At 45.6% G+C, this 567,134-nt stretch overlaps 10 protein-coding genes and 3 long non-coding RNA genes across 38 annotated transcripts in view; 8 read left to right on the top strand and 5 right to left on the bottom strand.

The window, feature by feature from the left end:
- The window catches only part of LOC310769491 (uncharacterized protein), a 22,975-nt gene extending 6,169 nt beyond the window's left edge, over window positions 1-16,806 (bottom strand). The window contains exons 1-7 of the mRNA XM_083628925.1: window positions 16,675-16,806; window positions 15,486-15,606; window positions 13,785-13,938; window positions 7,051-7,196; window positions 5,880-6,056; window positions 5,132-5,248; window positions 3,800-3,886 (exon numbers count right to left, since the gene is read on the bottom strand). Coding sequence (XP_083485051.1) covers window positions 3,800-3,886; window positions 5,132-5,248; window positions 5,880-6,056; window positions 7,051-7,196; window positions 13,785-13,938; window positions 15,486-15,606; window positions 16,675-16,694 — 822 coding nt within the window. The 5' untranslated portion in view covers window positions 16,695-16,806. The remainder of the gene's footprint in view (window positions 1-3,799; window positions 3,887-5,131; window positions 5,249-5,879; window positions 6,057-7,050; window positions 7,197-13,784; window positions 13,939-15,485; window positions 15,607-16,674) is intronic.
- LOC310769623 lies at window positions 13,938-16,432 on the top strand. The gene is made up of 2 exons (XR_014551750.1): window positions 13,938-14,959; window positions 15,236-16,432. It is a non-coding gene; the product is annotated as an uncharacterized lncRNA (long non-coding RNA).
- On the top strand, window positions 16,643-46,165 carry SLC35E2B (solute carrier family 35 member E2B). 11 transcript variants are annotated; one of them, XR_014551645.1, is made up of 10 exons: window positions 16,643-16,780; window positions 29,573-30,091; window positions 31,343-31,478; window positions 32,396-32,523; window positions 33,162-33,282; window positions 34,586-34,639; window positions 36,840-36,912; window positions 37,788-37,933; window positions 41,739-43,513; window positions 43,560-46,165. XR_014551645.1 is itself a non-coding variant. In XM_083628844.1 (9 exons), the coding sequence occupies exons 2-9, from the start codon at window positions 29,752-29,754 to the stop codon at window positions 41,986-41,988; spliced, it is 1,248 nt and encodes a 415-aa protein (XP_083484970.1). In that variant the 5' UTR covers window positions 19,540-19,686; window positions 29,573-29,751; the 3' UTR covers window positions 41,989-46,165. The 11 variants fall into 11 exon arrangements, 1 of the variants encoding a protein (XP_083484970.1); XR_014551646.1 differs by having other exon boundaries at window positions 41,739-43,520; window positions 43,564-46,165; XR_014551647.1 differs by having other exon boundaries at window positions 41,739-43,566; window positions 43,610-46,165.
- Window positions 46,166-47,743: 1,578 nt separating this feature from the next.
- Window positions 47,744-81,151, top strand: LOC310769367 (cyclin-dependent kinase 11B). 7 transcript variants are annotated; one of them, XR_014551621.1, is made up of 21 exons: window positions 47,744-47,870; window positions 49,764-49,891; window positions 52,109-52,224; window positions 53,137-53,261; window positions 54,519-54,657; window positions 57,417-57,553; window positions 63,242-63,358; window positions 64,460-64,555; window positions 64,650-64,808; window positions 66,376-66,441; window positions 67,534-67,709; window positions 69,003-69,093; window positions 69,218-69,339; window positions 70,669-70,774; window positions 70,902-71,023; window positions 71,740-71,847; window positions 72,940-73,056; window positions 74,051-74,199; window positions 75,534-75,723; window positions 77,827-78,239; window positions 79,438-81,151. XR_014551621.1 is itself a non-coding variant. In XM_083628633.1 (20 exons), the coding sequence occupies exons 2-20, from the start codon at window positions 49,781-49,783 to the stop codon at window positions 77,917-77,919; spliced, it is 2,334 nt and encodes a 777-aa protein (XP_083484759.1). In that variant the 5' UTR covers window positions 47,744-47,870; window positions 49,764-49,780; the 3' UTR covers window positions 77,920-78,368. The 7 variants fall into 7 exon arrangements, 6 of the variants coding, with proteins under 6 accessions (XP_083484759.1, XP_083484758.1, XP_083484763.1 ...); XM_083628633.1 differs by lacking the exon at window positions 79,438-81,151 and having other exon boundaries at window positions 67,540-67,709; window positions 77,827-78,368; XM_083628632.1 differs by lacking the exon at window positions 79,438-81,151 and having other exon boundaries at window positions 77,827-78,368.
- A 295-nt stretch (window positions 81,152-81,446) lies between these two features.
- On the bottom strand, window positions 81,447-108,408 carry MMP23B (matrix metallopeptidase 23B). 3 transcript variants are annotated; one of them, XM_083628864.1, is made up of 9 exons: window positions 106,981-108,408; window positions 98,027-98,203; window positions 94,110-94,255; window positions 92,726-92,865; window positions 90,583-90,750; window positions 86,766-86,930; window positions 84,050-84,160; window positions 82,908-83,034; window positions 81,447-82,529 (listed from the first exon to the last, which is right to left on the bottom strand). In XM_083628864.1, exons 2-9 carry the CDS (start codon window positions 98,195-98,197, stop codon window positions 82,355-82,357), a joined length of 1,203 nt encoding a protein of 400 aa, XP_083484990.1. In that variant the 5' UTR covers window positions 98,198-98,203; window positions 106,981-108,408; the 3' UTR covers window positions 81,447-82,354. The 3 variants fall into 3 exon arrangements, with proteins under 3 accessions (XP_083484990.1, XP_083484991.1, XP_083484989.1); XM_083628865.1 differs by lacking the exon at window positions 106,981-108,408 and adding an exon at window positions 100,868-104,068; XM_083628863.1 differs by lacking the exon at window positions 106,981-108,408 and adding an exon at window positions 99,531-100,789 and having other exon boundaries at window positions 98,027-99,455.
- Window positions 108,409-108,558: 150 nt separating this feature from the next.
- On the bottom strand, window positions 108,559-192,295 carry MIB2 (MIB E3 ubiquitin protein ligase 2). 5 transcript variants are annotated; one of them, XM_083628601.1, is made up of 19 exons: window positions 192,036-192,295; window positions 161,478-161,799; window positions 159,629-159,800; window positions 138,817-138,923; window positions 135,555-135,749; window positions 134,523-134,665; window positions 133,233-133,340; window positions 131,296-131,400; window positions 129,086-129,248; window positions 128,358-128,491; window positions 118,939-119,087; window positions 116,327-116,483; window positions 115,495-115,649; window positions 114,341-114,467; window positions 113,294-113,521; window positions 111,888-112,066; window positions 110,952-111,136; window positions 110,588-110,653; window positions 108,559-109,750 (listed from the first exon to the last, which is right to left on the bottom strand). In XM_083628601.1, the coding sequence occupies exons 2-19, from the start codon at window positions 161,722-161,724 to the stop codon at window positions 109,509-109,511; spliced, it is 2,862 nt and encodes a 953-aa protein (XP_083484727.1). In that variant the 5' UTR covers window positions 161,725-161,799; window positions 192,036-192,295; the 3' UTR covers window positions 108,559-109,508. The 5 variants fall into 5 exon arrangements, with proteins under 5 accessions (XP_083484727.1, XP_083484728.1, XP_083484729.1 ...); XM_083628602.1 differs by lacking the exon at window positions 192,036-192,295 and adding an exon at window positions 164,856-165,034; XM_083628603.1 differs by lacking the exon at window positions 192,036-192,295 and adding an exon at window positions 164,709-164,906.
- Window positions 192,296-207,830: 15,535 nt separating this feature from the next.
- Window positions 207,831-249,426, top strand: LOC310769403 (uncharacterized protein). Of its 3 annotated transcripts, XM_083628722.1 has the most exons (15): window positions 207,831-208,140; window positions 208,433-209,067; window positions 220,589-220,663; window positions 222,815-222,864; window positions 223,569-223,622; window positions 226,995-227,145; window positions 228,725-228,807; window positions 229,598-229,741; window positions 231,539-231,820; window positions 233,690-233,847; window positions 236,376-236,587; window positions 238,606-238,673; window positions 240,201-240,368; window positions 242,902-242,973; window positions 248,855-249,426. In XM_083628722.1, exons 2-15 carry the CDS (start codon window positions 208,881-208,883, stop codon window positions 248,936-248,938), a joined length of 1,788 nt encoding a protein of 595 aa, XP_083484848.1. In that variant the 5' UTR covers window positions 207,831-208,140; window positions 208,433-208,880; the 3' UTR covers window positions 248,939-249,426. The 3 variants fall into 3 exon arrangements, with proteins under 3 accessions (XP_083484848.1, XP_083484849.1, XP_083484850.1); XM_083628723.1 differs by lacking the exon at window positions 207,831-208,140 and having other exon boundaries at window positions 208,359-209,067; window positions 242,902-242,986; XM_083628724.1 differs by lacking the exons at window positions 207,831-208,140; window positions 208,433-209,067 and adding an exon at window positions 219,186-220,089.
- On the bottom strand, window positions 242,883-450,120 carry LOC310769644. Its single transcript, XR_014551773.1, has 2 exons — window positions 450,009-450,120; window positions 242,883-243,773 (listed from the first exon to the last, which is right to left on the bottom strand). It is a non-coding gene; the product is annotated as an uncharacterized lncRNA (long non-coding RNA).
- Window positions 435,508-443,266, top strand: FNDC10 (fibronectin type III domain containing 10). Its single transcript, XM_083628305.1, has one exon. The coding sequence runs from the start codon at window positions 436,459-436,461 to the stop codon at window positions 437,272-437,274; it is 816 nt and encodes a 271-aa protein (XP_083484431.1). The 5' UTR covers window positions 435,508-436,458; the 3' UTR covers window positions 437,275-443,266.
- Window positions 450,121-460,699: 10,579 nt separating the features above from the next.
- LOC310769471 (actin-related protein T2-like) lies at window positions 460,700-461,977 on the top strand. Its single transcript, XM_083628881.1, has one exon. It carries the CDS (start codon window positions 460,798-460,800, stop codon window positions 461,896-461,898), a length of 1,101 nt encoding a protein of 366 aa, XP_083485007.1. The 5' UTR covers window positions 460,700-460,797; the 3' UTR covers window positions 461,899-461,977.
- Window positions 461,978-463,235: 1,258 nt separating this feature from the next.
- SSU72 (SSU72 homolog, RNA polymerase II CTD phosphatase) lies at window positions 463,236-513,736 on the top strand. The gene is made up of 5 exons (XM_083629019.1): window positions 463,236-463,641; window positions 487,276-487,419; window positions 506,477-506,616; window positions 510,205-510,323; window positions 513,013-513,736. The coding sequence occupies exons 1-5, from the start codon at window positions 463,562-463,564 to the stop codon at window positions 513,112-513,114; spliced, it is 585 nt and encodes a 194-aa protein (XP_083485145.1). The 5' UTR covers window positions 463,236-463,561; the 3' UTR covers window positions 513,115-513,736.
- LOC310769645 lies at window positions 487,790-541,555 on the bottom strand. Its single transcript, XR_014551774.1, has 2 exons — window positions 541,341-541,555; window positions 487,790-492,171 (listed from the first exon to the last, which is right to left on the bottom strand). It is a non-coding gene; the product is annotated as an uncharacterized lncRNA (long non-coding RNA).
- Window positions 521,128-561,812, top strand: TMEM240 (transmembrane protein 240). Of its 2 annotated transcripts, none has more exons than XM_083628997.1 (4): window positions 521,128-521,562; window positions 523,638-523,744; window positions 555,876-556,084; window positions 558,936-561,812. In XM_083628997.1, the coding sequence occupies exons 2-4, from the start codon at window positions 523,653-523,655 to the stop codon at window positions 559,082-559,084; spliced, it is 450 nt and encodes a 149-aa protein (XP_083485123.1). In that variant the 5' UTR covers window positions 521,128-521,562; window positions 523,638-523,652; the 3' UTR covers window positions 559,085-561,812. The 2 variants fall into 2 exon arrangements, with proteins under 2 accessions (XP_083485123.1, XP_083485122.1); XM_083628996.1 differs by lacking the exon at window positions 521,128-521,562 and adding an exon at window positions 522,268-523,361.
- The last annotated feature ends 5,322 nt before the right edge of the window (window positions 561,813-567,134 follow it).

Below are 567,134 nucleotides of genomic sequence, written 5' to 3'. Positions count from 1 at the left end.
GTGTTAAACTATGGAGCTCACTCCCCCAGGAGACATCCACCAAGTTGGATGGCTTTAAAAGAGGATTAGATAAATTCACGGAGGAAAGGGCTATCGCAAGATACTAGCCATGATGGCTGTGCTTGTGATGCTTCTGGACAATTGCTGGAAGCCACAGAAGAGGGAGAGGACTCTTGTGCTCGGATCCTGATTGAAGGTTTCCCAGAATGGGCATCTGGTTAGCCACTGTGAGAACAGGATGCTGGACTAGATGGGCCGTTGGCTTGACCAGCAGGCTCACCATATTTATGAAAACTAATGACATCCCCCCCCCCCCGAAAAAATTGTTCTAGTTTTTTGTTTGTTTTGAATGGCAGTGAAAAATGCAATGTGGGACAGCAGTCTAACAAGAGCACCATGCCCTAAAATCTCTTGTGTTGTCTCTCTCACTTCCACCTTGGACTTGCAATCCCAATCCCTTCACCTCCGCTGACCTTCTTGTCTCCCACGCCCACTCCTTCCTCCCAACCAGCCAGGCCAGCTTGACCTTTCCCATAAAGCCCTGCTGCTTTCCACACAGCTGTGGCGAGAGAAGAAGCTGTCAGACGGCAGGTTTTTGAAAAGCATTGCAGTCCTTGAGATCCCTGTGCTGCTGCTGCTGCTGCAATAACATCAAGAAACCAACCACCCCTCTGTCTCCGAAGAAAGCGAAAAGCTTTCCAGTTTCAGTGCAGCAACCAATCCGAGCCGCTGGTGTGTGAACAATTCATTCTGAAACAGCAGGTTTCATTTCCGTTGTGTTAAATGCCAAGATGATGGCTCCCTAGGGGAGCGATGAGATGCCAACTCTGTTCCCAAAGGATCACGGGAGTCTCATGACTGGGCTAAGTTTCTGTTGGCTGGCACAGGAACAAAGGGAGCTGCCAAACTCAGAGTCAAATAACTGGTCTGCCTAGCTCAGTATTGTCTACATCAGGGTTTCCCAAACTTGGGTCTTCAGCTGTTTTTGGACTACAACTCCCATCATCCCTAGGTAGCAGGACCAGTAGTCAGGGATGGTGGGAATTGTAGTGCAATAATAACTGGCGACCCAAGTTTCGGAAACCCTGGTTTTAGACAGGAGACCTCCCCCAGCCATACCTGGAGGTGCCAGGGACTGAACCTGGGACCTTCCACTTGCAAGACAGATGCCCTAGCACTGGGTTACCCAGAGAAGAGTCTGCCTTATGAAACAGACTATTGGTTAATCTAGCACTGCAACTGCACCTCTCCTTGGCTAGAGGTAAAGATGGTGTAGCAAGGAGGGGTCACCCGGCCCAACCTGCCCCGCTTCAGCCAAAAAGATTCTCTGAGCAGCTTCCAAAATGAGCTCAAAGATAGCCCTGCCTTGCCCCCCACCCCAGTTCACAATCTCATAAAGCATGCAAGGAAAAAGGGAAGGGGAGGGAAGAGAGAAAAGCAAGCTCAAGCACAAAACCTTAATGCTACTGTGCCAAAGGCAGGGACCGTCCCTTCGGCTGAAAAGCGGGGTAACACTTTAAATACACAATCTCCCGGACCTCCTGGCTTCTGTGCCTTTCGGAGAAATTATCTGTGGGTGAAACTTCTGGGGCTCTTCCCCTCTAATCCCTTGTTTATTCCTGCTGATACATGTTCAGAGCTGGCTGCCTGAGGACCGTATCTGTGATCCATTTTTTAAAAAGAGAGAGGGTTGTTGCTGTGTCTGAATTTTCCCTGCTTTGCCTTGACCGGAAGCAAAATCCCAGGGCACTCTGACACAGAAGGACTTCAGAAGCCTTTTGAGCACCCTGACGCTAACCCTCGGATGCCTGGCGATGGCGGGACGTGGGAGCGTTTGGCCGCAATCCTGGAATGTTCTGAGCCCGGCTTGAGTTAACCGCTTCCAAGGGCGAGCAAAAGTCATTTGAAATGTGGGAGCAGGATTGGATGGGCATCTGTAGTGCATTCTTCTCAACGGCTTTTGGATTAAATAAGCCACACATACACCCCCGTTAGTGGGGGCACAATAATTTATTAGCCCCACCATTTTGAGTGTTTATCTTGTTGGGTCTATTGGACCAATTCAGATGCTCATGTTAAACTTGCAATGGTTGGCCTTTTTGAGTCCTAAAGCATGCATGTTGTGGTGGAATAAGAGCCCACTCTTCTCCCAGCCCCACTGCAACTTCTGTACAAAGAGTGGTGGGACCTAAGCTTGCCCTGATGGTACATTGAGCTCTCAGCATCCTCCCTGCATCCCCTGCCAGCTGATTGGCACTGGGCACAGCCAAGAAGCAACAAGATTGGTGTACTAGTCAGCTCTCCCTCTCCCGCTTCTCCCTGTCCCCATTCCCCAGCTGTGATTGGTGCTGTTGACTACATTAAAAAAGGTAAAGGGTAACGGGACCCCTGACCATTAGGTTCAGTCATGACCGACTCTGGGGTTGCAGAGCTCATCTCGCTTTATTGGCCAAGGGAGCTGGCGTACAGCTTCCGGGTCATGTGGCCAGCATGACTAAGCCACTTCTGGCGAACCAGAGCAGCGCACGGAATCGCCGTTTACCTTCCCGCCGGAGCGGTACCCATTTATCTACTTGCACTCTGATATGCTTTTGAACTGCTAGGTTGGCAGGAGCAGGGACCGAGCAAGGGGAGTTCACCTTGTTGCGGGGATTCGAACCGCCAACCTTCTGATCGGCAAGTCCTAGGCTCTGTGGTTTAACCCACAGTGCCACTCGCGTCCCATTGACTACACTGCCCGCCCCCAAACAGAGGCTGAGGAGAAGGAAGGTACATGGGGAGAGCCATTCTTGTGGGTTTTCTTTTTTTTTAAAGATATTTATTGAAGTTTTACAAAAACATAAATTTAAAAAGGTCATATAAAAAGAAAGAAATACAAAAAAAACCATAGAAAAATACATAAACAAGAAAAAAGAAGAATAAAAACAAATCCATTTTTTGTAACCTTAACTCATTATCTTATTTCCTTGGCCTCCTCACACCTCCCCTTTTTGTATTCCCATTTAAGTAATCAAATCGGCAAATCCTTACCCTCTTTCGTTTATCTTAACTCTGTATCTTAACATGGGGAGAGCCATTCTTGTGGGTTTACTTCCCTCAGGTAAATCGTGCTCCAAGCAGCAGTCACCAGGCAACCCAGAGTGGGGGCCCTGTAAGGGTCAGATGCAGCCCACAACTCCCCCCCCCCCGCCCTGTGGGACCTACTGTGGCTTAAGTGCCTGGGAATTAGCCAATGGCTAGTACACTCTCCTCTCCCTTTCTCATAAAGATAAGGCACAAAACACAGTTTCCTGATACATAGGAAATGTTAACGAAGAAACCAGGAGTTGGGTCCAATGCCCACCTTACTCAGGGTAGGCTGTCTGCACTTAACGATCATGCCTAACCTAGGCCTATTCGGTTCAATGGGTCTCCTCTGAGGAGGACATGGCTGGATACAGGATCTGAAATGTCAGGTTTGTCCTAGAGTAGTTAGGATCACGTTGATAGTCAGTACCGGCTACTTCGATTTTGCCCATTTGTCCACACAGCCTAGACCTGAAACCATAGGGGCTAGCAACCTTTCTTCTTAAAAATAAAGCGTTAAAACAACCCAACTTTACAGGGTGAGACGGCCAGTTGCCTGCACTCTGGGAACACACAGCCCTTCCTTCAGAACAGCCCCAGAACAGGCCCACACGAAGGCAGCCAAGCCAGGGGCTTAACTTGCTTGCACCAGCAATCAGCATCTTGAGGAATGGAAGAATTCCCTCTGCCCTTCCTTCTCATTAAATCAACAAAACCCTTGGCACCGACTTACCGTGTAGATCAGGTAGGCGAGATAAGCAACCTCGGGCAAATTCTGACTCAGAAAAATCCAGGCTAGAGGTTTTAACTCTTTTAAGATCTGGGAAACAGGTGGGGGGGAATGAACTGAGTTAGCTGCACATTCATTGGTTGGGTCTGCTTTAGCTATACGTACATCTAGCTTTCTCTCAAAGTAGTCTCAAGAGTTATCATAAGCATCCCATCAAAGGCCGTGGGGCAGAGCTAGGGCAGCCCCCCACCCTGCTTCCCCCTACTGGTAAAACAGTGGCAAAACTAGGAGGCAGTCTGAGCAAGGAGCCTTTCTCCTCCTTCCCAGGCCAAGAGGTGGGCTTTACCAGACACTTCAGAGCCAGCCAGCCCCATGCTGGAGAAACCACCAGCAGCTCAACAAGGCAATGGCACTTTCAGGCAGTGGGGGCGAGACCTCCGGTCTGTGAGTCAAATGTGGCCCCCAGCCCTCTCAACCTGGCCCTCAGAACTCTCCCCTGACCCCGAGTGGTGTTGCCTGCCTGAAATGTGTCCCTGGACTCTGATCATGCCTCTTTCTTGTCTATATGGAGCAGAGAAAGGGGGTACGGGCATTTGTAGAACCTGAGCTACTCCACAAAGGTAATGTTTAACTTTGTTGCCCCGCCCCCTTTTGCCTCTGGTCCTGCCCACCATTGGCATGAGGCCCCCGGAAGGCTGCCCAGAAGGGATTGCGGCCCTCGGGCTGAAAAATGTTCCCTGTCCCTGCTTCAAAAGGGGGAAGGTGGCTCCTTGGAGCTGCAAGACTAGGCTGGCCACGATGCAGAAGGCTTTTGCAAGTCACTGAAGCAAAAGCTCCCTTTCAGGCAGTGCTTGGTTCAGGGAATTTCACTTGGCCTTGGCCTTGCCTAAATGCAGTCGAGCCACAAGTGTAGCCTGCTTGGAGCCCAACTAGCACAAAAGGGGACAGGACAGACAGCCCCTTTTCCCATATAGCTGTAACAACAGATTCTGGCATCTGGCAAGACAGTATCCAGGGCTCTGTGGATCCCTCAGAAATGGAACAGGATCCGATTCAGGATGCAGAGTCCAGCATCACAGAACTGTCACTATCTTTTCTTTCTAGCCCTCGTGGTTGTGAAGAGTGTGCTAGAATCTGAAGGGCCAGACGCATAATTCACATAGCTCACGCCAAGTTGCAGAACTTTGCAATTTATGTTAGTGCTTTGGCACAGACTGCTGCTCTTTCTAAAAAATAAATAAATCAGGGCCCAGCATTTCTTAGAGTAAATGTCCCTGGTTCACCCCCAGGAAATGCCCATTTGATCAAGGGGGTGGGGAGGGGAGGCGCACTCACAGCAATGATGCCACAGACAACTTTCAGCCCAGCCCAGAGAATCCCAACTGCCAGGAAGATGCTGTGCAGAACTGAGATCTCCCGAATAGAGGTGAGCAGCAGAACACACAAGCAAAGCTGGAAGGCAAAAAGAGAAGTCTAAGAGGTTACAGCAGCTGTAGACGTCCCCTTCCTGTGCCCCGTAACCATTTGCAGCTCATGGTCTGTTCTGTTGGTTAACTCACTCACTTTCCAGAAAGGCAGGCCATTTCATGACCTGCACTGGGGTCTTTCATAGAATTGAAAGGGACCCTGAGTTTCATCTAGCCCAATCCTCTGCAGTGCAGGAATATGCAGTTGTCCCATAAGGGGATCGAACCTGCAACCTTGCCCTTATCAGCACCACGCTCTAGCCAACAGAGCTATCCAGGCTAGAAGGAACACTTAACAAAAATGCAGCTATTCAGGGTTCAGCCCCTCCAAGCGACCATTCAGAACTGCTCTGCAATTTTAAGAAAACTGGTGCCTGAGGTCCACTGATTTCAGTGGGCCTACTCAGAGTTAAATGCAAGATGCAACACCCATGCTACATGCTTTTTTGTAAAAACACGTTTAACAAAACTCTCAATTTCCTCGGCTTTTTAATTTTATATGAGTTTCCTTGCGTGTACCTTGCAGAAAAGCAGTTGAGAGAAACGCAGGAGGCATAGTTGGGAAACAGATGGGCCAAGGGATTCAGGCTGTGGTTTGGACTGAGGCCTGGGCCTACCTGAGCCTGGAGGTCAAAGGTCAGCATGGAAAAGCAGAGGTTGAGCATGAAGTATTGCGCCTGGAGGCTCTCCAAGGCCCCGCCCACCCGGAAGGCCATCATGCTTTCGGTCTGAATGAGGACAACGGCGCAGATCACATCGAAGGCACCGACTAAAAGGATCAGGACAAAGCGGGCCTTAAGAGGGAAAATGGAAGCAAGACTGTCAGAATGGACCACACGTCCCTGCGGCAGCAGAAGAACCTCCACCAGATTCAATGTGTTTGACTAAGAAAACGGAGAGAAGTGTGAATACTGCTGATGGCTTGGCAAGAGGTTGAAGAGGAAGGAGGCAAGCTGGCAGAATTCACTAGGATGCTCCACATGTAAGGTCTCACCTGCACCGCACATATAAAGCAACACCATGCCTCTTTAAACAGTCGTGGCTTCCCCCAAAGACTTATGGGAAGTGTCATTTGTTATGGGCGCTGTGCATTATTAGGAGATCTCCCTGTTCCCCCTCAAAGACCTACAATTCCCAGAGTTCTCTGGGAAGAGGGACTGGCTGTTAAACGCCCCCCCCCCCACCCAGGAACTGTAGTTCTGCGAGGGGACCAGGGTCTCTCCAAACAGCTCCCAGGAGTCTTTTGACGGAAGCCACAGCTGTTCAAAGTGCTGTGATGCTGCTTTAAATGTACAGTGCAGATGGGGCCTAAGCAATGCAATCTGAGCAGCACAGACGCAGGAATTCAAATTCCATGTGGACGAAAGATTGGAGTCTGCTCTGAACAGAGGGGAAGTCCAGACCTGCCCCTCTCCCGAATCATAAAGTACTCTGCTGCCTCTCCTAGCATGCACCATGCCCAAGCCCTTTGGGAGCAAGTTTATCCCTCCGTCCAAGGTGACCTGCAAGGGCCTAAAGTGTACCGGTTTCGGGCAGCTTACATTTCTGCTTTCTCCCTTCTCGGTTCCAAATCAGTTATGCATCTTTCTAAAAGGGGGGCAGCCATCTTCTTAAAACCAGGGTGCAGCAAAGAGAGAGATTTGTTAGAAGGTGATGCAGGAACATCACAACACACACAACCCTGGGCTGAACTACGCTGACAACAGGCCCCAGAGTGATCTTGCACGATCTAGGAAGCTCCCGCCAGGCCCTTGGTTCAAGGCAAAGGCCCAACCGCTGACCACTCACGAGCAGTTTGGGCTTCTGCTCGGCAGGCAGGACGCTGAAGTTGACGACTGAGCGCAGCATGACCAGCGCGACGGAGAGGACGAAAACGATGAGCTCCTGGCGGTTCTCTTGCAAGATGCCCCGGCTCACGTAGTAGATGCAGAAGACTGTCGGGGAAAGAGACAAATCCCGCCATCAGCCGTCTGCGCAGGGGAGAAAAAGGTGCCTTCCAAGATGAAATGGGAAGCTGAAGGTTGACGTCAACCTAGAAGGCATTTCTTCATTTTTAAAAAATATATATATTTAGAGTTAGATTAGATCGATGAGGCTTTTTTATCTCCAGGGTAGAGGAAACATCCATTAATTGGCTCACCTGTCCTCCCAACAACCATCTTGTGAAATAGGGAGCTGTTCCCTGACTCCGAAGGCAGGGAGTGGAGGCTGAGCAACAGGGAGGTCATTTCAAAAGCCTGCAGTCCTCATGAGTGATTTACAACTTTTTAATGCGTTTTTAAAAGCTAGCACTATCTTGAAAGAGGCACTGGGTTGTATTCAACTAAGTTATACTGGCAGCAGACCCTCTCTGTCTCCCTCTTTCCAGGGTAGAATTTTCCTTAGGATCCATTGGCTGCTGCAACCCCAAATATCTCTGGAGAACCCTAGAAAAATTAAAGATGTGGCTTTTCTAGGTGGGGAGTGGGCAGGAACGAACAGGAGACAACAGTTATGGTTCTGGATCGAGACATTTATCTGTGTCCAAAGCTGATGACAAATGGGATCCTATCAATTGGGATTCTGTTGAGACACATCTGCCCAGCAGTTGCAGACACAGAGGGAGGAAAGCAAGATGTTTTTGTGCAGGAATATTTCTGAGCAAGGCGAGCCCTGGGCTCTCCAAATGCTAAAGGTGGACTGGGGGGGATTGGCTGACTAATCTGTCTCTTTTTTTCTTTTCCACAATGAGTAGGGAGCAGTCGAGCTTGCTATGAGGCAAGGGATTTTGAGGGTGGCAGAGTAGGAGGCAAACATACCTGACTTGGCAAACTGGGAAAGGACCAGCTCAGTGGGGGACCTTAGGTTCAGGTCCCAGGTTCTGTAGGGATGGGTAGACTCCCTGCCTGGGACCCTGAAGAGCCACTGCCAGCCAGTGTGGGCAATACTGAGATAGATGGACCAAGTTGGTTATCACCCAATTCCATATAGCACAGCGCAGGGAAATGCTTGATTGGCTTAGTAGCAATTCTTTTAATATACAGTACATGAACTGAGTGCAGTCCTCTCTCGCTTTAATTGTTGGCCACCCAGATTCTGTGCGAAGAAAAGTTGCTGATATTTCTGATGGTAGAGAGCATAGCTTTCGGAGGGGATGGATATTTTGCAGTTTCCATAACTTTAATGAAGTTTGAATCAGAGCCCTAGACTTTAACACTATAGAGCATTTGAGTAACCAAATATCATTAGGGCAGGTTCAATTGGCAGCCCTCCCTTATTGTAACAGAACTTCATCAATGCCCTAGAGGTTTCTTGTGCTTTGACTTTCAATGCCTCCATATGACACTTCCAAGAGAGGGTTTCACTAAAGAGTAAATCTAGGTATCTAAATAAGAGGGTTTGTTCTATAGCTTGGTGATCTAAACATCATTTATACCTAGGACTGTGTTTGCAAAAAATCATCATCTTGGTCTTATTCTGTTTACAGTATGTGCAGAAAACCTGTAAGAAATTTTTGAGGCCCATTCGGGAAAATGAGAAGAGCACTAACAAAAGATTTCTTGTTCTTAATAACTGGAGATACCCTCTCTATGTATCAAGCTCTTATCTCTCCATTTTGGGAGATAATTGTTCAAGGACGGGGGTGGGGAATGAGACCTTGTCGGTTGATAAGAACAAGAAATGTTTACCTTCTATGGCCACAGCCAAAATTAAATCAGTCCTAATCTAATTATTGCTTATAACAAATCTCTTGAAATGTAATTAACATTTAGCCTGGGTAGCATCAAGAGCCAACATTATAGTTATTTATGATTTTACAGTACTCATGACGGCAATTGCCTGCTCTTAGGGTGCAGCTATACTCCGCCCATATTGTTAGTATTTTATTTTTTTTGAGGTGATCTATGCTATCTATTGTCCCAGTCAGACTTCTAGATGCATAGCAAATACACGGGGTCTTAGAAAAAGCTCAAAAAGGTCATCACTGAACTTAAGTTTACTGAGAATTTCAATGTCTTGGGTTTTTAATAGGTTTTCTCTCTCTTTAGGAGTACATTTCTGATTCTCATGATTGCAGAGGTGTGCTCCAAAACTGCTACTGAACCACGTTGCTTTCCTGATCCTCAGGATCAGCTAAACCAGAAATTAAATTTTATCCTTATTTTTGTCAGTCAAAAATACACTGTGCAAGGTAACATGCCATGGAAACTGTACAAAATGGGTGGGAAACTGTGCAGATGTTTCTTTGCTGGCTTCACTGTTCTCGGTTCAGGAAGCCAGCCTTTCTCAGCAAAGAACATGCAGAGCACAAATGGCCTCGCCCACCAGTTGTGCCTTATGTTTGTATCTTTCTTTCTCCAAGTTCTCAGGGTCCTCTTCATTACCCTACTGCCCGATGGTTGCAACTGGACTGAACCCAATGCCTTTTGCATTCAAAGAAGGTATTCCACTTTCGTGTTGCAACAGAGGTGTGAGGAACCTCAGGGCCTGGCAGCCAAATGTGGCCCCCGAGGTCTCTTTGCCTGGCCCTTAGAACTGTCCCCAGGCCACACCCCTAACCAACCTGCTATGCACCCTGCCTGTGTGCTTTTGCCCCACTGGAAAGTGCGACTGAACTATGGTAAGGTACCCTGCATGCCTGGAGATGTGTGTGTAGCCCACTGTCCCAAATCATGCCCAATGCTCTGCCCATTTTTCGCCGTGGCCCCACCTGCCACTGACATCTGGCCCCCGGGAGGTTCCTCATAAGGGAATGTGGCCCTTGGGCTGGAAGAAGTGTTCTAACCCTGTGCCACTGTCTCTTAAAAAAAAACCAAAAAACAGGGGGACCAGGGTCCTAGGCTGGGCCCTCAATATTATATCTAACGGACATGTTTATATGGGGAAATGGGGAATTCCACCATGAGCTATTGGAGGATACAAATATAACCATTTAAATTTGTAATAATAATTATTATTATTATTAATGGGCCCTGTCAGGCTCGTTCTTCTCTGCCCTGCTAAAATCTCTGCCAATACTAAACAGCACCTGATGTTTTTGACCAATCAGAACCTCAGAACCTGTCGGCATTCATATTCCAACTGCCAAACATCTCAGGAGGGCAGCACCTGTGAAATATGAACCTTGTCAAGGGCCCCGTGGCAGATTCATGGTTTGATTAGAGAACATGAGGCAGGTAGCATGATGTTCACGAGGGAGGAGAGGGGAAAGGGAGGTGGCAGACCTGTTGGCAGCGGAAAGGGGGAGTGTCAGGGGAGTGTCGGTAGTGTTGCACAGCTCCCTGCTTGCATCACAAGGTGGTTCTTGGCTCAAAGGGGCCCATGGGGCACAGTGGTACAAAGCACGGGTGGACAGCTTTGGGCTCTCCTCATGTTGCTGAGCAACAGCTCCCTTCAGCCCCCAACTAGCGTGGCCAACAAGCAGAGATGGTGGGAGTTGTTCAGCAACATCTGGAGGGCCAAAGGTTCCTCACATCTGGTACAGAGACAGGAAAGGGCCCTAGATCAGCGGTTGCCAAACTTTTTTGGACTAAGGGGCACATTTTGGATTTTGAGAGAGGGATGCCAGTCATAAAATGGCTGCCATGAGGGGTGGGGAGGTGGCATAACACAAAATTAGAAAGAGTATGAAGTCCCCTATACAGTAGTATCTCAGGTTACATACGCTTCAGGTTACAGACTCCGCTAACCCAGAAACAGTGCTTCAGGTTAAGAACTTTGCTTCAGGATGAGAACAGAAATCGTGCTCTGGCGGCGTGGCGGCAGCAGGAGGCCCCATTAGCTAAAGTGGTACTTCAGGTTAAGAACAGTTTCAGGTTAAGAACGGACCTTCGAAACGAATTAAGTACTTAACCCGAGGTACCACTGTAATACCTCCCATGGGTTCCACCAACTGGGGGCCTGCGATAAAATGTTGCAGTGTGATGTGCTTCTGCCCCAGGGTTCCATTCCCCCTCCCAGTTTTCTTTTTCCCTCTGCCCACTGAGCATGCACAATCCACAGTGGGTTGTTTAGGGTTTCTTTCTCCTTTTTTAAAAAAAGTACCATATTTTTCGCCCTATAGGGCACACTGGCCCATAGGGCGCACCTCATTTTGGGGGGGGGGGATGAATAAAAAAAAATTATTTCCCCCCCAGCCCCCAGAACAGGCTGCTATCCGCAAGCCTTGCGAGCCCGGCGGCAACTCCCGCCGGGCTCGCAAGGCTTGCCGACACCTGCGCGAAGCATGGGGCGCCCTCTGGAGGGCGCCCCGTGCTTCGGGCTGCAGGCTGCTGCCCGCAAGCCTTGCGAGCCCGCGGGAACTCCCGCCGGGCTTGCAAGGCTTGCGGATAGCTTCCTGAAGCCTGGAGAGCGAGAGGGGTCGGTGCGCAGTGACCCCTCTCGCTCTTCAGGCTTCAGCGAAAGCCTGCATTCGCCCCATAGGACACACACACATTTCCCCTTCATTTTTGGAGGGGAAAAAGTGCGTCCTATAGGGCGAAAAATACGGTAAATGCCCAGCTACATGACAATCTTGAATGTCACCTTTTGATTTCTATGGGCAGGTTTCACCTCTGTCTGGGGTGGGTGGGGGGCATTAAAAAGAGCTTCACGGTGTGAACCAGGAAACAACCTTTTCAGATGCCGAGTTGGTTCTCTCTAGCCTTTTTATATCTATGCGTCTCCTTTTGCAGCCGCTCCATTCTGTGCCCCATCCCGCTTGGTTGTCGGTTTTTCTCTTCTCTGTCGGTCAGCATTCTGTAGCCGTTCAGTACTCACTGGACAATTCTGGGGGGGTTTCTGTGCCTTGGGGCATTTTTAATTTTTTTTTTTAAGTAGTCCTGCATACCACCAAGTTATCCCGAGCCTGCTGATATGTATGGTTTGTGTGGTTTTGGCTTTCTATGTGCAAGCATGCACAACCATGTCCAAACTCAAAACGGAATGGTTATCTACTAGGGTTTTGAAGTTCGACAGCTGGATTTGGACGTAGCAAGCGGGAGGGGGGAATCCTAACCAGATTCCTATCAGGGAAATGGTTGGGCTAGAGGCGCCACCTACAGTCCATGTGTAGTATTGCCCACAGTTCCAGGACAATGGAGGTCAGAAAACAGAAAAGGTCCAAAGTCCTGGGAGATTGTGCTTGGGTGAAGACTCAAAGGGCACCAATGGTTATTTTCTTAGGCCTTAGTTTTTCACCTGCAGAAAGGGAATGATCTCTGCCATGGCACTGATGCGAACAGGAAATGATATAACAATTGCAGGAATGCAAAAGGAGCATAGAGAGCTGTCTTATACTGAATCAGACCCTTGGTGCATTTAGCTCAGTATTGTCTACACTGACTGGCAGCAACTCTCCAGGGTTTCTGGTAGGGAGTTACCAGAGGTTGAACCTGGGACCTTCTGCATGCAAAGCAGGTGTTCTACAGCTCTTTCCTGTGGGATTAACCATTAATAAGCAGGATTAATAGCGTCTGGGAGAGAATAAAGTAGCTTGTCCCGTTCAGCTCCATGCACACCTGAATAATGCCATTTCTTGAAGAAATTATCTCCACAGTTGAAGGAGTCAGGAAGTTATTTATTTATTAGATTTAGATGCCACCTTACCCTTCAAGTGCACATGGTTCTCCCCATTTTATCCTCACAACAACCCTGTGAGGTAGGTTAGGCTGAGAGGCACTGAGTGGGAGTCGAACCCTGTTCTCCCAGGTCACAGTCCAACACTCTCAGTTGGTGGCTCAGGCAACAGCAGGAGGGAGCTATTTCCCTTCTGCCTTGTTTGCCAGCTTCCTGTATGTATCTGGTTAGCTACTGGATTTTCCTCTAGAGAGGTCTTTGCTCTGATCCAGCAGCTCTCTTTTTTAATAGATTATATTTTTTGCATATATTCCCATATGTTATTGGTTCCCATGCCTTATATAGGACAAAGCAAACAGCCTCCATTTGTTGAGAGTGGGGCAAAGCCTCCCTCCCTCCCTCCCTCCCACTTGTCTAGGGGTCAGAACTGAGTGGGCTTAGCCCCCCCACACTAAGATTCTGTCAAATGCACCTCTTGACCAATGGTGGCTTGCGCTTGTTGGGACTGGTAGGGTGAAAGGCAGGGAGGCCAACAGTAGATGGCGCCAAAGCCAATGACAGGCAGAGCTGGTTAATTCTAATTGGCCTGAATCCACCTCCCTGCCCAGTTCTACAAGGTTAATACCAAGACTTAGGAGGAGGAAGCTGACAGCCCATGCCACCAGCTGGAGTGGTTCTAAGAAGACAGGCAAATGGGGGCTGGCTGAAGGCAGCTCCACTCACCCCAATGGACCAGACCTCCACTACTCTTGACTTATAAACATGCTGCCATTTGTTGTATGGTTAGATTGCAGAGGCTGCAAAATGTCAGGCCGGCACAACCTCCATTAAGAAGAATCATGTTTGTGTATGTGTTTGTGTGCTTCCATGTACAGACACATTTCCTCCCCTACCCCTCACCTGAGGCCTCTGCAAAATATAGCCCTTCTTCCCACCCATCAAAAACATAAAACGGGCATTTTGCTGCAGAGTCCCCTCTTCCTTACCGACGCCGATCAGCTGAATGAGAGAGACAGTGAAGTCTTCGTCCTTCTGCTGAACGAGGTTCTCTATGGTTAATCCGATGACGCTCAACAGGGAGAGGATGGTGACGCAGAAATAGATCTTGACCGGAGAGGACAGCTCCGACCAAGGTTTGATCTGCAATCAAAAAAGCATGTAAATGTTCTCTAAGCAGCTTTGCAACTAGGTAACAAAACCACATGGTTTCATAGCAGCTCTGCAAAATAATCCAGTGTTGTTTTGGCAGGGTGTGTTCTTTGGAACTAACTCCCTGCTCATACATAGCAGGCAGGGACCTTCCCTGTATTGTTTCCTGTGCCTGAGTAAAACTTATTTGTTTAGGCAAGGCTACTCAGGCAGGTAATTTTAACACGTATATCTATTTTCAAACTGTTTTCTTTAAAGCTTGTTAAACGTTATGTCAACTGGTTTTTAAGGGTTGCTTTTAGCAATATTTTTAAATGAATCTATTGTGTCAACTGCCAATTCCAGTGGACGCTCGGGTTGCGAATGTGATCCATGCGGGAGGCACGTTCACAACCTGCAGCACCGAATCTGCGCACGCGCAGGTCGCGATTTGACGCTTCTGCACATGCACATAGCGCGATTTAGTGCTTTTGTGCATGCGCGAGTGCTGAAACCCGGAGGTAACCCGTTCTGGTACTTCTGGGTTCGGAGCAGTGTGCAACCTGAAAACGCGCAACCTGAAGCGTCTGTAACCCGAGGTATGACTGTAAGTGGTATATAATTTTTGTTAAATAAATAAAAGTTGGAGTTGGGGAATAGGTGAGACTGAGAGATGGTAGTTAATAACAAAGTGGTCCACCCGTTTTTATTCATTCATTCATTCATTCAATCTATCTATCTATATCAGGGGTCGGCAACCTAAGGCCCATGGGCCACAAGCAGCCCCCGGGGATCGTTTTACCGGTCCACAAGCCGCCCGTTCAGCGAGTCCCCACGCGCTGCGCTAAACTGGCGCAGCACGGCATGGGGAGTCGCTTCTGTGGTGCCGGAAATTGCATCTGCACATGTGCAGACGCTTCCTCCTGAAGGAGCTCAGGGCAGCAAACCCATCAAGCAAACTTCATAGTGCTTTTCACCAGTAGGCTCTGTTTTCAGGCTTTCAAAATAATCAACGTTTCCTGAATGATGTACCGTATTTTTTGCTCTATAAGACTCACTTTTTCCCTCCTAAAAAGTAAGGGGAAATGTGTGTGCATCTTATGGAGCGAATGCAAGCTGCGCAGCTATCCCAGAAGCCAGAACAGCAAGAGGGATTGCTGCTTTCACTGCGCAGTGATCCCTCTTGCTGTTCTGGCTTCTGAGATTCAGAATATTTTTTTTTCTTGTTTTCCTCCTGCAAAAACTAGGTGCGTCTTGTGGTCTGGTGCGTCTTATAGAGCGAAAAATACGGTACATTTATGTATGTCAGGTTTCCCACCTATGCATTTATTATCTAAATGAAGCTTTTTTTAGAGAAAAGGTTTGAGAGGTCCCCACCCCCAAGTGACTTTTTAAAAAACAGTCACATGGAAAACAGAGAAAGGAGGTGGGGTAGAAGCAGGAGATAAAACCAAAGAGGGATATGTCATTACTGCAACAAACGCAGAAGACCAGGTGTAGCTCTAAGCATGATAAATGCAACTGAAACTAACAGGAAATCAATTGGTTCAGATACTTACAGGGCCACATGGGGTAGGGATGAGGTCTTGATGTCTTGGGGTTAGATTTGGCACCACAGAGGTTAAAACTTCATTTGGCAGGGGAGGATCTTGCGTCTCCTCCGAAGGGAAAAGGAGGACCCTGGAGGGAGAGAACAACAATGAAAGGATGTCTGGAGGTGAAGCTAAGTGGAAGTGTTGCGTATAGATGTGAGAAGGTTTTTGGGTTCACTGGGTAGCCTCTGAAAAACCATGGCTCCTGCCCAGCCAGTCTTTTACTGAGCTGATTTCAGTTTGAACTTCCTGCTCCAACTTTTTGAATAGGAGACCTCGTGGGCATGGGGGGATGGGAATCCCCACCAAGATGCCCTTGCTGTTAGCTAGCATAACAAGCATACTTGTGGACGCCACAGGCTGTTGTGCGAGAACAGAGGCAGCCCCTTTCGTGAGTCAGGACTGCAAGAACACGCATGCTTTTCCGCTGCATGGAAATCTGGACCACAGTGACATGCTCAAGGATGTCATGATTTCTTCCCCCATCCTGTCCGCACTTCTAAATTTCAACTGAAAGCTAAGTTTCTTTTGTTGCTGAAGTAGAAGGAACCAGGATGGAATCTTCCCCATGTCTTAGTGTGGTGTAGTGGTTAGTGTTGGATTAGGACCTGAGATAGCAGGGTTGAAAGCGAAGCCACAAGGTGTGACTTTGGACCGTTGACAATCTCTCTTGCCTAAACTATCTCACTGGGTTGTTGTGAAGATAAAATGGAGTCAAGCATGCATGTCTCCATGAGCGCCTTCTAATAATAAATATAATTATTACTTTTATTGCATTTATTTATTTATACAATTGGTCACTTAAAAAAAAAAAACTAAAGTAACTAAATGCATCGGTATAAATTTAATAAAAAATAAATACGTTTTCAAAACAAATTCAGAATATTTGAAGGGCTTTTTTATTTTCTTTTTTTTAGAAAAAGTATCTCAGAATTCAAAGTTTGGTGGTGGTGGTGAAATGTGACGTCAATAGTCGCGGTGAGGTGGCGACGTGATGCGGCGCCAACGTCACAGTGCCTGCAACACTTCAACCACTTTAATGCGGACCAGAAGGAGAACTCTCAGGTCCAGACTGGTAGCTCCACCCTCGCACCCAACCGCCGCCCTCCCCCGCGCTCGCTACGGGTCCCCGCGAGGCGCAAGCGGCGGCAACTACCTCGAGTCGGGAGGCTCCATGGCGACAGAGTCAGTTACATGGCCTGACGGGGAAGCGAGCGGGCGCCAGCTCCGCTTCCAGGCCTCAGGCGCGTTTTCGGGAGCGGGTAAGCCATAGAGACACTGGCCGAAGTCCTAGACCGGCGAAACTTCCGGTAAAAACAGGAAGTGTATGCTCCCCTTCCGTAGCTCTTCGCTGTCGCTTCCTATGTAGAGACTTCGCGTTGGGAGTTCAAAGGAGTAGAGGCCGTAGAGATATAAAATTTTAGAGTGACGCATAACGAAAGCACAACTTGGAATTCTGAAGAAAAAAAGCAGAGACTTGGTTTTTTAAAAAAATTAAAAGCCCTCTTTCACTTTTAAAAAGTTTCATTGTAGTGGGGTTTTAAAAAAAAGTTGCCGTTTTGGTCATCGCTTCGTATAGATGAAGAGGTGCCTGGTGTGATGCAAACCCTCCACTTTTGACCGGAAAGTGGATTTGTTGTTGTTTAGTCGTGTCCGACGCAGTTTGGTCAAACTCATGCTGGTGGCTTCGAGAACACTGTCCAACCATCTCGTCCTCTGTCGTCCCCTTCTCCTTGTGCCCTCCATCTTTCCCAACATCAGGGTGTTTTCCAGGGAGTCTTCTCTTCTCATGAGGTGGCCAAAGTATTGGAGCCTCAGCTTCAGGATCTGTCCTTCCAGTGAGCACTCAGGGCTGATTTCCGTAAGAATGGATCGGTTTGATCTTCTTGCAGTCCATGTGACTCTCAGTAGTCTCCTCCAGCACCATAATTCAAAAGCATCAATTCTTCAGCGATCAGCCTTCTTTATGGTCCAGCTCTCACTTCCATACATCACTACTGGGAAAACCATAGCTTTAACAAAAAAAGTGGATTTACTGAGATAGAAAGTTTACAGTGATGCACGCTGGGTTACAGCCAGTGTTATTTTTTTTAAAATAATATTTATTAAGGTTTTACAAAAAACAAAAGTTTACAGAATAAAAAGAAAACATAAAAAAGAAAAAATAAGAAAAAATACAAAAATACATAAAAAAGAAAAAAAGTACAAAATACAAAAAACAAATAGATAAGAAAAAATTAAAAACAAATCCATTTTTTGATATCTTTAGACTCATTTGCTTGTTTCCTTGACCACCTCACACCTCCCCTTTTTGTATTCCCATTTACATAATCAATTCAGCAAATCCTTACCCTCTTTCCTTTATCTTAATTCTATATCTTAACATATTATAGCTATATTTTTTCATCCATTATCAATCCATTTTTGCATATTCTTATTAACCTTGTTGCTAATGCCACTTAATTTCAATCCAGCATCATTTTAACATTCATTAATTTTACAATATTTCTGCAAATAGTCTTTAAATTTCTTCCAATCTTCTTCCACCAACTCTTCTCCCTGGTCTCGGATTCTGCCAGTCATTTCCGCCAATTCCATATAGTCCATCACCTTCATCTGCCACTCTTCCAGGGTGGGTACAGTGTTAACCCTACTCAGAGTAGAATAATAGAAGGCTCATTTTGTTTTATTCCAGACCCACTGGAATACAGTTACTCGGGTTACATACGCTTCATGTTACAGACTCCGCTAACCCAGAAACAGTACCTCGGGTTACTCCGGCGGCACGGCATCAGCGAGAGGCCCCATTAGCTAAAGTGGTACCTCAGGTTAAGACCAGTTTCAGGTTAAGAACGGACCTCTGGAACGAATGAAGTACTTAACCCGAGGTACCACTGTAAATGGACATCAGCCCCATTCAACCCTTACTTCGTTTGCCTGTAGCCCTCCAAATGTCATTGCACTACAACTCCTATCAATCCTGACCATTGACCATGTTGTCTAGAGCTGAATCATTCTGAGAGGTGAGCCAGTTTCCTCAGCCCTGGTTTGCAGAAAAAACAACAACTTTAGGCTTGAAGTGCCCATAGGAACTGAGCGGTAGGGGTGGGGGTGGGGTTTGCCTGTGCAGACACTCATGCATTTAAATTACACCTTCCTCCTGGAAGGCTGCTCTATGAGGGATGAACTACAATTCCTAGCATTCTTGTGGGATGGGGGCATAGCTGTCAACTTTCAGATTTGAAAATAAGGGATCAGCAGCCTCAAAAATAAGGGATCAGCAGCCTCACCTGTCCCGGGGACAGTCTACGGGATATCTAACAATCCAGGATAGCAGCGGGAAGCAGCGGGAAACAGAGCTGAAATAAGGGGATTTCCCACAAAAAACGGAAAGTTGACAGCTATGGATGGGGGTCCTTTAAATATATTGTGTATGCCACAAAATTCACACATCTTCCCCCTCATTCCTGATTCCTGGGTTGGAGTAAAGAAAGTGGGGGACTTCCTCAAGGAGACTAGAAACTTGTATTTTCTCATAAACTCGGACATATTTTGTTTGCTTGCTTATTGGGAATATTTCAGCTTCATGGCGGTGAAAGAAAGAAGGAGAAAAAAAAAACATTATTTCCTCCCTCCCCGAAGGTGAGGGTGTGTGACCTGAGTCGTCTCTAGAAACTTACAACTCTGTTATATCGCTAGCCCCTTCTTGTATTAACTAACGCTTGCTAGTTATCTTTGGCTGCAAAATCTCTCACGGCAGCAACCCGGAAAAGACATGCCGGGAAATTCGTTGCGCTCTGCACGTGCCTAGAGGCACAGTCACCTTGCAGTGTCAGGTTTGGGGCCGGGCAAAGGAGCCTGGTCCTAAGTGCCAGTCTCTCTCCGTCACCTTGAGAATTAAAGTATTCATCGCATTCATAGAATCGCAGAGTTGTTAAGGGATCGCGAGGGTCATCTAGTCCAACCCACTGCAATCCAGAAATCTTTTGCCCGACGTGGGGCTCGAACCCGGGACCTTGAGATTTCTTTCTCACTCCCCACAACACCTTGCTCCGCCCGATCAGAGGAGGAGTCCTTTACAGACCAGGCGGGGCTTCTCCATCCGCGGAGGCGGCCGTGATCATGGCTGCGGAAGGGGAAGGCAAGACTTGTCCAGGACCGCAGGCAGGTGGGTGTGTCGGGGGCTAGCATTGTGCGATTGCATTGCGATGGCGGGGATAATTCCCTCCCCACCCCCCAAAAATTTGGGAAGTTGCTGGAGACATTTGCAAAGCTTAGCGCCCCCACATCCAACCCCCCCTCCCCAAGGGCTGCGCTGCAGGGATTGCAATATGTATTGTTTTGTGGGTTCAGCACAGCAACGCGGTGCGTGTTTGTGTGTCTCTTTGAATGGTTAGTTCTGCCGCGGCGTCTTGCAATTGTTAATTTTGGGGCGGGGAGATGCCTGGATGGTTTTTGAATTATTGCCAGGGCTCAGGAGCTCCGAATGTAGTGGTCAAACTATCGAAGTGGGTACGGGTGGGTGTATTTCTCATCGGCTGAACCAGGGATCACCAACCCGCTCACGCACCCCCTTCCAAGGGTAAAGGGGGGGGGTAGATACAGTTGAAATAAAGGCTGGCAGTGGTGGTATTGTAGTGGTGGTCTTTGAATTAACCCTGGAACTGAATCAGAAATTAGCACCTTAAAGTAAGGCTGCATGTGCACAGAATAGGGTTAACACACAATTTTTCCTCTCCCAAAGAATTCCGGGAACTATAAGTTGTTAAGAGCTCTGTGAGGGGTAAACTACACTCCCCAGGAATCTTGCAGAGTGTGCTTTAAAAAGTTAGGTGGGTATGCAGCCTAAAAGATTAATTGTGCCATGAACTCTTTGGCACTTCACCAGATCATGTAGAGGTATCTCTGTACCTGTATCCACACTGTGTGTTTGTGTGTATGTAATAGCACACTGATGTTGTGGTGTAGTGGTTAGTGTGTCAGACTAGGATCTAGGTAACCAGGGTTCAAATCTCCCCCACTTAGCCATGAGGATCACTGGGTGAGCTTGGGCCAGCTGCTGCCTCCTAGCCTGACCTGCCTCACAGGGTTATTGTGGGCATTAAGTGAGGAGGGGGAAACCATGGACTCCACCTTGAGTTCATTGGGGGCAAAGGTGGGATATAAATGCAGTAATATAGATGCACAGATGGATGTGTAGAAAAATGTGAATGGCGGGTTTCAGCAGGAAAGAAGCACAAACAACAAGCCCCTGACCATTCAGCTGAAGCTGAAATGGATGAGGAGAAAGCACAGCGACCATTCCAGGACAGCAATAATTTGTGACTGCCACCCTAGCTTTGCCTTTCGAGTGGGACAGGAAACCAGTGTCTCCATTCAAGCCTCAGCTAATAGAATCAAACATCTTGATCCATTGTCATTTCACCCTGGAGTCTCCTTTTGCAGTTCCTGTGTTGTCAAATAGGCTTCTGGTGTCAGAGCTGTGGCTGCTTATTCTTTTGCATAGAGACAGACCCGTTTGTCCTGGGGAGGCAGGCATTGTTAACAGTAGACATATCAGATTGATAAAGAGAAATCCAGGAAGATCAGAAACTGCAACTGCCGACCGGTCAGTTAAGCTTGGCAAAGAATTATCAGGTGCTTGGCCTCTTTTGTCCCATGCTCATTTGGCTCCACTGTTTTAATTTGACTCCATTGATTGGGGGGGACTCAGGCCTTGAGCTCAAATGGGACGCTCCAGCCACAACCATCAGTGACCCAAGTGTTTCAGCCTGGCTGGAACTCTGACCGTGCCTCTTGCTTTTCTGATTGGAGGCTGGAGCGGGAGGTGTGCGTGTGTGCGTGCACAAACTAGTCTTCTACAAAAGGTATAATTTTATTTGCTGCTCCACCTATTTTGTCTCTGGCCCTGCCCAGCACTGGCATGTGGCCCTTGGAAGATTGCCCAGTAGAGAAGGTGGCCCTCAGGCTAAGAAAGTTTCCCTATCGCTGCTTTACAATAATCATTCTCTGTACTTAGGGGTATTTAAATTACAGCTATGGCTTGAATCCCAATGCATCTGATTCAATAAGACTCTAGTCCAAAGAAGACACATGCCATAATAGAATTGGTTAGTCTTTAACATGTCATGAGACTCTTGGTGGTATTTGCTGGAAGAAGTCTAAGACAGTTGCTTTTCTTGCATTTCAAGAGCTTCATTTGACCTGGATTAGACCTGGAAGCTTTTTCCAGGATCAGTATTGCCTCTGTGTGTGATTAGGTACAGAATGATATTTATTACTGTCAGGTAGGTTAGGCCATGATAGGGTGTATAGTCAAAGATCATCAGAGAGCTTTGTCACTGAGTGCGAACCCTAATCTTTCAAGTTTAAATCTGACACTTTCTGCATTTTACATGTTCCTCTTCTTCTTCTTTGGCGATCACTCGTAGCTAAGTAAGACTGTCTTCCATGAACACTGTCTTAAGAGTGAGTCTGTAAGTGACTGTGGAGGCCAATTCTGGATCCACACATCCTTCCACAGTGGGTACATAGGTTTCTGGGCGGGAGTTAATCATGGTGAGGGTTTGCCAAACGTGTCTTTGTCTTAGCACATTTTCCCCTTTTGTCCTGAGTTTGAGCATCTTCAAAGTCCATGGCACCTTTGGTAAAGGCTGTTCTCCAATTGGAGCACTTGCAGGCCAGTGTTTCCCAGTTGTCAGTGTTTATAATACATTTTTTTAGATTTTCCTTGAGAGAGTCTTTGAACCTCTTTTGTTGACCACCAGCATTACGCTTTCCATTTTTAAGTTTGGAATAGAGTTGTTGCTTGGGAAGACAATAATCGGGCATCTGAACAACATGACCAATCCAACGAAGTTGATGTTGAAGAATCATTGCTTTGACACTGGTGATCTTTGCTTTCTTCCAGTACACTGGTATTAATTTGCCTGTCTTCCCAAGTGATATGTAAATTTTTTGGGAGACACCAAAAATGAAGCCGCTGGGAGAGATCATCAGGAGGTTTGGGCTGGGTGTTCATCAGTATGCAGATGACACCCAGCTCTACCTCTCCTTTAAATCAGAATCAGTGAAGGTGGTGAAGGTCCTGTGTGAGTGCCTGGAGGCGGTTGGAGAATGGATAGCAGCTAACAGATTGAGGTTGAATCCTGACAAGACAGAAGTACTGTTTTGGGGGGACATGGGGTGGGCAGGTGTGGGGGATTCCCTGGTCCTGAATGGGGTAACTGTGCCCTCGAAGGACCAGGTGCGCAGCCTGAGAGTCATTTTGGACTCACAGCTGTCTGTCCATGGAGGCGCAGGTTAATTCTGTGTCCAGGGCGGCTGTCTACCAGCTCCACCTGGTACGCAGGCTAAGACCCTACCTGCCCGCAGACTGTCTCGCCAGATTGCTGCATGCTCTAGTTATCTCCCGCTTGGACTACTGCAATGCGCTCTACGTGGGGCTACCTTTGAAGGTGACCCAGAAACTGCAATTAATCCAGAATGCGGCAGCTAGACTGGTGACTGGGAGTGGCCGCCGGGACCACATAATACCGGTTCTGAGAGATCTGCATTGGCTCCCAGTATGTTTCCAAGCACAATTCAAAGTCTTGGTGCTGACCTTTAAAGCCCTAAACGGCCTCGGTCCTGTATACCTGAAGGAGTGTCTCCACCCCCATCGTTCAGCCCGGACACTGAGATCCAGCGCCGAGAGCCTTCTGGCGGTTCCCTCATTGCAAGAAGTGAGGTTACAGGGAACCAGACAGAGGGCCTTCTCGGTAGTGGCACCCACCCTGTGGAACACCTTCCCTTCAGATGTGAAGGAAATAAGCAGCTATCCTATCTTTAAAAGACATCTGAAGGCAGCCCTGTTCAGGGAAGTTTTTAATATTTAATGCTATACTGTTTTTAACACTTGATTGGGAGTCGCCCAGAGTGGCTGGGGAAACTCAGCCAGATGGGCGGGGTATAAACAATAAATTATTATATATTATTATTATTATTATTGGTTGGCAGTGTCCGGGCTGTGTGTGTGTGTGCAGGGGCACAGGGCGGGGGGGGGGGAGGACACTGGCCCAGTCCTCGCCAGTGATGCCACGGTGAGAACTGGACAGAGGAAAGCAGGGCCACTCTGTGCCTCCTGCCTGCCTACACAGGGTGGGGTGGGGAGCCCGGCTGGCCAACGTGGCCCTTGGCGGGTAGAAAGGAGCAGCATGCCGGGCTATGCTGGGGTCACCTGCACGGGGGTGCCTGGTTCATGCCCCCTCAAAAATTGTGTGTCTGGAGCTATGCCCTGACTCTGAGAATTGTGTAAGTTGAAACTGTCCCATTAGGAAAGAAAAAAAGGCAAAATAGCCTTTGCATATGGCAGGTCTGTTTAGAAATCGTGACTAACTGAATGTTGATAGACTTACCTTTACCATCATGACTTTATCTAATCTTCTTCATTACTTAGTAAGCACCCTGTTGGATTAGGTTAAAGTCCCATGTAGCCAAGTGTCCCGTTTCCAACAGAGGCCTGTTGAAACGGCATGAGAGCTACGTAGCTCCCTTGTAGTTCTATGCATGTACATGGAGGTTCTACTTAGCTAACCGTTGCTAAATGCTATTTATTGATTTATAGCATGTGTGTCCCATCCTGTATCCAAAGGGTCTCTCAAAGTGGCTTTCAAAAATGACTGTCTCTGCCCCCAGGTTACAATATAAAGAGATTTGAAGCACAAGGGGGAAATGAGTGGGAAATGGAACATCTTAAAAGTTACATATCTTAGCATTACAGTTGATATCAGTGGCAGTTCTGGCTGTCTTGTACTTGATAAAAAGAAAACTCTTCTCTGAAGCACTCTTCTTCTTCTTCCCGCCTCATCCACAAAACCCCAGCACCTGCCTCACAGTTCTTCATTCAGAACTAGGATAGACCTAGCCTCTGCAAATTTGTCAAATCTTCTAAGTTATTTGAACTAGGGGCACCATTGAAATCAGTGGGACAAATGATTCATGACTTACTTCAACTGATTTCACTAAACACTAAGTTCAACTACCTTAGTCACTCTGGACCCAACCCTATTCTATGTTAAACTCGAGGAGGCTCCTTGCACATTGAAATGGTAGACGATAAAACATATCCCGCAAAATTAGGTGAAGTAGAAAGCACACTCCCCCCCCCCCCGAGAAATCACACAAACCAGCAAGAGCTACCAGCACAAAAAGTTAAGAGCAGAGCACCAAAAGAAATACTTTTTATTTTATTTAGAACACTTTTCATCTAGCTCTCGGGATCACTTACAGTTAAATATAAATCTGGAAAGCAATGAGGTGTCTTATAAAAGAAAAAGGGAAAACAGCAACAATAGGAGCTTGTGCAGGATCTTACCTACTGGGCCCAGCCAGGGTTCACTATCCTACCAATTTCTTATGAACTCCCGTAGGCTCCCTGCCTCATACAGTTTAAAGAAAATATACCTGCTTTGCCTAACCTATAACTTTACTGTGGATACCGTCACAGCTTGTTCCTTTAACCTTCTACTACATACAGTAGTGGGATAGAGGAGATGAACAGACCCACAGAATTGTACCAAATGCTTTAGGAAAAAAAAGTTAAATGTAAGATTTACTTTCAAAGTAAACAGCTCTTGGCTTTGATTCTTGCTTAAATAGGTCACTGTCGCTCAAAGTATACAGTTGCTTGAACATTGATATTTTAAATTTTATAATTGCTGCTTCAAAAGAGGTGGCTATAGAGCTGCCCTCGTTCTTTGAAGGCCAAGCAAAGCTACTAGCTAGTTTTGCTGGTCTCCTGCCCTAGTTACCTCTGGTCACGGGACTACAGAAAGGATAAAAGACATCTGAAGGCAGCCCTGTTTAGGGAAGTTTTTAATGTTTAATGCTGTATTGTGTTTTTAATATTCGGCTGGGAGCTGCCCAGAGTGGCTGGGGAAACCCAGCCAGATGGGCGGGAGTATAAATAATAAATTATTATTATTAGTAGGAGGAGGAGGAGTAAAGCAGAGTCTTTTCAGCTGTCATGCCTACTACACATAGATTTGCTTCAGCTTTTTGGTGAAGTCTTCCGTCTGGTTAAAATTGGCCACAATCAAAGATGTCATGGTTGCTTCACCTGAAGTCTCCCAGCTTCCTGAGGCTAATGGTCAGCTTCTGGCTAGACCAACAGCAGCTATCTTGGAGTAGTCCCTCTGGAGACTCCCTTGGCTTCCCCCTAGGTTTTGCATGCTCTTCGCCCCCTGTCAAATGACTGACTCCACAGACAGTTCTCTGCCAGGACTTATATACAGTATACTCCAGCCAGAACCCTCTGACCAATCACAAGTTTCTCCCTGGAATTCTGAACCCTCACGGGCCTATAACTAGAATCCTGAGTCCTCATTGATCTGAAACGATGGTTTGGGATAGGATGGTCTGAACGATGGTTTGGGATAGACTGCCCTCTGAAGGACCTTGCCACCAGCCGACCCTTTTCCATTCACCTGAGCCATATAAAAAGCTGGATTCTGTTGCACCCGAAACGGGAAAGCCTCGCAAGTACATAGCAAATGCACCTATTCTGAACAGCTATGCTGCTTCTTGGCAAAAATACTTTGTATCTTTTCTGGTTCTGAGAGTTGTTAAAAAGGTAAAGGGACCCCTGACCATTAGGTCCAGTCGTGGCCAACTCTGGGGTTGTGGCGCTCATCTCACTTTATTGGCTGAGGGAGCCAGCGTACAGCTTCCGGTTCATGTGGCCAGCATGACTAAGCCACTTCTGGCAAACCAGAGCAGTGCACGGAAACGCCGTTTACCTTCCCGCCAAAGTGGTACCTATTTATCTACTTGCGCTTTGATGTGCTTTCGAACTGCTCGGTTGGCAGGACATCTATTTCCCATAGTGGAATCTCGCGTTACGTACCGTCCTCCTTGTGAACGCTGCGGCTTACAAGCTCCGCTAACCCGGAAGTAGATGCCCCTTCTTGCGAACTTTGCCCCGGGATGTAAGCCGAAGTCACGCGCCAGCAGCGAAAGCGCCATTAGTGAAAGCGCACTTAATGTTATGAGCGGTTTGGGGTTATATACGGACCTCCGGAACGGATTAAGTTCGTAACCGGAGGTACCACTGTACTATGCTCGCCAGAAGTGGGTTAATCCCTCTTCCCAGAACAACTCCGAGAATCGTAGCTCTGTGAGGGAATGGGGGTCTCCTAACAACTCTCAGCACCCTTTATGAACTACAGTTCCCAGGGGGAAGCCATGACTCTTAAAGTGATATTGTACTGTTTTAAATGGCTAATGCAGGTGGGTGTATGGAAAGTATATACAGTGGAACCTCGGGTTACATACGCTTCAGGTTACAGACTCTGCTAACCCAGAAATATTACCTCAGGTTGAGAACTTTGCTTCAGGGTGAGAACAGAAATCGTGCTCCGGCGGCGCAGCGGCAGCAGGAGGCCCCATTCGCTAAAGTGGTGCTTCGGGTTAAGAACAGTTTCAGGTTAAGTACGGACCTCCGGAACGAATTAAGTACTTAACCCGAGGTACCACTGTACAGATATGGCCAGTCTACTATTACTTGGTTCCTTTTTAGGGTCAAGCCCCCTTAAACACTGCTTCCAACAATATAAGCTTCCAAAAATATAAGCTATTGCGCATTTAATGTATGAATTGCTTCCCATGGGACACCCTGAAGCAATTTACAATTTAATCAATTGCTATCCCCCACATTTCATTTATTTCTTACTACTTTATTACATTTTATACTCCACCATTTCTCCAAGGAGCTCAAAGAGGCAAGCATGATCCTCTCCCCCCTTTTATACTCACAACGACCTTGTGAGGTAGGTTTGGCTCAGATTTGGCGGCTTGTCACCTGAGGTCACGCTATTAACATCACAGCCCAGCAGGGGTGGGGGTGGATTTGAACTCGGGTCTTCCCAGTCCACCGCCCTAACCACTGTGCCACACTGCCCACTGCACAGCAGGATCACATCACACTCACTTTGTGGGGTGGAGAGCCCTTTAACAGAACTTTCAAATACTTTTCTGTGTGTGTGGTTCTCTCTGACCCTCCTCCATCTCTATTCCAGGGTAAATAGTTCGAAATGTTATGAGTGTCTTTTTGCCGCTGTAGTGACCACAAAGTATTGTTTTCAACCTCATTGTTTTTGAAAATGCAGACATACATTCTGGCAGAGAGTGAGATTGGGGGCTGAGAAAGAATTTCCAAAATACGTGGCATATAATCACTGGCTTGTTCTGTGTTCTTTCCTTCCCCCGCATCTGTCTCGATGCCAACTTAATAGCTCAGCCAACTGGTTAAAGTTCTTATGGCAGCCGTCTTCCCTGTTCCATTTTCCAGCTTCTTGCAAAATTGCTGAGGAGGTTAGAGGGTAAATATTTCATTACCTCTTGATTTATTTGTCTGGAAGCCAGTTTTAGTCAACCCGCCGTGGTTTTGTTGAGCTGGCGCTTGGAACGAGATCTGTGCAACGGCTTTAACATGTTGTGGGTTTCTCCAAGAGGCTTCGAATCCCCAAGAGGCCCTGCATCCCAAAAATACACTCCCCCTGCCAACTACCTTCAGGATTTGAACCGAAATATTTGATTTGGGTGTGTGTAAGCAGCTGAAGAAATACATCTTAGGCTGTAATTCTATACATGTTTAACTGGCATGAAGCCCCATTGTGCTTTTAAAGTATATTTGCACAGTGTCATGCTGATACTGTGATTTAAACACACTGCCCAATTTGCGTATGATCACCTTAGGACCATTAATTTCAGTGGGTCTACTCTTGAGTAAAACTTATAGAGCTTTAGCCCAGTCTGTTCAAACAGCTGTGAAGCGTTACTTGGAATTTTTGTAAACATTTCTAAGAATGGCAACTCAGCAGCAAATACTTCCATTGTGTGCATTTTAATGTGTGTGTGTTTTTAGGGGGGGGGACTGAAAATCAACACAGATTTAGCAGAGAATTTTAAGAGAATCTATATTATTTAATGCATTTATATCTCACCTTACATGGTGGCATACATGGTTCTCTTTCCTCTGTGTTTAATCCTCACAACAAACTTTTGAGGTAGGTTAAGCCAAAAGGCCCTGACTGGCCCAAGGGCACCCAGTGAGCAGTGTTCGAAAATAGCAGGGCGCCAGGCGCATTTTGCACCTAAAGATTCTCCTCAAAAAGTCTGAGTGGCATTTTTTTGCGCCCGGCTGACACTCAAGGATTACTGAAACAGATGTGCGTTGAAGCCTCAAAGTATATGTTAAAGATAGACAATATGTTAAGGAATAAAAATTTAAAAATATCTAGTAGCACCTTATAGACCAACTAAGTTTGTATCTGAAGAAGTGTGCATGCACACGAAAGCTTATACCAGAAAAAAACTTAGCTGGTCTATAAGGTGCTACTAGACAATTCAAATTTTTTTATTATTATTTCAACTGCGTCAGACCACCACGGCTACCTATCTGAATCTTGAATATGTTAAGGAATTTAACAAAAAAGAGTAGAGTGTTTTGAAAACTGAAGTATGGTACCAGTATTTTTACCGTAAAGACCAAAATATACATGTATTAACAGTTTCTGCTAAAAATGTGATATTAACAATAGGTCACTTATGTGAATTGCATATTACCGTATTTTTCGTCCCATAGGATGCTCCATCCCATAGGACGCACCTAGTTTTTTGGGGGGGAAATAAAGGAAAATTTCCCCAGCGCCAGCCTCCAAACCAGGTCGGGGAACAGCGGGATGGTGGCGCTGCGCCTCCCCGCTGTCCCCCGAGCTTGTGGGGCTGGCCGATGTCTGCCCGAAGCGTGGGGCACTCTGCTTCAGCGTGCCCCCGCGCCAGGCAGCAGGCTGCTATCCGCAGCCTAGGGAGCCCTGCAGGAACTCCCGCGGGCTCCCCAGGCTTGCTGATAGCTTCCTGAAGCCTGGAGAGCGAGAGGGGTCGGTGCGCACCGACCCCTCTCGCTCTCCAAGCTTCAGTGAAAGCCTGTATTTGCCCCATAGGACGCACACAGATTTCCCCTTCATTTTTGGAAAACTGATTTTTAAAAATATATATTTATTTCTTTAATGCAGGGAATGGAAGTGTACTCTGGAAAGAGCACTTGAAGTTCCCTGTGAGCAAGAACAACTTTGGAGGATAGCCTGTGTGGACTGCTGGAGGCACTGAACCTTTCTCCCCACTTAAGCAGAGCTTCGCATTTGGCCGATGTTCACTGGGCCCAGACAACCAGCTGTTGTTTTGGGGCCTCAAGATGGCCTCCCTCGCAAGCGTCCAGAATTTGGAGAATGCTGACGGTGTCACTGCTGCTTCTTCTCTCCTGGAGGAGAAGCCCAAAAGCAAAGGGTTTTTCCAGCTCGGCTCCTTCTTCCATTCCCGGAACGAGAAGTACATCATCGCCAGGAGCGAAAGTGTCCCGGAGGAGAATGTTTTGAAGATCACCATCACCGAAACCACTGTCATTGAGTCGGACCTGGGCATCTGGAACTCCCATGCACTCATCTACCTCACCTTGTGGTTTTTCTTCAGCTTTTGCACACTTTTTCTTAACAAGTACATCCTTTCACTGCTGGAAGGGGAGCCGAGCATGCTGGGTAAATACTTCTTTCAGGGGGTCAAACCAGACAACCTTTTGGGTTCCTTCCTGCTCTACAATGCAGGCGTCTCTCAACTTACTCAGGGGTTACATTCCAGGGATAGGGCACGAAGCCACAACCACATATAGTCAAAACACTTTAGGTCCCATGGCAGGCGGGATTGCTAAACTCTTTTTTCTCAGACGCCCACCTTGTCTCCCCCCCCTTTTTATTTTAATATTTGTCCAGCTGAATGCGCCCAAATTAAATGCACGTAAGTTGTGAGCTACCTCTTCTACGATCCTATGGCTCTGTGAAAATGGTCTGGGGAACCTTTGGCCTTCCAGATGTTGACAAGCTACAGCTCCCATCATCCTGAGGGTTGCAGTTCAGCAGCATCTGGAAGGCAAAAGGTTCCCCACACCTTGTTTTGGTCAGGGTGGGGAGGCTCCAGATCTTGCCACACTACAACTCCCATCATCCCTGACTGTTGGCCATGCAGAATGGGGCTGAGGGGACTCCTTCAGCATCTGTGGGGACACCAGTTCCCCATCCCTGGTGTACAAAATGGTTTGGATCTAGACTAAGTTTTTAGTCCCTTTGAAACCAACGGGCCTGGAGTTAGAGCAGGCCTGCTCACTTGATGTCCATGGTATTACTACAACCTGACTAACATAGTTTGGAGCAAACCTTTATACATGTATTTGTGTGTGTTGTTGTTCTTTTAAGTGGCAAGCTGATGGTTGCAACCAGTATACATGGTTTATTTGTGTGTGTTTGAGTAACAGTGGGATATATATCTTGAGTTGTATCCAGGCAACAGCCCATCTGCACTATATATTTAAGCAGCATTTAAACATTCATGGCCTCCCCCCAGAGAATCCTGGGAGCTGTAGTTCGTTAAGGGTGCTGAGAGACGTTGAAGAGGCCCCAGTGCCCCTCACAGGGCTACAATTCCCAGAATTCCCTGGGAAGAAGCCTTGATGATTAAACCGCTCTAGGAACTGAAGCTCTGTGAGTGTCCTCCAGCCCTACATGGAGATGCCTGGGATTGAACGTGGGGCCTTTTGCATGAGAAGCAGACGCTGTGCCACTGAGCCCTCCCCACCAAAACGGTAAGATGAGACCCAGGGTCTATGGGGTGTTTGAATGTTCAAGCCCCAAATTTACCATAGAGTGTAACCAAGCCTTCCATGCAGGTTTTTTGAATGGGAGGGAGAGCAACGGGGGAGGTAAGGATCTGTCTCATTCTGGCTCTGATCCTCCCAGGCGCCGTTCAGATGCTGTCTACCACTTTCATCGGCTGTGTCAAAATGTTCGTCCCTTGCTGCCTCTACCAGCACAAGACCCGCGTCTCATACCCTCCCAACTTCCTCATGATCATGTTGTTTGTCGGGCTGATGAGGTAAGAAGCGGCTGGAAATCTTTCTAAGGCAGGGATGGGGAAACCACCGTTCCTTTTCCCAATGTCTAAAAAGGAGGTGGTATCTTTCATTAGTAATAAAAAAATGCAGTAAAGTAATCTAAAGGTCACACACACTCTTTCACCTCGGATCTTGTATCTGTTTCAACGCAAAGGAGAATGTCCACCTGAGCAGCAAGAATGGGGATTTTGTTGTTGTTTTTAATCCTAAAAGCCATATTCACTTATGGGCAACATTCTGAGGGCCCCATGCTAGGAGTTGATGGGGCCAAAAGTTTTTTTTTTAAAAAAAGTGGCCAGGGCAACACATGTAAATTTTTACCTTTCCCCACTAAGCTAGCTTACACACACACACACACACACACACACACACACACACACACATTATGAGTTCAAAGACATAATCTGGCCAGGCAAAAATGCTTGAAGAGAGTTCTGAGGGCCAGATAGAGAGGACTGGAGGGCCACATTTGGCCTGCAAGACTGAGGTTGCTGACCCCTAAGGAGAGGTGTGCTTGTCATTTATTTATTTATTTGTTCATAAATATATATATATATGAAATAATGTGGCTACTTTATCTCTCACATTGGGATGAATAGATTCGAGTCTGCTTTACTTTTGCATGTGTTCATTTGTCAGTCTGTGAATTTATTTTAAAAATTGCATGAGAATCCATATTTCAATCCCTATTTAAATATGTCATTCTGAATATATTTTCTCAAAAATTTGCCTTTCAAAAGATACATTTCCCCCTGAAAGTGTGCATATCTAAACATGTTGTAAGCAGCTGAGAATGGGTGTTTTGCTTTTACACACACACACACACACACACACACACACACACACACACACCAAAACTGTGTTATTTAAAACTTTGTTACCCCTCTTCTCTTTTCAGGTTTGCAACTGTGGTCTTGGGCCTAGTCAGTCTGAAGAACGTAGCTGTCTCCTTTGCTGAGACAGTGAAAAGCTCCGCCCCCATTTTTACCGTCATCATGTCCCGCATGATTTTAGGAGAGTACACAGGTAAGTCTTGCTGAAACTTAGGCCGCATCAACACTATCCATTTAAAGCTGTATCACGTCACTTTAAACAGTAATGGCTTCCTCCAAAGCATCCTGGGAACTCTGTTAAGGGTGCTGAGAGGTGTTAAGAGCCCCCATTCCCCTCATACAGCTACAACTCCCAGAGTTCCCTGGGAGCAAGGAGTTGTCTGTAAAACCACTCTGGAAATGGTAGCTCTTGTGATGCCCCTTGCATGGTGCTAGGTGAGAAAGGCTCACCTGCTGTCTTTGGGATATGCCCACCTGTCAAACTTTGCCCAGCTGGAACCAGAAAGGGACAAGGGGAGATAAGGCTCCAGACCACCAGCCAAATCCACTTGCAAGCCAGGCTGTTGGGGCAGCAAATCCTATGTGTGAAGAAGGGCTCCCTTCTCTTTGTCCTGATCTGTCCATCCTAAATCTCAACAGGTCAGCCCAGTCTCTGGTCCCTGAGCTTACATAACCAAATGCTAAGCAGCTTTGGAAATATGGCCATTTCCCGATTTATTGCCTTTAAAAATGCAGTGTGTATTTTTTTTAACCTGTTTTTGTTTGGATCTGTTTTTCCCCTCTTTGCCTCCTTCCCCCTCCCTCTCCGATCAACCCCTTCCCCCTACAAAGGATTGCTCGTAAACCTGTCTCTTCTCCCCGTCATGGGAGGGCTCGCTTTGTGCACTGCGACAGAGCTGAGCTTCAACGTCCTAGGCTTCTCAGCAGCTTTGTCTACAAACATCATGGACTGGTAAGTACTGTATTTTTCCGCATATAACACGCTCCCATGTATAAGATAACCCTTATTTTTTAGGACTGCAAAAAATAAATAAATTGGGGCGGGGGATTGCCCAAATCGCCGCTGCCGATCTCCTACTGGCTGCTGCCACCAATCGCCCGTCCCCTCTCTGCTATCCGTGTATAAGATGACCCGCAATTTTGGCCTGTTATTTCTAAGGAAAAAATAGAGTCTTATACACGGGAAAATATGGTATATTGGAGACTGCAGACAGAAGTGTGTGGGATGAGTGTGTTGTGTATACAAGAAAGACAGACAGACAGACAGACAGACCGAGAGAGAGAGAGAGAGAGAGAGAGAGAGAGAGAGACAGAGACAGTGTTTCCTCTGTTAATGTGCGTGTGTCCGTGTGCGTGTAGTAGATATAGATATGAATCACAGGTGTTTTATATGAGTTATAGGGGTCGGGCCGGAGGACCTTTTAGGTCCCTTTCAACTCCTAACAGTTCTATAATTCCATTAATTCTCTTCATTGTATGCATGTATCCCCCACATTTACACGACGGGCCTAGAAAGTGGAATCAGGTAAAGTGGGGAGCACCCCACTTGAATAGGGAGGGCACATGGGGAGGAGAGAGAGAGACCCACCCTGGAAATTGCTTGCGGCCGCTGCCTGGCCTGTACCGAACCTGCCTGCCTCCCTGAAGGCAGCCAGCGCACACAGCGGCTGTGGCTGGCCACGGAGGGGGAGGGCCAGGAAAGGTGTCCAGCAAAACTGGTGCCAGGATGCACCTGCATGGCAGAGGCAGAGAAAAGGTCGTGTCCGTCCCCCCCCGTGCCGCTGGTTGATCAAAGTCTGCCCTCCCTCACTCCAGCAGCAGCCCTGAGTGACTTCCGGGCAGCAGCCCTGAGTGAGGGAAGGCCCATTTATTCATTTAGTTATTTATTTCACGGCATGTAAAATAGTCATGCGTGAGTGCATAAGTGGAGGGGGGTGCACCTGTAATGTATTTCTGTTTCTGTTCCTAATTTAATTTATCTGCTTACTGCATTTATATCCCTACCTTTCCACAAAGGGGCTCAATGTGGCTTACATAGTTTCCCTTGCAACAGCCCTGTGAGGTAGGTTAGGCTGAGAATTAGCGGCAGGCCTCAGGCCACCCTGAGTTGTGCAGCTTGGTCAGAGACCTTTGTGTAGCAGCAAGTCTAATAAATGATAATAATCATTCCACGCACACACACATATACGCCTGCACGCACACACAAACTGTGTTCCTTCTCATAAACAAACGTGTGCTTTCCTCCCCCCTTGCAGCCTGCAGAACGTTTTCTCCAAAAAACTGCTCAGCGGAGACAAGTATCGCTTCTCGTAAGTACCTGTCGTATTTCGGAAACCAAAAACCCCTCCGCGTTGATGAACCATTGGCGAGTCCTTCTTGTTTTACCAGCTCCCTCAGAGGACAGCAGCCAGTTTAGGAGGGCTCTCAGAGCCGTCCGAAATCCATCTCTTTCTTGACAGAGGTCTTAGCGAGTTCCTTGGCTCCTAGCATGTGAGAGGGCTGGAACTCTTCTCATCGTTTGGGTTATTGTGAGGGTTTTCTATGTGATGCCCTGCAGGTGTCGTTGGACTCCAACTCCCATCAGCCCAAGACAGCACGGATTATTGAGGATTAGACAAAATCAGGGAGGAGAAGGCTATCCGTGGCTGCTCATAATAATAATAAAAATAAAATTTTATTTATATACCTCCCTCTCCAGCCGAAGCCGGGCTCAGAGCTGCTAACAACAATAAAAGTAACACAGCATTCTAAAATCAATTCATTCTAAAATCAATTCAAATCAGATTAATGGGAACCATTGGGCTAGAGTTCTGTGAGGATTGCCAAAGGGGGGGGTCAGACTGTGCCTTGGCCAAAGGCCTGGTGGAACAGCTCTGTCTTGCAGGCCCTGCGGAAAGATGTCAAGTCCCGCCGGGCCCTAGTCTCTTGTGACAGAGCGTTCCACCAGATCAACAATGACTCTGTTCTGCTTTCACTTTCAAATGCCTCTGAATCGGCTGGGAATCACTAGTGGCGTGAGTTGCTCTTGTGCTCAGTTCCTGCCATTGGGTTTCCTCAGAGGCATCTGGTTGGCCACTGTGATAACAGAATGCTGGACCAGATGGGCCACTTGGACTGACACAGCAGCTTCTTCCCCCCTCTTTATCTCTCATGCTTTTGACTAACATCCGTGTTTTCTCTGGACTGAGCTGCCTGTTACAGGACAAAGGGCCTTTTGGTTCTCCGCCCAGGGCCATTCAAGCTTCCCCTGACCTCTGATTTACTGGACGGGATCAGAGAAGCATGCAAAGCAGGCTTTAGCTGTCCTATGAAAGAAGCTTGCTTGTTCCTGTGTTGAATTTTGTTTCATTTAGCAGGATTTGTCTTTAAAAGAATTAAGCAGGTCTCCAAGCCTGGGGTGTGGAATTTCTATCCCATGACCTAAACGGGGCCTAGTAAGGGTCCAAGTTTGGCACCCAAGGCTATTTCCCCTAAGCGTGTCCACCTGACATCATATATGGGGCAGGGAGAGATAAATCTGGATTGGCTGCACAGCTGCTTTCCATGTGGGAAGCTTGGTCACTCATTCAATCCCCTCTGAAAGCAGGCTCCAAAGGCATCCCGTTTTCAGAGTGATTGACAATCTATTTCCTCTCATAGAGCTGAAATTCCCAGAGTGTCTCCAGGGAACTCTGGGAACTGTACCACTTTTAACAGTGATGGCTTTCCCTGAAGAATCCTGGGAACCGTGGTTTGTTAAGGGGTGCTGAAAGTTGTTAGGAGGACCCTGTTCCCCTCCCAGAGCTACAGTTCCCAGAATTCCCTGGGTAGTGCCACTCTGGAAATGGGGGGAATAGGAGTCTCCTAACAACTCTCTGCTCCCATAAAAAATTACAGCTCCCTGGATTCTTTGGGGAAAGCCATGACTGTTAAATTGGCATGATGCTACTGTAAATCTATAGTGCAGCTGGAGCGTTTTGTATGTGTTGATGCCCAGCATAAGCCATGCACCTTCCATGCATTTAAAGCACATTCCCCACCCCCTCAAAAAGTATCCTGGGAACTGTAGTTTATTCATATGGAGCTACAATTCCCAGCACCTTTAACTAACCACACTTCATGCTTTAAAAGTATGATGGGTAAATACATCCTCTCCCTGTGAGAGCAGAGAGCAACTGAAACAAAGGAACAGAGAAACCAGTACGTCACATCCGTCTCCCTTCTCCTGTGAGACTTCCAATAGCCTGGAATCCCTGGAATGTAAACAGAGTCCTGTGACTCCAAAGGCAGCTGCTCAGTGGCAAACAGAAACTAACAAGGAACCGTACATATGGACCACTGCTGTGGGTAACCCTTCATCACTCTGTCACAGCTGGTTTTGTTTTGCTTTTAAAGATCATATCCAGTTTCAGCAGTGTATTGAATTTGGGTGTCTCCCGTTTCATCCTTCTGACTGTTATTTCCATTGCAGCCCATGCAAAATGCTAATTTCACTTGATTAATTCTCCCCAACCAACACCACTTCCATAGCGCTCCTGAGCTTCAGTTCTACACCAGTGCAGCCGCAGTGATCATGCTGATTCCAGCTTGGATCTTTTTCATGGTGAGATTTTTTGTGCATTCTTCCCCCTCCAACCCCGCTATAAACTTAAGAGTCCTGCTCCATTTTCAAAGCACCCAAATTCAAATCTTGCCTCTGTTACTAAGCAGCCGTAAACAAGCTAGGGTCCCTCGGCCTCTACTTGCCTCCTCCAAATCAGCAGTATGGGAAGAAGAATGCCAGCTTGTATCAGGCTGTTGTGGGGATTATACTGACATGCTGTACGTGAAGGGCTCTGATCTCCATAAAGCAAGGATGGGGAGGGAATCTGTGGACTCTGACTTCTAGCAATGAAGGGCCAGAGGTTAGTGACAGAGCATTGGCTTGGCATGCAGAAGGTGCCAGGTTCAATCCCAGGCCTCTCCAGGTAGGGCTGGGTGAGATCCATGTCTGAAATCCTGGAGAGCTGCTGCCAGTCAGTGTAGACAGCGCTGAGCTAGATGGACTAATGGTCTGACTCCATACAAGGCAGCTTTGTGTGTTCATATGAAACCTTATAGGCGGTGTATTTTGTCTGCATCCATCAGCAGGCCACAATTTTTCTCCCTGCTGTTCAAAAAGGAAACTGTCTTTGAAATATCCCTTTGAGAAATCTGTCCCTAGGAGAATTATACAGGAAGCAACTTCACATAATGGAAACCATCTAAATCTGAATAATGTAAGGAAAAACGCACGTGAGTGTCCAGAATCTGAAAACCTGGAGAGCTGCTGCCAACCAGAGTCAATAATACTGAGCTTAGGTGATCAATGGTTTTACTCAGTACAGGCAGCTTCCTGCATTTCCTTACTTTTCAGCGATCCCTTTTCTGTGCGTTTTAATGAAGCCTTCACTGCCTCTCATCTATCTTCCTCTTTCTTTTTCTTTCCTTTCTTCTTAGGACGTGCCAGTAATTGGGAGAAGCGGGAAGAGCTTCCAGTACAACCAGGACGTCGTCGTGCTGCTTCTGATAGACGGAGTGCTGTTTCATCTCCAAAGTGTTACGGCCTATGCCTTGATGGGGAAGATTTCCCCTGTGACTTTCAGGTTAAGAATCCCCCTTGCATTTTGTCTTGGGTTTTTTGAAAAAAAGGTGTGTGTGTGTGTGTGCGTGTGTATTTCAAGTAAGTTTTTATTGTTTTCCTTACATATTCTTTTCCAACAAATTGTAATAACACCATACACTCCCTTTGACTCTGCCGAGTCGCGACCCCCCTCCCTCCCCACAACTGGTATATTTAACCCCTTTCCATCGCGCACATCGTTCTCATATTAGTACTATTATACATTGGAGGTATTATGTCAATCCTGCTAGTGTCTTAACCTCTTTACAGTTCTTCTTTAAATATTCAATAAATTTACTCCAGTTATTTTGGTATCTTTGATCTCCCTGGTCCCAGATCCTCCCTGACAGTTTGGCAAGTTCTGCATATTCTGTCAACTTCACCTGCCACCCCTGGATAGTTGGTATATCTTGTACTTTCCATCTTTGGGCCAGAAGGGTTCTCGCAGCAGCTGTAGCATACATGAACAAATTTTGATCTCCCATTTTAATTTCTGTTCCTATTAAGCCTAATAGACACGCTTCCGGTCTTTTGGGGAAAGTATATCTAAATATTTTTTTGAGTTCATTATAAATTGATTCCCATTTTTTTTTTTACCTTATCACAGGTCCACCACATATGAAAATAGTCCCCATCTGCCTTTTTACATTTCCAACATTTTCTTTCTTTTTTCCTATACATTTTGGCTAATTTTACTGGCGTCAAATGCCATCTATACATAATTTTTAGCAAGTTTTCCTTTAAAACCATGCATCCTGTAAATCTCGAACCCTCCTTCCATAATCTTTTCCACGCATCCAATTCAATGTTATGCCCAATATTGATTGCCCATTTTATCATTGATTCCTTTACTTCTTCGTCTTTTGTATACCATTCTAGCAATAAACTATACATTCTTGATAAAATTTTATCTTTACAGTCTATTAACTCGATTTGGAATTTCGATTTTTTATATTCGAACCCATTTCTCTTTTTATCTTCCTTTAATAAGTCACTAATCTGGTGGTATTGCAGCCACCCTGTTAACATCTTTTCGATTTGGTCATATGGTTTAAGTTTTATTGCTTGGTCTGTTCTCCTAGTAATATCCTCATATGTTACTCTTTCCCCTTCCATGTTTGCTTTTTTTGTTGTCGGCACCTCAATTGGTGATATCCACCATGGTGTCTTTCTTTCCAGGAGGTTTTTATTCCGATCCCATACTTCATATAAAGATTTCCTAATCACATGGTTTAAAAAACCTTTATGTACCTTTACTTTGTTATACCATAGGTACGAATGCCAACCGTATCTATTGTCATGGCCCTCTAGATCTAATAGGTCAGTGTTTTCTAAAGTCAGCCAATCTTTTAACCATACCAAGCATGAAGCTTCATAATATAAAGTCAAGTCCGGTAAATCAAAACCTCCTCTCTCTTTCTTATCTACTAGTATCTTCATTTTTATCCTTGGCCTTTTCCCCTGCCAGACAAATTTCGCTAATTTTTTTTGCCAATCCTTAAATTGTCCTATCCCTTTTACCACTGGTATTGCTTGAAATAGAAATAACAATCTAGGTAGTATATTCATTTTTATCACAGAGATTCTGCCTAATAATGACAATTTTAGTCTGCTCCATATATCCATATCTTTCTTAATTTCTTTCCATACCACCTCATAGTTGTCCTTGTACAGGTTTATATTTTTTGTTGTCATCCAAATTCCTAAATATTTTATTTTTTTAGCTATCACGATCCCTGAGTCTGCTTGTAATTCTTCCATCTCTTCTTTCTTCAAAATTTTTGCTAGCATTTTCGTCTTGTTTTTGTTGAGTTTAAACCCTGATACCTTCCCAAACTCTTCCATTCTTTTTATTGCCTCTTTCACACTCTTTGTGTGCATATATTTAAACAATGGATTTCGTTGCCTTTTTGACCAGAGATTGGTCTCTTATGGAGACTTACACCAGGTGACCACTGGCAGTAGGTTGCGATTACTGCCTGGTAGGTCAACCCTAAGGGTGTGGAGGGTGGCCTTTTCAGTGGTGGCTCCCCATCTGTGGAATGCTTGCCCCAGGGAGACCCGCCTGGAGCCATCCTTGTCCATCTGCAGATGCCAGACTAAGGCCTTTGGTTAATTAACACGGTCTCCCATGGTGGTGTTTGTATTTTCATAAAGTGGGTAGGACTTTGCAATTGGATGAGTGTTTTATGGGTTTTGAAAGTTTTAAAAGTTTTCTGGTTCTAATTTGCTTTAATTTTGTTGTAGTTTATCTTGTCAAGTTGCTCTGGCGTTTTGTCTTCAGCATAAAGTGACTGATGAATGTTAATACCAACAGCGAATAATAATAGGTTGCTGGATAATTTGCAGTACATGGGCAAAGGTCTCCTTATTTACTTGCTATTTTAACGAGCAAGAAAGACAGCATAGTGGGGTGCAAGGTCTGCCAACGTGGTGCCCGTGGGCACAATCAACCTGATTAGCCCTTCCCTATATTGGAAGCTGAAGCTTAACAATGGTCATGGAGCAGAAGAGCCAGGGCTAAAACTCCTGAATGCAAACATTTAATTTGGCCCTTGTGGGGGACTGGAGGGGGCATAGCTCAGTGGTCGAGCATCTGCTTTGGAAGCAGAAGGTCTCCTGTTCAATTCGCCATTTTATCTCCAGGTAGGTCTAGCATTTCATACAACCCCATGAGTCTCCCCGGAGCATAATGTGGGCCCCATACGTTTCAAGCACCGCTATACCACTTTAAATGGTCACGGCTTCCCCCAAGGGATCCTGGGAGCTGTAGTTTGCAAAGGGTGCTGCAAGTTGTTAAAAAGTAAAGGGGCCCCGACCATTAGGTCCAGTTGTGGCCAACTCTGGGTTTGCGGTGCTCATCTCGCTTTACTGGCCAAGGGAGCCGGCGTACAGCTTCTGGGTCATGTGGCCAGCATGACTAAGCCACTTCTGGTGAACCAGAGCAGAGCACGGAAACGCCGTTTACCTTCCCGCCAGAGCGGTACCTATTTATCTACTTGCACTTTGACGTGCTTTCGAACTGCTAGGTTGGGAGCAGCAGGGACTGAGCAACGGGAGCTCACCCCGTCGTGGGGATTTGAACCACCGACCTTCTGATCGGCAAGTCCTAGGCTCTGTAGTTTAACCCACAGCGCCACCCGCGTCCCTTATTCTGCAAGTTGTTAGGAGAGCCCTATTCTCTTCACAGAGCTACACTTCACAGAGTATCCTGGGAAGGAGGATTGATTGATTGATTGATTGATTGATTGATTGATGGATGGATTGATAAACCACTTTGGGTCGTGCACCTTTGTGAGGGCGAAGAAAGCCATAAATGGCTGTAAACTGCTGGGTCTGGCCGATAAAACTCAGGAGCCAGGAGGAGATAAGAGTCCCATGATTTATTACTTTACAAGCAATAGGTTCAGCAGGTAACCCACAGAAATCTGAACGCTGTCCTGGGGGGCCATTTATAAGTTTCTTACACAAAGGATTCCAAATTCTTCCAGTCATATGCATAGAAACATTTCCCATTACATCATCATTTTCTTCAAGCGATAGGCTATGAATTTGGAGGCCCCTGGGGTCTCCCCTCAAGGGGAAGGGGGGATCTATTAACAGCTCTTGGCACCCTTAACAAGCTACAGCTCCTGGGATTATTTGGTGGGGAAAGGCCTGACTGTTGAAAGCAATGTGATGGATGCAGCCCTACAGTTCTCCGTCTCACCCAGTCTGTTGACGTGCTCTGGGAGCCTAGCTCTGTTTTCTGACCTTGTTTCTTACTCCATCTTCCTCTCCTTTTCCAGCGTTGCCAGCACGGTGAAGCACGCCCTGTCCATCTGGCTGAGCATCATTGTGTTTGGCAACAAGATCACCAGCCTCTCGGCCATCGGGACTGTCCTGGTGACGATTGGGGTTCTGCTCTATAACAAGGCCAAGCAGCACCAGCAAGAGACCATTCAGAGCCTGGCAGCAGCTTCTCCTCCCCAGGCTTCCCAGAGCTTGAACGAAGACACCGAACCACTGATTTCCAAGGACTTGAAGCCCTACGAATGAGGCCACCCTCTGTCCCCCTGCCACAACTTTGCTGCAGAGAAGCATGGGGTGTTTTTATTGGGGTTGGGGTGTAGATCATACAATCCCAGCAATTAATGGGGCTGTGGGCACTTGGTGGGGGCAAGGCCTTTTTTCTGCGGTTGAGAAAATGAGTTGCACGTCAACATACACAGAGACAGAGAGAGCTCTTTGAGAAGTGGATGTATAGAATGGAAACGTATGGACTTTGGACTCTGTCTAAAGAGCGTGCAAAATGTCAGGCGGTTGCTTGGGGCCCAGCCTCCACCAAAGCAATGTGAAATACAGCAAGTTTCCCCATTGTTGGCACAGCGCCGCCGACCCATCTCTTCCGTTGCAGGGACTTGAGCTGAAACGTCTGCGTTTCGAAAAGACTATGAAGCAATGGTCAGTGGGGATAGGGGAAGGTCAGCCACCACTTCAGCCCAAAAGCCCAGGACGGTCAAGAGCGTTGTTTTCTGGAGATTCAAAACCAGCAAAAGGTGGACCGGTTTGGGGCTGTGGGGATTCTTAACCACTAGCATGTTGCGTGACAGATGTGCACCCCATCATCCCCGAGCCCCAAACACACAATGGACTGAAAAGGGGGGATACCACTGTCTCTCACTTTGTCTTATTGGGAAAACCCTCCAGAGACCTTTCAGCCATCAAAGAGATGATATCATCAGTTCTGATAGCAATCCTCCACACACACACACACACACACACACACACACACAATTTTGGTAGCCATCTTCTTTTACACACACACACACACCCCAAGTTTAATTTCTAGGTGCCTTCCGAAGTGAAATGTACGTTATTAAAAGCATGGCTGGGAAATATTTTGCACTAGAGGTCAGGTAGGTGGGCAGCTTTGAACGTCTTATCTCAACCCACCTTCAGTTTTGAGACTGTGTAGGTAGGCAATAAATAACAGACTCTTGGAAAATGTGGGGGTACCAGCTTGATACACATAGCAAAGCTTGCTTCTGAGAATTATGAATTGGGAACCAAAGGAAGGAGAAGCAGGGTCCCTTTTGTTTTAAATGGAAGAAAGAAAAATAAGGGGAAAATGGCAGAGGTGTTCCTACCTTCTCATGAGGTTTCAGGTTAGTTCACAAGGTTGTAACAGCGGGGTGGGGGGTTGGGACACTGGGGTTTTCCAGTTCTGTTCTGGGTCAATGGCTGTAGTCCACAACTAGCACAGCCAGAAATTTGCATTGAGAAGGAAGCAGAGGCTGGTGGGTTGTAGCCCCTGCTTGCCCTACTTAGAGGAGACCCACCAAAGTTAATAAGCAGGACTCGCTTATTTCACTGAGTCTTCTCTGAGTAGAGCTAAAGTTGGATGCAGCCCACAGGAGTAAAGGAAGCTGATTCATACTGTGTCGGCTCAGTGTTGTCTGCACTGACAGGCAGCAACTCCATTTTTCAGACAGGACTGTTCCCAGTCTTACCTGGAGATTCCAGGGGTTGAACCTTAGGCATGCAAAGCAGATGCTGTAACACCTGAGCTGCATCCTGCCAGGTAGAAGGTGACAGGAATGACTCTCTGCCTGCGAACTCACTAGTAGACAGAAAGTGACAGGACAGACTCTCTGCCTGCAAACTCACAAGTAGACAGCAGCAAGCCAGCATACAGTGGTCTAAGATTTGGCATGATTTTGAGTAGGTTTGCATGAAATTTTGTACACCACCTTGCAAGGACAATTGCACCCTAAAAGGCATTTTATAAGTTACATACAGTGCCGTCCTAATGATGTCTACTCAGAAGTAAGCCTTCCTTAATTCAGTGGGGCTTCCTCCCAGGTAGGCACGGTATAGGATTGCAGCCTGTAAGAATGAATTAAAATAGGTCTTTGCTATCTATGTTTTGTGCTGGATAGAACGGGAAAGAGGGAGAGAGCCCATAAGCTAGGACCTCCCCGGCCCACAGAGATGTGGTTGCAAATGGCAGAGTAAACAGGCTTAACTTTAGGGTTGCGCTGCCCAATACTGTTTAGTATTGTGTTACATTTCAGCAGGGACACCTGCCCTTTTGCAAAAAAAGCGGAAAAAAGAAAGCTGTGTGTCATGAGCCACAAGAACACCAGCCACGTTGCTACAGCTCAACGGAGGCTGGTCCATCTGGGCGTGTTGCCCCACCAACCTCAGCCGGCCGCCACCTGCCTGCCTTCTTACTTACAGCAAGACCGGGAGGTGGTAGTGGTTGTCATTCTCAGTGTTTCCTCTGGAGACAAAACAAGAATTGGCTGGCTCTGGCTGCCATTGGCTCTGGCGCCACCTACTGTTGGGCTCCCTGCTTTCCGCCCTACCAGACACTACTGGCAGGACTGGCAGCTGGTAAATTTTTACCCAAGTCTGCCAATCACCAGCTAGTTTAACATCGCCATCCTATGCATGCCTACTAAGAAATAAGCCTCGCTGAGTTATTCAGGGCTTACTCCCGGGTATGTGTGTATAGGATTGCTGCCAAAGTGAAACGCAACCATAGCTGTGAAGACAAGCATTTTGTCCATTACAGATGTTAGACCCGCATATCACAGTAGGTGCCACTTTAGGGGGTGTTCACTCCCACGTGTAAGAGAAATAGGAGTACCTCTTTCAAGCTGACATATTTTTGTGTGTTATCAGTATTTCATGCTGTAGTTGTGTGTGTTTTTAATTAGCCATGCGATGAACGGGGGAACCTTTTTTAAAAAAAACTTATCAGAAAGCTTTTCGTCGGGTAAGCAAATCAATTAACTGATACTAAACATTTAACAACTGAATGTTTGGTCGAGGAGTTGCCAACTTTTTCAGGCCTGTCTGTGCCACTGCCTCCAGTCACCTTTTCCCCTGTTCAGCCCTGCCCTCAAGGGCCAGAAATAGAGAACGTGTGTATTTGCATACTTTGTTTTTTCCCGTTTTTTTCCGATCTGTAAAAGTCAGATCCGGTAGAAGAGCCTTGAAAAGAGTTGAAAGAGGAAGTGGGAAAGAGCGCCTCTCTATCAGCATCCTCCTTCAGCTCTATGTATCTTTCAAAGTGGGGGTAGGGAGGGAAGGTAACCACCCTCACCAGCTTGTGACAGAGGAAACAGTGAGTGGATAGGGCAAGGGGCTCAGAGGCTTTTGGAGTGCCTGAAGACCTCAAGAGCCCTATGATGCCTGCGGGTGTCATGTTGGCAACTGGTGGTTTAATCACTAAGCATTCCAGCACGAATCCTTATAAACAGCATGTCTGTGTTTCAGCATTGCATGGGCTTTGCAATAAGAATGGCCTCAAATGGTCAGGTTCAGGATGGTTGTACTAATCTATAAGATACCTCATCCCACGAGCCCTGCCTCAGCCTCTGGGCTGCCCAGAAAGAGGCACAGCCTAGCTATAGACAAAACTGGTTTAGCCACAGATACCTCCCCTAGCAATCATGGGAAAGGTAGTTCCAAGAAACAAATTTCTAAGAGAATCGACATAATTCTCGGCCCTCTTGTCAAGCTACAATTTCCAAGTCTACCAGGGAAACAGTGACAGTTAAGCCCCTCATAGCCATCAAACCAATTTACGTCTGTGGTGTGGAACAGTGCTTTTCCACTAAGTCCCTAGTTGATGGTGGACTGCAATTCCCACTGTCCTTGACTGCTGCCACAGTTGGCCAGGAATGATGGGAGTTGTAGTCCAGCATGATCTGGGGACCCCTAAGGTAGTCAGTGTTTGATGGTGTTTTAATCAAAGATGATTTTTCTGGGAAACGCCTGCAATTTAGATAATAGTTCACATTTGTTGTCCAGAAAATGACAAGATGGTTTTTTCCTGCGGAAACTTGAACACACAATCTCTCATGGGTGCTTTTTAATTTTTTTTGTGACGGGGCCAAACTTTAAGTATATTGGGGTACCAATATGAGAATAAAAGTGTATGCAATACATAATTGAGTATGTTCACTCTTCCAGTATTGACTTAATGTGGAACGTCCACCCGCTTTATAAACCTGCTTTCAAGCACAACCGATTTAATGTAACTGTGATCCGCTTAAAGTCTCCAAATGGACCGATCCTGTGGATGAGCTTTTGCTACCTGCGTAAGAGGCAAAAATAAAAGCTGCAATGTTATTGTTGTTTTGTAAAGGAAAGAAACCTGTACATAATCCTGTTTTTGTTCACTGCATCTTCTAAGAATTCTCCTTTGGTAAATAAAAACAAATGTTTTGCTCTCTGTTTAATTATCCTGTCTACATGAGCTGAGGGAAAGAGCAGGGCTGGGGTGGTGAGGGAGGCGGGAGGCCAAATGTGGTGAACCCTCCCTCCACAAAGGGGGTGGGAGGATTTGGTGGGTGCCTCTCAATCCCCACCCGCCCTGATATGTCTCAATTTTGCCCAAACCAAAGGTGTCAACCTTAGCCCAGGTTCAGTTCCCCCAGCATCTCCAGGTAGGGCTGGGAGAGAGACGTCTGAAATCCTGGAGAGCTGCAGCCTGTCAGTGTAGACAATGCTGAGCTATATGGATCAATGGTCTCCACATTAGGCAGCTTTGTATGTTCTTATGAAACAAAATTAAGGTAGTATAGTTATCCCTATCCATTAGCAAGTAAAATTATCTCCCTACAATTCAGAAAGGAATCTCCCTCTGAAGCATTCTTTTGTGAAATCCGTCTCTGGGAGAATTGAACGAGAGCAAAACAAACTGTTGAGCTGCCAATAAGCATAGGATGGCATCCAACTTAAAAATAGGAACAAGCCACATGTACACACAGAGAGAACCTGAATTTGAAATACCTGCAGGCCTTTTTTCTTCCCAGCCATAATTAAATGCAAATAGAAGGGGAAGAAATGGAGGCAGTGAGAGATTTTACTTTCTTGGGCTCCATGATCACTGCAGATGGTGACAGCAGCCACAAAATTAAAAGACGCCTGCTTCTTGGGAGAAAAGCAATGACAAACTTAGAGAGCATCTTAAAAAGCAGAGACATAACCTTGCCAACAAAGGTCCGTATAGTTAAAGCTATGGTTTTCCCAGTAGTGATGTATGGAAGTGAGAGCTGGACCATCAAGAAGGCTGATTGCCAAAGAATTGATGCTTTTGAATTCTGGTGCTGGAGGAGACTCTTGAGAGTCCCATGGACTGCAAGAAGATCAAACCTATCCATTCTGAAGGAAATCAGCCCTGAATGCTCACTGGAAGGACAGATCCTGAAGCTGAGGCTCCAATACTTTGGCCACCTCATGAGAAGAGAAGACTCCCTGGAAAAGCCCCTGATGTTGGGAAAGATGGAGGGCACAAGGAGAAGGGGACGACAGAGGACGAGATGGTTGGACAGTGTTCTCGAAGCTACCAGCATGAGTCTGACCAAACTGCGGGAGGCAGTGGAAGACAGGAGTGCCTGGCGTGCTCTGGTCCATGGGGTCACGAAGAGTCGGACACGACTAGACGACTGAACAACAACAATACTGTTTTATCCATTGATTTTCGTGGGCAGTTCTCCCTTAATTCCACAGCTGGGGGTGGTTTTATTTGGAGTGGGGAGCCATAAAAAAAACAACACCCTGGAAGTTAGGGAGCCTTTATAAGTCCATACTTTATGCATCTCTATAGAAATTGTGCATTGATGTCCACAAGAAAACGCTTGATTTCCGTCTTGGAGCTGGGAGGCTTAGTGGACCCAGAAGTACGTTACCCCTTCTTAGGTCTATTCGAAAGTCTACGGGCTTCCGGCTGACGTTCTGTGAACGTCCACAAGCGGATGGGCCTCTCCCTTTAACTGTCCCCGGGCCGGGCCGGGAACTTCCCCTTTCCGGTGACGTAACGGACCCGCGCCGGAAGAAATGCGTGCGCCACGCGTCGCGCTTCCGGGCACTGCATCCCCGGCAAGTGGGTCGTGGAGGCGGTGGCGGTAGGGGCGACAGGGAAGGTAAGGGAGGGTCGAAGGCGGGGAGGCTGCGGCTGCGGTGGGCCGCCTTCCCTTCCCCGCTCCCCCGGGGCCGGGGGCCGGGTTTCAGAGGGGAGGGAAGCGGGGTTTCCTGTGGCGGGGAAGGTGGGCCGTGGTAGGGCGGCCTGCCTTGCCGGGGTGGCGTGTTGTGGGGCTAGGCCTCCCTTGCAGCGGGTGGTGGTGAGGCACCCTCTCGAGCTCTCCTTATTTTACTAGGATTTGGAGATTTTCTTCTTGGCTTCCTCCCAAGACGCTCGGAACTTCCTTCTCTGTCCAACCCCGTCCCACTTCATTCAAGTTCTGTTCACTTCATTCAAGTCCGGAGCCCCCGTTAGGGCTCTTGGTTGAGCGGGTGTTTTATTTATCTACCGTTATTTATTTATTAATTAAATTTATGTACCGCCCCTTCGCCAAGGGTCAAATTGCGGTTTACAATGTAAAAACGCGAAAGGGTATAGCCACAATGACAAAACCAAACAATAACATCCACCCCTATTCGAGCTTTTGGTCTTCCTGGTCCTGCCCTGTGCCATCACTACAAATACGATGCTGTATGGGGTTTTGGGGTTTTGTGTGTGCGTAAAGCTGCAAAATTCAAAGGCTAGCTTTTTCTTTTAAGGAACTTTTGATGGTGTGGTTTGTTCGTGGTCACTGCACTTGCTGAAATTCCTAGTTCTAGTACAGCTGAGCAGGGGCCATGCCTTCTGAATCCCTTTAACAATGTTGCATTTGGGGCAAACTGCTTGTGGAGGCTGTTGCCCACCAGTCGATGATATATGGGGAGGAAACAGCTTGAAGGAGTGGGGGCTGCGTGCATCACGTTCCAAAAGCCCCAGGTTTAAACTTTTGTCCTTCCTATTATAATATGTGTTGGAATCCCTTGGTCCTACAGATGTTGTTGAACTACAAAACCCATCTTCCCTGGCCATTGGCTGTGTTTTCTAGGGCTGATGTGAGATGTAGTTCAGCAATGCCTGCAGGGCCAAAAGTTCCCGGTGTCTGAGTTTAAATAATTAGGTAGCAGGTGATGGGAGAAACTCTCTTCCTGAGAGGCTACAGAGCTGTTCAAAGGAGACAATAGCTGTGATAGGAGAATCAGGTGACTGACGTGCTCCAAGGCAGCTTTCAATGACCCTATTAATAAATGAATGCTGTAGTTACATTATACTAGCAGCCTTGTACCCAGCGTTGCTTGGAAATTATATACAGTCATACCTTGGGTTAAATATGCTTCGAGTTGAGCGCATTCGAGTTGCGCTCCTCGGCAACCCGGAAGTAAAGGAGCGCATTACTTCCGGGTTTCGCCGCTTGCACATGTGCGGACGCTCAAAATGACGTCATGCGCAGAAGTGGCGAAAAGCGACGCGTGCATGCGCGCAGACATGCCATCACTAGTTACATTTACCTCTAGATGCGAACGGGGTTTCGGAACGGATCCCATTCGTATCTAGAGGTACCACTGTATAAACAACCCAAAACCAGTACATTGTTGAAACCAGTCATTAAAATCAGTGCAATTTTGAATGGTTCAGTCCACCATTTGAGTTCAAATGACCTTGTATCCAAACATAGACAAAAACTTGCTCTTTGAGCTCTTTCAAAAGTTTTGTTGCAATATCTTAGGAAGTGTCCAAATGCATAGGCAGCAGACGAGCAACTTTCTGAAATATATAGTAGATGTCTTCCATGATGCCAACCCAGCTAGCAAACTGGCCTGTTTGTTTGGGGCTAATTATAGTTTCCAAGTGCTTTTCAGAGGTGGCTGCAGGCAGAGTACCTTAACGGTAGTTTAAATCTTGGCGTTATTAAAATGTGGACAGACACGTCCATGATAGGGTAGCAGCAGCCTCATTTGATGGTTGTCTTTTCTTTTAGTGCCTTTTTAAACACAAATGGGTGATGAAAAGGAATCTTGGAAAGTGAAAACGTTAGATGAAATTCTTCAGGAGAAGAAACGTCGCAAGGAGCAAGAGGAGAAAGCAGACATAAAGCGCCTCAAAAATGTAAGCTGCCCTTCTAGAGCCAGTGCCTATAAGAGTATGTTTTCTTTTCCCTCATTTTCTTCCCCCCTCTCTAATTAGAACAAAGCTTCTTCTGGTATTCTCAGGCTGCAGTCCTGTGCACACCTGCTTGAAGTAACTGAGACTTGCTTCCAAGTGCGCACACATAGGATTGCATGTCTGGTGAAAGTCCTTTGTGCTAGTCGAGTACCACTCTCATGCTGACATTGTGCAGTTTAGAAAACAACCCAAACTTTGTTCCCCCACCTCTAATAAAGAGAAAGCATTCTATAGCTTGTTATAACCTGCTCCAGGATCTGCTGGTGAAGGGCAGGTAATAACCGTAATCTCCTCAGGGGGGGGGGTTCCTCCTAAATAATCTTTTGATTATTTCTATGTTATTATTTAATTTCTTTGCTGCCTAATAAATTAAAAAGATCTCTAAGCGGGGTACAGAAAACTGAAGCAACAACAGGCAACTTAAACTATTACAAAAATACACAGTTGCATATAAAAATGTTACATTGATATAAAATTACTAATGTATCTATACTTATACATCAGTTCATTTTCCTCCCGCCACACCCTCCGGGTTCTCACCCAGGGTCCCAACAAACACTCAGCTCAGCCACAAAAGTATCATAACAAGAAGAGTTCCTGCAAACAGAAGACATCGCCCTAGTCTCTTACTCTAGACTTGCTTTTTATGGGCTACTTTTATGGGATACTTCCTCAGGCTGCCCGCAGCTGTGTCCCATTTAGCTGCACTCTCCACACCCAGTTCCAGGTACAGCAGGTTTGTACTTTTGCAAACCTCAGTGTTGTTGTTGTTGTTTATTACCGTATTTTTCGCCCTATAGGGCGCACCTCGTTTTTTTGGGGGGGGGAAATAAATAAATAAAAAATATTCCCCCCCCCCAGCCGCGGGGCTGGGGCGGGGGAAGCCCGAGCTTCCCCCGACCCCAGCCCCCAGAACAGGCTGCTATCCGCAAGCCTTCATTTTTGGAGGGGAAAAAGTGTGTCCTATAGGGCGAAAAATACGGTACATTTATATACCGCCCTTCATCACAAGATATTAGGGCGGTTCACAGAACCAAACTGTCTTGCCAAAGGCAAGGTGGTTCTTTTAAAATGAGATTCAGAAGCAATACAAAATACACAAGTGAGTAAGAAGCCCTCAAGAAGCAGCAATGCGGCTCCCCCAGGTAGCCTCAGTTTGCATGGCCCTGCAGCCGATCAGTCCATGCATGAGCTTCAAAGAAACTCTGCCCAAACTGTCCAATTCTGTGTGGCTTCCAAGACTGACTACGTGCAGATCATCCATTAGCCACCCTCTCCCAATGCCTTACTTTCTCAAAACAATGTCCAACATCGAAGAAGGTACTCAGCACTATCCTCCGCAGCTGATTAAGGCAGCTGGGGGGGGGCTCTTCACCTCCTCCCAATGTCCTGTCTTTAATGCCCTGTTCTCAGGACATTAAAGATTGTTCTCACACCATTAAAAAACTTACCAAGAGTGAGGGAGTGGGAAGGAACAGAGGCAGGGAGGGTAACCATGTGAAACCACTAACTCCTCGATACATTTTTGTCTTCTGGATGCATTTCCCATATACAAACACAAGATAAAAACACAGTGTTCTGCCTAACCTGGCAAAATTATTGCAAAATAACTTTCACATTCACTTACCACCCCCCACATCATACTCATTAGCTTGTTCACAAACGTGCACATGCAGCAGCCAATTAACCCTTGCTTCCAGAAAGAAAGTGAATTGGATTGGAGGGTTCAAAATAATTGTCCACAGCAGCAGCGTGACACTACCCAGGTTGTAAATAAAAACCTGTTGGATTATGGTGGCATCCTACTTATGTGCACTGGTCCCCTGTGGTGAAAGAGTGCCTGCATGATCTTCTTTCCCCATTATACTCTGGTTCTACCCATTTGTCCAAAGTTCCCTGGAATATTTGTATGAAACATTCCATCAAAAGACACGTTAAGTAGCATCCTGGGATTACCTCCCCCCCCCCCGCCTTTGAAGTGAATATAGCACACAAATAGGTTTCCCCTTTTTAAATATCTGTGTTCTTTCCAATAGTACAACAAGCTCTCTGCCTCTGCTATGATCGGGTAACAAAGTTTTTGGGGGTAAAACTACGAATAATCTTTCACTGTGCACAATTTCTGAAAGCCAAAATGTGTGTTTCCCCCTATCGTCGTAGTCTGATGATCGGGACTCGAAGCGTGATTCCCTTGAAGAGGGAGAGCTGAGAGATCACCGCATGGAGATAACTATCCGGAATTCACCTTACAGGAGGGAAGACTCTATGGAAGACCGGTAGGAAAGCTACTAGCAGAGGGAGGGTTATTCTCTCACACCCACACGGTTTAATTACAATTAGTCAAACTTACCATATGATAGGAATGTGTATGGGGGTCTGGAACCCTTCCAGATATTCTTGGACTGCAACCCCTATCAACCTTGAACACTAGGCCTGATGGAGGTTGGAGGCTAGCAATATCTGGAGGGCCACAGATTCCTTTTCCCTGCATTGAAAGAAGGCAGATTTGTGATGGTGGTAGCTGGGAGCAATAAAGGCAAGTGATGGTCTACCTTAGGGATGGGGAGCTTGTGACCCTTCCAGATGTTGGACTGCAACTCTCACCATCCCTGACCATTGGCCATTCTGGCTGGGACTGATGGGAGTTCAGCAACATCTGGAGACTTCTGGTCTACAGAGATGTGGCCGTTACGATGGGCTGCACCTGAATTAGTAGGCTGGCAGATTCTAGTTCCAGCTTCCCTTCGCAGCTGGCTTTGCTTCATTGGCAGTCTTCCCTGTCATTGTCTTTGGGACCATCGCCTCTGCCTTCCACGATTGCGATACTGTTGCAGTGTGGTATACTTCATTTCTCATTTTTTAACAGCTGTGTTTTACTAAGCACTGTGCACAGATTAAAAGTCTTTGCTCTGCAGCTTGCATGATGAAAACAAGGTGGGGAGGGTTAAAATAAGCAACCCTGGGCATGTACTTTTAAAGTGACATAGTGATGACCAGCTTGAATAGAAGCGATTCAGGGGAGGGAAGAAGCCAATGAGCAGCTGGTTTCAGTTGCCACTGTCCCATCTCTCAGGCTGCTGTTGCCAGGCGCAGTGACTCCTGATAGACGACAGTAAATGAATGAACTCTTCTGCATACACACGATCCCTTTCCCATTCTCCCCCCCCCCCCATTGTTGTGGACTTCAGGGGAGAAGAGGACGACTCCCTGGCAATCAAACCCCCCCAGCAAATGTCACGGAAGGAGAGGGCACACCACAGAAAAGACGAGAAGAGGAAAGAGAAGCGGCGTCATCGCAGTCATTCGGCAGAAGGTACTCAGGTCGCTTCTTAGCATTTCCTCCTCAGTGTCTCCTAACCTCTGGTGTCCTTGGAAGAGGGTTGGTGTCTGGAACCCATCACACAATGATGAGTTCAGTTAAGGCAGCCTTCTATATACGCCCACAAAGTTTAGTAGCCAGCAGGCTCCCCTCCAGCCCACTTAGAGCGCAGCTAGCTAACTTACAGTTCGAGATTCTGATCTGGCCCTCAAGAATGATTTTTGCTGGCCCTTTAAGAACTCAGCAGTTTTTACTGGCAGTGGTAAGGGAAGTTCTTCAGCCATTGGCTCAGTTGCTCATCAGGTGACCGCTCCTACTTTTGACCACACCCCATTATGTTGCGCTAACCAATGAGCTGTAAACGGTGGACCTTCTCATCTTAGAGGCTAATAGCCTCTGTTTCCATCTCCGCCTTTCAGGGAGCATGGAAATGCAAAGGATTCTTAACAAGGTAGTTTAAAAAAGCTGTGGCTTCTACTGAGCCATTCCTTTTCCCTCTGCATTTCCATGCAGGTTGTGGAGGAAGAGACTTTCCTTCCTATGTAACTAGCCTGGGGACCAAGTGGAGGGGCTGATGTGCTCTGTCCCTCCTCCCCTCAGAGCACCCACTCACCTGCATGGAATCCCTGGTTGCCTATGGCAAGCAGTTGGATATATGAGCTGACCCTCCCCATGTAAGGTTGTCTGCTGAGACACCCCCAGCATACTTCAGGGTGTAAGCTCAGTCCATGTGGGGCACTGGGTCTTTTGGGCCTCACCATTGCTGTATGTTGACTGAGAACGCACCTTGGGTCTATCAGTTGTCTGCTGGCTAATAGGCCACCTGGTACCTTCTGGTTGCTGCCATCCATTAGGAGATTGCTGGACCATGTGCATGTTAACCCATCAAGAAGCTTCTTATGTTCTCAGGTGAGAGCTCGGAGCCAGGGTAGCTTTTACCCTGTATAAGTAGAGTAATACTGTTAACAGTGCCAGCTACAAAGTCACAAGGAAGGGAGAAGTTCCAACGTTCGTGGAAGTCAGCTTTAATTTTAAAAAGCCCTTTAACCTGATGGCTAATTTTAGCCATGGTGGCTTGTGGTTGTTGTTTTTTGTTTTAGCAGAGTGCCAAGAGAAATGATTCTTTCATAATCTGTGTTTCTCTCTCCTTCTCTTTTTCATCTGGTTCCTTTGCTCGTTTTACGACTACCGAATGCTGTTTGGGAGGGGGGGTAACGGTTTGGCCTTTTTTTTTTGTATCTCTATTATTAGGGAAGCATGCTAGGGTGAAAGAGAAGGAGCGCGAGCATGAACGTAGGAAAAGGCACCGCGAAGAGCAGGATAAGGCCCGCCGTGAATGGGAGAGGCAGAAAAGGAGGGAATTGGCTAGGGAGCATTCCCGGAGAGAGAGGTAAATCCCCCCCTGGCCCCGGAGCCCCAAATCCAGCATTTCCTCCCCAGAACCAACTTCGTAGGGACATTATGCAATCAGTCTAACAGCTGTACATCTGCTCCTTTGATTCTGTGCTTATGTCACCTGCCACTAAATAGCTGTCTGGGGCCCGTGATCACAAGAACTGCAGAGATGTGGCAATTTGCTTAACAGTGTAAATCAAGCACTTAACTGGTTTAACCGTGTAAGCAAAGGTGTGGGCTATTGGAATGTGGTATTATTTCCACGATGCTGCATAGGCAGCAGTTCCAAAAAAAGCTACAGACTGTGTTGTTGACTTAAGAATTTAGTTTCCTGGGACTACCTTTTTCTTGTAATGCAAACATAGGATCACTGTGATGAGTGGTTTCTTTAAAAAGTGGGTGGACAGTTCTTGGTAACATTGCAGAAACTATAGATGCAGTGGAATAATGGTTTGATGCAGCTCCCAGTTGTTAATTTGGGGTCATGGAGAGCTCCCCAGAAAAGCTGAACTAGACCATGGAAGCAAACTTATTGGTTTGAGTGAGAGCAAAATGCACACTTCTACTTTTTGAGAATGCATTGGCTCTGCTGTATTACTGTAATGAATCAAAAAGAAGATGCAGGACCACAGGTTAGCTACTCCTGACTTAACAGGACATGGACAAAGCCTAACGGTCCCCCAGGCTCACACCCTCTCTCCTCCTCTGTGGCTGGGAGGATGAGTTTGAAAGCTTTCACACCCACTTGTAGTTCAGCACAGTTGGTCTTGTCATTTGAGCATGGAACTGTGGTTGACATTGACTGTGGTTGATTTAAAAACAACCCACCATCAAACCATGGTTTCTGAAGCTGGCTTGTTAAAAGGAGTCATACTTAATGCAAACCACAGTTCCTGGTGTGGGTGGCATGGCAAGTTGCACTTAACCAAAAGCACAAGCTGACAGAGTCCTCCCAGCTGCATAGTGGGAGGAGAGCAGGGAGCTCGTAACTTCTTAGCTGCTGTGAGAGGGAGGGGAAAGGGTTGGGGGGCATGTTGGGGGGGGTAACAGCTAGGCATCAAATCATACTCTGTGTGATCTCTGAACATAGCTTTTAATTGATTGAGAAACCTAATAAGTTGAGGTTACGCAAGTTCGGCCTTCATCAGAAGCCATGGTTTGGGCATCTAACTGAGTGTGTCTGTTGAGCGATGGGTGGAGCTGGGGTTAGGAGTTGCTCCTTGTGCAGAAATCTAGCTAAAGAAAGACATTCTGCACCTACCACCCATAGAGGAGTCCTGTAGCCCTATGGATGCAATTGATATGTGAGCTTGGTGAGGAATGTACAGTAGTGATTTGAACCAACATTCAGAAAACCACCTCTAATATGAGGGATTTTACAACTTAAGAAATGGACCATGCATTTCACACAGCTTAATCCTGCATATCTGATTCACCCCAGTGGGCATTGGATAAGTACATAGGAACACAAAAGCTGTCTTAGCACCCGTTCAGACTATTTGTCTCTCTTGCCTAATAGTGCCCACTTGGGTGGTGGGGAACCTTTGTCTGTCCAGCTGCTGTTGGACTCCCAACTCCCATCAGCCCTTGCCAGCATGGCCAATGGACAGAGAAGGTGTGAGTTGGAGTCCAGCAGCATCTAGACAGAGCGCCTCCCCATTCCTGGTCTGCTACGACTGGCAGATGTTCTCCATGATCTTGGACAAAGAGAGGTCCTTCCCATCCGCTGCTACCTGCTGTTTAACTGGGAATACCTGGAATTGAACTGGGGACCTTCTGCATCTAAAGCAGGTCCTCTGCCACCAAGGTCTGTGATCCCTCCCCTACAAAATTCTCCAGCATGCAGGCCTCAATTCTTCTACCAGCCCATAAAGCAATGTTACAATGCCTTCCCCTTAAGAGAGAACATTTGGGCACTAGATCAAGCTCATGGTTAAGAAATTGTGGGCTGTATCCAAGGTCCGCCCTGCTCCAAGCAGATCCATTGAAGTCAGTCCATGCAGCTGACTTGAGCCCCTTAATTTTAGTGCATCTGCTCTGAGTAGGGCTAATATTGGATTTAGCTATGTGTTACAGGGATGGAGAACATCTGACCTCTCTTATCTTCCCCTTGGGACTCTTCCCCAGGCCACCGCCTCTCCTTAAGTGTTTGGGTTTTTTTGCCTGGCCGGAATGTGCCCTTGAATTCTGATAATGCCTCTGGCTTTCCTGGAACACAAGGATAAAGAGTGTAATGTAGGAACTCACTTGCTGAAGGAAGGTGAAATTCACACCTATTGCTCTGCCCGCTTTTGCCTCTGGCTCCACCCGCCACAGGCATGTGGCCCCTAGAATGTTGCCGAGAATTGAATGTGGCCCTCAAACTGAGAAAGGTTCCCCACTGCAGTTGTACTACATCCATGGTACTGTTGCCAGAACCATGAGCCAGAGGCGATGTTGGTAGTCACTGTCCTCCCAAGAGGGGTCTCTCTTGCGAATTTGAGGAGGGTCCAAAGCAGGGTAGGTGGGTGGGCAGTCAATATATATCTTAACATCCTGATTTGTGTTGGTGCTTACTTGGCTAAGCAAAACCTCTCTTGATAAGGGAGATTCGGCCTTTGTGCAGATGCCAGAAGCTACGCTCTTAAAATAAACATTGCTAACCTTTCTAGAGGGAACGCAGCGATAGAGACCATATAATTCAAAATTGTTAATTAAAACAAACAAAAACCAATTCGATAAAATAACACGGGCGCCTGATGAAACCCTTCGTAGGGACCGCCTGGAGCAGCTTGAGCGGAAGAGGGAGCGAGAGAGGAAAATGAGAGAGCAGCAGAAAGAGCAGCGGGAGATCAAGGAACGGGAGAGGCGAGCGGAGGAGAGGCGTAAAGAACGGGAGGCCAGACGAGAGAGTAAGTAGCTCAGAGGTGGGGGCGGAACGGGGCGAGGGAAGCCTTATTTCCTTGCGGGTACGGATCGTGTGTTTATTTCGTCTATGACGTTTATGCCCTGCAAACCTTTGACACAGACGTGCTCCTGGATGTCAGGCAAAGGAGGCTGTCTTACGCCGCATCAGAGTCTTGGGACATCAAGCTCAGTACTGCCTCATAATTGACTTTCCATTGGCACCAGCTCTCCGGGGTTCCAGGAAACTCTACCTGGACACGAGGGGGGATCAAACCTAGGACCTTCTAATGCAAAACGGATGCTCTGCCGCTGAACAGCAGCCCTTCTCCTAAGACCTAGGAACATAGGAAGCAGTGTTCTCTTGAGTCAGACCATCGGTCCAGCTTGCTCAGTATTATCTACACCACTGTTTCCCAAACTTTGGTCTCCAGTTGTTTTTGGACCTCAACTCCCATCCTCCCTATCCAGCAGGACCAGTGGTCAGGAATGATGGAAATTGTAGTCCCAAAACAGCTGGAGACCAGCACACTGGTCTACCCTGACTGGCCGTAGCTCTCCAGGGTTTCAGGCATGAATCTCTCCCAGCCCTACCTGGAGATGCTGGGGTGTTGAAACTGCTCTGCCACCGAGCTACGCTTTCCCTAATAATAAAAGCAGGGTTCCAGTCCCCATGTTTCTGAATAAAGAGCCAATTTAAATAGGAGCATAGTAAGCTTGCTTGTACTGAGTGCATCTAATTCAGTGTTTTCTGCACTGACTTGCAGGGGTCTCCAGGGTTTCAGACGCAAGTCGTTTTTTCCAGCCTTGCCTGCAGAAATCAGGGGTTGGACCTGGGACCTTCTGCAAGCACAGCATGTGCTCTAGCACAACATTGTGGTTTTGTCTCAGGGCACAGAAGAGCCAGAAGGGCATGGGCTTTGGTTCTGGCTACTGAATTGCCGCTTTCCAGGAATCTCCGCTTTCTTGTTTTAAAAGAGAAAGAGTTTATAGCCTTTGCTGCTGCCAGGATAGGCTTGGAAGTGTGTGGGCAGAACATGGGAGCTCAAGGCATTGCCAAAAACAGCTTCGCTGTGGTTGGATGCAGAAGCGCTGTGCTCTGTAGATGCTCCTGTGGTTATCGGAAGCAGGAGAGCAAAATAACCCCCAAGCATGGCTGCTCCTTTGCTGGTTATGCAGTGGCCTTACGATAAGCAGAAGGCTTGCGGTGCTGGAGGTTCCTCTTCCTGGTGCTCAAACTACAGGGCATGCTTAACCTTTTTTTGTTAGCCCCCCAGGTACTCTTTTTATTTTGTAGAAAGCTTGGGGACGGGGAGTGATTAGCTAAAATTGGGGGGGGGGGGTTGGAATAGAGTGTTTGGATTGCATTAAGTCCTCCCTTCTCTACCCTCCACAATAATTTGTATTTTTTTAAATCCTCCACACTTAAATTTCCAAATGGGTATTCAAAATATGTACAACTCTCCCACCCCACCCCAGTGTCATTTCCTGCTCCACATAGTCTCTTAAAGTTAGCTGGTGTATTGTTGCTGTGTCTCAGTGCTAGCTCCTGCTGTGATTTTGGGTGTGACACATGGGGAAACGGAGGTATTGGGGTCTAAATGGACCCTAGAATGGTGTGAACTCATATTTAGCAACCTAATAAGAACTATAGGTTAATCTTTTTATTATTATTAAAAAGCACCAAACATCTGTATATCTGCTATTTTTTTTTTTTAAGGTTGTTCAATCTCTGTGCATTTGCATCACTTTTAAGGTATCATAGCCAAAGTTTTGCATGATGGTTCCTGAGATCAAGGAGCAGGTTATTGTCTGTGTTTGGCTACACAAAATGAATGCCATTTTGAATCAAGATTGGGCACTGAACCTTTCAGAACCACTACTTTTAACCACTGATTTGAAAACTACCATGTTTTTTTTGTTGTTGTTTCTTAGAATCCTGGGAAACTCTCAGTACAGGGCCAGTAGTGTGTGTGTGTGCTTATCTGTCTGTGTATATATTTTATTGCAAATATAACTGAAAGAAAAAGGAATGTCAGATCGCATTAACAATCATGCATCAATCCTACTTAAAAAAACACATATATAAATGCAATGAGTCTGGATGTCGAAACAGATATCCAAACAGGATTGATGATTGTATACGTTAAAATGGAGATAGGTAAGTAAGATCTCCAGACTGTTGAGTAATGGATGGTGAATGTTTATCCTTCCAACTGTGACATACTAGTCTTTGTCCCACCACCACCCTCTTAATCTTCTGGAAATACTGAGTTTGAGGGAAACGGGCAAAGGGTAAGAGACCTGTGATTTGTGAGACCTCATAGGTCCCCAGGAAGTCACTATCCTCTCTTGTTTCCAAAGTACAGGTTGTCAGTGCCACTGATTATGCAGCAAAAATGGTGCTCTCTGTGCAGGAGAGGGAGGCATCTGCAGGCTAGGGAGAACCCCAAGGTTTGCAAGTGGATATATCTTCTTATATGTATAAAAATGTAAGTCTGTCATCATGCTGTCATCATAGCAACCAGTAGGCTATGTCAAGAGTGTGACAACAGAATAGCAGGCAGGTGAACGAGCAAGCAGCATGGGCCACAGGTGGCCTAGGAGAGCTGTTTCATGGGGGGGAGCTGCAGTTTGGACAGTGAGAACTGAGCATTCTTGGTGGGCATGGAATGCTGACTGATTGGGGGTGGAAAACGGTATGTGAGATGAAATAGAGTGGCTGAAATACTGAACAGCACCATTCCACATTTGCAACATGATATTGCGAGTTCCACATAGGAAGCTGGCTTACACTGACTCAGATCATTAGTCCATCTAGCTCAGTATTGTCTGCACTGACTGGCAGTGGCTCTCCAGAATTTCAGAGAGGGCCTCTGTCCCACCCCTAACCTGGTGGTAGTGGGGTTTGAACATGGCACCTTCTGCACTCAAAACAGGTGAAGTCCTGACCTTTGGTTGCACCGTCTGATCTTGACTTGTTTCACCCAGATTTGTTAGCAAGGAGGCTATCTAGGTAGCTGTCTGACACTGAGTTAGAACTTTGGTTCATCTACCTCAGTATTGTCTACCCTAACTGGCAGCAGCTCCAGGATTTCTGTCCATCTCTACTTGGAGATGCCAAGGATTGAACCTGGGACCTTCGGGGACTTCCGGGTTGGCGCCATTGTTTAATGGCGGATTCCCTCCGAGCTCCGGAGGGAATCGGCTCCGTAGCGTCTGGGTCTGGCCGCTGCGGCGAAGCGGAGACCCTTAAAATCACAGGCGCGGATGCCTGTGAACACAGAGACTCAGCGGGCACCATTTGCGCCCCCCCAATCCGCGACGGAGCCTTTTTAAAGGCTTCGGAACGGAGGCAGGGTGGGGCGTGGTGCTGAGAGTACTCCCTCGCCTACGGAGTGAAGCCGCAAGCCATTGACAGAGAGCGCCAACTTCTTCCAAGACCGATTGGACTCTAAAACATAAACCCGTGAGTAATACGGAGATTGGAACTTTAAAAATCTTTTAATTTTGGATTTGGAACGAGCGGGAAGGGGCTAAAAAGGAAGTCCACCCCCCCCTCTTGTAAACAACTTAAAGCAAAGGACTGGGCAGCTAAGGTCGAGAGAATTTGTTTTTGTTTTTTAATGAAAGATCTTGACTTCACGGTTTTGACACGATAAGAAGATCTACTGGAGGATAAAAAGAATTTTGGGAGTTGAAATTTCACCCCCCCCCCGAGACCCGGGAACGTCCCATGAGAAAGCCTGTTGCATTGAAGATTTTGACAGCTGTCAAGTGAGCTGCTAGTCAGCTAGTTGTCAGCTGGAAAAAGAGAACATTGTTTCTGCTGTTCTTGCTGGTTTATTTGGTATAATTTGTTGAAAACAAGGAGGACTGTTACAAAATAACTGGACTTTTGGTTTTGAGCTGAAAGGAATACTAAGGAACTAAAATCCCCCTAGAGGGGTAATAGGGACACTACATCATAAAAATGGCTGGAGTACGTAAATTTCAAGCAGAATTGGACAGAGCACTCGTTCTCTTGGGAAACTTGCAAGAGGAATACAATGCTTTGTCTACAGAGGCATCATTACTACACTGGACAGTAAACAACATTTTTGAGTCTGATAAGGACTTGAAACAGGAAGCCTATTCTACTGAACAAATAAATGAAACTGAAAGTGTAGATATGATGGAGCAATATGTGGCTTTTGAAGAAAATGAAGGAGGAGCAGGAGATTTGCAGGAGTTAAAGGAGAGCTACATTATGAGGCCTGACATGATGACAAAAAAGGACAATAAAAATTGGATGTGGAAAGCCTGGTCTGAATGGGAGTCTGGAAAATGGAGAGACCCTCTTTGGAGGAGATCTGAAGACCTGAGGATTACAAATTTGTTGAAGGGGAAAGCTGGAGCTTTGGGGACATCTGGATCTGAAAGAAACTTGAAACAAGAGTTGGAGCACCCCATAGGCTTTGCTTTTAAGGATGGAGGACCGGCTGGAAGTAACATGGATTCTGTTGGGCCGGAGCCCCTCCGAGACCTGGGGCTTAATATCAAAGACTATCAAAGAGACCGGCAGAAAGGAACTGAGAGAGATATAAGGGCCTCGGACGTGAGATCTCCAGGCTAAATAAATAACATAAAGACTGACGGATATTGGTTGGGGACTGGAACCGGGAAAAGGGTGGGTGGAGGTTGGAAATCCAAAGGGTACATAAGGATAATTTGCTTTTTATATTTTGTTAGTGGTAAGGAAATTGGGTAAATCGTGGAAGGGAAATTTTGGTCGACTTTAGGAAAAAGGTCTAAGAATAAATAATGAGGTATAAGTATTGATGTATAATTTTAAAAAGGTAAAATTGGTTTTTTCTTTTTAAATTAATTGAAAATAAGGTTGCTAAAAATAAATTGAGGAAATGGAAAAAAGAAGTAAAATAAAATAATAGTATGTTAGAATAAATGTTTAAGCTAAGGTAAAGAAATAAGTTAAGAACTTGCTGAATTGACAATTTAAATTGGAATACAAGAAGGGGAGGTGTGAGGAGGTCTGAGAAATAAGGTTAAGAATTATAAGTAACAGAAACTTTATGTGTTTTTTCTATTTTTTCTCTTTTGTGTTTAGTTTTGAATATTATGTATTTTTGTGTTTTTTGTTTTGTTTATTTTTTGGTTTTTTGTTTGTTATGTGTTTCTTGAAAATGCTAATAAATATTTTATAAAAAAAAAAAATGAACCTGGGACCTTCTGCATGCAAAGGAAATATTCTGCCACTTAGCCACAGTTCATCCTTCTGTAGACTCTGGATACCTTCCATGTCTAGCTATTTCATGGTGTCCCCCTTCCCACATCAAGTCGTATATAGATTTCTGAAATAGTTGTTCCCTGCTATCATAAATAATTGATTCTTGGTACCTATTTTTTATGTTTTATTGGAGTCATCGTAACAGTCTTCTGATTGATTTTAAAGCCATGTCTTAGTCTGTCTGACCCTAATAGCCCATCACTGAGGTGCATTTTCAAACTTAAGGAAGGTTGAACCGTAATTAAACATTGCTCCTTATTCGAATGTGCCAGTGTAGTAACGGTAGGCAGCGAAGGAATTCTCATTTCGCTAGAGCTGCGAAGTTTGCGTGAAGCAAATTGCCATGGTGTAAGAATGGAGATTTCAGTCCAGGACTCACAAACAGGTTTTTTTTTCTTGTGTTGACCAGTTTCAGCACACCACAGGACGGTGAGAGAAGACTACAACGAGAAAGTAAGGATCTGGAGCCGCAGCCCGCTACGACAACAGAGAGAAAAGCTTGAACAAGGAGAAATCCGAAAGCCAGGTAACTTTTAAAGGCATAAATGTGTCTTCCTAGCACCAGGAAGGAATCCACCGAGCTAGCCGAAAGTATACGGCATTTTAAAATTATTTCTACTTAGTTATTATCCACCTTTCAACCTAAAGTCCCAGGGTGGCTTACAAGAATTAAAGCACAACATTAAAAATGTTTTTGTTTTCAAAAAACAAATTTGCAATCATAAAAATAAGGTGGATCCTAAGAACATGCACCTCAGGTGTCCAAAGCCAGGGTAAAGAGGTGAGTGTTCAGCATCCGCTGGAAGCTGCATATTGAAGGGGCCAAACACACCTCTTGTCGGGAGGGAGTTCTACAACTTGGGGACCGTAGGAAAGTTTCCACTCCATGTATATCATTTGAGCTCAGTGATTCAGTTTACTTGGCTTTTATTTAGTAAACAAAACACAAGGATGCCATGTTAAAATTATTTCCAAGTGTTTTCGTGTAGCTTAAAGCTAACAAACTGAAATACTGCATTAAAAATAGATAGATAGATGATAGATAGATAGATAGATAGATAGATAGATAGATAGATAGAGTGGTACCTCGGGTTAAGTACTTAATTCGTTCCGGAGGTCCATTCTTAACCTGAAACTGTTCTTAACCTGAAGCACCATTTTAGCTAATGGGGCCTCCTGCTGTCGCTGTGCTGACGCCACACGATTTCTGTTCTCATCCTGAAGCAAAGTTCTTAACCCGAGGTAATATTTCTGGGTTACGGAGTCTGTAACCTGAAGTGTCTGTAACCCGAGGTACCACTGTAGATAGATAGATGGATAGATAGATAGATCATCCTTCCAGGGCAACTCTGTGCATGTTGACTTGGTTGGCCCACTTGGTGGCAGGCATTTTCCTTGCATTCTTCAGACCAGGAGAGGGAAGGGAGATGTTGGCCCTTTGTTGCTGGGGCTCATGGGAATTGGAGTCCAACGGCTTTTGGATGGTCATGGGGTTCCTCACCCCTGCTTTAGATTTTTAAGGAAGAAAAAAAACTGCAATATTGTACAAGTAGAATCCCTTAGTACTTTTGAGAATTGGGATTTCTCAACCCTGTTCCCAATTTTTTAAATTAAAAATAAAAAACAGTGAAAGAAGAAAAGCCAGAAGAGAGAGACCCCCTTTCTGATCTACAGGACATCAGTGACAGCGAAAGAAAAACCAGCTCAGCGGAAACATCCTCAGGTAACCACTGGGGTGTAAGAAATTTAGGGGTTCTTTAATGAGCCAATAGCAGTTAGCTTGAGAGTTGAGGTTGGGGTTTTTTGCATTTTTTCAGGGGAATCTGGATCCGGTTCGGAGGAGGAAGAGGAGGAGGAGGAAGAAGAAGAGGAGGAGGAGTCCAGCAGTGAAGAGTCAGAAGAAGAGGAAGAGGAGGAGGAAGAGGAGGAGGAGGAGACAGGAAGCAACTCTGAAGAAGTGACAGAGCAGTCAGCTGGTAAGTGTCTGTCTCTCATGCACACACAAACACGCAGCAGCATTCGTGTTTCTACTGTGGTCTCTTTGGAAGAGTGAAATGTGTTTGTGTATGCACACACTTTCTGCCTCTCAGGGTTGGGGGAGCTGAGCAGAAGGGGTGGCTGTTGGGAAAACGCCCGGGAATGGCTGCCAACTTGCCAAGTCTTCGGGGTGTCTCTCCGGTGTTCTCCCTGGCTGTAAAATCTCCCTCAGTCCAGAGAGACCGGTAATAGGCGACCCTCCTCTCCTGAAAAGAGCACGCCAGTCTTCTGGCATATCATAGCAGAAGAAAGACTCAATCGTAGTTCTAAAACTACTTTATTTACAGTCTATATACAGAGACTCCGTCAGTCCGTCTGTGCTCTCTGAACATCAGTACAGAAACTGCGACACGCTCAGAAGTGAAACTAGCTTCCAAAAGTACTCAGGAAGAGATAATACAGACTTCCTTTCTCACACTCTCTCAGACACTCCCATGATGTATACAATCATATTACCACTCACTGGTACAGCTGGAGCAGCTCGGATTGATAAAAATCCTAACAGTGGCACCCACAGCACTGACTCAAAGACCCAGTTATGCCCATTGGTCTAAAAATGTTGCCCACTCATGAAACCAGCCTTTTGCGGCCCTACCTAGAGATGCCATTGTTTGAACCTGGGACCTTTTCCATGCTGTACCGCTGCTGTATCACTCAGCCACGGTCCCATTTTAGTAGTGTTAATTCTTTTTAATCATTGCAACCAGAAGAAGGCCATAGTTCAGTGGCAGAGCATCTGCTCTGCAGGCGTAAGTCCCCAGGTTCAATCCCTGGCGTCCCCAGGGCAGGGCTGGGAATGTTCCCTGTGTGAAACAATAAAGAGCTGCAGCAGAAACGTCCTTAATTGAACTTGGCATCAGCCTCTGCTCTAGAGGTTGCAGGATCTGGAGCTGAGCTTCAAAGGAAACTTATGGAAGACTATGGTCCTTGAGATAGGTAAAGGTAAAGGGACCCCTGACCATTAGGTCCAGTCGTGGCCGACTCTGGGGTTGCGGTGCTCATCTCGCTTTATTGGCCGAGGGAGCCGGCATACAGCTTCCGGGTCATGTGGCCAGCATGACTAAGCCGCTTCTGGCGAACCAGAGCAGCGCTCGGAAACGCTGTTTACCTTCCCGCCGAAGCGGTACCTATTTATCTACTTGTAGTTTGACATGCTTTCGAACTGCTAGGTTGGCAGGAGCAGGGACCGAGCAACGGGAGCTCACCCTGTCGCGGAGATTCGAACTGCTGACCTTCGGATCGGAAAGTCCTAGGCTCTGTGGTTTAACCCGCAGCGCCACCCACGTCCCCTATGGTCCTTGAGATAAGTCAGGTCTAAAGTTGTTAAGGGTTTTATAGGCTGATGCTGCCACCAGCTCTTAAAAGTGCCTAAAAGTTACAGAGCACCATACAGTGATTAAAGGACCAGCAAGATGGCGCCATCCCCTGCCCACAGAGGTATGAAAGCAATCAAGTTCGATTTTCTTCCTAGCCTGTCTCATTCTTTCCCCTTTTTTTGCCTTGCAGAGGAGGTGAGCGAAGACGAAATGAGCGAAGAAGAAGAGCGGGAGAATGGAGACCACCTCCCAGTGGGTAAGAAGACAAATGGCGAAATGTGGCTTTATGTAATCTCTCTCCTTGTGCTTGTGGCATGACCTTGGTGATCCTCTGATGGTTTGGAGGCACCTCCTAAAAATACGGTTTGTGTACTAAGGCTTCCCCCAACCCACCCCAGGCTGGTTCTCGTGTTTGCAGTCTAAAGCAAGTATAGGGAACCTCAAATGCGGCCCCCAGGCCTCTCTTTTCCCTTGAGACTCTTGCCAGGTCGCACCCTTCCCCATGCAACACCTTTTTAAAATTAACTTTGCTGCATTAATTGTGCATTCTGCAGCTTTCTGGTGTTTCATTTTGTAATCTTTAAGGTAATATTTTAGTTTCCTGTTAAATTAACTTGCTTTTGAATGTGTACTGTGAGGTGTCTTACTTGCGTGGGTATAGAAATCTCTGGCTTTTGCATGACTTGAATGTATCTGTGATTCTTGCATTCCAGGGGTTTTGGACTAGGTGAGCCTTGGGCTCCCTTGCAGCCCTACAGTTCTATGATTCCAATGTAGCCTACTGTACAAAGGCAAGAGTCACAACTGTTGCTCTGCCCATTTTTTATTTAACTCGGGCTTCAGGCTGAAAAAACAGTTCTGCACTCCTGAACTGGAGCTTCCTCCTCCCTGACAGATACAAATATTTGGCAGCCGCTGAACATAGATCCTGGCCTGATTTGGGTGCAGGTTCTTGAAGGGCAAAAAGGCGGAGAAGCTTTACACAGTATATAATTTGACTTGTGGACCTTGCTGCCGCAAGACATGGTTAACAGTTGGATTCAAGAAGGATAGGTCTATCAAATAGCCATGAGAACCGTGTCTAATGTTAGTTCTACTTGCAGTGAGTAACTTAGGTTCATTGATTTCAGTGGGTCTGCAACTTAGATAAAATCCATGATATTGATGAAATGAAATCCATAATATTGATAAAATCCATGATATGGAGCCCCCACACTCAGAGGCAGTTTGTCTCCGAGCGCCAGAGGCAAGAGCAGGACGTTTCCTTCACACCCTCCTTTTGAACTTCAGGGGGGAGAGGATCCCCAAATATCCGCTTCCTGCCATGATTTGATTCTTACGTTTGAAGTTGCAGAGTCAAGGTTTGACCGGGATTCCGTGGGGAGCGAAGGAGAGGAAGAAGACGCTGGCGAGGGGACCCCACAATCCAACACGATGACGGAGGGTGATTACCTTCCAGACTCACCCGTGTCATCACCTGTGGAGCTGAAGCAAGAGTTGCCCAAGTATCTACCTGCCCTTCAGGTTAGGGGGCCGCCATAGATCTCTGGCCTTCCTGGGGAGGGGCCAGGCCAAGCCAGTGGTATCTTTTGCTGACCTCCGAATGAACAGAGACTCCATGTACCCACCTGTCACAGTGGCCCACTGGGATTGGGCAATCTAAGTGTCTGGCCTGCTTACTGGAATCAAAAAAGGCAGCCATTCCGCTCCTTCCCAGGCCCTCCTACCACTGTGCTACCCAGGTCTAAGCCATGGTTCTTCTTAAGATTACTTCCAAACCTGGGCTCATGATTTGTCTTGCTCCAGACAAGCCACAGGCAAGGTTTGTTCTTGGTTTGCTGCGTGTGGTTTGTCTGGGAAAGTACGTACCTCTGGTTACATACTTCATTTGTTCCGGAGGTCCGTTCTTAACCTGAAACTGTTCTTAACCTGAAGCACCACTTTAGCTAATGGGGCCTCCCGCTGCCACTGCGCTGCCGGAGCACAATTTCTGTTCTTATCCTGAAGCAAAGTTCTTAACCCAAGGTACTATTTCTGAGTTAGCGGAGTCTGTAACCTGAAGCGTATGTAACCTAAAGCGTATGTAACCCGAGGTACCACTGTAAGCCTGCGTAGTGCAGCAGCAGCAGCAGGACCAGAGGGCAGGAGAACAGCACTCACATTTTTTGCTAAGTGTATCTGCATACTTTCTCATTCACACTAAACCATGGTTTGGCTTGGCATTGGATGCAAACTGGGTCTGCAAGAGCCTCAAAACAGTACTCCACACCACAAATATATAGAGACCCAAACATATCCGTATAGTTTCTATATTATAATAATACAAATTAACATGACAAAATCCCACATGACCAAAAAAAACCCACTCACCCCATCCTGCGACTATGGATCACATGTAACTAGCTTCTTTCAATTATGAGTCTTTCTCAAGCTCCTGCATACTCCTGCTATCAAATATTATTTCTAGTGTCTTATTTCCTTGGAGTTGGGTTTTTTTTTTAAAAATCAGATTCCAGCTCAAACCAGAGATGAGCACAGCTCCACTCAGGATAGTTGTATGATAAATGGCCCTGGCTCTTACACTGTGCTTTGAATAGAGCTTGAATTGGCTCTCTCCACACCCCACACCCCATTTCTTTCTTTTTTAAAGTTTCTAGTCCCTAGGAATGTGAAAAATAGGATTGGAATCACAGGGCCTAAGAGGGATTGTCTTGTGGCCCTGCGTAATTCCTTGCCCCTCCACCCGACTTCTAGAAGCAGAGTAATTTGAAAATTAAGAGAAATTGTGTACATATGCAACTTTTATTCTCTCTCTAGGGCTGTCGTAGCGTTGAGGAATTTCAGTGTCTAAACCGGATCGAGGAGGGAACATACGGAGTGGTGTACCGAGCAAAAGACAAAAAAACAGGTTTGTTGTTTCTTCAGCAATGGCACCGCTTAGAGACTATAGTAACAAAGCGGTGCCTAAATGGTCAAAATAAGTAGGTAAGTTAATAGTAATAATAATACTAATAATAATAAATACTTTCCAGATGAGATTGTGGCGCTGAAGCGGCTGAAGATGGAGAAGGAGAAAGAAGGTTTCCCCATTACTTCTCTAAGGGAGATCAACACCATCTTGAAAGCCCAGCACCCAAATATTGTCACTGTCAGGGTAAGGCCACCAGCACTTGATCGCTTGTTGACGTGTTAGCTGGGCGCCTTGTAATTGTCCTGGATTATATTCTGTGGCTTTCCCTTGTTCCAACAAAGCTGCAGCATACATACCATCCTTTCATGGAAGCCTATATATGTAGCTCCGTATCACTTAAGCCTCTTTCCCCTCCACCCACAAGGCAAGGGGACATTGCCTTTTATGAAAACGTAAGAAGAGGGTGATGGATCAGGCCACTGGCACCTCTAGTACAGCTTCCAAGCAGAGGCTGGATAGATGGTCCATTGGCGTGAGCCAGCAAGGTGCTTTTTATGTTCTTAGTTTAGCACTACATAGCTGGGATACATGGCTGATTTGTTTTTGAGACCTGAAAGAAAAGCAGGGTCTGAGCACGTGAGCACTTTCCCGCTTCCTGTGGCTTCCAGCAACCTGGTATTCAGAAATATTACTGCCTCCAGCCATGGAAGCAGAGCATAAGCCAATATGGCTAGTAGCCATTTCTAGCCCTTTCCTCTGTGAATGTGTCTAATAATATTTTAAAGCCATCCGAGTTGTTGGCCCTGCCTCCTGTGGCAGCGAATACCATAGTATTTACTAGGCCCTGTGTGAAGAAGAAGTACTTTCTTTTATCTGTGCTGAATCTTCCAACATTCAGCTTCACTGGATAAGTTCTAGAAAGGAAGAAAAACGTTTCTATCTAGCCTTTCTCTATCTAAGCTTGTGTTTAAGCACTTGGCTGCAGAGGCTTTGCTAGGGCATTTAAAGCATGGTCCCGATTCCTCTCCTAAGTGCTTCTGGGTAGGTAATGAATTCAGGAGATAAGTAAATTGGAGTGTGTATCCCAGGCTACTGGCTAGGGGAGGGATTTGGAGAAATATTGTTTCAAAGTGACCTTATCTAGAGGTCATTCAAAGGTTATTGAATGGGAGAAACTGAACTGGGTTTATTTGGAGCAGGATATATTGGGACATTTGGGGGTAATTTGGAGTGATCTGGGGTGAGGAGCAAATTTATTCAGGGTGATTTGGATAGGAAACTAGTTGGCTGGCCTCCAGTGACATTTTGATTAAAAAGAGTCCACACCTGTTAACATATTACATGTTAGCATATGTTAATTTGTATCTGTGTGCTGATACCCCAGATCTTCCCAAGTATCTGGTTATGTCTCGGCTTGGCTGGTAGTCATAGTCTGCAAGGAATCCCATACACTTGAGTGAGATGTAAGTAAGTGCAAAGATGGAAGGAAGGAAATTATGAATTAAACCCTGCAGTCATCCAATAGTATCTGTGGCCTTTAGGATCACTGGTGCATCTCATTTCGGTTTCCAGGAAATTGTCGTCGGCAGCAACATGGACAAGATATATATTGTAATGAATTACGTGGAGCACGATCTCAAGAGCCTCATGGAAACGATGAAACAGCCATTCTTGCCAGGTTTGTGGCATTTCTCGAATTCTAAACACACTTGACATAAACTTAAGCTTACCAGGGTGACAAAGGCACGGGTGGGTCCTGACTTCTTTTGCCACCCCCTTAGGATCTCTGCTGTTGTATATTTCAGGGGAAGTGAAAACCTTGATGATTCAACTGTTGCGAGGGGTCAAGCATCTTCACGATAACTGGATTCTTCATCGAGACTTGAAAACGTCCAACCTGCTATTGAGCCACGCTGGCATCTTAAAAGTAAGAGCCAACTTTTTGAAGCTGTTGCAAGCAGTCAGATGTGTTCATGGCAGGCTCTCTGCAGAGTACATTTTGACCCATCCAGGGTTGTTGTTGTTTTTCCAAATGCAACGTAAAATCATACGTTATTTATTGCATTTATTTATTAAGCTGTATGCCCTTCCTTTCTATAAAACATTCACGGTGATTGTCCAAAGCTGCGAGAGAACCCAACCACCACCAGTGGGGTCTGGCTTCATTTGGTGACGCTGCAGAATTTTAGAGTTGATAGGGTATTTAGAGATTTATCCAGCACACTCCCTGCTCCTAATAGGTATCTTGCCGCTACAGCATCCCTGGCAATAGGTTGTCCAGCCTCTACTTGAACAACCCTCACCTTCAAAGAGCTGGCAAAATAGGGGCCTCTGATATTTCAGCAGAAAGAGTATTTCACAATACTGGTTCCACCAATGTAAAAGCCCACCTCTCTATTACCAGACAGAGTGAGTGGACTTGCCGGGATGCGATCTTTATGAGATCCTCTTCTCAGACAGTTTGAGGGCTTTAAAGTCCTAGAAACGAGCGCCTTACTCAAACAGAAGCCAGGGCAGTGATACAAAAAGCTTTCTAGGGGCATCGAGCTGACTGCTGCCGAAAACCATATATCGGTGTAGAATTTAGCTTGTGGTCCCATTTGTCCACGCAGTTCTTACGCTATTCCATTTCTTTCTCACCAGGTTGGAGACTTTGGGCTGGCCCGAGAGTACGGATCGCCTCTGAAGCCGTATACCCCCGTCGTCGTGACATTGTGGTACAGGGCGCCTGAGCTGCTACTTGGAGCCAAGGTTTGTGACTTATAGCCTTTCCTGCCTGGGAGTTTCCAAAGGCAGCTATTTTTCATCATTCCCATTTTAACATTTATCTTGGCCGAATGTACCATGCAGCTGACAAGCGGCACTCGCTTGGTTGGTTTTCCTTATTAAGTTGAGTGACCTCAAAGTTTTATAAACCTCTATAATGTTCACCCTTGGCTATCTTTTCCCTGTATTTTAAAACAAGGCACAAATCTGGGACGTTTGCATCTCCCTTCCCTCAAGATGATGAACCCACCCATATATTGCGGTGCGGTGGAGGGGGGGGGGAATAAGTGGAGAAAATGGACGCTGCTTGACTCAAGTGCCAAATGATAACCTGCCATCGTGACTTACCGTATTTTTCGCTCTATAAGACGCACATTTTCCCCTCCAAAAATTAAGGGGAAATGTATGTGCGTCTTATGGAGCGAATGCGGGCTCCTTGGCTTCAGCGATAGCAACGCGAAGCCTCCAAAGCGCAGTGGAAGCGCTCCCGCCACTCCCCAGAGGCTTCACGTTGCTTTCGCTGAAGCCTGGAGAGCGAGAGGGGTCAGTGCGCACCAACCCCTCTCACTCTCCAGGCTTCAAAGATAGCCACCCGAAGCCTCCGGAGCGCAGCAGGAGCTCCCGCTGTGCTCCGGAGGCTTCGTGTTGCCTTCACTGAAGGGTAGGTGCCCCTTCAGCTAAGGCGCAGCGCCCCTTCAGCTAAGCGGGAGGAGAAATGGAAGGGGCTCCATTTCTCCTGCCGCTTCGCTGAAGGGGCGCTGAGCAGAGAGGGGGAGAATTTTTTTTCTTGTTCTCCCCCTCTAAAACAAGGTGCGTCCTATGGTCGGGTGCGTCCTATAGAGCGAATAATACAGTCCCTTTTCAACCTCACCCACTCAGCAGCACAGTTTTGGAATTGTTGCCGTGGACTCTTCGCTCCCCATGCTGCAAAACGAAAACAAAAAACCCTTGCTTGTTCCAGAAATCTTTGCATGCCTCCTTGCCACACCATACTGACCTGCCTTGACCAAGGCAGCCATGCTTGGCGGCCCACAAAATTAAGGAACTAACTTAATTTCTTATTCTCCTGCCTTCCAGGAATATTCCACAGCCGTCGACATGTGGTCCGTGGGTTGCATATTCGGAGAGCTGTTAACCCAGAAGCCACTGTTTCCAGGGAAGTCGGATATTGACCAAATTAACAAAGTTTTCAAGGTAAAGCTTCACACAAACACACACACTGCCACTCATTATATATTTGCATAATGCCAAACTAAACAAAACAAAATAGGTGCTAGCTTTCTCTTTTCTGCTGCAAAGACCCCCTAAAGAGATGTTGTTAATTCCCTGTTTTTCACTTGATGATATTCCGGCCCCCAGTGGGTCGAAAAATAAGATGCTTGCTTTTCGATCCAGTGTTCTTCCTTTGTTGCTAAGCAACTAGTTTGGCGGGCTATCAGTGTCTTGCTCTCCACCTGACATGGTCTGGATGGCACAGACATGCATTTAGTGACACACTAGGGAGCTGTAGGCAACTAGAAATTCCTTGTGGGTGAGCAAACCCTTCCAGTGGGCCCCCTCCCCCCCCCTTTGTTCATGTACTAACTGCAGAAGAAGGAAACTCTTTTTTTTTTCTCCAACCTGCATAGAAATGCAGTGAGTCTTAATTTTTTTACTAGCTGAGCAGTGGCTTTTGGTACCACATGGTAGATACTTTTAGGGTGTAAGGCATGGAGCCCTAACAGTATTGTAGGGCTGGAGCCAATGACAACTCACTCGAGTTTTGTCCTCACCCTCCATCCTGCTGAGTTCTACAAAGGCCATACTGACTCAGAGGAGGAGGAGGAGGAGGAGGAAGCTGACAGGCCATGCCTTCCTCTGGACTGGTTTTATGTTTTAAAGTAGGGGCTGGCTGAGGTCAGATTGGATTTTCAGTAACAGAAGGCCAAGTCACTAGCAACAGATGCATACCAAAAGCCGGAAAAGTTCCTAACAATATATCGCCCAAATAGGATGATACTTCCTGGTTTTTCAAAACTTTTGTCCTCATTTTGTCTATGATCCTTATTCCATTTTCTTGATCTCCACTATTTTTGTCCACAGATGATCCTCGCTAGTATCATACTGACTGGGGCAAGGGGAGAAGGGGGGTTGAGCCATTTTAAGCCAGCTTCCTTACATGGTTTTTCATAATTATTCTTTCTGGAAGGATCTGGGAACCCCCAGTGAGAAAATCTGGCCTGGGTATAACGAGCTGCCGGCAGTGAAGAAGATGACGTTCACGGAATATCCTTACAACAACCTCCGCAAGCGGTTTGGGGCACTCCTCTCAGACCAGGGATTTGATCTCATGAATAAGTAAGTCCATAAGAACATCAAAAACGTAAGATGAGCCCTGCTGGATCGAACCAAAGACCCATCTAGTCCAGCATCCTGTTCTCACAGTGGCCAGCCCATACAGGAGGAGGTAGAGCATAGCCTTCATGACTAGCCGTCCTCCGTCAAATCCCCTTTTAAAGCTGTCCGAGGAGAGAACCATGAATTAGAACATTGGAAGAGGCCTTTTGGATCAAGCCCATCTGGTCCACTTTCCCCATTTGTAATTCCCAGCAGCTGGTATTCAGCTCCCTCCAAGAGTAAACTGCTTTGAGGTTTTATTACAATCATGCTGTGAAATATACTGTACAATTTGAAAAGTTGTTTGTCTGTCTGTTCTCTGCATTCAGACACTCCTGAAGTTATGGCCACCCAGTTTGGCGTGATGGTTCCCAAGATGTAGGAGTGGGTTTCAATCTCTGTTCTAATACTGTTGGACACCATTCTGAGTCAAGATGGTGGACTGAACCCTTTCAAACGGCACTGATTTAGACACCTCTAGAGATGCCACCACCCACTTTGGCACAATGGTCCCTGAGATGAAGGGTTGGGTTTTAATCTATCTATGTTTGAATACCATTGGGTGCCATGTTGAATCAAGATGGCAGGCTGACAGGTTTTAACCAAATTTGGCAGGAGACCAGCAAATCACATTATATCCGTTAATGAATGGGGTTTCTTTGTTTATTAGAATTCCTGAGCAATGCTGCATACTTTCTGCTAGTTAATGAATAAATAAATAGGCAGCACAGAGAGAACACAGTGATCATGGCTAGTAGCCATTGATAATAGCCTTATCCTCTATGAATAGCACCACATTCAAGAGGCAGATGCAACCCAGCGTTGCAGGGAAAATTGAGCCGCTTGGATAAGGTTCTGACCCTAACCCACCCGACCTTGAGGCACATTGTGATTGCTACACACACACACCCACACACCCAGATGCCATGCCATAGCAATTCTTCCCGGTGGGGAGTGAAGTGGTGTATGAAATTGTGCTAAGTGAACAATTTGCAAAAAAATCTTCTTTGGCGGCATCCGACTTCATGCTCACCCGCGTTTTTCTGCCCGAAGCTGCCTGCTGCTTTTTTCCAGCACAGCGAGCAAATCGTCAGACATGAGAATTTGAAGTTCTGGGCCGCTGCTTTGTTTTGTTTCTAAAAGGGCTTTCAGTGAGCTCTCGTCCAGGTAAAATAGCGGCAGCTTGGCATTGCAGGGTGGCTGCGGTTCATACTTGCCCACTCTGGCTCACCTCTCCTTCTGAAATTCGTTTTCTTCATCATTCCCATCAGCTCATTGTGCTAACCTTTTTCCAGGTTCCTGACATACTACCCGGGCAGAAGGATCACTGCTGAAGACGGCTTGAAGCACGAATATTTCCAGGAGACGCCGCTGCCCATTGAGCCGTCCATGTTTCCGACGTGGCCAGCAAAAAGTGAACAGCAGCGAGTGAAACGTGGGACGAGTCCACGGCCGCCAGAGGGGGGCTTAGGATACAGTCAGCTGGTAAGTTTCCTTGTAGTCGGCGAAGCTCTGTGTAAAAATTCACCAGCCTAAAAAGGCCTGTGTTTTAAAAGTTTCTGGACCTTGTTGAAATTTTCAAAAAGGAAAACCCAAGATGGAAGATGGTGCACTTTAAGTCTATAATGCTTCCAACATAACTCCCTCTTTATTTGTAAAGGTAAAGGTAAAGGGACCCCTGACCATTAGGTCCAGTCATGGCTGACTCTGGGGGTGTGGCGCTCATCTCGCTTTATTGGCCGAGGGAGCCGGTGTACAGCTTCCGGGTCATGTGGCCAGCATGACTAAGCCGCTTCTGGTGAACCAGAGCAGCACGCAGAGATGCCGTTTACCTTCCCGCCGGAGCGGTACCTATTTATCTACTTGCACTTTGACATGCTTTCGAACTGTTAGGTTGGCAGGAGCTGGGACTGAGCAACAGGAGCTCACCCCGTCGTGGGGATTCGAACTGCCGACCTTCTGATCAGCAAGTCCTAGGCTCTGTGGTTTAACCCACATCGCCACCCGCGTCCCCTTTATCTGTATGTTATGTTAATTTTATGTTCTCATTCTTTGACCAAGATGACGTATCCAGGTGAAGAAGCTCTGGGTGTTCTTGGTTTCTGAACAGCCTTTTTCTTTTTAAAGAGGAAGTCACAGTCTTCCTTCTCTGGGCTGTACCAGGGGGGAAGAACAGTTCTGAACGCTCGTCTTGCGCCCTTCCAAGCAAGAGCAGAACCAGATGCTCCTAAGCCAGGAAGGAGAGGTGGAACACAGCTTTCCTGGAACCAACTTCGCCCTCTTCGAAATCACCATGTGCCACCTCTTTCTACAAATTATGCAGACCATCCTTGCCCCAATCTGATGCCCTCCAGATATTTGGACTTACAGCAGGACCAGTGCCAGGCATGATGGGACTTGTACTCCCAACAACAGCTGGAGACTCGAGTTCGAGAAACACTGGTCTACACTGACAGCAGTTTTCAGAGGGTTCAGGCATGGGACATTCCTTGCCCTACCAGGAGATGCCAGCTGGGATTGAACCAGGGACCTTCTGCGTACAGGGTAGATTCTCTGCCACTGAGCTATCACCCTTCTCCAGCAGCGCTTTTAACAGGAAGAAGGGCCTGTTACATAGCTCAGTGACAGAGCACTCCTCTTGGAATATAGAAAAACCCCTGTTTCAATCAGTCCTAAGGATCAGAGATAGCAAGCTGCCTCCCTCATCTCTCCTTCAGAGGTGGCTGGCAGCAGTTAAAAACTCACTGCTAAGCCTGCCGTTAGTGCTCATATTGCAACCACTATCCCAGGGGTCAGCAAACTTTTTCAGCAGAGGGCCGGTCCGCTGTCCCTCAGACCTTGTGGGGGGTCGGACTATATTGGGGGGGGGGGAGAACGAATTCCTATGCCCCACAAATAACCCAGAGATGCATTTTAAATAAAAGCACACATTCTACTCATGTAAAAACACGCTGATTCCTGGACCGTTCGCAGGCTGGATTTAAAAGGTGATTGGGCCGAATCCAGCCCCCGGGCCTTAGTTTGCCTACCCAGGCACTATCCCGTCTATATTGCCCCCCCCCCCCAGTCCCAGACAGTCCCAGCATTTGGCTTGGTAGGTTTGCAACCGGCACAGGCCTTATCTGCCAGCAGGTGGCGCTGTTGCTTTGTGGAACGCTTAAAGATAGAGCCTTTTGGATCAGACCGAAAGGCCTCTCTAGTCCATCTTCTTCTTCCTCACCATGGCCTGTGGGAAGCACACAAGCAGGGCCTGAGAACGGTTGCCCTTTTCCCACTGTTGCCTCCCACAGACTGGTACACAGTTGAAAACCTGTGTGTGCCTATAACCATCGCAGCTTGCTAGCTGTTGCATGAGCTCCCTTCTTCGACTCATAAGCCTCATTCCCTTCTCGAGTCATCTTAAACTGGTACATCTTGTGGGAGTGAGTTCCGTAAGTTAACTACGCACCGTGTGACGAAGTCCTTCATTTTGTCTGTCTTGAAATCTCCCACCATTCAGAGACCTGACATTCTTAGAATCTCCTTATCTGCAGCTGACTGTTGGCTAGCGAAACATCTTAAGTTCGCTTCTCTGTTTTGTCATTCTAGGGTGACGACGACCTGAAGGACACCGGCTTCCATCTTACGACCACAAACCAAGGGGCATCAGCCGCAGGACCAGGCTTCAGTTTGAAGTTCTAAAGCGTAAGGCGAAGCAGTGCAGGAGGGAGACGAGGAGAAGCCAGAGGGGAAGCGAACACTTTGCTTTTCTGCTCAAGCTGTTGGCAAGCGTGTCGACAAGCGCTCGCCGTGCAAATCCACTCCTCTCGGGGGGAGGGGTGTGTGTTTGTTTTTTGCAGGATGTCACCTGCATAAGTGAAAAACGTTCTTCCTGGATCTGGCACAAAAAGTCACTGCGATTTCATTTCAAGGATTGGAATTAATCTGAATAGCCAAGGACTCTTTTTTGCAAAAAGAAGAAAAGGCAAAACAAGAAAACAAAATCCCAACGAACTTGAATGGTACAGTTTTGGAAATGATTCTTTTTTTCCCCCTCTTGTTTGTATTTAAATCTTCTACTCTGGATGGGATTTTTGTTTTTGTTTTTGCTTGTACATTTGTAGAATAAAGAAATACAATTTTTAATTGTTTACCCCGTGTAAAGGAAACTCTTCTTCACTAGTGCCAGACTTGGAAACAGGAAATGATTTGCACAGAGGCACGCAGATCTTCACCCCTCCTTCTTTTTCACCATTATCAGCACTCTTTTTCTTTTTCGCGCTGCTGCAGTTTTCCTCAGTTTCACTTCTGGAAATCGAATTACATTTCCAGCAGGGGAATAATTTGGCCAGCTTGCATTTTGAATGTGTACATTTTCCTCAGAAGTTTTGTGGTGCAATGCTGAGCGGAATGTCAAAATGTTTAAGGGGAAGCATGTATCAGTCCAATGATTGATGGGAGATGCCTGCTAAGTTACTCTGGTGGTTGCTAACCCACCAAAGTCTGGGAGGATGAGTGCTTTTCTTTCTCTTTCTGCCTCCCTGTCTTCCATCTTCTGTTCCCCTCAAGTGCAGAAGGGCAGGGCTTGCCAGATGCAGCACCTTAGATGCTCACCTTGAAATTGTGCAAAGTACAATGCCCTTTGATTGCTCCCAAGAGCAAAGGACTGTTCTGTTGCACAAGCTTGTTGCAAACAGAACAACATCAAGACAGCTGAGCAGAGGACATCCGGAGTCTTTGAGTTCTGACTCTGACCAGCAGCCTCAGCCTGCCGGTTACTTTTTATTGCTAATCCACAGAAACGGGTTCACGTAGCTGTAAGGGACAGGCACAGATGATTGTATCCAACTTACTTTTACTCCCAGTAGACTCATCAAAATTAGTGGACCTAAGTTACTTATGTCTATTAATTCTTAATAGGTCTCTATTCTGAGCAGGACTCTCATGGGTTACAAAGCTTTGGGGAGCTGTATAGCTGAAAGTTTCTCCGAGCAAATGCAGATATCAGTCCCTCGATAAAGCAACTCTCCCCACTCACCAAAGGTGTTGGGGACTGTTCAGCTGAGGCAGTTAGTTCTGCAGTTGTTAAAACTGTCCTTAAATGAAAGGAAACGATGGTGTGTGTGTGTGTATAATATATTTCATATATATATTAGAAGTTCTACCAAGTAATCGGGGACCGTAATGCATTGAAATTGTTCCACTGCATCTTCCTGGCAGGTATTTAAACAGAGAGAGTGGGATGGCAGCTGACTCGCTCGCAGAGTACATTTCTGTCAAATTTTCATTTATGCCGCCCCCATGGACTAGAATATCATCAGGTACCCTCTTTTCTTTTTGTCTCTTCCTGTGGATCCAAGTTTGTTTTCCAGGTACCTCTGTGGCCTTCCAAGATCTGACAAGAATTGGATCTCATCCGTGTTATTAACGCCCATTTTAAAGCAGAGATGAGCATGTGGCCTTTCAGATGTTGTTGGAATTCAACTCCCATCTTCTTGACTGTTCGGCCATACTGGCTGGGGCTGATGGGTCTCACAGCAGTTGGAGGGCTGCAGGTTGCCCCCCCCCTTTTCACCATCACAGTTGGAAAAACTAGATGACTCCCCCCCCCCCACCAGAAGCCTGCCATTCTTAGAATCTCCTTATCCACAACACATCCAACCCACCTTGGTTGAAACATGTATGGGATGCACTTTAAATGTACAGTGTAGATTTGCCCTAACACTGTGTGAAATTGATTTGCCAGGCTGTCGGCGTGCAAAGAAATTGGGTGCAGAGTTCTGCATCTTGAAAATCTCAGGGATAACTGCTTCCATTCGAAAACACCAGCGGTGTGAGAGTTTCTAGTCCTTGTGACGGTGGAAATAACGCTTGGAAGTAGGTTGGCCAGTGTCTACTGAAATTGCATGTGGCAGAATAAGGTGGCCGGAACCTAGAAACTTGCAGCAGAACAAACCCAGCTCAGCCTTGCCTACTCAGACTGGCAGTTGCCTTCTAAGATCTCAGGCTGTGACCTTAACCTTGGGACTTTAGGGGAGAGGCAGGTAAGAAATCTGATTCATAATAATGAACAAGGATGATACTGTTTGAGCATATCTATGCATGCACTCTTAACATGTGCTGTATGCGCATGCTCCACTGTGATGTGGCCAATGTTTTTGGTCACATGAAGCTCTTGGTCAGAATCAGGTTCCTATTCCTCCTTTAACTTTTATTTTTGTACGTTCACCAAGCAAGGCATTTTGTTTTGATCCTGAAGTGTTCTGCTGGGTGTGAAACCAGCAGAGGGGAGCGTGGGGTTTTTATTTTGTACTTTTGCAGAAGAAATATAATCATGACTTGTACATAGTGTGTTCATGTAACGTCAATGGTTTTGCTACTCTGCTGGAAAATGTACAGATATTTATACTTGTGTACAGCTGAAATGTTTTTGGGACTTCGCAACATTCCGTTGGGCGTGTTGAAATATGTAAATGCACAAATTCAGACTGTGTGTGTAGAAGCCAGCCTACTGCACCCAAAGGTAATATTTACATTCATAGCTCCACCTACTTTTGTCTTTGGCCCCACCCACCTCTGGCAGGTGGCCCTTTGGCAGAAAAGGGTTGCCCACTGGGTGCTCTAGGGATGTCTTCGTAAACTTGGCGTTGTAGTCAGAGTAGGCCCATTGAAATCAATAGACCTTAGTCAGGCTGGTTAATTTTAGTGGGTCTACTCTGATTAGGGCCACACCCATACCACACAGCTTCCCCCAAAGAATCCTGGAAACTGGTGTTTCATAACTGTGCTGGGAACTGTAGTTCTTGGGCAGGGAGAAGCCATATACTCAAAATGTGTGTTAGATCTGTGGTATGGATGCGACCCGGGACTTGCTCGCTTGTTTGTTTGTAAGTTGCTTTGGGTTGGGGCTAATAAATAAAAACATTAGATACAACCCCATGCTTTCCCAGATATTCTGCCGCCAGATGGAAGCCCGCTGTCTGTACTTCGGATCCTTTTGACTGAAGCTGGAGGGGGGGCTATTCCCTCTATGGATGATTATGTACTGCGATTCATTTCGATGGCTTCGCGAATGCAAGAGGGTGGGGTAATTATAGGTCAAGAAGGGTTTAACGCAAACATGCAGCTGTCTGCCATTGCTCTCTTAACCTAATTTATTGGGGGCACCTGGTTTTCCCTTAGAAGGATTTGTGGACAGCATAATTTCTACATCAACGACAGGAATGACGGCAGAGTCAGGAAGCACTTTATTCAAACAGGAGAACCGCAGTAATTTACCAGTGAAATTCCTAGAGGATCAACTGTCCTTTAGCTTTCCAGAAGCTGTAGACAGCTCTTCAAGAGGCTCGACCGACGGATAAGTGCATCACAACATATGCAAGGAATTTGACAGTGTCTAATAAGCTTGCTTGAGTTGCCATCACAGAAAGCAAATCAGAGAGTTGACGGCTCACGGTGGATAAATCTTTTTTGTTACTCTGAGGAATACGCGATCTTTACACCTAGGAGCTACGTAGCATTTTCAAGTGCCGCTGAACTACAGTTCCCACCAGCAAGCAGGGAGTTGTAGCACAGCAACAACTGGAGGGCCAAAGCTTCCCCATCACCTGCTTCTACATCTTATCATTTCATCACTTTTGTAAGGAAAATCAATATTAACTGCAGCAATAGCAATATTGCAGCTGAATTTATTACCAAGATGACATTTTGGTTATTCTCCATCTGGTAGCCACTAGATATTTCCACTTCCCAAAGCTGTTGGGACCTCCCCAGACCTAGATGTCCACAGGTGTGTGGGCTTTGTTTGGGTCCCCCCCCTCCCGCATACATTTTACAGACACTCTAGCAAGATAAACAAAACAGCCGTTCTAGCTCCCATCTCTTTGACCTGCTAAAACTAAAATATACAGATCAGATGAATTTTGTAATCTCCTTTTGGAAGCGGTAATCTGTTGGGGAGGAAGGCCCAGCCTCCCCACACATTGCCCAAGCCACACCTGTGGATGGGCTTTGCCATTTTTAAGATCGGGTGCACTGCTGAAAGTTAGATATACAAAACGACAGGCAGAAAAGAGGAAACCCAACATGGGACAGAACCATTTGGGTTACACCAAAGTCCTTTGCAACGGGTTCCCTGCTAGTGCTTCAGCCTGACCCTCCAGGAATACGTGGTGAGGATCTGAGACTTTTTCTTCACTACACAAGTATAGGTCCCTTCATTGATGACGTTGGCTATGATGCTCATGTGGTCGTCATTCAGAGACAGGTATCCAGGATAGGAGTATTCCAGAAGCTCCTTCTCTTTATACCAGCTGTGTGTGGGAAAAGCAAGAGGGGAAGATTGATATTCACCAGGTTTGATCCCTTTAACCACGCCCTAGAGTCCTGTGTCCAGTTCTGGGCGCCTCGTTTTAAGGAGGATATCGACAAGCTGGAACATGTGCACAGGAAGGTGAGTGGAACCAAGGAATGGTTGCCTCAGTATAAGGCAGCTTTCTATGAAACCCCTGGTGCTGGTTGTCCCTAATTCAAGGTAGCTCGCTTTGGACTAAATGAGCTTTGGGATTCCTTCCAACTGCACAATTCTAATGATTCCCAAAGATCACATACGGACACACATTCCAAACTAAAAAGTTAAAGAGACATGCATGCATGTTTGGCTCAGCCCTAAGTGAGATTACCGTACTTACTAAACTTTGCCTTTTTTATGAATGATCTTCTGGCCACAGCGGAAGGTAACGTTCCTGCCTTCGGGAACAATCCTCATTTTCATCCTCGGGGGAAGCGGCGTCGGCATCACCGTTGGGAACGGGAATTCTGCCGGCAGAACAAGGAAGGGAAGGGAGAGCAAAACAAAAAGGGCATATTCTCAGCTTCGAGCTACAGGTTTAGGATTACACGATTGTTTTCCTGCTGTTGTCTTACTAATTTTGAAAATCGAGGAATTTTGGGGAAGGGCTGGAGTTCAGTGGTTAGAGCATCAGCCTTGCATGCAGAAGGTCCCGGGTTCAATCCCCAGCAGGGTTGAGAGAGACCCCAGTCTGAAAACATGAAGAGCTGCTGCCAGCCAGTGTAAAGAACAATGGGTTGAAAGGCTCCCCAGGGATCAACCCCCTGCTGCAATGCAGGAATCACATCTTAAGAATCCCTGATGCAACTGCTACTGAGCCAGGTTCAAGGGCCTTGTCTTAACAAAGCCCTGAACAACTCAGGGACCGCATGAACCCTTATATTCTGGTTTGATAACCTGCAAGAACATAGCTGGCCATTCCCCCAGTCGGTGGTGCTAATTTGAAATCAACACAAATGCAGCCTTTAGTGTCATTGGCCCAGTCATGTGGGAACTCAGCCCATAGAGATTCATCAGCCACCTTGTTTTTCAACTTTTAAATGCCTGCTGAAAACTTTTCTATGCCTCCAGGCTTACGCAGGCAATTAACAAACAACAGTTATCCGATATCTGATCTTAAATGTTTTAATGGCTTCATGAGTGGTTGTTGTAAACCACTCGAATTTTTTAAAAAAAATGAGTAAAGGTATATAAATATTCTATTAAAAAATACATGATCATATTATCATTTATGAATCGCTTCCCATGAGGCATCCCAACTTCCTAAACTCTCTTGGATGTTGCATTCCAAACACCAGAGAGAGACTCCCAGCTATCAGGAGAATGTGGCCTGTCATTAGCCCATTATCCTGGACAGGCCAAGCTATCAGCCTAGCAAAAGAGCATTCTCCCCTTGCGTCTATTGCTTATAAATATATTATATATCCCTTTTAGAAGCAGATATCCTTGAACGCTAGAATCCAAGCAAAGTATATTCATTACCTGAGCAAAAGCCGCAGCTATATGGACAATTTTTCTTCATAAACTTCCTGCGCGTTCTGCAGTAGCCTTTCTGAGACCATGAAGGACATATGAAGATTCGATCTTTACAGCCTGAAATAGGAAGATTCATTAAAGGTGGCAATAAAAACTTTTAAAAAGCTGATTGAACTTTGTGCACTTTGATTTCAACCGATGTTGGTCCTGTCAACGGAAATGTACCCACATATTTATTTATCGGAAGCATTTTTAAAATCCTGCTTTTCATCTGAGAAAGGCTATACATGAGTGGCTTACAGACAGCAGTGGTAAGAAAGCCCATGCCTTCAAGCTTATGAAGTAGCATAAAAGGAAAAGATATGAGGAGGGACGTGGAAGAAAGCAAGCTCAAGGCACTAGTTACTGGGTAAAGGTTCCTGTAGCAACCAACCAGCATGAAAAACTTTGTAGAGGGGAATTCCAAGGTAACTGATCTTTCAGCTGAGTCTTTAATTTTTCTTTGTTCCAACAGTTGAAAAAGCATGCTTTGGAGCGTGGATGGTTTGAGTGGAAGAAGCACATTTACAAATATACAGTGGTATCTTGGGTTAAGTACTTAATTCGTTCTGGAGGTCCGTACTTAACCTGAAACTGTTCTTAACCTGAAGCACCACTTTAGCTAATGGGGCCTCCTTCTGCCACCGCGCCGCCGGAGCCCGATTTCTGTTCTCATCCTGATGCAAAGTTCTTAACCCGAGGTACTATTTCTGGGTTAGCGGAGTCTGTAACCTGAAGCGTATGTAACCCGAGGTACCACTGTATGTGAAAACTTGCCAGGTCACCAGAATGTAAGAAGAATCTTGCTGCACAAAGGGTTAAGAGTCATGCATCCATTGCTCCACCTACTTTTTTCCTCTGGTCCCGCCCACTTCTGGCAGGTGGCCCTAGGAGACAGTGCCCTTGGGCCATTGTGTTTTGCATGCAGCACTGGAGATCCTGAGTGGAGCAGGAATGTTGGCCTACCTCCAGGTTCCCTTCTGACCCTGACTCTTAAAAGACGCCCAGGTCAAAGGAGAAAGGGGAAGGAAATAAATAAACCTGGCTGCATCAGCAAGGCTAAGATCATATAATACATTAGAACAACCCCCCCCCCCCCAAAAAAAAATAGAAAAGGAAAATCAAGCTCAGCTATGGCCTGTTTTGGCTTCACAGCTATCGGCACTTATTAGAAGGAGCAAAATGTGCGACTGGGAAGGTGGCACAAGCTTGGCACAGAAAGCAGTCCTTCGACGGCAATGCCAATTCAACCCTTTTTTCAAACTGTAGGAAAACAAGGCTGGTTTCTGATCCCTCCGCTGCCAGAGCTATGTTCTCATCAGGCCGTTTTCTCCTCACCCCACCTCACCCTCTGCTGTAAATATAGCATTTCACAGAATTTCTATGATGGACCAGAAACGTATCATTTTCTCTCCCCAATACTAGTTTTCAGAGGCCCAGCCTCAGGAAATCTGGGGAAGTTGGAGCCAATAACTTCCAAACTGAAGGCGTGCGGTGCGGCCTGCAGGGATAAATGCTGCTTTCAGGAGAGGAGAGAGAGCCACTGATGTAAACACGTTTCTGCAGGGAAGCAGCAAAGAGACAGGCAAGCTGGCACTCAAGAAGGCAGCTTTGTGTAGTGGTTAGAGTGCCAGACTCTAGGTCCCTGGGAGACCAGGGTTCAAATCCCACAACACAGCCGTGAAGATCTCCTTGCAGGGCTAGCTTGGGGCCAGTCCCTGTCTCTCACTCTAGCCTACCTCACAGGGTTGTTGTGAGAATAAAATGTGGGGGGAGCCACATACAGCCTGCCATGTGTGTTGGAATTGTTTAAAAGGTGTTTTCCTAGAGGAATCGTAGAATTGCAGAGTTGGAAGGGACCCCGACGATCATCTAGTCCATGGGTAGGCAAACTAAGGACCGGGGGCCGGATCTGGCCCAATCGCCTTCTAAATCTGGCCCACGGACGGTCCGGGAATCAGCATGTTTTTACATGAGTAGAATGTGTGCTTTTATTTAAAATGTATCTCTGGGTTATTTGTGGGGCATAGGAATTCATTCATTTTTTTTTTCTTTTCAAAATATAGTCCGGCCCCCCACAAGGTCTGAGGGACAGTGGACCGGCCCCCTGCTGAAAATTTTCGCTGACCCCTGATCTAGTCCAACCCCCTGCAATGCAGGAATATGCAGTTGCCCCATAAAGGATTGAACCTGCAACCTTGGCATTATCAGCACCACGCTCTAATTTTAAAGTGTTAATTTTATTAAAATTGTTTTATCATCTGCTGCTTGCCACTCTGGACTCCTTTTTGGAGAAACGGCAGGATATAAAGTTAATAAATATGTCACCATGAGCTCCTTGAAGAAAGGCAAGATAGAAATGAAATTATTTTTTTAAAGTAAAACAACATATAATTTGGCCCCTATAAGCTCATCATCTAGCCCCTTTTCAGCCTCCTAAGTGCCCACTCCCTTGCCTGAACCCAATCCACAAAGGGCTTTTTAACCCCTCCTCCAGGGAGCCACCATTGCCACTGAGCTAGAAGCCAGTCTCCACTCTCACCTCTCAGGCCAATTTGCACATGAAGCAACCAACACAATGCGTGAAGGGACAGGGCAGCAGAAGAGCTAACAGTGCTTAACCGTGCAATTGCTGGTTGAGTCCTTGCTTTCCCTCCTTGCAGCCAACAATGCTCTCGCTCACCGTAAAGGCGGAAGATCCCCCACATCTCATCCTGCGAAATGGTGTTTTTCCCAGTCAGGGTGGCATTGATGTGCATCAAGGCATTGGGGTCCAGGGAGTGCATGAGGCCCAAAGCATGGCCAATTTCGTGGGCTGCAACGTGGACCAGGTCTGTAAGCCAAACACCTAAAGATGGAGAGAGAGATAGAAAGGTGGAGAGAAATAATCAGTGTCCTTAAATCAATAAGGCAACAGACCAGAGCACCAACCGGATGTACAAAGCCACCTTTCACCGGATCAGACCATTGGGTCCACCTAGCTCAGTGCAATCCAATTTCAACCTGAGATCACAATGATGCTCACACACTGGGCTTCCGAGTTCGGGTTGATGCCACCTTTTCACCGCAAAGAACAGTCAGGAGAGTTGGGTGGAGAGCAAGCCAAGCAAAACCTTTTACAATCTACCAGTTGGGTTTTATCAATCTGATTTGGAGACAAGATGCCTTGCTGGCAAGAAGCAATCTTTAAAATGTCCATTCCCCCACCCCCACCCCCCGCCCTTGGCCCAAAGTGGAAGAGCTGTGAAATCTGTGGTGATGGCGGTGAACTAATCTATACTGGTCAGTAAAAACATTATAAATGCGTTATAAACATGTGACCAGAAGGCTCTGCAGAACAATTTAAAATCGTCATTGTAACATTGCATTGAGAGCTGTGCGACTTTATTTAAAGCGTTTTTACAAATCAGTATAGATCCAGTCGGTGTTTACGCACAATAAACCCCAAGGTGATGCAACACCTTTCTATTTTCACTCAAATACGAAACATGCTTGCAAAGCCACCTCAAGGCAGGGAAATTCTTCCCTGTCAAGCCAGAATGTAGATAGACTTTCAGAGGTGGAAGCCAGTCATTCACATTTCACAAGGTCTGGCACCTCAGCAAATCTGTGCATGGAACCAGAAAGATGTGAGAGCCGACAGTTAAGTGCATTTCTCTCCAGTGATTTCACGGCTCTGGGTTTTAATGGAGGGTTTTTACTGGTCAGAGCAACCCACCTCATGCTTGGAAACCACAACCCAGGAACTTACGACCTGAATTTTGTGGGCTGGTTTTGTCTCTTTGGGCCTAGCAAGCAGGGGGTCTCCTATGAGCCTAGCAGTCAACCCTGTCATGGGAAGTTGAACCATAAAACAAAGCAAGCAATAAGGGCAAGGGCAAAGGTTAGCCTCACTTTTCCAATAGATAAAACTTAAGGCCACCACACCATAAGTTTAAAGCACTGTGATACTACTTTCAACAGTCATGGCTTCCCCCCCAAAGAATTCTGGGAACTGTCATTTGTTAAGGGATGCGGAGAGTTGTGAGGAGAAATTTCCCCTCACAGAACTACAATTCCCAAGGCGGCATAACAGGCAATCTCTCTTCCCAGGGAACTCTGGGAATTGTAGCTCTGGGAAGGGAAGAGGGGCTTCCCAATAGCTCTGAGAGCTCTTAGCAATAACGGTGTGAATTAGGAAAGTTCACCTTTAAATGCAGTCTGACCCATATTTCTCTTCCAGCCCTGTCTCCAGCATTCATGCTGACCTGCTTGCACCAATCTTATGAGGCGGTTAGACTATGTCCAGGCTCTATTGCACGTTCACTCTCATTTGTTTACAGGGCGGTTGCAAACAGTACTGTTTTTCTAGAAAAAGAGGTGCTGGAACTCACCATGAACACCTCTTATAATGGCAATGGCACCCACCTGAGCACTCATCCCAATTTACTTTTACAGTGGTACCTCGGGTTAAGGACTTAATTTGTTCTGGAGGTCCATTCTTAACCTGAAACTGTTCTTAACCTGAGGTACCACTTTAGCTAATGGGGCCTCCCACTGCCGCTGCGTGATTTCTGTTCTCATCCTGAGGTAAAGTTCTTAACCTGAGGTACTATTTCTGGGTTAGCAGAGTCTGTAACCTGAAGCATCTGTAACCCGAGGTACCACTGTACATGTCTCCCCATTAATCATTCACCCACTGCGAATTTTTAACGCGTATCACTGTAGTTTTCTTAACCGCCAAAGCTGATTTTTAAAAACAAAAGCAGATTCGCCACGCTATTTGATCTGTGTCAAGTGTGCCAATCTAAAGTCCCTTACCCACCAACATTTCTCTGATGAAAATAGGGACGTCCCAATTCCATAATTATAATTTATACCCCACACATCTTACTGGGTTGCCGCAGCACTCTGAGCAGCTTCCAACATATATAAAAACATAATAAAATATTAAACATTTTTAAAAACTTCCCTATGCGGGGCTGCCTTCAGATGGCTTAGGGGTCGGATACCCTCCAACATTTCCAATGAAAATAGGGACATCCTAAGGAAAAGCGGGACATTTCAGGATCAAATCAGAAACCAGGACGGCTTTTCTAAATCAGGGACGTCCCTAGAAAATAGGGACACTAGGAGGGCCTGAAGTTCTGGTATGTGTCCAAATTCTCCATCTGGTCACACTGTGAGGACTGTTGTAGGGTTAAAAAATTGGGAGGTTTGAAAAAATAAAGGTGGCTAGGCTGGGGTGGGGACAACAATTGTTGCAGACACTTCCCGCCCCTATTAAAGACCCATCTGCTTAGCATTTAATGTCAAGCGGAGCCTTTTAAAAGAGCAACCCAGTCCGTAGTGGAGGCATCTGCTGCCCACAAAATGTCCACGTCTGCAGGAAATCTGGTGATCCAAGTGAACAAAAATGTAAACAGCCCTCCCCCCCTTTTTCTTTTCTTTTGGACGAGAAATCAAGGGAAGGAACAAGGCAAAACCTCTCCCCACTGATAGCACAACTGCCTGGATCTATGCTGGGGTGGGAATGGTTTGTGCAACTGTGGTTGCAGCAGCCCCACTGAGTCACCGAAAACTGAATCTGGACCAGCCACCCCTAAATCTGGAACATTCTGTGTGCAGAACTCCTTCGTCAGCTTACGTCGCAGACATTTTTCTCCCCCTGATGTCTGGCAAGACAGACGTGGAACCAGGAGGGGGGGAAAAAGCTGTCTAATCTAAGTCAACCCCAACGAAGGTCAACGCATCAGAAAGCTTTGATGCTCCTCATGGGAAGAGTCTGGGCACATCTTAATTGTCTAGCAAACCACTCAAGAGGATTGCAGGCAGCTTTTTGTTTTTAACAGTTCCCATTCCCAGCCAAACAGTGTAAGGAGCCTGACAGGCCTCCCCAAACAAGAATAAAAATAAATCGATATTTTAAAAATATCTGTGCTGAAAAGAAAGTGAGGCTGTGTACCCACTATAGGCTTAAAGCATATTCCAATGTTCCCTGCCCCCAAGAATCCTGGGAACTTTAATTTGCCTCTCACAGAGCTACAATTCCCAGCACCCTTAACAAACTACAGTTCCCAGGATCTTTTGCAGGGGGGTGTACTCTGAAGGATTGTAGGCGGCCTCTGAGTGACTGAGAAATCTTGTTACCTGTATATGCATTTATTATGACTGAGTATATTTGCATAATGTACGCGACAAGGCTGAGTTCACACAGTATATTCACAGCATATTCAAAGCACATCCTTTCTCTCAATAACTATGGGCAATGTAGTCCCAGAAACCCCTGATAAAACTGCAGTGTCCAGAATTTTTTTCAGGGAAAGAAAGCATATTTTTCAGGACCAAAGGGACTAGAAACTTGTTTTTATGAAAAATAAAGAAGGAAACCCAGAAAGCACCTGCAAAATCACACACAAGAAGAGCTATGTGTAAATCCCATGAGGAAAGGCAGCAAAATGGCACCAAATGTTACCCACGATGACGTCGGCCTCAAGAATCGAGACACGTGATTCCCTTACCCTTTTTCCAGCTGAATCTCGTGTTGCCCACGATCCAGTATTCATGGTCATCAAAATGGATCTCGCCTGTCTGAGGGAAAAAGGCATGGGCAAGCTCTCCCGTTGTCCCATCAAAGCAGTGGTGGATACTGGACTCCAAGCAGTCTGTATGGTTTATGGAATAGAAGCCTGGGGAGAAATGAAAATGATGAAATGGGATCACTTACCAGTAATAACGGTGGAAGTCTGCCCTTAGCCCCTGCCTGCCCAATGGTTTAATTTTAAAAAGGAAAAGGGGAAATATTTATTGATTTTTCAAAGTAAATGAAATCCCCCACATCCAACAATGCCATCTTCCCACTGCACCCTCCAAATGCAGTTTATTTGTGGGAAAACACTGAGTGATAGCCCGTTGCGTGTGTAACCAAAGAACGTCATAAAGTTATCTTTCTGGGTAATGCCTTGACTTCCTCAGTTAATTTTTCAGCGAGTGCCGAGGTCCATACTTCTTGTTTCTACTGCGATGAGTCCAAATGTCCTAGGGTCGTGGAAATATATGTGCAAGGAAGCAAACATCACTGTCCTCACTAAGACGGGGTGAACGGACAAGATGGCTGCCCAATACTGAGGTAGTACACACATCTTAAAATTGTAGAAGCTGGTTTGAGGGAAAGCACATCAAACAGGAGCATTTCTCAAGAAACTACAGGATGGATACGGATTGTGGCTGGTGTCTTGTGCCCTTGGTTTCTAACACTTGCAGTGGGAACCAGAGTAAGCGCTAATGGTCTGAGTCAGACCACTGGTCCATTTGGCTCAGCATCATCCACACGGACCGCCAATGGCTCTCTAGGGTTTGAGACAGGGAGTCTTCCCTGCCATACCTGGAGAATCCCCAAGATAGACCCTGGGACCTTCCTAGTGCAAAACCACTGAGCTGTGCCCTTTCCCCATATCGAAGTGGTAACTTCAACAAAACGTTGCAGTGCTGTTCTACAAGGTGTGACCGGAAATTTCAGTGAATGGTCACAGAAATCGGTCAGCGAGAAGTATTCAAACATACAATCATCCTCAGAAACCCACGAAATGCTCACATTTGTGTACGGAAATGAAGCTGTCACTTTAAGCATTTAAGCATTTCCGTGATGGGCGGCAAACCTTCGAAGAAGACCCTCAGTCAGGCAGACCGCCGAGAAGCAGAACGGCGGCAAATGTCGACAGAGTTCGTGAGTTATTGAGTTTGTCCGTCTGAATGATGGCGGAAGATTTGCATAGTCCACGTGAAATCGTTACTGATGTTACTGAGTTCTCCCACCCTCCATATTCTTCCAATCTGACCCCACCGGATTTCTTTCTTTTTCCAAAACTGAAATCTGCACTGAAAGGGCACAGATTTTCCAGGATTTCACACATCCAAGCTGCTGTGACGAGGGAACTGAAAGCAGTACAAAAAGAGGACTTCTCCAGAAGTTCCCAATGGTTCTACGAATGTTGTCAACAGCGCATTGTATCCGAGGGGGCCTACTTTGAAGACCTGTAAGGTTCGAATATTTCTCGCTGTCCGATTTCTGTGACCATTCGCCGAACCTTCTGGTCACACCTTGTATGTTCCAGCCAGCCATGCCCTCTGCTAGGGCACTCCATTCCATCTTCCTTTTCCTCCCTCCATCCTGACACAAAGCATTCTGTAACCAGTGAGCATGTTCAGTCCTCAGCGGGGTTGCTGTGGGTTTTCACACCCCCCATCACACTTTCAGAGTTTTCTTCTAAAACCAGCACTATAAGAGGTAAAAGGTAAAGGGACCCCTGACCATTAGGTCCAGTTGTGGCTGACTCTGGGGTTGCGGCACTCATCTCGCTTTATTGGCCGAGGGAGCAGGTGTACAGCTTCCAGGTCATATGGCCAGCATGACTAAGCCGCTTCTGGTGAACCAGAGCAGCGCACGGAAACGCCATTTACCTTCCCACCGGAGCGGTACCTATTTATCTACTTGCACTTTTTGGGGTGCTTTTGAACTGCTAGGTTGGCAGGAGCATGGACTGAGCAACAGGAGCTCACCCCGTTGCCGGGATTCGAACCGCCGACCTTCTGATCGGCAAGTCCTAGGCTCTGTGGTTTAACCCACAACGCCACCCACGCCCCTACTATAAGAGGAACCCATACCAATTTTTAGGTCACTGGCTGCCCTTGGCGGCACCTCTCGGAAGCTGAAGGGGGAGACTTCGCTCCACATGCGGAAAGCAGCAGACAGGCCCTTCCTTGTCTGGCTCTCATTGATGATGTTCCTAGGAAAAGACAGGATCCTGGAAGGAAATGGAATTGGAATGAAAATAAGAGGCAGCTTTGGAACTGTTTGAGCTAATAGAGACCAGAGGGATCGCGACCAGAAATGGCTGCTCAGCCCCACCCAGGCTTGGAAGATCACATTGTATCACACACACATAGAGATGGAGGTTGGGAATTATAGGGACAGAACTACCCAAACCGTATAGAAATCTATTCATGTGTGCGACGACAGCGGAAAGTATGTTACTTGCCCAAAAATGGAAAGAAGAAGAAGTCGTCCCAACGAAAGAAGAATGGATAACAAAAGCATACGGAATATGCAGAAATGGCAAAACTTATTGGAAAAATAAGGAATCAAGATAAACTTTTTAATAAAAGAATGGAAATGGTTTATTGGATATTTGCAAATAAACTGTAAACAGATAAGGACACAGGCAGGATTATTGTAATAACCTGCAGTTTTATAAGAATGTATATTTAAATAGATGAATAAATGAGTAAGTTAATTTGGAATAAGCAGAAAATATAAAAAAATAAATTTAAGGAACCACAGAAAGAGGGGGAAGGAAGTCGAGTTTCGAAATGTTAAAATGACTGTAAAATGATTGAAATGTATAAAATTGAAAATCAGAAATAAAAATCATATTAAAAAACCGAGAGAGATGGGGGGGCGGCCCTCACAAATCCCTGCAAAGGGTGCCAGATTAAATCCCAACACCTCCTGTTTGAAACCTTGGCTTGCAGCCTAGACCAGGGCTGGGAAACCGTGGCCCTTCAAGTCTTCAGAACCGCAGCCAGCCATGCCCCTTTGCAGCACACTCTATTCCATTTCCCCTCCCACTAGGCTTCCTTGTCTGCCCACCTTCCAAACGGAAAGTCTGCACTGCCTGTGTGGATGGAAGACAGAGCCCTCCCCTTTATCATTTCCACCCCTTCCCAGAAACCAGTATTCAAACCAGGAAAGGAGAGAGAAATTTACGTTGCAACGTATTTCCCCCAAACAAACCCTAATTTGCACTTCCTCCAGTGTTAGCCAAATCAAAATGCGGTTATACTTTGAAATCCCCATGCCTCTGACACAGTTTGCCGAGCCCCACAAAAAGTACAAAAATATGTGTATTTGAGGTATGCAGAAAAATGCATATACATTTGTAAAATCAACGGGCATAAATGTAATTTAACAGAGAAAATCCATTGCAAAAATTAAGTATTTGACCCCCACCCCCAAAACTATTGGTATTTCTACAAATCCTGGCCTTACTTGTACGTGAGATTGAAGTGGTCCCACTTCAGGTGACCTGGCGTGAGCGTGTAGCGTTTCTTCCGGCTATGGGGATGGGGTGGAAATTTGCCATCTCGGAGAGCAGGGGGAATTCCAGGAGGAAAACCGTGAAGAGCAGGATCTGCCTTAAAAAAGCCAAGCCAAGCAGGTCAGGAGGAGAGCTCAGCGTGTCAGCTTTGCACCAAAGCCTCTGGGTTGGGTCCCCGTTACGTGAGAGGCAGCATGGTATAGCGGTTAGAGTGATGGACCCAACTCAGCCATGATTCACACTGGGAAGACTGTGGGTAGGAATGTCACAGAGTTCGGATGAAAACTGAAACAGAAAAATTGTTCCATGGCCAGAAAGGAAATCAATCCAGCAAATACAATCAGAATCCGCTGTTTTTGCTCGGTCTGCAAACAATATGTTGTTCCATCTGCAAACAATACGTAATTTATTACTCGCCCCCTCACTGCCCAATTTGCAATTGAATGAATGGGGGTGGAATAACATCATTTACACTATTAATTATGGAAGCCATGTGATTTTGCCACAGTGGACAGTGAGACTAATAACCTGGCTTTTGGTGGAAGATGAACTGAACGGAAACTGTGCTGCCTGTGATGAACACAGAGTGAAAAGGAAAACAAAGTCTTCTTACTTCCACATCCGAGGGCCCGTCACTGTCTCTCACCCTACCCTACCTCACAGGGTTGTTGTGAGGATAAAATGGAGGGACAACCATGTACACATGCCCTGCTACGGATATACCAATAGACAGAACATTCATTTGGGAGGCTAAAAGAAGACTATAAGGGACGCCTCTTTCTTTTATGAAAAAGCTAATGTCGTCATTCTGCCACTAGGTGACAGTCTAGAGAACAAGATGGTTTGAGGGCAAAACTAACTCTGACCAGCATTTTATTTTTGTAAACTGACCCCAATCTGAAACCCTGGAGAGCTGCTGCTGGTCAGTGTAGCTAGGTGGACCAATGGCTTGCTACAAAGCCAGCTTCTTGTATTCCTCTCTTCTGCAGGGCAAAGGGAATCCTGAAGGTTAAACTAGCATGAGAAATGGGCTCTGGATCTCAGCAGGGAAAGAAACAAGGAACTGCCAGATCCTGCCCTGTATTCCCCCCTAGCTCTTGTCAGGAATGGTTGGTCTTGGAGCTGAGGCCAAGCTGGCTTAGTTGAGATGTTGGACTCAGAAGATCTTTCACTGGGTGCGCAGCTCTTGGTCTGAACAGCCCTCATGAGCTGCACACAGTGGAGGCTGATCCATTAGGGCAAATGGGGCACTGCCCCACCAACCTCATTCTGCCTGCCTTTTTTATTACACCAAGTCCAGGGGGTGGCCCTGCCTGCCAACGTCCTCCTCCTCTTTAGTCTCAGGGACAAAACTCGAATTAAGTAGGCTCTGCCCCTCACTGGCTCTGGCGCCACCTGCTGTTGGGCTCCCTGCCTTCTGCCCTATCAGCCTCTTCTGCCACATGATGCCAACCAACTCCCAGCCTCACATGTTTTTTTCCAGGAAAGGTCTGTGAGCCAGCGAAAGAGCTGGCTGGTTCCTTAAAGAGCTCAGCTGAAGGCAGCCAAGCACAAATGGGCTTTCTTTAGGGCTGCCAGCTCTCTGGTTGCAGCCCCAGAGATTCTTGTGTTTCAGGGTCCTTTTTTCAGGAGCCTGGAGCTGGAAATATTAAGCATCAAGGATGTCAGCCTGTCTCTAAATAAGGTAAAGGTAAAGGGACCCCTGACCATTAGGTCCAGTCGTGGCCGACTCTGGAGTTGTGGCACTCATCTCGCTTTATTGGCTGAGGGAGCTGGCATACAGCTTCTGGGTCATGTGGCCAGCATGACTAAGCCGCTTCTGGCGAACCAGAGCAGTGCATGGAAACGCCGTTTATGTTCCCACCAGAGCGGTACCTATTTATCTACTTGCACTCTGACGTGCTTTCGAACTGCTAGGTTGGCAGGAGCAGGGACCGAGCAACGGGAGCTCACCCTGTTGCTGGGATTCGAACTGCCGACCTTCTGATCGGCAACTCCTAGGCTCTGTGGTTTAACCCACAGCGCCATGCATGTCCCTTGTCTCTAAATACCAGGCTTGCAATCCAGGGGTGGTTGGTGCCCACTGGAGGCTGGTAGGTTGGGAGGTAGGGAGGCCAACACTAGGTGGCGCCAGAGCAACTACTGGCTGAGCCAACTAAGTCTATGTTTGTCCCCAGCCTCTTCCTCCCTGTTGAGTTGTACAAGGGGCAAGACCAAGGGGGAGGAAGCTGGCAGCCAGGGGCACCCCCTGGATTGGATGGAAGTAAATATCAATCAGGAGCTGCCCCAGGGCAGGCTGAGGTTGGTGGGGCAGTACCGCATTTGCCCTAATAGACCAGCCTGCACCATTCAAATCTCCACTTGGCTACAGAGCCCACTGGGTGATGTGGGCCTGTCGCTCCTTCTCAGCCCTGCCCTACCTTGCAGGGTTGGTGTCAGGCAAAAATGGAGGGTGGAGAAGTGAGACCGAGCTATCTTGAGCTCCTTGTCTGTTTGCCTCCTCTGTGTAGTTGTAATAAACCGGCTTGATTAGCAACGCGTTGCAGCTGGGGTTGGACTAGATGATCCTTCGGTTCCCCCTCCCAATTCTGCACTCTCTTCACAAAAGCAGGCGGCTCTGAAACGTCCTACCCCTTGCGGAAGTGAGGAAGGGAAAATGCCATAGTGAAACAAGACTCTTCTGTAGTTTAGGATCTGTCCAGAAACTTATATAGGGCACACAGACATGTGCTTTTCCAATGCCTCTGTAAGTAGGTCAAAAGTCTGATCTCACGCCCAAATCTTTAGGAAAGAAAGAAAGAAAGGAGTGTGTGAAACTTCCATTTTGGTCCCTTCCCCACAAAAAAAAGGATCTTGCAGAGATGGAAAAGCTTCTGAAAAAGGAAGCAAAAGGATCAAGGGGGTGGACACACACACACACACACACACACACACACACCATGAGGAAAGGTTGCAGCATTTGGACTTTGGGACAAGGAGAGGTGGGCAAGATAGAGGGGCAGGACAGAGGTGTATAAAAATGTTGCAAAGTATGGTGAAAGTGGTTTAGGAGAGGCTTCTCCATTCCTTCTTCCACAATACTAGATTTTTGGGCCATCCCAAGGAGCTGGGTGTTAAAAGATTGAGGACAGACAAAAAGCAAGGACGTCTTCACACAATGTACCTTTAAACTGTGGAATTTTTGATAGTCATCAGTCTGGAAGGCTTTAAAAGATTAGTCTAATTAATTCACGGAGGGTAATTGTCTGGGGAAACTGAGGTTCAACCCATCACCCAGCCCTGGAAGCTCAATTGGCAATCTTGGGCCAGCTGCTGTCTGTCGACGTAACCTACCTTCCAAGGTAGTTGGAACCATTAAAAAATTTAGAGGTGTGTGTAGTAATAAATTAAATCGGTGGGCCTTACTTCTACTTATGCATGCACTGTTAACCCCACCAGAAGCTTTTTCTGCCATGCCAGCAATCTAAAAATGAAATATGAAGAGGCAATACTTGAACTCTTTGCCGTCTCTTCTGCCCAGTGGACAGGGATGCAGGACCTGAGTTCAAATCTTTGACCTCCTTGCAAAAAAACCAAACAAACCCACAACACCGTGAGATATAATGTAACAGATGAGCAAATATTAAAGTTCCCATTCCATAGAATATGACCACACAGCAAAGAAAAATAAATGGTGAAATGCAACAGACCTGAGTTCAAATCTGTGTCCAGTGGGACAATCTTGGGTCAGTCACAATCTCTCCGTCTAACCTACCCCACAGGGCTGTCGTTAGGATGAAACAACCGCCTTGAGCTAATCTGGGGTGGGGTGGAAGGCAGGATATTAAAACAGCACACAATATTTGGAAGAAAACGGGCCGCATCTTACCTCAGTCTCTCTTGCTTTCGTCTCAAGCAAACCTTCCCGAGCAGCCAGTAGACCCAGGAGCGGAATAATGCATAAGAAACTCAAGATGCAAGGCCATTTAGGGCTTCTCTGCTTCTCCGTTGGTAGAAAGCCACGAGAAAAGCCGGCAGAAAACTTTTCCATATGCTCCATGCCTGGCTTTAATTTAAAAAACAACAATGCAACACAGCAGGAAGGAAGAGAGAGAAATCAATGCAGGCAGTGTCTGCAGCAGTGGCAAACTTCGCTGGGAATTGACAAAACTATTTGGAGGGGAGTGTTGAGTGAGGGGCAGGAGGGAAGAGAGGAGTAGACTTTACATTAAACTTTGGTTTGATGAGCCAAGTGAATTTTCTTTTTTTAATAAAAAATAAAATCAGCTCCTGCCAAGCCGTTTCATATTACTCTGTGATTTTCTGTTAACAGAGGAGGGAGAAAGGGGGGGCACCACTGGACAGCCGAACAGCTGTGCTCAGGGGAGAGAGAGAGAGAAAGAGAGAGAGAGAGGCAGCTCAGCCAGCTGTGTCTCAGCAGCTGGAGCAGGGAGGCGATTTATGCAATGACACCCTGCTCCAAAAAGGGGGGGGGGGAGTATAGGAGGGGAGGAGAAAATGGTGGGATGGAAAGCAGAAGCAGAATCCAGATTCAGAAGTTTCCCTTTGGAATATTTCAACGGGGGGATGTTCCATGTTAGGAAATGTGTTGTTCATTGACCGGCATCTTCTAGGAAGGCAGGGTGGGCAGAGACCAGTAGGAGCATCAGTTTCATCTGGTTGCTCTGCTTTCACAAGCTGGTAAACAACACTGGATCAAAGTAAGAAAACAAGGAGATCCAGGGCGATGCCAGCAACCACTGCTATTCTTATTATTCTTATTATATAGAAGCCTCATGCCTAGTGTGACTCGGGAGTTCTAAGAAACAGAACAAAAACAGTGGAGTTTTGCTTAAAATCGGTGGGATTTGGAAAGGTTCAATCCGCCATCTTGATTCAAAATGGCGCCCAGTTAAGAACTCAAAAAGATCCTGCCGGATCAGGCCAGTGGCTCATCTCATCCAGATACCTGTTCTCACAGTGGCTGACAAGATGTTTGTGGCAAAGCAGCAAGCAGGATTTGAGGATTTTCCCCTCCTGGGGTTTCCATCAACTGGTATTCAGAAGCATTGCAGCTACCAGCTGAAGAGGCAGAACGTAAACATCATGTCTAGTAGCCATCGACAGCCCTCTTTTCCAAACGTAGCAGAAAACCAGCTCCATGATCTCAAGAAGCATCACGCAAAATTTGGATAAAACCAATGTGGTTGTAAAAGGTTGGGTCCGCCATCTTGTTTCAAAATGGCTTCCCATTGTTTCTAAACATCGGTGGTAACTGGCTCCTCGATCTCAGGACCATCGTGCAAAATGTGGTTCACCTTAGGTAAAGGGACCCCTGACCATTAGGTCCAGTCGTGGCCGACTCTGGCGTTGCGGCGCTCATCTCGCTTCACCTTAAGAGGTGTCCAAATGCACAGAAATTGAACAACCGTCCAAAATACGGATGCAGATTTTGATCTCTTTGATTTCAGCCCCACCTTTTACCAGAAGGTCCCGGGGTGGGGTTACGCAACAAGGTGACAATGCAAAGTTAAAAATCCGCAAAGCAAAGTAGAAATATGGAGAACCGAAAGCAAATAATTTTGGGGTGGTGCCGAGTGACAGTGTGGTATAGTGGTTAGAATGTCCAAATGAGGACCAGGGAGAGCTGAGTTCAGATATTTGCTCAGCCAGGAGGTTCAGGGCTAGCCAGTCTGTTGCTTGAAGCAAAGTTCAAGATGGCACCCACACACACAAAAATGCATGCATATAAAGCAAAGTGGACAGGGAGAGGAAACTTATGTCAGTCTTAGCAAGGAGGCAGTGTCCTCCACTGCTACAGCATAGGTATGGGGGGGCAGGTGAGGCCAGGGGGTGTACATAGCTCTGTCCTCTGACAGAAGGGAACTCCAGAGGAACAGTTTGGTGGAAGCAGGGCGGCCACCGCTGCTGAGTAGCACCTACAACTTGACTGCAGTTGCCTCTACCTAATGGTTGGGTTTGCCTTGACGAAGCTCAACGGGCGACTCTAGGCCAGTGGCCATCTCCCAGCCTTGCCTACCTCACAGGGGCGTTGTGAGCCCAAGAAACAGCGGGGAGCAAGATTTGTGCACTGCCCTGAGCTGCTGGGAGCAAGCTCTTGGTTTGAGGGGAACCACCAAACTCATTTAACTTCCAGCTGATGCCCTGGAAGAGCAGAGTGTAGCTCTGAGACCTGGTGGGTATTGCAAATGGTGCCTCCAAGCTGCTTGCAGGGAGGGGCTGGAAAAAAAGGGGGCTGGGGCATAGGAAGCTGCCCTCTGCCATTGTCAGACTGCTGGGTCTATCCAGCTCTGTGCTGTCTGCACTGACTGGCAGTAGCTGTCCAGGATTTCAGATAGGACTCTCCCAGCCTGGCCAGGGAATGCTTGTAGCTCAGTGCCAGAGCGTTTGCCTTGCACCCAGAAGGTCCTAGGTTTGATCCCTGGCATCACCAGGTAGGGCTGGGAGAGAGCCCTGCCTGAAACCCTGGAGAGCTGCTGCCAGCCAGTGCAGGAAGTACAGAGCAAGATGGCCTGACCCGTTATAAGGCAAGCTTCTTGTATACCTGCAGATGGCAGAGATTGAACCCGGGACCTTCTGCGTGTAAGGCTCTACTCGCTGATCTGCCTCCCTTTCAGTGATGAGCCCTAAACTGGTGCCACCCCAGAGCAGGGTAAAAATAAAAAAAGAGGATTATAGGAAGCAATGAGGAGATATAAGAAACCATTACCCAGTTCTCTCCCTTGGAGCCTCCTTCAATCTGAGACAGGCAGAAAAGGCTGCAGTTTCCCTGGAGCAAGGGAAACGGCTTGCTATCCCTGGGCAGGTTAGGGTCATGCTCGCGCCAAGGCGAGGGTGGAACGGTTTTCTTTCAAGCCAGAGAGCACTTTCTTGGAAAGCAAAGCTCTCTCGTTCCCCTCGTGCTTTGACGCGGAGACAGACACAGCTCCTAATATGAAGTTGAGGGATGCTGGCTCTTTTTTTAAAAAAAAAAAGTCAGGAGAAGCGAGATGTTTGCTCTGAAGGCACGATAGCCAAAGAAAACCTCTGGTGTCCGAGCAGCAGGCATTGCAGCTGGGAGGTGTGTGTGCCAGGGGAAAAATCAGATGGAGAACGGGACTTTGGGGGGAGCTTGCATAGGTTTTGCAATTGAGAAAGATAGGTTTTTTTCAATTGAGAAAGCCTGGGAAAATAAGCCCCAATTCTCCTCCCTTGCAGGGAATTGATAAAAATCGAAAGGGTGGTATGATGAGACTTGAATGAGGTGCAGCTTGCAGCCCCAGTGATGCCTGAGCAGGGTTCAAAGCCTGGGCAAGATGTCAAGGTTAAGTCTGCGATCTGGGCATAGGAGATGAGTGCTAAGCCTGAAGCACTCGTGCAAAACATCCATCGTGTAGGCCTGATGTGGCCCCCCAGGCCTTCTGATCCAAATCACGAGGCCGTTTCGGCCAAGTCACGAGCCGCAACATCATACGTGCACGATGTTTTGCAGGCTCGGGCAATTAAGCTGCTAAAGAATCATGGGCGCTTTTTTCTTTTTAAAGCCTATAATATAAGCAAGTTAAAACAAAAGAAACTTAGATCTGGCCTAAGCATGCTTCGGAGAGAGGTGGTAGAATCCCCAGGTCAAAAGTTTACAGCTTCAGATCGTAAGTGGGTGTTAGGCTTATCTTCCTAACCATAATGAGGACTAGGAACTTGCGGGCTTTCTTTAAAAATGAAAATTGATAACACTTTGCACTGCATTCTATCCCCTGATTCTATACCAGGCCGGGGCTTGCCCCAAAAGATGGAAAATAGCCCTGTCCTTAACTGAACCATGCTGTTACTTTCTCCATTTTTTTTTATAAAGAGAGGCTGGCTGTGTTTAGATGCTTTGACACACAGCCATGGTAAATGGTATTACATAAGCTGCACAACAGGCTATTCTTAATTCTCCCTTCTCTTTAATGAGAGTTTCTACCTTCCCCCCCCTTCTTTCAATTTTCACATCTGGCTGTTTGACTTGGCCGGTTCTCAGTGATTGTTGAATCCAGCTCAATTTAATTTTGGCCCAAGGAGAGGGGAAAATATTCCTTGCAACCTCGCATGTCTTTTTCAGTCCTGTGTCAAGAAGCAAGATAGAAAAAAACGGCAGGGAGGGAAGGTCATATGGAGTTACAAGAGAAAGGCCTGGGCATTGTGGTCATTTGTGGGTGGGTGGGGGGCAGAATTTGAGTCAGTTCCCCTTTACAGGTCAACCTACTTAAGTCACACTTTCTGAAACAATAAACCAACTGAAATGCAGCACTTCTTCAAAATTTGCACTTCTCCGAATTTTGTAATGTTTTTTAAAAAACCGTGCACCCCATGGTAAAGTGTGCATTCAAAAATGCATACGCCAGTGAACGCAACATACAAAAATGTGTTATTTTTAGGGGACATTGCATGCTCAAAATGAGCACATTAGCCAACAATGCAGACAAAATTGTGTGCACGTCAGGAGAAAGTTGCATTAACACGCTGATGGGTTTGCGCGAGGACTAAGGAAGTCGATCAATCTGCAAACTGATGTGGAAATGAAACTTAATATTGGAAACTGAGGGAACATGTCATGGAGGCAATAACAGTGCATTTGTGGTGGATATATACTGGACCGTCCCCACATAATTCTGCTTTATTAGTTGGTTCTGCAATACTTCCCGAATGTTGCCACACTATTTCACTACAGGACAACAAAAGTGGGGGCAGGGGAACAAGAACCCCTGGAAAATTTGTGGTACAAAAAGTTAGAGGATTTCAGCAGAAGTCACATCACACGCACTGATTGGAAACGAAGCGGTGTGTTGACCTCCAAACTTTTGCAGGTGGAAAGCAGCCCTGAAACTGCCCCTGACACCATTGTGAACACAAATAATCATGAATGCACAAGGAAAGCATATGGCTGGAAGGACTGAAAAAGATAAAGAACAAAAATCTAAGGAGCAATGGAGAAAGCGTCTTCCGTCAAGAGAATTCCAAGAATTTTAAAATTTGTTTGCGGGACAAGATGTCCCAGACAATTATGCAGATCCACAATTCACAAACAAATCTCTTTCTCTCTCTCGTCAACAGCAGCAAGCTCAAAAATATATCTGAGATTAGAACGGAAATGCAGACAGAAATTACAGAGAAAAACATTGAGACTTAAACCAGCTGCTTGCGGGGAACAGCAACACAGTTTATGTCTTTGATTCACTGCCCTGTTTGCAACCACAGCTATCTAAGACACCTCTAGCAGCTCATATGCAGGCAAGGAGGCAAGAGTCTGCTGCCCCCTGGTGTTTCTCCCTAGGAACTGGCATCCAGAGGTATCCTGCTCCTGTACAAGGAGGATCCACTGTTAGCCATATACTTAGCTGTTAATAGTTGCCGGCAGACCTACTCACCATTGAAATGTATTTAATCTTTGTTTACATGATTCATTTCATCATTGCTAGCCCTACCTGGAGATACCTGGAACCTTCTGCATTCAAGAGAGATGCACAACCACTGAGGTTTGCTTTTCTTCAAAGGTCCAACCAGCACAGCATCCTTTCTGCTAGAATGATGTTCCCAGAAAACGTTCACAAGCCAAGGTATGAAGGCAGCAACATACTCATATTGTTCATTAGCAGTACATGCTATTTACCCATATACTGCCTGCCTCTGATGCTGGAGGTTCCATGATGACTACATCATGGCTAGCAGTAATCGAGAGAGAGATATGCTGATATATATAAAAAATCCAATCCCATTTTAAAACTGCCCAGGCCGGAGAAAAAAAGTGTTACATGGGCAGGACACAATTAGACTCGCATACATTTCTCTCAATTCACAAAAAATATTTCCTTCCAAGGAAAAGGTTGGTGGTCTTTAAGAAGCTACTTTATAGGTACAGTGGTACTTCGGGTTACATACGCTTCAGGTTACAGACTCCACTAACCCAGAAATAGTACCTCAGGTTAAGAACTTTGCTTCAGGATGCGAACAGAAATCGTGCTCTGGCGGCGCGGCGGCAGCGGGAGGCCCCATTAGCTAAAGTGATGCTTCAGGTTAAGAACAGTTTCAGGTTAAGTACGGACCTCCGGAACGAATTAAGTACTTAACCCGAGGTACCACTGTAGTGAGGATTAGAACCCTGGTCTCCCAGGTCCTAATCTGACATTCTAAGCACTGACTCAGTTCTGAACATTGGGAATTTCTGCTCCACCATCTGTTTTTCATCGAACTTCTCCAACATCCCTTCCATTTACCTGGGCATTGGGCCCAAGCTAGCACTCTCACTCCTTTCTTTGCTACTTATTCCTTCAAGGTAGGCCACGACTTTCCTCCTCCTCCTCCTCCTCGGCTCATCACAATGCAAAGGGCGAGAAGCCAGCTCACCCAGAGGTTGGCGGAACTCTCAAACTGTTTCAGCAAAATAAAGCCAACAAACATCTATCTGGAGGAAATGCAGGTGGTCACTAGTCCGAAGGGATGCCGCTGCACGACTTTCCCCTAGGAAAGCCAAACATAAAAGAGAACAGGCTGTGCCCAGAGGAGGAAACAATCTTTTCCGATTCTAAGTCTTTGTAAGACTTATCAATGGCATTTGTAGGCCGCCCTGGGAGCCTGCTCTTGACTGGATAAATAAGCCAGGCTCCCCCAAAATCCAGATGCGGTCCACCTTGACATTAAAAAGAGAAACCTTTGGAAATGACTGGCAGAATCCGAGACCTGGGAGAAGAGTTGGTGAAAGAAGACTGGAATAAATTTAAAGACTATTTGCAGAAACACTGTAAAATTAATGAATGTTAAAATGATGTTGGATTGAAAATAAGTGGCATTAGTAACAAAGTTAATGAGAATATGCAAAAATGAGTTGATAATGGATGAAAATATAGAGCTACAATATGTTAAGATATAGAGTTAAGATAAACGAAAGAGGGTAATGATTTGCTGATTTGATTATTTAAATGGGAATACAAAAAGGGGAGGTGTGAGGAAGTCAAGGAAACAAGCTAATGAGTTTAAAGTTACAAAAAATGGGTTTGTTTTTAACTCTTTTGTATCTATTTGTTTTTTGTACTTTGTATTTTTATTTTTTTAATGTATTTTTGTATGTTTTTTTCTTTTCTTTTTTTTGTATTTTGTAAATTTATGTTTTTGTAAAATTTCAATAAATATTTTATTAAAAAAATAAAAAGAGAAACCTTTGGCAAACTTGAAAACGCAGCAAGAGCCGGATCATCCAACCCACAAAACATCAAGTTCCTGGGGCTTTGTAATGAGCCTGCCAGGGCAGGACCCGCTTGATCGCACCACGGGTTTTTCCGTTCTACAAAAACCGAGCAGGGAGGAGATTCTCCCTGCCTTCCTCTTCACAGCAGGCTAACCCCGACTTTGCCTGCCCTTCACAGCTGGGCAGAGAAAGGGAACTACTTGTCCGGTCTCCGAACACTCTGCGCTTGTTCACTCAAGCCGCACATCTTAGCATTGGGCTAAGTGATGGAAGAACAATTTGCTGCAGGTTTGGCCAGGGGTGGAGACAGGAAAGGGAAGAGATTGCAAAACTAGATGCTGTTGACACCCGAGGGCTCCCCCGGAACAATGTCTTTTCGTGCAGCGTGTCACTGACGCAGTGGTGGTGCATTGGTGGCGGATTTGACCAGATTCGCAGGAGGGGCTCTCCGAGGGTCATCTAGTCCAACCCCTGCAATGCAGGATTCATACAGCCCCGTCCACACATCGTTCCGCTGCATTAGCTACTCGGTGATGCTCCCCCGATATGATCGTGGATGACAGGGGCGTTCTTGCGCTCTGCCGTAATCACTTAAGTTTATTACGCACCCTACGCCAAAAAGGCCCCAGGGTTGCTTGCAACCATTTAAAATTCAGATTAAAACAAACTGCAGTCACAGGAAGAGAGCAGGTGCTGAAAATGTATGTCCCTCAGGTGTCAAATGCTAAGGTTGAAGAGCTGCCGTTTACTGTACTTATGTTACTGAAAATGTGTAATTTATTAGATATTAATATGATGTAGCAGCAGTAAACCTTTTTAACATGTAAATGGCAAATAAATACTGTAATAGAATCATCTAGTCTAGGGGTCAGCAACCTAAGCCCCATGGGCCACAAGGAGCCCACAGGGGTTGTTTAACTGGCCCATGAACCACACCCGAAATGAGCGACCCACTCGGCGAGTCCCCACATGCTGCGCTAAACTGTCGCAGCGTGGCACAGGGACTCGCTTCCACAGTCCTGGAAATCGCTTCCACGGCGCTGGAAATCATGTCTGCAGAGACACAGGAAACCGTGTCTGCACAGACGCAGATGTCGGAAATCGCGGGGGCATGTGCACGTTCCGGCCCATGGAGGGATCTCCACTGGAGTGAACTGGCCCAGGCGAGGTAAACCTTGCCAACCTGATTCTAGTCCAACCCCCTGCAGTGCAGGAATATGCAGTGCTCCCTGCAGGGATTGAACCTGCAACCTTGGCATTATCCTCACCACGCTCTAACCAACTGAGCTATCCAGGCTCAGTGTGGTGGGCCGTCCTCCTGGCCTCCTTTCAAAGCTACCTCACGACGGCAAATTCCATACAATATAATTAACACTTCCTGATTTTGCCTTGTTTTGCTTTTTGCTCGTTGTCGGGTGGCTCAAGGAGCTGCTCAGGTTACAGAAGCCTCTCATTGCCACCCAAAGCGCAGAAAACCTTAACTAGCTGCCTTTCTGAGATTTCAGCCATGAGGGCTAGAAACTTAAAAAAAGCACACCCACAAACTCAATATCATCAAGGCAGCTGAATTCTGCAGCCAAATGCCATACACAGTGGTAGGGAAAATAAGACAAAACACTCACCTTGCCATGTGTCCAAGTCGACCCATCTCACTGATATTGTCCGGAGTGCTTCAAAAGAAGCAAAGGCACTGGTGTTTGTTAAACCTGGACGTCATGCCAACCATGGTTTATTGTGCCATTCTGGAGGCAGAGGGTATGGTTCAGGATCCTCTGCTTGGTTAATAGCCATGTACGGTCCCATACTTCCAAACCTATTGCCATGTGGTTAGTTCCACAGAATAAGAGTATGAATTAACCCCCCCCCCATAGGGGAACCTCTTGTGAATGAAGTATCCCCAAAGAGGGCATGGACAGGTGGCTGGCTGGCTGGCACCAGGAAATGAGCACCCTACGCTACCACATTTTACTGCAGGCCCCCTTTTATCAAAATACAGAGTGGTACCTCGGGTTACAGACACCTAGGGTTACAGACACTTCAGGTTACAGACTCCGCTAACCCGGAAGTAGTACCTCAGGTTGAGAACTTTACCTCAGGATGAGAACAGAAATCACGCGGCAGCGGCGGGAGGCCCCATTAGCTAAAGTGGTACCTCAGGTTAAGAACAGTTTCAGGTTAAGAATGGACCTCCGGAATGAATTAAGTTCTTAACCAGAGGTACCACTGTTTAACAGTCCTACTCTGCTTGTGAAACATACAGTCGTTAAGGGGTTTTGGGGTGTTTTGGACTACGTAATTCTGTTTGTGTGGTGTGTATAAGAAGCCCCAAGAGGCGCATGAGACGAGGGCAGAGCTGAGGGAGAGAAGGGAAACAGGGCTATTCCATTACCTCTGCTGAGAAACCAGCTGTCTTTGGACCTCCCTTAACTTTGTCCTCAAGGCAAGTGTCCAATCAGGCAACCTGAGCAGATTCTATCCCAGCCGGCCATCATAGTAATTTTCGGCACCGGTGCCTTGTGTTTTCCTCCTCCCTCAGCAGACCTTTTTCCTTGTGTGTCATGTATTTCAGATTGCAAGCTCCAGTGTTCAGGGACTGTCTCAGAGCGACCTGGAAAAATCAGGTGAGCGCACCTTTTGGGGCTCCAACTAAAATACATAATAAAAAAACAGTAGCCCCCCCCCATCGCTAAAATCCTCTGCAACACGCAGAGACCAACAGCAAGGCAAGCCTAGCAAAGAGAGTCCCTGGGAAGTTTTGAAACAAGGTTCAACAAACGACTTGCACATTTCCACCAGACCTGTGTCAGGATCTGCTTGACCCTGAAAGCAAAAACACTCAAAGTCTCATTAAGAGTTTGGACGAGCATGGCTGACTCAATTTGGTACGTTGCAGCAAACCATGGTTTCCCAACACACAACTGAACCGTGGCTTAGAGCAACTAGCTGGCTTTCATTCTCAGCCCCCACCCCAACCTACCCAAAGCATAATAAATTATCTTTCTTTCTCTGGAAAGGGACTGTTGCGTTTGCTGTGGCTTGTCAACGTTCAGTTCACACCAAACCCCAGATTAGGCTCCCTTTAATCACAAGGACAGTGTTAAACACCTGAATCATTTGCACTAGGCATGGCCGGGGGGTGGGATATGGAAAATGTCTTAAATCAAGGGTGGGATGGAGGGGGGAAATTGTTTGTCAATTCATTTTTCATTTTTTATTGTAATTTCTTGACTTTTAATAGAACTCTCTCATTGGAAAACACCTGCGTGTGGCATTTTGGGCATTTTGAAGAAATAAAAACATTTGCACTTCAACATAGAAGAATATTTCTGTTTCAGTGTTTTTGGGGGTTTTTTTAGCCAGTTCCTGCTCGCGCTCTCTCTCTCTCTCTCTCTCTCTCTCTCTCTCTCTCTCTCTCTCTCTCATACACACACACAAACAATCTCTGTCCATCACCATTTATCATATTGGATCATGGCTTTGTTAAAATAGAGGATTCTCTAAACTGGAAGGCGTCGTCGGGGAGGGGAATGTGTGGAATATTTGGTTGTGAGCGTCCTCTCTTCAACGAGGCCTGTCCCTCTCTCCAGGAAAGGAGGAACCCAATTTACCCTCCACCATTTTTTAAAGTGCAAGAATATTGCTTTCCTTGCCCCCCCCCCCCCAGTTTCCCACCCTCAACGGAACTGAAAGAAACGTGCTTGTCTTTTCTTTCTCTCTCTCTTTTTTGGAAGATCGTGTATTTTTGTCCCCTCAGAAGCTGGATAAGGCTACGAAGAAGGAAAAAGAGTTCACGCACTACACCAAGAGGTCTTTCTCGCTGCAGACCACCGTTTTTGGCCCTCGCGGGCTTCCGTACACAGCACCCCTCAGTTGCGTCCAGTCTGCCTCGTGGCCCACGGCCACGCTTATTCTAGTTAGTCTTAAAAAGGGGAGGGGGAACGATAAAAGCAAGCCATGTTGGGCCTTGGGATTCAGGGGGCCCCAAATCTCATGATTCTCCCATCACCAACTGCCTCTCTCACATTCCTTCGTGGCTATTAAGAAACAGGCCGGGCCAGTCGCGATTCTCATCCAAAAGGGGGGGGGGGACAAAGAAATTAAGAGGGAGGGTGGGTTTGCGGCAGGGCAGAGAAGGAAGAGCGAGCCGTCTTCAAACAAAGATGTGTATCCTTTCCCGGATGGTCTGCCGGCAAATGGGGCAGACGGAAAGGGCGGCGCTGCACTCCTGGCATGACCCATGCCCGCACTGGAAGATCAGTTTGATTTGGCTGTCGATGCAAATGGGGCAGGTGATCCGCTCCTCCATCTGCCGGTAGCGGTTCTGGAGGTCTTCCATCAGCTTCTGTTGGCCGGTGGATTCCGAACCAGAAACACACTCCACCTCCGTGCTGTCTGTTCGAGGGAAGAGAGGGAGAGAAAGTCAGGGTTCAGTGCTGTCTGCATGGGCTGGCAACAGCTCTCTGCAACTGCAGAAAAGTTTAGATTTCCCAGCCTGATCCGGAGACGCCGGGGATTGAGCTTGTGGCCTTCTGTGTAGAATCATAGGATTGTAGACTTGGAAGGGACCGCGAAGGTCATCTAGCCCAACCACCCTGCAGTGCAGGAATCTTTCGCTCGACATGGGACTCGAACCCATGACCCCCGAGACAAACAGTCTCATGCTCTACCGACTGAGCTATCCCATCCCAGCATGCGAAGGAGACGCTCTGCCACTGAACTACAGTCCTTTCCCTCTTCCCCCGTCTATATTCTCTATGCTTTGCGTTTGTCATTTTAGGGGGCAGGACTTAATTTTTTGCAAATTTCTTCAGCGAGGGGGTCTTAAAAATATGCTTCTGCGTAGGAGGTAAATCAGATCTGCTACTATTTTTTGTGAGTGGGCATCTTCTAAGCTTGGTGAATCCACCTCTGATTAAAAAGCACATGAACTGCTCTCAGAAAAACCAAATTTTACCCTCCGAAAATGTCAGATGATGCTAAATAATAACAAATGATAATAATATTGAATATATTATAACTGCAAGTATGTGGCAATCATTTTGAATGATTTCTATGCAATTTTACACACATTTTGCTTACCAAGAAAAGCTAAATTATATTAATTTAACCAAAATATATTTTGAATTCCCAAGTCACGTTACACCTTTTCAGCACCCCTCTTTCCTTGAATTTGGGATTTGAAAAATTCAACAGACCTTAATGTGAGAGTTTAAAATGAACTAATCTCACCTTGCTTTAGCTTCTTGGTAATTGTCATTTGGCATTTGATGCATTTCTTCATTCTTCTGGAACATTCTAAGGACGAGGAGAGGGGGAAATGGTTGGAACAGGCGCCGGTTTATTTATTTAGTACGTTCACACCCCGCCTTTTTCCTCCAAGCAGCTCAAGGGGGCCTACGTGGTTTCCCCCTCTCCCCATTTTATCCTCACACCAACCCTGCAAGGGAGGATAGTGCTGAGAGGCAGGGATTTGAACCCTGGGCCTCTCCCCATTTTGGTGCAATTTTGCTTTACAGCACCCCAGGGAGGAAGTGCAAACAGGAAAAGAAAAGGCATGCCCTCAGGGATGAAAGATGACGTGCTCCCTTTGTACCTTCACACACGATGCTGTGCTGACAAGGGGAGAAGTGGATGAGCAGGGCCAGTTCAGAGCAGACCAGGCACTCGGAGGGAGCTGCCACCTTCGCCACGCTGAGGTTGGTCATGGTGTTAGGGGTCGTGTGCACTCGCCTCTGGCTGCACACCACTGTGGAGTTCTCCGAGGGGTCCTGCTGCTCCCTGCAGACACCAAAAGCGGAAGAGACACAGAGAGGAACTAGGTGTCGGGTCTGAAGCTGGGCGAGCATCCGCAATAATGAATGCTGAGAGAGAGCGCTGTGGGCGCCAGCCGCAAAACGGCTGCCGTGGTGGCACAGCACAACACAAGATGGCTGCCACGGGGGCGTGGCGTGGCACAAAATGGCTGCCGCCTCTACAAGTGCAGAAAGCAGGGGTGCCAACCTGAATGAAATACTGTGGGGGCCCAGGTGAGCCCTGCCCCGCATAATCAATCACATGACACAGAGCACGCACATCATTTGAATGGGACAGCCCATCAATTTTGTGGGGGTGGGCAGCCCCCTCAAATATGTTATTGTGGGGGCAGGAGCCCTACGGCCCTTGGGAGTTGGCTCCTATGGCAGAAAGGGAGGGAGAGGGCCACAAAGTGTGTTAACTCCATCCCATCAATGGAAGGGGAAGGCGCTTAAATCAGCCACTCCCAGAGAGAAGTTTATGCTCCACCCTCTGTCAGAACAGGAGGGTGTCCAGTCCTAGTGTTCATGGGCAAGTCAAGGGGGGGGGGGGCTGAACAGTGCAAACAAGAATGGAGAAGGAATCACGAATTTTTGAGGACATATACTTTGCAGGCAATGTGTTGGGTCACAGCTGGCATGGAACATTTCAACAAAGAATGAGGAGAGGGGGCCCTGGAACGAAGACCGAAGTCAAGGAGAGAAGTCAAACCAGGAGAGGATGGGGCTGGTCCTACCTGAATTTTTGGGAGAAGTTCTTGATGAGCTGCGCTATACTTCCGTCCGAAACGAGGTCAAGGGGGGACTTCCCCCTGTGGTTGGCGTAATTGACGTCGGCACCTTCTTGAGCCAAGTAGCACGCGATGGCCGCCCCCACGTTCAGCTCAAGATTTCCAAGGAAGCCAGAGGCCTGGAGCTAAAATGAGGGGTGAAGTAAAAAAAAATAAAAATTGGTTTTAAACATTCGCTATACATATTATAGTTGTCAAAGCATTAAAATACTCATAACCCCCTTAGTGTCCTAAGAAAGCAGCTTCCATAAAAACGTAAAATAAATATACCAATATACTATATTTTTTGTACCTGCAAAAGTTTTGGGGAGGACATGCTGCTTTTATTTCCAATCAGTGTATGCCCTGTCACTGAAATCCTGCAACTTTTTCCACCACAAATGTTTGGATTTTTTTGGGGGGGGTGGGTTCCTACTTTTGTTGTGCTATAGTGCAAGAGTTGCCCCCCCAGGCTACAAGAATGGTATGTGGATGGGTCCAGTTTATATCCACTGCAAATACACAACTGTTGTGTCAATGACATGCTGAAGAAGACACCCGCAAAAAAAAAAAAAAGACAATGCAGCTGTTCGTATCTAAAACACAATTTAGATGCAATTAGGATGTAGATGGGGATCTGAGGCCTTTCAGATCCTGCTGGGCCACAACTTGTGTTTCAGACAGAGTGAGCGTCCCTCTTACATGTTAATCGGTCCTCTGCATCGGGGAAGAGCTGTAGCTCAGTGGCAGAGCAATCAAGCCTGGCGCGCTGAAGGTTGCAGATTCAATTTCCAGGTAGGGCTGTGAATTATCCCGTCTGAAATCCAGGACAGCTGCTGCCAGTCAGTGTAGACAACACTGAGCAAAATGGGCCAATGGTCTCACTCAGCATAATACAGCTTCCTACATCTAATGGGCTGTAGCTCAGTGGCAGAGCATCTGCCTTGCAGACGCAGGCAGGTTCAATCCCTCGAATCTCCAGGCAGAGAAAGGAGAGACTCTCTGTCTGAAAACCCTGGAGAGCTGCTGCTGGCCAGTGTAGACAATACTGAGCCGAACCAATGGTTTGATTCAATACACGGCAGCTTCCTATGTTCCTGTCTCTTAAGGGAAGGGCTATAACTCAGTGAGAGAGCCTCTGCCTTGCAGGCAGAAGGACCCAGGTTCAACCCCTGTTTCCAGGGAAGGCTGGGGAAAGCCGCTGCCAGCCAGTGTAGACAACACTGAGCTCGAGGGACCACTGGCTGGACTTGGGGAAGAACCTCCTATGTTCTCCTTTTCGAAAGATGCAATACAGTAAAACACATCTAAGATCTAGGCAACTGGTTCTAGGAGATTGGTTCAGAATCTCCCTTTCTCCCACACACACATACCTTAGACAAGAGGCTTTCCTCTCCGTCCTCTTGCTCCTTGGCCATGATGGACATCAGGTGCTCCCTCTCCAGGACGATGTGCATGGCCGTGTCGCCGTCCTCGTCTTCCGCGTTGACATCGCACCCCTCGCTCACCAGCAGCTGCACCATCTCCATGTGGCCTTGCGTGACGGCCAAGTGCAGCGGGGTCTGGTTGCGGTTGTTCTTGAGGTTGATGTCGCAACGGCCCTGAAAAAGGGAACGGGGCATGCGGAGGCCGTGGGCATGCTTGTCGGGTTGAGGGCGGAAGAAAAACGGCAGCGGTGCTCAGCTTGCCAAGACAACGCTACGGTTCCAGTTTGCTCCTTCTCCACATCGCTCAGCTCCGATTGGTTGTCTTTCCGGGCCTGCAGCGCTGCAAGAAAGCAGGCTCTGGACTCTGCCCCCAGCGGGGGAATATGGGTTGCTGCTTGCATGTGCAAGACGGAACCTAGATCAGGCCAAAGGCTCATCTAGTCTACAGCCTCCTGTTCTTGCCAGTGGCTGACCAGTGGGAAATCCTTGAAGACAACAGCTCTCCCTTGTTGCTACTCGCAAGAGGAGACTGGCTGGTGGATCAGGCCAAAGACCCATCTAGTCCAGCGTCCTGTTCTTACAGCGGCTAATGAAATGCCGCAGTGGGAAGCCCAGAAGACTTGAATTGCAACATCACTCTCTCCTTTTAAAGCCCCCGAGAGTACAATGAATGAGATGATAAGGCCCAACTTATGATGGCTAAGTTCCACCTCTACCGCCACCCCATAATACTAGAGCTCAGAGTCACCCAATGAGGCTGAATGCTGGGGAATTCGGAGCTAAGGAATTCATCCCCCGCAAGATGTAGTGTGGGCTGCCAAATTAGATCGCTTTAAAAGGAGGAGACAAATTCAAGGAGAAGGCTCTCAGGTCCAGCTTGAAAGCTTCATCCGGTTGGCCACTGTGAGATCAGGTTGCTGGACTAAGATGGGCCACTGGGCTGATCCATCAGGGCTCTTATTACGCCCTTATATTGATTTCCTTGCTGCTTACCTCTTTGATTAAGATCTCCGCCACCTCCTTGTGGTTGTTCAAGGCGGCGAGATGCAAGGCGGTGAAGCCATCTTCCTTTTTAGCATCGACCAGCTGCCGGGCTCTTGCCAGGATCTTCTTGATGGCTCTGGGAGGTGGAAAAGATCAGAGCCAAGCGGGGTGGGAGGGGAAGGAGAAAAGAAAAAAGAGAGAGCATGTCTAGGGCATCGGATGTCTCAAAGGGCAAGCATGCATTGCCAAATCAGTGGTTACTAAATGGTGGCCTAACTAGTGGCCTAAATGGTGGCTGCTGGAAGTGACACAGTCCAACAAGCAGAAAAATGAGAGGCAGAAGAGCATGAATGACAGCTCTCATAACCCCTGATTATTGGTCATGTTTTCTGGGGCTGATGGGAGTTGTAGTTCAGCAACATCCGGAATAGAAAATATTCCCTACTCTCGAGTCTAAAATGAGGGGGAATATTATTTAAAACAGTGTTTCCCATACTTGGGTCTCCAGCTGTTTCTGGACTACAACTCCCATCATCTCTAGCAAGCTGGACCAGTGGTCAGATTGATGGGAACTGTAGTTCAAAAACAGCTGGAGACCCAGGTTCGGGGAACACTGATTTAGGAACTGCTGTGGCTCAGCAGCCTTAATGGGGGAAACCTTTCCTGAGCGGCTGCATTCCCCTCTGAACAACCTTCCTGGATGCCCACATGGCAGTGGTGGGCGGGGCCAGAGGCAAAAATGGGCGGGGCAGCAAATGCCAATTTTACCTGTGCATGGGAGGTAGGCCTTGTTGAATACACTCTCTATCCTCCCTCCAGGCAAGGAAGAGGTTTTGTCAGAGCTCAGAGACCACCCCACCCCTGCACTTCCTGCAGCCAATCGGAAGCTGCGCCTTGGTTCCCGAATGTTTTAGAAGTCAAACAGACTTCCAGAACAGATTTCGTTCGACTTCTGAGGTACGGCCGTAATTTAAAGCATGACAAAATAAGTCCACATATCGCTTTGAGGAAAAATGTCACCTAACGCAGTTTGTTCACAGCTCCCCATTGTCACTATGCTTAAGCGACTTGCGATAGATAACATTTTATGTATGTATATAAAAATTGTGGGAAATGTATAATTTTAAAATAATTGCTTAAGTTCATTTCTCTCTTTTGCTTACAGCTTGTTCCCCTTCAGAGCCGAATGCTGCAACAGATTGAATCCTTGTTGGTTCTGGATGGTGAAATCGATGTTGGGGACTTCGGTGAGGGCCTCGATGATGCACTTGAAGTCGGCCGTGATGGCGTAATGGAGGGGGGTGTCGCCGTATGAATCCTTGAGGGAGACAGGTGGGACGGTACACAAAATCTCTGTCAGGTGTCTCCAAGAGGGGAGGGTAGAACAGAGACATCGTGGCTAGCAGCCGCTGATAGACTGATCCTCTGTGAATTTACCCATCACCCCTTTTCAAAGCCACTCAGGGAGAGTACAATGAATAAGAAGAACCCCCGACTGCTGGATCCAGTCAAAGGCCCATCCAAGTCCAGCATCCTGCTCTCAACAGCCGCCAACAGGAAACCTGCAAGCAGGACCCGGGCACAACAGCTCTTCCCACACTCCAAGATTCCCGGCAGCTTGAATTCAGGGACACCATTAATGCCCTGAGCAGCAGCCAATCTGCCTTCCCTCCGTCAATGTGCCTAAACCCCTGTTGATGTCCTCTAAGCTAGCCACTATCACTGCAGGTGCCAACCACTTTCAATCCATAACGCCCTTGCCTGTTAGCTCTCAGATCATCTCCACTTCACTGATGGGCACAACACAACATGCCTCCCCCCAACCAGCTCAGTTGGCTAGAGCGTGGTGCTGATAACACCAAGGTCACAGGTTCGATCCCCACGTGGGGCAGCTGCAAATTTCCTGCACCAGGGTCCCTTCCAACTCAATCTAATTCTATGATTCCATGAGTCAGAATGCAAATGCAAAGATGAAAAAAACAAAACAAAACCCACCGGCAGGTTGACGTCGCAGTTGTGCTCGCACAGAGCCTGTACGACCTCCGTGAAGCCTTTGTTGACGGCAATGTACAGGGCTGTGCACTTGGCGTTGTTCCGGAGATCGCCGTTGGCCCCTTTGCTGACCAGGAAGCGGGCTACGTCTGCTTGGTTCCTGGACAGCGAGAGGGGTGAAAAGTCAAGAGGAAAGAGTGACAGACCACAGATGTTGAGGAACACCGAAAGCTGCCTTCTGCTGAGGCAGATCATTGTTCCATATGGTTCAATATTATCTGCACTGACGGGCAGCAGCTCTCTAGGGTTTCATGCAAGCATCTCCCCCTGGGAAATTGCTGGGACTGAACGTGGGACTGTCAAACACTCTTGTTCTGAGATACAGCCCTTCCCTTAAGACAGTGGTTCTCAGATGGATACAAAAACTTATGGGAGATGCAGCAATGGCAAAACTTAATTTGGATATGCAGAAAATATTAAGAATAAATTTAAGGAAGAGCATAAAGAGGGGGAACTCAAGTTTTGAAATGTTAAAAGGATGGTAAATTTATTGAAATGTATGAAATTGAAAATCATAAATAATATATATATATAAAGACGGTGGTTCTCAAACTTTTTTCTCTGGGTCACAGTTTCAGAATAAAAATTTGCTCCCACCGCACTAATTTTTAATTGATAAGGAATACATTGGAAAACAAGAAAACTCCTAGCAGTACACAGAACACAACTACTTTATAATATGAACATGGGGCATCCAGAAAGTATAAAACAAGAGAACAAATCATTCCCAAAGTATAATTCTAAACGAGTCTGTACCTTAAATATGTATACAAAATCAAGAAGAGGTGTAAGCTTGTTTTGCTCATTTATATTAGGTCTAATTTAAGACAAACTCTCGTCTCCTTATCAACACGAAGAAGCCTCTCTCTTTTCTGATCTTTCCTATTGATCAGAATTGAAAATCCCTGTTCACAACAGTATGTCGTGGAGAACTGTAAAAGAGTAGCCAATGCCCCCACTCTCATTTTGAAAATATAGCTATCCATATTCTGCAAATTAAAAAGAATTATTTTGATACCTATCAGTGTAGCAACACTGAAATGTTTAAATGTTTCTTTGATTGTCCTTGAATCTTCCTGCCACGCTTGGCATTCCCTCCTGCCACACCCTTTGAAAACCTCTGCCTTAAGACACAGAAAGCTGTCTCACACTCTGAAGCATCTCAAAGCAATTTTACAATGCAAGAAAAAAGCGTACATTGAAGTATTCCTTGGAGCAGACCCATTGAAATGGCTGAACCCATGTTGGTTGCACCTATTAACTTCAGTGGGTCTACTCTGAATCACCCTACAAAAGCAGTTTCAAATAAATAAATTGTACTGCCATATTTAGGCTTTTTCCGATTTGAGGAAAATAGGGTGTATATAAATAGAACAGGCTATTATTAGAACTAGGCCTGCTGTGATCGGCAAGGAGGACTTAGAAGAACTTTTTGGAGCTGTTCCTAGATTCATATTACAAACATTTATTCCTCAGGGGTTAAGTCCAGGGGTTTTAAGTCAGTGGTGGCTGGTTCCCTCTGAAGTTGACATGGAGGAAGGCAGGTAGACCAATAGGAGGCAGAGCCAGAGCAAAGACAGACAGAGCTACACTCTGATTGGTTGTAAGTAAGAAGGCAGGCAGTGCCACATGGTGGACCAACTTCCATTGGACTAAGAAAGATGCAGCACAGATGGTATCTCACCCCCTCAAGACTATCGAAGATGTATAAAATTTTAGCAAATACTTGTTGGAGGTGTGGTGGGAGTAATGGCGACATGTATCATACGTGGTGGACATGTAGGAAGATCAAAGTGTTCTGGGGCTTAATTTACGAGGAGTTGAAAAAAATGTTTGGAATAACTTTTTTAAAAAGACCAGAGGCATTTCTGTTAAGCATTGTTGGCAGGGACATCCCGAAGGCTTTTAGGGAGGTATTCTTATATGCAACGGCCACAGCTCGGACTTTGGTGGCGAAGGGGTGGAAGGAACAAGAAGCCCCGACAATAACGGACTGGCATTACAAGCTACAAGAATTTGCTGAAATGGCGCAGTTAACAAATACCCTGAGAGGCAATTCAAAACAAAAATTTATGGAAAAGTGGGATAGATATAAAACATATGTTCAAAAATACAGTAAAGGTTCGCTATCTATGCTAGCATTTGATTGACTTTGGAGTGAGACTGAGTTGAGAAATAAGACTAAGAGCACATATTGATATAGGAATGTATTAGATAATATGTAAAGAAATATACAACAATAAGAGTACATTCATTTGTAAAAAAGGAATATACAACGGGAAAGACAGGAAGTCTGGTGTGTTGGTATGTATATGCTTTTTGGGGGAAAATGGTTTTTTTCCCTTTGTTCTTTTTTTGTTCCATTTTCATTTTAGGTATATAAAATTTGTATATAATTTTTGTATAAATGTTGGAAATTATATTATAGTAAGTCCTGTAATGTAATATGACAATGTTTACCGATGTAATATAAGAATGTTAATAAATAAATAAAATGCAAAAAAGGGGGGAAAGGAGGGGAAGAGTGACAGCTGTTCTCAGGGGTCACCACCTACCCAAATGCTGCGTAATGCAGAGCTGTGTCCCCTTCCTCGTCCCACAGGTTGATGTTGGCATGGGCCTGCAACAGGATCTTCACCACTTCCACCTGTCCCAGGTAAGAGGCCACTTGCAAGGCTGTCCTGCCCTGGTTTTTGACGTCGACCTGATGGGAAAAGGTAGGGTCATTGTTTCATTTATTCAACAAGAAGGTCGATAAACAGCCAACTCAAAGCAACTGTGGTAAACCTTCGCCTCTTGGTCTTCTTGGAGCAGAACTGCTCCCAGCCCGGTCTGACTGGCATCAGTTTGTACCACAAACGGACGTCTCTGATCTGGGGCCAACATAACTTGAGAACTCACAAGGGCATATTTTAACAGATCAAAGGCCCTCTGACACTCCTCAGTCCAATTTACTTTAACTGGCAAAGATTTTTTACAGAGGTTGGTAAGAGGGACAGCTAGAGTTGCAAAGTGATTGACGAACCTCCTGTAATAATTCACCAACCCTATGAAAGACTGCACATCTTTTTTCACCACAGGGCGGGGCCATTCTTGAATGCATTGCACCTTGGCCTCTAAAGATTTGATGTTTCCCGACCCCACTCTGAATCCCAGATACACCACTTCTCCTTGAGCGAACTGACATTTTGACATTTTGACAGTCAGATTTGCCTCTTGTAAACGGGCCAAGACTTTCTGCACATGTTTAAGGTGCTCTGGCCACGATTCAGAAAAAATGGCTAAATCATCCAAATAAGAACAACAGAACTCGCTCATGTCATGAATCAAGGAATTAATCAACTGTTGGAAGGCTGCAGGAGCATTTCGTAATCCAAACGGTAACTCTTTAAACTGGTACAAGCCTACATGAGTAATGAAGGCAGATTTTTCAGAAGCTTCTGGGGAGAGTGGGATTTGCCAATATCCCTTGGTCAAATCCATAACGGTAATAAATCTCGCTCGTCCCAGCTTCTCAATCAGTGTGTCAATCCTAGGCAAAGGAAACACATCAGGAACAGTGGCCAGATTGATTTTCCGATAGTCCACACAAAAACGAATGGTACCATTGTCATAAAAGAATCAGGGTCAGAGAGGGGAATAAAGGAAAAATGATCCCAATGATATAATCCTACCCCAAAGTCCCACAACAATAATAAATAGTAAACTGTGCCTTAAAGAATGCATTGTTGGGAATATGCCATCTTACTGTGTCTTTTCACGTATCATTGAATGTAATATAATGTGTGCCTTTTAATGCATCATCTTAACGTAACGTGCCTGTTGCCATTCCTGTGTACCTCTTTCTCCATGAAGCTATCCTTTTAAAATGTATTCGTGGATGTATCTTTAATGAAATGCCGTACTGTGCTGTACTTTTCTGAATGTATCCAAAATGTAGTTTTTAAAGAATGTAACAATCTAAATATTTCAAAATGTATATACTTGACTCAATATTGTATCCAAAAGGCTGCCAAAACTCAATCCACCACACTGCCTCCTACTGGGTCTGCAAACCATACCATGAATACACACAGATATGAGCTCAAAATAAAGCAGTCCTATTTTCCAAAAAGTATGCAAACATCAGGCTATCACACCAGAATTGATAGCAATGCAGAATAGGATTTCACATTAACATTTAAGTCATTTCCTGAACATCTTCTCAAACATCCAACCTCACATCTGCATGCTGATTATCAGCAGTTGTGGAGGTTTTCCTGTAGATAAAGGAAAAGCCATTTTAAGCAGATCCAAAATTAAATAACACGAAGATCAACACATACCACCTGAAGATCGACACATACCACCTGAGCCCTTCAGCAAATTGACACCTCCAGAAAGTCTTTCAACATCCTGCTTACTTTATGTTAATCCACTCTTCACACCCCTCATATCGCTCCCCCCCCACCTCCTTGCTATTGATCTGAATGAAAATCAAAAGGTATAAGAATCGAGGCAGTCCTTTTGTTCGGGGTCTCTGACTCCGTGTCATTGCGTGAGCGGGGACCCTGTTGCAACAGTTTTTTGTGTTGTTGGTTTTTTTTCCTGTTCTTTCAATAAAGATCAGGCTTTGCTTTTTCCAAATTTTGGGGTGGTCTCTGTCTTTTCCCGACCGGTACAGAGCCTTCATTTGCGCTCCTTCCAAGGTCCTGGTCCTCCTTCTGAGGCAGGGGCCCCTTGGGGAGGCAATTAAATATTTATTTCACCATCAGGCTTCGGAACCAGCACAATGGGAGAAGCCCAGGCGCTTTTGCTCGGTTCTATAACTCCCAGCTCCAACATCTCCTTTAGCTCAGTTTCAATATTCTGTGCATGAGCCTCACCAACTCGGTAAGGACGCAAGGAAATAGGAGGGATCTCCCCCGTAACAAAATGATGCTGAGCCAAATGAGTCCTGCCAGGCTTGGTGCTAAAAACGTTACTATAAGGTTGCAGGGCTTCGTAAAGCTCTTGGGCCTGGTTTTTACTTAGAGTAGGCAACTGCAACACATCAGAAATATCTCCAGCCTGTTTGCACTCAGTTAAAAGATCAACAGGTGAAGTAGGTACCTCTTCTTGACTCCGCGTAATGGTCAACACAGAGATCTTTTGTTCTACATACTCTTTCAAGGAATTAACATGATACTCGCCAGCTGTGGGGTGTAATTCTTTACAGCTTACCAGATAACGCACAGGGCTCAGTCTTGCCTCCACAACCCCCGGACCTTGCCATTTCACAGCTAACTTATGAGGGCGAGTTGGCCTCAGAATCCATACCCGGTCTCCCACCTCAAACTGTTTGCACACTGCTCTAGCGTCATGTACCCTTTTTTGCTCTTGTCGGGCATTCTCTAAATTTTCTTTGGCCAGTTGCCAAATGTCTGCCAGAGTTCCTTTTAATTGGGCGAAATACTCGCTGACAGAAGGCAGCTTTATCTCTTCCTCAGACCCTTCCCACTCTTTTCGAAGCATTGAGAGAGGGGTGTTCAAAAGTCTGCCAAAAATTAACTGATTGGGCGCAAACCCAAGGCTTCTTTGGTGTGCGTCGTTATAAGCCGCCACTACCAGAGGTAAATCCTGGTCCCAGCTGGAGCTATGGGCCAGGGCATACTTGCGCAGCATTTGGTCCAAGGTCTTTTGCACCCTTTCCACCAACCCATTTCCCTGATGCTGATACGCAATGGAGGTATGGTGGCGAATCTCAGACAATCTCAAAACCTCTTGGGTTAACTTAGCCATAAAATTAGTTCCTAAGTCGCTCACCAAAACTTTAGGGATTCCTAGGGAACAAAAGGCAGAAATCAAGGCTTTCACCAAATTATTAGCAGAAGTGTTGGCTAAACTCGCTGCCCAGACGTAACGTGAAGCATAATCAATCAGCACACACATGTATTGTTTTCCTGAGCGGGTTTTTGGTAAAGGACTCACCAAATCAATTCCCCATTTTTCCAAAACGTTCACTTCCAAGGGGACACTTTGTAACTCATGGGGCAAATTATCACGGTCATTTCCTACTTTCTGGCATATAACACAAGAACGCACATAGGCTTTGGTAGATTGATACACATCAGGCCAGTAAAAATAACGACTCAGTCTCTCTACGGTTTTTTGTAACCCCATATGTCCTGCTAAGCCATCTTCATGGGCCAAGCCAAGAACAATTGACCGTTTCTTTTCTGGGACCACTAGCTGCAAAACCAAGTCTTTTTCTTTCACCTTTGTTGGTACAAATTGGCGATACAAAAGTCCCTTTTTATATACAAATTGGGCCTTCTTTGCTCCTCGAAGGGGAGCATCAACCGCCTCCGACAACCCTGCAGGGAGGGGTCCGCTCTTTGTTCTGCCGCAAATTCCCCCAAGTCCCCCAGTTCAACAGAAGCATCAAAATCTTTCAGGGGCTCCAAATTAACGGTGGACAACTCTTCCTCCCCTCCGGGTTTTCCATCCAGCCCTGGTTCAGACTCAACCGAGTCTTTACCTGCTTCAAACGAAGTGGGGGGAGTTGCTATAGTTACGGGATTCACAGGTAATTGTTGCTGCAGGTAAACTTGGAACCCAAGATCATTCCCAACCAAAACTGGGCTCTTACAAACTTCTGGATCATGGACTATCACAAGATGGTCCCCACTATAACCTTTATACTTAAGGGGGACAATGGCCGTTGGCTGAAAAATTTCTTCCACCCCATAAGGGCTTATCTTTAAGGGCCTATCTTGCATCTGGCTGGGTAAGACCGGATCCTTAGACACGCTAGTGATGTCTGACCCAGTGTCCCAGTAAGAGTTAACAATGGTTTTATTGATTTCAATAGGGGCAGAAAACTCCAAATTTGCCCAATTCACACGGGGTATTTTCAGATTACCCCCAGTACTCACAGGCCCCACAGTAACAGCGGTTACTGGGACTGCTGGTGTTTCCAAAAGCTTAACATCGGGCGCCACCCCGCCCTTCTCTTCCAGGACCAAACTCTCCTCCACGCCAGGTTTTGACTGCTCCGCCTCCCAGTCCTCCTCCGGCCGATGAATCAAACGTAGGGCAGGTGTGGAAGTGAGAACGGGAGGTTTTTTACTGTCCAGCTGGGGGCAAGCCGCTTTCACGTGCCCCGGTTTTTTACACAAAAAACACAGTCCAGAGTTCGGAGACAGTTTGGTACGCTCCCCACCTGCTGCAGCAGAATCCTTTGCAGGCGTAGGGAAACCTTTGCTGTGTTCTTTAATGGGGGGGGGGCGGAGCGCCCCATTGAAGCTGCTGGTTTGTACCCGGTACTCGGCCCCTTGTTAGACGCATGGGAGCGGTTAAGCCTAAAAGACTCAGCAAAGGCGGTGGCTTCTGCCAAGGTTCGTGGCTTTTGATCCGCAACCAGGCTAGCGATTTCTGAGGGCAGGGAACGCATCAGTTGCTCCATCAGCAAGAGTTGTTTAAGCCCTACGAAATCCTCCACTTTCTCGGCTGCCAGCCACAGTTCAAAGTTTTGAGCCATCTTTGCTGAGTAAACTGCAATACTGTCATTGGGCCCCGCTTTCTCCACTCTCCGAAAAGCTTTTCGATAATTCTCGGGGTGCAGCCCATGCCTTTGCATAACTAACTTTTTGAAACTTTCATAGTCATTAAGTTCATTTGAGGGGAGATGACCCATAAGCTCTGTCAGGTCGCCACAAACTAAGGGACGCAAGACTGCCATATACAGTGTAGGGGCAACCCCCATATCTTGACAGGTTGCCTCAAAAAGGTTCAAATAACTCAGAACGTCAGTGGGGGGCTGATATTTTGGGAACACCCTCCAATTGAGATTATTCAAGGTTAGTCCAGGAGGGGACTGTTGACGATGGTTTCCCCCCCTCACGGGAACAAGTTCATACCTCGGTGCAGATTTTTGCGATACCTGCCCTTCCGGGCGCAATGATTCAGCTGCCGTCGCGTATCCACGCTTGGGTCTCTGAAAATACTCCTCCTCTTCTTCCTCTGCCTCGTAACGTCGCACCGGCACGCGCACCTCTTGAGCGCTGACTGGCGAGTAGACTCTACCCGGACTGAACGAACGCTGTCTCACCATCCGGTGGACGTCCGGCGCACACGCCTCTCGGCGGTCGTCTCCCACAGTCACCTCTTGCAGCTGGCGCGGCAGGTCTTGATAGTCATACGCCATCCGGCTGACTTTCGGCCCCAACCGGACAGACTGGCCGATCTTTGGATACTTCTCTCGGCAACGGAATCCACCATTCACCGGATCTCGCACCCACTCCACATCATGACCTTCTGAGAAATCCATCTCTTTAGGCTCTGTGTGAACAAGATAATTCCCCCTAGGGCATGTAGAGGCCACCCCGGCTTCCACTTGCTCACGAGGTGATCGGGGTTGGGTCACTGGCGTGCCCCTTGCTTTTCCCACAATACAGGACTCTCGTCGACCCTTCCAAACTGTGCTTAGCTCACTGGCATCCACCAGCTCCCCCTCTGAATCAGGGTCTTCCGAAAACCAGGAAGCAGATTCCGCTCTGGGGCTTAAAGCTTGGGGGGGGGGGGGTTGGTTTCCAGAGGAAGGGAACTGCCTTCTCCCACAACTAAGAGATAGATAGAATAGTTGGAGTCCTGCCAAAGTCCGCATTCAAAGTCTTTTCCGATTCTCCATTACAAAGGATGAAAGGACGGCTACTAGGTGGAACATCAGCAGCCGGGCGGTTTGCGGATTGCAGAGCATGCGCTCTCAGCCATTTCCAAGGCCTTTTATCCCCAATTTCCAAGTAGCGTCGGAACCCCACAACCAATCATAACTCCTGATTATTTTTTTGAATTCGCCAATGACGAGCTTGTGGACTAATCAATCTAACCCCTGGCAGCTGGGCTCATTAAGAACCCAGAGCCCAAATCAAAGGGTCCCTCCCTTTCCGTGAAACTTATGTAGATTCACATTCTCAGGCAATCAAGGCCAGATAACATCACTGAGGGAATGCACTTAACTTCGGACCCAGGTGTCAAAGCTTTCATTAAATCAAGGGGTTTCCTTTCCCATAGTAAATCTCTCACACTCTGGGAGCCTGCTAGTCTGAGGTTAAAGGGACAGAACTTATATCCCATGATCCTTGTGGCTAGCTGGTTACCCACAAGGCCTCACTCTTGTTGCTTGACCAAGGAATAGCTTCCAACTAAACCTAACTTTACTACAGCAACAAAACATAAAAACCACGAAATTATGAAGACCAATAAATTTACAGAACAAGGTGAATGACACTGAATCAAATTAATTCCCTAAAATTTAATTAGAAGTTTACTGCAGGTGACGAAATAGCAGAAGTGCAGGTGTCTGTCTGGTTTCAAGGGGAACGGTGTTCTAAATTGATGGTGCCACTTCGCTAAAAAGTCTTCGCAAGGTTCCCTGAATACCAGTTCCTGGGAATCAATTGGGGAGAGTGTTGCTGTGGCTTTTGCAGGCTTCCCTGAAGGCATCCGGCTGGCATCTGTGAGAAAAGGATGCTGGACCAGATGGACCTTTAGCCTAATCTACCTGCAGGGCTCTACTTAGGTTCTTACTGTTGCTTGCATTTACATCTGATAACTGGATACAACCCACTATTGGGTTGTTGTTTTTTTAATGTCCAGGGGTCAGCAAACTTTTTCAGTAGGGGGCCGGTCCACTGTCCCTCAGACCTTGTGGGAGGCCGGACTATATTTTGGAAAAAATAACAACGAATTCCTATGCCCAACAAATAACCCAGAGATGCATTTTAAATAAAAGCACACATTCTACTCATGTAAAAACACGCTGATTCCCGTACTGTCCACGGGCCAGATTTAGAAGGCGATTGGGCCGGATCCGGCCCCCAGGCTTTAGTTTGCCTACCCACGTTCTAAACAGTTGTTTTAATTGTTTTCACCAATAATTTTTATTGCTTTATCCTTTTTGTAAACTGCTTCAAAACTCTTTTTTTTTAACACAATAAAGTGGTACATAAATTCTGCAAAAGGAAAAGACCACTCTCCTCCTCCTGAAGTTTTCAGCGAATGGTAATGAAGAGGCATTGCCACTTCTGAACCTCAGAACCACTCTGATTTCAATGGGTTCTGCTCTAAACACTCTACAACCGATCATGCGATAGTTCTTTATCATCTGGCACGGAAGTACTCCTCCCCTCCCCGGGGCTACCTCTGTGCTGCCTTCTTAGATCTAAAGGCAGCCTTTGACAGTGTTCCTAGAAATATTCTTTGGGAGAAACTTGCGAAACAGGGCATTGATAGAAGACTCTTATGGCTCATAAGCCAGCTCCACGAAGGTGGAAGAGTGAGATTCACTCCAGCGGGCGACCTTACAAATTCGATACCAATAAACAAGGGAGTGCACCAAGGATGTATATTGGCTCCCTGCCTATTCAACCTATTCATCAGCGACATGCGAGCACCCCTAGTTAACTCATCTCCAAGTACACACGCGCCTAGACTAGCGGATTACCGCTGCCCACTCCTTTTATATGCGGACGGCACGGTAATTCTATCTTATACACATGTTGGACTAACCAGAGCTCTGAAGATCTTTGCCACGTATTGTCAACTCAATCAATTAACCATCAACCATGCTAAGTCCAAGATTCTGATTTTCTCCAGAAGTCGGAGATTATACAAATGGAAGCTTGGTGGAGCAAAAATAGAGCAAGTCCTAAAATTTCAATACCTGGGAGTTATTTTTCAATACAATTTGGGGTGGAAAGCTCAAATTCAACACCTACTTAACAAGGCCAAAACCTTGTCATATGCGCTCCTCCGATTCTTCTTTTCGGACGGAGCTTTGCATGTTCCCTCGGCCTTAAAGGTGTTCAAGGCAAAAGTGGTTGCCGTGCTTGCTTATGCTGCCCCGCTCTGGGCCGTGATGACAGATCTTGCTCCCCTTGAGACTCTGCAAAGCCAATTCCTACGTCGGCTCCTAATGCTCCCCCTGTGCGTAAGCAACGCAGCCATGCGACTAGAATTGAAGGTCGCATCCTTAGAAACATGCCTGTGGAAGCAAGTCTTCAATTACTGGTTATCATTGTGGCATAGATTACCAATCCATTACCTTGTCCAATGCTTATGGCGAGATGAATTCTCTAGCCTTTGGACTAGTAGAATTCATGCCAAACTCCTGAGTTATGGAATCTCTCCCTCAGATTCCCTAAAATTAGACCAAATCACTGCTCAAAGACTGATCCGCCAAAGACTGGATGACATCAATTTACAGCGAAATTATACGCTGGGGGGAAGCGTTTGTTCGCCCCAGAACATTGGTATCACTTTAACTTACTGCGTTCCATCATACCTCTCCTCCCTTTCGACTGTTGCCCATAGACTGGCCTTCACCAAAGCGAGGTTTAACGTTTTTCCCTCTAATGTCCTGAGACATAGATTCTCAAAGGGCCAAGCCCCCGCCGTGTGCGAATGTGATAAGGTGACGCCGGAGTCGCTCCAGAACATTATGTTCACTTGCCCCTTGTTTAATGTGCCACGGGCAAATTTGTTGGGATCAATCATACAGAAACTAGAGGGTACCCCACCAAAATTCCACCTTGCCCAAATCTTGCAGGACAAGGATACCCACACGACCCTGAACGTGGCTAGGTTCCTAGTTGCTGTCCTTTCCCAAAAGCGACGCCAAGGAGCACTACAAGCTAATTAAGGCGTAGTATGCCTTTCCATGTTATAGTATTTTATTGTTATAGTGGTGTTTTAGCGATTGCTTTTTTCCCCCCATGGCACAAGCTGTTATTTATGTGTTGTTTTTACCTGTATGGGCCTATGGCCGTAATAAATGAAATTTCTATTTCTATTTCTATGGGTTCTGCTATGACAAGGGCTAGCGTTGGCTGTAACCCAGTGATTATTTTTTAATAAATAAATACTTTAAAAACAAATTTGAACACACACATACACAAAGTTTTAAGATATTTTAAAAAATACAATATCTGCCTAGTTGCCAGAGACGACTTGCCTTGTCGGGATATTTCTGAACCAGTTCCCGGACCTTGGATGCATTTCCATGTGCAGCCTCTATGACCAGGCGCCCTGGGCTGTCCGCTTCCATCTTTTGGGTCAGCAGCCTTCCCAGCACAGAGAGCAGCGTGCCTGTTTGGAGAGATGGGAAATAGTCCTCCAATTAACGTACTTTTCCATGTGGCAAGGGCTGCTTTGGATTGGCTTCCGTTTTGGCAATTTGGCGTGCGTCGCTTGCAATTGTAAGCGTTTGCCAGTTGGGTGAGTGATATTCAGTTCCACATCCCCTCCCCCCCAATTGCTCAACAACTGTGGATATTCCCTCCCCCCAAAAAGCTCAACAACTCTGTGCCATCTCCCCCCATTTTCTTAAATTTGAGCCCCTCAATTAGGGGGCGTCTTATAGACAGAAAAGTACAGTGGTACCTCTGGTTACGTACTTAATTCATTCCAGAGGTCCGTTCTTAACGTGAAACTGTTCTCAACCTGAAGCACCAGTTTAGCCTATGGGCCTCCTGCTGCCGCCGCGCCACCAGAGCACGATTTCTGTTCTCATCCTGAAGCAAAGTTCTTAACCCAAGGTGCTATTTCTGGGTTAGAGGAGTCTGTAACCTGAAGTGTATGTAACCTGAAGCGTATGTAACCCGTGGTACCACTGTACAGATGATTAAAAGGCTTTCCTCCTCCCTCCTAAGCTGGCTACTGCTTTCCTTTCAGACTCCTCACTTTTAGATTCCTTGGCATCTTCGGTGGTCATGAGGTTTGCATCCTCCTCCCTCTGGTAGGCCGTCAGGCAAGCCGGGTTGAAGGTCCAGGACTGGCCTGCAAAAGACACCCGCAAGTCCCCATCTCCAAACACTTTGATTACCTTGCCAATGTGCCCCAGGGTCTGCAAAGGGAAAGGGAAAATTGAAACGTGAGGGGTGGGGGGAAAAACTCCTTCTTGTTATTCATCCTTTTTTTCCGTCTAAGTAAGAAAAGCAGCAGAACATTACATTGTGGAGTACTCCTGTTTCCAGCCAGCCATGTCCTTTTGAAGAATGTGCCATCCATTTCACTGGCTGGCCAGCCATGCCCCTTTCCAGGATATACCATTCCATCGCCCCTCCCCACAACTGTCAAGTCAAAATTCCATAGCCACTGAGCAATATATAGCAGGTGTGGGGAACCTTCAGTTGCTGCTGAACTACAACTCCCATCAGCCCTAGCAAGCTTGACCAATGGTCAGAGGGATGATGGGAGCTGGCAGTTCAGCAATATGGAGGGGCCAAAGGTTCCCCACATCTGGGACATGGGATTCCAAGACAGCAAAGCCTTAATGCAAGAAGTCAGGCACTTTTAAAAAGGGTATGTGTGTCATTCAGCTCCTTCTCAGAAAAAAAAACAAAACCATGAAGTGCTATAGAATAATATACTAGCTGCGCTCAAGAAGGGTGGAACAAGTCACAATTTGCAGGTTGAATGTGAGATACCGGTCATATTTTTGAATGCTTCCCCCTTTAGGGCTGTTACCAGGTTTTTAAAATGTCTTACTGAATGAATCAGCGATCCAATCAATTAAAAATGGATGCAGTGAATCTGTACACAACTCAAAATCCTGCATGCAAATGAAAAGAGAGAGGGGGGAGAAATCATTCTTTGTTTTTAGATGTCCTAATGAAGGCTTTGGAGATTTTTTAAAAATGGATTTATTCTAATCATTTGAGCAAGGCTGTAATCCTTTTTTTAAAAACAGCAACAACACATTGAAATTTTATGATTCATTTACTTAACAAAATGTATATATTGTTCACTTGTCCATGAGACTGTTGACTAGGGAGCAAGCCTTGCTGAACAAAGTAAAGAAATTGTATGCAGTGTACACTTCGGAGGTTTTTTTAAAAACTGATTTATCAAACCAATTAATCAAGTCAGACTGCAATCCTAATAAAAGGAAAAAAAGAAACCCATTCACTAGGGAGTAAGCCTCACTGAACAAAGTGGGACATACCTCTGAGGAAATATGAACATGTCTCCTGAATTAACAAAATAAAATGTTGCATCCAAAAATATTTTGCGTGCAGGAAGTGAGCACTGAATGCTTCTTCTTGTGTGTCGGCTGGGAAACAGTGTTTTATTTATTTCATTTCATTTATATCCCACCTATTTTCTCTAAGGTGCTCAAGATGGCATATGAGGTTCCCCCCACCTCCTCATTTAATCCCCACAACAACCCTGTGAGGTAGGATAGGCTGAGAAGCAATGACTGGCCCAAGTGAGCTTCATGGCTGAGTGGGGATTTGAACCCTGATCTCCCAGGTGTTAGCCTGACCCTCTAACCCCGTGGTGGCAAAACTTGGCCCTCCAGCTGTTTTGGGACTACAATTCCCATCATCCCTGACCACTGGTCCTATTGGCTAGGGATGATGAGAGTTGTAGTCCAAAAACAGCTGAAAGACCAAGTTTGGCCACCACTGCTCTAATCACTATACCACACTGGCCAGGGGACATAATAAGGCAAAGATTTTGTAGTGGGCAAGATGGGATTGAAGACCCCTTTGCCGGGTCAGCTTGGGAAGATGCCAATCAGTGGGCAGAGCTGATGTTAGAAACACAGGAAGTTGCCTGATGTAGAATCAAGACCATTGGTCCATCTAGCTCAGTACTGTCTGCACTGTCTGGCAGCAGCTCTCCAGGGTTTCAGACTGCTCCCTCTCCCAGTGATGCCAGGGACTGAACTTGGGACCTTCTGCATGCAAAGCGGATGATCTACCAGTGAGCCTTTCCTCTACTGGTCCATCAGCCCTCACTGCTCTTGTTTAAAACATGGTGGCAGCTGTTAAAATTTTGGAGAGCTACGTTCGAATTTTAACACACCAGGGGAGAGGGGAGAGGGGAAAAGCATGGACTGGATTGTTTTAAGTAACTGCGCTGTCTTGGAATAGAAGGACACTCACAGGGGTCATTTCATCAGTCCACTCCCCGTGACCAGCTTGCAACTGCTTGATTCTTTCCATATCATCTATCACCCGGACAACATCATCAACCCAAAAGGTGTTGAGCTACAAGGAAAAAGAAAATCAGAAGCTTTTTTCTTTTCGGTGCATGGGGGAGAAAGGAATCATAGGAAAGAAAGAGAGAGAGATAGATATATAATATATTTTATATTATAAAATAATATAATATAATATACACAGCTGCAGAGCGGCTGGGGCAACCCAGATAGATGGATGGGCTACAAATAATTATATAAGTATTATTATTAATTATTGCTCTTATATTTTATAGACAGCTAAATCCATCAAGCATTAACCGCGGAGACGCAGGATGGTGGCGGTGACCGTCCCTGGGTAAGATTTCGGCAAACATTCGTAGGGCCTTTTAACCCAGCCCTCCAGACGTTTTTGAACCCAAGCCCTGCCACTCACAGCAATCTACAGTGGGTTTTTTGTGGACGCCATTTTGATTCAAGATGGCGGACTCACTGAACCTTTCAAAGCTGCCTCAGTTTCAACCACCGTTTTCAAAACTGCACAGATCTGGTGGTTTCTTATAATTCCCAAGGAACGCCAGGTGAGAGGCTCCTAATATCTACCATTTCTTAACATTGTTTATAGATCCCTGTATGTGGGTTCCCCCCTCCCCCCGCATTTCAGACAAACATATGCCCTTTAAATTAAAGGAAGTGAAGTTAGTTGATTTCTACGTGAGGGGACCTCCTGTTTTCTGTTTACGCTGTGTGCTTTAAATGGACATGTGTTTCGGTTCTCTTAAAGACCAGGGATTGGGAACAAGATTTGGCCCTCCAGATGCTGTTGGATTCCCAGCATCAGCCAGCTCCAGCCAGCATGACTAATGGTCAGAGCTAATGATGGGTCATGGGAGCTGGAGTTTACAGCAACAGATAGGGGGGTCGTGGGGCCCCCCATCCAAGTTCTTGAGCAATATACTCAATAGAAACTAAAGCAAAATAGAGACTGCCCTTGTTCAAACAGGAAGGGACTGCTCTTCCATTACTAAAAAACAACAACAGGTAGCCAGCTTTTTCCTTCAATCATGTGTTTCTTGTTCCTTTAATTGAGCAACTGATTAAACGTCACTTTGATTAACAAAGGGCTTCTGGTGGGGAGGGTGAGACAGCCACAACTGCCACTGACATCGGCAAGGGAGGAGGGGAATGCCATCGAGCACTCTCTCATTAGGAATCTGCCATCAAGACTCAAGCTGTGTGGCAGGAGCTGCCCTGGCCAGGACATTGTCACTTACGACGTTCCTGGATCTGGTTTGCGGGAGGCAGGAGAGAGTGCTTTGGAACTACCCCTTATCAAGGCAAGGCACTCAGAACTGCCGCTGACAAAAAGAGTTGCTTGTCAGAGCTTGTGCTGGAGCCAAGGACAGCCAGAGAGAAAGCAGATCGCCTTTCTCCCCACTCCTTCCACACAACAGCAAGCAAACGCCGAACGTCAGAATTCAGCGACTGCCAACATCTTATCGGTGTATCTCTACACATGTGTCACTTGGGGAGGGAGAAGGATTTGCTGACAATTGTCCACGAATGTGACAATGACCAATTCTTGATAACTCACTGAGATATACACTTGCTGGGACAAAACAAAGATCTGCAGGGGCAATAACAGTGACTTTGGGGAAGCATCATGGAACAACTAATAAAGCAAAAGGACATGTGGACAGTCCAGTATAAATTCACCACTAATGTACTGCTATTGCTTCAGTGACATGTTGCAGCAACCCCTAATAATACATCAACCAACAAATGTTATTCTCCTGCTAATAGGGTCTTCTTCTATTCCCTCTCCTTCCCCTCCCCCCAATCCGTCTATGAACTACGGCACAATTTTTAGATCCATCACCAGGATGCGTCAGCCGCACTCACCTTGGTCAGAGCACCTGGATGGAACGTCCAACGGGTATCGCTATTGAACTGGACTCTGACGTCTCCTCTGTCCGTGATTCTGTGGACAGTTCCTGTTTGGCCAATGAACTTTGGAAGGAAAGGAACGGAGAAGTATTGGGGAGGAGCAGGGAGATGAGGAGAGAGAAAATTAAAGGTTGTCATTTGAAAGCAAGAAATGCGAGTTTTTACCATCGGACGCCTCCCCTGTAGCAAGCCAGTAGCCCCTCCTCTCTCACAAATACATTTTCAAACTGAAGAAATATTCATTGCTAAAGTCCATGGCCAGAATAATATTCATGGATCAAAGCAAGAGACGTTTAAAACACAAGTTCACACAAACAGTTATTATTATTTCTTAAGATTTATCTTTTGCTGGCGAATGGTGATCAAAGTCTCCAAGCTTACTTCACTTGCGTGCATTCACCTTTAAACTCGACAAAAACAAAACAAAACCAAGGGGGTGGAAAGGGAGCAGGCTTCTGGGAAAAAAGACTTTGGCAATCCTGCCTGCCATTGAACCCAATGTATTTTGACTATACACAATTTGGATTTTGAATGTAACCCCCTTGTACATTGAGTCTCGCTTGCATATTATTCCATTAAAAAGTAACATGAAACATTAATATTCTCATACAAGCACATATAATTTTCTCTTACACCCGCACGCATAACAGGAACAGTAAGCTTTAGTAGCACACTAACAGGAGAACAAATCGGATCACTCCTTCAGTTGTATGCAATGTTAATCCTACTCAGATCAGGCCCACTGAAATTAACTTGGGTCCATTGCTTTCAGTGGGTCTACCCCATGTGCAATTTCTTCTTCTTCTTCTTCTTCTTCTTCTTCTTCTTCTTCTTCTTCTTCTTCTTCACATTTACGTTCTATAGATAGGTTAGGCTGAGAGAGACTGACTAGCCCATGTTCACCCAGCGGGTTTCACGGTTGAGTGGGGATATGAACCCTTGTCTCCTCCTAGATCCAACCCAGGACTCTAACCACTATACTGCACTGGCTTAGCTGAATACAACCTCCTGCAGCAGTAGAAAGTATATTATTTTAAAAATTAATAGCACAAATGAGAACTGCAACAAAATGTTGCAGCATGGAGACCTCCCTGTCTAGGATTCTGTTCCATTCTTCGCCAACCAACAGTCAATCACAATTCTGTGGCTACTAAGCATGCTCAATCCTCCTGGAGTTGTTTTTGGACCTCCTCCCAAGTTTAAAGCCGCCCCCCCCCATTCTTTTTTTTTAATGTGGTCCCCTACCTCAGCCATTTTTGGGTTCCATCCCCCGTGCCCTTCCTGCATCTCTCGTAAGATGTCGATGTCCAAGAGGCATTTCACTTTGTCCCCATGCTGGAACGGGTGCCTTTCAGTGCTCTCTTTCTTCTGCAACTCGGCCGGCTTACCTGGAGAAAGAGAGAGAAAGAGCAGCTGCCGACAGCGGAATGCACAATTTTGCATCTTGAGTGCGTTCAGACAACAAACTAAATCCTGGGGTAGATGGGCAATCTCTAAAAGCAAGACCAGAGGCAAAAAAAATGCTGCATGTAGGAGCTACTGCTGTTCCAATTCCACTCCCTCCTCTCTGACCCACTCTGAAATCACTCAGCAATCCATGTTTATTTGAGAGGGTGTTATTTTAATTTTTTAGGGAGGGCCTCCTCTTTTCAGTACTTTTTCCTTTTTCCTGCAAACCCTGGATTCCCCCAAACCTGCACGTGGTGCCATTCGGGCTACAAAATGAACAGCACTCACAGTTTGGAGCATTGGAATTAGAATGAACAACTGTAATCAACAAATTACGCTAGTAGGACTACAAGAAGTTTTGTAAGGAGAAATATACGAAGTGTTACAAAGTATAAAAAGATAGAGATATTGGTTATGAGTTTGAAATGTAATAGGGAAGATAAGAAATGCATACTGAGAGATTAGATTGGAAAATTTTCAGACAGGATTGATGGAAGTCAAAATTTTGAATAAGATGTAAAAGTATGACTAATTACTGTTGAAAATGATATGTTAAAAAAACTAATAAAAAATTATATTAAAAAAAAAGGAATTAGAATGAACAACAGCCCGATTTTCTCTTCAGCTCCTAAATCGGTGCGTGGGTTTTGTTTTTGCTTTTTAAGAAAGCTTGTTCCCCCAACACATCCCTAAATTGGTGCAAACCCCCCCCCCCAAAGTGTGCTATTAGAGACCAGCATTTAGCACGACCGCAGTGCAAATTACATTGCACGTACTCAATGGGTAAATCTCACACACCCCTTCCCTGAGAGGGTTTCACACACATACCTAATCTGGGGAGATGTTCCTTGTAGTAAAAGCCCCCCGTCACTTCTGCAACGCACTTCAGGTCCACTTTCCCCTTGTGCCCGACTCGGTACACGTTTGTGGTGCCGTCGGCCCACGTCACGCTGGCAACACTCCGCCCGGTTTCCACATCCCAGCCACGGATGTCGACCACGCGCCCGGCTTTGCCTTCGCCACCTGTCCGCAGGGATAAGAACAGGGCACAGTTGAAACGTGCCAATTCAACCATTCTCTCCCATCCATAACACACACACACACGCAGGTTTTCATCTCAAGCTCTTTGCCAGGAGGTTGAGACGGCTTACGTGAGGCCATCTGCAGATCACGACCTTCCGTGGCTCTAACTGCAACAAAGCCCCAAAGATTAGAAAGAAGTTCCCTGGGAAACGGCAGGGAGGAAGAATCCCTCGCCGGAGAAGGGGAGCTTAAGAGGTTAAGAGTGGAGCCTGTCTGACCCAGTGGCTGCACGTCTCCAGTCCTGTCAGGTCGCCTGCCTTCTGGGGTGCGGGGAGTGGAGTAATAAGGCCACATATACAAAGGGAACCTGTTCGAATCCAGCCTCCTTGCAAAGCAGAGGATTCTCAAAATTCCAACTGCACAGCAAAACAAACACGGGCTGCATTCACAAAATATGTTTGAACTGCTCCATTTCTTTAATAGTCATGGCTTACGCTCCCTCCAAAGAATCCCGGGAGCTATAGTGTAATAATAATAATAATAATAATAATAATAATAATAATAATATCTTTATTGTCATTGCCCCCTTCTCAGGGACAACGAAATTACTCGACTGCTCCATAAAAACACTAATTAAAACAATACAGTATAGTACAGCAAGGAAGATTAGATGACTTTCAAAGTCCAGGCTTCCCATTCAGGGCCGAGATCGCTCTGGAGAAGAAGCTGTTCTTAAGACGGCTCGTTCTTGTCTTCATCGTCCTGTATCTCCGTCCCGACGGCAGGAGCTCGAAGAGACAGTGGCCAGGATGCGATGGATCTTTTACTATGTCCAGTGCCTTCCTATGGCACCTTGTGGCATAAATCTGCTCTAAGGTGGAGAGTGGGCAGCCAACAATGCTCTCTGCTGCCTTAACAACTCTGCACAACCCCATCCTGTCCTGGGTAGTACAGCTTCCGTACCACACACATAAGCCATAAGTGAGCACGCTCTCAATGGCACAGTGATAGAAGGCAAGCAGCAGTTTCTGCGGAAGATGGTTTTTCCTTAGAATTCTCAAAAAGTACAGTCTCTGCTGCGCCTTCTTCACAAGCCCCCTTGTAAGGGTGTGGAGAGCTGTTACACGACTCACAGAACTACAATTCCCAGAGTTAGAATAATAAAATCACAGAATTGTATGAGTTGGAAAGAAACCCCAAGGATCATCTCATCCAATCCCTGAAATTCAGGAATCCTGCCCACAGCCATCCCTGAGAAGAGGGATTAATTGCCAAACCACTCTGAGAAGTGTAGGTCTGTAAGGGAAATAGGGGTCTCCTAACAGCTCAGAGCACCCTTAATGAACTACAACTCCCAAGATTCTTTGGGGGAAGCCGTGACGGTTAAAGTGGCATCGCAGTGATTTGAATGTGTGGTGCGGAAGTGGCCTAAGTCGTGCAAATATTAACACATTTGGGTGTTAAACCAGCCAAGCCATACTCAGGAGTAGACCTACTGAGATCAATGGGCATGGCTGACTCAAGTCCATTTATTTTGATGGATATGATCTTGTTGGATACGACACCCCTTCTGTTTTTATACCGTTTACCGGATCCTGATCCAAGCGAAACTGTTTGCTGAGAGTGGGGATTGATCCACAAGCGCTCTGGCCTTGCTGGTGAGATTCCCATAATGGGCAAAAATAGGATATTGGACTGGATAGACCCTCAGCCTGATCCACTGGGGCTCTCCTGTTGTTCTTCTAAAGCCTACTGAGTAGCCCTCACTTAAGTCTGTCCCACTGCAAGCAGTTGCAAGAAGGTTCCAGAGACAAAGTGTGGTCTTTTTCCTGACATGCTACTCACTTCTTAAAGGGTTGCCCCCCCTTAAGCAGAGGAAATAATTCAACCCTGTAGCTCGGGCCCTTAGATTTAATCAATCACACACACCGGGTTTACGAAATTTAGGGCAGTAGTCTCCAATACTAGTCCTACGCAGAGTAGAAAATGTATCCTGACATAATTTTCTTCATTTATTTTCAGGTTATGTCTAAAGCTATGTGCACCATTTGTTTGGTTTGTTATTTAATTTAATAATTCAAATCCTCTTTACCCAGGCCTATGGCTACTAAATAATCTATGGCCTGTGAAAATGTGGGGGATTGGACTGTTATTACAATGATTATTTTATTATTAGGCCGTCTGTTATTATGTTTTTTTAAATCATGTTTTTATTATTGATGTTCTGTAATGTGTTTTTAATGTTGTACACTGCCCTGGGATCTTCTGATAAAGGGAGTTATGCAAACTGAATAAATAATAACAGGGTGCAAACAGGTACACAATTCTAAAAGAATCCAACACACAAACAAAGACCTTGCAGGCCAAAGTGTACCTGCCGCACGCCGCAGAACATGGTTGTGTTGACATCCCCCGTCATGCTGATATTGTCAACTTCCAGTTTCTCTCCCCTTCAGCGCCTGTATTAACTGTGCTATTATTATTTGCATCTAAATTATGCCCTTTGGGTTACAGGCAACAGGGTGTGTTCCGCTTCTTCTCATGCCTAGAAAGCACAAGACCAAACTGTTTTCTGCTTGTCTCGTGCTTTCTAGACATGGGTAATTGCAGTCTTGCCTTTGCCCTGCTGCTTTCGCCTGGAAGGCAGTAATCCATGGAAAACGCAAATGTAGTTTGCTCTAACTGAGTGCTAAACTGTGGGTTTTCCCAGGGGAAAGAGGCGGGGCAAACGGGACGTGTGTGTGAGCCCAAAGTTTCAAGAGTTTGTTATTTTTGTTTTATTTTGCAAGGCTCCACAGAACTAGTGCAACTTTCGCTCATTCAGAGCGGACCCATTCGAATCGATGGACACGACATGCTGAGGCCCATTGATTTTCAGGTCTACGCTGAGTAAAACTTGGCTGAGCGCAAGCCACCATGCAGATTAAGGGAAATGTATTTGCCCAAGGCCCTCTCTACTGATCCATGAGGGACAGAGCTTCTCGCTTCTTGTCTTGAATATAGAATTTTTCTGCCCACATCACAAAGAGCCAACCCCCACTCCCCTAAAAGGCAAAAAGCACCTCACCGTCCTGGTTACCCCATTCCCAGTCGGGGCCCCGAACCACTTTCGCGCCCTGGAAAGTCCCCTTTAACGCGATGCGTGGCAAGTTCTGTCGCGGGCTCACAGTCACTCTGCAAGAGGGAAAGAAAAGAAAAAAACACCATGTCATTTCTCCTGCTGCTCATACAAACAAAGCCAGTTTGGAGGTGGAACAAAGCCAGTTTGGAGGTAAAACAAAGCCAGTTTGGAGGTGAAACAAAGCAAGTTTGGAGGTGAAACAAAGCCAGTTTGGAGGTGAAATAAAGCCAGTTTGGAGGTGAAACACAGCCAGTTGGGAGCGCTGCCGATGCAGACAAGTGCCTGTACACCTATACACAGTACAGGTAGTCCTCTTCCACATTGGGTACCATATTTACTTCAATTAAAGGCCCCTGTTATTTAGTAGTCAGTATATATTTCCCATTATAAGCTCCTTGGTTATCTTCCCTTACCCATGGCTTGGGCTTAGTGTTGCATGCTAACCAAAAGGCTATAGTTTGTCTCGCTCCAGCCAAATCACATGCTGTATCCGAGGACTGTTCCTAGCTTACTGCTCATGCTTTTCACGTAGGGGGAAGAGAAACCAAGAACCTGGTTTGGGACACAACGCTAAGCCAAACCATAGCTTAGCTCTGGGTAGCACGGCAGTGGTAGGGCCAGAGGAGGAACACAGCACCCATGTCCCCCCATCACCCCTGTGACTACTTAGCCAGTTTCTCCCCCCCCCCCGTACGTTCCAAGTCTTTTTTCTTGTTTTACTGACATTTATGTCTGCTGTCCTGGAAATATAACTTATCACATTGTCCACACAACATCATTCTCATCAAAATGCCATCTCTCACAGCCCCCCTAAATCTGGATTTATAATTTTAATAACAACAATAGTAGTAGATTTTCTTTCTGCAGCCAACAATAAACTACCCTGCTCACAAGCCCTTCCAAGAAAGCTTACAGGTAAATTTAAAAATCACAGTGTGATAACTGTTGAATACACACACACACACACAGTAGAGGTCAAATATCTATCTCAATATAAGGTTCCCCAGCCCTGTTTTAAATCAGAGCAGCCACTCATGCAGAGAAATGGCAAGAAGCCTCCTTTCTTGATGATGCTCCCAGCTCCCAGAAGCCTTTAGTTCTCCCAGATGCTGCTGGACTATGGCTCCCATCATCCCTGACCATTGGCCATGCTGCCTGGGGCTGATGGGAGTTGGAGTCCAATAACACCTGGAGGACCACAGGTTGCCCATTCCTGATGTAGAACCACAATTTATAGGAGCTCAGGGTAGACCCACTGAAGCTAATGAACAAGACTAACTTAGGTCCATTCACTGTGTATCATCTAGCTGGATGAAACCAAAACCATTTTCATACACAATCATGAGTGACTTTTTCTTTTGTTAAGGGGGGTTGAAAACAACACCACAGAACTCCTAGACACAGTGACATGGGCTGGGTGGACATCACTCAGAACTTGTCTCAATAAATATAAATTTATCTTAAATGAAGAAATGCATTAACCACCTCTTCACCTGTAACGCCTTGCCATGTTTTACTTCACAACATAATATGTATATTCACAATGTTTTGTTTAAGTTGCTGGTTGTTGCTTCCGTTTTCTGCACACCACTTAGAGATATTTTTTAATATATTAAGCGGTACGGAAATTAAACAATCAAGCAAGAATGATTATTCAGACCAACATAAAATTTACGTGTTGCTTCTCTGCTTACAACAACTCTCGGCGAAATGTATATTAAAAAAATCAGAGTAACTGAAACATTTAGAACAGCAAACAGAAAGTCAGGTAGTATAAAAAGGAGAATCATTGATACACATTGTTAAAAATCAAGGATACAACAGCAACAACAGTTCCAGGTTTCCTTACTTAGAAGGACCTCAGAAAGCAGTTAATGGAAAACAACCTTTCTCTCCCCAAGACCCTGGAGAAGTGCTGCCGGTCAGAGTATGCAGCACTGGGGGAGATGAGAAAGAATAGTCGGACCTCCTTGGAGGCACTCCCCTTACCAGCCTTGTTTGGCTGGGTCTCAGTCTTGCCACACTATCAGATTCAGCCAAGAGGCAAAGGTTTCAGGTTGAATCCAATGACAGTCCTATGCAAAGTGCGTCCTCTGAAGCTAATGGACATGACTCAGCTGGGTCTAGTCTGAGCATAACTAAGATGAATGCATATTCTTAAAATGTGCACTCAAACCACACCACACTAGGTTTCACTGAGCGTTAACCCACAAAAATTAATGGACCTAAGTTAGCCATGACCAATAATTTCAATGGCACGATAGCACAGGACACAAACCTTTATGTTTCTTCCCGAAACAAAACAACGCTTGCACTACTGAGACTTACAACCCAACGCTTCCTCCTCCCCAGAAAGTCAAGCCAAAATCTACAAGAGGCTGAGGGCAAGCAAGAAGGATACGTCTCTGCGCGGTACCCACACAATGGTGAAGATGGGATCTGACGTCCGGTTGAAGCAGCTCCCAATGCCCATAACGGGATCGGTATTCCTCGTGTCCCAAAATCAAACCAAGTGCATTTGATTAAGCAGAAACTTCGGGCCAAGCCCTTCAAGAATTCCAGCTGGGGGTTGAGGAAGCAAAAAACTCTCCCGCCGCCATAATGAAACCGCTTCCACATTTGCGTGGCTTCCGTAATGGGGGAAGAAGAGGCATAGCACTTCCAAGCCCCTGACTTAGCCTGTTGCTTAATACCCGGCAGCAGACGGCAGAGACTTGGGTGGATAAACCCCTGACGCAGCCTGGGAACCAGCAGCCACCCGGCCCACTGCGCCACTAAAATTAACCTTTGGCTCTCACTTTGGCTCATTAATGGATTGCTTCGGTGGCGTGGCATGCCTGGGGAAAGGTGCTTAGGGGAGAAGACCAGGGGGCAGGTTTATTTGCACACATGATGGCTAATCGGTATCTTTCCAGCAGCTTTCCATGATCCAGATTGTAACGTGATAGGAGCCAAGAGCGAGGAGGGAGGGCAATCTTGCTCAGCCAGTCTCCAGTACTAAAAGTCTGTACCGGGGTCACATCAATTCAGCAATCAAAAAAAGAAAGAAAAAGGATTCTGCAATTGGAATAAACTGATAACATTTTTCCTACAAGAAGCTCAGGGACATACACAATCCCCTCCAACTTATTTTAAAATAGCATCATAGTGCTTTAAATGTATAGTGTCATTGTGGTATTGGATTGGTTCAAAACCAGAGGACTGTCCTCTGTAAAGTAGGGCATGCTACTAGACATAATTCTGCGTGCAATTTGGGGTTGTTGTTTTTTTAATTCAGCCCTTCCCGGCCCAAAGATATTTTCTCCTCTGACACAGCATCCCCCTAAGCAAGTGGAGAAACAAATTGCACAGAAGAATTCACAGTCAAGAGGAAAAACGCCTCAGGCCTACCCATTCCCCTCGATCAAAGTTTGTCCTGGAGGGTCCCTGCCCGCCTCAGTCAATGCCGTTTTATTCACAGCAATTTCCTCCTAAATCCTCGACCAGCAAAAGGGCCAGCTGGAAATTTGACAGAGCTGGAATCCCTGGGTCAGCACCGATCTCGAAAATGAAGGCCTTAATTAAAATGGTTATTAAAAGCAATATTGCAGCGATTAAATGCACCCCCCGGGGGGTGAGGTCTGCGGCACTCTTTAATAGCCTTGGTTGTTATCCGGTATTTGGAAGCAAAACAACTCAAATTAGATTAAAATCCAGGAGGCGCTTGGCTCCTGCTGCATCACTTGGCTTCTTTGTGGCTGGGTAGATAGCAGAGACGGTTCAGTTCAAGGTTAATGTTTGGTTCTCGGGGGCTCGGAAGAAAAAGTAGCCCTGTCCTGCTTCTGTGGAAGCTTGTCGGGACAAATAAGGACACCAGAAGAGCCTGGCTGCAGGATCAGGCCAGTGGCCCATCGAGTCCAGCATCCTGTTCTCAAAGTGTCCAACCAAAAGCCTGCAAGCAAGCCTGGAGGACCACAAAAGAACTCTCCCTTCCTGTGGTTTCCAGCAACTGATATTCAAAAGCGTTTCTGCCTCTGAGAGTGAAGGTAACTCAAACACAGCTCTATTGCTCCGTGAAATTGCCCCACGCCTCTTTCAAAACCATCTAAACCGGTGGCCGTCACAGAATCTTGTGGGAGCGAATTCTACGGTTTTAACTATCACGTTCTGCGTTCCTCTAGCTGTCACAGGATACAGGCAGCACTTGAAGGACAATGGAAGACCACCTGCAGACACTGCCCCCCCTCCAGTTTCTATCTTCCCTACTGAATTTTGCTGCCTGGGTGGAGAGTGTAACTCAGGGAGGGTCCACCCCTGTGTGCCTTCCTCTCCAAGTGAAACCACCTTCCTCTCAGGCTGGAAAGCTGCTTGGCAGGCTGAGGAGAGCATGACTGTGTTTGCAGGGATGCCTCCACACTTTCATCTCCATCACAAATCAGGAGCAAGAGTGAGAGTGCAAGAGAGGAAGAAAGGGAGAGAGAGAGAGAGAGAGAGAGAGAGAGAGAGAGAGAGAGAGAGAAGATTGTCCCTTATTGCCCTGGCTTGTCAGACCAACAAAAGCTAAAGATTCGTGGTTCAGACGTAACAGGGAACCTGGGTTTAAAGGAAACCAGAATCTCGATAGCTACTAACCACAGTCCTAGACTGTGACTAGAGGGGGGAATGAATGGCTCCACATGCTGCCGGCTCTGGGAGTATGGTCACCAACTGCTGAACACAGCCCATTGTAAGGGGGCAGCGACCTGATCTAGCAGTCAACACAGGCCAGAACTCCCTTCCTCTTGCCTCTGCAAGCTGAGTCCCCTTGGCTCCCAAGGTAGCCAGGTTTTATTACTTGAGCCAGCTGAGAGCTTCCTAATCAACACATTGCCATATGGAGCAAAAAAACAATAACCTTGACTTTCTGGAGACGATGCCTCAATGGAAACGTCTGGTATCCATGCCGGTGGGGGGGGGGAATAGAATTTGGCAATCCACCCGATGCAGTCCTGTAAGCTTTATTCAGATTTAACAGCCAAAGGAGAGAAGGAAGGGCAAGAGAGGGACCTTGGAGCCAGGAGGCTCAGCCCAGCCACAAGAGAAAATAAAAGGATCATCTCAAGCAGGAAGACTGAATAAGCCTCCACCCACTGACCTTGGAGACAAGGCAATGGGAAGGTCCTAATGCAATTGGTGGCAGATCCTTGTTGAATCCACGCTGCTCTCCACACCACCATGGCCAACGAGAAACACACAGCAGAAGATCAACAGAACTGGGTCTCATCCAGACTGCTGTTTTATCATGCATGTATGCAGCAGCATGTAATTCACCCATGAGCAGCACATTTGAAATGGATTTACCCTGGACCACCTCGCTTTATCAGTTGTTCAGTAATGCTTCTCCAATACTCCTGCACTAATGCCTCTATACTTTTAACTCTGCCATTCCACGGTCCTTGTCTCACGCCCCACCCTACCCAACATAGCTGCACTAAGAGACCGTTGCACACACAGCTCCATCCAGACAAGCGAGAGGCATCATCGGTATTCAAGGGCAAAGTCTAGCCTGGCAAAAACACTCCAGGGGGATGCAAAGAAGGGCCCAGTGAGGAGTGCAACCTGGCAACAGTCCTGAGGACCAGAGAGAAAGGCCTCGAGGGCAGTTTTCAAACTTGACATTCCCGAACTCTGCTCTAAGCCAAGAAAAAAGAAGGTAAGGAACTACATTAAAAGATTAAAAGGGATGCGGGTGGCGCTGTGGGTTAAACCACAGAGCCTAGGACTTGCTGATCATAAGGTTGGCGGTTCGAATCCCGTTGCTCAGTCCCTGCTCCTGCCAACCTAGCAGTTCGAAAGCACGTCAAAGTGCAAGTAGATAAATAGGTATCACTCTGGTGGGAAGGTAAACGGTGTTTCCGTGCACTGCTCTGGTTCGCCAGAAGTGGCTCAGTCATGCATGACCCGGAGGCTCCCTTGGCCAATAAATTGAGATGAGCGCCACAACCCCAGAATCGGCCATGACTGGACCTAATGGTCAGGGGTCGCTTTACCTTTACCTTACATTAAAAGATCAAGATCACACCAACTTCAGAGTCTTTCAGACCCTCTTATTTATTTACTTATTTGTTTGTTTATTTATTTGCATTATTATTCTTATTATCTCGACTAATATCCCACCCCTCCTGCTGAAGGAGCCCAGGGCGGCAGAACAGATTCTTTGGCATGTTGATTTCTGCTGGCAAAACGGGCACGACACAAGCAAAAGTCTCCACCTCACCAGCTCAGACGCTGTTTCTCAAAGCATTGCTTTTTTAAATAAAGTCCTACCAGGCACATACTCGAGAAGTGTCACAACACGCAACACTGGCTATGTTTCCGCCTGGGAATTAGGTCGACAGGCCCGGCTGGGCTCGCGTTCCTCAATTATCATCACCGAGGCAGCGATGAGGCCGGCCAAATTTCAGAGAAGGAAACAAAACAAAAGGCGAGAGAGTTCTCACTTGGGGACTTCTCTGCCCAGAGCCCAGCCGTTTCTAACTGATTGATCTGGCCTGGTCTCCAGCCACGATGCCATTGTAAAATTAGGGAAGGAAGTCCCTTGGCTCCTGCAGGCGGGAAAGAACAGCACGTAGCAGGGAAAGTGTCATTAATTCTCTGTTGCAGGGGCGAGGGAGCCCTGGCCCTTCAAATGTCGGTGGATTACAACTCCCATCAGCTCCAGTCATTGGAGGGATCACAGGTTACATACCCTGCTCTGCCTGGAAGGGTTCAAGATTCAGGTACCGGTAGGTAGCCATGTTGGTCTGATGCAGTAGAATTATATACAGTGGTACCTCTGGATGTGAACGGGACCTGCGTCTGCGCGGCTCACGATTCGCCGCTTCCGCACATGCTGTCATTTTGACCATCTGCGCACGCGCTCCGTTACTTCCGGGTCGCCGCAGCGTACAACCCGAAAATACTCATCCCGAAGCTACTTCAACCCGAGGTATGACTGTATATAGAAATAAAGAAATAGTCTAGCAGCACTAGGACTTGCCGATCAGAAGGTCGGCGGTTTGAATCCCCGCTACGGGGTGAGCTCCTGTTGCTCAGTCCTTGCTCCTGCCAATCTAGCAGTTCGAAAGCACGTCAAAGTGCAAGCAGATAAATAGGTACCGCTGTGGCAGGAAGGTAAATGGCATTTCCGTGCGCTGCTCTGGTTTCGCCAGAAGCAGCTTAGTCATGCTGGCCACATGACCCAGAAAAACTGTCTGCGGACAAACATTGGCTCCCTCGGCCAATAAAGCGAGATGAGCACCGCAACCCCAGAGTCAGTCACGACTAGACCTAATGGTCAGGGGTCCCTTTACCTTTAGCACCTTAGAGACCAACTAAGTTTGTTCTTAGTATGAGCTTTCATGTGCATGAACACTTCTTCAGAAGGGTTCAGGCAGTGTCCAGCGACCTGGAAAGATAGCTCATCTAGGAGAAGGAAAACTCTGGTCCAAAACCTCCTCTGCCTTGTGGGACATATTTGGGAGAAGGAAAAGCCTAAGTAAACTCTACACAAATCTGGCGTGGAGTCCCTAAAATGGTGGGTTTCCTGCAGTCAAGCTGGTGCCAAACGTATCGTTCTGCTTTTCTTTGGACCACATCTGCGAGGCCAAGGGGGGGGGGTCTTGTCATCTGGGCAGCCCAGGACCTCCATACACACTGCCCAGCCTTGTGCCCCAAGGGGTCACTTAGTTGCTGCGAAAACAGTGGTTTGACTTCACCCCCGGAGGCGCACTCCATTGTCTCTCGAGACAGACAAATACCAACAAGAATGCATCTTCTGAACTTATTATTACTTATTATTTACCCACCCTTTACCCTAAGCTCAAGGGCCGGTTATTACATTAAAACACAGTATTAAAAAGTTTTAAACCACCACCAGTCACAAAAGTAATGGGGGTCCCAAAATATACCATCTCGTGTGTCAGAAGCCCAGGGTAAAGAGTTGTTCCAAACAGTTTAAAAGTAATCTTTACTTGCCATATTTTTTTAATGATCCAAGATGTTCTGCAATTTTTTTCCATAAGGGCAGTGTGCTGTATATCCTAGCCATTTTCCTGTGTTGGGTTAATAGAGGTCTACCTACAGCTGTGAGGAAGATTACAAGTCTTTGAACATTAAAATCCTTATAATTTAGGAGAGCAAGCTTAAGAATCAGGGTGCAATATGTGTCTTGTAATAGTGGAAACCCTTGTAAAAACCTGCTTCCAAAAACGGTTGTGTACATTTGCAGTCCCACCACCTGCCACATTATGATCCAATCTGTTTAGAACCTCTCCAGCACATCAGACTAATTTGAGGATTTATCCCATGACATTTCACATGGGCATACTGGCATCTGTGTAGGGTTTTAATGCTTATTTTATTATAGCGGCCACCGATTTAAAGGGTTCCCCCTACCCAAAAAATGTTTTGCTAGTTTTCATGACAAATTTCACAATGTAGGTCCATTTGGTTTTTAGTGAGGTTAAATTTCCTGACATCTGGTTACAAATATTTTTTATACATACAGTCGTACATCAGAAGTCGAACAGAATCTGTTCCGGAATTCCATTCGAATTCGAAACGTTCGACTTCCAAAGCATGTCTTTTGATTGGCTGCAGGAAGCTCCTGCAGCCAATCAGAAGCCGCGGAAGCCCCGTCAGATGTTCAGCTTCCAAAAGAACGTTCGAAAACCGGAACACTCACTTCTGGTTTTTTATTGTTCAGGAACCGGAACATGCGACTCCCAAGGTGTTTGGGTGCCGAGGTACGACTGTATTGGAAAATCGTTCCCTGGGTGTGTGTATGGAATGATAAATTAATTGCTCAATGGGCTTTAAAGGTCTTTTTGCTTGAGATAAAACTATTTGATTAGCTGAGAAATGTATCTTTTGAGGTATGAGCAGCCAGCTTGTTTCCAGATCTCTGAATTTTTCTTTTAGTTACTCTCCTATCAGAGGGTTTTATTTTTTGTAGCGGTCTCTTTATCACGTGCAATCCCTTCTGTTTCCAACCACTGAATTGCATTTCTCTTGGCAATTATTTAAGATGCCTGTTTTGTAGGTGAGGAGGTACAGGAAGAAAAACGTGATTTTTAAACATATTGATAGCAAGTGCCACATAATGTCTGTTCTGCGCTTGTAAGCAATCAATATTTTAGCGCTTGTTCAAACAAGCCTACCCAGATATGCAAAGTTGACATGCATCTTTGCCTTGTAATGTAAGGGTTGTATCCTATACTAATGCTACTCAGAGTAGACCTGCTGAAAGTAATGGACATTATGGTCATTAATGTCAATGAGTTTACTCCAAGTAGAACTTTGCTGCATACAAGCCCCCATATTTTTTTTACATAAACTGCTCACCATACTTGTAATCTGAACTTTCACCAATTATTTTAACATATATTTTATTTTATAGAAACAACACAGATGATTTTACAGTTAGCGATTTACAAACTGTTAAATAAATAAAGAAGAAGAGAGAGTGCCTGAGCAATATCAGTCAGCAAAAGAAATAAAGAGATTGTAAAAACTGCGCAGCAAAAAGTTAGGCTGACATTAGCTGAACTTGCAATGTCTTCAGGGGAAAAGAGGGTGTGTGAGGTCCAATTTCAGACTTAGATGGATGCAAGCCTAGCTTTGCCATAGATAATAAACTTTTTATCGTCTCTGGAAAATCAGCATCAGTGTCTCCGGGGGCATCATTTGTGCTTTGCCTAGAACGGTTGAAAAAAGAGATAGAAATGCAACTATTGGACTTCCGGAGGCGGCGCGACCGGTAATGGCTGCCTTCTCCGAGTAAGGAGAAGGGAGCTCCGCTGTAAACGGGTCGTCCGCTACGGCGAAGCGGAGACCCATTTAGAAAAACCACAGGTGGCAGAAGCCTGTGGTCTCGGGACCCGGCGGGCGCCAGAAGCAGCCCCCAAAACGTTGAAGGGACCCCGTAAGGGGCTCCGGATCGCGGAGGGGGTAGCGGCGCTGTGGGTCGTTGCGCAAACAGCGAAGTGAAGCCGCATTGCTGTTGCCGGTCAGCGCTGTCCTTTCTTCCTGCAACTTTTCTGAACTTTGGAAACTACAACCCGTGAGTAAATTTGGACATTGAAAACTTTCTGAAACTTTTGTCAACTTTCTGAAACTTTTTGAGAACTTTATGAAACTTTTAAAACTTTTTTAAAAAGTTGAAATCTGGCTGAAAACGGAGTGAGGATAAGCAGGAAGCCCATCTCCCGCTATACTGAACTTTAAGCAAAGAGCAGGAGGAGTGGAGACAAAAAGTTATGCGTTAACTAAATGCTGGCACCCTGTTAAAGCAGTTTTCTGAGTGAAAGACTTTGAGCTATTGACTTTTGCTGGTCATATTCGGGGTGCACTGATATCCTTCTTCTGTGGTACCAGTGGATTATAAAATAAATAAGAATCTCTGGTGCTGGAGCTGCCTGGATGAGCACCAGTTTGCAACTTTGGATACATTGAATTCAGGTTTTGAAAAATTCTGAGTTGGAACTGGATACTTTGAAACTGTTGCAGTCAAGGCACTGTAAGAAACACTGTTTTGCTTTAAGTTTTACTCTGCTAAAAATAATACATTGTGGAGGCGATAGACATGGACTTAAATTTATAAGTTTAACTTGGATTTGATCTTTTCCCTGAAGACGTATTAAGCTCCCTCTAGAGGATTTTGGACTTACAGCAGTGACTTTGTTTTACTTTCCCTTTCCCGGCCTCTGTTTGACTATTGCATCTGGGACTCTGCTTTCTCATGGGAACAACTTGGATTGACCTTGGATTACAGATAACTTTGGAATGAGTGGCGCAAGGAGAAGAGGAAGGACTAAACAAACAACTCTAACTTTATCTGCAGCCTCACAGCGTAGATCTTCTGTGCCGGCCTTGCCTTCCACTTTGCCTCCAGACATAGAGGCGGCCTCCCTAATACAGGCAGGGGAGGGTGAGACAGAGGAGCTGCACCTGGGAGATATGGCTTCAGGGACAAGTAGCTCTGTCTTGGAGAAAATTTTGGAGAAACTGGAGGCTCTGGACAAGAAGGCTGATTTGCATACAGCTAAAATTGAACAGAACACAGAAAGCTTGAATAAGCTGACTGGACAAGTTGCACAGAATGCCCAGTCTATTGGAGAATTAAAGGAGGCTGTAGGTGAAAATCGTAAACTGGCTGAAGATACTAGTCAAAGATTGGAAGAACTTGAGAAAGAAGTAAGACCACTCAGCAAACAAGTTGGAGAACATCAGATTTACTTTTTGATGACAGAACTGCGAAACAGGGAGACCAACTTGAGGATACGGTCAATACCAGAGGTGGAAGAAGATAATTTTATTGAATTTCTAACTAAGGAATTTGCCAAGTTTTGGAAGTTAGAGGAAAAAGACTTTAAAATTGTATCTGCTTTCAGGCTTGGCAGAGTCAGAAGGACAGAGAAGCCCAGAGATTGTTTGATAACACTGAGATCAAAGGGGGAAAGGGACAAGATTTTGGGCCTGCACTACGAAAAGTCACTAGACATTTTGGGCAAGAGAATTGAAATCTACAAGGACATTCCTAAGCAGTTGCTGGACTTTAGATCTAACTACACGGAATTGGCAAGACTGTTGAGAAGCAACGCAATTATCTTCAGGTGGGAGTTTCCACAAGGATTATCCTTTACCTACAGAGGGAGAAAGATCAAAATCAAAACAGTGGAAGATAGAGACAAGTTTTTGGGAGCACACGGAGAAGACCTCCACAAAGGACTTGGATTGCCAGCGCCAGAACTTCCAGGGGAGCCCGCCCCCTCGGATCCTCAAGGACCGGAGAACAAGGTACCACCCCAGAAAGAATAACCAGACCTATCCAGGATGTCTCTGCAGCTTTTGAGTTGGAACATAAATGGCTGTAACAGTCCCGAAAAAAGGTCTAAAATTTTTCATATTTTAAAAAAGGAACAATTGGACATTATATGCTTACAAGAAACACATGTGATTAGGCTCCATAGAAAGGTGTTAATAAATAAAAGGCTTGGTCAAGAATTTATATCATCGGATACAGTTAAAAAGAGAGGTGTAGTGATCTATGCAAAAGAGAGCCTTTCACCAAAATTTCTCTTTAAAGATGAAAGTGGAAGAATCCTCGCAATAGAAGTACAGTATCAAGGAGAAAAAATTTTGATATTAGGAATTTATGCTCCAAATGAAGGAAAATCGGATTTTTATAAGAAGTTGCACGAGATCATGCTGGATTATCTGGATTACAACAACGTCATTATGATGGGGGACATGAACGGGGTCGTATCAACAAATATGGATAAGTCACAGAACCAGAACATTACTAAAGAGGGAAGACTACCTAAGACCTTTTTTGAAATGACTGACAATATGGACTGGGTTGACATCTGGAGAGTTAGAAACCCCCTGGGAAGAGAAGGAACATTCTTTTCTGAAGCTCAATTGACTTGGACACGAATCGACCAAATATGGATAACTAGAAGTCTGGCACCTAAGGTGAGGAAGGTGGAAATCTGCCCCAAAACATGCTCCGACCATAACGCCTTGAGAATGGATATGACATTGATCCCAATCGGCTCCTTTAGATGGAAGATGAATGATGGCCTGTTTAGAGATCAAAGAATTGTAAAGAAGGCCCAAAAAACCTTAAAGGACTATTTTGAGATTAATTTGAACACTACGGTGGAAAAAAGAACTATCTGGGATGCAAGTAAAGCTGTGATGAGAGGGTTCTTGATTCAACAGAATTCCTTAAAGAAAAGACTGCAAAATGAAAAGAAAGATAAAATTCTGGAAAGTATCAAAGAGTTGGAGAAGAAGTTAAGATCTAACCCGAAGTCCCAACCGATTCTGAGAGAAATCAAACTTTATCAGGCGCAATATTCCAAGCTGATAAATCAGGAAATAGAATGGAAGATTAAAACAATGAAACAAAAAACTTTTGAATCGGCAAATAAATGTGGGAAACTGCTAGCTTGGCAGTTGAAAAGGAGACAAAGATTAAATACAGTAACAAACTTAGAGGTTGAAGGAAGGAACATTCAGAACCCGGGAGAGATTAGAAAGTGCTTCCAGAGGTATTTTAAAAAGTTATATACTCAAGGGCCACAAGATGAAATAGAGATTACACAATTTTTGGAGAGAAATGGATTAGCAAAGCTGTCAGAAGAAAATAGAACAATTTTAAATGGCAAAATAACACGACAAGAGATTGAACAGGCCATCCTGAGTCTGAAACAGGGCAAATCACCAGGGCCAGATGGACTGACCTCTAACTACTATAAGACATTGAAGGATTATTTGATACAACCTTTGTTGGAGGTCAGTAATGAAATAATGGAGGGGAAGAAGGCGCCTGAATCGTGGAAAGAAGCATTTATCACATTGATTCCAAAGTCAGAAACTGAAAAGACACAACTCAAGAATTACCGTCCCATCTCCCTTTTAAATGTGGATTACAAAATATTTGCAGATGTTTTGGCACGAAGATTTAAGAAAGTTTTAAGTGAGATAATCCATAAAGACCAGGCAGGCTTTCTCCCGGGCAGACATATGTTTACTAACACAAGGAACATCATAGACATATTGGAACTTTTACAAACAAACATAAACACTAAAGCAGTTTTAATTTTTATAGACGCGGAGAAAGCCTTTGACAACATTTCTTGGAAATTTATGAAGGGGAATTTAAAAGAAATGGGAGTGGGACGGGGGTTTGAGAACGGGATTGAGGCAATATATTCAGAACAAAAGGCTAAACTGATAGTTAACAATGTGGTTACAGAAGAGTTTAAAATTGAAAAAGGTACACGACAAGGCTGCCCGATTTCCCCATTACTGTTTATTTCGGTTCTGGAAGTGCTCCTGAATATGATTAGGGGGGACCGGTTGGTGGAAGGGATTCAGGTCGGAGCGAAACAATATAAACTTAAAGCTTTTGCAGATGACCTAGTTCTGACATTACAGGAGCCGGAGTCTAGTTTGAAAAGAGTACTACAACTGATTCAAAACTTTGGTCGAGTGGCAGGATTTAAGTTAAATAAGCAAAAAACTAAAGTTTTGGGGAAAAACATGACAGATATTGAGTTGGAACAGCTTCAGAAAGAGACAGAACTAAATGTGGTTAAAAAAGTTAAATACCTAGGGGTAAACATAACAGCAAAAAATCTGAGTTTATTTAAAGATAATTATGAAAAATGTTGGTCAGAGATTAAGAGAGACTTGGATAGTTGGTCAAGACTAAAACTTTCTTTGTTAGGCCGAATAGCTGCCATCAAGATGAATGTATTGCCAAAAATGTTATTTTTGTTTCAGACACTGCAGATTGTAGACAAGACAGAGTGCTTCCGGAAGTGGCAGAAAGATATTTCTAAATTTGTCTGGCAGGGCAAAAAGCCCAGAATCAAATTTAAAATATTAACAGATGCGAAAGAAAGAGGGGGCTTTGCCCTGCCAGATTTAAAGTTGTATTATGAAGCTGCAGCTTTCTGCTGGTTAAAAGATTGGTTACTTCTTGAAGATACGGATGTCTTGGATTTGGAAGGTTTTAATAATGCGTTTGGATGGCATGCATATTTATGGTATGATAAAGTTAAGATAAATAAGGCCTTCAAGAACCATATTGTCAGAAAATCAGTTTTTAATGTCTGGACAAAATATAAAGACTTACTGGAGAATAAAACTCCGAGGTGGCTGTCACCCCTGGAGGCTAAGGCTCGGAAAAGAGCCAATATGGAGGCCAACTGGCCAAAATATTGGGAGATAATAGAAAAGGATGGTGACAACTGGAAATTGCAGAGTTTAGAAAAGATGAGAGACAAAGTGCGAGACTGGTTACACTATGCTCAGATTAAAGAAGTGTTTAAAAATGACAAAAAGCTAGGATTCCAAGTGGAAAAGTCAAAGTTAGAAACTGAACTGTTAGAACCTAAGACTAAGGTACTTTCAAGAATGTATAACTTGCTGCTGAAATGGAACACACATGACGAAATGGTAAAATCAACAATGATAAAATGGGCGCAGGATATTGGGTATAATATTATGTTTGAAGATTGGGAAAGGTTGTGGACCTCTGGGCTGAACTTCACTGCATGTAATGCGTTGAAGGAAAATGTGATGAAAATGATGTATAGATGGTACATGACCCCTGTTAAACTGGCTAAAATATACCATTCGTCTGATAGCAAATGTTGGAAATGTAAGGAAAATGAAGGAACATTTTTTCACCTCTGGTGGACCTGCCCTAGAGTGAAGGCCTTTTGGGAGAAGATATATAATGAATTAAAAAAGGTGTTTAAATACACCTTTACTAAGAAATCAGAGGCCTTTCTCCTGGGTATTGTCGGCCAGAGTGTGTTAAAAGAGGACAGAACATTCTTTTTGTACGCAACAACAGCAGCAAGAATATTAATTGCCAAGAATTGGAAAACTCAGGAGCTACCCACTGTGGAAGAATGGCAGATGCAACTGATGGACTATATGCAATTAGCCGAGATGACCGGCAGAATTCGAGACCAGGGAGAAGAAAGGATGGAAGAAGACTGGAGGAAATTTAAGATTTATTTACAAAAATATTGTAATTTGGCTGAGTGCTGAATTGGATGCCAGTGCAGACAATTGTCTACCATTAAATTAGATTTAAGGCTGAATTATATGTCAAACCAAATTAAGATTATTAATTAAGATGAGTTAAATGATAATTTGTTTGAAATTAATTTAATAATGATGTAAGTGTATGCGGGAGGTGTGGGGGAGTCCCATGTAACAATTGAGAGATGTTAAATGGACAATGATAAGTGCTTATCTAATATATGCTTTATTTGAAAACTTTAATAAATATATTATAAAAAAAAAATAGAAATGCAACTATTGATCTTGTTCGGAGAAGAAAAAGTTTGCTGCTATACGTTGAGCAAGCAATTTGGAGAAAGGTGAAATGGCTCTTCAGAATGGAAAAAAGAGAACAGATTTTTTCCCCTGGTTTCTGTGACATTAGCTATGTCTTCACATCTAGGCTGTAGGTTTGCAAAATGCAAATTGCTCTCAATTAACCGGATTGGAGCCAGCACAGAGGGGAAATTTCACCTTTTCCTCTCCAGAGGAAAGTCCCTCCTTAAAGCTGCTATTTTCTTGGGGCGGGGAGGAATTCCCCACTGGTACCTCTCTGATCCCCCACAGTGGAAGTGGTCTGCATTAAATTAAAATACTGTACAGTGGTATCTCAGGTTAAGTACTTAATTCGTTCCGGTGGTGCGTTCTTAACCTGAAACTGTTCTTAACCTGAAGCACCACTTTAGCTAATGGGGCCTCCTGCTGCCGCCGCGCCACCAGAGCACGATTTCTGTTCTCATCCTGAAGCAAAGTTCTTAACCCGTGGTACTATTTCTGGGTTAGCGGAGTCTGTAACCTGAAGCGTCTGTATAACCTGAAGTGTATGTAACCCAAGGTACCACTGTACTTACTTCTCATGAGCAAGCAATCTGCCTCTAGTATCCAGCACCTTGCCACCTAGCAGGTTAAAATTAAAACAAAGGCTCATCTCAATTGCAGAAACCGGGGATGGAATTCTTCTTGTAGGGAGCGCAACAGCATTGCTCCAAAGAACCTAGGGATACTGGGGTCACATCCACACCATATGTTCAAAACATGTGGTTCTCCCCGAAAGAATCCTGGGAACTGTAGTTCACCCCTCAAAGAGCTACAAATCCAAGCTAGCTCCCAGGATTCCTTGTGGGAAGGATCTATATATAGAAGGATGATTTACATTTGCAGTACCTCTCCAGGATTCACGGCAGGAGTCTCTCAAAGCCCTAGCTGGAGATGCCCGGGGTTCAACCTGGGAACCTTCTGCATGCAAGGCAGAGCTACAGCCCTTCCCATAGGACAGCTGAGTCAGTAGATCATGAGGCTCTTAATCTCAGTGTTGTGGGTTCAAGAACCCATGTTGGGCTAAAGATCCCTGCATTGCAAGGACAAGATGACCCTCGTGGTCCCTTCCAGCTCTTAGGATTCTATACCATTCTTCTATATACCGAGTTGCATCATTCTTCCATCTAGCTCAATATTTTGTACAGCAACAGGCAGGTGCTCTCTTGGGTTTCAGACAACAGCCTCCTCCATCTGCCCACAGCCACGATTTTGCTCCTGGCTTTAGTTTGGTAGACTTTGCAGTTATGCTATGTCTATATAGTATATGAGAAGTATCTTTTAAAAATATAAAGCAATTAAAAACAATTAATAACATCCAAAGCAAAAAGGTTTCAAATCAGAATGAGGCAGAACAACCAAATGACCACAAGCCGCTTTTTATGGCTTATAAAAGACACAAGAATCAAAACAGATAAAATCAACAGCCTTAAATGTAACCAACCACCTTTGGACCGAGGTCCTCCTTAATGATATAGCTATTTGTTCGGCAAACAATAGGTCAAAAATACTGGATGTGCAAATCGCCAAACAGCATCACCGGTTTGAACTTTTAGTGATGATGTTCATCTGGCCCCAGGGTCACTTCCAGATGGAATCCCTTAAGCATGCAAGGATATAAAAAACCCTCTCCTCCTCTAAAGGGGCCTCAAAACAAGGATTCAAAAATTATCCAGCTTGTTAGCCTTTCAAGTTGTGCAGCCTTGAGCTGTTATCTGGATCCTCCGGACTGAATTGAGAGCTCCCGCCGGTGTGGCCACTTAGAAATGATTTACACTTTTGCAAAACCCTCGAATGCAAGGACAAGGCCGTTCTCACACCCAGGTGCCTTCTTAATTAAATATCAGTATTCCTCAATCTTACTGGCATAGCTGTCAAAGGTAAAGGGAACTGCTAATTTCTCTGCCTTTTGATATTTTTCTTAGATGCCTTCAGTTATTTCCCGCCTCTATTGAGAGCCTTATATTTTGCCTCCTTCATCAGTTTCACTGGGTTCTCACACATATGGAATTGTCTTGCAAGTGCCCTGGCCTGTATTTTACTTACAAAAATATTTATATACCACTATTCATAAAAAAGGTGTTTAAGGCGACAGTGTATAAAACCATACAGTGAAAAATCATATAAAAAACTAAAAGCAGACATCAGCTAATTATTGTCAAAAGATATATTCTGAATTGCCTGCATAGTCCTGGTGGGATAGAGAAGTTTTCAGCAGGCATTTAAAATTTGAGACAGAAGGCGCCTGCTGAATCTCCAATGGCACGGCGTACCACAATAAAGAGTTAAGGTTCAGTTTCTTGCTGTTACTAGATGAGCCTTGCCAGCTTGTGGAACAACCAATGAAACTCCTGCAAATGATCTCAATAATTCTGACAGTAAGAGCTGTTGTACAGTGGAAGAGACTCCCACGAGAGGAAGTGGACTCTTCTTCCTTGGAGGCTTTTAAGCAGAGGTTGGAAGGCCACCTGTCATGTATGATCTAGCTGAGTTTCCTGAATTGCAGGGGGCTGGACTAGATGACCCTTGCGGTCCCTTTCAACTCTACAATTCTACAATTCTGAAAGAAGCAGCTATAAGGATCTCCTCCTTGCCCCCCCCCCACCGTGAACAATGTTTGGGGCCTGCACCCTACATGAACCAAGAGAATGGGAGATGGGCCAAATGGTCCGAGGCCGATTCAAATCCCAGAACATACAACCCTGAATAGCGGTCTAGCCAACATGTTAAAAGCCCTCGCCACATGTGGTAACAGAGAACAATTCTGCTTCACTTTTGGCGTCTCTGAAGGCAGCTATTGCAACTGCCCGGTGCTAACTTTATCCCGCTTTTCACAACTGTTCTTCGTCAAAACTGCTTTCCAGACCTCTTACTCATTGTAAGACACGAGAGAGAGAGAGAGAGAGAGAGAGAGAGAGAGAGAGCGAGAGAGAGAGAGAGTTCACAGTGTTTTCACCTTGGAGGCAACCAACACTGCAAGGAATCAATACATTCTGCAGGCCTTGTTGGGATTTTCAACAGGAAGGTATCCATTATCTGAATGAAACCAAGAAACCATGTGTTGGATTTATGATTGTGCACAAAAAAGTCACCAGAGATTCCAAACTAAGGCGCTTCAAGTGATTCCTCCTCCTTTTCACCTTGGAAGCCCCAGTGGGAAAGTGACGCACTGTCTGTCCACAGCCTCATAAAGCATGGTTTATGAAGTCACAGATGAGTGTCACAGCCGCACAATCCTCCCTTGGCGCTCCTCTTTTGTCCTTCTGCACCGCCCCCCCCCCCAGTGTGGAAGCAGCTTTGAGACACAGATCCTGGCTTGTGTTAAGCCAAACTTCTACATTTCCCCCTTCAGGGCCAGAGAACTCTTGCATAACATCATATCACAAGCCAGGATATTATGTGTGTGTGTGTTTGTGGAGATTGTCCCTTATTACCCTGGCTTGTCAAACCCACAAAAGCTAAAGATTTGTGGTTCAGACGTAACAGGGAACCTGGGCTTAAAGGAAACCAGAATCTCGATAGCTACTAGCCACAGTGGCTATCATGAGTCCTGAGGCGTTGCCGGGCTCAGGAGTGGGGTAGCGGGCCGAGGTGGAACAAGAGGGGGAATGGGAGCGAGACATGGGAGTGAGAGGCTGGAGGAAGTGGGTACCTGCCCCTAACTAGGGACTCATAACTCCCATCTCCCTCCTTTTCCCCCAGACATTTTGCACGCCTCCCTCCGAAGACAACCTGTCAACGGCACTGAGCACCTGCCCCGACTCTCTTTCATCCCACGCCCCCACACCCAAATCCGGCTCTCCTGCCCCACGCATAGAAAGCTTAAAAGTCACTATTAGTCTCCCCCGAGTTCCTTTCTCCTCCAAGGACTTCACACAGTGGCACTGGCAGCTCCTCTACAATTTAGGAAGCAACATTAGTGGAGGGGGGTGTTTTTTAAAAAAGGGAACAGGGTAGGTTGCCTAGTTACCATTGCAATCGTCTACTGAAAAAAGCCCTGGAAGCCCTTTGCTTAAGCAACCCCCCCCCATCCTTTTTCTACTTGCTTCTGTTTTGGAGAAGCTCGGTTCTCTTAAAAGCAAAAGCATCACACCTGGGGACGGACAAATCTTTTCCATTTCGGTTTCTGCCCGGCTTAGGGAAGGAGGAGCAATGCTCACGGGCATGACATCACCCACCCACCCCAAATCGCCCTCGCAAGCTAAGCTGGTACCTCTGGCCCTAACTGTTCCCCTACGAAAAACTTCACCACATGCCACTGGATAGAAGCCGTACAAATGTCCCAACAGGTATCCACATAAAACTGGTGTTTATAGGAAATATGTTCAAGATGTAGCCAAGGCTGCAGGGTCCTCAGACTGCTGCATATTAGACAATAGGTGTTTATCCTTCCAGGCTCCAAGTATAAGTCTCTTAGAGACCTAGAGCAAAATACAGTTTTCTTGTTCTTCCATTAATCCCCATACTAAAGGAATATCACTTAAAAGTACACGAGCAAACTGCATATATCAAGGATCAGATAGCTACAAAATTGAGGAGGACAACAACTTAAACCAAAAGTAATATATATCACTGGACATGTGCCCAAAGGATTTCCAGCATCATACCACATGCCATACTTGGCTTGCCAGTTTCCAGTTTCCCACCCCTTGAAGCAAAACAAGTACAGATAGAATCAAGCCCTAGAAAGAAAGAACACGTCACCCTCTTGTTATCTATATCTCTATATATTAACATTTCTTTTGCCTACAGACAATGTACACTGGGGGTGGGGGTGGGGGAGTGGCAGGGGGTTGGACTAGATGACCCTTGGCACCCCTTTCCAACCCAACAAATCTCTGATTCTATCACTTACGGCTGCGAGTGAGCAGTCTCGTAGCGCTCAAAGGCGTGGGAGAGGTCATGCTTGTTGTTCATGTAGCACTGCATACACAAGTCGTAATCGAAGCAGACCTTGCATTTCCACCGCATCCCGCGGATCCCGTGTTTCTTGCAGCAGTCGCAGATGATGTTGGGGTGGCGGACGCCTAATTGAGAGAGAAAGAAAGAGGCGAGAGTCGACATCAGCAGCTTCAGCAACCAAAGAGATCAAAGGGGTTAGAGAAACTCCCTTATGGAAGAAAGGTTATTAACACATGTGGCTTTCAGTAAGCAGGAGAGTGTGTGTGTTAGAGTAAGGTTATCAGATTTTTTTCAATGAATCTGGGGACACTTTAATTACATACATATATACATACTACATGTTTGGGACATTGATGCTGCAGCGATGGCGGTGGCAGAGGGGCGGCCGCCGCCTTGACCTCAACCGCCATGTTTCCCCTTCCTCCGAGGCTTCTATCTCCTTTCTCCATGAACCTGGGCAGCTCCTGAGTTGTTAGTTCTTCGGTGGTGGGGAAGCGGTGCACAGTGGGTCAGGCAGGAAGGTGGAGAAGGAGGGTGGAGAGTGGCGGCGGCAAGGCTCGGGCAGCACGATGCCTCCCTTCCCATCAAAACAGCCCCAATCCCCTTCCTACTTGCGTGCAAGCAGGAGGGGGTGGGATCCCTCAGCTGGGAAGCAAGGCTTCCTATTGCCTAACTGAGAGATCCCTTCCCCCTCCTGCTTGCACGCAAGCTCGGATAGGCAGCGTGTAGCCTCCCTTCACAGCTGAGAGATCCCCGCCCCGCTCCTGCTTGCATACAAGTAGGAGTTGGGAGGCTGTTCTGATAGGCAGCATGAAGCCTCCCTTCACAGCTTAGTTGCTGGGGTCAGGGAAGGTGGAGGCAGCCCGGAAGCCAGCCAGAGCCAACTGCTCCGGGCTGCTGAGACTGCCGCTATTGCGTTTCCTGGGGACATTAGATGAAATCTGGGGACATTCTGGGGATGGAATTTGTCCAGGGGCTTATTCGCAAATCCGGGGACTGTCCCCTGGAAACGGGGGATGTCTGGTAACCCTATGTTAGAGGTGTCTGAAATAATGCATGGGCACCCAGTATCCCCAAATCATTCCCGGGAAGGACCCTTCTCTGAAGCCAGCCAGTGTAGATCAGCTGGGGGTAAACTGTGGCTTTTCAAGTCACCAGCCGGCAACATCGCCAGAGGACAGTTGGGCGTTACAACAGTCCAACAACCAGGGGAAGCCCACAGGTTCTTTACTCTGACTGGTGCAGACAATGCTGGATGAATGCTTGGTGTGGCTCAGCGATGCAGATTCCTAGGTTTCGGGAAAAGGCCGCAGCTCTGTGCAAGAGCATCTGCCTTGAGTGCAGAAAGTCCCAGGTTCCAATCCCGGCATCTCCAGGGAGAGGTGGAAATGTCACCTGCCCGAAACTCTGGAGAGCAAGTCAGTGTAGACCAGTGGTTCTCAAAAGCGTGTGGCAGGAGAGGATGGCAAGTGTGGCAGAAAGGTTCAAGGGCAATCAATATTACATGTTGGGAATGATTCATGTTCTTATGTATCTGCCTTGTTTTTTTACTTTCTGGATGTACCGTTATCATGTAATAAAGTAGCCATGTTCCATTACAAATCAAGGCCTGCCAGGAGTTGCTACTTTTTGTTTTCCAATGTATTTCTTATCAAGAAAAAAAAATTGGGACCAGGAAATTTTTATTCTGAAAATGTGGCCCAGAGGAAAAAAGTTGGAGGCCCACTGGTGTAGATAGTACTGACACAGAGGGACAAGTGGCTTAATTCAGTATAAGGCAGCTCCCTGTGTTATTTACTTACCTATTTGTGCATTATCGTACAGAAGAAGATCGTACGCTCCCTGAAACCCAGTCCGGTAGTTGGTGCGAGTTCCTTGGTCCCACTGGACCACCACGGTCTTATCTGGGGTGGTTGGGCTGCCCTGCCGACCGATCTCCACCACCGTCCCGACATTCCCTTCGCCGTTGTCTTGGTTGCTCCATTTCCAGTCCACCCCACGGACCACCCGCATTCCAACCTGCATGCTTGCGTAGGGGTCAAAGTCCATCGCCCGGCGCAGGCAACCTCAAGTTGACGGCCGGACGGCCGGCTCACAGCACAGAGGGCAAAGCATTGATGAAACCTGGGGAGTGGGGAGATGGAAAAAAAAAACCACGCATGGGCTCAAAAAGCATGCTGGGAAGATTGAGGCAGTGTGGCTGCTATGTACCAGGTGCGTGGGTGAAACTACAGTCTTCTGGGATTTGCTGAACTACAACTCCCAGCAAACATGGGCAATAGGGAATTGTGGTTCAGCAACATCTGGAAGGCCAACTGGTGCCTCTTATGCACCAAGTGGGCATATATTGTTCTTCTTTGCTCTCATATATTCTAGCAGGGATATCATTCTCCAGATGCCATAAGATCAAGTCAAGTGGACTAACTAGTCCAGCATTCTGTTCTCACAGTGGTCAGCCAGATGCCCCAATGGGAAGCATGTCAAAAGGACCGGAGAGCAACAGCAATTCTCCACACTTGCAATTCTCAGAAACTGGTTTTCAGATGCACAGTGTATCTGATAGTGGAGGCAGAACACAGCCAATGTGGCTAGTAGCAATGGACAGTCTCCTCCTCCTCTGAAATTTGCTTCCTTTAAAACCAGTCAAGGGGAACAGAATGACTAAGAGCATAAGATGATCACCAGTAGGCCCCAAACTGCTGGTTTCAGGTTTATGTGGTCATTATAAATCTCAGATGACACTTGGGCAACCCAGGAAGCAGCAGCTCTCACACACAGTTCTGATCACCCCCTCCACCCACCCTTTTACAGATAAGTTTCAAAACAGAAGGAAGCTTAAAAAAAAAAAAGCACATATGAATTTCTGACACAGTCCCTCTCTCTTCTCTTTCTGATGACAAGGCCTAAAATTAGATCAGGAACTAAAAATACTTGCACAGGAGACAATGAACGCTTCTCACCCCATTTGCATTAATGAAAAGAACACAAAGCCACATCTCAAACACACCATCAAGCACTTAACAAGTCAAGGGCAGCCCATGACAGATGAAGTAGAAAATGGATGCTCTTTTAAACACACAAGTAGAGCGCCATGAATTAAAAGCAATGGGAAATTCATTGGTTCAAGGACTCCAAAATAAATTAGGAAAGGTCACAAATTTATTTATTTTAAGATCAAAGCTGCTGTCGCATTCAGAGCTAAAGCCAGTCTCCTATTGGCTTCGAACAGACATACTCCCCTTTATGTTATATAGCTCAAACAAATATTCACAAATATTTAACATAGGATGACATGTCCAGCTCTGCCACTCACACTTTGAATGGACTAGGACCTGCAGTGGCGTAGCGTGGGGGGTGCAGGGGGGGCGGGCCGCACCGGGCAACATCTGGGGTTAGGGCAAATCCATGGGTTAGGGGGCACAAATCCACGGGTTAGGGGGCACAAATCCACGGGTTTCGGGGCGCAAATTACTTGCCTTGCCCCGGGTGCTGACAACCCACGCTACGCCACTGAGGACCTGGGAGACCAGGGTCCAAATTCCCCAGTCAGCAATGAAGCTCACAAGGCCAATATTGGGCCAGTCACTGGCCCTTAATCTAACCCACCTCACAGGGTTGTTGTGAGGATAAAATGGGGAGGGGGGAACCATGTACGCTGCCTTGAGCTCACTGTAGTAAAGAGAGGGATGTAAGATGTAATAATGAATGTAACAATAGTACAAAATAAATAAGCTTTTGACAAAACACTCCAATTTTATACATGCAAAAAAGTCTGCAACACAAAGCACACTTACTTAGCAAGCAAGCCTCATTGAAAACAGCAGCGTTAACTTCTGGGCAAAACACAGGGTTGTCTCCAACTGAGGCCCCATTTGTACTATATATTTAAAGCAGTATCATAGCACAGCAATTACCTGAGTGGTTCAACAGAATGCAGTTCTCAGGATGATTTGGGGGAAACCTTGACTTTGTAAAGTGGTATGATAGTTCTTTAAATGTACAGTGCAAATGGGGCTAATCATACTTCTTTAAACAGTCATGCCTTCCCCCAAAAGGATTCTGGGAGTTGTAGTTAAAGGTACTGAGAGTTGTCAGGGGACCCCTATACCCCTCAGAAAGTGAACAGCTCTTAAGAGTGGCTCAGCAGTCAACAGGGAGCTATGGGAATTGTAGCTCTGTGAGGGGAGCTGGGGTCTCCTAACAACCCTCAGCACCCTTAAACTATAATTCCCAGAATTCTTTGAGGGGTAGCCATGGCTGTTCAAAGTGGTGCCACAGCTCTTTGGTGCAAATATGGCCTTAATATTTGATGCCTGTCAAAACTGTGTGGCAAATGCTGGCAAGATTAACAGCACAGCCCTTTCTTTATATGTTGTGTCCAGTGCTAGCCCTGCTCAGAGTAGATTCGTTGAAGTTAATGGACTCAGCTAACTTGGCCCCATCAATATCAGCGGGTCAACTCTCAGGCTTGACTTCAGTGGATCTACTCTGCGTAGGACTAGCTCTGTGAAGGGGGAATAGGGGGTCTTCCCAAAAACTCTCGCCACCCTTTACAAACAAACAAACAAACAAACAAACACCAGCTCCCAGGATTCTTTGTGGGAAACCACAACTGTTTAAAGTGTTACCACAGTGCTTTAAATGTATGGTGTGGATGTTTTCTGTCTCTGGAGCTATCAAAACGTTAGATACCACTAATGGTATGCCAGTTATCAAAATGAAAGATACCACAGAACATTGCAGGTCCCTGCTTCACAGGTTTTCTGCGTAGGCCTCAGGTTGGCTGCTGTGAGAACAGGATGGGGGGGGGTCTAAATGGACCTTTGGCCTGATCTAGCAAAGGCTCCTTTTAGGTTATTCTAGTCAAAAAAACACAATTGATGAGCAGATATCAGAACCCAGTTTCGGTGCTGAGCGACAGTTATTTCGGCGAGTCCTTTGGCAAACGCCCGCACGTTCAGAGACAACAAGGTTCTTACAAGAGGAGAAAACAGAAAGCGAAATATGTTCCGTCTCAAGCCCGGCTTCCTAACCTTTTCTCGAGAGCCGCCCAGAAAAGCGATTCCATGGCTCCCCTAGGCCTCTTGCTCCATAGGTAATGTCCTCTCATGGTTAAGAAAGGGCACCTTCCCTGGAGTTTAAGCGCATGACTTCTACACTTCAGGTGAAAAGGCACCCACCTAGAGAGATGTCCCACCTCCACATGTGGTGGAGTCTAGATACAGCCATGGGTGATGGACGCTTTCGTTGGCCCTGGAAGATGCGCTTTGCGGTTGCCTAGCAACAGGGGAATACAACGTTACATAAGGAGAGTCCTGTTGGATCGGTCCAGCACTCCATGGAGTCTTCTTACCGTGTCCAACCAGAGGTGCTGATAGTTGTTAGAAACCCCCTCAAAAAAACCACTACAGCTCCCAGAATTCCTTGAGGGAAGCCATGATAGTTTAAAGCGGTACCATAGTGCTCTAATATGGTGTGAATGTGGTCATATACACTTTAAAAAAAAATCAATGAACCCTTCAAGGAGATTTGGGGGTGTAGCTAGTAGCTCTCTCTGTCTGGCCCGCACCATATGTCACCCAGACACACCCCTCACCAGACTTGCTTCGCTCCCTCCTTGAGTGTTTTTGCCTGGCTGGAATGTGCCCTTGAACTCGGATCTTGGTTGCCTGGCTAGGGAGGTGCATGCACCTACGTGTGTAGAAGTACCCTCCTGTACACAAAGCAACATTTACATTTGTTGCTCCACCCACTTTTGCCTCTGGCCCCGCCCACCTCTGGCATGCGGCCCATAGCTGTCAAGCGTCCCTTATTTGGCGGGACAGTCCCTCATTCCAGTGCCATGTCCCGCTGCTGTCCCTTATTGATGATGTCCCTTAAATAAGCTACTGAAGGTAATGTGGCCCTTTCTATGTCCAGCTTGCTTTGTCAACAACAAATTGTTGCTTTTTTGTGTTGAATATATGCTATATGTTAATTTATGGACCTAATAGGTATCTAAAGCCATTTGCATGCAACAAAATATGTATTTTATAAAAGTAATTGTTGATCCCTTATTTTGGCTGCTGATCCCTTATTTTCAAGGCTGCTGGTCCCTTATTTTCAAATCTGTAAGTTGACAGCTATGATGCGGCCCCCAGAAGGTGGCCCAATGCGACCCTCAAAACCATGAGCTCTACCAGTTTGCTCTATGGGATTTTCGGAGCCAACGGGAGATTTAAACACAGGTCTCCTCAGTCTGAAGTAAAAACTCTTAACAAGTAGCTAGAAAAGAATCCCACTGCAACATGTTCATATAATAAATTTATTTGATTTCTATCCGAGGAGTTCAAGGTGGCATATATGCTTCCCCCCCCCCCCCGCCCACAACCCTTCTCATCTTTTCCTCACAACAACCCTGGGAGGTAGGTTAGGCTCAGAGACAGTGAGTGTCTCTGGGATAGAGTGCTGGACTCTAACCACACTGGCTAAATAAGTTAAAAGACGTCTCGGGAGCCAAAGGAACAGCTAAAGAAACCAGACAGTTAAAAATAGATAGATACCTTCTCACATGAGAGGAAGGAAAATTTAAATATACCAGCATGGCTATTCTGGGATCCAGCCGCATCACAACCAAACGTGTCGTGCTTCAGACATCACAGGCGGACCGATTACGAAAGGGGGGGGGGCAGGAGGAGCTCTTTCAACTGAAAGAACAATTAAAATCCTTGCCTTAAGGGGATTATGTCTGTCAGTCTCAATTAAAAGGGATTAGTAGACAGTTACAAAAAAATAGGAGTGGATATGTAACCTAGACATCATATTTAGAAAGGGAGCGGGCAGGGAGGTCAGTGCATTGTACGATGTTTGGAAGGGGCTAAAAATAAGTTGACATTTTCAATTGAAAATATTATTATTAGCACCGATGTGATACGTAGCGTTTTTGCAAAAAAATTCCCACGCATTGTTCTTTGATAGTAGAGGAGGCTGAATGTCTGCGATGAGGGGAGAGGAGGGGGGAGGGCCAGGAAGAATGGCAGATGGCATTTCGACACAACCAGAGAAAACCCTGGTTCTTTCCCATTACAGTGGTACCTCGGGTTAAGTACTTAATTCGTTCTGGAGGTCTGTTCTTAACCTGAAACTGTTCTTAACCCAAAGCACCACTTTAGTTAATGGGGCCTCCTGCTGCTGCCGCGCCGCCGGAGCCCAATTTCTGTTCTTATCCTGAAGCAAAGTTCTTAACCTGAAGCACTATTTCTGGGTTAGCGGAGTGTGTAATTTGAAGCATATGTAACCCGAGGTACCACTGTACATCACACAGCATGCCCAGGCCTGGGTGTGGGAGCTTAGATCTGACACAGAAGATATAAAAACTCAGTATATTATTCAATCCATCAATTTATATACCACTTTTTTATCAGAAGATCCCAAGTCAAGGAGAATTTTCAAAATCTTCAGATTGCTATAAAGCAAGCTTTTTAAAGAGGAAAGAAAGAAAGAGCTTGAGATTGAGTTCCATAGTTTAACCTTCACTGCATGTCCATGCATTCTAGTGTTGCGAGAGAGGGAAAAACCCTTTCCTCATGCCAAGCATCATATTATGAACTTCTATCATGTCACCTCTTCCTCATTTTTTCTTCAAACTGAAAAGTCCCAAAATGTGCAAACATTTTCTCACAGGGGAATTGCGTCATCAAGTTTTCGACTGCAGCTCCCAGCAGTCACAGGGCGCAACATGTATGCTGGCTAGCTGGAGGATGGGAGTTGTAGTCCAAAACATTTAGACAGCACCAGGTGACTTTCTGCAAACCAGGGCAAATTCTCTGCTGATGTAGTTATATTAGAGGCCGACAGCAGAGAGCTGTAGCTCAGGGATAGATCAGCACACAGGAGGTCCCAGGAACGACCCTTGTCTGGAACCCGATGAGTATAAGGCAGAATCCTAGCTACATTAAATTTTGGGACATTTGTTTACTATGCATTTGGCACCTCTTAGCATAGAGGGACGCGGGTGGCACTGTGGGCTTGCCAATCAGAAGGTCGGCGGTTCGAATCCCCGTGATGGGGTGAGCTCCCGTTGCTCGGTCCCTGCTCCTGCCAACCTAGCAGTTCGAAAGCACGTCAAAGTGCAAGTAGATAAATAGGTACCGCTCCGGCGGGAAGGTAAACGGCGTTTCCGTGCGCTGCTCTGGTTCGCCAGAAGCGGCTTAGTCATGCTGGCCACATGACCCAGAAGCTGTACACCGGCTCCCTCGGCCAATAAAGCGAGATGAGCGTCGCAACCCCAGAGTCGGTCACAACTGGACCTAAAGGTCAGGGGTCCCTTTACCCTTTACTAGCATATCGTAACCACATTTTGCATGACTTCCCCAGAGGTCAAGGAGGAAGTTGTCACCTATGTTTGGATGCAATTGGATGCCATTCTGAATCAAGATGGCAGACTTAACCTTCCTAACTGCCCTGATTTTACCCACTGATTTTTGTTTTTAAATTGTTTCTTTGTTCCATAGAATTCCTGAGCAACTTGGGATATGAGGCTGGTAGCGTTCCAACATTATCTGAGAATTCCTCATGGAATCATGGAATCCAGACATCTCCTGGGCACTTAATTTGAAGAAGAAAAATGGGCATTTTCTCCTTCCCTCTGTCTGGTGATGTCCCTTGAATGCCAAATGAAGCCTTACATAACCCGGCTTTGGGGCGGAGAAGTGAGAAATAGGCAAGGAGATGGCCCAGATCTCCCCACCAAAACACACACACACACACACACACACACTTTCTAAACATTCCAGCTATCACTTTGTTAAAACACATGGAGTTAATTCTGTTCACAGCTAGCCTGAAACTCCCCCCACCCCACCCTCTCTCTCTCCCTCTCAGGCACACACACTCTCTCCTGCTGTTTTTGTCAAACATAACCCAGGAAATGCATTGTACCAGCTGGGCAGCTGGCTGAGGCTTCCAGCCACTTCAGAGCTCTGCCAATGCTTGACAAGGTTATGGTTAAAGAAACCGTTGTGCATTCCTCTCCTCCACCACCATCACTTTTTTGAAGCTGCCCGTTTTGTACATTTCCCAACTTTTCCCTCCGCATTAGACCAAGTCCTGCTGGATCCAGCCAGCGGCCCATCTAGTCCAGCATCCTGTTCTCGCAGCGGCCAACCAGATGACTATGAGAAGTCCACAAGCAGGGCCCAAGCACAACGGCAACTGCCCTAGCTTGTTATTCTCAGCAACTGTCTGTTTGTTGTCTTTGACACTGGAGAGGTAGAACAGAGAGCCATCATGACTAGAAGCTACTGATGGTCATATCCTCTGTGAATTTACTGTATTTTTCGCTATATAAGACGCACCCGAGCATAAGACGCACCTAGTTTTGAGAGGAGGAAAACAAGAAAAAAAAAAATATTCTGAATCTTTTATTTCTGTAGAGCCTCTTTTCAAAAGCTTGATTTTGCAAGTGAACAGTAGAAGCATTTTAACAGGCATTAGTGCCTGGATTTCATTCTCTCACAGAAAGCCCCAGGAAAAAAATGGGATCATCTGGCCGTTTGGAAAGACAGAGGCACATGGTTTGGGCACTGATGGAATCCAAGACTGACTGAAGAGGGAAAACAAGAATAATGTTCTCCTGTCTGTTTGTCAAGTTGCTCAGGGGGCTACTATCACAGAACAACCTCACAACAACCCAGGGAGGTTAAGGTGGCCCTCTCTGCGCAGCGCCATTCACTCCATAAGATGCACACACATTTCCCCTTACTTTTTAGGAGGAAAAAAGTGCATCTTATGGAACAGAAAATGCGGTATCTAACCCCCTTTTAAAGCCATCCAAGGGGACCATCACAAGAGGAGAGTGAATCCCACAATTTAACTATGTGCAAAGAAGTACTTTCTGTTGCTTGCCCTCAATCTTCCAACACTGAGCTTCGCCGGATGGCTCCGAGTTCCCAGTATTACGAGCGAAGGAGAAAAACTTCTCCCTAGTCACTTTTCCTGCACCATGCAAATATTCATAGTTGCAAGATAAAGAGCTGAATGGGGACAGTCTTGTCTCCCTAAATTACTCACGTGGTTTTATTTTATCCATTTATGTCAATGTAAAAAAAAAAAAAAAGAGGTTGGGGAGGGAGGAGCACACATTTTGGGAGCGATTCACAAAACAACGAAAACCCAATAATAAAATAAGGAGGTGAATAAACACCAGCAATTAAAAGCAGTTTCCATCACAGACTAAAAGCCTGGGGGAAATAAAACAAGGTATTTATTATTTTCAGCATTAGGCTAGACTCCTTGGGGAGAGCGCCATAAAAATTATTACAATTATATCCTGTTTATTTTCCAAGGAACTTAAGGAAATGGATGTGGTTCTCTACTCGCACTGACCCCCCCCCCCCCGATTTTATCATCACAACAATCTTGCAAGGAAGGCGAGGCTGAGTGTAAGTGACCCTCGAAGCACCCAGACTCTGGCCTGATGTCAATAAAGTGCCAACTGCTATTTGCAAACACTTGGGTGGATTTGGGAAAGAAAAGGAAAGAGTGTTCAATGTAGAGCAGATGCGAGGAACCTTTGGCCCTCTCGATGTCGCTGAACAACAGCTCCCATGTTCCAAGGCCATTGGCTATGCTTGCTGGGGGTTCATGGGAGTTGTAGTTCCGCAATAACTGTAGGGCCAAAGGTTTTCCCACGCTGACGTCAAATTTTGTACATGCTGATGCAACAGGCTTAAACAACACTCTGTGTACCTGAAGATAAAGTGATTTAGAGTTCCATGCTCAAACAATCAAACTTCAAAGCAAAAGCTGAATTCTCAACACAGCCACGAGGGCTAGAAGCTTGCTTTTAAAACCTGTTCTTAAATAACAAAAACAAGAGCTAGAGACCAGTAGGAACCCCCTTTCCATACCCAAACCTACACTGTGTACTCCATTGCAGGTGTGGGGAAACTCTGGTTCCACCTCCTGATGCTGCTAAACTCCAGTTTCCATCTGCTCTAGCCAGCATGACCAATGGCAAGGAATGTTGGGAATTGTAGTTCAGCAACTTCTGGAGGGAACAAAGATTCCACACGCATACTCTACTGGAAACGCAGCTTTGGTGTTCCTGCCCCATCCCCATGGACCATCCCCATGGTCAGCAAACTTTTTCAGCATGGGGCCGGTCCACTGTCCCTCAGACCTTGGGGGGGGGCAGACTATAATTTGGAGAAAAAAAGGAATTAATTCCTATGCCCCACAAATAACCCAGAGATGCATTTTAAATAAAGGCACACATTCTACTCATGTAAACACACTAGGCAGGCCCCACAAATAACCCAGAGACGCATTTTAAATAAAAGGACACATTCTACTCATGTAAAAACATGCTGATTCCCGGACCGTCCGTGGGCCAGATTTAGAAGGCAATTGGGCCGGATCTGGCCCCCAGGCCTTAGTTTGCCTACCCATGCCATGGACTAACAGAAAGAAGACGGTAAAATAGAGCAGTAGTAGCAGTTATTATTTCTACCTGCCCTCAGGTCACAGGGCAGGTGGCTGACCAGATGCCAGAGGGAAGCCCACAAGCAGGATCTGAGCATGACAGCATTTTCCCCCTCTTGTGGTTCCTAGCAACTGGTATTCAGAGGCATACTTCCTCTGGCTGTGGAGGCTGAGCATAGCCATTATGGCTAGTAGCCTTGGATAGCCTCCTCCATGAACCTGTCCAACCCTCTTTTAAGGCCATCCGACCTGGTGGACACCACCACTTCCTGTGGCAGCAAGTTCTGCAGTTTAATTACGCGCTGCGTCAAACACAATGTTAAAAACCAGTTTGAAACTGAAATTTAAAATATGCAACAACAAATCCACCAGGGCTTTAAAACATCCTGAATTGGGACACAGTGGTACCTCGGGTTACAAACACTTCGGGTTACAGACTCCGCTAACCCAGAAGTAGTACCTCATGTTAAGAACTTTACTTCAGGATGAGAACAGAAATCGTACGCCGGCGGCCCGGTGGCAGCAGGAGGCCCCATTAGCTAAAGTGGTACCTCAGGTTTAGAATGGTTTCAGGTTAAGAATGGACCTCCAGAACGAATTAAGTTCGTAACCAGAGGTACCACTATACAGGTACCTCGAAAGTTATGTGCATTTAACTTGTACGCATTATTCAGCTTTACACGCTTGGCAAGAAAATTTAAAAATTTAAAGGGGGCCAGGAAAGGGGGCAGGCTTTCGGGGGGGGAAAACACTTTGGCAACCCCACCCACAACTGAATCCGACATTTTTCGACCATATGCAATTTGGGCTTTAGACACTATCCCCAGAACGTAACCCAAGCGCAAGTCGCCTATAGAGAATAAAACGAGCGATTGAAAAGTCGTAACAATTAAACCAGAGGTTTGGTGCAATGGGAATGCTCGCCTAAGCAGCTGTGTCTTCAGGAGCCGGCGGAATGCCAATGAAGATGGGGCCTCTCGTATATGATAACCATCAGGCCTCCTGCGGGATCAAATTCCATGACTGAACTATGCACTGGGGAAAGCCAAGCTGGGGTGGAGGCCGGGGGGGGGAGGGTTGAAGGGGGAGAAGAGGATAAAGGCACCATGCTCATGGCCTTTTCGTTCAGCAGGAGCCTTACAATTGCAACCCAGCTGGAGGCACCCCAACACTACGAAGACAGAGCAAAGCTCAACTACCCGCCTTCCATATCCCTTCCTCAGACCTTCCCTCTCAATTCTTCGTCAGAGGACACCCCAAATACGGTAAAACTGACTGTCCGCAAGACTCAGGCCAACTGTACCAGGAACGTTCTCCAGCCGCAGAAAGTGACATCACCTTCATCAGACCTACCTTCTCAAGTAGCCCAAGGCAGCAAAACACAACTAAAAACAAAAACACTGGGTTCTGTCCAGCTAAGTCCTGCAGCAAGGACATCCACTGAAATTAACAGACCTAACTTGGCCACGTTCACTCCCTTTGGTGGGTCTACCTTGTGTAGGCCTAGCACGGGATGCAACTAAAAACAGCCACCTGTCCTCACCATTAATAATGATGTCAGGGTTGCCAGGGAGAGTGTGCTTGAGCCATCAAATGCCTCAGTGAACAGGAATGCTTTTAAGTCTCTCCTGAAGATCCTCAGCATCTCAGGGAGCAGAAGAGTGAGGGACCAGATAACTGTAGAGACGACAGCTCCCGTTGGCCACGCTGGCTGAGGTTGATGAAGTCCAACGACGTCTCGAGAGTCAGAAGTTTCCCATCCCTGAGATAACAGGTGACGGGCAAGGACTCTACCTGAGAACCTAGGGCAGGAGTGGGGAGGGAGGGACCTCTTTTTAGCACAAGGTTCATGTTCTCAGTGATGGGCAGGGCCAGAGGGCAAAGTGGGAGGAGCAACAAACCGTAGGCTAATTTCTACAGACATAAATCCTCTCCACCCAGCCAAAAGTCATGATCAGAGCTCAAGGACACATTCCAGCCAGGCAAAAACATTCAGGGTGCAAGGCAGGGAGAGCAAAGGGTGTGGTCTCAGTTCCGAGGGCCAGATAGAGAGGCCTGGGGGCCACACTGGTCCCCGAGGCCTGAGGTTGCCTCCCCCTGCCTAGCATTCAAAATTTGCCAGGCAAATTTTGCACCTGGCTAATGGCCACTTAGGGACGCGGGTGGTGCTGTGGGTTAAACCACAGAGCCTAGGACTTGCCAATCAGAAGGTCGGCAGTTCGAATCCCCATGATGGAGTGAGCTCCTGTTGTTCAGTCCCAGCTCCTGCCAACCTAGCAGTTTGAAAGCACATCAAAGTGCAAGTAGATAAATAGGTACTGCTCCGGCGGGAAGGTAAACGGCGTTTCCGTGTGCTGCTCTGGTTCGCCAGAAGCGGCTTAGTCATGCTGGCCACATGACCCGGAAGCTGTACGCCGGCTCCCTCGGCCAATAAAGCGAGATGAGCGCCGCAACCCCAGAGTCGTCCGCGACTGGACCTAACGGTCAGGGGTCCCTTTACCTTTATTGGCCACTTATGACCAAGTGAAGATGCCCAGGCACCAGGATGGCGCCTGACGTCTCCTCCGCCTGGAGGTGCATGCCTAGGGATCCTTGGATCTTGACCGTTTTCACACCAGCAACACATCCTGTAGAATTCTACCTGTTATGTTTTAACTGCACAATCAGAATGAAGTTCAGGAACAAAGAAGCCGTATTGAGAAATACAGCTTTTGAGCCGTCTGGCCACGAAATGGCAACTAGGCATTCTGTTTTGGCGACCCCAACCCTGGTTTAAGGAGCCATTTGGCGCCTAGCTTATATATCTGAGTTTCTAACATGCCCCTGTCCTAGAGAACTGCTGCCAGGTGACACCAAGCCAGATGAGCAAGAATTGGGAAATCCCAGAATATTTTATCGGTCAAGTCACATGCTGGATTTTTAACAGAGAAATGGCAGGGAAATGGGAGAGAGAGTAAAGTCACAGACCCGAAGATGTTTCACCTGTCACAGCAACAGAAATAAAAGGCACCTCTTGAAAGGTCCTTCAAAGCCACCTGCCAGCGATGAACAACACAGTGCCTTCTGGATGTTGTTGTACTACGACGCTTGGTATTCTTGACCACCACTGACCATGCTCAGGTCCAAGCAACCTGTATTTCAACACCATCCCGAGGGCACAAACATCACATACAGCAGTACCGTAAACACCATGTGCTACCTCAGTGAATTCGGTGCCAAGCAAAAACCCCAATTCCTGTGGGAATCAATGCAAAATTAACACCAGCATAAACTGCACAAATTAAAGCAACTTATATATCTTACCTGGTGTAGCTAATTATGTTTTTGCTAGTCATGATGGACATGAGTTGAGTTGGGGTGGGGGAGAAGAAGGTATGCACACCAGGAAGTGACAGTGATTTTTAGTATGGCTGCACATGCACTTTGGAACTCCCTGCCTATTGACATTAGGCAGACGCCTTCAATGAACTCTTTCCAGTGCTTACCTAAAACATTTTTGTTCAGGCAAGGCTCTCCAGACAGGTAGAATGTGGGCATGGGTTTTAATTTGCCAATTTTAATTAACACCTGTTTTTTTTAAAAACTGTCTTTTTCTAACCACTTCAATTTTTAAAAAGTTTTTGTAAACTGCTTAGAGGCTTTGTTACAATCGAGTGGCATGTAAATGCTGTGAATCAAATAAATGAAACAAAATGAAAAATTTCCTGCTTTCGAGATTGTACCTGCCATTGCCCTCTGCAACAATAAGGGCTAGAAACTTGACGGATGCTTTTAAAAATGAAGGCTGAGATTCCCTAGGAGCGGCATTCCAGGCTTCACCCCTGAGCTCCTGTGGAATCGTGAGATACGTACGTTCTCACCTGCACGATCAGTCGGGAGGTATCTTCAGTGGAGTACTAGGAAAAATCTGAAGCAATAACATCTGGAAGTGTATCTGTTAGCAGGACAGCAGGTGCTGGTTCACTATGGCGCCTATATTTAAATTGTCTCCTCGCCGATGGTTTAGAGTTTATCTCTATGGTCTCTCCAATGGCACCACAATTCACGCCCAAGGAAGCAGCTGCAAGATCCCCATTCATAGTGCGTCCATTTTGCACCCCATTCTCCGAAAAGTATCTCCCCAAAATCCTTGCAGGACTGGAACTGCAAAGGGGCAGGAAATTATGGGAACAAATCAAGAAAGAAAAAACAGCAACAACATCCTTTAAGAGGCCCACGTGAAAAATAAAAAAATTGCACTTCTTTTAAAAAAAATAGGGAGGGAAAAAAAGATGCAATTTCCAAGTAACTAGAGGATGGGTAGCGAGATCCTGAGCTTTTGTTTATACTACCATTTGGGTACCAGAGTGTTCTTCTGGAAGCTTACAGCCAAGGCTGACACAAGCAGGTTGCAACAGAACGGGTGGGTGAGATGGTGGTTTCAAGGTCCAGAGGTGGCGGTTTCGAGGTCTCTAGAGAACGCTCAGCAGCTGCTATCAGACGCCGTCCAGCCCCTCAAAATCGGATTATTTTCCTGGGGCTGCATTAAGAGCTGCCAGATTTCTGGGCTAGACCCAGCAAAGGTGTCGTGAGATAAACAAAGAGGCTGTGGTGTGAGAGACCCTCAATGCAATTTTAAAGGCTCCACCGAGTCCTCCCGGCTGGTCGCTGGCACCCGCCCAAGCCACCCTGTCTTCTCCGGATCCCCGGACCTGTCAAGCAAGCTCTCTCCTTCCTTCTGTTTGCTGCTGCTGCTGCTTGTCAGAAAGAGAAGTGTCACGGATGCATCAAAATCCGTCCAGCAATTGCAAGAAGGGAGCTTGGGGTGGGGGGTGGGGAACCCTCTTTTTTCCGGGAGGAGAAGCTGCCTTAAGAGGGGGGGGGGATCATAATACAGATGCTTATCCCCCCCCCCTTTTTAGCTGAATTACTGGAGGCAAGGGGGAAGAGGAGGAGAAACGCAGCAGTCACTTGCCCTTTAAACAAAAACACACACACACATGCAAGTCCAGGCTTCGCTTTTTCTTTTTGCAAAGGAGGCTGGACCCAGCGAGGAGGCACACGCTCCCTTCAAACACCATAGATGGAAGAGCTCAATTATCCAGGCCCCTTTCCTGGCAGACCGCTTCTCTGTTTTGCATCCACAGCTTGCCTTTTTAAAGCAGCGGTTGAAGAGGAGAGATCAGGACGGAGGATGGTGCTTGTCTTATGGCCCCACCCCTTCCCTCTCCTCTAGCCACGCCTCTGGGGCACTTGGCCCCTCCCACCCGCTTCCCAAAAGAGGCCTGTTTTCATTTCACGCATTCCACAAGATTTATACACCGCCTGATTGGGGAGGGAAGCCGCACAAAGCGGTTTGCAAAGAGACTAAAACGGCAAGATGATCGGCAGAAACGACCCTACGCAACAATCAAAGGATAAAATCGGCGCTAAACAAAATGACAGATTGAAACAGGCACCCACATTCCACACGTCTGCGTAGGCTTGTGGGGACAAAAACGGTTTTCGCATGCGCCAAAAAGAGCACAGTGGTGTCAGTAGGCGGGGAGTTCCAGAGTTTAGGTGCTGCCACACTATAAGGCTGTTTTTTTACAAACACGGAAAGGGAATGAAGTGGCACCTGGAAGAGTGCCAGTTCCGCAGACAGATAATATAAACGTGGAAATATGAAAAGAAAAAGAAAATATGACGTGAGTACAGGCAGAGTACTTTCCTCTCACCACACAGCCTTTTGGGAATTCTATGAGTAGCCTTAGACAGGGATAAGCCATATATTTTGCAGAGAGTTTGGTTCCAGTTTGTAGCTCACCCAGCTCCTAAGCAATCCAGGCAAAGAATTATTTCCTTGCAATCATCCTGTTTTAAAAAGTTACTTTGGTTCTTAGGCTACTTACAGCTCCTCCAGTTCCCTCTGTATAAAAGCATTTTAGTTACAGTTGTTCACCGGTTCAAAATCTATTTTTCCCTGTAAAATTGTTATTTTACTGTGCTCAATAAACCTCCTTTAAAAATATATATAGCTGCAGCAGCAAGGTATGATCAACACAGTATAAAAAAATGTAATGCCATAACAGGTCTTTTCCAACCATCATTCGATGATGCGGTGTCGAGCAATCGTTGCCCCCACGCTACCCAAAGCTTTCCCCACCACTTTCCTTACTGCAAACAGACCAGGGTATTGGGGGGGGGGAGAGAAAGTGGGCTTGCCACGCAAGAGCGTGAATCAACTTTAATTGCATAAACTGAATTTGCCAGTATGTGATTGAACACCACGCACAAAAGAGTGACCACCTGGACTCGCCCTTAGGGTACATCTAGGCCACATATTTAAAGCACAGGGTTTCCCCCTAAGAATCATGAGAAGAACCGTTCGCCCTTGCAAAGCTATAACTCCCAGCACCCTTAAACTACAATTCCCAGGGTTCTCTGGGGGAAGCCATGTGCTTAAAATGTGTGGTGTGGATGTGACTTTAGTTAAGGATGGAACATAGAATCATAAAATTGGAAAGGACCCCGAGGGTCATCTTGTCCAACCCCCGGCAATGTAGGAATCCTGGAAGCTGCTTCCACAGGATCAGGCCACTATGGTCCATCGAGCTTGGTACTACCTACACTGATAGGCAGAGGCTAGCCAGTGTTTCAGGCAGGAGTTTCTCCCCACCATACCTGGAGACGCCAGGGATCGAACCCGGGACCCTCTGCATGCAAGGCAAATGCTTTGCCCCTGAGCTACTGCCCTCAGTTGCTCCTTTACATGTGAAATGTCCCTTTGGCTTGTTATGGAGATGCTGAACTGCCCTGCATTGTTGTGAGATGTAAATAAAAACACCGTAAAATAAAGGATGTGAGCGGGGAGGGCAGCGGAGGCCCAAAGGCTTTTACAGCAGAGCCATTTTAAACCAGTCAATGCAACTGACTGGTTAGTAGCTGGCGGGTCTGTTAAAAAACAACAGCAACCCAACCATTTTAACTGGGTTTTAGGAACATAGGAAGTTCATACTGAGTCAGGCCATTGGTCCATCTAGCTTAGTGACCAGCACTAGCTCTCGGGGGGGGGGCATTTCCAGCCCTACCTGGGAGTTGTTGGGGAATGAAATTGAGACCTTCTGCATGTGAAGCAGATGATCTAACCACGGAGTTAGGGCCATGAACACCACCTGCCATTTTCTTCCCCTGTAGTTACCCATCTTGCATTCTCCTAACCTTTACAGAACAAAGCAGACACCCTTGGCAGGTATGAGGTCACCTTTTGTTGCCAGTAAATAGTACAAAAGAGAGGGGGAGGGAAGGAGACGCTCATATGCCAATACCTGAGGTTGCATTTTTAGGTCTTTTAACAATCGAGTTGGACAACCATGTTTAGAGGGTAAACAGACAGCTGGAAAGCAAGGACTTTACACCTTCAGTTTTCAAAGGAAGGACAAACACCAATGCATTTTTTAAATTTCTTTTTGCCCTCCGAACGCCCCTCCTGTCTCAAGAGAGAATGGAGTGCACCTCTGGGGGTGAAGTGAAACCGGACAGAAGTGACCTCTGGGGGCGCAACCCTGGACAGTCTTTGCCCAGCTGCCACTAATAAGGCCAGGAAACTCGTGAATTGAGCGGTGACACGGAAGGTGGAAATGCTGAAGGGCTGGGTGATTGCGCACCCTGCCATTATGTTCGGCAAAGAGGCCTTGTTCCGTGACAATGGCGTACATCTTTCCAATCGGGGAAATGATGTTTGGTTGGCCGATGTCATTGAGGGTATTAGGTGTTGTGCAGTTGTGAGGGTATTGGCAGCGAGCCTTTGGCTCGAGTGGCGGTTAGGCATTGGTAAAACCTGGTTCTGAGGAGGGGAGGTGTGGCCATCACCTGCCCCTCCATTTTAAGGGTATTCCCCTACAGCAGCCTTTCTCAACCTGCGGGTCCCCAGATGTTATTGAACTACAACTCCCATCACCCCTGGCTGGCAAGGCCAGAGCTCAGGGATGATGGGAGTTGTAGACCAACAACATCTGGGGACCCACAGGTTGAGGACCGCTGCCCCACAGGGATCCGGAGGTGCGGACCTTGTTCGATGCCTGGGTAGGGGCTAGGGCCATACCACGACCCCATCGGGACCCTGGGGGAGCTTTGAGTTGATGTACATTAACAGGCCTCCCCCTACTGGTAGTTGACCCTTACTGTACTTCCTGCATGGCAGGTAGGAGTCAGATATAGTCTGTGCAATTCCATTGCCTAAGCCAATACCACTCACATTCTGTAACCAATAAAGTTGTGACCTTAATTCACCCATTAACCTAAAATACTGATGTTTTATGGGGGAACTCAGATCCTTGACTTGCAACTCCTGGGCTACCCAGATGACAAGACCCACCCCTCTCAGTCTTGATGATGTGGTCCCAAAGGAAAGAAGAGCACTAGCTTGGCTGCAGGAGTTGCTGGAAGAAGGTGTCCAACTGTCTTAGGGACTCCGGATTTGTGTAGGGTTTGCTCCTTAGCCTTTTTTTCTCCCAAAGACAACCCGCAAGGGAGCGGAGCTTTAGGGTCAAAGTTTCCCTTCTCCTAGACAAGCCCTATCTGTCCCTTATTTCCCTCTACATCACATGCAGAAACTACCTTCTTCACCGTTGGACCCACTATTGGTCTCACCCACCAGCTACTCTCACCTGGTTTAGCTGGCCAGTCAAAGTCATTCCCTGGGGGATGGGGTGGCCGCTGTCGCATGCTGACAGCTTCTAGCAGCCACAGGCGAGAGCTGAGTGTGTGTGGGGGGGGGGGAGGACACCAATGCACCCTTCATAGAATCATGGTGCCAGAAGAGACCATGGTGGTTATCTAGTCCAGGGTGCAAACCTCTGACCTGTGGCCAAAATGCAGAAAGAGGTACATTCGCATAAATATTAGCAGATCCCGTCACTTCCAGCACAACGCAGGCTGAGTCAACAGGGCCTTGCATTGTTGACAAAGCTCAGGAACAAGTAGCTGGCAGAAGGACACGTGTCTGTCCCAGGCCAGATTTGGCAATGAGGCCGCATTTCCCTTGCCCCTCAAAAAAATGTCGCACCAGCAAAAAAATAAAATAAAAGTTGCTGATTTGGCTAGGGACACACTAGCAAGAGAGAAAAAGCTGGAGAAGTTTCAGAAATGGGTGACTGAAATGATCAACGGGTTGGAACAGCTCACCAGCGAAGAAACGGTAAAACTTTTTTTGGGGGGGGGAGGAGTCAAATAAAGTGAATGCAGGCGGGGGGACACCTGATAGAGGTGAATAAAATGAGGTATGGGGCTGAGAAAAGAGATAAAGGTTATACTTCTTCTCTCATGATAGAACAGAGGTTCAGAATGGAATTTTTCACACATCAGAGAGAACTGTGGGATTTGCTCCCAGGAAGATGTACTGATGGCCACAAACTTGGGTGTCTTAGAAAAGTTATCAGACAGATTCATAGAGGATTCATCTACTAGCCACAATGACCATCTTCTCCCACTACTGTTGGAGGAAGGAGGCCTCTGATTACTAGTCGACAGGGAATCCCAAGTGGGGAGAGTTGCTGTTGAGCTCAGGTCTTGGCTATGGTCTTTGCAGAAGCATCTGATGAACCACTGTAAGAACAGGATGCTGGACTATACGGGCCATTGGGTCTTCCTATGTCATTCAGACCAGTAGTGATGTATGGAAGTGAGAGCTGGACCATAAAGAAGGCTGATCGCCAAAGAATTGATGCTTTTGAATTATGGTGCTGGAGGAGACTCTTGAGAGTCCCATGGACTGCAAGAAGAACAAACCTATCCATTCTTAAGGAAATCAGCCCTGAGTGCTCACTGGAAGAACAGATCCTGAAGCTGAGGCTCCCATACTTTGGCCACCTCATGAGAAGAGAAGACTCCCTGGAAAAGACCCTGATGTTGGGAAAGATGGAGGGCGCAAGGAGAAGGGGACGACAGAGGACAAGGTGGTTGGATAGTGTTCTCGAAGCTACCAGCATGAGTTTGACCAAACTGCAGGAGGCAGTGGAAGACAGAAGTGCCTGGCGTGCTCTGGTCCATGGGGTCACGAAGAGTTGGACACGACTAAACGACTAAACAACAACAACATGTCGTTCAGAAAACCCATCCAATGCACACAAGGTACACCCCAATTTTTCACACACACACATCCCACAAATCATTAATTTATTTTTTTCCACAAATGTCCACTCCTGATTGTAAAAAAAAAGCCTCTGCCACTGAAACTGAATTCTAGCTACACTGGGAAACTCAAAAAATATAGGGCATCTAATATAGGGCACCAGAGAATTCTCTGAATAATGGATGCTCCTCAAAATAAAATAAAGAAGGGTCTCTGGCAGTCCCAAGCAGGACTGATGGCTTACAGTCACTGCAAGCCTTTTCTCCCAAAGGCTCGCCAAAGTCAGCTGAATGAAGCAGGCAGACATACAGACATCATTTTATTTGTATGCCACCTTTCCACAGTTCAAACCATGCTCCAGGCGGCTTACCTAAAACCCCACATAACTACAACGAAAGTACAGTCATACCTCGGGTTCCAGATGCTTTGGGTTGCGCGATTTTGGGTTGCACACTGTGCCGAACCCGGAAGTACCGGAACGGGTTACTTCCGGGTTTCAGCACTTGCGCATGCACAGAAGCGCCAAATCGCGACCGGCGCATGTGCAGACGCGGCGCTGTGGGTTGCGAACACTGCAGGTTGCAAACGTGCTTCCCGCACGGATCACGTTCGCAACCCGAGCGTCCACAGTAGTTGTAAACAGTAAGCAAAACATTAAAAATATATAACCAAACTGAACAATTTCCACATAAATCATAACAGGACCTAAAATGATGATACAAAAAACCAACAGCAACTCCCCAGCCCAAAAGTCTGTTCAGCAACCTCAGCTTTTGCAGCTGGAGTCAGTCCAGGCTCTGCCCTCCCAGGCCAAGTGGGGAAAGGCCTTCCAGGACTCATAGCCAAGATGGGTGCATCCCTTATTGCCAGCCAGCCAGCCTTGCGATCTAGCTGCTTTTGGATTCTTTTTGTACAGCTGAATAAGGAAAGCTCATCACTTCTGGGTACCCCTGTCCTGGCAACACCACCACCTTTTAAGTACACTCACTGAGCATCACGCCCTCCCATCAGCAAGCATGCCCTGTATTGTGAAGTGATGCTGTGCAGATAAAAACCATGGAACTGTGGAGTTGGAAGGGACCCCCAAGGGTCATCATGTCCAACCCACACCAATACAGTGGTACCTCGGGTTACATACGCTTCAGGTTACTAACCCAGAAATAGTACCTCGGGTTAAAAACTTTGCTTCAGGATGAGAACAGAAATCGTGCTCTGGCGGCGCGGCAGCAGCAGGAGGCCCCATTAGCTAAAGTGGTGCTTCAGGTTAAGAACAGTTTCAGGTTTAGAACGGACCTCCGGAACGAATTAAGTACTTAACCTGAGGTACCACTTTACAGGAATTACAGCTAAAGACTGTTGGAAAACCTCCAATAAGGGAGAGTCTACAACCTTCTAAGGGAGTCCATTCCACAGTCGAACAGCTTTTACGGTCAAGAAAGGTACTCCTAATGGTTAGCTGGAATCTCCTTTCTTGTAATTTGTATTGATTGGTCTGGTTCCTACCCTCTGGAACAGCAGAAAACAAGAAAAGCACATCTTTGCGTATACACAGGAAGGATAGGGAACCTCAGGCCCAGAGGCTGAATGTGCCCCTGCAGCCCTCTGTCCGGCCCTCAGGATTCTCTTCAGGCCACACTCCCTCACTGCCGTGTTTTTGATTGGCTAGAATGTGTCCTTGCATTCTCATAATCCTTCTTGCCTGCCTGGACGCAGGACAGAGGTGCATGTGAGGAAACTACTGTAAAATTGACATTTGCTGCCCCACCCACTTTTGTCTCTGGCCCCGCCCACTACAAGCATGAGGCCCCTGGAAGGGAATGTGGCCAGTGGTCTGCACCAACTCAGGCTATGGCGACAAGATCGGGCGGGTAATGTGGTAGCACAACATTCCCCACCTCCCCTTCTAGGCTTTGCCACCCAGCCTTGCAATTAGCCACTGGCCTGGTCGCCTGTGGCAAGTTGGGGGTGGGGAGGAGGGAAGTCACCCCCTGGGTAATCAGAAGAATGTCTCAGATAAAGAGAAAGCTGGGGTGTGGTTGTTTCCTCTTGGTAACCACCTCTGGAGTTTCAAAAACCACCAGCTCACTACCTGGGCCCTGAAAAACAGAGCTATCACAGCTGCCCCAAACTCCCAATCCTCTAAGGTTGGAAAGTCTCTTTCTGCTTTCATTTTTGCTAGCTTGCGTTCTTTATTCTCCTTGTGCTAGCCACAGAGTCACGCAGACCACCTAAGCTTCTGCCACCAGCAAGCAGATGAAGTCTTCTCTGATCACCCACTTTTCAAGCTCATCTCTGCCATCATATGGGCTAGGAACTTGGTTCTTTTTACAAATCAAAGCCAATAATTGCAGGGAGCTGGACTGTGGACAGAAGTACCCCGGCTCCTGCGCTTCCACCCTGGCTGTCATACACCCAGCAGCTGACACCGTCAAAACAAGCAGAAGGGATCAATATCGTTTTAGGTCAAGCATCAGAGCTTTTGGAAGGAAGTCAAATCAGTGACAAAGCTTTTGTCAAGCCCTGAACTTTTGCTTTGGGATATGAATGCATTGCTTTAACAAGGGAAGTGGGAGAGACAAAGAGAAGGCCTCTCTCCGCCCCCCCCCTTTAAACATGTCAGCGCATTTGACTCCTTAAAACACTGATTTGGCGATTTAATAACTTCTCGATCCGCTGTGCTTTGCTCTTGGAGGGACCCTATCCAACACGGTGCCTCAAAGACGACCCAGCCAGGTTCACGGTGAAAAAAGCACCGTGCCCCCAGGATTAACATTTTGCAGCATCAGCACCAAACTTCATAATTGTTTTGTTACGAAGGCGTCTCATGAGCCCGGACCTCAAGAAAACAAAGTAAAGGGCAAAAGTATCCCTTAGGAAAAAGCAGGGCAACTAACAGCAAACACATCTACTCCATATACTTCTGTGACAAAGGCATGTCCTTGATGAAAACACCAAACCATTAATTCTTGCAACCCATTAAAACAAATTTCAAGTCCAGCAAAGTATAGTGGTTAAGAGTGCAGGACCAGGACCTGAGAGACTGAGGTTCAAATCGACACTCGGTCATGAAGCTCACTGGGTGACCTTGGCCGCCACTCACCATCTTTCTCAACCCAACCTACCTTGCAAGGTTGTTGTGAGGATTTTAAAAAAGAGAGTGCGGTTGGGAAGAGAACCATGTAGTCCACCTTGAGCTCCATGCTCCCTGTCACATCAAATCAACCTTGTTGGACAACTGACCAAAGCCAGACCCCTATCCAACATGCTTTCTGCACCTCTACGAATGTACAGAGAAGCTGTAGCAGCTGTAAACTTTGGGGAGAAGGGTCAAGTTTTTTGCTTTGTTTTAAAAAGTTTGGGTTGGTGGCAGCGGTTGTAATAAATGGATAGGGGAAAGCAGCCTTGCAAATAAGGCAGTAAGTAAGTAGCCTGCAATCATCTTTTACCAGCATGATCAGACGCAGGATGGAACACTCTGTCACTGCTCTACCAGCCCACTGCTTGCAATTCCTTATCATCTATGGGGAAGAGTTGTTGGTCGGTTGTTAGAGTGTTAACTTTGCATGCAGAAGATCTCATGTTCAATCCCCAGCATCTCCAGGTAAGGCTGCGATCCCCCAAGTCTGAAATCCTGGACAGCTACTGACTGGGTAGATGCTAGTAGATAGACAGACCAAAGGGAAAAGGCAGCTTCCTATTTTCCTAAATAGTGATGTATGGAAGTGAAAGCTGGACCATAAAGAAGGCTGATCGCCGAAGAATGGATGCTTTTGAATTATGGTGCTAGAGGAGACTCTTGAGAGTTCCATGGACTGCAAGAAGAACAAACCTATCCATTCTTAAGGAAATCAGCCCTGAGTGCTCACGGGAAGGACAGATCCTGAAGCTGAGGCTCCAGTACTTTGACCACCTTATGAGAAGAGAAGACTCCCTGGAAAAGACCCTGATGTTGGGAAAGATTGAGGGCACAAGGAGAAGGGGACGACAGAGGACAAGATGGTTGGACAGTGTTCTCGAAGCTCCCAGCATGAGTTTGACCAAACCGCGGGAGGCAGTGGAAGACAGGAGTGCCTGGCGTGCTCTGGTCCATGGGGTCACAAAAGAGTCGAACAAGACTAAACGACTAAACAACAACATTTTCCTAAAAGGAGAGGGCTTAATAACTAAGACTGGGTTAGCAACTGATGCAAAAGGGCCTTCAGATCATAAACCGCAACTTTCAAGGATGCTCGGCCACTCAGATAAGGCACTTCCTCTCTCTATAGCACCTGACACAACAAACGAAGGATAGGGTCAAGGAAGAGGCAACTCAGCCAGCAGCATGTGAAAAATATCAGCTCCCACGAACAGTGTTCAAAATTAGCCAGGCAAATTTTGCACCTGGCTTTCGACCACTTACGACCAAGCAAAGATGCCTGAGTGCCTGAATGGAGCCTGGCATTTCCACCATCTGGAGGTGCATGCCTGGGGATCCTTGGATTTTGACTGCTTTCACACACTAATACCCCATTCTGTAGAATTCTACCAGTTATATTTTATCCGCACCATAGGAATGAATTTCTGGAACCAAAACGCTTCTTTCTGGGCAGCCGGAGAAGAAGCAGTCACCACTAAGAAAAAGAGGTTGGAATAGGCCAATACAGATGTGGGCTGTCCCTGGATCAAAGTGACTTTCCTTCTTTAAGTTCTCAAAGCGCTTAACCTGGCTCAAGGCTGTCAACCGAACTAGCCAGATGTTTAACTGAGAAATGATCACAGTTTGGTGCATTGTTTGAAACCTAAGACTTTAGAGCCCTCTTGCCCCAAAACGGCAACTACACATTCCGTGTTGGCAACTGCAACCTTGGTTTAAGGAGACACTTGGTGCCTAGCTGATATATCTGAGCTTCTGACACCACCCAGAAGAGGTCTCCATAAAATGGGTAGAGAACTTATGGTACACAGAGAAGGTCCCAGATTCAGCGGCAGTGTGTCCAGTTACAGAAGGGATGGGGAACTTGAAGCCCAGAAATGTAGCCCTCTAGGTCTGTCTACCTTCTACCCCTCCAAACTCTCTCTCCTCACCAGCCCTGCTTCACAATCTCCTTGCGCATTATTGCCTGACTGGAACGTGTCCTTAAACTCTGAGCATGCTTCCTGCTTGCCTGGAGAGAGGCTAGAGAGGTGGTGTGTGTGTGTGTGTGTGTGTGTGTGTGTGTGTGTGGAAAATAGTCCCATTGGCAAAGGTAAAATGGAAATTCATTCCTCTGCCCATTTTTAATTCTGGCCCCTGCCACTGGCATGTGGCCCTTTGAAGGTTTCCCAGAAGGGAATGTGATATGGGAAAGGTAACCCATCACAAGTTAAAGGATCTCAAGTAACAGGTGGCAGGCGGAGGGGGTTGGGAGAAGCCACAGAAATCACATCGGTTGATTAGAAAACCCGAAAAGTTCATTTTAGAATGGAATAATTTCAAGATTTATTTGAAAAGTAGTTGTAATCTAAGCACAGTAGTTGCCTTTGAATGATTTCTGTAACTATCGTGTATGAAAGAAAATGATATCAAAAGAGAAAAAGATAATTTTTAAAAATAATGATGAATTAAAGTAAGATGTTTATTATAAAAGAAATACGGAGAGGATGGGAAGTCATAGGTTTGTGTAGAAAACGCATAATTGAATTTGTATGCGTTTTTTGTGAACATGGACATTCTTACTGGACTGATTGAAATGAAGATAATTATGTGTTGTGTATATATGGAAAATGAACAATAAAGCATTAAAAAAATTTTAAAAACCCAAAATCCACAGGTGAGCATTTAAGGACCAACCACGATGCTATGAACTTGCAAGAAAGCTTTCGAGTTCACCACAGTTCCACATCAGGCTGGAAGTTAAGGGGAGCGGGGGAGAAGCTGGCTTGATATCGAAACCTGCATTTAGTCCATGACTTCAAGATGGAGCTAAGGAAGAGACTGGGACTTAACACGCCTCAGGACCTTAATACCTTAAGGACAGCTTCTCCCCGCACAAACGGACCCAGGCCCTGTGCTTGTCATCTGCGGCCCTTCTCCGTGTCCCCTCTCCCCGAGACGTTTGGAGGGCAGCAATGCGAGAAGGGGCCTTTTCTGTGGTGGCTCCCCGATTGTGGGATGCTCTCCCCAGGGCGGCTCGCATTACATGTCTTTGGACTCCAGGCAAAAACATTCCTCTTCACCCAGGCTAATGGCTATTAAATAATCTATGGCCTGCAAAAAGAGCGCTGTTAGTATGATGATTATTCTACTATTAGGCTGTCTGTCACCATGCTTTTTACTGTTTCTATTATGCTTTTCTCATTGAGGCTTTGTAATGTGTCTTTAATGTTGTCCAACGCCCTCAGATCTTTCGATAAAGGACGGTATATAAATTGAATTAACAACAACAACAACGACAGGTTTCTATGAAGAGTTCAGGTTGTGCTACAGTTGCTCCTGGGACCAGGAAGTAAACAACAGCCGATCGCCCCCCATTTTTCTAGAACACAGTACATTCCAGACAGACAACACTGTTTGAGATGGGTGGGAGTGCAGGATTGTGAGGAACGGGGCCTGCGGAGGGTCCCGAGGGCCAGACAGATATGCCCAGAGGGCTGCATTCAGACATGAGGTCAGGGCAGCCTATGTTCCCCCCCAGATTCGCAAGGACCGGGCCCTTCTCCCGAAGCAAGAGCAGATCAGCGGGAGTTAAGCCTAATCCGCCCTGATGGTCTCAGGCCCACAGGGCAACAACTGCCAGGAAGCAGAACGAATTGAGTAGCGAACTGTCTCAACACTGAGATCCTCTGTGTGTGTGTGTGTGTGTGTGTGTGTGTGTGTGTGTGTAAACAAAAAGGAGAGAAAAAGGATTGGGGTTTAGCGACACTGACTGGCGAGTGAGCACCCAACTGTACAGAAAGCGTTTATTCCCAATGACTGGATGCCTGGAATATTTCGGAAGGAGGCAAGGTGGCTCTTAGGAAACTGGAGGGAAAGACAAACCACTGTTTGTTCTTTTGGGGCCATCTAAGTTCTCCACTGTCAACTCCGGGGACAGGGAAACTTTCTGCAGCACAGGGGCCATGTTAACTTCCGAGAAGCCTTCCAGGGGCCAGATGCTAGTGGTTTGGGGAAGGTGAGAGCAGGTGGAACAATGAATGTAAATGTCCGCTTTGTTCAGAAGGCTGGTTTCCACACATACATACACACACCCCTTCCTGTCCTCCATGTGGGCAAGCCATGAGGCATGCGCAGAGTTCAAGGACCCGTTCCAGCCAGACAAAAACACTCAAAGAAGGTGTGGAGAGTTCCGGAGACCACAGAATAGACCTGGAGGGCCGCAGTTGGGTTCCACACCTGAGGGTTATCAATCCCAGGTCCGCAGGGATGGACAGAAGATCCCCAGGATTTCAGCCCAACCTGGCGATGCCCCGGGAGATCAAACCTGGGACCCTCTGCAGGCAAAGCTGGTGATCCACCGTTTTGTGACCTCTGCACTGACATGGGAAGAACACAGCCCTGTGGCCTAAAACTGGTGTGTGTGTGTGTGTGTGTGTGTGTGTGTGTGTGTGCTTAAAGAGATTTTTCACAGCACATTAAAAACTATATACGAAACAACTGGCTTGTTTTTTGGCCTCTGTCTGTCTCAAGAGACAGTGGAGTGCACCTCTGAGGGTGAAGTCAAAACGCTGTGTTAGTAGCACTGAGGTGACCTCCCCAGGGCACAAACCTGGGCAGTATGCATTGCATGGAGGTCCTGGGCTGCCCAGACAACAGGACTCCCCTCTTGGCCTTGCTAATGTGGTCCAAAGGAAAGCAGAGCAAAACGTTTGGCCCCCGCTTGGCTGCAGGAGTTGCCGAAAGTAGGCGTACAAAGTGCCAGTCTTAGTGACTCCACTCTGGATTTGTGTAGGGTTCACTCCTAAGCCTTTTCTTCTCCCAAAAATGTGTTGCAAAGTAGCAGGTACAGATTTTCTCTCTCTACAGGAGTAACTAAAAATAAAAGTTCACACAATTGTGTGTGCATGCCCATGCACATAAAGGTAAAGGCACCCCTGTCCATTAGGTCCAGTAGTGGACGACTCTGGGGTTGCGGCGCTCATCTTGCTTTATTGGCCAAGGGAGCCGGCGTACAGCTTCCGGGTCATGTGGCCAGCATGACTAAGCTGCTTCTGGCGAACCAGAGCAGTGCACGGAAACGCCGTTTATTTTCCCGCTGGAGTGGTACCTATTTATCTACTTGAACTTTGACGTGCTTTCGAAACTGCTAGGTTGGCAGGAGCAGAAAGTAAGTAATGGGAGCTCACCCCATCCTGGGGACTGGAACTGCCGACCTTCTGATCGGCAAGTCCTAGGCTCTGTGGTTTAATGCCCATGCACATACACACACACAAATAACTATTTTGAATAAATTCAGATACTGACTGGGGTGAAAAATCTCCTGAGAAGGATTGTTGAAAGAAGCAAGTCCCAAGATTCAATCCCTGACCTGTTAAAGGGACCGAGAACAAGTGATGAAGCAGATCTTTCCCTGCCAAAGGACCCCAAACAGCCTTTCCAAGTCAGAGAGAGAAATCCCAGGTTGGATGGAAGAAGCCTGGCCTGGCAGAAAAAAGCAGCTCGCATCTTCGCTCTCTCCAAAAAGTCATTTGTCACCTTCATTTCTCCCTTACACACACACCCTGCAAACCATTCCCTGCACTCCTCCATCTAATACTTAAGATTGTAAGGCCCTTGGGGGTTGCATCCAGCCACATTTCACTCAGAGCTGACAGCCTGAAATTAATGGCCCAAATTCTGCTCCGTCCATGAACTTCAATAGGTCTACTCTGAGTAGGACTAAATTGTGGCAAGGACCACCCCCTTCTTATTTCACTCTGCAAAAAGTACCAGGTAATATAGAACCAGGTATTATAATTATTCCCAATTAATTTTTTTAAAAATTATAGTACCTTCTCCATTGAAAAAACCTAAGGTGCTTTAAAAGGAATGTACAAGAACAGCAACATGCAATAAAATTTCATTTTCCAACAACTTTTTAAGTGGACATATTTTATTTTATCCATTCTTTATTCGTACCAGATTTGAAACTGATTTTTTATACGTATATATATATTAAATCGGTAGTATCCGATGCTAGCCGTACTCAGAGTAGACCCACTGGGGTTAAGAGATATGGCTAACTTAGATTCATTAATTTTGATGGGTCTGCTCTGTGTAGGACTACAACCCTGCATCTTTATATTGCTGATTTCCTTCCCCACACCATCCAACACACACTTTGTTCATTACTTTGGGGTGTTTCATGAAAAGTGATTCATAACTGAAATAACAATTATGAACATTTTGGGAAGGTGGAAAAAAAACAAAGCAAGCATCACAAAGCCAACCAATTAGAAATTTTAAATGCATGCATTTTAAAAATAAATTTAGGTACATTTTAATTTGTTTGCTCTTAAGTCCCATTTCATTACTGCTTTACTGGTTTCATGCTTTGTTTTTTGCTTTGATTGTATTTCTTATTGCTTTCAGGTTGCAGAAAAGCTTGGGGGGGGTTATATATTAAGCGGCTTATAAACGCTTTTAAATAAACATATAGTTAAAGAGAGACACACAGAGATGCTGGTAGAGGTCATCCGCGGAATAGCATCAATTTATGATTATCCCATAAAGCTGCAATCCTAAGCCCACTTAGCCTGGGAGTAAAGTCCCACTGAATTCAATGGGACTTAAATCCAAATAGATATTTGTTAGGACTGCTCTCTAAGGGTTCCCCAGGCATCCTCAACATTCTCCTCCACTCTGGGAAGGAGAGAGAAAACCCCAGCTTCTTTCCAAAACCACACGGATGTCCCACACAATCAACAGGTACCAACAACATCTTAACCTTTTCTGGTATAAATCTCCCATACCAATGAGGCACAAAGCGGGTGGAAACAGCAGCAAATCCACAGGAAAAAAGCGTAAATAACTATGGTACCAAGTTAAAGGTCTGTACAACCCATGTCTCAGTTTGAAGGCAGATTGCCAGCCCCACTCTGGGAGATTTCTTCTTCTTCTAAATTCTGGATAGGGGGAAAATCATGCAGAGATCCTTCTCAGCCCACAGCAAGAGGAGATTCCTGACCCTGGCTATCCATGCTCAAGAAATGTCCTGCTTAAACCTCATCTTACCCCCTTTTGCTGGCCAATAGCCACCAATATTTTCTTATTTTTTAAGCCTTGCAGGTTCTGCTTGGATTGGGGACCCCAGCTGTCCTGTTTAGCAAACTCTGCCAATAAAATCCCTCCAAAGCAATAGATAGATAGATAGATAGATAGATAGATAGATAGATATTTAGGTCACCTAATCCCTTTCCTCTGAAAGACCCTTCCTCGCCTAACCAACCCTTGGAAATAGCTTTAAGCCAGTCCTCCACCCACTGAGCACATTTAAACATTTGCAGCCAGGTGGGAAGGTATAGGAAATACAAGAGAGTCCCACAAAACGCCCCTGGTAGCTCCCTGCCACCAGAGAGGAGTTGCCAACTTATGCACCGGCCTCCCGCAGCTGTGCCCGTTTTGCAGGGAAGCCGCGCGCAAAAGCCCACATTTTAGGCTCCCTTTGTCCACCTGCCAGGAGGGGCTGCGGCTGGGATCTGTCGTGGATCTGGCACGCCAAGCCATCGCAGCTGCCGCTCTGCTTGTTTCAAGGGCGGCTTTTAAGAGCACAGGAGCCACGGCAAGTTGTTTATCTGTGGTCATCTGGCAACTCCCTCCCTCCCCTCCGAGCAGCTCTGCAGATCCCTCTCCCCCGGAATCCAAACTTACTGCAAAGTTTCTCTCCCGAGGCAGCGCCTGATCCACTCTCTCCTCGGAGATGCTTTCTCTCCCCAAAGCTGTTAAGCAGTTCCCTCTTGAGTCCGGCAGCCTCTGCCTCTGCTGCTCCTCCCCGCCCCCCCCCTCTTTTGAGCTTCCTGTTCCTTCCTTTGCAGCAAGCTCAAAAAGCAACCAGTACATGCACACGCACCCACACACCCCTTTCCCTGAATCTTTTGGGCGTCCCTATGACCGCCTGAGGGCGCAAAGGCTTCCGGGAATTGTAGTTCTCCTTCTCCAAGCAAAGCAGGCATCTTGAGGTTCCAAAAACTCCATTTCCCAGCAGGCACCGCGCCACGCTCTGGTTGCTAGCACGAACCAGCCCGGGGGTGTTTAATTTTTTTCCCTTCTAAACTCCCTCCCCTGTCGGTGGTGTGGAAAGGTTTGGGAATGCCCAAGGACAAGCGCCATCTCGTGGGGTTGCTTTGTTGTGTAAGCGGGGGAAATAAAATAAAAAATATCCCATGCTTGGTTGCAAGAAGCATTAGAAGCCAACCGCAACAAGTCCCGTGGCACCAGAAAGCAGCTTATTTCCCCTGAAATAATTCTGGGAACTGTAGTTTACTCCCTCGCCGAGCTACCATTCCCAGCACCTTTCACAAACCACAGGTCCCGGGATTGTTTAGGGGGGAAACTAATGCGCTTCAAGTTGCAAGAAAGGAGATTCCGACTAAATAGAAAGAAGAATTTTCTGACAGTAAGAGCTGTTCGACAGTGGAACAAGACTGTCTCTTGTGGACGCTCCTTTATTTGAGGTTTTTAAGCAGAGGTTGGATGGCCATCTGTCAAGGATGCTATGATTTAAGTGGATGGCAGACGGCGCACAGCCAGACAGGTGTCTTGTGTGTTAACCGGGGTGCCAACAGCTCCTCTGTCTTACCTACCTCATCAGGTTGTTGTGGGATTTAATGAGGAGAGGGAGAAGCACGTGCACCATCTAAGGTGGAATATAAATGCAATAAATAAATAATTTTTAAAAATTCATAAAAGCAACAACAACAACAACAACAACAATAATAATATCACCATCTGTGCTGTCTGCATTTCATTTCTCTCAGATACCACCGCTAGCAGTTCCATAACTCTAGTTACAGGTAGGTAGCCATGTTGGTCTGCTGTAGTCGAAACAAAATAAAAAAAAAATCCTTCCAGTAGCACCTTAGAGACCAACTAAGTTTGTTATTGGTATGAGCTTTCGTGTGCATGTATCTGAAGAACTGTGCATGCACACGAAAGCTCATACCAATAATAAACTTAAAAAGGTAAAGGTACCCCTGACCGTTAGGTCCAGTTGCGGACGACTCTGGGGTTGCGGCACTCATCTCGCTCTATAGGCCGAGGGAGTTGGCGTTTGTCGCAGACAGCTTCCGGGTCATGTGGCCAGCATGACTAAGCCACTTCTGGCAAACCAGTGCAGTGCACGGAAACGCCGTTTAGATTCGAACCGCCAACCTTCTGATCGGCAAGTCCTAGGCTCTGTGGTTTAACCCACAGCACCATCCGCATCCCTTTCTCTTCTGATTACCTGCCTCTTATTCCTCTCTGTTTGCAGACTCAAATCCCCTTTTCTTTTCTCCATCATTTCTAGGTTTCTTTAAAAAGAAAACAAGTTTGCTTAAAGCGCTTTTTAAAACCCCGTCGTTCAGCTAAAGAAAGGCACCCAGAGCAGTTTCCAGAGAGACTCCCTGCTTTCAGGCTTACAGTTGGAAAAGGCAAAACAGAAAAGGAAAAGGGAGGGAAGTGGGGGGGGGGTGGCGGCTAAGCTCAGACACCTGTTCTTAGTTACAAAGTTCTCATTTCATTTTCATTTCATTTGATTTATTAGACTTATTAATCGCTTGTCACCCGAAGGTCTCCAAGCGAAACTTACAGCAAAAGCAAAAATAAAAAAAGAAGGAAATACATTGCATATTACCTTAGAGGGGAAAAGTGGGGAGAATATTATAATACACTAATACAGTAATATTTCATATAACACCCATTTTTTAAAAATACTCAAATAATAAACAAAGCAATAATCAGACCCATTAATTAACAAATAAACAAAACCTCAACCTCCTCCAGTCCAAAAATCATTTACATCAGACCAACAATTTCCTCTCTTTAATCTCCCCAACCCACCCAGGGGTCTGGTGTCAAGACCCGCTGTGGCAAATCAGAAGTGGTTGGGTCCAGCATCTCTCCTCTCCCTTCATGGAGGAGCAGTAGCAAAGAGAAGCAGGATGATTATAACAAAAGTTTTACCTGTTTTGCAGCTGACTTGGCTACTGCTCCTAACCTGCTGCTAGTGGGGTTGCAGTTATGGAACTAAATAAAAAAATTCCTTCCTGTGGCACCTTAGAGACCAACTAAGTTTGTTATTAGGAACGTGGGTGGCGCTGTGGTCTAAACTACAGAGCCTAGGGCTTGCCGATCAGAAGGTCGGCGGTTCGAATCCCTGCGACAGGGTGAGCTCCCGTTGTTCGGTCCCAGCTCCTGCCCACCTAGCAGTTCGAAAGCACGTCAAAGTGCAAGTAGATAAATAGGTACCGCTCCAGCAGGAAGGTAAATGGCGTTTCCGTGTGCTGCTCTTGTTTGCCAGAAGCGGCTTAGTCATGCTGGCCACATGACACGGAAGCTGTCTGCGGACAAATGCCAGCTCCCTCGGCCTATAGAGCGAGATGAGTGCCGCAACCCCAGAGTCATCCGCAACTGGACCTAACGGTCAGGGGTACCTTTACCTTTTTAAGTTTATTATTGGTATGAGCTTTCGTGTGCGTGCACAGTTCTTCAGATACATGCACACGAAAGCTCATACCAATAACGCCGGCTTCTTCGGCCAATAAAGCAAGATGAGCGCCGCAACCCCCAGAGTAGGTCATGACTGGACCTAATGGTCACGGGTAAAAAAAACAAAAACAAAAAAACAGAAGAGAAGTGAAAACGTCAGGGGGGAGAAGCAGGAGACAAGGGGAAACAGAAATGGGGTTGTATATAACAACAACAACAACAACAACAACAACAACAACAACAACAACAACAATTTATTTATACCCCACCCATCTGGCTGGTTTCCCCAGCCACTCTGGGCGGCTTCCAACAGAATATTAAAATACAATAACCTATTAAACATTAAAAGCTTCCCTAAACAAGGCTGCCTTCAGATGTCTTCTAGAAGTCTGGTAGTTCTTTTTCTTTTTGACATCTTGTGGGAGGGCATTCCACAGGGCAGGTGCCACTACCGAGAAAGCCCTCTTCCTGGTTCCCTGTAACTTGGCTTCTCGCAGCGAGGGAACTGCCAGAAGGCCTTCGGTACTGGACCTCAGTGTCCGGGCAGAACAATGGGGGTGGAGACGCTCCTAAGTTCTACTCAAAGTAGATGCATTGAAATCAATGGCCTTGAGTTGGTCATGCCTATCCATTGAATTGGGTATACTCTGCGTAGGAGTAACACTGAATACAACTCATCCAGAGATGACTTACAATGAACAAGGTAGTAAGGCAGATGTTGTGGACTACCACTCCGATAAGCCTCAGCTGACATGGCCAAGAGTCAGGGATAATGGAAGTTGTAGTCCAGAACATACCCACTGCCTTGTGGGATATCTCTGGGAGAAGAAAAGGCTTAGGGTTATACCCTAGACAAATCCAGAGTGGAGTCCCTAAGATGGTTGGATGGCGCCTTGTAGGCCTCCTGCTGGCAATTCCTGCAGCCTAGCTGGTGCCAAATGTATTGCTCTGCTTTCCTTTGGACCACCCACAATCCCACGATGTGGGATGCAGTTGGCGCGGTGGTCTAAACCACTGAGCCTGTTGGGCTTGCCAATCAGAAGGTTGGCAGTTCAAATCCCCGCAACGGAGTGAGCTCCCATTGCTCTTTCCCAGCTCCTGCCAACCTAGCAGTTTGAAAGCATACCAGTGCAAGTAGATAAATAGGTACCACTGCGACGTTTCTGTGCACTCTGGCTTCCGTCACAATGTCCAGTTGCGCCAGAAGCGTTTTAGTCCTGCTGGCCACATGACCCAGAAAGCTGTCTGTGGACAAACGCTGGCTCCCTTGGCCTGAAAGCGAGATGAACCCCATAGTCGCCTTTGACTGGACTTCACCGTCCAGGGGTCCTTTACCTTTTTACCTTTGGGCCACATCAGCGAGGCTGAGAGGAGGGTCTTGTCATCTGGGCGGCCCAGGACCTCCATACACACTGCCCAGGCTTGTGCCCCAGGGAGGTCAGTTCAGTGCTGCTAATGTAGCAAAAAAAATGTGGGAAGCAGCTGTTACAAGTTCCCGGTCTGTGCAGCCACAGCAGGTGCTGTGATTCTGCAGCAATTTGACTTCAGCCCAAAAGTGAACTCCATTTTCTTTCCAGACAGACGGATGTCAACAGCAACAGTCCAGAGCATCTGGACTGTTTGCTGGAGTGAAGGAAGCCCCTATAGTAATTATGTCATTACTATAAGGGAATGAAGACTGAATGTACACTGAATGCTTTTTTTTTTGAGAAAACTTTGTAAGTCCGTGATAAAGTTTGGGGGCAAGCACATGGGGCCAGGTTAGGGTTTCCAGACCCCTGGGGCTGACCTGAAATTTGTATCCAGGTGGCAAGGAGAGGGTCTGCATCTGCAGGTAGGTGAGAATGCCTCCAGGGTTCAGTGGTCAGAAGGTGTGCAGAGAGGAAGAATCACCAGGGCCCACCCACAAAGCGCTTTACAAAAAACACAAAGTGATTAAATTATTTGTAGAAACGATTAAAACATCCAGAAAATTAAAACCAGCAATAAGCTAAAAACATACCTGCATTCTTGATAAATGGGTAGGCTTATTTACGCATAAGGGCCGCGGGTGGCGCTGTGGGTTAAACCACAAAGCGTAGGACTTGCCAATCAGAAGGTCAGTGGTTTGAATCCCTGCCACGGTGTGAGCTCCTGTTGCTCGGTCCCTGCTCCTGCCAACCTAGCAGTTCGAAAGCACGTCAAAGTGCAAGTAGATAAATAGGTACCGCTCCGGCGGGAAGGTAAACGGCGTTTCTGTGCGCTGCTCTAGTTCGCCAGAAGTGGCTTAGTCATGCTGGCCACATGACCCGGAAGCTGTACGCCGGCTCCCTCGGCCAATAAAGCAAGGTGAGCGCCGCAACCCCAGAGTCGGTCACGACTGGAACTAATGGTCAGGGGTCCCTTTACCTTTACCGTTACCATTACTGTTACCTTTACCTTTTCTATGCAAAATATTTTTAAATAGGTGATGAAAAGCGCTGCATGATATCAATAGGTAGGGAGTTCCAAAGTTCAAGTGCCGCCACACTTAAATATTAATTTATTCCAGATGTGGGACAGGTATTACGTGGCATATATGGGATAAGGCAATCTCACAGATAAACTGATGCCAAGGTGTTAACAATGGCTTGACAAGCCATCCTTCACAGGTGCTTTACAGGTGTCTGTGGCCATGCCTATGTTGTTCTCACACACAGGTCACCTCCAGACTGGAAATTTGTGTTTGTGTGGGATTAAAGCATTCTGTCACCCTGGGGCGACAAATGTATTTTAAAAAAAGAATTGGGCAGTTTGGAAAGTGACAGGAAATACATTGGAAAACACAGAAGGAACGAACAATTAATGGGCAGACATGTAGAAACCTTGCAAGTGAGTGAGGATAAATGCTGATTGTTGTAAATCCTCACTGAATGCTCAGCAAAGGCCTGTGGTTTATGGAAATTAAAGGCCAGGATGAATGGCCTTTAATGAACAGGTCATCTGGAGGAGCTCAGTGAGGTGTCAAAACCCGCATAGAAATCTTATGTAAATTTATTTATTTGATTAATTAGGCGGATGTGAAAATGTGAAGAACTGAAATTAAGACTAAGAAAAGTTGAGTGCTGGCGAACCAAAATGGACAGATTTTCCCACATGTGTGGCAGCAAATGACCTTCCTCTGGGCCCACACTCGAGCTGCAGAAAACTTTGCAAAATGGTTAATCCAAACCCCCACCCCCGGGCTTCGCCGTTGCTTTTTAAGTCTTTTTAAAGTCTTTTTAAGTCTTTTTAAAGTCTCTTGGTCGGTTAAGGACCTCAGTGCCCCAGGTGGCCACAAGAGGGAGACGCAGCACCACGCCTCAACTTGAGCATCGCTCGACATCGTGGAAAGTCTTTTGCCGCATAGAACCCCATGCGTCTTCTGCACATGAACCTCCTACGGTGCAAAACACCACATCCAAAATGCGACTCCCCTAAAACTTCCCAGATCATATACGCAGTGCTTTAACTTGTGCATTACTTTCCAGGCGTTCAGAGAAAACTGACCTTTGGGTGCAAGAAGACAACATCTAGGCAGTGACGTAGCGTGGGGGGTGCAGGGGGGCCCGGCCGCAATGGGTGCAACATCGGCGGGGGGGGGGGGCGCTCGCATTCGCAGTGCTAAAATCAGTGCTAAAATCCATGGGTTAGGGGGCGCAAATTACTTGCCTTGCCCCGGGTGCTGACAACCCACGCTACACCACTGTATCCAGGGGTGCTGAGTGTGTGTTTGATGCTTTGGGGGCTTGCCACTGTTTTTTACTGGCCCGGCCACTGTGCTTTTAATAGTATTGTATTTTAATATTCTGTTGAAAGCCGCCCAGAGTGGCTGGGGAAAGCCAGGCAGATGGGCGGGGTATAAATAATAAATTATTATAGCCCAGCAAACAGAAAATGCACAGGATTAATTTTTATGCTACTTATCCACCCACTCAAATAAAACATTTACCTGCTCTCTCTGTGTGTGAGAGAGAGGCAGAGAGTTTCAGGCCAGTTAAAAAACATTGGCACCCCTGCCCTTGGAATAGCGTTGGCCTCCTGTCTGTGCTTACACCAGAGGTGGTGAACTCCAGCCCATGAGCCAAATTCGGCCCCCAGACCTCTCTACCGGGGCCCTCAGGACTCTCTCCAAGAATCATAGTGCTGGAAGGGACCCTGAGGATCATCTAGTCCAACCCCCTGCAATGCAAGAATCATACAGGAATCGATCCTGCAAACCTTAGCGTTATCAGCACCACACTGAGCTCAGGGTCGCGGGTTGGGCAAAAGATTCCTGCATTGCTGGGGGTTGAGCTAGATGACTCTCGTTGTGCCTTACATCTCTGCAATTCCATGATTTATGCTCCAAGGTGCATTATTAATCCTAAAAATTAATCCTACATAGGGTTTCCATAGGATGACTACTAAATGAAAAACTCTGATTTATTTTTTTTACATTTGTTCTTAGCCAAAAAGGCTGAGATGCTATTGGAAACTTCTTATTTTATTTTAGTAAAGACTCATGATGCACAACTGAGGTACCCACTGTAGTTTCTGCATTCCAGTCCTCAGCATAGTTCTATTCTGGGAGAAGCCTAGAAACAGAAACAGACTAGGAACTAGAGAACAGGCCTCGCATGTAAGCGCTCTGTAGGTTTGGTCAGTCTCAGCAGCAACAGTTTCACCGTGACACGCTTGGGATAGCCTGGCCACCCGCCTGTGGGTCCCGATCCACTGGTTGAAGACCTGTGGCTTATGGAAATTAAAAGCCAGGATGCATGCTCAATGAACAGGTCGACTGCAGGAGCTCTGGAAGGTGTCGAAGCCTCCAGAGAAAGGGCCCAGGAATCAGCACGAGATCCAGCAAAGACCGAGTTTAAGGCAATGAGAGATTTTACTTTCTTGGGCTCCATAATCACTGCAGATGGTGACAGCAGTCACGAAATTAAAAGACGCCTGCTTCTTGGGAGAAAAGCAATAACAAACCTAGTCAGCATCTTAAAAAGCAGAGACATCACCTTGCCAACAAAGGTCCGTATAGTTCAAGCTATGGTTTTCCCAGTAGTGATGAATGGAAGTGAGAGCTGGACCATCAAGAAGGCTGATCACCAAAGAACTGATGCTTTTGAATTAGGGTGCTGGAGGAGACTCTTGAGAGTCCCATGGACTGCAAGAAGATCAAACCTATCCATTCTTACGGGAATCAGCCCTGAGTGCTCACGGGAAAGACAGATCCTGAAGCTGAGGCTCCAATACTTTGGCCACCTCATGAGAAGAGAAGACTCCCTGGAAAAGACCCTGATGTTGGGAAAGATTGAGGGCCCAAGGAGAAGGGGACGACAGAGGACGAGATGGTTGGACAGTGTTCTCGAAGCTACCAGCATGAGTTTGACCAAACTGTGGGAGGCAGTGGAAGACAGGAGTGCCTGGTGTGCTTTGGTCCATGGGGTCACGAAGAGTGGACACGACTAAACAACTAAACAACAACAAAACTAGATAAGAATTATCCCAGTCCAAATATTGGGGAGGGAAGAACAATAATTGCTGGGTTTATCCCGCAGAGCGGGAGGGGAGAGGAGCAATCTAACAATAAGGCCCACAGGGAATTTTTTTTTTCATCACCTCTGCATCATTTGCTTGCAGTTTAACTGCCTCATTTATCAAGGCAAAGTGTAAATATTTGCCAAGTACATAGTTGTGTTCATTGCCTCTATTTTTTTAGAAAAAAGCTCAGGAGAAAGACAAAACTAGAATCGCAGCCAGTTAAACAAGCAAACACACAAAACGGGGACTGCTGGGTCAGACTGAGGAACAATGCACTCACACATTTCATTTCCGCAAGTCACCGGCCAGATATTTCTGAGAAGCCAACAGTGTGCTTGAGGCACCAGGCCTCAATATTTAGAAGCCCTATCCTGTGTGGGAGCATGCAATAATTCAGGAAATACTGTGCACATTATTCATTTCAGAAAATTTATGTACCATTTGGTTGTGTAATAAAAAAATTAAGGTCTTATATATATAATAAATGTTCATAAATGTACCAACCAAGCACGTACATAGATATGTGGACCACGTGTCTGGAGCAGCACAGGAAGACCGTCCTGAAACCATTTTGACTCCCAAACTGACCAAATGTTTTCTCTGCAAGGAGGGAGGGCATGAGGGAACCTTCCCATTGTCTCAGGAATTGGGTAATCACCATCTCAAAGGAATGGCCAGACTACCAGGAAAGGCAATCAGATAAGGCATTATCAGATAACCTGGCAGACAGGAAAAAGAACATTCAAATTTCTGTTGTAGATTGCATTTTCTGTGATGTAGGTACGATGTTTGTGAGGGGTGGTCTTGGGTTACACCCCTTCTGTGATGATGTATGTATGATGTATGGAGGGGTGGTCTTGAGCCCCAGGGAAGGCAATTTAAAATGCCTATATAAGGGCAGGCACACCTTTGTTCTGGGTCCTCCTTCTTTCTCCTGCGTGTGAGGGGAGCACTCTGTTGCAACAGTTCAATAAAGATCAGGCTTACTAGCTGCTTTGCTTCTCAATACTCTCTGGTTGGCCTCTGTTGTTATTTTCTCCTACTGATGGAGAAACTACAAAGGACTTTATAAGGGCTCTTGTATCCCCCATAAGGGAATAAGGGCAGATTTTGTTTACGACAGTTGTAAAAACAAAACAAAACAGAAAGCCAAGCCTCTAAGTGGTTTACAAAAATACAAAGCAGAATGTTAAAATTCTGGGTAGAAAAATCAATGGTTAAAAACAAGGATATAAAAGCATTCCAAAGATGCGTTGCAATCAATAATAGCTAGAGATAAAACACATGGCATGATGCACACAGAAGAGGAGCATGTCAGGGAAGAGGCTGGGCAGGATCCTTGGGAAGCTAGCTTTCTATATAGGACACACCCACCCCAGCTGCTTTGAAGATGAGTCAGTCATTTTCCAGGTCACTCGGAAGTGGTAGAGCCCAGATTTGGGTCGACAGTCTCACGGAGGACTGTGCCATGTTACAACCAAGTCTGAAAACAGAGCAGGCACAGCGCTGTGCAATTTGGCAAACTGCCTCATTTGCCGGAACGGTGAATGTCGTTCTCATAACCACTAGGGGCTGCTGTAAGATGCTGTTTGTTTTTCCTTGAGATCTTAGAATCATTCATATCATAGAATTGTAGAGTCGATAGGGCCATGAGGGTCGTCTAATACAACCCCTTGCAATGCAGGAATTCTTTGCCCAAGGTGGGGCTCTGACCCACGACCCTGTGGTTAAGAGCCTCGTGCTCTACTGACTGAGCTGTCGGCGGCTGAAAGCGAATCTGCATTCTCTGCCCTCAATGGGGATAGTGCAGAAGCAGAGGGCGAAAATGCAGGGAGCCCAACAGGAGGTGGAGCCAGAGTCAAAGGCAGGCAGAAGGATAGCCATAGCCAGGTGGAGCCAGCTATAGTTTGTCCCCATCCTCTTTGCTGCTGGGAACAACACTGAGGCAGAAGTCTCTCAGCCTCACTCACCTCCCCCAAAGTGTTTGTTGTGGGGGAGGAAGGGAAAGGAGAATGTTAGCCTCTTTGAGACTCCTTAAAGGTAAAGGTAAAGGTACCCCTGCCCGTACGGGCCAGTCTTGCCAGACTCTAGGGTTGTGCGCTCATCTCACTCTATAGGCCGGGAGCCAGCGCTGTCCGCAGACACTTCCGGGTCACGTGGCCAGCGTGACAAGCTGCATCTGGCGAGCCAGCGCAGCACACGGAACACCGTTTACCTTCCTGCTGGTAAGCAGTCCCTATTTATCTACTTGCACCCAGAGGTGCTTTTGAACTGCTAGGTTGGCAGGCGCTGGGACCGAACGACGGGAGCGCACCCCGCCGCGGGGATTCGAACCGCCGACCATGCGATCGGCAAGTCCTAGGCGCTGAGGTTTTACCCATAGCGCCACCCGCGTCCCTTGAGACTCCTTAGGGTAGTGATAAAGTGGGATATCAATTCCAAACTCTTCTTCTTCCTCCTTGGGATTTTGGCACCTAGAATTCCTAAAAGAAAAGCTTTGGTTTGTTTTGTTTTTTAAGAAAAATTTACTTTAAACATTTTTATCAACTCATTATAAATCATTTCCCAAAATTCTTTTACTACCTTACATGTCCACCACATATGATAAAAGGTGCCTTCTTTTTCCATACATTTCCAACATCCATTTGACCCTATACATTTTTGCTAATTTACTGGAGCTCTTTCTGTTCTCAGCAGCTGCAGGCTCCCGGGGTCAGCAGTGTCCCTGCCCAACACTGCAGGGGTGTTTTTGGTCTCAGCAGCTGCCCAAGCATGCCATCTCCCACCCCGGGAGAAAACACAGGTCCTGCAGCCACTGCAAAGAACCTGTATCTGACTTTGTTTTTTCCCCTCAAATCTGTTCTTTATTACCATCAGGAGCTGGGAATTTTCCTTGCTCCTAATAAAAATGCAGAATGTCTGCGCCGGGTTATAAAGCAGCTGAGAAGTGCTCTTGCATATCTTAAGAGAGAAATGGCTTTTTGTTTGATGACTCAGACTGGACCTCTGCTGACTTTTCTTAAGAAGCTGCAGGTGAGCTTGGAATGGTGTGTGGGTGTACTTTGCCGTGACATTAGAATTCTAGAACTGGAAAGGACCTGGAGGGTCATCTAGTCCAACCGCACCAGATGTGTAGGAATCTTTTGCCTCTAGGAAAGATCCCATGATCTCAGCAGCCGTCGTTCCTTGGGTTGGAGGGGAAATTGGAAACAGCTGGCATTTTAAAGCAAATCTACCTAATCTGTACTTTCCAAACAATAAGGGAACAGGAAGACAGTCCAGTTTCGTACTTCTCTGAATTTTGCAGTGCCAACGACTCCAGCCTAAGTTATGAGTGTAAAAGAGCTACACTGTACTGGGGTAAAGTAGGCCTTAAAATGCATATAAGTAGTGAAAATAATATACAGAAAGGCATTCTGTTTGGGGAAAATTGCTTTGCAACGATACATGTGTGTGGCAGAATTGAATACACAAATGTGTAGATCGGCAGAAGTTTGTACTAAAACGCCTGTGGGTTTTCATGAGGACTTAAAAAAATAAATTTGCAAATGGACGTGAAAATATGGACAGCTGGAGTTAAGAGTAGAAAAATAGAGAGATGGATAGAAATTGAAATGAACAGATTGGCCCGCTGAATTGAATCCCCCCCCCATCCCTTAAAATATCAGTGATTGTCATACACAAACAAACACACCACTATATAAAAAAGCACATAGAAAAAAAGAAAGAAAAGAAAGGGAAAACATAAAAAATAAAAGCACACAAATTCCTAGAATTGTAGAATTCCTAGATGTCACTATTCAGATGACATATTAGTATTCCATGCTTGTGTACATCAAAAGCATTGGCTTAGAGAAGAAATATTTTTGAGGAAGAAATGTGCAAAACATATGTTGACCAGGTTATCTCAAAATTAATCTGGAGATCAAAAGCTAAGAGACGCAGATGCTGACAAGTTTTAATCTCATTTTAAAAATGTTAATTGTCTTTAAATGGCCTTTAATTGGTTTTAACAGTTTTTATCGATCATTAAAAAATTTCCTCAGAGGTTTTATGACAATCAAGCAGTGTATATACAATTTTGTAAAATAAACAAGTAGGGAAACGTGTGCATATTGGGAGAAACTTGCACTAAAACACTGACCAATTTTCATGTAGGTTTGAAAAGTGAAAACCATAAATTTCTGCATCAAAGGGAGAGCCAGTGTGATGTAACAGTTAAGAGTACCAGACGAGGAGACCCGAGTTCAAATTCTCTCTCGGCCATGAAGCGCATTGGGTGACTTTAAGCCAGTCGCTGCCTCTCAGCCTGACCTACCTTTCAGGGTTGTTGTGAGGGTCAAACAGGGAGGGGAGAACCTCACACCCCACCTTGAGTTCCCTGGAGGAAAGGCTAGCATATAAATGTAACAGATGATAATAATAATAATAATAATAATACAGTGGTACCTGAGGTTAAGTACTTAATTCGTTCCGGAGGTCCGTTCTTAACCTGAAACTGTTCTTAACCTGAAGCACCACTTGAGCTAATGGGGTCTCCTGCTGCCGCCGCGCTGCTGGAGCCCAATTTCTGTTCTTATCCTGAAGCAAAGTTCTTAACCTGAAGCACTATTTCTGGGTTAGCGGAGTGTGTAACCTGAAGCGTATGTAACCTGAAGCGTATGTAACCCGAGGTACCACTGTAGATGTGAAGAGCTGAATTTAAAGGTTGGGGAAACAAGAGAAATGGAAACAAACAGGTCCCTCCATCTCTGTCTCAGAGGCCTTCTGCAAATGGAACTTGGGTCTAGATGGGTTTTCCTCCCTCCAGCTCCAAGCTATTCTTAGCTGCGTGGGTGGCCCAAACAGCCTCTCCACTCTCTGCTCCTAGCTTATTAGCCAGAGTGCCCATTTGGCCAGATGCAGCAAGAATTTCCATCTCACAGAGAAATCCTCTATCTTCTGGCTTTGATGGAGCTTTGAAAAGAGGATGGAGAGACTGGGTTTTTTTTTTTTTTAAAGCAAAATGCAACAGTCTAGCTATAAATATGCCTATCTGGACCCACCTCATAGCCATTCTGAAATATTGATTGTCTCTCTCTTTTCTTGCAGAGAGGCTGGTTTCAGGTCTGCATCGGTATCGATCCCATTGCAAAGTAAGTTGGACTGTTGCAAAGACCCCGTGAGAAAGAGGTGGGGGTGGAGGGTGGGAGAATATCAGAACACGGGGTGCTAAGCAAAAGTTAAAGGTAAAGGGACCCCTGACCATTAGGTCCAGTTGTGGCCGACTCTGGGGTTGCGCGCTCATCTCGCTTTATTGGCCGAGGGAGCCGGTATACAGCTTCCGGGTCATGTGGCCAGCATGACTGAGCCGCTTCTGGCGAACCAGAGCAGCGCACGGAAATGCCGTTTACCTTCCTGCCGGAGCGGTACCTATTTATCTACTTGCACTTTGACGTGCTTTCGAACTGCTAGGTTGGCAGAAGCAGGGACCGAGCAATGGGAGCTCACCCCGTCACGGGGATTCGAACCGCCGACCTTCTGATCGGCAAGTCCTAGGCTCTCTGGTTTAACCCACAGCGCCACCCGCGTCCCATGCAAAAGTTATGGTGCCTCAAATCTATCTGGCCGCTCTTGATTCCCATGACGTGTGTGTCATCGAAATAATTAACAACAACAATAGTAATGTTTATTATGTAGCATAGGAGTGGAGAACCTTTTTTTACAAACCAAGGGCCACATTCCCTTCCAGGAAATCTTCTGGGGGCCACATGCCGGGGGTTGGCAGAGCCAGAAGCAAAAGGAGGAGCTGGAGCCACAAAGGTAAATTTATTTCTGTCCAGGCAAGCAAGAGTTCAAGGGTACATTCCAGCCAGGTAGGAACGCTCAAGGAAGGTGAAAAGGGGAGTCTTGAGGGCCGCAGAGAGAGGTCTGGAGGGCCACACGGGACTGCTGAACCGAGGTTCCCCTGATTAAGTAGTTAAATATCATATCCAAAGTAGCAGCTCCATGAGTCATGTCTGTGATAAGCCTGATGGGCACTGAGGATTCATCAAGATGGCAATTACCTTCAGAGTTCATTTGAGGATGTATAGCAGGCATAGGCAAACGTGGCCCTCCAGATGTTTTGGGACTACAACTCCCATCATTCCTAGCTAACAAGACCAGTGGTCAGGGAAGATGGGAGTTGTAGTTCCAAAACATCTGGAGGGCTGAGTTTGCCTATGCCTGATGTATAGAGAGCTTTTAGGGCTAAATAAAGCCTTGCAGGGGAAAAGGGAACTGTAAGCTCTTTGCTCAGAGGCAGAACATCCCTGCAGCAGCTGCCCATCCTTGGGTGGAAGGCAGGGAGTCCAGCGGTAGGTGACACCAGAGCCAATGACAGGCAGAGCCAAGTAATACCATTTTTGGCCGCCTCCTCCTTGCCAAGTTCTACAAGGGGAAACCCTGGGACTAAGGAGAGGGTAGGCAGTGTCCAAGAGTGAGCCGGCAGCAAATCACACTATTCTAAGTTGGAGTTAACTCTTTATTAGCAAAAAACCACGATCTTTGCAGATATGGCTGAGTGTCAGGCCTAATGAGCAGAGTAGCTCCTTCCTGATTTCCTCCGTGAAAATTATTTGCTGAGACTGAACGTTCCCACCTCCTCACAGCCATCCACAGTGGTACCTCGGGTTAAGTTCTTAATTTGTTCTGGAGGTCCGTATTAACCTGAAACTGTTCTTAACCTGAAGCACCACTTTAGCTAATGGGGCCTCCCGCTGCCGCCGCACCGCTGGAGCACAATTTCTGTTCTCATCCTGAAGCAAAGTTCTTAACCGGAAGCACTATTTCTGGGTTAGCGGAGTCTGTAACCTGAAGCGTATGTAACCTGAAGCGTATGTAACTCGAGGTACCACTGTAAGTGCTTTCCTTTCCAGGGCTTTCCCCAAGCAATCGGAGACTGGGCCTGCTGTTGCTCCGCCCATTTCAGCCCTCTTCTGGTTCTGGAAGACAAGTGAGGAGGGATCTTGTGGCAGCAGGTGGGAGAGACACCCCTGACTCTTCACCAGCCTTACTCATCTCTGCCTCTTGGCCCCCATCCTTACCTGCTTCTGGACTGCTCTCTGCCACAGACTCTCCCAGCTCACTAACCCCGGGAACTATAGCTTACTCCTCGCATTGCTACAGTTCCCACCAACACAGAACAAGAGGCAGTTCCCAGGGTTCTTGGGGAGCCGGCACAGCCAAGGTTAGGAAGGGCGCAAGGGATCTGCGATCCCCTAACCGCGCCACTGAGCCGGATTTCAGCAGCGATCCCCGGGGGCTGGTCAGCGGGGCTTGCTTCCGAGGGAGCGCGCAACGGGCTTGACAGTCTCGCGCGCCCCGCGCGAAAAGCACATCCCACTCCATTGCAACCCTGCTCTTTGGCGATCCCTGGGATCTTATTCCTCCGACTCCTCCCCCGCCTCTCCCCTCCCCTCCCCCGCCTCTCCACCCCCTCCCCTTTCCCCTGATGCTCCCACCGCCGCCCCCTTTCCTTCCTAGTTCAGCTCCGCCCAGCTCCGCATCCTCCTTCCACCGCCGCCAACCACCTCTCTCAATCTCTCTCTCTCTCTCTCTCTCTCTCTCTCTCTGCATATCGCAAAATTGTCCTTCTCCTCCTCCTCCTTTCGGATCCTTCCTCCAGCTCCCCAGCCGATCCTTCCCACCACCGCCACCCCGTTTCAAGTTGGAGGAGGGAGAGTCCGGAGGAAAGGAGACCAGAAAGGAATCAATGTTTTTGCAGCCGCCTGCAAATCCTGCGGTCAGTTTCCTGGTCCGTTTCCACGCTTTCCTTGGGGACCCTGCTTCGGCTTCCTCTCTCCGTGTTAAGATTGTTTGCAAGTTTTTCAGGGGAGGGAGAGGGTAGCTTGCGATAATAAACTGCCCCCTAGTGTTGCGCGTGTAGCTGCTGGGCTGGGCGAGGGGGCTGGGCGGGAAAGGAAGTTCCTCAAACCTGGGAAAGTCCTCCGTGCGCATAGAAACTTTGGTGATCCGTATCTGTGATCCTGCTTTTTCTGCCAACCCCCAACCGCCCCCCCCCCCGCTTCCTACAGCACAAGGAAAAAGGAAGTTTAAGAAAAAGTTTTCTCCTGTGCACGCGCACACACCTGGACTCGAGAAGAAAGGAAACAGCGGAAGGAGATGGAATAAAACGGTGCAATCTCTGGTAGGGGTTTTTTTAAATTGTTGGGCTTTTAAATCCCAGCAGTTTCTAGCTGGAAAGAGATGAGCTTGCCCTTTGCCCCGGCCTCTATTCCTTCTCACTGACTATGAGGATTGTTAAGCCAGCCTGGTCCTCTAAAGAGAAGAGGAAAAGGAAGGATCCTCCTTCATCTGGGAGAATTTAAAGAAAGACCATTATTATTATTGTTATTTCAGTGGACTGGCCGTTCGGAAAGAGGGCAAGTTGCTGTTCTTGGGGTGCTCACGAAAACTCAGACCAGATGGTACAGCGGCGAAGAAAAGTGAAGAAATAAATCCTTTGGCAAGGAAGCTCCCGGGATGGGGACTGGGCTGTGCACCAGGAGGCAAAAGGGCCTCTTGCAAACAGGATTTTGCCTAGTGGCCGTGGCCTGCCTGGCATCCGGAGCGTTCCTGTACAACCACCTCCAGCAGAAGGTGAAGTCCGCAGAAGCCTTGGCTTTGAAATACAAGCAGCAACAGGAGGTGCTTTCGGCCCAATTGCAAGGTGAGAAGGGGTCTTGGCTTGCTTCGTTTCCTGCTGGTCCGTTAGGGCAGATGGGTCCTGCCCTGCCAACCTCAGTCTGCCCTCAGCCAGGTCTCCCTGGCCTGCCTTCTTCCTTCCATCCAGTCCAGGGGGCAGCCCTGCCTGCCAGCTTCCTCCTCTTTAGGCTCAGTGGTGCCCCTTGTGGGACTCGGCAGGGAAGAGGATGGGGACGAAACTAGAATTAGTTGGCTCTGGTCCTTTCCCATCATGTGCAGCACACATGCATACAATTTAATATCTAAAGTAACTGGTCCATGCAGTCCAGGCGAACAAAGCCCGGGGGGCCTCCAGATCTACTCCTGAACATCAGCTGGGGCTGGGAGTTGGAATTCAAGAACATCTGGAGAACCACAGGCTGTCTATTTCTGGTTAGTCCTGCAGAAGCTAGTCTGAGGTCACTGGGTGCTTGATGTTGTTGTTTTTATTGTTTATTAATTCATGTGCCATTTATAGGCCAAAATGGCTTCTACAACAATAAAATACACACATAATTAAAGCATGCAATAAAACAAGTCCACATAAACCTTAAAAACACTCCTAATTTAAAATTACACAAGCCATGACAATTGCATAAAAAGCATGTCAATGAAAACGGCTAAAACAACAAGATCAGAAGTTCCAGTTCAAGGGATTGCTTTCCTAGACAGGTGTGTCTTCAGGAGCCGGCAGAATGCCAATACTGATGGGATCTCTTGCATTTCAGCAGGGAGGGTGTTCTGCAACAGTGGTGCCACCACTAAACAAGCCTGCCTCTGCATCTCAGCGAGTTGATTATCATCAGGCCATGGCAAAACTAACCAGGTCGCATTTGCTGATCATAGTGCCCTCATTGAGCAGTGGAAGGGAGCATGGTTTTTCAGGGAACCTAGTCCAGATTTATTTAAGGCTTTGCATGTAAATAGCAGAACCTTAAAACTGACTTGGTGGCTAGTAGGCAGCCAGTGCAGGTTCCTCTTTCCTGTTTTGTGTCCCACTTTATGGTGGTGCTCAGAAGTGTCTATATACATCTATGGTAGGGAACCTGTGGACCCGCAGATGTTGGACTCCACCTCCCATTAGCCACAGCCAGCAAGGCCTGTCCTTAGGATGCTGGGAGCTGTCACCCAGCAACATCTGTAGGACCACAGGTTCCCCAGCTCTGATGGACCTGGAAGCTCCATCAAATGATCATCATGCATCTGCACTGATAGTCCTGCCCTACATGGGTGTGTCTAACTGTTGGCGGTGGGTAAGCTTTGAGCTATCTAAGTTTACCACCATATTTGGTGACAAACTTGGTGCAGCTAGGTGATTTTAGATTCCAGGGTTAATAGTCTTAGGCTGCGGACAAAGGGCAGTTTATACCATTTGCCCAGCTGCTGATTTCCGCATCACACCTGAGCTTTCGCAAGACATAAAAACCGCTTCCAGAAATATAGCAGAAAGTCGCATGACTTCAGCGCTCGTTTCCAAGTTACTTTTTCCTGGAAGCAAATACCGTATTTTTTGCTCTATAAGACTCACTTTTTCCCTCCTAAAAAAGTAAGGGGAAATGTGTGTGCGTCTTATGGAGCGAATGCAGGCTGCGCAGCTATCCCAGAAGCTATCCCAGAAGCAAGAGGGATTGCTGCTTTCACTGCGCAGTGATCCCTCTTGCTGTTCTGGCTTCTGAGATTCAGAATATTTTTTTTCTTGTTTTCCTCCTACAAAAACTAGGTGCATCTTGTGGTCTGGTGCATCTTATAGAGCGAAAAATATGATAACATGGAACTGAGCACTAAACTTGGGCTCCACTCTGATGCCTTAGAGGTCATTGGTGGGTTTGGCTGCCCAGCAGGGAAACGCCAAAGGAAAACATCAGGGAAGACCAGCGAGGAGGGCGGGAAATGCCACTGGAATGACCCTGGCGCCATAGACTTCCCCTGTTATTTCTGTTCATGATACCAGACTCATTGAATGACTATTGGCCATGCCACCTGGGTGCTGATGGGAGTTGTATGCCATCCAGAACTTCTGGAGTGCACCAGGTCAGGGAAATCCAATTTAGGGGGATCGCTCATTATGGTCTTCAGGGTTTGAGAGACCAGGCCTTTTGCTGCTTGAAAAACCTGAGGTCACCAGGGATGCAGAATCACAACACAGACAACACACAGCGTTGCTGTTCTGCTGATGTCAGCTCCAGAGCTCGCCCCCTGGGATCAAAAGGCAAATAGCTTCTCCTGGCTATTAGTCTGGAAGGACCAGCTGGAGAGTTCAGGAAGGAGCTTTAAACATACCAGAAGCAGCAGCAGCACTGTTTGTTTTTCATTATCTCTTCCCTGCCTCCAACTCGCATGCAGGCATTCTTCAGAAACTTGCAGTTACTAACTCGGGGCTCATGTCCAATGGAGGGACATTCTTATTTTATAGCAAAATGTCCCCTCCTCGCTGCTCCCGGATTGACGGGTAACTGGTGGTCTCTGGGACTGGATCCAGCTGCTTGGCAGATTCCGCCCTTCCTGCCTGCCTCTTGGCTGGGTTCTCATCCAGGCCTGATCAAACGTTTGGCGACAGTTTTACTGGTGTGGGAAAGGGAAGGCGGGGATTGATTTCTGATTTCTGCAAGGAATATGCCGTATTGGCCTGAATATAAGCCGCACCCAAATATAAGCTGCACCTTTAAAATTGCCGGTGACCTTTTCTCTTCCTCGCTCTCTCCCTTCCTGGCCTTGGGGGAGAGGATGGGGGACTACGCATGGGGCAGGTGCCGCCTTGCTGCACTCCTGGCGCTGTTTGCCCCACGCTCCTGGCTGCATACCGTAAGGTTGCGAATATAAGCCACGCTTTAACTTTTCACAGTTTTAATTTGGGGAAAAAGTGAGGCTTATATTCAGGCCAATACGGTATTCCACGCTTTGCTGTTTTGGGCTTCGCAAAATGCATGCAGTGCAGGCCTAGGAGACTGGTTCCTTATTTCCCCCCCCCCCCGTTTTCAGGGTCTGCCACTTCCTTTAAAAGCAAAGCAAGGTGCTGGTCCTCATGATTCTTAATAAAGGGCAGGTATAAATAGGAACAGAGCAAGAGCTTTTGCCCAGTGCCTCTCCCCAAATCCACTCTGGGGGGGGGTTGGGAGAACCCCAGGACAGCGTATGGGGGGGAAGAGGGGGGAGATAATCCCATCAGGGGAAGCAGAAGTGCTTGTGGTAATGGAACAATTAATTTCACTGGGTCTACTCTGAGGAAGACTTAGTTGGGCAGTAGCCGGAATTTTTTTTTTTACTGTGCCTGTATCACATTGCTTATAGGCGATATTGTTTTGCTCCTGCAATGGTTTTGGGATGGGCAGGCTGTTGCGTTTCCAATCTGTGCATGTCCTGTAACTTCCTGGTGATGCCCTGTAACATTTCCCTCCCTCCCTCCCTCCCCTCTCTCTCTCTCTCTCTCTCTCTCTCTCTCTCTGTGTGTGTGTGTGTGTGTGTTGCTGTCCCGTTTTTGTTGTGCATTAGCGCAAGGGTTGAGAGCAGATGAGAGCAATGTGTGGCGGTCACATTTATTTTTTAAATATTTGTATACTGCTGTGGCATAACAAATAATATTGTAGCGCTACCGTGATAAAAAATGTAAAACCAAATGACAAAAAACCATTTAGAAAGTTAAAAACAGAAACCAATTAAACCATAGTGGAAGGACGTATTCTTAAGAGCTTGCAGAAGCCTGGCAGAAGAGAAGGGTTTTCAGCAGCAGGCCTTTGGCACAGAAGGTGCCCACTGAATTTCTTGCTAGCAGGGTATTCTACAGGACTGGGCTGCGTGTAACAGTCTGACTGAGGCGGCGTTTTTAATGACGTGTTGCAGATACACCCACCAAAAACCCAGGACCAAACAGCAGCCCGGAGAGGGACCCTTTGGTGTCCACATTTGCTAATTGGGGAGGGTTTCCTTCAGTTCCCTGGCTTCAGCAGCTCTGATTCCAACCGCCACCTTGGTGATTGTTCCTCTATTACTTTTCCCAGAATGCCTAGGGAAATGCCTCCTTCTGGGCCATTGCAGAGAAGAAAAACCCCCAAACCCAAATTCTGGCCCTTTCACCCATGCCAGATTGCTCCTTTGAAGGAAGGGCCATAGTTTAGTGACAGAGCACCTGCACTGCATGCAGAAGATGCTGGGTGGTGTAGTGGCTAGAGCGTCACATTAAGACGTGGGAGACCAGGGTTCAAGTTCCCACTAGGCCAGGTGACCTTGAGCTGGTCACTGCCTCTCAGCCTACCTTTCCTTGCAGAGTTGTTGTGGGGATTCAGTGAGGGTGGGGAGAGAACCAGACCCACCAGCTTGAGAGCCAGTGTGGTGTAGTGGTTAAGAGCAGTAGACTCGTAATCTGGTGAACCGGGTTCGCGTCTCCGCTCCTCCACATGCAGCTGTGACCTTGGGCTAGTCACACTTCTCTGAAGTCTCTCAGCCCCACTCACCTCACAGAGTGTTTGTTGTGGGGAAGGAAGGGAAAGGAGAATGTTAGCCGCTTTGAGACTCTTTCGGGTAGTGATAAAGCGGGATATCAAATCCAAACTCCTCTTCTTCCTTGGAGAAAAGGCTGGGGCAGAAAGGCAATTCGTCAATCAACCCCTGGCATCTCTAGGTAAGGCAGAGGTAAAGAGGCCCGAAAGCCTAGGGACCTGCTGCCAGCCCGTGCTGACAGTACTGAACTCCATGGGCCAAAGGTCTGGCTTGGTGTAAGACAACTTCCTGCGTTCCTTCCCAGCCCTCCATCTGATATCCAAAGGGTTTCTAAATGTTTTTCCTGCATGCTTTGCTTGGGGCCTGGCCGTGAGCTCTGGCATTCTGGCCGAGCGCCAGTTCTGGTAATTACGGCTAGAGATGCCCGCTCTGCTTTCCCAGCTGGCTACACTTTTCTAGAATAGAACTGTGGAGCAGGAGAGAGAGAGAGAGAGAGAGAGACCCTCAAAGGTCTTCTAATCCCATCGTCCAGACCAAGCTTGACGAAAAGCCCTGGCAGAGACGAGCTTGAAAAACGTTTGAGCTGCGGTTGGGGGCAAAAATCTTAGAAGCATGGAAGAAGAAAGAAGTATAAAGGGTTTCTCTCTGTGTGTGCATAAGTCACATACGGATAAAATCTCCCTTGAATAGCAAACTCGGCTGCTGAGTGCCAATCAAAACAGAGCCAAAACAGGGCTGTTGAGAAATATAAAGGGAATCTCAGCAGACTTGGGAGAAGAGTGAAATTGGTAGAGGTTCGAGACACCCTCTAACACATGACCCTTTAAAAGCAAACAGACCTAAGGGTGCAAAAAATCCCAAAACACCTCCTCAGCCTTTTAAAAAGCTCCATGAGCACTGAACATTTTAAATGCAAGCAGGGGGCAGGCAGATCTGGAGGCAGGCATGACTGGGGCACATTTAAAGCCCATGGCTTCCCCCCAAAGGATCCTGGGATTCGTACTTTAGCCATCCCAGAGAAGCAGTTCTGAGCACCCTTAACAAACTACAGCTCCCAGGATCCTTTGGGGGAGGTCACATGCTTGAAATGTATGCTGGGTTACGCAGGTACCCTGAAACAGTACCATTTATTCCAGGTCCTATCGGGCAGCATGCAAAGGATATACAGGCATATCTTAAAAGGGCTTTTAAAAATTGCAGAGGGCATTCTCCCTTCTCTCTCTCTCTCACACACACACATGCGCAAGAGGGAATGATTTTCCCCTAAGAGATTGTTCCATGACTGGGTTTAATCCCCTTCTGTCAAACTCCCTTGATCATCATTGCCGCATCTTAACAGGATGGCAACTGGCATGTGCCCCTCACTCCTGTGTGGCTCAGTGGCAGAGTGCCTGGTTTGTACGCAGAAGGTCCCAGGTTCGATCCCCTCCCACCTGAAATCCTAAAGAGGTGCTGCCAGTCAGTGCAGACAACACTACTCTGAATGAACCAAGGGTTTGACTCAATATAAGGCAGCTTCCGATGTTTCCTCGAATTTTGAATTGGTTCACTCCGGGGATAGATACATCACTCCTTTTTTTCTTTTCTGAGTGTGTAAATCAGCTCTTAGCTGGCTGGCGAAGTGTCTTCTCCCCCTCTCTTCCCTTAGAGATCACTTCCAAAATGGCAAACAGACAACAAGAGAGAGAGAGAGGAATGTTCTTAAATTCTGCGGAAAGCCTGCGGGAATGGTTATTTCTCCACGCCGAAGCCTGCTGGCACATCTGCCTTGCTGGAAACGTTAACAAAGAGAAGAAGCTCTCTCTGCAAGTTATTGCTCCTGGGGGATTTTTTAAAGAGGCGTTTTAGTAGCTGCTCGTAATGGCTGGATGGGACAGCAGCCAGCTCAGCTCATAGTTCTGCAGTTCTCTGCCTCTTGGAGCCTCCTGCCCCCTCCTCACATCCTTATTTTTGCTCTGTTCAGTTATCTGCGTTGGTGCCTAGAAAGACAGGGCAGTGTGGGGTAGTAGTCAGAGCAGGCGTGGAGTGAAAACTTCGATCCTCCAGATGTTGCTGAACTACAACTCCCATCAGCCTTCACTAGAATAGCCAATGGCCAGGGGAGATGGGAGTTGTGGTTCAGCAATGTCTGGAGGGGCAAAGGTTCCTCATACTTGGTTTAGAGCAGCCTTTCTCAACCTGTGGGTCCCCAGATGTTGTTGAACTACAACTCCCATCACCCCTAGCTAGCAAGGCCAGAGCTCAGGGATGATGGGAGTTGTAGTCCAACAACATCTGGGGACCCGCAGGTTGAGAACCGCTGGTTTAGAGTGTTGGACTAGGACCCAGGAGATCAGTCTCAGATCCCCAGTCCAGCGGGGTGGTGTGGGGCCTGTCACTGACTCTGAGCCTAGTCAACCTCACAGGGAGCTGTGATGATAAGAGGGTGATTCTGAGTATAGGGCTGCCATATGTCCGGGATTTCCCAGACATATCCAGGATTCGTCCATCGTAAATAGCGTCCAGGCGGAATTTTCGAAAATCAGAAAACCTGGGCACATGGCAGCCACCCATGTTGGAAGTGTCGATTTTTTGCTGAATTTCCTTAAAACTAGCTTAAAAACTTTGCCCCCAAAAAGCTCAACAACATTTCCAGATTTTTTACTTCTTGAAATATGGCAACCCTATCTTGAGTAGGTCTAGCATTAGCTACCACCCCTAGCAATTGACAAAGCCCGTTGGGAATTGAGTCCAGCCAATTCCCTCTGCCTTGGATCTATCTATTACTGCTGTGATGGTGAATCCGTGGACTGATAGATGTTGCTAGAAGTCATTTCCCATCAGCCTCAGCCAGCCTGGCCAGTAGTTAGGGTTGATGGAAGTTGTAGTCCAGAGGTCTGCAGGCAGAGAGGATGGGCTATATTTTATTTCTAATAGGTTTTGTAAATTTCCAAGTTATGCATATTATTTAAGCCCCCTCCTGTTATCGTGTTTTCCGTTTGCAAGCTAATATACACATCGCTTATATTAGGGGAATAATACTTCCCAGCAGTCAAATCATCATCTTTTTCCAGATAATTTTCCTACCATCAATGTCATATTCTTTATGTAATTTAAACCAGGGGTTTGGGGACTTGTTTGGCCCAAAGGGTCAGATCTTTATCTCCCCATGCCATGGGCCAACTTTGGCGACTCGGCTGGCCCCCACCTCTCAACCATCATCTCATGTCATAATGATGCTGGCTGACTGAGAGTTGGGCAGTCCCCGCCCCCCGGTCAAAGTTGACCGGGGGGGGGGGGGCGGGTTAGTGAAGCACCACATAGGAGGATTGAACTTTGCACTCACAAGCTGACAAGCAGAGGGTTCAATCCTGCTGGCTCAAGGGGTCTGCTTCATTGGCACATTCAGCTGTATTGAACAGTATTATTATTATTATTATCCCTCCCATCTGGGCGGCTTCCAACATAATAATAATAATAATAATAATAATAATAATAGTGATAGTGATAGTGATAGTGATAAAAGATCAAACATTAAAAACTTCCCTAAACAGGGCTGCCTTCAGATGTCTTCTAAAAGTCAGATAGTTGTTTATTTCCTTGACATCTCATGGGAGGGTCTTCCAGAGGGCGGGCATCACTACTGAGAAGGCCCTCTGCCTGGTTCCCTGTAACCTCACTTCTCTTAGGGAGGGAACCACCAGAGGGCCCTCGGAGCTGGACCTCAGTGTCCGGGCAAAATGATAGGGGTGGAGATGCTCCATTAGGTATACTGGGCCAAGACTGTTTACGGCTTTAAAGGTCAGCACTAACACTTTGACTTGTGCTCAGAAACATACTGGGAGCCAATGTAGGTCTTTCAGGACCAGTGTTATATGGTCTCAGCAGGCACTCCCAGTCACCAGTCTAGCTGCCGCATTCTGGATTAGTTGTAGTTTCCAGGTCACCTTCAAAGGTAGCCCCACTTAGAGCGCATTGCAGTAGTCCAAGTGGGAAATAACCAGAGCATGTACCACTCTGGTCAGAGACAGTCCACAGGCAGATAGGGTCTCAGCCTGCGTACCAGGTGGAGCTGGTAGACAGCTGCCCTGGACACAGAATTGACCTGTGCCTCTATGGACTGCTGTGAGTCCAAGATGACTCCCAGGCTGCGCACCTGGTCCTTCAGAGGCACAGTTACCCCCTTCAGGACCAGGGAGTCCTCCACACCTGCCCACCCCAGCAGTATTGAACTCCACCAAGGGGATGCACAGGCAGGTGTGGTTTGAGGAAACTGGTCTCCAGGCTGTAGGTTTACCACCTGCTAGCCCCAAAAGCCACTGTCAGCGAACTATTACCCTCCTCTTCTGCATTGGATTAGGGTTCTGTTGCCGGAAAGATCATCTTGGATAAACCGGCTAACTAAACAGACAATGTCATCACTGTGCCTTTTCAAGATCTAGCCTAGAACTGCTCCAAAACTTCTCAGCTTACACCCACCCCAGTTAAAAGCAAAAATATATTTTGGAGCTTCAGCCTTCCATGGAGAATATGTGGTAACAACAACCTCCTGCTGCATTTCACCACCTGCGGTTACAGTGGGAAATTTCAGGTGTAGCTGTGGATCCTGCCCACTATGTTTTAATCTAGTGGAAGGGAGCGATGGGCTCAGACCTTGGCTTCTCCTAGTGTTCCTCTCTATCCTTGTGGCTTCCTTCAGTCCAAGAGTCTTAACTCTAAACTAACAAGAGTGTTTGTTGCACCAAATATTATAGAGGCCGAAATTTCTCATAAGAGTTAATTCCTCAGAATTCCCCCCCCCCCCCGACTTTTCAAAATTTAAACACCCTTTGCACATTTCACTGACCCTCACCCAAATGTCTGTGGCTCTATTTATTTTTTTAAAAGCTGTACATAGAAGAGAATACTCTGAGGGGAAACCCTGGGAGTGATTTCAGCTTAGCTTTAGAGTCTAACTATCTTTACATTGAAGGAGAGTTTGTGAGATCCAGAGAGGAGAGTGAAAGGCAGTCGGTCAGTTATATCATGCGGACGGTTCGTTGGGCGTAAGAAATCTTTAGTGTGAGCTGGGATAAATTCTCAGAGGACTTGTTCATATCCTGTCACGTTGGGCCTGGCGAGACTCTGTGGTATGCGGCTCAAAATACACCCTTCCGTACAAGGCAGGTCCGTTCTGAGGCACCTCTGAGGGGGTAGAAACAAATATATACCTCTCTCCTATTTGGGGCGCAGATAGGTGGACAGATAGAAAAAGGACAGTGGTGATTCCCCACCCTCAAATCCTAGAGGGTGACATTACAGAACGTGCCCTCAGGCACACGTGAAATTGGTGGGATATGCATGTGTGGTGGAATGCAAAAAAGCCACAGAATTTGGCTGCGATAAAGACAGCTTCCTGAGAATCTCAGCTTCCGCATTATAAACGGCACAGGTTCCTAGTCCTTAGCGTGCTGCTGCTTCCGCTTTGTGCCTGCCCTTCGTACCTGTTCCCTTCAATCATGTATATATGCCTTCCCTGGTCCTGTTTTGCAACCCAAAATAAGCATCTCCCTTGTTGCCACTTTGAACCCCAGAATACGGGTGCAAGTGCAGTGTATAGCTGTCAGTTGGATCACCACAGAAATGCGTCCGCCTCTCCCCCATGTAACTTAGTCCAGAACAGAGCTCTGTGTCTTATCGCCCAAATCCATAGAGGCTTCATCAGAGAACGAGATCCTTGGGCTTGGCATTTCCCCACCCCCCTCACCAAAAAGCCTGCTGCTCGGTAGGGTTCCAAGTGCCTTTAAAAGTGCATTAAAAGTCATTGTTAAACATCCATGAAGGTTGAAAGGGATGCCTGGAGGTCCTTTTCACTCAGCAGCGAGAAATCAACTGGAGCCTTGTACTTGTTCTTTCTTGATCAAAGAAAGAAAGAAAAAAGGAGAGGGAGAGAGAAGGAACTCATCTGTCACATCAAATGCAGATTTTAAACTATTTTTGTTCATATTTTGCCCTCCCTTCCTTTGGCATGCTAGGTTTGGCTTGTTTGCCTCCATCACGCTGAGTGTTCTTGTATTTCCTGGGCCTCTGGCTGTGATTTTTGTGGGGTGGGGGGGCAGGGGGCAGGTGGGGGGCAGGGAGACACACAAATGTCCTTGCCTTGAGACATTTATGACCTGAAAGAATGCCATTTTGGTTGGATGTGTCGTGAGCAACGCTTATTCCTCCCCACCCTCCCCTCTTTAAAGGAATAAATAAATATATTGTTTCGCTCTTTCTTTGGATGGCAGGAAGATCAGGGCAGCCTTTGAATATGGGGACCCTCCAGAATGACCCCGTACCCCAGTGTGTTGGCTGCAATGTGTAATAGCCGCAACAATAGTGCATCAGCGATTGATTTATACCAGGCCGTCCGCACGTCATTCTGCTCTATTAGTTGTTCTGCTGTGCTTTCCCAGTGTTACCACATGAGGGGCAACTTTAGAGCTATAATGCAACAAAATCGGGATGGAAAAATAAAACAAGGAACATTTACAACGTTTACAGACTAGAAGCAAAGGGAAGGTTATCCACGATCTCAGGAACCGCCACGCAAAAATACGGTTACGATATCCCAGTGAGTTGTCAAATGCCTAGTTAACAAACAACTACAGTGGTACCTCTGGTTACATACTTAATTCGTTCTGGAGGTCCGTTCTTAACCTGAAACTGTTCTTAACCTGAAGCACCACTTTAGCTAATGGGGCCTCCTGCTGCTGCAGCGCCGCCGGAGCACAATTTCTGTTCTCATCCTGAAGCAAAGTTCTTAACCCGAGGTACTATTTCTGGGTTAGGGGTGTCTGTAACCTGAAGCGTATGTAACCCGAGGTACCACTGTATTTAAAATATATAGTAGATAAAGTGGGGGAAATGGCAGGATAAATAACACAGAGACACCAAGCAGGCTTGTTCTATTTGCATCCTTTATGCTGACAACCTGAGCTTGGCACAGAACCCAGGTTTATTTATTTGTTTTTAAATCCTCGTCTGAAAATCACTTGGGTAGAGGGCGGGTGTTGCGAAGTTTTGCTGCTTCATATTAGTTTTTTCTTTCCTTCTCCTTCTCTCCTCCTCAGTTGTTTACGAACACAGATCACGGCTAGAACGATCCTTGCAGAAAGAACGAGGGGAACACAAGAAAACAAAAGAAGGTAAGGTTGTGGGTTTTTTGCCTGAAGTAAATTCGAAGAGGCGTTTGCTCAAAACAGCAGAATACGCTGCTTTGGAAAGGGCCTTTTCAGTGGCTGCTCCCAAACGTTGGAACTCCTCCCTCAGGAAGCTAGATTGGCTCCCTCCTTGTCTTTCCGCCGGCAGGTGAAGAGTCTTCTTGTTCCAACAGGCTTTGGGGAACTGCCTGCTTTTAATGAAAGGCTTGGCACTGTTTTTATTGTAATTATCAGTATGGTTCTAATAGATGTGTGTGTGTGTGTGTGTGTGTGTGTGTGTGTGTTTTAATTCAATCAGTGGTTAATTGTTTTTTAAGTGAAAATCTGAAAAAAATTGTTGAGGGTTTTTTTTGGGAAGAAAATTACATTTCCCGGACATATGGCAGCCCTAGCAAAATGGATGCTGTAGCACTAAGCTATGAGCCTTGTCAGGAACATGGATGCTACCCATGCTGAGTCTGACCATTGTCCCATGCTAAGGTTTCCTCTTGTCCTGTATAATACAGGATTGTCCCGTGTTTCAATGTAAAATGCTATGTCCTATATTGATTCAGTACAGGACACAGTTTGTCCTGTATTTCCGTTTTGCTGATTCTCTCTCTCTGTCTCTCTCCCATACCTTCCAACACTTTGAAGTAAAAATCCAGGACGCCATCTTGCCGTTTTTGCCGTGAGAGCAAGGTGGCCATTTTGGTTGTCATGAGCATCTCACTTCCTCAATCCAAAAAAGCACTTTTTCACACACAGCACCCCCAAATGCATGTTTGGGGGCACTGCATGAAATTGCAGCCCTGAAAATTTTGGGGGAGGGGGAATTTCACCGCGAAATCGTGTGAGATCGTGGCAACCAAAATGGCCACCGTGCTCTCACGATAAAAAACAGGATGTCCTGTTTTTCCCCCACTGTTAAGTTGTGGGCGAACATATCAGACGACACAGCGATTCTTCCAAAGCAGCTCTTTATTTGTAAGCTGGAACAGAACTGAACTGAGGAGCTCAGTCAGCCTGCTTATATAGAGCTCCACTAGAATGCAACAGTAACCATTTTCTGTAACTAGCCAATCACTGAACGTCACTTTCGATCCTTCATTTGCATACAAACTATCCAATCACTGAATGTCACTTTCGATCCTTCATTTGCATAACTATCTACAGTATCCCCCTGCTGGCCCAGGGTGAGAACTTCAGTACATAACACCCACCCTGTCCTGTATTTTGCCAGACCAAAGTTGGCAACCCATCTAGCTCAGTATTCTCCGCACAGACAGGCAGCAGGGTGCCGGGCAGCAGACATTCCTTACTTGGAGGTGGCGGGGATCAAACCTGGAATCTCCTGCGTGCAGTTCAAAGGCTGGATCACTGAGCTCTACCATCATTTCCTCTGTTGCAGCCTTCATTCCCAAACCTCTGGGGTTTTGTGCTGGTGCCCCAGCGCTCAGCCGCATTGCCCTGCTAGAAAATAAATAAGCATTTATTAAAAGGCTGACTCGACTCTTGTGTCTCAGAGCTTTTGCAAAAGATCAATATAGCAGTTGTTCTTCTTGGGAGTGTTTCTGAGAGGGCTGCAAGTGATCTCTAATTATCTTGGATAAAGATGTGGCCTTCTGTGCCATGTGCGCTGGGTGGCTAATCACCACTTGACGACTGGAGAAGAAGTTGCGAAGGATTTTTGGTTGTAATTGAGGGGTTTTAGACAGCATCCCGGGCCATCCCAGCATCCCGGGCCATCAGATTATACAGCATTGTATAGTGTTATTCTTCTTCTTAGACATCCCTTACCATCGGTTAGGCTGCCTAATATATATGTGTGTTTGCTGTGTGTGTGAGTACAAACAATTGTTGTTATTGTCAGCAACACAGAGTGTTTCCACTGGTGCTCCTTTCAGACACGGGTTCCACTTTGAATTCTTTTCTGAAATACGATGGAAGATAGGCTTCTGCGTTTTTAAACTTTGGATTTCTAGTTAGTTGCTTTTCCAGGGATTTCATTTTAAAAAAATATTTAATAGTGGGCACATTCCTTCCTATTAGGTTCACAAGCTTTTAAACAGCTTCCTCCTTCAAATGTAAACCAGATTCTAGTAAATTCCGTCTCACTAATTTCCCTGGTTGTTCTCCCTCTTATCCCCCTTTTAGATTTTTTAGTTTACAAGTTAGAAGCTCAAGAAGCCCTCAACAAAGAAAAGGTGGGTGAAATTAGAATCCTCTCTTGGTGTGAGAGGGAGGTGGGGTGGGAAGGGGTAGAAGGGGATGAGAGGGAGGAAAAGGGAGGGGGGGAGAGAGGGGTAAAAAGGGGGAAGGAGAGGGAAGGGAAGGGAAGGGAAGAAAAAGAGGGGGTGAGAGAGGGGAAGGGAGAGACAGGGTGGAGACAGAAGGGATGAGAGAGGGTTGGGGGAATAAGAGAGGGAGGGTGAAAGGGAGGGGGAAGGGGGCACACACATACAAAGGAGTAATATCCTTTATCAATATGATTGATCCTTTAAAAATAATATTTACTATCCTTTATTAATAATATTCACTGTACATGGAAACGCCATTTACCTTCCCACCCGAGCGGTACCTATTTATCTACTTGTACTTTGACGTGCTTTCAAACTGCTAGGTTGACAGGAGCAGGGACTGAGCAACGGGAGCTCTCCCCGCTGCGGGGATTCGAACCGCCAACCTTCTGATCTAATGGTCAGGGGTCCCTTTACCTTTACCTTTACCTTTATTATGGTTTTAATTTTTACTTTTGTTAGCCTCCCTGATCCCAGCTCTGGCCGGGGAGGGTGGGGTATAAATAAAATTTATTATTATTATTATTATTATTATTATTATTATTATTATTATTGACTGCTTTCGGTCATTTTGGTTACTGACAGTTGCGCTTGTCACTTTTTCCTTGCAGCAAGATTCCATGAACAGATATGGAGCCCTGAGCTCACAGCATAAGATCCTGAAGGTAAAGGGACCCTGCTTCTTTTTGGCACAGGAATCTCAGCCATTTCTAGGGGTGGGGGAACCTGCCGCCCTCCAGACGACAACTCCATCATCTCTAAGCATTGCATTCCCACGCTCCTCTCTAACACTACTACTACTAATAATAGTGGAGTATGGTGGAAGCATCACAGAATGATGTGGAATGTTGTCTGGATGGTCTGGTATTAATCCACTGTTACTGTGTAAATGGCATGTGGCAGAATTTATCCACTCAAAAAGAACAACCCACTCTAGAGCGGTCCCTACGTACTCTGGGGAGGGTGTCCAGAATGACTGCTTGAGAAACTGGCCCTAACATTTGTACACAAAGGTCTCGCTATCCAAACACAACATGCTCTCAGGAAGTTGTTTGTTAGGCTCGTGTCTGCATAATGAATTGCCGATTTACATTGATTCCTATGGGGAATATTTTAATGCGTTTCCAGCCACAGAATTTTGACCCCAAAAGACCACACAAAAACCTTGAAACCTTGCAAAAGGCAAACAAGGAAGGGGAAAAAATGCTCTCTTATTTGACCAGTCTCTCCTGCTTCCTCCCTTCTAAGTCTTATGATTATATAATTCAGTGCCTATTTATGTGTTTGTTTAGGCAAGGCTATCCAGGCCTGTAAAAGTTACTTATATGTATTTATTTTAGCTACTGTTGATTTTAACCATCTTTTGGATGTTCAAAAATGCCTTTATTATTTTACTTTTTAAATCAAACATTTTAATGTTTCATGTGATATTTTTTAGAAACGGCTTAGAGCTTTTCTTACAATCATGCGGCACACACACACAAAATATAGTTTAAATAATCTTCAGTGGGTCTATTTTGAGTAGTATTGGATGCAAGCTTTAGATTCTGTAGGATAAACCAGGTCCCCATTGTGGCTATTGGTACACATTTAGCAGGATTTAGGATTGTTTAGCAGGATTTATTATTGTTGTTAAATTTTGTTAATTTATAATTTTATTGTTTTATCTTTTTTGTAAACCACTTTTTTTTTTACAAAAGCACTGTATATGTTTTAAATAAATAAATAATAGAAACAAAAATCAATGAAATCCTCTAAGTGGTTTGCGCAAAATCATATAAAAGACTCATTTAAAAACACCGATAAAATAAAAACTTTAAAAACAAACAAACATAAAAAATCCGCTTGAAAGGACAAAAGCTCAGTGAAACTCCAAACATGAACATTTCCCAGTGTGTTTTTTTTAAAAAACCTCACACACAAGGTTTAAAAAGCCTGAGAGAGGGAGAGGTGGAAAAAAGTCTGTCTTTGTTAGTTTCCTTCTGGGTCACTTAACCCAGATTTGTTATGCTTTCACTGTTAATAGATTCTGAGTACACACTCTTTAATTTGGACTTTTACAACGCATTAATTGGCTACAGAGATTCTAGTTCCTTTTTTTTTTTTTAAGTAACAATGTAAGACTGAAAATGGTGGGGGTGATTTTTTACCTGCCCTTCATCGCAAAGCCCCAGGGAGGATTGCAACAATATAAAAAAATACAATATTAAGATGTGTTAAAACAAAAGAGTATCATTATTATTATTATTATCGCCTTTAATATATTAGTTGCCTTCCAAACCACTGCCTCAAGGAGACTTACCTGTAACAAAACTAAAAACACAAAAACAGCAAATATGTTTAAAGCAAGACTGACAAGTGGAAAATCGTGGTGAAGACCCCATTATTCAGCCGGGGAATACTTCGATTGTTTCCGGAATAGCTCAGCCTTTCTTTCTACGACTGAACTGAGAACCCCCATGTGAGTTTATAGCCCTGTCTTTCTCTGCCCTTTCCCAAGCTAGGGACCTCTAAAAAAACACCGGGGGAAACCCTTTCGCACGGTGCCACTGACCCAGAATTCACCTCCTTCGGTGTTCCCATAGTAACTTGCAGCGATCGTGCTCTGCTTGGCTTGGCAGCACCAATTATATATGTAGATCGATGGGTGCTCAGGTGAACCCCTGGCCCCTTATAGACAATGGCTAATTCTTCACAGCCACCCCAGTTTTTGAGGCTAGCTGGGCAGGGTTGGGAGAGGGAATGCTTGGGAGAAGAGAAGGGAAGAAATGGTGGCAGCGGGAAGGAACTGCTGTCTTCCAAGGCTGCCATATCACTGAGTCTTGCCTAATGGTCCCAGTAGTCTGGATGACGGTACAGTATGTCTTTCTGACCTAGGAATAAGCCTTGTTAAACTCCGTGGTGTCTGGGGAGAAAACCAGCATAGGACCCTACTATAAAAGTTTACCCTCGTTGGTACAAATGAAGCTCCCACTGCAGTTAATCAACTTGAATCTTATCAATCAGTCAACTTGAATCTATCAGTCAGTCAACTTAAAAGCTGCTGTTGTTGAGAAGGCTTATCAGCCAGTTAAAAATCAAACAACTGATAGTGATTGAATCTGAATAAATCACTTTGGCCAACTTGACGTACAAACTGCGTGATAAGGACAACTGTGACTTCAAGGAAGAATGGGAACTTTTTACAAATTACTTAAAAAGACAACAAAATGATCTGGACTCCTTGGCAGGTTTTGAATAAACATCCACAAATTTATTAGTTGAACACATGGTAGATAAGGCAAGGATATGTACAATTTTATAACATGCAGAGAACAATATCTGCAAAGAAACCAAAGAGGGGAGCTGAGGGAAGTCCTGGGGGGGGGGGAGAGGGAGGGATGGGGGGGAGGTGGAAAATAATGTAATTGATTATTTAGACTGATAATTTGTTACGCTGAAATTGTTTAATAATTTTTTTTTAAAAAAAAGAATCTGAACAAATCACAACACAGCTTTAAGCCCTAATGTGATTAGAGAGCCTTTGGAGGTAAAATTAGAAACGTACAAGTGGGAGCTGCCACAAAATGTTGCAGCACGGAGTATTCCAGTTCAGGACACTCCATTCCATTCCGGCCTTTCCTGATTTCCTCTTTCTTTTCTTGCCACCTGCCTGTCAGCCTTCTGTGGCCACTGACCCTGTTCACTCCTTACCAGATATGAGTCCCCACAACCTTGAGGATCTTACTGTATTCCTACAAACCTTGGGGTTTCTTCCAAACCTAAGGATTCCTACTATATATATGGCATGGATGGTACCATTTTGACTGTATGAGTGCTTTGAGAGTTTTGTTTACAATCAAGTGGCACGTACATTTTAATGAAACAAACAAACCATTGGCACTCATTTCTGGACACTGTAGACAGAGGGACTGATTCCTTGTTATTGATTTGGAAAGGTTCCGAATGGGGGAAGACGTGAGTGCGTCACACAGGAGTCTCTTGTCCTGCTGCTCCTACCCTGTCTCAGTTCTATTTTTTATTTTTCCTTGGATTAGAATCAGCACGAAGATGTCAAGAAGCAGCTTCTTGACCTGCAGATGCAACACAACGGGCTGAAACTGGAACACCGCAAGATAACAGAGACCCACAACCAGAAATACTCCCAGCTGCAGAGGGAGAAGGAAAGCGAGGTGGGAGGTTTGCAAGGTGAGTGCAGGATCTTGCATTCGCAGAGAGGATGGGAGAAGTCAGCAGCAGAGATTTGGGTCTCCTCCTTTGACCCCAGAGATAGGGTCATCCACCCACTCGCCCCATCACCCCTTTCCCATCATCAAGGGCCGTCTTCAGATGCCACACAATAGCTCTTCTGTTAGTGTGGTAGCATGCGGGTGGCGTTGTGCGTTAAACCACAGAGCCTAGGACTTGCTGATCAGAAGGTCGGCGGTTCGAATCCCTGCGACGGGGTGAGCTCCCGTTGCTCGGTCCCTGCTCCTGCCAACCTAGCAGATCAAAAGCACATCAAAGTGCAAGTAGATAAATAGGTACCGCTCTGGCGGGAAGGTAAATGGCGTTTCCGTGCGCTGCTCTGGTTCGTCAGAAGCGGCTTAGTCCTGCTGGCCACATGACCCGGAAGCTGTACGCCAGCTCCCTCGGCCAATAAAACGAGATGAGCGCCGCAAACCAAGAGTCGGCCACAACTGAACCTAATGGTCAGAGGTCCCTTTACCTTTACTTACACTTTGGAACTCCCTGCCTATTGACACCTGGCAGGTTCCTTCATTGTATTCTGCATTGGGCAGGACTGGATGACCTCTTTCAACTTCAGTTTCTAAGGCAGCTACAGCCATTCTCAGATTGGGAAAGCTTGACCACGATTGTCCATACCTTGGTGATCTCACAAGCTGGAGTACTGCAATCCACTCTGCGTAGGGCTATCCCTGATCTGGTTGCAGCTGATGCAGAAGATGACGGCTATAGGTCACTTGTGGGAATTGCATATAATGCCTTGCTTACAGGACTCGCACTGGCTGCCCATTTGCTGCTGGGCCAAATTCAAGGCGTTAGTACTAACAAGCGAGTTCCTATTTAGCTCAGGACCACCTTGCTTGAGAGACCACCTTATCGTTTATACACACAGTAGCTGCGAGAGCTTCTCCAGCAAGGCCTCCGAAGTCCATCTGAAATAACCTGGAGCAGGGCTTTTAGCTGACCTTCTTCTGCAGAATAGCATCCCTGTCAAAATACAACAGGTGTCCACTCTCTGCACTTTTCCAGAAACAGTTGAACTTGTTTTTGCTCCAGCAGGCTTTCCCGACTGAATAAACAAGTCTTTGCCACGAGTGTCCATCTGTTAGGATTTTTCTTTTAAATGTACCTGTTGCTTTTGTGTTTTTAGCTATTTTATGCATAAATTGCCTTGAGAAGGTGATTGATAAATCAACTGCCATAACTGCAACTCTGCAGTTAGCTTGGAAACCTAAATACAGTGCTACTTCAGGTTAAGAACTTAACTTGTTCTGGAGGTCTGTTCTTAACCTGAAACTGTTCTTAACCTGAAGCACCACTTTAGCTAATGGGGCCTCCCACTGTCGTTTCGCCGCTGTGGCGCGATTTCTGTTCTTATCCTGAAGCAAAGTTCTTAACCTGAGGTACTATTTCTGGGTTAGCAGAGTCTGTAACCTGAAGCGTTTGTAACCTAAAGTGTCTGTAACCCGAGGTACCACTGTATTGTTATTTAAATGGAGCAACGTGCGATTATTGTCATTTATCTCCCCCCCGCTTGCAGATACAGTTTACAAGCTCAGGGAGGAGAGCAAGTTGCTTCGCAAAGCCCACCAGGATGTTCACTCACAGCTTCTCAGTGCTCAGGTAGGCTCTGGGGATGGGCAGTGCGGTGTAGTGGTTAGAGTACTGGACCAGGCTGTGAGCAGGAAGGGTTCAAATCCCCACTTGGCCATGAAGCTCAGTGAGTAACCTTGAACTGCTCACTGTCTCTCACTCTAACCTACCTCACTGGGCCGTTGTGAGTATAAAATGGGGAGGGAGAAAGCAATGCACACCATCTTGCTCCCCTTGGAGGAAAAGCTGGGATAAACCCTAGGTGGAATATACATATTCACTCAGTGATTCATAGCACTCAGCCACAGTGGCCTCCCTGACATTATTACCGCCTCTCTCATTGTGAAGACGGTGCCCCATCTTTTGGAATTTTTTCGAAGGTGAAGTGTTCATACCAGTCACCAGTGACTGTAAACTGCCCTCTTCGCCTTTTTTCCTGATGGCACCAGGGGGGAAAATTGGGAAGAGGGGAAGAGAAGAGGCAAAGTATATTTCTAGGTGTGCTGGAAAGAAAATAACAGCATATGTTAAGTACAGGTGTTTAGAAATGTGGGGGGCAAAGGAGGCATGACTCTCTGTTTACCCCCTGCCATCCCCGTTGCTGCTCAGCATCTTGTGAAGTTGATGAATTGAATTCATATTCTGGCCTTGTTGGGAGCCCATTGGGAGCTGTCCGGGGTCCTGATTCCTGCCCTGATCGACCTGCCCAGAAGAGCCTCAGCTAAAAACGTCCTCACTGGAGAGAAACGGATGGTCTCTTCTGTCCAAAAGCGATTGTTCTAACTCCTTTGGGGCCCTTTCTCCTTTGGTCTGCCTCCAGGTCCAGATGGAAGAGTTCAGGCAGCTGAAGGAGACCCTTCAAAAGATGCCGAGCTTTAAGGAAGTGCTTGGGGCCAAAGCGCAGCTGAAGAATGAGCAGCCCCCAGGACCAGGACTTGGCATGTTGCAGATTGTTAGGCCAAAGGTAGGATGTCTCAATGTCCCTCTCCCTCCTCTCTCACTTTCCAGACCTTAGACCCAGGGGAAAGAGCTTCACACTTGAGTAGGGTAGTGGTAATAATAATAATAATAATAATAATAATAATAATAATAATAATAATATATTTATACCCCTCCCATTTGGCTGGGTTTCCCCAGCCACTCTGGGCAGCTCCCAACAGAATACTAAAAACACGATCAAACATCAAACATTGAAAACTTCCCTAAAAAGGGCTGCCTTCAGATGTCTTCTAAAAGTCGGATACAGTGGTACCTCGGGTTAAGTACTTAATTCGTTCCGGAGATCTGTTCTTAACCTGAAACTGTTCTTAACCTGAAGCACCACTTTAGCTAATGGGGCCTCCTGCTGCCGCCATGCCACCGGAGCACAATTTCTGTTCTCATCCTGAAGCAAAGTTCTTAACCCGAGGTACTGTTTCTGGGTATCGGAGTCTGTAACCTGAAGCGTATGTAACTCGAGGTACCACTGTAGTTGTTTATTTCCTTGACATCTGATGGGAGGGCGTTCCACAGCCCCTCTGCCTGGTTCCCTGTAACCTCACTTCTCTCAGTCAGGGAACTGCCAGAAGGCCCTTGGCGCTGGACCTCAGTGTCCAGGCAGAATGATGGGGGTGGAGATGCTCCTTCAGGTATACTGGGCCGAGGCCGTTTAGGACTTTAAAGGTCAGCACTAACACTTTGAATTGTGCTCAGGAACATACTGGGAGCCAATGTAGGCCTTGCAGGACTGGTGTGATATGGTCTTGGCGGCCACTCCCAGTCGCATCTGCCGCCTTCTGGATTAATTATAGTTTCCAGGTCACCTTCAAAGTTAGCCCGACGTAGAGTGCATTGCAGTAGTCCAATGTGGCCCTCCAAGCCTCTCTGCTTGGCCCTCGAGACTCTCTCCAGGCGACACCTCCTCTCCACAGGCCACAACTGCCTTTGCCGGTCTGGAATTTGCTCTTGCACTCATTCTGCGCCTTGCTTGTCTGGATGGAGAGGGATGGAAGAGTGTTTGTAGAAACAGAGTTACTGCACAGAGGTGACATTCACATTTGTTGACTTGCCTGCAGCTGGCATGTGGCTCCTGGAAGGGAGTGTGGCCCTCGGTTTCCCCGCCCCTGCTGTATACCAATATCAAACTCATTCACTGAGGGTGGATTCTTATGTAGGCAGAATGGCACCATGCAAATGACATAGGGAGATAGTATCCGCAGGCCTAGAGGAACCCCAATTTTTGAATTGTCATCGTTATTATCTCTGGGAATGGGGTGCCAAAAGGGAAAATGTTCAGTGAATAATAATAATAATAATAATAATAATAATAATAATAATAATTTTTTATTTACACCCCGCCCATCTGGCTGAGTTTCCCCAGCCACTCTGGGCGCCTCCCAATCAAGTGTTAAAAACAGTACAGCGTTCCATATTAAAAACTTCCCTGAACAGGGCTGCCTTCAGATGTCTTCTGAATGTCAGGTAGTTGTCTATCGCTTTGACATCTGATGGGAGGGCGTTCCACAGGGCGGGCACCACCACCAAGAAGGCCCTCTGTCTGGTTCCCTGTAGCCAGTGAAGGCAGAGCATGCTCAGTGAGCATGGAATGCTGAAAAAACCAAGGAAGGGGAATGGAATGGCATGTTCTAGATAAGGGCGCGACTCACGGACTGGCAGAAAGTACTCCATACTGCAACATTTTGTTGCAGATCCCACTTGTTCTGGATCTGAGGAACCTCTTCCTGTCTAAGCTTGTCTTTCCTGGTTTTCCCCCCCCGTCTAGGCCTCACTAGGCAATGAAGCAAAACCACCCCAGAGTCCCTTGGGGCAAGCTGCAGTTCCAGCAGGGAGTTCCCCTGTTGCTCCGGCCTCTAGCATCAAGCAGGAGGGAGAAGCCATCTTGCATGAAGGCAATGGCAGGCCTCAGGGCAATGTGCCGTTTGGCCAGGTGGCCCCGCCCCACGAAGCCCACCTGCCGCCTCCAGCCTGGCCTCAGGCGGGGCAAAGGGATAACCCCATAGTCCGCTTCACGAGGATGGTGAATAGTGTGCAGAATGGGAACCAGGTAAGAATACTAAAATAATATAGAATAATAATAAAAAATGTTAAGATACACCTTCTTCAAAAAACCAGAGCTATTCATACTAGGTATTTTTACAACATACATCCCAAAGGACAATAAGAGAGTCTTTTTGTACGCAATAACGGGTGCCAGGATAGCAACTGAAAAACATTAGAATAGTAACACAATTCCAACAAAGGAGGAATGGTTAATAAAATTAAGCGAATATCTCAAACTGGCGAAATTAACAGAAATAGTAAGAAGTCAACCAAGTGAAAAAATCAGGAGAGAATGGGATGTCTTTACAAATTATATGAAGAAGGTTGGTTCCCCAAATTATGACTGGCTTAGTCTAGACTAAAAATTCCACAGGTAAACAAACTGTCTCTCCACAAAGTTTAAAATGATTACAGACAACCAAAGATATAAGATTAAAGGAACCGTACAGTGGTAGAAGGAAGTCAATTCTTTTCTTTCTCTCTTTCTCTCTCTTTTATTTGATATTTTTATTTTTCCTATCTTTTTTGTCTTCACTATATACTTTTTATTTTGTAATTTTGTAAAAAAAATTATATTAATTATTTTTCAGTATATGTTAGTCAAGGTAATTTGTATTATTCATACAACTGTATTCTTCTATGTATGTATGTATGTATTAAGTATACAGCAAATAAATTAATAATAATAATAATAATAATAATAATAATAATAATAATAATAGAATACTCAGTTGCCTCCAACTCAGAATTTTACTCAGAGTGGACCCCACTGGAATTAACAGACGTCATGTCTGTTAACTCTGATAGGTTTGCTCTGAGTAGGACTAGCAGTGCATGCAACCCAATATTAGTGCTACTTTGTAGGTCCAGGGTGGTGCTGTGGTTAGAGCCTTGGGCTAGAAATTGGTTCAGCCAAATTCAAATCCTCCACTCAGGTGCTTGGTGACCATGAGCCAGTCCCTGTCTCTCAGCCTAACCTACCTTGCACTGTTATTGTGAGGATAAAGTGGGAAGAGGGAGAATCATAAATACCATCTTAAGCTCCTTGATGGGAAAAGATGAGCTATAAATGTAATGAATGAATAAAAAAATCTTTACGTTCAGCATACCCATTCAGCTGGGCGAGAATTGGGACTAGTCCACGTGACAGTTTATAGTGGACTTACGGCTGCTCATCCGTGCATTTTTTATTGTAGCATTCACACAATGCTGTCTTCATCAAAACACCACCCCATATTATCCCTCTTCAACTTTCAAATTTGCATTTATTAAGAATATTTGTACCCCAAAGCTCCCAGAGAGGCTTACAAGTAATCCATTTGAAGCAAGGCAGTCCCTGCTCGCAGACTTAACCATCTAAAAACAACAACATCCATGAAACGCAAGGTAAAAAGGACAGGGAGGGAAGAGGAAAGAAGCACTAACTCTTAAACAGTCGTTCTTACGACAGCTGGTGTACAAACCGTTGTGGCTAGGAGGTGGTTTGGTGGAGCTGGTTATTGTCAAAGCTGCTGGAACAAACCCTGCTTCCCATATCTCCCACTCTGGCAGTGTCATTTTCTATGGAAAATCCATTAAGGAAAAAGAAAGGGGGAAACAACCCATAGGAAATGGTAAATCTGGATTAAAATCTGAGGTGAAAAGATACGCCTTTAAAAGCAGCCTAAGAATCAGCCAGTGATGCTTGTTTTGTGGTTCAGGAAAGCCCCGAGTCCACAGTGAATTGTTATGTGGAAGTGCCCTTTCTCCCCTCAAAATACTCTTCCACTGGGTCTCCCCAGGCCTAGTCATCGCACTCAAGCCACTCTACCACACTGTCTCTCCAGTTCTGCTTTCAGGGTACGTGCCCCCCTTTTGCTTTTTCTCTCGGTAGGATCAAAAAGCTGCTCAGAGCAGGCCGGGGGAGAGTGAGGAAAACGTTCATTCTGAGGCCATGGCAAACAGCTTCAGACTCATTCCTGCCTCAGAGGAAGCCCAGGATTTGGAAAAGCAGCCCTCTGTGGGGAGCCAGCGGGATCATGCCATGCAGAGGTTTGTAGCCTTTGTGGGTTGGGGTTCACGGTCACCCCACCTGGCAGGAGTGAGCCAGCAGTAAATCACACAGTGCAAGTTGGAGTTAACTCTTTATCCGCAAAAACATAATCGACACAGGAGTGTCAGGCCTAATGAGCACAGCAGCTCATCCCTGGGAGGTCTTACTCCATGAATCAGTTGCTGATTCTGAAAGTCCCCACCTCCCCACAGCTGCCTAAGTCACAGGGTTTCCCCCCCAAGCAATCAGAGACTGTGCCTATGTGTTGTCAATCTCTCCATCCATTTCATGCCTCTTCTAGTTCTGGGAGATCAGAGGGGAGGGGAGCTTGTTGCAGCAAGAGCGGGAGACACTCGTGTCTCTTCCCCAGCCTGACTAATCTCTGCCTCTTGGCCTCTCTCCTCTCGCCTTCCTGCTTCAGCTTCTGACCCTGATTTTGAACTTCCCTCTGCCACAGACTCTCCCAGCTCCTAAAGTCCTGTTACCTCCTCAGCTTCCGACACCACCTCTCCCCAGTCGTCTCCCTCTGACCACCGCTCCCAGAGTTAATAAATAATAATAATAAAATTTTATTTATATCCCGCCCTCCCCAGCCAAAGCCAGGCTCAGAGTGGCTAACAACAATAAAAGTAACACAACATTCTAAAATCAATTCATTTTAAAAATCAATTCAAAATCAAATTCATGGCGACCATTGGGCTAGAGTTCTGTGAGGATTACCAAAGGAGGGGGGTCAGACTGTGCCTTGGCCAAAGGCCTGGTGGAACAGCTCTGTCTTGCAGGCCCTGCGGAAAGATGTCAAGTCCCACAGGGCCCTAGTCTCTTGTGACAGAGTGTTCCACCAGATCGGGGCCACAGCCAACAAAGCCCTGGCTCTGGCTGAGGCCAGCCTAATCTCCCTCTGGCCCGGGATCTTCAAGATGTTTTTGTTTGAAGACCGTAAGGTCCTCCATGGGACATACCAGGAGAGACGTTCCCGTAGGCATGAGGGTCCTAGGCCATATAGTTCTGAGCCTTCTTCCATTGGTGGTTCCCCAGCTGGTTCCTCCCACCATTCCACTGCATCCAACCAGTCCATGACTTAAGAAGTCTTACTGGATCAGGTCGATAAGCCATCTAGTGCAGTATCCTATTGTCACGGTGGCCTACTAGGTACCTGTGGGAAGCTTTCAAGCAGGAATTGAGTGTGACTGCGAATATCCCCCCCCTGCAGTTTCCAGCAGCTGGTATTAAAAAACTCTCTGCCTCTGTCCTTGAAGGCAGAGCAGAGCCATCATAGCTAGTAACCACTGCTAGCCTTATCCTTTGCAAATTTGCATTATTTTCTTTTAAAGTCATCCAGATTGGTGGCTTTCCGTTGGAATGAATCCCAGAACTCTCACACTGTGTGAAAAGTCCTTTGTCTATCCCGAATCTTCCAACCTTCTGTTTAATTGGCTGTTTACCTGTTCCAGTGTTAATAAGAGACCGAGAAAAACTTTCCCCTGTCTACTTTCTCCATGCCCAGGCATCATTTCATCTGCTTCCATCACATCACATCACCTTTTCTCTGATCTTATAAACCCCAAATTTTGTAACCTGTCCTCATAGGGAGTTGCTCCACCCCTGTCAGCATTTTGGATGCCCGTTTTCTGACTCTGCGATATCCTTTTTGAGATGAGGCAACCAGAACTTGTTTGAGAATGCTGTGTGAGTGTTTCTGGTTAGGTATAAAAAACTGACAATCTGTGCAGGGCGTTGCAAGCTTCTGGTCTTTTGGTAGCAGAGCCTGCTCAGCACTTCTCATTAAGGAAGCCTTAAGCTGTTTATTTCGAAGGCTGCTTTCTTGCGCTTGCCTCTAATTATTCAGTAATCCATCAGACTCTGTGGGAGAAGTCCGAGCTAAGTAGGTGTTGTTTTTCTTCAAGGTTATATGGAAATATGAAAACAGCAGGTGATAAGTGGAAGCTGAGGAGGATAAGAATATATTTGGCTCTCTTTCTCTTCCCAAAGCGCAGGCAAAGGCTGGAAAAGAACCATAGGGACATCAATTTTCTCCACAACGGCCATCACTTTCACAGAGCGCTGCCCAGCCTTCCCCAACCTGGTGCCCTCTGGATGTTGTTGTTGGACTAGAAATCCCCATTCATCCCTGACCGATTGTAAGGTTTTGAAAAACAACAACTGGAAGGCACGAGACTGGCAGAATTCTCAGTGTGGTTTAGCCATCAATACCTCTTCCCAGTGAACTCTGGGAATGGTAGTTCTGTGAACAGGAGTCTCTTAACTACTCTCAGTGCCCTGAACAAGCTGTCATTCCTAGGATTCTTTGGGGGAAGCCATGATGGTTTAAAGTGGTATGATACTGCTTTAAATCTATAGTGCAGATGGGTCCTCAGTATAAGGCACCTTGCTATGTGTCCCTGTTCCAACTTTACAAAAAGGTGGAAGAGGCAATTCCTGAGAAATTCTCCTGACTCTTTCTTTCTTTCTTTCTTTCTTTCTTTCTTTCTTTCTTTCTTTCTTTCTTTCTTTCTTTCTGCTGCAGCTGGCAAGACATAGTCAACAAGGTCAATGCCCAGGTGGATGAAGAACAGGCTCCTCACCCACAAAGCCTCCACCTGGGCGGCCGACCCGGGCGAGAGCAAGCGATAGCCGACATCAATCAAGTGCTGGCCAATCCACAGAGAGGGGCGGGGAAGCAGCGAGCCAGTTGGGAAGTGGGAAAAGGAGGAACGGATGACGAGGAACTCCATATGGGTATGGGTTCCGGAACTTGTCGTGATCTTAAGGGGGATGTTATGTGGGCGGGCAGAGGAGGATTCTGGGATTGTTCCATGTGATGTCACAGGGCATGGCCTTCTGCACATGCATGTTTTGAGGTGGTGAGTTGGAAGTGGGAAATGAACTCCTGTCAATGAAATACAAAGATGGGCAATCTGTGGCCCTCCAGTTTTGCCAAACTCCCATCAGTACCAGAAAGTCTGTGGTCCAGCTGCATCTCTGATATAAAGTCTTGTCCAGCCAATAGATAGATAGATAGATAGATACACACACACACACACACACACACACACACACACACACACACACATTTTGTGTGGAACAAAAGCAGGAGAGCCAGAAAGCCTTCATTCATTCATTCCAGTTCCTATCCTGCCCTCCTTCCCAAAGGAGTCAAGCGCAGGAAATATCAAAATGTTAAAACTGAAAATGAAATCACTTAAAGGCCATTAAGAAACAACAAAAAACATTCAGAACTCAAAGCACATGTGTGTGTGAGAGAGATCCTTTAGGATAATGGAGTCATTTGTGTGGGTTTGGCATTGTGCCTTGTACAAATCTCCATAGAAATACAGTAGTCATAGAAGTGGGGTGACAAAAGCTGGGCGGGGAGGTTGTTTGTCTGCCAGGGGCCCAGTAACCAACTGGCAGGGCTGGGGACTCCGTTGGTTCCCCCTGTGATCTTCCCATCACGCTGTCCCCTCCACTTCTCTGAACGAAAGCTACTTGTTGCCATGACGATAGAGGGAGCATCCATGCTGCGCTCCGTCCTGCCACAGCATCGCTAGGCCCACAAGCAGCCATCTTCACTGGCTCTGTGGCCGGGTGGTTTCCATGGATACCTTGCAAGTCCTGCTCTCACCTGAAGGAAAAGCCCTGACGCCCTGCCCCGGCCGAAAAGCACGTCAATTAACATTCTTATTTATTAAATTTCTAGGCTGTCCTTCCTCCCAAAGGAGCCAACTAAAAGTAGAGAAACAACACCATTAAAATAAAATAAAAACCTATTGAAAAGCATTCCAAACATCTGTTTTAAAAAGAAAGAAAGAAAGAAAGAAAGAAAGAAAGAAAGAAAGAAAGACAATGGTCATGTTTTAGCATAGCTAATAAATAATTTCCAAGGTTGCTGGGAACAGTCTCTCTCCGTCATCAAATGCCTGGGTGAATAGGAATGTTCCTTTAAAAATTTCTCCTGAATGTTAATAATGAGGGAGACAGACTCACCTCACTCTGGGAGGTACTCCAAATTTAATCCCCCTGCCTTTCTAAAAGGAGTTGGAACCAGCACACAGACAAGATTTATTTTATTTCATTTCATAAGATTTACACTGCTTGATTGTAAAACAAACAAACAAAAATATGCTTCTAGGATCAAGCCACCAATTAGTATATATATTGTACTAATTTAAATATTAACACCTACGGAAAGAATCCTCCTCTGAGTTCTTGTTCTTCAGCAACTGAGAGACTGGACACACAACCGGGGGGGGGGGAGTAATACAAGAGCCATATTTCTTAATTTGTTCTTTACTGGGGGTTTTTAATTGTAGGTTTTGCTGGGAAAATATATATAAATACATTTATAAAAAACATGCAAGATTGGAAAAGTGAGAAACCAAGAGAAGCTGAAATACACTTTGCCCTTCCCTACTGTTGAGCTTGAGATTGTATATTCTTTGGGGCAGGGATCTTGCCACTTTGGGGGTTGTGCTTCTCCCATTTTCATAGGCTTTGGAGTCGCAGGTTTTAGAAGCAGGACAAAAATCGGTTGGGAAGGCAAACCGTCTGCTTGATGCCGTAATCAATCTTACAGAGCGCAGTTGGGAGAAGTGGGATTTGAACCCGCACCTCCCGAAGAGACGATGTTTTGTCAGGTACAGGGCAACAAACAAGATGGATGGTTCCTCGACATACAGGAGCTGACTCGACTGGAGACAGGCATTGTTAAGAGGTTTGACACTTTCACCTTTTCTTTTCTTTTTACTTTTGTTCAGATGCTGGCATGATTGAGAAAGGAGGCAATTCGCAGCCCCAGAAGGATGCAGTCATCCAGGAACCAGTGGTAAGAAGAGAGGAAACTGGGATTTTTACATAGTCGGGAAACAACATGTGGTGGCACCCCACTTGTGGAAAGCTCGCCTGACACCTTTGTTGCATATCTCCATATATTATTTTGTTGAAATAATTTTTATTTGATTTTAAAAGTATAAAGTTATAACAATACATACACATACACATTTGGAGACTCCTCTGAATATCTGGACTTCCCACCTTCCCCTCCGTCCTATTACTAAACTTTTTCTACTGCATCTTTCTACACCATCATATTTCCGTATCTTCTAAACATTTTCTAAGGCTGATAATGTGAATGTTTATTTAAATCCTGCCGTCAAGTCTATTGACTTTCTTTGTTTCTGCAAATATAATATGAATGGTTCCCAATCTTTTTCAAAGTCTCTCTTGTCTTTTTCTCTTAGTCTAGCTGTCATTTTGGCCAGTTCTGCAGAGTTCATCAACTTCTCTTGCCATTGTTGGTATTTCTCCAGTCTTCCAATTTTGTGCAATCAACATTCTTGCTGCTGTAGCTGTCCAAGTTGGAGACAGCCTGGTGAGATGGGTTTCCACATCTTCACCATGCACAGCGTAAAGATAGACTTCCCTGACTGCCTCCCACCATTCAGTTTCATTCGATAATGCTTTATTTTTTAGTACTATGAGGCGGGAGAGAAAAAGCCACGTAGCGCTGGCTGCAATGGGTCAACTCTAAGAACCATAAGAAGAGCCTGTTGGATCAGGCCGATAGCCCATCTAGTCCAGCATCCTGTTCTCACAGTGGCCAAGCAGAGGCTGAAATGGGAATTCCACAAATATCACCCAAGCACAAAAACACTCTGCCCTCCTGGCATTCAGAAGCATTAATAATAATAATAATAATTTATTTATATCCTGCCCTCCCCAGCCAAAGCCAGGCTCAGAGCGGCTAACAACAGTAAAAATAACACCGTTTACATAAAATCACAATTGATTAATTGAAATACATTCCAAAATCAATTCATTCTAAAATCAATTGAGAGTCAAATTAATGGCAACCATTGGGCTAGAGTTCTATGAGGATTACAGAAGAAGGGGGTCAGACTGTGCCTTGGCCAAAGGCCTGGTGGAACAGCTCTGTCTTGCAGGCCCTGTGGAAAGATGTCAAGTCCCACAGGGCCCTAGTCTCTTGAGACAGAGTGTTCCACCAGATCGGGGCCACGGCTGAGAAAGCCCTGGCTCTGGTTGAGGCCAGCCTAACCTCCCTCTGGCCCGGGATCTCCAAGATGTTTTTATTTGAAGACTGTAAGGTCCACCATGGGACATACCAGGAGAGGCGGTCCCGTAGGTACGAGGGTCCTAGGCCGTATAGGGCTTCCGACTGTGAAGGCAGAGTGTAGCCACCTCCTCCGATGAATTTGTCCCATCCTCTTTAAAAGTCATCCAAGTTGGTGGTCAACACTGCCTCCTGTGGGAGTGAGTTCCACAGTTTAACTGAACAGGACTAGCATTGGAGACAACTCTGTGTGGGTCCCTCATTCCTTGCTTTCCTGCTCAGGTGCCTGATGCTGCTGACCCTGCCAAAGACCCCAACAATCAAGGGGAAGATGAGTTCGAGGAGGCAGAGCTGGAACGCCCAGACTTTGAAGAGAAACTAGGTCAGGCCGTTCCACTTGGCCACACCAACGGGCCAGCTAAAGATGCAACAAAGGAAAAGATCCAGAAGGTAAAACTTTTGTTTCTTGTTTGGAGTTTGACCCTGGAGCTGTAAAGAGTGTCTGGAACTGGAGGCAGCTTAGATGACAACACAGTAAACCATGGTTTGTTTGGGTGGGAGATGCACCTCAGCAACCCTTGAGCTCCACCTCCTGCTCTTTTCTCCAGCGCAGCCGCAAAGATGAGCTTGGAAGTTTGTGGCTCTGTTTTCGATCAACTGCAGCTCGCCATGGTGCACAGACATGATAAACCGTGGTTAATCTTAACGATGCAGTGTTACGGGACCGCAGCAGAGTTGTTCCCACCTGATACCCTTTAAAGCTGCTCAGGCTGGTCTGGCCTCTTCAGCAGAACAAGCAACTGGCTGTTCAGGCTCTCTCAGACCTTCCTCCTCCTCCCCCTCACTCGCCTGTGGGTTATTATCCGAGAGACGAGATCCCCTACCTTGTTTTGACAAGCTGCCAAGCCTTCTCTGTGTCTCCTGTTTCTCCAAGGCTGCATTTTACCTGTCAAAATCTAAAACAAAAATTGGTAGGTAGGTAAGCAGGCTTGGTTTGTTTTGTTTCTTTAAAAAGTACACTCACACAGTGGCATCCGAGCAGAAAGTGTGGCCCTCTCTGGATGGGTTTGGCTGTAGACTTGGGTGGATCTGAGTGCTGCAGATGTTAGTTTTTGGAACTAGCTTGAAATGTGTGGGGTGCGGAGGGAGGGAGAGGGGGACAGAGAAAGAGAAAGGGAGAAAGAATTATGTGTGTGAGCGTGTGAGAGAGGGGGACCTTTTCTGACACCTGAATAGGCCTTTCCTTGCAATCCTATGCTGTCTCTGACCTTTCTAGGGTCTGATTCTACTTTTGAAGTCCTGAGCAGAGGATTCAGGGGTCACTGTAGGGTTTAGGGCAGGGGTCAGCAAACTTTTTCAGAAGGGGGCCGGTCCACTGACCCTCAGACCTTGTGGGGGGCCGGACTATATTTTGAAGAAAAAATAATGAAGGAATACCTATGCCCCACAAATAACCCAGAGATGCGTTTTAAATAAAAGAACACATTCTACTCATGTAAAAACACGCTGATTCCCAGACGGTCCACAGGCTGGATTTAGAAGGTGATTGGGCCAGATCCAGCCCCCGGGCCTTAGTTTGCCTACCCATGGTTTAGGGTATAGTTGGAGGCTTTTGAGAAGCCCAGGTGACATATTCATGGGGACTAGATGCTTGTTGTTATCAAAATAAGGCCTACCCAGAATTGGCGCCTTGAAATTACTGGATCTAAGTTAGTCACATGTAATGATTTTGGAAATACAGTGGTACCTTGGTTCTCAAACTTAATCCATTCCGGAAGTCCGTTCCAAAACCAAGGCGTGCTTTCCCATAGAAAGTAATGCAAAATGGATTAATCCGCTCCAGCAATTTAATATGAATTTTATATCTAACGAGACCATTTGTCCATAAAATGAAAGCAATAAACAATGTACTGCAGTCACATAGTCAATCTGTAGCTGAACTGGATTCCACACAGTCACAAAAGCAAAAAAAAAAGAGCCGCAAAAACTAAAATGCAAAATAAATAGCAAAAACAGACAGACCTCAACTAACACTCAAAACGGAAGTGTGGCACTCAAATCATCAGCGTAACACTCAAAACTTAGCACATTCGGCTTCCAAAAAAAGTTGCAAACCGGAACACTTACTTCCAAGGGTTTGCAATGTTTGGGTTCCAAGTTGTTTGAGTACTAAGGCGTTTGAGAACCAAGGTACCACTGTATCCTTTTTCCAGACTGTTGATTCTATTGGATTTGTGTTTATAATTCATTCTCTCTCTCTCTCTCTCTCTGTGTATATACACTGTGTGTGTGTGTGTGTGTGTGTGTGTATGTATATATATATATATACACACACACACACACACACACACATATATATATATATATATATATATATATATATATATATATATACACACACATATATATATATGAAGAAATTAATGGACCTAAGTTAGTCATGCTGATTAATTTCAGTGGGTCTGCTCTTGAGTAGGACTAATGTTGGATACAACCTTGTTGGCTGCCTTAACGACTATAGGTAGTTCTTTCTGATTTCCAATTATAGTGAGGCTCTTTGAAGGGGTCTCTTGCCTTTTCCACTGAGGAGTTTCTCCCTGGAGTCATGGTTGGGCAGGATCCTGACAACTCCTTAATCCAAAATATTTACTGTGTGCATTCCAGAGAGAGGTAATATAGCAAAAAATAACAACAATGCCATATTTACTCGAATGTAATGTGCACCTTTTTTGGCCAACTTACGTTGTGAAAATTTGGGGGCGCTTTAGATTTGGTGGCGCCAGCAAATACTTTTTTGGTTTCAAGGTTTTGAAAACTGAGGTGCGCATTAGATTCAGTGGTGCATTAGATTCGCGTAACAACAACAACCCAGGTCTTGCCAGTCCTAGCCCAACAATCTTAACCACTACACCAGGCTGACTCGGAGCAGATCTACAATTTCCTGAATAAAACCCCCTCTTTGTGCCTTTCCTTTCCTTTCCAGGATGCTGGTAGACCAAAGAAAATCGCAGATGACCCAATGGATGATTATCAGGAAGACCAGGAGCAAGATCTTGTATGAAACACAGGTTCTTCTCTTTTCTCTGTCCCTCCCCAACTCTCAAACTTCTCTTGAGAATATGCCTTAAAGACAAATGCTAATGCTGCTCAAAATTCCCAGGCATCTTTTTTACATTTAAGGCAGGTTTCCTGGTCTAAAAAGTTACAGATTTCAGCAGGAAGTTACAGGACGTGCGCCAGCTGAAAATGAGGTGCCCCAGTAAGGGAAAATAAATAATGGAATCTCAGTATAAAAAGGTGCCTGGAGGAGTCCTAGGGATTGCTCTGCTTAGTAATCAGTTGGTTAACCAGTTAACTAAGGAGTAGTGGAGGGTGACCCACTAACCTCGGGCTTCCCCCAGCCAGCCCCCCGCTGCCTGCCTTCTCCGTTGTCTGATCTCCTTTTCCAGCCGTCCAAGTTGGTAGCTGTCACTGTTGGCATGCGACCAAGGGAACAGGGGCAGTTGGCAGGCCCCCAGCTGACTCCAGCCCACTGGCCAGTGTGCCGGTCGATCTCCAGTCCTTGGTGCAGCATCTGCGACCCGAGCTTCAGAAGCTAGGGCACGCTACTCAGCAGAGTAAACACTACACAACAGAAGTGGCAGGAGAAGTTGTGTGAGCATATTTACAAGCAGTTTATTCAGCGTAAAGGTAAAGGGACCCCTGACCATTAGGTCCAGTCGTGGCCGACTCTGGGGTTGTGGGCTCATCTCACTTTATTGGCTGAGGGAGCCGGCGTACAGCTTCCGGGTCATGTGGCCAGCATGACTAAGCCACTTCTGGCGAACCAGAGCAGTGCACGGAAACGCCGTTTACCTTCCTGCCAGAGCGGTACCTATTTATCTACTTGCACTTTGATGTGCTTTCGAACTGCTAGGTTGGCAGGAGCAGGGTCTGAGCTACGGGAGCTCACCCCGTCGCAGGGATTCAAACTGCCGACCTTCTGATTGGCAAGCCCTAGGCTCTGTGGTTTAACCCACAGCGCCACCCACGTCCCTTTATTCAGCGTACATCAGGACAAAAGGAAAACATGCCCCATCTCCTTCGTGTCCAAAGCAAGACAGCATAAGCAAAAGCTATACACAAATGGAAGTTCCCAGCATACTGTGCTGGAGTGTAAACAGACATGTGACACACCACAACCATGCCTGCTCCTTAAGGTGGAACGGAATACCCCAACAGTCACTGCCTCCTGCAGGAGTGAGTTCCACAGTTTAACGCCACACTGCATCAAGGACTTTCTTTGATCTGTCCCGAATCTTCCAACATTCAGCTTCACTGGATGTCTGGCAGTTCTAGGGAGAAAAAAAACTTCTCTCTGTTTCTCCACCCCCTTGGTCATTTCGGTTGCCTTTCTCCTGAAGCAGCCCAGGGTGGCAAACACAGAAGCAGTCGGACATCTTAAGAACAATTCCAATACAGGAGCAGAGTGGGAAGGAGCTCGACTTGAAAGCCTTGCTGGAGTAGGGAGGGCTTCGGCAGGTGCCCAAAAGACGGTGCCTGCCTAGTATTTAATGGGAGGGAGTTTCAAATGATGGGGCCACCACACAAAAGGCCCAATTCCTGTGTTGTGTGTGGTATGGACCTCCTGATAAGATGGCATCACGTGGAGGAAGCCTTTACCTGCAGGGCGTTCAGGTATCCTAGTCCCAAGCGGCATAGGGACTAGCGCCTTGAACTTAGCCTGGTAGCTGAAGGGCAGTCAGCACAAGTCTTTCATCAGTGGCATATCATGATGGTGATGTCCTGCCTCATTTAATGCACTCTGATTCCACTTTAACAGCCATGGCATCCTGGGAACTGTAGTTTAAGGGGGATGAGAGACATTAGGAGTCCCCTGCTCCCCTCACAGAACTACAGTTCCCAGAGTAGTTTAACAAGCAGTCCCTCTTCTCAAGGAGCTCTGCATGCAAAAGGTTCTGGGTCCAATTCCCAGACAAGAATACTGAGCTAGATGGGCCAATGGGCTGACTCCATGTAAGGCAGCTTCATATGCCCCTTTTAAAACCACCCTTTTATTCCGACCATGAGGACTAGAACGTTGCTTCATTGTTAAGGGAGGAGCCATAGCTCCCCAAATGGTCCATTTGCTTTACATGTGGACGGTCCCAGGTTCAATCGCAGGCATCTCCAGTGAGGATTGAGAAAGATCCCTACCTGAAACCCTGGAAAGCTGCTGCCAGTCAGGGTAGATAATATTGAGCTAGATGGACCAATGGTCTGGCTCTGTATAAAGCATAGAATCATAAGAGCCGGAAGGGACCATGAGGATCATCCAGTCCAACCCCCTGCAATGCAGGAATCTTTTACCCAAGGTGGGATTCGAACCCGCAACCCTAAAATTAAGAGCCTCGTGATCTACTGAGTGAGCTATCCTAGCTGTAGCTTCGCATGTCTTAAGAGAAGAGCTGTGGCTCGATAGTAGAGCATCCGCTTTGCATGCAAAACATCCAGTCCCCAGCATCTCCAGGTGGGGCTGGGAACATCATCCCCCTGAAACCCCGGACAGCCGCTGCCAGTCAGTGTAGACAGTACTGAGCTAGACGTCCCAATGGTCTGACTCGGTATAAGGCAGCTTCCTACATTCCCAACTGCCATGCATACACGATAGTTAGACTGGCAATCGCTGTGCCGCTCACACAGTGCCACCTCCATCCCAGCCCATGATCTGCACAAAATGCAAAAGTGTTTCTCTGGCGGCAGCAATGGCAGCAGCAGCAGCAGCAGGCATTCCTTCTCTTCCACCCCAATTAATCTGCCCAGCTAACAAGCCGAGGCAGCTCCCTGACCTACTTTCCAAAATGCACGCCCCTGCTGTTCCCAAAGACAGGTATTCTCCTTCCCCCACTGTCCCCCAAATACAAGGCACTTAGGAAGCGGCTTTTGAATTTTTTATATTTGCCATGCACTCTCACGACTTTCTTTTCCTGCTCTTAAAAAGGGAAAGCAACGGCAACAGATCACAGTGGCATTCTGTGGGTGTTTATTCCGAATTAAATCTGCCATGTTGCAGGGGAGGCCAGCCCATTGGGGCAAATGGGGGTTTTGCCTGTCTGTCTTCTCCCTTACAACCAGTCCAGGTGATGGCAAATGCCCATCAGCTTCCTCCTCCTCCTCCTCTGTCTCATTGATGCCCCTTTCAGAACTTAGCAGGAAGGATGGGGGCAAAGCGAAAATCTAGTCGGCTCTGCTTGTCATTGCCTCTGGCGCCACCTACTGTTAGGCTCCCTGCCTTCTGCCCTATCAGTCACCATGAGCACCCGTCGCTGCTGATATTCAGTGATGTTGACTCCTGGGTGAGACTGGGATTGCAGCCTTCATTGCAGACATCTGCTGAAGGAGCAACAGCTCTTCTGCCACCCAGAAATGAGCTTTCTATGACTCTGACACACCCTGTCTCTGCTGCCAAGCACCCAAACAGGGATTATATAAGAGTGGAAGAAGAGTGTGGACCATCTAGTAGTCCGGCATCCTGTTCTCACAGTGGCTGACCAGATGCCTTAATAATGTGCTCCTCCTCTGGTCCACCCTGAACCTCCCATCATTCAACTTCATTGGATGCTGCCTGGCTATAGTGTTACGAGATGCAGGTACTCCTGGTCTGGTTGTAAATGAGACAGGAGACAGATAGGGGGGTCAGCTTGAGGTTGGACTAGCTTAGCAGGTGTGCTCTGACTGGCAGCTGCTCTCTAGGTTTCCAGAACCTTGCGACATCTTTTCCAGCTACCAATCCTTTTTTTAAAAAAATAAAAGGACTAAAGAGGCCAGGGATTGAACCAGGAACCTTCTACATGCAAAGCAGGTGTCCTAGAGTCTGCACCATTTGAAATGCCTGGCTTGCGCACCACAATGGCTACTCCTAGCATCTTCCTTGTGGGGCAGATGTGTGTGTAGCCTCACCACCTTCCCTTTCTCTTAAGACATTCAGTTCCTCTTCTGCTGCCCTTGCACAGCTGCCTCCCATTAGCATATCAAAAACAGCCACCTGCCACTGTTTCAAAAAACAGCGGAGCAAGCCCCCCATGCCTAAGCAAATTGGGATATGGAATCAGGAGTGGGGATGTTGGAGAATTCTGATGAAAACAGCATGGAAGTGGAAAATCCTCTATGTTCCCTTATTCGTTTCAGTGTCTGGGACGGAAATCAATTCGGCAGATTTCGATCAGTATCCACCGTTGTTGTTTTCAGTCCCCAAATGACGCGGAGTTCTTTCAACACGCACACCAACCATTTGCATTGTGTTCCCTTTTTTGTATCTTAATGAACGGGCTGGAGTAACGCAAGGGCAATATAATTTCCTTCATTAATTACCTAAGTTGCGCTGTTTTGCCGTTGCGGACAGCGAGGCACACAGTGTGGGTTTCTTTTTTTGCAAAAGATGAACCACTACAGAACGGAAACCGCGCGATGGCGGAATGGAAAATGGTGCCTTCTTCCATCTCTACCCCAGGAGATGCAAGGACACTGATTAGGTTCATTTGAGGACAGTTTTCCTTTGTCTTTCTCACCAAGTCACGTCACCCCTCCCCTCCCCTTCCCCTCCTGCCTCAGAACAAAGTGACAATGTTTACAGAAAAGAAACAACACCCAGATGCTTAAAATAGCTTTTCAAAGTCACGCTCCTTTCCTTAAAACATAATAGAGAGAAGGCTCACAGGGCTGCAAAGGGCACATTTCATCGTGATGAGGTGGAGAAAATACCACCGAGACTGAGCCTGGCTTGTGCAGTGATGCACAGCAGAAACTCCTAGAGAGGCAGCTTGAGGGCGGAGCCAACTTGTGCATAGATGTGCACCTGACCGTACTCCCCAGGTCAAGCAACTGCCTGAAATTGAACGCTTGGCTCTCGGCGGGTCGCCAATATTCCTTGGAGGTTTTTAAACAGCGTGGTCATCTGCCAGGGGTACTTTAGCTGCAATTCCTGCATTGCAGGGGGGTTGGTCTAGATGACCATTGGAGTCCCTTCCAACTCGACCGTTATTCTGTGATTTTGGTTATAATCATTGGCGGTTTTTAGTTTAGGGGGGAGAGGCGGGTGGGGGCAGGGGAGCAGATGGTAAGAATAAGAATAAGAATAAGAATAATAAATAATAATAAATTTTATTTATATCCCGCCCTCCCCAGCCGAAGCCGGGCTCAGAGCGGCTAACAACAGTAAAATGATAAAACATTCTAAAATCATTTCATTATAAAATTAATTCCATTCAGATTAATGGCAACCATTGGACTAGAGTTCTGTGAGGATTGCCAAAGGAGGCAGTCAGGTTGTGCCTTGGCCAAAGGCCTGGTGGAACAGCTCTGTCTTGCAGGCCCTGCAGAAAGATGTCAAGTCCCACAGGGCCCTAGTCTCTTGTGACAGAGCGTTCCACCAGATCGAGGCGATGGCCAAAGAAGCCCTGGCTCTAGTTGAGGCCAGCCTAACCTCCCTGTGGCCTGGGACCTTCAATATGTTTTTGTTTGAAGACCGTAAGATCCTCTGTGGGACGTACCAGGAGAGACGGTCCCGTAGGTACGAGGTAGAGGGATATTAAAAAAATATGCACTGTGCAGAGAAAGGGAATAGGAAACTTAAGAGGAATTCATGGCTGTCAGTGGCTGCTAGCCACAATGGCTATGCCCTACCTCTGCTGTCTGGAATCGCAGGTGAGAAGAGGGCTGTTGCTCTCATGAGCTGCTTGCAGACTTCCCACAGGCCTCTGGTTGGCTACAGGATGCAGGAATAGATGGTCCATCAGCCTGAGCCGGCAGACAGTCTATTCCTTTCGGGTTTTTTATACAAATTTAAGTCATAAATAGATAAATGTTTGGTGCAGATGTATCTTTGGTCTCACTTCCCGATTCCCCCTCAGAAACAAACAAACAATAACTGAGCACTTTCCCCCCCTGCCCAATAACAGGAAGATCATGGAGGTGAAGTAGACGATGCTGATGATCTGGAACTGGCCCAGGAACCCAGAGGCCGAGTGGAAAGAGACTACTAAATTTCACGCCGGCTCGATGGGGGATACCAGAGGAAAGAGCCTCAAATGGAAGAGCTGGGCCAGAACACCGCTGCAATGAGGCTGGGAATCTTCTGCCCGTAACATTCAAGAGGGGCTAGCACCCGATCTCTGCTTCCAGTAAATCACAGGTGTATCAACGTGACCAGTTAGCAAGGTCCAGGGCAGCTTGCAAGACAGATTTTGCTCTCTGGATGTTTCTTCTAAGGCAGAAGGGAGCTCAAAACAGAAAAATAAATTGCAGTTTCTCTTTTGATGATTCTGTCCCTCCTGCCACACACACACTTTCCCCCCATTTCAGAATTGTTAAGATTTGGGCCGTGAGGAGGGGCTGATGCTGTGTGGCCTCTGTTAGCCTTGGACAGTTCGTATCCTCCTCCTCCTCCCCTTTGTCTTGGACTCGACTCCGCTGCTCTTTAATGCAAAATCTGTTCATCTTTATATTAAAAAACAAGGAAGTCTTTTGAGAATGAGATTCTTTTTTTACATCCTGGTCTGTTTTGTTACGGGTAAGATATTGGGGGGCGGGGTGGCAGAAGGCAATGTTGCCTGTGTTTTGGAAGACAGAGAACACCCATCATCGAGACCCACTGCTGAAATGCAGGTTTATTGTGTGAACCTTATTTATTTATTACATATACACCCCTTGATTGTAAAAGCAGCAACCTCAAAGCGGTTTACAAAAAGATTAAAGCCAGAGAAAAAGGCTTTCAGTGCTTAAGCGCCGTAGGAAGATGCCTTCAGCAGTGTCGAACCTATGAGACCATCTAGCCCTGTATTCCCTACACTGACTGGCAACAACTCTCCAGAGTTTCAGACAAGGGGCATTGCCAGCCCTGCTGGGAGATGCCAGGCATTGAACCTGGGAAAGTTGTTCTTGATTATCACCAGTCAGCAGTTTTTAATCTTATAAATTCAGTTTTATCAATAACCAGGGTAGGGAACCTCTGGACTGTGGTCCAAATTTGGCCCAAATGAGCCCCAATTTGCCTTGAGGGCCTGCTTGCCCTCCAAACAATGTACACAAGCCCTGCATCTGACGTCAAATGTGACTTCAGGTGTAGGCAGTGAGAGAAGTGGCTGGATCGGGGACACAACTCAGTTTTGTGTTAACTCAATAATGCAGCTGATCACCACCACTGTACCAAACATTTGGCTGCGAGAACAGGATGCTGGGCCTTTAGCCTGACCCAGCAGGGCTTTCATTTATGGTGGAAGGAAGGATGCAAGCAGGTGGGGAGCTGGGTGGGGCCACAGTCACACTTAATGTACCAGACTCAGCTGGTAGCAGCCAGGATGCCAGGTGCAAATGTCAGCTCAAAAGCCCAGGAGTTTGGAGCTGTGCAGCTGACGAAACTGTGAAGCCAGGGATTTCTGCTTGCTTTTGTGCTCTTCCCTCTCAAACTTTGATTTAATGCATCGCCGTCCCTCGCTGCCTGCCATGAATAGCTCTTTCCAAACAGATTAATCAGAAGCTAATTCGTCTGCCGGGCCATGTAGCAGTCAAACGACATCCCCAACTCACTCCGGGGATGCAGCCCTTTTCATCACCAGCCGGGATTCTGATCTGAGCTGACATGCTCTTGGTTTCGACACGGCCGTTTCTCTGCCAAAGCCTCCTCTGAGAAATGAGTAATGGGGGTGGATTTTCTGCCTGAACCTTTGCTCCTGTCCTCCTTCCGCCAATCTCCTTGATGGAATAAATGAGCTGTGCTGCTTGTCCCAGGCAAAGTCCAGAATTATTAGTAGTATCAAAGCTAAAATGTAAACGCTACAGCAGCCTTTCTGAACCTGGGTTCCCCAGATGCCGTTGGACTACAACATCCGTGACCACTGGGAGTTGTAGTCCAAAAACATCTGGGCCCCAAGGTTGAGAAAGGCTGATCTGGACGGCCAAATTAAGTTGCCTGTTAAGTTGTTGAGGGCTGATTTCTTGTCCTGTGATAAAAAGCCTTCTGTTTAGACCGCCAAAGCTTTCAGGGGAGCATTTGCAACTGTTTGGCACGATTTTTGAGTGAATTGGAGAACGTCAGCTTTTTTCTGAACTTCTGACCCTGCGGCTTAGGGATTATTTCAAAAAAATCTTTTTCCGTTGCTTAAGTTGTCGAGGGCTCATTTCTTGTCCTCTGATAAAAAGCCTTCTGTTTCGACCGTCAAACTTTTCAGGGGAGCAATTGCAACCGTTGGACACCATTTTTGAGTGAACTGCCGAATGTCAGATTTTTGCTGAAATTGTGACCCCGGGGCTTAGGGATTTTTTCAAAAAAATATTTTTCCGCCGCTAAATTTGTCGAGGGCTGATTTCTTGTTCTGTGATAAAAAGCCTTCTGTTTAGACTGCCAAAGCTTTCAGGAGAGCATTTGCAACTGGTGGCACCATTTTTGAGTGAATTGCCGAAAGTCAGATTTTTGCTGAAATTGTGACCCCGGGGCTTAGGGATTTTTTCAAAAAAATATTTTTCCGCCGCTAAATTTGTCGAGGGCTGATTTCTTGTTCTGTGATAAAAAGCCTTCTGTTTAGACTGCCAAAGCTTTCAGGAGAGCATTTGCAACTGGTGGCACCATTTTTGAGTGAATTGCCGAAAGTCAGATTTTTGCTGAAATTGTGACCCCGGGGCTTAGGGATTTTTTCAAAAAAATCTTTTTCCGCCGCTAAATTTGTCGAGGGCTGATTTCTTGTTCTGTGATAGAAAGCCTTCTGTTTCGTCCGCCAAAGCTTTCAGGGGAACATTTGCAACCGTTGGGCATCATTTTTGAGTGAATTCCCGAAAGTCAGATTTTTTCTGAAATTGTGACCCCGGGGCTTAGGGATTTTTTCAAAAAATCTTTTTCCGCCACTTAAGTTGTCGAGGGCTGATTTCTTGTCCTGTGATAAAAAGCCTTCTGTTTTGACCCCCAAACCTTTCAGAGGAGCATTTGCAACTGTTGGGACCATTTCTGAGTGAACAGCCGAAAGTCAGATTTTTGCAGAAATTGTGACCCCGGGGCTGAGGGATTTTTTCAAAAAAATCTTTTTCCAACGCTTAAGTTGTCGATCGCTGATTTCTTGTTCTGTGATAAAAAGCCTTCTGTTTCGAATGCCAAACCTTTCAGGGGAGCATTTGCAACCGTTTGGCACCATTTTTTAGTGAATTGCCGAAAGTCAGATTTTTGCTGAAATTGTGACCCCGGGGCTTAGGGATTTTTTCAAAAAAATCTTTCCCTGCCGGTTAAGTTGTTGAGGGCTGATTTCTTGTCCTGTGATAAAAAGCCTTCTGTTTCGATCTCCAAACATTTCAGGGAAGCATTTGCAACCGTTGGGCACCATTTTTGAGTGAACTGCCGAATGTCAGATTTTTTATGAAATTGTGACCCCGGGGCTTAGGGATTTTTTCAAAAAATCTTTTTCCTCTGGTTAAGTTGTCGAGGGTTGATTTCTTGTCCTGTGATAAAAAGCCTTCTGTTTTGACCGCCAAACCTTTCAGTGGATCATCTGCAACCGTTTGGCACCATTTTCGAGTGAATTGCCGAATGTCAAATTTTTGCTGAAATTGTGACCCCGGGGCTTAGGGATTTTTTCAAAAAATCTTTTGCCGCTGGTTAAGTTGTCGAGGGCTGATTTCTTGTCCTGTGATAAAAAGCTTTCTGTTTCGACCGCCAAAGCTGTCAGAGGAGCATTTGCAACCGTTTGGCACCATTTTTGAGTGAATTGCCGAAAGTCAGATTTTTGCTGAAATTGTGACCCCGGGGCTTAGGGATTTTTTCAAAAAAATCTTTTCCCTCCGGTTAAGTTGTCGAGGGCTGATTTCTTGTCCTGTGATAAAATGCCTTCTGTTTAGACCGTCAAAGCTTAAAAAGGAGCATTTGCAACCGTTGGGCTCTATTTTTGAGTGAATTGCCGAAAGTCAGATTTTTGCTGAAATTGTGACCCCGGGGCTTAGGGATTTTTTCAAAAAAATCTTTTCCCTCCGGTTAAGTTGTCGAGGGCTGATTTCTTGTCCTGTGATAAAATGCCTTCTGTTTAGACCGTCAAAGCTTAAAAAGGAGCATTTGCAACCGTTGGGCTCTATTTTTGAGTGAATTGCCGAAAGTCAGATTTTTTCTGAAATTGTGACCCCGGGGCTTTGGGATTTTTTCAAAAAAATCTTTTTCCGCCGCTAAATTTGTCGAGGGCTGATTTCTTGTTCTGTGATAGAAAGCCTTCTGTTTCGTCCGCCAAAGCTTTCAGGGGAACATTTGCAACCGTTGGGCACCATTTTTGAGTGAATTCCCGAAAGTCAGATTTTTTCTGAAATTGTGACCCCGGGGCTTAGGGATTTTTTCAAAAAATCTTTTTCCGCCACTTAAGTTGTCGAGGGCTGATTTCTTGTCCTGTGATAAAAAGCCTTCTGTTTCGACCCCGAAACCTTTCAGAGGAGCATTTGCAACTGTTGGGACCATTTCTGAGTGAACAGCCGAAAGTCAGATTTTTGCAGAAATTGTGAACCCGGGGCTGAGGGATTTTTTCAAAAAAATCTTTTTCCAACGCTTAAGTTGTCGATCGCTGATTTCTTGTTCTGTGATAAAAAGCCTTCTGTTTCGAATGCCAAACCTTTCAGGGGAGCATTTGCAACCGTTTGGCACCATTTTTGAGTGAATTGCCGAAAGTCAGATTTTTGCTGAAATTGTGACCCCGGGGCTTAGGGATTTTTTCAAAAAAATATTTTTCCGCCGCTAAATTTGTCGAGGGCTGATTTCTTGTTCTGTGATAAAAAGCCTTCTGTTTAGACTGCCAAAGCTTTCAGGAGAGCATTTGCAATTGTTGGGCACCATTTTTGAGTGAATTGCCGAAAGTCAGATTTTTGCTGAAATTGTGACCTCGGGGCTTAGGGATTTTTTCAAAAAATCTTTTTCCGCCGCTTAAGTTGTCGAGGACTGATTTCTTGTCCTGTGAAAAAAAGCCTTTTGTTTCGACCGCCAAACCTTTCATGGGAGCATTTGCAATTGTTGGGCACCATTTTTGAGTGAATTGCCGAAAGTCAGATTTTTGCTGAAATTGTGACCCCGGGGCTTAGGGATTTTTTCAAAAAATCTTTTTCCTCCGGTTAAGTTGTCGAGGGCTGATTTCTTGTCCTGTGATAAAAAGCCTTCTGTTTCGACCGCTAAAGCTTTCCGAGGAGCATTTGCAACCGTTTGGCACCATTTTTGAGTGAATTGCCGAAAGACAGATTTTTGCTGAAATTGTGACCCCGGGGCTTAGGAATTTTTTCAAAAAATCTTTTTCCTCCGGTTAAGTTGTCGAGGGCTGATTTCTTGTCCTGTGATAAGAAGCCTTTTGTTTCGACCGCCAAACCTTTCAGGGGAGCATTTGCAATTGTTGGGCACCATTTTTGAGAGAATTGCCGAAAGTCAGATTTTTTCTGAAATTGTGACCCCGGGGCTTAGGAATTTTTTCAAAAAATCTTTTTCCTCCGGTTAAGTTGTCGAGGGCTGATTTCTTGTCCTGTGATAAGAAGCCTTTTGTTTCGACCGCCAAACCTTTCAGGGGAGCATTTTCAATTGTTGGGCACCATTTTTGAGATAATTGCCGAAAGTCAGATTTTTTCTGAAATTGTGACCCCGGGGCTTAGGAATTTTTTCAAAAAATCTTTTGCCGCCGGTTAAGTTGTTGAGGGCTGATTTCTTGTCCTGTGATAAAAAGCCATTTGTTTCGACCGCCAAAGCTGTCAGAGGAGCATTTGCAACCGCTGGGCACCATTTTTGAGTGAATTGCCGAAAGTCAGATTTTTGCTGAAATTGTGACCCCGGGGCTTAGGGATTTTTTCGAAAAAATCTTTTCCCGCCGGTTAAGTTGTCGAGGGTTGATTTCTTGACCTGTGATAAAAAGCCTTCTGTTTAGACCGCCATACCTGTCAGAGGAGCATGTGCAACCGTTGGGCACCATTTTTGAGTGAATTGCCGAAAGTCAGATTTTTGCTGAAATTGTGACCCCGGGGCTTAGGGATTTTTTCAAAAAATCTTTTTCCGCCGCTTAAGTTGTCGAGGACTGATTTCTTGTCCTGTGATAAGAAGCCTTCTGTTTCGACCGCCAAACCTTTCAGAGGAGCTTTTGCAACCGTTGAGCACCATTTTTGAGTGAACTGCCGAATGTCAGATTTTGCTGAAATTGTGACCCCGGGGTTTAGAGATTTTTTCAAAAAATCTTTTTCCGCTGCTTAAGTTGTCGAGGGCTGATTTCTTGTCCTGTGATAAAAAGCCTTTAGTTTCGACCGCCAAATGTTTCAGGGGAGCATTTGCAACCGTTTGGCACCATTTTTGAGTGAGTTGCCGAAAGTCAGATTTTTTCTGAAATTGTGACCCTGGGGCTTAGGGATTTTTTCGAAAAAATCTTTTTCCGCCGCTTAAGTTGTCGGGGGTTGTTTTCTTGTCATGTGATAAAAAGCCTTCTGTTCAGACATCCAAACCTTTCAGAGGAGCATTTGCAACCGTTTGGCACCATTTTTGAGTGAATTACCGAAAGTCAGATTTTTGCTGAAATTGTGTCCCCGGGGCTTAGGGATTTTTTCAAAAAATCTTTTGCCGCCGGTTAAGTTGTTGATGGCTGATTTCTTGTCCTGTAATAAAAAGCCATTTGTTTCGACCGCCAAAGCTGTCAGAGGAGCATTTGCAACCGTTGGGCACCATTTTTGAGTGAATTGCCGAAAGTCAGATTTTTGCTGAAATTGTGACCCCGGGGCTTAGGAATTTTTTCAAAAAATCTTTTTCCTCCGGTTAAGTTGTCGAGGGCTGATTTCTTGTCCTGTGATAAGAAGCCTTTTGTTTCGACCGCCAAACGTTTCAGGGGAGCATCTGCAACCGTTTGGCACCATTTTTGAGTGAATTGCCGAAAGTCAGATTTTTGCTGAAATTGTGACCCCGGGGCTTAGGGATTTTTTCAAAAAATCTTTTGCCGCCGGTTAAGTTGTTGATGGCTGATTTCTTGTCCTGTGATAAAAAGCCTTCTGTTTCGACTGCCAAAGCTTTCCGAGGAGCATTTGCAACCGTTTGGCACCATTTTTGAGTGAATTGCCGAAAGTCAGATTTTTGCTGAAATTGTGACCCCGGGGCTTAGGAATTTTTTCAAAAAATCTTTTTCCTCCGGTTAAGTTGTCGAGGGCTGATTTCTTGTCCTGTGATAAGAAGCCTTTTGTTTCGACCGCCAAAGGTTTCAGGGGAGCATTTGCAACCGTTTGGCACCATTTTTGAGTGAATTGCCGAAAGTCAGATTTTTGCTGAAATTGTGACCCCGGGGCTTAGGGATTTTTTCAAAAAATCTTTTGCCGCCGGTTAAGTTGTTGATGGCTGATTTCTTGTCCTGTGATAAAAAGCCATTTGTTTCGACCGCCAAAGCTGTCAGAGGAGTATTTGCAACCGTTGGGCACCATTTTTGAGTGAATTGCCGAAAGTCAGATTTTTGCTGAAATTTTGACCCCGGGGCTTAGGGATTATTTCAAAAAATCTTTTTCCGCCGCTTAAGTTGTCGAGGGGTGATTTCTTGTCCTGTGATAAAAAGCCTTCTGTTTCGACCGCCAAACCTTTCATGGGAGCATTTGCAATTGTTGGGCACCATTTTTGAGTGAATTGCCGAAAGTCAGATTTTTGCTGAAATTGTGACCCCGGGGCTTAGGGATTTTTTCAAATAAATCTTTTTCCTCCGGTTAAATTGGCGAGGGCTGATTTCTTGTCCTGTGATAAAAAACCTTCTGTTTCGAACGCCAAACGTTTCAGAGGAGCATTTGCAACCGTTTGGCACCATTTTTTAGTGAATTGCCGAAAGTCAGATTTTTGCTGAAATTGTGACCCCGGGGCTTAGGGATTTTTTCAAAAAAATCTTTTCCCGCCGGTTAAGTTGTCGAGGGTTGATTTCTTGACCTGTGAGAAAAAGCCTTCTGTTTAGACCGCCAAACCTTTCATGGGAGCATTTGCAATTGTTGGGCACCATTTTTGAGTGAATTGCCGAAAGTCAGATTTTTGCTGAAATTGTGACCTCGGGGCTTAGGGATTTTTTCAAAAAATCTTTTTCCGCCGCTTAAGTTGTCGAGGACTGATTTCTTGTCCTGTGAAAAGAAGCCTTTTGTTTCGACCGCCAAACCTTTCATGGGAGCATTTGCAATTGTTGGGCACCATTTTTGAGTGAATTGCCGAAAGTCAGATTTTTGCTGAAATTGTGACCCTGGGGCTTAGGGATTTTTTCAAAAAATCTTTTTCCTCCGGTTAAGTTGTCGAGGGCTGATTTCTTGTCCTGTGATAAAAAGCCTTCTGTTTCGACCGCTAAAGCTTTCCGAGGAGCATTTTCAATTGTTGGGCACCATTTTTGAGATAATTGCCGAAAGTCAGATTTTTTCTGAAATTGTGACCCCGGGGCTTAGGAATTTTTTCAAAAAATCTTTTTCCTCCGGTTAAGTTGTCGAGGGCTGATTTCTTGTCCTGTGATAAGAAGCCTTTTGTTTCGACCGCCAAACCTTTCAGGGGAGCATTTTCAATTGTTGGGCACCATTTTTGAGACAATTGCCGAAAGTCAGATTTTTTCTGAAATTGTGACCCCGGGGCTTAGGAATTTTTTCAAAAAATCTTTTTCCTCCGGTTAAGTTGTCGAGGGCTGATTTCTTGTCCTGTGATAAGAAGCCTTTTGTTTCGACCGCCAAACCTTTCAGGGGAGCATTTGCAATTGTTGGGCACCATTTTTGAGTGAATTGCCGAAAGTCAGATTTTTGCTGAAATTGTGACCCCGGGGCTTAGGGATTTTTTCAAAAAATCTTTTGCCGCCGGTTAAGTTGTTGAGGGCTGATTTCTTGTCCAGTGATAAAAAGCCATTTGTTTCGACCGCCAAAGCTGTCAGAGGAGCATTTGCAACCGCTGGGCACCATTTTTGAGTGAATTGCCGAAAGTCAGATGTTTGCTGAAATTGTGACCCCGGGGCTTAGGGATTTTTTCGAAAAAATCTTTTCCCGCCGGTTAAGTTGTCGAGGGTTGATTTCTTGACCTGTGATAAAAAGCCTTCTGTTTAGACCGCCATACCTGTCAGAGGAGCATGTGCAACCGTTGGGCACCATTTTTGAGTGAATTGCCGAAAGTCAGATTTTTGCTGAAATTGTGACCCCGGGGCTTAGGGATTTTTTCAAAAAATCTTTTTCCGCCGCTTAAGTTGTCGAGGACTGATTTCTTGTCCTGTGATAAGAAGCCTTTTGTTTCGACCGCCAAACCTGTTAGAGGAGCATGTGCAACCGTTGGGCACCATTTTTGAGTGAATTGCCGAAAGTCAGATTTTTGCTGAAATTGTGTCCCCGGGGCTTAGGGATTTTTTCAAAAAATCTTTTTCCTCCGGTTAAGTTGTCGAGGGCTGATTTCTTGTCCTGTGATAAGAAGCCTTCTGTTTCGACCGCCAAACCTTTCAGGGGAGCATTTGCAATTGTTGGGCACCATTTTTGAGAGAATTGCCGAAAGTCAGATTTTTTTTGAAATTGTGACCCCGGGGCTTAGGGATTTTTTCAAAAAAATCTTTTTCCTCCGGTTAAATTGTCGAGGGCTGATTTCTTGTCCTGTGATAAAAAGCCTTCTGTTTCGAACGGCAAACCTTTCAGGGGAGCATTTGCAACCGTTTGGCACCATTTTTGAGTGAATTGCCGAAAGTCAGATTTTTGCTGAAATTGTGACCCCGGGGCTTAGGGATTTTTTCGAAAAAATCTTTTTCCGCCGCTTAAGTTGTCGGGGGTTGTTTTCTTGTCCTGTGATAAAAAGCCTTCTGTTCAGACATCCAAACCTTTCAGAGGAGCATTTGCAACCGTTTGGCACCATTTTTGAGTGAATTGCCGAAAGTCAGATTTTTGCTGAAATTGTGACCCCGGGGCTTAGGGATTTTTTCAAAAAATCTTTTGCCGCCGGTTAAGTTGTTGAGGGCTGATTTCTTGTCCTGTGATAAAAAGCCTTCTGTTTAGACCGCCATACCTGTCAGAGGAGCATGTGCAACCGTTGGGCACCATTTTTGAGTGAATTGCCGAAAGTCAGATTTTTGCTGAAATTGTGACCCCGGGGCTTAGGGATTTTTTCAAAAAATCTTTTGCCGCCGGTTAAGTTGTTGAGGGCTGATTTCTTGTCCTGTGATAAAAAGCCGTTTGTTTCGACCGCCAAAGCTGTCAGAGGAGCTTTTGCAACCGTTGGGCACCATTTTTGAGTGAATTGCCGAATGTCAGATTTTTGCTGAAATTGTGACCCCGGGGCTTAGGGATTTTTTTTGAAAAAATCTTTTTCCGCCGCTTAAGTTGTCGGGAGTTGTTTTCTTGTCCTGTGATAGAAAGCCTTCTGTTTCGACCGCCAAAGTTTTCAGAGGAGCTTTTGCAACCGTTGGGCACCATTTTTGAGTGAATTGCCGAATGTCAGATTTTTGCTAAAATTGTGGCCCCGGGGCTTAGGGATTTTTTCAAAAATTCCTTGGTCGCCGGTTAAGTTGTTGAGGGCCGATTTCTTGTCCTGTGATAAGAAGCCATTTGTTTCGACCGCCAAAGCTGTCAGAGGAGCATTTGCAACCGTTTGGCACCATTTTTGAGTGAATTGCCGAAAGTCAGATTTTTGCTGAAATTGTGACCCCGGGGCTTAGGGATTTTTTCAAAAAATCTTTTGCCGCCGCTTAAGTTGTCGAGGGCTGATTTCTTGTCCTGTGATAAAAAGCCATTTGTTACGACCGCCAAACCTGTCAGAGGAGCATGTGCAACCGTTGGGCACCATTTTTGAGTGAATTGCCGAAAGACAGATTTTTGCTGAAATTGTGACCCCGGGGCATAGGATTTTTTTCAAAAAATCTTTTTCCTCCGGTTAAGTTGTCGAGGGCTGATTTCTTGATTTGTGATAAGAAGCCTTTTGTTTCGACCGCCAAATCTTTCAGGGGAGCTTTTGCAACCGTTTGGCACCATTTTTGAGTGAATTGCCGAAAGTCAGATTTTTTCTGAAATTGTGACCCTGGGGCTTAGGTATTTTTTCAAAAAAATCTTTTTCCTCCGGTTAAATTGTCGAGGGCTGATTTCTTGTCCTGAGATAAAAAACCTTCTCTTTCGAACGCCAAACGTTTCAGGGGAGCTTTTGCAACCGTTTGGCACCATTTTTGAGTGAATTGCCGAAAGTCAGATTTTTGCTGAAATTGTGACCCCGGGGCTTAGGGATTTTTTCAAAAAAATCTTTTTCCGCCGCTTAAGTTGTCGGGGGTTGTTTTCTTGTCCTGTGATAGAAAGCCTTCTGTTTCGACCGCCAAAGCTGTCAGAGGAGCATTTGCAACCGTTTGGCACCATTTTTGAGTGAATTGCCGAAAGACAGATTTTTGCTGAAATTTTGACCCCGGGGCTTAGGAATTTTTTCAAAAAATCTTTTTCCTCCGGTTAAGTTGTCGAGGGCTGATTTCTTGTCCTGTGATAAGAAGCCTTTTGTTTCGACTGCCAAACCTTTCAGGGGAGCATTTGCAATTGTTGGGCACCATTTTTGAGTGAATTGCCGAAAGTCAGATTTTTTCGGATATTGTGACCCCGGGGCTTAGGTATTTTTTCAAAAAAATCTTTTTCCTCCGGTTAAATTGTCGAGGGCTGATTTCTTGTCCTGAGATAAAAAACCTTCTGTTTCGAACGCCAAACGTTTCAGGGTAGCATTTGCAACCGTTTGGCACCATTTTTGAGTGAATTGCCGAAAGTCAGATTTTTGCTGAAATTGTGACCCCGGGGCTTAGGGATTTTTTCAAAAAATCTTTTGCCGCCGGTTAAGTTGTTGAGGGCTGATTTCTTGTACTGTGATAAAAAGCCATTTGTTTCGACCGCCAAAGCTGTCAGAGGAGCATGTGCAACCGTTGGGCACCATTTTTGAGTGAATTGCCGAAAGTCAGATTTTTGCTGAAATTGTGACGCCGGGGCTTAGGGATTTTTTCAAAAAATCTTTTTCCTCCGGTTAAGTTGCCGAGGGCTGATTTCTTGTCCTGTGATAAAAAGCCTTCTGTTTAGACCGCCAAAGCTTTCCGAGGAGCATTTGCAACCGTTTGGCACCATTTTTGAGTGAATTGCCGAAAGACAGATTTTTGCTGAAATTGTGACCCTGGGGCTTAGGAATTTTTTCAAAAAAATCTTTTCCCGCCGGTTAAGTTGTCGAGGGTTGATTTCTTGACCTGTGATAAAAAGCCTTCTGTTTAGACCGCCAAACCTGTCAGAGGAGCATGTGCAACCGTTGGGCACCATTTTTGAGTGAATTGCCGAAAGTCAGATTTTTGCTGAAATTGTGACCCCGGGGCTTAGGGATTTTTTCAAAAAATCTTTTTCCTCCGGTTAAGTTGTCGAGGGCTGATTTCTTGTCCTGTGATAGAAAGCCTTCTGTTTCGACCGCCAAAGCTGTCAAGGGAGCATTTGCAACCGTTTGGCACCATTTTTGAGTGAATTGTCGAAAGACAGATTTTTGCTGAAATTGTGACCCCGGGGCTTAGGAATTTTTTCAAAAAATCTTTTTCCTCCGGTTAAGTTGTTGAGGGCTGATTTCTTGTCCTGTGATAAGAAGCCTTTTGTTTTGACCGCCAAATCTTTCAGGGGAGCATTTGCAATTGTTGGGCACCATTTTTGAGAGAATTGCCGAAAGTCAGATTTTTGCTGAAATTGTGACCCCGGGGCTTAGGGATTTTTTTTGAAAAAATCTTTTTCCGCCGCTTAAGTTGTCGGGAGTTGTTTTCTTGGCCTTCTGTTTCGACCGCCAAAGTTTTCAGAGGAGCTTTTGCAACCGTTGGGCACCATTTTTGAGTGAATTGCCGAATGTCAGATTTTTGCTGAAATTGTGGCCCCGGGGCTTAGGGATTTTTTCAAAAATTCCTTGGTCGCCGGTTAAGTTGTTGAGGGCCGATTTCTTGTCCTGTGATAAAAAGCCATTTGTTTCGACCGCCAAAGCTGTCAGAGGAGCATTTGCAACTGTTGGGCACCATTTTTGAGTGAATTGCCGAAAGTCAGATTTTTTCTGAAATTGTGACCCCGGGGCTTAGGAATTTTTTCAAAAAATCTTTTTCCTCCGGTTAAGTTGTCGAGGGCTGATTTCTTGTCCTGTGATAAGAAGCCTTTTGTTTCGACCGCCAAACCTTTCAGGGGAGCATTTTCAATTGTTGGGCACCATTTTTGAGACAATTGCCGAAAGTCAGATTTTTTCTGAAATTTTTTCAAAAAATCTTTTTCCTCCGGTTAAGTTGTCGAGGGCTGATTTCTTGTCCTGTGATAAGAAGCCTTTTGTTTCGACCGCCAAACCTTTCAGGGGAGCATTTGCAATTGTTGGGCACTATTTTTGAGAGAATTGCCGAAAGTCAGATTTTTGCTGAAATTGTGACCCCGGGGCTTAGAGATTTTTTCAAAAAATCTTTTGCCGCCGGTTAAGTTGTCGAGGGTTGATTTCTTGACCTGTGATAAAAAGCCTTCTGTTTAGACCGCCATACCTGTCAGAGGAGCATGTGCAACCGTCGGGCACCATTTTTGAGTGAATTGCCGAAAGTCAGATTTTTGCTGAAATTGTGACCCCGGGGCTTAGGGATTTTTTCAAAAAATCTTTTTCCTCCGGTTAAGTTGTCGAGGGTTGATTTCTTGACCTGTGATAAAAAGCCTTCTGTTTAGACCGCCATACCTGTCAGAGGAGCATGTGCCACCGTCGGGCACCATTTTTGAGTGAATTGCCGAAAGTCAGATTTTTGCTGAAATTGTGACCCCGGGGCTTAGGGATTTTTTCAAAAAATCTTTTTCCTCCAGTTAAGTTGTCGAGGGTTGATTTCTTGACCTGTGATAAAAAGCCTTCTGTTTAGACCGCCATACCTGTCAGAGGAGCATGTGCAACCGTTGGGCACCATTTTTGAGTGAATTGCCGAAAGTCAGATTTTTTCTGAAATTGTGACCCCGGGGCTTAGGGATTTTTTCAAAAAATCTTTTTCCGCCGCTTAAGTTGTCGAGGGCTGATTTCTTGTCCTGTGATAAAAAGCCTTCTGTTTCGTCCGCCAAAGCTCTCAGAGGACCATTTGCAACCGTTTGGCACCATTTTTGAGTGAGTTGCCGAAAGTCAGATTTTTTCTGAAATTGTGACCCTGGGGCTTAGGGATTTTTTCGAAAAAATCTTTTTCCGCCGCTTAAGTTGTCGGGGGTTGTTTTCTTGTCATGTGATAAAAAGCCTTCTGTTCAGACATCCAAACCTTTCAGAGGAGCATTTGCAACCGTTTGGCACCATTTTTGAGTGAATTACCGAAAGTCAGATTTTTGCTGAAATTGTGTCCCCGGGGCTTAGGGATTTTTTCAAAAAATCTTTTGCCGCCGGTTAAGTTGTTGATGGCTGATTTCTTGTCCTGTAATAAAAAGCCATTTGTTTCGACCGCCAAAGCTGTCAGAGGAGCATTTGCAACCGTTGGGCACCATTTTTGAGTGAATTGCCGAAAGTCAGATTTTTGCTGAAATTGTGACCCCGGGGCTTAGGAATTTTTTCAAAAAATCTTTTTCCTCCGGTTAAGTTGTCGAGGGCTGATTTCTTGTCCTGTGATAAGAAGCCTTTTGTTTCGACCGCCAAACGTTTCAGGGGAGCATCTGCAACCGTTTGGCACCATTTTTGAGTGAATTGCCGAAAGTCAGATTTTTGCTGAAATTGTGACCCCGGGGCTTAGGGATTTTTTCAAAAAATCTTTTGCCGCCGGTTAAGTTGTTGATGGCTGATTTCTTGTCCTGTGATAAAAAGCCTTCTGTTTCGACTGCCAAAGCTTTCCGAGGAGCATTTGCAACCGTTTGGCACCATTTTTGAGTGAATTGCCGAAAGTCAGATTTTTGCTGAAATTGTGACCCCGGGGCTTAGGAATTTTTTCAAAAAATCTTTTTCCTCCGGTTAAGTTGTCGAGGGCTGATTTCTTGTCCTGTGATAAGAAGCCTTTTGTTTCGACCGCCAAAGGTTTCAGGGGAGCATTTGCAACCGTTTGGCACCATTTTTGAGTGAATTGCCGAAAGTCAGATTTTTGCTGAAATTGTGACCCCGGGGCTTAGGGATTTTTTCAAAAAATCTTTTGCCGCCGGTTAAGTTGTTGATGGCTGATTTCTTGTCCTGTGATAAAAAGCCATTTGTTTCGACCGCCAAAGCTGTCAGAGGAGTATTTGCAACCGTTGGGCACCATTTTTGAGTGAATTGCCGAAAGTCAGATTTTTGCTGAAATTTTGACCCCGGGGCTTAGGGATTATTTCAAAAAATCTTTTTCCGCCGCTTAAGTTGTCGAGGGGTGATTTCTTGTCCTGTGATAAAAAGCCTTCTGTTTCGACCGCCAAAGCTGTCAGAGGAGCATTTGCAACCGTTTGGCACCATTTTTGAGTGAATTGCCGAAAGTCAGATTTTTGCTGAAATTGTGACCCCGGGGCTTAGGGATTTTTTCAAAAAATCTTTTGCCGCCGCTTAAGTTGTCGAGGGCTGATTTCTTGTCCTGTGATAAAAAGCCATTTGTTACGACCGCCAAACCTGTCAGAGGAGCATGTGCAACCGTTGGGCACCATTTTTGAGTGAATTGCCGAAAGACAGATTTTTGCTGAAATTGTGACCCCGGGGCATAGGATTTTTTTCAAAAAATCTTTTTCCTCCGGTTAAGTTGTCGAGGGCTGATTTCTTGATTTGTGATAAGAAGCCTTTTGTTTCGACCGCCAAATCTTTCAGGGGAGCTTTTGCAACCGTTTGGCACCATTTTTGAGTGAATTGCCGAAAGTCAGATTTTTTCTGAAATTGTGACCCTGGGGCTTAGGTATTTTTTCAAAAAAATCTTTTTCCTCCGGTTAAATTGTCGAGGGCTGATTTCTTGTCCTGAGATAAAAAACCTTCTCTTTCGAACGCCAAACGTTTCAGGGGAGCTTTTGCAACCGTTTGGCACCATTTTTGAGTGAATTGCCGAAAGTCAGATTTTTGCTGAAATTGTGACCCCGGGGCTTAGGGATTTTTTCAAAAAAATCTTTTTCGGCCGCTTAAGTTGTCGGGGGTTGTTTTCTTGTCCTGTGATAGAAAGCCTTCTGTTTCGACCGCCAAAGCTGTCAGAGGAGCATTTGCAACCGTTTGGCACCATTTTTGAGTGAATTGCCGAAAGACAGATTTTTGCTGAAATTTTGACCCCGGGGCTTAGGAATTTTTTCAAAAAATCTTTTTCCTCCGGTTAAGTTGTCGAGGGCTGATTTCTTGTCCTGTGATAAGAAGCCTTTTGTTTCGACTGCCAAACCTTTCAGGGGAGCATTTGCAATTGTTGGGCACCATTTTTGAGTGAATTGCCGAAAGTCAGATTTTTTCGGATATTGTGACCCCGGGGCTTAGGTATTTTTTCAAAAAAATCTTTTTCCTCCGGTTAAATTGTCGAGGGCTGATTTCTTGTCCTGAGATAAAAAACCTTCTGTTTCGAACGCCAAACGTTTCAGGGTAGCATTTGCAACCGTTTGGCACCATTTTTGAGTGAATTGCCGAAAGTCAGATTTTTGCTGAAATTGTGACCCCGGGGCTTAGGGATTTTTTCAAAAAATCTTTTGCCGCCGGTTAAGTTGTTGAGGGCTGATTTCTTGTACTGTGATAAAAAGCCATTTGTTTCGACCGCCAAAGCTGTCAGAGGAGCATGTGCAACCGTTGGGCACCATTTTTGAGTGAATTGCCGAAAGTCAGATTTTTGCTGAAATTGTGACGCCGGGGCTTAGGGATTTTTTCAAAAAATCTTTTTCCTCCGGTTAAGTTGCCGAGGGCTGATTTCTTGTCCTGTGATAAAAAGCCTTCTGTTTAGACCGCCAAAGCTTTCCGAGGAGCATTTGCAACCGTTTGGCACCATTTTTGAGTGAATTGCCGAAAGACAGATTTTTGCTGAAATTGTGACCCTGGGGCTTAGGAATTTTTTCAAAAAATCTTTTTCCTCCGGTTAAGTTGTCGAGGGCTGATTTCTTGTCCTGTGATAAGAAGCCTTTTGTTTCGACCGCCAAACCTTTCAGGGGAGCATTTGCAATTGTTGGGCACCATTTTTGAGAGAATTGCCGAAAGTCAGATTTTTGCTGAAATTGTGACCCCGGGGCTTAGGGATTTTTTCAAAAAAATCTTTTCCCGCCGGTTAAGTTGTCGAGGGTTGATTTCTTGACCTGTGATAAAAAGCCTTCTGTTTAGACCGCCAAACCTGTCAGAGGAGCATGTGCAACCGTTGGGCACCATTTTTGAGTGAATTGCCGAAAGTCAGATTTTTGCTGAAATTGTGACCCCGGGGCTTAGGGATTTTTTCAAAAAATCTTTTTCCTCCGGTTAAGTTGTCGAGGGCTGATTTCTTGTCCTGTGATAGAAAGCCTTCTGTTTCGACCGCCAAAGCTGTCAAGGGAGCATTTGCAACCGTTTGGCACCATTTTTGAGTGAATTGTCGAAAGACAGATTTTTGCTGAAATTGTGACCCCGGGGCTTAGGAATTTTTTCAAAAAATCTTTTTCCTCCGGTTAAGTTGTTGAGGGCTGATTTCTTGTCCTGTGATAAGAAGCCTTTTGTTTTGACCGCCAAATCTTTCAGGGGAGCATTTGCAATTGTTGGGCACCATTTTTGAGAGAATTGCCGAAAGTCAGATTTTTGCTGAAATTGTGACCCCGGGGCTTAGGGATTTTTTTTGAAAAAATCTTTTTCCGCCGCTTAAGTTGTCGGGAGTTGTTTTCTTGGCCTTCTGTTTCGACCGCCAAAGTTTTCAGAGGAGCTTTTGCAACCGTTGGGCACCATTTTTGAGTGAATTGCCGAATGTCAGATTTTTGCTGAAATTGTGGCCCCGGGGCTTAGGGATTTTTTCAAAAATTCCTTGGTCGCCGGTTAAGTTGTTGAGGGCCGATTTCTTGTCCTGTGATAAAAAGCCATTTGTTTCGACCGCCAAAGCTGTCAGAGGAGCATTTGCAACTGTTGGGCACCATTTTTGAGTGAATTGCCGAAAGTCAGATTTTTTCTGAAATTGTGACCCCGGGGCTTAGGAATTTTTTCAAAAAATCTTTTTCCTCCGGTTAAGTTGTCGAGGGCTGATTTCTTGTCCTGTGATAAGAAGCCTTTTGTTTCGACCGCCAAACCTTTCAGGGGAGCATTTTCAATTGTTGGGCACCATTTTTGAGACAATTGCCGAAAGTCAGATTTTTTCTGAAATTTTTTCAAAAAATCTTTTTCCTCCGGTTAAGTTGTCGAGGGCTGATTTCTTGTCCTGTGATAAGAAGCCTTTTGTTTCGACCGCCAAACCTTTCAGGGGAGCATTTGCAATTGTTGGGCACTATTTTTGAGAGAATTGCCGAAAGTCAGATTTTTGCTGAAATTGTGACCCCGGGGCTTAGAGATTTTTTCAAAAAATCTTTTGCCGCCGGTTAAGTTGTCGAGGGTTGATTTCTTGACCTGTGATAAAAAGCCTTCTGTTTAGACCGCCATACCTGTCAGAGGAGCATGTGCAACCGTCGGGCACCATTTTTGAGTGAATTGCCGAAAGTCAGATTTTTGCTGAAATTGTGACCCCGGGGCTTAGGGATTTTTTCAAAAAATCTTTTTCCTCCGGTTAAGTTGTCGAGGGTTGATTTCTTGACCTGTGATAAAAAGCCTTCTGTTTAGACCGCCATACCTGTCAGAGGAGCATGTGCCACCGTCGGGCACCATTTTTGAGTGAATTGCCGAAAGTCAGATTTTTGCTGAAATTGTGACCCCGGGGCTTAGGGATTTTTTCAAAAAATCTTTTTCCTCCAGTTAAGTTGTCGAGGGTTGATTTCTTGACCTGTGATAAAAAGCCTTCTGTTTAGACCGCCATACCTGTCAGAGGAGCATGTGCAACCGTTGGGCACCATTTTTGAGTGAATTGCCGAAAGTCAGATTTTTTCTGAAATTGTGACCCCGGGGCTTAGGGATTTTTTCAAAAAATCTTTTTCCGCCGCTTAAGTTGTCGAGGGCTGATTTCTTGTCCTGTGATAAAAAGCCTTCTGTTTCGTCCGCCAAAGCTCTCAGAGGACCATTTGCAACCGTTTGGCACCATTTTTGAGTGAGTTGCCGAAAGTCAGATTTTTTCTGAAATTGTGACCCTGGGGCTTAGGGATTTTTTCGAAAAAATCTTTTTCCGCCGCTTAAGTTGTCGGGGGTTGTTTTCTTGTCATGTGATAAAAAGCCTTCTGTTCAGACATCCAAACCTTTCAGAGGAGCATTTGCAACCGTTTGGCACCATTTTTGAGTGAATTACCGAAAGTCAGATTTTTGCTGAAATTGTGTCCCCGGGGCTTAGGGATTTTTTCAAAAAATCTTTTGCCGCCGGTTAAGTTGTTGATGGCTGATTTCTTGTCCTGTAATAAAAAGCCATTTGTTTCGACCGCCAAAGCTGTCAGAGGAGCATTTGCAACCGTTGGGCACCATTTTTGAGTGAATTGCCGAAAGTCAGATTTTTGCTGAAATTGTGACCCCGGGGCTTAGGAATTTTTTCAAAAAATCTTTTTCCTCCGGTTAAGTTGTCGAGGGCTGATTTCTTGTCCTGTGATAAGAAGCCTTTTGTTTCGACCGCCAAACGTTTCAGGGGAGCATCTGCAACCGTTTGGCACCATTTTTGAGTGAATTGCCGAAAGTCAGATTTTTGCTGAAATTGTGACCCCGGGGCTTAGGGATTTTTTCAAAAAATCTTTTGCCGCCGGTTAAGTTGTTGATGGCTGATTTCTTGTCCTGTGATAAAAAGCCTTCTGTTTCGACTGCCAAAGCTTTCCGAGGAGCATTTGCAACCGTTTGGCACCATTTTTGAGTGAATTGCCGAAAGTCAGATTTTTGCTGAAATTGTGACCCCGGGGCTTAGGAATTTTTTCAAAAAATCTTTTTCCTCCGGTTAAGTTGTCGAGGGCTGATTTCTTGTCCTGTGATAAGAAGCCTTTTGTTTCGACCGCCAAAGGTTTCAGGGGAGCATTTGCAACCGTTTGGCACCATTTTTGAGTGAATTGCCGAAAGTCAGATTTTTGCTGAAATTGTGACCCCGGGGCTTAGGGATTTTTTCAAAAAATCTTTTGCCGCCGGTTAAGTTGTTGATGGCTGATTTCTTGTCCTGTGATAAAAAGCCATTTGTTTCGACCGCCAAAGCTGTCAGAGGAGTATTTGCAACCGTTGGGCACCATTTTTGAGTGAATTGCCGAAAGTCAGATTTTTGCTGAAATTTTGACCCCGGGGCTTAGGGATTATTTCAAAAAATCTTTTTCCGCCGCTTAAGTTGTCGAGGGGTGATTTCTTGTCCTGTGATAAAAAGCCTTCTGTTTCGACCGCCAAACCTTTCATGGGAGCATTTGCAATTGTTGGGCACCATTTTTGAGTGAATTGCCGAAAGTCAGATTTTTGCTGAAATTGTGACCCCGGGGCTTAGGGATTTTTTCAAATAAATCTTTTTCCTCCGGTTAAATTGGCGAGGGCTGATTTCTTGTCCTGTGATAAAAAACCTTCTGTTTCGAACGCCAAACGTTTCAGAGGAGCATTTGCAACCGTTTGGCACCATTTTTTAGTGAATTGCCGAAAGTCAGATTTTTGCTGAAATTGTGACCCCGGGGCTTAGGGATTTTTTCAAAAAAATCTTTTCCCGCCGGTTAAGTTGTCGAGGGTTGATTTCTTGACCTGTGAGAAAAAGCCTTCTGTTTAGACCGCCAAACCTTTCATGGGAGCATTTGCAATTGTTGGGCACCATTTTTGAGTGAATTGCCGAAAGTCAGATTTTTGCTGAAATTGTGACCTCGGGGCTTAGGGATTTTTTCAAAAAATCTTTTTCCGCCGCTTAAGTTGTCGAGGACTGATTTCTTGTCCTGTGAAAAGAAGCCTTTTGTTTCGACCGCCAAACCTTTCATGGGAGCATTTGCAATTGTTGGGCACCATTTTTGAGTGAATTGCCGAAAGTCAGATTTTTGCTGAAATTGTGACCCTGGGGCTTAGGGATTTTTTCAAAAAATCTTTTTCCTCCGGTTAAGTTGTCGAGGGCTGATTTCTTGTCCTGTGATAAAAAGCCTTCTGTTTCGACCGCTAAAGCTTTCCGAGGAGCATTTTCAATTGTTGGGCACCATTTTTGAGATAATTGCCGAAAGTCAGATTTTTTCTGAAATTGTGACCCCGGGGCTTAGGAATTTTTTCAAAAAATCTTTTTCCTCTGGTTAAGTTGTCGAGGGCTGATTTCTTGTCCTGTGATAAGAAGCCTTTTGTTTCGACCGCCAAACCTTTCAGGGGAGCATTTTCAATTGTTGGGCACCATTTTTGAGACAATTGCCGAAAGTCAGATTTTTTCTGAAATTGTGACCCCGGGGCTTAGGAATTTTTTCAAAAAATCTTTTTCCTCCGGTTAAGTTGTCGAGGGCTGATTTCTTGTCCTGTGATAAGAAGCCTTTTGTTTCGACCGCCAAACCTTTCAGGGGAGCATTTGCAATTGTTGGGCACCATTTTTGAGTGAATTGCCGAAAGTCAGATTTTTGCTGAAATTGTGACCCCGGGGCTTAGGGATTTTTTCAAAAAATCTTTTGCCGCCGGTTAAGTTGTTGAGGGCTGATTTCTTGTCCAGTGATAAAAAGCCATTTGTTTCGACCGCCAAAGCTGTCAGAGGAGCATTTGCAACCGCTGGGCACCATTTTTGAGTGAATTGCCGAAAGTCAGATGTTTGCTGAAATTGTGACCCCGGGGCTTAGGGATTTTTTCGAAAAAATCTTTTCCCGCCGGTTAAGTTGTCGAGGGTTGATTTCTTGACCTGTGATAAAAAGCCTTCTGTTTAGACCGCCATACCTGTCAGAGGAGCATGTGCAACCGTTGGGCACCATTTTTGAGTGAATTGCCGAAAGTCAGATTTTTGCTGAAATTGTGACCCCGGGGCTTAGGGATTTTTTCAAAAAATCTTTTTCCGCCGCTTAAGTTGTCGAGGACTGATTTCTTGTCCTGTGATAAGAAGCCTTTTGTTTCGACCGCCAAACCTGTTAGAGGAGCATGTGCAACCGTTGGGCACCATTTTTGAGTGAATTGCCGAAAGTCAGATTTATGCTGAAATTGTGACCCCGGGGCTTAGGGATTCTTTCAAAAAATCTTTTTCCTCCGGTTAAGTTGTCGAGGGCTGATTTCTTGTCCTGTGATAAAAAGCCTTCTGTTTCGAACGCCAAACGTTTCAGGGGTGCATTTGCAACCGTTTGGCACCATTTTTGAGTGAATTGCCGAAAGTCAGGTTTTTGCTGAAATTGTGACCCCGGGGCTTAGGGATTTTTTCAAAAAATCTTTTTCCTCCGGTTAAGTTGTCGAGGACTGATTTCTTGTCCTGTGATAAGAAACCTTTTGTTTCGACCGCCAAACCTGTCAGAGGAGCATGTGCAACCGTTGGGCACCATTTTTGAGTGAATTGCCGAAAGTCAGATTTTTGCTGAAATTGTGTCCCCGGGGCTTAGGGATTTTTTCAAAAAATCTTTTTCCTCCGGTTAAGTTGTCGAGGGCTGATTTCTTGTCCTGTGATAAGAAGCCTTCTGTTTCGACCGCCAAACCTTTCAGGGGAGCATTTGCAATTGTTGGGCACCATTTTTGAGAGAATTGCCGAAAGTCAGATTTTTTTTGAAATTGTGACCCCGGGGCTTAGGGATTTTTTCAAAAAAATCTTTTTCCTCCGGTTAAATTGTCGAGGGCTGATTTCTTGTCCTGTGATAAAAAGCCTTCTGTTTCGAACGGCAAACCTTTCAGGGGAGCATTTGCAACCGTTTGGCACCATTTTTGAGTGAATTGCCGAAAGTCAGATTTTTGCTGAAATTGTGACCCCGGGGCTTAGGGATTTTTTCGAAAAAATCTTTTTCCGCCGCTTAAGTTGTCGGGGGTTGTTTTCTTGTCCTGTGATAAAAAGCCTTCTGTTCAGACATCCAAACCTTTCAGAGGAGCATTTGCAACCGTTTGGCACCATTTTTGAGTGAATTGCCGAAAGTCAGATTTTTGCTGAAATTGTGACCCCGGGGCTTAGGGATTTTTTCAAAAAATCTTTTGCCGCCGGTTAAGTTGTTGAGGGCTGATTTCTTGTCCTGTGATAAAAAGCCTTCTGTTTAGACCGCCATACCTGTCAGAGGAGCATGTGCAACCGTTGGGCACCATTTTTGAGTGAATTGCCGAAAGTCAGATTTTTGCTGAAATTGTGACCCCGGGGCTTAGGGATTTTTTCAAAAAATCTTTTGCCGCCGGTTAAGTTGTTGAGGGCTGATTTCTTGTCCTGTGATAAAAAGCCGTTTGTTTCGACCGCCAAAGCTGTCAGAGGAGCTTTTGCAACCGTTGGGCACCATTTTTGAGTGAATTGCCGAATGTCAGATTTTTGCTGAAATTGTGACCCCGGGGCTTAGGGATTTTTTTTGAAAAAATCTTTTTCCGCCGCTTAAGTTGTCGGGAGTTGTTTTCTTGTCCTGTGATAGAAAGCCTTCTGTTTCGACCGCCAAAGTTTTCAGAGGAGCTTTTGCAACCGTTGGGCACCATTTTTGAGTGAATTGCCGAATGTCAGATTTTTGCTAAAATTGTGGCCCCGGGGCTTAGGGATTTTTTCAAAAATTCCTTGGTCGCCGGTTAAGTTGTTGAGGGCCGATTTCTTGTCCTGTGATAAGAAGCCATTTGTTTCGACCGCCAAAGCTGTCAGAGGAGCATTTGCAACCGTTTGGCACCATTTTTGAGTGAATTGCCGAAAGTCAGATTTTTGCTGAAATTGTGACCCCGGGGCTTAGGGATTTTTTCAAAAAATCTTTTGCCGCCGCTTAAGTTGTCGAGGGCTGATTTCTTGTCCTGTGATAAAAAGCCATTTGTTACGACCGCCAAACCTGTCAGAGGAGCATGTGCAACCGTTGGGCACCATTTTTGAGTGAATTGCCGAAAGACAGATTTTTGCTGAAATTGTGACCCCGGGGCATAGGATTTTTTTCAAAAAATCTTTTTCCTCCGGTTAAGTTGTCGAGGGCTGATTTCTTGATTTGTGATAAGAAGCCTTTTGTTTCGACCGCCAAATCTTTCAGGGGAGCTTTTGCAACCGTTTGGCACCATTTTTGAGATAATTGCCGAAAGTCAGATTTTTTCTGAAATTGTGACCCTGGGGCTTAGGTATTTTTTCAAAAAAATCTTTTTCCTCCGGTTAAATTGTCGAGGGCTGATTTCTTGTCCTGAGATAAAAAACCTTCTCTTTCGAACGCCAAACGTTTCAGGGGAGCTTTTGCAACCGTTTGGCACCATTTTTGAGTGAATTGCCGAAAGTCAGATTTTTGCTGAAATTGTGACCCCGGGGCTTAGGGATTTTTTCAAAAAAATCTTTTTCCGCGGCTTAAGTTGTCGGGGGTTGTTTTCTTGTCCTGTGATAGAAAGCCTTCTGTTTCGACCGCCAAAGCTGTCAGAGGAGCATTTGCAACCGTTTGGCACCATTTTTGAGTGAATTGCCGAAAGACAGATTTTTGCTGAAATTTTGACCCCGGGGCTTAGGAATTTTTTCAAAAAATCTTTTTCCTCCGGTTAAGTTGTCGAGGGCTGATTTCTTGTCCTGTGATAAGAAGCCTTTTGTTTCGACTGCCAAACCTTTCAGGGGAGCATTTGCAATTGTTGGGCACCATTTTTGAGTGAATTGCCGAAAGTCAGATTTTTTCGGATATTGTGACCCCGGATATTGTGGCTTAGGTATTTTTTCAAAAAAATCTTTTTCCTCCGGTTAAATTGTCGAGGGCTGATTTCTTGTCCTGAGATAAAAAACCTTCTGTTTCGAACGCCAAACGTTTCAGGGTAGCATTTGCAACCGTTTGGCACCATTTTTGAGTGAATTGCCGAAAGTCAGATTTTTGCTGAAATTGTGACCCCGGGGCTTAGGGATTTTTTCAAAAAATCTTTTGCCGCCGGTTAAGTTGTTGAGGGCTGATTTCTTGTACTGTGATAAAAAGCCATTTGTTTCGACCGCCAAAGCTGTCAGAGGAGCATGTGCAACCGTTGGGCACCATTTTTGAGTGAATTGCCGAAAGTCAGATTTTTGCTGAAATTGTGACGCCGGGGCTTAGGGATTTTTTCAAAAAATCTTTTTCCTCCGGTTAAGTTGCCGAGGGCTGATTTCTTGTCCTGTGATAAAAAGCCTTCTGTTTAGACCGCCAAAGCTTTCCGAGGAGCATTTGCAACCGTTTGGCACCATTTTTGAGTGAATTGCCGAAAGACAGATTTTTGCTGAAATTGTGACCCTGGGGCTTAGGAATTTTTTCAAAAAATCTTTTTCCTCCGGTTAAGTTGTCTAGGGCTGATTTCTTGTCCTGTGATAAGAAGCCTTTTGTTTCGACCGCCAAACCTTTCAGGGGAGCATTTGCAATTGTTGGGCACCATTTTTGAGAGAATTGCCGAAAGTCAGATTTTTGCTGAAATTGTGACCCCGGGGCTTAGGGATTTTTTCAAAAAAATCTTTTCCCGCCGGTTAAGTTGTCGAGGGTTGATTTCTTGACCTGTGATAAAAAGCCTTCTGTTTAGACCGCCAAACCTGTCAGAGGAGCATGTGCAACCGTTGGGCACCATTTTTGAGTGAATTGCCGAAAGTCAGATTTTTGCTGAAATTGTGACCCCGGGGCTTAGGGATTTTTTCAAAAAATCTTTTTCCTCCGGTTAAGTTGTCGAGGGCTGATTTCTTGTCCTGTGATAGAAAGCCTTCTGTTTCGACCGCCAAAGCTGTCAAGGGAGCATTTGCAACCGTTTGGCACCATTTTTGAGTGAATTGTCGAAAGACAGATTTTTGCTGAAATTGTGACCCCGGGGCTTAGGAATTTTTTCAAAAAATCTTTTTCCTCCGGTTAAGTTGTTGAGGGCTGATTTCTTGTCCTGTGATAAGAAGCCTTTTGTTTTGACCGCCAAATCTTTCAGGGGAGCATTTGCAATTGTTGGGCACCATTTTTGAGAGAATTGCCGAAAGTCAGATTTTTGCTGAAATTGTGACCCCGGGGCTTAGGGATTTTTTTTGAAAAAATCTTTTTCCGCCGCTTAAGTTGTCGGGAGTTGTTTTCTTGGCCTTCTGTTTCGACCGCCAAAGTTTTCAGAGGAGCTTTTGCAACCGTTGGGCACCATTTTTGAGTGAATTGCCGAATGTCAGATTTTTGCTGAAATTGTGGCCCCGGGGCTTAGGGATTTTTTCAAAAATTCCTTGGTCGCCGGTTAAGTTGTTGAGGGCCGATTTCTTGTCCTGTGATAAAAAGCCATTTGTTTCGACCGCCAAAGCTGTCAGAGGAGCATTTGCAACTGTTGGGCACCATTTTTGAGTGAATTGCCGAAAGTCAGATTTTTTCTGAAATTGTGACCCCGGGGCTTAGGAATTTTTTCAAAAAATCTTTTTCCTCCGGTTAAGTTGTCGAGGGCTGATTTCTTGTCCTGTGATAAGAAGCCTTTTGTTTCGACCGCCAAACCTTTCAGGGGAGCATTTTCAATTGTTGGGCACCATTTTTGAGACAATTGCCGAAAGTCAGATTTTTTCTGAAATTTTTTCAAAAAATCTTTTTCCTCCGGTTAAGTTGTCGAGGGCTGATTTCTTGTCCTGTGATAAGAAGCCTTTTGTTTCGACCGCCAAACCTTTCAGGGGAGCATTTGCAATTGTTGGGCACTATTTTTGAGAGAATTGCCGAAAGTCAGATTTTTGCTGAAATTGTGACCCCGGGGCTTAGAGATTTTTTCAAAAAATCTTTTGCCGCCGGTTAAGTTGTCGAGGGTTGATTTCTTGACCTGTGATAAAAAGCCTTCTGTTTAGACCGCCATACCTGTCAGAGGAGCATGTGCAACCGTCGGGCACCATTTTTGAGTGAATTGCCGAAAGTCAGATTTTTGCTGAAATTGTGACCCCGGGGCTTAGGGATTTTTTCAAAAAATCTTTTTCCTCCGGTTAAGTTGTCGAGGGTTGATTTCTTGACCTGTGATAAAAAGCCTTCTGTTTAGACCGCCATACCTGTCAGAGGAGCATGTGCAACCGTCGGGCACCATTTTTGAGTGAATTGCCGAAAGTCAGATTTTTGCTGAAATTGTGACCCCGGGGCTTAGGGATTTTTTCAAAAAATCTTTTTCCTCCAGTTATGTTGTCGAGGGTTGATTTCTTGACCTGTGATAAAAAGCCTTCTGTTTAGACCGCCATACCTGTCAGAGGAGCATGTGCAACCGTTGGGCACCATTTTTGAGTGAATTGCCGAAAGTCAGATTTTTTCTGAAATTGTGACCCCGGGGCTTAGGGATTTTTTCAAAAAATCTTTTTCCGCCGCTTAAGTTGTCGAGGGCTGATTTCTTGTCCTGTGATAAAAAGCCTTCTGTTTCGTCCGCCAAAGCTCTCAGAGGACCATTTGCAACCGTTTGGCACCATTTTTGAGTGAATTGCCGAAAGTCAGATTTTTGCTGAAATTGTGACCCCGGGGCTTAGGGATTTTTTCAAAAAATCTTTTTCCTCCGGTTAAGTTGTCGAGGGCTGATTTCTTGTCCTGTCATAAGAAGGCTTTTGTTTCGACCGCCAAACCTTTCAGGGGAGCATTTGCAGTTGTTGGGCACCATTTTTGAGAGAATTGCCGAAAGTCAGATTTTTGCTGAAATTGTGACCCCGGGGCTTTGGGATTTTTAAAAAAAGTCTTTTTCCTCCGGTTAAGTTGTCGAGTGCTGATTTCTTGTCCTGTGATAAAAAGCCTTCTGTTTCGACCGCCAAAGCTGTCAGAGGAGCATTTGCAACCGTTTGGCACCATTTTTGAGTGAATTGCCGAAAGTCAGATTTTTGCTGAAATTGTGACCCCGGGGCTTAGGGATTTTTTCGAAAAAATGTTTTTCCGCCGCTGAAGTTGTCGGGTGTTGTTTTCTTGTCCTGTGATAAAAAGCCTTCTGTTCAGACATCCAAACCTTTCAGAGGAGCATTTGCAACCGTTTGGCACCATTTTTGAGTGAATTGCCAAAAGTCAGATTTTTGCTGAAATTGTGACCCCGGGGCTTAGGAATTTTTTCAAAAAATCTTTTTCCTCCGGTTAAGTTGTCGAGGGCTGATTTCTTGTCCTGTGATAAAAAGCCTTTTGTTTCGACCGCCAAATCTTTCAGGGGAGCTTTTGCAACCGTTGGGCACCATTTTTGAGTGAAATGCCGAATGTCAGATTTTTGCTGAAATTGTGACCCCGGGGCTTAGGGATTTTTTCAAAAAATCTTTTTCCTCCGGTTAAGTTGTCGAGGGCTGATTTCTTGTCCTGTGATAAGAAGCCTTTTCTTTTGACCGCCAAATCTTTCAGGGGAGCTTTTGCAACCGTTGGGCACCATTTTTGAGTGAAATGCCGAATGTCAGATTTTTGCTGAAATTGTGACCCCGGGGCTTAGGGATTTTTTCAAAAAAATCTTTTTCCTCCGGTTAAATTGTCGAGGGCTGATTTCTTGTCCTGTGATAAAAAGCCTTCTGTTTCGAACGCCAAACCTTTCAGGGGAGCATTTGCAACCGTTTGGCACCATTTTTGAGTGAATTGCCGAAAGTCAGATTTTTGCTGAAATTGTGACCCCGGGGCTTAGGGATTTTTTCAAAAAATCTGTTGCCGCCGGTTAAGTTGTTGAGGGCTGATTTCTTGTCCTGTGATAAAAAGCCGTTTGTTTCGACCGCCAAAGCTGTCAGAGGAGCTTTTGCAACCGTTGGGCACCATTTTTGAGTGAATTGCCGAATGTCAGATTTTTGCTGAAATTGTGGCCCCGGTGCTTAGGGATTTTTTCAAAAATTCCTTGGTCGCCGGTTAAGTTGTTGAGGGCCGATTTCTTGTCCTGTGATAAAAAGCCATTTGTTTTGACCGCCAAAGCTGTCAGAGGAGCATTTGCAACCGTTTGGCACCATTTTTGAGTGAATTGCCGAAAGTCAGATTTTTGCTGAAATTTTGACCCCGGGGCTTAGGGATTTTTTCGAAAAAATGTTTTTCCGCCGCTTAAGTTGTCGGGTGTTGTTTTCTTGTCCTGTGATAAAAAGCCTTCTGTTCAGACATCCAAACCTTTCAGAGGAGCATTTGCAACCGTTTGGCACCATTTTTGAGTGAATTGCCGAAAGTCAGATTTTTGCTGAAATTGTGACCCCGGGGCTTAGGAATTTTTTCAAAAAATCTTTTTCCTCCGGTTAAGTTGTCGAGGGCTGATTTCTTGTCCTGTGATAAGAAGCCTTTTGTTTCGACCGCCAAAGCTGTCAGAGGAGCATTTGCAACCGTTGGGCACCATTTTTGAGTGAATTGCCGAAAGTCAGATTTTTGCTGAAATTGTGACCCCGGGGCTTAGGAATTTTTTCAAAAAATCTTTTTCCTCCAGTTAAGTTGTCGAGGGCTGATTTCTTGTCCTGTGATAAGAAGCCTTTTGTTTCGACCGCCAAACCTTTCAGGGGAGCATTTGCAATTGTTGGGCACCATTTTTGAGACAATTGCCGAAAGTCAGATTTTTTCTGAAATTGTGACCCCGGGGCTTAGGGATTTTTTCAAAAAAATCTTTTTCCTCCGGTTAAATTGTCGAGGGCTGATTTCTTGTCCTGTGATAAAAAGCCTTCTGTTTCGAACGCCAAACCTTTCAGGGGAGCATTTGCAACCGTTTGGCACCATTTTTGAGTGAATTGCCGAAAGTCAGATTTTTGCTGAAATTGTGACCCCGGGGCTTAGGAATTTTTTCAAAAAATCTTTTTCCTTCGGTTAAGTTGTCGAGGGCTGATTTCTTGTCCTGTGATAAAAAGCCATTTGTTTCGACCGCCAAAGCTGTCAGAGGAGCATTTGCAACCGTTGGGCACCATTTTTGAGTGAATTGCCGAAAGTCAGATTTTTTCTGAAATTGTGACCCCGGGGCTTAGGAATTTTTTCAAAAAATCTTTTTCCTCCGGTTAAGTTGTTCAGGGCTGATTTCTTGTCCTGTGATAAGAAGCCTTTTGTTTCGACCGCCAAACCTTTCAGGGGAGCATTTTCAATTGTTGGGCACCATTTTTGAGACAATTGCCGAAAGTCAGATTTTTTCTGAAATTGTGACCCCGGGGCTTAGGAATTTTTTCAAAAAATCTTTTTCCTCCGGTTAAGTTGTCGAGGGCTGATTTCTTGTCCTGTGATAAGAAGCCTTTTCTTTTGACCGCCAAATCTTTCAGGGGAGCATTTGCAATTGTTGGGCACCATTTTTGAGAGAATTGCCGAAAGTCAGATTTTTGCTGAAATTGTGACCCCGGGGCTTAGGGATTTTTTCAAAAAAATCTTTTTCCTCCGGTTAAATTGTCGAGGGCTGATTTCTTGTCCTGTGATAAAAAGCCTTCTGTTTCGAACGCCAAACCTTTCAGGGGAGCATTTGCAACCGTTTGGCACCATTTTTGAGTGAATTGCCGAAAGTCAGATTTTTGCTGAAATTGTGACCCCGGGGCTTAGGGATTTTTTCAAAAAATCTTTTGCCGCCGGTTAAGTTGTTGAGGGCTGATTTCTTGTCCTGTGATAAAAAGCCGTTTGTTTCGACCGCCAAAGCTGTCAGAGGAGCTTTTGCAACCGTTGGGCACCATTTTTGAGTGAATTGCCGAAAGTCAGATTTTTGCTGAAATTGTGACCCCGGGGCTTAGGGATTTTTTTTGAAAAAATCTTTTTCCGCCGCTTAAGTTGTCGGGAGTTGTTTTCTTGTCCTGTGATAGAAAGCCTTCTGTTTCGACCGCCAAAGTTTTCAGAGGAGCTTTTGCAACCGTTGGGCACCATTTTTGAGTGAATTGCCGAATGTCAGATTTTTGCTGAAATTGTGACCCCGGGGCTTAGGGATTTTTTCGAAAATTCCTTGGTCGCCGGTTAAGTTGTTGAGGGCCGATTTCTTGTCCTGTGATAAAAAGCCATTTGTTTCGACCGCCAAAGCTGTCAGAGGAGCATTTGCAACCGTTTGGCACCATTTTTGAGTGAATTGCCGAAAGTCAGATTTTTGCTGAAATTGTGACCCCGGGGCTTAGGGATTTTTTCGAAAAAATGTTTTTCCGCCGCTTAAGTTGTCGGGTGTTGTTTTCTTGTCCTGTGATAAAAAGCCTTCTGTTCAGACATCCAATCCTTTCAGAGGAGCATTTGCAACCGTTTGGCACCATTTTTGAGTGAATTGCCGAAAGTCAGATTTTTCCTGAAATTGTGACCCCGGGGCTTAGGGATTTTTTCAAAAAATCTTTTTCCTCCGGTTAAGTTGTCGAGGGCTGATTTCTTGTCCTGTGATAAGAAGCCTTTTGTTTCGACCGCCAAACCTTTCAGGGGAGCATTTGCAATTGTTGGGCACCATTTTTGAGACAATTGCCGAAAGTCAGATTTTTTCTGAAATTGTGACCCCGGGGCTTAGGGATTTTTTCAAAAAAATCTTTTCCCGCCGGTTAAGTTGTCGAGGGCTGATTTCTTGTCCTGTGATAAAAAGCCTTTTGTTTTGACCGCCAAACCTTTCAGGGGAGCATTTGCAACCGTTTGGCACCATTTTTGAGTGAACTGCGGAATGTCAGATTTTTGCTGAAATTGTGACCCCAGGGCTTAGGAATTTTTTCAAAAAATCTTTTTCCTCCGGTTAAGTTGTCGAGGGCTGATTTCTTGTCCTGTGATAAAAAGCCTTTTGTTTCGACCGCCAAATCTTTCAGGGGAGCTTTTGCAACCGTTGGGCACCATTTTTGAGTGAATTGCCGAAAGTCAGATTTTTGCTGAAATTGTGACCCCGGGGCTTAGGGATTTTTTCAAAAAATCTTTTTCCTCCGGTTAAGTTGTCGAGGGCTGATTTCTTGTCCTGTGATAGAAAGCCTTCTGTTTCGACCGCCAAAGCTGTCAGAGGAGCATTTGCAACCGTTTGGCACCATTTTTGAGTGAATTGCCGAAAGACAGATTTTTGCTGAAATTGTGACCCCTGGGCTTAGGAATTTTTTCAAAAAATCTTTTTCCTCCGGTTAAGTTGTCGAGGGCTGATTTCTTGTCCTGTGATAAGAAGCCTTTTGTTTCGACCGCCAAACTTTCAGGGGAGCATTTTCAATTGTTGGGCACCATTTTTGAGATAATTGCCGAAAGTCAGATTTTTTCTGAAATTGTGACCCCGGCGCTTAGGGATTTTTTCAAAAAATCTTTTTCCTCCGGTTAAGTTGCCGAGGGCTGATTTCTTGTCCTGTGATAAAAAGCCTTCTGTTTCGACCGCCAAAGCTTTCCGAGGAGCATTTGCAACCGTTTGGCACCATTTTTCAGTGAATTGCCGAAAGACAGATTTTTGATGAAATTGTGACCCCGGGGCTTAGGAATTTTTTCAAAAAATCTTTTTCCTCCGGTTAAGTTGTCGAGGGCTGATTTCTTGTCCTGTGATAAGAAGCCTTTTGTTTCGACCGCCAAACCTTTCAGGGGAGCATTTTCAATTGTTGGGCACCATTTTTGAGACAATTGCCGAAAGTCAGATTTTTTCTGAAATTTTTTCAAAAAATCTTTTTCCTCCGGTTAAGTTGTCGAGGGCTGATTTCTTGTCCTGTGATAAGAAGCCTTTTGTTTCGACCGCCAAACCTTTCAGGGGAGCATTTGCAATTGTTGGGCACTATTTTTGAGAGAATTGCCGAAAGTCAGATTTTTGCTGAAATTGTGACCCCGGGGCTTAGAGATTTTTTCAAAAAATCTTTTGCCGCCGGTTAAGTTGTCGAGGGTTGATTTCTTGACCTGTGATAAAAAGCCTTCTGTTTAGACCGCCATACCTGTCAGAGGAGCATGTGCAACCGTCGGGCACCATTTTTGAGTGAATTGCCGAAAGTCAGATTTTTGCTGAAATTGTGACCCCGGGGCTTAGGGATTTTTTCAAAAAATCTTTTTCCTCCGGTTAAGTTGTCGAGGGTTGATTTCTTGACCTGTGATAAAAAGCCTTCTGTTTAGACCGCCATACCTGTCAGAGGAGCATGTGCAACCGTCGGGCACCATTTTTGAGTGAATTGCCGAAAGTCAGATTTTTGCTGAAATTGTGACCCCGGGGCTTAGGGATTTTTTCAAAAAATCTTTTTCCTCCGGTTAAGTTGTCGAGGGTTGATTTCTTGACCTGTGATAAAAAGCCTTCTGTTTAGACCGCCATACCTGTCAGAGGAGCATGTGCAACCGTTGGGCACCATTTTTGAGTGAATTGCCGAAAGTCAGATTTTTTCTGAAATTGTGACCCCGGGGCTTAGGGATTTTTTCAAAAAATCTTTTTCCGCCGCTTAAGTTGTCGAGGGCTGATTTCTTGTCCTGTGATAAAAAGCCTTCTGTTTCGTCCGCCAAAGCTCTCAGAGGACCATTTGCAACCGTTTGGCACCATTTTTGAGTGAATTGCCGAAAGTCAGATTTTTGCTGAAATTGTGACCCCGGGGCTTAGGGATTTTTTCAAAAAATCTTTTTCCTCCGGTTAAGTTGTCGAGGGCTGATTTCTTGTCCTGTGATAAGAAGGCTTTTGTTTCGACCGCCAAACCTTTCAGGGGAGCATTTGCAGTTGTTGGGCACCATTTTTGAGAGAATTGCCGAAAGTCAGATTTTTGCTGAAATTGTGACCCCGGGGCTTTGGGATTTTTAAAAAAAGTCTTTTTCCTCCGGTTAAGTTGTCGAGTGCTGATTTCTTGTCCTGTGATAAAAAGCCTTCTGTTTCGACCGCCAAAGCTGTCAGAGGAGCATTTGCAACCGTTTGGCACCATTTTTGAGTGAATTGCCGAAAGTCAGATTTTTGCTGAAATTGTGACCCCGGGGCATAGGATTTTTTTCAAAAAATCTTTTTCCTCCGGTTAAGTTGTCGAGGGCTGATTTCTTGATTTGTGATAAGAAGCCTTTTGTTTCGAACGCCAAACCTTTCAGGGGAGCATTTGCAACCGTTTGGCACCATTTTTGAGTGAATTGCTGAAAGTCAGATTTTTTCTGAAATTGTGACCCCGGGGCTTAGGTATTTTTTCAAAAAAATCTTTTTCCTCCGGTTAAATTGTCGAGGGCTGATTTCTTGTCCTGAGATAAAAAACCTTCTGTTTCGAACGCCAAACGTTTCAGGGGAGCATTTGCAACCGTTTGGCACCATTTTTGAGTGAATTGCCGAAAGTCAGATTTTTGCTGAAATTGTGACTCCGGGGCTTAGGGATTTTTTCAAAAAATCTTTTGCCGCTGGTTAAGTTGTTGAGGGCTGATTTCTTCTCCTGTGATAAAAAGCCGTTTGTTACGACCGCCAAAGCTGTCAGAGGAGCTTTTGCAACCGTTGGGCACCATTTTTGAGTGAATTGCCGAAAGTCAGATTTTTGCTGAAATTGTGACCCCGGGGCTTAGGGATTTTTTTTGAAAAAATCTTTTTCCGCCGCTTAAGTTGTCGGGAGTTGTTTTCTTGTCCTGTGATAGAAAGCCTTCTGTTTCGACCGCCAAAGTTTTCAGAGGAGCTTTTGCAACCGTTGGGCACAATTTTTGAGTGAATTGCCGAATGTCAGATTTTTGCTGAAATTGTGGCCCCGGGGCTTAGGGATTTTTTCAAAAATTCCTTGGTCGCCGGTTAAGTTGTTGAGGGCCGATTTCTTGTCCTGTGATAAAAAGCCATTTGTTTCGACCGCCAAAGCTGTCAGAGGAGCATTTGCAACCGTTTGGCACCATTTTTGAGTGAATTGCCGAAAGTCAGATTTTTGCTGAAATTGTGACCCCGGGGCTTCGGGATTTTTTCGAAAAAATGTTTTTCCGCCGCTGAAGTTGTCGGGTGTTGTTTTCTTGTCCTGTGATAAAAAGCCTTCTGTTCAGACATCCAAACCTTTCAGAGGAGCATTTGCAACCGTTTGGCACCATTTTTGAGTGAATTGCCAAAAGTCAGATTTTTGCTGAAATTGTGACCCCGGGGCTTAGGAATTTTTTCAAAAAATCTTTTTCCTCCGGTTAAGTTGTCGAGGGCTGATTTCTTGTCCTGTGATAAAAAGCCTTTTCTTTTGACCGCCAAATCTTTCAGGGGAGCTTTTGCAACCGTTGGGCACCATTTTTGAGTGAAATGCCGAATGTCAGATTTTTGCTGAAATTGTGACCCCGGGGCTTAGGGATTTTTTCAAAAAAATCTTTTTCCTCCGGTTAAATTGTCGAGGGCTGATTTCTTGTCCTGTGATAAAAAGCCTTCTGTTTCGAACGCCAAACCTTTCAGGGGAGCATTTGCAACCGTTTGGCACCATTTTTGAGTGAATTGCCGAAAGTCAGATTTTTGCTGAAATTGTGACCCCGGGGCTTAGGGATTTTTTCAAAAAATCTGTTGCCGCCGGTTAAGTTGTTGAGGGCTGATTTCTTGTCCTGTGATAAAAAGCCGTTTGTTTCGACCGCCAAAGCTGTCAGAGGAGCTTTTGCAACCGTTGGGCACCATTTTTGAGTGAATTGCCGAATGTCAGATTTTTGCTGAAATTGTGGCCCCGGTGCTTAGGGATTTTTTCAAAAATTCCTTGGTCGCCGGTTAAGTTGTTGAGGGCCGATTTCTTGTCCTGTGATAAAAAGCCATTTGTTTTGACCGCCAAAGCTGTCAGAGGAGCATTTGCAACCGTTTGGCACCATTTTTGAGTGAATTGCCGAAAGTCAGATTTTTGCTGAAATTTTGACCCCGTGGCTTAGGGATTTTTTCGAAAAAATGTTTTTCCGCCGCTTAAGTTGTCGGGTGTTGTTTTCTTGTCCTGTGATAAAAAGCCTTCTGTTCAGACATCCAAACCTTTCAGAGGAGCATTTGCAACCGTTTGGCACCATTTTTGAGTGAATTGCCGAAAGTCAGATTTTTGCTGAAATTGTGACCCCGGGGCTTAGGAATTTTTTCAAAAAATCTTTTTCCTCCGGTTAAGTTGTCGAGGGCTGATTTCTTGTCCTGTGATAAGAAGCCTTTTGTTTTGACCGCCAAAGCTGTCAGAGGAGCATTTGCAACCGTTGGGCACCATTTTTGAGTGAATTGCCGAAAGTCAGATTTTTGCTGAAATTGTGACCCCGGGGCTTAGGAATTTTTTCAAAAAATCTTTTTCCTCCGGTTAAGTTGTCGAGGGCTGATTTCTTGTCCTGTGATAAGAAGCCTTTTGTTTCGACCGCCAAACCTTTCAGGGGAGCATTTGCAATTGTTGGGCACCATTTTTGAGACAATTGCCGAAAGTCAGATTTTTTCTGAAATTGTGACCCCGGGGCTTAGGGATTTTTTCAAAAAAATCTTTTTCCTCCGGTTAAATTGTCGAGGGCTGATTTCTTGTCCTGTGATAAAAAGCCTTCTGTTTCGAACGCCAAACCTTTCAGGGGAGCATTTGCAACCGTTTGGCACCATTTTTGAGTGAATTGCCGAAAGTCAGATTTTTGCTGAAATTGTGACCCCGGGGCTTAGGGATTTTTTCAAAAAATCTTTTGCCGCCGGTTAAGTTGTTGAGGGCTGATTTCTTGTCCTGTGATAAAAAGCCTTCTGTTCAGACATCCAAACCTTTCAGAGGAGCATTTGCAACCGTTTGGCACCATTTTTGAGTGAATTGCCGAAAGTCAGATTTTTGCTGAAATTGTGACCCCGGGGCTTAGGAATTTTTTCAAAAAATCTTTTTCCTCCGGTTAAGTTGTCGAGGGCTGATTTCTTGTCCTGTGATAAGAAGCCTTTTGTTTCGACCGCCAAACCTTTCAGGGGAGCATTTGCAATTGTTGGGCACCATTTTTGAGACAATTGCCGAAAGTCAGATTTTTTCTGAAATTGTGACCCCGGGGCTTAGGGATTTTTTCAAAAAAATCTTTTCCCGCCGGTTAAGTTGTCGAGGGCTGATTTCTTGTCCTGTGATAAAAAGCCTTTTGTTTTGACCGCCAAACCTTTCAGGGGAGCATTTGCAACCGTTTGGCACCATTTTTGAGTGAACTGCGGAATGTCAGATTTTTGCTGAAATTGTGACCCCAGGGCTTAGGGATTTTTTCAAAAAATCTTTTGCCGCCGGTTAAGTTGTTGAGGGCTGATTTCTTGTCCTGTGATAAAAAGCCATTTGTTTCGACCGCCAAAGCTGTCAGAGGAGCATTTGCAACCGTTGGGCACCATTTTTGAGTGAATTGCCGAAAGTCAGATTTTTGCTGAAATTGTGACCCCGGGGCTTAGGAATTTTTTCAAAAAATCTTTTTCCTCCGGTTAAGTTGTTGAGGGCTGATTTCTTGTCCTGTGATAAGAAGCCTTTTGTTTCGACCGCCAAACCTTTCAGGGGAGCATTTTCAATTGTTGGGCACCATTTTTGAGACAATTGCCGAAAGTCAGATTTTTTCTGAAATTGTGACCCCGGGGCTTAGGAATTTTTTCAAAAAATCTTTTTCCTCCGGTTAAGTTGTCGAGGGCTGATTTCTTGTCCTGTGATAAGAAGCCTTTTCTTTTGACCGCCAAATCTTTCAGGGGAGCATTTGCAATTGTTGGGCACCATTTTTGAGAGAATTGCCGAAAGTCAGATTTTTGCTGAAATTGTGACCCCGGGGCTTAGGGATTTTTTCAAAAAAATCTTTTTCCTCCGGTTAAATTGTCGAGGGCTGATTTCTTGTCCTGTGATAAAAAGCCTTCTGTTTCGAACGCCAAACCTTTCAGGGGAGCATTTGCAACCGTTTGGCACCATTTTTGAGTGAATTGCCGAAAGTCAGATTTTTGCTGAAATTGTGACCCCGGGGCTTAGGGATTTTTTCAAAAAATCTTTTGCCGCCGGTTAAGTTGTTGAGGGCTGATTTCTTGTCCTGTGATAAAAAGCCGTTTGTTTCGACCGCCAAAGCTGTCAGAGGAGCTTTTGCAACCGTTGGGCACCATTTTTGAGTGAATTGCCGAATGTCAGATTTTTGCTGAAATTGTGACCCCGGGGCTTAGGGATTTTTTTTGAAAAAATCTTTTTCCGCCGCTTAAGTTGTCGGGAGTTGTTTTCTTGTCCTGTGATAGAAAGCCTTCTGTTTCGACCGCCAAAGTTTTCAGAGGAGCTTTTGCAACCGTTGGGCACCATTTTTGAGTGAATTGCCGAATGTCAGATTTTTGCTGAAATTGTGACCCCGGGGCTTAGGGATTTTTTCGAAAATTCCTTGGTCGCCGGTTAAGTTGTTGAGGGCCGATTTCTTGTCCTGTGATAAAAAGCCATTTGTTTCGACCGCCAAAGCTGTCAGAGGAGCATTTGCAACCGTTTGGCACCATTTTTGAGTGAATTGCCGAAAGTCAGATTTTTGCTGAAATTGTGACCCCGGGGCTTAGGGATTTTTTCGAAAAAATGTTTTTCCGCCGCTTAAGTTGTCGGGTGTTGTTTTCTTGTCCTGTGATAAAAAGCCTTCTGTTCAGACATCCAATCCTTTCAGAGGAGCATTTGCAACCGTTTGGCACCATTTTTGAGTGAATTGCCGAAAGTCAGATTTTTCCTGAAATTGTGACCCCGGGGCTTAGGGATTTTTTCAAAAAATCTTTTGCCACCGGTTAAGTTGTTGAGGGCTGATTTCTTGTCCTGTGATAAAAAGCCTTTTGTTTCGACCGCCAAACCTTTCAGGGGAGCATTTTCAATTGTTGGGCACCATTTTTGAGACAATTGCCGAAAGTCAGATTTTTTCTGAAATTGTGACCCCGGGGCTTAGGAATTTTTTCAAAAAATCTTTTTCCTCCGGTTAAGTTGTCGAGGGCTGATTTCTTGTCCTGTGATAAGAAGCCTTTTGTTTCGACCGCCAAACCTTTCAGGGGAGCATTTTCAATTGTTGGGCACCATTTTTGAGACAATTGCCGAAAGTCAGATTTTTTCTGAAATTGTGACCCCGGGGCTTAGGAATTTTTTCAAAAAATCTTTTTCCTCCGGTTAAGTTGTCGAGGGCTGATTTCTTGTCCTGTGATAAGAAGCCTTTTGTTTCGACCGCCAAACCTTTCAGGGGAGCATTTGCAATTTTTGGGCACCATTTTTGAGTGAATTGCCGAAAGTCAGATTTTTGCTGAAATTGTGACCCCGGGGCTTAGGGATTTTTTCAAAAAATCTTTTTCCTCCGGTTAAGTTGCCGAGGGCTGATTTCTTGTCCTGTGATAGAAAGCCTTCTGTTTCGACCGCCAAAGCTTTCCGAGGAGCATTTGCAACCGTTTGGCACCATTTTTGAGTGAATTGCCAAAAGACAGATTTTTGCTGAAATTGTGACCCCGGGGCTTAGGAATTTTTTCAAAAAATCTTTTTCCTCCGGTTAAGTTGTCGAGGGCTGATTTCTTGTCCTGTGATAAGAAGCCTTTTGTTTCGACCGCCAAACCTTTCAGGGGAGCATTTGCAATTGTTGGGCACCATTTTTGAGAGAATTGCCGAAAGTCAGATTTTTTCTGAAATTGTGACCCCGGGGCTTAGGGATTTTTTCAAAAAAATCTTTTCCCGCCGGTTAAGTTGTCGAGGGTTGATTTCTGGACCTGTGATAAAAAGCCTTCTGTTTAGACCGCCAAACCTGTCAGAGGAGCATGTGCAACCGTTGGGCACCATTTTTGAGTGAATTGCCGAAAGTCAGATTTTTGCTGAAATTGTGACCCCGGGGCTTAGGGATTTTTTCAAAAAATCTTTTTCCTCTGGTTAAGTTGTCGAGGGCTGATTTCTTGTCCTGTGATAAAAAGCCTTTTGTTTTGACCGCCAAACCTTTCAGGGGAGCATTTGCAACCGTTTGGCACCATTTTTGAGTGAACTGCGGAATGTCAGATTTTTGCTGAAATTGTGACCCCGGGGCTTAGGGATTTTTTCAAAAAAATCTTTTTCCTCCGGTTAAGTTGTCGAGGGCTGATTTCTTGTCCTGTGATAAGAAGCCTTTTGTTCCGACCGCCAAACCTTTCAGGGGAGCATTTGCAATTGTTGGGCACCATTTTTGAGAGAATTGCCGAAAGTCAGATTTTTTCTGAAATTGTGACCCCGGGGCTTAGGGATTTTTTCAAAAAAATCTTTTTCCTCCGGTTAAGTTGTCGAGGGCTGATTTCTTGTCCTGTGATAAGAAGCCTTTTGTTTCGACCGCCAAACCTTTCAGGGGAGCATTTTCAATTGTTGGGCACCATTTTTGAGACAATTGCCGAAAGTCAGATTTTTTCTGAAATTGTGACCCCGGGGCTTAGGAATTTTTTCAAAAAATCTTTTTCCTCCGGTTAAGTTGTCGAGGGCTGATTTCTTGTCCTGTGATAAGAAGCCTTTTGTTTCGACCGCCAAACCTTTCAGGGGAGCATTTTCAATTGTTGGGCACCATTTTTGAGATAATTGCCGAAAGTCAGATTTTTTCTGAAATTGTGACCCCGGGGCTTAGGAATTGTTTCAAAAAATCTTTTTCCTCCGGTTAAGTTGTCGAGGGCTGATTTCTTGTCCTGTGATAAAAAGCCTTCTGTTTCGAACGCCAAACCTTTCAGGGGAGCATTTGCAACCGTTTGGCACCATTTTTGAGTGAATTGCCGAAAGTCAGATTTTTGCTGAAATTGTGACCCCGGGGCTTAGGGATTTTTTCAAAAAATCTTTTTCCTCCGGTTAAGTTGTCGAGGGCTGATTTCTTGTCCTGTGATAGAAAGCCTTCTGTTTCGACCGCCAAAGCTGTCAGAGGAGCATTTGCAACCGTTTGGCACCATTTTTGAGTGAATTGCCGAAAGACAGATTTTTGCTGAAATTGTGACCCCTGGGCTTAGGGATTTTTTCAAAAAATCTTTTTCCTCCGGTTAAGTTGTCGAGGGCTGATTTCTTGTCCTGTGATAAGAAGCCTTTTGTTTCGACCGCCAAACTTTCAGGGGAGCATTTTCAATTGTTGGGCACCATTTTTGAGATAATTGCCGAAAGTCAGATTTTTTCTGAAATTGTGACCCCGGGGCTTAGGGATTTTTTCAAAAAATCTTTTTCCTCCGGTTAAGTTGCCGAGGGCTGATTTCTTGTCCTGTGATAAAAAGCCTTCTGTTTCGACCGCCAAAGCTTTCCGAGGAGCATTTGCAACCGTTTGGCACCATTTTTGAGTGAATTGCCGAAAGACAGATTTTTGCTGAAATTGTGACCCCGGGGCTTAGGAATTTTTTCAAAAAATCTTTTTCCTCCGGTTAAGTTGTCGAGGGCTGATTTATTGTCCTGTGATAAGAAGCCTTTTGTTTCGATCGCCAAACCTTTCAGGGGAGCATTTGCAATTGTTGGGCACCATTTTTGAGAGAATTGCCGAAAGTCAGATTTTTGCTGAAATTGTGACCCCGGGGCTTAGGGATTTTTTCAAAAAAATCTTTTCCCGCCGGTTAAGTTGTCGAGGGTTGATTTCTTGTCCTGTGATAAAAAGCCTTTTGTTTCGAACGCCAAACCTTTCAGGGGAGCATTTGCAATCGTTTGGCACCATTTTTGAGTGAATTGCCGAAAGTCAGATTTTTGCTGAAATTGTGACCCCGGGGCTTAGGGATTTTTTCAAAAAATCTTTTTCCTCCGGTTAAGTTGTCGAGGGCTGATTTCTTGTCCTGTGATAAGAAGCCTTTTGTTTCGACCGCCAAACCTTTCAGGGGAGCATTTGCAATTGTTGGGCACCATTTTTGAGAGAATTGCCGAAAGTCAGATTTTTTCTGAAATTGTGACCCCGGGGCTTAGGGATTTTTTCAAAAAAATCTTTTTCCTCCGGTTAAATTATCGAGGGCTGATTTCTTGTCCTGTGATAAAAAGCCTTCTGTTTCGAACGCCAAACCTTTCAGGGGAGCATTTGCAATCGTTTGGCACCATTTTTGAGTGAATTGCCGAAAGTCAGATTTTTGCTGAAATTGTGACCCCGGGGCTTAGGGATTTTTTCAAAAAATCTTTTGCCACCGGTTAAGTTGTTGAGGGCTGATTTCTTGTCCTGTGATAAAAAGCCGTTTGTTTCGACCGCCAAAGCTGTCAGAGGAGCTTTTGCAACCGTTGGGCACCATTTTTGAGTGAATTGCCGAATGTCAGATTTTTGCTGAAATTGTGACCCCGGGGCTTAGGGATTTTTTCGAAAAAATGTTTTTCCGCCGTTTAAGTTGTCGGGTGTTGTTTTCTTGTCCTGTGATAAAAAGCCTTCTGTTCAGACATCCAAACCTTTCAGAGGAGCATTTGCAACCGTTTGGCACCATTTTTGAGTGAATTGCCGAAAGTCAGATTTTTCCTGAAATTGTGACCCCGGGGCTTAGGGATTTTTTCAGAAAATCTTTTGCCGCCGGTTAAGTTGTTGAGGGCTGATTTCTTGTCCTGTGATAAAAAGCCATTTGTTTCGACCGCCAAAGCTGTCAGAGGAGCATTTGCAACCGTTGGGCACCATTTTTGAGTGAATTGCCGAAAGTCAGATTTTTGCTGAGATTGTGACCCCGGGGCTTAGGAATTTTTTCAAAAAATCTTTTTCCTCCGGTTAAGTTGTCGAGGGCTGATTTCTTGTCCTGTGATAAGAAGCCTTTTGTTTCGACCGCCAAACCTTTCATGGGAGCATTTGCAATTGTTGGGCACCATTTTTGAGAGAATTGCCGAAAGTCAGATTTTTTCTGAAATTGTGACCCCGGGGCTTAGGGATTTTTTCAAAAAAATCTTTTTCCTCCGGTTAAATTGTCGAGGGCTGATTTCTTGTCCTGTGATAAAAAGCCTTCTGTTTCGAACGCCAAACCTTTCAGGGGAGCATTTGCAACCGTTTGGCACCATTTTTGAGTGAATTGCCGAAAGTCAGATTTTTGCTGAAATTGTGACCCCGGGGCTTAGGAATTTTTTCAAAAAATCTTTTTCCTCCGGTTAAGTTGTCGAGGGCTGATTTCTTGTCCTGTGATAAGAAGCCTTTTGTTTCGACCGCCAAACCTTTCAGGGGAGCATTTTCAATTGTTGGGCACCATTTTTGAGACAATTGCCGAAAGTCAGATTTTTTCTGAAATTGTGACCCCGGGGCTTAGGAATTTTTTCAAAAAATCTTTTTCCTCCGGTTAAGTTGTCGAGGGCTGATTTCTTGTCCTGTTATAAGAAGCCTTTTGTTTCGACCGCCAAACCTTTCAGGGGAGCATTTTCAATTGTTGGGCACCATTTTTGAGATAATTGCCGAAAGTCAGATTTTTTCTGAAATTGTGACCCCGGGGCTTAGGAATTTTTTCAAAAAATCTTTTTCCTCCGGTTAAGTTGTCGAGGGCTGATTTCTTGTCCTGTGATAAGAAGCCTTTTGTTTCGACCGCCAAACCTTTCAGGGGAGCATTTTCAATTGTTGGGCACCATTTTTGAGACAATTGCCGAAAGTCAGATTTTTTCTGAAATTGTGACCCCGGGGCTTAGGAATTTTTTCAAAAAATCTTTTTCCTCCGGTTAAGTTGTCGAGGGCTGATTTCTTGTCCTGTGATAAAAAGCCTTCTGTTTCGAACGCCAAACCTTTCAGGGGAGCATTTGCAACCGTTTGGCACCATTTTTGAGTGAATTGCCGAAAGTCAGATTTTTGCTGAAATTGTGACCCCGGGGCTTAGGAATTTTTTCAAAAAATCTTTTTCCTCCAGTTAAGTTGTCGAGGGCTGATTTCTTGTCCTGTGATAAGAAGCCTTTTGTTTCGACCGCCAAACCTTTCAGGGGAGCATTTGCAATTGTTGGGCACCATTTTTGAGAGAATTGCCGAAAGTCAGATTTTTTCTGAAATTGTGACCCCGGGGCTTAGGGATTTTTTCAAAAAAATCTTTTTCCTCCGGTTAAATTGTCGAGGGCTGATTTCTTGTCCTGTGATAAAAAGCCTTCTGTTTCGAACGCCAAACCTTTCAGGGGAGCATCTGCAATCGTTTGGCACCATTTTTGAGTGAATTGCCGAAAGTCAGATTTTTGCTGAAATTGTGACCCCGGGGCTTAGGGATTTTTTCAAAAAATCTTTTGCCACCGGTTAAGTTGTTGAGGGCTGATTTCTTGTCCTGTGATAAAAAGCCGTTTGTTTCGACCGCCAAAGCTGTCAGAGGAGCTTTTGCAACCGTTGGGCACCATTTTTGAGTGAATTGCCGAATGTCAGATTTTTGCTGAAATTGTGACCCCGGGGCTTAGGGATTTTTTCGAAAAAATGTTTTTCCGCCGTTTAAGTTGTCGGGTGTTGTTTTCTTGTCCTGTGATAAAAAGCCTTCTGTTCAGACATCCAAACCTTTCAGAGGAGCATTTGCAACCGTTTGGCACCATTTTTGAGTGAATTGCCGAAAGTCAGATTTTTGCTGAAATTGTGACCCCGGGGCTTAGGGATTTTTTCAGAAAATCTTTTGCCGCCGGTTAAGTTGTTGAGGGCTGATTTCTTGTCCTGTGATAAAAAGCCATTTGTTTCGACCGCCAAAGCTGTCAGAGGAGCATTTGCAACCGTTGGGCACCATTTTTGAGTGAATTGCCGAAAGTCAGATTTTTGCTGAAATTGTGACCCCGGGGCTTAGGAATTTTTTCAAAAAATCTTTTTCCTCCGGTTAAGTTGTCGAGGGCTGATTTCTTGTCCTGTGATAAGAAGCCTTTTGTTTCGACCGCCAAACCTTTCAGGGGAGCATTTGCAATTGTTGGGCACCATTTTTGAGAGAATTGCCGAAAGTCAGATTTTTTCTGAAATTGTGACCCCGGGGCTTAGGGATTTTTTCAAAAAAATCTTTTTCCTCCGGTTAAATTGTCGAGGGCTGATTTCTTGTCCTGTGATAAAAAGCCTTCTGTTTCGAATGCCAAACCTTTCAGGGGAGCATTTGCAACCGTTTGGCACCATTTTTGAGTGAATTGCCGAAAGTCAGATTTTTGCTGAAATTGTGACCCCGGGGCTTAGGAATTTTTTCAAAAAATCTTTTTCCTCCGGTTAAGTTGTCGAGGGCTGATTTCTTGTCCTGTGATAAGAAGCCTTTTGTTTCGACCGCCAAACCTTTCAGGGGAGCATTTTCAATTGCTGGGCACCATTTTTGAGACAATTGCCGAAAGTCAGATTTTTTCTGAAATTGTGACCCCGGGGCTTAGGAATTTTTTCAAAAAATCTTTTTCCTCCGGTTAAGTTGTCGAGGGCTGATTTCTTGTCCTGTTATAAGAAGCCTTTTGTTTCGACCGCCAAACCTTTCAGGGGAGCATTTTCAATTGTTGGGCACCATTTTTGAGATAATTGCCGAAAGTCAGATTTTTTCTGAAATTGTGACCCCGGGGCTTAGGAATTTTTTCAAAAAATCTTTTTCCTCCGGTTAAGTTGTCGAGGGCTGATTTCTTGTCCTGTGATAAGAAGCCTTTTGTTTCGACCGCCAAACCTTTCAGGGGAGCATTTTCAATTGTTGGGCACCATTTTTGAGACAATTGCCGAAAGTCAGATTTTTTCTGAAATTGTGACCCCGGGGCTTAGGAATTTTTCAAAAAATCTTTTTCCTCTGGTTAAGTTGTCGAGGGCTGATTTCTTGTCCTGTGATAAGAAGCCTTTTGTTTCGACCGCCAAACCTTTCAGGGGAGCATTTGCAACCGTTTGGCACCATTTTTGAGTGAACTGCGGAATGTCAGATTTTTGCTGAAATTGTGACCCCAGGGCTTAGGAATTTTTTCAAAAAATCTTTTTCCTCCGGTTAAGTTGTCGAGGGCTGATTTCTTGTCCTGTGATAAAAAGCCTTTTGTTTCGACCGCCAAACCTTTCAGGGGAGCATTTGCAATTGTTGGGGCACCATTTTTGAGAGAATTGCCGAAAGTCAGATTTTTTCTGAAATTGTGACCCCGGGGCTTAGGGATTTTTTCAAAAAAATCTTTTCCCGCCGGTTAAGTTGTCGAGGGTTGATTTCTTGACCTGTGATAAAAAGCCTTCTGTTTCGACCGCCAAACCTGTCAGTGGAGCATGTGCAACCGTTGGGCACCATTTTTGAGTGAATTGCCGAATGTCAGATTTTTGCTGAAATTGTGACCCCGGGGCTTAGGGATTTTTTCAAAAAATCTTTTTCCTCTGGTTAAGTTGTCGAGGGCTGATTTCTTGTCCTGTGATAAAAAGCCTTTTGTTTTGACCGCCAAACGTTTCAGGGGAGCATTTGCAACCGTTTGGCACCATTTTTGAGTGAACTGCGGAATGTCAGATTTTTGCTGAAATTGTGACCCCAGGGCTTAGGAATTTTTTCAAAAAAACTTTTTCCTCTGGTTAAGTTGTCGAGGGCTGATTTCTTGTCCTGTGATAAAAAGCCTTTTGTTTCGACCGCCAAACCTTTCAGGGGAGCATTTGCAATTGTTGGGCACCATTTTTGAGAGAATTGCCGAAAGTCAGATTTTTTCTGAAATTGTGACCCCGGGGCTTAGGAATTTTTTCAAAAAATCTTTTTCCTCCGGTTAAGTTGTCGAGGGCTGATTTCTTGTCCTGTGATAAGAAGCCTTTTGTTTCGACCGCCAAACCTTTCAGGGGAGCATTTTCAATTGTTGGGCACCATTTTTGAGACAATTGCCGAAAGTCAGATTTTTTCTGAAATTGTGACCCCGGGGCTTAGGAATTTTTTCAAAAAATCTTTTTCCTCCGGTTAAGTTGTCGAGGGCTGATTTCTTGTCCTGTGATAAAAAGCCTTCTGTTTCGAACGCCAAACCTTTCAGGGGAGCATTTGCCACCGTTTGGCACCATTTTTGAGTGAATTGCCGAAAGTCAGATTTTTGCTGAAATTGTGACCCCGGGGCTTAGGAATTTTTTCAAAAAATCTTTTTCCTCCGGTTAAGTTGTCGAGGGCTGATTTCTTGTCCTGTGATAAGAAGCCTTTTGTTTCGACCGCCAAACCTTTCAGGGGAGCATTTGCAATTGTTGGGCACCATTTTTGAGAGAATTGCCGAAAGTCAGATTTTTTCTGAAATTGTGACCCCGGGGCTTAGGGATTTTTTCAAAAAAATCTTTTTCCTCCGGTTAAATTGTCGAGGGCTGATTTCTTGTCCTGTGATAAAAAGCCTTCTGTTTCGAACGCCAAACCTTTCAGGGGAGCATTTGCAATCGTTTGGCACCATTTTTGAGTGAATTGCCGAAAGTCAGATTTTTGCTGAAATTGTGACCCCGGGGCTTAGGGATTTTTTCAAAAAATCTTTTGCCACCGGTTAAGTTGTTGAGGGCTGATTTCTTGTCCTGTGATAAAAAGCCGTTTGTTTCGACCGCCAAAGCTGTCAGAGGAGCTTTTGCAACCGTTGGGCACCATTTTTGAGTGAATTGCCGAATGTCAGATTTTTGCTGAAATTGTGACCCCGGGGCTTAGGGATTTTTTCGAAAAAATGTTTTTCCGCCGTTTAAGTTGTCGGGTGTTGTTTTCTTGTCCTGTGATAAAAAGCCTTCTGTTCAGACATCCAAACCTTTCAGAGGAGCATTTGCAACCGTTTGGCACCATTTTTGAGTGAATTGCCGAAAGTCAGATTTTTGCTGAAATTGTGACCCCGGGGCTTAGGGATTTTTTCAGAAAATCTTTTGCCGCCGGTTAAGTTGTTGAGGGCTGATTTCTTGTCCTGTGATAAAAAGCCATTTGTTTCGACCGCCAAAGCTGTCAGAGGAGCATTTGCAACCGTTGGGCACCATTTTTGAGAGAATTGCCGAAAGTCAGATTTTTGCTGAAATTGTGACCCCGGGGCTTACGGATTTTTTCAAAAAAATCTTTTTCCTCCGGTTAAGTTGTCGAGGGCTGATTTCTTGTCCTGTGATAAGAAGCCTTTTGTTTCGACCGCCAAACCTTTCAGGGGAGCATTTTCAATTGTTGGGCACCATTTTTGAGACAATTGCCGAAAGTCAGATTTTTTCTGAAATTGTGACCCCGGGGCTTAGGAATTTTTTCAAAAAATCTTTTTCCTCCGGTTAAGTTGTCGAGGGCTGATTTCTTGTCCTGTGATAAGAAGCCTTTTGTTTCGACCGCCAAACCTTTCAGGGGAGCATTTTCAATTGTTGGGCACCATTTTTGAGATAATTGCCGAAAGTCAGATTTTTTCTGAAATTGTGACCCCGGGGCTTAGGAATTTTTTCAAAAAATCTTTTTCCTCCGGTTAAGTTGTCGAGGGCTGATTTCTTGTCCTGTGATAAGAAGCCTTTTGTTTCGACCGCCAAACCTTTCAGGGGAGCATTTTCAATTGTTGGGCACCATTTTTGAGACAATTGCCGAAAGTCAGATTTTTTCTGAAATTGTGACCCCGGGGCTTAGGAATTGTTTCAAAAAATCTTTTTCCTCCGGTTAAGTTGTCGAGGGCTGATTTCTTGTCCTGTGATAAAAAGCCTTCTGTTTCGAACGCCAAACCTTTCAGGGGAGCATTTGCAACCGTTTGGCACCATTTTTGAGTGAATTGCCGAAAGTCAGATTTTTGCTGAAATTGTGACCCCGGGGCTTAGGGATTTTTTCAAAAAATCTTTTTCCTCCGGTTAAGTTGTCGAGGGCTGATTTCTTGTCCTGTGATAGAAAGCCTTCTGTTTCGACCGCCAAAGCTGTCAGAGGAGCATTTGCAACCGTTTGGCACCATTTTTGAGTGAATTGCCGAAAGACAGATTTTTGCTGAAATTGTGACCCCTGGGCTTAGGGATTTTTTCAAAAAATCTTTTTCCTCCGGTTAAGTTGTCGAGGGCTGATTTCTTGTCCTGTGATAAGAAGCCTTTTGTTTCGACCGCCAAACTTTCAGGGGAGCATTTTCAATTGTTGGGCACCATTTTTGAGATAATTGCCGAAAGTCAGATTTTTTCTGAAATTGTGACCCCGGGGCTTAGGGATTTTTTCAAAAAATCTTTTTCCTCCGGTTAAGTTGCCGAGGGCTGATTTCTTGTCCTGTGATAAAAAGCCTTCTGTTTCGACCGCCAAAGCTTTCCGAGGAGCATTTGCAACCGTTTGGCACCATTTTTGAGTGAATTGCCGAAAGACAGATTTTTGCTGAAATTGTGACCCCGGGGCTTAGGAATTTTTTCAAAAAATCTTTTTCCTCCGGTTAAGTTGTCGAGGGCTGATTTATTGTCCTGTGATAAGAAGCCTTTTGTTTCGATCGCCAAACCTTTCAGGGGAGCATTTGCAATTGTTGGGCACCATTTTTGAGAGAATTGCCGAAAGTCAGATTTTTGCTGAAATTGTGACCCCGGGGCTTAGGGATTTTTTCAAAAAAATCTTTTCCCGCCGGTTAAGTTGTCGAGGGTTGATTTCTTGTCCTGTGATAAAAAGCCTTTTGTTTCGAACGCCAAACCTTTCAGGGGAGCATTTGCAATCGTTTGGCACCATTTTTGAGTGAATTGCCGAAAGTCAGATTTTTGCTGAAATTGTGACCCCGGGGCTTAGGGATTTTTTCAAAAAATCTTTTTCCTCCGGTTAAGTTGTCGAGGGCTGATTTCTTGTCCTGTGATAAGAAGCCTTTTGTTTCGACCGCCAAACCTTTCAGGGGAGCATTTGCAATTGTTGGGCACCATTTTTGAGAGAATTGCCGAAAGTCAGATTTTTTCTGAAATTGTGACCCCGGGGCTTAGGGATTTTTTCAAAAAAATCTTTTTCCTCCGGTTAAATTGTCGAGGGCTGATTTCTTGTCCTGTGATAAAAAGCCTTCTGTTTCGAACGCCAAACCTTTCAGGGGAGCATTTGCAATCGTTTGGCACCATTTTTGAGTGAATTGCCGAAAGTCAGATTTTTGCTGAAATTGTGACCCCGGGGCTTAGGGATTTTTTCAAAAAATCTTTTGCCACCGGTTAAGTTGTTGAGGGCTGATTTCTTGTCCTGTGATAAAAAGCCGTTTGTTTCGACCGCCAAAGCTGTCAGAGGAGCTTTTGCAACCGTTGGGCACCATTTTTGAGTGAATTGCCGAATGTCAGATTTTTGCTGAAATTGTGACCCCGGGGCTTAGGGATTTTTTCGAAAAAATGTTTTTCCGCCGTTTAAGTTGTCGGGTGTTGTTTTCTTGTCCTGTGATAAAAAGCCTTCTGTTCAGACATCCAAACCTTTCAGAGGAGCATTTGCAACCGTTTGGCACCATTTTTGAGTGAATTGCCGAAAGTCAGATTTTTCCTGAAATTGTGACCCCGGGGCTTAGGGATTTTTTCAGAAAATCTTTTGCCGCCGGTTAAGTTGTTGAGGGCTGATTTCTTGTCCTGTGATAAAAAGCCATTTGTTTCGACCGCCAAAGCTGTCAGAGGAGCATTTGCAACCGTTGGGCACCATTTTTGAGTGAATTGCCGAAAGTCAGATTTTTGCTGAGATTGTGACCCCGGGGCTTAGGAATTTTTTCAAAAAATCTTTTTCCTCCGGTTAAGTTGTCGAGGGCTGATTTCTTGTCCTGTGATAAGAAGCCTTTTGTTTCGACCGCCAAACCTTTCATGGGAGCATTTGCAATTGTTGGGCACCATTTTTGAGAGAATTGCCGAAAGTCAGATTTTTTCTGAAATTGTGACCCCGGGGCTTAGGGATTTTTTCAAAAAAATCTTTTTCCTCCGGTTAAATTGTCGAGGGCTGATTTCTTGTCCTGTGATAAAAAGCCTTCTGTTTCGAACGCCAAACCTTTCAGGGGAGCATTTGCAACCGTTTGGCACCATTTTTGAGTGAATTGCCGAAAGTCAGATTTTTGCTGAAATTGTGACCCCGGGGCTTAGGAATTTTTTCAAAAAATCTTTTTCCTCCGGTTAAGTTGTCGAGGGCTGATTTCTTGTCCTGTGATAAGAAGCCTTTTGTTTCGACCGCCAAACCTTTCAGGGGAGCATTTTCAATTGTTGGGCACCATTTTTGAGACAATTGCCGAAAGTCAGATTTTTTCTGAAATTGTGACCCCGGGGCTTAGGAATTTTTTCAAAAAATCTTTTTCCTCCGGTTAAGTTGTCGAGGGCTGATTTCTTGTCCTGTTATAAGAAGCCTTTTGTTTCGACCGCCAAACCTTTCAGGGGAGCATTTTCAATTGTTGGGCACCATTTTTGAGATAATTGCCGAAAGTCAGATTTTTTCTGAAATTGTGACCCCGGGGCTTAGGAATTTTTTCAAAAAATCTTTTTCCTCCGGTTAAGTTGTCGAGGGCTGATTTCTTGTCCTGTGATAAGAAGCCTTTTGTTTCGACCGCCAAACCTTTCAGGGGAGCATTTTCAATTGTTGGGCACCATTTTTGAGACAATTGCCGAAAGTCAGATTTTTTCTGAAATTGTGACCCCGGGGCTTAGGAATTTTTTCAAAAAATCTTTTTCCTCCGGTTAAGTTGTCGAGGGCTGATTTCTTGTCCTGTGATAAAAAGCCTTCTGTTTCGAACGCCAAACCTTTCAGGGGAGCATTTGCAACCGTTTGGCACCATTTTTGAGTGAATTGCCGAAAGTCAGATTTTTGCTGAAATTGTGACCCCGGGGCTTAGGAATTTTTTCAAAAAATCTTTTTCCTCCAGTTAAGTTGTCGAGGGCTGATTTCTTGTCCTGTGATAAGAAGCCTTTTGTTTCGACCGCCAAACCTTTCAGGGGAGCATTTGCAATTGTTGGGCACCATTTTTGAGAGAATTGCCGAAAGTCAGATTTTTTCTGAAATTGTGACCCCGGGGCTTAGGGATTTTTTCAAAAAAATCTTTTTCCTCCGGTTAAATTGTCGAGGGCTGATTTCTTGTCCTGTGATAAAAAGCCTTCTGTTTCGAACGCCAAACCTTTCAGGGGAGCATCTGCAATCGTTTGGCACCATTTTTGAGTGAATTGCCGAAAGTCAGATTTTTGCTGAAATTGTGACCCCGGGGCTTAGGGATTTTTTCAAAAAATCTTTTGCCACCGGTTAAGTTGTTGAGGGCTGATTTCTTGTCCTGTGATAAAAAGCCGTTTGTTTCGACCGCCAAAGCTGTCAGAGGAGCTTTTGCAACCGTTGGGCACCATTTTTGAGTGAATTGCCGAATGTCAGATTTTTGCTGAAATTGTGACCCCGGGGCTTAGGGATTTTTTCGAAAAAATGTTTTTCCGCCGTTTAAGTTGTCGGGTGTTGTTTTCTTGTCCTGTGATAAAAAGCCTTCTGTTCAGACATCCAAACCTTTCAGAGGAGCATTTGCAACCGTTTGGCACCATTTTTGAGTGAATTGCCGAAAGTCAGATTTTTGCTGAAATTGTGACCCCGGGGCTTAGGGATTTTTTCAGAAAATCTTTTGCCGCCGGTTAAGTTGTTGAGGGCTGATTTCTTGTCCTGTGATAAAAAGCCATTTGTTTCGACCGCCAAAGCTGTCAGAGGAGCATTTGCAACCGTTGGGCACCATTTTTGAGTGAATTGCCGAAAGTCAGATTTTTGCTGAAATTGTGACCCCGGGGCTTAGGAATTTTTTCAAAAAATCTTTTTCCTCCGGTTAAGTTGTCGAGGGCTGATTTCTTGTCCTGTGATAAGAAGCCTTTTGTTTCGACCGCCAAACCTTTCAGGGGAGCATTTGCAATTGTTGGGCACCATTTTTGAGAGAATTGCCGAAAGTCAGATTTTTTCTGAAATTGTGACCCCGGGGCTTAGGGATTTTTTCAAAAAAATCTTTTTCCTCCGGTTAAATTGTCGAGGGCTGATTTCTTGTCCTGTGATAAAAAGCCTTCTGTTTCGAATGCCAAACCTTTCAGGGGAGCATTTGCAACCGTTTGGCACCATTTTTGAGTGAATTGCCGAAAGTCAGATTTTTGCTGAAATTGTGACCCCGGGGCTTAGGAATTTTTTCAAAAAATCTTTTTCCTCCGGTTAAGTTGTCGAGGGCTGATTTCTTGTCCTGTGATAAGAAGCCTTTTGTTTCGACCGCCAAACCTTTCAGGGGAGCATTTTCAATTGCTGGGCACCATTTTTGAGACAATTGCCGAAAGTCAGATTTTTTCTGAAATTGTGACCCCGGGGCTTAGGAATTTTTTCAAAAAATCTTTTTCCTCCGGTTAAGTTGTCGAGGGCTGATTTCTTGTCCTGTTATAAGAAGCCTTTTGTTTCGACCGCCAAACCTTTCAGGGGAGCATTTTCAATTGTTGGGCACCATTTTTGAGATAATTGCCGAAAGTCAGATTTTTTCTGAAATTGTGACCCCGGGGCTTAGGAATTTTTTCAAAAAATCTTTTTCCTCCGGTTAAGTTGTCGAGGGCTGATTTCTTGTCCTGTGATAAGAAGCCTTTTGTTTCGACCGCCAAACCTTTCAGGGGAGCATTTTCAATTGTTGGGCACCATTTTTGAGACAATTGCCGAAAGTCAGATTTTTTCTGAAATTGTGACCCCGGGGCTTAGGAATTTTTTCAAAAAATCTTTTTCCTCTGGTTAAGTTGTCGAGGGCTGATTTCTTGTCCTGTGATAAGAAGCCTTTTGTTTCGACCGCCAAACCTTTCAGGGGAGCATTTGCAACCGTTTGGCACCATTTTTGAGTGAACTGCGGAATGTCAGATTTTTGCTGAAATTGTGACCCCAGGGCTTAGGAATTTTTTCAAAAAATCTTTTTCCTCCGGTTAAGTTGTCGAGGGCTGATTTCTTGTCCTGTGATAAAAAGCCTTTTGTTTCGACCGCCAAACCTTTCAGGGGAGCATTTGCAATTGTTGGGCACCATTTTTGAGAGAATTGCCGAAAGTCAGATTTTTTCTGAAATTGTGACCCCGGGGCTTAGGGATTTTTTCAAAAAAATCTTTTCCCGCCGGTTAAGTTGTCGAGGGTTGATTTCTTGACCTGTGATAAAAAGCCTTCTGTTTCGACCGCCAAACCTGTCAGTGGAGCATGTGCAACCGTTGGGCACCATTTTTGAGTGAATTGCCGAATGTCAGATTTTTGCTGAAATTGTGACCCCGGGGCTTAGGGATTTTTTCAAAAAATCTTTTTCCTCTGGTTAAGTTGTCGAGGGCTGATTTCTTGTCCTGTGATAAAAAGCCTTTTGTTTTGACCGCCAAACGTTTCAGGGGAGCATTTGCAACCGTTTGGCACCATTTTTGAGTGAACTGCGGAATGTCAGATTTTTGCTGAAATTGTGACCCCAGGGCTTAGGAATTTTTTCAAAAAAACTTTTTCCTCTGGTTAAGTTGTCGAGGGCTGATTTCTTGTCCTGTGATAAAAAGCCTTTTGTTTCGACCGCCAAACCTTTCAGGGGAGCATTTGCAATTGTTGGGCACCATTTTTGAGAGAATTGCCGAAAGTCAGATTTTTTCTGAAATTGTGACCCCGGGGCTTAGGAATTTTTTCAAAAAATCTTTTTCCTCCGGTTAAGTTGTCGAGGGCTGATTTCTTGTCCTGTGATAAGAAGCCTTTTGTTTCGACCGCCAAACCTTTCAGGGGAGCATTTTCAATTGTTGGGCACCATTTTTGAGACAATTGCCGAAAGTCAGATTTTTTCTGAAATTGTGACCCCGGGGCTTAGGAATTTTTTCAAAAAATCTTTTTCCTCCGGTTAAGTTGTCGAGGGCTGATTTCTTGTCCTGTGATAAAAAGCCTTCTGTTTCGAACGCCAAACCTTTCAGGGGAGCATTTGCCACCGTTTGGCACCATTTTTGAGTGAATTGCCGAAAGTCAGATTTTTGCTGAAATTGTGACCCCGGGGCTTAGGAATTTTTTCAAAAAATCTTTTTCCTCCGGTTAAGTTGTCGAGGGCTGATTTCTTGTCCTGTGATAAGAAGCCTTTTGTTTCGACCGCCAAACCTTTCAGGGGAGCATTTGCAATTGTTGGGCACCATTTTTGAGAGAATTGCCGAAAGTCAGATTTTTTCTGAAATTGTGACCCCGGGGCTTAGGGATTTTTTCAAAAAAATCTTTTTCCTCCGGTTAAATTGTCGAGGGCTGATTTCTTGTCCTGTGATAAAAAGCCTTCTGTTTCGAACGCCAAACCTTTCAGGGGAGCATTTGCAATCGTTTGGCACCATTTTTGAGTGAATTGCCGAAAGTCAGATTTTTGCTGAAATTGTGACCCCGGGGCTTAGGGATTTTTTCAAAAAATCTTTTGCCACCGGTTAAGTTGTTGAGGGCTGATTTCTTGTCCTGTGATAAAAAGCCGTTTGTTTCGACCGCCAAAGCTGTCAGAGGAGCTTTTGCAACCGTTGGGCACCATTTTTGAGTGAATTGCCGAATGTCAGATTTTTGCTGAAATTGTGACCCCGGGGCTTAGGGATTTTTTCGAAAAAATGTTTTTCCGCCGTTTAAGTTGTCGGGTGTTGTTTTCTTGTCCTGTGATAAAAAGCCTTCTGTTCAGACATCCAAACCTTTCAGAGGAGCATTTGCAACCGTTTGGCACCATTTTTGAGTGAATTGCCGAAAGTCAGATTTTTGCTGAAATTGTGACCCCGGGGCTTAGGGATTTTTTCAGAAAATCTTTTGCCGCCGGTTAAGTTGTTGAGGGCTGATTTCTTGTCCTGTGATAAAAAGCCATTTGTTTCGACCGCCAAAGCTGTCAGAGGAGCATTTGCAACCGTTGGGCACCATTTTTGAGAGAATTGCCGAAAGTCAGATTTTTGCTGAAATTGTGACCCCGGGGCTTACGGATTTTTTCAAAAAAATCTTTTTCCTCCGGTTAAGTTGTCGAGGGCTGATTTCTTGTCCTGTGATAAGAAGCCTTTTGTTTCGACCGCCAAACCTTTCAGGGGAGCATTTTCAATTGTTGGGCACCATTTTTGAGACAATTGCCGAAAGTCAGATTTTTTCTGAAATTGTGACCCCGGGGCTTAGGAATTTTTTCAAAAAATCTTTTTCCTCCGGTTAAGTTGTCGAGGGCTGATTTCTTGTCCTGTGATAAGAAGCCTTTTGTTTCGACCGCCAAACCTTTCAGGGGAGCATTTTCAATTGTTGGGCACCATTTTTGAGATAATTGCCGAAAGTCAGATTTTTTCTGAAATTGTGACCCCGGGGCTTAGGAATTTTTTCAAAAAATCTTTTTCCTCCGGTTAAGTTGTCGAGGGCTGATTTCTTGTCCTGTGATAAGAAGCCTTTTGTTTCGACCGCCAAACCTTTCAGGGGAGCATTTTCAATTGTTGGGCACCATTTTTGAGACAATTGCCGAAAGTCAGATTTTTTCTGAAATTGTGACCCCGGGGCTTAGGAATTGTTTCAAAAAATCTTTTTCCTCCGGTTAAGTTGTCGAGGGCTGATTTCTTGTCCTGTGATAAAAAGCCTTCTGTTTCGAACGCCAAACCTTTCAGGGGAGCATTTGCAACCGTTTGGCACCATTTTTGAGTGAATTGCCGAAAGTCAGATTTTTGCTGAAATTGTGACCCCGGGGCTTAGGGATTTTTTCAAAAAATCTTTTTCCTCCGGTTAAGTTGTCGAGGGCTGATTTCTTGTCCTGTGATAGAAAGCCTTCTGTTTCGACCGCCAAAGCTGTCAGAGGAGCATTTGCAACCGTTTGGCACCATTTTTGAGTGAATTGCCGAAAGACAGATTTTTGCTGAAATTGTGACCCCTGGGCTTAGGGATTTTTTCAAAAAATCTTTTTCCTCCGGTTAAGTTGTCGAGGGCTGATTTCTTGTCCTGTGATAAGAAGCCTTTTGTTTCGACCGCCAAACCTTTCAGGGGAGCATTTGCAATTGTTGGGCACCATTTTTGAGAGAATTGCCGAAAGTCAGATTTTTTCTGAAATTGTGACCCCGGGGCTTAGGGATTTTTTCAAAAAAATCTTTTTCCTCCGGTTAAATTGTCGAGGGCTGATTTCTTGTCCTGTGATAAAAAGCCTTCTGTTTCGAACGCCAAACCTTTCAGGGGAGCATTTGCAATCGTTTGGCACCATTTTTGAGTGAATTGCCGAAAGTCAGATTTTTGCTGAAATTGTGACCCCGGGGCTTAGGGATTTTTTCAAAAAATCTTTTGCCACCGGTTAAGTTGTTGAGGGCTGATTTCTTGTCCTGTGATAAAAAGCCGTTTGTTTCGACCGCCAAAGCTGTCAGAGGAGCATTTGCAATTGTTGGGCACCATTTTTGAGAGAATTGCCGAAAGTCAGATTTTTTCTGAAATTGTGACCCCGGGGCTTAGGGATTTTTTCAAAAAAATCTTTTCCCGCCGGTTAAGTTGTCGAGGGTTGATTTCTTGACCTGTGATAAAAAGCCTTCTGTTTCGACCGCCAAACCTGTCAGTGGAGCATGTGCAACCGTTGGGCACCATTTTTGAGTGAATTGCCGAATGTCAGATTTTTGCTGAAATTGTGACCCCGGGGCTTAGGGATTTTTTCAAAAAATCTTTTTCCTCTGGTTAAGTTGTCGAGGGCTGATTTCTTGTCCTGTGATAAAAAGCCTTTTGTTTTGACCGCCAAACGTTTCAGGGGAGCATTTGCAACCGTTTGGCACCATTTTTGAGTGAACTGCGGAATGTCAGATTTTTGCTGAAATTGTGACCCCAGGGCTTAGGAATTTTTTCAAAAAAACTTTTTCCTCTGGTTAAGTTGTCGAGGGCTGATTTCTTGTCCTGTGATAAAAAGCCTTTTGTTTCGACCGCCAAACCTTTCAGGGGAGCATTTGCAATTGTTGGGCACCATTTTTGAGAGAATTGCCGAAAGTCAGATTTTTTCTGAAATTGTGACCCCGGGGCTTAGGAATTTTTTCAAAAAATCTTTTTCCTCCGGTTAAGTTGTCGAGGGCTGATTTCTTGTCCTGTGATAAGAAGCCTTTTGTTTCGACCGCCAAACCTTTCAGGGGAGCATTTTCAATTGTTGGGCACCATTTTTGAGACAATTGCCGAAAGTCAGATTTTTTCTGAAATTGTGACCCCGGGGCTTAGGAATTTTTTCAAAAAATCTTTTTCCTCCGGTTAAGTTGTCGAGGGCTGATTTCTTGTCCTGTGATAGAAAGCCTTCTGTTTCGACCGCCAAAGCTGTCAGAGGAGCATTTGCAACCGTTTGGCACCATTTTTGAGTGAATTGCCGAAAGTCAGATTTTTGCTGAAATTGTGACCCCGGGGCTTAGGAATTTTTTCAAAAAATCTTTTTCCTCCGGTTAAGTTGTCGAGGGCTGATTTCTTGTCCTGTGATAAGAAGCCTTTTGTTTCGACCGCCAAACCTTTCAGGGGAGCATTTGCAATTGTTGGGCACCATTTTTGAGAGAATTGCCGAAAGTCAGATTTTTTCTGAAATTGTGACCCCGGGGCTTAGGGATTTTTTCAAAAAAATCTTTTTCCTCCGGTTAAATTGTCGAGGGCTGATTTCTTGTCCTGTGATAAAAAGCCTTCTGTTTCGAACGCCAAACCTTTCAGGGGAGCATTTGCAATCGTTTGGCACCATTTTTGAGTGAATTGCCGAAAGTCAGATTTTTGCTGAAATTGTGACCCCGGGGCTTAGGGATTTTTTCAAAAAATCTTTTGCCACCGGTTAAGTTGTTGAGGGCTGATTTCTTGTCCTGTGATAAAAAGCCGTTTGTTTCGACCGCCAAAGCTGTCAGAGGAGCTTTTGCAACCGTTGGGCACCATTTTTGAGTGAATTGCCGAATGTCAGATTTTTGCTGAAATTGTGACCCCGGGGCTTAGGGATTTTTTCGAAAAAATGTTTTTCCGCCGTTTAAGTTGTCGGGTGTTGTTTTCTTGTCCTGTGATAAAAAGCCTTCTGTTCAGACATCCAAACCTTTCAGAGGAGCATTTGCAACCGTTTGGCACCATTTTTGAGTGAATTGCCGAAAGTCAGATTTTTGCTGAAATTGTGACCCCGGGGCTTAGGGATTTTTTCAGAAAATCTTTTGCCGCCGGTTAAGTTGTTGAGGGCTGATTTCTTGTCCTGTGATAAAAAGCCATTTGTTTCGACCGCCAAAGCTGTCAGAGGAGCATTTGCAACCGTTGGGCACCATTTTTGAGAGAATTGCCGAAAGTCAGATTTTTGCTGAAATTGTGACCCCGGGGCTTAGGGATTTTTTCAAAAAAATCTTTTTCCTCCGGTTAAGTTGTCGAGGGCTGATTTCTTGTCCTGTGATAAGAAGCCTTTTGTTTCGACCGCCAAACCTTTCAGGGGAGCATTTTCAATTGTTGGGCACCATTTTTGAGACAATTGCCGAAAGTCAGATTTTTTCTGAAATTGTGACCCCGGGGCTTAGGAATTTTTTCAAAAAATCTTTTTCCTCCGGTTAAGTTGTCGAGGGCTGATTTCTTGTCCTGTGATAAGAAGCCTTTTGTTTCGACCGCCAAACCTTTCAGGGGAGCATTTTCAATTGTTGGGCACCATTTTTGAGATAATTGCCGAAAGTCAGATTTTTTCTGAAATTGTGACCCCGGGGCTTAGGAATTTTTTCAAAAAATCTTTTTCCTCCGGTTAAGTTGTCGAGGGCTGATTTCTTGTCCTGTGATAAGAAGCCTTTTGTTTCGACCGCCAAACCTTTCAGGGGAGCATTTTCAATTGTTGGGCACCATTTTTGAGACAATTGCCGAAAGTCAGATTTTTTCTGAAATTGTGACCCCGGGGCTTAGGAATTGTTTCAAAAAATCTTTTTCCTCCGGTTAAGTTGTCGAGGGCTGATTTCTTGTCCTGTGATAAAAAGCCTTCTGTTTCGAACGCCAAACCTTTCAGGGGAGCATTTGCAACCGTTTGGCACCATTTTTGAGTGAATTGCCGAAAGTCAGATTTTTGCTGAAATTGTGACCCCGGGGCTTAGGGATTTTTTCAAAAAATCTTTTTCCTCCGGTTAAGTTGTCGAGGGCTGATTTCTTGTCCTGTGATAGAAAGCCTTCTGTTTCGACCGCCAAAGCTGTCAGAGGAGCATTTGCAACCGTTTGGCACCATTTTTGAGTGAATTGCCGAAAGACAGATTTTTGCTGAAATTGTGACCCCTGGGCTTAGGGATTTTTTCAAAAAATCTTTTTCCTCCGGTTAAGTTGTCGAGGGCTGATTTCTTGTCCTGTGATAAGAAGCCTTTTGTTTCGACCGCCAAACTTTCAGGGGAGCATTTTCAATTGTTGGGCACCATTTTTGAGATAATTGCCGAAAGTCAGATTTTTTCTGAAATTGTGACCCCGGGGCTTAGGGATTTTTTCAAAAAATCTTTTTCCTCCGGTTAAGTTGCCGAGGGCTGATTTCTTGTCCTGTGATAAAAAGCCTTCTGTTTCGACCGCCAAAGCTTTCCGAGGAGCATTTGCAACCGTTTGGCACCATTTTTGAGTGAATTGCCGAAAGACAGATTTTTGCTGAAATTGTGACCCCGGGGCTTAGGAATTTTTTCAAAAAATCTTTTTCCTCCGGTTAAGTTGTCGAGGGCTGATTTATTGTCCTGTGATAAGAAGCCTTTTGTTTCGATCGCCAAACCTTTCAGGGGAGCATTTGCAATTGTTGGGCACCATTTTTGAGAGAATTGCCGAAAGTCAGATTTTTGCTGAAATTGTGACCCCGGGGCTTAGGGATTTTTTCAAAAAAATCTTTTCCCGCCGGTTAAGTTGTCGAGGGTTGATTTCTTGTCCTGTGATAAAAAGCCTTTTGTTTCGAACGCCAAACCTTTCAGGGGAGCATTTGCAACCGTTTGGCACCATTTTTGAGTGAATTGCCGAAAGTCAGATTTTTGCTGAAATTGTGACCCCGGGGCTTAGGGATTTTTTCAAAAAATCTTTTTCCTCCGGTTAAGTTGTCGAGGGCTGATTTCTTGTCCTGTGATAAGAAGCCTTTTGTTTCGACCGCCAAACCTTTCAGGGGAGCATTTGCAATTGTTGGGCACCATTTTTGAGAGAATTGCCGAAAGTCAGATTTTTTCTGAAATTGTGACCCCGGGGCTTAGGGATTTTTTCAAAAAAATCTTTTTCCTCCGGTTAAATTGTCGAGGGCTGATTTCTTGTCCTGTGATAAAAAGCCTTCTGTTTCGAACGCCAAACCTTTCAGGGGAGCATTTGCAATCGTTTGGCACCATTTTTGAGTGAATTGCCGAAAGTCAGATTTTTGCTGAAATTGTGACCCCGGGGCTTAGGGATTTTTTCAAAAAATCTTTTGCCACCGGTTAAGTTGTTGAGGGCTGATTTCTTGTCCTGTGATAAAAAGCCGTTTGTTTCGACCGCCAAAGCTGTCAGAGGAGCTTTTGCAACCGTTGGGCACCATTTTTGAGTGAATTGCCGAATGTCAGATTTTTGCTGAAATTGTGACCCCGGGGCTTAGGGATTTTTTCGAAAAAATGTTTTTCCGCCGTTTAAGTTGTCGGGTGTTGTTTTCTTGTCCTGTGATAAAAAGCCTTCTGTTCAGACATCCAAACCTTTCAGAGGAGCATTTGCAACCGTTTGGCACCATTTTTGAGTGAATTGCCGAAAGTCAGATTTTTCCTGAAATTGTGACCCCGGGGCTTAGGGATTTTTTCAGAAAATCTTTTGCCGCCGGTTAAGTTGTTGAGGGCTGATTTCTTGTCCTGTGATAAAAAGCCATTTGTTTCGACCGCCAAAGCTGTCAGAGGAGCATTTGCAACCGTTGGGCACCATTTTTGAGTGAATTGCCGAAAGTCAGATTTTTGCTGAAATTGTGACCCCGGGGCTTAGGAATTTTTTCAAAAAATCTTTTTCCTCCGGTTAAGTTGTCGAGGGCTGATTTCTTGTCCTGTGATAAGAAGCCTTTTGTTTCGACCGCCAAACCTTTCAGGGGAGCATTTGCAATTGTTGGGCACCATTTTTGAGAGAATTGCCGAAAGTCAGATTTTTTCTGAAATTGTGACCCCGGGGCTTAGGGATTTTTTCAAAAAAATCTTTTTCCTCCGGTTAAATTGTCGAGGGCTGATTTCTTGTCCTGTGATAAAAAGCCTTCTGTTTCGAACGCCAAACCTTTCAGGGGAGCATTTGCAACCGTTTGGCACCATTTTTGAGTGAATTGCCGAAAGTCAGATTTTTGCTGAAATTGTGACCCCGGGGCTTAGGAATTTTTTCAAAAAATCTTTTTCCTCCGGTTAAGTTGTCGAGGGCTGATTTCTTGTCCTGTGATAAGAAGCCTTTTGTTTCGACCGCCAAACCTTTCAGGGGAGCATTTTCAATTGTTGGGCACCATTTTTGAGACAATTGCCGAAAGTCAGATTTTTTCTGAAATTGTGACCCCGGGGCTTAGGAATTTTTTCAAAAAATCTTTTTCCTCCGGTTAAGTTGTCGAGGGCTGATTTCTTGTCCTGTTATAAGAAGCCTTTTGTTTCGACCGCCAAACCTTTCAGGGGAGCATTTTCAATTGTTGGGCACCATTTTTGAGATAATTGCCGAAAGTCAGATTTTTTCTGAAATTGTGACCCCGGGGCTTAGGAATTTTTTCAAAAAATCTTTTTCCTCCGGTTAAGTTGTCGAGGGCTGATTTCTTGTCCTGTGATAAGAAGCCTTTTGTTTCGACCGCCAAACCTTTCAGGGGAGCATTTTCAATTGTTGGGCACCATTTTTGAGACAATTGCCGAAAGTCAGATTTTTTCTGAAATTGTGACCCCGGGGCTTAGGAATTTTTTCAAAAAATCTTTTTCCTCCGGTTAAGTTGTCGAGGGCTGATTTCTTGTCCTGTGATAAAAAGCCTTCTGTTTCGAACGCCAAACCTTTCAGGGGAGCATTTGCAACCGTTTGGCACCATTTTTGAGTGAATTGCCGAAAGTCAGATTTTTGCTGAAATTGTGACCCCGGGGCTTAGGAATTTTTTCAAAAAATCTTTTTCCTCCGGTTAAGTTGTCGAGGGCTGATTTCTTGTCCTGCGATAAGAAGCCTTTTGTTTCGACCGCCAAACCTTTCAGGGGAGCATTTGCAATTGTTGGGCACCATTTTTGAGTGAATTGCCGAAAGTCAGATTTTTGCTGAAATTGTGACCCCGGGGCTTAGGGATTTTTTCAAAAAATCTTTTGCCGCCGGTTAAGTTGTCGAGGGCTGATTTCTTGTCCTGTGATAAGAAGCCTTTTGTTTCGACCGCCAAACCTTTCAGGGGAGCATTTGCAATTGTTGGGCACCATTTTTGAGAGAATTGCCGAAAGTCAGATTTTTTCTGAAATTGTGACCCCGGGGCTTAGGGATTTTTTCAAAAAAATCTTTTTCCTCCGGTTAAATTGTCGAGGGCTGATTTCTTGTCCTGTGATAAAAAGCCTTCTGTTTCGAACGCCAAACCTTTCAGGGGAGCATCTGCAATCGTTTGGCACCATTTTTGAGTGAATTGCCGAAAGTCAGATTTTTGCTGAAATTGTGACCCCGGGGCTTAGGGATTTTTTCAAAAAATCTTTTGCCACCGGTTAAGTTGTTGAGGGCTGATTTCTTGTCCTGTGATAAAAAGCCGTTTGTTTCGACCGCCAAAGCTGTCAGAGGAGCTTTTGCAACCGTTGGGCACCATTTTTGAGTGAATTGCCGAATGTCAGATTTTTGCTGAAATTGTGACCCCGGGGCTTAGGGATTTTTTCGAAAAAATGTTTTTCCGCCGTTTAAGTTGTCGGGTGTTGTTTTCTTGTCCTGTGATAAAAAGCCTTCTGTTCAGACATCCAAACCTTTCAGAGGAGCATTTGCAACCGTTTGGCACCATTTTTGAGTGAATTGCCGAAAGTCAGATTTTTGCTGAAATTGTGACCCCGGGGCTTAGGGATTTTTTCAGAAAATCTTTTGCCGCCGGTTAAGTTGTTGAGGGCTGATTTCTTGTCCTGTGATAAAAAGCCATTTGTTTCGACCGCCAAAGCTGTCAGAGGAGCATTTGCAACCGTTGGGCACCATTTTTGAGTGAATTGCCGAAAGTCAGATTTTTGCTGAAATTGTGACCCCGGGGCTTAGGAATTTTTTCAAAAAATCTTTTTCCTCCGGTTAAGTTGTCGAGGGCTGATTTCTTGTCCTGTGATAAGAAGCCTTTTGTTTCGACCGCCAAACCTTTCAGGGGAGCATTTGCAATTGTTGGGCACCATTTTTGAGAGAATTGCCGAAAGTCAGATTTTTTCTGAAATTGTGACCCCGGGGCTTAGGGATTTTTTCAAAAAAATCTTTTTCCTCCGGTTAAATTGTCGAGGGCTGATTTCTTGTCCTGTGATAAAAAGCCTTCTGTTTCGAACGCCAAACCTTTCAGGGGAGCATTTGCAACCGTTTGGCACCATTTTTGAGTGAATTGCCGAAAGTCAGATTTTTGCTGAAATTGTGACCCCGGGGCTTAGGAATTTTTTCAAAAAATCTTTTTCCTCCGGTTAAGTTGTCGAGGGCTGATTTCTTGTCCTGTGATAAGAAGCCTTTTGTTTCGACCGCCAAACCTTTCAGGGGAGCATTTTCAATTGCTGGGCACCATTTTTGAGACAATTGCCGAAAGTCAGATTTTTTCTGAAATTGTGACCCCGGGGCTTAGGAATTTTTTCAAAAAATCTTTTTCCTCCGGTTAAGTTGTCGAGGGCTGATTTCTTGTCCTGTTATAAGAAGCCTTTTGTTTCGACCGCCAAACCTTTCAGGGGAGCATTTTCAATTGTTGGGCACCATTTTTGAGATAATTGCCGAAAGTCAGATTTTTTCTGAAATTGTGACCCCGGGGCTTAGGAATTTTTTCAAAAAATCTTTTTCCTCCGGTTAAGTTGTCGAGGGCTGATTTCTTGTCCTGTGATAAGAAGCCTTTTGTTTCGACCGCCAAACCTTTCAGGGGAGCATATTCAATTGTTGGGCACCATTTTTGAGACAATTGCCGAAAGTCAGATTTTTTCTGAAATTGTGACCCCGGGGCTTAGGAATTTTTTCAAAAAATCTTTTTCCTCTGGTTAAGTTGTCGAGGGCTGATTTCTTGTCCTGTGATAAGAAGCCTTTTGTTTCGACCGCCAAACCTTTCAGGGGAGCATTTGCAACCGTTTGGCACCATTTTTGAGTGAACTGCGGAATGTCAGATTTTTGCTGAAATTGTGACCCCAGGGCTTAGGAATTTTTTCAAAAAATCTTTTTCCTCCGGTTAAGTTGTTGAGGGCTGATTTCTTGTCCTGTGATAAAAAGCCTTTTGTTTCGACCGCCAAACCTTTCAGGGGAGCATTTGCAATTGTTGGGCACCATTTTTGAGAGAATTGCCGAAAGTCAGATTTTTTCTGAAATTGTGACCCCGGGGCTTAGGGATTTTTTCAAAAAAATCTTTTCCCGCCGGTTAAGTTGTCGAGGGTTGATTTCTTGACCTGTGATAAAAAGCCTTCTGTTTCGACCGCCAAACCTGTCAGTGGAGCATGTGCAACCGTTGGGCACCATTTTTGAGTGAATTGCCGAATGTCAGATTTTTGCTGAAATTGTGACCCCGGGGCTTAGGGATTTTTTCAAAAAATCTTTTTCCTCTGGTTAAGTTGTCGAGGGCTGATTTCTTGTCCTGTGATAAAAAGCCTTTTGTTTTGACCGCCAAACGTTTCAGGGGAGCATTTGCAACCGTTTGGCACCATTTTTGAGTGAACTGCGGAATGTCAGATTTTTGCTGAAATTGTGACCCCAGGGCTTAGGAATTTTTTCAAAAAATCTTTTTCCTCTGGTTAAGTTGTCGAGGGCTGATTTCTTGTCCTGTGATAAAAAGCCTTTTGTTTCGACCGCCAAACCTTTCAGGGGAGCATTTGCAATTGTTGGGCACCATTTTTGAGAGAATTGCCGAAAGTCAGATTTTTTCTGAAATTGTGACCCCGGGGCTTAGGAATTTTTTCAAAAAATCTTTTTCCTCCGGTTAAGTTGTCGAGGGCTGATTTCTTGTCCTGTGATAAGAAGCCTTTTGTTTCGACCGCCAAACCTTTCAGGGGAGCATTTTCAATTGTTGGGCACCATTTTTGAGACAATTGCCGAAAGTCAGATTTTTGCTGAAATTGTGACCCCGGGGCTTAGGAATTTTTTCAAAAAATCTTTTTCCTCCGGTTAAGTTGTCGAGGGCTGATTTCTTGTCCTGTGATAAAAAGCCTTCTGTTTCGAACGCCAAACCTTTCAGGGGAGCATTTGCAACCGTTTGGCACCATTTTTGAGTGAATTGCCGAAAGTCAGATTTTTGCTGAAATTGTGACCCCGGGGCTTAGGAATTTTTTCAAAAAATCTTTTTCCTCCGGTTAAGTTGTCGAGGGCTGATTTCTTGTCCTGTGATAAGAAGCCTTTTGTTTCGACCGCCAAACCTTTCAGGGGAGCATTTGCAATTGTTGGGCACCATTTTTGAGAGAATTGCCGAAAGTCAGATTTTTTCTGAAATTGTGACCCCGGGGCTTAGGGATTTTTTCAAAAAAATCTTTTTCCTCCGGTTAAATTGTCGAGGGCTGATTTCTTGTCCTGTGATAAAAAGCCTTCTGTTTCGAACGCCAAACCTTTCAGGGGAGCATTTGCAATCGCTTGGCACCATTTTTGAGTGAATTGCCGAAAGTCAGATTTTTGCTGAAATTGTGACCCCGGGGCTTAGGGATTTTTTCAAAAAATCTTTTGCCACCGGTTAAGTTGTTGAGGGCTGATTTCTTGTCCTGTGATAAAAAGCCGTTTGTTTCGACCGCCAAAGCTGTCAGAGGAGCTTTTGCAACCGTTGGGCACCATTTTTGAGTGAATTGCCGAATGTCAGATTTTTGCTGAAATTGTGACCCCGGGGCTTAGGGATTTTTTCGAAAAAATGTTTTTCCGCCGTTTAAGTTGTCGGGTGTTGTTTTCTTGTCCTGTGATAAAAAGCCTTCTGTTCAGACATCCAAACCTTTCAGAGGAGCATTTGCAACCGTTTGGCACCATTTTTGAGTGAATTGCCGAAAGTCAGATTTTTGCTGAAATTGTGACCCCGGGGCTTAGGGATTTTTTCAGAAAATCTTTTGCCGCCGGTTAAGTTGTTGAGGGCTGATTTCTTGTCCTGTGATAAAAAGCCATTTGTTTCGACCGCCAAAGCTGTCAGAGGAGCATTTGCAACCGTTGGGCACCATTTTTGAGTGAATTGCCGAAAGTCAGATTTTTGCTGAAATTGTGACCCCGGGGCTTAGGAATTTTTTCAAAAAATCTTTTTCCTCCGGTTAAGTTGTCGAGGGCTGATTTCTTGTCCTGTGATAAGAAGCCTTTTGTTTCGACCGCCAAACCTTTCAGGGGAGCATTTGCAATTGTTGGGCACCATTTTTGAGAGAATTGCCGAAAGTCAGATTTTTTCTGAAATTGTGACCCCGGGGCTTAGGGATTTTTTCAAAAAAATCTTTTTCCTCCGGTTAAATTGTCGAGGGCTGATTTCTTGTCCTGTGATAAAAAGCCTTCTGTTTCGAACGCCAAACCTTTCAGGGGAGCATTTGCAACCGTTTGGCACCATTTTTGAGTGAATTGCCGAAAGTCAGATTTTTGCTGAAATTGTGACCCCGGGGCTTAGGAATTTTTTCAAAAAATCTTTTTCCTCCGGTTAAGTTGTCGAGGGCTGATTTCTTGTCCTGTGATAAGAAGCCTTTTGTTTCGACCGCCAAACCTTTCAGGGGAGCATTTTCAATTGTTGGGCACCATTTTTGAGACAATTGCCGAAAGTCAGATTTTTTCTGAAATTGTGACCCCGGGGCTTAGGAATTTTTTCAAAAAATCTTTTTCCTCCGGTTAAGTTGTCGAGGGCTGATTTCTTGTCCTGTTATAAGAAGCCTTTTGTTTCGACCGCCAAACCTTTCAGGGGAGCATTTTCAATTGTTGGGCACCATTTTTGAGATAATTGCCGAAAGTCAGATTTTTTCTGAAATTGTGACCCCGGGGCTTAGGAATTTTTTCAAAAAATCTTTTTCCTCCGGTTAAGTTGTCGAGGGCTGATTTCTCGTCCTGTGATAAGAAGCCTTTTGTTTCGACCGCCAAACCTTTCAGGGGAGCATTTTCAATTGTTGGGCACCATTTTTGAGACAATTGCCGAAAGTCAGATTTTTTCTGAAATTGTGACCCCGGGGCTTAGGAATTTTTTCAAAAAATCTTTTTCCTCCGGTTAAGTTGTCGAGGGCTGATTTCTTGTCCTGTGATAAAAAGCCTTCTGTTTCGAACGCCAAACCTTTCAGGGGAGCATTTGCAACCGTTTGGCACCATTTTTGAGTGAATTGCCGAAAGTCAGATTTTTGCTGAAATTGTGACCCCGGGGCTTAGGAATTTTTTCAAAAAATCTTTTTCCTCCGGTTAAGTTGTCGAGGGCTGATTTCTTGTCCTGTGATAAGAAGCCTTTTGTTTCGACCGCCAAACCTTTCAGGGGAGCATTTTCAATTGTTGGGCACCATTTTTGAGACAATTGCCGAAAGTCAGATTTTTTCTGAAATTGTGACCCCGGGGCTTAGGAATTTTTTCAAAAAATCTTTTTCCTCCGGTTAAGTTGTCGAGGGCTGATTTCTTGTCCTGTGATAAGAAGCCTTTTGTTTCGACCGCCAAACCTTTCAGGGGAGCATTTTCAATTGTTGGGCACCATTTTTGAGACAATTGCCGAAAGTCAGATTTTTTCTGAAATTGTGACCCCGGGGCTTAGGGATTTTTTCAAAAAAATCTTTTTCCTCCGGTTAAATTGTCGAGGGCTGATTTCTTGTCCTGTGATAAAAAGCCTTCTGTTTCGAACGCCAAACCTTTCAGGGGAGCATTTGCAACCGTTTGGCACCATTTTTGAGTGAATTGCCGAAAGTCAGATTTTTGCTGAAATTGTGACCCCGGGGCTTAGGGATTTTTTCAAAAAATCTTTTGCCGCCGGTTAAGTTGTTGAGGGCTAATTTCTTGTCCTGTGATAAAAAGCCTTCTGTTCAGACATCCAAACCTTTCAGAGGAGCATTTGCAACCGTTTGGCACCATTTTTGAGTGAATTGCCGAAAGTCAGATTTTTGCTGAAATTGTGACCCCGGGGCTTAGGAATTTTTTCAAAAAATCTTTTTCCTCCGGTTAAGTTGTCGATGGCTGATTTCTTGTCCTGTGATAATAAGCCTTTTGCTTCGACCGCCAAACCTTTCAGGGCAGCATTTTCAATTGTTGGGCACCATTTTTGAGACAATTGCCGAAAGTCAGATTTTTTCTGAAATTGTGACCCCGGGGCTTAGGAATTTTTTCAAAAAATCTTTTTCCTCTGGTTAAGTTGTCGAGGGCTGATTTCTTGTCCTGTGATAAGAAGCCTTTTGTTTCGACCGCCAAACCTTTCAGGGGAGCATTTGCAACCGTTTGGCACCATTTTTGAGTGAACTGCGGAATGTCAGATTTTTGCTGAAATTGTGACCCCAGGGCTTAGGAATTTTTTCAAAAAATCTTTTTCCTCCGGTTAAGTTGTCGAGGGCTGATTTCTTGTCCTGTGATAAAAAGCCTTTTGTTTCGACCGCCAAACCTTTCAGGGGAGCATTTGCAATTGTTGGGCACCATTTTTGAGAGAATTGCCGAAAGTCAGATTTTTTCTGAAATTGTGACCCCGGGGCTTAGGGATTTTTTCAAAAAAATCTTTTCCCGCCGGTTAAGTTGTCGAGGGTTGATTTCTTGACCTGTGATAAAAAGCCTTCTGTTTCGACCGCCAAACCTGTCAGTGGAGCATGTGCAACCGTTGGGCACCATTTTTGAGTGAATTGCCGAATGTCAGATTTTTGCTGAAATTGTGACCCCGGGGCTTAGGGATTTTTTCAAAAAATCTTTTTCCTCTGGTTAAGTTGTCGAGGGCTGATTTCTTGTCCTGTGATAAAAAGCCTTTTGTTTTGACCGCCAAACGTTTCAGGGGAGCATTTGCAACCGTTTGGCACCATTTTTGAGTGAATTGCGGAATGTCAGATTTTTGCTGAAATTGTGACCCCAGGGCTTAGGAATTTTTTCAAAAAATCTTTTTCCTCTGGTTAAGTTGTCGAGGGCTGATTTCTTGTCCTGTGATAAAAAGCCTTTTGTTTCGACCGCCAAACCTTTCAGGGGAGCATTTGCAATTGTTGGTCACCATTTTTGAGAGAATTGCCGAAAGTCAGATTTTTTCTGAAATTGTGACCCCGGGGCTTAGGGATTTTTTCAAAAAAATCTTTTTCCTCCGGTTAAATTGTCGAGGGCTGATTTCTTGTCCTGTGATAAAAAGCCTTCTGTTTCGAACGCCAAACCTTTCAGGGGAGCATTTGCAACCGTTTGGCACCATTTTTGAGTGAATTGCCGAAAGTCAGATTTTTCCTGAAATTGTGACCCCGGGGCTTAGGGATTTTTTCAAAAAATCTTTTGCCACCGGTTAAGTTGTTGAGGGCTGATTTCTTGTCCTGTGATAAAAAGCCGTTTGTTTCGACCGCCAAAGCTGTCAGAGGAGCTTTTGCAACCGTTGGGCACCATTTTTGAGTGAATTGCCGAATGTCAGATTTTTGCTGAAATTGTGACCCCGGGGCTTAGGGATTTTTTCGAAAAAATGTTTTTCCGCCGCTTAAGTTGTCGGGTGTTGTTTTCTTGTCCTGTGATAAAAAGCCTTCTGTTCAGACATCCAAACCTTTCAGAGGAGCATTTGCAACCGTTTGGCACCATTTTTGAGTGAATTGCCGAAAGTCAGATTTTTGCTGAAATTGTGACCCCGGGGCTTAGGAATTTTTTCAAAAAATCTTTTGCCGCCGGTTAAGTTGTTGAGGGCTGATTTCTTGTCCTGTGATAAAAAGCCATTTGTTTCGACCGCCAAAGCTGTCAGAGGAGCATTCGCAACCGTTGGGCACCATTTTTGAGTGAATTGCCGAAAGTCAGATTTTTTCTGAAATTGTGACCCCGGGGCTTAGGAATTTTTTCAAAAAATCTTTTTCCTCCGGTTAAGTTGTCGAGGGCTGATTTCTTGTCCTGTGATAAGAAGCCTTTTGTTTCGACCGCCAAACCTTTCAGGGGAGCATTTGCAATTGTTGGGCACCATTTTTGAGAGAATTGCCGAAAGTCAGATTTTTTCTGAAATTGTGACCCCGGGGCTTAGGAATTTTTTCAAAAAATCTTTTTCCTCCGGTTAAGTTGTCGAGGGCTGATTTCTTGTCCTGTGATAAGAAGCCTTTTGTTTCGACTGCCAAACCTTTCAGGGGAGTATTTGCAATTGTTGGGCACCATTTTTGAGAGAATTGCCGAAAGTCAGATTTTTTCTGAAATTGTGACCCCGGGGCTTAGGGATTTTTTCAAAAAAATCTTTTTCCTCCGGTTAAATTGTCGAGGGCTGATTTCTTGTCCTGTGATAAAAAGCCTTCTGTTTCGAACGCCAAACCTTTCAGGGGAGCATTTGCAACCGTTTGGCACCATTTTTGAGTGAATTGCCGAAAGTCAGATTTTTGCTGAAATTGTGACCCCGGGGCTTAGGGATTTTTTCAAAAAATCTTTTGCCGCCGGTTAAGTTGTTGAGGGCTAATTTCTTGTCCTGTGATAAAAAGCCTTCTGTTCAGACATCCAAACCTTTCAGAGGAGCATTTGCAACCGTTTGGCACCATTTTTGAGTGAATTGCCGAAAGTCAGATTTTTGCTGAAATTGTGACCCCGGGGCTTAGGGATTTTTTCAAAAAATCTTTTGCCACTGGTTAAGTTGTTGAGGGCTGATTTCTTGTCCTGTGATAAAAAGCCTTTTGTTTCGACCGCCAAACCTTTCAGGGGAGCATTTTCAATTGTTGGGCACCATTTTTGAGACAATTGCCGAAAGTCAGATTTTTTCTGAAATTGTGACCCCGGGGCTTAGGAATTTTTTCAAAAAATCTTTTTCCTCCGGTTAAGTTGTCGAGGGCTGATTTCTTGTCCTGTGATAAGAAGCCTTTTGTTTCGACCGCCAAACCTTTCAGGGGAGCATTTTCAATTGTTGGGCACCATTTTTGAGATAATTGCCGAAAGTCAGATTTTTTCTGAAATTGTGACCCCGGGGCTTAGGAATTTTTTCAAAAAATCTTTTTCCTCCGGTTAAGTTGTCGAGGGCTGATTTCTTGTCCTGTGATAAGAAGCCTTTTGTTTCGACCGCCAAACCTTTCAGGGGAGCATTTTCAATTGTTGGGCACCATTTTTGAGACAATTGCCGAAAGTCAGATTTTTTCTGAAATTGTGACCCCGGGGCTTAGGAATTTTTTCAAAAAATCTTTTTCCTCCGGTTAAGTTGTCGAGGGCTGATTTCTTGTCCTGTGATAAGAAGCCTTTTGTTTCGAACGCCAAACCTTTCATGGGAGCATTTGCAATTGTTGTGCACCATTTTTGAGAGAATTGCCGAAAGTCAGATTTTTTCTGAAATTGTGACCCGCTTAGGGATTTTTTCAAAAAAATCTTTTCCCGCCGGTTAAGTTGTCGAGGGTTGATTTCTTGACCTGTGATAAAAAGCCTTCTGTTTCGACCGCCAAACCTGTCAGAGGAGCATGTGCAACCGTTCGGCACCATTTTTGAGTGAATTGCCGAAAGTCAGATTTTTGCTGAAATTGTGACCCCGGGGCTTAGGGATTTTTTCAAAAAATCTTTTTCCTCTGGTTAAGTTGTCGAGGGCTGATTTCTTGTCCTGTGATAAAAAGCCTTTTGTTTTGACCGCCAAACCTTTCAGGGGAGCATTTGCAACCGTTTGGCACCATTTTTGAGTGAACTGCGGAATGTCAGATTTTTGCTGAAATTGTGACCCCGGGGCTTAGGGATTTTTTCAAAAAAATCTTTTTCCTCCTGTTAAATTGTCGAGGGTTGATTTCTTGTCCTGTGATAAAAAGCCTTCTGTTTCGAACGCCAAACCTTTCAGGGGAGCATTTGCAACCGTTTGGCACCATTTTTGAGTGAATTGCCGAAAGTCAGATTTTTCCTGAAATTGTGACCCCGGGGCTTAGGGATTTTTTCAAAAAATCTTTTGCCACCGGTTAAGTTGTTGAGGGCTGATTTCTTGTCCTGTGATAAAAAGCCATTTGTTTCGACCGCCAAAGCTGTCAGAGGAGCTTTTGCAACCGTTGGGCACCATTTTTGAGTGAATTGCCGAATGTCAGATTTTTGCTGAAATTGTGACCCCGGGGCTTAGGGATTTTTTCGAAAAAATGTTTTTCCGCCGCTTAAGTTGTCGGGTGTTGTTTTCTTGTCCTGTGATAAAAAGCCTTCTGTTCAGACATCCAAACCTTTCAGAGGAGCATTTGCAACCGTTTGGCACCATTTTTGAGTGAATTGCCGAAAGTCAGATTTTTGCTGAAATTGTGACCCCGGGGCTTAGGGATTTTTTCAAAAAATCTTTTGCCGCCGGTTAAGTTGTTGAGGGCTGATTTCTTGTCCTGTGATAAAAAGCCATTTGTTTCGACCGCCAAAGCTGTCAGAGGAGCATTTGCAACCGTTGGGCACCATTTTTGAGTGAATTGCCGAAAGTCAGATTTTTGCTGAAATTGTGACCCCGGGGCTTAGGAATTTTTTCAAAAAATCTTTTTCCTCCGGTTAAGTTGTCGAGGGCTGATTTCTTGTCCTGTGATAAGAAGCCTCTTGTTTCGACCGCCAAACCTTTCAGGGGAGCATTTTCAATTGTTGGGCACCATTTTTGAGACAATTGCCGAAAGTCAGATTTTTTCTGAAATTGTGACCCCGGGGCTTAGGAATTTTTTCAAAAAATCTTTTTCCTCCGGTTAAGTTGTCGAGGGCTGATTTCTTGTCCTGTGATAAGAAGCCTTTTGTTTCGACCGCCAAACCTTTCAGGGGAGCATTTTCAATTGTTGGGCACCATTTTTGAGAGAATTGCCGAAAGTCAGATTTTTTCTGAAATTGTGACCCCGGGGCTTAGGAATTTTTTCAAAAAATCTTTTTCCTCCGGTTAAGTTGTCGAGGGCTGATTTCTTGTCCTGTGATAAGAAGCCTTTTGTTTCGACCGCCAAACCTTTCAGGGGAGCATTTGCAATTGTTGGGCACCATTTTTGAGTGAATTGCCGAAAGTCAGATTTTTTCTGAAATTGTGACCCCGGGGCTTAGGGATTTTTTCAAAAAAATCTTTTTCCTCCGGTTAAATTGTCGAGGGCTGATTTCTTGTCCTGTGATAAAAAGCCTTCTGTTTCGAACGCCAAACCTTTCAGGGGAGCATTTGCAACCGTTTGGCACCATTTTTGAGTGAATTGCCGAAAGTCAGATTTTTGCTGAAATTGTGACCCCGGGGCTTAGGGATTTTTTCAAAAAATCTTTTGCCGCCGGTTAAGTTGTTGAGGGCTAATTTCTTGTCCTGTGATAAAAAGCCTTCTGTTCAGACATCCAAACCTTTCAGAGGAGCATTTGCAACCGTTTGGCACCATTTTTGAGTGAATTGCCGAAAGTCAGATTTTTCCTGAAATTGTGACCCCGGGGCTTAGGGATTTTTTCAAAAAATCTTTTGCCACCGGTTAAGTTGTTGAGGGCTGATTTCTTGTCCTGTGATAAAAAGCCTTTTGTTTCGACCGCCAAACCTTTCAGGGGAGCATTTTCAATTGTTGGGCACCATTTTTGAGACAATTGCCGAAAGTCAGATTTTTTCTGAAATTGTGACCCCGGGGCTTAGGAATTTTTTCAAAAAATCTTTTTCCTCCGGTTAAGTTGTCGAGGGCTGATTTCTTGTCCTGTGATAAGAAGCCTTTTGTTTTGACCGCCAAACCTTTCAGGGGAGCATTTTCAATTGTTGGGCACCATTTTTGAGATAATTGCCGAAAGTCAGATTTTTTCTGAAATTGTGACCCCGGGGCTTAGGAATTTTTTCAAAAAATCTTTTTCCTCCGGTTAAGTTGTCGAGGGCTGATTTCTTGTCCTGTGATAAGAAGCCTTTTGTTTCGACCGCCAAACCTTTCAGGGGAGCATTTTCAATTGTTGGGCACCATTTTTGAGACAATTGCCGAAAGTCAGATTTTTTCTGAAATTGTGACCCCGGGGCTTAGGAATTTTTTCAAAAAATCTTTTTCCTCCGGTTAAGTTGTCGAGGGCTGATTTCTTGTCCTGTGATAAAAAGCCGTTTGTTTCGACCGCCAAAGCTGTCAGAGGAGCTTTTGCAACCGTTGGGCACCATTTTTGAGTGAATTGCCGAATGTCAGATTTTTGCTGAAATTGTGACCCCGGGGCTTAGGGATTTTTTCGAAAAAATGTTTTTCCGCCGCTTAAGTTGTCGGGTGTTGTTTTCTTGTCCTGTGATAAAAAGCCTTCTGTTCAGACATCCAAACCTTTCAGAGGAGCATTTGCAACCGTTTGGCACCATTTTTGAGTGAATTGCCGAAAGTCAGATTTTTGCTGAAATTGTGACCCCGGGGCTTAGGGATTTTTTCAAAAAATCTTTTGCCGCCGGTTAAGTTGTTGAGGGCTGATTTCTTGTCCTGTGATAAAAAGCCATTTGTTTCGACCGCCAAAGCTGTCAGAGGAGCATTTGCAACCGTTGGGCACCATTTTTGAGTGAATTGCCGAAAGTCAGATTTTTGCTGAAATTGTGACCCCGGGGCTTAGGAATTTTTTCAAAAAATCTTTTTCCTCCGGTTAAGTTGTCGAGGGCTGATTTCTTGTCCTGTGATAAGAAGCCTCTTGTTTCGACCGCCAAACCTTTCAGGGGAGCATTTTCAATTGTTGGGCACCATTTTTGAGACAATTGCCGAAAGTCAGATTTTTTCTGAAATTGTGACCCCGGGGCTTAGGAATTTTTTCAAAAAATCTTTTTCCTCCGGTTAAGTTGTCGAGGGCTGATTTCTTGTCCTGTGATAAGAAGCCTTTTGTTTCGACCGCCAAACCTTTCAGGGGAGCATTTGCAATTGTTGGGCACCATTTTTGAGAGAATTGCCGAAAGTCAGATTTTTTCTGAAATTGTGACCCCGGGGCTTAGGGATTTTTTCAAAAAAATCTTTTTCCTCCGGTTAAATTGTCGAGGGCTGATTTCTTGTCCTGTGATAAAAAGCCTTCTGTTTCGAACGCCAAACCTTTCAGGGGAGCATTTGCAACCGTTTGGCACCATTTTTGAGTGAATTGCCGAAAGTCAGATTTTTGCTGAAATTGTGACCCCGGGGCTTAGGAATTTTTTCAAAAAATCTTTTTCCTCCGGTTAAGTTGTCGAGGGCTGATTTCTTGTCCTGTGATAAGAAGCCTTTTGTTTCGACCGCCAAACCTTTCAGGGGAGCATTTTCAATTGTTGGGCACCATTTTTGAGACAATTGCCGAAAGTCAGATTTTTTCTGAAATTGTGACCCCGGGGCTTAGGAATTTTTTCAAAAAATCTTTTTCCTCCGGTTAAGTTGTCGAGGGCTGATTTCTTGTCCTGTGATAAGAAGCCTTTTGTTTCGACCGCCAAACCTTTCAGGGGAGCATTTTCAATTGTTGGGCACCATTTTTGAGTGAATTGCCGAAAGTCAGATTTTTGCTGAAATTGTGACCCCGGGGCTTAGGAATTTTTTCAAAAAATCTTTTTCCTCTGGTTAAGTTGTCGAGGGCTGATTTCTTGTCCTGTGATAAGAAGCCTTTTGTTTTGACCGCCAAACCTTTCAGGGGAGCATTTGCAACCGTTTGGCACCATTTTTGAGTGAACTGCGGAATGTCAGATTTTTGCTGAAATTGTGACCCCAGGGCTTAGGAATTTTTTCAAAAAATCTTTTTCCTCCGGTTAAGTTGTCGAGGGCTGATTTCTTGTCCTGTGATAAAAAGACTTTTGTTTCGACCGCCAAATCTTTCAGGGGAGCTTTTGCAACCGTTGGGCACCATTTTTGAGTGAATTGCCGAAAGTCAGATTTTTGCTGAAATTGTGACCCCGGGGCTTAGGGATTTTTTCAAAAAATCTTTTTCCGCCGCTTAAGTTGTCGAGGGCTGATTTCTTGTCCTGTGATAGAAAGCCTTCTGTTTCGACCGCCAAAGCTGTCAGAGGAGCATTTGCAACCGTTTGGCACCATTTTTGAGTGAATTGCCGAAAGACAGATTTCTGCTGAAATTGTGACCCCTGGGCTTAGGAATTTTTTCAAAAAATCTTTTTCCTCCGGTTAAGTTGTCGAGGGCTGATTTCTTGTCCTGTGATAAGAAGCCTTTTGTTTTGACCGCCAAATCTTTCAGGGGAGCATTTTCAATTGTTGGGCACCATTTTTGAGAGAATTGACGAAAGTCAGATTTTTGCTGAAATTGTGACCCCGGGGCTTAGGGATTTTTTCAAAAAATCTTTTTCCTCCGGTTAAGTTGTCGAGGGCTGATTTCTTGTCCTGTGATAAGAAGCCTTTTGTTTCGACCGCCAAACTTTCAGGGGAGCATTTTCAATTGTTGGGCACCATTTTTGAGATAATTGCCGAAAGTCAGATTTTTTCTGAAATTGTGACCCCGGGGCTTAGGGATTTTTTGAAAAAATCTTTTTCCTCCGGTTAAGTTGCCGAGGGCTGATTTCTTGTCCTGTGATAAAAAGCCTTCTGTTTCGAACGCCAAAGCTTTCCGAGGAGCATTTGCAACCGTTTGGCACCATTTTTGAGTGAATTGCCGAAAGACAGATTTTTGCTGAAATTGTGACCCCGGGGCTTAGGAATTTTTTCAAAAAATCTTTTTCCTCCGGTTAAGTTGTCGAGGGCTGATTTCTTGTCCTGTGATAAAAAGCCTTTTGTTTTGACCGCCAAACCTTTCAGGGGAGCATTTGCAACCGTTTGGCACCATTTTTGAGTGAACTGCGGAATGTCAGATTTTTGCTGAAATTGTGACCCCAGGGCTTAGGAATTTTTTCAAAAAATCTTTTTCCTCCGGTTAAGTTGTCGAGGGCTGATTTCTTGTCCTGTGATAAAAAGCCTTTTGTTTCGACCGCCAAATCTTTCAGGGGAGCTTTTGCAACCGTTGGGCACCATTTTTGAGTGAATTGCCGAAAGTCAGATTTTTGCTGAAATTGTGACCCCGGGGCTTAGGGATTTTTTCAAAAAATCTTTTTCCTCCGGTTAAGTTGTCGAGGGCTGATTTCTTGTCCTGTGATAGAAAGCCTTCTGTTTCGACCGCCAAAGCTGTCAGAGGAGCATTTGCAACCGTTTGGCACCATTTTTGAGTGAATTGCCGAAAGACAGATTTTTGCTGAAATTGTGACCTCGGGGCTTAGGAATTTTTTCAAAAAATCTTTTTCCTCCGGTTAAGTTGTCGAGGGCTGATTTCTTGTCCTGTGATAAGAAGCCTTTTGTTTTGACCGCCAAATCTTTCAGGGGAGCATTTTCAATTGTTGGGCACCATTTTTGAGAGAATTGCCGAAAGTCAGATTTTTGCTGAAATTGTGACCCCGGGGCTTAGGGATTTTTTCAAAAAATCTTTTTCCTCCGGTTAAGTTGTCGAGGGCTGATTTCTTGTCCTGTGATAAGAAGCCTTTTGTTTCGACCGCCAAACCTTTCAGGGGAGCATTTTCAATTGTTGGGCACCATTTTTGAGATAATTGCCGAAAGCCAGATTTTTTCTGAAATTGTGACCCCGGGGCTTAGGAATTTTTTCAAAAAATCTTTTTCCTCCGGTTAAGTTGTCGAGGGCTGATTTCTTGTCCTGTGATAAAAAGCCTTTTGTTTCGACCGCCAAACCTTTCAGGGGAGCATTTTCAATTGTTGGGCACCATTTTTGAGACAATTGCCGAAAGTCAGATTTTTGCTGAAATTGTGACCCCGGGGCTTAGGAATTTTTTCAAAAAATCTTTTTCCTCCGGTTAAGTTGTCGAGGGCTGATTTCTTGTCCTGTGATAAAAAGCCTTCTGTTTCGACCGCCAAAGCTTTCCGAGGAGCATTTGCAACCGTTTGGCACCATTTTTGAGTGAATTGCCGAAAGTCAGATTTTTTCTGAAATTGTGACCCCGGGGCTTAGGAATTTTTTCAAAAAATCTTTTTCCTCCGGTTAAGTTGTCGAGGGCTGATTTCTTGTCCTGTGATAAGAAGCCTTTTGTTTCGACCGCCAAACCTTTCAGGGGAGCATTTTCAATTCTTGGGCACCATTTTTGAGACAATTGCCGAAAGTCAGATTTTTTCTGAAATTGTGACCCCGGGGCTTAGGAATTTTTTCAAAAAATCTTTTTCCTCCGGTTAAGTTGTCGAGGGCTGATTTCTTGTCCTGTGATAAGAAGTCTTTTGTTTCGACCGCCAAAACTTTCACGGGAGCATTTGCAATTGTTGGGCACCATTTTTGAGAGAATTGCCGAAAGTCAGATTTTTTCTGAAATTGTGACCCCGGGGCTTAGGGATTTTTTCAAAAAAATCTTTTTCCTCCGGTTAAATTGTCGAGGGCTGATTTCTTGTCCTGTGATAAAAAGCCTTCTGTTTCGAACGCCAAACCTTTCAGGGGAGCATTTGCAACAGTTTGGCACCATTTTTGAGTGAATTGCCGAAAGTCAGATTTTTGCTGAAATTGTGACCCCGGGGCTTAGGGATTTTTTCGAAAAAATCTTTTTCCGCCTCTTAAGTTGTCGGGGGTTGTTTTCTTGTCCTGTGATAAAAAGCCTTCTGTTCAGACATCCAAACCTTTCAGAGGAGCATTTGCAACCGTTTGGCACCATTTTTGAGTGAATTGCCGAAAGTCAGATTTTTGCTGAAATTGTGACCCCGGGGCTTAGGAATTTTTTCGAAAAAATCTTTTCCCGCCGGTTAAGTTGTCGAGGGTTGATTTCTTGACCTGTGATAAAAAGCCTTCTGTTTAGACCGCCATACCTGACAGAGGAGCATGTGCAATCGTTGGGCACCATTTTTGAGTGAATTGCCGAAAGTCAGATTTTTGCTGAAATTGTGACCCCGGGGCTTAGGAATTTTTTCGAAAAAATGTTTTTCCGCCGCTTAAGTTGTCGAGGACTGATTTCTTGTCCTGTGATAAGAAGCCTTTTGTTTCGACCGCCAAACCTGTCAGAGGAGCATGTGCAACCGTTGGGCACCATTTTTGAGTGAATTGCCGAAAGTCAGATTTTTGCTGAAATTGTGACCCCGGGTAGGGATTTTTTCAAAAAATCTTTTTCCTCCGGTTAAGTTGTCGAGGGCTGATTTCTTGTCCTGTGATAAAAAGCCTTCTGTTTCGACCGCCAAAGCTGTCAGAGGAGCATTTGCAACCGTTTTGCACCATTTTTGGGTGAATTGCCGAAAGACAGATTTTTGCTGAAATTGTGACCCCGGGGCTTAGGAACTTTTTCAAAAAATCTTTTTCCTCCGGTTAAGTTGTCGAGGGCTGATTTCTTGTCCTGTGATAAGAAGCCTTTTGTTTCGACCGCCAAACCTTTCAGGGGAGCATTTGCAATTGTTGGGCACCATTTTTGAGAGAATTGCCGAAAGTCAGATTTTTTCTGAAATTGTGATCCCGGGGTTTAGGGATTTTTTCAAAAAAATCTTTTTCCTCCGGTTAAATTGTCGAGGGCTGATTTCTTGTCCTGTGATAAAAAGCCTTTTGTTTCGACCGCCAAACCTTTCAGGGGAGCATTTTCAATTCTTGGGCACCATTTTTGAGACAATTGCCGAAAGTCAGATTTTTTCTGAAATTGTGACCCCGGGGCTTAGGAATTTTTTCAAAAAATCTTTTTCCTCCGGTTAAGTTGTCGAGGGCTGATTTCTTGTCCTGTGATAAGAAGTCTTTTGTTTCGACCGCCAAAACTTTCACGGGAGCATTTTCAATTCTTGGGCACCATTTTTGAGAGAATTGCCGAAAGTCAGATTTTTTCTGAAATTGTGACCCCGGGGCTTAGGGATTTTTTCAAAAAAATCTTTTTCCTCCGGTTAAATTGTCGAGGGCTGATTTCTTGTCCTGTGATAAAAAGCCTTCTGTTTCGAACGCCAAACCTTTCAGGGGAGCATTTGCAACAGTTTGGCACCATTTTTGAGTGAATTGCCGAAAGTCAGATTTTTGCTGAAATTGTGACCCCGGGGCTTAGGGATTTTTTCGAAAAAATCTTTTTCCGCCTCTTAAGTTGTCGGGGGTTGTTTTCTTGTCCTGTGATAAAAAGCCTTCTGTTCAGACATCCAAACCTTTCAGAGGAGCATTTGCAACCGTTTGGCACCATTTTTGAGTGAATTGCCGAAAGTCAGATTTTTGCTGAAATTGTGACCCCGGGGCTTAGGAATTTTTTCGAAAAAATCTTTTCCCGCCGGTTAAGTTGTCGAGGGTTGATTTCTTGACCTGTGATAAAAAGCCTTCTGTTTAGACCGCCATACCTGACAGAGGAGCATGTGCAATCGTTGGGCACCATTTTTGAGTGAATTGCCGAAAGTCAGATTTTTGCTGAAATTGTGACCCCGGGGCTTAGGAATTTTTTCGAAAAAATGTTTTTCCGCCGCTTAAGTTGTCGAGGACTGATTTCTTGTCCTGTGATAAGAAGCCTTTTGTTTCGACCGCCAAACCTGTCAGAGGAGCATGTGCAACCGTTGGGCACCATTTTTGAGTGAATTGCCGAAAGTCAGATTTTTGCTGAAATTGTGACCCCGGGTAGGGATTTTTTCAAAAAATCTTTTTCCTCCGGTTAAGTTGTCGAGGGCTGATTTCTTGTCCTGTGATAAAAAGCCTTCTGTTTCGACCGCCAAAGCTGTCAGAGGAGCATTTGCAACCGTTTTGCACCATTTTTGGGTGAATTGCCGAAAGACAGATTTTTGCTGAAATTGTGACCCCGGGGCTTAGGAACTTTTTCAAAAAATCTTTTTCCTCCGGTTAAGTTGTCGAGGGCTGATTTCTTGTCCTGTGATAAGAAGCCTTTTGTTTCGACCGCCAAACCTTTCAGGGGAGCATTTGCAATTGTTGGGCACCATTTTTGAGAGAATTGCCGAAAGTCAGATTTTTTCTGAAATTGTGATCCCGGGGTTTAGGGATTTTTTCAAACAAATCTTTTTCCTCCGGTTAAATTGTCGAGGGCTGATTTCTTGTCCTGTGATAAAAAGCCTTTTGTTTCGACCGCCAAACCTTTCAGGGGAGCATTTTCAATTCTTGGGCACCATTTTTGAGACAATTGCCGAAAGTCAGATTTTTTCTGAAATTGTGACCCCGGGGCTTAGGAATTTTTTCAAAAAATCTTTTTCCTCCGGTTAAGTTGTCGAGGGCTGATTTCTTGTCCTGTGATAAGAAGTCTTTTGTTTCGACCGCCAAAACTTTCACGGGAGCATTTGCAATTGTTGGGCACCATTTTTGAGAGAATTGCCGAAAGTCAGATTTTTTCTGAAATTGTGACCCCGGGGCTTAGGGATTTTTTCAAAAAAATCTTTTTCCTCCGGTTAAATTGTCGAGGGCTGATTTCTTGTCCTGTGATAAAAAGCCTTCTGTTTCGAACGCCAAACCTTTCAGGGGAGCATTTGCAACAGTTTGGCACCATATTTGAGTGAATTGCCGAAAGTCAGATTTTTGCTGAAATTGTGACCCCGGGGCTTAGGGATTTTTTCGAAAAAATCTTTTTCCGCCGCTTAAGTTGTTGGGGGTTGTTTTCTTGTCCTGTGATAAAAAGCCTTCTGTTCAGACATCCAAACCTTTCAGAGGAGCATTTGCAACCGTTTGGCACCATTTTTGAGTGAATTGCCGAAAGTCAGATTTTTGCTGAAATTGTGACCCCGGGGCTTAGGGATTTTTTCAAAAAATCTTTTCCCGCCGGTTAAGTTGTCGAGGGTTGATTTCTTGACCTGTGATAAAAAGCCTTCTGTTTAGACCGCCATACCTGTCAGAGGAGCATGTGCAACCGTTGGGCACCATTTTTGAGTGAATTGCCGAAAGTCAGATTTTTGCTGAAATTGTGACCCCGGGGCTTAGGGATTTTTTCAAAAAATCTTTTTCCGCCGCTTAAGTTGTCGAGGACTGATTTCTTGTCCTGTGATAAGAAGCCTTTTGTTTCGACCGCCAAATCTTTCAGGGGAGCATATGCAATTGTTGGGCACCATTTTTGAGAGAATTGCCGAAAGTCAGATTTTTGCTGAAATTGTGACCCCGGGGCTTAGGGATTTTTTCAAAAAATCTTTTTCCTCCGGTTCAGTTGTCGAGGGCTGATTTCTTGTCCTGTGATAAGAAGGCTTTTGTTTCGACCGCCAAACCTTTCAGGGGAGCATTTTCAATTGTTGGGCACCATTTTTGAGACAATTGCCGAAAGTCAGATTTTTTCTGAAATTGTGACCCCGGGGCTTAGGGATTTTTTCAAAAAAATCTTTTTCCTCCGGTTAAATTGTCGAGGGCTGATTTCTTGTCCTGTGATAAAAAGCTTTCTGTTTCGAACGCCAAACCTTTCAGGGGAGCATTTGCAACCGTTTGGCACCATTTTTGAGTGAATTGCCGAAAGTCAGATTTTTGCTGAAATTGTGACCCCGGGGCTTAGGGATTTTTTTTGAAAAAATCTTTTTCCGCCGCTTAAGTTGTCGGGAGTTGTTTTCTTGTCCTGTGATAGAAAGCCTTCTGTTTCGACCGCCAAAGTTTTCAGAGGAGCTTTTGCAACCGTTGGGCACCATTTTTGAGTGAATTGCCGAATGTCAGATTTTTGCTGAAATTGTGGCCCCGGGGCTTAGGGATTTTTTCGAAAAAATCTTTTCCCGCCGGTTAAGTTGTCGAGGGTTGATTTCTTGACCTGTGATAAAAAGCCTTCTGTTTAGACCGCCATACCTGTCAGAGGAGCATGTGCAACCGTTGGGCACCATTTTTGAGTGAATTGCCGAAAGTCAGATTTTTGCTGAAATTGTGACCCCGGGTAGGGATTTTTTCAAAAAATCTTTTTCCGCCGCTTAAGTTGTCGAGGACTGATTTCTTGTCCTGTGATAAGAAGCCTTTTGTTTCGACCGCCAAACCTGTCAGAGGAGCATGTGCAACCGTTGGGCACCATTTTTGAGTGAATTGCCGAAAGTCAGATTTTTGCTGAAATTGTGACCCCGGGTAGGGATTTTTTCAAAAAATCTTTTTCCTCCGGTTAAGTTGTCGAGGGCTGATTTCTTGTCCTGTGATAAAAAGCCTTCTGTTTCGACCGCCAAAGCTGTCAGAGGAGCATTTGCAACCGTTTTGCACCATTTTTGGGTGAATTGCCGAAAGACAGATTTTTGCTGAAATTGTGACCCCGGGGCTTAGGAACTTTTTCAAAAAATCTTTTTCCTCCGGTTAAGTTGTCGAGGGTTGATTTCTTGTCCTGTGATAAGAAGCCTTTTGTTTCGACCGCCAAACCTTTCAGGGGAGCATTTGCAATTGTTGGGCACCATTTTTGAGAGAATTGCCGAAAGTCAGATTTTTTCTGAAATTGTGATCCCGGGGTTTAGGGATTTTTTCAAAAAAATCTTTTTCCTCCGGTTAAATTGTCGAGGGCTGATTTCTTGTCCTGTGATAAAAAGCCTTCTGTTTCGAACGCCAAACCTTTCAGGGGAGCATGTGCAACCGTTTGGCACCATTTTTGAGTTAATTGCCGAAAGTCAGATTTTTGCTGAAATTGTGACCCCGGGGCTTAGGGATTTTTTTTGAAAAAATCTTTTTCCGCCGCTTAAGTTGTGGGGAGTTGTTTTCTTGTCCTGTGATAGAAAGCCTTCTGTTTCGACCGCCAAAGTTTTCAGAGGAGCTTTTGCAACCGTTGGGCACCATTTTTGAGTGAATTGCCGAATGTCAGATTTTTGCTGAAATTGTGACCCCGGGGCTTAGGAATTTTTTCAAAAAATCTTTTTCCTCCGGTTAAGTTGTCGAGGGCTGATTTCTTGTCCTGTGATAAGAAGCCTTTTGTTTCGACTGCCAAACCTTTCAGGGGAGCATTTTCAATTGTTTGGCACCATTTTTGAGACAATTGCCGAAAGTCAGATTTTTTCTGAAATTGTGACCCCGGGGCTTAGGGATTTTTTCAAAAAATCTTTTTCCTCCGGTTAAGTTGTCGAGGGCTGATTTCTTGTCCTGTGATAAGAAGCCTTTTGTTTCGACCGCCAAACCTTTCAGGGGAGCATTTTCAATTGTTGGGCACCATTTTTGAGATAATTGCAGAAAGTCAGATTTTTTCTGAAATTGTGACCCCGGGGCTTAGGAATTTTTTCAAAAAATCTTTTTCCTCCGGTTTAGTTGTCGAGGGCTGATTTCTTGTCCTGTGATAAGAAGCCTTTTGTTTCGACCGCCAAACCTTTCAGGGGAGCATTTTCAATTCTTGGGCACCATTTTTGAGACAATTGCCGAAAGTCAGATTTTTTCTGAAATTGTGACCCCGGGGCTTAGGAATTTTTTCAAAAAATCTTTTTCCTCCGGTTAAGTTGTCGAGGGCTGATTTCTTGTCCTGTGATAAGAAGTCTTTTGTTTCGACCGCCAAAACTTTCACGGGAGCATTTGCAATTGTTGGGCACCATTTTTGAGAGAATTGCCGAAAGTCAGATTTTTTCTGAAATTGTGACCCCGGGGCTTAGGAATTTTTTCAAAAAAATCTTTTTCCTCCGGTTAAATTGTCGAGGGCTGATTTCTTGTCCTGTGATAAAAAGCCTTCTGTTTCGAACGCCAAACCTTTCAGGGGAGCATTTGCAACCGTTTGGCACCATTTTTGAGTGAATTGCCGAAAGTCAGATTTTTGCTGAAATTGTGACCCCGGGGCTTAGGGATTTTTTCGAAAAAATCTTTTTCCGCCGCTTAAGTTGTCGGGGGTTGTTTTCTTGTCCTGTGATAAAAAGCCTTCTGTTCAGACATCCAAATCTTTCAGAGGAGCATTTGCAACCGTTTGGCACCATTTTTGAGTGAATTGCCGAAAGTCAGATTTTTGCTGAAATTGTGACCCCGGGGCTTAGGGATTTTTTCGAAAAAATCTTTTCCCGCCGGTTAAGTTGTCGAGGGTTGATTTCTTGACCTGTGATAAAAAGCCTTCTGTTTAGACCGCCATACCTGTCAGAGGAGCATGTGCAACCGTTGGGCACCATTTTTGAGTGAATTGCCGAAAGTCAGATTTTTGCTGAAATTGTGACCCCGGGGCTTAGGGATTTTTTCAAAAAATCTTTTCCCGCCGGTTAAGTTGTTGAGGGTTGATTTCTTGACCTGTGATAAAAAGCCTTCTGTTTAGACCGCCATACCTGTCAGAGGAGCATGTGCAACCGTTGGGCACCATTTTTGAGTGAATTGCCGAAAGTCAGTTTTTTGCTGAAATTGTGACCCCCGGGGCTTAGGGATTTTTTCAAAAAATCTTTTTCCGCCGCTTAAGTTGTCGAGGACTGATTTCTTGTCCTGTGATAAGAAGCCTTTTGTTTCGACCACCAAACCTGTCAGAGGAGCATGTGCAACCGTTGGGCACCATTTTTGAGTGAATTGCCGAAAGTCAGATTTTTGCTGAAATTGTGACCCCGGGGCTTAGGGATTTTTTCAAAAAATATTTTTCCTCCGGTTAAGTTGTCGAGGGCTGATTTCTTGTCCTGTGATAAAAAGCCTTCTGTTTCGACCGCCAAAGCTGTCAGAGGAGCATTTGCAACCGTTTGGCACCATTTTTGGGTGAATTGCCGAAAGACAGATTTTTGCTGAAATTGTGACCCCGGGGCTTAGGAATTTTTTCAAAAAATCTTTTTCCTCCGGTTAAGTTGTCGAGGGCTGATTTCTTTCCTGTTGTAAAAAGCCTTCTGTTTCGACCGCCAAAGTTTTCCGAGGAGCATTTGCAACCGTTTGGCACCATTTTTGAGTGAATTGCCGAAAGTCAGATTTTTGCTGAAATTGTGACCCCGGGGCTTAGGGATTTTTTCAAAAAATCTTTTTCCTCCGGTTAAGTTGTCGAGGGCTGATTTCTTTCCTGTTGTAAAAAGCCTTCTGTTTCGACCGCCAAAGTTTTCCGAGGAGCATTTGCAACCGTTTGGCACCATTTTTGAGTGAATTGCCGAAAGTCAGATTTTTGCTGAAATTGTGACCCCGGGGCTTAGGGATTTTTTCAAAAAATCTTTTGCCGCCGGTTAAGTTGTCGAGGGCTGATTTCTTGTCCTGTGATAAGAAGCCTTTTGTTTCGAACGCCAAACCTTTCAGGGGAGCATTTGCAACCGTTTGGCACCATTTTTGAGTGAATTGCCGAAAGTCAGATTTTTTCTGAAATTGTGACCCCGGGGCTTAGGTATTTTTTCAAAAAAATCTTTTTCCTCCGGTTAAATTGTCGAGGGCTGATTTCTTGTCCTGAGATAAAAAACCTTCTGTTTCGAACGCCAAACGTTTCAGGGGAGCATTTGCAACCGTTTGGCACCATTTTTGAGTGAATTGCCGAAAGTCAGATTTTTGCTGAAATTGTGACCCCGGGGCTTAGGTATTTTTTCAAAAAAATCTTTTGCCGCCGGTTAAGTTGTTGAGGGCTGATTTCTTGTCCTGTGATAAAAAGCCGTTTGTTTCGACCGCCAAAGCTGTCAGAGGAGCTTTTGCAACCGTTGGGCACCATTTTTGAGTGAATTGCCGAATGTCAGATTTTTGCTGAAATTGTGACCCCGGGGCTTAGGGATTTTTTCGAAAAAATCTTTTTCCGCCGCTTAAGTTGTCGGGGGTTGTTTTCTTGTCCTGTGATAAAAAGCCTTCTGTTCAGACATCCAAACCTTTCAGAGGAGCATTTGCAACCGTTTGGCACCATTTTTGAGTGAATTGCCGAAAGTCAGATTTTTGCTGAAATTGTGACCCCGGGGCTTAGGGATTTTTTCAAAAAATCTTTTCCCGCCGGTTAAGTTGTTGAGGGTTGATTTCTTGACCTGTGATAAAAAGCCTTCTGTTTAGACCGCCATACCTGTCAGAGGAGCATGTGCAACCGTTGGGCACCATTTTTGAGTGAATTGCCGAAAGTCAGATTTTTGCTGAAATTGTGACCCCGGGGCTTAGGGATTTTTTCAAAAAATCTTTTTCCGCCGCTTAAGTTGTCGAGGACTGATTTCTTGTCCTGTGATAAGAAGCCTTTTGTTTCGACCACCAAACATGTCAGAGGAGCTTTTGCAACCGTTGGGCACCATTTTTGAGTGAATTGCCGAAAGTCAGATTTTTGCTGAAATTGTGACCCCGGGGCTTAGGGATTTTTTCAAAAAATATTTTTCCTCCGGTTAAGTTGTCGAGGGATGATTTCTTGTCCTGTGATAAAAAGCCTTCTGTTTAGACCGCCAAAGCTGTCAGAGGAGCATTTGCAACCGTTTGGCACCATTTTTGGGTGAATTGCCGAAAGACAGATTTTTGCTGAAATTGTGACCCCGGGGCTTAGGAATTTTTTCAAAAAATCTTTTTCCTCCGGTTAAGTTGTCGAGGGCTGATTCCTTGTCCTGTAATAAAAAGCCTTCTGTTTCGACCGCCAAACCTTTCAGAGGAGCTTTTGCAACCGTTGGGCACCATTTTTGAGTGAACTGCCGAATGTCAGATTTTTGCTGAAATTGTGACCCCGGGGCTTAGGGATTTTTTTTAAAAAAATCTTTTTCCTCCGCTTAAGTTGTCGAGGGCTGATTTCTTTCCTGTTGTAAAAAGCCTTCTGTTTCGACCGCCAAAGTTTTCCGAGGAGCATTTGCAACCGTTTGGCACCATTTTTGAGTGAATTGCCGAAAGTCAGATTTTTGCTGAAATTGTGACCCCGGGGCTTAGGGATTTTTTCAAAAAAATCTTTTTCCTCCGGTTAAATTGTCGAGGGCTGATTTCTTGTCCTGTGATAAAAAGCCTTCTGTTTCGAACGCCAAACCTTTCAGGGGAGCATTTGCAACCGCTTGGCACCATTTTTGAGTGAATTGCCGAAAGTCAGATTTTTGCTGAAATTGTGACCCCGGGGCTTAGGGATTTTTTCAAAAAATCTTTTCCCGCCGGTTAAGTTGTTGAGGGTTGATTTCTTGACCTGTGATAAAAAGCCTTCTGTTTAGACCGCCATACCTGTCAGAGGAGCATGTGCAACCGTTGGGCACCATTTTTGAGTGAATTGCCGAAAGTCAGATTTTTGCTGAAATTGTGACCCCGGGGCTTAGGGATTTTTTCAAAAAATCTTTTTCCGCCGCTTAAGTTGTCGAGGACTAATTTCTTGTCCTGTGATAAGAAGCCTTTTGTTTCGACCACCAAACCTGTCAGAGGAGCATGTGCAACCGTTGGGCACCATTTTTGAGTGAATTGCCGAAAGTCAGATTTTTGCTGAAATTGTGACCCCGGGGCTTAGGGATTTTTTCAAAAAATATTTTTCCTCCGGTTAAGTTGTCGAGGGATGATTTCTTGTCCTGTGATAAAAAGCCTTCTGTTTCGACCCCCAAAGCTGTCAGAGGAGCATTTGCAACCGTTTGGCACCATTTTTGGGTGAATTGCCGAAAGACAGATTTTTGCTGAAATTGTGACCCCGGGGCTTAGGGATTTTTTTAAAAAAAATCTTTTTCCTCCGCTTAAGTTGTCGAGGGCTGATTTCTTTCCTGTTGTAAAAAGCCTTCTGTTTCGACCGCCAAAGTTTTCCGAGGAGCATTTGCAACCGTTTGGCACCATTTTTGAGTGAATTGCCGAAAGTCAGATTTTTGCTGAAATTGAGACCCCGGGGCTTAGGGATTTTTTCAAAAAATCTTTTGCCGCCGGTTAAGTTGTCGAGTGCTGATTTCTTGTCCTGTGATAAGAAGCCTTTTGTTTCGACCGCCAAACCTTTCAGGGGAGCATTTGCAATTGTTGGGCACCATTTTTGAGAGAATTGCCGAAAGTCAGATTTTTGCTGAAATTGTGACCCCGGGGCTTAGGGATTTTTTCAAAAAAATCTTTTTCCTCCGGTTAAATTGTCGAGGGCTGATTTCTTGTCCTGTGATAAAAAGCCTTCTGTTTCGAACGCCAAACCTTTCAGGGGAGCATTTGCAACCGTTTGGCACCATTTTTGAGTGAATTGCCGAAAGTCAGATTTTTGCTGAAATTGTGACCCCGGGGCTTAGGGATTTTTTCGAAAAAATCTTTTTCCGCCGCTTAAGTTGTCGGGGGTTGTTTTCTTGTCCTGTGATAGAAAGCCTTCTGTTTCGACCGCCAAAGCTGTCAGAGGAGCATTTGCAACCGTTTGGCACCATTTTTGAGTGAATTGCCGAAGGACAGATTTTTGCTGAAATTGTGACCCCGGGGCATAGGAATTTTTTCAAAAAATCTTTTTCCTCCGGTTATGTTGTCGAGGGCTGATTTCTTGATTTGTGATAAGAAGCCTTTTGTTTCGAACGCCAAACCTTTCAGGGGAGCATTTGCAACCGTTTGGCACCATTTTTGAGTGAATTGCCGAAAGTCAGATTTTTTCTGAAATTGTGACCCCGGGGCTTAGGTATTTTTTCAAAAAAATCTTTTTCCTCCGGTTAAATTGTCGAGGGCTGATTTCTTGTCCTGAGATAAAAAACCTTCTGTTTCGAACGCCAAACGTTTCAGGGGAGCATTTGCAACCGTTTGGCACCATTTTTGAGTGAATTGCCGAAAGTCAGATTTTTGCTGAAATTGTGACCCCGGGGCTTAGGTATTTTTTCAAAAAAATCTTTTGCCGCCGGTCAAGTTGTTGAGGGCTGATTTCTTGTCCTGTGATAAAAAGCCGTTTGTTTCGACCGCCAAAGCTGTCAGAGGAGCTTTTGCAACCGTTGGGCACCATTTTTGAGTGAATTGCCGAATGTCAGATTTTTGCTGAAATTGTGACCCCGGGGCTTAGGGATTTTTTCAAAAAATCTTTTGCCGCCGGTTAAGTTGTTGAGGGCTGATTTCTTGTCCTGTGATAAAAAGCCGTTTGTTTCGACCGCCAAAGCTGTCAGAGGAGCTTTTGCAAGCGTTGGGCACCATTTTTGAGTGAATTGCCGAATGTCAGATTTTTGCTGAAATTGTGACCCCGGGGCTTAGGGATTTTTTCGAAAAAATCTTTTTCCGCCGCTTAAGTTGTCGGGGGTTGTTTTCTTGTCCTGTGATAAAAAGCCTTCTGTTCAGACATCCAAACCTTTCAGAGGAGCATTTGCAACCGTTTGGCACCATTTTTGAGTGAATTGCCGAAAGTCAGATTTTTTCTGAAATTGTGACCCCGGGGCTTAGGCATTTTTTCAAAAAATCTTTTGCCACCGGTTAAGTTGTTGAGGGCTGATTTCTTGTCCCGTGATAAAAAGCCATTTGTTTCGACCGCCAAACCTTTCATGGGAGCATTTGCAATTGTTGGGCACCATTTTTGAGAGAATTGCCGAAAGTCAGTTTTTTTCTGAAATTGTGACCCCGGGGCTTAGGGATTTTTTCAAAAAATCTTTTTCCTCCGGTTAAGTTGTCGAGGGCTGATTTCTTGTCCTGTGATAAAAAGCCTTTTGTTTTGACCGCCAAACCTTTCAGGGGAGCATTTGCAACCGTTTGGCACCATTTTTGAGTGAATTGCCGAAAGACAGATTTTTGCTGAAATTGTGACCCCGGGGCTTAGGAATTTTTTCAAAAAATCTTTTTCCTCCGGTTAAGTTGTCGAGGGCTGATTTCTTGTCCTGTGATAAGAAGCCTTTTGTTTCGACCGCCAAAGCTTTCAGGGGAGCATTTGCAATTGTTGAGCACCATTTTTGAGAGAATTGCCGAAAGTCAGATTTTTGCTGAAATTCTGACCCCGGGGCTTAGGGATTTTTTCAAAAAATCTTTTGCCGCCGGTTAAGTTGTTGAGGGCTGATTTCTTGTCCTGTGATAAAAAGCCTTCTGTTTCGACCGCCAAAGCTTTCAGAGGAGCATTTGCAACCGTTGGGCACCATTTTTGAGTGAACTGCCGAATGTCAGATTTTTGCTGAAATTGTGACCCCAGGGCTTAGGAATTTTTTCAAAAAATCTTTTTCCTCCGGTTAAGTTGTCGAGGGCTGATTTCTTGTCCTGTGATAAGAAGCCTTTTGTTTCGACCGCCAAACCTTTCAGGGGAGCATTTGCAATTGTTGGGCACCATTTTTGAGAGAATTGCCGAAAGTCAGATTTTTTCTGAAATTGTGACCCCGGGGCTTAGGGATTTTTTCAAAAAAATCTTTTTCCTCCGGTTAAATTGTCGAGGGCTGATTTCTTGTCCTGTGATAAAAAGCCTTCTGTTTCGAACGCCAAACCTTTCAGGGGAGCATTTGCAACCGTTTGGCACCATTTTTGAGTGAATTGCCGAAAGTCAGATTTTTGCTGAAATTGTGACCCCGGGGCTTAGGGATTTTTTCGAAAAAATCTTTTTCCGCCGCTTAAGTTGTCGGGGGTTGTTTTCTTGTCCTGTGATAGAAAGCCTTCTGTTTCGACCGCCAAAGCTGTCAGAGGAGCATTTGCAACCGTTTGGCACCATTTTTGAGTGAATTGCCGAAAGACAGATTTTTGCTGAAATTGTGACCCCGGGGCATAGGAATTTTTTCAAAAAATCTTTTTACTCCGGTTAAGTTGTCGAGGGCTGATTTCTTGATTTGTGATAAGAAGCCTTTTGTTTCGAACGCCAAACCTTTCAGGGGAGCATTTGCAACCGTTTGGCACCATTTTTGAGTGAATTGCCGAAAGTCAGATTTTTTCTGAAATTGTGACCCCGGGGCTTAGGTATTTTTTCAAAAAAATCTTTTTCCTCCGGTTAAATTGTCGAGGGCTGATTTCTTGTCCTGAGATAAAAAACCTTCTGTTTCGAACGCCAAACGTTTCAGGGGAGCATTTGCAACCGTTTGGCACCATTTTTGAGTGAATTGCCGAAAGTCAGATTTTTGCTGAAATTGTGACCCCGGGGCTTAGGTATTTTTTCAAAAAAATCTTTTGCCGCCGGTTAAGTTGTTGAGGGCTGATTTCTTGTCCTGTGATAAAAAGCCTTTTGTTTCGACCGCCAAAGCTGTCAGAGGAGCTTTTGCAACCGTTGGGCACCATTTTTGAGTGAATTGCCGAATGTCAGATTTTTGCTGAAATTGTGACCCCGGGGCTTAGGGATTTTTTCGAAAAAATCTTTTTCCGCCGCTTAAGTTGTCGGGGGTTGTTTTCTTGTCCTGTGATAAAAAGGCTTCTGTTCAGACATCCAAACCTTTCAGAGGAGCATTTGCAACCGTTTGGCACCATTTTTGAGTGAATTGCCGAAAGTCAGATTTTTGCTGAAATTGTGACCCCGGGGCTTAGGGATTTTTTCGAAAAAATCTTTTTCCGCCGGTTAAGTTGTTGAGGGTTGATTTCTTGACCTGTGATAAGAAGCCTTCTGTTTAGACCGCCATACCTGTCAGAGGAGCATGTCCAACCGTTGGGCACCATTTTTGAGTGAATTGCCGAAAGTCAGATTTTTGCTGAAATTGTGACCCCGGGGCTTAGGGATTTTTTCAAAAAATATTTTTCCTCCGGTTAAGTTGTCGAGGGCTCATTTCTTGTCCTGTGATAAAAAGCCTTCTGTTTCGACCGCCAAAGCTGTCAGAGGAGCATTTGCAACCGTTTGGCACCATTTTGGGGTGAATTGCCGAAAGACAGATTTTTGCTGAAATTGTGACCCCGGGGCTTAGGAATTTTTTCAAAAAATCTTTTTCCTCCGGTTAAGTTGTCGAGGGCTGATTCCTTGTCCTGTAATAAAAAGCCTTCTGTTTCGACCGCCAAACCTTTCAGAGGAGCTTTTGCAACCGTTGGGCACCATTTTTGAGTGAACTGCCGAATGTCAGATTTTTGCTGAAATTGTGACCCCGGGGCTTAGGGATTTTTTTAAAAAAAATCTTTTTCCTCCGCTTAAGTTGTCGAGGGCTGATTTCTTTCCTGTTGTAAAAAGCCTTCTGTTTCGACCGCCAAAGTTTTCCGAGGAGCATTTGCAACCGTTTGGCACCATTTTTGAGTGAATTGCCGAAAGTCAGATTTTTGCTGAAATTGTGACCCCGGGGCTTAGGGATTTTTTCAAAAAATCTTTTGCCGCCGGTTAAGTTGTCGAGGGCTGATTTCTTGTCCTGTGATAAGAAGCCTTTTGTTTCGACCGCCAAACCTTTCAGGGGAGCATTTGCAATTGTTGGGCACCATTTTTGAGAGAATTGCCGAAAGTCAGATTTTTTCTGAAATTGTGACCCCGGGGCTTAGGGATTTTTTCAAAAAAATCTTTTTCGTCCGGTTAAATTGTCGAGCGCTGATTTCTTGTCCTGTGATAAAAAGCCTTCTGTTTCGAACGCCAAACCTTTCAGGGGAGCATTTGCAACCGTTTGGCACCATTTTTGAGTGAATTGCCGAAAGTCAGATTTTTGCTGAAATTGTGACCCCGGGGCTTAGGGATTTTTTCGAAAAAATCTTTTTCCGCCGCTTAAGTTGTCGGGGGTTGTTTTCTTGATTTGTGATAAGAAGCCTTTTGTTTCGAACGCCAAACCTTTCAGGGGAGCATTTGCAACCGTTTGGCACCATTTTTGAGTGAATTGCCGAAAGTCAGATTTTTTCTGAAATTGTGACCCCGGGGCTTAGGTATTTTTTCAAAAAAATCTTTTTCCTCCGGTTAAATTGTCGAGGGCTGATTTCTTGTCCTGAGATAAAAAACCTTCTGTTTCGAACGCCAAACGTTTCAGGGGAGCATTTGCAACCGTTTGGCACCATTTTTGAGTGAATTGCCGAAAGTCAGATTTTTGCTGAAATTGTGACCCCGGGGCTTAGGTATTTTTTCAAAAAAACTTTTGCCGCCGGTTAAGTTGTTGAGGGCTGATTTCTTGTCCTGTGATAAAAAGCCGTTTGTTTCGACCGCCAAAGCTGTCAGAGGAGCTTTTGCAACCGTTGGGCACCATTTTTGAGTGAATTGCCGAATGTCAGATTTTTGCTGAAATTGTGACCCCGGGGCTTAGGGATTTTTTCGAAAAAATCTTTTTCCGCCGCTTAAGTTGTCGGGGGTTGTTTTCTTGTCCTGTGATAAAAAGCCTTCTGTTCAGACATCCAAACCTTTCAGAGGAGCATTTGCAACCGTTTGGCACCATTTTTGAGTGAATTGCCGAAAGTCAGATTTTTGCTGAAATTGTGACCCCGGGGCTTAGGGATTTTTTCAAAAAAATCTTTTTCCTCCGGTTAAATTGTCGAGGGCTGATTTCTTGTCCTGAGATAAAAAACCTTCTGTTTCGAACGCCAAACGTTTCAGGGGAGCATTTGCAACCGTTTGGCACCATTTTTGAGTGAATTGCCGAAAGTCAGATTTTTGCTGAAATTGTGACCCCGGGGGCTTAGGGATTTTTTCGAAAAAATCTTTTTCCGCCGCTTAAGTTGTCGGGGGTTGTTTTCTTGTCCTGTGATAAAAAGCCTTCTGTTTCGACCGCCAAAGCTTTCAGAGGAGCTTTTGCAACCGTTGGGCACCATTTTTGAGTGAATTGCCAAATGTCAGATTTTTGCTGAAATTGAGACCCCGGGGCTTAGGGATTTTTTCGAAAAAATCTTTTTCCGCCGCTTAAGTTGTCGAGGGCTGATTTCTTGTCCTGTGATAAAAAGCCTTTTGTTTCGACCGCCAAATCTTTCAGGGGAGCATTTGCAATTGTTGGGCACCATTTTTGAGTGAATTGCCGAAAGACAGATTTTTGCTGAAATTGTGACCCCGGGGCTTAGGAATTTTTTCAAAAAATCTTTTTCCTCCGGTTAAGTTGTCGAGGGCTGATTTCTTGTCCTGTGATAAGAAGCCTTTTGTTTCGACCGCCAAATCTTTCAGGGGAGCATTTGCAATTGTTGAGCACCATTTTTGAGAGAATTGCCGAAAGTCAGATTTTTGCTGAAATTCTGACCCCCGGGGCTTAGGGATTTTTTCAAAAAATCTTTTGCCGCCGGTTAAGTTGTTGAGGGCTGATTTCTTGTCCTGTGATAAAAAGCCTTCTGTTTCGACCGCCAAAGCTTTCAGAGGAGCTTTTGCAACCGTTGGGCACCATTTTTGAGTGAACTGCGGAATGTCAGATTTTTGCTGAAATTGTGACCCCGGGGCTTAGGAATTTTTTCAAAAAATCTTTTTCCTCCGGTTAAGTTGTCGAGGGCTGATTTCTTGTCCTGTGATAAGAATCCTTTTGTTTCGACCGCCAAATCTTTCAGGGGAGCATTTGCAATTGTTGGGCACCATTTTTGAGTGAATTGCCGAAAGACAGATTTTTGCTGAAATTGTGACCCCGGGGCTTAGGAATTTTTTCAAAAAATCTTTTTCCTCCGGTTAAGTTGTCGAGGGCTGATTTCTTGTCCTGTGATAAGAAGCCTTTTGTTTCGACCGCCAAATCTTTCAGGGGAGCATTTGCAATTGTTGAGCACCATTTTTGAGAGAATTGCCGAAAGTCAGATTTTTGTTGAAATTCTGACCCCGGGGCTTAGGGATTTTTTCAAAAAATCTTTTGCCGCCGGTTAAGTTGTTGAGGGCTGATTTCTTGTCCTGTGATAAAAAGCCTTCTGTTTCGACCGCCAAAGCTTTCAGAGGAGCTTTTGCAACCGTTGGGCACCATTTTTGAGTGAACTGCCGAATGTCAGATTTTTTCTGAAATTGTGACCCCGGGGCTTAGGAATTTTTTCAAAAAATCTTTTTCCTCCGGTTAAGTTGTTGAGGGCTGATTTCTTGTCCTGTGATAAGAAGCCTTTTGTTTCGACCGCCAAACCTTTCAGGGGAGCATTTGCAATTGTTGGGCACCATTTTTGAGAGAATTGCCGAAAGTCAGATTTTTTCTGAAATTGTGACCCCGGGGCTTAGGGATTTTTTCAAAAAAATCTTTTTCCTCCGGTTAAATTGTCGAGGGCTGATTTCTTGTCCTGTGATAAAAAGCCTTCTGTTTGGAAGGCCAAACCTTTCAGGGGAGCATTTGCAACCGTTTGGCACCATTTTTGAGTGAATTGCCGAAAGTCAGATTTTTGCTGAAATTGTGACCCCGGGGCTTAGTGATTTTTTCGAAAAAATATTTTTCCGCCGCTTCAGTTGTCGGGGGTTGTTTTCTTGTCCTGTGATAGAAAGCCTTCTGTTTCGACCGCCAAAGCTGTCAGAGGAGCATTTGCAACCGTTTGGCACCATTTTTGAGAGAATTGCCGAAAGTCAGATTTTTGCTGAAATTCTGACCCCGGGGCTTAGGAATTTTTTCAAAAAATCTTTTTCCTCCGGTTAAGTTGTTGAGGGCTGATTTCTTGTCCTGTGATAAAAAGCCTTCTGTTTGGAAGGCCAAACCTTTCAGGGGAGCATTTGCAACCGTTTGGCACCATTTTTGAGTGAATTGCCGAAAGACAGATTTTTGCTGAAATTGTGACCCCGGGGCTTAGGAATTTTTTCAAAAAATCTTTTTCCTCCGGTTAAGTTGTTGAGGGCTGATTTCTTGTCCTGTGATAAAAAGCCGTTTGTTTCGACCGCCAAAGCTGTCAGAGGAGCTTTTGCAACCGTTGGGCACCATTTTTGAGTGAATTGCCGAATGTCAGATTTTTGCTGAAATTGTGACCCCGGGGCTTAGGGATTTTTTCGAAAAAATCTTTTTCCGCCGCTTAAGTTGTCGGGGGTTGTTTTCTTGTCCTGTGATAAAAAGCCTTCTGTTCAGACATCCAAACCTTTCAGAGGAGCATTTGCAACCGTTTGGCACCATTTTTGAGTGAATTTCCGAAAGTCAGATTTTTGCTGAAATTGTGACCCCGGGTTTTTAGGGATTTTTTCAAAAAATCTTTTGCCGCCGGTTAAGTTGTCGAGTGCTGATTTCTTGTCCTGTGATAAAAAGCCGTTTGTTTCGACCGCCAAAGCTGTCAGAGGAGCTTTTGCAACCGTTGGGCACCATTTTTGAGTGAATTGCCGAATGTCAGATTTTTGCTGAAATTGTGACCCCGGGGCTTAGGGATTTTTTCGAAAAAATCTTTTTCCGCCGCTTAAGTTGTCGGGGGTTGTTTTCTTGTCCTGTGATAAAAAGCCTTCTGTTCAGACATCCAAACCTTTCAGAGGAGCATTTGCAACCATTTGGCACCATTTTTGAGTGAATTGCCGAAAGTCAGATTTTTGCTGAAATTGTGACCCCGGGGCTTAGGGATTTTTTCAAAAAATCTTTTGCCGCCGGTTAAGTTGTTGAGGGCTGATTTCTTGTCCCGTGATAAAAAGCCATTTGTTTCGACCACCAAACCTTTCATGGGAGCATTTGCAATTGTTGGGCACCATTTTTGAGAGAATTGCCGAAAGTCAGATTTTTGCTGAAATTGTGACCCCGGGGCTTAGGGATTTTTTCAAAAAATCTTTTGCCGCCGGTTAAGTTGTTGAGGGCTGATTTCTTGTCTCGTGATAAAAAGCCATTTGTTTCGACCACCAAACCTTTCATGGGAGCATTTGCAATTGTTGGGCACCATTTTTGAGAGAATTGCCGAAAGTCAGTTTTTTCTGAAATTGTGACCCCGGGGCTTAGGGATTTTTTCAAAAAATCTTTTTCCTCCGGTTAAGTTGTCGAGGGCTGATTTCTTGTCCTGTGATAAAAAGCCTTTTGTTTTGACCGCCAAACCTTTCAGGGGAGCATTTGCAACTGTTTGGCACCATTTTTGAGTGAACTGCGGAATGTCAGATTTTTGCTGAAATTGTGACCCTGGGGCTTAGGAATTTTTTCAAAAAATCTTTTGCCGCCGGTTAAGTTGTTGAGGGCTGATTTCTTGTCCCGTGATAAAAAGCCATTTGTTTCGACCACCAAACCTTTCATGGGAGCATTTGCAATTGTTGGGCACCATTTTTGAGAGAATTGCCGAAAGTCAGTTTTTTTCTGAAATTGTGACCCCGGGGCTTAGGGATTTTTTCAAAAAATCTTTTTCCTCCGGTTAAGTTGTCGAGGGCTGATTTCTTGTCCTGAGATAAAAAACCTTCTGTTTCGACTGCCAAAGCTGTCAGAGGAGCATTTGCAACCGTTTGGCACCATTTTTGAGTGAATTGCCGAAAGTCAGATTTTTGCTGAAATTGTGACCCCGGGGCTTAGGGATTTTTTCGAAAAAATATTTTTCTGCCGCTTCAGTTGTCGGGGGTTGTTTTCTTGTCCTGTGATAGAAAGCCTTCTGTTTCGACCGCCAAAGCTGTCAGAGGAGCATTTCCAACCGTTTGGCACCATTTTTGAGTGAATTGCCAAAAGACAGATTTTTGCTGAAATTGTGACCCCGGGGCTTAGGAATTTTTTCAAAAAATCTTTTTCCTCCGGTTAAGTTGTTGAGGGCTGATTTCTTGTCCTGTGATAAAAAGCCGTTTGTTTCGACCGCCAAAGCTGTCAGAGGAGCTTTTGCAACCGTTGGGCACCATTTTTGAGTGAATTGCCGAATGTCAGATTTTTGCTGAAATTGTGACCCCGGGGCTTAGGGATTTTTTCGAAAAAATCTTTTTCCGCCGCTTAAGTTGTCGGGGGTTGTTTTCTTGTCCTGTGATAAAAAGCCTTCTGTTCAGACATCCAAACCTTTCAGAGGAGCATTTGCAACCATTTGGCAGCATTTTTGAGTGAATTGCCGAAAGTCAGATTTTTGCTGAAATTGTGACCCCGGGGCTTAGGGATTTTTTCAAAAAATCTTTTGCCGCCGGTTAAGTTGTTGAGGGCTGATTTCTTGTCCCGTGATAAAAAGCCATTTGTTTCGACCACCAAACCTTTCATGGGAGCATTTGCAATTGTTGGGCACCATTTTTGAGAGAATTGCCGAAAGTCAGATTTTTGCTGAAATTGTGACCCCGGGGCTTAGGGATTTTTTCAAAAAATCTTTTGCCGCCGGTTAAGTTGTTGAGGGCTGATTTCTTGTCCCGTGATAAAAAGCCATTTGTTTCGACCACCAAACCTTTCATGGGAGCATTTGCAATTGTTGGGCACCATTTTTGAGAGAATTGCCGAAAGTCAGTTTTTTCTGAAATTGTGACCCCGGGGCTTAGGGATTTTTTCAAAAAATCTTTTTCCTCCGGTTAAGTTGTCGAGGGCTGATTTCTTGTCCTGTGATAAAAAGCCTTTTGTTTTGACCGCCAAACCTTTCAGGGGAGCATTTGCAACCGTTTGGCACCATTTTTGAGTGAACTGCGGAATGTCAGATTTTTGCTGAAATTGTGACCCTGGGGCTTAGGAATTTTTTCAAAAAATCTTTTGCCGCCGGTTAAGTTGTTGAGGGCTGATTTCTTGTCCCGTGATAAAAAGCCATTTGTTTCGACCACCAAACCTTTCATGGGAGCATTTGCAATTGTTGGGCACCATTTTTGAGAGAATTGCCGAAAGTCAGTTTTTTTCTGAAATTGTGACCCCGGGGCTTAGGGATTTTTTCAAAAAATCTTTTTCCTCCGGTTAAGTTGTCGAGGGCTGATTTCTTGTCCTGAGATAAAAAACCTTCTGTTTCGAACGCCAAACCTTTCAGGGGAGCATTTGCAACCGTTTGGCACCATTTTTGAGTGAATTGCCGAAAGTCAGATTTTTGCTGAAATTGTGACCCCGGGGCTTAGGGATTTTTTCGAAAAAATATTTTTCCGCCGCTTCAGTTGTCGGGGGTTGTTTTCTTGTCCTGTGATAGAAAGCCTTCTGTTTCGACCGCCAAAGCTGTCAGAGGAGCATTTCCAACCGTTTGACACCATTTTTGAGTGAATTGCCAAAAGACAGATTTTTGCTGAAATTGTGACCCCGGGGCTTAGGAATTTTTTCAAAAAATCTTTTTCCTCCGGTTAAGTTGTTGAGGGCTGATTTCTTGTCCTGTGATAAAAAGCCGTTTGTTTCGACCGCCAAAGCTGTCAGAGGAGCTTTTGCAACCGTTGCGCACCATTTTTGAGTGAATTGCCGAATGTCAGATTTTTGCTGAAATTGTGACCCCGGGGCTTAGGGATTTTTTCGAAAAAATCTTTTTCCGCCGCTTAAGTTGTCGGGGGTTGTTTTCTTGTCCTGTGATAAAAAGCCTTCTGTTCAGACATCCAAACCTTTCAGAGGAGCATTTGCAACCATTTGGCACCATTTTTGAGTGAATTGCCGAAAGTCAGATTTTTGCTGAAATTGTGACCCCGGGGCTTAGGGATTTTTTCAAAAAATCTTTTGCCGCCGGTTAAGTTGTTGAGGGCTGATTTCTTGTCCCGTGATAAAAAGCCATTTGTTTCGACCACCAAACCTTTCATGGGAGCATTTGCAATTGTTGGGCACCATTTTTGAGAGAATTGCCGAAAGTCAGTTTTTTTCTGAAATTGTGACCCCGGGGCTTAGGGATTTTTTCAAAAAATCTTTTTCCTCCGGTTAAGTTGTCGAGGGCTGATTTCTTGTCCTGAGATAAAAAACCTTCTGTTTCGAACGCCAAACGTTTCAGGGGAGCATTTGCAACCGTTTGGCACCATTTTTGAGTGAATTGCCGAAAGTCAGATTTTTGCTGAAATTGTGACCCCGGGGCTTAGGGATTTTTTCGAAAAAATATTTTTCCGCCGCTTCAGTTGTCGGGGGTTGTTTTCTTGTCCTGTGATAGAAAGCCTTCTGTTTCGACCGCCAAAGCTGTCAGAGGAGCATTTCCAACCGTTTGGCACCATTTTTGAGTGAATTGCCGAAAGACAGATTTTTGCTGAAATTGTGACCCCGGGGCTTAGGAATTTTTTCAAAAAATCTTTTTCCTCCGGTTAAGTTGTTGAGGGCTGATTTCTTGTCCTGTGATAAAAAGCCGTTTGTTTCGACCGCCAAAGCTGTCAGAGGAGCTTTTGCAACCGTTGGGCACCATTTTTGAGTGAATTGCTGAATGTCAGATTTTTGCTGAAATTGTGACCCCGGGGCTTAGGGATTTTTTCGAAAAAATCTTTTTCCGCCGCTTAAGTTGTCGGGGGTTGTTTTCTTGTCCTGTGATAAAAAGCCTTCTGTTCAGACATCCAAACCTTTCAGAGGAGCATTTGCAACCATTTGGCACCATTTTTGAGTGAATTGCCGAAAGTCAGATTTTTGCTGAAATTGTGACCCCGGGGCTTAGGGATTTTTTCAAAAAATCTTTTGCCGCCGGCTAAGTTGTTGAGGGCTGATTTCTTGTCCCGTGATAAAAAGCCATTTGTTTCGAGCACCAAACCTTTCATGGGAGCATTTGCAATTGTTGGGCACCATTTTTGAGAGAATTGCCGAAAGTCAGTTTTTTTCTGAAATTGTGACCCCGGGGCTTAGGGATTTTTTCAAAAAATCTTTTGCCGCCGGTTAAGTTGTTGAGGGCTGATTTCTTGTCCTGTGATAAAAAGCCTTCTGTTTCGACCGCCAAAGCTTTCAGAGGAGCTTTTGCAACCGTTGGGCACCATTTTTGAGTGAACTGCCGAATGTCAGATGTTTGCTGAAATTGTGACCCCGGGGCTTAGGAATTTTTTAAAAAAATCTTTTTCCTCCGGTTAAGTTGTCGAGGGCTGATTTCTTGTCCTGTGATAAGAAGCCTTTTGTTTCGACCGCCAAACCTTTCAGGGGAGCATTTGCAATTGTTGGGCACCATTTTTGAGAGAATTGCCGAATGTCAGATTTTTGCTGAAATTGTGACCCCGGGGCTTAGGAATTTTTTCAAAAAATCTTTTTCCTCCGGTTAAGTTGTCGAGGGCTGATTTCTTGTCCTGTGATAAGAAGCCTTTTGTTTCGACCGCCAAACCTTTCAGGGGAGCATTTGCAATTGTTGGGCACCATTTTTGAGAGAATTGCCGAAAGTCAGATTTTTTCTGAAATTGTGACCCCGGGGCTTAGGGATTTTTTCAAAAAAATCTTTTTCCTCCGGTTAAATTGTCGAGGGCTGATTTCTTGTCCTGTGATAAAAAGCCTTCTGTTCAGACATCCAAACCTTTCAGAGGAGCATTTGCAACCATTTGGCACCATTTTTGAGTGAATTGCTGAAAGTCAGATTTTTGCTGAAATTGTGACCCCGGGGCTTAGGGATTTTTTCAAAAAATCTTTTGCCGCCGGTTAAGTTGTTGAGGGCTGATTTCTTGTCCCGTGATAAAAAGCCATTTGTTTCGACCACCAAACCTTTCATGGGAGCATTTGCAATTGTTGGGCACCATTTTTGAGAGAATTGCCGAAAGTCAGTTTTTTTCTGAAATTGTGACCCCGGGGCTTAGGGATTTTTTCAAAAAATCTTTTGCCTCCGGTTAAGTTGTCGAGAGCTGATTTCTTGTCCTGTGATAAAAAGCCTTCTGTTCAGACATCCAAACCTTTCAGAGGAGCATTTGCAACCATTTGGCACCATTTTTGAGTGAATTGCTGAAAGTCAGATTTTTGCTGAAATTGTGACCCCGGGGCTTAGGGATTTTTTCAAAAAATCTTTTTCCTCCGGTTAAGTTGTCGAGGGCTGATTTCTTGTCCTGTGATAAGAAGCCTTTTGTTTCGACCGCCAAACCTTTCAGGGGAGCATTTGCAACCGTTTGGCACCATTTTTGAGTGAACTGCGGAATGTCAGATTTTTGCTGAAATTGTGACCCTGGGGCTTAGGAATTTTTTCAAAAAATCTTTTGCCTCCGGTTAAGTTGTCGAGAGCTGATTTCTTGTCCTGTGATAAGAAGCCTTTTGTTTCGACCGCCAAATCTTTCAGGGGAGCATTTGCAATTGTTGAGCACCATTTTTGAGAGAATTGCCGAAAGTCAGATTTTTGCTGAAATTGTGACCCCGGAGCTTAGGGATTTTTTCAAAAAATCTTTTGCCGCCGGTTAAGTTGTTGAGGGCTGATTTCTTGTCCTGTGATAAAAAGCCTTCTGTTTCGACCGCCAAAGCTTTCAGAGGAGCTTTTGGAACCGTTGGGCACCATTTTTGAGTGAACTGCCGAATGTCAGATTTTTGCTGAAATTGTGACCCCGGGGCTTAGGAATTTTTTCAAAAAATCTTTTTCCTCCGGTTAAGTTGTCGAGGGCTGATTTCTTGTCCTGTGATAAGAAGCCTTTTGTTTCGACCGCCAAACCTTTCAGGGGAGCATTTGCAATTGTTGGGCACCATTTTTGAGAGAATTGCCGAATGTCAGATTTTTGCTGAAATTGTGACCCCGGGGCTTAGGAATTTTTTCAAAAAATCTTTTTCCTCCGGTTAAGTTGTCGAGGGCTGATTTCTTGTCCTGTGATAAAAAGCCTTCTGTTCAGACATCCAAACCTTTCAGAGGAGCATTTGCAACCATTTGGCACCATTTTTGAGTGAATTGCCGAAAGTCAGATTTTTGCTGAAATTGTGACCCCGGGGCTTAGGGATTTTTTCAAAAAATCTTTTGCCGCCGGTTAAGTTGTTGAGGGCTGATTTCTTGTCCCGTGATAAAAAGCCATTTGTTTCGACCACCAAACCTTTCATGGGAGCATTTGCAATTGTTGGGCACCATTTTTGAGAGAATTGCCGAAAGTCAGTTTTTTTCTGAAATTGTGACCCCGGGGCTTAGGGATTTTTTCAAAAAATCTTTTTCCTCCGGTTAAGTTGTCGAGGGCTGATTTCTTGTCCTGTGATAAAAAGCCTTTTGTTTTGACCGCCAAACCTTTCAGGGGAGCATTTGCAACCGTTTGGCACCATTTTTGAGTGAACTGCCGAATGTCAGATTTTTGCTGAAATTGTGACCCCGGGGCTTAGGAATTTTTTAAAAAAATCTTTTTCCTCCGGTTAAGTTGTCGAGGGCTGATTTCTTGTCCTGTGATAACAAGCCTTTTGTTTCGACCGCCAAACCTTTCAGGGGAGCATTTGCAATTGTTGGGCACCATTTTTGAGAGAATTGCCGAAAGTCAGATTTTTTCTGAAATTGTGACCCCGGGGCTTAGGGATTTTTTCAAAAAAATCTTTTTCCTCCGGTTAAATTGTCGAGGGCTGATTTCTTGTCCTGTGATAAAAAGCCTTCTGTTTCGAACGCCAAACCTTTCAGGGGAGCATTTGCAACCGTTTGGCACCATTTTTGAGTGAATTGCCGAAAGTCAGATTTTTGCTGAAATTGTGACCCCGGGGCTTAGGGATTTTTTCGAAAAAATATTTTTCCGCCGCTTCAGTTGTCGGGGGTTGTTTTCTTGTCCTGTGATAGAAAGCCTTCTGTTTCGATCGCCAAAGCTGTCAGAGGAGCATTTCCAACCGTTTGGCACCATTTTTGAGTGAATTGCCGAAAGACAGATTTTTGCTGAAATTGTGACCCCGGGGCTTAGGAATTTTTTCAAAAAATCTTTTTCCTCCGGTTAAGTTGTTGAGGGCTGATTTCTTGTCCTGTGATAAAAAGCCGTTTGTTTCGACCGCCAAAGCTGTCAGAGGAGCTTTTGCAACCGTTGGGCACCATTTTTGAGTGAATTGCCGAATGTCAGATTTTTGCTGAAATTGTGACCCCGGGGCTTAGGGATTTTTTCGAAAAAATCTTTTTCCGCCGCTTAAGTTGTCGGGGGTTGTTTTCTTGTCCTGTGATAAAAAGCCTTCTGTTCAGACATCCAAACCTTTCAGAGGAGCATTTGCAACCGTTTGGCACCATTTTTGAGTGAATTGCCGAAAGTCAGATTTTTGCTGAAATTGTGACCCCGGGGCTTAGGGATTTTTTCAAAAAATCTTTTGCCGCCGGTTAAGTTGTTGAGGGCTGATTTCTTGTCCCGTGATAAAAAGCCATTTGTTTCGACCACCAAACCTTTCATGGGAGCATTTGCAATTGTTGGGCACCATTTTTGAGAGAATTGCCGAAAGTCAGTTTTTTTCTGAAATTGTGACCCCGGGGCTTAGGGATTTTTTCAAAAAATCTTTTTCCTCCGGTTAAGTTGTCGAGGGCTGATTTCTTGTCCTGTGATAAAAAGCCTTTTGTTTTGACCGCCAAACCTTTCAGGGGAGCATTTGCAACCGTTTGGCACCATTTTTGAGTGAACTGCGGAATGTCAGATTTTTGCTGAAATTGTGACCCCGGGGCTTAGGAATTTTTTCAAAAAATCTTTTTCCTCCGGTTAAGTTGTCGAGGGCTGATTTCTTGTCCTGTGATAAGAAGCCTTTTGTTTCGACCGCCAAATCTTTAAGGGGAGCTTTTGCAACCGTTGGGCACCATTTTTGAGTGAATTGCCGAAAGTCAGATTTTTGCTGAAATTGTGACCCCGGGGCTTAGGGATTTTTTCAAAAAATCTTTTTCCTCTGGTTAAGTTGTCGAGGGCTGATTTCTTGTCCTGTGATAGAAAGCCTTCTGTTTCGACTGCCAAAGCTGTCAGAGGAGCATTTGCAACCGTTTGGCACCATTTTTGAGTGAATTGCCGAAAGACAGATTTTTGCTGAAATTGTGACCCCGGGGCTTAGGAATTTTTTCAAAAAATCTTTTTCCTCCGGTTAAGTTGTCGAGGGCTGATTTCTTGTCCTGTGATAAGAAGCCTTTTGTTTCGACCGCCAAACCTTTCAGGGGAGCATTTGCAATTGTTGGGCACCATTTTTGAGAGAATTGCCGAAAGTCAGATTTTTTCTGAAATTGTGACCCCGGGGCTTAGGGATTTTTTCAAAAAAATCTTTTTCCTCCGGTTAAGTTGTCGAGGGCTGATTTCTTGTCCTGTGATAAAAAGCCTTCTGTTTCGAACGCCAAACCTTTCAGGGGAGCATTGGCAATTGTTGAGCACCATTTTTGAGTGAATTGCCGAAAGACAGATTTTTGCTGAAATTGTGACCCCGGGGCTTAGGAATTTTTTCAAAAAATCTTTTTCCTCCGGTTAAGTTGTCGAGGGCTGGTTTCTTGTCCTGTGATAAGAAGCCTTTTGTTTCGACCGCCAAATCTTTCAGGGGAGCATTGGCAATTGTTGAGCACCATTTTTGAGAGAATTGCCGAAAGTCAGATTTTTGCTGAAATTGTGACCCCGGGGCTTAGGGATTTTTTCGATAAAATCTTTTTCCGCCGGTTAAGTTGTTGAGGGCTGATTTCTTGTCCTGTGATAAAAAGCCTTCTGTTTCGACCGCCAAAGCTTTCAGAGGAGCTTTTGCAACCGTTGGGCACCATTTTTGAGTGAACTGCCGAATGTCAGATTTTTGCTGAAATTGTGACCCCGGGGCTTAGGAATTTTTTCAAAAAATCTTTTTCCTCCGGTTAAGTTGTCGAGGGCTGATTTCTTGTCCTGTGATAAGAAGCCTTTTGTTTCGACCGCCAAACCTTTCAGGGGAGCATTTGCAATTGTTGGGCACCATTTTTGAGAGAATTGCCGAAAGTCAGATTTTTTCTGAAATTGTGACCCCGGGGCTTAGGGATTTTTTCAAAAAAATCTTTTTCCTCCGGTTAAGTTGTCGAGGGCTGATTTCTTGTCTCGTGATAAAAAGCCATTTGTTTCGAACGCCAAACCTTTCAGGGGAGCATTTGCAACCGTTTGGCACCATTTTTGAGTGAATTGCCGAAAGTCAGATTTTTTCTGAAATTGTGACCCCGGGGCTTAGGGATTTTTTCAAAAAATCTTTTTCCTCCGGTTAAGTTGTCGAGGGCTGATTTCTTGTCCTGTGATAAAAAGCCTTTTGTTTTGACCGCCAAACCTTTCAGGGGAGCATTTGCAACTGTTTGGCACCATTTTTGAGTGAACTGCGGAATGTCAGATTTTTGCTGAAATTGTGACCCTGGGGCTTAGGAATTTTTTCAAAAAATCTTTTGCCGCCGGTTAAGTTGTTGAGGGCTGATTTCTTGTCCCGTGATAAAAAGCCATTTGTTTCGACCACCAAACCTTTCATGGGAGCATTTGCAATTGTTGGGCACCATTTTTGAGAGAATTGCCGAAAGTCAGTTTTTTTCTGAAATTGTGACCCCGGGGCTTAGGGATTTTTTCAAAAAATCTTTTTCCTCCGGTTAAGTTGTCGAGGGCTGATTTCTTGTCCTGAGATAAAAAACCTTCTGTTTCGACTGCCAAAGCTGTCAGAGGAGCATTTGCAACCGTTTGGCACCATTTTTGAGTGAATTGCCGAAAGTCAGATTTTTGCTGAAATTGTGACCCCGGGGCTTAGGGATTTTTTCGAAAAAATATTTTTCTGCCGCTTCAGTTGTCGGGGGTTGTTTTCTTGTCCTGTGATAGAAAGCCTTCTGTTTCGACCGCCAAAGCTGTCAGAGGAGCATTTCCAACCGTTTGGCACCATTTTTGAGTGAATTGCCAAAAGACAGATTTTTGCTGAAATTGTGACCCCGGGGCTTAGGAATTTTTTCAAAAAATCTTTTTCCTCCGGTTAAGTTGTTGAGGGCTGATTTCTTGTCCTGTGATAAAAAGCCGTTTGTTTCGACCGCCAAAGCTGTCAGAGGAGCTTTTGCAACCGTTGGGCACCATTTTTGAGTGAATTGCCGAATGTCAGATTTTTGCTGAAATTGTGACCCCGGGGCTTAGGGATTTTTTCGAAAAAATCTTTTTCCGCCGCTTAAGTTGTCGGGGGTTGTTTTCTTGTCCTGTGATAAAAAGCCTTCTGTTCAGACATCCAAACCTTTCAGAGGAGCATTTGCAACCATTTGGCAGCATTTTTGAGTGAATTGCCGAAAGTCAGATTTTTGCTGAAATTGTGACCCCGGGGCTTAGGGATTTTTTCAAAAAATCTTTTGCCGCCGGTTAAGTTGTTGAGGGCTGATTTCTTGTCCCGTGATAAAAAGCCATTTGTTTCGACCACCAAACCTTTCATGGGAGCATTTGCAATTGTTGGGCACCATTTTTGAGAGAATTGCCGAAAGTCAGATTTTTGCTGAAATTGTGACCCCGGGGCTTAGGGATTTTTTCAAAAAATCTTTTGCCGCCGGTTAAGTTGTTGAGGGCTGATTTCTTGTCCCGTGATAAAAAGCCATTTGTTTCGACCACCAAACCTTTCATGGGAGCATTTGCAATTGTTGGGCACCATTTTTGAGAGAATTGCCGAAAGTCAGTTTTTTCTGAAATTGTGACCCCGGGGCTTAGGGATTTTTTCAAAAAATCTTTTTCCTCCGGTTAAGTTGTCGAGGGCTGATTTCTTGTCCTGTGATAAAAAGCCTTTTGTTTTGACCGCCAAACCTTTCAGGGGAGCATTTGCAACCGTTTGGCACCATTTTTGAGTGAACTGCGGAATGTCAGATTTTTGCTGAAATTGTGACCCTGGGGCTTAGGAATTTTTTCAAAAAATCTTTTGCCGCCGGTTAAGTTGTTGAGGGCTGATTTCTTGTCCCGTGATAAAAAGCCATTTGTTTCGACCACCAAACCTTTCATGGGAGCATTTGCAATTGTTGGGCACCATTTTTGAGAGAATTGCCGAAAGTCAGTTTTTTTCTGAAATTGTGACCCCGGGGCTTAGGGATTTTTTCAAAAAATCTTTTTCCTCCGGTTAAGTTGTCGAGGGCTGATTTCTTGTCCTGAGATAAAAAACCTTCTGTTTCGAACGCCAAACCTTTCAGGGGAGCATTTGCAACCGTTTGGCACCATTTTTGAGTGAATTGCCGAAAGTCAGATTTTTGCTGAAATTGTGACCCCGGGGCTTAGGGATTTTTTCGAAAAAATATTTTTCCGCCGCTTCAGTTGTCGGGGGTTGTTTTCTTGTCCTGTGATAGAAAGCCTTCTGTTTCGACCGCCAAAGCTGTCAGAGGAGCATTTCCAACCGTTTGGCACCATTTTTGAGTGAATTGCCAAAAGACAGATTTTTGCTGAAATTGTGACCCCGGGGCTTAGGAATTTTTTCAAAAAATCTTTTTCCTCCGGTTAAGTTGTTGAGGGCTGATTTCTTGTCCTGTGATAAAAAGCCGTTTGTTTCGACCGCCAAAGCTGTCAGAGGAGCTTTTGCAACCGTTGCGCACCATTTTTGAGTGAATTGCCGAATGTCAGATTTTTGCTGAAATTGTGACCCCGGGGCTTAGGGATTTTTTCGAAAAAATCTTTTTCCGCCGCTTAAGTTGTCGGGGGTTGTTTTCTTGTCCTGTGATAAAAAGCCTTCTGTTCAGACATCCAAACCTTTCAGAGGAGCATTTGCAACCATTTGGCACCATTTTTGAGTGAATTGCCGAAAGTCAGATTTTTGCTGAAATTGTGACCCCGGGGCTTAGGGATTTTTTCAAAAAATCTTTTGCCGCCGGTTAAGTTGTTGAGGGCTGATTTCTTGTCCCGTGATAAAAAGCCATTTGTTTCGACCACCAAACCTTTCATGGGAGCATTTGCAATTGTTGGGCACCATTTTTGAGAGAATTGCCGAAAGTCAGTTTTTTTCTGAAATTGTGACCCCGGGGCTTAGGGATTTTTTCAAAAAATCTTTTTCCTCCGGTTAAGTTGTCGAGGGCTGATTTCTTGTCCTGAGATAAAAAACCTTCTGTTTCGAACGCCAAACGTTTCAGGGGAGCATTTGCAACCGTTTGGCACCATTTTTGAGTGAATTGCCGAAAGTCAGATTTTTGCTGAAATTGTGACCCCGGGGCTTAGGGATTTTTTCGAAAAAATATTTTTCCGCCGCTTCAGTTGTCGGGGGTTGTTTTCTTGTCCTGTGATAGAAAGCCTTCTGTTTCGACCGCCAAAGCTGTCAGAGGAGCATTTCCAACCGTTTGGCACCATTTTTGAGTGAATTGCCGAAAGACAGATTTTTGCTGAAATTGTGACCCCGGGGCTTAGGAATTTTTTCAAAAAATCTTTTTCCTCCGGTTAAGTTGTTGAGGGCTGATTTCTTGTCCTGTGATAAAAAGCCGTTTGTTTCGACCGCCAAAGCTGTCAGAGGAGCTTTTGCAACCGTTGGGCACCATTTTTGAGTGAATTGCTGAATGTCAGATTTTTGCTGAAATTGTGACCCCGGGGCTTAGGGATTTTTTCGAAAAAATCTTTTTCCGCCGCTTAAGTTGTCGGGGGTTGTTTTCTTGTCCTGTGATAAAAAGCCTTCTGTTCAGACATCCAAACCTTTCAGAGGAGCATTTGCAACCATTTGGCACCATTTTTGAGTGAATTGCCGAAAGTCAGATTTTTGCTGAAATTGTGACCCCGGGGCTTAGGGATTTTTTCAAAAAATCTTTTGCCGCCGGCTAAGTTGTTGAGGGCTGATTTCTTGTCCCGTGATAAAAAGCCATTTGTTTCGAGCACCAAACCTTTCATGGGAGCATTTGCAATTGTTGGGCACCATTTTTGAGAGAATTGCCGAAAGTCAGTTTTTTTCTGAAATTGTGACCCCGGGGCTTAGGGATTTTTTCAAAAAATCTTTTGCCGCCGGTTAAGTTGTTGAGGGCTGATTTCTTGTCCTGTGATAAAAAGCCTTCTGTTTCGACCGCCAAAGCTTTCAGAGGAGCTTTTGCAACCGTTGGGCACCATTTTTGAGTGAACTGCCGAATGTCAGATGTTTGCTGAAATTGTGACCCCGGGGCTTAGGAATTTTTTAAAAAAATCTTTTTCCTCCGGTTAAGTTGTCGAGGGCTGATTTCTTGTCCTGTGATAAGAAGCCTTTTGTTTCGACCGCCAAACCTTTCAGGGGAGCATTTGCAATTGTTGGGCACCATTTTTGAGAGAATTGCCGAATGTCAGATTTTTGCTGAAATTGTGACCCCGGGGCTTAGGAATTTTTTCAAAAAATCTTTTTCCTCCGGTTAAGTTGTCGAGGGCTGATTTCTTGTCCTGTGATAAGAAGCCTTTTGTTTCGACCGCCAAACCTTTCAGGGGAGCATTTGCAATTGTTGGGCACCATTTTTGAGAGAATTGCCGAAAGTCAGATTTTTTCTGAAATTGTGACCCCGGGGCTTAGGGATTTTTTCAAAAAAATCTTTTTCCTCCGGTTAAATTGTCGAGGGCTGATTTCTTGTCCTGTGATAAAAAGCCTTCTGTTCAGACATCCAAACCTTTCAGAGGAGCATTTGCAACCATTTGGCACCATTTTTGAGTGAATTGCTGAAAGTCAGATTTTTGCTGAAATTGTGACCCCGGGGCTTAGGGATTTTTTCAAAAAATCTTTTGCCGCCGGTTAAGTTGTTGAGGGCTGATTTCTTGTCCCGTGATAAAAAGCCATTTGTTTCGACCACCAAACCTTTCATGGGAGCATTTGCAATTGTTGGGCACCATTTTTGAGAGAATTGCCGAAAGTCAGTTTTTTTCTGAAATTGTGACCCCGGGGCTTAGGGATTTTTTCAAAAAATCTTTTGCCTCCGGTTAAGTTGTCGAGAGCTGATTTCTTGTCCTGTGATAAAAAGCCTTCTGTTCAGACATCCAAACCTTTCAGAGGAGCATTTGCAACCATTTGGCACCATTTTTGAGTGAATTGCTGAAAGTCAGATTTTTGCTGAAATTGTGACCCCGGGGCTTAGGGATTTTTTCAAAAAATCTTTTTCCTCCGGTTAAGTTGTCGAGGGCTGATTTCTTGTCCTGTGATAAGAAGCCTTTTGTTTCGACCGCCAAACCTTTCAGGGGAGCATTTGCAACCGTTTGGCACCATTTTTGAGTGAACTGCGGAATGTCAGATTTTTGCTGAAATTGTGACCCTGGGGCTTAGGAATTTTTTCAAAAAATCTTTTGCCTCCGGTTAAGTTGTCGAGAGCTGATTTCTTGTCCTGTGATAAGAAGCCTTTTGTTTCGACCGCCAAATCTTTCAGGGGAGCATTTGCAATTGTTGAGCACCATTTTTGAGAGAATTGCCGAAAGTCAGATTTTTGCTGAAATTGTGACCCCGGAGCTTAGGGATTTTTTCAAAAAATCTTTTGCCGCCGGTTAAGTTGTTGAGGGCTGATTTCTTGTCCTGTGATAAAAAGCCTTCTGTTTCGACCGCCAAAGCTTTCAGAGGAGCTTTTGGAACCGTTGGGCACCATTTTTGAGTGAACTGCCGAATGTCAGATTTTTGCTGAAATTGTGACCCCGGGGCTTAGGAATTTTTTCAAAAAATCTTTTTCCTCCGGTTAAGTTGTCGAGGGCTGATTTCTTGTCCTGTGATAAGAAGCCTTTTGTTTCGACCGCCAAACCTTTCAGGGGAGCATTTGCAATTGTTGGGCACCATTTTTGAGAGAATTGCCGAATGTCAGATTTTTGCTGAAATTGTGACCCCGGGGCTTAGGAATTTTTTCAAAAAATCTTTTTCCTCCGGTTAAGTTGTCGAGGGCTGATTTCTTGTCCTGTGATAAAAAGCCTTCTGTTCAGACATCCAAACCTTTCAGAGGAGCATTTGCAACCATTTGGCACCATTTTTGAGTGAATTGCCGAAAGTCAGATTTTTGCTGAAATTGTGACCCCGGGGCTTAGGGATTTTTTCAAAAAATCTTTTGCCGCCGGTTAAGTTGTTGAGGGCTGATTTCTTGTCCCGTGATAAAAAGCCATTTGTTTCGACCACCAAACCTTTCATGGGAGCATTTGCAATTGTTGGGCACCATTTTTGAGAGAATTGCCGAAAGTCAGTTTTTTTCTGAAATTGTGACCCCGGGGCTTAGGGATTTTTTCAAAAAATCTTTTTCCTCCGGTTAAGTTGTCGAGGGCTGATTTCTTGTCCTGTGATAAAAAGCCTTTTGTTTTGACCGCCAAACCTTTCAGGGGAGCATTTGCAACCGTTTGGCACCATTTTTGAGTGAACTGCCGAATGTCAGATTTTTGCTGAAATTGTGACCCCGGGGCTTAGGAATTTTTTAAAAAAATCTTTTTCCTCCGGTTAAGTTGTCGAGGGCTGATTTCTTGTCCTGTGATAACAAGCCTTTTGTTTCGACCGCCAAACCTTTCAGGGGAGCATTTGCAATTGTTGGGCACCATTTTTGAGAGAATTGCCGAAAGTCAGATTTTTTCTGAAATTGTGACCCCGGGGCTTAGGGATTTTTTCAAAAAAATCTTTTTCCTCCGGTTAAATTGTCGAGGGCTGATTTCTTGTCCTGTGATAAAAAGCCTTCTGTTTCGAACGCCAAACCTTTCAGGGGAGCATTTGCAACCGTTTGGCACCATTTTTGAGTGAATTGCTGAAAGTCAGATTTTTGCTGAAATTGTGACCCCGGGGCTTAGGGATTTTTTCGAAAAAATATTTTTCCGCCGCTTCAGTTGTCGGGGGTTGTTTTCTTGTCCTGTGATAGAAAGCCTTCTGTTTCGATCGCCAAAGCTGTCAGAGGAGCATTTCCAACCGTTTGGCACCATTTTTGAGTGAATTGCCGAAAGACAGATTTTTGCTGAAATTGTGACCCCGGGGCTTAGGAATTTTTTCAAAAAATCTTTTTCCTCCGGTTAAGTTGTTGAGGGCTGATTTCTTGTCCTGTGATAAAAAGCCGTTTGTTTCGACCGCCAAAGCTGTCAGAGGAGCTTTTGCAACCGTTGGGCACCATTTTTGAGTGAATTGCCGAATGTCAGATTTTTGCTGAAATTGTGACCCCGGGGCTTAGGGATTTTTTCGAAAAAATCTTTTTCCGCCGCTTAAGTTGTCGGGGGTTGTTTTCTTGTCCTGTGATAAAAAGCCTTCTGTTCAGACATCCAAACCTTTCAGAGGAGCATTTGCAACCGTTTGGCACCATTTTTGAGTGAATTGCCGAAAGTCAGATTTTTGCTGAAATTGTGACCCCGGGGCTTAGGGATTTTTTCAAAAAATCTTTTGCCGCCGGTTAAGTTGTTGAGGGCTGATTTCTTGTCCCGTGATAAAAAGCCATTTGTTTCGACCACCAAACCTTTCATGGGAGCATTTGCAATTGTTGGGCACCATTTTTGAGAGAATTGCCGAAAGTCAGTTTTTTTCTGAAATTGTGACCCCGGGGCTTAGGGATTTTTTCAAAAAATCTTTTTCCTCCGGTTAAGTTGTCGAGGGCTGATTTCTTGTCCTGTGATAAAAAGCCTTTTGTTTTGACCGCCAAACCTTTCAGGGGAGCATTTGCAACCGTTTGGCACCATTTTTGAGTGAACTGCGGAATGTCAGATTTTTGCTGAAATTGTGACCCCGGGGCTTAGGAATTTTTTCAAAAAATCTTTTTCCTCCGGTTAAGTTGTCGAGGGCTGATTTCTTGTCCTGTGATAAGAAGCCTTTTGTTTCGACCGCCAAATCTTTAAGGGGAGCTTTTGCAACCGTTGGGCACCATTTTTGAGTGAATTGCCGAAAGTCAGATTTTTGCTGAAATTGTGACCCCGGGGCTTAGGGATTTTTTCAAAAAATCTTTTTCCTCTGGTTAAGTTGTCGAGGGCTGATTTCTTGTCCTGTGATAGAAAGCCTTCTGTTTCGACTGCCAAAGCTGTCAGAGGAGCATTTGCAACCGTTTGGCACCATTTTTGAGTGAATTGCCGAAAGACAGATTTTTGCTGAAATTGTGACCCCGGGGCTTAGGAATTTTTTCAAAAAATCTTTTTCCTCCGGTTAAGTTGTCGAGGGCTGATTTCTTGTCCTGTGATAAGAAGCCTTTTGTTTCGACCGCCAAATCTTTCAGGGGAGCATTGGCAATTGTTGAGCACCATTTTTGAGAGAATTGCCGAAAGTCAGATTTTTGCTGAAATTGTGACCCCGGGGCTTAGGGATTTTTTCAAAAAATCTTTTTCCTCCGGTTAAGTTGTTGAGGGCTGATTTCTTGTCCTGTGATAAAAAGCCTTCTGTTTCGACCGCCAAAGCTTTCAGAGGAGCTTTTGCAACCGTTGGGCACCATTTTTGAGTGAACTGCCGAATGTCAGATTTTTGCTGAAATTGTGACCCCGGGGCTTAGGAATTTTTTCAAAAAATCTTTTTCCTCCGGTTAAGTTGTCGAGGGCTGATTTCTTGTCCTGTGATAAGAAGCCTTTTGTTTCGACCGCCAAACCTTTCAGGGGAGCATTTGCAATTGTTGGGCACCATTTTTGAGAGAATTGCCGAAAGTCAGATTTTTTCTGAAATTGTGACCCCGGGGCTTAGGGATTTTTTCAAAAAAATCTTTTTCCTCCGGTTAAGTTGTCGAGGGCTGATTTCTTGTCCTGTGATAAAAAGCCTTCTGTTTCGAACGCCAAACCTTTCAGGGGAGCATTGGCAATTGTTGAGCACCATTTTTGAGTGAATTGCCGAAAGACAGATTTTTGCTGAAATTGTGACCCCGGGGCTTAGGAATTTTTTCAAAAAATCTTTTTCCTCCGGTTAAGTTGTCGAGGGCTGGTTTCTTGTCCTGTGATAAGAAGCCTTTTGTTTCGACCGCCAAATCTTTCAGGGGAGCATTGGCAATTGTTGAGCACCATTTTTGAGAGAATTGCCGAAAGTCAGATTTTTGCTGAAATTGTGACCCCGGGGCTTAGGGATTTTTTCGATAAAATCTTTTTCCGCCGGTTAAGTTGTTGAGGGCTGATTTCTTGTCCTGTGATAAAAAGCCTTCTGTTTCGACCGCCAAAGCTTTCAGAGGAGCTTTTGCAACCGTTGGGCACCATTTTTGAGTGAACTGCCGAATGTCAGATTTTTGCTGAAATTGTGACCCCGGGGCTTAGGAATTTTTTCAAAAAATCTTTTTCCTCCGGTTAAGTTGTCGAGGGCTGATTTCTTGTCCTGTGATAAGAAGCCTTTTGTTTCGACCGCCAAACCTTTCAGGGGAGCATTTGCAATTGTTGGGCACCATTTTTGAGAGAATTGCCGAAAGTCAGATTTTTTCTGAAATTGTGACCCCGGGGCTTAGGGATTTTTTCAAAAAAATCTTTTTCCTCCGGTTAAGTTGTCGAGGGCTGATTTCTTGTCCTGTGATAAAAAGCCTTCTGTTTCGAACGCCAAACCTTTCAGGGGAGCATTTGCAACCGTTTGGCACCATTTTTGAGTGAATTGCCGAAAGTCAGATTTTTGCTGAAATTGTGACCCCGGGGCTTAGGGATTTTTTCAAAAAAATATTTTTCCGCCGCTTCAGTTGTCGGGGGTTGTTTTCTTGTCCTGTGATAGAAAGCCTTCTGTTTCGACCGCCAAAGCTGTCAGAGGAGCTTTTGCAACCGTTGGGCACCATTTTTGAGTGAATTGCCGAATGTCAGATTTTTGCTGAAATTGTGACCCCGGGGCTTAGGGATTTTTTCGAAAAAATCTTTTTCCGCCGCTTAAGTTGTCGGGGGTTGTTTTCTTGTCCTGTGATAAAAAGCCTTCTGTTCAGACATCCAAACCTTTCAGAGGAGCATTTGCAACCGTTTGGCACCATTTTTGAGTGAATTGCCGAAAGTCAGATTTTTGCTGAAATTGTGACCCCGGGGCTTAGGGATTTTTTCAAAAAAATCTTTTTCCTCCGGTTAAATTGTCGAGGGCTGATTTCTTGTCCTGAGATAAAAAACCTTCTGTTTCGAACGCCAAACGTTTCAGGGGAGCATTTCATCGTTTGGCACCATTTTTGAGTGAATTGCCGAAAGTCAGATTTTTGCTGAAATTGTGACCCCGGGGGCTTAGGGATTTTTTCGAAAAAATCTTTTTCCGCCGGTTAAGTTGTCGGGGGTTGTTTTCTTGTCCTGTGATAAAAAGCCTTCTGTTTCGACCGCCAAAACTTTCAGAGGAGCTTTTGCAACCGTTGGGCACCATTTTTGAGTGAATTGCCGAATGTCAGATTTTTGCTGAAATTGTGACCCCGGGGGCTTAGGGATTTTTTCGAAAAAATCTTTTTCCGCCGCTGAAGTTGTCGGGGGTTGTTTTCTTGTCCTGTGATAAAAAGCATTCTGTTTCGACCGCCAAAGCTTTCAGAGGAGCTTTTGCAACCGTTGGGCACCATTTTTGAGTGAACTGCCGAAAGTCAGATTTTTGCTGAAATTGTGACCCCGGGGCTTAGGAATTTTTTCAAAAAATCTTTTTCCTCCGGTTAAGTTGTCGAGGGCTGATTTCTTGTCCTGTGATAAGAAGCCTTTTGTTTCGACCGCCAAACCTTTCAGGGGAGCATTTGCAATTGTTGGGCACCATTTTTGAGAGAATTGCCGAAAGTCAGTTTTTTTCTGAAATTGTGACCCCGGGGCTTAGGGATTTTTTCAAAAAATCTTTTTCCTCCGGTTAAGTTGTCGAGGGCTGATTTCTTGTCCTGTGATAAGAAGCCTTTTGTTTCGACCGCCAAACCTTTCAGGGGAGCATTTGCAACCGTTTGGCACCATTTTTGAGTGAACTGCGGAATGTCAGATTTTTGCTGAAATTGTGACCCTGGGGCTTAGGAATTTTTTCAAAAAATCTTTTGCCTCCGGTTAAGTTGTCGAGAGCTGATTTCTTGTCCTGTGATAAGAAGCCTTTTGTTTCGACCGCCAAATCTTTCAGGGGAGCATTTGCAATTGTTGAGCACCATTTTTGAGAGAATTGCCGAAATTCAGATTTTTGCTGAAATTGTGACCCCGGGGCTTAGGGATTTTTTCAAAAAATCTTTTGCCGCCGGTTAAGTTGTTGAGGGCTGATTTCTTGTCCTGTGATAAAAAGCCTTCTATTTCGACCGCCAAAGCTTTCAGAGGAGCTTTTGCAACCGTTGGGCACCATTTTTGAGTGAACTGCCGAATGTCAGATTTTTGCTGAAATTGTGACCCCGGGGCTTAGGAATTTTTTCAAAAAATCTTTTTCCTCCGGTTAAGTTGTCGAGGGCTGATTTCTTGTCCTGTGATAAGAAGCCTTTTGTTTCGACCGCCAAACCTTTCAGGGGAGCATTTGCAATTGTTGGGCACCATTTTTGAGAGAATTGCCGAATGTCAGATTTTTGCTGAAATTGTGACCCCGGGGCTTAGGAATTTTTTCAAAAAATCTTTTTCCTCCGGTTAAGTTGTCGAGGGCTGATTTCTTGTCCTGTGATAAGAAGCCTTTTGTTTCGACCGCCAAACCTTTCAGGGGAGCATTTGCAATTGTTGGGCACCATTTTTGAGAGAATTGCCGAAAGTCAGATTTTTTCTGAAATTGTGACCCCGGGGCTTAGGGATTTTTTCAAAAAAATCTTTTTCCTCCGGTTAAATTGTCGAGGGCTGATTTCTTGTCCTGTGATAAAAAGCCTTCTGTTCAGACATCCAAACCTTTCAGAGGAGCATTTGCAACCATTTGGCACCATTTTTGAGTGAATTGCCGAAAGTCAGATTTTTGCTGAAATTGTGACCCCGGGGCTTAGGGATTTTTTCAAAAAATCTTTTGCCGCCGGTTAAGTTGTTGAGGGCTGATTTCATGTCCCGTGATAAAAAGCCATTTGTTTCGACCACCAAACCTTTCATGGGAGCATTTGCAATTGTTGGGCACCATTTTTGAGAGAATTGCCGAAAGTCAGTTTTTTTCTGAAATTGTGACCCCGGGGCTTAGGGATTTTTTCAAAAAATCTTTTTCCTCCGGTTAAGTTGTCGAGGGCTGATTTCTTGTCATGTGATAAAAAGCCTTTTGTTTTGACCGCCAAACCTTTCAGGGGAGCATTTGCAACCGTTTGGCACCATTTTTGAGTGAACTGCGGAATGTCAGATTTTTGCTGAAATTGTGACCCTGGGGCTTAGGAATTTTTTCAAAAAATCTTTTGCCTCCGGTTATGTTGTCGAGAGCTGATTTCTTGTCCTGTGATAAGAAGCCTTTTGTTTCGACCGCCAAATCTTTCAGGGGAGCATTTGCAATTGTTGAGCACCATTTTTGAGAGAATTGCCGAAAGTCAGTTTTTTTCTGAAATTGTGACCCCGGGGCTTAGGGATTTTTTCAAAAAATCTTTTGCCTCCGGTTATGTTGTCGAGAGCTGATTTCTTGTCCTGTGATAAGAAGCCTTTTGTTTCGACCGCCAAAGCTTTCAGAGGAGCTTTTGCAACCGTTGGGCACCATTTTTGAGTGAACTGCCGAATGTCAGATTTTTGCTGAAATTGTGACCCCGGGGCTTAGGAATTTTTTCAAAAAATCTTTTTCCTCCGGTTAAGTTGTCGAGGGCTGATTTCTTGTCCTGTGATAAGAAGCCTTTTGTTTCGACCGCCAAACCTTTCAGGGGAGCATTTGCAACCGTTTGGCACCATTTTTGAGTGAATTGCTGAAAGTCAGATTTTTGCTGAAATTGTGACCCCGGGGCTTAGGGATTTTTTCGAAAAAATATTTTTCCGCCGCTTCAGTTGTCGGGGGTTGTTTTCTTGTCCTGTGATAGAAAGCCTTCTGTTTCGATCGCCAAAGCTGTCAGAGGAGCATTTCCAACCGTTTGGCACCATTTTTGAGTGAATTGCCGAAAGACAGATTTTTGCTGAAATTGTGACCCCGGGGCTTAGGAATTTTTTCAAAAAATCTTTTTCCTCCGGTTAAGTTGTTGAGGGCTGATTTCTTGTCCTGTGATAAAAAGCCGTTTGTTTCGACCGCCAAAGCTGTCAGAGGAGCTTTTGCAACCGTTGGGCACCATTTTTGAGTGAATTGCCGAATGTCAGATTTTTGCTGAAATTGTGACCCCGGGGCTTAGGGATTTTTTCGAAAAAATCTTTTTCCGCCGCTTAAGTTGTCGGGGGTTGTTTTCTTGTCCTGTGATAAAAAGCCTTCTGTTCAGACATCCAAACCTTTCAGAGGAGCATTTGCAACCATTTGGCACCATTTTTGAGTGAATTGCCGAAAGTCAGATTTTTGCTGAAATTGTGACCCCGGGGCTTAGGGATTTTTTCAAAAAATCTTTTGCCGCCGGTTAAGTTGTTGAGGGCTGATTTCTTGTCCCGTGATAAAAAGCCATTTGTTTCGACCACCAAACCTTTCATGGGAGCATTTGCAATTGTTGGGCACCATTTTTGAGAGAATTGCCGAAAGTCAGATTTTTGCTGAAATTGTGACCCCGGGGCTTAGGGATTTTTTCAAAAAATCTTTTTCCTCCGGTTAAGTTGTCGAGGGCTGATTTCTTGTCCTGTGATAAAAAGCCTTTTGTTTTGACCGCCAAACCTTTCAGGGGAGCATTTGCAACCGTTTGGCACCATTTTTGAGTGAACTGCGGAATGTCAGATTTTTGCTGAAATTGTGACCCCGGGGCTTAGGAATTTTTTCAAAAAATCTTTTTCCTCCGGTTAAGTTGTCGAGGGCTGATTTCTTGTCCTGTGATAAGAAGCCTTTTGTTTCGACCGCCAAATCTTTAAGGGGAGCTTTTGCAACCGTTGGGCACCATTTTTGAGTGAGTTGCCGAAAGTCAGATTTTTGCTGAAATTGTGACCCCGGGGCTTAGGGATTTTTTCAAAAAATCTTTTTCCTCCGGTTAAGTTGTCGAGGGCTGATTTCTTGTCCTGTGATAGAAAGCCTTCTTTTTCGACTGCCAAAGCTGTCAGAGGAGCATTTGCAACCGTTTGGCACCATTTTTGAGTGAATTGCCGAATGTCAGATTTTTGCTGAAATTGTGACCCCGGGGCTTAGGAATTTTTTCAAAAAATCTTTTTCCTCCGGTTAAGTTGTCGAGGGCTGATTTCTTGTCCTGTGATAAGAAGCCTTTTGTTTCGACCGCCAAATCTTTCAGGGGAGCATTGGCAATTGTTGAGCACCATTTTTGAGAGAATTGCCGAAAGTCAGATTTTTGCTGAAATTGTGACCCCGGGGCTTAGGGATTTTTTCAAAAAATCTTTTTCTTCCGGTTAAGTTGTTGAGGGCTGATTTCTTGTCCTGTGATAAAAAGCCTTCTGTTTCGACCGCCAAAGCTTTCAGAGGAGCTTTTGCAACCGTTGGGCACCATTTTTGAGTGAACTGCCGAATGTCAGATTTTTGCTGAAATTGTGACCCCGGGGCTTAGGAATTTTTTCAAAAAATCTTTTTCCTCCGGTTAAGTTGTCGAGGGCTGATTTCTTGTCCTGTGATAAGAAGCCTTTTGTTTCGACCGCCAAACCTTTCAGGGGAGCATTTGCAATTGTTGGGCACCATTTTTGAGAGAATTGCCGAAAGTCAGATTTTTTCTGAAATTGTGACCCCGGGGCTTAGGGATTTTTTCAAAAAAATCTTTTTCCTCCGGTTAAGTTGTCGAGGGCTGATTTCTTGTCCTGTGATAAAAAGCCTTCTGTTTCGAACGCCAAACCTTTCAGGGGAGCATTTGCAACCGTTTGGCACCATTTTTGAGTGAATTGCCGAAAGTCAGATTTTTGCTGAAATTGTGACCCCGGGGCTTAGGGATTTTTTCGAAAAAATCTTTTTCCTCCGGTTAAATTGTCGGGGGTTGTTTTCTTGTCCTGTGATAGAAAGCCTTCTGTTTCGACCGCCAAAGCTGTCAGAGGAGCTTTTGCAACCGTTGGGCAGCATTTTTGAGTGAATTGCCGAATGTCAGATTTTTGCTGAAATTGTGACCCCGGGGTTTAGGGATATTTTCGAAAAAATCTTTTTCCGCCGCTTAAGTTGTCGGGGGTTGTTTTCTTGTCCTGTGATAAAAAGCCTTCTGTTCAGACATCCAAACCTTTCAGAGGAGCATTTGCAACCGTTTGGCACCATTTTTGAGTGAATTGCCGAATGTCCGATTTTTGCTGAAATTGTGACCCCGGGGGCTTAGGGATTTTTTCGAAAAAATCTTTTTCCGCCGCTGAAGTTGTCGGGGGTTGTTTTCTTGTCCTGTGATAAAAAGCATTCTGTTTCGACCGCCAAAGCTTTCAGAGGAGCTTTTGCAACCGTTGGGCACCATTTTTGAGTGAATTGCCGAAAGTCAGATTTTTGCTGAAATTGTGACCCCGGGGCTTAGGAATTTTTTCAAAAAATCTTTTTCCTCCGGTTAAGTTGTCGAGGGCTGATTTCTTGTCCTGTGATAAGAAGCCTTTTGTTTCGACCGCCAAACCTTTCAGGGGAGCATTTGCAATTGTTGGGCACCATTTTTGAGAGAATTGCCGAAAGTCAGATTTTTTCTGAAATTGTGACCCCGGGGCTTAGGGATTTTTTCAAAAAAATCTTTTTCCTCCGGTTAAGTTGTCGAGGGCTGATTTCTTGTCCTGTGATAAAAAGCCTTCTGTTTCGAACGCCAAACCTTTCAGGGGAGCATTTGCAACCGTTTGGCACCATTTTTGAGTGAATTGCCGAAAGTCAGATTTTTGCTGAAATTGTGACCCCGGGGCTTAGGGATTTTTTCAAAAAAATCTTTTTCCTCCGGTTAAATTGTCGAGGGCTGATTTCTTGTCCTGTGATAAAAAGCCTTCTGTTTCGAACGCCAAACCTTTCAGGGGAGCATTTGCAACCGTTTGGCACCATTTTTGAGTGAATTGCCGAAAGTCAGATTTTTGCTGAAATTGTGACCCCGGGGTTTAGGAATTTTTTCAAAAAATCTTTTTCCTCCGGTTAAGTTGTTGAGGGCTGATTTCTTGTCCTGTGATAAAAAGCCTTTTGTTTTGACCGCCAAACCTTTCAGGGGAGCATTTGCAACCGTTTGGCACCATTTTTGAGTGAACTGCGGAATGTCAGATTTTTGCTGAAATTGTGACCCCGGGGCTTAGGAATTTTTTCAAAAAATCTTTTTCCTCCGGTTAAGTTGTCGAGGGCTGATTTCTTGTCCTGTGATAAGAAGCCTTTTGTTTCGACCGCCAAATCTTTCAGGGGAGCTTTTGCAACCGTTGGGCACCATTTTTGAGTGAAATGCCGAATGTCAGATTTTTGCTGAAATTGTGACCCCGGGGCTTAGGAATTTTTTCAAAAAATCTTTTTCCTCCGGTTAAGTTGTCGAGGGCTGATTTCTTGTCCTGTGATAAGAAGCCTTTTGTTTCGACCGCCAAATCTTTCAGGGGAGCATTTGCAATTGTTGAGCACCATTTTTGAGACAATTGCCGAAAGTCAGATTTTTTCTGAAATTGTGACCCCGGGGCTTAGGGATTTTTTCAAAAAAATCTTTTTCCTCCGGTTAAATTGTTGAGGGCTGATTTCTTGTCCTGTGATAAAAAGCCTTCTGTTTCGAACGCCAAACCTTTCAGGGGAGCATTTGCAACCGTTTGGCACCATTTTTGAGTGAATTGCCGAAAGTCAGATTTTTGCTGAAAATGTGACCCCGGGGCTTAGGGATTTTTTCGAAAAAATATTTTTCCGCCGCTTCAGTTGTCGGGGGTTGTTTTCTTGTCCTGTGATAGAAAGCCTTCTGTTTCGACCGCCAAAGCTGTCAGAGGAGCATTTGCAACCGTTTGGCACCATTTTTGAGTGAATTGCCGAAAGACAGATTTTTGCTGAAATTGTGACCCCGGGGCTTAGGAATTTTTTCAAAAAATCTTTTTCCTCCGGTTAAGTTGTTGAGGGCTGATTTCTTGTCCTGTGATAGAAAGCCGTTTGTTTCGACCGCCAAAGCGGGCAGAGGAGCTTTTGCAACCGTTGGGCACCATTTTTGAGTGAATTGCCGAATGTCAGATTTTTGCTGAAATTGTGACCCCGGGGCTTAGGGATTTTTTCGAAAAAATATTTTTCCACCGCTTCAGTTGTCGGGGGTTGTTTTCTTGTCCTGTGATAGAAAGCCTTCTGTTTCGACCGCCAAAGCTGTCAGAGGAGCATTTGCAACCGTTTGGCACCATTTTTGAGTGAATTGCCGAAAGTCAGATTTTTGTTGAAATTGTGACCCCGGGGCTGAGGAATTTTTTCAAAAAATCGTTTGCTGTCGGTTAAGTTGTCGAGGGCTGATTTCTGGTCCTGTGATAAGAAGCCTTTTGTTTCGACCGCCAAACCTTTCAGGGGAGCATTTGCAATTGTTGGGCACCATTTTTGAGAGAATTGCCGAAAGTCAGATTTTTTCTGAAATTGTGACTCCGGGGCTTAGGGATTTTTTCAAAAAAATCTTTTTCCTCCGGTTAAATTGTCGAGGGCTGATTTCTTGTCCTGTGATAAAAAGCCTTCTGTTTCGAACGCCAAACCTTTCAGGGGAGCATTTGCAACCGTTTGGCACCATTTTTGAGTGAATTGCCGAAAGTCAGATTTTTGTTGAAATTGTGACCCCGGGGCTTAGGAATTTTTTCAAAAAATCTTTTGCTATCGGTTAAGGTGTCAAGGGCTGATTTCTTGTCTTGTGATAAAAAGCCTTTTGTTTCGACCGCCAAAGCTGTCAGAGGAACATTTGCAACCGTTGGGCACCATTTTTGAGTGAATTGCCGAAAGTCAGATTTTTGCTGAAATTGTGACCCCGGGGCTTAGGGATTTTTTCAAAAAATCTTTTGCCGCCGGTTGAGTTGTTGAGGGCTGATTTCCTATCCTGTGATAAAAAGCCTTTTGTTTCGACCGCCAAAGCTGTCAGAGGAGCATTTGCAACCGTTGGGCACCATTTTTGAGTGAATTGCCGAAAGTCAGATTTTCGCTGAAATTGTGACCCCGGGGCTTAGGGATTTTTTCAAAAAATCTTTTGCCGTCGGTTAAGTTGTCGAGGGCTGATTTCTTGTCCTGTGATAAAAAGCCTTCTGTTTCGATCGCCAAAGCTTTCAGAGGAGCTTTCGCAACCGTTTGGCACCATTTTTGAGTGAATTGCCGAAAGTCAGATTTTTGCTGAAATTGTGACCCCGGGGCTTAGGGATTTTTTCAAAAAATCTTTTCCCGCCGGTTAAGTTGTCGAGGGCTGATTTCTTGTCCTGTGATAAAAAGCCTTTTGTTTCGACCGCCAAAACTGTCAGAGGATCATTTGCAACCGTTGGACACCATTTTTGAGTGAATTGCCGAAAGTCAGATTTTTGCTGAAATTGTGACCCCGGGGCTTAGGGATTTTTTCAAAAAATCTTTTGCCGTCGGTTAAGTTGTCAAGGGCTGATTTTTTGTCCTGTGATAAAAAGCCTTTTGTTTCGACCGCCAAAGCTGTCAGAGGAGCATTTGCAACCGTTGGGCACCATTTTTGAGTGAATTGCCGAAAGTCAGATTTTTTCTGAAATTGTGACCCCGGGGCTTAGGGATTTTTTCAAAAAAATCTTTTTCCTCCGGTTAAATTGTCGAGGGCTGATTTCTTGTCCTGTGATAAAAAGCCTTCTGTTTCGAACGCCAAACGTTTCAGGGGAGCATTTGCGACCGTTTGGCACCATTTTTGAGTGAATTGCCGAAAGTCAGATTTTTGCTGAAATTGTGACCCCGGGGCTTCGGGATTTTTTCGAAAAAATCTTTTTCCGCCGCTTAAGTCGTCGGTGGTTGTTTTCTTGTCCTGTGATAGAAAGCCTTCTGTTTCGACCGCCAAAGCTGTCAGAGGAGCTTTTGCAACCGTTGGGCACCATTTTTGAGTGAATTGCCGAATGTCAGATTTTTGCTGAAATTGTGACCCCGGGGCTTAGGGATTTTTTCGAAAAAATCTTTTTCCGCCGCTTAAGTTGTCGGGGGTTGTTTTCTTGTCCTGTGATAAAAAGCCTTCTGTTCAGACATCCAAACCTTTCATGGGAGCATTTGCAATTGTTGGGCACCATTTTTGAGAGAATTGCCGAAAGTCAGATTTTTGCTGAAATTGTGACCCCGGGGTTTAGGGATTTTTTCAAAAAATCTTTTTCCTCCGGTTAAGTTGTCGAGGGCTGATTTCTTGTCCTGTGATAAAAAGCCTTTTGTTTTGACCGCCAAACCTTTCAGGGGAGCATTTGCAACCGTTTGGCACCATTTTTGAGTGAACTGCGGAATGTCAGATTTTTGCTGAAATTGTGACCCCGGGGCTTAGGAATTTTTTCAAAAAATCTTTTTCCTCCGGTTAAGTTGTCGAGGGCTGATTTCTTGTCCTGTGATAAGAAGCCTTTTGTTTCGACCGCCAAATCTTTCAGGGGAGCCTTTGCAATTGTTGGGCACCATTTTTGAGTGAATTGCCGAAAGTCAGATTTTTGCTGAAATTGTGACCCCGGGGCTTAGGAATTTTTTCAAAAAATCTTTTTCCTCCGGTTAAGTTGTCGAGGGCTGATTTCTTTTCCTGTGATAAGAAGCCTTTTGTTTCGACCGCCAAATCTTTCAGGGGAGCATTTGCAATTGTTGAGCACCATTTTTGAGAGAATTGCCGAAAGTCAGATTTTTGCTGAAATTGTGACCCCGGGGCTTAGGGATTTTTTTAAAAAATCTTTTGCCGCCGGTTAAGTTGTTGAGGGCTGATTTCTTGTCCTGTGATAAGAAGCCTTTTGTTTCGACCGCCAAATCTTTTAGGGGAGCATTTGCAATTGTTGGGCACCATTTTTGAGTGAATTGCCGAAAGACAGATTTTTGCTGAAATTGTGACCCCGGGGCTTAGGAATTTTTTCAAAAAATCTTTTTCCTCCGGTTAAGTTGTCGAGGGCTGATTTCTTTTCCTGTGATAAGATGCCTTTTGTTTCGACCGCCAAACCTTTCAGGGGAGCATTTGCAATTGTTGAGCACCATTTTTGAGAGAATTGCCGAAAGTCAGATTTTTTCTGAAATTGTGACCCCGGGGCTTAGGGATTTTTTCAAAAAATCTTTTGCCGCCGGTTAAGTTGTTGAGGGCTGATTTCTTGTCCTGTGATAAAAAGCCGTTTGTTTCGACCGCCAAAGCTGTCAGAGGAGCTTTTGCAACCGTTGGGCACCATTTTTGAGTGAGTTGCCGAATGTCAGATTTTTGCTGAAATTGTGACCCCGGGGCTTAGGGATTTTTTCGAAAAAATCTTTTTCCGCCGCTTAAGTTGTCGGGGGTTGTTTTCTTGTCCTGTGATAAAAAGCCTTCTGTTCAGACATCCAAACCTTTCAGAGGAGCATTTGCAACCGTTTGGCACCATTTTTGAGTGAATTGCCGAAAGTCAGATTTTTGCTGAAATTGTGACCCTGGGGCTTAGGGATTTTTTCAAAAAAATCTTTTTACTCCAGTTAAATTGTCGAGGGCTGATTTCTTGTCCTGAGATAAAAAACCTTCTGTTTCGAACGCCAAACGTTTCAGGGGAGCATTTGCAACCGTTTGGCACCATTTTTGAGTGAATTGCCGAAAGTCAGATTTTTGCTGAAATTGTGACCCCGGGGGCTTAGGGATTTTTTCGAAAAAATCTTTTTCCGCCGCTTAAGTTGTCGGGGGTTGTTTAATTGTCCTGTGATAAAAAGCCTTCTGTTTCGACCGCCAAAGCTTTCAGAGGAGCTTTTGCAACCGTTGGGCACCATTTTTGAGTGAATTGCCGAATGTCAGATTTTTGCTGAAATTGTGACCCCGGGGCTTAGGGATTTTTTCAAAAAATCTTTTGCCGCCGGTTAAATTGTTGAGGGCTGATTTCTTGTCCTGTGATAAAAAGCCGTTTGTTTCGACCGCCAAAGCTGTCAGAGGAGCTTTTGCAACCGTTGGGCACCATTTTTGAGTGAATTGCCGAATGTCAGATTTTTGCTGAAATTGTGACCCCGGGGCTTAGGAATTTTTTCAAAAAATCTTTTTCCTCCGGTTAAGTTGTCGAGGGCTGATTTCTTGTCCTGTGATAAGAAGCCTTTTGTTTCGACCGCCAAATCTTTCAGGGGAGCATTTGCAATTGTTGAGCACCATTTTTGAGAGAATTGCCGAAAGTCAGATTTTTGCTGAAATTGTGACCCCGGGGCTTAGGGATTTTTTCAAAAAATCTTTTGCCGCCGGTTAAGTTGTTGAGGGCTGATTTCTTGTCCTGTGATAAAAAGCCTTCTGTTTCGACCGCCAAAGCTTTCAGAGGAGCTTTTTCAACCGTTGGGCACCATTTTTGAGTGAACTGCCGAATGTCAGATTTTTGCTGAAATTGTGACCCCGGGGCTTAGGAATTTTTTCAAAAAATCTTTTTCCTCCGGTTAAGTTGTCGAGGGCTGATTTCTTGTCCTGTGATAAGAAGCCTTTTGTTTCGACCGCCAAACCTTTCAGGGGAGCATTTGCAATTGTTGGGCACCATTTTTGAGAGAATTGCCGAAAGTCAGATTTTTTCTGAAATTGTGACCCCGGGGCTTAGGGATTTTTTCAAAAAATCTTTTGCCGCCGGTTAAATTGTTGAGGGCTGATTTCTTGTCCTGTGATAAAAAGCCGTTTGTTTCGACCGCCAAAGCTGTCAGAGGAGCTTTTGCAACCGTTGGGCACCATTTTTGAGTGAATTGCCGAATGTCAGATTTTTGCTGAAATTGTGACCCCGGGGCTTAGGAATTTTTTCAAAAAATCTTTTTCCTCCGGTTAAGTTGTCGAGGGCTGATTTCTTGTCCTGTGATAAGAAGCCTTTTGTTTCGACCGCCAAATCTTTCAGGGGAGCATTTGCAATTGTTGAGCACCATTTTTGAGAGAATTGCCGAAAGTCAGATTTTTGCTGAAATTGTGACCCCGGGGCTTAGGGATTTTTTCAAAAAATCTTTTGCCGCCGGTTAAGTTGTTGAGGGCTGATTTCTTGTCCTGTGATAAAAAGCCTTCTGTTTCGACCGCCAAAGCTTTCAGAGGAGCTTTTTCAACCGTTGGGCACCATTTTTGAGTGAACTGCCGAATGTCAGATTTTTGCTGAAATTGTGACCCCGGGGCTTAGGGATTTTTTCGAAAAAATCTTTTTCCGCCGCTTAAGTTGTCGGGGGTTGTTTTCTTGTCCTGTGATAAAAAGCCTTCTGTTCAGACATCCAAACCTTTCAGAGGAGCATTTGCAACCATTTGGCACCATTTTTGAGTGAATTGCCGAAAGTCAGATTTTTGCTGAAGTTGTGACCCCGGGGCTTAGGGATTTTTTCAAAAAATCTTTTGCCGCCGGTTAAGTTGTTGAGGGCTGATTTCTTGTCCTGTGATAAAAAGCCTTCTGTTTCGACCGCCAAACCTTTCATGGGAGCATTTGCAATTGTTGGGCACCATTTTTGAGAGAATTGCCGAAAGTCAGTTTTTTTCTGAAATTGTGACCCCGGGGCTTAGGGATTTTTTCAAAAAATCTTTTTCCTCCGGTCAAGTTGTCGAGGGCTGATTTCTTGTCTTGTGATAAAAAGCCTTCTGTTTCGACCGCCAAAGCTTTCAGAGGAGCATTTGCAACCGTTGGGCACCATTTTTGAGTGAACTGCCGAATGTCAGATTTTTGCTGAAATTGTGACCCCGGGGCTTAGGGATTTTTTCAAAAAATCTTCTTCCTCCGGTTAAGTTGTCGAGGGCTAATTTCTTGTCCTGTGATAAGAAGCCTTTTGTTTCGACCGCCAAACCTTTCAGGGGAGCATTTGCAATTGTTGGGCACCATTTTTGAGAGAATTGCCGAAAGTCAGATTTTTTCTGAAATTGTGACCCCGGGGCTTAGGGATTTTTTCAAAAAAATCTTTTTCCTCCGGTTAAATTGTGGAGGGCTGATTTCTTGTCCTGTGATAAAAAGCCTTCTGTTTCGAACGCCAAACCTTTCAGGGGAGCATTTGCAACCGTTGGGCACCATTTTTGAGTGAATTGCCGAAAGTCAGATTTTTGCTGAAATTGTGACCCCGGGGCTTAGGGATTTTTTCGAAAAAAATTTTTTCCGCCGCTTCAGTTGTCGGGGGTTGTTTTCTTGTCCTGTGATAGAAAGCCTTCTGTTTCGACCGCCAAAGCTGTCAGAGGAGCATTTGCAACCGTTGGGCACCATTTTTGAGTGAATTGCCGAAAGTCAGTTTTTGGCTGAAATTGTGACCCCGGGGCTTAGGGATTTTTTCGAAAAAATCTTTTTCCGCCGCTTAAGATGTCGGGGGTTGTTTTCTTGTCCTGTGATAGAAAGCCTTCTGTTTCGACCGCCAAAGCTGTCAGAGGAGCATTTACAAGCGTTTGGCACCATTTTTGAGTGAATTGCCGAAAGTCAGATTTTTGGTGAAATTGTGACCCCAGGACTTAGGGATTTTTTCAAAAAATCTTTTCCCGCCGGTTAAGTTGTCGAGGGCTGATTTCTTGTCCTGTGATAAAAAGCCTTTTGTTTCGACCGCCAAAGCTGTCAGAGGAACATTTGCAACCGTTGAGCACCATTTTTGAGTGAACTGCCGAAAGTCAGATTTTTGCTGAAATTGTGACCCCGGGGCTTAGGGATTTTTTCGAAAAATCTTTTTCCGCTGCTTAAGTTGTTGAGGGCTAATTTCTTCTCCTGTGATAAAAAGCCTTTTGTTTCGACCGCCAAAGCTGTCAGAGGAGCATTTGCAACCGTGGGGATCCATTTTTGAGTGAATTGCCGAAAGTCAGATTTTTGCTGAAATTGTGACCCCAGGGCTTAGGGATTTTTTCAAAAAAATCTTTTTCCTCCGGTTAAATTGTCGAGGGCTGATTTCTTGTCCTGTGATAAAAAGCCTTCTGTTTCGTACGCCAAATGTTTCAGGGGAGCATTTCCAACCGTTTGCCACCATTTTTGAGTGAAATGCCGAAAGTCAGATTTTTGCTGAAATTGTGACCCCGGGGCTTAGGGATTTTTTCAAAAAATCTTTTTCTGCCGCTTAAGTTGTCGAGGAATGATTTCTTGTCCTGTAATAAGAAGCCTTTTGTTTCGACCGCCAAACATTTCATGGGAGCATTTGCAATAGTTGGGCACCATTTTGGAGTGAATTGCCGAAAGTCAGATTTTTGCTGAAATTGTGACCCCGGGTCTTAGGGATTTTTTCAAAAAATCTTTTGCCGCCGGTTAAGTTGTTTAGGGCTGATTTCTTGTCCTGTGATAAAAAGCCTTCTGTTTCGACCGCCAAAGCTGTCAGAGGAGCATTTGCAACCGTTGGGCACCATTTTTGAGTGAACTGCCGAATGTCAGATTTTTTCTGAAATTGTGACCCCGGGGCTTAGGGATTTTTTCAAAAAAAACTTTTTCCTCTGGTTAATTTGTCGAGGGCTGATTTCTTGTCCTGTGATAAAAAGCCTTCTGTTTCGAACGCCAAACCTTTCAGGGGAGCATTTGCAAGCGTTGGGCACCATTTTTGAGTGAATTGCCGAAAGTCAGATTTTTGCTGAAATTGTGACCCCAGGGCTTAGGGATTTTTTCAAAAAATCTTTTGCCGCCGTTTAAGTTGTCGAGGGGTGATTTCTTGTCCTGTGATAAAAAGCCTTTTGTTTCGACCGCCAAAGCTGTCAGAGGAACATTTGCAACCGTTGAGCACCATTTTTGAGTGAACTGCCGAAAGTCAGATTTTTGCTGAAAATGTGACCCCGGGGCTTAGGGATTTTTTCGAAAAATCTTTTTCCGCTGCTTAAGTTGTTGAGGGCTAATTTCTTCTCCTGTGATAGAAAGCCTTCTGTTTCGACCGCCAAAGCTGTCAGAGGAGCATTTGCAACCGTTGGGATCCATTTTTGAGTGAATTGCCGAAAGTCAGATTTTTGCTGAAATTGTGACCCCCACGGCTTAGGGATTTTCCCAAAAAATCTTTTTCCTGCGGTTAAGTTGTCGAGGGCTGATTTCTTGTCCTGTGATAAACAGCCTTCTGTTTCGACTGCCAAAGATGTCAGAGGAGCATTTGCAACCGTTGGGCACCATTTTTGAGTGAATTGCCGAAAGCCAGATTTTTGCTGAAATTGTGACCCCGGGGCTTAGGGATTTTTTCAAATAAATCTTTTTTCTCCGTATAAGTTGTCGAGGGCTGATTTCTTGTCCTGTGATAAAAAGCCTTCTGTTTCGACCGCCAAAGCTGTCAGAGGAGCATTTGCAACCGTTGGGCACCATTTTTGAGTGAATTGCCGAAAGTCAGATTTTTTTCTGAAATTGTGACCCCGGGGCTTAGGGATTTTTTCAAAAAAATCTTTTTCCTCCGGTTAAATTGTCGAGGGCTGATTTCTTGTCCTGTGATAAAAAGCCTTCTGTTTCGAACGCCAAACGTTTCAGGGGAGCATTTGCTACCGTTTGGCACCATTTTTGAGTGAATTGCCGAAAGTCAGATTTTTGCTGAAATTGTGACCCCGGGGCTTAGGGATTTTTTCAAAAAATCTTTTGCCGTCGGTTAAGTTGTCGGGGGTTGTTTTCTTGTCCTGTGATAGAAAGCCTTCTGTTTCGACCGCCAAAGCTGTCAGAGGAGCATTTGCAACCGTTGGGCACCATTTTTGAGTGAATTGCCGAAAGTCAGTTTTTGGCTGAAATTGTGACCCCGGGGCTTAGGGATTTTTTCGAAAAAATCTTTTTCCGCCGCTTAAGATGTCGGGGGTTGTTTTCTTGTCCTGTGATAGAAAGCCTTCTGTTTCGACCGCCAAAGCTGTCAGAGGAGCATTTACAAGCGTTTGGCACCATTTTTGAGTGAATTGCCGAAAGTCAGATTTTTGGTGAAATTGTGACCCCAGGACTTAGGGATTTTTTCAAAAAATCTTTTCCCGCCGGTTAAGTTGTCGAGGGCTGATTTCTTGTCCTGTGATAAAAAGCCTTTTGTTTCGACCGCCAAAGCTGTCAGAGGAACATTTGCAACCGTTGAGCACCATTTTTGAGTGAACTGCCGAAAGTCAGATTTTTGCTGAAATTGTGACCCCGGGGCTTAGGGATTTTTTCGAAAAATCTTTTTCCGCTGCTTAAGTTGTTGAGGGCTAATTTCTTCTCCTGTGATAAAAAGCCTTTTGTTTCGACCGCCAAAGCTGTCAGAGGAGCATTTGCAACCGTGGGGATCCATTTTTGAGTGAATTGCCGAAAGTCAGATTTTTGCTGAAATTGTGACCCCGGGGCTTAGGGATTTTTTCAAAAAAATCTTTTTCCTCCGGTTAAATTGTCGAGGGCTGATTTCTTGTCCTGTGATAAAAAGCCTTCTGTTTCGTACGCCAAATGTTTCAGGGGAGCATTTGCAACCGTTTGGCACCATTTTTGAGTGAAATGCCGAAAGTCAGATTTTTGCTGAAATTGTGACCCCGGGGCTTAGGGATTTTTTCAAAAAATCTTTTTCTGCCGCTTAAGTTGTCGAGGAATGATTTCTTGTCCTGTAATAAGAAGCCTTTTGTTTCGACCGCCAAACATTTCATGGGAGCATTTGCAATAGTTGGGCACCATTTTGGAGTGAATTGCTGAAAGTCAGATTTTTGCTGAAATTGTGACCCCGGGGCTTAGGGATTTTTTCAAAAAATCTTTTGCCGCCGGTTAAGTTGTTGAGGGCTGATTTCTTGTCCTGTGATAAAAAGCCTTCTGTTTCGACCGCCAAAGCTTTCAGAGGAGCTTTTTCAACCGTTGGGCACCATTTTTGAGTGAACTGCCGAATGTCAGATTTTTGCTGAAATTGTGACCCCGGGGCTTAGGGATTTTTTCGAAAAAATCTTTTTCCGCCGCTTAAGTTGTCGGGGGTTGTTTTCTTGTCCTGTGATAAAAAGCCTTCTGTTCAGACATCCAAACCTTTCAGAGGAGCATTTGCAACCATTTGGCACCATTTTTGAGTGAATTGCCGAAAGTCAGATTTTTGCTGAAGTTGTGACCCCGGGGCTTAGGGATTTTTTCAAAAAATCTTTTGCCGCCGGTTAAGTTGTTGAGGGCTGATTTCTTGTCCTGTGATAAAAAGCCTTCTGTTTCGACCGCCAAACCTTTCATGGGAGCATTTGCAATTGTTGGGCACCATTTTTGAGAGAATTGCCGAAAGTCAGTTTTTTTCTGAAATTGTGACCCCGGGGCTTAGGGATTTTTTCAAAAAATCTTTTTCCTCCGGTCAAGTTGTCGAGGGCTGATTTCTTGTCTTGTGATAAAAAGCCTTCTGTTTCGACCGCCAAAGCTTTCAGAGGAGCATTTGCAACCGTTGGGCACCATTTTTGAGTGAACTGCCGAATGTCAGATTTTTGCTGAAATTGTGACCCCGGGGCTTAGGGATTTTTTCAAAAAATCTTCTTCCTCCGGTTAAGTTGTCGAGGGCTAATTTCTTGTCCTGTGATAAGAAGCCTTTTGTTTCGACCGCCAAACCTTTCAGGGGAGCATTTGCAATTGTTGGGCACCATTTTTGAGAGAATTGCCGAAAGTCAGATTTTTTCTGAAATTGTGACCCCGGGGCTTAGGGATTTTTTCAAAAAAATCTTTTTCCTCCGGTTAAATTGTGGAGGGCTGATTTCTTGTCCTGTGATAAAAAGCCTTCTGTTTCGAACGCCAAACCTTTCAGGGGAGCATTTGCAACCGTTGGGCACCATTTTTGAGTGAATTGCCGAAAGTCAGATTTTTGCTGAAATTGTGACCCCGGGGCTTAGGGATTTTTTCGAAAAAAATTTTTTCCGCCGCTTCAGTTGTCGGGGGTTGTTTTCTTGTCCTGTGATAGAAAGCCTTCTGTTTCGACCGCCAAAGCTGTCAGAGGAGCATTTGCAACCGTTGGGCACCATTTTTGAGTGAATTGCCGAAAGTCAGTTTTTGGCTGAAATTGTGACCCCGGGGCTTAGGGATTTTTTCGAAAAAATCTTTTTCCGCCGCTTAAGATGTCGGGGGTTGTTTTCTTGTCCTGTGATAGAAAGCCTTCTGTTTCGACCGCCAAAGCTGTCAGAGGAGCATTTACAAGCGTTTGGCACCATTTTTGAGTGAATTGCCGAAAGTCAGATTTTTGGTGAAATTGTGACCCCAGGACTTAGGGATTTTTTCAAAAAATCTTTTCCCGCCGGTTAAGTTGTCGAGGGCTGATTTCTTGTCCTGTGATAAAAAGCCTTTTGTTTCGACCGCCAAAGCTGTCAGAGGAACATTTGCAACCGTTGAGCACCATTTTTGAGTGAACTGCCGAAAGTCAGATTTTTGCTGAAATTGTGACCCCGGGGCTTAGGGATTTTTTCGAAAAATCTTTTTCCGCTGCTTAAGTTGTTGAGGGCTAATTTCTTCTCCTGTGATAAAAAGCCTTTTGTTTCGACCGCCAAAGCTGTCAGAGGAGCATTTGCAACCGTGGGGATCCATTTTTGAGTGAATTGCCGAAAGTCAGATTTTTGCTGAAATTGTGACCCCAGGGCTTAGGGATTTTTTCAAAAAAATCTTTTTCCTCCGGTTAAATTGTCGAGGGCTGATTTCTTGTCCTGTGATAAAAAGCCTTCTGTTTCGTACGCCAAATGTTTCAGGGGAGCATTTCCAACCGTTTGCCACCATTTTTGAGTGAAATGCCGAAAGTCAGATTTTTGCTGAAATTGTGACCCCGGGGCTTAGGGATTTTTTCAAAAAATCTTTTTCTGCCGCTTAAGTTGTCGAGGAATGATTTCTTGTCCTGTAATAAGAAGCCTTTTGTTTCGACCGCCAAACATTTCATGGGAGCATTTGCAATAGTTGGGCACCATTTTGGAGTGAATTGCCGAAAGTCAGATTTTTGCTGAAATTGTGACCCCGGGTCTTAGGGATTTTTTCAAAAAATCTTTTGCCGCCGGTTAAGTTGTTTAGGGCTGATTTCTTGTCCTGTGATAAAAAGCCTTCTGTTTCGACCGCCAAAGCTGTCAGAGGAGCATTTGCAACCGTTGGGCACCATTTTTGAGTGAACTGCCGAATGTCAGATTTTTTCTGAAATTGTGACCCCGGGGCTTAGGGATTTTTTCAAAAAAAACTTTTTCCTCTGGTTAATTTGTCGAGGGCTGATTTCTTGTCCTGTGATAAAAAGCCTTCTGTTTCGAACGCCAAACCTTTCAGGGGAGCATTTGCAAGCGTTGGGCACCATTTTTGAGTGAATTGCCGAAAGTCAGATTTTTGCTGAAATTGTGACCCCAGGGCTTAGGGATTTTTTCAAAAAATCTTTTGCCGCCGTTTAAGTTGTCGAGGGGTGATTTCTTGTCCTGTGATAAAAAGCCTTTTGTTTCGACCGCCAAAGCTGTCAGAGGAACATTTGCAACCGTTGAGCACCATTTTTGAGTGAACTGCCGAAAGTCAGATTTTTGCTGAAAATGTGACCCCGGGGCTTAGGGATTTTTTCGAAAAATCTTTTTCCGCTGCTTAAGTTGTTGAGGGCTAATTTCTTCTCCTGTGATAGAAAGCCTTCTGTTTCGACCGCCAAAGCTGTCAGAGGAGCATTTGCAACCGTTGGGATCCATTTTTGAGTGAATTGCCGAAAGTCAGATTTTTGCTGAAATTGTGACCCCCACGGCTTAGGGATTTTCCCAAAAAATCTTTTTCCTGCGGTTAAGTTGTCGAGGGCTGATTTCTTGTCCTGTGATAAACAGCCTTCTGTTTCGACTGCCAAAGATGTCAGAGGAGCATTTGCAACCGTTGGGCACCATTTTTGAGTGAATTGCCGAAAGCCAGATTTTTGCTGAAATTGTGACCCCGGGGCTTAGGGATTTTTTCAAATAAATCTTTTTTCTCCGTATAAGTTGTCGAGGGCTGATTTCTTGTCCTGTGATAAAAAGCCTTCTGTTTCGACCGCCAAAGCTGTCAGAGGAGCATTTGCAACCGTTGGGCACCATTTTTGAGTGAATTGCCGAAAGTCAGATTTTTTTCTGAAATTGTGACCCCGGGGCTTAGGGATTTTTTCAAAAAAATCTTTTTCCTCCGGTTAAATTGTCGAGGGCTGATTTCTTGTCCTGTGATAAAAAGCCTTCTGTTTCGAACGCCAAACGTTTCAGGGGAGCATTTGCTACCGTTTGGCACCATTTTTGAGTGAATTGCCGAAAGTCAGATTTTTGCTGAAATTGTGACCCCGGGGCTTAGGGATTTTTTCAAAAAATCTTTTGCCGTCGGTTAAGTTGTCGGGGGTTGTTTTCTTGTCCTGTGATAGAAAGCCTTCTGTTTCGACCGCCAAAGCTGTCAGAGGAGCATTTGCAACCGTTGGGCACCATTTTTGAGTGAATTGCCGAAAGTCAGTTTTTGGCTGAAATTGTGACCCCGGGGCTTAGGGATTTTTTCGAAAAAATCTTTTTCCGCCGCTTAAGATGTCGGGGGTTGTTTTCTTGTCCTGTGATAGAAAGCCTTCTGTTTCGACCGCCAAAGCTGTCAGAGGAGCATTTACAAGCGTTTGGCACCATTTTTGAGTGAATTGCCGAAAGTCAGATTTTTGGTGAAATTGTGACCCCAGGACTTAGGGATTTTTTCAAAAAATCTTTTCCCGCCGGTTAAGTTGTCGAGGGCTGATTTCTTGTCCTGTGATAAAAAGCCTTTTGTTTCGACCGCCAAAGCTGTCAGAGGAACATTTGCAACCGTTGAGCACCATTTTTGAGTGAACTGCCGAAAGTCAGATTTTTGCTGAAATTGTGACCCCGGGGCTTAGGGATTTTTTCGAAAAATCTTTTTCCGCTGCTTAAGTTGTTGAGGGCTAATTTCTTCTCCTGTGATAAAAAGCCTTTTGTTTCGACCGCCAAAGCTGTCAGAGGAGCATTTGCAACCGTGGGGATCCATTTTTGAGTGAATTGCCGAAAGTCAGATTTTTGCTGAAATTGTGACCCCGGGGCTTAGGGATTTTTTCAAAAAAATCTTTTTCCTCCGGTTAAATTGTCGAGGGCTGATTTCTTGTCCTGTGATAAAAAGCCTTCTGTTTCGTACGCCAAATGTTTCAGGGGAGCATTTGCAACCGTTTGGCACCATTTTTGAGTGAAATGCCGAAAGTCAGATTTTTGCTGAAATTGTGACCCCGGGGCTTAGGGATTTTTTCAAAAAATCTTTTTCTGCCGCTTAAGTTGTCGAGGAATGATTTCTTGTCCTGTAATAAGAAGCCTTTTGTTTCGACCGCCAAACATTTCATGGGAGCATTTGCAATAGTTGGGCACCATTTTGGAGTGAATTGCTGAAAGTCAGATTTTTGCTGAAATTGTGACCCCGGGGCTTAGGGATTTTTTCAAAAAATCTTTTGCCGCCGTTTAAGTTGTTTAGGGCTGATTTCTTGTCCTGTGATAAAAAGCCTTCTGTTTCGACCGCCAAAGCTGTCAGAGGAGCATTTGCAACCGTTGGGCACCATTTTTGAGTGAACTGCCGAAAGTCAGATTTTTGCTGAAAATGTGACCCCGGGGCTTAGGGATTTTTTCGAAAAATCTTTTTCCGCTGCTTAAGTTGTTGAGGGCTAATTTCTTCTCCTGTGATAGAAAGCCTTCTGTTTCGACCGCCAAAGCTGTCAGAGGAGCATTTGCAACCGTTGGGATCCATTTTTGAGTGAATTGCCGAAAGTCAGATTTTTGCTGAAATTGTGACCCCCACGGCTTAGGGATTTTCCCAAAAAATCTTTTTCCTGCGGTTAAGTTGTCGAGGGCTGATTTCTTGTCCTGTGATAAAAAGCCTTCTGTTTCGACCGCCAAAGCTGTCAGAGGATCATTTGCAACCGTTGGGCACCATTTTTGAGTGAATTGCCGAAAGTCAGATTTTTTTCTGAAATTGTGACCCCGGGGCTTTGGGATTTTTTCAAAAAAATCTTTTTCCTCCGGTTAAATTGTCGAGGGCTGATTTCTTGTCCTGTGATAAAAAGCCTTCTGTTTCGAACGCCAAACGTTTCAGGGGAGCATTTGCTACCGTTTGGCACCATTTTTGAGTGAATTGCCGAAAGTCAGATTTTTGCTGAAATTGTGACCCCGGGGCTTAGGGATTTTTTCAAAAAATCTTTTGCCGTCGGTTAAGTTGTCGGGGGTTGTTTTCTTGTCCTGTGATAGAAAGCCTTCTGTTTCGACCGCCAAAGCTTTCAGAGGAGCTTTTGCAACTGTTGGGCACCATTTTTGAGTGAATTGCCGAATGTCAGATTTTTTCTGAAATTGTAACCCTGGGGCTTAGGGATTTTTTCGAAAAAATCTTTTTCCGCCGCTTAAGTTGTCGGGGGTTGTTTTCTTGTCCTGTGATAGAAAGCCTTCTGTTTCGACCGCCAAAGCTTTCAGAGGAGCTTTTGCAACTGTTGGGTACCATTTTTGAGTGAATTGCCGAATGTCAGATTTTTGCTGAAATTGTGACCCCAGGGCTTAGGGATTTTTTCAAAAAATCTATTGCCGCCGGTTAAGTTGTTGAGGGGTGATTTCCTTTCCTGTGATAAAAAGCCTTTTGTTTCGACCGCCAAAGCTGTCAGAGGAGCATTTGCAACCGTTGGGCACCATTTTTGAGTGAATTGCCGAAAGTCAGATTTTTGCTGAAATTGTGACCCCGGGGCTTAGGGATTTTTTCAAAAAAATCTTTTTCCTCCGGTTAAATTGGCGAGGGCTGATTTCTTGTCCTGTGATAAAAAGCCTTCTGTTTCGTACGCCAAACGTTTCAGGGGAGCATTTGCAACCGTTTGGCACCATTTTTGAGTGAAATGCCGAAAGTCAGATTTTTGCTGAAATTGTGACCCCGGGGCTTAGGGATTTTTTCAAAAAAATCTTTTTCCTCCGGTTAAATTGTCGAGGGCTGATTTCTTGTCCTGTGATAAAAAGCCTTCTGTTTCGTACGCCAAACGTTTCAGGGGAGCATTTGCAACCGTTTGGCACCATTTTTGAGTGAAATGCCGAAAGTCAGATTTTTGCTGAAATTGTGACCCCGGGGCTTAGGGATTTTTTCAAAAAATCTTTTTCCTCCGGTTAAGTTGTCGAGGGCTGATTTCTTGTCCTGTGATAAAAAGCCTTTTGTTTCGACCGCCAAAGCTGTCAGAGGAGCATTTGCAACCGTTGGGCACCATTTTTGAGTGAATTGCCGAAAGTCAGATTTTTGCTGAAATTGTGACCCCGGGGCTTAGGGATTTTTTCAAAAAAATCTTTTTCCTCCGGTTAAATTGTCGAGGGCTGATTTCTTGTCCTGTGATAAAAAGCCTTCTGTTTCGAACGCCAAACGTTTCAGGGGAGCATTTGCAACCGTTTCGCACCATTTTTGAGTGAATTGCCGAAAGTCAGATTTTTGCTGAAATTGTGACCCCGGGGCTTAGGGATTTTTTCGAAAAAATCTTCTTCCGCCGCTTAAGTTGTCGGGGGTTGTTTTCTTGTCCTGTGATAGAAAGCCTTCTGTTTCGACCGCCAAAGCTTTCAGAGGAGCTTTTGCAACCGTTGGGCACCATTTTTGAGTGAATTGCCGAATGTCAGATTTTTGCTGAAATTGTGACCCCGGGGCTTAGTGATTTTTTCAAAAAATCTTTTTCCTCCGGTTAAGTTGTCGAGGGCTCATTTCTTGTCCTGTGATAAAAAGCCTTCTGTTTCGACCGCCAAAGCTGTCAGAGGAGCATTTGCAACCGTTGGGCACCATTTTTGAATGAATTGCCGAAAGTCAGATTTTTGCTGAAATTGTGACCCCGGGGCTTAGGGATTTTTTCAAAAAAATCTTTTTCCTCCGGTTAAATTGTCGAGGGCTGATTTCTTGTCCTGTGATAAAAAGCCTTCTGTTTCGTACGCCAAACGTTTCAGGGGAGCATTTGCAACCGTTTGGCACCATTTTTGAGTGAAATGCCGAAAGTCAGATTTTTGCTGAAATTGTGACCCCGGGGCTTAGGGATTTTTTCAAAAAAATCTTTTTCCTCCGGTTAAATTGTCGAGGGCTGATTTCTTGTCCTGTGATAAAAAGCCTTCTGTTTCGTACGCCAAACGTTTCAGGGGAGCATTTGCAACCGTTTGGCACCATTTTTGAGTGAAATGCCGAAAGTCAGATTTTTGCTGAAATTGTGACCCCGGGGCTTAGGGATTTTTTCAAAAAATCTTTTTCCTCCGGTTAAGTTGTCGAGGGCTGATTTCTTGTCCTGTGATAAAAAGCCTTTTGTTTCGACCGCCAAAGCTGTCAGAGGAGCATTTGCAACCGTTGGGCACCATTTTTGAGTGAATTGCCGAAAGTCAGATTTTTGCTGAAATTGTGACCCCGGGGCTTAGGGATTTTTTCAAAAAAATCTTTTTCCTCCGGTTAAATTGTCGAGGGCTGATTTCTTGTCCTGTGATAAAAAGCCTTCTGTTTCGAACGCCAAACGTTTCAGGGGAGCATTTGCAACCGTTTCGCACCATTTTTGAGTGAATTGCCGAAAGTCAGATTTTTGCTGAAATTGTGACCCCGGGGCTTAGGGATTTTTTCGAAAAAATCTTCTTCCGCCGCTTAAGTTGTCGGGGGTTGTTTTCTTGTCCTGTGATAGAAAGCCTTCTGTTTCGACCGCCAAAGCTTTCAGAGGAGCTTTTGCAACCGTTGGGCACCATTTTTGAGTGAATTGCCGAATGTCAGATTTTTGCTGAAATTGTGACCCCGGGGCTTAGTGATTTTTTCAAAAAATCTTTTTCCTCCGGTTAAGTTGTCGAGGGCTCATTTCTTGTCCTGTGATAAAAAGCCTTCTGTTTCGACCGCCAAAGCTGTCAGAGGAGCATTTGCAACCGTTGGGCACCATTTTTGAATGAATTGCCGAAAGTCAGATTTTTGCTGAAATTGTGACCCCGGGGCTTAGGGATTTTTTCAAAAAAATCTTTTTCCTCCGGTTAAATTGTCGAGGGCTGATTTCTTGTCCTGTGATAAAAAGCCTTCTGTTTCGTACGCCAAACGTTTCAGGGGAGCATTTGCAACCGTTTGGCACCATTTTTGAGTGAAATGCCGAAAGTCAGATTTTTGCTGAAATTGTGACCCCGGGGCTTAGGGATTTTTTCGAAAAAATCTTTTTCCGCCCCTTAAGTTGTCGGGGGTTGTTTTCTTGTCCTGTGATAGAAAGCCTTCTGTTTCGACCACCAAAGCTGTCAGAGGAGCTTTTGCAACCGTTGGGCACCATTTTTGAGTGAATTGCCGAATGTCAGATTTTTGCTGAAATTGTGACCCCGGGGCTTAGGGGTTTTTTCAAAAAATCTTTTTCCTCCGGTTAAGTTGTCGAGGGCTCATTTCTTGTCCTGTGATAAAAAGCCTTCTGTTTCGACCGCCAAAGCTGTCAGAGGAGCATTTGCAACCGTTGGGCACCATTTTTGAATGAATTGCCGAAAGTCAGATTTTTGCTGAAATTGTGACCCCGGGGCTTAGGGATTTTTTCAAAAAAATCTTTTTCCTCCGGTTAAATTGTCGAGGGCTGATTTCTTGTCCTGTGATAAAAAGCCTTCTGTTTCGTACGCCAAACGTTTCAGGGGAGCATTTCCAACCGTTTGGCACCATTTTTGAGTGAAATGCCGAAAGTCAGATTTTTGCTGAAATTGTGACCCCGGGGCTTAGGGATTTTTTCGAAAAAATCTTTTTCCGCCCCTTAAGTTGTCGGGGGTTGTTTTCTTGTCCTGTGATAGAAAGCCTTCTGTTTCGACCACCAAAGCTGTCAGAGGAGCTTTTGCAACCGTTGGGCACCATTTTTGAGTGAATTGCCGAATGTCAGATTTTTGCTGAAATTGTGACCCCCGGGGCTTAGGGATTTTTTCAAAAAATCTTTTGCCGCCGGTTAAGTTGTTGAGGGCTGATTTCTTGTTCTGTGATAAAAAGCCTTCTGTTTCGACCGCCAAAGCTGTCAGAGGAGCATTTGCAACCGTTGGGCACCATTTTTGAGTGAATTGCCGAAAGTCAGATTTTTTCTGAAATTGTGACCCCGGGGCTTAGGGATTTTTTCAAAAAAATCTTTTTCCTCCGGTTAAGTTGTCGAGGGCTGATTTCTTGTCCTGTGATAAAAAGCCTTTTGTTTCGACCGCCAAAGCTGTCAGAGGAGCATTTGCAACCGTTGGGCACCATTTTTGAGTGAATTGCCGAAAGTCAGATTTTTGGTGAAATTGTGACCCCGGGGCTTAGGGATTTTTTCAAAAAATCTTTTTCCTCCGGTTAAGTTGTCGAGGGCTGATTTCTTGTCCTGTGATAAAAAGCCTTCTGTTTCGACCGCCAAAGCTTTCAGAGGAGCTTTTGCAACCGTTGGGCACCATTTTTGAGTGAACTGCCGAATGTCAGATTGTTTCTGAAATTGTGACCCCGGGGCTTAGGGATTTTTTCAAAAAAATCTTTTTCCTCCGGTTAAATTGTGGAGGGCTGATTTCTTGTCCTGTGATAAAAAGCCTTCTGTTTAGAACGCCAAACCTTTCAGGGGAGCATTTGCAACCGTTGGGCACCATTTTTGAGTGAATTGCCGAAAGTCAGATTTTTGCTGAAATTGTTTCCCCGGGGCTTAGGGATTTTTTCGAAAAAATTTTTTTCCGCCGCTTCAGTTGTCGGGGGTTGTTTTCTTGTCCTGTGATAGAAAGCCTTCTGTTTCGACCGCCAAAGCTGTCAGAGGAGCATTTGCAACCGTTGGGCACCATTTTTGAGTGAATTGCCGAAAGTCAGTTTTTGGCTGAAATTGTGACCCCGGGGCTTAGGGATTTTTTCAAAAAATCTTTTTCCTCCGGTTAAGTTGTCGAGGGCTGATTTCTTGTCCTGTGATAAAAAGCCTTTTGTTTCGACCGCCAAAGCTGTCAGAGGAGCATTTGCAACCGTTGGGCACCATTTTTGAGTGAATTGCCGAAAGTCAGATTTTTGCTGAAATTGTGACCCCGGGGCTTAGGGATTTTTTCAAAAAAATCTTTTTCCTCCGGTTAAATTGTCGAGGGCTGATTTCTTGTCCTGTGATAAAAAGCCTTCTGTTTCGAACGCCAAACGTTTCAGGGGAGCATTTGCAACCGTTGGGCACCATTTTTGAGTGAATTGCCGAAAGTCAGATTTTTGCTGAAATTGTGACCCCGGGGCTTAGGGATTTTTTCGAAAAAATCTTCTTCCGCCGCTTAAGTTGTCGGGGGTTGTTTTCTTCTCCTGTGATAGAAAGCCTTCTGTTTCGACCACCAAAGCTGTCAGAGGAGCTTTTGCAACCGTTGGGCACCATTTTTGAGTGAATTGCCGAATGTCAGATTTTTGCTGAAATTGTGACCCCGGGGCTTAGGGATTTTTTCAAAAAATCTTTTGCCGCCGGTTAAGTTGTTGAGGGCTGATTTCTTGTCCTGTGATAAAAAGCCTTCTGTTTGGACCGCCAAAGCTGTCAGAGGAGCATTTGCAACCGTTGGGCACCATTTTTGAGTGAATTGCCGAAAGTCAGATTTTTTCTGAAATTGTGACCCCGGGGCTTAGGGATTTTTTCAAAAAAATCTTTTTCCGCCGCTTAAGTTGTCGGGGGTTGTTTTCTTGTCCTGTGATAGAAAGCCTTCTGTTTCGACCGCCAAAGCTTTCAGAGGAGCTTTTGCAACCGTTGGGCACCATTTTTGAGTGAATTGCCGAATGTCAGATTTTTGCTGAAATTGTGACCCCGGGGCTTAGAGATTTTTTCAAAAAATCTTTTTCCTCCGGTTAAGTTGTCGAGGGCTCATTTCTTGTCCTGTGATAAAAAGCCTTCTGTTTCGACCGCCAAAGCTGTCAGAGGAGCATTTGCAACCGTTGGGCACCATTTTTGAATGAATTGCCGAAAGTCAGATTTTTGCTGAAATTGTGACCCCGGGGCTTAGGGATTTTTTCAAAAACATCTTTTTCCTCCGGTTAAATTGTCGAGGGCTGATTTCTTGTCCTGTGATAAAAAGCCTTCTGTTTCGTACGCCAAACGTTTCAGGGGAGCATTTGCAACCGTTTGGCACCATTTTTGAGTGAAATGCCGAAAGTCAGATTTTTGCTGAAATTGTGACCCCGGGGCTTAGGGATTTTTTCGAAAAAATCTTTTTCCGCCCCTTAAGTTGTCGGGGGTTGTTTTCTTGTCCTGTGATAGAAAGCCTTCTGTTTCGACCACCAAAGCTGTCAGAGGAGCTTTTGCAACCGTTGGGCACCATTTTTGAGTGAATTGCCGAATGTCAGATTTTTGCTGAAATTGTGACCCCGGGGCTTAGAGATTTTTTCAAAAAATCTTTTTCCTCCGGTTAAGTTGTCGAGGGCTCATTTCTTGTCCTGTGATAAAAAGCCTTCTGTTTCGACCGCCAAAGCTGTCAGAGGAGCATTTGCAACCGTTGGGCACCATTTTTGAGTGAAATGCCGAAAGTCAGATTTTTGCTGAAATTGTGACCCCGGGGCTTAGGGATTTTTTCGAAAAAATCTTCTTCCGCCGCTTAAGTTGTCGGGGGTTGTTTTCTTGTCCTGTGATAGAGAGCCTTCTGTTTCGACCACCAAAGCTGTCAGAGGAGCTTTTGCAACCGTTGGGCACCATTTTTGAGTGAATTGCCGAATGTCAGATTTTTGCTGAAATTGTGACCCCGGGGCTTAGGGATTTTTTCAAAAAATCTTTTTCCTCCGGTTAAGTTGTCGAGGGCTGATTTCTTTTCCTGTGATAAAAAGCCTTTTGTTTCGACCGCCAAAGCTGTCAGAGGAGCATTTGCAACCGTTGGGCACCATTTTTGAGTGAATTGCCGAAAGTCAGATTATTGCTGAAATTGTGACCCCGGGGCTTAGGGATTTTTTCGAAAAAATCTTCTTCCGCCGCTTAAGTTGTCGGGGGTTGTTTTCTTGTCCTGTGATAGAAAGCCTTCTGTTTCGACCACCAAAGCTGTCAGAGGAGCTTTTGCAACCGTTGGGCACCATTTTTGAGTGAATTGCCGAATGTCAGATTTTTGCTGAAATTGTGACCCCGGGGCTTAGGGATTTTTTCAAAAAATCTTTTGCCGCCGGTTAAGTTGTTGAGGGCTGATTTCTTGTCCTGTGATAAAAAGCCTTCTGTTTCGACCGCCAAAGCTGTCAGAGGAGCATTTGCAACCGTTGGGCACCATTTTTGAGTGAATTGCCGAAAGTCAGATTTTTTCTGAAATTGTGACCCCGGGGCTTAGGGATTTTTTCAAAAAAATCTTTTTCCGCCGCTTAAGTTGTCGGGGGTTGTTTTCTTGTCCTGTGATAAAAAGCCTTCTGTTTCGACCGCCAAAGCTTTCAGAGGAGCTTTTGCAACCATTGGGCACCATTTTTGAGTGAATTGCCGAATGTCAGATTTTTGCTGAAATTGTGACCCTGGGGCTTAGAGATTTTTTCAAAAAATCTTTTTCCTCCGGTTAAGTTGTCGAGGGCTCATTTCTTGTCCTGTGATAAAAAGCCTTCTGTTTCGACCGCCAAAGCTGTCAGAGGAGCATTTGCAACCGTTGGGCACCATTTTTGAGTGAATTGCCGAAAGTCAGATTTTTGCTGAAATTGTGACCCCGGGGCTGAGGGATTTTTTCAAAAAAATCTTTTTCCTCCGGTTAAATTGTCGAGGGCTGATTTCTTGTCCTGTGATAAAAAGCCTTCTGTTTCGAACGCCAAACGTTTCAGGGGAGCATTTGCAACCGTTTGGCACCATTTTTGATTGAATTGCCGAAAGTCAGATTTTTGCTGAAATTGTGACCCCGGGGCTTAGGGATTTTTTCGAAAAAATCTTCTTCCGCCGCTTAAGTTGTCGGGGGTTGTTTTCTTGTCCTGTGATAGAAAGCCTTCTGTTTCGACCACCATAGCTGTCAGAGGAGCTTTTGCAACTGTTGGGCACCATTTTTGAGTGAATTGCCGAATGTCAGATTTTTGCTGAAATTGTGACCCCGGGGCTTAGGGATTTTTTCAAAAAATCTTTTGCCGCCGGTTAAGTTGTTGAGGGCTGATTTCTTGTCCTGTGATAAAAAGCCTTCTGTTTCGACCGCCAAAGCTGTCAGAGGAGCATTTGCAACCGTTGGGCACCATTTTTGAGTGAATTGCCGAAAGTCAGATTTTTTCTGAAATTGTGACCCCGGGGCTTAGAGATTTTTTCAAAAAATCTTTTTCCTCCGGTTAAGTTGTCGAGGGCTCATTTCTTGTCCTGTGATAAAAAGCCTTCTGTTTCGACCGCCAAAGCTGTCAGAGGAGCATTTGCAACCGTTGGGCACCATTTTTGAGTGAAATGCCGAAAGTCAGATTTTTGCTGAAATTGTGACCCCGGGGCTTAGGGTTTTTTTCGAAAAAATCTTTTTCCGCCGCTTAAGTTGTCGGAAGTTGTTTTCTTGTCCTGTGATAGAAAGCCTTCTGTTTCGACCGCCAAAGCTTTCAGAGGAGCTTTTGCAACCGTTGGGCACCATTTTTGAGTGAATTGCCGAATGTCAGATTTTTGCTGAAATTGTGACCCCGGGGCTTAGGGATTTTTTCGAAAAAATCTTTTTCCGCCGCTTAAGTTGTCGGGGGTTGTTTTCTTGTCCTGTGATAAAAAGCCTTCTGTTTCGACCACCAAAGCTGTCAGAGGAGCTTTTGCAACCGTTGGGCACCATTTTTGAGTGAATTGCCGAATGTCAGATTTTTGCTGAAATTGTGACCCCCAGGGCTTAGGGATTTTTTCAAAAAATCTTTTGCCGCCGGTTAAGTTGTTGAGGGCTGATTTCTTGTCCTGTGATAAAAAGCCTTCTGTTTCGACCGCCAAAGCTGTCAGAGGAGCATTTGCAACCGTTGGGCACCATTTTTGAATGAATTGCCGAAAGTCAGATTTTTTCTGAAATTGTGACCCCGGGGCTTAGGGATTTTTTCAAAAAAATCTTTTTCCTCCGGTTAAGTTGTCGAGGGCTGATTTCTTGTCCTGTGATAAAAAGCCTTTTGTTTCGACCGCCAAAGCTGTCAGAGGAGCATTTGCAACCGTTGGGCACCATTTTTGAGTGAATTGCCGAAAGTCAGATTTTTGCTGAAATTGTGACCCCGGGGCTTAGGGATTTTTTCGAAAAAATCTTCTTCCGCCGCTTAAGTTGTCGGGGGTTGTTTTCTTGTCCTGTGATAGAAAGCCTTCTGTTTCGAACACCAAAGCTGTCAGAGGAGCTTTTGCCACCGTTGGGCACCATTTTTGAGTGAATTGCCGAATGTCAGATTTTTGCTGAAATTGTGACCCCGGGGCTTAGGGATTTTTTCAAAAAATCTTTTGCCGCCGGTTAAGTTGTTGAGGGCTGATTTCTTGTCCTGTGATAAAAAGCCTTCTGTTTCGACCGCCAAAGCTGTCAGAGGAGCATTTGCAACCGTTGGGCACCATTTTTGAGTGAATTGCCGAAAGTCAGATTTTTTCTGAAATTGTGACCCCGGGGCTTAGGGATTTTTTCAAAAAAATCTTTTTCCGCCGGTTAAGTTGTCGGGGGTTGTTTTCTTGTCCTGTGATAGAAAGCCTTCTGTTTCGACCGCCAAAGCTTTCAGAGGAGCTTTTGCAACCATTGGGCACCATTTTTGAGTGAATTGCCGAATGTCAGATTTTTGCTGAAATTGTGACCCCGGGGCTTAGAGATTTTTTCAAAAAATCTTTTTCCTCCGGTTAAGTTGTCGAGGGCTCATTTCTTGTCCTGTGATAAAAAGCCTTCTGTTTCGACCGCCAAAGCTGTCAGAGGAGCATTTGCAACTGTTGGGCACCATTTTTGAGTGAATTGCCGAAAGTCAGATTTTTGCTGAAATTGTGACCCCGGGGCTGAGGGATTTTTTCAAAAAAATCTTTTTCCTCCGGTTAAATTGTCGAGGGCTGATTTCTTGTCCTGTGATAAAAAGCCTTCTGTTTCGAACGCCAAACGTTTCAGGGGAGCATTTGCAACCGTTTGGCACCATTTTTGATTGAATTGCCGAAAGTCAGATTTTTGCTGAAATTGTGACCCCGGGGCTTAGGGATTTTTTCGAAAAAATCTTCTTCCGCCGCTTAAGTTGTCGGGGGTTGTTTTCTTGTCCTGTGATAGAAAGCCTTCTGTTTCGACCACCATAGCTGTCAGAGGAGCTTTTGCAACTGTTGGGCACCATTTTTGAGTGAATTGCCGAATGTCAGATTTTTGCTGAAATTGTGACCCCGGGGCTTAGGGATTTTTTCAAAAAATCTTTTGCCGCCGGTTAAGTTGTTGAGGGCTGATTTCTTGTCCTGTGATAAAAAGCCTTCTGTTTCGACCGCCAAAGCTGTCAGAGGAGCATTTGCAACCGTTGGGCACCATTTTTGAGTGAATTGCCGAAAGTCAGATTTTTTCTGAAATTGTGACCCCGGGGCTTAGAGATTTTTTCAAAAAATCTTTTTCCTCCGGTTAAGTTGTCGAGGGCTCATTTCTTGTCCTGTGATAAAAAGCCTTCTGTTTCGACCGCCAAAGCTGTCAGAGGAGCATTTGCAACCGTTGGGCACCATTTTTGAGTGAAATGCCGAAAGTCAGATTTTTGCTGAAATTGTGACCCCGGGGCTTAGGGTTTTTTTCGAAAAAATCTTTTTCCGCCGCTTAAGTTGTCGGGGGTTGTTTTCTTGTCCTGTGATAGAAAGCCTTCTGTTTCGACCGCCAAAGCTTTCAGAGGAGCTTTTGCAACCGTTGGGCACCATTTTTGAGTGAATTGCCGAATGTCAGATTTTTGCTGAAATTGTGACCCCGGGGCTTAGGGATTTTTTCAAAAAATCTTTTTCCTCCGGTTAAGTTGTCGAGGGCTGATTTCTTTTCCTGTGATAAAAAGCCTTTTGTTTCGACCGCCAAAGCTGTCAGAGGAGCATTTGCAACCGTTGGGCACCATTTTTGAGTGAATTGCCGAAAGTCAGATTTTTGCTGAAATTGTGACCCCGGGGCTTAGGGATTTTTTCGAAAAAATCTTTTTCCGCCGCTTAAGTTGTCGGGGGTTGTTTTCTTGTCCTGTGATAAAAAGCCTTCTGTTTCGACCACCAAAGCTGTCAGAGGAGCTTTTGCAACCGTTGGGCACCATTTTTGAGTGAATTGCCGAATGTCAGATTTTTGCTGAAATTGTGACCCCCAGGGCTTAGGGATTTTTTCAAAAAATCTTTTGCCGCCGGTTAAGTTGTTGAGGGCTGATTTCTTGTCCTGTGATAAAAAGCCTTCTGTTTCGACCGCCAAAGCTGTCAGAGGAGCATTTGCAACCGTTGGGCACCATTTTTGAATGAATTGCCGAAAGTCAGATTTTTTCTGAAATTGTGACCCCGGGGCTTAGGGATTTTTTCAAAAAAATCTTTTTCCTCCGGTTAAGTTGTCGAGGGCTGATTTCTTGTCCTGTGATAAAAAGCCTTTTGTTTCGACCGCCAAAGCTGTCAGAGGAGCATTTGCAACCGTTGGGCACCATTTTTGAGTGAATTGCCGAAAGTCAGATTTTTGCTGAAATTGTGACCCCGGGGCTTAGGGATTTTTTCGAAAAAATCTTCTTCCGCCGCTTAAGTTGTCGGGGGTTGTTTTCTTGTCCTGTGATAGAAAGCCTTCTGTTTCGACCACCAAAGCTGTCAGAGGAGCTTTTGCAACCGTTGGGCACCATTTTTGAGTGAATTGCCGAATGTCAGATTTTTGCTGAAATTGTGACCCCGGGGCTTAGGGATTTTTTCAAAAAATCTTTTGCCGCCGGTTAAGTTGTTGAGGGCTGATTTCTTGTCCTGTGATAAAAAGCCTTCTGTTTCGACCGCCAAAGCTGTCAGAGGAGCATTTGCAACCGTTGGGCACCATTTTTGAGTGAATTGCCGAAAGTCAGATTTTTTCTGAAATTGTGACCCCGGGGCTTAGGGATTTTTTCAAAAAAATCTTTTTCCGCCGCTTAAGTTGTCGGGGGTTGTTTTCTTGTCCTGTGATAGAAAGCCTTCTGTTTCGACCGCCAAAGCTTTCAGAGGAGCTTTTGCAACCATTGGGCACCATTTTTGAGTGAATTGCCGAATGTCAGATTTTTGCTGAAATTGTGACCCTGGGGCTTAGAGATTTTTTCAAAAAATCTTTTTCCTCCGGTTAAGTTGTCGAGGGCTCATTTCTTGTCCTGTGATAAAAAGCCTTCTGTTTCGACCGCCAAAGCTGTCAGAGGAGCATTTGCAACCGTTGGGCACCATTTTTGAGTGAATTGCCGAAAGTCAGATTTTTGCTGAAATTGTGACCCCGGGGCTGAGGGATTTTTTCAAAAAAATCTTTTTCCTCCGGTTAAATTGTCGAGGGCTGATTTCTTGTCCTGTGATAAAAAGCCTTCTGTTTCGAACGCCAAACGTTTCAGGGGAGCATTTGCAACCGTTTGGCACCATTTTTGATTGAATTGCCGAAAGTCAGATTTTTGCTGAAATTGTGACCCCGGGGCTTAGGGATTTTTTCGAAAAAATCTTCTTCCGCCGCTTAAGTTGTCGGGGGTTGTTTTCTTGTCCTGTGATAGAAAGCCTTCTGTTTCGACCACCATAGCTGTCAGAGGAGCTTTTGCAACTGTTGGGCACCATTTTTGAGTGAATTGCTGAATGTCAGATTTTTGCTGAAATTGTGACCCCGGGGCTTAGGGATTTTTTCAAAAAATCTTTTGCCGCCGGTTAAGTTGTTGAGGGCTGATTTCTTGTCCTGTGATAAAAAGCCTTCTGTTTCGACCGCCAAAGCTGTCAGAGGAGCATTTGCAACCGTTGGGCACCATTTTTGAGTGAATTGCCGAAAGTCAGATTTTTTCTGAAATTGTGACCCCGGGGCTTAGAGATTTTTTCAAAAAATCTTTTTCCTCCGGTTAAGTTGTCGAGGGCTCATTTCTTGTCCTGTGATAAAAAGCCTTCTGTTTCGACCGCCAAAGCTGTCAGAGGAGCATTTGCAACCGTTGGGCACCATTTTTGAGTGAAATGCCGAAAGTCAGATTTTTGCTGAAATTGTGACCCCGGGGCTTAGGGTTTTTTTCGAAAAAATCTTTTTCCGCCGCTTAAGTTGTCGGGGGTTGTTTTCTTGTCCTGTGATAGAAAGCCTTCTGTTTCGACCGCCAAAGCTTTCAGAGGAGCTTTTGCAACCGTTGGGCACCATTTTTGAGTGAATTGCCGAATGTCAGATTTTTGCTGAAATTGTGACCCCGGGGCTTAGGGATTTTTTCAAAAAATCTTTTTCCTCCGGTTAAGTTGTCGAGGGCTGATTTCTTTTCCTGTGATAAAAAGCCTTTTGTTTCGACCGCCAAAGCTGTCAGAGGAGCATTTGCAACCGTTGGGCACCATTTTTGAGTGAATTGCCGAAAGTCAGATTTTTGCTGAAATTGTGACCCCGGGGCTTAGGGATTTTTTCGAAAAAATCTTTTTCCGCCGCTTAAGTTGTCGGGGGTTGTTTTCTTGTCCTGTGATAAAAAGCCTTCTGTTTCGACCACCAAAGCTGTCAGAGGAGCTTTTGCAACCGTTGGGCACCATTTTTGAGTGAATTGCCGAATGTCAGATTTTTGCTGAAATTGTGACCCCCAGGGCTTAGGGATTTTTTCAAAAAATCTTTTGCCGCCGGTTAAGTTGTTGAGGGCTGATTTCTTGTCCTGTGATAAAAAGCCTTCTGTTTCGACCGCCAAAGCTGTCAGAGGAGCATTTGCAACCGTTGGGCACCATTTTTGAATGAATTGCCGAAAGTCAGATTTTTTCTGAAATTGTGACCCCGGGGCTTAGGGATTTTTTCAAAAAAATCTTTTTCCTCCGGTTAAGTTGTCGAGGGCTGATTTCTTGTCCTGTGATAAAAAGCCTTTTGTTTCGACCGCCAAAGCTGTCAGAGGAGCATTTGCAACCGTTGGGCACCATTTTTGAGTGAATTGCCGAAAGTCAGATTTTTGCTGAAATTGTGACCCCGGGGCTTAGGGATTTTTTCGAAAAAATCTTCTTCCGCCGCTTAAGTTGTCGGGGGTTGTTTTCTTGTCCTGTGATAGAAAGCCTTCTGTTTCGACCACCAAAGCTGTCAGAGGAGCTTTTGCAACCGTTGGGCAACATTTTTGAGTGAATTGCCGAATGTCAGATTTTTGCTGAAATTGTGACCCCGGGGCTTAGGGATTTTTTCAAAAAATCTTTTGCCGCCGGTTAAGTTGTTGAGGGCTGATTTCTTGTCCTGTGATAAAAAGCCTTCTGTTTCGACCGCCAAAGCTGTCAGAGGAGCATTTGCAACCGTTGGGCACCATTTTTGAGTGAATTGCCGAAAGTCAGATTTTTTCTGAAATTGTGACCCCGGGGCTTAGGGATTTTTTCAAAAAAATCTTTTTCCGCCGCTTAACTTGTCGGGGGTTGTTTTCTTGTCCTGTGATAGAAAGCCTTCTGTTTCGACCGCCAAAGCTTTCAGAGGAGCTTTTGCAACCATTGGGCACCATTTTTGAGTGAATTGCCGAATGTCAGATTTTTGCTGAAATTGTGACCCCGGGGCTTAGAGATTTTTTCAAAAAATCTTTTTCCTCCGGTTAAGTTGTCGAGGGCTCATTTCTTGTCCTGTGATAAAAAGCCTTCTGTTTCGACCGCCAAAGCTGTCAGAGGAGCATTTGCAACCGTTGGGCACCATTTTTGAGTGAATTGCCGAAAGTCAGATTTTTGCTGAAATTGTGACCCCGGGGCTGAGGGATTTTTTCAAAAAAATCTTTTTCCTCCGGTTAAATTGTCGAGGGCTGATTTCTTGTCCTGTGATAAAAAGCCTTCTGTTTCGAACGCCAAACGTTTCAGGGGAGCATTTGCAACCGTTTGGCACCATTTTTGATTGAATTGCCGAAAGTCAGATTTTTGCTGAAATTGTGACCCCGGGGCTTAGGGATTTTTTCGAAAAAATCTTCTTCCGCCGCTTAAGTTGTCGGGGGTTGTTTTCTTGTCCTGTGATAGAAAGCCTTCTGTTTCGACCACCATAGCTGTCAGAGGAGCTTTTGCAACCGTTGGGCACCATTTTTGAGTGAATTGCCGAATGTCAGATTTTTGCTGAAATTGTGACCCCGGGGCTTAGGGATTTTTTCAAAAAATCTTTTGCCGCCGGTTAAGTTGTTGAGGGCTGATTTCTTGTCCTGTGATAAAAAGCCTTCTGTTTCGACCGCCAAAGCTGTCAGAGGAGCATTTGCAACCGTTGGGCACCATTTTTGAGTGAATTGCCGAAAGTCAGATTTTTTCTGAAATTGTGACCCCGGGGCTTAGAGATTTTTTCAAAAAATCTTTTTCCTCCGGTTAAGTTGTCGAGGGCTCATTTCTTGTCCTGTGATAAAAAGCCTTCTGTTTCGACCGCCAAAGCTGTCAGAGGAGCATTTGCAACCGTTGGGCACCATTTTTGAGTGAAATGCCGAAAGTCAGATTTTTGCTGAAATTGTGACCCCGGGGCTTAGGGTTTTTTTCGAAAAAATCTTTTTCCGCCGCTTAAGTTGTCGGGGGTTGTTTTCTTGTCCTGTGATAGAAAGCCTTCTGTTTCGACCGCCAAAGCTTTCAGAGGAGCTTTTGCAACCGTTGGGCACCATTTTTGAGTGAATTGCCGAATGTCAGATTTTTGCTGAAATTGTGACCCCGGGGCTTAGGGATTTTTTCAAAAAATCTTTTTCCTCCGGTTAAGTTGTCGAGGGCTGATTTCTTTTCCTGTGATAAAAAGCCTTTTGTTTCGACCGCCAAAGCTGTCAGAGGAGCATTTGCAACCGTTGGGCACCATTTTTGAGTGAATTGCCGAAAGTCAGATTTTTGCTGAAATTGTGACCCCGGGGCTTAGAGATTTTTTCGAAAAAATCTTTTTCCGCCGCTTAAGTTGTCGGGGGTTGTTTTCTTGTCCTGTGATAAAAAGCCTTCTGTTTCGACCACCAAAGCTGTCAGAGGAGCTTTTGCAACCGTTGGGCACCATTTTTGAGTGAATTGCCGAATGTCAGATTTTTGCTGAAATTGTGACCCCCAGGGCTTAGGGATTTTTTCAAAAAATCTTTTGCCGCCGGTTAAGTTGTTGAGGGCTGATTTCTTGTCCTGTGATAAAAAGCCTTCTGTTTCGACCGCCAAAGCTGTCAGAGGAGCATTTGCAACCGTTGGGCACCATTTTTGATTGAATTGCCGAAAGTCAGATTTTTTCTGAAATTGTGACCCCGGGGCTTAGGGATTTTTTCAAAAAAATCTTTTTCCTCCGGTTAAGTTGTCGAGGGCTGATTTCTTGTCCTGTGATAAAAAGCCTTTTGTTTCGACCGCCAAAGCTGTCAGAGGAGCATTTGCAACCGTTTGGCACCATTTTTGAGTGAATTGCCGAAAGTCAGATTTTTGCTGAAATTGTGACCCCGGGGCTTAGGGATTTTTTCGAAAAAATCTTCTTCCGCCGCTTAAGTTGTCGGGGGTTGTTTTCTTGTCCTGTGATAGAAAGCCTTCTGTTTCGACCACCAAAGCTGTCAGAGGAGCTTTTGCAACCGTTGGGCACCATTTTTGAGTGAATTGCCGAATGTCAGATTTTTGCTGAAATTGTGACCCCGGGGCTTAGGGATTTTTTCAAAAAATCTTTTGCCGCCGGTTAAGTTGTTGAGGGCTGATTTCTTGTCCTGTGATAAAAAGCCTTCTGTTTCGACCGCCAAAGCTGTCAGAGGAGCATTTGCAACCGTTGGGCACCATTTTTGAGTGAATTGCCGAAAGTCAGATTTTTTCTGAAATTGTGACCCCGGGGCTTAGGGATTTTTTCAAAAAAATCTTTTTCCGCCGCTTAAGTTGTCGGGGGTTGTTTTCTTGTCCTGTGATAGAAAGCCTTCTGTTTCGACCGCCAAAGCTTTCAGAGGAGCTTTTGCAACCGTTGGGCACCATTTTTGAGTGAATTGCCGAATGTCAGATTTTTGCTGAAATTGTGACCCCGGGGCTTAGGGATTTTTTCAAAAAATCTTTTGCCGCCGGTTAAGTTGTTGAGGGCTGATTTCTTGTCCTGTGATAAAAAGCCTTCTGTTTCGACCGCCAAAGCTGTCAGAGGAGCATTTGCAACCGTTGGGCACCATTTTTGAGTGAATTGCCGAAAGTCAGATTTTTTCTGAAATTGTGACCCCGGGGCTTAGAGATTTTTTCAAAAAATCTTTTTCCTCCGGTTAAGTTGTCGAGGGCTCATTTCTTGTCCTGTGATAAAAAGCCTTCTGTTTCGACCGCCAAAGCTGTCAGAGGAGCATTTGCAACCGTTGGGCACCATTTTTGAGTGAAATGCCGAAAGTCAGATTTTTGCTGAAATTGTGACCCCGGGGCTTAGGGTTTTTTTCGAAAAAATCTTTTTCCGCCGCTTAAGTTGTCGGGGGTTGTTTTCTTGTCCTGTGATAGAAAGCCTTCTGTTTCGACCGCCAAAGCTTTCAGAGGAGCTTTTGCAACCGTTGGGCACCATTTTTGAGTGAATTGCCGAATGTCAGATTTTTGCTGAAATTGTGACCCCGGGGCTTAGGGATTTTTTCAAAAAATCTTTTTCCTCCGGTTAAGTTGTCGAGGGCTGATTTCTTTTCCTGTGATAAAAAGCCTTTTGTTTCGACCGCCAAAGCTGTCAGAGGAGCATTTGCAACCGTTGGGCACCATTTTTGAGTGAATTGCCGAAAGTCAGATTTTTGCTGAAATTGTGACCCCGGGGCTTAGGGATTTTTTCGAAAAAATCTTTTTCCGCCGCTTAAGTTGTCGGGGGTTGTTTTCTTGTCCTGTGATAAAAAGCCTTCTGTTTCGACCACCAAAGCTGTCAGAGGAGCTTTTGCAACCGTTGGGCACCATTTTTGAGTGAATTGCCGAATGTCAGATTTTTGCTGAAATTGTGACCCCCAGGGCTTAGGGATTTTTTCAAAAAATCTTTTGCCGCCGGTTAAGTTGTTGAGGGCTGATTTCTTGTCCTGTGATAAAAAGCCTTCTGTTTCGACCGCCAAAGCTGTCAGAGGAGCATTTGCAACCGTTGGGCACCATTTTTGAATGAATTGCCGAAAGTCAGATTTTTTCTGAAATTGTGACCCCGGGGCTTAGGGATTTTTTCAAAAAAATCTTTTTCCTCCGGTTAAGTTGTCGAGGGCTGATTTCTTGTCCTGTGATAAAAAGCCTTTTGTTTCGACCGCCAAAGCTGTCAGAGGAGCATTTGCAACCGTTGGGCACCATTTTTGAGTGAATTGCCGAAAGTCAGATTTTTGCTGAAATTGTGACCCCGGGGCTTAGGGATTTTTTCGAAAAAATCTTCTTCCGCCGCTTAAGTTGTCGGGGGTTGTTTTCTTGTCCTGTGATAGAAAGCCTTCTGTTTCGACCACCAAAGCTGTCAGAGGAGCTTTTGCAACCGTTGGGCACCATTTTTGAGTGAATTGCCGAATGTCAGATTTTTGCTGAAATTGTGACCCCGGGGCTTAGGGATTTTTTCAAAAAATCTTTTGCCGCCGGTTAAGTTGTTGAGGGCTGATTTCTTGTCCTGTGATAAAAAGCCTTCTGTTTCGACCGCCAAAGCTGTCAGAGGAGCATTTGCAACCGTTGGGCACCATTTTTGAGTGAATTGCCGAAAGTCAGATTTTTTCTGAAATTGTGACCCCGGGGCTTAGGGATTTTTTCAAAAAAATCTTTTTCCGCCGCTTAAGTTGTCGGGGGTTGTTTTCTTGTCCTGTGATAGAAAGCCTTCTGTTTCGACCGCCAAAGCTTTCAGAGGAGCTTTTGCAACCATTGGGCACCATTTTTGAGTGAATTGCCGAATGTCAGATTTTTGCTGAAATTGTGACCCTGGGGCTTAGAGATTTTTTCAAAAAATCTTTTTCCTCCGGTTAAGTTGTCGAGGGCTCATTTCTTGTCCTGTGATAAAAAGCCTTCTGTTTCGACCGCCAAAGCTGTCAGAGGAGCATTTGCAACCGTTGGGCACCATTTTTGAGTGAATTGCCGAAAGTCAGATTTTTGCTGAAATTGTGACCCCGGGGCTGAGGGATTTTTTCAAAAAAATCTTTTTCCTCCGGTTAAATTGTCGAGGGCTGATTTCTTGTCCTGTGATAAAAAGCCTTCTGTTTCGAACGCCAAACGTTTCAGGGGAGCATTTGCAACCGTTTGGCACCATTTTTGATTGAATTGCCGAAAGTCAGATTTTTGCTGAAATTGTGACCCCGGGGCTTAGGGATTTTTTCGAAAAAATCTTCTTCCGCCGCTTAAGTTGTCGGGGGTTGTTTTCTTGTCCTGTGATAGAAAGCCTTCTGTTTCGACCACCATAGCTGTCAGAGGAGCTTTTGCAACTGTTGGGCACCATTTTTGAGTGAATTGCCGAATGTCAGATTTTTGCTGAAATTGTGACCCCGGGGCTTAGGGATTTTTTCAAAAAATCTTTTGCCGCCGGTTAAGTTGTTGAGGGCTGATTTCTTGTCCTGTGATAAAAAGCCTTCTGTTTCGACCGCCAAAGCTGTCAGAGGAGCATTTGCAACCGTTGGGCACCATTTTTGAGTGAATTGCCGAAAGTCAGATTTTTTCTGAAATTGTGACCCCGGGGCTTAGAGATTTTTTCAAAAAATCTTTTTCCTCCTGTTAAGTTGTCGAGGGCTCATTTCTTGTCCTGTGATAAAAAGCCTTCTGTTTCGACCGCCAAAGCTGTCAGAGGAGCATTTGCAACCGTTGGGCACCATTTTTGAGTGAAATGCCGAAAGTCAGATTTTTGCTGAAATTGTGACTCCGGGGCTTAGGAATTTTTTCAAAAAATCTTTTTCCGCCGCTTAAGTTGTCGGGGGTTGTTTTCTTGTCCTGTGATAGAAAGCCTTCTGTTTCGACCGCCAAAGCTTTCAGAGGAGCTTTTGCAACCGTTGGGCACCATTTTTGAGTGAATTGCCGAATGTCAGATTTTTGCTGAAATTGTGACCCCGGGGCTTAGGGATTTTTTCAAAAAATCTTTTTCCTCCGGTTAAGTTGTCGAGGGCTGATTTCTTTTCCTGTGATAAAAAGCCTTTTGTTTCGACCGCCAAAGCTGTCAGAGGAGCATTTGCAACCGTTGGGCACCATTTTTGAGTGAATTGCCGAAAGTCAGATTTTTGCTGAAATTGTGACCCCGGGGCTTAGGGATTTTTTCGAAAAAATCTTTTTCCGCCGCTTAAGTTGTCGGGGGTTGTTTTCTTGTCCTGTGATAAAAAGCCTTCTGTTTCGACCACCAAAGCTGTCAGAGGAGCTTTTGCAACCGTTGGGCACCATTTTTGAGTGAATTGCCGAATGTCAGATTTTTGCTGAAATTGTGACCCCCAGGGCTTAGGGATTTTTTCAAAAAATCTTTTGCCGCCGGTTAAGTTGTTGAGGGCTGATTTCTTGTCCTGTGATAAAAAGCCTTCTGTTTCGACCGCCAAAGCTGTCAGAGGAGCATTTGCAACCGTTGGGCACCATTTTTGAATGAATTGCCGAAAGTCAGATTTTTTCTGAAATTGTGACCCCGGGGCTTAGGGATTTTTTCAAAAAAATCTTTTTCCTCCGGTTAAGTTGTCGAGGGCTGATTTCTTGTCCTGTGATAAAAAGCCTTTTGTTTCGACCGCCAAAGCTGTCAGAGGAGCATTTGCAACCGTTGGGCACCATTTTTGAGTGAATTGCCGAAAGTCAGATTTTTGCTGAAATTGTGACCCCGGGGCTTAGGGATTTTTTCGAAAAAATCTTCTTCCGCCGCTTAAGTTGTCGGGGGTTGTTTTCTTGTCCTGTGATAGAAAGCCTTCTGTTTCGACCACCAAAGCTGTCAGAGGAGCTTTTGCAACCGTTGGGCACCATTTTTGAGTGAATTGCCGAATGTCAGATTTTTGCTGAAATTGTGACCCCGGGGCTTAGGGATTTTTTCAAAAAATCTTTTGCCGCCGGTTAAGTTGTTGAGGGCTGATTTCTTGTCCTGTGATAAAAAGCCTTCTGTTTCGACCGCCAAAGCTGTCAGAGGAGCATTTGCAACCGTTGGGCACCATTTTTGAGTGAATTGCCGAAAGTCAGATTTTTTCTGAAATTGTGACCCCGGGGCTTAGGGATTTTTTCAAAAAAATCTTTTTCCGCCGCTTAAGTTGTCGGGGGTTGTTTTCTTGTCCTGTGATAGAAAGCCTTCTGTTTCGACCGCCAAAGCTTTCAGAGGAGCTTTTGCAACCATTGGGCACCATTTTTGAGTGAATTGCCGAATGTCAGATTTTTGCTGAAATTGTGACCCCGGGGCTTAGAGATTTTTTCAAAAAATCTTTTTCCTCCGGTTAAGTTGTCGAGGGCTCATTTCTTGTCCTGTGATAAAAAGCCTTCTGTTTCGACCGCCAAAGCTGTCAGAGGAGCATTTGCAACCGTTGGGCACCATTTTTGAGTGAATTGCCGAAAGTCAGATTTTTGCTGAAATTGTGACCCCGGGGCTGAGGGATTTTTTCAAAAAAATCTTTTTCCTCCGGTTAAATTGTCGAGGGCTGATTTCTTGTCCTGTGATAAAAAGCCTTCTGTTTCGAACGCCAAACGTTTCAGGGGAGCATTTGCAACCGTTTGGCACCATTTTTGATTGAATTGCCGAAAGTCAGATTTTTGCTGAAATTGTGACCCCGGGGCTTAGGGATTTTTTCGAAAAAATCTTCTTCCGCCGCTTAAGTTGTCGGGGGTTGTTTTCTTGTCCTGTGATAGAAAGCCTTCTGTTTCGACCACCATAGCTGTCAGAGGAGCTTTTGCAACCGTTGGGCACCATTTTTGAGTGAATTGCCGAATGTCAGATTTTTGCTGAAATTGTGACCCCGGGGCTTAGGGATTTTTTCAAAAAATCTTTTGCCGCCGGTTAAGTTGTTGAGGGCTGATTTCTTGTCCTGTGATAAAAAGCCTTCTGTTTCGACCGCCAAAGCTGTCAGAGGAGCATTTGCAACCGTTGGGCACCATTTTTGAGTGAATTGCCGAAAGTCAGATTTTTTCTGAAATTGTGACCCCGGGGCTTAGAGATTTTTTCAAAAAATCTTTTTCCTCCGGTTAAGTTGTCGAGGGCTCATTTCTTGTCCTGTGATAAAAAGCCTTCTGTTTCGACCGCCAAAGCTGTCAGAGGAGCATTTGCAACCGTTGGGCACCATTTTTGAGTGAAATGCCGAAAGTCAGATTTTTGCTGAAATTGTGACCCCGGGGCTTAGGGTTTTTTTCGAAAAAATCTTTTTCCGCCGCTTAAGTTGTCGGGGGTTGTTTTCTTGTCCTGTGATAGAAAGCCTTCTGTTTCGACCGCCAAAGCTTTCAGAGGAGCTTTTGCAACCGTTGGGCACCATTTTTGAGTGAATTGCCGAATGTCAGATTTTTGCTGAAATTGTGACCCCGGGGCTTAGGGATTTTTTCAAAAAATCTTTTTCCTCCGGTTAAGTTGTCGAGGGCTGATTTCTTTTCCTGTGATAAAAAGCCTTTTGTTTCGACCGCCAAAGCTGTCAGAGGAGCATTTGCAACCGTTGGGCACCATTTTTGAGTGAATTGCCGAAAGTCAGATTTTTGCTGAAATTGTGACCCCGGGGCTTAGGGATTTTTTCGAAAAAATCTTTTTCCGCCGCTTAAGTTGTCGGGGGTTGTTTTCTTGTCCTGTGATAAAAAGCCTTCTGTTTCGACCACCAAAGCTGTCAGAGGAGCTTTTGCAACCGTTGGGCACCATTTTTGAGTGAATTGCCGAATGTCAGATTTTTGCTGAAATTGTGACCCCCAGGGCTTAGGGATTTTTTCAAAAAATCTTTTGCCGCCGGTTAAGTTGTTGAGGGCTGATTTCTTGTCCTGTGATAAAAAGCCTTCTGTTTCGACCGCCAAAGCTGTCAGAGGAGCATTTGCAACCGTTGGGCACCATTTTTGATTGAATTGCCGAAAGTCAGATTTTTTCTGAAATTGTGACCCCGGGGCTTACGGATTTTTTCAAAAAAATCTTTTTCCTCCGGTTAAGTTGTCGAGGGCTGATTTCTTGTCCTGTGATAAAAAGCCTTTTGTTTCGACCGCCAAAGCTGTCAGAGGAGCATTTGCAACCGTTTGGCACCATTTTTGAGTGAATTGCCGAAAGTCAGATTTTTGCTGAAATTGTGACCCCGGGGCTTAGGGATTTTTTCGAAAAAATCTTCTTCCGCCGCTTAAGTTGTCGGGGGTTGTTTTCTTGTCCTGTGATAGAAAGCCTTCTGTTTCGACCACCAAAGCTGTCAGAGGAGCTTTTGCAACCGTTGGGCACCATTTTTGAGTGAATTGCCGAATGTCAGATTTTTGCTGAAATTGTGACCCCGGGGCTTAGGGATTTTTTCAAAAAATCTTTTGCCGCCGGTTAAGTTGTTGAGGGCTGATTTCTTGTCCTGTGATAAAAAGCCTTCTGTTTCGACCGCCAAAGCTGTCAGAGGAGCATTTGCAACCGTTGGGCACCATTTTTGAGTGAATTGCCGAAAGTCAGATTTTTTCTGAAATTGTGACCCCGGGGCTTAGGGATTTTTTCAAAAAAATCTTTTTCCGCCGCTTAAGTTGTCGGGGGTTGTTTTCTTGTCCTGTGATAGAAAGCCTTCTGTTTCGACCGCCAAAGCTTTCAGAGGAGCTTTTGCAACCGTTGGGCACCATTTTTGAGTGAATTGCCGAATGTCAGATTTTTGCTGAAATTGTGACCCCGGGGCTTAGAGATTTTTTCAAAAAATCTTTTTCCTCCGGTTAAGTTGTCGAGGGCTCATTTCTTGTCCTGTGATAAAAAGCCTTCTGTTTCGACCGCCAAAGCTGTCAGAGGAGCATTTGCAACCGTTGGGCACCATTTTTGAGTGAATTGCCGAAAGTCAGATTTTTGCTGAAATTGTGACCCCGGGGCTGAGGGATTTTTTCAAAAAAATCTTTTTCCTCCGGTTAAATTGTCAAGGGCTGATTTCTTGTCCTGTGATAAAAAGCCTTCTGTTTCGTACGCCAAACCTTTCAGAGGAGCTTTTGCAACCTTTGGGCACCATTTTTGAGTGAATTGCCGAATGTCAGATTTTTGCTGAAATTGTGACCCCGGGGCTTAGGGATTTTTTCAAAAAATCTTTTGCCGCCGGTTAAGTTGTTTAGGGCTGATTTCTTGTCCTGTGATAAAAAGCCTTTTGTTTCGACCGCCAAAGCTGTCAGAGGAGCATTTGCAACCGTTGGGCACCATTTTTGAGTGAATTGCCGAAAGTCAGATTTTTGCTGAAATTGTGACCCCGGGGCTTAGGGATTTTTTCAAAAAAATCTTTTTCCTCCGGTTAAATTGTCGAGGGCTGATTTCTTGTCCTGTGATAAAAAGCCTTCTGTTTCGAACGCCAAACCTTTCAGGGGAGCATTTGCAACCGTTTGGCACCATTTTTGAGTGAATTGCCGAAAGTCAGATTTTTGCTGAAATTGTGACCCCGGGGCTTAGGGATTTTTTCGAAAAAATCTTCTTCCGCCGCTTAAGTTGTCGGGGGTTGTTTTCTTTTCCTGTGATAAAAAGCCTTTTGTTTCGACCGCCAAAGCTGTCAGAGGAGCATTTGCAACCGTTGGGCACCATTTTTGAGTGAATTGCCGAATGTCAGATTTTTGCTGAAATTGTGACCCCGGGGCTTAGGGATTTTTTCAAAAAAATCTTTTTCCTCCGGTTAAATTGTCGAGGGCTGATTTCTTGTCCTGTGATAAAAAGCCTTCTGTTTCGAACGCCAAACCTTTCAGGGGAGCATTTGCAACCGTTTGGCACCATTTTTGAGTGAATTGCCGAAAGTCAGATTTTTGCTGAAATTGTGACTCCGGGGCTTAGGGATTTTTTCGAAAAAATCTTCTTCCGCCGCTTAAGTTGTCGGGGGTTGTTTTCTTGTCCTGTGATAGAAAGCCTTCTGTTTCGACCACCAAAGCTGTCAGAGGAGCTTTTGCAACCTTTGGGCACCATTTGTGAGTGAATTGCCGAATGTCAGATTTTTGCTGAAATTGTGACCCCGGGGCTTAGGGATTTTTTCAAAAAATCTTTTGCCGCCGGTTAAGTTGTTTAGGGCTGATTTCTTGTCCTGTGATAAAAAGCCTTTTGTTTCGACCGCCAAAGCTGTCAGAGGAGCATTTGCAACCGTTGGGCACCATTTTTGAGTGAATTGCCGAAAGTCAGATTTTTGCTGAAATTGTGACCCCGGGGCTTAGGGATTTTTTCAAAAAAATCTTTTTCCTCCGGTTAAATTGTCGAGGGCTGATTTCTTGTCCTGTGATAAAAAGCCTTCTGTTTCGAACGCCAAACCTTTCAGGGGAGCATTTGCAACCGTTTGGCACCATTTTTGAGTGAATTGCCGAAAGTCAGATTTTTGCTGAAATTGTGACCCCGGGGCTTAGGGATTTTTTCGAAAAAATCTTCTTCCGCCGCTTAAGTTGTCGGGGGTTGTTTTCTTGTCCTGTGATAGAAAGCCTTCTGTTTCGACCACCAAAGCTGTCAGAGGAGCTTTTGCAACCTTTGGGCACCATTTTTGAGTGAATTGCCGAATGTCAGATTTTTGCTGAAATTGTGACCCCGGGGCTTAGGGATTTTTTCAAAAAATCTTTTGCCGCCGGTTAAGTTGTTTAGGGCTGATTTCTTGTCCTGTGATAAAAAGCCTTTTGTTTCGACCGCCAAAGCTGTCAGAGGAGCATTTGCAACCGTTGGGCACCATTTTTGAGTGAATTGCCGAAAGTCAGATTTTTGCTGAAATTGTGACCCCGGGGCTTAGGGATTTTTTCAAAAAAATCTTTTTCCTCCGGTTAAATTGTCAAGGGCTGATTTCTTGTCCTGTGATAAAAAGCCTTCTGTTTCGTACGCCAAACGTTTCAGGGGAGCATTTGCAACCGTTTGGCACCATTTTTGAGTGAAATGCCGAAAGTCAGATTTTTGCTGAAATTGTGACCCCGGGGCTTAGGGATATTTTCGAAAAAATCTTTTTCCGCCGCTTAAGTTGTCGGGGGTTGTTTTCTTGTCCTGTGATAGAAAGCCTTCTGTTTCGACCGCCAAAGCTTTCAGAGGAGCTTTTGCAACCGTTGGGCACCATTTTTGAGTGAATTGCTGAATGTCAGATTTTTGCTGAAATTGTGACCCCGGGGCTTAGGGATTTTTTCAAAAAATCTTTTTCCTCCGGTTAAGTTGTCGAGGGCTGATTTCTTTTCCTGTGATAAAAAGCCTTTTGTTTCGACCGCCAAACGTTTCAGGGGAGCATTTGCAACCGTTTGGCACCATTTTTGAGTGAATTGCCGAAAGTCAGATTTTTGCTGAAATTGTGACCCCGGGGCTTAGGGATTTTTTCGAAAAAATCTTTTTCCGCCGCTTAAGTTGTCGGGGGTTGTTTTCTTGTCCTGTGATAGAAAGCCTTCTGTTTCGACCACCAAACTGTCAGAGGAGCTTTTGCAACCGTTGGGCACCATTTTTGAGTGAATTGCCGAATGTCAGATTTTTGTTGAAATTGTAACCCCCGGGGCTTAGGGATTTTTTCAAAAAAATCTTTTTCCTCCGGTTAAGTTGTCGAGGGCTGATTTCTTGTCCTGTGATAAAAAGCCTTTTGTTTCGACCGCCAAAGCTGTCAGAGGAGCATTTGCAACCGTTGGGCACCATTTTTGAGTGAATTGCCGAAAGTCAGATTTTTGCTGAAATTGTGACCCAGGGGCTTAGGGATTTTTTCAAAAAAATCTTTTTCCTCCGGTTAAATTGTCGAGGGCTGATTTCTTGTCCTGTGATAAAAAGCCTTCTGTTTCGAACGCCAAACCTTTCAGGGGAGCATTTGCAACCGTTTGGCACCATTTTTGAGTGAATTGCCGAAAGTCAGATTTTTGCTGAAATTGTGACCCTGGGGCTTAGGGATTTTTTCGAAAAAATCTTCTTCCGCCGCTTAAGTTGTCGGGGGTTGTTTTCTTGTCCTGTGATAGAAAGCCTTCTGTTTCGACCACCAAAGCTGTCAGAGGAGCTTTTGCAACCTTTGGGCACCATTTTTGAGTGAATTGCCGAATGTCAGATTTTTGCTGAAATTGTGACCCCGGGGCTTAGGGATTTTTTCAAAAAAATCTTTTTCCTCCGGTTAAATTGTCAAGGGCTGATTTCTTGTCCTGTGATAAAAAGCCTTCTGTTTCGTACGCCAAACGTTTCAGGGGAGCATTTGCAACCGTTTGGCACCATTTTTGAGTGAAATGCCGAAAGTCAGATTTTTGCTGAAATTGTGACCCCGGGGCTTAGGGATATTTTCGAAAAAATCTTTTTCCGCCGCTTAAGTTGTCGGGGGTTGTTTTCTTGTCCTGTGATAGAAAGCCTTCTGTTTCGACCGCCAAAGCTTTCAGAGGAGCTTTTGCAACCGTTGGGCACCATTTTTGAGTGAATTGCTGAATGTCAGATTTTTGCTGAAATTGTGACCCCGGGGCTTAGGGATTTTTTCAAAAAATCTTTTGCCGCCGGTTAAGTTGTCGAGGGCTGATTTCTTTTCCTGTGATAAAAAGCCTTTTGTTTCGACCGCCAAACGTTTCAGGGGAGCATTTGCAACCGTTTGGCACCATTTTTGAGTGAATTGCCGAAAGTCAGATTTTTGCTGAAATTGTGACCCCGGGGCTTAGGGATTTTTTCGAAAAAATCTTTTTCCGCCGCTTAAGTTGTCGGGGGTTGTTTTCTTGTCCTGTGATAGAAAGCCTTCTGTTTCGACCACCAAACTGTCAGAGGAGCTTTTGCAACCGTTGGGCACCATTTTTGAGTGAATTGCCGAATGTCAGATTTTTGTTGAAATTGTGACCCCCGGGGCTTAGGGATTTTTTCAAAAAATCTTTTGCCGCCGGTTAAGTTGTTGAGGGCTGATTTCTTGTCCTGTGATAAAAAGCCTTCTGTTTCGACCGCCAAAGCTGTCAGAGGAGCATTTGCAACCGTTGGGCACCATTTTTGAGTGAATTGCCGAAAGTCAGATTTTTTCTGAAATTGTGACCCCGGGGCTTAGGGATTTTTTCAAAAAAATCTTTTTCCTCCGGTTAAGTTGACGAGGGCTGATTTCTTGTCCTGTGATAAAAAGCCTTTTGTTTCGACCGCCAAAGCTGTCAGAGGAGCATTTGCAACCGTTGGGCACCATTTTTGAGTGAATTGCCGAAAGTCAGATTTTTGCTGAAATTGTGACCCAGGGGCTTAGGGATTTTTTCAAAAAAATCTTTTTCCTCCGGTTAAATTGTCGAGGGCTGATTTCTTGTCCTGTGATAAAAAGCCTTCTGTTTCGAACGCCAAACCTTTCAGGGGAGCATTTGCAACCGTTTGGCACCATTTTTGAGTGAATTGCCGAAAGTCAGATTTTTGCTGAAATTGTGACCCCGGGGCTTAGGGATTTTTTCGAAAAAATCTTCTTCCGCCGCTTAAGTTGTCGGGGGTTGTTTTCTTGTCCTGTGATAGAAAGCCTTCTGTTTCGACCACCAAAGCTGTCAGAGGAGCTTTTGCAACCTTTGGGCACCATTTGTGAGTGAATTGCCGAATGTCAGATTTTTGCTGAAATTGTGACCCCGGGGCTTAGGGATTTTTTCAAAAAATCTTTTGCCGCCGGTTAAGTTGTTTAGGGCTGATTTCTTGTCCTGTGATAAAAAGCCTTTTGTTTCGACCGCCAAAGCTGTCAGAGGAGCATTTGCAACCGTTGGGCACCATTTTTGAGTGAATTGCCGAAAGTCAGATTTTTGCTGAAATTGTGACCCCGGGGCTTAGGGATTTTTTCAAAAAAATCTTTTTCCTCCGGTTAAATTGTCGAGGGCTGATTTCTTGTCCTGTGATAAAAAGCCTTCTGTTTCGAACGCCAAACCTTTCAGGGGAGCATTTGCAACCGTTTGGCACCATTTTTGAGTGAATTGCCGAAAGTCAGATTTTTGCTGAAATTGTGACCCCGGGGCTTAGGGATTTTTTCGAAAAAATCTTCTTCCGCCGCTTAAGTTGTCGGGGGTTGTTTTCTTGTCCTGTGATAGAAAGCCTTCTGTTTCGACCACCAAAGCTGTCAGAGGAGCTTTTGCAACCTTTGGGCACCATTTTTGAGTGAATTGCCGAATGTCAGATTTTTGCTGAAATTGTGACCCCGGGGCTTAGGGATTTTTTCAAAAAATCTTTTGCCGCCGGTTAAGTTGTTTAGGGCTGATTTCTTGTCCTGTGATAAAAAGCCTTTTTTTTCGACCGCCAAAGCTGTCAGAGGAGCATTTGCAACCGTTGGGCACCATTTTTGAGTGAATTGCCGAAAGTCAGATTTTTGCTGAAATTGTGACCCCGGGGCTTAGGGATTTTTTCAAAAAAATCTTTTTCCTCCGGTTAAATTGTCAAGGGCTGATTTCTTGTCCTGTGATAAAAAGCCTTCTGTTTCGTACGCCAAACGTTTCAGGGGACCATTTGCAACCGTTTGGCACCATTTTTGAGTGAAATGCCGAAAGTCAGATTTTTGCTGAAATTGTGACCCCGGGGCTTAGGGATATTTTCGAAAAAATCTTTTTCCGCCGCTTAAGTTGTCGGGGGTTGTTTTCTTGTCCTGTGATAGAAAGCCTTCTGTTTCGACCGCCAAAGCTTTCAGAGGAGCTTTTGCAACCGTTGGGCACCATTTTTGAGTGAATTGCTGAATGTCAGATTTTTGCTGAAATTGTGACCCCGGGGCTTAGGGATTTTTTCAAAAAATCTTTTTCCTCCGGTTAAGTTGTCGAGGGCTGATTTCTTTTCCTGTGATGAAAAGCCTTTTGTTTCGACCGCCAAACGTTTCAGGGGAGCATTTGCAACCGTTTGGCACCATTTTTGAGTGAATTGCCGAAAGTCAGATTTTTGCTGAAATTGTGACCCCGGGGCTTAGGGATTTTTTAGAAAAAATCTTTTTCCGCCGCTTAAGTTGTCGGGGGTTGTTTTCTTGTCCTGTGATAGAAAGCCTTCTGTTTCGACCACCAAAGCTGTCAGAGGAGCTTTTGCAACCGTTGGGCACCATTTTTGAGTGAATTGCCGAATGTCAGATTTTTGCTGAAATTGTGACCCCCGGGGCTTAGGGATTTTTTCAAAAAATCTTTTGCCGCCGGTTAAGTTGTTGAGGGCTGATTTCTTGTCCTGTGATAAAAAGCCTTCTGTTTCGACCGCCAAAGCTGTCAGAGGAGCATTTGCAACCGTTGGGCACCATTTTTGAGTGAATTGCCGAAAGTCAGATTTTTTCTGAAATTGTGACCCCGGGGCTTAGGGATTTTTTCAAAAAAATCTTTTCCCTCCGGTTAAGTTGTCGAGGGCTGATTTCTTGTCCTGTGATAAAAAGCCTTTTGTTTCGACCGCCAAAGCTGTCAGAGGAGCATTTGCAACCGTTGGGCACCATTTTTGAGTGAATTGCCGAAAGTCAGATTTTTGCTGAAATTGTGACCCCGGGGCTTAGGGATTTTTTCAAAAAAATCTTTTTCCTCCGGTTAAATTGTCGAGGGCTGATTTCTTGTCCTGTGATAAAAAGCCTTCTGTTTCGAACGCCAAACCTTTCAGGGGAGCATTTGCAACCGTTTGGCACCATTTTTGAGTGAATTGCCGAAAGTCAGATTTTTGCTGAAATTGTGACCCCGGGGCTTAGGGATTTTTTCGAAAAAATCTTCTTCCGCCGCTTAAGTTGTCGGGGGTTGTTTTCTTTTCCTGTGATAAAAAGCCTTTTGTTTCGACCGCCAAAGCTGTCAGAGGAGCATTTGCAACCGTTGGGCACCATTTTTGAGTGAATTGCCGAAAGTCAGATTTTTGCTGAAATTGTGACCCCGGGGCTTAGGGATTTTTTCAAAAAAATCTTTTTCCTCCGGTTAAATTGTCGAGGGCTGATTTCTTGTCCTGTGATAAAAAGCCTTCTGTTTCGAACGCCAAACGTTTCAGGGGAGCATTTGCAACCGTTTGGCACCATTTTTGAGTGAATTGCCGAAAGTCAGATTTTTGCTGAAATTGTGACCCCGGGGCTTAGGGATTTTTTCGAAAAAATCTTTTTCCGCCGCTTAAGTTGTCGGGGGTTGTTTTCTTGTCCTGTGATAGAAAGCCTTCTGTTTCGACCACCAAAGCTGTCAGAGGAGCTTTTGCAACCGTTGGGCACCATTTTTGAGTGAATTGCCAAATGTCAGATTTTTGCTGAAATTGTGACCCCCGGGGCTTAGGGATTTTTTCAAAAAATCTTTTGCCGCCGGTTAAGTTGTTGAGGGCTGATTTCTTGTCCTGTGATAAAAAGCCTTCTGTTTCGACCGCCAAAGCTGTCAGAGGAGCATTTGCAACCGTTGGGCACCATTTTTGAGTGAATTGCCGAAAGTCAGTTTTTTGCTGAAATTGTGACCCCGGGGCTTAGGGATTTTTTCAAAAAAATCTTTTTCCTCCGGTTAAGTTGTCGAGGGCTGATTTCTTGTCCTGTGATAAAAAGCCTTTTGTTTCGACCGCCAAAGCTGTCAGAGGAGCATTTGCAACCGTTGGGCACCATTTTTGAGTGAATTGCCGAAAGTCAGATTTTTGCTGAAATTGTGACCCCGGGGCTTAGGGATTTTTTCAAAAAATCTTTTGCCGCCGGTTAAGTTGTTTAGGGCTGATTTCTTGTCCTGTGATAAAAAGCCTTTTGTTTCGACCGCCAAAGCTGTCAGAGGAGCATTTGCAACCGTTGGGCACCATTTTTGAGTGAATTGCCGAAAGTCAGATTTTTGCTGAAATTGTGACCCCGGGGCTTAGGGATTTTTTCGAAAAAATCTTTTTCCGCCGCTTAAGTTGTCGGGGGTTGTTTTCTTGTCCTGTGATAGAAAGCCTTCTGTTTCGACCACCAAAGCTGTCAGAGGAGCTTTTGCAACCTTTGGGCACCATTTTTGAGTGAATTGCCGAAAGTCAGATTTTTGCTGAAATTGTGACCCCGGGGCTTAGGGATTTTTTCAAAAAAATCTTTTTCCTCCGGTTAAATTGTCGAGGGCTGATTTCTTGTCCTGTGATAAAAAGCCTTCTGTTTCGAACGCCAAACCTTTCAGGGGAGCATTTGCAACCGTTTGGCACCATTTTTGAGTGAATTGCCGAAAGTCAGATTTTTGCTGAAATTGTGACCCCGGGGCTTAGGGATTTTTTCGAAAAAATCTTCTTCCGCCGCTTAAGTTGTCGGGGGTTGTTTTCTTTTCCTGTGATAAAAAGCCTTTTGTTTCGACCGCCAAAGCTGTCAGAGGAGCATTTGCAACCGTTGGGCACCATTTTTGAGTGAATTGCCGAAAGTCAGATTTTTGCTGAAATTGTGACCCCGGGGCTTAGGGATTTTTTCAAAAAAATCTTTTTCCTCCGGTTAAATTGTCGAGGGCTGATTTCTTGTCCTGTGATAAAAAGCCTTCTGTTTCGAACGCCAAACGTTTCAGGGGAGCATTTGCAACCGTTTGGCACCATTTTTGAGTGAATTGCCGAAAGTCAGATTTTTGCTGAAATTGTGACCCCGGGGCTTAGGGATTTTTTCGAAAAAATCTTTTTCCGCCGCTTAAGTTGTTGGGGGTTGTTTTCTTCTCCTGTGATAGAAAGCCTTCTGTTTCGACCGCCAAAGCTGTCAGAGGAGCATTTGCAACCGTTGGGCACCATTTTTGAGTGAATTGCCGAAAGTCAGATTTTTTCTGAAATTGTGACCCCGGGGCTTAGGGATTTTTTCAAAAAAATCTTTTTCCTCCGGTTAAGTTGTCGAGGGCTGATTTCTTGTCCTGTGATAAAAAGCCTTTTGTTTCGACCGCCAAAGCTGTCAGAGGAGCATTTGCAACCGTTGGGCACCATTTTTGAGTGAATTGCCGAAAGTCAGATTTTTGCTGAAATTGTGACTCCGGGGCTTAGGGATTTTTTCAAAAAAATCTTTTTCCTCCGGTTAAATTGTCGAGGGCTGATTTCTTGTCCTGTGATAAAAAGCCTTCTGTTTCGAACGCCAAACCTTTCAGGGGAGCATTTGCAACCGTTTGGCACCATTTTTGAGTGAATTGCCGAAAGTCAGATTTTTGCTGAAATTGTGACCCCGGGGCGTAGGGATTTTTTCGAAAAAATCTTCTTCCGCCGCTTAAGTTGTCGGGGGTTGTTTTCTTGTCCTGTGATAGAAAGCCTTCTGTTTCGACCACCAAAGCTGTCAGAGGAGCTTTTGCAACCGTTGGGCACCATTTTTGAGTGAATTGCCGAATGTCAGATTTTTGCTGAAATTGTGACCCCGGGGCTTAGGGATTTTTTCAAAAAAATCTTTTTCCGCCGCTTAAGTTGTCGCGGGTTGTTTTCTTGTCCTGTGATAGAAAGCCTTCTGTTTCGACCGCCAAAGCTGTCAGAAGAGCATTTGCAACCGTTGGGATCCATTTTTGAGTGAATTGCCGAAAGTCAGATGTTTGCTGAAATTGTGACCCCGGGGCTTAGGGATTTTTTCAAAAAATCTATTGCCGCCGGTTAAGTTGTTGAGGGGTGATTTCCTTTCCTGTGATAAAAAGCCTTTTGTTTCGACCGCCAAAGCTATCAGAGGAGCATTTTATGGCTCATAAGCCAGCTCCACGAAGGTACCCTTGCCAGAGTGAGATTCACTCCAGCGGGCGACCTTACAAACTCGATACCAATAAACAAGGGAGTGCACCAAGGATGTATATTGGCTCCCTGCCTATTCAACCTATTCATCAGCGACATGCGAGCACCCCTAGTCAACTCATCTCCAAGTACACACGCGCCTAGACTAGCGGATTACCGCTGCCCACTCCTTTTATATGCGGACGACGCGGTAATTCTATCCTATACACGTGTTGGACTAACCAGAGCTCTGAAGATCTTTGCCACGTATTGTCAACTCAATCAATTAACCATCAACCATGCCAAGTCCAAGATCTTGATCTTCTCCAGAAGCCGGAGATTATACAAATGGAAGCTTGGTGGGGCAAAAATAGAGCAAGTCCTAAAATTTCAATACCTAGGAGTTATTTTTCAATACAATTTGGGGTGGAAAGCTCACATTCAACACCTACTTAATAAGGCCAAAACCTTGTCATATGCGCTCCTCCGATTCTTCTTTTCGGACGGAGCTTTGCATGTTCCCTCGGCCCTAAAGGTGTTCAAGGCAAAAGTGGTTGCCGTGCTTGCTTATGCTGCCCCGCTCTGGGCCGTGATGACAGATCTTGCTCCCCTTGAGACTCTGCAAAGCCAATTCCTACGTCGGCTCCTAATGCTCCCCCTGTGCGTAAGCAACGCAGCCATGCGACTAGAATTGAAGGTCGCATCCCTAGAAACTTGCCTGTGGAAGCAAGTCTTCATATAATGGTTATCATTGTGGCATAGATTACCAAACCATTACCTTGCCCAATGCTTATGGCGAGATGAATTCTCTAGCCTTTGGACTAGCAGAATTCATGCCAAACTCCTGAGTTATGGAATCTCTCCCTCAGATTCCCTAAAACTAGACCAAATCACTGCTCAGAGACTGATCCGCCAAAGACTGGATGACATCGATTTACAGCGAAATTATACGCTGGGGGGAGGTGTTTGTTCGCCCCAGAACATTGGTATCACTGTAACTTACTGCGTTCCATCATACCTCTCCTCCCTTTCGACTGTTGCACATAGACTGGCCTTCACCAAAGCGAGGTTTAACGTTTTCCCCTCCAATGTCCTGAGACATAGGTTCTCAAAGGGTCAAGCCCCCGCCGTGTGCGAATGTGATAAGGTGACGCCGGAGTCGCTCCAGCACATTATGTTCACTTGCCCCTTGTTTAATGTGCTACGGGCAAATTTGTTGGGATCAATCATACAGAAACTAGAGGGTACCCCACCAAAATTCCACCTTGCCCAAATCTTGCAGGACAAGGATACCCACACGACCCTGAAGGTGGCTAGGTTCCTAGTTGCTGTCCTTTCCCAAAAGCGACGCCAAGGAGCTCTACAAGCTAATTAAGGCGTAGTATGCCTTTCCATTTTATAGTATTTTATTGTTATAGTAGTGTTTTAGCGATTGCTTTTTTTCTCCTTACGGCACAAGCTGTTATTTATGTGTTGTTTTTACCTGTATGGGCCTATGGCCGTAATAAATGATATTCTATTCTATTCTGTGACCCCGGGGCTTCGGATTTTTTCAAAAAAATCTTTTTCCGCCGCTTAAGTTGTCGGGGGTTGTTTTCTTGTCCTGTGATAGAAAGCCTTCTGTTTCGACCACCAAAGCTGTCAGAGGAGCTTTTGCAACCGTTGGGCACCATTTTTGAGTGAATTGCCGAATGTCAGATTTTTGCTGAAATTGTGACCCCGGGGCTTAGGGATTTTTTCAAAAAATCTTTTGCCGCCGGTTAAGTTGTTGAGGGCTGATTTCTTGTCCTGTGATAAAAAGCCTTCTGTTTCGACCGCCAAAGCTGTCAGAGGAGCATTTGCAACCGTTGGGCACCATTTTTGAGTGAATTGCCGAAAGTCAGATTTTTTCTGAAATTGTGACCCCGGGGCTTAGGGATTTTTTCAAAAAAATCTTTTTCGTCCGGTTAAGTTGTCGAGGGCTGATTTCTTGTCCTGTGATAAAAAGCCTTTTGTTTCGACCGCCAAAGCTGTCAGAGGAGCATTTGCAACCGTTGGGCACCATTTTTGAGTGAATTGCCGAAAGTCAGATTTTTGCTGAAATTGTGACCCCGGGGCTTAGGGATTTTTTCAAAAAATCTTTTGCCATCGGTTAAGTTGTCGAGGGCTGATTTCTTGTCCTGTGATAAAAAGCCTTCTGTTTCGACCGCCAAAGCTGTCAGAGGAGCATTTGCAACCGTTGGGCACCATTTTTGAGTGAATTGCCGAAAGTCAGATTTTTTCTGAAATTGTGACCCCGGGGGTTAGGGATTTTTTCAAAAAAATCTTTTTCCTCCGGTTAAATTGTCGAGGGCTGATTTCTTGTCCTGTGATAAAAAGCCTTCTGTTTCGAACGCCAAACGTTTCAGGGGAGCATTTGCAACCGTTTCGCACCATTTTTGAGTGAATTGCCGAAAGTCAGATTTTTGCTGAAATTGTGACCCCGGGGCTTAGGGATTTTTTCGAAAAAATCTTATTCCGCCGCTTAAGTTGTCGGGGGATGTTTTCTTGTCCTGTGATAGAAAGCCTTCTGTTTCGACCACCAAAGCTGTCAGAGGAGCTTTTGCAACCGTTGGGCACCATTTTTGAGTGAATTGCCGAATGTCAGATTTTTGCTGAAATTGTGACCCCAGGGCTTAGGGATTTTTTCAAAAAATCTTTTGCCGCCGGTTAAGTTGTTGAGGGCTGATTTCTTCTCCTGTGATAAAAAGCCTTCTGTTTCGACCGCCAAAGCTGTCAGAGGAGCATTTGCAACCGTTGGGCACCATTTTTGAGTGAATTGCCGAAAGTCAGATTTTTGCTGAAATTGTGACCCCGGGGGTTAGGGATTTTTTCAAAAAAATCTTTTTCCGCCGCTTAAGTTGTCGGGGGTTGTTTTCTTGTCCTGTGATAGAAAGCCTTCTGTTTCGACCGCCAAAGCTTTCAGAGGAGCTTTTGCAACCGTTCGGCACCATTTTTGAGTGAATTGCCAAATGTCAGATTTTTGCTGAAATTGTGACCCCGGGGCTTAGGGATTTTTTCAAAAAATCTTTTGCCGTCGGTTAAGTTGTCGAGGGCTGATTTCTTGTCCTGTGATAAAAAGCCTTTTGTTTCGACCGCCAAAGCTGTCAAAGGAGCATTTGCAACCGTTGGGCACCATTTTTGAGTGAATCGCCGAAAGTCAGATTTTTTCTGAAATTGTGACCCCGGACCTTAGGGATTTTTTCAAAAAAATCTTTTTCCTCCGTTTAAATTGTTGAGGGCTGATTTCTTTTCCTGTGATAAAAAGCCTTCTGTTTCGAACGCCAAACGTTTCAGGGCAGCATTTGCAACCGTTTGACACCATTTTTGAGTGAATTGCCGAATGTCAGATTTTTGCTGAAATTGTGACCCCGGGGCTTAGGGATTTTTTCAAAAAATCTTTTTCCGCCGCTTAAGTTGTCGAGGACTGATTTCTTGTCCTGTGATAAAAAGCCTTCTGTTTCGAACGCCAAATGTTTCAGGGGAGCATTTGCAACCGTTCGGCACCATTTTTGAGTGAATTGCCGAAAGTCAGATTTTTGCTGAAATTGTGACCTTGGGGCTTAGGGATTTTTTCAAAAAATCTTTTTCCGCCGCTTAAGTTCTCGGGGGTTGTTTTCTTGTCCTGTGATAAAAAGCCTTCTGTTTCGAACGCCAAACGTTTCAGGGGAGCATTTGCAACCGTTTGGCACCATTTTTGAGTGAATTTCCGAAAGTCAGATTTTTGCTGAAATTGTGACCCTGGGGCTTAGTGATTTTTTCAAATAAATCTTTTTTCTCCGGTTAAGTTGTCGAGGGCTGATTTCTTTCCTGTGATAAAAAGCCTTCTGTTTCGACCGCCAAAGCTTTCCGAGGAGCATTTGCAACCGTTTGGCACCATTTTTGAGTGAATTGCCGAAAGTCAGATTTTTGCTGAAATTGTGATCCCAGGGCATAGGGATTTTTTCAAAAAATCTTTTTCCTCCGGTTAAATTGTCGAGGGCTGATTTCTTGTCCTGTGATAAAAAGCCTTTTCTTTCGACCGCCAAAGCTGTCAGAGGAGCTTTTGCAACCGTTGGGCACCATTTTTGAGTGAATTGCCGAATGTCAGATTTTTGCTGAAATTGTGACCCCGGGGCTTAGGGATTTTTTCAAAAAATCTTTTTCCTCCGGTTAAGTTGTCGAGGGCTGATTTCTTGTCCTGTGATAAAAAGCCTTTTGTTTCGACCGCCAAAGCTGTCAGAGCAGCATTTGCAACCGTTGGGCACCATTTTTGAGTGAAATGCCGAAAGTCAGATTTTTTCTGAAATTGTGACCCCGGACCTTAGGGATTTTTTCAAAAAAATCTTTTTCCTCCGTTTAAATTGTTGAGGGCTGATTTCTTTTCCTGTGATAAAAAGCCTTCTGTTTCGAACGCCAAACGTTTCAGGGCAGCATTTGCAACCGTTTGACACCATTTTTGAGTGAATTGTCGAAAGTCAGATTTTTGCTGAAATTGTGACCCCGGGGCTTAGGGATTTTTTCGAAAAAATCTTTTTCCGCCGCTTAAGTTGTCGGGGATTGTCTTCTTCTCCTGTGATAGAAAGCCTTCTGTTTCGACCGCCAAAGCTGTCAGAGGAGCTTTTGCAACCGTTGGGCACCATTTTTGAGTGAATTGCCGAATGTCAGATTTTTGCTGAAATTGTGACCCCGGGGCTTAGGGATTTTTTCAAAAAATCTTTTTCCGCCGCTTAAGTTCTCGGGGGTTGTTTTCTTGTCCTGTGATAAAAAGCCTTCTGTTTCGAACGCCAAATGTTTCAGGGGAGCATTTGCAACCGTTCGGCACCATTTTTGAGTGAATTGCCGAAAGTCAGATTTTTGCTGAAATTGTGACCTTGGGGCTTAGGGATTTTTTCAAAAAATCTTTTTCCGCCGCTTAAGTTCTCGGGGGTTGTTTTCTTGTCCTGTGATAAAAAGCCTTCTGTTTCGAACGCCAAACGTTTCAGGGGAGCATTTGCAACCGTTTGGCACCATTTTTGAGTGAATTTCCGAAAGTCAGATTTTTGCTGAAATTGTGACCCCGGGGCTTAGTGATTTTTTCAAATAAATCTTTTTTCTCCGGTTAAGTTGTCGAGGGCTGATTTCTTTCCTGTGATAAAAAGCCTTCTGTTTCGACCGCCAAAGCTTTCCGAGGAGCATTTGCAACCGTTGGGCACCATTTTTGAGTGAATTGCCGAAAGTCAGATTTTTGCTGAAATTGTGATCCCAGGGCATAGGGATTTTTTCAAAAAATCTTTTGCCGCCGGTTAAGTTGTTGAGGGGTGATTTCCTTTCCTGTGATAAAAAGCCTTTTGTTTCGACCGCCAAAGCTGTCAGAGGAGCATTTGCAACCGTTGGGCACCATTTTTGAGTGAATTGCCAAAAGTGAGATTTTTGCTGAAATTGTGACCCCGGGGCTTAGGGATTTTTTCGAAAAATCTTTTTCCGCTTCTCAAGTTGTTGAGGGCTAATTTCTTGTCCTGTGATAAAAAGCCTTTTGTTTCGACCGCCAAAGCTGTCCGAGGAGCATTTGCAACCGTTGGGATCCATTTTTGAGTGAATTGCCGAAAGTCAGATTTTTGCTGAAATTGTGACCCCGGGGTTTAAGGATTTTTTCAAAAAATCTTTTGCCGCCGGTTAAGTTGTCGAGGGCTGATTTCTTGTCCTGTGATAAAAAGCCTTTTGTTTCGACCGCCAAAGCTGTCCGAGGAGCATTTGCAACCGTTGGGATCCATTTTTGAGTGAATTGCCGAAAGTCAGATTTTTGCTGAAATTGTGACCCCGGGGCTTAAGGATTTTTTCAAAAAATCTTTTTCCGCCGCTTAAGTTGTCGAGAACTGATTTCTTGTCCTGTGATAAGAAGACTTTTGTTTCGACCGCCAAACATTTCATGGGAGCATTTGCAATTGTTGGGCACCATTTTGGAGTGAATTGCCGAAAGTCAGATTTTTGCTGAAATTGTGACCCCGGGACTTAGGGATTTTTTCGAAAAAATCTTTTACCGCCGGTTAAGTTGTCAAGGGCTGATTTCTTGTCCTGTGATAAAAAGCCTTTTGTTTCGAGCGCCAAAGCTGTCAGAGGAGCATTTGCAAGCGTTGAGCACCATTTTTGAGTGAACTGCCGAAAGTCAGATTTTTGCTGAAATTGTGACCCCGGGGCTTAGGGATTTTTTCAAAAAAATCTTTTTCCTCCGGTTAAGTTCTTGAGGGCTGATTTCTTTCCTGTGATAAAAAGCCTTCTGTTTCGACCGCCAAAGCTGTCCGAGGAGCATTTGCAACCGTTTGGCACCATTTTTGAGTGAATTGCCGAAAGTCAGATTTTTGCTGAAATTGTGACCCCGGGGCTTAGGAATTTTTTCAAAAAATCCTTTTTCTCCGGTTAAGTTGTCGAGGGCTGATTTCTTGTCCTGTGATAAGAAGCCTTTTGTTTCGACCGCCAAACCTTTCAGGGGAGCATTTGCAATTGTTGGGCACCATTTTTGATTGAATTGCCGAATGTCAGATTTTTTCTGAAATTGTGACCCCGGGGCTTAGGGATTTTTTTCAAAAAAATCTTTTGACGCCGCTTAAGTTGTTGAGGGCTGTTTTCTTGTCCTGTGATAAACAGCCTTCTGTTTAGACCGCCAAAGCTGTCAGAGGAGCATTTGCAACCGTTTGGCACCATTTTTGAGTGAACTGCGGAATGTCAGGTTTTTGCTGAAATTGTGACCCCGGGGCTTAGGGATTTTTTCAAAAAATCTTTTTCCGCCGCTTAAGTTGTCGAGGACTGATTTATTCTCCTGTGATAAAAAGCCTTCTGTTTCAACCGCCAAAGCTGTCAGAGGAGCATTTGCAACCGTTGGGCACCATTTATGATTGAACTGCGGAATGTCAGGTTTTTTCTGAAATTGTGACCCCGGGCCTTAGGGATTTTTTCAAAAGAATATTTTGCCGCCGGTTAAGTTGTCGAGGGCTGATTTCTTGTCCTGTGATAAGAAGCCTTTTGTTTCGACCGCCAAACGTTTCAGGGGAGCATTTGCAACTTTTGGGCAACATTTTTGAGTGAACTGCCGAATGTCAGATTTTTGCTGAAATTGTGACCCTTGGGCTTAGGGATTTTTTCAAAAAAATCTTTTGCCGCCGGTTAAGTTGTCGAGGGCTGATTTCTTGTACTGTGATAAAAAGCCTTCTGTTTTGACCGCCAAACGTTTCAGGGGAGCATTTGCAACTGTTGGGCACCATTTTTGAGTGAACTGCCGAATGTCAGATTTTTTCTGAAATTGTGACCCCGGGGCTTAGTGTTTTTTTGAAAAAAATCTTTTTCCTCCGGTTAAGTTTTCAAGGGCTGATTTCGTGTCCTGTCATAAAAAGCCTTCTGTTTAGACCGCCAAACCTTTCAGAGGAGCTTTTGCAACCGTTTGGCACCATTTTTGAGTGAACTGCTGAATGTCAGATTTTTGCTGAAATTGTGACCCCGGGGCTGAGGGATTTTTTCAAAAAATCTTTTGCCGTCGGTTAAGTTGTTGAGGGCTGATTTCTTGTCCTGTGATAAAAAGCCTTCTGTTTCGACCGCCAAACCTTTCAGGGGAGAATTTGCAACCGTTGGGCACCATTTTTGAGTGAATTGCCGAAAGTCAGATTTTTTTTCAAAAAAATCTTTTTCAGCCGGTTAAGTTGTCGAGGGCTGATTTCTTGTCGTTCGATAAAATGCTTACTGTTTCAACCATCAAACCTTTCAGGGGAGCATTTGCAACCGTTTGGCACCATTTTTGAGTGAATTGCCGAATGTCAGATTTTTGCTGAAATTGTGACCCCGGGCCTTAGGGATTTTTTCAAAAGAATATTTTGCCGCCGGTTAAGTTGTCGAGGGCTGATTTCTTGTCCTGTGATAAGAAGCCTTTTGTTTCGACCGCCAAACGTTTCAGGGGAGCATTTGCAACTTTTGGGCAACATTTTTGAGTGAACTGCCGAATGTCAGATTTTTGCTGAAATTGTGACCCTTGGGCTTAGGGATTTTTTCAAAAAAATCTTTTGCCGCCGGTTAAGTTGTCGAGGGCTGATTTCTTGTACTGTGATAAAAAGCCTTCTGTTTCGACCGCCAAACGTTTCAGGGGAGCATTTGCAACTGTTGGGCACCATTTTTGAGTGAACTGCCGAATGTCAGATTTTTTCTGAAATTGTGACCCCGGGGCTTAGTGTTTTTTTGAAAAAAATCTTTTTCCTCCGGTTAAGTTTTCAAGGGCTGATTTCGTGTCCTGTCATAAAAAGCCTTCTGTTTAGACCGCCAAACCTTTCAGAGGAGCTTTTGCAACCGTTTGGCACCATTTTTGAGTGAACTGCTGAATGTCAGATTTTTGCTGAAATTGTGACCCCGGGGCTGAAGGATTTTTTCAAAAAATCTTTTGCCGTCGGTTAAGTTGTTGAGGGCTGATTTCTTGTCCTGTGATAAAAAGCCTTCTGTTTCGACCGCCAAACCTTTCAGGGGAGCATTTGCAACCATTTGGCACCATTTTTGAGTTAATTGCCGAAAGTCAGATTTTTTTCTGAAATTGTGACCCCGGGCCTTAGGGATTTTTTTCAAAAAAATCTTTTTCCGCTGGTTAATTAATTAGGCAGTTGATCTCTTTTTTAAAAAGCCTTAGTACAAGTACATCGGTAAACAGCAGGTGGCTAACACTATCTCAAGAAGTTTGGGCTTTTGCAGAGGTGGCAAGTTGCCATTGGCTTAGAAAGGAACACTCCTTCCTGTTTCCGGATCATTCTGAGCTGTACTCAGTGGCAATAATTTGGCCTGACACACAAGCTGTCAGGGAAAAATCTTCTGGGGACTAGGTGAAGGGTAAAGGGACCCCTGAGCATTAGGTCCAGTCGTGACCGACTCTGGGGTTGCAGCACTCATCTCGCTTTATTGGCCAAAGGAGCCGGCATACAGCTTCCGGGTCATGACTAAGCTCCTTCTGGCGAACCAGAGCAGTGCACAGAAACGCCGTTTACCTTCCCGCCGGAGCAGTACCTATTTATCTACTTGCACTTCGGCGTGCTTTTGAACTGCTAGGTGGGCAGGAGCTGGGACCGAGCAACGGGAGCTCACCCCATCATGGGGATTCGAACCGCCAACCTTCTGATCGGCAAGTCCTAGGCAGGCCACCAAAAATGGCTCAGTGGGCCTATTTTGGCCCGTGGGTTGTGGCTTTGACACTCCTGCTGTCGGTTCCAAGCATCCACATGTTGCTATTTTAGAAGCTCAGCTCAGCAAAAGTCAGCATGGTGTAGTGGTTAGCGTCAGACTAAGTCCTGGCAGGACCAGGGTTCAAATCCCCCAAACTCATTGGGTGTGTGTCCTTGGGCCAGTCACCTTCCCCCAGCCTATCCTACCTTGCAGGGTTGTTGTGTGGATCAAATGGGGAGGCAGGTGAACCATGCAGGTGAACTTCAGCTCTCTGGAGGAAAAAAAGCTGGGATAATTCATGGAATAATAAATATGCTTAGCTCTTGGGCAATGGACACAGCCGTGGCCTAGCAGGTGGTAGGGCGGACCAACTCCCTCCTCAGGCATGAACTTCACCATGTGACCTTCAACTTAGTTACCATCTCTCTGCTAGCCTATCTTACAGGGTTGTTGTAAGGAAAATGGGAATTCAGCACATACACCACTCTGAGCACTTCTCAAAGGAAAGTAGGAGGAAAACGTAATAACTTTCATATTAATGGATGGGACCACGGGGAACAGTCAGAGGTCAATGGGAGACCCCAAGCCTCATTTGTGGAAAGTCCTTCGTTCATTCCCCAGTTCCAGCAGGCATGGGGAGCCCAGAGCCCCTCAGATCTGCTTTGTATGCAGAAAGTCCTGGGTTCAACCCCAGCTCAGGCTGAGCGAGACGTGTCTGGAATCCTAGAGTGCGGTTGCCAGTCTGCGTAGACCAGTCCTCTTCAACCTGGTGCCTTATTTCAGACTGAAACAGGTGCCCAAGCCACCTGGTTTCTCCCACCATGATGAGATGTATCATTTCCCCTTTTAAAATGATTGCAGTTATTCCAAACATCTACAAAACCCCTCCTCCTTCTCTGGAGCCATCATGCAAAATGTGGTTATGGCGTTTTAAGAGGCATCCAAACTCATCGCCAAACGACTGTCCAAAATATATTGCACCTGGGCCTATAAATCAGCATGTGCAAATTAGCACCTTTTTTGCTTTCTCTTTGAGATGGTGAGTTTCCTTTGTTTTTGGCCACCGTTGTCCTCTTTGACGCTGAGGTTTGCACTGGGAAGAGAGCAGTAGAGTCAAATATGGGCATGATGCTACTATGAGCTGTGGTTCGCGCCCCCCCCCCCCTTTCGCTTTCCAACACTGCCAATTATTATCTATTTGTCACCATTTGCGGTTCTCTGTCCCTTCTTTAAAAATATCAGCGGCAGTGTCCTTTCTAAAAATGGGACGGAACAGTACCTCTAATCTAATTAGCCTTTTCTCTTACCCGGAGGGAAGAAACAGAAAAGCAATAACCCATAACCCTTAGTTTTCTGCACGATATTTTGCAGTCTTGCTTTGATGAGTCCAGCGCATCTCAGCAGTGAGCAATCTTGAGCAGGGTCTGCTCAGGCAGGGGTGAGATACCCGAGGACTGCGGGCCTAATGTGGCCCTCCAGGCCTGTCAACTGGCCCCCGCAGGACTCACTCCAAGCAGCATTCCTCCCCAGGTGACATCCTTTCTTCGCAGGCCTTCTTCGTCGCTGGCAAAGCTCCTTATCTGGAAGTGTCCTTGAATGGCAATAAGGCCTTCCCTGGATGGAGTGCAGGAACTTCAGAATTTGGCACAACTGGAATGTAGCCTACTCTACAGACAGTGTCCTGTCAGTTGTTCCACCCACTTTTCCTTCTAGCCCTGCCAACCTTTGCCAGGTGGTCGTTGAAAGGTTGCGCATGAGGCAGCATGGGCTAGGGCATAGACACGTTTAAAATGGGCATCAAAAGATGTCAAGTTAAATTAATTGGAAAAAGCTTGCAAATACCGGATAGGCTTAGGATTTAAATATGTAATGTGTGATGAATTGATATGTTTAATACTGAATTGGGAAGGAAGAAAGATGTTAAGTGATTAAGTTAATTTTATAAGAATACTGATTTGGAAAACCGTTAAAATGATATCCACTGAAATCAAACCAGGGGGATACGAGGAAGTCACTTAACAATGTTAATTAGATTAAGGTTTAAAAAGGCTATGATTTATGTTTGTTTGTTTATTTGTTTGTGTGTTTAAATTTTTGTGAAAAAATCAATAATTTTTTTTTTGAAAAAAATAAAATAAAATGGGCATCAAAAGAGAGGTTTTTGCACAAAGGAAGAAGCAAAAGGAGCCTCTGGCAGGTGTGCAATTCGGGAACAGTCTTCCCCCATCAAATCATAGTGTGTTACTCCAAGGTTGGTTTTTTTCTGAAGTTTTTTTATTAAGTTTTCCAAAATTCCACACATACATTTCAATACATAAAAAACCTTTTTTTTTCTTTTTACTTCCCACCCTCTTTTCCATGGTGTTTCTGTTTCTCTCCCTCTGCTGCACCCAGTTTTCTATGTCTTAAACCTTAACAAAACTACTATACTGTAATCTTTAATCCCTTCTGTTGCTCATCGTTCAAATCCTGCTCGTGTGTTCATCATAGAATATTTCTTTAAATAATCTGAAAAGGGTTTCCACTCTTCCACAAAACCTTTGTCATTAGGTTCTCTTAGTTTAGCTGTTAATTTTGCCAATTCTACATAATCCACCATCACCTTGTTTATCCATTCTTCCCCCAAGGGTCATCCAGTCCAACCCCCTGCAGTGCAGCGAAGAACAGCTCTGGAACATCACTGATTTCCGGATCAAACTGGTTGCATTTAGAAAAGCTATCTTGTGCCTCCTTAGCCACTGGCAATTTCACCCTAAGTGCTGGGGAGCTGGTGCCCTTTGGAGCTGGCTGAGCGGAATGTCGGGAGCCCAAACGGTGGGCGGAGCTGGAGCCAACAGGAGGCGGAGTCAAGAAACAATAGTTGTGTCTCCATCCTCCTCCCTGCTAAGTTCTCCAAGGTGTAGGTCAGGGGTCAGCAGGGGGCCGGTCCACTGTCCCTCAGACCTTGTGGGGGCCAGACTATATTTTGGGGGGGAAATATGAACGAATTCTTATGCACCATAAATAACCCAGAGATGCATTTTAAATAGAAGCACACATTCTACTCATGTAAAAACACGCTGATTCCTGAACCGTCTGCAGGCTGGATTTTGAAGGTGATTGGGCCGGATCCGGCCCCTTCGCCCTGATGGACCAGCCTCCGCTGTGCATGGCTGCTTTGAAATTTAAGAAGGTGCCTTAGACAAAGTCAGGCTATTGGCCCATCCAGCCCAGCATTGTCCAATCCAGGGTTATGGAATCTTTGCCAGCATTTCCTTTTAGCCAAACTCCCAAGGGCCACATGCCAGCATTGGGCAGAGCAAGAAATGCAAATGTTATCTTGGCACACTAGGCTGGTTTCTATAGACATGGAAGCACATAGGAGCTTTATACTGTGCCAGACCACAGGGCTATCTAACTCAGTACTGCCTACACCATGGGTAGGCAAACTAAGGCCCAGGGGCCAGATCCGGCCCAATTGCCTTCTCAATCCAGCCCACGGATGGCCCAGGAATCAGTGTGTTTTTACATGAGTAGAATGTGTCCTTTTATTTAAAATGCATCTCTGGGTTATTTGTGGGGCCTGCCTGGGGTTTTCCATGAGTAGAATGTGGGCTTTTTTCCCCCTTTGCTTTTTTTTGAGAACGATTGAAAGCTTTTTACACAAGACTTTATTGGATAAGACATGATGTTGAATAAATATCTGGTGCTTTTAATTGTTATTTTCTTTTTCTTTTCTTCTTACTTTTAATTTTTTTGTATTTTTTGATGTGGAGAATTTTTTCCTTTTCTTTTTCTTCTTTTCTGTGTTTAACTTTGTTGTACTTACCTTTATTGCAAGATTGTATTCTAAACCAATAAAGATGTATTTATTTAAAAAAAGAAAAGAAAATGTGTGCTTTTATTTAAAATGCATCTCTGGGTTATTTGTGGGGCACAGGAATACGTTCATTCCCCCCCAAATATAGTCCGGCCCCCCACAAGGTCTGAGGGACAGTGGACCAGCCCCCTGCTGAAAAAGTTTGCTGACCCCTGACCTACACCAACTGGCACCAGCTCTCCAGAGTTTCAGGCAGGAGTCTCTCCCAGCATTATTTGGAGGTCCTGGGGATTGACCCTGAGGTATTCTGTGTGCAGGGATGCAGGTGGTGCTGTGGGTTAAACCACAGAGCCCAGGGCTTGCTGATCAGAAGGTTGGCGGTTCAAATCCCCGTGATGGGGTGAGCTCCCATCGCTGGGTCCCTGCTCCTGCCCACCTAGCAGTTTGAAAGCACGTCAAAGTGCAAGTAGATAAATAGGTACCGCTCTGGCGGGAAGGTAAACGGCGTTTCCGTGCGCTGCTCTGGTTTGCCAGAAGTGGCTTAGTCATGCTGGCCACATGACCCTGAAGCTGTACGCCGGCTCCCTTGGCCAATAAAGCGAGATAAGTGCTGCAACCCCAGAGTCGGCCACGACTGGACCTAATGATCAGGGGTCCCTTTACCTTTACCTATTCTGTGTTCAAGACAGGTGCTCTACTACTGAGCTACATCCCCTGCCCTTCTCTAGTCTCCATCCAGAAATGCAAGAGGCATTATCAGAGTTCAAGGAGACACTGCAGCCAGATTTTTAAAAAACACTTTGCGTGCAAAGCAGGGCTGGGAAGGGTCATGACCTGGAGAAGAGCTTGGAGGGACAGATGGAGAAATATCGAGGGTCACATTCAGTCTACTCTGGACCTCAGGGAGAGTGTGTTTTTTTCCATTCCCTGCCAGCGTTTCAGTAGGCGACGCCAAGGATTCAGGCAGGTGCCTTCTGCACGCCAAGCACGTATCCAGCCATTTGAACCACGATCCCTCTCTTTTGAGCAGTTTCAGCGCGGGGGGGGGGGGGTGGCAGGAAACACCCTGCTGCACGAACTCTTGGCTTGACCCAGCAAATCTGCTGTGGCCCATTAGACAGATTGTATTCTAAATTTGGCTTCATTTGCAAGCGAGACGGCCCCGTGTCCCCAGCGATCTTTTATTAATGAGCCTTTTTGCAAGGAGCTCAATGTTCCCTGGGCAGAGCAGGTCACCCGGAGCAGCCAAGGGGCAGTTGGAAGGGAAGCATAGACATTTGTCAAAGCAGCCGCTGCAAGGTGCGATGTTTTGCTTGGGCAATTTCTTTTTCTTCTTCTGCTGCTGAATTCTCTCCCTCTCTAAATGGGCGTTAAATAGGAATAGGAAGCCAGAGGGGAAATGACTCTGTTCAGACTGTGACCTGGCAAGCCGAACGCAGCACTTGCTAGACATGCAACAAGGTCTTCCAAATGCATTACATTCCCCCTCGCCCCCCAAAACCCCATTTATGCAACTAAAATGGAGCTGGTAGCAGACAGATGATTTTAAGATTATGGTAAGACATGGTGGTTAGGGACACGGGTGGCGCTGTGCATTAAACCATAGAGTCTAGAACTTGCCGATCAGAAGGTTGGCGGTTCGAATCCCCGCAACGGGGTGAGCTCCCGTTGTTCGGTCCCTGCTCCTGCCAACCTAGCAGTTCAAAAGCACGTCAAAGTGCAAGTAGATAAATAGGTACCACTCCGATGGGAAGGTAAACGGTGTTTCCGTGCGCTGCTCTGGTTCGCCAGAAGCGGCTTAGTCATGCTGGCCACATGACCCGGAAGCTGTACGCAGGCTCCCTCGGCCAGTAAAGCAAGATGAGTGCCACAACCCCAGAGTCGGCCACGACTGGACCTAATGATCAGGGGTCCCTTTACCTTTACCTATTCTGTGTTCAAGACAGGTGCTCTACTACTGAGCTACATCCCTTGCCCCCTCTCTAGTCTCCACCCAAAAACTATGTGTCTCCTCTAAAAACTATGTGTGTCTTATGGTCAGGTGCGTCTTATGGAGCGAAAAATACAGTAAGTGTCCAACCAGAAGGCTCTTGGGAAGCCTGCAAGCAGGATCTGACCACAAGGGCTTCTCCACTCCTGCAGTTTCCAGCAGCCGGTATTCAGAAGCATTGCTGCCTTAACCATGAATTGGTCTAATCCTCTTTTAAAGCCATCCAAGTTGGGGGCCAACACGGCTTCCTGTGGGAGTGAGTTCCACGGGTTAAACTATGCACTCGGTGAATAAGCACTTTCTTTTTTGTCTGTCGACATTCAGTTTCATAAGTCCTGAAGTTGTAGTGTTCTGCGGGGGATATATAAACCATGCATAGAAACCAACTCCTAGGGGCCGAGGTCCCTTAACTCACTCCTTAAAATATTTCAGGGGGCCGCTCCCCCCCCCAGTTCATGGGCATTGCCATTCAAAAGGTGTGTATGCGCCCCCATCATGTGATTGATTGATTCTGTGACATAAATCAAACCAGCTTCAGCGGCTCTACTCTGGAACCAGCTCTGGATATGACCTCACTGACTGCAGAAAAGCAGGGACATCAGACAAAGGTTCATATAGTTACAGCTATGGTTTTCCCAGTAGTGATGTATGGAAGTGAAAGCTGGACCATAAAGAAGGCTGATCGCCGAAGAATTGATGCTTTTGAATTATGGTGCTGGAGGAGACTCTTGAGAGTCCCATGGACTGGAAGAAGTTTGAACCTATCCATTCTGAAGGAAATCAGCCCTGAGTGCTCACTGGAAGGACAGATCCTGAAGCTGAGGCTCCAATACTTTGGCCACCTCATGAGAAGAGAAGACTCCCTGGAAAAGACCCTGATGTTGGGAAAGATGGAGGGCACAAGGAGAAGGGGACGACAGAGGACGAGATGGCTGGATAGTGTTCTCGAAGCTACCAGCATGAGTTTGACCAAACTGCGGGAGGCAGTGGAAGACAGAAGTGCCTGGCATGCTCTGGTCCATGGGGTGACGAAGAGTCGGACACGACTAAACGACAACAAGCTGCGTGGTGTTCCCAGCAACAACCCTGTGAGGTACGTTAAGCAGAGAGCGAGTGGCTGGCCCAACGCTTCAGAGCCAAGGCCGAATTCGAACCCAGGTCTCGCAGGGGTGGCGCTCTACCTACTACACCACACTGCCTCTATACAAAATGCACTTTTAATGGTTCCCACACGCACCCCTTCTCTCCGATTCCACCTCCCAGACCCAGCGAGAGTTAACCGCGCCGCCGCCGCCGCCGCCGGGAGGAGGAGGGCCGCTGGGCGGCGCCCGAACCTCCCGGATCCCACCCGAAAGGAGGCGCCACCGCCGGCGCCAGCGCCGCCGCCTCGCCCTCTTCAAGTTGGCACTTTGAAAATGTCCCTGCCGTTTGCCCGGGAAAGGCGAGGTCGCCGGGGTCCCGCCTCGGCCTGCCTCCGACCGGGGCTTCCCTTTGCGCCCAAGCCCCGCTAGAGCGCGCCGGATCCCGGCCGGGGAAAGCCCTTTCCCCCGCGCTGCTCCTGCTCCTGCTCCTCCATGCCCCGGCGCCAGCCATGCTTCTCCGGCTCCTGCTGCTCGCCCTGCTCGGCCTGGGCCGGGCGCCGCGGCCGGGAGGCGTCCCGACGGCTTGGGGAGCCTCGGAGGCGCGCGGCGCGCACAGGGACCCGCCGCCCGTAGGCGCCGAGGACGCGGGTGCGGAGGGAGACCCGTGGTGCCCGTACAAGGTGCTGAGCGAAGGCCCCGACGGCGGCGGAGGAGCCTCGGGGGCGCCGGGCGGGCGCCTGTGTTTCCGCAGCCGGGCGCGGGGCTTCCAGTGCGCGCCGCGGAGCTGCAAAGCGCACCGCTCGCCCGGGCGCGCCCTGCTGGCCAACGTGCTCCTCAACGGCAGCGTCCTCCTGCAGTGGGGCTGGCCTCCCTTGCTGGCCGAGGGGGAAGAAGACGGCGACGACGAGGGAGCCGAAGCTCCCACCTCCTCGGCCGAGGTCGGCCTGCTGCGCGGCTTCTCGCTCTCGTGCTCGTGGGAAGGCGCCTACACGCGTTTCCAGTGCGACCGCGTCCAGCTGGGCGCCGCTTGCCGCGACTACCTGCTGCAGGACGCGCACGGCAGCGTCCGCTACCGCCTCTGCTTGCAGCCCCTCTTCTCCGCCGCCGCCAACGGCACCGATCCTGATTCTGCTCCTCCTCCCCGGTGGCCTCCGGAATGCGTGGAGTTCACCGTGGAGCCGGCCGGCATGCGGGAGATCGTGGTCGCCATGACGGCCGTCGGGGGCTCCATCTGCGTCATGCTCGTCTTCATCTGCCTCCTGGTCGCCTATCTCACCGAGAACCTCACGCCCCCCGCCGCGCCCGCCGCCAAGAGGGGAAACTGAGGCGGGGGTTAAGCCCCGAGGAGCGCGCAGTGAGACCCTGGCTGCCCTCGGGTGGACGGGGGAAGAGAGCCCCAGCGAGCAACCTTTGAGCGTGCGCATCATGCCGAGGACGCACAGCTGTGATCCCTGCTCCGAATTACTTTATGTAATCACGGGAGTAAGCCATAACGGGGTGTAGCATCCGAAGCCCACCCCCCTTTCAGATTGGTTTCAAATCGGATGGGGGACCTGTGTGTGGAGATTCTTGCATTGCAGGGGGTTGGACTAGATGACTCTGGGGTGCCTTCCAATTCCGCAATTCTAGTATTCTTTCAGGTTTGCTTGGCTATAAAGCCCCCCTCCCGGGAATTGCTTTCTGAGTAAGCCTGCCCAGGAGGAAGGGGCTGTGCAGGTGGGATCCTTGGTCACATTTACTTGGGAGCAAGTCTGGACTTTAACTGGGGAGCGGATCCAGTTGCAAATTAGGGCTGCAAAGGGTCTTGGCCTGATTGGGGAAGCACTTCTTTTCAAAATCCTTTTTAGCTCATTTAAAAGGGTGCCTTCTTTGGATTAATGCCACACTTTTAAAAATAGATATATTTAGGTTAATTTCTAATATTCCCCCTCTTCTCACACATCCAGAGATGCTTCTTCCAACCAGAGACATTACATTCTTTATCTCTCTCCCCCACCCCCCCACTGATGGGCATATTTATGCAAATTTAATTGGCTGGCCATTTAATCAATGAAAACTCATAGGATGAATCGACATGGGGCCCTATTAGATTACCTGTTTATGTTGCATTCATACTGATTTTTTTGCAGGGTGGTTAGACAATGCCTCAAAGGAAGTGTTGCCCTTCCAGTGCGTTTTCACTGTTACTTTCCTTATTGCAAAAACTCCAGTCTTTGGGGGAAGCAGGTTTGCTGCACAAGACCTCCCCACTATAATTGGCCAGGCGGTAGGTAGCTCAATGGTAGAGCATCTGCTTTGCATGCAGAAGGTCGCAGGTTCAATCCTGACGTCTCCTGCAAGGGCTGAGAATGTCTCCTGTGTCTAAAACCCTGGATCACTGCTGCCGGTTGGTGTTGCCAATACTGGGTTATATGGACCAAGAGTCAGCTTCCTGCATTTCTAGAACCTGAATTGGACCCCGCTCAAAGAGAGCGACGGTCTGGAAGCACCCTAATATTTGTGAAGTGGTTATGAGGGTGATAGGGACGTGGGTGGCGCTGTGGGTTAAACCACAGAGTCTAGGACTTGCTGATCAAAAGGTTGGCGGTTCAAATCCCCGTGACGGGGTGAGCTCCCATTGCTCGGTCCCTGCTCCTGCCAACCTAGCATTTCGAAAGCACATCAAAATGCAAGTAGATAAATTGGTACCGCTCCGGTGGGAAGGTAAGCGGTGTTTCTGTGCGCTGCTCTGATTTGCCAGAAGCGGCTTAGTCATGCTGGCCACATGACCCGAAAGCTGTACGCTGGCTCCCTCAGCCAATAAAGCGAGATGAGTGCCGCAACCCCAGAGTCGGCCACGACTGGACCCAATAGTCAGGGGTCCCTTTACCTTTACTATGAGGGTGATGGTAGACTGCACTGGACCTCCCCTTTCTGTTGGGGGTCAAGGAGAGGGAGGCTCCCTCCCCTACTTTATGAAACAGTGGTTCTGGTCCTCTCTGGCTAGAGACCTCTGGGGGAAGCCCTCACGCAGTTGCCCAGGGCTCATCTCCACACCTGCGCACATCACGTGACAACTGCACCATCAAGTGACGACTTGACTTGGATTGTGGGTCAGTCACCACCTAATAGGAAGTCCACTTGCTCCAGGTCACCCTCCTTTCAGTAGTGTGAGCTCCCCATTCACTGCCTTTTCTGGTTCTTTGAGAAATTTGCAGGTAAAGTCCCACATGCTTTGTTAACCCCTCACTGACTTCACTCACTTTGCCTGCCTGCACAACGTACAGATGTTGTATTTTAAAGAGGCATCTCCATTTTTTGGGGAGCAGCCCTTTTTGGCGAGAAGCGGTGCAAAATGCCTCCAGTCTTGGAGATCCCAGAGATAGGGACCATGTCTGTGGGGCTGCTGGCTATTAGGAAAGAGACTAATGTCTGCTCTGGAAGCAGGAGGGGAATAAGAGGGGAAGCTAGGACCAAGGGGAATCCCTTGGGTGGGTGAGCAGAAATATAAGGGCTAGCTGAAGATGATGCTGGGAGCAGCTGTGATGGAACAAAGCAACCTCTGGCTGTGCATTCATTTTTCCCCCTCCCCAAAGAATCCTGGGAACTGTAGTTTGTTATGGGTGCTGGGAATTGTAGTGCTGTTCAGGGTAAACTGCAGTTCCCAGGTTTCTTGGAGTGGGGTATGCTTCAAAGGCACTTTGTGTATGCAGCCTCTGTTTCTTCCTTGTTCAGAAGTCTGTTCTGAATGCCAAAGCTCAGGTGGTGTAGGAAGTGCAGGAATAAATGCAAAGTGTGCAAAGTGCCCCTGAGCGTGCGCAGAGTCCTCTCCGAGCTAAGCAGCGGTTCCCTCCACCAGCTGGTTGGAGAAGTGGGGGAAGTTGGACACCTTCAGAAAAAGTATAGAAGCATCTCTCCACGGCACCTGGCCCTGTTGAAGCAAAGTAGGGTTGCCTCCATTGCATCAGCTTTAGCTTAGAGACACACCTGGACTGGTCCAGAATATGCATCTTCTCATCCATCATGCCTGGGACTTGTTAGCCTGCATCTGGACCGTAGATGGAACTGATGCCTCAAGTAAGGAGAACCAGGCACCTCTCTTCCCCAGGAGTTGAGCTGAATTGTTGAAGCAGAAAACCCCAGAACTCAAATGTGAGAATCTGCCGTCTGAATTTTTGAAGTTTTGAAAATGCAATGTTTTAAAAAAACGATCTCGAAGTAACTTTTTCCTATGCTGTCGTAATCCAACACCTGCTTAGACGGGGGACAGCATGTAGCAATGAGCACATATGTGGGTGGCTCTTAGGTATGTCCCCAAACCTTTGACCTTCAGCACAAAGAAGTATATTCTTTTTAAAAAGAAGGGGGGAAAGTGGTTTTCAGGTTTTATATATGGGGGGGAAATGAATTTGAAGTCATTCGTTTCAAATTGTTGTCAAACATCGTTCTGTGTCTAACCGTTCTCAAATAACTTTAGAGGGAGATGGAGGCTTCCTTGAAACTAGTTTCCCAGAGACGAAATTCAGGTTTCAAACGAATTTTAGCATATATGAGTTGGACTAGGGGTGGCTAAGATGATGACTTCTGGATGTCCCTGAGTTTTAGCTCGCATCATCTGCTGGCTTGGGCCCTCCGGGTGTCGCTGAACTACAATTCCCACCATCCCTAGCTATTGACCATGCTTGCAGGGACTGATGGGAGTTGTAGCCCAACATCAGTCGGAGGGCACCAGGTTGACTGTCCCTGAGGCCAGACTTTGCATTAAAGCAGATGTGGGGAACTTGTGGCCCTACAGACATTGCTGGACTAAAGCTCCCATCCTCCCTTGCAAGTGTAGCCATAGCCAGGGAAGATGGGAGTTGTAGTTCAGAGACACCTGGCAAGCCAGAGGTTCCCACACCTGCTTTGAATAAGATTGGTAATAGTCAACGGTCCTGTTGCTCTGTTTGCTGAATTTTCTCTGGCTTGGTTTCAAGGGAGGAAAAACTTTCATCTCGCTCAGGTGCTTAGATACCGTTTTCTGTTTCTTTGATGGGAAAAGGTAACACAGTGGTGAAATGGGGAGCATAGATGCTCATTTGATCAGACTTCCTTGTTTGGGTAGCAGTAATGTATGTGACGCGGGTGGCGCTGTGGGTTAAACTACAGAGCCTAGGGCTTGCTGATCAGACGGTTGGCAGTTCGAATCCCCGCAACGGGGTGAGCTCCCGTTGCTCGGTCCCAGCTCCTGCCAACCTAGCAGTTCGAAAGCACGTCAAAGTGCAAGTAGATAAATAGGTACCGCTCCGGCGGGAAGGTAAATGGCGTTTCCGTGCACTGCTCTGGTTCGCCAGAAGCGGCTTAGTCATGCTGGCCACATGAACCGGAAGCTGTACGCCGGCTCCCTCGGCCAATAAAGCGAGATGAGCGCCGCAACCCCAGAGTCGGTCACGACTGGATCTAATTGTGAGGGGTCCCTTTACCTTTACCTTTAACATGTGTGAATTTTCTGCCAGTTTTAGTTGAAAGTCCTGCATCGCCAGGGGTTGGACTAGATGTCCTTCGGTGTCTCTTCCAGTGCTACTGTTCTATTAAATGCTCGCTCTAGGGCAAGGATAGGAAATCTGTGACCCTCCAGATATTGTTGGACTAGCGCCGCACACCAACCGATTTGTTTCTTTATCTATCTACCCACCGTAAGGTCCTTCTGCAGGTCGCAACAATACGGAAATACAGTATTAAAATCAGTTAAAACAATTGGTAATTGGAAGAACAGGGTGGACCCTAGAAATCTCTATCGGGGCAAGTTTGGGGACCTCCCAAGTATGTGCCACCAGTGAAAAAGCTCTCCTCCTGTGCCCGCTTTCAACTAAGCGTCAGGCCGTGGTGATAAATAACTGGACTTTGTTAGTGGTGCCCTTACCAGGCAGTGAAGAAGAAGGTGATTTTTCAGGTAATCAGCTCCAGAGTTATTTGGGGCTTTGTTCGCAAGGACCCTAAACTGGTTTGGTGGCTAAATAGGCGTGGAGCCTGACTTGGTTCCCATTGGGATAGCTCAGTCGGTGGAGCACCAGGTTGTGGGTTCGGTTCCCCATCCTTGTCTGGCCTTGGGGAGGAAGGGCAGGCCTCATTTAAAGACCCCGGAGTCTGAAAAGTGGAAACGTGAAGTGTAGTAAATGCTGGCCCTTTGGGGCAAATGAGGCAGTGCCCTACTAACCCCTGGCTGCCCTCCGCCAGGCCGTTCCCACCTCCCTGCCTTCTTACAATCAGTCCCTGGCAGGCGGCCTTCCTCTTACCGCTTGTAAAACTCACCAGGGAGGAAAATAGGGCAAAACTTGCCTGCCATTGCCTTTGGCTCCCCCTACTGTTGGCCTCCTGCATTTCAGCCCGACGGACACCAGTCACCGTCACCGGAGTGAGGAGAACTTTTAATAAGCATGATGTAAAATTGACATACGTGGGTGATTTCCCCTGTCACCAATGCACTGAAGCTGTCCTTTGGCAAAGGCACCTCCCATCACTGTGGTCCACTAACTGTTGTCAACTATTTGGCCATCTGGCTCTCAGCCCTTCTCGCTTGCTGCTTCTGTAACACCCCAGTTGTCGCCATGCTTTGGTATTAACTATCTTGTGCCTTAAGTGTCCCCTCTCCCTTTGTGCTCTCTCCACACACACACACACACACACACACACACACACACACACCACTGGTTTCCACTCCATCAGTTTTATGGGATAACAAATACTTTGCTGTTGTCACTTTTACAGTAGCTGTAAAGGCATTTTAGTTAACGAGCTGTTAAATTACTTTCAATTGGTTTAATTTGGTTTGTTGGTGATTTCCCCCACAACCACCAAAAAAAAGCAATTGCCAGATCTCATCGTAGGAGATCCGTTTGAGGACCTTTGAATGGTAGCTGTGGTTTTCTCTTTTTTTTCGTTAGCACGATCTGTGTCTAGTCGTTCAGCATTTCTACAGCAATACCAATGTGTGTAGATGGTTTTAAAAACCATTTCTGCTAGTTTCCCCCCATGTTAACAGATGGGAGCTGTGCCCCATAGAGAATAACTAGCCCAAGGCTATATGCCGTGTTCCCAGCTGATTTCTTTTGTCATTTTTTTAAATAAAAAAAAAACCACACACATTATTATGAATGCTTTTGGGAGCAAACACGCAAAGTGGCTTACACACAATTACATATGTATTAAAAATCAGTTTCTGGATCCTATCTCTTTGTCACCGTGTGGCGTGACCAAGAAATGGAATTCAGGGTGGAGCTATGCAAATAAGGAGCGGGCTCGATTCTCAGTGGCTCCCATTACCTTCTGTCAGGAGCAAATAAAAGTTAATAAAAACAAGTATATGTCTCAGTGCGTTGTTTCTTGCATGAAGATCAGGTTGCCAGTCCGTCTGTGTTGATTTATACATCCAAGCTTTAAAGCAGCACTACGCCTCTGCCCACAAAGCACCCTGGGAACTGTAGTCAGTTAAAGGTGCTGAACGTTGCTAGGAGACCCCTATTCCTCTCCCAGCACTACCATTTCCAAGGTTCCTTGGGAAGAGCGGTTGCCTGTTAAACACCCCTGGAATGGTAGCACTGGGAGGGGAATAGGGTTCTCCTAGCAACTCTAAGCACCCTTAACGAACTACAGCTCCCAGGATTCTTTGGGAGGAAGCCAGGACTGTTTAGAGGGGCATGATGATGTTTTAAATCGGTAGTACATGTGGGGCCTACTGGAGAGATGTTTGGCTCTCTTTTTCAGGTACAGTTGCTTGCAAGGATAAGACAAGCACAGAAGCAGTAGCAAATCGGATACCATGTGGGTTTGCCCAATACATAGTAGATGCTGGACCAATTAAGCTGAGCGGGGCACAGCCAGCACCCACCTGCCTGCCTTCTGATATCCAGGCCAGAGGGTGGAGGCACTCTTCCTTAGTCTCAATGCTGCCCTTGTAAAACGCACCAGGGAGGAGGATGGGGACAGAACTAGAATAAGTTGGAGCTGCCTGTCGTTGTCTCTGGCGCCACCTGCTGTTGGGCTCCCTGCTTTCCACCCTATCGGTTCCAAGAGGCACCAGCCACCACTGCTGATACAGGATTAGAATGCCTCCTTTTCATTGCAAACTTTTGCCCCTGCTCTTCCCACTGTCAAAAGAGTCCACTGGAAGCTGTCTTCCTTGTTCCAAAGAACCAAATGACACAGACTTCCTTGGATTACAGCCCTTCGTTTTGTGGGTGTGGACAGGTGCAGAATCACATGACTGAATTCTCCCATGTGCACCTCTGCACGTGGAAAGCTAGCACGTCGAGGAAAAGGGCTGGATCTAATGCTTTACCCTGCCAGACTAGATTTCAAGATGCAGGGAAGTTTGTTTGTTTAAAATGGAGCATTGCAATAACGGGTCAGCAAACTTTTTCAGCAGGGGCCGGTCTACTGTCCCTCAGACCTTGTGGGAGGCCGGACTATATTTCAACGAATTTCTATGCCCCACAAATAACCCAGAGATGCATTTTAAATAAAAGGACACATTCTACTCATGTAAAAATATGCTGATTCCCGGACCGTCCACAGGCCGGATTTAGAAGGCGATTGGGCTGGATCCGGCCCCCGGGCCTTAGTTTGCCTACCCATGCAATAAAGGTTTCCTCAGGTGAAATTGGAATCTGTACAATCAAAGCAAGATTCAAACAAATACATTTGCCAATGAGCCCCGGATCACCTTGGTGCTGATGTTTAAGAAGCTGCCAGCATGGCGGAACCCGCTGTGTAAGAAAGTGGAGGAAAATAAATGTCAGAAAACATGTGGTTCTAGGCTACCAAATTGGGCAGATCGATGCTAGTGGGATTGTGAAAAGGGTATCCCATTGAGTTTTTCTCGCTGTCCATTTGATGCTGCCGCCTTGAGCTGGCGGTGGATATAAATAGTGTCTCTTCCCTTCCCCGCCTCCCTGCCTGGCAGGTTTGGCAGATGGTGTCGCATGTGACAGGGGACCCAGCTGAACAGATGGTTCTGTGAAGAGCTTATATCCTGTGCCATGCTGCTCGCCGGAATCCACACAAAACAGCGCATCTGCCTTCTGAGGAAATCCTGGGTTGCCAAAACCCTTCTCTCCCAGCTCCCACCCTCAGACAAAAGCCTTCGGCTCTCAGTGTGGGAGGTTATAGGGTTACACAGCTCCAAAAGCCAAATCCACACCATAGATTCAAAGCACTCTTAAACTGTCATGGCTTCCCCCCAAAGGATTCTGGGAGCTGTGGTTAGCGGTGCCGAGAGTTGTTAGGAGACCCTTACAAGAGCAATAAATAGGAATATGGTATCTGTGTAAGCCTCTGAACAACGATCTAGACTTGTTTCAGTGTTTTTTATGTTCAGATGGGCAAGGGTTTCGTTTTAAAACAACTGAGCCTCTCGCAGATAGATGAAGAATTGGAGTTCTTCCATTCTTCCTTCCTTCTTTCCTTCCTTCCTTCCTTTCTCTCTCTCTTTCTTTCTTTCTTTCTTTCTTTCTTTCTTTCTTTCTTTCTTTCTACCCCCCCCCCACTTTTGTGTTTTTATTGTACACAGATAAAAGTATTGGTTTGTTTTTTTTAAAAAGGGGAAATATATTAAGTCTTGTATGTTTCTCTATAAACCTTAATAAAATCTAATTCAAAATAAATAAATGGAACAACTGAGCCCACGCTAAGTTTGTGTGTGGAGGTTTAACACACACAGCCTCCCCCCCCCCAAAAAAAAACAACCTTCAGAAGGTATCACAACCTCTGCACAGGTGAATCAGACTCTATTCACCTCTCCTCCCCACTCTCTCCTTTTACAAAGGACATTAATATCCCTAAAAGCAATCCCCTGCCCTTTCCACGCCCTGGAAATTGCAGCTCTTAAGAAAATGCAGCCAGGGCAATTCTTTATCAACCCAAAGATTTGTTCTGGCCTATCAGGGCGACAAAATAACTCCCTCTCCTACTTTTCAAAGGGATAAGAAGAGGCGCCAAGATCAATATGACCGACCTTGAGCTTAAAAAAACGGGAGGCAGGAGAACGATCCATTTAGGATGCAGCAGTTTCCTTCCTCCTTTTAAATGGGGGTAATTTGATTTATTGGCAAGATAACACTGCAGAGGCTTGGAAACAGAGCACTGGGGAGAAGGGGGATGGTTGTGCTCAATGGACAGTGTTTTTATTTAGGGGAGAAGGAGGGGAAACACCTGAGTTGAATCAGCAATAAATAAAGCTGGCAGTAGCCAGACTTCAGGCTAATGATTACTTGCATTTCTGTCTCCCATCCTTCCACCAAGGATATTAGGGCAGAACTCCTCCTCCCTTTTATCCTCTCAAACAGCCTTGCAAGGTAGGTTGGACTGAGAGAGTGAGGCTCATTTACAAGGTCACTCCTTTAGCTTTGTGGCCTAGTGGAGATTTGAATGCAGCTCTCCTAGTCTGGCAGTCTAACCACTGCATATACACTGGCATTTGTTGAGTTGTGGGGTCCTCTTTGGCTTGGGGAATACAGTGATACCTCTGGTTACGTACTTAATTCGTTCCGGAGGTCCGTTCTTAACCTGAAACAGTTCTTAACCTGAAGCACCACTTTAGCTAATGGGGCCTCCTGCTCCCGCTGCGCCGCCGCTGCACAATTTCTGTTCTCATCCTGAAGCAAAGTTCTTAACCCAAGGTACTATTTCTGGGTTAGCGGAGCCTGTAACCTGAAGCGTCTGTAAGCCGAGGTACCACTGTAAAGGATTCGACCAAAAGAGACATGTCGAGGGCAGTAAGGAGCCAAATAGAGCCTCCAGGCTCAGGGGCAAAGTACCATAAAATGACAGCCATTGTGGCGCACACAATAGGGGACGGATGTTTCCTCCCAGTCTTGCTTTCCGGAAATGTATTTTTGGCCGCAGCGGAGAACCATTTTCTGGGCTAACAGTACTCTTGCCTCTGTTGTTGCATATAAGAACAATTTAACATCTCTCACCCAGGGCTTTTCACAGTGGTGTGAGGCGCCCCCTGCCCCACTTTTAGGACAAAGCTGGCGGTCCCTATTGGCAGTGGTCATCAAAGAGGATTTGTATATTTTTTTCTTGTGGGGAGGGGGGGGGTTGGCTTCCTTATATACCTCCCTGTATCTGAGACCAATTTCTATGGCCAGATCAGTCTGTAAGAGAGACATGTTGACTTTTGCAGACTCCTCTCCCCTCTGCTAACAGCTTCTGGGTCCAGAAGACTTCAGGACGGTCCTTCTGTGAAGTCAGGCAGTCAAGAAGAGACAGAACCTCTTCTTCGCTGCACACAAAGAAATGCATTTGCTCACACCCCTGGACACAATCAGAGGCATTTCAGATAATAGAGGGCTATATTTGGAACAGACAGGCACGTGTGTGCGGCAGGAATAGAATGTGGTGATCACACCACTTCTCTTCCCCAAAGGACTGTAAATAAAGGTGGCACCTTGTCCCCAGGGCAGGGAGAGGAAAGTGGAAGAATAAACACACAGGAATGGGGGCAGAAGGTTCAGAATCAATGGTAGGTTTGCCCCATTTCTCCCGGCCCTACCTGGAGACGCCAGGGATTGAACCTGTGACCCTCTGCATGCAAAGCAGATGATCTGCCGCTGAGCTTGTGCCCTTCCCTTCAGCCAAAGAAAGGTAGAAGGCTACCTTATACCAAGCCAGGTTGCTGGTCCATCTAGATTAGTATTGTGTACTCTGACTGGCAAGGGACGCGGGTGGCGCTGTGGGTTAAACCACAGAGCCTAGGACTTGCCGATCAGAAGGTCGGCGGTTCGAATCCCTGTGACGGGGTATAGCTCCCGTTGTTCGGTCCCAGCTCCTGCCAACCTAGCAGTTCAAAAGCACGTCAAAGTGCAAGTAGATAAATAGGTACCACTGCGGCGGGAAGGTAAACGCTGTTTCCATGCGTTGCTCTGGTTTGCCAGAAGTTGCTTAGTCATGTTGGCCACATGACCCAGAAGCTGTACGCCAGCTCCCTCGGCCAATAAAGCGAGATGAGCGCCACAACCCCAGAGTCGGCCACGACTGGACCTAATGGTCAGGGGTCCCTTTACCTTTATCTTACTCTGACTGGCAGCAGCTCCCCAGGGTTTTCAGACAAGGAGCCACTCCCAGACCTACACGGAGAAGCCAGGGAATGATCTTGGGACCTTCTGCACCCAAAGCAGATTCTCTAACCACTTAGCTATGGCCCTTCCCCAATCCATGATGTTTACCTATATATATATGTATGTGCTGAGTCAGTTCAGTTTGATGGGGTGGGGTGGGGGGAATGATTGTGTACATCCAGCTTCATCTTCCTTTCCCTGTTTTGCATGTTGACGGATGCTCCAGGTGGCGGGTTTGGCTTCCCAGATCAAGCTGTTGGGTGTTTAGCATGCAGGGCTCGTTTCTGCTGAGTCACTGATTGCAGGTGAAGCCTTTTATAGCAACAGAGGAGAGAGAAGGTTGAAACGGAATGCAAAAGAGCGTGACTTAGAGAAGAAAGGAGAGGGGGAAACCCCACCTCTGTGGCCTTAACGTGTGCCAGGACTTCCTATGGCTCAGCCGCCCCCTTGCATCCATTTCCCAGTGCCGGGCTGTACAGAACGCTGGAAGCAAGGGAAGATCAAAGTGTTCCTGAGCTGGTGCAAAGTGCATTTGCTTTAGCACTGGGAAACTATAGTGAAGCCTTTTAAATTAGGGTTCCTTGGGAAAGGTTCACCAGTAGGAGCCTTCTGGACTCAACCAGGGCTTGCAGGAAAGGGTTCTGGTCCCTTTAAGCCCCAGCAGTCTCCTTAACAGAGAGCGGAGATTCAAATGCCAACTAGTGAGCCTTCAGGTTTATCTATCTGGCCCTTGGTGCTCTCTCCAGGCCACGCCCCTTCTCTCCAGGACACGCCCCTCACTCCTCTTGCTTTTTCCCTGGCTGAAATATTTGCTTGAAATCTGAAAATGCTGCTATTTTATTTTATTTTTAAAATTTCTATACCACCCTTCATCCTAGGTTCACAGGGCGGCTTACAACACGACAACAGCACATGCCATAGTAACAAACAAAAACAACACCTGCCCAGCAGTTCAATGGGCCATAGATTGCTTAATCAGCCAAAGGCCTGGGAAAAGACGTTTTTGCCTGGTGCCTAAAGATATGTAACGAAGGCGCCAGGCGAGCCTCCTTGGGGAGAGCATTCCACAAGCAAGGAGCCATCGCAGAAAAGGCCCCGTTCTTGTGATGCCGCCATCTGGACCTCTGGTGAAGGAGGCACACAAAGAAGGGCTCAGAGGAGGCCGGGATAAAGGGGTGTGTGGAAACTAGCCTGCCACACAAAGCTAATGTTCATTGCTCTGTCCACTTTTGCCTCTGGCTCTGCTCACTAGGTGACTGTGGCCCCTGATAGGTTACTCATGTGGCCCGCAGGATGAAAAAAAGGGATTCCCAGCGCTGGCTGAAGCTCTCCATCCGCTCCAGACGATTGCTGCAGCAACATTCCACACTGGCTGCTTTTGGGGAGCCTTGCGTCCTGCTAGGATGTGTATCTTGCTTCTCAGTGAGCTGACCATGGTCCTGCTTTCTGAGAATTAGCCTGCACTTCCGCTAGATTTACCCCATCCAAAAAGCCCTCCTGCAGAATCCAGCCTAGAACATGATAGGAAAGGGCAGCGATCTCTTTGAATTCTGCAACCAACCACACCTTCTAAGTTTTTGTTGTTATTGTTCATCCGGCAGTGTGGTAGCCTAGAATTCTTCAGTGGCGGGAGATGTGCTTCAAACATGCTTAAAGGCAGTGTGTACAGCCATAGTATCTCAGAGCAGCCTACCTCACAGGGTTGTTGTGAGGATGAAACAAAAAAGGGGAGAAACATTTTGTGCCACTTTGCAGTCCTTGGAACAAAACACAGAAGTAGTAGTAGTAAAGGTAAAGGTAAAGGGACCCCTGACCATTAGGTCCAGTCATGGCCGACTCTGGGGTTGCGGCGCTCATCTCGCTTTATTGGCCGAGGGAGCCGGCGTACAGCTTCCGGGTCACGTGACCAGCATGACTGAGCCGCTTCTGGCGAACCAGAGCAGCGCACGGAAACGCCATTTACCTTCCCGCCAGAGCGGTACCTATTTATCTACTTGCACTTTGACGTGCTTTTGAACTGCTAGGTTGGCAGGAGCAGGGACAGAGCAACGGGAGCTCACCCCATTGCGGGGATTCGAACTGCCAACCTTCTGGTCGGCAAGTCCTAGGCTCTGTGGTTTAACCCACAGCGCCACCCACGTCCCTAGTAGTAAATGCAATGACTAAGAAGCTGGGGTAGCTTAGTTGGCAGAGCATGAGACTCTTAATCTCAGGGTCATGGGTTCGAGCCCCACGTTGGGCCAAAAGATTCCTGCATTGCAGGGGGTTGGACTAGATGACCCTCGTGGTCCCTTCCAACTCGATGATTCTCTAATAAACATTTTGGCTCTCGATGCAGCTTTCCCCTCTATTCTCCAACAAAATGCCAATTTGTGTAGGTGTTTAGACTGGTGGGACCTCCCCCTCCTGCTGCTCCTCTCTTAAGCTCCGTAAGGAGAAATGAGTCTTGCGGCAATAGTCTGACCTTCAGCTGCGCTAACTGAGCCAGGAGCCAAGAGTACATTAGGCGGCAACTGATTCATTTGCTTGCTGGCTTAGATTGATACCCCCCCCCCTTTTCCGCGGACTCAGAAGGGAATCAATCGCTCTGCACTTCCAAGAGGAGGGTACGGCAACTGGCAGCCTCTGCCCCGTGGGCTGCCCCCAGCCAATCCTCTGATCCCAGCTGCCCCCTCTAATCGCATAACGGTGACAATGACAAGGCCATTATTGCGCCATTAGATGCTGGCTTGGGATCAGTGAAATTGGCTGGGGGCGGCAGACACGCGGCCAGCTGCTCTTATTGCGGCCTTCATCTCAGACGCTGGAGGAGGTGCACACTTTCTGCTCATTCGCAAATGAAAATCTCACACCCTTCCTAACTGCAGGGCTCCCCTCCTACCGTGTCGGTTCCCAGGCACACCATCTTGGTTCAAAATAGTGTCCTAAGGTATCGAAATGTGGACCGAAACTAGCTGCTCTATCTCAAGAACTGCTGTGGCAAATTGGCCGGCGATATCTTGAGAGGTGTTTGAATGCACAGAAGACAGACAAATTGCTTTGCAAAATATTGAGTAGAGAAATAGAAGTTAGAAAGAGAGTGATACCCCTCTTGTTGGTGGCATTGCATCAAAAACTGCAAGCCAGGAGCGATTTGTTACATGGCTGGAACTTCATAATGAAGTTGTTGTTGTTGTTGTTGATGATGATGATGATGTTCCACCTTTCCCCCAGAGTAGGACTCAAGGTGACATAGATAAAATAGAAACAGCTAAAAACATAGAGGGGGAAAAACAAGCATTAATTGTTACAGTGGTACCTTGGGTTACAGATGCTTCAGGTTACAGACACTTCAGGTTACAGACTCCACTAACCCAGAAATAGTACCTCAGGTTAAGAACCTTGCTTCAGGGTGAGAACAGAAATCGCACAGTGGCGGCATGGCGGCAGCAGGAGGCCCCATTAGCTAAAGTGGTACCTCAGGTTAAGAACAGTTTCAGGTTAAGAATGGACTTCCAGAACGATTTAAGTTCTTAACCCGAGGTACCACTGTATTGTTATTTATCCCATTTCTATACTGCTTTATATTCTTAAGAGAGAAAAAAATCTTAAAGTGATTTACAGCACGTTAAAACGTCAAATATAACAACCCAGAATAAAACATGGCTGATGAAAGTCAAATATAAACCATACGTTCAAAGCAACACAATTAAACATTGACTAGAATCAAAACAATGTCGATACGGAAAAGATCTATTAAAACATACAGGTAGTTACAATGAACACTTCGCAGCACCAGCCCTTTCCTTAAAGACAGTTGGTTCCCCAAAGCCTGCTGGAACAAGGAAGTCTTCACCTGTGGCAAAAGGGCAACAAGGCAAGGAGAGTCAGTCTAACTTCTCTAGGGAGGAAGTTCCAAAGTCTGGGGGCAGCCACTTAGAAGGCCCTTCCTACATCCACATCAAGTGTACCTGCGAGGGTGGAGGGACTGAGAGAAGAGCCTCCCCTGATGATCTCAAAACCTGGGCAGGTTTGTATGAGGGAATATGGTCTTTCAGATAGCTTGGACCTAAGCCATATAAGACTTTATAGGTCATAAGCAGCATTTTCAACTGTGTCCAGAAACAGACCAGCTGAGCTGTTATAACAAGGGAGTCATGTGCTCCCTATAACCATTAGAAGTTATAAATAGTCCCCATTGACACCCCCCCACACACACACAAAAGATGCACAGCTGGCTAGGGCTGATAGGAGATGCAGTCTAAAACATCTGGTGAAGGCTGCTTCAGCACACACACCTTCCAAATAACTCAGTTGATCTGCACTCCAAACAAGTGGTTCTCAACACCAGGTTTTCCCTCCCAGATTGGAGCTTTTCCATTTTTAATTTTGACAAGACACTTTTAATAGCAGATTGATTTTTCCTCAAGAGCGATTCCACAGGCTGGAGATAGACTTTGCAAACAGATGGCGGTCTGTGGTGTTTCAATGCGGCCACAGCCTGGACTAGAGAAGGATGAAATGGTGTCTGAATGGTTTCTCTGGGTGTCATAGAAAATGTCTTGCCAGCTGCCAAAGAGCTGTGGATTTTGTTTTGCCCTGTGTTTTATAATTATGCGGGGGGGGGGGGGGGTTCCTACCTTGCATGATCTCTCCCCAGCCAATAGATTTCCCTCCCAATTACATTATCTTGACTTCCACACCATTACCGATCACTGATGTGTGAGCAGAAAATACAAAAAGTCATGCAGAACAATTTGTATTATTATTAATATTACTTGCAGTATCAGTATTATTATGATCAGCAGATGAACTGGGTTGATTAATTTCTCAGCCTTTGGGCTAGCATCAAGTATCCTGCAAGCATTATTACTGCAGGGTTTAACTGCCAAGGATCCACAATTGAAAGCTGCAATTGGGGGAAGATGATATTCCCTAATCAGACTTTCTGGCCTCCTATTTTCTCAAGAAAGGACTCACATGGTTTATTATATGCTGCTACTTACGATTGATTACTTGCTAAAACTGCTTCAGCATGTACCCAATTTCCACAGGAAAGATATATACTTCTTCTCTGCCTGTACTTTGATTTGTGATCAGAAAATCTCTACTAAAATATTGATTATCTGTCTTTAGCTAAGGGAAACAGGTATTATTGGGTCACATCCAATTAAATCTGACCCATAGCAGACCCACTGAAATTAACGGATCTAAATTAGTCATGGGCACAAATTTTCACGGTTCTACTCTAAGTATAATTGAGATTGGGTACAGCTGTTTTTATGGTTCTTGTTGCAGTTTTTAGCCAATTAATTGATGTTACCGCTACTACTAGAGTGGCCATGAAGCTCATCATTTCCCCTCTTCTACTCACATGTTTTTCTGCTTTGACGATTTAAGTCTGGCTTTACTGAAGTAGTGACAGACAATTCCAGTATATTGTATTGTATTGTATTGTATTGTATATTATATTACAGTGGTACCTTGGGTTACATATGCTTCAGTTTACATACACTTCAGGTTACACACTCTGCTAACCCAGAAATAGTGCTTCAGGTTAAGAACTTTGCTTCAGGATAAGAACATAAGTCGGGCTCCGGCAGCACAGTGGCAGCAGGAGGTCCCATTAGCTAAAGTGGTGCTTCGGGTTAAGAACAGTTTCAGGTTAAGAACGGACCTCCGGAACGAATTAAGAATGTAACCAGAGGTACCGCTGTATATTATATTACCAGTGCTTTTTTCCCCTAAAAAAATGTTTAGGGGTACTCTCATTTTGACTCAAGAAAATCACCATTTTATAGTTCAATTCGGGGGAAATACAGGAAAGGTACAAAGACTCACAAAATGTTTAGGGGTATCCGTCCCCCCCCCAGAAAAAAGCACTCTGTGTGTGTGTGTGTGTGTGTGTGTGTGTGTGTGAATGTAGAAGTGAATGTAGCTTGTTTATCTCCCCCTGTTTGTGGCACCAGGCTGCCATCTAGTGGTCACCTGGCCTCTTAACCAGCTGGGGAATTAACACGAACAGGCTCTCTTTGCAACAATTTGGAAACATAGAAGCAGCGAAGAAGGCTTGATTCAGAAGTATCTTCTGGCTCCCCTTATGTTGGTGAGTCACCTTATACAAGGGACGGGGAACGCGGCCCCCCCAGATCTTTCCCTTTGGCCCACAGGACTCTCTCCCAGCTACCTCTCCCCTCCCCAGGCCATTCCTTTCCCCATCCCCGCTTTCAGGCTCTCCATTGTGTCCCTATTTTCTAGAGACAGCCCCGGATTTACAGAAGCCATCCCAGTTTCTGATTTGAACACAGAACATCTCTATTTTCATCAGAGAAATGTTGGAGGGCATGGTAGGACATTCTTGTTTTAATTGGACTTTATGTGACCCCCGAACCAAGGAGATAAGTAACTACACAACATTTAGAAGACATCCGAAGGCGGTCCTGTACAGGGAAGGTTTTTTTGTTTTTTAAACGTTTAATGTTTTTATATATTGTTAAGGAAAAATCTGGGTGTGAGGCTGCTCAGTCACCCAGCTCGTCGGGCAGGTCCCTGCGGAATAAAGGAAGGAGTCCAGCCAACCGGAGCAAATAGACCAAAGTTTATTGCGCAATAGGTTCAAAGAGCAAATTTTGAACCCCAAGGATGGGGTGACAAAGACTTTTAAAACTTTCCCACCACATCCCAGAATACAGTTCGAAGGGGAGGGGTTAACCTTGGCAAACATGTCCAGACAAGTCCTTGGGACAAGAATAGCATAAGCAGACATGGCAGGGCAAGACTCAGGTATAAGATTAACATAGACAAATATGTCTTAAGTACCCACCACCCAAAAGTACAATAGAAGTTCCTTTGCATGTCTGGAGCCTGAGGCGAGTCAGGTGATGAGATTTGGCTTCCTTTGGCTAACAATGAGCCCAGCAAATTTTCACCTCTGAGAACTTCCTGGAGTCCTTTTGCAAGAGGAAAATAGCTTTGGAATGGGGGGAACTGGGAAAGGAGATGATTTTATATTATTTTTAAAGCTAGGTGACTTTCCTGAGCTGTCAAGTTGGAAGGATATATTCAGGCATAATATTTGTATTATTTAACTTTAAAGATGTCCCCCCCCCCCTGTAATTTCCGTAACAATATGTTGGAAGCCACCTAGAGTTTTATCTCAGTGTATTATAAAAAGATACTTTGTAATGGGTACAGTGGACGCTTGGATTGCGAACGTGATCCGTGCGGGATGCACGTTCGCAACCCGCAGCAGCGCGTCTGTGCACATGCGGGTTGCGATTCGGCGCTTCGGCGCATGTGCAAAGCGTGATTTAGCGCTTCTGCACATGCACGACCACCGAAACCCAGAAGTAACCTGTTCCAGTACTTCCGGGTTTCGGCGGGTCCGTAACCCGAAAAAATGCAACCTGAAATGTCTGAAACCCGAGGTATGACTGTATGCCTTTTTGTATATCTTTGAATAGATATTGTGATAGGAATTTTGAGGTCTTAGATATATGTTAATGTTCATAAGTGTACCAACCAAGCACATACATAGATCAGCACAGGAAGGCCAACCTGGAACCATTTTGATTCCTAAACTGACCAAATGTTTTCTCTGCAAGGTCAAAGTGGGAAACCTCCCCATTGTCTCTTTCCTCACAAATCCTGTCTTAAGGACATTTAAGATATGAATAGGGTGTGAGCCTGTGACCTGGCACAGGAACTAAGTATTTATCACTACAAAAGAATGGCCGGGCTCCCCAGGCAATCCAATCAAGTAACCTGCCAGACAGGAGATAAACAACAACAGGAGAAAAACAATATTCAAATTTCTGTTTTAGACCGCCTCTTCTGTGATGTATGTTTCTGGGGGTGGTCTTGATCTACAGGGTAGCAATTTCAAAAGTCTTTATAAGGCCTTGCACGCCATTTTTCTGGGTCCCTCCTCTCTCCTGCGGGTGAGGGGAGCACCCTGTTGCAACAGATCAATAAAGATCAAGCTTACTAGCTGCTTTGCTTCTCAATATTCTCTGGTTGGCCTCTGTTATTCTCTCCTACCAATAGGGAACCTATGTGAGGACTCTATGTGGGCTCTTGGGTACCCCATAAGGGAAAAGGGCAATTTTCATTTACAACAGTATCAATAAATAAATTTAAAAAGAGAGAATGAGAGCTTAGTGACGCATCCCAGCTGGACAAGAATACTTGCTAGGTGGGGGGCATTGAGGGGGGTGGCTAGGGGAGAATTCCCAGGGCCAGGTAGAGAGGCCTGGGGGCCGCATTTGGCCCCCTGCCCTACGGTGCCCCATCCTTGTCCAAGCCAAATAATTTACTCACAGCGTTCCACCAGTTTCTGAAAACTTTGCTGCAGCTCTTTGAATTCTTTTCTGTTGGGCAACTTTCTGCACAGAAAGGAGAGATGGAAGCGGAGGTGGAAGGGGGTGGGGGGAGGAGACACAGTAATTCTCCCTCAAACCACACCAAAGCTGCTTTGCACGTCAGTTTTTGATGGAAACCCTTAATTAGGTTAACGTAGTCACTGTCCTTTCCCAGATGGCCAGCCCTTTGCGTTCCACTGCAGTCTAATTACGGCCATTCCTCAGCTGCCCGCACAGCCGGCTGATTGCATTAAAGGAAGGATGTCCCTGAATATCTTTGATGGGCTTTTTCTTCCTTTTGGTGTTAGCAAAGGCACTTAAATAATGCAGGCAGAGTCTGGGGAGAGAAGAAATCATCACGACACTCTACTGAGGAATTGGGGGGGGGGAGCAATGTATAATTTGAGGAGAAAGAAACAGAGATAGCATTGATTTTAATTTTGTTGTTGTTTAGTCATTTAGTCTTGTCCGACTCTTCGTGACCCCATGGACCAGAGCACGCCAGGCACTCCTGTCTTCCACTGTCTCCCGCAGTTTGGTCAAACTCATGCTGGGAGCTTCGAGAACACTGTCCAGCCATCTCGTCCTCTGTCGTCCCCTTCTCCTTGTGCCCTCCATCTTTCCCAACATCAGGGTCTTTTCCAGGGAGTCTTCTCTTCTCATGAGGTGGCCAAAGTATTGGAGCCTCAGCTTCACGATCTGTCCTTCCAGTGAGCTGGCTTTACTGGCTGAGGGAGCCAACGTTTGTCTGCAGACAGTTTTTCCGGGTTATGTGGCCAGCATGACTAAGCCGCTTCTGGCGAAACCAGAGCAGCACATGGAAACGCCATTTACCTTCCCGCTGAAGTGATACCTATTTATCTACTTGCACTTTGACGTGCTTTCAAACTGCTAGGTTGGCAGGATTTAGGGGTAGCTAAATCACAGCCTGCAGGCCGCATGCCCCACCCAATTCTGTGAATTGGCCATATTTCTACTGTTATTTGTAGCACAACACTACTTTTAATGTCATATTTTTATAAATTGCTTCCTGGTCACTGACCGTATTAAAGATATTTGATTTGCCCCACCCGGCAAAAAAAAAAAAAAGATGCTCAATTTTTTAAAAATCACTCTTTAAAAAATATTGACCATTTCCAGGAGTTTCCGACGGTGATAGAGTGATGACTGTTTAATCGGGGGGGGGGGGAGGCACACAAAAACCCCTTTGTACTGACTGCTTCCATACGTCCCGCACTGTGATGCTAAAAGTCCCCCAAGGCTTCCTCCACATAGTTCGTTTCAAAAATGAAAGAAAAAAACATTACTCTTATAGGTTTACACATTGTGATACAGTCCTGTGATAGCCAAAGGTTTTCCCCAAAAAACCCATCTCCTTCAAAACTGTAATTCTCTCTCTCTCTCTCTCTCACACACACACCACGTACCATAGAGTTGTAAATTAGAATGGGACCCAAGGGTCATCTAGTCCAGCCCCCTGTAATGCAGGAATCACAGCTAAAGAATCGCTGACAGATGAGCATCTAACCTCTGTTTCAAAAACTTCTCTCTGTGTGTACCCATAGAATTTAAAATAATGTAGAATAACTGATAGGTGAGTCTTTTATTATTTTATTTACTTAAACAATTTATATACAGTGGTACCTCGGGTTACAGACGCTTGAGGTTACAGACTCCGCTAACCCAGAAATAGTACCTCGGGTTAAGAACTTTACCTCAGGGTGAGAACAGAAATCGTGCGCTGGTGGCAGCCGGAGGCCCCATTAGCTAAAGTGGTACCTCAGGTTAAGAACAGTTTCAGGTTAAGAACGGACCTCTGGAACGAATTAAGTTCTTAACCCGAGGTACCACTGTACAGCTTGGCTACAATCGTCCGTAGAGGGAAGTGAGGGGCAGATGGGGCTCATCAACCTGGTAATGTAGCCCATCTAGGAGAAGGAAAACTCTTATCCTGAACCTCTTCAGCCTGGGATCTTGTAAATGCAAGGAGAAAATGGAGGGGTCACCTTTGGGGGTGAACGAAACTGTTGGAAAGTTGCAGTGCCTGCTGTGGCTGTAGAGACTGATCCAGGAGAGACATGTTTTGTTGCAGCTGGGGCAGATGAAGGCGTCGGGTTGTGCTGCTGCAGATGTACCACAGTGTTTCTTTTTCCTGTGCTCTTCCCAGCAAGCATCTCTCCTCTGTTCACTGCTATGGGTGGACGACCCGTCTGTCTTTAGGCAGGGTTGACATTGCCAGCCTTCACGTGACATTCACAGACATCTTTGTAGCACAGGCCTGGTGCCTGAAGCCCTATAGAGCACATCCTTAGGGATGCTGCCATCTTCCATTCTGTGAACATGACCAAGCCCATGTAGGCAATCCTGAGACAGGAGCGTGAACATGCTGGTGAGTGTGGGTTTGGCAGAGCACATCTTTGTTTGAGACTCTGTCCTGCCATGTGCCACCTGACTTAACTAGCATACCCAGGATTATTTGGAAGAAGCTTGAAACCCACCCATCCATCCTTTTTACTGGGCGTTCATGATTATTTGTGCTCACGATGACATTGGGACAGTTTTAAATGACTCTGCTTTCAATGCTGTACATGTTTCAGGGTGTACATACTGCTTTGTTTCCAGAAATGCATGTCCCATAACTTCTGAAACCCTGTAACTTTTAATACCACAAATGTGGTTTTGTGTTTGTGTATGTTCTGTTTTTGTTGAGCTGTTGAGCTTTTATTGTTGTATACCTGAAGGAGCATCTCCATTCCCACTGTTTGGCCTGAACACTGAGGTCCAGCGCCGAGGGCCTTCTGGCAGTTCCCTCCCTCCGAGAAGCAAAGTTACAGGGAACCAGGCAGAGGGCCTTCTCAGTAGTGGCACCCGCCGTGTGGAACACCCTCCCATCCGATGTCAAAGGAATAAACAACTATCTGATGTTTAGAAGACATCTGAAGGCAGTGCTATTTAGGGAAGTTTTTTAATGGCTGATGTTTTAATGTACAGTCATACCTCAGGTTAAATACGCTTCAGGTTGAGCATTTTCAGGTTACGCTCCGCGGCGACCTGGAAGTAAGGGAACGTGTTACTTCCGGGTTTCGCTGCTCAAAATGATGTCATGTGCATGTGCGGAAGCAGCGAATCACGACACGCGCAAACGCGGGTTGTGTTCGCTTCAGGATGCAAACGGGGCTCCGGAACGGATCCCGTTCGCATCCAGAGGTACCACTGTATTTTTAATCTCCTGTTGGAAGCCGCCCAGAGTGGCTGGGGAAACCCAGCCAGATGGGTGGGGTATAAGTAATAAACGATGATGATGATGATGATATTAATTATTAATATTTACTTTTACACCCCCTTCATCCACTCATTACAGGGTGGTTAACAACATAAAAATACAGAATACATAGCATAATAACAAACAAAAACAATAACCCCACCACAGTTTAAAGAGCCATAGATTGTTTAATTAGCCAAATGCCTGGGAGAAGAGGAATGCTTTTGCCTCGCATCTAGAGATAATGTAATGAAGGAGCCAGGCGAGCCTTCCTGAGGAGACCACCCTGAGGAGTTCCCTTCTAGACAGCAATATTATGGTAACACTGGAGAAGCACCGCAGAACAACTAATACAGTGGAATTATGTGCGAATGTATAGGTCTCCCAGCAACATGCTTATTGTGTCAATGGCACATTGCAGAATATACCTGCAAAACACACAAAGGAGCGCCCATGATAAAGTAAGGGCCGCAAGTAATTTAAGTGGGACAAGTACAAGATAAGTTCACGTTCCTGCCAACATTTTTTGATGAAAATTCGGCCTACTGGAAGGTCTCCCAGGCCTGTGCTGCTTTGGGAGGCGTGGTGCAGACTGGAGGAGCCTACCAGAAAGTCATGCCAGCTTCCACTGCATCTAGAGATGCTGTGTGGACCAGAGAAGCCTACTGAATGGTCGACCCAGCCTGTGCAGCTTCGGGAGACACTGCATAGACAAGACCTGCCTCCTCCTCCTCCTCCAGCGCCACAGACAAAAGTGCCATGGTGGAAGGGTGGAAGAGGAGAGATGACACATGGGGTGAATGTAACTTTTCCTTCCATTTCTTGGTCTTGCAATCTGGTTTGAGCCAACTGACTTGTGCCAGAACTGAAAAATGCCCGCCTTTTGGTCCCACGCTCTGGCGTGGCTGGAGCACAGGAGCCAAAAGGGGCATTCGTGATTGGGATCAGAAGCTGGGGCGGCTTCTGTCAATTTGGGATGTCCTGGTTAAATTGGGACACTTGAGAGGTATGAGTTCAGGGTATAAACAGAGCTGGAATTTCAAGCAGCTTTGCCTGTTTGTGATGCCAGGATTCTAGAATGTTCTACGATCAGATGTTGCAGCATGTTTTAGAGGTCCCTCATGGAAATCACTGAGCTCTTAGTATTTGGGTTCTTTTGCCAACAGTGCAATGTTGGATCTCAAGTTGCTCCAAACGCCAGCCGTGATCATTGATAATGGATCTGGGTCATGCAAAGCTGGGATCTCAGGTGAGTCTGAACCACGATCGCTTATTACATCCGTTGTTGGACACCTTAAACAGAACACAGAGGATTACTACATTGGGGAGAAGGCTTTCTCTAAGAATGGTGCCGTGTTGCTGAATTATCCTGTTGAGCGTGGCGTGATTACTTCTTGGGATGACATGGAGAACCTCTGGAAACACATCTATAAACAGGAGCTTAAAGTGAAAGCCAACGAGAGGCCTGTGCTGCTCTCTGAACCACCACTGAATCCACTGTTGAATCGGGAGAGAACAACAGAGATGATGTTTGAACACTTTCAGGTTCCAGCTTTGTACCTCTCGGTCCAAGCCACACTGGCACTTTACGCGTCCGCACGCACCACTGGGTTGGTGATGGACAGCGGAGATGGAGTAACTCATACTGTCCCCATCTATGAAGGATATTGCCTACCCCACGGAGTGTCCAGACTTGATGTGGCGGGGAGGGACATTACCAATTACCTCGCCAGCCTCCTTTTGGAAAACAGCCAGCCTTCCTTAAGCAGGGCCAAGAAAATCATGGTGCAGAGCATCAAAGAGAAGTCCTGCTATGTGGCTTTGGATCCCAAGCAAGAAGCAGAAAGAAAAGCTGAGGTCTTCAAGCTGCCAGATGGAAGCACCATCACACTCAATCTCCACCTCTGCCAAGCACCAGAAATCCTTTTCGTGCCAAAGATCATCGGTGTTGAGGCGCTGGGCATCCAGGCCATGATCACCAAGAGCATTAGAAAGTGTGACAGGGATATTTGCAGCCTCCTCTATGGGAACCTGGTCCTCTCAGGCGGATCATCACTTTTCCAGGGTCTAGATGAGAGGATTTTTAAAGAGATAGAACACCAAGTCCCGCAGGGGGTTCCGCTGCGAATCATAGCACCTCCAGATACAATGTGCGCTGCCTGGCTGGGAGGATCCATTCTAACTCACCTGGACTCTTTTGTACCCATGTGGATTACCAGTGAGGACTACCAAGAATTTGGTGCGGGTGCAATCCACCGAAAGTGCTTTTAAGAAGGGTGTATACTTATTATGATGATTATAAAGCTGATCTGCAAGATTGTAACTTTAATAAAAGTACAAAGAGTGTTCAGTTCTCCAGTCTCTTTCTCTTTGTGTTTATGAGTGTGACCTTCATGTTATGATAATTATGTTTGTACTGTATTTTGTTCTGAAGGGGCTTTTGAGACAGTGAAAGAATAGCTTTCACTCATTACTCTGAAAAAAGCAGGGGGCGTGAGGGTTTTTTCTTTTTAATTCTCCCAGTTTTCAATTCTTCTCAATGAAAATCAAGAGGGGGAGAAGAACAAACCCAATTTTTCCAAGAATATCCCTTTTTTTCACCTTCCTTCACCTTCTGGGCTCTGCCTTAACTCTTGCAATATTTTGTGTGCTTTTCCAGAATTGGCAGCTTTGTGACACCACAGGCACTCTCTTATAACATCACCAGGGCCCTGCATTGTGACATCACTAGCTTTGGGATACTGCTGTCATGGCAACCCTGGGCTGTAACCCTTCCCTAAGGGTCTTGGCGAGGGATACGGGTGGCACTGTGGTGTAAACCACTGAGCCGTGCCAACCTAGCAGTTCAAAAACATGCCAAAAAAGTGCAAGTAGATAACGCGACTGGATTTAACTGTCAGGGGTCCTTTACATTTTTAAGGATCTTGGGAAACTCTTCTGCAAAGGTTCATCAAAAGAGAGGGATCGCTATCGAGAATTTCCAGCACCACCATCCAACTATGCTTTTAATGCCTAATTTTTAACTTTTTAATTGATAATTTTAATATTTATTGTAAAGCACTTAAAGCTTTTGCTTAAGTGCTATATAAATGTTGTTAAACAAAACAAAACAAAAATACAGATCCCAGCATCCTTTGTGATAAGGCGTAAAAGTTTTAATAACCCTTTCAGTTTTGGAAAGGCCACACATTTCTACCTCAGAGTTAATCCTGCTTTAACTGCCATTTCCTCTGAGAGCCCCTCAGATATGTTTTTGGCTTTCTGAGGATTACATTTCCCAGGTTTCCTGAGTGGAGGGCAAAGCAAACTGGGAAATGTAGTCCTGAGAACAGAAGGACTCTCTACCAGGGAATTTGTTTCATGAGCCTCCCCAACTACAATTCCCAGAAGTCATTGGGGGAAGCAATGACAGTTAACACTGAGGCGGCGGCGGCTGCTCCCCGCCCCTTTTCAAAAGTTCTCGCTCGGCCCTTTGCCCTTCTATCCGTTTCCATAGAGATATGCAAATATCACTCCGCAGGGGCGCATAAATACCCAACTTCCCGCTCATTGTCGTCGTCGTCATGGGAAACTACGAGAAAGAGGTTGGGGAGGTAAAAAACCCCCCTTGACCAGACACTCTGCCCCTCACTTCCGCTTCTCTATGATTGGAAAGGGAAGGCGAAAAAGGTCGCAGCGAAAGCAGGCGGGGCGCGGCTCATAGAGCCGGACACGTCGGCCAGCCCCGCCTCTTCCGGTCCCAGTGGACGCCATTTTGTGTATGTGAGAGTGAGAGAGACGAGAAGGGAAGCGCCGCCGCCGCCGCCGCCGCCACCACCGCCTGGGAACCTCATCGCGGGCCCTTCGCTGCCGTCACCCGCCGCCTTTCCCTCTTCGACCCTTCCCCTCCCCAGGCCCCCGCCCCGGCCCCTTCCTCGCCGCCGGGCGTCCAGCCATGCCCTCCTCGCCGCTCCGGGTGGCTGTGGTTTGCTCCAGCAACCAAAACCGCAGCATGGAGGCCCACAATATCCTCAGGTAAAGCAACTCTGGGCCTGGGTAGGCCTCGCTCAGCTACCTCACCCCTCTCCAATTCCGTTCTCTGGTTCCCCGTTTGAAGTGAAGTGGGGGGGGGGTGTTCGACGCCACATTGGATCAAGGTGGGGCCCCCTCATCGTCGTCACAGTGACGTCACTTAACCCTTACAGTCCCCCCAGATTCTCTTGGAAGCGGGAGATAACGTCAAGGAAAGCTCTTCCACATCGGGTGGAATAATATACGGCAAGGGGCTCCGTGACGTGGATCGAACTCCCAATTTTGTCAAGAAGCTGGGCGGTGAATAATTATTATTATTATTATTGTAGTTAGTACATTTCTTAACTGCCCTTCCCTGTAAGGTCACGGGGCGAGTTCCAATAGTGTGAAGATGCCACTTTCAGAGTCGGTTAAAACGATTATTGCTTACTGTTAATTGGCTTTAAAAGAGACTTAGGCAAGTTCATGGACGAGAGTGGTGTCAATGGCTGCTGGTCATGGCGGCCGTGGTCTTCATAGCTGGAGGCAGTAAAGCTTCTGAATGCCAGTAGCAGGAGGGGAGAGTGCTCTTGTACTCTGGCCCTGCTTGATGGTTTCTCTTTGGGGCATCTGCTTGGACACGGAGAACAGGGTGCTGGACTAACGGACCATTGGCCTGATCCAGCATCCTTCCCTTAGTTATTATTTAGGTTTCTTACCTGGCATCCACCATAAAGTCCTGTGCATGGGTTGCAGCAGTGTAAACATGCAATACCGAAAATGTTTACAACACTTAACAATAATAAGAATAGAGCGGGGTCTTTTAAAACATATCTCTTAAAGGCCAGGATGAAGAGTACGTTTATCCCACTTTATACCCCTGAGAGGCTCTCAAGACTGTCTTACGAAAATATTTTTACACAACAACAAAGCATTTAAAAATCTGGTATCAAGAATGGAAGTAACATGAGTTTCCTGTGGTGGTGGGATTATTCCTTTCTTCATCCTGCTCCTTCCCTGGTGCTGCCCTTGAACATCTGCCTATTGGGGAAGAGCCATATCTGATGTTCTCTGACACAAGGGGGTAGGGGCTGATCCGATCACAGTAGAGCCAAGTCTTGACTTCTGTTTATAAAAAAATATGTATTCCAGGATGTGTTGTGCAATACATTCTACATAAACCAAAATTAAAACAGAACCAAAATACAGCAATCTGGCAAGTAGAACAAAACTGCTTTATGCTTATTTTGTGGGGTCGAGTTTATATATCATGACAATCCCTTGGGAGAGTGTGAAAACAAGGCTGCTGCATTATAAGACTATGCAAATATTGAGGGGTAGGATGTCATAATTGTCATTGACATGATTTAATATATTTTTTGTTACAGGGTTTTTATACTGCCCTTCAATAAAACTCATTTTATTTTATTTGAGGCTGTGGCAGCGTCACAGTTCTTTATAAGCTTTATGTAAAATGAGAGTGAGGGAAAGAGAAGAGATAGTGTTGATACAATCTTTAAAGGATGTGGCAGTTTCCTTTTCTGTCTCATTTTTACTTCCTCCTCCGATGCTAGCATGTGAATCTTGAAGTAAAGGAACTGCAACCTTATTGTGATTATAGATTCCCCTCCCCACTCTGGTTGAAGGGCTGCAGAAGGAAAAGATGCTGCTCTTGAACCCTTATTTGAGGGCTCTACTTGCTGTCATTCTCTTTTTTTCCACCCTTCAAATTCACTTAAAGTTCCTAGGTAGGACCAATGTGTTTTCATTGTGTCTTTTCCCACCTTACAGTCTTGTCATAAATACAATATTTATATTTTGTTTACAAATATTCAACAATGCTCTAATAGTGAATTGTGGGGGTGATGTGTACCTGGAGATATGTAGCTAAAAGAGGACAACTGAGAAATGGGAGGGAAGTATCTTTATGCTTGGGAGGTACCCTGACATTTGCAGGTGTGTAAACACCCTAGAGAATCCATAGGAAAAGCAAGGGTGGAGTAGAATGGAATGGAATATCCAGGAGGACGGCAGCTTGACTGGTTGTCAGCCACCCTAAATAGGCGCACTCCTGCCTAAGGGGTGAAGAGACACCACTTCATTTTGTCCTAAGTCCCACTTGTTATCTCCACAATCCTTACAACAACCCTACGAGTTTGGTGAATACCATCACATTTTGAATTGCGTGAGCTGAGGAGGGGTGAGAGTGTCTTGCCCAGGGGTAGGCAACCTAAGGCCCATGGGCCAGATGCGGCCCAATCACCTTCTCAATCCGGTCCATGGGGAATCAGCATGTTTTTACATGAGTAGAATGTGTCCTTTTATTCAAAATGCATCTCTGGGTTATTTGTGGGGCAACAGGAATTCGTTCATCCCCCCCCCCAAAAAAAAATATAGTCAGGCCCACCACATGGTCTGAGGAGCAGTGGACCAGCCCACGGCTGAAAAAGGTTGCTGACCCCTGGTCTTGCCTAAGGATCTCAGTGAGTGACTGATAAGAGAGTAGGCTCAAACCAAGGATTTTTCTTAGTACACTTTCTTAGCCATAACTCTGAACACTTCTGTCCTCCAAACACACAATCCTTACAAAATCCAAGTGTGGTCGCACCACATTTCTCCAGCATTTCTAAACAGACACAAACACAAGCACCTGAGGGATACCCAGCAGCAAGCAGCCTACCTGTGGGCTGGAGGCAAGATGTGTGTTTTCATGGGATAATTGCTTTGTGTTTGAGGAACACTTCTGGAAATGCTTAATGATATGGAGACTTGCTAGTCTGACTCATTAAGTACTACTCCCCAGACAATGTGGAAGTACCAGGGGTGGGGAGCAACTGTCAACAAGGAACTGGCTGTAAGGCATTGACTCACGGGGCCATGTAATGCATACTTCTTAGCACTGTTAGCTTTGCTCTTAAGGATTAAGTGTTTAGAAGTTTTCACAGTTTACATATTAAAATACTTGGACATATTCAGGTATCATACAGTGGATGTGGAGAATGCAAGGGGGCGCTTTACAAACCCCACACATATCCTGTACCTATTCCAGATTCTAGTTAGAATCATAGAATCATAGAGTTGGAAGAGACCACAAGGGCCATCGAGTCCAACCCCCTGCCAAGCAGGAAACACCATCAGAGCACTCCTGACATATGGTTGTCAAGCCTCTGCTTAAAGACCTCCAAAGAAGGAGACTCCACCACACTCCTTGGCAGCAAATTCCACTGTCGAACAGCTCTTACTGTCAGGAAGTTCTTCCTAATGTTTAGGTGGAATCTTCTTTCTTGTAGTTTGGATCCATTGCTCCGTGTCCGCTTCTCTGGAGCAGCAGAAAACAACCTTTCTCCCTCCTCTATGTGACATCCTTTTATATATTTGAACATGGCTATCATATCACCCCTTAATCTCCTCTTCTCCAGGCTAAACATGCCCAGCTCCCTTAGCCGTTCCTCATAAGGCATCGTTTCCAGGCCTTTGACCATTTTGGTTGCCCTCCTCTGGACACGTTCCAGTTTGTCAGTGTCCTTCTTGAACTGTGGTGCCCAGAACTGGACACAGTACTCCAGGTGAGGTCTGACCAGAGCAGAATACAGTGGCACTATTACTTCCCTTGATCTAGATGCTATACTCCTATTGATGCAGCCCAGAATTGCATTGGCTTTTTTAGCTGCCGCGTCACACTCATGTCAAGTTTGTGGTCAACCAAGACTCCTAGATCCTTTTCACATGTACTGCTCTCAAGCCAGGTGTCACCCATCTTGTATTTGTGCCTCTCATTTTTTTTGCCCAAGTGCAATACTTTACATTTCTCCCTGTTAAAATTCATCTTGTTTGTTTTGGCCCAGTTCTCTAATCTGTCAAGGTCGTTTTGAAGTGTGATCCTGTCCTCTGGTTGGCATCAAAGGATATGTGTCCCAGAGCCCAGTGTCTTAAATTTGATTGATTTACTCTCAAACAACTTGGTATCTTCAGCCATGCTTAACTACAACAGATGCAAATTAGAATTTTTGCTACTCCATGGGTAAGCATATATCAGGCTTCCTCAACCTTGGCCCTCCAGATGTTTTGAGACTACAATTCCCATCATCTCTGACCACTGGTCCTGCTAGCTAGGGATCATTGGAGAGGGAGGGTGTCTACCCTTTTGCTGCTTGGGCATTTGTTCAATAGTTTGCGTCTGGGTAGCTAATGAATATTATGTTTGTAGTTAAGTAGGTACCAGTGAACATCTAAGACACTAATTGAAGAAAGAGTGATGTTTTATGTTTGATTAAATGACCCCAGAACTGATGGTCATGTGGTTTTGAGTGGCTCCAAATTTTAGGGTTGATAATATTTAATCCAATAAATGTGTGTATATTCTTTTTGAGTATTCTGAAGTGCTTAAATCCCTCCAATCCTAAACTCCAGGTGGGTGCTGACAGCTGTTGATGTTTAGGATAAGATCCTGATCTTTTGGAGAGATGTGTGGCTGAGCCTCCTGTCTCCTCTTATCACATACCATTTCCTGTAAGGACTCTTTGCTCCTGATGGGTGTCCTCATCAATTTACAAACCGTATTGTCTTTTTGCTGCATCTAACCAGATTTGTTGATTATTGGCCTCCTCTGCATAGTGACTGTGTATTTGGCAGCTAGGATCCAAAAATGCTTTGGGTGGATGATCTTCCCCATATTAGTGCCACCTCCTTCCAAAAGCCCCCTAAGATAGGTCTCCCTCTGGCATGCAAACTCTTATGAAGGGCAGCTAGTAAAAGGAAATATGGCTTCTCTTTGAAGCATGTGAAAATGCACAGAGGTGGAGTTTGGATTTGGTGAGACAGAATGTGGAAGTTTTTGTCCAGTGCTAGACCTACTAGTTCATTCTGTACAATGGCTGATACTATCACCAAGGGGTTGGCATTTTCTGTTGCCACTTGAAGAAGACTCCTCTCCCTCTGTGGGGGTGCTACAGCCATCCCAAACTAGGATACAAGTCTCTTAGCTAATATTTATGCTCAGCTGACCTCTGCTCCCTGTATTAGATAAGGCCAGACAGCTCTGTTCTGTAGAGACATTTGAAGCTGGCTGCCCCAGGCTTCCTGCTAGCTAGAGGATATCCCAGGAGACAAGCGCCAGTATTACCACTGACTATCAGGGGGCTCGTATATCACCTTATTCATAAAGTGAACTGTCCTGTTGGAAAAATAAGTTTTGAGTTCTTAGCATTGCTTGCAGATAGCATCATCCTCTGTATGCATACTCAGAAGTCTCACTTTGTTCAAGGGAGCTTTGTAATAGAGCCTAATCTGCTCACGCAGAAAGTGTTAGTCATTTCTGGCCTGAAAGGAAAAACAAAAGCCAGCTTCTGTATAACTTCTCTTGGGGCCTTGCTCAGGCAACCGGACAGCCTACTGCTCATCACCATGGTTTAATGGGTCTGCTTAGGATTACTGTTATAAAGTCCTCTTCAGACCATTTATCTGCCTTCATCTCCTCACGTTTCACCAAAGAACAGCTGCACAGTTCAAGCCAGTTATAGGTGTTAGGATGAGGGCGGGGTTTTCTCCTTGAAGAGGAAGCTGCCTCTTTCGGTGAGAGAATGGTTGCTTGTTTACCAGCACTAGCTGACCTTTTTCAGCCATTTGCTCACAGTACATTATAAGTAGGAAGTGCCAGTATCCACCCCCCTCCCCATGGCTTTTAGGTGATAAGAACTTACAAAGCGCCAAAGGTCTATTTAGCAAGGATCCTTCTGCCCACAGTGACCAACCAGATGGCTCTGGGCAATACAAGACAAGAGGGCATGTCTGTTCTTCAACAACTGGTGTTCAGAGATGCACTGTCTCTGAACCTGGAGATTAACAAATCATAGTTAACCATTAATTACCTAATCTTGCATGAATTTTTAAAATTCCCTGTGGGCCTGCATTCAATCAGGCTGTTTACTCAGTGGGTACAGACTCAGACATTCACCATTTCCTGGTTTGCTCTGACCATAGGCGGTGTGATGTCTGAGTTGGGGCAACACCTTTTGTTACACTTGAATCCTGCACTTTTCCCAAAAACTCAGTGAGACAATGTCCATTGTTCTCTCTGATGCTTTTTTCCTTCACAACCTCTGTGAGGAAGGTTAGGCTGAATATGTGACTGAGCCATAGTCACCTACACCCAGATTTATGACTGAGTTGTCTTGGTCCTAGTCCAACACTATAATGATCCTTAACTATAGTTAGCTATAGTTAGTGCTGTTTCTCAAACTGTGCAGTATACGATTGGCACAACACAGCAATAGTTTGACATGATTAGTGCGCCAGAAGAGGGGTGGTCTACATTGAACCCAAACTTGGTTTTTCCAGTTGTTGATTTGTATGAGAGATGGGCTGTACATTTCATTGTGGTGTCTAGTACTAAATGCAGCCTTGTAATTAAACCTTTATAAGTTATTGGCCTACACATCCCACCTCCGAAGCCTGCATTTCTCTGCTAGCCGTGGAGAAAGGGATGACTCCTCCTTTGCAGACAACATGGCAACTCAGGGTTCAAAGCTTTGTCTTCTGCTAAGTAGGCTGGCAGAAGAAAGATAGATTGCTCCATTACTCCTCTGCCAGCCCACTTGGATTTTGTGCTGGGTACAGGGCAAGGGGCTCTTTTCTGTCTCTTAACATGGAAATCAAGCAGCTGCAGAAGGAGTGATGGAGCATTCTATTTCTTCTCTGCCTGCCAGTGTGTCCTCTCACCTGCATGGAATTCTTTGCTTCCTGTAGAGACCAGGCTTGTTACTTACAAGATTGTCCCAGTGAACAAGCCAGTTAAACCTGACTGCTTTGAGTCAAGCCTATTTTGTTCCACATCTTTCATGAAACTTAAATAGCCTTGAATCCAATTCCCTAGCTTGCAAGTGCCAGTGGATTGGGCTGCTTATATACTTCAGTGAGAGATACTGGCTCCATCAGAATTCATAGCGATGAGTAGTTGTCACTTCACCCACCACCTACCTATCTGATTTGAGAACATGTGCTTTTCTTGCAGTTCAGATAAACATTAGAAGCACCTTCCATGTACAGGATGTTCTGTGCTTTCTTAAAACGGCTTCAAAGCAAAATGTAAGAGTTTTGTATAAGATGAATCATGTCCCAAAATTTCAAGCTGGTGCCCTTTTAAGCAGATGATGTAAGATTACTTAACATCAGAAGATTTCTATAAATGTCTTAAACTCCATTCTGGGTGGACGTGAGTAGGTTGTGTTTATTGCCACACTAGTTTCTCTACACTGGTATTTCAGGGATTTGTCACATCCCTAGTTTTATGCAGCAAGCTCTCACTTAAAATCCTGGTTATTGCTGTTGTGCCTTCCAGCCTAATTTCTTTGCTTTAGTTTCTGTAGCTCCTTAATTTGTCAGATACTTGAAGAAAGTGGGCTTGAATTATTGACTGTTTCTCATTCTTTTTTAAAAAATCCTGCTCTGCCAAGGAAGATTGCATACATGGATATTCTCTCACTATTCCTCAGAACAACCCAGGCAGGTGTGTTAAGCTGGGATATTCTAACTGGCCATGGTTTCATGACTGACTATGGAATTGAACCCAGATCCCTCTGGTCATTTCCAACATGGCCCACTAGGTGATTGCCTACAGTAGCTCAGAACATAATCAAGTTAGCTTTTAAATTGCCACAGCATTATTTTGAATGTTACTGCTGCAGACTAACTGGTGGCTCTTTTTTCCTTTTCTGATGTGTCTTCCAAATCCCAGCTTCTTCATTGGGCGAGAATCATTGGAGACCTGTGCAAATTCAAGGATATTTTTGCTCAGAAATCTATCTTGTCTCACATGTACATGCACATAAACACCCCCCACAAACATCTATTTACAGATATATTGTTTAATAGACACTGCCTTGGTGAGCAAAAGAGTAGGACTGTGCAGTCAGGAAAACCATTGGTGTAGGGAGTACATACCGTATTTTTCGCTCTATTGGACGCACCGGACCACAGGACGCACCTAGTTTTTAGAGGGGGAAATCAAGGGAAAAAATATTATTCCCCCCCAGCCCCAAAGAGCAACGGACAGGCTGCGCGCTTCCTCTTTAGCCTTGAGCAGCATCTTTAGCCTTGCACAACGGGATGGATCGTGCCCGCTGTCCACCGGGGCTGGACTAGATGACTCCTGGGGTTCCCTTCCAACCCTGTTATTCTGTGACCTCGGAAGTTGTTGGGGGTCTCCACCACTGGAGGCTTTTAAGTAGCGGTTGGGGGACCATCTGCCTGGCGTTCTTTAGCTGTGATTCCTACATTGTGAGGGGGCTGGGCTAGATGACCCTCGGGTGGCCCTCCCAACTCTATACAGTCCTACACTTCTGCGGCAGGAGATCCACAGCCACTTCACACAATGCCCACTCCCAATTTTCATTGGAGAGACATGTGGCTTCACTGTCTAGGTAGGTACCCCCCTACCTGCCACTGTTCCCTCACCCCACTTAAGCCGAGGGAATTCCTGCCCAGAGAAGCTCCCAGGTGAGGCAAGGGTTAAGATCTACCTCTGGTAAATGGCTTTGTATCCTCCCTCTTTCCCTTTTCTCTTCTTCTATGCTAGTTCCTTCTCTTGTGTTTTGTTTACCGGTAATCTGTTTTTATTGTATACTAAAATAAAAGCTGCAAAGTTTCCTTTTTTATAACATTCCCCCCCTCCAAACTAAAACGTTAATCTAGATAAAAACACTGATACAGAGGAAAATAAGGGGGTGGAGAAAGGACGAAAAAAGAAAAAGAGGTAGAGATAGAGAGATTTTTAAAAAGTTGGCTTCTTTAGCCTTGCGTAGCATCCCGCGGCTGGAGAGGCGCGCACGGCTAAAGAGGAAGCCCGGACAGCGAGTGGGATGGATCGCGCTCGCTGCCCGGGCTTCCTCTTTAGCCTTGCACAGCCTCCCGCGGCTGGAGAGGCACGCACGGCTAAAGAGGAAGCCCGGGCAGCGAGCGGGATGGATCGCACTCGCTGCCCGGGCTTCCTCTTTAGCCTTGCACAGCCTCCCACGACTGGAGAGATTGCGCAAGGCTTTTCTAGAGGAGGGAGAAGGGACTGACTGGCCGCGTCAGTCCCTTCTCCCTCCTGGGGAAAAGCCCACAAGAGCCGTGCGAAGCTTGTGTGTGGCTCTTGGGGGCTTTTCCTGCTTGCCTCCCCCCTGCATTTGCTCCATAGGACGCACAGGCTTTCCCCCTTAGTTTTTAAGACGGAAAAACTGCGTCCTATGGTGCGAAAAATACGGTACATATCCAATGCCCCATTGTTCCCAGTGTCTAGAGGGCAGTGGGTGTCCCTTTTCCCCCATCAAAATTTTCCCTGCTTTCTGATCCCTTCATTCCTCACTTGGGATTTGTGTAGAGGCAGAGGTAGGGGTGTGTGTGTGTGAGAGAGAGAGAGTGAGAGAGAGCAGGGAATGAAGTGTGTGAGACAGAGGTGTGGGAAGAGTTATTGTGTAAATGGATAATGCTTGTTTTCCACTCCAGCCTTGGTTGTTCTTGGACCCTGCTTTCCTCCATGCTGTTTGGTTGCAATTCTTCTCCCTTCAGTGGAATCCTGGTTTTCCTTTCGAACATGGAACTGCGCACTTGGCAGCTGCTTTTGGGGGGGAGGGCTTTGGAAGTTCTGCAGGCCCCACCCCTGTGGTGAGTCTCAGGACAATATCTTTCACATAGGGTCTGAACAATTCTTTCTTCACCCACTTGCTATGAAAGGCAGCTTGGAAGAGTAAGATAACAATGAGTTATACACATAACACTCTGTTGCATCTGATTTGCCTCTGAAAGCTTTGCATAGCTATTTTTGGCTTTAACTGTGTCTATATTTCATCAGGTGAATAGGTTGCTTCACTAGCCTGTTGCATACACAACCCTGTACTGTTCACACTCTAAGCATTCACTGACACAGAAGGCCATCCTGTGATGGGACTTTCATGTTATAATGTGCCATTTATTCTCTGTGTGTCATTTATTTACTGATTATTGATTTGTATCCTGGCTCTTCATCCAAAGATTCCTTCCCCATTTTTATCCTATCAACCCTGTGAGATACATTGATATTGACTAGCTCAGTACCACCCAGTGAGTTTGTGGCTGAGTGGGGATTTGAGCTAGTGCCCAGCCCTGAACTCACACTACATCTGTAATCACCACACCTGCATAAACAGTGAACATTTATCAGTATATCTAGACGTTTAAATTGTGGATCTTCTGGCTCAGTTTCTACATTGTGCTAAATTGTTATTTATGCCTACTTTATTTTTTAACCCAAGCCATGGTTTGAGTTTCCAAATGGGCCACAGGCAAACCAAGGCTTACATTTCATTGTCCGCTTTTCATTTCCACCTTCAGTACTTCATTTGTTCCCACTCACCTCCATAATATAAGTAAGGTAAAGGTAAAGGACCCCTGGATGGTTAAGTCCAGTCAAAGGAGACTATGGGGTACAGCGCTCATCTCACTGTATCATCTCAGATACAGAAGATGGCGCCTATCAGTCAGAGATTTCTAGGCAGCTCAGTAAATTAAGTGCTGTTCTGCAGATGTCTTTGCTGAGAACTTCCATTGGTCTCCCAAACATCAATTCTAACTTGTTAATTTCTCAGTGAATTTTGCTGTTGTGTGCAGATTGTTTCTCATGCATATCCTTTGCTATTCTTCTGAAACCACCTAACCTTTGGTGTGCGGCTCTAGATTTGCAGTGTGCAATCTGCTGCTCCTGGATAACACAGGCCTTATTGTTAGTGGCGGCTGCTTAAAATCTAACACCAAAGGCGAAACATCATCAGATAAACTTTCTGCAATGTGTGTTTTCAGTTGTCGCAGCAGATGTCCATCTGTAAACCATTCTCGGTGAAGCCTGACTCATCTCTCACGTCCTATAATTAGTCCCATAATTTACATTTGGAATGAGACGCAGTGTTCTCTCTGGATGGCATTCTCAGTTTGTAGAACAGGACTGCATTATGTACTGTGGTGTGGTTAGGAGTGTGAATGAGTGTGTGTTGTGTGGAGGGGGGAGCAAATGAGCCTTTCATGAGGAATGATTGTTCTCAGTTCTAGGCCAGTTGAATCAGTTTTGGGTGTTGTGCTATACTAAACTCAGTTGGGATCTGGTGGATGAAGAGCATTGCTGGGCTTTGAGTGTGATCATCTGCTGTTGGGAGACGAGCAGTGACTGGTGCTTTGAGAGTCTTGAGTAAGAGTTCAACCCCTGTAGCTCTGTTTCACTGGTCTCTGTTCCTAACCCAGGGATTAATCACTGTAGTACTATCTGGATGCTGCTGGACTCCAGCTCCCAATATCCCTGACCTTTGGCCTTTCTGGACTGTAGCTGTTGTGAGTCCAGTACATCTGGAAGGCACTACGTTAGCTACCTCTGTGCTAGGCTAAAGGATGGAGTGAGGGGAAGAGAAAAAACCTCACTAAAATTTAGGGGTTTTATTGATTGTCTTCCACTGCAGGGTACATACTGTGGTACAGAAGACTCCCATAAGTCTCTCTCTTCCACTACAAGGGGTTCAGTCACTGGGGTGGACCTGGGTGACTTAAGGAGCTTTCGAAATGTGTTTACAGTAGTTAGCTGGTTCACGAAAACTGATGCAATGCAACAGGGTTTCAGCTCCAGAATACGTGAAGAAAGCAGTGATCTCTGGGCACTACTAAAATGCCTTTTAATGTAAAGAAGGAAATTGCATTGTCCTGGCTGTTTGTTGTTTTTTGCTAAAGCAAAGAGGTGTGAGATCAATCCCAATAGCATACAGTCAGCAGGCAGAGTCATAATAGGTGCTCATATTTTGTATCAGTTGAATGCTGTGGTGCTATATTCCTGTTTGAAATGCCATCTTCAGGATAAATTAATACAGTGTAGCAAAGGAAGGCAACGCTGCATTCCTGTCAAATGATCCAGTTATGTTTTAACTGCTATATAATGTATTCTCAAAGACAGTACTGTCAGCTGCACTGGGAAATCCACAATCCAGTCTCTTAAATGGCATTGGCACTTTTACTTGGCTCTGCCTATTACTGTTCTGCAGGAAAGGCAAACAGCTAATTGAGAGTTCACTTCACACCTTTTCCCTGAGGGCAGCCTCTGGCAAGGCAGAGGTAAATGGGGGATAAATGTTCTTTTCAAAGATGAGTGCCAAGCAGTTTGTTGACTTGGGGTGCTTCCAGTTGGGTGGATGTGTTGTGGGATCTGTGCTGCTCACATGTGCAGATTTTTCGGTGTCCATGTGACATTGTCAGCATCAAAACACCAGCCTGTGTTTTCTTCCATTTAACCCAGATTAGCCCTTTTGTGAAAAATCTGATGTTTTAAAAACAACCAATTGCCAGCGACCAATTTGTGTTATCTGAATAGCCTGTTAGGCTCCCATCTGGAATCACGTTTGGTCTCTGCTTCACTGGGTCTTGTTCAGTGCAAAAGATTTAAAAAGCAGCAGAGCTCTTTCACAACAGAAGTCTCTTGCTTTGCTTAGCAAAGTACTGCTTGCCCACTGAGTTATAAAGACCAAGGCTGTGTATAATCACTGTATTTAAAGCACTCCCACTACAGCCTGGGAACTGTAGTTTATTCTTCCCAGAGCTACAGTTCCCAGCATCCTTCACAAGCTACAGTTCCCAGAATTGGGAGGGGCATGCTTTAAATGTATGGTGGGAATGCATTCCAAGACACATGCTGGGGAATGTGCTGTAAATCAGGAACTCTTGAGCTGCCGCTTGCTTGCCCAAGCCAGTTTTCTAGTTTCTGGTAGCTGTCAGCTAGTATATTTTGAAATACTGCTTCTCAGGCAAAACTAAAGCAAGTCTCAGCAATTAAAAATTCAATGCACAATTCTGTATGTAAATTGAAACATGGCTCTGCCACCAGGCTTGTGAACTAATAAAATGGGAGGGGGGGAGGGATTAGAGGGTGAAAGGAGTTGGGTGTGGGATCTACTTGGCAGTGCCAGCAAAAAATGAGAGCTAGGCTTTTACATTCTGTTGTGGGGTTAGGCTTATGTTTTCCTGTTGCTTCTTGTTGAGGGGGCAATTATGTATTGTCCCTATGGTCTTTAGGCCCCTGCCATCTGCCAGAGTACTAAGTGGCCTTCCTCTTGTGCCTGCAGATACAAATATTGGTTTGTCTGGTTTGCTTGTCATGCTAAGCCAAACCATAGCTTGGCAGAGGCTCTGGGAGAGGATTTCCTTCTTTCTGGTCATTGTACTGCTGCATCCAAACCAGGACATGGTTCTGCACGCTCTCCCAGGTCTAACTGTGAGCTATAACCAAGGTTGGTCCTAGGAGTTACGGCTTGTAGTTTGTCCTGGAGAGCAAAACCATAAGCCCAGGTTTGGACAACTTATTAAGCCTGGCTTGGACAACTCATTGGTGAGGAGCAGAGTAGCCACAGTCTCTCTGAGAGCCTGCAGTTGTGCTAAGCCAGGCATCCCCAACCTTCGGCCCTCCAGATGTTTTGGACTACAATTCCCATCATCCCTGACTACTGATCCTGTTAGCTAGGGATCATGGGAATTGTAGGCCAAAACATCTGGAGGGCCAGAGTTTGCCTATGTCTGCATCTTCTTCCCCTCTCACACGGTCAGCAACAAAAGCCAGCAGAGAGAAAATGAAATTACAAGTATTAAAAGCAGCCAAATTCATTCATTTTCCATTTTTGGTACTGCAGCAGCTGTGTGACTCAGCAAAGTGTTTTGCTGCTATCCAGACCCCTTTCTGGTAGGAGTGGTGGGAAATCCCTCTCATTGGATTGCCTCAAAAGCTGGTGCTTTGAAATTTGAACACTCTGTCTGGCCCTGCTTTAGGTTACTTCAGCTCAATTTCACTGATTGTCATGTACAGTTTCCAAAATGAGTGACTTGAAGCTTGCAGTGAACTTCGGAAATATTGGCGGCCAAGTCAGAAAGGTGCCAAAACACGGGAGTTTTTTATATCTCACCCCAATTCCACCCCCCCCAAAAAAACCCTTTCCTGGACCTGCAAGGAGAGACTCTTATTTCCAGCAACATAAAAGGTCTCCGATAGTCACAAATAAGGGCTGGTAACTATGTGGAAGAGCACTTGTGTTGCACATGAAAGGTCCCAGTTTCTGGCATTCCTAGATGTGGCTAGGAAACAGCCCTCTCTCAGATTCTGGAAAAACTGTTTTTAGCCAGGGTAGAAAATACTGAGATTGCTCTTTATAAGGCAGTTTCCTGTGGATGCAGCAGTCTCTTAGGCCTATCTGTCTGATTCTGCTAAAACACAGAGTATAATATTTAGTTTTTTGGGAATCACTGCTTTTTTTTTTGTAATAGCAAAGTATCTAGCGGCCCTTATTCTGTCACTATGTTGGTAGTGTATGGGCAGCATCTGGTTGAATTACCACAAAGCTAGTGAGGTTGCCTAGTAAGAGTCTTAAGTAGACAGAGGGGTGGGGCTTTAGTGTACCGTATTTTTCGCCCTATAGGATGCACTTTTTCCCCTCCAAAAATGAAGGGGAAATCTGTGTGCGTCCTATGGGGTGAATGCAGACTTTCGCTGAAGCTTGGAGAGCGAGAGGGGTCGGTGCGCACCGACCCCTCTCGCTCTCCAGGCTTCAGGAAGCGATCTGCAAGCCTGGGGAGCCCTGCGGGAGTTCCCGCAGGGCTCCCTAGGCTGCGGATAGCAGCCTGCTGCCCGGAGCGCAGGGCGCTCTGAAGCAGAGCGCCCGCGCTTTGTGCAGATATCCGCAGCCTGCCACCCGGAGCGCGGGGCGCGCTGAAGCAGAATGCCCCGCGCTTCGGGAAGATATCCGCAGCCTAGGGAGCCCTGTGGGAGTTCCCGCAGGGGTCCCTAGGCTGTGGATAGCAGCCTGCCGTCCCGGAGTGCGGGGCGCGCTGAAGCAGAATGCCCCGCGCTTTGGGAAGATATCCGCAGCCTAGGGAGCCCTGTGGGAGTTCCCGCAGGGCTCCCTAGGCTGCGGATAGCAGCCTGCCGCCCGGAGTGCGGGGCGCGCTGAAGCAGAGCGCCCCGCACTTCAGGCAGATATCCTTTTCTCCTCTAAAAACTACGGTAGGTGCGTTTTTAGAAGCTCGGGCTTCCCCCGCGGCTGGGGGGGAATTATTTTTTTTTTAGTTAGGTGCGTCCTATGGGCCGGTGCGTCCTATAGGGCGAAAAATACAGTAGTTCTTTTTGCCCTTTCCTATAACAAATAGAATAAATTACATTTTAGAATTTAGAATGTTAGCGCATGCGTGCTTGGAACAGGTTGCGGAATTTGGCTTGTGTTGATGTGGAATACCGTTTCTTAGTAAAGGTTATAAGTAGCCTTGTTGGTTGATAAGTGAATGGCGCTTGCCAGTGAGTTGGAGTGAGCATTCAAGATGAAAGTCAGCTTGAGCAAAAGAGCAAACAAATCCTGGAGTAAAGTGGGATTGAACACAGTGAGAGTTCTTTTCTGCCAAGCACACCACTTGGGCATCAAAAGTGCAAGGCAGCGGACTTCCGGGTTGGCGCCATCGCCGAATGGCGGACTCCCTCCGAGCTCCGGAGGGAGCCGGCTCGGCAGGGGCTGGGTTTTACCGCACCGGCGATGCGGGGACCCTTAGAAACCACGGCCACGGGGGCCGTGGACTTGGAGACTCGGCTAGCACCGCTAGCGCCCTCCCGACTCGTGAAGGAGCCTTTTTAAAGGCTACGGATCGGGTGCCGGGGAGAAGCGTGGTGCTTTGAGTCCTCTGCCACCCCTGCCGAGCGAAGCCGCATGCCATCCGGCGGAGAGCGCTGACTTCTTCCATTGAGAATTTGGACTTTTAACAACAACCCGTGAGTAAATTGGAAATCGGGTTTAAAAGAAGAAAAATTTTTTGGATTTGAGACGAGCGGGGGGGGATCTAAAAAGGAAGTCAGTCCCCCTCCCTATTGTAGACATTTTAAAACAAGGATTGGGAAGCCAAGGCCCAAAAAGAACGGTATCTTTGCTAAAATCAAGAATTCCATGATGGGAAAGTACAAGAATTGTGCTGGAGGAAGAATTGAAGGAGAAGGAAAATGCACCCCCCTCCCTGGGAACCGGGGCGATTGAGGAGTGAGCCTGGTGAAAAGAGCCGGTGATTTTGACAGCTGTCAAAGTAGCTGTCAAAGTCGGAATTTTAAAGAGGATTTTATTACAAGGACCTTGCTGGTCAAATTTGTTACAACTTGATATAATTTGTTAAGACTTGAATACAAAATGGCGAAAATACGGAGAACAATCGGATTTTTGGAAACAAAGTTACAACAACCCCCCTAGAGGAGCTTCGGGACATTACAAAGATGGGCGTAAGCCGGGAAAAATACAACACTTCGGAATTTCACAGAACTGGTTATCTCCTGGGAAAGCTGCAAAACTGAAACTGAATCTCGTCTACAGGGTGTTTAGACTAAAAGGAGACAACAGAATACTTTACTGAAGAAGGAAGGGACTGAACGCAAGTTTTTGTTCCTGAATAACAACAACCCATGTAGAGTTACTAAACTTCTGAATAAGAAAGTTTTAGCAGCGGAACAAGAGGAAGCTGGACTATAACCTTGAAAGAACAATGGGGGGAATTTTATAATTTGACATTTTTAAAGATTTAGGAATTAATTTTTAAAAAGTAATCCTAAAAATGGGAAATAATTCTGCAAGGAGTTGGGGGAAAAATGGGATTGATGGACTTAAGACTTCCAGGCTGGAAACATAGATTGGAGGATAAGGGAAATTAAACCGGGGAAGGGGAGGGAGAATTAGAATCCAAAGGCTTGCAACTATTTTCTGAATTGGTTTTCTTTTTTCTAATATATTTCTTATTTTTTTTATACTTTTATTCTGTGTGCTTTTACTTTAATGGGAAAAAAGGGGGACATTGTGGAAAGAAAAGGGGGCGGGCTATGGGGAGAGATCTTTTGCTTTTTTTTATCAAGGGTGTTGCATAAGGTTTGTATAAATTTAAATTTGAACAATGGGGTATATAAATTGTGCTTTAAATCAGAAACAGAACTTGTGGAAACAACAATATGAAAGGGGAATACGGTAGGGGTGGGGGAAGGGGGGAGTCCCAGAAAGTGGATGTTTGAAAATAAGGTTCTGAATGTATCTTCATAATTTCTTTTCTTCTCTTTCTGTATTTTGGAAACTTCAATAAATATTATTTAAAAAAAAAAAAAAAAAAAACAAAAGTGCAAGGCAGCGACTCCTTTGTAGTGGGCTTCTCTCAAGGTAAGTGCATCACAAAGTATCTTAAAATGATCTGCAGGTTTTATTTGTTTGTTTATATGTACACCACTCCTGTGACACTTAATATTTTAAAATTTTTCTTAAGTGGTGTACAAAAAACTGAAGCGTCAACAGACAACTTGAAACAAAAATACTACAAAAATACACAGTTACATATGAAACTTTGTACATTAATACAAAGTTACTAATATATAAAAATCTATATCGTTTCATTCTTCTTCCGACACAACCTCCCTCTCAGCCTCAGGGTTCTCACCCAGGGTCCAAACAAAACCCACAAAAGTATCATGATAAGAAGAGTTCCTGTAAACAGCAGACATCACCATAGTCTCTTACTATAGACTTGCTTTTTATGGGCAGGCCCAAGGTGGATGGTAGCTTATGTGCCTTTCATTAAACTTAACTGACTAGAAAACCACCACATGGGCCTAGCGCAGGTGGAAATATCCTTGTCTCTTAGCCATAATTAAGAGGTGGTCTCTTCTTCTCTTCCCTCTGCTGCATTGGTGGTGTAATTATGATTGTGGATATGTTGGACGCTAACCATGGTTAGCTTTAAATCTGGGTTTGAGGTGTGGGATTTAAAGTGGATGTACACACTGGCTAACTTCATTGTAGACACAACATTACACTTTAACACTGTAGGTGAAGGTGTGGACTTCGGTGAGATGGAAAGGAAGGGAGCGTTAATGTCTGGCAGTCTCCTGATCTAACCATGGGTAAGAGGCTTGGAAGTGTTGAATCAGCAGTGCCAGAATGTCTGCTTTTATTTTGTTTGATCTCAGACAACAGGCAGGTATCCTCACTGCAGAATATCACCTTTTTCCTTTCATGCTGTCTGTACTAAAAGTTCAACATTCTGTGCTATTTGCAGTATTTATTTATAGTATTTGGACCCTGCTCTTTAGTCAAAAAGGCCCTCTGAGTGGGTTACATGCACATTTATTGAGTAACTTCAGAAAATTTCTCCTAAGTCTGGTTTTGCTGGTCATGGTGAGCAGTAGCCCTACTTTCAACCTCTGGGATCTTATTCAGCCATCTCCCTAGCCTCTGAGATTTTAGCAGACATTACATAATATTTGTAGCAACATGGATTAGAAATTCACTCTCTTAAAAACTAGCTGAAGTAGGAACCACATCTAGGTGATATTTCAGTGCTTTCTACGCAACACTATGATAGGAATAGGGAACATGTGGCCCTCTGGATGTTGGACCAAAACTTCCATCAATCCCATCCAGCATGGCCCAGTGGTTAGGGATGATGGAAGTTGTAGTCCAGCAACATCTGGAGTATCACAGGTTCCCCATCCCTGGGGATGTAGCTGATTTATCTGATACTATATCTCATTGTCTCCAGCGTCTGGTAACCATTCTTTCAAGTAGTGGTTAAGACCCACAGAGAGGTCTCACCCTGACGTCAGGTGGGTTGCATTAGTGGTTCTACCATGTTAAAAATAGTTTGGTGGGAAGCTGACTAAAAGTGGGAGAATAGAGGGTGACTAGATAGAGGGACAATTCTTCAACTTACCACCTAATTTGAGAAGCTTGAGCCTGACAAAAAAATTCCTCTGCAACACCTATTTGGGGCAGTCTTGTATTTAAGTGCTAGCCTGATACCCACAAGTGAAACAGTTCCATGGAGACAGGTCACTGGGCTGGCAGATCAGAGGTGGAGGCCTCCCTCCTTTGCCAGTTCACAACAGGCTAGTAGACTTTTTTTTTTGCTTGTTTACGAGGCTGTACCAATGTCCATTAAATCTGGAAATAAAAGCAAAAGAGAGAAGTGGGCATACACAGCAAAATAACAGCAACCTCCATTTATTTGTTATAGATTGAGGTTACGAATGTGTCCTGAATTCAAAAGTGAAGTTTATTTTTTTTCACAGTGTGCATCCAATCATTTATGTTTGACTGCTTACACTTGGTTATTCCGCCGGTGTTAGAGCTCCCTGTTGGGAATGTGTTACGTGTCCAAGTGGCAATTATCTGTGTGCAGGAGAGCACTTCCATGAGCAATGGCACTTGTGTAACACTGTTTGGTAAGCATTTATGCAACCTCTGCATTGTGGCTCTCCCACCGAGTGGCATTAACACAATTCCAAACCACTTATTTTCCAGCTTCGAGTGAGGCTAATAATTTCCTAGAAGTGACACAGGCGGCGGCGATAATAAAAAAACCTTTACCAACAGTAGTTACTCATGTTCTAAGTCATTCGTTTAATGATTCACTGGTTTACGCTTGGGATGTTTTCAGAAATTATCCCTGCAATCATAAGGGCTAAACAAATTTTAAGTACACATGAAAGAACAAAAGTGGTTCCGGTTCCCCTTGGTGAGAAAGCGTCTAGAAACACGTTCCCCACAAAATAAGGGCAGAACGAATTTCCTTGCAGTGCTGCTGGTCTTGAGTGGTTAAATATTTCCACTTGATGATCAAAGCAGTAGGAAAAGCACTTGGTGATTGGTCCAAAGCGGTTTGTGAGTTGCTTAGCAGGGAGGAAGTTTGAACCCTGGTGCATGTTTCATAATAGCGCTCCAGTGTGGGGCAACTGACTTCAGCTAACTTCAAATGATCTCTTTGTTGAAAGCCAGTTTCTGTTGAGAGGAAGTGGCATGTCAAAGGGTTGCCTGCCTTGCAGCAATGGGGAGAAAATTCATAACAACTAATGCCAGGTGATGTGCTGAAAACCGACTCCAGGCTATAGTATTGTGAGTGGAAGAAGTTGAGAGCTCCTGTTGTGCACTAATAACTGAGCACAAAACACAGACGTCATAATTCTGGTTCAGGCTTGTGGTCCAGCATTCTTCAGCTTCCTGTTTATAGCTTTGCTTTGTGTTTTTAAAGCATTTAATAAAACCTAAGTGTCACAGTCAAAGAGTCTCAGACCCTTCAGAGGTTAGAGTGGGTGGTGAAGAATCTTTATTCAGCCAGAGGGCCATGTTCCCTGCTGGACAGCTTTCCAAGGGGTCACCTGCCATGGGTGAGCAGGACCTCAAGCCAAAGGGGGTGGGGCAACAGAAGCAAATACAACCTTTGTACACAGAAGGCTGATTTTTACACAATACCCTTCTGTAGCCTCCATCCAGACAAGCAGGAGGCATTATTGGAGTTCAAGGGCAAATCCCTGTCAGGCAAAAACAGGAGGGGGTGAAGCAGGGCCATTGAGGGGTGCGGCCTAGGGAGAGTTCCTTGGACCAGAGGCCTTGAGGACCACATTCTGCCCCCTGGCCTGAGATTCCCCACCCCAGACTTAGAGCAGCTGGTCCTTCCTTTCTCTATGTCTCATTGTGTGAAGAGATAGCCTAACCTACTACTTTATCATCCCTCAAGATTAAGCCTCCACCTTCTTCAGGACTCTCCACTGACTCCTTTCCCTAATTCTCCCTGAGGCTTATAGGCCAAGAGGAGGAGCTGGGAGCCTCTTTTCAGCTTAGCCCTTGTGCCACCTTGCTGATTACTGGTTGAACTACTTGTGAGCAAGCAGCTGGTCTTGCGGCATTCCCCGCTCCCCCCATTAAAAAATTACAGAGCTGTTTAAATGCAGGTTTGAAATTAATGTAGCAAGGTTGGGAGGCCAAAGCAGAGATTCTGGAATGGCAAGGCTATGGAGACAAACCAGATTCAGTAAGTCTAGTGCCTTTCCTAATTTTTCACGTAAAGTTGCTTGGCTGGTAACCACCATCTTGTTGTAACTTATAACAAGCACCTTAGAAATGCTGGGAACCCATGATCTGGTTTTAGGACTGTGGGAAAGCTCGCTTTCTGGTTGTCATTTAGATTTTCCCAACACTGAGAATATCACTGAATCAGAAATATATTCATGATATAAGGCCAAGGACCTGCCAAGCGGCTTGCCAGGGTTGGTCCCGGCCCACTGGTGAACAGAACACCCGCCATTGCACAAATTCCTCTCTAGAGGTCTAACTTCCAATACAGAATAAGAGAAGACCCTGGCTTGTATCCTCTGTTAGTCCTACTCAGAGTAGACCCATTGAAATGAATAGGCATGGCTAACACAGGAAGGCCAGTGGGTCTGCTCTGAGTGAAATTTGGATATAGCCCTGTGCCTCTTTCCCTATCTGCATACTGCAGAATGTGGGGAAAGGAATTGGTGGTAACGCTAAATAGTGACTGGCTGGCTAAACCAAGCGAAACACTTGACTTCCTAACCAAGTAGCAGCTAGATAATAAAGTAGGCTGCTCTGTTTTACTTTACTATCTTCTGACACCAACCCCTTTTGCTGACAACAACTATCTAGGCAGCAATGCACATGGAGTTCTATGTCACATAGCAGTCCAGAAGTGTTAGAATCATAGAATCATAGAGTTGGAAGAGACCACAAGGGCCATCGAGTCCAACCCCCTGCCAAGCAGGAAACACCATCAGAGCACCCCTGACATATGGTTGTCAAGCCTCTGCTTAAAGACCTCCAAAGAAGGAGACTCCACCACACTCCTTGGCAGCAAATTCCACTGTCGAACAGCTCTTACTGTCAGGAAGTTCTTCCTAATGTTTAGGTGGAATCTTCTTTCTTGTAGTTTGGATCCATTGCTCCGTGTCCGCTTCTCTGGAGCAGCAGAAAACAACCTTTCTCCCTCCTCTATGTGACATCCTTTTATATATTTGAACATGGCTATCATGTTCAAATAGTCAGCCATTATTTTTGACTGCTTCCAGTTCCCCTTCTTCTTGGCATGCAAAGGGGGCTTGATTCTTGCCTTATTTTTGTAGGATATGGGGTAAGCAAGAAATGGGGGGGGGGGTTGATCCTCCCTGGCTGCTTCAAAGAGGATCATGCTTCAAAATACAGTTGAAATGAGACCTGTGGGAGTAAGAGACAAAAACGCCTCTCAAAGTAGTTAGCTGTGTAGAATGCAAAATGAGAGATCTGTGGTGCTGAGGTGTCGTGGTCACTAGAAGGCAGTGGGGACTTGCTCATGAGAAATGGATTTGTTGATATGTGTGCATTAAAGAACATTGTGGTTGAGGATGAAGATACAGTAATACAGCATCCACTCCCTGCATCAACCACCATTCTTTTCCCTCTCATTCCCTTACGTGGCTCTACTTCTGCTTCCCAACCAAGTTGACAAGCTGCTAGCTTCAGAATTGCAAAAATATTTTTAGGGAGAGAAATTCTTTCGTTTTGTTCCCTGGTGGGGAAAAAACAGCCTTCTGTTCATTTAAACAAGTGGGTCTCTTGTTTAAAGTGCCCCCCCAGCCGCCACCCCTCCCGGCATGATCTGCAATAGGGAAATGTTCTATGCTGGTACTTCTGCAATCCAGTTTGCTCATGTAGAAGGAGAAAAGTAACTAAAAATAGTGCTCGGCATTCACTGCACAGCTGACTTTATTTCGGAGATTGCTGGGTTCTCTTTTGAAACGTCACATGTTCTTTCTGAAATGGCAAATCCAGGCCCTTGAGGAAGACTTGTCTTTGAGGGTCAGAATTGCTTTCTGCTTAATGGCTTAATTGAGGAGTGCTTTAAAATCGGCCAGTCTTCTGAAAGAGCTGTGATTAAGAGTATTTTTAAAAAAAGTATGTGAAGCCATAGAAAAGTTACACAAGATCTCTACTTGTGTCATTTTCTCTCTCACTAAGTGAAATTCTTGTCTTGGTTGCTCTTATGAGAGCAACAAAGTTAAAAATAGCTGATTATGTTGGGAATAAGTAGCAAAATCAGAAGCTATCATATTCAGAACCTGAATAACCAGCACAGAGTGCTAGATTGCTTATTCTGCCGTAAGGGATCAAGAAGTGGTAATGCTTGAGAGGGTCTTCTCTGAGGTGGGCTCTCAGATTGTGGAATGACCTCCTTTCTGATGTGCATCTTGCGCCATCTCTGTATGCTTGCTTTGCAGTAAGTGCACCTCTGTGCCCAGGCCTTTGGTTATTGCCCTGTCCTGCTGTTTCCCTTCTGTCATTGGTGGGTTGTGGTCTTATTTTATGTTATCAATGTAAAATTATACTTGATTTTCAATGGTGACAATTTTGTAACCCGCCCTGGGACCATTAAAAGTGGGCTGGAGCATTTCAAATGTAGAATGAACCTGTGAATTAAACCTTCCAGTGGTGCAGTAGCCTCAGTATTTTCCAGAGTTTCTCTTATTTATCTTTCAGATTTATAAATTGCTTCATAGCCAGAATCTATTGAAGCAGTGCATAATAAGATAAAATGAGGTAAAGCACAAAAGATGCAGACACTTAAACAATAAAACTAATTCTTAAATTTGCGCAGTTAATATTCCATAAGTGATTCAGGGAAAGGCTTATTTAACAAATATACTTTCAGTAGCTTCCGAAGCATCAAGATACTAGGCACCTGTTGGATTCCAGAGGGTTGTGTAGTTGCTATTTACTATGTATTGTTTTGGCATGTAAACATGAATCCATCCAGAATAATTAAGCTTCCCTCTTTTTCCCCCTTTTTGTCTTTCAGTAAGCGTGGCTTCATTGTTCGATCCTTTGGGACGGGGACTCACGTGAAATTGCCAGGACCAGCGCCAGACAAGCCAAACGTTTATGATTTCAAAACGACATACGATCAGATGTACAATGACCTGCTTAGGAAAGACAAAGAACTGTATCCCTGTGGAATGCCCCTTTCAAAACCCTGCTGTTCACCTTTCCGAAAGCTGTTCTTCGCACGTTTGCATAAGGAATATGCTGCTACTTGACTGTGGCAAGGTCTTGGTATTTTTCCAGTTCTAGGCAGGTGCTTCACATGATTGAAGGGCTCTTACCACATCCCTTTAAATGCTCTCTTTACCTTCCAACCCCCGGTCCATTAAGTAGTGGTGCATGCGGTAGAGGAGATTTGACACTTTATTGGGATGTGATTTGCACTTCTGTGCTCTGGATGACTATGTTGGGTTGCCCCCATAACTGGCTACTCAAACGGCAATAGCTCTATAGTCATGAAATTCACTAGGAACCTGACAGCTGAAGGTGTCGGCTTGATAACCCAATTCCTGACCGTACACAGCTGCTTTCCTTTCTGGCAATTCTCCCTCTTAGTTTTCTGTCCTCTCCCAGACTTTTCCTCAAAACCAATCCCATCTCCTGATTCATTCCCCAAATCCCCCTGCCCCCTTTGGCCAGCCCTGACCCCCAGGCTCCTGTTGACCCTTCTGCCTTTCCCACCTCTCTGTGAAATCAGGGGTAGCTCAGCCACTGACTGCCAGAGACCACCACTACAAAATCTTCTTTAAAGTATATATATAGAACTGCTCAGATGCTAAGCATCTTGTCTCTCCCCCCCCCCCCCCGCCCCCAGTTGTAGTGGAAAAAGCACTTTGGACATTATCCTTCAGAGAGAGCTACAGTAGAAGCATTTTGTCCTAGAATAATTCAGTTCGATACGGGTTCCCCCAAGATGATCAGAGCTAGTGTAGCATCTTTCCTGCACTAACAGGTTTAAAATATACCTCCCATTGGATGTGTGAACCCTACTGTGAATGGATTGGAGCAGTACAACGAGTGGTGTGAATGCATCCTTAGAAACAGTGTGAGGGTCTGGCACCTTTCCCACATGGCCTGGCAAAGATTTGTTCTTTGCAATGAGCTGTGGACTACAGTTCAGGCAAGGAAGCAGGTAAGAACTATAAAAGTAGACCAGCCTGTACCTTGACCAAGACGGAGGTGTGTGATTAGGTGTCACCATCACTTTCAGAGCAGCTAAAATGCAACTCTTCAGCACACTCATCCATATTCAACTCTAGCATATAGACTTAGATGTTCTTTCTGGTGCATCTCAAAGTGTTCAGGATCCATTGGTATCCTGGATTTACTGGGGTGGGGTTTTTGTCAACCTTGAGGGGGGGGATTAACCCTGCTTAAGCAAAAGCATGCCTGCTCCTTTCCTAGGTTTAACTAATGGCATTTGTAACAAGAATGACACACTTTCAAAGGTGTGTTTGGTCTAATGGGGTTCCCCCTTCATCTCAAATATCACCTGGCTGAATTTTAAAAACAAAAACAGGAAAACTGCAAACACTTTGGAAATAAAGGGGCTTTAATGAGTTATTACCAGCCAAAGGTTTAGGCTGTAGCAGCCCTGGAACCTTTCCAATACCAGATATGAAACTCACATCTTTTGAGAAGTGGTATTTAAATGTAACCTTTCCAGGTGCCTTAGCATCTGAGGACAGCCAGGAAAGTCTGCCTTGCTTGAAACCTGGGGCCAGTAGTTCCTGCTACTTCCTTTTTCTCTGGAGCTTGAACAGGAAGTAATGAAAGGGATTGGCCAGGAGAGACAGCACTGTTTACACTCTCAGAGGCTCAAATAGGTTAAAAGAAGATGACATCCAGAAATAGATGCTTAAAAACTAGCATAAAGCTGGTCCCAGGCTGCTGAGTTGAGAGGATATTGATAACCAAATACCCACAAGGTCAGTACAGAGAACAGTCTGGCAGTAACAGGCCCTCATTTCGTCTCCTAGTCTTGCTTTAGATTGTTAAAGTGATTGTCAGAAGACTTGAGGGAGACATCAGTGGGTCCATAAATCTACATGTTTTGGGGCAGAGTATCAGCTCTGTGTGCGTGTGTTAACTGGTGGGAGACCATTAAACCTGAGAGCCTACAGCTCCCAGTAGTTACGGTTTTCATTTTGTTTCAGGCTTTCCTTAAACCCGCATCACCACGTTTCTCTTTGGGGGCAGCATACACCACACCTGGAGCTATTCATTTAGGGGATGTCTCATTTTATAAAAGGATTTCCCCATCACCAGTATTGCTGTATGTGCCAGGGCTTGAGGAAACTTGGAAGGACTGCGGTGGGGATTGAACTGGGATCCTGTAGCCCTTGAGCTTCTTTTGTAGGTATAGTTCTCACTGAGGTCGCAGAACTGTGTCTGGGCCCTTCTACTGTAAGCTGGGAGGTGGGGGGCTTTGTCTGCCATGGTGCCTAGATGGCTCCAGATCACAAGCTGGGCATGTCCCACTAGAGGTAATACTGGTTCTGAACAGTTGAGTGTCTCTCTTTAACTATCATGGCTAATGGCAGATAAATCCTCCATGAATTTGCTCTTCTTGGCCACCTGAGTCACTGGCGGCTGTCACACCCCCAAGTAAATTATGCATTGTTTGAAAGATGTTCTTTTTCTTCTACCTGTCTTACTTCTGCTGCTACTCAGTTTCAGTGGGTGAACTGAGTGCTAGTACTGTGACAGAAGAGATGAATATTTCTGTATCCTTGTTTTTTCTCCACAACACACACAATCCTCCTATCATTCCCCATGTTGGTTATCTGCCCCCAAAATTAAATTGCCCCAAATTAGCCAGGGATGGGAAACTTTATGGCACCCCAAAAGAGTGATAGGAGTTGTGGTCCAACAACATCGGGAGAGACACAGTTTCCCCATTCCTGCCCTGTACATGGCAATGTAGCTGGTTTTGGAGAAGGTGAGATTAGTGCCCCTTCATGGCATTCTGTGTACAGGGATTTGGGGCGGGGATTAATACTGTCCAGACACAGTCAAGACCTCAGTGAGAATTAGCACCCAAGAAGCAGCACGAAAAAGGACTGGTCCCATAACATACCTCATATGGTTGGGCTGGTTTTTGTTTTAAATATACTTTTCTCCTGAGTTGGTGACCATCTCAGTGGGGCACTAGCGATTCTGTTAGAAAATGGGGAAGACTTTACCATAGACATTTTGAGGATCTATGTGATGGTTGCCTTTCTTGTTAAAATGATTTGTTGTACTGAGAACATAACAATTAAAAAAGAAATACAATTGGCCCCCTGTCCACGCTCCTGGAGTTGCTTTTTTCTTAGTTCAGCGCTGCATTGAGAGGCAGAACTGTGGCCACCAAGCACTCCTTGCGATGGGGTGGGGTGGGGGAAGTGGAGCAGCCAGTTGCATTTGGGGCCCTAAGGGTCTATGAAAGGCACCAAAAAGTTTTTAGGGGCTCTGACCTCTTGTTCAGAAGGCAGTCCTCCTCTGGATTGCAGTTGAGAAGGCAAGAGCAATCTTCCACTCACTGTAAATTACCAGTTCTCTACCCCCCACCCCCACTTGCTGTCATTTTGGGGGCAGATCTACGTTTGGCCTGGTGGGATGGAGGAAATGAGATGAATTGTTCTAATAAAATAGTTGCTGCAGGATACTTGGGCAGAGAAGAATGGCTACTGAGGAGCTCTGCTTTTTAGATGGGAGAGCCCATCTTAAGATGGGCAAGTTGCGTGGGGTATCTCAAAAGAAGTGTGGATGGGAACCGTCATCCAGAAGCTGTAGCTCAGGAACGGGGAACCTGTGGCCCTCCAGCCATTACTGGACTTTATCTCCCATCAACCAGTAGCCAAGGATGATGGGAGTTGGAGTTCCAGCAACTCCTGCTTCCCCAGTTCTGCTCATTTTCAGGTAGGTGAGGGCTTCTCCTTCCAGCCTTCCGTGTCTGAAAAGAGCAGCTCCTCTTGTGTATAAATGGGCAAACGTTTTGTGTCTGCGCCTCCATGGTGTGTGGAAACAGGTCCGTGTCTCGGCACCACAAGGGGGTCTCCCTGCCCTAGCAGAGCATGGAAACTAGGGTACACGGTGAACGTTTGTGGAAAGGCTTCTGCTACCCATCTTCCCCCCCACCTCCCACCCACCCCTCCAGTCCATCTGGTCAGTCAAGGAAGCAGCCATCCCAACCAGGCAGAAAAAAAGCGCTACAGCGACTTACATCAGGAAACCAAGGTAAAAAAAGAACAAGAAACAGCTGCTTAGAATGGCAACATGTATGTTTAAAAAACAACAACTTTTTTCTACCCTTTATAGAGAAAACGGGCAGGGGTGGGGAATGAACCCCATTTGGTGTTTAAAGGAAATGGAAGAGAGTCGTTGTTTTGGCTGAGATGACTTTGACTGAGTTGCACGACGCACAGTCATACATGCAGGGCTGCTCCCTATTTCTCCTTTGAGAAGGTGTGGAAATGTAGGCAGCTCCATGTGTACTTGGGAGGATGAAGAGTGGCCATAGTTCAGTGGTAGACCACACGCTTTACCTGCAGAAGGTGCCAGATTCCATCTTTGGTATCTTTCTAGGGAAAGGATCTTGAGCTGGAGATATGGGAAAGACCCCACAGAGAGCAATTCCCTGTCAGGAGGATTCCCAAGTGCTGAGCTACATAGACCAGCAATCTGATTTCAGTACAGTGGTACCTTGAGTTAAGTACTTAATTCGTTCCGGAGGTCCGTTCTTAACCTGAAACTGTTCTTAACCTGAAGCACCACTTTAGCTAATGGGGCCTCCTGCTGCCGCAGCGCCACCAGAGCACGATTTCTGTTCTCATCCTGAAGCAAAGTTCTTAACCTGAAGCACTATTTCTGGGTTAGCGGAGTCTGTAACCTGAAGTGTATGTAACCCGAAGTACCACTGTATAGGACAGTTCCTACACTGGAAGATGGCGCAGCCTGTTTGAACATGAACAATTTGAAGCATATTTGGATGGATAGGAGGAAATGGTAAAAGGCAGTTGTTGACAAGACTTCAAGGTGGGGTTGGGGAAACCAGTGGCCCTCCAAATGTTGGACTTCCAACTTGACTCAGCCAGCATGGGCAGTAGTCAGGGATAAAGAGCCAGCTGTGGGGCCAAAAGTTCCCATCCCTGCTGGAAAGGGCTATGGGTGAGCAAGGCTCATCCAAATCTTGCCAGAGCAGCTTACGGAGTCGGCAACCCAGACAGAACACCCTTAGTGAAAGCTATTGTTGAGGGATTCAGTTCTGCAGCCCATTGGCACCAATTCACACAAAGCCCATTTCTCATTGCAGCAGATGGTCATGTGACAAGAGCATAGCAGGTAGCACTTAACCTATTAAGCATTTATTTTTATTACAGTGGTACCTCGCAAGACGAATGCCTCGCAAGACGAAAGAATTTTTCGTTTTTTGAGTTGCTTCGCAAGACGATTTTCCCTATGGGCTTGCTTCGCAAGACGAAAACGTCTTGCGAGTTTGTTTCCTTTTTTCTTAAAACCGCTTGAAGAGGTGCAGTTGCGACTGACCGTGCTTCGCAAAAACCGCGCAAGACGAAAAGACTTGCGGAACGAATTAATTTCGTCTTGCGAGGCACCACTGTATTGCCTTTGGATCCCACCCGTCCTCCAAGGAGCTGAAGGTGGCATACATACTTCTCTTCCTCCTCCCATTATCCTCACAACAGCCATGTGAGGTAGGTTATGCTGAGAGACAGTGACTGGCTCAAAGTCACCCAGTGAGCTTCATGGCTGAGTGGGGATCTGAATGGTCTCCTAGGTGCTGCTCCAACTCTGGCCAACGCACCACACTGGGTGTACCATTCCATGGAGTTGAGCAGCTTTTAGTGAAGCTTCCATGCTACTAAAACACCAGTACATGTTTCTTCTTGAGAGGCTGAAGGAGCTTCTGTGTGTAAGAACTTAAAATGTAGTGAAACATAGCTTTATTAGTCTTTGGTAAGAAGGCAAGGTATCTTCATTGGTCATCATTTCCTCCAGAACCAAATCAGCACCACACAAACAAGAATCACAGACTTAACTCCATCACTTTAAACTGTCCTGCACAGGTGAATCAAAAGCTTTAGTTGATCAGTCTGCTGATTTTAAATTTTGCAATTTTAAAAAGCAATATTAATTTCACCCTCTGTAACCTTTCTAACACTGCCCAGCCATGAAGCGTTTGCTTAAAATACTTGATGTATAGCATCACTGTGCTTAAAAGACAGTTGAATTAGGCTATGTCCATGGATTTGGTTTTTCAGCTATATTAGAAGTGCTTCATAAACCATTTGGCTGAATGGGGTCTCTGTAATTGGGGAAACTTTTAGGCTAGATTCCCACCCCCCTTAAAATTCAGAACATAAAAGATTAGCTGATTAATTATTTTTAAAAGTTTGTTGTAGGGAATTTTTTTTATCTCCCTCTTTCTCAGACCCAGCCACCAAAATCTTAAAATAACATGATTGGCCATAACTTTAGCTCTTGGAAAACGGTTTTCAACTTGGGTTGGAAATAATGCTTTTTAAATTACTTATATGTAAGTCTCACACATATTCATGTGCGTGCACACTGCAGTAAGCTAGTTTAAATGAGTTAAAGTTACTTCGTTATGCACTGAATGTGCATTTCCAGCAGTGTGGCCCATTCTGGTTGGCTTCAGTGTGCTCTGACAGTATCTGTGCAAAAATAATTATGTGTAAGCCCCCTTGAGCGCTGTTGATGACGATGGAAGGGTAGCACTTTGTACTTCACCATACTACTGCAGTTTATATGGCGAGTTCAAGTGTTCAAGGCATTTCACTCACTTTATCCTGTAATTCTAACCATTGCCTTTGTAAGAGGCTGATTTTCCCAAATTGCACATGGCAGGAGGGAGAGGTGGGACGCTGCAGGAGACCTCTTGAATTGAGGAATGGCCACAGCGCACTGGTAGTGCATCTGCTTTGCATACAAGAAGTCCCACATTCAATCCCAGCCATTTTTAGGTAGCTCTGGGAGAGACCCCTGCCTGGAGAGATGCTGACAGTCAATGTAGGCAATATTGAGCTAGATGGACTTAGTATAAGGCAGCTTCCTATGTTAGACACACACGTACGTACGTACGTACGTTAATCATAGGGACTTTCTGATCCATTGTGTGATCTCGGCTGCATCAGTGTTTCAGGCTTTTTCATCCTCCTGCTTAGAGGGCAATCCCTGGGCCAGAAGATGGCTAACAAAGTGATAAAATGCAATGCAGAATCAAAACAAAGGAGTAAAATTAAAGGAGACCATATCACTTCATACCCCCAGCAGCTTATAATTCAAAACCCAGTAAAGTAATTGTTGCTCTCTTTCAAAGGGCCAGTAGAGGACATCTGGCAGGTCTCCTTTAAAAGGGGATGGGCTTCAGCAACAACCCCCCCCATCTGCATACTTTCTCTCTGGTAGATGCTAATCTTAACAAGTGATGGTGGTGATGGATCATCACAACCTCCTTTGGTTACGGAAGTGGGGGAAGGGCTGGGCCAATTACATTGCTTCCAAAGCACTTAAGCCAGACCTTTGTGTTCTGCACCAGCACAAAACCTGGTGGTCAGGATTCTGAGGTTCCCAGTGTTAGGGGAGTATGGGAAGTACCCTGTTTCAAATCTCGCTTCTGCCATGAACTGTTTCTCCCCTTCTCCACACTCAGCCCAGGCAGTTCAGGCATGAAACCCACATCTCTATAGTAGACTGCATGCATCTCCTGTTGAAAGGTTTGGGCGCCTGTTATGAGAAAACGGCCTTCATGATCTAGAGATGCTGGAGAGCTGTTGCCAGACAAATTTGACCAGATATGGGGAACTTTTGACCCTCCGGATGTTGCTGGACTACAGTCTCATCTCTGGTCAGTGGCCATGTCTGCTTGGGCTGAAGCATCCTTGCAGTTCAGCAGCATCTGGAAGGTCAAAGGCTCCCCACACCCAAACTAGGTAATGCAAGGCTAGATGGGACAGTTACACAGACCTGGTATAAGGCAGCTTCCTCTTATGTGGGGCAACTTCTGTGCTTCAGCTTCTGTCGAGAGAGAAGTGAAGAACACCTGCTAGCAAGAAGGGACCTAAATGATCTTCTCTTCCAACCCCCTGCAGCTGTAGCATCTCTGGCAGGTTCGTCATCCATCCTCAGTTCAAATGCTTCTGGTTGAGAGCCTCCCTCCCCTTTCCATGGTGGTCTGTCTATCATTGTACCGCTCAACCCATTAAGAAATTTCTCCTAACTTTTAAGCCAAGATATGCTTCCCAACATATCTAAGCAGTTTGCAAAAATATAAAGTAAAGCATCAACATTCTCAGTAATTAAAAACAGTTGAAAGCAAGTACAGTGGTATCTCAGGTTTTGAACGTAATCCGTTCCGGTAGACCGTTTGAGTTCTGAAACGTTCGAAAACCAAAAACTCAACAGCTGACAGCTAGGCCTCAGAATCTTGCACTCAGCAGAAGCTGCGTGGCATGTTCAACTTCCGAGGCGTGTTCGAAAACCAAAGCATTTACTTCCGGGTTTGCGGCATTCGTTACCGAAATGTTCGTCAGCTGAGACATTCAAAAACTGAGGTCCCACTGTACTTAAAAGCATTCAAAATATGACTAAGACCAACAAGCACTAAAATGTGATAAAAACGCATATAACTTCTCCATGTCTGGATAGGCTTGTCTAAACAAGAATGTTTTAAGCAGGAGCCAAAAAGTACTGCAAAGATGCCTGTCTGATGTCAATAGGCAAGGATTTCCAAAGTGTGGGTGCTGCCACACTGAATGGTGGATTTCTTCCGAGTGTGGAATGGATCTCATGTGGCACCTGTAACAGGGTCACTTCATTCAAGTCCTCAGAGCAACAGAGAAACCAGTCTCTCCAATCCTCATTGTGAAAGCCCTTCAAATATTTTTCCCAATTTCACCAGGCTAAGTACACCAGCTCTCCTCAACTGTTCTTCATAGTTTTCAGGCCCCCTCACATTCTGGCTTTTTCCCCCCTTTTTTCTGGATACCATAGTACTACAGATGCTGCCTGGGCTATTACTGCTTCTGACCCGGATACCACTTCTGTAACCTGAGATTGCATTAAGCTGCTTTGGATTGCACATTGCTGGCTTGTGTTTTTCGCTTTTGGCCTTAGATGCCCCTAGATCCTATTCACATGTATGACTGCCCTTCCAGAGCTCTTCTACCTGATAGATGTGCCACGGATTCTTCATATCTAAATGCAGGTTTTTACATTTTAATCTCTGTTGAGGTCCATCCTGGAGTAAGTTAGCTACGTCCATTAATTTTAATGGGTCTGCTCTGAGTAGGGGTAATGTTGGGTACAACCTAGAGTTCCGTTGGTACTCTTGACAGATTGATTCAGAACTATTCATGATCACTCATTGGGATCCACCTAACAGTAGTATTAGGTGTCATGGAAGACCTTGTGAAATGCGTCACTGAAATCAAGATAAACGACTGTCCTTATCTATAAACCTTAGTAACTCTATCCCCCCCCCCCAAAAAAAAAGGAAGGAAAAAAAAGATAAGGTTAATTTGGCGCAACTCAGTCTTTATAAAGCTTGCCTGGCTCCCAGTAATCCATTCTTTTTTAGTTGCTCACGTACAGACAGTTTAATCTGTTCTAGAATTTTGCCTGTTACTGACGTTGAGTTGATTTTTCTCTAGCTTCCCAGATTTAATTCCCCCCTTTCCTCCCCTTCTGAAGATATATAGGGACAACATTCATTTCTAGTCACCTGACAGCTGTTGTACCCTGAAATAAAATCTTGTTGCAAGCCCCTTCAGCAACCTGGGATAGGATTCCTCTCGCCCTGGAGACCTGACCTCCTTTAAAGGAGTAGTTAGGTGTTCTCTAGCTACCTCCTTAGCAATCCTGAGTTGCAAATCCCTCCTTGCATCGTTAGTTCTGCTTTTCCTGGTCAAACTCGGTTCCCTTTTTGGGAGAAGACCAAAATAGGAATTGAATGGTTCCTCCTTTCTCTGTCAACTCTTAACACTTCTCCACCATCCCTAAGCGGCTGTCATTATCCTCCCTTGGTCATTTTGCTCCAAACATGGCCTGATAAGTTCTTTTTGTTGTTCTGAGTGTCCCTTAAAAGCCCCTGCTCATTTAGCTTCCCTGATACCATCCTTACAGCTTTGGACCTCTTTATTGTGCTCCTCCTTAGTTATAAATCCCTCCATTTCCTACATGTATTCTTTAAAAGTCTCAGTTCCTTGGAGGCTTCCCTGTGATGTCTGCAAGTGGTAGAGCATCTGCTTTACATGCAGGAGGTCCCAGGTTCAGTCCCTGACGTCTCCAGCTAGTGCCGAGAGAGACCCCTGTCTGAAACCCTGGAGAGCTGCTGCCAGTCATTGCATACAGTGCTTAACTAGATGGACCCAGTGGTCTGGCTCTGTATAAGGCAGCTTGCTAGGTCCCTTACAAGTCTCCTGTTTATCATGGTTATTGGGAGAGTCTGAGATTGTGGTATCTGCAACATACTTCCCTGCTAGACCTCACGAAATTTTTACACCAGCCGCTGATTTTCACAGTGTGTGGTGGAATAGATGCTCAGCGGCTGGACCCAAATCTTTCTTTAGTTTCTTGGACTTTTTCAGGTGGCACTTTAGAAACACCAAGCACTAATACAACCAAAATTAAAGGGTAGAATAAAATAGCAGCAGTGCAGCAAACAATTGCTGGAGCTGAGTCAAGAATCAAATGGTCTTTGCCTGTAGGGAGTGCCACATTGGAGACGGTGCCTGAGGAGAGTATTCCACAATAGGGGGCCATCACCGAGAAGGCTCTTCCACTGCTTTCCACCTGCTTTGTGACATATAGCATGCCCTGTACCATGTGCCTGTTCAAATTCTATCCCATGCAAACGTGGAGCTGATCTACTGCACCATGCTTGTGCTTCTTGGCCATCATCTACTTATAAGCGATTCTGTCTGTATGGGGGACCTCTGGCCCTCCAGATGTTGAACCACATCTCCCATCAGCCCTAGCAAGTGTGGTTGATGGCCAGGGGTTATGGGAGTTGTAGTTCAGCAACTTCTTGAGGACCAGAGGTTCCCCACACCTGACATATTTTTGTGGGTCACAATCATCTTCAATAGATATATTTACCGTTATCCTGAGCTGTAGGTATCCATGTACAGTGGTACCTCGGGTTAAGTACTTAATTCGTTCTGGAGATCCGTTCTTAACCTGAAACTGTTCTTAACCTGAACCACCACTTTAGCTAATGGGGCCTCCTGCTGCTGCCACGCCTCCGGAGCACGATTTCTGTTCTCATCCTGAAGCAAAGTTCTTAACCCGAGGTACTATTTCTGGGTTAGCAAAGTCTGTAACCTGAAGCGTATGTAACCTGAGGTACCACTGTACAGGATAAGATGCAATTATATTTGGTGAGCACAGAGGGAATGAGATGGAGTAAGTACACTCCATCTTTTTCTTTTGCAGAAAAGAAAAAATAGCCCTGAAGGCCCATGATCTTCCTTCTGCCTGCCTGGAGTTACATGATGTTTCAGCTTCATTGGATAGACCCCAGTTCTCCCTCTTGGTCCTAGAACTTGGGATCATCCAGCAAGGCTGGAATGTTGGATGATTCAGGAAAGGAGAAAAGGAACTACTTATTCATGGAGTGTATAGTTGAGCTATGGATTCCATTCCCACAACATGTAGCATTGACCAATTTCAGTGGCGTTAAATGTGGATTAAACAAATTCACGGAGAAGACTATTGGTGGCTACCATCTACGATGGCTGTGTCCTACTTCCACCGTTGGAGGCAGTATGCTTCTGAATGCTGGTTGCTTGGAATCACAAGTGGGGAGAGTTGCTCAGGTCCTGCTTTGGGTCTTCATATGTAGGCATCCGGTTGGCCACTAAGAACAGGATGGTATGTTAGGTGGCCTTTGGGCTGATCTAACAGCCATGCTCCTCTTACATTCTTATGATACAGTTTACTGCAGGGTAGTGGCATTTAGCTGAAGATTCATTTTCATTTAAAACTTTGGAAATGTCAGCCTGCCTCCTCTTCGATCCCTGTGGAGCTCTTCTATTTTCCTGATAGGGTTGCCAGCTGGCCCAAGTAAAATGCTGATGTTTTTTCAACTGGGCTTCTGCTGCCCGGTAACTAATTGGGCTTGACAATTGTGCATCCATCAGATTAAACCTACAAATAAACCTAGCTGAAATGCCACTTGCTTAAGAAGCTTTCTGATTTCACCAGTGGTCTCAATAGTTTACTGCACCTCGATGAAGGTGGGAGCTTAGACATGTTATGTCCTAAAGCATAGCATTACAATTAATACTCTCTCCAACCGAAACTTCAAACCCCACCTTCCCTTTACAAACTCCCGAACCAGCAGCATTCCTTGAGAGAGAGAAAAATCTGTGTTAGATTTATAACGTCGAGTTGTCCTCCAAAGAGGAAGCTTTACAGCATCTGCACTTGGTGGAGAGAAGTTAGGATTGGGGAGAGTCTTAAAAGGTTTGAGGAAAAGCTAGAGAGATCAGGAGGTCTTGAACCACAAATGGTTCTGCAGCCTTTCTGTTTTCAACTGGTGAGTTGAGGAGAGGGAAGCAAAAGCAGATCCCTGCCCCAAGGAGACGACAATCCTAACTCTCAACCGTGGGGCAGATGATGATGATGGGAGAGGAGATAGGGAAAACATTGGCAAGGAGAAATGAAAGTGAACAGATTTTCTTAAGTTAGTTTCATCTTGTTGAAGGCATCATGAAATAACGTGAATCGTACTGGGGGTGTCATCACTTTCTTTTCAGTTGTTTCTTTAAAGGGGGGAGCAAAGTGAGGAGGAAGAAGTATACAGCAATAAAAACAGATTTAGAAGTGAGTTTCATATTTTAGGTCGAACCAGTCCTCAGTTGCCAGTATTGTAGTATCCACCCTTGGCACCCAACTGAGTGTCTTCCCTTCCCCTAGCAACCCTACACTTGTGGAAACCCTGGGATGTGTCCATTGTAGCACTAGGTTTAAGTCACTTAGTGGTATACTCGTTGCACTGGTATAACTGGTTGTGCAATGGGAAACATGAGTACATTCCTCTAGACCACAGTGCAAACGTCTAGACCAGGCATAGCCAAACTTGACCCTCCAGCTGTTTTGGGACTACAATTCCCATCATCGCTGACCACTGGTCCTGTTAGCTAGGGATGCTGGGAGTTGTAGTCCCCAAATAGCTGGAGGGCCACGTTTGGCTATGCCTGGTCTAGACGGTTGCACTATGGATTGCACAACAAACCTCTGCCAGTACAACTTCTTGCGTTGGATTCCTTTGCTGTGCCTGCTTTAAAACCGCCATCCATAGTGCAAAGGGGTCTTGCATTAGTGGGCAGAGAATGTTGGATGCAGCCCCCTGTAATCATTTCTGTGGCCAAATAGCTTCCTATGTCGCTGCAGGAAATCCATTTTAAGCCTTTGGCAGCTTCTGCCCGTCCCAAAGATGGGGAAAATATATTTGGCAGCCGTTTCTCAGTTAATCTTAACAGTAGTGTTCACCTTACTGCCAGTTAGCTCTCCGTGGAGCAGGAACAACTCCTTCAGTGCATGCCCTGTGAAATGCATTCCTACGTCTACCCAATCATGCGCTAGTTTGGGGTCATGAATAACTTAACAAAAATACCCTTCCTGATTAACTTATAATTAATTATGCAAAGCAAGTGAGGTGTATGCGGCAATGGTCCCTTGCCATTTTATTTTGCTGAAAGCTTTTTTTTAATGTTTACTTCGCTGTTCAGCCAAGCCAACCCCCCCCCCCCAGAGCTGCTTACAAATGCCAGTGATAAGACAGTCTCAGTCCTTAGGCGTACAATCTTAAAAGTCACAACAGGAAAGGGAGGAGGAGGAGGAGAAAAGCAACATTGGGCTTTATTCCCCAATTACTGGATTCTTGTAATGGCCAGCTGGGGTTGAAAGATTTCCATGAGAGGAGGATTTTGTTCCTACTGTGAAGAAGAAATACTCTTGTGGCAGCTAGGCAGTTGATGGCTGTCCCAGTGAAAGGGGGCTGCCTTGCTTGTGGCAGGATGAGGATGAGGAACCTTCAGACGTTGTTGGACTCCAACTTCTATCATGTCCATCCAGCACGGCTAACAGTCAGGGATGATGGGAGTTGGTAGCCCAGGGACACCTGGAGGACTGCAGCTTCCCCATCGCTGCCATAGGACTGCCTCTGTCCCCTGCTTGCTTGGGATGGGAGAGGGGCACAGACAATGCTGCAATGTTCCTAGTGTCACGTCCACAATGTAAGGGGTGGCTCCTTGCCAGAATGCCCTTTAAAGGGGGGTTAAGACACAGCTGTGACTTTGTTGTTGTTTAGTCGTGTCTGACTCTTCGTGACCCCATGGACCAGAGCACGCCAGGGACTCCTGTCTTCCTCTGTCATAACTCCCTAGCCCTTAGACCCATCTTTCTGAAATTTTGCAGGCTACTTTCCTAGAGGCACCTCTCCCAATACATTGGTACCTTGGGTTACAGACACTTCAGGTTACAGACTCCGCTAACCCAGAAATATTACCTCAGGTTAAGAACTTTGCTTCAGGATGAGAACAGAAATTGTGTGGCGGCAGTGCAAGGCCCCATTAGCTAAAGTGGTACTTCAGGTTAAGAACAGTTTCAGGTTAAGAATGGACCTCCGGAATGAATTAAGTACTTAACCCGAGGTACCACTATATATACCTTTTACATAGCAAGACGCATTTCTCACAAAGCCACAAGGAAGAAAATAAACTTTTCATGTACTTGCCCCCAAGACTGTGGACCTGTTCGTTTGTTTGCCAGCCCCTGCCCACTCAGGTGGGAGTACTTACTGTGCCTTCACATTTCACCCAATTCCATCAAAAAGGGGGGAGGTTTAAAACTTCTTTTAAAATTACCCCAAAATAGTGAATTGGGGGGAGTCATGATTCACCCCCTGGAATCAGGATTTGGCTGGAAACCCTAAGGTGATTCGGGCATCCTCCAAATAGGTTAGGAGCAATTTGGGCTGTTTTCCAAAGTGCCACATCAGGGTCTGAAAAAGACTTGGCGCACTTTCCTAATAAGCAGGAGTTTAGAAAGATTAGGAGATCAGGTTATCACTAATTATCTATTATACACCTTAATATGACAGGTTTCATGTGCTAGACTGACAGTCCTTAGTTGCACTGGAAGGGAATATTCAGCCTCCCTTGGCAGAGTAAAATTGCAGAGCGAAAATTGTTTTTAAAAGGCCCTTAGTTTACAGCCTCCCTTAAAAGCCTTAATTGATTCATTTTGATGCCTTCTCCTTATAAAACATGTTTTCTGATATTATATAATTTATTCCAGCTTTACTAGTCATGGCAGTAACTCTGACTTCTCACCACTGGAGCTCCTGTCTAGCATTCACTTGTGTTGTTTTTTTGAGATTTTCACAGGCATTGCTGATAAGGCTTCGAGTTCATCTTCACAGTCTTAAGGTTCATTTGCTAGAGCATGAGACTCTTAATATCAGGGTCATGGGTTTGAGCCCCATATTGGGCAAAAGATTCCTGCATTGCAGAGGGTTGGACTAGATGACCCTTGTGTCCCCTTCCAACTCTACAGTTCTGTGATTGTATGACTAGAAATGTGATCCTCCCCCATCAATAAATGAAAGAAAAACAAGAATTGGGATGCTAAATTTTGAGTTTCACTTTCACTTGCCAAATGCAGAATGCCTGACTTAATCCAAACAGAAAACTGACATATGGCTGTTTGAAAGAACACCACAGATTTATTATTATCAATAGTAATAATTTGCTAGAATCAAATTAGATTAAACATGTTTTTAACAATTCGAAGTAGTTACTTGACATTCTTCCCCACCACTGTCATTTCTCAAAAACTGGAGCATCTAAGGGAATTCTGTGCTGATTTATCTCTTGAGCGAGCTGAACTGGATGGGAATTAACTTCCTACTAAAATAACACAGAGGGTTTGCTTTGAAAAACAAGAGATTTTGCTGCATCAATAGAAGAAGATGGGGTAGTGGTGGGATAACACAGGCAAAACATTCCCAGATAGTTCGGTACAGTACTAGTTGCCCTCCATGTCTGGGAGAAGATAAGAGAAGGAAGATAAACATGTTCCAGAAGGGATGCAGCAGTGAAAAGACAAGGACTCGGTTCTGCTCTTCTGACCACGAGATGCTTCTTATCCATGCCCCTGCTCTGAAACGCTGAACGAGACAGATGTTTTGCGTACAGGTGCGTCATACAGCTACACTTGAGGAGCTGGGATGTGCTGCCGGTTTCTGTTGAGCGTACGCTCTTAACCCACAAGGCAGCCCAAAGAAGTGGTGTCTGCGCTGCGGGTTGCAAGAATGGTGGTGGTGGTGAAATCTTAGCTGCATGTAAAACTTGGCAAACTTTCACCACAGGGGAATGATAATTGCTACACTGCAAATCTCTTTGCTCTGGGAGAACTGGACTGGGGCTCTGGCCCACAGGGCAGATTCTCCATAGACAGGGTGGGACAAGGGTGAGTTTCTCCCCCTCCCCCAGAGACTATTTTGAACAACACAATGGGGGCCTTGGCTCGATTTATACCCAAAGTGAAGCAAGGGTTTAAAATAAAACTATGGTTTGTAACCCTCACAACCACTTTGCCCCTCCCCTGCTTCTAACTGGGGCATTCAGGGGAGGAAATAACCTGGGAGCCTGTCTTCTTGCCATGTTCAAACCCGGGCTTGTGGTTTGTTTCCCTCTAAACCAGGGATGGGGAACCCGTGGCCTTTCAGATCTCTTTGGACCACAACTCCCATCATTCCCGACCTTTGGCCATGTTGGCTAGGACTGATGGGAGCTGTTGTCTAAAACATTGGGGAGCAGGAGCCTGGGGTGCGGGGAGCAAAGGTTCCCCATCCCTGTTGTAAACAACTCACGAAAAGTAAACCACAATGTGTTATTGGCTTGCGGCTCGTGATTGATTTGGAGGAGATGGACCGCAAGTGCAGGCTTGCATTATCACAGGGAGCCAGACTCTGGCTTGTTGCTTCCCCCGTTCTGCACAGTTGCCAGCAAAGTGCTCGTGCGCTGCAAACCATAGTTTTATTTTAAAGCATGGCTTAGTGTTGCATGCGAACTGGCCTGTAACATACTCTGCTGCTGCAAACGCAGCCGTTAGAAAATGTTCAGGTAGGGCTGTGAGGGACTCCAGCTCCCATCAGCCCCAGCCGGCAGGGCCAGTTGTCAGGGGTGATGGGAGTTGTAGTCCAGGAGTAGCCGGAGAGCTTCGGATGAGCTGCCCCAGCCGTGGAGCCACACGTGGAGAAGGCAATCAATGGCTACTAAACACGATGTCTCTGTTCTCTCTCCACTGTCGGAGGCAGCATACTGGAATCCTAGGTTCGAGCACTGTTGGCACTCAGGTCTTGCTTTCAGGCTTCTCATAGGCATGTGGATAACCACTGTGAGAACGGGAGGCTAGACTATGCGGGCCTTTGGCCTGATCTAGCAGGGCTGTTCTTATGTTAAGGGGACCAGGATAGGATTGCACAGTGAATGCCTTCCAGGTGCCGTGCGGGAGACAGAAGAGAGGGCTTGAGCCCTGGAGTAACTGTAGGATCCTGTTCCTCGATACCATCCATCTGGCATCATCTAGATCAGGCTTCCAACAACCTCTGCCCTCCAGATGTTTTGAGACTACAATTCCCATCATCCCTGACCACTGGTCTTGCTAGCTAGGGATGATGGGAGTTGTAGGCCAAAAACATCTGGAGGGCCAAGGTTGAGGACGCCTGATCTATATAGAGGGCAGCTTTTTGCAAGTCCTGCCAAGAGCAGTAAAGGGTACATTACCACATCTGGTAGGAGCAAGAGGCAGCCATTAGCTAACCTTTCAAGTTGGTGCATGTGGTACTTTCCAGTCTAGGGTAGGTGAGTATGGCTTGAACGAAACACAGGTCAAAAGGGAAAGTCTGGTGTGGTTCTCTGCCATAGCTTTACAATATTAAGTATTGTAAGGACCCCGAGGCCTTTTGCAATGCAAGACAGATGCTCTAACCACTGAGCCCTTCTCCCGTCATGGAAGTGTGCTTAGTGTTGTATCTGTGGCTCTGTTAGCTAAAGCTGTAGTGTAACACCTACCTGCAAAAGAAAAAGGTAACTGGCAATAGAATTTGACTTCTCAGGCAGCCCTTTTCACAGCTGGCCGGCACATTTGATAATCTTTAAACTCCATTTGATATACTTTGCTGGGGGTGGGGGGCATTAGCAGAAAGAAAGATAGATGCCTGCTGCTCAGGACTTGGTAAAGGAGGAGGTTGGGATAAAAGTGGTTGTGATCGGATAACAAATGAATGTGGTTATATGGACTTTGATGTGATGCTATTGGGGCTTCACTGTTTAATTCAGGGATCAGGAACCAGGGGCTGCTGCAGATACTGGATTCCATCTCATCATCCCCAGTCACTGGCCTTGATGGATGGGCCTGATGGTCTCGTAGACCATAACGTCACAAGGACACTTGTTTGGGGATGGCTGTTTTAAGATTTTCAGGTCCCCCATTTCCAGCTATAGACAGCGCATTGGACCAAGTCGATGCATGTGAAATCTCAGATTCCTGACTATTTCAGGTTGGTTTGCAAGAAAGCAAGTTGCTAGTCCTTGTGACTACCAAGAGTGCTAGGGAGATTTTAAAAGCAAAAGGAAGCTTTTTTATTTTATTTTACAACAGAAGCGCTTATAAAAAAATTGAGGTAGCAAGCATCGTCATAAAAAAGAGGGCTTTCCCCCTTCTCTGTCAGATAGGTGGGGATTCTCTTTCCATGAAGCCAGCTTCTATGGCATGCATTATCAGGAAAAAAAATGATGTTGTGTTTCTTGTGTGAGAAATGTTTTACTTGTGTGCGAATTCAATCCACACACTTGTCATTTTAATCAGCTAAACCGTTTCAAGGCTTCTTTGATCTCTAAGCCTTATTTTACCACATAGAGATTTCATATCCTAGAGGAGCGCAAGGGATTGTCTTGTACGTTCAAAGAGTTAAACTTGGGAGGGCAAGGGGAAATCTGATGGGATCGCTTGTTCCAAATTTACCTTATCCCCCACCCAACTGTCTTAAGTGATTCCCAAACAAACAAAATGTAACCACTAAAATCAACCCCAACGACAGCAACCTTTTTGACTTGTAAGTTCCTTAACCCTGGTAACCTCAGCTATACACAGAATGGGATTTTGCACATGTTGGACAGAAACAAGCGGATCAAGCCACGGCCGGAGAGATTCCAGAACTGTAAAGACGTCTTTGATTTGATCTTGACGTGCGAAGAAAGGGTCTATGATCAAGTAGTAGAAGGTAAGGAGCTGAAAGTTGTTTGCTTTAATGGCAAGGACCAGTATGCTATGGTGCCAGGGGTGGGGGAGATGAATATGGCCCCCTGGACTTTCCTATCTGGCCCCTTGGGCACTCTCTGGGCCACAGCCCTCCTGGAATTCTTCTAACATAACTGGAATGTGTCCTTGAACTGTTCATCCCTCTAGCTTGCCTGAATAGAGAGAGGGGGGGTGTTTGTGTGTTTTGCCTCTGGCCCCCGGAATGCTCCTTGTAAGGGAAGGTGGCCCCCGAGCTAAAGAACATTCACCACTGCTCCTTAGCTGTTGGCGTATTGGACTAGGCCGCAAAGATTTTGATTCAAATCGCTGCTCACTTCTCAAGCTTGCGGTGTGACCTGCAATCAGTCGCTCTTTTTCTTTCTGGCCCACTTTGCAGGGGTTGTCGTGAAGATGCATTTGCTGGAGGGCAAATTTTTCACAGAGGCTGGGTGGCCATCTGTACTTGTGTTGCAGAAGTCCATCAATCAGGGGGTTGGTCTCATCTACCTTTAAAGACCTTTCTAACTCAAAGCCTCTTTATGATTCCAGACAGGGTTGAGAGTGGGCAGTGGAGACTGCCTACCATTCCCCTGAACTCTCTGAAGAAGGGATGGCGTAAAAATATGGTGGAAACAATCTGGGCTCAAACTCGGATGGGGTTGTGTGTTTTGTGGTTCAGCAGAAGTTTCAGAGAGAGAATTCTTCCTGGGAACTACAGACCTAGGAAGCACCTTTCCCCCCCCAAACACAGTTCTGCAGTGGGACCAACGAAATGCAAATCCAATTAGGTTTCTGCAGTGACACTGCATTCCTGTTAGTGCATCATTTATTCTGCTCTGCTATCCTGCTGTTCCTCCAAAGAGGCCTGGGAATCTATGCATTGGATTATTTCTGCTTCACCCTTGCATCAGGCTTAAGAGCCGATTATTGGCCAGCTCTTGACTCATTGACTTTTGTGGCTGAGCAAGGATATGGAGGTAGGCCTCCTTGGTCCAGCAGTCTTATTTGCCGGGTGAAGTCCCAATGGCAGCTTGCATATCCCCAAAACAGGAGACAGGAGAGAGCACGGATTTGCATCCGGTCTCCATTAATGAGCAGCTTCAAGGGCCCCTCCTCTCCCTTTACAAACCACGCATGGGACAGGCTGCTCTTCAAATAGAGGACTGCCCTCTGGAAAGTAGGCCATGTGGCCATCTTAGGTCTGGGCCTTCCTCACAATGGAATGGGCCCATTATTGTCCCTGCACATTCGTTTGCCCTCTCCCTGAGTTCATCAGAAGGGCCTCACTGGGTCCAAAGGTCTGTCTAGTTCCGCCTTCTTATATCCCACAGTGGCCAATGAGATGGCTGCAGGAAGGCAATGGCCCTCCCTCCCTGTCACTCATAAGAAGTGCCCTGCAGATAACTGGCATTTGGAGGCACAGTGCAGAGGGGGAGAACATGCCCACAGTGACTGGTAGGCCACCCAGCACTGCCCATACAAAGAGAGTGAGGCCAGCAGGCAGCCATCGCAAGGGGGAGGAGAAAAGGATGGCCTTGTCTGAATCACAAGCGGGAAAAGACACTGTTGCACTTGCGGGCTTCCCATAGAACAGTGTTTCTCAAACTTGGGTCTCCAGCTGTTGCTGGACTACAACTCCCATCATCCCTGGCTAGCAGGACCAGTGGTTTGGAATGATGGGAGTTGTGGTCCAACAACAGCTGGGGACCTACTGCCATAGAGGCCCCTGTGGTTGGCCAAAATAAGAACAGGATGTTAGACTAGACAGGCCTTTGGCCTGATCCAGCAGCCAGGCTCTTATTGTGGCTCTTCCTCGCTTTTTAAATTTAAACTAGGCATTTATACAACCCCCGTGCAGCAACTCTGGCTAAGCCTTAAAAACAAAAAAACCCAGCCTGGTTGGTGGTGTTGGCAGATCTGCCGCTCATCGTCTCTCCAGCTCCCTGGCTTTGCCTTGCCCCCTGCTAGGATGTGGCAGATCTTCTTCAAAGTTAGGAAGCAGCCGAGCGGACACTGTGGTGTCTCATAAATAAAAAATGCCCGGGGGCAAGGTGGGTTCATCACCAGCCAGACTCTGCCTTCACTCCAGGGCTGTCCACTCAGTTGCTGCAGAGCTCAGAGTGCATTACAGGGAGCCGTCTTGGAGCCTTCGCCGGTTTCCTTAATGAGTCGCCGTGCCGAGAGATGAATGAAATCTTCACTCTTTGCTTGGGGGGAAGCTGTCCTCCTTGAGACAGAGGGTTCATTTTGCAGCAGTTGGGGAAGGCGAAGGCCGTCTGCTTGCTAATTTCCACCTTCTTTACCCTCTTCCCTCTCTCTTCTGAATGCAATTCTTCACATAAGTGGCACAGGAGAGAGCCCGAATCCCTGCTGGCAGTCCCTGCTATGAACAGATGATGAGATTTTTAAGCTGGACTGGCTGCCTCGCTTTGCTTGGCCTGATCTGCAGGAAACACTGTTCAGGGAGGGGGAGGGGGGCGGTGGACCAGTTTCTGAGCTTTACATTTGCAGGTCAGCATCTTGAGGCTCCTTAACGCTGCCTGGGAAACCGTGTCTCTTTGGCCGTGCCGGATCCGTGTACGTGACGGCGTTGTCTGCACACCGGTCTTAAAAATAAGCAAATCTCCTGTCCTGCTGTGGGTTCCGTTGGCGGAACAAGAGAAAATGCAGTTATATTAAGAGAGATGCAGTACAACACAAACCTAGGCCCACATTCCCTTCTCAGTGCCCTTCTGGGGGCTGCATGCAAGTGATAGGCAAGGCTTGAGACAAACGTGGGCCGAGCAATGAATGTCAGTGTGTTACCTTTTTAAAAAAACAGTAGGCTGGTTTCTACGCTCGCTCTTCTCTATTTACCTGGATGAGTAAGAGGTGTTCAGCGCAACTCAAGGACATCTTCCAGCCAGGCAGAAGCACTCCAGGAGAGTTTGGAGTAGGGTGTTGCTTGGGGCCCAAGGGCCAGAGTTTATAGAGGGCCACATTTGGTTTCCCAATCCTTGCATTCAAAAGAACCAGCCAAGTGGCCACCAGATTAGAAGCCTCAAAACTGGGATTCCACCAACGTCCGTGCTGCTGTCAGACCCAACGCAAGGAGTGTTTCTTCAAAGAGCCTGGGGAAAGAGGCCTTAGCTCAGTGGCAGAGGCCCTACTTTGCCCAGGGTTCAGACTCCCAACACCTCCTGTTTAAAATAGTTTTGGCAGCAAGCCGTGGGAAAGAGCTTGCCTGCATTTGTGGAGAGCCACTGGCAGTCGAGTTCCTAGACAGGCAGATTGCGGACTTGTCTAAGGCCACTTCCTGCACTCCTTTGCATTATTTTAATTCCAGTCGCCCAAGACATGCAAATGTTGCTCCCTTCCTTCCCCTGATGTAGCCTTTGCCAACCTGGCAACCCCCAGACGTTGTTGGACCCCCAACTCCCCATCAGCCCTGACGGTCGGCCAACACCGGCTGGGGCTGATAGGAATCAGACTCCCAACAACATCCAGAGAAGACACGGGTTGCCTGCTGCCAGTTTGAAGGCTTGATTTCGACCTGCACCCAAAACCACTTTTCTTTGTTTTTGCCCCTCAGACTTAAATTCCAGAGAACAGGAGACATGCCAGCCTGTACATGTGATCAACGTGGACATTCAGGATAATCACGAAGAGGCAACGCTGGGAGCTTTCCTTATCTGCGAACTATGTCAATGTGTAAGTATTTTTATTTTAACCTTTTTACTCCAATTTCCTCTTTGGGGTACCAGAGGATGCCTTTCTCCTGTGGTGATTTTGAACCCTTGCTAAGTCCTTCTGTTCCTAAGAAACCTCTGTGAAGCTCACAAACGGGGTGAAAGCGAAACGCTTCCCCTCCTTGCTGCTCAGGTACACTGCCCCTGAACATGGCTGTTCCATTACTCGCTATGCATAAAGACACCACCTGGACCAGCAGCCTTGCAGTAGCCGGCCTGATCCCTCCAGGACAGTGGCCTTCTGCTGGTGAGTTAGGAACCACCAGTGGGCCGCTGCCGTGATCCAAGGCAGGCTACAACGGGAGCACTTCTACCATGCAAATTCTGAAGCAATGGGCCCCCCAATGCATTTGCGCTGGCTCTGGAAAGGTCGAAGGTCTCTGCTCCAGCGTAATCTGAAGCCAGAGGCTACACCTCCCTCCCATTCATCCCCAGCATCTGCTTGGGAAGTTCAGATCGCACAGCCAGTTCTTACCTTTGGCAGCCATGTGTGTGTGAGAGAAAGAGCGCTATCTCGGCACACATGCACAAAATCATAAGGCAAACTGCCTTCCTTCCTGGGCAACCTTCCGAGGGCCGCTTGCCAGGGGCGGCCGCAGCCAGATAATAATAATTATTATTATTTATTATTTATACCCTGCCCATCTGGCTGGGTTTCCCCAGCCACTCTGGGCGACTTCCAACAGAATATTAAAATATAATAACCCATTAAACATTAAAAGCTTCCCTAAACAGGGCTGCCTTCAGATGTCTTCTAAAAGTTTGGTAGTTCTTGTTCTCTTTGACATCTGGTGGGAGGGCATTCCACAGGGCGGGTGCCACTACCGAGAAGGCCCTCTGCCTGGTTCCCTGTAACTTGGCTTCTCACAATGAGGGAACCACCAGAAGGCCCTCGGCGCTGGACCTCAGTGTCCGGGCAGAACGATGGGGGTGGAGACGCTCCTTCAGGTATACCTGACCGAGCCAGAGAGTGAAAGCAGCTGGAACACCAAAGGAGCAGCTCTCGCCTCTCTATCCTCTGCCCCAGCAAGCAAGAGGCATTGTCACGGTTTCAAGGGCGCTTTCTATCCAGGCCAAAACACTCAAGGAAAGGTGCCGAGCAGAGCCACTAGGAAGGGTGCCCAGGGAGAGAGGCAGCTTGAAGGGCTGTGTTTGGCCCCCAGTTCCCCACCCCTGCTGTAGAATCTAGGAGGCAAGCATGGAAGTCCCTTCCTTCCACTGCCCGTTGGCCATTGACGCACTATGCTCCGTTCCAGGGTGTTGCTTGCTCTGTGCGCAATTTGAGTGAAGGGCGTTGTATTTGCAGCCACCATGGCTTTTTACCTGCCCAGCCTGCCATTGTGAGCATGTAGGGAATTAAGGCGAAACCCCGAACCTTGAACGGAGCTGAGGCATCTTCTCTGCTTCAAAGAGAAGAAAAGAAACCAGCTCACTTCTGTGTTGGGTTTGTTTTTTGTTTTTAAAGTGGGTCAGCCCAGGGCAGACTTGGGAATAGAACTCTCCTCTCCACGGGGTCCCACTCCTGCGGAAACTAGGCCACTCTGCCTGCATCTGAATGGAGCATCAAGGAAAATGAAAGAAAGGCTTGAGCTCCTTGTCCGCTTGTCAAGTCTGGAGGCACTTTGTTTGGGCCAAATGGGGAAAGGCTGCGTTCACTCCCGGTGGTGTGTGATTTGCATGTGTGTGTTTCGAAGCAGGTCCAGAGGCTGTTAGATTATATAAAAAGAGTGGTTTAGAGCCATGCTCTTCAACCTGGAAACCTGGTCTTTCCAGATGTTTCAGAACTTCCATCACCCCAGCCTGCTTAACCAGTGTTGGGGCCCGCGGTGGCTTGGGGGACAGTCCTGGGGTCTGTTCCTTTGGCGAAGCTTATGCGGCTTTCTTAGGCATGGGGTTAGCCAACGCAGTGCCTTCCACATGTTTTGGAATGCCGTTCCCATAACTCCTAACCTTTGGCTCTGCTGGCTGGGGCCGATGGGAGATCATGGAATTGTAAGAGTTGCAAGGTGCTCCTAAGGGTCATCTAGTCCAACTCCCTGCAATGCAGGAATCTCAGCTAGAGCATTCATGGCAGACGACCATCCAATCTCTGCATAAACATCTGAAGGGCACCATGTTGACTATCCTAGGCTTAGAGCAGAGGTGGGAGTCCTGGGGCCTTCCAGTTGTTCCCATAACTGCATCCTGACCATTGGCTGGGGTTGGCCCCAAGCCCAACAACATCTGGAGCATCACCGAGTTCTCCATCCCTGTTCCTTAGTAGATCCAGGGTGGGGAGCCTTTGGCCTTCCAGGTGTCGCTGAACTACAACTCCCATCAGCCTCATCCACCATGGCCGTTGGCCCAGGACAGTGGGCATTTTAGTTCAGCAACACCTGGAGGGGTTTCCCCGCACCTGTTTGAGATGATAGCATGTGGTCTTCTTGTAGCAGACATCGTTTCAGAAGAGGTGTCTGCCCTTCTGGTGCACAGGAAAAGTGCTTCTTTTAAGGCGGGTGGCAGCGGGACTCCTCTTCTTCAATGGGTGCTTTCCATTGGGGTTTTTTTTGTTTGCACTGCTCTTTTTTTGTAAGAGAACAGAGCAGCACAACCCTCCTTTCAAAATAAATACTTGAGCCCTAACCCTTCCCCTCTTACCTGTTTGCTTCCAGATACAGCATACGGAAGACATGGAAAATGAAATAGATGAGCTGTTACAAGAATTTGAAGAGAAAAGTGGAAGGACTTTTCTGCACACGGTCTGCTTTTATTAAAAGCACGCCCACCTCTTCCTCTTAGGCCTTACTTGCGGATGAAAGAAGCATGTGTTAGTTCTGAATCTACTGGACTGTTTTCTCCCTTCCTCTCGGAGAAGTCGACTTAACAACCTCTTTCATTGTTGCTGTTTAATTTCTCTCCCCAAACCAACCCGCGCGTGTGTTCGTTTTTTGTTATTTTTTAAATTGTTTGTGGGATGTTTCCACGCAGAAACACAAACGAACTTTGTGTGTAAAATGAAAGGAATTCTTTACATGAAACGCTGCTTTATTTAAGAGATTTTTTTTAACGAAAAAGAAATCAAGGTTTTGTTTAACTCTTCCCCTATCTCCTGTCTTACCGCCTCCCTCTCTTGGATGCCCTTCTTTAATTGTTATAAGTAGGGTTTTAATTATAAAGAGAATATATGCAGATGATATCATTTATATTTTCCACCGTAAATATCTTATTTCAGGTGTTGGGGGGCGGGGGGCGGGGCGGCAGTGAAGGGGAGATGCTTTTCTTTTAATGCAACAGAACTGAACGGCTGGGATATGCAAAGGTATGAATGGGACAATTAATATCTGTATAATATTAGGAATGAAAATTGGAAGTGTCCAATAAATATAAACTGCGCCATTTCTGTCCTGTTCCTTGTGTTCATATAGAGATGTCTAATATATCTTCCTATATACGTAAACATGAAGGTTATCGTCGCACAGCCCCCGTTGGAGGAATTGTAGTGCCACATCGCAATCCTAGAAATGAATGAAGCTGGGGTGCGGTAGGGGAGCAAGACTGAAGACAGGTTGCACAAGAGCGACCACGGCATGAGAGTGGGATGAGGGAGAAACTGATGGGGAAATTGGTGGTTTTAAACAATGGCAGGTGTTTGAGAAAAGTACCTTCATAAAGTGGCGTATTTGAGGGTTCTGCATCCTGTATCTTCACACGAGGCAATGAGGAATGGAAGAGGCAGAAGTTTGAGTACAGTGAGAAGGGAGTTACACTGTAAGGAAAACAGGTGACTATTTTAAACAACAGCAGGGACGGAGGGAAATGGAAAATGTGGCAATTTTCAACAATGGCAGAGGTTTGAGTAAAGTAGCAAGGAGGGGACGTGACAGTTTAAAACAAGGCTTGACTACAGTGAGAAGGAAACTGAAATATGTCCTTTTTTGGTGTTAGCTTTTGTGTTGTACCCATCTCTGCTTTCTCTCCTTGTTAAAACGAGTTGATTCAAAACAAATCCCTCAATGTTTCTCCAACTCCTGCTTTACTCAAACTGACGTAGTTTGAATACAGCTAGAATGGAGGCACACTGAAAGGAAAGAATTTGACTGTTTTAAATACCATTTAGTGTTTGACTAAAACTCATTTGTTTGCTCCAGGTTTGCAGCCTTTGGAATTACCATTATGCTTAATTCACTGTGAATTCTGCCACCCAAAGGTACCTTATCAAGATCCGTTCTGACCTTGGGACATTTCAAGATCGGGAATCCTTCCAACAGCAACAAATACCTTTCAAGATAAATTTTGAGAGTGGCAGGCATGAGCATAAAGTGATGAGCTGTCCTAATTTGTTACAAGAACATGGCAACACTCCACAAACTTAATGGATTATGCTGTGTGTGGCAGGGGGAAGGGAATCCTACAATGGGCCGGATAGATAGATAGATAGATAGATAGATAGATAGATAGATAGATACATGGCACTTGGAAACTTTATACAGTGGTACCTCAGGTTAAGTACTTAATTGCTTCCGGAAGTCTGTTATTACCCTGAAGTGTTTTTAACCTGAAGCAGACTTTCCCATTGAAAGTAATGGAAAGTGGATTGATCCGTTCCAGACGATGAAAAAACACCCCCTAAAACAGCAATTTAACACGAATTTTACTGTTTCACGACAACATTGATCCATAAAATGAAGGCAATAATCAATGTGCTGTACTATAAAATAAATAAGACAGTATTTTAGATGAAAAAAATTAAAATTTATTTCCAAACTCACTGTTTGGAGGGGCTCAGGGTCCTCTTCCACAATCACAATCGGCTTGGCTCCCGGCATTCGTGGAGGCCTCAGAGAGCTCCTGCGGCTGGAGCCCAGTCGCAGAGCCTCTGCAGCTACCGTGGATGTCGGGGCTTGGCTCCCTGCATTCGCGGAGGCCTCCAAGAGCTCTGTAGGCCCCGCCAATGTCCGGGTTTGCCTCCAGGCAGCAGCGAGGCCTCCAAGAACTTGGACAACTTACTTCCAGGTTACAATCATTCTTAACCTGAAAAAACATAAGTTGAAGCATTCGTAACCTGAGGTACCACTGTAGTAGTTTGTATGGTACACATGCCAGAATTTTCAGCCTGGGTTTCTGAAGGGACACAAGTTGCCAATGATAAGAACGATTAATAATACTAGGCATTTGCAGAGCCCCTCACTTACATTAACTTGCTGCCACTTTACAACAACCTTGTAAGGTAGGCTGGCTGAGAGCAGGCTGAGCTTAGTGGAGCAATGCCCTGTTCTCCCCACTGAATCGGCCTCCATTGGGTGATGGGAAAGGCCTGCGCTTGTTGAGATCCATGGAGAGATTCTGCTAGGGTAAAGAGCACAGGACTTGATGAGCAGATAACCTCTCCTAGGGGTTGGGGGAGAAATTTGGTTGGGTTCGCATTTTCATGTGGAACTCCCTCGTTCCTGAAACGAGAGGACCAAAACAGAACCGCGGTTCAAAGCGTGTGCTTCTCCTAAGGTTGCAGGTGCAGTTCTCCAGCCAAACGATGTCTCCAAAGAACATCTGTTCATGCATAAAGTAGTGAAAATAGGGCATATATTGGGAGAAATTTGCACGCAAATGCTGGTGAATTTCTATCAGGACATTTGGTTTAAAACTGAAGTTTGGAAACAATGAAAAAGGAGAGAAAATGAAACTGACAGATTTGACCCATCTTTAGCCTGACCTGGTATTGGACAATTTCTTGGGCTCCTGAATTAAGAGAAATAGAAAAGGTACTATTTAAATATATATGGATACAGGTTGAAGAATAGGGGAGTGTGGTCTGAGCAGAGTCTTGATTCTCTGGATAAAGTTTTTGAGATTGTTGTGTTTTTAAAGAAACACACTCCAATTTATACACCGAATCCTGGCTCCGAATGATTCCTGTTGCCAGTTAATGATATATTTCTGCTTCTAATGACTGAGCATCCTTGATCTCCGCTGTTCTTTCCTAATTTGGGCTCTGGACCAGTGGCTTTTGGCAAGCCTGCTCAAGCTGATCCTCACATGATCTGTGCTCGTAGTTTAAGGACAGGAGGTGGCAGAAAGGGGTTCCTGACCTACAGCTTCCTTCTCTGTGTTTTCCAAGACTTTCACTCAACAGCAATTCGAAGAGGCTTGACCAAAATTCCTGATAGCTGTTGAGGTTTGTGTTTGTATTTATCTGTAATAATAATAATAATAATAATTTATTATTTGTACCCCGCCCATCTGGCTGGGTTTCCCCAGCCACTTTGGGCGGCTTCCATAGAAACCAAAAATACACTAAAATATCACAGATAAAAAACTTCCCTGAACAGGGCTGCCTTAAGATGTCTTCTGAATGTCAGGTAGTTATTTATCGCTTTGACATCTGATGGGAGGGTGTTCCACAGGGCGGGCGCCACTACCGAGAAGGCCCTCTGCCTGGTTCCCTGTAGCTTTGCTTCTCGCAATGAGAGAACTGCCAGAAGGCCCTCGGCGCTGGACCTCAGCGTCCGGGCAGAACGATGGGGGTGGAGGCGCTCCTTCAGGTATACTGGGCCAAGGCAGTTAAGGGCTTCAAAGGTCAACACCAACACTTTGAATTGTGCTCGGAAACATACTGGGAGCCAATGTAGGTCTTTCAAGACCGGTGTTATGTGGTCTCGGCGGCCGCCCCCAGTCACCAGTCTAGCTGCCGCATTCTGGATTAGTTGTAGTTTCCGAGTCACCTTCAAAGGTAGCCCCACGTAGAGCGCATTGCAGTAGTCCAAGCGGGAGATAACTAGTGCATGCACTACTCTGGCAAGACAGTCCGCGGGCAGGTAGGGTCTCAGCCTGCGTACCAGGTGGAGTTGGTAGACAGCTGCCCTGGATACAGAATTGACCTGCGCCTCCATGGACAGCTGTGAGTCCAAAATGACTCCCAGTCTGCGCACCTGGTCCTTCAGGAGCACAGTTACCCTATTCAGGGCCAGGGAGTCCTCCACACCAGCCTGCCCCCTGTCCCCCCAAAACAGTACTTCTGTCTTCTCAGGATTCAACTTCAATCCATTAGCTGCCATCCATCCTCCAACCGCCTCCAGGCACTCACACAGGACCTTCACCGCCTTCACTGGTTCTGATTTGAAAGAGAGGTAGAGCTGGGTATCTGGGTAATATCTGGGTAATATTTATTACCCCAACCCACTTCACCAATAGTGACCCAAGGCAGGCTTCAACAATGCAGTATTGAGGTATATAAAAAAAGATGAAAACATTCTGTGTCATGTCCTTCCCCTTGCCATACATGAAACGACAACCATCTGGTGCTTCCGACATATTGTAAAGACTTATCTTTTTGTCCAGACTTTCCTTGACCCATAGGACTGGACACTGATTTATATGAGTGAGCCCCTTGACTCTCCAGTTTTCTATCCTGTTTTATTGATTTTTAGGCTATATTTTGTTGTTGTTGTTGTTGAAATGGATCATGCTTTCCTATTGCATGTAGCCTACACCGCTTGGAGATTTTAAAATATATTAGGTGGTTTAAAAAATGCTTTTAAACAAAACAAATAAATACAAATAATCGTCAAAACAAATAAAACGGTTCAAAATGGAACAGAACAATTTGAGTTTTCTACCACTCAGTGCACAGCCTTTGGAAGCAATGCACCTAAATAAGTCCTGTCCATTAATTTTGATGACTCAACTCTTGAGTAGGATTGACGTTTTTTATTCTTAGTTATTAAAATTTTATACCGCTTTATACTCGCGGGTCTCTGGGCGGTAACAACATAAAAAACATCATATAGAAACAAAATACATAATCAAAATAACGCAGCCCAATAAATTCAGCAGAAGAGGTGTTTCTCTTTCACACACACACACACACACACACACACACACACACAACCTTAAGTGTCAAAGAGGTGTGTCTTCACCTCATGGTAAATGCAAGGTGCATCTCTGTGGGTTCAGAGTGCCACAATCTGGGAGCTGCTGCAGAGAAGCCCATATCCTGTGCTCCCAATCCCCAAACCTCTGTGGGTGGCAGTGCTGCCAAGAGAAGCAGTCTTCTCTACCAGTCTTAAGAAGGTCAGTACAGATGGAGACAGACTTTCAGATATTTGAGGCCTCTGGCTTGTGTAAGCAACACTCCGAAGAAACCCACTTAAACTGAGTTAGCCATGGTCAGTGGGTCAACCCTGAGTAGGGCCAGCACTGGCAATACACTTAAGCTCTCTAGGGTTGGGTTGGGCCTGCTATGCAGAGACTGCCACCCTATACCGGCATCTTACCTGGGAGTAAGTACCATTAAAGACAGCGGGACCTCACTGGCAAATGATCTTGCCCAGGATTGCTGTGTTAGGCTGTAAATCATAAGGATGCTTGACCCGGGATGGCATAAGGCCTGTGGCGATCATGGGCACATAGCTCCAAGCAAATGTGTGTAAGACTGCACTGTTAAAAAAAAAAAAAAGGATTTTGAAATTGAAATGAAAATTTTCTCTCTGGGAGGCACCTGCCTGTTTGGCTTCCAATAGTTTTGCTTTGGGAAAACGTGTGTGTGTTCCTATTTTCCCCTTGAATAATAATTTCATCTCAGGGAAATGTATGTCTTCCGCCACATCATGGAATTTATTTGTCACCTGAATTCATTTTAATCTCTTTTTGTAAGGAGAAGTGGGGGAACCCCAATTGCCTATTACAGAGTACAGTAGTACCTCGGGTTAAGAACTTAATTCGTTCCAGAGGTCCGTTCTTAACCTGAGGTACCACTTTAGCTAATGGGGCCTTCCGGTGCTGCCGCGCTGCTGGCACACGATTTCTGTTCTCATCCTGAGGTAAAGTTCTTAACACGCGGTACTATTTCTGGGTTAGCAGAGTCTGTAACCTGAAGCGTCTGTAACCTGAAGCGTCTGTAACCTGAGGTACCACTGTATTGCAAAGAGCCCAAAATACAGATGCATCATTAAAATTAAATGTTGTCCTCAAATTAAAGCACAAATAACTCCAGGAATGTCGGGGGGGGGGAGGGAGAGAGAGACCCTGCCAAAAGCAGGATAGAAAGAAAATTCCAGGCCAGTGTCTTAAATATCTGTGTGGCTTGTTAAAGTGGTACACCATTTTGCCTAAGTCCTGCTGTGATGTCTCCACAATTAACTGCAGGTTTCAGGTTGGCCTAGTGCAGGAATGAGGAGCCTAGTCCTTCCAGATGTTACTGGACTCCTCCTCCCATCATCCATGGCTGTACAAGCTAAGGCTGATGGGAGATGAGTCCAACAACATATGGAAAGTGACAGTTCTCCCCATCTAGTGCCTGCTTTTCCAAGCTCTACTCATTGGACAATACTGCCTCTCAATATCAGTTATGGTTTGCACACTTCCCCCTACCCTGTGCACATATTGACAGTAGTTTAAGGTTACCAGATTTTTTTCAATGAATCTGGGGACACTTTTCAACTTCCTCCAAAATAGATGGATTTTGTCAGGGGACTAATTTGTAAATCCGGGGTCTGTCCCCGGGAAAAGGGGATGTCTGGTAACCTTACTGTAGTTTATACGCACAAACAGGCACATGATTTTGCATATGATATGGTGCTTAATATGGGAGGATAAAATAACTTGGTTCCAGGGATGGATCTGTCAATTTTGCTTCTCTCCATTTCTTCCGACTAAACATTTAAGAGGAACTTTCTGATGCTTTAACAGTGGAACATACTCCCTTGGAAGGTGGCCAAATCTCCTTTGCTGGAGGTTTTCAGCATCGGTCAGGGGTCACTGAGCTGCAATCCCTGCATTGCTGGGTTTTGGACGACTCAGAGAAGACCCACTGAAATGAATGGGGCCGAAATGAGTCGCGACTCGCACCTGCTAATTTCAAGGACTAGCGTTCGGTTGCAAGCCGATTTTTGTGTGTGGATCTTTCTTTTTTCCTTTAAAGCCTAAAGGTAAAGGGACCCCTGACCATTAGGTCCAGTCGTAACTGACTCTGGGGTTGCGGCGCTCATCTCGCTTTATTGGCCGAGGGAGCCGGCGTACAGCTTCCAGGTCATGTGGCCAGCATGACTAAGCCGCTTCTGGCGAACCAGAGCAGTGCACGGAAATGCCATTTACCTTCCCGCCGGAGCGGTACCTATTTATCTACTTGCACTTTGATGTGCTTTCGAACTGCTAGGTTGGCAGGAGCAGGGACCGAGCAACGGGAGCTCACCCCATTGCGGGGATTCGAACCGCCAACCTTCTGATCGGCAAGTCCTAGGCTCTGTGGTTTAACCCACAGCGCCTAATGTGCAAATGAAGTAACCTGAACTTAATATTGGATCGGTTGTGGGAGGGGTGGGGGATGATTGAAAGGAACCCAGACCGCGAGATATGCTCCCATCTCTAGCCTAGCAAGCTCCTTTCTAGTGAGCCTGATCTCTGAGCGTACCGAGAGCGTCCAGCAGAGGACGCCCACGAGAGCAGCACTTCCTACATCTGGTAATCTCAATTTCTCAGCCTTATGGGGAGAGGTCGCTCAGGTCCCTGCCTAAGGAGCGGAGGTGTGCTTCGTGTCCTTTTGCACTTGGGTCGTAACTTTTGCAATGGAGAGCTCTCCTCTGGCAGGAAGAAAGACACTCTCCACCCATAAACGAGACCCCCTCCCTTCCTCCAACCATCTCCCCCCCCCCGACTCAAATTTCCTTCCTTTTCTAATTCTGCACCCTTTCACAACAGCAGCACACAAAACCAGCCCTTCCTGATGGTGAAAATCACTTTTGTGGGTGTGTGGAGTGGGCGGGGGGGGGGTCACTACCGTCCCCAGGTAAGAGGTGTCAGTGAAGATCTGTGCGAGAGAGAGAGGGAGAGAGATGAACGGAGCCTCTTTTCCACCGGGGATTTCCAGGGCAAAATAGGAGAGGTGTGATGGCTTTTTCTCCCCCGTTTCTTTTTTTGGTGTGTGCTAATACCAAGCTAGAGATCCTAGGGAAAAAAGGCAGAGCGGAGAGAGAGCGAGAGAGAGCAGGGAGAAGGATTCCAAATTTGATCAAGCACCATTTTGATTAAAGGAAGGGAGAGTGGGGAAATTTGTGCAGAGAGAGAGGGAGGGAGGTTAGTAAACACACACAGAGAGAGCACAGGATCTGCAGCGTGGAGGGTTTTTCCCCCCTTTCCTCTCTCCCCCCCACCTCTGTCCCTCCACCCACCCACCCCCCTCCCTCCTTAAGCAACGAGCCTTTAAGATGGAGCGGCGCCACCTCAAATAGGTAAAAAAATCCTTTCTCTATGCAAGCGGGTGGGTGGGAAGGGGAGAGAGAGAGAGAGAGTGCGCGCGAGCAGGGGGAGCAAAAAACCCAAAAAACCCACCTTGCTAATTTCTTAGGATGAAATCGACAAGACCCAGTTGCAAGCCCCTTTTTGCAAGCGGCGAGAGCACCCCCCAACCCAAAAGGAGGGTGCCACCCACCCTGCCGTCCCACATCTTAAAGTCCCGGGGCGGGGCTGGCTTGGTGCGGTGGGTGGGTGGGTGCGCTGGGGAAAGGAGGGCTAGGATTATGATCATGGTTAATTATGATGATGATGATTTAAAGAGCCTGATTTTGGGGGGTGGGAATCGTTCATGCTGACTTTGCAAAAGCACTAGCTTGTTGTTGTCTTTTTTTAAAAAATAATAATGTATGTCTCTCTTAAAAAAACACACATTTTAAACAAAAATGCATCTAACTTAGATGGTGCAGGAGGTATTTATTCCAGCTTCAATGTCACCAAGAGAGAGAGAGAGAGAGAGAGAGAGAAGGAGGGAGGGAAAAGGGGGTGGGTGGAGAAAGAGAAGCTGCCAAAATCCATCCTCAGGTCACGTTTTGTGGGGTTTTTGATTCCTCCTCTCCATCCCACCCCCCCGGGAGGAAAAAACACAGCAGCAGTTCCAGGCAGGCAGCAGAGCCTGGGGTCTGTGTGTGTGTGTGTGTGTGTGTGTGTGTGTGTGTGTGCGCGCGCGCTCTCTCTCTCTCGTGTGTGCGCGTGCCTTTCCTCCCCAGCGATGGGTCTCCTCCCCAGCAAATGGAACAAGACCAGGCGACTATCTTTTTAAAAGACTCCAACATGACGCCACCCCGTGCCCACCAACATCTCATCTTGCCAGCCGCCTTCTTCCATTTTCCCCCCTGCTAAGGGGGGGGGGGGAGTGGAGGAGAGAGAGAGAGAAAAGAGAGCAGAAAGGGGAAGCAATTTTTAACAGCCTTCCCTCTCCCAGTCTTCTTTGCACCAATTGCTCACCCATACCTTCCCCCCTCCAAAAAAAAAGAAAAAAGAATGGATCCTTATTTTGAGCAGAGGATGCCGTGAAGCTCCAGAGTGTCATCTGATGGCCCCAGAAGCAGAATCTACTCTTTATCATTCCTTTCCACCCGCCTCCTCTCTTTCTCTCTGCATGTTGGGTTTTTTTTTTTTCATTTCTTACTTGGTTTCGTGTTTTGCTTTTCTTAACAAAAAACCAAAAATCCCCACAAATTATTATTTTTGGGGGCTGGATCAATTCCTCTGCCTGGTGTTGGCGGTGCACCGCTGTGATGTGGTCGACCTTTCGCTTGGACGGCTTGAGTGGATCGCATGATTTGCCCTAGGAATCTTTCTCTTCTGCCTACCTGCCGATCCCTTCTATCTATCGATATATGTTGGACTAATCTGAGGAAGAAGAAGAAGAGGAGGAGGAGGAGGAGTTGGAGGAGAGCGGGGTGGAAAGCAAAAGACCCAAACAGACCAACAAACCAGCCAGAAGGTTCAGCTTGGATAAGAAAATAGAGGAGTGCATTTGTGTATGCTTGGAAATTGGGGGGGCCAGGAGCCTGCCCCCCCTTCAGGACTGCAGATCGGTTTGAAGACCTTGTACCTGACCATCTCTGACCTCTATAGGAAAAGCTGGCACCCCTTTCTCTCCTTTTTCATTCTGGGCAAGGGGGTGGGGGGTGGGCTGGGGGGTAGTGACACAGCAGCTGTCCATTTCCAGTTGATGTCCATGAATACAAACACCATGATATTTATGATCTTGGGGGCCTCAATTGTTATGGTAAGGAGACACTTCGATTTCCTCTTATTCCCTTCTCTCTCTCGTCTTCCCCTTCCCCAAATTCTTAGGTGCGGTTGTGGAACGTCTGATCTGTGTGCCCCATTTCAATGTATGTGTGTGTGTGTAATATATAATTCTGAGGGCAAGTCGTTCTTTCATAGGCCTAGGTTTCCTTTAATATATATTAGCAATCAAACACGAGAGACTGTTTTATTCCAACACTTCTAGCCTTATGGGGTTGTGTGATTATTTTTATTATTATTATTATTGAAACAGGCAATTGCGTGCTTGATGGATATGAACGCACTTTTGGACCGATTTCACAATTATATCTTACCGCATTTGAGAGGTGAAGACAGAGTCTGTCACTGCAACTGTGGAAGGTAAGGCCAGCGGCCAGCGGCCATGCACCATCCCATCCCATTTTTGGGGGGGGGAGTTTGTACACTGCATTTCTCACCTCCCATTGGGAGTGGAGGGGTGGGGGTGAGAAAGAGAGAGGCAGAGAGAAATGTGGCCACGCAGAACAAGGAAGGATGAGGGATGTACTGTTTGGGTATTTTGCCAAATTCCAGGGAATCTGTTGCCTTGGAAAGTGGATGTCATCAGGGATCTCTTGAATGTTTCAAATGGTCACAGGAATCACCCTTAGCCATTCTGCCGTACGCTCCCTTGTAGTTTTTCCTCACAACAACCCTGTGAGGTAGGTCGCGATGGCAGTGTCTGTACTGCAGTCTGGAAAGGGTGGTCTTGTTGGGGGCCTTACCTGGCGAGTTTACATCAGGTGAGATTCAGCTGCTGGGGTGCCCATTGCTGAGTTTGTTCGTTCTCATCATTTAACCCATCCACCGATGTGCAAATAATATACGTATGGATATACCTCTGCAAGGTTTGTGGTGATGGCTGGCAGCTTAGAGGACTTAAAAAAAACAAAAAAACCCACGAGGGGGACATCAAGCAGATTCATTGAGAATAAATTGGCAGCTGTTTACTTTTGAGGAGAAAATGGAACCTGCATTGCCAGCAGCAGTCTACCCTCCAGCGCCAAATTACGGGGGACGGCCAATCAGGGAAGGCTGTTCCCTTTGTGGTTTTTTTTGCTTCTGAGTTCCCCAGTGACATCTTGACTTCCCGCTCTCGGAAGACAGGACGTAGGGACCCGGTGGATCTTTGATCTGACTCGACAAGCCTGATTTTTAAGAGCAGTTGTGGCAGGCGCACAAATGGGGCGGTGGTGGTTGCGAAAGAGAGGCTGAATTTCCTTTGAAAACACTTGGTGTCCCCCCCATAGTTCAAAGACCAGTGCCACTTCCTAAGGGTGTTTTGTGGATATCTGAGAAGTTAGAATCAGGAGCTGCTCAGGAATGTACGAGCACCATTCGTTCAGTACTGTGTACACTGACTGGCAGCATCTCTCCAGGGCTTCAAACAGAAGTTTCTCCCGGCTCTACCTGGGGGGATTTGAACCTGGGACCTTTTGTATGCAAGGCCGATTCTCTACAAATGAGCTACAGCCTTTGGCTGTGTTTTATAAGCTCTTGGCATCAGCTGAGCATCTTGGCTCCTAGGCTCTCTCTCTGCTCCCATTTTAGGGCTTTACTTTCAAGATCTACAGTTTTCCTCACATTTTTAGTGGTGTCTTTCTTTGATGGTGGTGTTGGAGGAGGTGTTGGAATGGATGAGCTTCTGCTTTTAAGAATTCAAATGCAGGCGATGCCCTTTCAGAGCAGAGAGAGGTGAAGTGAAATGGGTTTCAGAGGAGGCCAGAAGCCTCTGTTTCCCATTGCCAAGTGCCGCTGGTGCCAATTCCCGTCATCTCTAACCATTGGCCATGCTGGCTAGAGGAGGTGAAAGTTGAAGCGCAGCAAGATTCGGAAGGCAAAAGCCTTTGCTCATCAAGGGTACGTCCAACGAGTCCTAGGTTGAAGGAACTCGGTTTGGGGAAGAGTTGAGGGGGACTTGCGTACCTAAAATGTTGATGCATAGGAACACAGAAAAATGGCTTATGAGTCAGATTGGTTGGTCTAAGTCATGGATAGGCAAACTAAGGCTTGGGGGCCAGATCCGGCCCAGTCGCCTTCTGAATCTAGCCTACGGACGGTCCAGGAATCAGTGTGTTTTTACATGAATAGAATGTGTCCTTTTAAAATGCATCTCTGGGTTGTTTGTGGGGCCTGCCTGGTGTTTTTACATGAGTAGAAGGTGTGCTTTTATTTAAAATGCATCTCTGGGTTATTTGTGGAGTGTAGGAATTCATTCATCCCCCCCCCCAAAAAAAATATAGTCCGGCCCCCTCACAAGGTCTGAGGGACAGTGGACTGGCCCCCTGCTGAAAAAGTTTGCTGACCCCTGTCTAAGTAGCTCAGTAATGTCTGCTCTGATTGGAAGCAGCTCTCCAGGGTTTCAGATGGGAATCCTTACCTGGAGATGCTGGGGTGAAACCTTGGGCCAAAGCAGGTCTCTGCCTCAAACCTGCGATCCCTTTCTTTAAAGATAAGTAAGACCCTAGTCCTAGACATGAGGTTTTTCCAACAGGAAGCTGCCTTTGTACTGCATCGGACCATTGATGTATCTAGCTCAGCGCTGCCTACACTGACCAGCAGCAGCTGGCCCTCCAGGGTTTCCGATGGGGGTCTCTCTCAGACCTCCTTGGAGATGGCGCCTATTGTACCCAAGGCCCCTCCCCAATGAAACAACACCATAGGAGCATAAAGGTAAAGGTAAAGGGACCCCTGACCATTAGGTCCAGTCGTGACCGACTCTGGGGTTGCGGCGCTCGTCTCAATTTATTGGCCAAGGGAGCCGGCGTACAGCTTCCGGGTCATGTGGCCAGCATGACTAAGCCGCTTCTGGCGAACCAGAGCAGCGCACGGAAACGCCCTTTACCTTCACAGGGATTCGAACCGCCGACTTTCTGATCGGCAAGTCCTAGGCTCTGTGGTTTAACCCACAGCGCCACCCACGTCCCTTGCATTATACCAAATCAGACTGTTGGTGTATGTAACACAGGGTTGTCTACACTGACTGGCAGCAGCTCGCCAGGGTCTCTCCAAGCCCTCCCTTTCGTATGCAGGCACCCGCAGCCTTCTGTATTCAAAGCAGATGCTCTGCTGCTGCACTGTGGCCTTGAGGAGGGCAAAGGCTGGGCCTTTGCTGCCACAGGGCACAGGTACGACCCTAATGGGCTCAAGATGCCAGAGGGCAGTGTGTGGTTGAATCTAAGGAGATGGTGAGAGCCGTTCAACAACTGGAATGATCCCTCATTGAGCCAGTGGGCATTCCCTGACTGGGACAGTGGAGGCTGGTGCATTAGCGCAAAGGGGGCCCCGGCCCTGCCAACTTCAGCTAGCCCCCACCTGCCTGTCTTCTTACTAAGATCCAGTCTAGCTTCTTCCTTCTAATTCTCAGGGTTGTAGAGCTCAGCAGGGAAGAGAAGGATGACAATGAAGCTGGACTGAGTTGGTTTGGCCTCTTGTGGGCTCTGGCGCCACCTACTGTTCAGCTCCCAGCCTTCTGCCCAAACAGTCGCAACGGGCACTGGGCACCCCCTGATTGGGGATGCCCTGGTTTCCGATATTCCTGCTGAAGCCGGAGGGGCGAAGTACCATACATTCCCTGCAAGACCCTCTACAGCTGCGTACAAGCCATACGTTGAAAGCACATAACTTTCTCCCCAAATAAGTGCCGTTTGACCCTGCAGAACTACAGCTCCCAGGGTTCTTTGGTGGGGACACCATGTACTTTAAACGTATGTTGGGTACGGTGACTGGAATTTGGCCTCCTACTGTTTAGCCAAAACCTGTCATTTCCACCCATTTGTTCTAGCTCTGACTTCTGAAGTGACACTGTACATTTCAAACACATTGAAAGCTTCTGTCAAAGAATCCTGGGAACTGTAGTGCACCCCTTGGGAACTGTAGTATACCCCTAACAGCTCTCAGAAGCTGCAGTGTCCAGGATTCTTTGGGGGCTTGAAAAAGACAGCGCATGATGCCGTGGTGATCGTTCAACTTTCTTGTCATGTCGTGGTCAACTTAAGGTGAGCGATGAAAAATGCACCGCAAATAAACCTAAGCGAGGAAGTGGTTTACAGAGCTGTGTGTTGGGCGCATCATGCTCCTTTCGCTTGGGAGAAAAGGAACAATCATGCGCATGACCAAGGAGCCAATTTATAGGGGCTGAGGTCCCTTTGGGGCCCCCCAATAAAATATTTAAGGGGGTTTGGCCCCCGTCGATCAGCACTGCCATTCCCGATTATGTGTGGCAGGACTTACCCCCCCCCCAAAGATATTTTATTCAAGTTGGCACTCCGATGCGCATCATGTAAAGTTTGGACTCTGGCGGTGCTGTGTCCACACCATACATTTCTCCAAAGGGCTCTGGGAACTGCAGTTTACCTCTGCACCTCCCGGCACCTTTAACAGACTACAGTTCCCATGATGCTTTGGCAGAGAACCATGTGCTTTAAATATATGGAGTGGACAAAGTTTTGCAGCAATTAGCAGCCTTCCTCAAGGGAATCAGCATGGTGGAGTTATCTCAGGGAGTTGAATGAGAGCAGAGCTACGGACCCCGTGTCCTTTTTGCAGGAGAGGCAGTGTGGAACAGTGGGCGGATTTGTGGGACCTGAACCAGAGATGTCTGCGTTTATTTCATTTTAAAAATATCCACATTTTTATGTGCTACTTGATTGATCAAATTAATTTGTTATGCATTGATATCCCACCTTTTTCTGCAAGGAGCTCCTGGTAGCATGCAGGGCTTTTCCCCTCCTCATTTAAACCTCACGACAATCTTGTGAGGTAGAAAAGTCTGCGAGAGGTCTCCCAGGCCCTAGTCCAGAACTCTAACCACTACACCAACTACCCCCTCATTACCGGTATATCTAGGCCTTCCTCCTTAAGCAGCCCACGGAGGCCATCAAATACAGAGTGTGAGCAGCAAACAGATTTTGACCCCTTCCCTTGAAAGACATGTAAATAATAATAATAATAATAATAATAATAATAATAATAATAATAATAATTTGAGATTCGTTTTAGACAAGAGACACCTTTAGCTTGACAGATCACTGGGTGGAAATAATGAGAGAGAGAGAATGAGAATTGCTTCCATGTCAATTGATTCAGGAGTGTAATGTCAGAAGAGTCGTAAATCTCACTTTGTTATCGCGTTCCATGTGTTTTGCCTCCACTTTGGACCGTTGTGCCAGTGGGCTTGCGGTGATTTTCTACTGGTCATTGGTTAGCGTGGGGGACATATTAATGGAGGATCTTTCAAACAAACAAACAAACAAACAAACATCTCCCCGCCTGCCGTGAGCAATTAAACTGGACTTTGCTCAATTGCTTTGGGCTGCGGTCAGAAACTCGCTCTTCGCGGTTGTCATCCGCCCTCTGACAAGGCCTCAGGTGGGGCAGGGATGAGAGAGGGAGGACCTCAAGGTCGCCTCCTTCCGTTTCAAGAGCTGAGCATGAGTTAAGGTCCCTCACCCCCAATATAAGGGCCTTAAAGGACAAAACTAACCCTTCTAATGGGGCCGGGAAACAACTAGGGAGGCAATGGTGACCAGCAGAGAACTGACGGCATGGGGTACTGGTGCTGGGCGTCTAGAGGGACAAACTTGTTGCGTGAGAGAACATGGCTTCAAATCACTGCACTCTCCACTCAAAGGGCTTCTAGTAGCCAGAACAGGAAAACCTTTAGCGGAGGTCAGTGGAGGCTGGTCCTTCAAGGCAAATAAGAAAATAAGACCCTGCTAGATCAGGCCAGGGATGTGGGTGGTGCTGTGGGTTAAACCACAGAGCCTAGGACTTGCTGATCAGAAGGTCGGCGGTTCGAATCCCCGCGACGAGGTGAGCTCCTGTTGCTTGGTCCCTGCTCCTGCCAACATAGCAGTTCGAAAGCACATCAAAGTGCAAGTAGATAAATAGGTACCACTCCGGCAGGAAGGTAAATGGCGTTTCCGTGCGCTGCTCTGGTTCTCCAGAAGCCACTTAGTCATGCTGGCCACATGACCTGGAAGCTGTACGCCAGCTCCCTCAGCCAGTAAAGCGAGATGAGCGCCGCAACCCCAGAGTCGGTCACGACTGGACCTAATGGTCAGGGTTCCCTTTAGATCAGGCCAGTGGCTCAACCAGTCCAGCATCCTGTTCTCACAGTGGCTGACCAGATACCCATTATGGCAAGCCTAAAGGCACAACCCGAAGACAAGAGCCCTCTCCCTTCCTATAGTTTCAAACAACTGGCATTGCTGCCTCTGAACGTGGAGGCAGAGCATAGGCATCATGGCCGGTAAGGTAAAGGTAAAGGGACCCCTGACCATTAGGTCCAGTCGTGGCCGACTCTGGGGTTGTGGGACTCATCTTGCTTATTGGCCGAGGGAGCCAGCGTACAGCTTCCGGGTCATGTGGCCAGCATGACTAAGCCGCTTCTGGCGAACCAGAGCAGCGCACGGAAACGCCGTTTACCTTCCCGCTGGAGTGGTACTTATTTATCTACTTGCACTTTGACGTGCTTTCGAACTGCTAGGTTGGCAGGAGCAGGGACCGAGCAACGGGAGCTCACCCCGTCGCGGGGATTCGAACCGCTGACCTTCTGATTGGCAAGTCCTAGGCTCTGTGGTTTAACCTACAGCGCCACCAGCGTCCCAGGTAAAGGTAAAGGGACCCCGGACCATTAGGTCCAGGCGTGAATGTGCAGGCAGAGCATAGCCGACATGGTCAGTAGCCTCTGTGAATTTGCCCTGTCCTCTTTTAAAGCCACCCAAGTCGGTGGCCACCATTTTTTCCTGTGGCAGTGAGTTCCACAGTTTAACTATGAAGAAGTGCTTTTGGCTATCTGTCCCGAATCTTCTAACGTTCATCTCCGTTGGGTGTCCAGTGTTATGAGAGCAGGAGGAAAACTTTCCTCTGCCCACGGTCGCCCTGCCACGCATGATTTTATAACCTTCTGTCATTTCACCTTTTCTCTAAACTATAAAGTCCCCAGTGTTGCAGCCTTTCCTCACAGGAGAGTCCTCCATCCCCTGAATCATTTTGACTGCCAGCCTTTTCCAACTCCACAATAACCCTTCGGAGGCGAGGCCAAACGTGGCACTGCCTGCCTGTCTACTTACAAGTCCAGCTGCTTGGCTTGGCCAGAGTGTAGCCGCTGTGTCCTCAGTTCTGAGGTGTGGGGTGAAGAGGAGGCCGATATATCATTCGGCTTCCCCGAGGACCGCTCTGCCCAACACCCAAATCCTCCGCTTGCCAGCTTGGTTGTGTGAATTGGCTGCCTGCATGTCCTTTCATTCCAAAGCTGGCCAGTTGGCTAGGAAAATAATACCTGGCCCGTTCCTCGCCCTCCTTCTCTGGGCCAATTGCCGTAATGTTTCCCGCAAGAGCCAAAAATGTGTCCCGGTTGCCCCAAAGCCTTTTCCCCTCCCCCAAATTAGTAAACGGTCACACGGTCAATTTCACTCGGCCCGGACACAAATCAGCTGTGTATCTGAATGGGAATCAAGAGGATCCCCGGTTTCTGATCTCAGCTACCCGGCTGGGTGTTGCTACCCAATGGTAATTGATGACATGATCCAGCCCTGGTAGGTTTGCCAGCTTCAGGGGTGCGGTAAGGTCATTTTGGACTCTGGGCTTCGTGGTCTCTTTTTTTTATACATATATAAATTTTATTAGGTTTTTTTTTTTAACATACCATTTTCAACAATAATTACTGTATTTTTTGCTCTATAAGACTCACTTTTTCCCTCCTAAAAAGTAAGGGGAAATGTGTGTGCATCTTATGGAGCGAATGCAGGCTGCGCAGCTATCCCAGAACAGGAAGAGGGATTGCTGCTTTCACTGCGCAGCAATCCCTCTTGCTGTTCTGGCTTCTGAGATTCAGAATACTTTTATTCTTGTTTTCGTCCTCCAAAAACTAGGTGCATCTTATGGTCTGGTGCGTCTTATAGAGCGAAAACTACGGTAAACATAGTTTTACATCTTATACAGTTTTTGGACTTCCATCAATCACATCTGAGAATTTTTCCAATCTATTCACTTAATATACATTTCTTACTTTCACTATTACATTTAAATCTCATAACTAATACCTCTCTTCTTTCTCTACTTTGCAATGTTTCATATATTTCTCTTTACAAAACTTCTTGTAGTCCTACTAGTGTAATCTGTTGATTACAGTTGCTCTTCAAATAGTTTGTATATTTCTTCCAATCTTCTGTGAATCTCTGGTCCCGCAGGTTTCAAATCCTTCCTGTCATTTTATCTAATTCTGTGTAGTCCATTAATTTTGTCTGCCATTCTTCTTTCGTCGGAATCTCTTCTTCCTTCCATTTCTGGGCTAACAATACTCTTGCCGTTGTTGCTGCACATAAAAACAATTTAACATCCTGTCTATTAATATCCTCACCTATAATAACAAGTAAAAATGCTTCTGGTTTTTTTTTAAATGTATATTTCAACATCTTTTTCATCTCATTATACAGTGGTACCTCAGGTTAAGTACTTAATTCATTCCAGAGGTCCGTACTTAATCTGAAACTGTTCTTAACCTGAAGCACCACTTTAGCTAATGGGGCCTCCCGCTGCTGCCGCACCGCCAGAGCACGATTTCTGTTCTCATCCTGAAGCAAAGTTCTTAACCTGAAGCACTATTTCTGGGGTGGTGGAGTCTGTAACCCGAAGCTTATGTAACCTGAAGTATATGTAACCCGATGTACCACTGTACAGTATATCATTTCTCGGAAGTTTTTTACTTTCTTACATTCCCACCACATATGATAAAATGTTCCTTCCTTTTCTTTACATTTCCAACATTTATTATTTGTCTTATACACGGGCTTCGTGGTCTCAATGGGAGCATAGAGATAGAACATCTGCCTTGCCTGGAGAAGATCCCAGGCTCAATCTCCAGCGGTGTCAGGAGCAAGCCAGCAATAAATCACATCAGGCATATCGGAGTTAACCCTTTATTAGCAAAAGCAGGCTCTGTGCAGGCCTAATGAGCACAGCAACTCATTAGATCAGGCATAGGCAAACTCCGGCCCTCCAGATGTTTGGGACTACAACTCCCATCATCCCTGACCACTGGTCCTGCTAGCTAGGGATGATGGGAATTGTAGTCCCAAACATCTGGAAGGCCGGAGTTTGCCTATGCCTGCATTAGATCTTGCCCCCATGAAGCAGTTGCTGAGACTGAAGGTCCCTGCCTCCCATCAGCTGTCTTAAGTCCCCTCCTCCAGGGTTTTCCCCAAGCAATCTGAGACTGCGCCTGCGTACAGCCTGCTGCTGCTCTGCTCATTTCAGCCCTCTGCTAGTTCTGGGAGGCAAAAAGGGAGGGGAGCTTGTCACTAGCAGGACCAGTGGTCAGGGATGATGGGAGTTGTAGTCCAAAAACAGCCGGAGACCCAGGGTTGAGAAACACTGGCGAAGCATCACGATGCTGAGAGGGCAGATGGGGCCTAAGTCCCTACACAGTAAAGCGGAGCCCTTGAAGTCAGCACACCTAAGTTAGTTGTGCCCATTAACTTCCGTGGGTCTACTCTGAGTAGGACTGGCATTGGATGCAACTCAAAGTCCGGACGATCACGTGCTGCGTTTAAAAAAAAAATGGTGAAGGCCCAGCCATACCGTGAGGAAGAAGTGATCGTAGAAGGTTGCTTTCTTTGTACGACCTTGGAGCACTTCATTGATGGATAAAGTTAGATGGTGGCCATCTGTCACATTCCTGCATTGCCGGGGGTTGGACTGGATGACCTTTGGGTTCCCCTCCAGCTCTACAGTTCTGTGACTCTGTGAAGCGGTTCCTCTAAATAGGTAAAACAGTATTTGAAAAAAATTGTTCAGAGCATTCCCATAAGCTGAGTAGACCTGAAGCTCTTTGAGAGCACCAGTTATTTCCAAAAAAAAAATCATAATGAGAAATACATATTCTGTCACCCTTATGGGTGTGTATGTTTGGGGTGTGTGAGAGCAGCTTAAAGGGGGAAAGACCCCCGGTTCCTTGCCTTTACCTGTTACATGTAGAGGTGACCTGCTCTAACCATCTGTGCTTTCTTAGGAGGACACACTGTTTTATTTTATGTTTTTAAATCTCCATTGTTTCCCCGTAGTCTCCTGGAATAGCTCTCCCACTGAGAGCCAAGTGCCTTCCCCCTTTCTATTACCTTTATGGATGTTGCTCGCAAGCCTTTAGGAGGAAAACTGGTCTTTCAAGCCAATTCTGACTTCCCTCAAACCGGAATTGTCAATTAATTTCTTTGAAAGAGCCAAAGAAAACCACACACACACACAGAGGCCTCGTGTAACAAATCATTGCAGGCGTTTTGATCTGCGTTACGAGAGAGAGAGAGAGAGAGAGAGAGAGGGAGAGGGAGGGAGAGAGAGAGGCATACAGATGTATGTGGAGATCAGGATCCAAAGGGGTGAGGAAGGGCTGCTCCGTGACAGAGCACGTGCTTGGCATGTAGAAGGTCCCAGGCTCACAACCCAGTGGCATCTCCAAATAGGGCTGCCCGACCAGCCTTGAGATTTCAGGGCCCAAACTTGAGACCTAGGGGTGACTCCTGGTGATGTCACATGGGTAGGCCCTGGAGATGGAGGTTAATTGGGAATGAGGAGCATGTAATTCGCAGATGGCTCCTGCGGGGCTATAGCTTGCAAGCTGCATGTACAGCCTTCTTAGTACACATATGTCTTTATTAAATACCGTATTTTTCGCTCTATAAGATGCACCAGACCACAAGACGCACCTAGTTTTTGGAGGAGGAAAACAAGAAAAAAAATATTCTGAATCTCAGAAGCCAGAACAGCAAGAGGGATCGGTGCGCAGTGAAAACAGCAATCCCTCTTGCTGTTCTGGTTTCTGTGATAGCTGCGCAGCCTGCATTCGCGCCATAAGACGCACACACATTTCCCCTTACTTTTTAGGAGGGAAAAAGTGAGTCTTATAGAGCAAAAAATACGGTATATATGTTTACTAAAGGGGCTCTCTCCCACTTGCCGAGTCAAGCTCTGCTCCCCCGCCCCAGCCTGTCAGCTGGAGAATTCAGGTCAGTCCACGAGGTCTGGCAAATCTTAGCTGAGAGAACTTCCCTGTCTGAAACCCTGTAGAACTGCTGCCAGCCTGTGTAGACAATGCTGAGCTAGATGGACCAATAGCTTATGATGGACCTATGGTCCTGTAATGTGGGCTCCTTGCTCTTTAAAACCTGGGGGAAAGGACCATCGCTGAGAGAACAGAAAGTCAATCCCTGGTTTTTCCAGTTTAAAAGAGGATCAGGTTACATAGGGGTGAGGAACTTCATATCTGGTGTGTGTGTGTGTGTGTGTGTGTGAGAGAGAGAGAGAGAGAGAGAGAGAGACCCTGCCAAAAGCAGGATAGAAAGAACATTCCAGGCCAGTGTCTTAAATATCTGTGTGGCTTGTTAAAGTGGTGCACCATTTTGCCTAAGTCCTGCTGTGATGCCTCCACAATTAATGGCAGGTTTCAGGTTGGCCTAGCGCAGGAATGAGGAGCTTATGTCCTTCCAGATGTTACTGGACTCCTCCCATCATCCATGATCCATGGCTGTGCTAGCTAAGGCTGATGGGAGATGGAGTCCAATGACATATGGAGAGTGACAGTCCCCCCCCCCCATCTAGTGCCTGCTTTCCTAAGCTCTACTCATTGGACCATACTGCCTCTCAAGATCAGTTATGGATTGCACACCTCCCCCTACCCTGTGCACATATAGACTGTAGTTTACACACACACACACACACACACACACACACAGGATTTGGAGTATGATATGGTGCTTAATATGGGGGATAAAATAACTTGGTTCTAGGGATGGATCTGTCAATTTCACTTCTCTCTATTTCTTCCAACTGAGAGAGAGAGGGAGAGGGAAAGTGAATGAGGCCCTTCAGGGCTCTGTTTGGCCCCCAGGTGACAACCCTCTCCAGCCCTACTTTGAGTGCTTTGGCCTGGCTGAATTGTGGCACTGACGTACAGTGGTACCTCGGGTTACAAACGCTTCAGGTTACAAATGCTTCAGGTTGCAGATTCCGCTAACCTGGAAGTAGTTGCTTTGGGTTGTGAACTTTGCCCCAGGATGAGAACGGAAATTGTGCACCGGCGGCGCAGCAGCAGCGGGAGGCCCCATTAGCGAAAGCGCGCCTCAGGTTAAGAACGGCTTTGGGTTAAGAACGGACCTCCGGAACGAATTAAGTTCGTAACCTGAGTTACCACTGTATGATGATGCCTCTTGCTAGCTGGATAGAGAGATGTGTGTTTCGGGTGTTGTGTTGTGTGTGCAAACATCTGACTTGTGCGGGCCAGGATTGCAGCATACTGTGCCCACCCATTGCTGCGCCCACTTTCCCTGTGGACCTGCTCCCACCTATAGGAGATTCTCGGTGAGCTACTGTGGTGCTCAAGCTACAAAGAGAGCCAGCATGGTGTGTAGCGGTTAGAGGATCAGACTAGGGCCTGGGGACCAGGGTTCAGGTCCCTACTCAACAGGGGGTGACCTTGGAAGCCGCTCACTCTCAGCCTAGCCTACCTTACAGGGCTGTGCATGTTGCCTTGAGTGCTTTGGAGGAAATGGTGGAATAATAATAATAATAATAATAATAATAACAACAACAATAACAATAATAATAATTTTTATTTATACCCTGCCCTCCCCAGCCAAGACCGGGCTCACGGCGGCTAACAACCAATAATAAAAACAAGTTGATTAAAATACAATTTAAAATACAAGATTAAGGATTTTAATCTTGCAGCCTCTTCACAGGGGGAGAAGGAAAAAGGGGGAGGGAATCAAACTGATTCTAAGCCAAAGGCCAGGTGGAACAACTCTGTCTTACAGGCCCTGCGGAAAGAAATCAGATCCCGCAGGGCCCGCAGGATAAAATAAAATAAAATAAAATAAAATAAAATAAAATAAAGTTCCCTGCCCCTAGGTTAGAAGCAGGTGAAGGAAAAGATGGAAATTTGATTCAATTTGCATTAAAAGCTGAATCTATCAATTGCACACTTTCTGAAGCAACATGAGAACCAAAACACAGCCGCTCTAAAGAAAGAGGCACTGCCCTGACTTTTGCAATGCAGTTCGCCAGCCAAACAAGGTTAACCCAAAATGCATCTGTTAGGGGAAAGCATGCATAGAAAGGAATTTATTATTGGCAATAAACATACAGAAATGCAATATATTATGAGAAATTGCCTGCAAAAATGTATACAAAACTGTACACAGGATAAATTTGTTCTCGGACGCTCAATACTTTTTAAATGAGGATTTCTTTTTCAAAAAATGCAAATTGCTGCAGAAATGTAGAGAACCGCATTTAGAATGGGAAAATGAGAAAGGGAGAGGACCCCAATGGATAAGATCCTTCTACCCCTACTGGGGAGAAGTGAAATTGACAGGTCCTTCCACCCCTGCTAGGGAGAACCACATCCAACCTAGCCAAGTCTTGTTCAAATTCGCAACACTAAGGTAGAGAGACAATTAGTCTGACACAACTTAAGGCCTCTTTCTGCGTTCCTAACGACACAGCAGCGTCTTCATACATGCCTGCTTTTCTCAGTGACGGAACACACCTTAGTTAGTAGAGCATGGGTTGTGGGTTCAAGTCCCATGCTGGGTGAAAGATTCCTGTATTGCAGGGGGTTGGACTAGATGACCCTCGTGGTCCCTTCCAACTCTACAAATCTGTGCTTCTGTGACAATCCTCCATTTGGCAAGTATGGGGAATGTTTCCCAGGGCCACATTCCATGCTGCACAGCCTTTCAAGGGCCACATGTCAGTGGCAAGCAGAGCTAGAAGCAAATGTGGACAAAGCAAGGCATGTAAATTTTACCCTTGTAAAGTAGTTTATTGGTTTGCTTTTGTTCTCTATGTATTTTTCTTTTTTACCTTGTATTTTCATGTTGTGAACTGCCCTGAGAACAACATATGAAGGGCAGTATACTGCTACTGCTATTATTATTGTTATTATTATTATTATTATTATTATTAGGTTTGTTGTTACACACATTTGCACTCACACCTCTCTCTAGCCTCCAAATTTCATTTGTATGCCGCTTTTCCATAGTTAAAGCCATGCTCCAAGTGGCTTGCAATATGAAAAGAATTGCATGATTGCAAAAGGAGCCATAAGCAATAAATAAAACACACTGAAAAGTGCACCAAATCGAACAGTTTCCGCATAAAACGTAGCAAGAGCCAAACATAAAGATACAAAAAAAAATTAATATCGGTAACCCAACAAAAAAAACCCAACAACCCTCCCTAAACAATACCGCAGCCCAAGAGTCTGTTCAGCAGCCTCCGTTTTTTGTAGCTGGAGTCAGTCTGGGCCCCGCCCTCCCAGGCCAGGTGAGGAAAGGCCTGCAGGTCTTCCAGGACTTGCAGCCGAGATGGTCAGCGTTCAAGCGCTGAAACACTCAAGGAGGGAGGATAGCAGGGCTGGGGAGGAGTGTGGCCTGGGCAGAGTTTCAGGGGCGAACAGAGAAGCCCGGAGGACCGAATTTCCACCCCTGTCCTGGGTCTGAAATTTGCTGCCGCCACCGCTGCAGAATAGCAACCATTGGAAACAAACAGAGGTGTGGGAAGGGGGGCGGTGGGGGTGGGCCGCCCCGGGTGCCCTCACTGAGGGGGGGTCATTCGGCGCGCCACCTGCCCGCGGCTCCCAAGCCTACCCCGAGCCGTCGGGGGAAGGGGCGGAGCTGCGCCACCTTGGCAACGGCCATCCCCCTTCCCCCTTCGTTTTGACGGCTTGGGAGTTGCGGGCGGGCGGTGCGCCAAATGTCCGCCATCGGCGGCTCGCTCCACCCCTGGCTGCAGGGCACGCATGCCGCGCCGGGCACCCAAGCGGCTATCCCGTGCCTGGGAGGGCACCCTCCGTGCCATGCCCCCCTCGGGAGCGTGCCCACTCTGGGCACCATGGGCATATGCTCTGCCGCTGGCTACAAAGCAACTCAAGAGCAGATTGTGATCCTTGAGCAGAGAAACGAGGCGGCGCCAGTTGCATCTCACGTTGCAAATGAACAGCTAGTCTCAAAGCCGAAGAAGGTTGCCAAAACAAACAAACAAAAGCAGCAGATTTTGCTGGGGGTGGGGGTGAACGGAATCTTTTGTGAAACGCTTGGAAAACTGAGGCAATCCTTTGAGCTGGGCTGGCGCGTCCAACATTTCTCTGATGAAAATGGGGACGTCCTATTCCATCATCAACATCATCATTTTATTTATACCCTGCCCATCTCACTGGGAAGGCCCAGCCACTCTGGGCAGCTTCCAGCATACTGTGGTACCTCAGGTTAAGAACTTAATTCATTCTGGAGGTCTGTTCTTAACCTGAAACTGTTCTTAACCTGAAGCACCACTTTAGCTAATGGGGGCTGCCGGTGCGCCGCCGGAGCACGATTTCTGTTCTCATCCTGAAGCAAAGTTCTTAATCGGAGGTACTATTTCTGGGTTAGCAGAGTCTGTAACCTGAAGCGTATGTAACCCGAGGTACCACTGTATATAAAAACATAACAAAACATTTTAAAACTTCCCTATACAGGGCTGCCTTCAGATGTCTTCTCAAGTTTTTATTACATCTTATCTCTTTGGCTGCATGACTCTATACCCTTTGACATTTCGAAAATAGCAGGACATTCTGGGAGCAGAAACCGGGATGGCCTCCGTAAATCTGGGACTGTCCTTGGAAAATAGGGACCCTTCTGGGTCTGCAGTCCCTGCCTGCTTGCTCTTCCTCCTCTGGCTCCGATTGGGTGGGCAGGTGAATGGCAGTGATGGGGTGATAGAGGTGGGGGCTCAACAGAAGCATCCTCCATCTGTTTGTTTGCCGCCTTGTCATCCGGCCAGTGTGTGGGTGGCATCAGGAGCAAGCAGAAGGGGGAGCGGCAGCTGGCGACCGTGGCGGCATGGAGGAGGTAGGCCTGCTGACTGAGGGAGGAGGGGACCTAGAGTGAGACCCCCGCTAAGCAGTCATTGAGGAGAGCTCTCCCCCAAACCCTCTGAAACCCAAAGCCGGCATTTGCACATGGATGTCAGTGCACACATCTCACTTGACTACTGTTCCTTTAAATATATATATTTATTCAGTTTTCACATTTAACATTTAGAATCACATGTAAATCAATCAACACAAACACACAGGGTTCTCCGAATCCCTTGACTTCCCTCCACGGGTTCCATAGTTACTCTTTCTCAACTGCATTGTATAATGTTCTCCATATTTCCTTAACACTCAGTTCTTACCATAGTTCTTGTTACATTGCAAGTGTTTTTAAAATCCTGCCAATGTTTACAGTGTTCTTTTAAGTAACTTATAAATTTTCCCCATTCTTTATTAAATTTATCATCTTCTTGGTTTCTGATCTTCCCGGTCATTCTTGCCAGTTCAGCATAGTCCATCTTTGTTAACCATTCTTCATCAGTAGGTATATTATCTTCCTTCCATCTCTGGACCAGCAGTATCCATGCAGCTGTCGTAGAATACATAAACTGTTTTTTTTCTGTTCCTTTGGTATTTCTGGACCTAAAATTCCTAATAAAAAGGCTTCTGGTTTTTTAAACATTTTATTCAACTCATTATAAATCATTTCCCAATATGCTTTTGTCATCTTTCACGCCCACCGCATATGGTAGAATGTGCCTTCCTTCTCTTTACACTGCCAATAGATATTTGTAGCAGTCCTATACATTTTTTGCTATTTTAGTAGGAGTTAGGAACCAATTATACATCGTTTTAATGACTACTTTTCCAGCTAGTGAGGTTTGTTTTGATCTGTTGGCAACCCAGGGCACATGGTGCGTCATTTGTAACCACCCCATTTCCCACCCCTTTGGAATATCTCTCCCCAAAAGAACCAAACAACCTTGTGGCTTTTGCATCCCTTGTAGGAGAAGGCTCCCACAGTCTGTATGGGGAGGTCTTGGTGTGGAATGAGAGTCATATTGCCTTCTGAATGTTGGTGGACTCCGACTCCCATCAGCCCTAAGCCAGCATGACTATTGATGGAGGACAATGGGAGTTGTAGTCCAGCAATATTGATAGGGCCACAATTCTTGTCATCTTTGACCCTTGCCCATGTTTTAGGGGTGGGGGAGAAATCTGACTGAGTTCGCATTGAGAGGTGAATTTACATGCACTTTCTGGAAAAAAAATACAAGAACCAAAGTGCCCCAACCTTTGAAATCTGTGCTTCTCTGAAGTTTGCTATGCAGGTCAAGCTGATGAATGTGTACCAAAATTGCATCTTATTAGGATACAGTGTGCGTAAAAATGCATATATTTGTAAAAATTAAATCTGGGCATGCATTACGTAAGGGGAAATTGTTTTGCAACAATATGAATAATGGGCAGGAACTGCATGCGAAAAAAGGTGAGAAAATCGCACCAGAATGCAAACAGATGTGGGGTTGTGGAGAGCTGAGTATAAGATTCAGATATTAGAAACTGAGAGAAATAGGAATTGACAGGGTTTTCCTGTCCCTTCGCGGTCACCTCTGCAGTCTTCTTTTTGGTGCCGGCTTAAAAAACATTTTCGTTTGGGGAAGTCTGTCCAGACGTGTAGATGGTTGACACATGTTTTATCTCCATCTCTGCTGATTTTCGCCATCTTCTGGATCGTTCTAAATACAGTATATGGTTTTGCGCTGGTCATTTTAATCAATGATTCTAAAGCTTTTGTAAACCATTTAGTGGTTTGTTCGTTGCTGTGGTTGCTGTTTTACAGTCGCGGTATATAGATTTTGTTGAATAAACGAAAATCCCTAGCCCTGCTGGGGAGATGGAGTCGATGTGCAGCTCCACAAACCCTGGCCTAGGCAGCCTCCGTACCGGATTTTGGGATGCCTGGCGCCCTCACTGCCTGTCCAAAATACCTGGCTGGTGGGCACCAGGTTGGTGAAGTCTGGCCTAGAAGTTGGTGAAGTTTCTTTCTCCGTTCCCAGGCTCTTTTATTCTTTACAGTGGTACCTCGGGTTAAGAACTTAATATGTTCCGGAGGTCCGTTCTTAACCTGAAACTGTTCTTAACCTGAAGCACCACTTTAGCTAATGGGGCCTCCTGCTGCTGCCGCGCTGCCGCCATGTGATTTCTGTTCTCATCCTGAAGCGAAGTTCTTAACCCGAGGTAATATTTCTGGGTTAGCAGAGTCTGTAACCTGAAGCGTCTGTAACCCGAGGTACCACTGTATAGTGGACACTCGGGTTGCGAACGTGATCTGTGTGGGAGGCATGTTTGCAACCCGCAGCACCGCGTCTCCGCACGTGCGGGTTGCGATTCGGCGCTTCTGCGCATGCGCAAAGTGTGATTTAGTGCTTCTGCGCATGCGTGACCGCCGAAACCCGGAAGTAACCTGTTCCAGTACTTCTGGGTTTCGGCACGTCTGTAACCCCCCAAAAATGCAACCTGAAGCGTCTGTAAATGTATTGCATGTCCTCCAAAGTTCTTCCCGTTCCTTCTTTAATCCCTATTACAACAGTCCTACGAGGTAGGCTGGGCTGAGATGCAGTGACTGGCCCAAGGTTGCCCAGGGAGCTTCACGGCCGATTGGGGGATTAAAGAAGGCAAGTGGTAGGACACCTGCTATGCCTGCAGAAGGTTCAATTCCCTGGCACCTCCTAGGAGAGCAAGGATTGCCCTCGACGTGCAACCCTGGAGAGCCACTGCCATTCAGTGTAGGTGATACTAAGTTTGCTGGGCCAGTGGCAGACTCGGGATAAGGCAACTTCCTGTGTCTCCAGCAAAGGACCGCAGATCAGGATTGGAGCAGCTGCCTGGCAGGCAGAAGATCGCAGGTTCAATCTCCAGTCTGTCCAGGAAGGGCTGCCTCTAAAGTGCTAACAGTCATTACTGACTAGGGCGGAATCTAAAGGTAAAGGGTAAAGGGACCCCTGACCATTAGGTCCGCTCGTGACCGACTCTGGGGTTGCGGCGCTCATCTCACTTTATTGGCCGGGGGAGCCGGCGTACAGCTTCCGGGTCATGTGGCCAGCATGACTAAGCTGCTTCTGGTGAACCAGAGCAGCACACGGAAATGCCGTTTACCTTCCCGCCAGAGTGGTACCTATTTATCTACTTGCACTTTGACATGCTTTCAAACTGGTAGGTTAGGAGGAGCAGGGACCGAGCAACGGGAGCTCACCCCGTCGTGGGGATTTGAACTGCCGACCTTCTGATCAGCAAGCCCTAGGCTCTGCGGTTTAACCCACAGCGCCACCCACATCCCTATTATTATTTAGGACATCCGTATTTTCGTCAGAGGAATGTTGGAGGGTATGATCTTCCCAGACGATTGACGTTTGCCTTGAATTCAGAACCTTGAGGACTAGAACCTTAAGGGCTTATACTGTAGCTCAGTGCCGGGGTGTGGATTTTGCCTGGCTCAGGGCTCAGCCGGGCTAGCCTTGTGTTCAGCGCCGCACACGGAGGCCTGCCTATTCTCTTGGGGCGGCATCAAGACGTTTGCCGAGAACCAGAAAAGACCAAACCCGGAGGGTGGGCAGGAGCGATGACAAGGGAGTGAATTAGAAGCAGGGAAGTGTGTGGAGCCTTGTCTGATTTCGTCTCTTGTCTTCCCAGCCCGGCTCTATAGAGTGACACACTTTCCCCCAGCTAATGAATTCAAGACCGTTTGCACGTTCCCCATCTTGCGTTGTCAGTCGGCGTTATGCTCACCCGTGTGTCAGGAGAGAGGCCTACCAGCCGATCTGGGTGGTTTGTCTCTCTTTCTCTCTCTCTCCACATTCTGGCACTCTGGAAAAATAATAATATCGAATTTGGATCCCTGCTCCTGGGGAAATCTGGCAAAGTGGCTGCGATAACGATCTGCTGGTCCTCAGAGCCACCTGTGATGGGAGCATCTTCTTCTCAGAGTGACATGGAGGGGCATGTTCACCGCGAGCGACGAACGCCGGTGTGCTGCCGGGTTTGCGAAAGGCTTGGCTGCTTCTAGGGACGTAGGAAGCGGCCTTGTGCGGAGTCAGAGCATCGGCACTTTGAGTTTGGTATTGCCTGCACGGACTGGCAGTATCTCTCTCCAGGGTTTTTTATTTTATTTATTTACTTTCATTTATCGATTCGATTTACAGACCACCCTTCGTCCTGAGATCTCAGGGCGGTTCACAAACAAAATACAGGATAAAAACAAGTAAATAATTAAAAACGAAACATCGAAACAATAACCCACTTACATCTCTTCTGTCTTGGCTGGTTAGTCTATTTGGGTGTTTCTGTTAAATCTGTGTTTTCTGTATGATTTAAGTTTTGTTTTAAACGATAAACTCAAGCTACCTTAAACCTTGGGAAATCAACTAATAAATGCCTTTCATTGCCTTTCAGAGAGGGGCACTTCCCAGCCCGCAGCCTGTAACTATACTGAGTCAGACCATTGTGCCATTGAGCTCAGTATTGCCTGCACAGATTGGCAGCAGCTCTGCAGCGTTTCAAAGACAGCCTCTTTCTCAGACCTGTTTGGAGATGCTGGGACCTTCTCTATGCTTAGTTGCTTGAACTACTGCATTAGAGTCCTTCCTCATCAAAGGAGGAGGTTGCGCCCCAGAGAGCAACACTGCCAGTCAGTGTAGACAGTATGGGGCCTGATGGCCCAATAGTGTGACTTGTTATAAGGCATCTTTCTGCACAGGGGAGAGAGGCAGTGGCCATGGAGTCAGTTGTGAATTTTCCCTGGTTCAATTCCAAGTGGTAGGAAAGATGGCGACCTCTTGCTGCCAGCTGGGCACAGAGGGCACTGATTTCTTGAAAACTCTTCTGTCCTGCCTTTCTTAAAAGTTCAAGGTGGCTAATACAGGGCTCAATGGTGAAAAAGGAGTCAGATTCCGGGGTAAGGGGGCGTGCGGATATAGGCACCTGCCTTACCATTGGTCCACCCGTCTCAAAAGTGGGCGGACAAATGCAAACGTTGCCTTTGTCCAGTAAGCTTGAACACACTCCATCCTCCATCCAGGCAAGGAAGATACAGGTGCCCAAAGTTGGAAGCCACGAGGACTGGAAACTTATTTAGGGAGGGAAAGCAACCGAGGCTCTTTGCGTGCCAAATTCCTCACTGGATACTCCATTCCGGGTAGGACAGAAGCTTGATTTGTCTGGCAGCGGAGAGCTGCAGATGTCCAGTTATGGAATTGTTATCATTGTTATTTTTCTCCAGTGTGTGTGTGTGTGAGAGAGAGGGGGGGGGCAGGATGAGATCTGCAAGCAGGGTGACTCCGGGAAGCCCCTTGCGAATAAGCGCAGCCACTAATGGATTTGTGTAATCGCCACATAACACGATGGAGCATGAACAGCCTTGTGGGGGTCTTTCCAATGACCTTGTTAGCAGCCTGGCGCAGGGAGAAGGCGGGCAGTGCCCAGCCTGTCTTAATGCGCTGGCTTTTGCTGCTATCAGCAGCGATCAACTTAGGAAAATTATCCCATCGATCGGCCCTTTTAAAAAGCAATGGAAACTTCTATTGCCTTTTAATTCATCTCGTCTTTTGGGACGCTGGCAGAGAGGATGTCTGCCCCCGCCCCCGATGGCTTTCTCCTGCGTTGTGCATTTTGCTCCCCCTCCAACCTCGTTGTCAATGGACGCATTTGTCGCATTTGTCGTTTGAACGACTTGGTTGCCTCAGAAAAGGATATTATAAAGGTTCAGAAGAGGAAGACCAGGGTGATCAAGGAGGTGGGGCGACTCCCCTGTGAGAAAAGGTTTGGGGTTTTTTGGAAATTACTTTAGCCAAAAGTGGAGGCATGACAGAAGCACAAGAACAGACAGAGAAAAGCTTTTCTCCCTGTCTCGTAACTCGAGAAACAGTGGACATCTGGTGAAGCTGAATGTTGGACGATTCAGGACCAGTGGAAGGAAAGACTTCTTTCCACAGTGCTTAAACTATGGAACTCACTGCCCCAGGAGGCTGTGGTGGTAATAATAATAATAATAATAATAATAATAATAATAATAATAATAATTTGTTATTCATACCCTGCCCATCTGGCTGGGTTTCTCAGCCACTCTGGGTGGCTTCCAGCAAAATATTAAAACACAATAATTCATCAGATATTAAAAGCTTCGCTAAACAGGGCTGCCTTCAGATGTCTTCTAAAAGTCAGATAGTTGTTTATTTCCATGACATCTGATGGGAGGGCATTCCACAGGGTGGGCGCCACCACCAAGAAGGCCCTCTGCCTGGTTCCCTGTAACTTGGCTTCTCGCAGCGAGGGAACTGCCAGAAGGCCCTCAGCGCTGGACCTCAGTGTCCGGGCAGAACGATGCGGGTGGAGACGCTCCTTCAGGTATACTGGGCTGAGGCCGTTTAGGGCTTTAAAGGTCAGCACCAACACTTTGAATTGTGCCCAGAAACATACTGGGAGCCAATGTAGGTTCTATGTGGTCAGCTTGGATGGCTTTAAAAGGGGACTAGACAAATTCACGGGGAATGAGACGGTCATTGGCTACTATCCCTAATGGCTGTGTTCTCCTTCCACCGATGGAGGCAATATGCTTCTGAACCTCAGTTGCTAGGGATCCCAAGTGGGGACAGTTTCTGTTGCTCTCAGGTCCTGCTTTTGGGCTTCCCATATAGACACCTGGTTGGTCAGGTGGGCCTTTGGCCTGATCCATCACCCACAGTCTTCTAATGTTCTTACGACATGGTCCACTGCAGGGTAGCGGCATTTTGCCAAAGATTCCTTTTCATGCAGAATCATAGAATGGGAATCATCTAGTTCAACCCCTCGCAATGCAGGAATCTCTGCTTTTCAAATAAGCATCAACCCGCCACCTCCTTGATCTGATTGGATGGAGCTGTTTTGTTTTCCAGATGGGATGGCCCAAGTAAAATGCTGACATTCCCTCTCTTGGTTTTTCAACTGGGCTTCTGCCGATGGATAACTTTCATATTCAGATAGAACTTTCTGGGAATCAGTTTGGCGACAACTGTGAATCCATTGGGTTAAACCAAAAAAATAGACCTAGCTCTTCTAAGCAGCTTCTTGCTGTTTGAAGCTTCTGGGTGGCTCTGAAAGGGGATCACATTTGGGGAGGAGAAGGCAATTGAGGGCTGCTGAATCCCCACGACAGGGTGAGCTTCCGTTGCTCGGTCCCTGCTCCTGCCAACCTAGCAGTTCAAAAGCACATCAAAGTGCAAGTAGATAAATAGGTACCACTCTGGCGGGAAGGTAAATGGCATTTCCGTGCGCTGCTCTGGTTCGCCAGAAGCGGCTTAGTCCTGCTGGCCGCATGACCCGGAAGCTGTACGCCGACTCCCTCGGCCAATAAAACGAGATGAGTGCCGCAACCCCAGAGTCGGCCACGACTGTACCTAATGGCCAGGGGTCCCTTTACCTTTACCTTTTAACCCTGATGTCAGCGTTTTCCCTCCTGCATCGGAGACAGTAAATGCCTCTGAATACTAGTTGTTGGGAATCACAAGTGGGGAGATCGGCGCTTGCACTTGGAACCTGTGTGATGACTGTGGCAGTTTCCTGTGCTTTGGGTTTGGAAAGGCTGCCTCGGAAGTTGATTACCTCTGAGTTTCTCAGCTCCTTGGGGAAAGGACTCGCGTTTTTAATATCACTGGTTAAAGCGCCGTGTGCTATGGAGATCTAACGTTGTTCTGAGTACGTTTGTAGAAAGGGGAACGAAGACAGCAATTTGAAACACACATTCTGGGAAGGAGGCCTGATTTCCTCCAGTGGAACTTGTTTCCGATGAGGAAAGCACTGCAAAGCTTGCCAAAAGGCTATTGGAAATGAAGGAAACTGCCTGATTGCGAGTCAGACCATTGGTGTAGTGAGCTCAGTGTTGTCTGTACTCTCTGGTAGCGGCTCTCTACAGTGGTACCTTAATTCGTTCTGGAGGTCCGTTCTTAACCTGAAAGTGTTCTTAACCTGAAGCACCACTTTAGCTAACGGGGCCTCCCGCTGCTGCATGATTTCAGTTCTCGTCCTGAAGCAAAGTTCTTAACCCAAGGTACTATTTCTGGGTTAGCGGAGTCTGTAACCTGAAGCGTATGTAAGCTGAAGCGTCTGTAACCCAAGGTACCACTGTAGAGAGTTTGAGGCAGAGGTCTGTCTCTCCTACCTGGAGACGTCGGGGATTGAACCTGGGACCTTCTAGATGCAGAGCAGGCGATTGTCCCATTGAGCTGCGGTCCCATTCTCCCACCAACTCATGGCAAAGAGAGCAGTGAATGGGTAGGCTTTGCAGAAGCAAGAAGTACCATTCCCCTCCCCCCCCTGTAATAATGGATCCAGTTCTCCCCAATGATGCTAATTTAAGCAAATGGGAAACTGGCTGGGAGAATTTGTGACTTGGGCTCCCTGCTCATAAGGAAGTATTTGGTTGCCAATGCAAGCTGGCAAACTCCACCTTCCATTATCAGATTCCCTTGGTGTGAGCCAGGGCTGTACCTCTCCCCCCACCCCTGTCCACCCACCAATGTCTCTGTTCCATGAATAGCTCCCCGGGCAAAATGTATCAGTCCTCGTGAATAGAATCATACAATCATAGAATTGGAATGGGCTCTGAGGGTCATCAGAAATGAGGGGGTTCTCCAAGGAGTTTGGCAGGCTGTAGAGAAAGAGCTGTAGCTCATTGGCAGAGCGTCCGCTTCTCATTCAGATGGTCCTGGGTTCAATTCCTGACATCTCCAAGTAGGGCTGGGGAAAACCGCTGCCTAAAACCCCAAAGAGCTGCTGCCAGTCAGTGTGGACAGTACTATTCTAGATAGGCCAGTGGCATGAACTGATAGAAGGCAGTGTGAGAGCCAGTGTGGTGTAGTGGTTAAGAGCGATAGACTCGTAATCTGGGGAACCGGGTTCGCTTCCCCGCTCCTCCACATGCAGCTGCTGGGTGACCTTGGACTAGTCACACTTCTGTGAAGTCTCTCAGCCCCACTCACCTCACAGAGTGTTTGTTGTGGGGGAGGAAGGGAAAGGAGAATGTTAGCCGCTTTGAGACTCCTTCGGGTAGTGATAAAGTGGGCTATCAAATCCAAACTCTTCTTCTTCCTTCTGAATCCTATTTATTCTTGTTGGTGGGAATCCCAGCTTTCATTTTTTTGGGGGGGAAAAAGCCCAAGTATCTAGTCCTTATGCTTGAAAATGTGCAAGAAGTCCTGATAAGGTCTCAGAAGGCAAAGGAGTGGTCCTGGTACCTTCTGAATTCAAAGCAGCTGTTCTGGGACTGAACTGCAACACCAGCAGCGCTCCCCCCCCCACACACACTTTGAAAGGTGCCTGGAGGTTGATTTCACAAATGAAAACGGTGGATCTGTTATGGTCCACACCAAAGACCCCCGCTTCCATTTCCACACTTACAGAAGCAGGCTTTATTCCACCGGGGCATTATTCCAGGGATGGGAAGCTCCCAGATGTCGACTACAACTCCCATCGTCCCTGACTGTTGGCTTTGCTGCCTGGGGTTGGTGGGAGCTGAAATCCCAGCAGCAACCAGAAAGGCCACAGGTCCCCCATTCTTGCCTCTGTTCATTGACTCAGCAATTGCCCGTCCTGAGCCGGCCTCTGAAGCAGGGGGCGTTGCCTTAGTTCAGCTGACAATTCCCTTTTTCTATTAGGAGAGAGAGAGAGAGAGGTTTCATAGAACATTGAATCCCAGAATGGAGTTGGTCTTTGCTATAGAACAGCTGACCCTCAAAATACATTCCAGCAATGTTTCCGTATTTCTGCGTCAAAGATCTCCGTGCACTTGCCCCTTCATCCCATCAGTTCAGAGTCTCTGCAAATGTGTGCCTAGGACATGGGTATGCAAACTAAGGCCCGGGGGCCGGATCTGGCCCAATCGCCTTCTAAATTCGGCCCGTGGATGGTCCGGGAACCAACATGTTTTTACATGAGTAGAATGTTTGCTTCTATTTAAAATACATCTCTGGGTTATTTGTGAGGCATAGGAATTTGTCCCTTTTTAAAAAAAAATAGTCTGGCCCCCCACAAGGTCTGAGGGACAGTGGACTGGCCCCCTGCTGAAAAAGTTTGCTGACCCCTGGCCTAGGAGGAGCGAACTGCCAAGGCCACCGCAGAAATGGAAGTTCACTCGATTTACAGTGGATCAAAGCGCCCTCTGGCACAACCAATCCACTTAAAAACAAACAAGCTTTATGCGGTTAGGAAAGTGCGTCGCAGGGGGTTGGAATAGATGACCCGCGGGGTCCCACACAACTCCACAATTCTATGATTCTATGGGGGAAAGGGTGAGAGGAAGGCGTGATTAATAGGAAGGCATCTACATGCCCTGAAAGCACATCAGAAAGAAGGCTCAATAAGGAGCAGTCATAGTGTCTTTCCAATTCTGGGGTTTTTAATACAGGCGTATTCTGCAACATGCCATTGCCGTGATAATAGCATATTAGCAGTAGATTTGTTCAGGACTGTCTGCACAGTGTTCTGCTCTGCTACTTGTTCTGCGATGCTTCCTCCGTATAACCGTGTGATTGCCATCCAGGGGAACACTCTTGCATCGCGGCATGGCAAAAGTGCACTGTTAAACCATGGAACTCTCTGCCACAGGAGGCAGCGACAGCCACCAACTTAGGTGGCTTCTAATGAGGGAGAGACAAATTCGCAGAGGACAAAGCTATCAAGGGCTACAAGACATGATGGCCATGCTCTGCCTCCACAGTCGGAATATACTTCTGAATACCAGTTGCTGGAAACCACAGGGAGGAAGAACGCTCTTGTGCTCCGATCCTGCTTGTGGGTTTCCCACAGGCATCTGGGTTGACCACTGTGAGAATAAGAAGCTGGACTAGGTGGGCTAATGGCTCGATCTACCAGGCAGTGGTGTAATGTATTGGTGGGGCCCCGGGCGCAATATTGTTAGGGGGCGCAAACTTTCAATACAGCTGCATGCTTATCCATGCAAACAAGGAAGTGACTTCTCCAGATAATGGAACGACTCTTCTTTTCTTATCTCTGCAGTTGCGATCTCCTGGGTGCTGCAGACAGTTGAATGTGCATGCATACTCTGCCCATTTCCCTCCCTCCGCATCACCCCGGGTACTGACAACCCATGCTACACCACTATTACCAGGCCTTATTCTTATTCTTGGATGGCTTTAGAAGAGGATTAGGCAGGTTCATGGAGGACAAGGCTATCAGTGGCTATGAGCCCCAGTGGCTATGTTCAGTCTCCACCAGAAGAGGGAGCACGTCTCTGAATATTAGTTGCTGGAGAGTTGCTTTGGTCTTCCTATGGGAGCATCTGGTTGGCCACTGTGAGCAAAGCCAGTTTAGGGTGGCGTGACCGGTTCGGATGCATCTGGTGCCATGCAGGGGGTGCCACAACCGTACTGTGGAATGGAACGAGAGAGGCAGGGGGCACAGGATTTTAGCACAGCACAAGGCGCCGCTGAAATTTGAAAGCCCAAAGTCTGCCAGTGCTGTGAGAACAGAATGCTAGAGAAGATGGGTCACTGGTCTGATCCAGCGGGCTCTTTTTTTAGGTTCTTACAATGAGAAATAAGCCAGAACAATTATTTCAGCAGGAAGTTACAGGACAGACACTGATTGGAAGCGAAGAAGTATCCCCACATCGAACCACTCTGTAACCACCATAAGCACAGATAACCTCCGTGTAAGCTTTGGGCGAGCAAATTGGGATGAAGGCTCAAGAAATGGGTTATCTGGAGGAGCCCTCTGGGTAAATGCATACCCTCTGGCATTTCTCAGATGAAAATAGGGATGTCCTATTCAATAATAACAATAATAACAATAATACTTTTATTATTTATACCCTGCCCATCTGAGTGGGTTGCCCCAGCCATTCTTCCAACATAATAAAAATAATACAGTGGTACCTTGGGTTACAGACGCTGCAGGTTACATACGCTTCAGGTTACGGACTCAGCTAACCCAGAAATCGTACCTCGGGTTAAAAACTTTGCTTCAGGTTGAGAACAGAAATCGCATGGTGGCGGCGCGGTGGCAGCGGGAGGCCCCATTAGCTAAAGTGGTACCTCAGGTTAAGAACAGTTTCAGGTTAAGAACAGACCTCTGGAATGAATTAAGTTCTTAACCTGAGGTACCACTGTAAACATAATAAAACATAATAAAACATAATAAAACATTAAACAGTAAAAAAACTTCCCCATACAGGGCTGCCTTCAGATTTTCTTCTAAAGGTTGTATACCCCCTTGGCTCGGGGTGTGTGTGTGTGTGTGTGTGTGTCTCACATAACTCCTTACTCTCCAACATTTCTCCGATGAAAACAGGGACATCCTAAGAAAAAGCGGGACATTCCGGGATCAAATCAGAAACCAGGACGGCTTCTCTAAATTTGGGACTGTCCCTGGAAAACAGGAACACTTGGAGGGTTTGCAAACGCACACCCACTCCACCAAAACTTAACTTCTTTGACATCTGGGCAAGGTTGTGACTTGATACAGAAACTCTATGCCCATATGGAGATGCGGAAACACTTTCCATTATTTTAAGGGACCCCCCCCCCAGCATCTCGCCACCGTGGGCGCAAAGAGGAGCGGCGCCTGTCCCTGACAAAACAGGGAGCGAGAGTCGAGGGAGCGCTTTCCTGCCGCTGTGCTTGGAAGTAATCGGGAGATGTGCTCTTTCGCTGCTGCTGCTGCTGCTGCAGTGACCAAGTTTGACTCTGCAGTGGCTCGATGCGGGCTGTTGCGTTGCCGAGGGGGATGTGGGGGATGCTGGGCGTCCTTCTTCTCTGTTGCAGCCTGGCTGTCCGGCTGCCAGAGCGAGGTGCGCCACCAGGGTGGTCCCAGGGGCTGGGTGAACAGAGGGAAGAGGCCGGGAGTGCAGCAGAGAGGGAACTGGGGAAGGGTCGGCTGCTGGGGAGGGAAAACAGCATGCCTCCCAGCCGTGCCTGAGCCTCCAAACGGGGCTTGCGGTCGAGGCGGCTGTGGCATGACGCAAGGTGACAAAGCTGCTTCAGCGGAGCATTTCTGGACACCGTTTACAAGGCACTTAGGCGCAGGGATTTAGGAAGGCGCCGGATGCGGAGTCAGCTGATTGGTGCATCCAGCTTGGTGTCGTCCGCACTGACTGGCAGCTGCTGTCCAGGCTTTCAAACAACCCTACCGGGAGATGCCAGGGATTGTGCTGAGTCAGATCACAATGTGGCCTGCACGGACTGGCAGCAGCTCTCTAGGGTTTCGGATAAGGGACCTTCCCAGCTCTACCTGCAGATGCCATTAGAGTATGGTTACCAGATTTTTTTCAATGAATCGGGACACTTTTCTTTTTCTTTTCTTTTTTTTTTTGAATCTGAGTAGCAACAGGGAGTCAGTTGTGGGGATGGTGAGGCAAAAGACCTTGGGCCCAAGCACACATGCATATTGTATAAAGGTGCAAAGCCCTTCTTTCGCACCCTGTGAAACATAAATGCACAGAGTTTTTTAAAAACTTGGCAACGGCGCGCTGCACACCCGTGATTCCCGAGCCTTCCCCGATCTCCTGCTCCCTTCCCCCTTTGTTTTGACAGATTGGGGGAGGCTCAGGAGTCAAGGGCAGGTGGCCATTGCCCAAGAGGGGCGCAAGGCACACGGTTTCTCTGCCAGGCAAGGTGCAAAGCCCTTCTTTCACACCCTGTGAAACATAAATGCGCAGAGTTTTTAAAAAACTGGGCAACAGCCACCCGCCCATGACTCCCGAGCCTCCCCCGATCAGTCAAAACAAAGGGGGCAGGAGATTTGTACCACTGGACGTCCCCGGTTCCCCTTCAGCAGTGGCTGCGGCGGCAGCAGTCAGCAGTCCGGAGCCAGCCTGGTAGCACAGTTGGCTCTGGCTGGCTTCAGGAGCTGCTCGCTGCCGGAAGTTCCAGCAAGGAAAAATGGTGGGCGCCAGGCTGGCTCCGGACTGCTGAGGCTGCCGCTGCCGCTGCCACATTTCCCGGGGACAAATTTGCAAATCTGGGGACATTCCGGGGACAGAATTTGTCCAGGGACAGATTTGCAAATCTGGGGACTGTCCCTGGGAACCAGGGACATCTGGTAACCCTACATTAGGGATTAAAACTGGGACGTTCTGTGTGCAAGGCAGATTCTCTGTCCCGGAGCTACGGCCTCACCCTGAACCATTTGGCCCAATTTATTGGGGAGGAGGGAAAGGGCAGGGTCCCGTTAATGGTACCCATGAGTTCCACCCCCTGAATCCCTCTCACCCCACTGCCAAATTGCAGCCTCCCCTGTAACCTTGCAAAACCTGCAAGGGGTAGCATAAAAATGGCCTCCTCTCTTCACCCCCTCCCCAGGAATTTACCTAAAGTACTGTAGTTAAGTTAGCCTCTCCTACTCTGCGCTGCTCATATTTTAGTGGGCGGAAGGTTGTTGGATGATATAGAGCAGGGGTCAGCAACCTTTTCCAGGCATGGGCCGGTCCACCGTCCCTCAGACCATGTGATGGGCATGACTATATTTTTTTGGGGAGGGAATGAATGAATTCCTATGCCCCACAAATAACCCAGAGATGCATTTTAAATAAAAGGACACATTCTACTCATGTAAAAACACACTGATTCCTGGACCATTCGCGGGCCGGATTGAGAAGTTGATTGGGCCGCATCCAGCTCCCGGGTTGCCTACCCCTGATATAGAGCAATCCATATAGCTCAGTTGGTAGAGCATGAGACTCTTAATTACAAGGTTGTGGGTTCAAGTCCCACGTTGGGCGAAATATTCCTGCGTTGCAGGGGGTTGGACTAGATGACTCTCATGGTCCCTTCCAACTCTATGATTCTATGATCCATTTAATGGATTTGCATTGTACATTATGTTTTTCTGGTTTTTATGTTTCCCTGTTTGTATTTTACTTGGTTAGGTGGCTTTGGGATACACATACACACACACACAAAGGACTGACATCCCTGCTTACTGTGCTTATCAACCCTGCTCACTCTTTTGCCTGCTGTCCTTCCCCCACATGTAACTACACACCCTCCTGTCACAGCCCCTCTCACATATCCCACCACAACTCGCCTCCCTCCTTCCATTAAACCTTGCAGGAGGCATGTTTCACGAAATACTTGCCTGCATGCCTGCTATTCAGCATGCTGCAGTTGCAGCGGCCACCTTCTGTCGGCCACAAGAACTGCAGCGTGACAGCATTTTACATTTTCATGTGTATAGGAAGATATGATACAACTAAGTCATGCAGTAAATAAAATAAAGATACAGTGGTACCTCGGGTTACAGACACTTCAGGTTACAAACGCTTCAGGTTTCAGACTCTGCTAACCCAGAAATATTACCTCGGGTTAAGAACTTTACCTCAGGATGAGAACAGAAATTGTGCGGCGGCAGCGGGAGGCCCAATTAGCTAAAGTGGTACCTCAGGTTAAGAACAGTTTCAGGTTAAGAACGGGCCTCCAGAACGAATTAAGTTCTTAACCTGAGGTACCACTGTAATTACTTTGAGCCCTGTGACGAGCTCTGCTAAGGGGACACCATCCAATTGAACATTTACTGGTGCAAGCCTTGTTGAACTGAAATGCTTCCTGCAGGGAAATATGCTGGATCAGCTCCACATCGTTCAGTTGGTTGTGGGTGGTGCTATTTGGATTCTCTCTCTCTGTTTCTCTCTCTCTGTCACACGCACACCCCAAACCTGTTGAAATTAACGGACCAAAGCAAGTCATTGCGATTAGGAGACCCCTATTCCTCTTCACAAAACTACAAACCCCTTAGTTCCCTGGGAAGAGGGACTGATGGCTAAACCAGTCTGGGAATTATAGTTCTGTGAGGAGAACAGGGGTCTCCTAACACATCCCGGAACCCTAAACAAACTATAGCTCCCAGGATCCTTTGGGAGAAGCTATGACTGTTTCATAATGCTTTAGATGTAGGTAGCCAGAGATGCGGGTGGCACTGTGGTTTAAACTACTGTGCCGCTTGGGCTTGCTGATCAGAAGGTCGGCAGTTCGAGGCCCCATGACGGGGTGAGCTCCCGTTGCTCTGTCCCAGCTTCTGCCAACCTAGCAGTATGAAAGCACGTAGTGCAAGTAGATAAATAGGTACCACTCCAGCGGGAAGGTAAATGGCGTTTCTGTGCGCTGCTCTGGTTCGCCAGAAGCAGCTTAGTCATGCTGGCCACATGACCCGGAAAAACTGTTTGCAGAAGTGGACAAACGCTGGCTCTCTCAGCCTGTAAAGCGAGATGAGCGCCACAACCCCAGAGTCGTTCGCTACTGGACTTAAATTTTAAGGGTCCCTTTACCTTTTAGCCCTGTTTAGGTATCCGAGGCAGTATTGGCCAGTGACACAGGAGCTAGTGAGCCAGCAGAGGGGGTGAACTTAACACGCACTGATGTTTTTAAACGATGCCCCACCAGATCCAGTATCCTACCGATCAGCTTTGGGCTGTTTCATTGCAAGAGCCCAGACAAGGGCTCAAGGATTCCACCCGATGGCACCGGCCTAGGACCTGGACGGAATCCCTAATGGCTGCAAATCCATCTGTTCTCCTTTTTTGCCCTCCAATCTTTGATGCTTTCCTCCTTTTCTCTCTCTCCCTCCCTAACCTCACAGGCACCATGTTCATTACGTCATCCCCTACGACGGAGACCAGTCCGTGGTGGATTCGTCGGAGAACTACTTTGTGACTGACAATGTCACCAAGCAGGAAATCGACCTGATGCTGGGACTCTTGCTGGGATTCTGCATAAGCTGGTTTCTGGTGTGGATGGATGGAGTGCTCCACTACGCCGTACGGGCCTGGCGGACAAGCCGACGGTATGGTAAGTGAGTGCTCACTGGCCTGTTGCCGGAGGGGTTTTGTTGTCGCTGGTGATGCGCCAAGGGAGGGGTTTTCGCGTGCCCCGGGGGGAGCAGGTTCCTCGTGGTTTCTGGGTACCTCGTTTCTGTTCCTCAAGCTTTCGTCCCCATTTTGAGGATCACGTTTCTAGTCCTCAAAGATGTGAAAATGTGCTTATGTTGAAAGGAAAGCCAGGTGAACACCACCTTTCCAGTTTCTGAGCTAAAAGATGTCCAGCAGAAACGAAGGGTTGTCTCCTCCAGCAAAGCCCTACTCAGAGTTGACCCATTGAAATTACCATATTTTTTGCTCTATAGGACTCACTTTTTCCCTCCTAAAAAGTAAGGGGAAATGTGTGTGCATCTTATGGAGCGAATGCAGACTGCGCAGCTATCACAGAAGCCAGAACAGCAAGAGGGACTGCTGCTTTCACTGCGCAGCCATCCCTCTTGCTGTTCTGGCTTCTGAGATTCAGAATATTTTTTTTCTTGTTTTCCTCCTCCAAAAACTAGGTGCGTCTTGTGGTCTGGTGCGTCTTATAGAGCGAAAAATACGGTAGTGGGCCAAAGTTATTCATGTCCATTTATTTCACGTGGGCGAGCAGAACTTTGTATTGGATGCAGCCCTGAGTGTTTGAACCATGAGTCAACAAATTTATGGCACCTGTATTTATTTTATTTTATTGGGGCTTTTAGATTTAGAGAAAAGATGGGGGGGCGGAGAAGGGAAAACATGGGAGAAGCGTGTAAAATTATGTTTGGCGCAGAATCATAGAATGTGACCCTGCTCTGTGTTTCCTGCCTGTTTGGTTTTAATTAAAAGCAACAACTACCCAATGTCACAGCAAGCGATTTAAAAAAAACAAACAAAAACAATTTATTATTTATTAATTAAATTTGTTAGCCCTTTGACTTTGCCCAGGGCAACCCAAAACAACTACCATCCGAAGCAGCTTACAACCAAACAGCTGCCCCCCCCCAAACACCACGTAGATACATTAAGACAAAGTGGGGAAAGAAATGCACTAAAAAAACACCCCACCCACTTCTGAAATGCCACAGAAAGTTAAGGGCTGGAGGTTATAAGGTCTTGTTTTCTTGCCACCTAAAGATGTCTAATTAAGGCACCGGGCAAGCCTCCTTGGGGAGAGCATTCCGCTAATGGGGAGCCACTGCAGAAAAGGCCCCCTTCACTTGTTGCCACCCTCCAGACCTCTAGCAGAGGAGGCGCATGAAAAAGGGCCTCAGAAGATGATCTCAGGGTCTGGGGCGGCTCATATGGGGAGAGGCAGTGCTTGTGGTCCTGAGCCATCTAAGGCTTTATAGGTGAAAACCAGCACTTTGAATTGGGCCTGGAAACTAATTGGCATCCAGTGCAGTCGGGCCAGGATTGGCGTTATATGTTCAAACCGTCTTGCCGCATTGAGCAACCCAGCTGCCTAATTCTGCACCAGCTCAAGTCTCTGAACTTATCTTCAGAGGCATCCCCATGTATAGTGCATTGCTGTAATCTAACCTAGAGGTTACCAGAGCATAGACAACAGAAATTAGGCTATCCCTGCCCAGAGAGGGGTGCAGCTGGGCCAACAGCCGGAGCTGATGGAAGGCTTTGGTGACACTGAGGCCAGCTGAGCCTCAAGTGACAGCAAAGGATCCAGGAGAACCCGCAAGCTACGTACCTGCTCCTTCAGAGGGAATATAACCCCATCAAGAGTGCAGCAAATCAGAAATAAACTGGTCCCAAGCTGTTAAGGGCTTTTTTATGCCCATATTAGCACCTGTAACCTGGACCAGTAGCAAATCAGCCACAAGTGCAGATCTCTGGTGTTCTACACTGAAAGAGTCTAGCATGCAAACATGTACATTAGTCCATTAAAATGTTATTCAAACCCGTGGGTTTGATTTTTGGAGATGTATTTCCTCTGTTTGGGGACTCTGTAGTTCAAAGTAGGACGGCTGCCTGATTAAATAAATCTTAACTAATCGTAGGAATTAAATTGAGCTAATTGATTAAATTTGCATATAAATTAAAGGAGAGTTTCAAAGCCCAAAACTCCATAAATCATGATAGGTAAATCATAGATCGGGATCTATTGGTAGATCAGTGGATAATTTGATGTATATCAGCAAGGAATTTCTTCACTCTTTCTAGAGTGCAGCCCTGTTTAGGGAAGTTTTTAATGTTTGATGTTTTATCATGTTTTTAATATTCTGTTGGAAGCCGCCCAGAGTGGCTGGGGAAGCCCGGCCAGATGAGTGGGGTATAAGTAATAAATAATAATTATAATAATTATAATAATTAATAATAGTTCCAGCTGGGGGGGAAACCCTATTACAAACTTACAAAAGTAGTCATAAACAAGAAATGCTTCTCAAAGTCTACCACCAAATTTAACAATCGTGGGCTGGGTTTTTAAGCATGGCTAAGCTTTTGGACGCGAGTGGCGCTGTGGGTTAAACCACAGAGCCTAGGACTTGCTGATCAGAAGGTTGGTGGTTCGAATCCCCGCAACGGGGTGAGCTCCCGTTGCTCGGTCCCTGCTCCTGCCAACCTAGCAGTTCGAAAGCATGTCAAAGTGCAAGTAGATAAATAGGTACCACTCTGGCGGGAAGGTAAACGGCGTTTCCGTGCGCTGCTCTGGTTCGCCAGAAGCGGCTGAGTCATGCTGGCAACATGACCTGGAAGCTGTACACCAGCTCCCTCGGCCGATAAAGTGAGATGAGCACCGCAACCCCAGAGTCGGTCACGACTGGACCTAATGGTCAGGGGTCCCTTTACCTTTGCCTAAGCTTTTGCTGAAGTCTCTCTCTCTCTCTCTCTCTTTCTGTTGACAGACACCACTTGGTCTTGGATTCCAAAATTTTGTAACTTCAAGGAGTTCAGGAAACGTCACCACCGGCAGTACGACGAGCCGACCGGGAACATGGTGCACATCAAACAGAAGTTGTACCATAACGGGCACCCCAGCCCCAGACACCTCTAAGAAACCCAAGACTGTCAAGGGGTTGTAGAACTTGGCCTTTTTGCTGTCTGTCGAGGGGCCCCGCCCGTTCCTCAATGGACGCCACTTTAAGGACTTGCGTTTAGTTACCCTTATCGGTGTGTGTCAGCCCGGCACACCCAGAGAATGCACAATCCAATCCTGTCCCGGCTGCGAGGCTCCCGGGACATTGCACTGTGGTTACCATTTTATTGGTGGACTCCTGTATATATGTAAACAAAAAAACAAACACAAAACGGGAAAGAGAATTTGCATTGTACTTCCGCAGCCCACCAAGCTCCTCGATGGTGTGTCCTGCAACGCCGATGTACCCTTTTTGCGTTTTGTTCGTTATTTATTTGTTTTTTGGGGGGGGTTCTTCTTCTTTTCCGGAAATCTGTTGTTGTTCAAAGTCTTCGTAGGTGAGTTTGGACAGAAGATGTAATGTTTAGCCTAAAGTGTGTCCATGTCCCACCCCACCCCCTGCCCTGCCGCCGCCGCCACCCCCGAAACCCTTCCCTGATGCAGAACGCGTCTCGTTTCCAGTTGCAGATTTGGCTTGAGGTTCATAACGCCCGGTAGCTCTGTTGCGTATAATAGACGGCGCCCCGTCTTGGTTCCTTTGGAATCAAGTTGCTAGCTTAGTGTCACGACACCCTCTCCCTCCCCATTTTTACAATTTTGTTCCGTTTCTTAAATTAATGGGATCTGTAGTTCATCCTGTCGGATTTTTTTACTAGCTCGGAAGAAGCGACCGATGCTGGTTTGCCGTGGAAAAAAAAGTTGTTAGAAGCCAGGCGGAAGGACACCGGCTTTTGTGGAATGTGTTTGAGGGCCTGTTGACGCTTATCTCTGACCGTGTCAGCCCCCCGGGTGTCTCTGTCAACTGTTCACATCACCCTGCCTTGAGAATGATTTATCCCTTGATAAATGTTGCGTCGCTAATGCGTTAGGAGCTCAAAACGCGTCGATTCCCAAACGACATTTGTTGGTGTTTGTAATAACTTAACCACTTGTCCAGAACACATGACAGGGTGCATGGCAGTGGAATGAAAGCTAGTTCAGGCAGCCATTGGTCTCATGGTGAAACCATTGAGACCTGTATATGTTTGTGTGTTGTGAATGTAGAATCGCAGAATCATAGAATTGTAGAGTTGGAAGAGACCCCCTTGGGCAGGCATAAGCAAACTCGTCCCTCTAGATGTTTTGGGACTACAACTCACATCATCCCTGACCACTGGTCCTGTTAGCTAGGGATGATGGGAGTTGTAGTCCCAAAACACCTGGAGGGCCGAGTTTGCCTATGCCTGCCCAAGGGGCATCTATTCCAACTCCCTACAATGCTAGAATATGTTTCTTGAGAATGGAGAGCGCTGCTTTATACCAAGTCAGGCTCTTTGTCCATCCAGCCCAGTATTGTCTGCACTGACTGGCAGCCACTCTTCAGGGTCACAAGAAGAGAAGGGTTTTCACCATCACGCTGTCCTTTTCACTCAGGGGTGGGGAACCTTGGGTCCTCCAGATGTTGCTGAACTCTCAACTCTCCCAGCAGCCCTTGCAAGCATGGCCAAGAGCCAGGGATGATGGGAGTTGTAGTTCCGCAACACCCGGAGGGCCCAAAGTTCTTCCGTGCCTGTTTTAAGTAGAGATTTGCTGGCCAGATTCAGAAGGTCTTCTTGGCCAGGGGTGGGGAAACCTGTAGCTCGCCAGAGGTTGTCCAACTACAACTCCCATCAGGCTGACAACGCCTGGAGGGCCACAGGGTCCCCATCCCTGTTTTAGACCTCGATGATTCTCAGCTTACCATGGCTGGAGTCTTCTGTTTGGATGGAAAATGGGGCCCAGAGTCCAGGCATAGCCAACAAGCGTAGATGTTTCTGGACTACAATTCCCATCATCCCTGATTGGCAATGCTGGCTGAGGCTGATGGGAGCTGGAGATTGTGACTACGCCTGAACCAGACTGTCAGGGACTCCCATCTCTAACTATTGTAGCATTTCTAAGACCGGCTACCTCCAAGGCTTAACTCCGCCGTGGCTTAAGGATGTTGAAGGAACAAACCATCGTCGTGTGAGTTGGCCGTAGACCTTTTCATGCACTCAAAAGGACATGTGAGGCACCAAGTGTGTAGAGGGTGTATGTGTAAGAGAGAGAAAATGAAGGGCAGGGGCGAAATTGGCTTCATTTAGGATTTTAATGCAAACCTACCTGATTCGGACTTCCCAAAACAGGATGCAAACCAAGACACAGCTGAAATTTTCGGAATTCTGAAAATTTGCAATGCAGTTCTCCAGTGCATAACAAAATGTGTACATTAGGGGAAAGCCTGCATCAAAATGCAAATATTAGGGTTTTTGTTTTTAAAGAACCCACCAAAATGCGTTATTTCAAGGAAATTTGCGTGCAAATTTCAGGGGAAATTGCGTATGAATTTTGGAAAGACTTAAGAGCCAGCATGGTGTAGTGGTTAAGAGCGGTGGACTCGTGATCTGGTGAACCGGGTTCGATTCCCCGCTCCTCCACATGCAACTGCTGGGTGACCTTGGGCTAGTCACACTTCTCTGAAGTCTCTCAGCTTCACTCACCTCACAGAGTGTTTGTTGTGGGGGAGGAAGGGAAAGGAGATTGTTAGCCGCTTTGAGACTCCTTAAGGGGAGTGAAAGGCAGGATATTAAGTCCAAACTCTTCTCTTCTTCTTCTTCATAATAATAATAATAATAATAATTTTATTATTTATTATTTATACCCTGCCCATCTCTTCATAATAATAATAATAATAATTTTATTATTTATACCCTGCCCATCTGGCTGGGTTTCCCCAGCCACTTATAGACTTATAGATTATAGACTTACAGATTTCCGTGAGGATTTAAAAATAATAATCGCAATTGTAAACAGGAGCAGAAAATGTGGAGAACTGAATTTAGGCTTGGAAAAAGCAGAAATTGGGCGAAGTGAAATTATTAATTCTCATTATTCTTAAGAATAGTAATAGTAACAACCTGCTCTTCACCTTCTAAGGCTGCAGGGCGGGTTTCAACAATGGGAATGCAATGTTTAAAACGTGTTTAAAGCAGCTTCCAGCCGCAGAGAATAAGTTGGGTCCTAAAAATATAAATCTTTGGGTGCCCAAAGCCGGGGAGAAAGGGGGGAAATGGACAGATCTGTTCATTCCTTGGTGGCACAGGGCTCCCAGCATCCTCAGTCAGTTGCTCAATTGCTAGGTGGCTTCTGAGCTCATTCAGCCAGATTCCTTCCTCAATACTGGAAGGTGAGAGGTGGGGTTGGTGAGGACTTTAGGAACGGTACTGATCCTCTGACACTTTATGCCCACATGTCTTCTTTTGGACGCATGAAGTGGGCACCTGCCATTTTCATGCATGCAGAGATAACTCCCAGTTCCATTGCTGCCTGTTTATTAACTCACCAACCAGGATTCATATGAAGAGTGATTTATTTATTTTTTTAATGTGTATTTATGGGGAAAGGCTTGGTCCATTTTGTGTGTCAGGTGGCCTCATCCAACCAAGGGGTGGTCTCTTGACTGCTCTGGCTCATAAAGGGGCACGGGACTTTGTTACGAGGCAGAAATTCCACCGCCAGACATTAAAGTTGCTGCCATACCTGCAAGAGCTATGTGGCAGGCAGATATCAAGTGCTGACTCATCCATCATTGCTGGGGGGGGGGGGAGAGGAAGCGGAAGCAGCTGCACCTGTTGAATTCCTGTCTGCCAGGCACAAACTCCCCCCACTTTGAATGCAGACAAAGCCATTTGCATCTGTCGTCTTTTCCTTTTTCCAAATGCCGGATGTCCCACCAGCCAACCGTTTCGACCGTTTATTTATTTTTGAAATTTGAAACGATATCCCGCTTAACTTTTCTTTCTTTTTATATATATAAAAAATATAGACTCTAGGTGGCTTACAATTATACAGAAAAGAAAAAAAAATCAATAATAATCCAAACGGAATTGCATGCATGCATTAGTGCGGATGAATACCCGTGTTAAAACAAGGAACATCCTCGCCAGGCAATATTGAGAATGTTGTCTCTGTGCTGATTTGGGGAATTGGGGTTTTTTTTGGGGGGTGGGGAGGGGAGCGGAAGACCCTGATCTGACACAGAGTTGAGTGTGCTTAAGCCTTTGATTTGAGTGGCTTTACGTGTGTCCTGGCAAATGCTAACGACGGCTTTCCAACTGAGGGGTATTTGTACCTTACGTCCAAACTGTGTACAATCTGCGAACAGAGATTGTGCGAGCTGTGTACCCCTAGTTATTTGCACGTGGTGCTCAATGAGTGTACGGTCTGTGTGCCTGTGCTTGCGGCTGTTGTACACAAATGCCCTCCGAAGCAACAAGTGTACACACTCTTGCCACGAAGGGATGGAGGCAGTGTTAATGTACGAAATCTGAGGTTTGCCATGGAAGTAGGACCGGAGCTGGTTTCTGTGTGGTTGGGTGTGGGGATGAGTAACCTAGGAAAGACTTTGGGAGGTTGCAGGATTGAACCAGCGCAATAGGAAGAGCGAAAGGGGCTTGCTTTTATTTTATTTTTTAAAGAAAATTATCCAGTGGGTCTCTCTGCCTGGGGCTGTTTTGCTTCTGAAGAGTCCAACCTCTCATTCTTTGCATATTTCCGGAGGACAGAAATGCACCAATCAGGACTAGCGGGCTACATTTGGTAAAAATAAATCTTCTCGTTGCCTCAAAGTACCTGGTCTGCTGAAGACAAACACCTGATAAGGGGAATGCCAAATAAATATTAAATATACCCGGTGGCTGCTCTGGTTTAAGCACATTTAACTCTCGTCATCTAAATTGTGCACTCGCTTTACTTGGAAGTAAGGTCCGTCCAGTACAAAGGACTTTCCGAGTGAAATCTGTTTAGGATCAGGGCCCTGCGCCAGAAACCCAATTCTCCACCCTTCTCACTTTCAAGTAAACACGGCAAAGAAAGGAGAGGGAAAGCCCACCATTGTTATTATGATTTAAAATGTTGCAGGCTTTGTGTTTTGAAAAAAAGAGAGAGAGAAGCTGCCCCCTTGTTAAATGTTACCAAAAAAATAATAATAAGAGGGGAGGGGGGAAATTGGACAGACCCTCCTTCTGAAAAAAATATTGACAATGTCTGTGATTACTCTATTGTTTGATTGCAATGTCTGTGATTAAAAGGAAAAACAAAACGAAACACGAGAAATCTACTGCCAAAGTTAACCCCATGAATCTGACGGCTCATTTGATTCGATGGTTCCCGACAGAGAGCGGATTTGTGAATGTGTGTGTGATGTGGAAGGCTACTCCAAAGGTTTGGGGTTGTATCCAGGCCAGATTTAGACCCATTGAAATGAATGGACCCATGTTAGCCATGCCCATTAACTCTGATCCATCTGCTCAGAGTAGAATTATATGCGACCCGTTGCACAAAAGCTACATTTTTGTTTCGTCTCTTGATATCCTATATGTATATTTATCTATACATTATTACCAGGGGGGTGTAAGTGGTTAGAGTGTCGGGACTGTAACCTGGGGGACTGGGGTTCAAATCCTCCTGCTAAACTATGAACCTGATTGGGTGACCTCACAAGCCAGACAGTCTTTCTCAGCTTAGCCTATGTCACAGATTGCCACTGAATATAGTTGTCAGGGAACAACGGCAAGGACGGTATTTTGCTGAGAAGCCGCCTTGGGGGAAAAAGCTGGAAAAGGTTCGGAATGGGGAAAACAGATATCAAGGGGGTGGAACAACTCCTGTGAAGAAACCTTACAACATTTGAGGCTCTTCTGTTTAGAGAAAAGACGAGGGAAGGAGGACCAGAAGCGGATTTAGGGGTGCAGAACTGGTTCTCCCACACTTGGTGCCAAGCCGAGAGGACACTGTGACAGTGATAAACAATGGAAGGTGAGAGGTTGGGGGTTGCGCCAAATTTCTGGTGTTGCACAGGGCACACCGCTGGAATTTCAAAGCTCACTTTAAATGCCACTGAGAGGGCACCATAGAAGTTTGCAACATTATGTATGGCAAGGGTATGAATAAAAATATTGGTTTTTTGTGTAGCCGAAGGCTTTACCCCCAAAAAAGAGAGACAGAGACATAAGACGAAATAAAACACGTTACAAAATAAAACACATTACACAATTAGAATATTTATTAAAACCAGGCATTCTGTCAGATAAGGGCTTGTTCCTCTGAAACAAAATTCACTTAACATCCCCACGAACTTTCTCCTTAAAATTGCTGCTCTAGAGGTAAAACAGGCTGGCACCATGGCTTGGAGAAAGTGAGAAGAGAAGTTTTTCTCTCTTCATGACAGAACTTGTGGAAACCTAGTGAAGCTGAAAGTTGGAAAATTCTGGTCAGATGAAGGAAGGACTTCTTCATGTAGCACATAGTTCAACTATGGAACTCGCTGCTGCAGGAGGGCCACCAACTTGGATTTGGTTTTAGAAGCAGATGAGATAAATTCATGGAGACGTAACACTTTCAAGGGCTGCCAGCTGCCAATGGCCATGCTCTGCCTGGTCCATGGTGGGAGACAGCTATGCTTCTGAACACCAGTTGCTGGAAAATGCAGGTTGGGGAGAATGCAGTGGTGCTCAAGTCGGGCTTTGGGCTTTCCGACAGAGGCATCTGATTGGCCTCTGTAAGAACAGGATGCTGGACTAGATGGGCCATTGGCTTTTCTTATGTTCTTGCAAGAGGCCCTGCAGAAAAATGCTTCTCTGCTTCTGCAGGAGAGAGTTCCTTCGCCTTGGGGTGAATGCTGCTTTCAGAGCAGCCCAGAAGTTCTTGATCACAGGGGACACACACACACACACACACACACACAAAATAACATCAAAAAGCTTCAGCAACAGAAAGACAGAGAACGCAAGGGCAGGGTGGAGCAACAGGTTGGAAGGAGAAGGTGGGGACATGTCTGAAGACATGCTTCCCTCTTGGTTCCATCTGCAGGGCTTACTTTGAACAGCACCCTCGTTTTTAAAAATAGTTGAGGGCCACATTCCCTACTGGGCAAGCTTCTGGGGGCCAAATGGTGGGAGGAGCTGGCCAGGTGTGCGTGTGGTGGGGGAAGCAGGTGAGAGTGCTTGGTCCTTCAGGACAGAAAAATGATGCCTTCCCCTAAGATTTACTGCCCTTCTGTTTACATGATGGCAAGTGCTTCCATATACACATCAATACATGCACAAATATTATGCAGATCTGTGCGGCTACCCTTCTCCAGGTGCATTGGCTGTGGAGGGAACGGGCAGGCGAAACCACCACCAATTTGCCTGCTGCTATTCTTGGGAGATTTCAAGGTATAGGATTGTTCCACAGCATCACAATTTGGCAACCTGAACGGGCAGGCGATGGTTGTGCCGGCTCCCTGGCGGCCAGGGAAGGGCCTTTGTGCCAACTCGCCCCTTTTGTCTGCCCAGGCTGTGGGCTCTCCTTAATGGTGCTTGGAGCAGATCTTGGTTCCAAGGATAGTCATAAAGAAGTACATATATTTTCATTCTGAAGGCAGCCTCGAAGGAACTGGCTTTCCTCGAAGAGGATTAAGAAAACGCCCGTCACGTTAAAAGTGCTCTGATGCAACGAGAGCGAGGAGCGGATCAAAAAGGGGATGATGGAAGGTTTTTGTTTTTCAAAATAAAGTCCGCCCCCCCACAAGGTCTGAGGGACAGTGGACCGGCCCCCTGCTGAAAAAGTTTGCTGACCTCTGATCTAGTGCAACCCACCAGATGCTCTAAAAGTGAACACACAAGCAGGACCTGAGCGCAAGAGCACATTTCCCCACCTGTGGTTTCCAGCAACTGGTATTCAGAAATATACCGCCTCTGACTGTGCAGGAAGAGCATAGGTTGGTGGCCATCACTACCTCCTGTGGGAGTGAGTTCCATAGTTTAACTACGTGCTGTGTGAAGAAGTCATTTCTTTTGTACATTCAGGCCTACAGAATCATAGAGCTGGAAGGGACCCCCAAAGGTCATCTAGCCCAACCCGCTGCAATGCAAGAATCTCAACGCACACGGTCCCCCATCCAATCTGCAACCCCACCAGACCCTGC

The sequence above is a fragment of the Podarcis filfolensis genome, assembly GCF_964270895.1.
Source record: "Podarcis filfolensis genome assembly, chromosome: 8".
NCBI lineage: Eukaryota > Metazoa > Chordata > Lepidosauria > Squamata > Lacertidae > Podarcis > Podarcis filfolensis.
The sequence above is the reverse complement of the archived record's forward strand: the minus strand, read 5'-3'. Positions and strand labels throughout refer to the sequence as shown.

Excerpts from the sequence above, each read along its gene's own strand:
- SLC35E2B (XM_083628844.1), top strand. The coding sequence starts at position 29,752 with ATGGCCTCCCTCGCAAGCGTCCAGAATTTGGAGAATGCTGACGGTGTC. Across the intron at positions 30,092-31,342 it reads AGGGGAGCCGAGCATGCTGG|GCGCCGTTCAGATGCTGTCT; the intron begins GTAAATACTTCT and ends TGATCCTCCCAG. Across the intron at positions 37,934-41,738 it reads ATTTCCCCTGTGACTTTCAG|CGTTGCCAGCACGGTGAAGC; the intron begins GTTAAGAATCCC and ends CTCCTTTTCCAG.
- LOC310769367 (XM_083628632.1), top strand. The coding sequence starts at position 49,781 with ATGGGTGATGAAAAGGAATCTTGGAAAGTGAAAACGTTAGATGAAATT. Across the intron at positions 63,359-64,459 it reads AGGAGAAATCCGAAAGCCAG|TGAAAGAAGAAAAGCCAGAA; the intron begins GTAACTTTTAAA and ends AATAAAAAACAG. Across the intron at positions 75,724-77,826 it reads GCTTAGGATACAGTCAGCTG|GGTGACGACGACCTGAAGGA; the intron begins GTAAGTTTCCTT and ends TTGTCATTCTAG.
- MMP23B (XM_083628864.1), bottom strand. The coding sequence starts at position 98,197 with ATGGAGCATATGGAAAAGTTTTCTGCCGGCTTTTCTCGTGGCTTTCTA. Across the intron at positions 84,161-86,765 it reads GGGGATCTTCCGCCTTTACG|GCTGTAAAGATCGAATCTTC; the intron begins GTGAGCGAGAGC and ends TTCCTATTTCAG. Across the intron at positions 83,035-84,049 it reads TAGCTGCGGCTTTTGCTCAG|AATTCCCGTTCCCAACGGTG; the intron begins GTAATGAATATA and ends TTCTGCCGGCAG.
- MIB2 (XM_083628601.1), bottom strand. The coding sequence starts at position 161,724 with ATGGACTTTGACCCCTACGCAAGCATGCAGGTTGGAATGCGGGTGGTC. Across the intron at positions 135,750-138,816 it reads GGAATGGGGTAACCAGGACG|GTGGCGAAGGCAAAGCCGGG; the intron begins GTGAGGTGCTTT and ends CCCTGCGGACAG. Across the intron at positions 131,401-133,232 it reads ATCCAGGTGCTCTGACCAAG|CTCAACACCTTTTGGGTTGA; the intron begins GTGAGTGCGGCT and ends TTTTCCTTGTAG.
- LOC310769403 (XM_083628722.1), top strand. The coding sequence starts at position 208,881 with ATGGGGACTGGGCTGTGCACCAGGAGGCAAAAGGGCCTCTTGCAAACA. Across the intron at positions 229,742-231,538 it reads TGCAGATTGTTAGGCCAAAG|GCCTCACTAGGCAATGAAGC; the intron begins GTAGGATGTCTC and ends CCCCCCGTCTAG. Across the intron at positions 233,848-236,375 it reads CGGGATCATGCCATGCAGAG|CTGGCAAGACATAGTCAACA; the intron begins GTTTGTAGCCTT and ends TTTCTGCTGCAG.
- FNDC10 (XM_083628305.1), top strand. The coding sequence starts at position 436,459 with ATGCTTCTCCGGCTCCTGCTGCTCGCCCTGCTCGGCCTGGGCCGGGCG.
- LOC310769471 (XM_083628881.1), top strand. The coding sequence starts at position 460,798 with ATGTTGGATCTCAAGTTGCTCCAAACGCCAGCCGTGATCATTGATAAT.
- SSU72 (XM_083629019.1), top strand. The coding sequence starts at position 463,562 with ATGCCCTCCTCGCCGCTCCGGGTGGCTGTGGTTTGCTCCAGCAACCAA. Across the intron at positions 463,642-487,275 it reads GAGGCCCACAATATCCTCAG|TAAGCGTGGCTTCATTGTTC; the intron begins GTAAAGCAACTC and ends TTTGTCTTTCAG. Across the intron at positions 510,324-513,012 it reads TCTGCGAACTATGTCAATGT|ATACAGCATACGGAAGACAT; the intron begins GTAAGTATTTTT and ends GTTTGCTTCCAG.
- TMEM240 (XM_083628996.1), top strand. The coding sequence starts at position 523,113 with ATGCTTGGAAATTGGGGGGGCCAGGAGCCTGCCCCCCCTTCAGGACTG. Across the intron at positions 523,362-523,637 it reads TGGGGGCCTCAATTGTTATG|GCAATTGCGTGCTTGATGGA; the intron begins GTAAGGAGACAC and ends TTATTGAAACAG. Across the intron at positions 523,745-555,875 it reads TGTCACTGCAACTGTGGAAG|GCACCATGTTCATTACGTCA; the intron begins GTAAGGCCAGCG and ends CTAACCTCACAG.